Below are 555,752 nucleotides of genomic sequence, written 5' to 3' on the forward strand. Positions count from 1 at the left end.
AGTGCTCCCATTAGTTCCTGCACATTCTCACTGATCTCATTGTGTTTCTCTGTTGAATGTGCAAAGGCTCTCCTTTGTGTATGGCAGAGCTCACTTCTGGTATTCTTTTCCACTTGGGGTATCCGCTGTCTGGAATCTGTCCCCATTTGTGTGGGTGTGCACACCTGCAGCCATATCTGCTGGCTTTCCAATAACATGGCAGTGCTAACCAGCCTGGGAAAGGAAGCACATTTTGCTGAATCGAAAACTTAGCACTGTACCAGCTAGTAAGACAAAAATTAACTGTCCCAGTTGAAACCAGGACAAACCTTTTCCTAATGTCTATTCTACTGTCATATGCAGGCCTGGTGCGATTCCCCAAACAGTCAATTTTTTTCTTATTGTATTGCTAGCCAAGTGATATTCTTATTGTATTGCTAGCCAAGCAGCCTGTGATAGCTGTGTGTTTGCAGTAGACAGAGATGAACAATACAGAAATAGCATGTTTTTGCAATATTTTTCCAGCAGGGGACTGTGTTAGCTTCTCCTATGTCAGAAACTACTCACTTTCTCTGAATTTGTTAATATTTCTACTTTTGTATGCTTTATAACCAAATGGAGTTAGCTTTTTGTATATTTTGGAGCAGATTTCAAGCTGCAGTAGGTACAGTCTATTAAATACCTTTTGTCCTGTACTACAGAGGTAGACAGTCACAGTTGAAAATGCTCATGTAGCATTTGACCAAGCTATGCCCATGGGATTTGTGTGGGGTTTTTAGCACTTCCCGATGGCACACATGACTTGTTATAGCATCTGTACATTCAGCATCACAAGGGCTCTTTCAGCATAATGCAGTGTGGAGGTAACACAGGATCAGTTTTATTGTCAGGCAGAACTAAGCAAGGAATTTTCTGTGATCACTAACTCATTTAAATCTCTGGCCTTGGTCTACAATAGGCAGAATTTCAGAGGGACTGAGAAAAATCTACTGCTACAACATGTAATACGTGAAATCTCCATTCTGAGATTGAATTGAGAAAACTGGCATGATGCAATGCATGCTCCATCCACTGCACTTGGTTTCATCACTGCTGGGAATTTATGATATAGGTTTTTTAACAGTGCTGGGAGGCACAAAGAGCAGTGCATTGAAGGAGCTTGGTAACTTCCCTATGCTTGAAGATAAGTGTTTGAAAACACAGGTTCAAGAAAGTGCTCTTGCCCTGCCATGACCAGATTTTCAGCAGGATTTCTGCCACTGCATCCAGACCTGGCTGCTTGTTCTACTGCCTATCCCATCTTTACTTTTCAGGTCCCCACTGAGCCCTCTTTAACAGGCTAAACAGTTCCAGCTTCCTCAGCCACTCCTATGATTCATTCTCCAGACCCTTCACCAGCTCCATTGCCCTTTTCTGGACACATTCCAGTGCCTCAATGTCTTGTAATGAGGGCCCAGAATTGAACACAGAATTTGAAGTGTGACTTCACCAGTACCAAGTACAGGGGGACAATCACTGCCCTGCTCCTGCTGGCCACACTATTGCTCATGCAAGCCAGGCTGCCATTGGCCTTCTTGGCCACCTGGGCACTGCTGGTTCATGTTCAGCTGATGTTGACCAGCCCCTGCTGTCCTTTTCTTCCAGGCAGTTTTCCAGCCTCTCTGCTCTGTAGAGCTGCCTGGGGTTGTTGTGACCCAAGTGCAGGACCTGACACTTGGCCTTGTTGGACCCCATACCCTTGGCCTCAACCCATCAAACCAACCTGTCCAGATCTCTCTGGAGCCTTCCTGCCCTCCAGCAGATCAATATCTTGCCCAACCTGGTCTTGTCTGCAAACTGACTGAGAGTGCACTTGATCCTCTCATCCAGATTGCTGAAGATGTTAAACACAACCGGCCCAGTGCTGAGCCCTGGGGAATACTTGTGACCATCCAGCAGCTCCACAACTCCATTCACCACCATTCTCTGGGTCTGGCCATCCAGACAGTTTCTCACCCCTTGAGCAGTGCACCCATCTGTGCCATGAGCAGCCAGTTTCTCCAGGAAAATGCTGCAAGAGACAGTTTTGAAGGCTTTACAGGTAAACAGCAGGGATGTTGGACTAGATGGCCCACTGGTGGTACTTTTAAATCTTGACCCATCTATGACTCTGTGAAAGGATGGAAAGTGTCTCAATGAGGACTTCTACCAGTTTCCTCAGCATGTTCAGGTGAGTCCCATTCAGCCCCATAGGCTCGTGTGACTAAATGTAGCAGATCTTCAATTATAGGAGCTTCGTTCTGCTCCCCATCTCCCTCTTCCATTTAGGATACTGGTATTTTGGAATCTGTTTAGACATGATTTTAAAACAATGCAGATGAACTGGGTTCTATTAGGAAGTGAAATGCAAGAAATTTCTTCAATATTTCTTCAATGCAAGAAATAATGTAACATTTCAATGTATTTCAGTGTATTTCCCACTAGTAGGGAAGCACTCGATTGAAAGAAAAAGCATGTAATTCTCTGGCTATTTGGAATAACTTCCTGCTCATTAAGAGCATCAGATTTTATCAACATCCACCATGAAATACTTAACATGAATGGTTCTGTGTTCTGCAAGTCTGTATATAAAGAGCTCAGATGCATCTGTGTAAGTTGAGAGGCACTGGTGTATGGCAGGAGGAAAAGTAATTTCTACCTTAATCATGATACGTGTCTGTAAGGCTGGAATCATGTGCACAGCCTGATGTGGTGTGTGCCAGGAGGATTCTTCTTGGCAGAAACTTTTGAAGGCTAGTTCAACCACCCTGTGGAAACAACAGTCATGCTTTGAGCTGCACTCCAAACCAAAAGCATGATGGAAGTGGGTTTGCACACAGGAAAGTGGATTTGCACACAGAAAAGTAGGCAGCCTTGTGCAAAGGTGCACTGTGGGGGGCACATGACAAAGGAAACAGGGAGCTGTGACATGGGGCTGACTTGTGATGCAAGAAAACCACAGTGAAAATGCCCTTCCAGCAAGGCAGCATGTTCTGTGTGCTGTGCACACTGGGAAGAACAGGAGTGTGAAAACTTGAGTGGGAAGTGGCAGACAAGTTGTTGCCTGGCATTACTGAAAACCCTGGCTAGTGGAAGAGGTTGGAGTGACAGGCTTTCTTTGATGGGGAAGCAGGACTGAAAACACTGTGCAACCCACAGGCACTGTCCCAGAGGAGGTGGAAATTTTGGAGGGTTTTTGTCCCTCCAAATTTCCAAACAGAACATGAGCTCCTTATTCTGCTCTTTTCTGCTAGTGTTCTCTTCTATGTTATACCTCCCATGTCCATGTGCTGACAACTATGATGCTATGTGAAACACCATGTGACCTCACTGAGCATCAGCCCACATTGTGGGGAAAGAGTGGGATGCAGTCCTGAGCAGCTGGAAAAGTTTCTGCCCTGAACCTTTAAGCTACTGATCTTGGCTGCACTGAGCACTTCATTTTTTCTCAACCACATTAGAATCCCTTGTGCCTTTTTTTCTGTTTTATTTCCAACTGAACCCATGGCTTTCCTGAAAGTTCTCTTCATAGCTTTGCAAACAAACTCAGCAGACTGCCATGAAGAAGCACTTTTTGCTAGTGTGATTCCTCACATCTTCCCTTCAGCTTCCAGGCTTGGCCGTTGCCTCTAAGTCACAGGTCATCATTGACTGTAAATTCACTGTCTGTGTTCAGGCAAGATCTCCACAGGGGAGATCTGGATCTCTGTCTACTGGGAATCTTGTCCAGTAAGGTTAGAAAGCAGAGATGTAGTTTACCCTGTGCATTCATGCATTGTGCAGGTAGTTACTGTGCACATGGTAATGCATTAAACTACTCGGTGAGCTATTACATGGCTCCTAGGAAGAAACATGCTGCTTTAAGACTGTTCTGAGTCTTGCCTTGACTGTGGCTTGCAGCATTTGGAAGTGCTCTATGATTAGCCTTAATAAGTAAAATCTTTACTTTCGAATTAGGGAGAATAATTTGCGGGGTTTTTTTGGTCTAATGAGTGTTGGTTTATGGAAAATTAAAAGAACTAATTCCCTTTGCCAAACGTGGTTGAAGTCTGATCCTCCATCAGGAGGTTCAGAAATCCTTCAGATTTGGAGGGAGTATGGAAAGCAGAGGAGCTGGCCATTTTCACCAGATTTTGTGGCGTTTGTCTGAACCATTACTGTGTACAGACTTGTAATGAACCAAGTAATTACTTGTCAGTCTTGAAACAACTGAAAATAACACAATGGAGCTGGGCTATGTCAGACACCTCAATGAGACACTGGAATGGGTTGCCCAGAGAAGCTGTGGATACCCCATCCCTGGAAATACTCAAGGCCAGGTTTGATGGGGCTCTCAGCAACCTGGTCTAGCAGAAAGTGTCCCTGTCTATAGCAAGGGCTTGGAAGTAGATGATCCCTAGGATCCCTTCTAAGCTAAGCCTCTCTGTGTTTCTGTGGGGTGCTGGGATGTGGGTGCCTGTGTGGGAGTGGCTGCTGCCCGGCACAGCTGAAGCCTGCCAGCTGCTGGAGGCTGTGCCTGTGGACAGCCATAGAGTTCTGTGGATGTTTGCAGTTCTGCTAAAATCCCCTTTCTAAAGCCAGTAACACTTTGCTTGTTTAGTTGCCAAGTTCTGTTTTAAGAACAGCTGCCCAACAAATTTGGAATGTTGTTTCTGGGCTTCTGTCCCCCTATTCAGAGTGAAGTAATGCTGTGGAAATATAAAGGAAATAAAAACATAAAAAGTTGAGGCATATTGATTGAGGGAAATCCACTGACTTAGACGAAGCATCTGCAATTCGAACAAAACTGACTAGAGCAAAACTACACTTATAAATCCCACTCTATGAACTTGTCATAGACTTGCACCTCTTGTGTCTTTGGTGCATTGTCCTCCTGCTCATGGCTCAGGGTCTGTCCCTCCCACCAAACTCTCTCTCCCCCTTTGATTGCTGGCTCTTGACTGCAGAGTCCATGCATTTTGTGCTGGCTGATGTGGTCCTGGACAAACCCTTTAATCCATCTCAAGGCCTCTGCAAGGGCTGCTCTCCAGGCAACCCCAATCATATCTCTTTCTGAACCTGCCTCTTTTTCATCTCTCCATGAAAGCCCCTGGTATGAACCAAACACTCACAACTGGCTGCTTAGATGCTGCTTAGTTGCTGTCCTGAAGCAGTAATTGTAGGGTGTTGTTTGGATATGTTCTACAGTTGTTCACAGAAAAATATTTTAAATTTATCTGATTAGATGGATATGAAACCAACATAACTGTCCACATTAAGCTGAGAAGTAAATGAAAAGTTGTGTAAAACAAAAAATAAAACCCCTCCTGTGTGACAGATGTCTTCTTTAGCCCCTGTTTTGTGGAAGTGATACATGTACAGGTGAAAACTGCAGAAATTGAGTATTTGAGGGACTGAATCCAGCCATTTGCTGTAGCTGATGCTATTGTGCAGGTTAGTATTTCCCTCTCCTCTGCCAAATTTGGAGTATTAAAACATACCTGGAATACAATGACTGACAATCTTGTGAGTTTCCCTTCCTTCCAGGCTTTGGAAATGACTCAAAGAAAGTTATCTCTGAGCATTTGGCTTTGAAATAGTGATAGATGGGACAAGTTGTTACTTCATAAATTGTGGCTTAGGAGGCAAACTGCTTTGGATGAAAATATTTACTTTGAGTTTACATGCCTAAAGTGCCAAAAGCAAATGCTGTACTTCCATTATGTGAGGCCCCAGAAGAATACACAACCTGTCTTCAGGGCCAGAAAAAACCACACTGGATGAGAGATAATTCTGAAAGCTAAACAGTCAATATTATAGCACTTCACCACAAAATGGTACATATTGTAAATGAGTCATGCCACTGCTCTTAACTGTGGTAAAGCACTAAACAGGATCCAGAAGTGCAGTGTTGCAGTTCAGTCCTGTACTCATCAGAAAAACAAAAAGGGAGAGTTTTTGCAAAAGCTGAGTGCTTCTGAAATCTGGTGCAATTGACAAGATTTTGAAACATGACAGACAGTTAAGGTTCACAGAACATTTCAGCAAAGTCTAATTTATCTTTGTTCACTGTATGGGACATTGCATCATGAGGAGATTGTGTGGTTTGAATAGAATAGAATGCATTTTCAGTGTGGACAGATTTGTAGAAAAAGAAAACCAGGTCCAGAGAAGCTTGTCATATATGTTGCATTATCTTTGGAACAAGCACAATCCTAACAAAAGCCATGATGTAGGGATACAGGCTGGGGAAACTGGAGATCTGCTAGCCCCTCTTCTTTCATTTGTACTTATCTCAGTGTTGTGCCATTTGTGTCTGAAGTAGACAATGAAATGTGTGTTTTATTCTGATGCTGGGGCACACTGAGCCTGCATGAATTCCCTAGAGCTCCTGGATAATGCTCTTGGCTACCTGGATACCTGCATCCTCTGAAGGGCAGCTCACCTGGGGCTCTGGGAATGCCTGCAGTGAGGAGGTGACTCCAAGCGTGGCTGTTCACCACCAGTGCAGGAATTACTTTGTTTCACTACACCACGATCAGGAGCAGTGGCACATAGGAGCAGTGGTGGGAAAAGAATCCCATGAAGAAGATGTAAATTAAGGACAGCTCACAGAGTACAAGTGGAAAAAAGAAACATCTTTGTGAAGTCATACTGGGTCCCCAGAGGACAGAGAACACGCTGCTGCATGTAAGATTTTCTGTGCTCGACGTGAGGGCAGTGGGACTTGGAGGAATCACATCAGTCAGGAGCAGCAAAGCAGCATCATGAGCTGGACTGTACTAGCGCCTCCTTCAAATTAGATACAGAAGGCCCTAAGAAACTCTGAACTCCAGGAGACCCCTTCCCATACATCTTCCTCCTGCAAGTCTGGCAAAATCCCACCTGCTGGGCTACATCGGAGTCTCCTTAGCACGCTGGGCTGAGGAAACAACGCGCTCTGGTTTTGTCACAGGTGTTTCCTATATGTACATTTTTTACCCCTGCTCGAGAGCAGAGCTCAGCCTGCCCCTGCTGAGGGCGGGCTCCAGGCGGGCTTTTGTCAAGGGTGTTCTCTATGTACATTTTTACCCGTCCTGGAGAGCAGAGCCCAGCCTGCCCGTGCTGAGGAAACAACGCGCTCTGGTTTTGTCACAGGTGTTTCCTATATGTACATTTTTACCCCTGCTCGAGAGCAGAGCCCAGCCTGCCCGTGCTGAGGGAGGGCCGCGCGCCGGGCGGGCTTTCCCAGGAAGGAGCGGCGGGTCCATGCGCGGGGGAGGGGCGCCCCCTGCCGGCCGTGCCGCGCCCTCAGGCGGGCGCGGGGCCCAGGGAGCGCAGCGGCAGTCAGGGAAAGGAGGGGTTAAACAGGACCGTGCTTCAAATCCTCCCAAATAATCCCTTCTCTCAGCACCTCTTCCTGCTGGTCTGGCATTCTCTTCATTGCTCTGTCTGCCTTCCTGTGGTGGAACCCCAGCCGGCAGCCCAGCCCCAGGCAGCCGCTCACTCCGTCTTCCTCACTGGGACTGGGGAGAGAATCAGAGGGGTAAAATTGAGAAAACTGGACTCGTGGGTTGAGATAAAGACCGTGTAACAGGCAAAGCAAAATCCGCACACACCAGCAAGGCAGAACAAGGAATTCATCCACCACTTCTGTGAGCAGGCAGGTGTTCAGACATCTCTGGTACAGCTGGGCTGCCCAACCCCTAATGGTGACCTCAGAAGACACAGACCATCTCTCCGAATGTCCCCCTGCCCCTTCCTCCTTCTTACCCCAGCTTTACATGCTGGACATGACACCGTATGGTGTGGGATATCCCTCTGGTCACTTGGGGTCAGCTCTTTTGGCTGTGTCCTCTCCCAGCTCCTTGTGCACCCCCAGCCCCTTTGCTGGTGGGGTGGGTTAGGGCAGAAAAGGCCCTAACATTGTGCAAGCCCTGCTCAGCAATAATGCTGTGTTAACACTGCTTTCATCACAAATCTAAACATAGCATCACCATACAAACTACTACAAGGAAAAAGAACTAGATTCTGATCAAACCAAGTACAGCTTTCAGATGCTTCACAGGTTTCTAGAGACTGCATCTGGCTGGATCCAACCTTTTGCATGTTCACAGTCCATTTTCAATAGAATATTCTTTTGTTGGTCCTCATGACTTGGAAGATCTGTGGTATTGTGTGGTAGTTTCCATCACCATAGCTCTCATTTTCCCAAAAATGATGATCCAAATTTTTTCCTGCAGTTATCATCAAGGATAGCTGCAGCCCAACAAGCGGTATTGAGAATTACTGGGAAGTTTTATTCCTAGTTGGAACTGGGATTTGGAGCACTATCTTGTGTTAGTAGTGAGGCGCAGAAAACCTGAACCCATATTGAAAAAGAAAAACATCCTTCCAAACTATGTCTCCTGTTTTAGCTCAAGGATATTTAAATATCTAAATCCTATTAGTTCTTCAGAAAATTTCCCCATTGGTCAAGAGAAAGACAGAGCAAGCTAGTCAAGCTGGTCTTTTGATGCTTTTTTTTTAACTTAGCTTTCCTGTTTAGTCAAGATTTGACTCCAGGAAGACAGGCATTAAACCCATACCAAATGTGCTCCAGAGTTAGGTTGGATTCCCAGGTGCTTGCTTTATGAAAAATAAAAAAAAGAGGTGGGCCTTTGCTGACATTTGCCATAGTCACTACATTTCAGAGCTCCTAGACCTATATTGGGATTAGAAATTTGACTGTAGCAGAGAGGAACGAGCCTGAATTTCCTCATCTCCACCTAAGCACTGGTGGTAGGATCAGCTGAAGCAGTACAGGCTTTGTTATGGGCTAGGTACATTATTAAGAATGTACCGGCAAGAAGAGACCTTGAAAGGTCTTTAGTCCAGCCTCCTGCCCAGAGCAGGGACAACTCTGAGGTCTGGTCTGATTGCTCAAAGCTTTGTCCAGTTAGGTCTCAAAAATCCTCAGGGATGAAAAACTCACCAGAGAAGCCAGTGGGCTTGAACTGCTCATGCTGCTGAAGGAACATTATTCAAAACAGCAGGAGTACAGACAGGCTGGGCACATCTGTGAGGCTGCAGTGTAGCTGGTGCTGGTCCTAGCTCAAACAACAGTGTGGTGCTCCCTTGGCTGCTTCATGTTGAGCATCAGGGTATGTGCCCCTATACCATAGCCACACTGTGTACTGCAGCATAAAATACCCTGGGATGGTGCACTACAATGCCTCTACTTCCATAATATAAATTTAAGTTTTAAAATGGGACAGAGATAATTGGGAATGGGCGTTCCCTTTCTTCTTGGTGGTTATGAGGAGGCAGGGTTGCAGGTCGTGCCTACAGTTCTGGACCACAGGCACCACCAAAAACACAGCTCTAAAGGGCTTCTGTTGTAACAAAACCCTTTTAAAATTTTGATCCATCAATGTTTGTGTTCCATTAATATTAGCTCTGCATCTGGGAGGTGTCCTCTAATGTGGGTTCAGTGTGTCCTTTCCTGTTGCAGGCAGTGTCCTGTATGAGCATTTCAATGTGCCAGCACATAGCTTTCCCCCCAGTTTTAGTCTTTTACCTGGTTGTGCTGATTTTTCAATTCCATTTCCACTTTATATTATAAAAAGATTTCTTGATTAAAATGTTGAACTACTTGTAAATACATTGAAATTGGTCAGTCACAGAGCTGTACTTTTCTTTATTCTTTTTCTGTGGTACACATTCATTATCTTCCTCTTTTTCTGTCAGAATGGGAGTAAAAATTCTATTCTATAACACAGACGTGAAATACTAAAACCTCTGATGTGGATAATTTAAACTTATAATACAGTAAAATGTGGAATAATTATATATTACAAATCGAATCTCAACATTTCTATTGTATTCAGTCTGTCTTGTGTTCTACTGGACTATTCAGACTGGCATCAGCAAGAGTCTTCCACTGAAGTGTATTATGACTTGTAGACTGTGTTGTTATGAATAGTCAATTCTACCTTTATTTTGTTTGCTTCAAACTTTAATTTATTCTACATATGCATTACAGATTTCACTTTCAGTGATTACGAAGATAATGCAGCCACTTGCAGTGAAGTTAAATGAAATGTTAATGTTAAATCCACTGCCTTTTTTTCCTCTCTTCTTTTTTTGTTTTCTATTTTGAACTGCGTATTCAAAATACTTTTTGAACAGTACTTTTTGAACAGCATGCTTATGAAATACATCACCAAACAGTCCCAGGAGAGGTGTATGTAACCACAGACCCTGCTCCTTTTGTGGGTGAGATGGTTATCAGACAACTAACATTGTTCAGATGTCAGACTGCTTCTTATTTTGGGATTAATGTCTTTTCATGGACCAACTTTGTGGTGCTCGTGTCTCAAGCAGAAGGAGATGGACCTGTGCCCATGAAGCCCACCACAGTATTTCTGCTCTTATTTCGAATTATTGACGCCCTTGTGCCCCTGCATCTTCCTCTGATGACTGCCATCACATTGTTCATACTAAAATAACCAAGAGAACTTCATCAACTGTGTGGCTAATGTGGGAGGAAAATTTGCAGGAATAATACCCATATTCCAATTAAAAAATATTTAAAGGCTCATTATAAAAATGTCCAGGACACGTTATGTATATTAATCATTGAGCAATCAGTCTGTGTGGAGGCAGCTAAGAACTGATTAGTGTTTCAGTTCTGTCCAAAATGTAAGCTGGTGTTCAAAGATTGACATGTACTTGCATTTCAGAGGGCTGGTTTCAGCTTCCTCTTACAGAGCCATGGGACAAGGAGACATATTAGAGAAGAGAACAAAATCTTTATGAGTAAAGGGACAGAAATAAGTTTACTCAGAAAAATTATTGAAGATGTTTGCAAAAATGTAGAGCAGGCATGTTTTCTCCATGAAGGAGATAGAAACCTGCAAAAGAGCACCTTCAGAGAGAAGTGGGATAGACAATTTTCCCTTACCTTTTCCTATATGGGTTATGCACATCTAAGTTAAATCTGTATTCATGCAATTCTATGATTCTTTAAATACTGTGTTGTTAAAAATCTTGTTGAAAATATCTGGTTTCCATATAAGTCTACCTGGACTGACTGGAGAAAGTTAACTAGATCAGTGCAAGAATTCCTCCAAGGACTTCCAGGGTACTGAGCAAGTTCACAGATGATAAAAAACTGAGAGGAACTGTTGCCTTCCTTGCAGGCAGGGAGGCCCTGCAGAGAGACCTCAATAAATTAGAGGATTGGACAATCACCAATTGTATGAAGTTCAACAAGGGAAAGTGCTGGATTGTGCACTTGGGATGAGGCAACCCTGAATGTACAGACTGGGGAATGAGAGGCTGCAGAGCAGTGCCATGGAGAGACCTGGGGGTCCTGGTCCACAGCAAGTTGAACATGGGTCAGCAGTGCCCTGGCAGCCAGGGGGGCCAACCCTGTCCTGGGGGCATCAGGCACAGCATGGCCAGCTGGGCAAGGGAGGGGATTGTCCTGCTCTGCTCTGAGCTGGGGTGGCCTCACTTCAAGTGCTGGGGGCAGTTTTGGGTGCTACAATATGAAAAAGTTATTGAACTATTAGAGAGTGTCCAAAGGAGGCCACAAAGATGGTGAAGGGCCTTGAGGGGAAGCTGTATAGGCTGAGGGCATTTGGTCTGCTCAGCCTGGAGGAGGCTGAGGGGAGACCTCATTGCAGTTACAGCTTCCTTGTGAGGGGAAGAGGGGCAGGCACTGATCTCTTCTCTGTGGTGACCAGTGACAGAATCCTAGGGAATGGCCTGAAATTGTGTCAGGGGAGGTTCAGGTTGGATATCAGGAAAAGCTTTTTCACCCAGAGGGTGGTTGGGTGCTAGAAAGGGCTGAGCCAGGGAATGGTCACAGCACCAAGCCTGAGAGAATTCGAGAAGTGTTTGGACAATGCTTTCAGGCACAGGGTGTGACTCATAGGGATGGTGCTGTGCAGAACTGGGAGTTGGACTCAATGACCCTGATGTGTCTCGTCCAACTCGGCATATTCTGTCAGAAGCTTGGACAAATAATAATGAAGAATAAATATACAAAAGGTATAAAGCCAGAGATAGGAAAGGCATTTTTATTAAAAAACTATATTAAAATGAAGACAGTATCTGTGTGAAAGTGGGTAATGGGATAAAGGGAAACGCAAAAAGGGGAAAATTACTGACCTATAGCTCTTCAGCCTGGAGAGCCTTGCAAGTGAGGAACTCATCTTTGCTCAACAGATTTTAATTTCCCACTGAAGAAAAAGGTTTCTGACATACAATTTAAGGTATTCAAGGAACACCAAAATGAGCTGCACAGGCATGTCTTCATTTTCAAAAAAATGTCCCTGCCCATAGCAGTGGGATTGGAGCTAAATGATCTTTATGGTCCCTTCCAACTCAGGCTGTTCTATGATCACAGCATTATGAGCTTACAAGACCCAATATGCCCCTCATTTTATTTTTTTCTCCTCATAATTCCTTTCTCTTTGTGAAACAAGTGTGAAACACACACAAAAGTGTATGCATGTCCTTCAGCACCCATTTCTGAGATCGGGGTTATCTCACGTGTTACAACATTTTCTTCTCTGCATTTCCCCATTTATTTTAATTTACTCACTGTTGAAGTAGCAGGTTCATGCTGAGTGCAGAGAAGATGGTGTGTGGTATTGTTTCTTGTGGCATAGGGCACCTTTAACTCAGACTCAGTATGAGGCTTTGCTGAAAGAACTGTTGTGCACAAAAAAGGGTATTGTTTTTCATACAAATCTCTTTGCCAAAAAAGTGCTGCTTCATTGTGGCTGCTCAGAGTTTCACATCCTGATTGAATCACATGAATAGTTTTCGCCAAAAGAAGGAAAAATACATGACATTTTGCAATGCTTGATTGAAATGACCCATAAAAAAATCACAGTGCTTCAGGACGGGTTCACAGTGCAGGTCTGTGCAGGGAGGATCCCGTTCTGCTTTCCTCCCTTACTGAGTGGTAACCTTGGGAGGGATTTGCTGGGTGGTGGGGACACAGGTTCAAACCCTCCTTGTCCTGATGCCAGTGAGTCTGTAAAGCAGGGATAGAAATCCCTTGACCCTTTGCCTTGGCTGGGTAAATAGAACACTGAAATGCTTCCTATTTTATGTAAGTTTATTTACATGCCAGTACAAAGATATTCAGGGACTTGATTCCTTCATGGTAAAGAAAATGTTTAAGGTGCCTTTGTGACTTTGCTAGTGTTTCAGCAGTCCAACTCTGGCCTTTTAAAACTGGGTTTTTTTAAATGTCATGGCAGTTATGATAACAATATTAACAGTACCTCTAGTGATACGTATGGGGGCTCTTTTATTAGGCACCATACCTTTTAGCATAAACTTGTTATTTTTTTCCTTAATGAGCAAGGCTAAAAGGTATGATTTTGTGGAGGGTTGCAGAGGTAGAATTATCTTCCGGACTGCAGGAAAAATCTTGTAAGATTCTAAATCATTATTTTTCTGTATATGTTTTTTTCTGGGTCTATCTGAAAGGAATCAGTCACTTAATCTTCTAATCAAGATAATTTCCTTGTTATAAGTCAAAGGTGGAGACCAGACTTTTCATTTAAGGAAAATGAGAAGGAAGTCCCAGTTAAGGGTCTAAATCACCCATACTATTCCAATAGTACCCTACAAGCGTCTCAAACTTGTGAACAAATGTCACATGTTGGAAGAGAAAAACTGTTCCAGAGATACCTAATATTAATCACACCCCTAAGTGTGTGCTGTCCATTCCACTCCTGTATGTAATGTGCAGGCTGCTGCCATCATTATTTAAAGGAGGAGGAAGAAATAATGTTGAGGATTTGTAGATGACAGAGTGTAATTGTTTTTCAGCCTTTGTGAAAATGCTTGCCAACTTGATAATACTTGTCCTGGGCATCTTCATCATATTTATGTATACAGCAGGTGAGTGCTTTTACTCTATGAAGAAAATGTAATTCTATTGACTTTGCCAAAATTGAATTAGTACCATATATAACTTGATTTCAAGCTTATAGGGGCTTTCACAGATATTGAATTCTTTTTCTTTTTCGCTTTTTTTTTATCCCCAGAAAGGTCTGTGCTGCTGGCCCAGGGAATACCGAATGAAGATAGGGTATGTGGATTAACTGCATGCTGAGGCACAACCAGGCTGTTTTGAGTATGCTGTCCTATAAGCTTGGATGGTGATTCAGTGCAACTCACTCCCTTCAGCCATGGAAAAAGGATGATGGATGGATGATGACTTTATCCCACTTGAGGGAGGGTTTGAGAAAAATGATTTGTGCTCTCTTGGACAGTGCTGAGCTGCTCAGGCAGCTGGATCCTGCCCTGACTGTGCAGTTCAGCTGCAATTAAGACATCTAAATGTGGGTACCCTTGTGTGTGTGCTAGGTGTCTAAGCTCTCCTGACAGCAAGCCACTATAGTCTGTGGAGCCTGGAGAGTCATTCATCTGATGCGTGCTTTAGGATGTGAGCTGAGCCTTGCTCTGGGGCCCATTACTCTGCTGAAAAGTGGAACTTCTTCCAGTTACCTAAATAAAATATAAGCATGTCTTGACAAATCTGGTGTACTAGGGAGGTAAGACATCGTCAGCCTCATGCAGATGTCTTAGAGGATGTGCATGAAATCTCTGCCCTGCTGGAAGCCACTCAGAAAACCCAGCTCATCTCAATGATAGTAGTCACACTGACTGCCATCTGCATAGGTCCTGAAATATTCCTGACACCAATTAAAACTACTGAAAAGATTCTGGTCTCCCTCATTCATTCGCAAAGGTAATTTGTCTATAAGGTACTGATCACCACTTCAAAGGGATCCTTTGAAAGATTTCAGTGTGTTCTCTGGGATTTGTGAGGGAATTGTGTTAGTGATTTTGGCCCTGTCGTGAGACATAACTTCTTTATGGACTTCTAGTACTCATAAAGGCAGAGATTTTTTACGTTTTTATTTATGAAAATTTGGAGCCAGATGGATATTTGTTTTAGCAAAGGTTTTTGAGAATTCCTGGATGGGACAACGGGGAAAGAGGTTGTGAATTTGTTTATAATATCTTCTCCTGGTCTTAGAAATACTGGGGGTTGTGAGGTATGGGGCTGTGGAAAGTCTGAGTATTGTGATGTTTGCTTGTGGTTGAACAGTGGCTGAAGTATTTCTTTCTTCTTGTTACACAAGTTAAACCAATGGAAACAATATTTGGCTTCTCCACACTATAATTTTTGCTGCATTGTACAGTGACTAAGGTCCACAGGCAATATTTACCACTGCTTTCCCCCTGTGCCTTAGGCTTCCACTCATTAATATCAGCCTCCCTCTGCTCCATGGGTAGTAACAATTGCTTCACAATGACTGGAGAAATGGAGAGTCACTATGGGATGGTTGCAAGGTAAGATCTTGCAAATGTTCTAAGTCCCAGCATTTCTAGAGAGGGTTTCTTGGCCCTCCAGTAGGAGTCTAAAGAAGTTACTTCATCTGGATTGATTGATTTTAACTTTGTCCTTCCTGACAGAGGTTTTAGTTTTTAAACTAAAACCTTCCTTTTCAAAGGAAGATGCCTACAACATGTTGTTTGCTATCTTATATGAAGATGTCCAATGAAAAATAAAAAATGTATAATTTTGGTTAAAATACTTTTTCCAGGAATTTAAAAAAAAACCACCAGGGACTTGTTTTGTGGTTTATCATAAATCCATAATCAATATTCATTTAATAGAGGCAGGCTTTAGCAATCATTCCAATTATATACTTTCATCAAACATATTTTGATGTTGAAATAATCAAATTATCCCAAGAAATTTAGAGCAGTATCAGATAAAAGTCAAACTAATATGGAACCATTGGCAGCATGATATACTCTCATTATAAACTGGTCAATAATGGCTGATTAAATGATATATAGAGACTTAAAACATTTATCCAAATAAATTGTTGTTTTTAAAGTCAATTAAATGATAGCTGGAAAAGAAAATAATGTGATTGCTGTTGTATTAAGGAGATAATGGCCATGTCATTCCCACTGCCTGCATGCCTGATGAATATCAGTTTTTCTTTGTTTAATATATTTAGAAAACTCACATGCTTTAAAGACGTGATGAGATATCAACATAGAAACTCTTGTTGTGGGTCCAAAAGCACAAATATTTATTATCACTAGAAATCAGAGAGGGTTTTCAATTTCTTATGTTCCTAAACTAGGTGTTGCCAAGTATTTACACAGAATGCTTATCTGTAGAGTCACATCACAGCTGGATGATGTAATTTGTTACCTTGATGAATGAGCCTAAGCAGACCTCTTCAAGATTGTAACCATCAAATCAGCAGAAATAAGGAAAGAAAGAGCATGTATTTAACTTTCCTGGTGTAGAGAGAATCCATAAAAGAGGGCCTTTTCTAGCAACAGGTGTGAAATAAAGATGAGGAGTCACCTGGTTGTCCTTGTTTCCCTAAAGGCAGGGGCCAGCTCAGACCCAGCCATTCTGAAACTCTGGTTCTGTAGCTGGTACCTACAAAAGAAGCTTTTATAAAAATGGGATCCATTTGAGGTCTAAGAAGAGAGATAATTCACCTGACCAAGGGGGGAAGTACATCATAGCCAACAAGCTGACCAACCTGGTATGAAGAGCTTTATGAAGGAATGACAGGAGTGAGAGCTGATGACCACATTCAAGTGAGGTGGTTGGTGGTTGGCAAGTAAAAGGTGCAGGGTGATATTGTCAAGACAGACAGACCCTGAAAACAGCAAAAGAGGACTTGAAAGGACCTCTGAGTGTATACACATAAATGAAGAAATACCTACAGGACAGCATGGTGGGCAAAGCTCTTACCTTTTCTGGGCTGTCAGTGCACTTGGGTGCCTCTCTGAAGAGCCTGTACAACCGTGCATGCAGCTCAGGAGCAAACAAGGTTTAGAGGTCTGTGTGCACTTGCACAGAAATGTGGTGGGGTAGTTCATGCTCCTGGAGTGCTGCAGTGGAGGGATACAGGCTCTGCAGAGGGGCAGGCTAGGAAGACAAGGAGAGAGGACAGCATTTGTGAGAGAGGACAGCAGGACTGCATAGAGCCCTGCCTAGGAAAGGATGATGAGCCAGCCTGGCACTCACAGGATCAGGGTTAGTGGATGGTGTTGCAGTGGGCGTCTGCTGCACACTGCCTGAGCAGGAAGAAGTAAAAAAGTGGACTTTGGGATATCCTCAGAAGAGGGAACAAGTCAAAAAGCCAGACAGTAAGCTCAGACTTCAGAAGGACAGAATTTGGCTTCTTCAGGGATATGCTTAGAATAATCCTATGGGAGATGGCCCTGGAGATAAAAGGGGTTCAGGAGATTTGGTTGATACTGGAGCATTGCTTCCTTCTAGTTCAAGAATAGTCTCTGACTATTTAGTATCCACTACTACTAAGTGCATACTTTTTAATAGTAAGATCCTCCTTCAGAAATGTGGGAACCCAGAGGAAAGTTTGGAGCAAGAAAGACTTTCCTTTGGTAGGAAAAAAACAGATTAGAGCATACTTAAGCAAACCAGACCTGCATAAATCCATGGGGCCTGATAGGATGCACCCATGAGTGCTGGGGAAGCTGCCAGATGTTTTTGAGAGACCACTCTCTATTATCTTTGAATGATAATGGTGACTGGGAGAGATCCTTGAGGACTGGAGGAAAGCAAATGTTCCTCCTATCTTCAAGAAGGGCAAGGAGAGCCCAGGAAATTATAAGCTTAAACAATAAGTTTAAAATGCCTTAAAACAAAGGAAAAAAAATCACTTGGTATTTGGCACTGTGGTGCTGAGGTTTGTAAGACATGTTCCAAGCCTTGAAGTTTACAAAAGGAGGGATTGTTCTGGGCATTACATGATTTCAGGCTGCAGCATCTTGCCATGGCTAGGTCTTCTCTGAGGAAGGGCAAGCTTGTCACATAAGGCTTCCAGAGAATTTCAGCACGGAAAGGGACATATTCATGGTTTTTGCCCAATGTCAAGAAACAGTGAAGAAAACTAGAAAGACAGTTGAAGTTTTAGTACTCTAATTTAATACTCTGAATGTCAAGTTATGTGTTCTTTAATGGGTGATTTGAAGTTCCTGTCCTTAAATATACCAACATTACCAGGACAGGCAGGCTGAAAATGTTTGTGGTGTTAATTTGTATGTCTAGTTGCAGAAATGTTTAAAACTGTAGCACTTCTTTAAACTGATTATTTTCCAGGTATGCTCCAGGAAAGGAAGAGACAGAGAGTGAAAGAGGCAGAGGTCCCTATTTACCATCCCCAGTTGCTTGCTGAGCTTTTCTTCTGACTGGCTCAATACAGTACAGATGATGAAGTAGTTTCTAAGAAAAAAATTATCTATTGTGCACTAATGTAGTTTTCAAGGAAAATCCCTTCTGAATCATCACAAATGTTCTGTAATAGTTATTAGAGGACCTATTTTGCATCCATAAATAATTTCTTTTATACTTAACTTCAAACCAAGTGTCTTTCCAGCTTGAATTAAAGTGTTGCTTTGTCAGACCATTTGTTGTTGCAGTAGCTGGTTGATTACAGATGTACATCTTTTTTTTCTGGTCTTTTTAGAGGGCAAATCACTATGGTAACCACATTACAGAAAATTGCTTGTTCTCCTTAAAATACCCTTCAGAAAAAGGTCATTTGTTATTAACATTTTCTGACTAAATCCAAAATGTTAACAACATCAAGAATATTATCACTGTTTCTATACTCACATGGTTTTTTTCTTTACCATGCACCTATCAGTTAACTATCAAAACAGGACAAAATATTGAGACTCCAAAACAATTGTGAAACTGTAGACTTTTAGGTATGTTTGAAATATCAAGATTCACTCACCATGCTGTTGATGTGCATGGCTTTGTTCAATTGTTTTCAGTTCTCTGATTCTGAGAAAAATGCAGGCTGAAGTTACTCTTTCAACCTCTGCGTGCTATGATGGAAAGGAAGAGCAGGCAGGCATGTGACTATTATGGGCAGCTGTCTGTTGTTGATTTATGAAATAGATGTTCTGGGTGGTCGTTCAAAAGCCTGGAAATGGCTGGTTAAAGGTTTCTACTCTCAGGGCAAAATGTGTCCAAGGGGTGTTAGATGGGAAAAATCAGGTCTGATTGTAAAATAGAGTCCTAGTCTGTGAAGTGAGAACATACAAAGTTGTTCTCTTCCTGGCATATGCCACTTGTGTTCTGCCTGATTGGACATGTTGTTTCTTTGCCATTTTACATTATCTACATTGCCTGCAAAGGATCCTCACATTTGTATAGTTTTTTTTGGTTTGCAGATAGCTATTTGCAGCTTTTATCTACGCTCAGTAAACATCAACAAAAAAAAAAATCCCCTTTCTTGGAGTTCCATCATTTTGGAATTGACAAACAAGTTAAAAAGGCTGCCAAAAGAAAGCAGGAGTTGGAGGAAGTTAATTCACATTGATGTGTGCATGCCACTGATAGCAAGTTATGCCTATGACATTCTGACATTGCCTCTCAAAAAAGAGAAAGAGTGGAGTGGAGTGAAAGACTAAGAGGATGTTCATTTAATTGGAAAGCCTACTGAGATCTGAGACAGCTGAGGCAAAGGATGCACCCTTTTTCTGCACAATGGCATTGGCTGAAGGTTGTATATAAGGTGGCCTTATTAAAGTGACAAGGCAATTTAATTCTTTTGTGCACAATGATTCTACTTCATTGATTTACAATGGGAAGGATATAATTTTGCTAGTGTTGGCAAAAAGCTCAAATGTCAGGCTTTTCAAATTGCCATACTTGCCTTGTTCAGGATGAATAATGAATAAGTCACCTTTTGTCTACAGTTAAATATTCTTGAATAAATACAAAGAACATAAAAGACATAAATGATTGCCTGATTTATATTTAAAATAAAGATCAACATTGTGATAAATGGTTGAAAATGCTTAGTGTGAAGTAATATGACTATGCTGATAATTACATTATCAATTAAGGGGCAGCCCAGGTGTGGAGTGTTATAGAATGGATGCCAGAGAGAAACCCCCAGTGTGGAACATGCCAAACTTGTCAATCTGGAAACTGTGGGTGAGGGAGTGAAGAGACCCTTTGCTGTGCAGGGCATCACATGTTTTAAATTGGACCATTTCATGTACTGAAACATCCATTCTCTCAGGAATCTGTGGCTGTTGCTTCTTGCTTTGTCATTAGCAGGATGCACTGGTCTCATTTCTGGAAACAGATATTGCTTCATTTATTCCTGGTGGTTTGAGTGGTCGGAGAAGGCTACGCATCATTTCTCAGGATCTGTCTTTAGTAAGAGAGGAGCAGATCTTAAAAACCTGCTGAGTCAAAGGTTTATAGCTGGCAAAGTTCTCAACACCTCAGTAAAATCTGGAACAAGTTTGAAGGAAAAGAGATGCAAAAATATACTGAATACTCTTCATCATGTGATTCCTAGACCATGAGTGAGCAGCAAGGCTTGCCTCCATCTGCACATACATACAAATTCCAGTTTATCTAAAGTAATTGTATTAACACTACACCTACTCCTGATCTGTTGTTCTTTTTATTTTAGAAAAATTTCTTTGTCTTTATTTTATTTCTCAGTGTCTTAAGATGATCAGAAAGATGGTGCTGGCCACAAGAGTGTGGTAAGATTCCTCAGCCTCGTGCAAGGGCAGCACGTGCTCTTCTCTTACTCTCTTCTGTGACAACTTTGATTGTACCTTGACCATCCAGGCTCTCCTGATCTCATATTCTCATTCTTCCCCACTTTCCTTTGTTTAATGGGTAAAAATATTCTCCTTTTTATCCCTTATTGCCAATCTTCAGAGCTACCCTTGCTTTCCATGTATGTATGCTGCCATTTCTTTTGTCCTATTGCACTTCTCACTTTCATGGGATATGTTACAATGCAAAGTGGGAAAGAGCTGTTTCACCCTCTTTCCTACCCTTTTGCTCTAAAAGCCCAACAAAATCCAGTAGCTCAAAGTAAAGTGCTCCAAGTGCTCCTACCTTACCCACTATCAGTGAGTGCAGGCACACAGGTTGTGGTAATTGGGAGTGGGGCTGTGGCTGAGCCTCATCCCCAATGGGCCACAGCTGTGAAAAGCAGGTGAGCAGCATTGACAGCAATGAGCCATGGAGGGCCCAGGTGCACTGAGCAATCACCAAAGGGAACAGAGGGCACACAGGTGCAATGCATCAACATGAGGGGTATAAAAGGCTGGGCTAAAGGACAAGAAGGGTGGACTCTTGCAGCCTTCTGAAGTGATATGATGTTACTCTGAATGGGTGGGTGCCTGAAGCCTTCTGATGAGGTATGGTGTTACTCTGTTTGGGCAAATGCTGAAAGATTTCTGCTATTGTATGGTGATATCTGTGTATTGTGGCTGTTTCAACTGTGATCTATGCTGTAACAAGTGTGCTGCTTGTTTAGTTCCACATGGGGTGACAGCAATGGCCAGTACTAGTCTAGAGCCAAAGGTGCCTTCTTACACTCTGTCCTGCAGTTTTAAGCTAGATGTGGAAGAGGGACTGGTTTTTCCCTTGCTGTGAAGAGTTCCTGTGGGTATCCTTCAGCCTCTCTATCACAGGTTTCTCACTACTTGATTGTTTTCTGAAGGAGTTTGTGTTTTGGTAGCTGCTGTGTAAAAGCTTAAGGTGTTTCCTGTTTTCCTAGTGTTTCCTGATTTTTCTAAAATACTGTTGGCCAGTGATTCCTGTAGTACCAGTTTCTGATATGGCTTTTAATTCCTAGGGCTGAATAGTTTAGAAGTTATGTTAAATAACTCTTCCAGTTGGTCACTATTAGAAAAGAAAACCTAATTTCTTGTGATATAATCTGAAAAAATATGTTGATAGGGGTTTATCATTCTGAAGCTGCTAGGTGTGTTTCTTCCTTTGTATTCACTCATCTACCATTGAATAGGATGAAGTTTTGCTATAAAGAAGCACATGATAAGAACATGAATATGTCAGGCTACTTTTAGATATTCTGAATGATTTTAAACTACATATGGCTTAAAAATCTTTATTGGGCAAAAAATGCATCCAGTGTGTGCTTCCATTTAGCCATGCTATATGGACTATCATAGCCTTGACTGTGCCTTTTTGTTCAAAGTTGCTGCTGCAGATTGAAATGATTGAAAAGCTGCTGTACTTCTAGAGCTGTGGAAACAAACTGCTTCATGGTTTCTTTAGGTCTTGTGATAACAGTAAAGTTACAGGGGCTTTATTTGCAAAAGGAGACTTGTATGAGTAGTGTGGTGAGCTACAAGGGGCAGTGAAGGTAGATTGGAAAGCACAGTGTGCAATAACATTCCTCTTGAACCCTGGGCAGAGTCAATCAGTGCTTTCTCTACAGCACTTGTGACATCATTCTCCCAATAAGGCTGCATGGTCCAGCTTCTGCTCAAACCTTGCTTCCTCTGGTTGTGTTTCAGGTCCATTTGAGATCCTAAGTTCTTCCTGAATTATGAGATTTTGATAAGTCTTTTTCACTGCTGTTTTTGGGTAACTCCAGCCTCACAATTTGACCATGAGACAGAGGAGTGAGGTGTTTTTTCTCTATAATGATACATCAGACTTTTCATAGAAAACTTGCAAGGGACTGAAATAATATGTCTGTGTGAACACCCATTAGTTATAATTCATAAGAACCCCCATGGGATTGCTCTTGGTTTTTTTTGGCCGCTTGCTATCACAAAAAGCAAATGTGAAATATTGTGCTGGACTTAACTGGTAGTTCAATCAGAATAATACATGGAGTTTGAACACTACTCCTCTGCAGAGGGAGAATGGGCAGATGAGACATGCACCTGCTATTCCTGTGAGGACCAAATGGGCACTAAATTTTCATTTTCACCCAAAAGGAGACTTATAGAGGGAAATGATTTCCAAACAAAGATCCATTAAGTAAGAGTCTAGTATACAATGACAATTTCACAGGATCATATACTAGCTTATGTTGGAAGGCACGTCAAAAGATCACCTGGACTAACCTTTTGGTCTAATGAAAAGGCTGATAGGAAAAATAGAATAATTAAAATTCTTTAACTCCAAGTCCTTGGCATGCATCCAGAAAATGTTGAAAGAATGGACTATTTAAAAGATTCACTTACATAGCAATATGTTTCAGGACTTCTTTGCTGGGTTTTTTTTTTACAAGAATAGACACAGAAGGATATCTTTTAGTACTGGGGACTATTAGTGCTAAGAGCCCAAATCTGAGCAAAGAAGTTACATCAGTTTCTGCCATTCTCACCTCTCCCAGCTCCATTCATTAGTCACAAGAAATGTCCTGTAAGGTGCTTTAAAAAAAAAATCCAAACATTTGATAAGGTGGTTTATATTTCAAAAATAGAGACTGAGGAAACTGGAAATATAAAGATGAATACTGGTTTTTACTCACTTAAGTGATTCTAGCAGCTCTTTTTGTTTTGACATTAAACCAAGTCTCCAAGTAGAAACTGAATGTTATAGTTGCAAGATGCAAGGATTTATAAAGCACTGTTCAGGTAAATGGCTCTCCAATCTCCTTTATGTGAGAAACCACTGCAGTAACAAACAGAAAGTGGACTATGTTTTCTCCACCCTTCTTTAAGAAAAATTCTGATAACTGTGCAAGCTCCTGGACTTATGTGAACTGCATTTTTTCAGGTTATTCAATTACTCTGACCTGTCAGCATAGTTTAGGTATAATTTGCGGTCGGGGAAGAGATCAGTGATAGCTGTTCAGAAACTGTCTTGTGTGTATACAAAGACTTTATAACTGAAAACTCAGGTTAAAAATAAAAATTCATTCTGTTCAAAATAGGAAGTCAATGTATCTTTTTTCCCCAGATGGAAGTGGGTTGTTTTCTTTGTGCTTTAAGAATCTGCTGAAGCAAAGCAGTGGGTGCTACATTGATGTTTCTCAGCAATTGAGCTGGGTCTCTTCCTTGGTGCATGATGAAACACTATCCACTTGTGGCCCAAATCTTTTAGTTCTCCAGCTTTTGCTGGAGTGTTTTTAAGATCAATGTGATGCTTTTTCTCTTCTATTTGTCCCTGTGGCTGACTTGTGATAAATATTTTTTTTTTTTTTTTTAAGCAGGAGAGATAATGTACTTATGTGTCAGGATGGGAGGCCCCCTGAAGAAGCTCCTGCAATGCTATTGCAGAAGGCAGTTTTGGCTGTTGTGAAACACTACTGTGAGGAGACTGTAAGCAAATGAGTGCCCTCCCAGCCACTCTTTGCTAACCTATCTTGTCCCTCATAGTCTTGTGTGCTTCATTTCTGGCCCTCACAGGGGCATGGACAGGAGCATGGGTAGAAGCTGAAATTTCTAGGAGAAAGAGAATATCTGTATGTGACTGTCAGTCCCTTCTTTTGTGAACACCAGGGGACGTGAAGGTGTAGTCTGGGTGAGAGACAACTTAGCTCCCTACAGGCTTTGTGCATCATCAGGACCAGCAATGAGGGATTGCGCTCTGAGGCCACTGGAGGAGCACAGCTCAAGTTCTGGATTCAGCCTGTTAACTGAGACACAATTTTGCACATGGAGAAAAGTGGTTTTAAGGCTCTGTTTGAAGGTTGCCTTTGGCTGATGTGGTGCAAATGTTAGTGCACAAATTGGCTTCCTGTAAGACCAACATTTTTTCTAATTTGATTTGCTTTTAGGAAGCCCACACAAGATTTAATCAACTTGCTTATCTTGCCAGCAAGTAAAGACCAATGGGAGCAGATATGCAATAAGCAGGAGGAAAAATAATGAGCAGCTCCTCCTTTACCCAAGAGTCATCTGTAAATTCCAGCCTGGGCACAGTTTTCCATGTTTTCTGAGCCTGGTTGTTAGAGTAGACTGTCAATAGGGTAGCCTAAAAGATGATTTGTTAGCAATGAATTCTCTTCCCTCCTTTTCAGTACTTGCTTTGCCTTCTGCCTTTTTTTGGATTTAAATGTTTGTGATTTTCACCTCTTTATCCATCATAGCACACCATTGACTGAATAATACACTTTTATTAAGCTGCCCTCTTTCTGTGAAATAAATGCCAGCAATAATCAGTCAATCATTCAATTCATATGAATGTGGAATTTAGATGTGGCTGTTTGAATTGGGTTTATAATATACCATTTCTTGGTACAGCATGTTCTTTGATAGTATTCTTTTAAATGACTGTTTCCAACTGCACTGGAAAGCACCTATGAAAGAAATTGTTTGTGATGTTATACTTAGTTTAAATGTCCTTTTTTCCTTCAGTATTTCTGTCTGTATTTCATTTCTATGCAAATTATATCTTTGTGAGTTAGTAAAATTTTACAAACCAGTTGAAATGCAGCTATGGAATGAATTATCAGAGAAAATTTGGAAAATACGCCCATGAAAGGAAAATTGAGGAAAACATTTAAATCTAATTGTGTATTATTCAAAGAGAATTCCAGAGCAACTCTTGGGCGAACATTACATAAATGTATACCTACATTAAATGATGAATTTACCACAGGTAATATACTTGAAGGTTCAGGGACTATTTTCCTGTTAGCCTATGTGTGTAGCACTGCTCAGCTGAAATAACAGCCTAGGTACACAAACGTACTTCACTTGCTCATGGGGAATTGCAGAGAAGGAACTGTGCATGTTATGCTGCCACAGCTTAAAGAGCAGTGGCACTGCTCCCCACGATCCCAGTGCTCTGTCTCCATTACAGCAACAGTGGCTGAGTTTAACCTTGAAGGAAGTCAACCCTTGATGACCAAGAATCATTTAATCTCCTCAATATCAAGTATTCAGCCCCTCTAAATTCATTAGCAGCTGGCAGATCAACTGTGAATACTCTGAATAACTACCAGAGTGAGCAATTGATCTCCAAAATGGGATACTTGATAGCTCTGTATTTGTCAGCCAAGAATAGTTTCTGTGATTTGTGCCTGCATGAGATATATGCTTCCCCTCATGAGGCAGACTGGCTTTGTGAGTGGTTTCACCCCTCACTTTACCATTTGCCTGGGAGGACTCTGGGCTGATGTGCAGAGGCAAAGGTACTAAAGAGCCTTCAGTGTTTTCAGAACTACCAGGGGAGAAAGCAACTGGAGTCCAATCCAAAGGTTGTGTTGATGTCTCCAGAATCCAGGGGAAACAGTAGCAAAGCTCAAGGTGAACTTTTTTAAACATGTATTTTAAAAATAGCTAATTTCTACTCATGCCTCTGTATTCACAAGTCCTGAGTTGCATGTCCAGAGGGCCTGGCTAGAGCAGGAGGATAATGGGTGCCAGTTATCTTCCATTCCTTGCATCTCCTGGGCTTTTCAGCATGTGGTTGACAAGCTGAGGTCACCAAGATGCGCCTTTAAGGAACTGACTGCAACTGGTCTTTTCAGACATCCTGACCCCTTTGTGTAACTCCTTAATACTTGTTCCCTTTTAGATTGTTATGTTTGTCTTAATATTCCAGCCCTGCCTGTCACCTTTCTGGCATCACCTCATAATGCACACTGTCTTTTATTTAAGTCTAGGTGCCTCCTCTGCCTGGGTGCTCTGTGGAGGTGTGTGTCTGGGTGCTGGGAACTTGCTTATCTGGGAACGGTTGACACCTGCCACTGATACAGCTCTGCTTCTGGTTTTCCTTTCTTTTCCCCCCTTTCCTTCCACTCCCAGATATGCCCATTCACTCTCCATTCCTACCAATCTTAATACTTTTATTACAACTCTTTTTTTCCCCACAGATGAGTTTAATCTGTTTGGGTTTCTGCACCCAGCAGAATGTCTCCTCATTTCTTGTAGACTCTTAGTGATGGCCTGTTTCTTCTGTAGTGCAAATACACCCCCAAATCCTGAATTTTCTGGGGTACCCATGTAGCTAAGGACCAGATTAAGTAGAGCACCTGGGGACAAACTGAAGTGCAGGAAGATTTAAGGTGCTGAAGGTTAATACTGCACCCCCAGCTCCCTCCTTCTAGTAGCCCCCTCAGCCTGGAGGCTTATATGGTGCTTCCAGCTTGAGTTCCAAGGTTCTTTGATGGCTCCTAGATTGAGCACATGGCTGCTTAGATGATCCCTAATATGGCTGAAGGTCTCTCAGCAGCTGTACCTGCCTCTGAAGAACTTGGTCTTCCAGGAACTGTGCCACACACACTCAGACAACTCAGCCCCTGGTGAAAATCCACAGGAATTCTGCCTTGCAAGGCTGGCTTGGAGCTGTTAAGGTCATTGCTTGGGGGCTCCCAGCTCAGCCTGTGGCTCTGAAAGGAGCTGTGGTGCTGAACAAGGCATTCTGGCTGATGCTTCAGGGGCCAGGTACCCTACACTGGGCCTTCCAATGAAGACATTATGTACAAAGCTTCCACTGAAAATATGTGCCACAGCTCTGCAGTGAAATCCATCCATTTATGAATTGTTGTCAACTGTAGGAACACCTATACTGAACAAAGAGAACATGAAGCTTACACATTCCTCTTATTTAAATAGTCACAGTAGTCCTCATCAGCAGTAGCTCTAGCATGGTAATTTCTATATTTTTGTAATGAATGATAAAGGAAATTTAATCTGAGTTTCTATCAAAGATAACTTACATTGTAAACTAGCAATGAGGTTTCAATGTCTGTCATTATCTGAAGGGAGGGTGTCAGAGGATGGAACCAGGCTCTGCTCAAGTGTGCCAAGCAATACAAAGAGAGGCAATGGGAAGAAACTTAGGCACAGGAAGTTCCACCTGAACATAAGGAATAGATTTTACTGGGAATATATTGTCCAGAGAGATTGTGGGTTGTTCCTCATTGGAGATTTTCAAGAACCAGCTGGACACTATCCTGTGCAATGTGTTTCAGTGTGACCTGCTTGAGCAGGGAGCTTGGACCAGATGACCAACTGTGGTCCCTTCCATCCTGACTCGTTCTGCAATTCTGATTCCATAATACAGAATAGAGGGTTTATGTGCATGTGTGTGTGTTAGGGCTTTTTCTACAGTATTTTCTGCTATGATGGGTATGAAAAAAGGTCATGTTTTTAAAAAAGCTCATAATTATGTACTGAATGCATAAGTTTGTACATCCAGTATATTAATTATGTGGTGAATACAATGCATAGCAGCTCATACGTATTAGACTTTATGTTAATTTCCAATGCTCTCAAAAAACCAAGGGGATTCATTAGTTGGATGCAATTCAAAAAAATCATAAAAATTAATGAGTGTTCAAATAATAGCCATATTCAGACCATATTTTTCAGGACAGTAAAAGATAGGATTAATTTTAGTAAGTTTAAATTAGATATCCAAGTCCACCTTCAAGGCTTCTCCAAGCCTTCTAGATTTTCTGTAGGAAGCGTTTAGAGATGGTCATCTCCAACTGAATTGGAATGGAGGACTATAAATTTGCAAATGATCTAGAAAGATGACAAGGCAATTATTACTCATTATTTTTCACAAGAGAAGGGCAAAGTCAACATCCTGTCTTTAAAATGAACATAGTGTGTAATTAAATTATCTGTCACGGGATCCAGTAAAATAGTTTTAAAAATTATTTTAAAAGCTATAGAGAAGTTCAAGAATAAGTCCATTGCTGGGCTATTGCATGAATTTATTTGACTGTGATGCTTGCCTTGGAAAACCCCTGTGCTTCTCAATGATATGGGGAGGATATACTGGGGACAAATATTTCCAGCTGCTGGCCAGCATCAGAAACAGGATATTATTCTGAACTGATTTTTGCCCTCCTCGGTTCTGGGGTTTTATATTCTCTTGTATCCTTAGGTCTAGAGCATCACTAAAATAACACTGCAGTAATACTGAATAATCTCAGAACTGTCAAAACCTTTGTAAGCATTATGTTCCAAGAACAATCTATTGTAATATTTCTAAAGGCAGTTCTGAGGTTGTTTTACCAAGGGGGCTCATGACAGCAAGAGCAAAAGCTGACTTCCTCAAACACAGTGACCCTGGACTTATGAAGTGAAAGTATATGGTGGGTTTGATGCCAAGTTCCCACCAAAGCCTTTCTATCAGTCCTTCCTGAGCGGGACAGGGAGGAGAAAGTAAAATGAAAGTTTAAAAAAAAAAAATCTTGCCTCATCCCTCCCTCCTTCTTGGATATAAATTTCCTCCTGATTCTTTACCTCATACTTTTTCAATGGCTCAAGTTGATGGGAAATGGGGGCTGCAGCCAGTTCATTACATGGTGTCCTGCCCTCCATGGGCTGCAGGGCACAGCTGCCTCACCATGCTCTGCACCACGGGCTGCAGGGGAATCTGTGCTCTGCCTAGAGCACCTCCAACCCCTCCTTCACTGACCTGGGTGTCTGCAGGGCTGCCGCTCTCACATATCACTCCTTGCTCTGTCTACAACTTCTGTTGTGCAGTGACTTTTTTGCCTCCTTAAATCTGTTATTCCCAAGGTGCTTCCACCATCACAGATGGACTCAGCCTTAGTCAGTGGCAGGTCTGTCTTGGAGCCAATTGGCAGTGCCTACATTTGACATGGGGGAAGTTCTGGCATCTTCTCAGACAAACCACCCCTGTAGCCTTCTGCATACCAAAACCTGGCCCCACAAACTCCATATGAAGAAATATGTAATTCTACATTGGACATCTGATTGTAACTTCAGTTTGCCTGACTGGCAGATGACAATGTTTGCACTTGGAGTGTTGATTCTTGAACAAGGTATGGAGGCGAGTTGGGAAAAGTATTACAGAGTTTGCAAGAAGAGCCTTCAAGAGGGATATCTTCTCTGCACAGTCCTTGGTTTCTCACCTTGGAATAGGAAGTGTTGAAATTGAGCACAGTCACCCACATCTTGTTTTGGACATTCCAAGGTATGATTTGAAGATTTTGGTTATTCTTTCCTGGTCCTAAATATTCACACAGAAACAGATGGGATAGTAGAATAACAGGATAAAAATCTGCTGAACTTTGACTACTGCAGTTGGAGTAGTTCTCTCTGTGACTGTCACTCTCTGATCTAACCTGCTGACAAAGTCTGTATCTTCAACTTTCACTTTGCTTCTGTGACATCTGACCTTGGGGTAGAGTTCTACCCTGCTATGTACTTTACATTTGTATAAAGGAAAAATTCAGAATGGTTTGATAATTCAGGCTATTAGAGCAAAATATGCCATATCCAGCAGGTCAGGGGCGGTACACAGCTGCAGTATCCTGTGCTATGTGCCTGTAGCTCCTCCCTGTTGTGAGGCAGGAAATGAACTCCCAGGAGGCACAGATGCATGGAGCACACATATACACCACATCTGTAAATACATGGCTGGCCACAAGGTCACAGACAGACACACAGAGCACTCACACAAACACAGGCAACAACAACAGCCTCATCCTGCTCATCCCTGAGCAGAACCAGGAGGTCTCTAGAGAGAGCATACCTACCCAAACAGGATGGATCACTCCAATGGCTCAGCTCAGACACTCAGTCTGCCTCATGGATGGCCCTTGGGTCCCAGTCCCACAGCTGCTGGCCTCTGGATGTATGAGACCCCCTATGTAGTTGCCAGCAAAGACCACATCACTCATCTCAACCCCCCCCACCACACCCTAAGATGGCTGGGTCTCCTCTGGGCCCACAGCCACCACTACACATGGTGTCACCCTCAGAGACACACACAAAGTGGGTCTTGCTCCTAGAGACCCCACTAACTCTGGGAGCTGATAAGGCTCAGCTGGTCCCACCTATAACCTGCTCCTCTCATGGTCTCACCACTACAGACAGACAGACACCTGGCTCATACTTCCTGTGTCCACAGGTATCCCTGCTTGTGCTCGCACACTCACCAACACACGCACACTCACTGTCCACCATGGACACACAGACCCCCTGCAACCTGAGCTCACCTTGGGCTGCTGCACTCAGACCCCATAACACACACCATAACACACATGTGCCCAGAAAGCAGAGAGCCTGTACTCAGAAAAGGACAAAGGAGTTTAATTAGGGAATAAAATGGCCTGTATTCATCAGGCAAAAGGCATGGGCAGACAAGTGTGCTGACCAGCTCCCTATTTACATGTATCCAGCCCTTTTCATCTGCTTATCCCTCTATTTTCCTACATTTGTTCCTTCTGCAAATCACCTAGATGTCTTCTTTCTCCACCTTTGTTTTCTATCCTAAGTTTCTCATAATAAATCCTGGATAATCCCAAACTACTTCCCTGCACCCCATATGCCCCACCCCTGGCAGCCCCTCCCCCAAATCAGAAGGATGACATGGAGAGCTCTTCCTGACAACTCATCCCATGGACTCCATGTCTGTGCATCCATGCTTTGGGAGGGAGTGCTTCACCTAGGATCCCTTCCCTGCCTTCTGTTGTTTTTCTCTGTTCCTTTGTGGGAACCTAACTTGTAACACCTTCCTGTGCAGCAGGAAACGGTGGAAGTCTTGGAATTCTACTTCTCTGCATTGCAGCTGGGGAAGTTGGAATTCCAGGTCTATGCAGTTGTCTAGCCAGGCTGTTCTCCATCTGCCATGTTCCAGTTTCTCTTCATGCAACCACAAGCTATGATTTGTATGCATAGACAGGACCAAGACATTCTTTCTAGAAATGCAATTATGAAGAACATCGACACCAGAACACGTAAACATTTCAGAAAAGAAATGGAAATTTTTGCGCCAGGCCCCCAGCAGAGTGCTAGTCATTCCAAACAGCTGCTCTTTTCCCCAAATATAGATAAGGAGATTGATAACTTGACTTACTGTTTTTAGAAAAGCATTGAATCTTTTTTCTTCTTAGGAACATCATGGTCAGTTTAGAGTTCTTGGAATCTGTACGCGTAGGATTTGTTGAGTTGCTCCACCGAAGAGAATTAACGAGCTGGGTAAGGTTGCAAAGGAATCCTTTGCTGTGTCATTTTCATGGAGGCAGCTTTGCAAAAATGAAAATTCCAGTTACCTGTTTGCAAAGTTGGGTATTGCCAATGCCACAGCACTTTTCTACCAGACTGCTTGAGGCCTTCAACTGGCCAGCTGTCAGTGGGCTGGGGGGACAAGTGACTTATTCAAGTGTGCTGGGGATGTGTGTAGTACAGAAGAAAGAGTGAGCAGCACTGCTAGTTCAGATGTATTTGTCCTCAGAATAAGAACAAAATCAGGACACGTTCTTGCTGCAGAGGCTTGAATAGAGCCTTTCTCTTTACAGTGGCTGAAAGACAAATTCAGCCTAAAAGTAAGAGTATGATGAAGGAAAATCTAACAGTACAGAAAATTAACCATTGTTATAATTTATCAAGGTCAGCAATGCCCTTCATTGAACAAATTTTAGCTCAGTATTCAGGCATACATTCCACTACAAGAAAGGCTTTTGAGCTTGAAATAACACATAGAAAGACAATCTTATAGTGCCATAATGCACAAGGTTGGACTAGATGATTTTCTTTTTCTCCTTTCTCCTTCAGGTCTGTGAGTTTTATGTAGTTCCTGTCTGCAAGAAAGAGGAGCCTTTTTATTATGTGCTAAAGGTATATCATTTTTCAAATGAGCATGTGTGCAAATGGGATGACTGTGATGGGAAATGGGGAGACTGGTTATAGGGTGATAAAAAGCAGCTGGTGCTAGGATATTAAGACATAATAAAAATACACCTTTTTCCATTACTAAAGATAAAACAACTCAATTTGCATAAAGAGGAAGCTAATGCAATGTGGTAATGACCAAATACCAAATGAAAGAGAGAAACACAATAGAAGAGAGGTCAACAGACCAGAAAGGGATTTAGGAGAGTGGGAAGCAGTAGAAAGAAGTGATTGTGTTTGCCAAAGATGCTGCTGTGATACCTGTGTGTGCAGAGTCCCATTCAATGAGAAGAACTGGATCACCATTCTTTGAAATGTCTTTTTTTTTTTTTTTTGGTGCTTGAGAGCATCTCTTAAGATTCACATGTCTGGTACATCACACATACCTACTTGAATGCCTTTCTCCATGAGAAAAATTGTATCTTTCATCAAGGTAATGTATTTTTTTTAAACTGTCAGAATCATTCGAATGAAATGCATGAAGAAATCAATAACAGAATTGTATTAAAGAAAAGCCACAGCTTTGCTCACAGTTAAAGGTTTCAAGTTCAATAATGTTGGACTTTAAAGAGAAGGAAAGAAATTTCCTTCATTTTTACTATAATGCACTTAATGCACCATACAGAGAAGAATAGAAATGCTGTCCAATAGATCCTTTGTGTTTTCCTCAACCTTTGCTGTCAGCCTCCTTTCCCATTTCTTTTTAGTTCTTATTCATTTTCAAAAAAGACCCCTCCACTGCGAACAAATTTAATTCCTTCCAGTGGCACTGCACCAGATATCACTGCATCCTGTCACAAACCATATCTGTGATGTTTAGAGAGCTATCTTTTATTTTGAAATATTGGTAGAAAATATATTCCTGGTTCTGTTCTTCCCGAGGTAAGAAAGATAAAAGAGTGGGCTACTGCCACAATGAGTACATTTTTTTCAAACAAACCTGTTCTCAGTATGTTTATACACAGTGAAGAAAAGAACCAGATAAGCAAGATGTAATTTCCTTCTGTCACAAATAAGACTATTTATTGAGGATTGTTTTCTTAGGCAAAGAAAACAATCTTTCTTTTCCTTTTATGTTAGAAATGCAGGACTGCCCTAAACCAGCTGCTTCTGTTTGGAACTGTTCTCAACTACCTAGCTGTGATTCCTGGCTATACTGTAGGGATAGTTGTCCTCAGTGTTGTCTCTTTGGTGTCTCTAAGTTGTCTTTTTCCATTTAGGTGTACTTCAGGCAGTCATTTATCACAACCTCCCTTTGAATTGAGCTTGCTTTTTTCTCTTGCTGTCTTTGAATATTCCTCCCACTGACAGCTACTCTTTCTTTACATTCTTTTTACATTAGTTTGCGTGGGTTTCTCTGCCAGCTACCTCTTACAAGAGAGTTTTGCTTTCTGAGTTGAAATAGCATTTCTGATAAATATTATTTATTTTTCTAAAGTAAATACTTTTCTGGTGAGGGAGAAAGGATTTCAGCCATGGAGCAGACAATTGCCTGCATCCTTACAAATACTTAAACTGGGGTTTAGGTTTGCATGGTTTAGGTTCTGACTGTCTCTGTGTTAATAAATTGCATAGTGGCTCAACACTGCCCTGTGCCACTCCAGCTGAAAAACTGGTTACCTTCCACCAGGCACAAACTCTGATCTGGTTTCCAGCTGAAAATAAGAGTCTCCAGGAATACTTATGAAAACATGAATGAGATTAAAGATCTGATGTTCAGGGAGAACCCAGTCAATGGGACTGACTGATAATAAAGCCTCATCTTCACTTGCTCCCACATCCATGGTATTGGTTTGGGCTGTTCACTCCCCATGCCAGAGAACAGTTTGATATAATGGGCTCTGAGTCCATCAGCAGCTTTCCCACACCCTGCTATAATGCAAGCTGCAATGACACAGTACCTCTTGGCTCTTTTTCCAAAGATCCCATCAAAATCCCTCTCTTTTTGGGAGAGGGGGGAGAAAAAAAGGTGCTGGTGAACCCTTATTTACCTCTTCACATACACAATAGTAATGCTGTTGGCCAGTTTGTACCAACTTCTTCTCTGTCCATGGACTTAGACTGGATAGAAGCATGATCTCTGCTTGAGATTCCCAAACTGCTGAAAAAGGGAAAAGGCTGCTGGCAGGTTTGCCTATGGTAGAATTATGAAAATTGAGAGGATGTTTATTTTTACTTTAGTAGTAAGTCTAATGCATTTCCTAGAGAGCCGGCAAAAATAAAAAAGTGTGAATAATAAAAATTCAATAAATTAATTAATCTGACTTACATTTATCTGATCCTAGTTGAATTTGAGATAATATCAAAAGGGAAATTTAATTTGTAGTTTCAAGTTCTGCAGTGCCTCTCCCTCCCCCTTCTCCTGTAAAAAGCCTCTGTGGTGTCCTGTGTGTAACTTAGCATCCAAGTGATGAAGTGCAGGCTGAACTGGGATCTGGGAGAGCAGGTGCATGACTGACAGGGCTTTGACCCACACTTGTAAGGCAATGATGGAACAGTGAGCCTGTCTCTAAAATGCTGACACTTGCCTAGTACTAGCTGGTTCAAACAGTTTAAAATGCACTGTGTCACCTCCTTTTGCAAAGCAACAGTTTCTCCATATTGGACAAGTAGTGAATTTACTACTCATGTTCTAACAGGTCAGACCCTCTAGTTTTTTTTTTTTATTTCAAGGTAAGGGAAGCTTTTGCATCCTAGCCTTGCACCCAGAGACTTATTCCCTGTCTCTCCTGTGCATGCACTCTCACTGCAGTCACTTAAGAAACAGGAGGGTCAAGATTTGCAGGGAGAGTCTAAGCACAGCTTTTACCTGCAGGGAAGGATGTGATGGGACAAAGTTTAAGGCTGCTGCTGGAGTTAGATGTGACAAGGAGCCCACTATTCTGGTGGAAGGTGTCCCTGACCGTGGCAGGGAGGTTGGAACTAGATGATCTCTAAGGTCCTTCCCAACACAATCAATTTTGTGACTCTGTGAAACACTGAAAGGGCCTACAGTGAAGACTTGTGAAAATATTAAAGATCAGGAAGCCACGTGGAGCAACAGAGTGTCTGCTTGAAACCCTGGTATTGCTTTTCTGTGTGCCCAAGGGCATCTTGATTATATTTTGTCCAAGAATGAAGGCATAGGAGGGATAACTCTGTATCATCACTGTTTTGGGAAGCTTAAAAATGAAGACTTGATACAGGCAAGTCCACTTGTTTTAAATAAGCTCTTGTATTTTACTGGTGGCTTGGCAGCTTCCCTTGGTTTTTCCTGTGTAATGCTCTAATGAAACAGCGTGGACAAATCCTGTGACTATTTCCCTAGTTACTGTTGTCCTGGCAGAATACTTAATGCACATTCATAACCATAGCATTCAAATCTCCCAGCTCCAAAACATCAGTCTCTTGTGGGTGTTGAGGGATGGAAAACTATTATGGGTTTCCACCCTGGTCTTTTAGACGGGAGCTGTCCACTGGTGTAGCACCATGCCAGCCATTCCTGCATTCCTGAGTGGGGGTTTACCAAGGAGACAGCAGGCTGTTTGCTGCTGGTTTGCACGGTGCCTTGTGTGAGGGACTTTTTACACCTGTCCTGAGCATTACCTGTCCCAAAGGAAGATAGTGAGTGTTAACAAGTGAGAAGAGACACAGAGTGCACCTATGGATTATTTGAAGGGTCCAAACCCACTGTCAGCTCAGCCTTTCAGGGAGCAGCAATATAGTAAAATACTGTCTATTTGTAAGTTTTCCCTGGTCTATCAGATCCTCTCTGTTTAAAAAATGTGGGATATGAGACAATAGATATTTTCAGAAAGCATCTGCTGTAAACAAAAACGTGCGCGTGTGTGTGGCTGCATCTAATGGTTGCACACAATTTATGAGAGTGCTGCAAACCCAGCTAGATTTTGTGTGCAGATATATATGGAGACCACTTTTATAGTCTGCATGTGTGTGCACACACACATTTAATTACACAACAGTATGAGTTCTCTTTTGGTGCTCAATACTCTTCTGGTCTTCAGTAGTTTTTTCACTCAGAAATGGTGCCAAGAATAACTGAATTTGTGGTCAAAAATTGAGTGCCTGGGTGGTGGTATTGTACCAGGTGCTCCTAGTGCCTTCATGTGCCAACAAGCCTTGTGAGTAGGAACTGGAATTGCTCTATGTAGACAAATAGCTTTTCCTAGTTGCAGTACACTTCCCTAAATATAGTATTTTTCAGAATGCAAGTGGTTGTAGCCCTCCTGTCTTTACTTGGGTATACTTACACAAGTGAATAACATTTTCAATGTTTTATAGGTGTTAAATTACTGTGGAATTAAAACTTCTTGAATTTGAAAACTGAGTAATTGTTCATTGTCTGTGGTCTATGCCATTCTCTTTTTGCTTCCTGTTTTTGGGGATTTTTTTCTTTCCTTGGTTTGGATGCAAAATTTTCCAGTTTCCACATCAATTTGCCAGTTTGGTTGTCTCAAGCAAAGGCATAGCCATTGCCACCAACTCCTTAGAAAAGTTTCAAACACAGTAAAAAACATAAAATGAAAGAATGAGAACACTTGAAGATGTGAGATGAAACGGTGTAGCAAGCTGTATGTTGGAATTTTGAAACACACCTTTGTACTGAGCTCCTGTCAACTGACAGTGGTCTGTGTGTACACTGAATTTTGCAGCGAGCTACCCGACTGTCAGAAATAGCTGTAAAAAATCCAAACTGCACTATTTTTCTAAAAAATCAGTTCTTTTTATGTACATGCTTTTTCTTTCTGGCACTGAAGGAGGGGTTTTCAGGCTTCTTTGCTTTTATAAACTTTCCAGATATTTTTCAGTAAGAATACTCACTGAAATGTAGAAGAATAGGTTATTTTTTAATCTTAATTGCAATTCACAAAGGACTTTTGCAGTCAGACCATCCCAGTACAGAAACTCTGACTCACTGAAATGGGCATCAAACCTAAACCCTTTTGGACCTAGAGATGAAGCTCAGGAGTAGCATCTGCCTTTAGCCAGAGCTGAAACCTTTCAGCTTTTCAGTGTGAGCTGTGCCCATTCTGAAAGAGAACCAGAAAGGAAGTTCAGATTATTCTGAAATTCCAGGTTTGGACTCCAACAAAACCTAAAGATAACCTTTTCTTTCCCTCTGAAATATATATGAGATTGAGAGGAAAGCCTGAAATGTGAATCTCTGCTCAGGACAGGTAATGTTAAAAAATGCACAATGAAGTAAAAGGAATAAACACAGCATGAACCGAGACTTTATTTCAAAGTTTCTGTGTTAGACAAAGAGCCCCAAATGGGGCCCTATGGTAGCCACTACAGTTTATTTTCCACTTTAGCTTTTCAAAAGGAGATGTCCAACGATTGAAAGATGAAAATGAATTAATGGCATTTTTATGGTACTTATGAAAAGAGAGAAATTGTCTCAGAATTAGTAGCCTTAAATTTGCTGCATTTGAGTAATTCCAATCTGCTATATATGAATTTTTGTGGGGACTTCTTAATTTAGTAACTGAGCCAATTCAAATTTGTAGTAGTACAGAGGCTGCTCTCATAATGTGGCATCCAGGTGTCTCTGGCAAAGTCCATGCACTAGCATTTCAATTCTACTCTTCTCTCATACATATCCTACAAAACATCCTAAAAAAAAAAAAATTAAAAATCTTTCTGTCCAATGCAACAAAACCAATTTATGCCCTTTATGGTCTGACAGCTTAATTTTTATTTCTTGAAGAAAGAAAAATCATTCATTTCCTAAACCAAATTTAGAGTTATAAAATTTGTTAAAAGCCTCAGAAATTAGCAAGCAGCTTTTAGAAATGTTTAACTTAAAAACAGCCAGGAAGGTTTGGGTTTTTTAACATTTGTTTAAAAAAATTATATTCCCTCAAAATGAGACCTTTGTGCCAAGTTTTATTCTGGAGCACAGCTTTACAGCTGAGCTAAAACCCCCTATAATAGGAGAAAAGTGACAGACCCTTAACTATAGTAGCATGAACAGCACTGCTATAATTCCTGGGTGAACTTTGTCCCTGGATGTGTGTTTTTGGAGTGTGCCGGGGTGACATTCAGCCTCTACATTCATTTTTATGATAATTCAGAGTAAATTGTGGTGCAATAAACTCTTCAAGCCTGTCTTTCTTGTGAAAGCCATGAATCAATCAGCTGCAGGCTTTTTTGGGTCTTTTCAATGTATAGTGATCATTTAGATTTGACATGCATTGTGAGACCTTGGCTTAGCTCCTCTCTATGGTCTGTCATTAATTCCAGCCTTTACTGTTCTGAAGTACAGTGAAGGATGACTGAGAAATCATTGCCCCTCTTCAGCTCTGTTATTGCACAAAATAGCAGCGCAATAATTTTTTGTCAATGTTTTACTCTAAAAGCTTTCTACATCAGTTTTGAAAAGGAAGCAATAAAGCCCATTCAATGGTATGAATAAAAATCCTTTGAGGTTTAGGCGCAGGGCTGCTTTTCTTCAGCTGGTAATCAAATTGGAGCTAAAATGAAATTGAGTTTTCTTATGAAAATAGCCTTTGTTGCTGGGAAGGCTGGTAATTCATAAACAATAACCTGCTCTTTTGTGTGGATAATAATATATTCATGTTCTTTCAATAGGGTAAAAGCCAGACCTAGTGCATTATGGTACAGTAAAAATAGCAGAAGGAGCTTGCTGGAATAATCTTGAAGAAGAGATGTAGCATTCGGTGACTTAAGCTTTCAGCTCCCATCTGAAATTGTACTTTGCTTTTATTTGCGAGCAGGGTTTTAGTTGTTGATTTGTTGCCGCTATACAATATTTGGTTAATTGTGGAAGATCTCAAGCTGTGCTCATCACTGCTCCTGCGAAAGCTGCTGCCAGCTGCTAGAAACAGAGCCTGCTGCTACAGGATGTACACTATTCACAGGAGCAGCCTCTCAGCGCTGATTATCACTGAAGAGTTGCCTGCTCTCCATCACTGTGCGCCCTGCACGCAGCCGGAGCGCGGAGCGCGGGGAGGCAGCCTGCCTGCCCTCTCCTCAGGGTAAGGAAAGGCGTGCGCCGGGACAACTTGGCTGGGAATTTTCCAAGCGCTGGTGGGGAACAGGCTCCCAGCCCCTGGGAGGGTGGCGTGGGCTCAGCCACTTTGGAGCCGAGCGGGGGCTGGAGGAGGATGAGAGGGGCAAGGAGTGAGGGTTTCCAAGTGCTCTGTGAGGTGCTCTTGGAAATGTTGCTTTGGGGTTCGGTGTTTTTTTCTTCTTAGCTGGGCGAGACTTTGGAGGTTTGATTCGGCACTGGTTCTGGTTGAACTGGTGTACCTCGTTGTCACATCTGTGTTTTGTGGCTCGATGCTAAAGGTCTTGGTGTGGCTGGAGGTTGCTCCCCAATAGGCTGTGTGAGCAAAGGCAAGAGACTGGCAGAAAACTCTGGGAGCGTGTCCTGTCTGTAGTGACTCTTTTTCTTTGCCTCAGCTTGGGGGGAGTGGAGGGTGAACTTCAGTCTGAGTACCTGAAATTACCTCCTTCCCACTCCTCTCCATCAGTTTGTGCTTTTAAATTGTTGATAGCTTTGATAGTGTTGAGCTCTGAGTGGTGACAAATTTGCATGCAGACACAGACATGCAAAAATGCTGATTTGGAGTCTGTTTACATGTAAGATGCAGACTTGATCAGCCTCACCAACGCTGAGGTGAGAGACTGCTTAAAGATTAGCTGAATTTTGACTAGTCTTCCTGGCTGGATTAGATATTAAAGCCACTCATCAGAGTGCCCAGGGAGAAGCAGGGGGAGACACGATAGCTGGTCAAAACTGTGCCATTACTTGTGGATTTTGGTGGCAGGGAGGACTGAGCGTGTCTTGGTGGCAAGTCAGAAGCAGCTTTGCAAAGGGCTTTCTTACAGTGGAAGGGATTGTAACCCAGACTCTGCAAGCCATGCTCTTTTAAACTGAAATAAGAAATGGATTAATACCAGGTGCATTGTTCTCCTTATAACTTACCCAAGGGTTTCGAAAAGTTTAACAAACCCACCCCCCTTGCCAGTCCAGAATGTATCCAAGGCAGATTAAAGTAAATGAGAATTGTCAACTGCAAAGTCTTACAATGGGGATTATTTTCAAAGTAACATTGACATTAGATCTGTACCGTATGCAAGGCTGTCTTGAAGTAGTTGCAGAGGTTTTTATTCATTTTTAACAGTGAAATTACATGCTTAACAAAAGGAACTTTTAAAGGCACAGTGGTAACTGACAGTCAAAGCAATATATGTCATTATCCAATTAGTACACACAAATGTGTTTTTATTATTCACTTAACATACCTCTGCGTTTGGCTCCCAGAAATACAGTGTTTTATTTCTCAAAGTGTTTTAAGACTGGTATATGTTTTACTGCTGCATTTGGAATAATATTTGTGAACATTGCAAGTATTTAATTGTTGTAGCTTATTGGGTTAACTCTGTCTAGAGAAAAATCTTTAAAATCAAAAAATTGTGGGTAAATGCTGGTTAGACAAAATGTAGCATGCACTCAATTCCAGTTTTCTTCACAATGAGAAAATTTGCTTTATATTACATTTAAAGCTGAATTGAGATAAATAATATTGCTTGTGTTTAAAAGAATGATAATATAACTAAATTTTCAAGTGCCTTTGAATGGAATGTATGTTAGCATATAAAAGAGCATCTGTTGGTACTTACTAATATGAGAACAGAGAGTCTATTCAACAGAACCAATCTTTTTGTTTTGGTAAAAACTATCTAGCAATGTGGTTTTGCATTTGTTTCACTGGGAAACTGACATGTGGTGGTGATATTAGCTTTTTAATTACAAGTTCTGGAACATTGCATTATCAGTTTTCTTTAGGAGGAAACATTTCAGTTGTAGTTGGACTGTACTGTTGTCCAAGCACCAAAACCACACAATAGGTAAAACAAGTTTGCCAAGGAATCCACTCTGTCTACAGCTTCAGAAAGAATTTTCCTTCTCTTGCCATATTTGAATAAGATTTAGTGAATTTGTTTGGAGTATGTTTCCTAATGTTTCTGATGTTGGATTCACCTTTGTCATGGAAATGTAGGTTTTTTTCTGGGTTTCGGAAAAAATGCTGCACAGAAAGGATGTTTCATTTAGGTATGAGGTGCTCTAATGAAGCTCTGGTATGTGCACAGACATCCATAAAAACAAACCACGTCTTTAAATTTCACTAGCATTAGACATTTCCCCCACTGACAGCACCAGAGTGGGACAGCTGTACAGTAAAGAAAGTACAAGCTTCCCATGAGAGAGCTGCTAATGCATCTCATGCCCAAGTATTATTCTGTTATTTAGCAGTGTTATGGATTAGGAATAAGTACCTAACAGAGAAACACTGTAAGACCTCCAAACTAATGTCATGATGCCTATTTTAGACTATAATATAAACAAATATGATGTTTATCAATATTGACTTTATGTACTGCTGTAACTCACAAAAGCAGATATTTTCAATTGCAGTCAGCATTTCTAAGTTTATAAAGGAACACTTTTGCAGTCTAGCCAGCCATAAGTTACAGGTCACTTATAACACACAAAGTTGTCCCCTGTTGACATAATTGGTTGGATGATGCTCTGTACATTTGTCTTGAAATTTTAAGTTTCTGCTGATGCTGGAATCTAAATTCTTTACTGAGTACGGTTTTCCCTAGAGGTACAAGGCAAATGATAATAATTATTTTGCAATAAAAAGCAGGTTCCAACCATTTCAGGCAATAGTGTAATTGAAGGACATCAAACCCTGTAGTAAAATAAAAATTAATATATTCAGGTTTGGCATATCTTACCTAATGAATGCACCCTACTACTGGGAAAAAAAAGGTCCTGACCTTTTACACAAGAAGGTAAACCAAGTGAATTAAGTATAAACATATTTTTGCATATTTACTTTTTCTGTACTAAATGTATTTAAATTTTCCAGCCTTGTTTTTCAAGTAGTTTGTGGTCACCTTGGCTGAATTTGCATGCAGTTGTTTATTCAAAAGGAGTCTTCAGTAAAGGCATATCTGGATAATTTATTCAAATTAGAAATCTGGTGCTAGAATAGCTCTGGCACCAGCTTATCTGGTAGGCTTTAAAATGTGTAAAAATAATATGTAAGATGAAAAATATGTTAAAGGATTTTCATCAATAATTATGATAATGAAGGTCACAAAGTGCAACCCATATTTTGTGGATGAATGTCTGTAGAGTGCTGTTTCATAGACCTTCCTGCTTTTGCTCTTCTGATCATTATCTTTGCTTAAACTGTGTAGATTTTGGTAAAATGCTCTACTTCCTTATGTAAATTGCAGAGATAAAAGTTGAGAGCAGCCTGAAGTTTCAATACTTTCACATCTGTCTACTTCAATCCTTGAAAACTGAGAGCTTGTTTATGGGTGTCTTTTTATTTTCAAGTTAGGTGTAAGGTTAGCACACTTCAATGTTTATTGTGTTCTCAGCTTTGAATGCACTCTGCCTTATCTGTGTACTTGAATCCACGTGATGCATATCAATGAAAAGCTTTGAGTATTTTTATTAAGACATCCAGCAAGAGCTCTGTAAACAAGGCTTTGCCTTCTAGAGCTCAGGCTTTGCATTGTCACCTGTTGTAAACATACTCTTACTTCCTCGTTATGAAATGTGGCCAGAAAAAAGAGCAGATCTCTGTGTGTGGTGCCTTCTTAATGTAGCTATTTGAATGCCAATGTTCTGCTTTGAAATAGGAATTTTCTGCTTTATGAGGAGGGCTGGTTCTTCAACTTTTCTTAGTGTGATAGCCTGAGGGCCATGTTATTTTACAGTGTAATTCAGCTCATTTTATCCAAACTGCTCTTAAAGGTAGTTGGAGCAGCATCTTTCTGCTTTAAGCCTCTGAAACATAGTACAAATAAGTCAATAAATGTAAAATTTTTGCTGGAAGCTGGGCTACTTAATGGGCTTCAGCAGTTGAAAGAAAGGAGGTATTCTACTTTAATAGCTTTTAGAGGTTCAAAATGGGCTGGAAATAAGCAGAGGAAAATCAGCTAAACAGTGAACTGAAGCAGAATTCCTCCAGTTTGCTGTTACAAATGGGAAGCCAGGATCCTAACCCTCCTGTGTCTAGTACTTTGGTGTTTCTCTGGTGATTTCAGAGAGTAGGTAAAAAATGGAGGCTGGCATGGCAGCTGGGTTACAGTTCAAAGGCCTGGGCATCCTCCAGGTTAGACTATGAAGTTGGAGGAGAAGGAAATGGTGGCTGGGCACAAGTTTCTGGGATTGCAGGCTACCCCACAATAACAGTGGTATAAATGGGCAAAAAGCACCCACTGCAACTGTAGGGAGTTTTAGTCACACTACACAGCTGTGAAGAATCAGATCTTTAAGGAAGTAAATTCTTGATGAAATGATCTCTCAGAATATTTCTAGCACCATCTCTGATGCCACCGGCCAAAGAATACATGCTGCAAAATCAGACCAATGCATATTGGGGGAATTGAGTATGTACATGGAGGAGGAAATATAAACTGGCAGTGCTTAGGGATCTGGAGAAGACTACCACAAAGCATGAAACAGTAATTTTTTTTTTTTAAATATATGATGTGATGGCCTTTGTGATGACCACATTTTTTTCTTTATCCATACATGGATTTTTTCCCCCCCACTGGTTTTCTCACCTCTCTGAAATAAATTAAAACTTTCTCTTAATTTTAGCTTATCATTGCTCAAAGTTCTGGTCCTAATTTCCCCAGAGCATTCCATCATTTAAATATCTGTAACTAATTTGAAATCAGATGTGAAAGTGATGGGAAATACTGGGAAATCAGGTGTGCACTCAGACTAAAATGCTAGCTTTGCAAAAGTTTTTCAGGTCTCTTCTTTTGTCAAATGTAAGAGCATTGAAGTTGAACAGCCTTTCTGTTTTGCTCCTTAAGCCATCCATATTTGCTAGTGTTAAGGTCATCTATAAAAAAATATGTTCTCACTGCCACACTGAAGCCAAAGAGAGAGCAACCATTTCAGAATAATGGGAGCAAGAAGTAATTGGTGTGTCCATTACACAGTACCATAGAAGAAGCAATGATTTAGGGATACTCATTACTGTAACTGTTATGGCTACTCATTTTCATGGTCTAGGCTTGTAGCACATCTGAAGCATTAAACAGCCTTCCTCAGACAATTTACACAGCCTTTTCCCAAACACTGCTTACACTGAAGAAAGAGCACAGTTTATACTTCTACCAATCAGCAAAGATCCAAAACTTAGAGAGTGTTACAAAAATGTCATTACAGTCTCCCTAGGAAATGGAACATCCAGCTGCAAAGCATTTATAAAGTACATCAAATACTTCATATTTCATAGCAGCTAGCAAAATGTGTCTTGATTTATCTGTTTGAGAGCTCATCTCCAGTGTCTCTTTGGAGTTGGTCTTAATCTTTCATCAAGGTCTTTCATGGAAGTTTTTAACCATATTGGAATAGTGAAAATGTTGCATTTAAACCATATTGGAAATGTGGCATTATGTTGCATTAACTGACATTTTTTTACAAAATCAATGTAAACATGCCCATAAATGTTAAAGGATAAAATGACATTGGACTCTTCAGTTGTTTTATTAGGCTGAGCTGCAAATATGTAAGATGAATAATGGACTACTGATTAACACTTGACTTCATAAGCTGACATAACTGTACTGAAATCATTAAAATAATTTGTCAGCTCATAAGAAGATTTACTGTAATGAGTTTTTAAAGTGAATTGAATAGTTTCAATAGGTCTCCAAACCAGAATAGCATTTTAAATGAGACTACTGCCTGTTAATTTAATAAAGCACTTAAAATCAGGTAATACTCTGGTTAGTCTAACAGAATAGGAATGTGGGAGTTGAGTTACTCAAGTCTGAGATGTGCATCAGAGACTTTGACATTGATGGCCAGCATCCTCATCAGTCTTGTGGCTGGAGTGTAAAAGTACTGTGTTGAATGGATATAGAAAAAGATCCAGTTGATATAGATCTCTGATCTAGTGGAAACCTTTCCATTTCAGGTTCAATTCTGGCTGACCAATTTTTGTCTTCTATTGACAGTGAAAGCGCATTTTGCTGAAGGTGCTGCCTCAATGTCTCAATACTAGTCTAATTCAGAACAGACCATATTTTTTTGTGGTACTAGGTAGATAAACATTCAACTTTGGATGTGTCTGAATTTTTATCCTCCTGAAAAACCATTTGGAACTCAATTTTTTGATATCAACCCACTCCAGAATAACACCAGTACATCATCTTACAGAAGTTCTGTCCAGTTAGGTATTTGTACCTCACATTGTGTGAGTAGGGGAAAGAGGGCATTGATCCTCTTTCAGTATTCCTCTCAACATTACATGAAAGCTTAGAAAAATGCAAGTTTAGTTATTTATAAAGATAAGACCAAAGTTTTTAATGCAATAAGAGATCTCATTTTCTGGAACACTGGATCTCTGCTGTCCCTAGAGATCAAGCTTTTGTGTGTGTAAATGCTGCTTTGGATGGCAGCACAGCAAAAGGAAAAAGTCCTATTCAAAGTGAAAGAGTCTTTAAGCTGCAAGAGTCCATGTTTTAAAATAATGGCCTGTCTGAAAGTAGGGATATGGTTGTGTGCAGAGGACCTGGATCAAAGGACACACATGGTGATGACAGGCTGCTGAAAGTCCCATCCAAATGCCACTGTAGAAACTGGCAAAGATATACACTCTGTGAACTTTTGTGAACTTCCTGCCACATTTTTGGGGACATGTCTTTTCATGGGCATTACACACATTCTGTGGATATACTGTGTGTTTTTAAAGGCTCTCTCTACCTGGTCAGATGTGCTCAAGCACAAGTGTTCTTGCTCAAGTACTCTTTGTTATGTAATTCATCACACAAACAAGATGTGGTGGTTAGAGCAGGCTTGAGCAGGAAATCAGGAACATCACTGCACAGTTTGTGGCATGGATCCAGCACTGAAAGGGATAAGGAATTTTCAAAATACTACTAAATAGAACATGAGAGAGCTTTATAACACAGGAAGGAGATGTGTCAACTCTATGATTGAATAATTGTATTCATTTTCCAGGTAGCTGGGAGAGGGCGGCTGTTGCTGTGCAAAACTGACACAGTATAAAATCCTTGAAGACAACATTAGACTTGTTTGGAAAGGTGGACCTAACTGTATCTTTTGTGTTATAAAAATGTGTGAATTTAAAGCCTATGAGTTCTTTTCCTTTTTCAACTTAAGAAAGTCACAAGTGACTATTTTCCTGGGTAATGTTGACAAATAGAAATGCTTTGAGACTAGCTGTTTCTAAGGGATAGCCCATGGCACAATCATAGGTGGCAATAACTTACAGCTGGTCTCATTCCAGACTGGATATGACATAGAAACCTAAAGATAGAAAGATATTTGTTCAGTTACTAAGCTCTAGCAGCAGTGACATGCTGTAGTGATTCTGTATCTGACCACTGTGTTTCTTTTCTGAATGTCCAGGGGACATAATGCTTCCCATGATTTTCATTCTGCAAGAGAGTGAAATATCCACTAGCTTTATACAAGAATGCTTCTCTCAGTAGATGATGGGCTACTGTCTTATGCTCCACTGAAGCTGATTGTCAGAAGCAGCAATGAGGGCTTGCCAGTTCTTTGTGGTAGCCTGTCATGTGGATGCTGACCTTGTGCAGCAGTGGCATTGCATCATCTGGGTACAGATGTAACAGGAATTAGCACTTCCTGAGCCTGATACAGACACAGCCTTGCAGAGCACTACAGTGGGACCCCCTCCTCACTGGCACCCTCCTCACTCAGGGCTTTCCTTGTTTTAGTTTGTGCTGGATCCTTAAATGAAAAGAAGTAAATGCTGTCGGGGCTCATCTCATTTTAGTATTGAGGAAGAAGAGGAAAAAGCAATGAGTGTCTTTCTTTTCTGCCTGACTTCCACTGTGAGGAAAGGGAAAGCCAGACAGCATAAAGGACTTGGTTGAAAAGAGAACAATCACCTCTCTTAATCAGGACAATCTTCTCCTTTTTCTTTGCTCTCTCTTGTGTTGCTGGCTTTGTTACCTGTGGGCAAGGAAGTGTTGGGATCCTTTAAGCTCCACAGAGATTATCTTTCTTTTGATCTTCTACCTTCTCTGCTTTTAGCAAAGGAAGAGAAATCTCTGCATTGTTTTAATTTCCTTTAAATCCTGCTAGGTCTTTCTAGGCCATTAAGCTGTTGATCATCTAGTGCCATTCTGAATTTCTGCTGTCATCTCTAACCTGCTGGGAAGACGCTGTGATCTGGGGCTCTGCAGTGACATTGGCAGAGCATCTTCTTTGATATGTTTGTGGGCATGGGTTTCTGGAGTGCCTTCAGCTGTTCATTGATAACAAGAAGAGATCTCTCCCATGCTACTGACTCATACTCTGATGTAGGATGGAGCTCTGCAAAAGCTGGCTCCTGACTTGTGCAGAGCTGTCAGTCTGTGAGGTACCAGGTGCAGGATGTTTTACTTGCTGACCTGATGGAAAGGCCCTTGTTTCACAGTTAAAGTGTGCCTGCTTTGGGTTTATATTAAGACACTATTAGGGCTGAAGTTCAATTTAGTACTTTAGGTAAGCTCTTAAGTGCATGTTTCAGCAGAGGCATCTGCTAGATCTGCTGGCACACAGAAGTGAGTTCAGGTAAGGAAGATGGTCTTTAAATAATTTTTCAGTGAACAAAGCAACTGAATGGGTTATCTATAGAAAGCTTGTAATGTGATGTCACATTATTACTATTATCATCAGAAACTGACCAGTTGGGGAAAATCTCTAAGTCACTAGCCTTCAAAACTTTCTTTAATCAGGTTTTTCAAAAAACATGTATCTGAGCAACAGAAACATCTTTGTACTTCCATCAAGCTGCACAGCAGGCACATCACACGGTCCATAGAAGCCATGGGGAAGTTAAGTTTTCCCCACGTGCTTATTTTTGTCTTTTAGTATTTTCATTCCCTAAAAACTGTGAAGAATTAAATACAGATGAGGATGAACTCACATCATTGGAGATGTTTCATGTTATGCCAGTAACTTCATTTTGCTTCACTGAGGAATAAAACCTGTTCATCTCTCTTAACTGAATTATGTGCATTTGTCAATAAAAAATGGTTTTTTTCCAATGATCCTGTATATTTCTGCAATAAAAAAAACTTGACACAAACAGCTAAATGACATAAACATATGCATATCCTTGCTTGCTCTTGACTGAGACTAGACGTTGTGCTGACCCTCTACTCAGGAGAAAAGCAGATTTGGGCAAATAACTTGCATTGTCTTCATTCCCAGCATAGCTTAACAGGGGGTAGCTATCTGTTGTTTTCCTCTGTACATTGAAGCTAAGTAGTATTGCCATGTTTTCACATATATTGGTTTGAGGGGCTAACTTTGCAAGCATTTCTCAATGAATTAGGCATGATAAAACCCAGCAGCAGTTAGAAACAAATACCTGTGACTTGTGACTGAAGGTGTGTTACAAGTGACAATAGGAATATTCCTGAAACAGTCTGATTTTCCTCAAGTCAGTGTAAGATTCAACAACATGAGCCACATGATCCAACAATGATTGTCTAATAATATTGTTATTATAATCTAATTAATGGAAGCCAATATATTAAAATAATCAGTAATTGCAATACATTAGCTGCAAAGGTAGTAATTTGGAAATATTAGTATCCCATACTTATGTTGTAATTCCTGTAGAAAGATAAAATACACAGCAGCTGAAAGACGACACTAAAACAATTTGAGAAATATGAGAAACTTAGTTTATTTTGGTCTACCTTTATAAACTCTTCCATTTGATTACAGCAAGACCTTTAATTTCAAAAAAAAAAAAAAAAAAGGAATTTAATTTCTTATGCCTGAGTGTTTCAGCAGATATTTTCATGAATGCAATATGAGCACATCCTGGAAATGGATATTGGGCAGCAATATCTCAACAATTTTAAATCTTGAAAACTGGGACTAAAACTGGTGAATGTAAATTACCATAAATATTTCAGTGAAATATGGTAGATGTTAGCTGAAATATTTTAAATTAACACAGGAAAAAAAATAATCTTAATTATATTCAAGACTTCCTATTTTATGGATTATGACTGTTTTTATGTTCTTCATTTTATGTTTAACAAGTTTGAAAATTTATGAGTAGCAACTTGTGCATCCAGTACAGAACTTCTGTGCAACACTGTGAAATAGTTGTAATAGCATTTACATAAGGATTTGATAAAGCCAGAACCACTGTGCTGCTGAGGCCATCCTGTCAGGTGCTGATGTGTGTGAGAAGACAGAGCTCTGCAGGTCCCTCTGCTGTCTCCAGCTGCTTGTACCAAGGCAGGTACTGTATTTGTCTGGTCAGACAACTGATTTTAGGGCTTGTGCAGTGTCATATAGGATGGGTTTCAGTAAGAAAAGAAGCTTGAAACCCCTGTGTAGTGATGGAGAATGAGATTTGATGGAGTGTATTTTAAAGTAAAGGTGTTCCCCTGGTGTTAATCTCCATTAACTTCTGCTCCTTTTAGCTTTTCACAGTTTTTTGCAGTGTCAGAAGAATGTTTCACTTGCTCTTGGGTTGAAGTAAGGGTCTATGGTATTGTCTGCCCTATTCCTTCACAAAGCATGAAAAGTCCTCTCCACTCTGAAGTTTTTCAAGCCTAACTTTTTAGAGGCATCTATGAGTTCACTTTTTATTTTCTGCTTTGTTCTCTGCTTCTCTGGTAGGCTTGTCAAAGAGAGAGTGATTGACTAGAATTCCATTTTGGAGGTTATTGATTGCACAGGAATGAAATGTATGGAAAGACAGGAAAAAAAATAAAATGCAAGTAGTTTTGTTCTGTTTCTGTGGAATAAAATATAAGCCTAAACATGGAGGGTTATGCTAAGATGCCATCTTTGTTTCCAGAATTGGAAGTGCTTGGATGCTGTGTTATTTAATACACTAAATCCTATATGATTTGAAGGCTTGACATGAGTCCCTCTCTGTGTGCTTCTGTAACTTTGAGTTGAATGTTTGCCATTGAGGAATCTCTGAAAGCCAGTTTGGTTATCAGGTCACTGTGCAGGGTCCTCAGACAGATGGCAGGTGGGTGGTACAATGGGGATCCAGGATGTGAGAGGGCCAGGACAGTAACCCTATGTAGCTACCTAAAAATTTTGTACACAAGAGAGGGTGGGACTGATGTGTATGAGCATGAGGTCAACAGACCTATTTTTCAGATAAACTAGGAGAGACCATTAAACTAGGAATAAAGTTCATCCTCGTGGAGAACCAGTAGAAAGGCAACTTGATATTGTAGCACTTAAATATTTATGGCTCATTTCTGTCCCATGCCCAGCTTCACAGTGGAAAAAGTAAAGTTTGCAAGGATTGTTTAGATCTGTAGAGCTTAGCAGAGTCTTGTCTCCTTTCAGTATCTGGTGTTTGTGTTTTTCTGAGAGGAGTTTGTTTAGCAATGCAGTACTAAGGTTGGTCTAAGATAAGAAAACTTAGAAATCTTTCTGTAGCTGAAATCCTGTGACATATCTGAGGAAATGGTTGATATAGTGCTGTGCTCAGCCTCTCCTCATATAATAGATGATTCAAGGAGTTCATAATTTCTCTGGCCCTTTTCTGTGCTCACCTGGGTAAGTCTATGCTACTTCTGCACCAAGGAGGCGAGCACTGGAGCCAGCACATCACATGTACCTCACCAGTGTGAGCTGGGGGGGAAAGATCCCCTTCTGTTACCCACAGACAACATGCAGCCCTAATGCAGTGCAGGATGTGAATATTGTCTTATTTCTAGAAAAAGCAGTGATCCCAAAACACTACCACTACCTCCCAGTGGCTGAATTATTTTCAGAAATTAATGCTTTAAAAGCTCCTGTGCTCTATTGCTGCTCTGGGTGCATTGGCCATGCAAGCCTGTGTACAGATGCTTATTAGTGTTAGGTGGAAATATTGTAATGAAGCAAATGTAGTGAATTTGTACTGGAAAGTGTGCTAAAAGTAGAAAGCTGGTTATCTTTCTCTCTTGATACATAGTGAGGCGTGAATGCAGGCCATGTCAATGTGCAGCAGTTGCATCTTCTGTGTTGTCTCAGGCTCCTCTGTGTGATAAAGAAACCAGTGATTTTAATTTTTGATTTCCTGTGCTGATTTTATATCAGTGAAACTTCCAGAAAATTGTTTGGAATGACATAGAGCAGAATGTTCAGCTGGCCTCTAAAACCCCACTGAAAGCATCCTCCAAGACCTCATGCCATCAGCATTGTAGGACTAAGAAGCTATAGTCAGTCTACCTTAATTTCTTAAATAAAGTCTAAGCACTTGTAATTAAATGTAAGGCTATCTTGAACAGAGGTGCCTCAAACCCAGTTTTGGATTCACCAGAATATACATAGTGGTCTAGCTGCAATAATGAGGGCAGATATCTGGAAGAAAATGACCTCCAAGTAGATGTTCCTTAAGATTCTTTCTGGGACATTGTGAAACAAGTCCAGTATTTATATGGGAAACAGGTATGGATCTGCTGACAGTGTTTTGCCACTTCTGGTGCAAAATTGGAATATGCAGCTAAGTAATTTACAGTCACACAGTGAAAAATAATATTTTGAAAACAAGTCATCATTAAAATGCATTTGAATCAGTTTCAGCCTTCCTTCTCAAATATTACAGGCTTTTAAATCTTATTATAGACCTGGAATCTTTGAAAAGTTTTGTGTTTTATCAAAATACAATGTACTCAGCAGCCATGTACACAAAACAGTGTTCTAAAGACAGCAAGGAATAACCTGCTAATAATCCTCATTGTGTGTAAAATATTGAACTGTGAGGTGGTGGGACAGTAGCAAAGCATAGCATGGGTAGGTGCTGATTTCCTGGGAGTGTCCAATGGAGGAGGTCCCCTTGGGAAAGAGCAGAAGGGGATGACCAAGTGATCTGGACTCAAAAAATTGTGGTTGACTTTTCACAGGTCTTTAGGAAGGCTAATTGGAGATATGGCTCATTGGATGTATGTTGTGGATGTTGCTGCAGTCATGAGCAAGCAAGAAGACAGATCTTACCTCAGTAAACAAGTGAGCTGAGTGTAAGGGAAAGACAAGAAGAAGCAGGAAAATTAAGCTGGAGTGCAGGAGAGCATAGGATAATGAATTTCACAGAAAAGCAAAGATTTCAGCTCATATTTTGCCTTGTTGATGTCAGGTTGATGGTTTTTAAGAGAATGTCACAGGTACTGAGAGACTAAAAGCACATTTAGGACAGCTTGGAAAACAGGGGAAATACTTTGGAATGAAGCAAGAAAATGATGTGTACTGTGGCATTACTGTCAGGGGTAAGCAAGGATCAGAGGTGTGCTAAAGTACTCCATGGAGTGCTGGGCTTATTGTGAGAGCCTGTTACTGAGGTGATCCATCACTCCAGCAAAGGAGCTGGAGGAGTGGATCACAGCAGTTGGGATGATGAATTGGAAGGTTGGTCCTCGTAGGAGGGATGTGAACAGCTTTAAAAGGGCCTGGGGCGATGTTGAGTGCAGAAAGGAGGAAATCCTTGGAACCAGGACAAAAACTAGGAGATAGAGGTTTGAAGGTGCAGATAGTCACCAAATGTAAAGCTGTAGAGACACAGTGAAGGCAAGCTTGGTCCAAATTTAAAATGATGCTTTATCTTCATAGACAGGCAACTCCTCAAACAAAACCCAAGGAGGAGGGCAGCAATGATGGGTACAAAGTGGTAGAGGGACTATAGCAGAGTTCAGGTGGGTTCACCAAAGACTGGTGGGCTGCAAGGGAAGTTCACTTATCTTGTAATAATAAGAAGAGAGGTGCTTAGCATTGCTTAAAATCGGGACGCAATATCTTAGTAAAATGGAATTTATGTTTTGAAAAAGAAACATATTAAAGGCCTCAAAACATTGGCGTTCCATGGTATTTGAGCTGCATCAGAAGTACAAATGAAGAACCTCACAGCAACAGTGTGCTATGGTTGAGCATGTCTCCCATTATAGGTGAAAAAATGGCAGAAAGGAGCTTAGCACCTCCGCTGAGTACTTAAAAAATGCATGAATGGTGAAATAGGCTCATTGACTGCAACGACACTGCTCTTTCTCAAAGTTACACGGGAACATAAGTGCCTTGCTGAACTGAGAGCCTGAGGGTAGGGATTAAAACTCGTGTTTTCTTGGCTCTCTGCCTGAGCAAAATTGGTTATGCCACACCGATCCTGAAACACAACTTCTGTCTGTATTATTTGTGGAGTGCTGTGGGGAAATGAAAGCTGGTAAGGCATAATTTTATTTGTGTGCTTTGAAATTTTATATTATCATGTATTTCTTGTTGCACTGTAATGAAGCTCTGATTTCCATATTAAAATTAATAAAATGAAAATAACATGAATGCATTATTCCTGTTGAATGCACATTGACTAGAGAAAGTTTTTTCATATTATTCTACAGGCATATTTATGACAGCCTATTTCTCTGTCTTGAGAAGGCTGCAGGTTCAGAGGAACTTAAGTCATTCACATTATGTTTACTCAGTTACAACAGAATTCACACGTGATCCACACTTGAATAGCACTTTTAAGCTAAGAAATAAGAAAATAAGTTCCATCAGAATAATGTATAAGCATTTTTTTTCTGTTGCTTGCTTATAATGGGTAAGTTTAAAAAACAATAGCACTACTGGAAAGAAATAATCTGCTAAAGTAGAGCTTATATTTCATAATGAACAGTCCTTTGCTTTATCATGGATACTGAGCAGAGAAAGAGTGTCACAGCTTTGATTTGGGTTCACTATGTATATCAATTTCCTTCAGCTATGGCTTTGTTATTCGGGCCTCTCAACTTAGCAAAGACCAAATAGCTGACAATAAACAAAATCAGTGCTCTGTAGGACTTGACAAACATGTTGTGCATTCTGGTGGTGGTTTGAAAGTTTGTGGTTGTCTATCATCACTGGTTATTCCTGATGAAAGCAGGGATCATGGATTGTTCCTCACATCCCTGCAAAGCTACACTGCACTGCAGTATATCAGGCAGTCCTCTGCTTAGTGTCCAGTTACACAGGAAGCAGACCAGCAGGAAGAACACAAGCATCTTGATGGTGCATGGAGGTTTAGATTAGATAATAAGGTCTTTTCAAAGCTAAAAAATCCCATGATAATATTCCATGCCTGCACCTCCCATACACCCAGCCTTTGTGCAGTCTCTACTTGTTCCTCACATGCCCCCTCAAAAAGTTCATGGAGTTGCAAGAGGGGAGAGTATGTCCCTCTAGGGGAGAGATAGAGAAAAAAGTTGGGTGAGATTTTTCTAGGGCTCCTTGCAGCCAGCCCACTCTCTTAGACCATGCACCTGATGCCTCCCAAGATCACTTTTTGAGGATGGAGGAGTGATCTGAGAGACCCACAAATAAAAGGCATTTCTCAAGTCATCATCCTAACAATTCTCCCTGTCATCTTGGTGAAACATCCACCTGTTGGATGGGGAAATAGAAAAAAGCTCTTTTGTAAAAAAGCATTTTTCGTTGTTACTCTTGCCTGGCTACCCTTTGTGGGATTTATGACTTTGGAAGCATGATGAAAAAATGAATAATTTTTTCACTAAAATTAATTTCAGAGTGCTAGAAGGCTGTCATTTATGTCAACATTTGGTTTTGTTTGGTAGCTCTCTGCTACCATACTTGAAGAAAAGTAAGCATCACTGGCAACAATTTGAATATTTTATTAGTCAATACAGCAGTCTTAATGGAAAGCTGCTATCACTGACATTCACAGCATGGGCAGTGTGTGATGACATGTGGTGATGTTTCCTGCCCAACCTTCTTGTGTGTTCTCTGAATGCAGGAGTGTTGTTGGGAGATGCTATTTCTGCTCTGGTTCCAAAAATCTAGAAAGCATTTGATAAACAAAAGAATTGCATGTTCTTGGTACGATCAAAAGAAGTTTCTTCACTTTTCTTCAATTTGTCTTTATTCTGGCCTTTCACATCAGAGAAATAAATTTTCTAGCAGATTTTCTGCTAAGGAAACTGTATTTTGGAGTATATTACCTAAAATGGGACACCATAGACTCTTATGGAAACACATGTATATAATTTATAATGTAAAACTAATATCATGCTGTAGTACTGCAATATAAGATCATGTCATGATTTTCAGTGTTTCAGTAGTAGGATAACTTTCTGGTGAAGCTACTTCTGGTCCATAATCCTTCCAAAAATATAAGAATAAATGCAGTGCTGAACTATCTCTCTCAGGTAATTTTACTGATCAGAAAACACAGTGCCTCCATTTGTGCTCCTTCATCTTTTAGTTGATTATGCTTTGTGGTCAACAGTATTTTTGCAATGGAGCCTTTATGGGTCTATTCCCCTTTTGAATCCAAAATGAACTTCAGTTTTTATGATATGAACTCAAAAAGGGCTCGGTTATTTGTTCCAAATAACTAAAGACAATTAAAAGAATTGAGATTCTGATCTTATTTTCAGAAGTAGTTTAATGTGGACTGAGAAGTCAGCACCGCAAACTGCAATTTAACTATTCAATTCCACTAAGCTGTACATGCCCCATGTTGCTTTCATTTATGGTAGTAAAGAAATTATTCTCTGAACTACCTTTCCAGAACAACAGTGTGTTATTTACAACTGATTTATGGCAGAGAGAAAAAGATTCACCCTAGTGACACTGCCAGAAATTACCCCATCTGCCTTTACAGTCAAACTTTGCCTTTCAGTGCAGTGCCAGTAAAAGTTATGTGTCTGACTGATCTCTTATCCACATCACAGAACAAAATTCTGTTTTCACTTCCCTGCGAAACATGTCTTTTGATATTGTAGCACTAGTGAGTATTTGGAAGAACACTGAATCCTTTGCCACCACTGTCCCTTTCTGTGAAGACTGTTCTGGGTGCAGGTGATCTTTTTCTTTTATTTTCTGCATGTAGAAAATGAGGCAGGGTAGGTTTCCTTTTATTACCCATATTTGGAAGGGAGAAATTAGTTCAAGTGCACTGTACTCCCAATTTGATGGTTACTTGAAATCAAAAGCAGAGGACTGAGCCTGAGGTGATGCAGGACCAGATATATTCTTCTTGCCTCTCTGCACAGCTCTGTAAAACAGTGCCAGTCACTATGGGGAATGATAAAAGGCCATAGCAACATCATGAGAAATTTTTTTTTGCTGGAGCTTTGGTGGGAGCTTTTTGTTCCTCTCCTTTTGGCTTTTGAATTTTACACGGAGAGCAGTGAGGTCAGGGGTTTCAGATGGCATTGCATAACAGAGATTTTTCTCCTCTTTTTCTGCATTTGTTTTGTGGCAAATACAGCGTGAGAGAAATTTATGAAAGTAATAATTTTCTAGAGATGCCTGTTTCTGTCCATCAGTTGTAGAAGGAGCTATGGGGATCACCTACAGAGTGCTCATCCTCTGTATGCCTCCTAAATTTTAGGGCATAGTAACTCCATGCAGTAGCAGTGCCCTCCAAATCAAGTATCTCACAAATCCAGCTTTTCAGTGGTAGACCTTCTGTCCATGCAGTTTGGAAAAGCAAAGCAGGGCAGTACATTTTTCTCTGTACCCTCATTTAGACACTGCTTCTCTCAGGGACCATCTCTGCCCAGAACTGCTAGGGTACCCCTCAGCAAGAGTTTCTGCTGTTGGCCTTTCCCAAATTAACTGGGACCTCCCTTCCTGACCTGTCACATTGTGCCTTTGCCAGCTGACTACAAACTGTGCTGGTTTTCAGTCTTCCCCACACCTATGTGTTCTTAGTGCTTGTTTTATCAGTGGAGCAGCCCACCTGCCATCATCATGGCACCTTCAGGAGGCTGGGGTGAATGACAGGCATGTACACCTCAAAGGTACTCAAAAAGAACTCAGGTTTGTCACAGCAGCTGATGATGTGCAAGCACTGCCTTGCCCAGCCTCCTTACACTCGTTTGCTTCTGGAGGTGGAGTTTTAGGCAGCTGTGAAACTTCCTTTCTGAGAAATGAGCCTTCTCCAGAGAGCAGGTATTCAAAACAGGGAAGTAGGCCTTGGGTGGACAATCTAAGGATGTATTTCACTCCAGCTTTATGCACTCAGGCTCCTTTTTGCATATGCTTTTCAGTGAGTGCTTTTCTTCATTTGCAAATACAGTGGGATTAAATAGATGCTGAAACATAGGGCAAGTTACTTGATGTTCAAAACTTTGTCTTTCAAATACCAGACAGAATACATGTGGTCCTTTAAACATTGCAGAGACTGGTAGGCATAAATGAAACTGGGCAAATGTGCATAGATACTTAAATACCTACCTGCTTGAAATGCAAAAGCAAAATATCTTGCACTGAATTTTGGGGAGAATTTTTTAAGTGGTCATTAGCTTTGTTTTCAGAATTATGTTTGGCTGCTCATTAAAGCCCACAGGAAACATGGAAGTCTTTGTATCTTTCAATGACAGGAGTGTTAAATCTTTCTCATTGCTGTAAAATGTTGCAGGTCAGTCATTAAGGAATAAGAATCCAGTGAGGGTTAATTAATATTGCATTCTATGAATGCTCTCAAACAGGTCATTAAACATTACTGTGCACTGTGGTTATTTCACCAGTCAGTGGAATGTGCCTTAGTGTTAACCTGAAAAAATATCTTGAGCCACATATAACATTTTCAAAGATTCTAAAGTCAAAGCCTCATTTATGTTGTGATGCTTTTATTCACAGTCTTGAAGTACTTAAGATGTAGTGAAGTTGCTGTCTGCTTTTCCCCATGGACTACACTGTGAGAAAAAAGCCCAGGATGACTGTTTCTGCTCCCATCTCTACTTCTAGCTCACTGTGAAACTTCACATCACTACTTTTTCATAATTTCATTTTCTGTGTTTTCATATTGCAATTACATTGAGTTAGATTACTTTAGGCAGGCTATCTAGCATGCACCTATCTAGCTAAGGTGGATTTTTTTTGTCCTTTGAAACCTACGAGGTATGCAGAAATTCTTCATGTTTGATTACAATAACTTGCATGAATTTTTGCTTTTGCTCAAAATGGAAAACTGCTGATTTCATATTCTGCTAGAAAAGCTTTAAGAAAATATTCTTTCAGAGAGCTGAGTAAAACTATTTGCTGTGATACATCTGAAGTGTATTTATTTTAGAATTTGTTTCTTTATAACAAATTGTCCAGGTGCAAATCAATCACTTAACAACTGCTGAGACTTAGATTGGAAACTTTCATTCACAGCTCCATCTAAATTGCAGATGCTTATCTTATCTGCAAATAAAAAGTTATAGGGAAAAATATGATTTTGCATTTAAGAGCATACCCTCATACTTTGCTAGTTTTCCTAGAAAGGGAGATGGATGTGGAGATAGCTGCAGTAGTGTTTCAAAATCCTTATTCTCTCACTCTGGGGGATTTTTTTGGATGATTTTCTTTTAGACTTCCATTGAAATTATGTTTCCTGAGTCATACAGGATTTTTTTTTTTTGTTAGCATGTATTAAAATGAACTGGGGGGAAAAAACACCCCATAATGTGCAAATAAGCAGCTGGAAAATCTTGAAAGTATGAAACTACTGACTGAGATTTTGTGGCTGTAAATAATAATTGAAACATCTGATTTCCAATAACATGTACCTTACTTTCCTCTCTGAAAACCCATCCCTTTCAAGATTACTCTTCAAAGCTTGATCCATATGGCTTTATTTTGTCATTAGTTTTCTGCAGTTTCTGTAAAGAGTACTTCTACTGGTTTTGTGCAAAAGTGTGACCTTCCAGAGGAGGAAATTCCCATTTAAACTATTCTCTGTACCATGCCATAACATCCTTCAATTTCTGTGACTGTGCCCTATGATGACACTGGAATATTGTGTACAGGGAAAGCCAGTCATGATAGCTCTGAGGAATACAGCTCAAGCAGTGGAGATGACATGATGACATCATCATGACACGGAGATGACATATCAATAAGTGTCACAAAATTTGTAAGTAAATTTGTTAGGAAAAGCAAGATATCTTGTCTCTATATGTAGTGGGGTTGTGCAATTATTATTATTGTTGTTATTTACTGGAGGAAGATGCTTTCAGAATCAAAACCATCTAGGACTTCTTGAATGCAAAAGAAGCTTCAACATAATAGGCATCTTTGACATGGACTAGCATGCTATTTATGCCATTGGCAGCTTTGGAATCAGCTTCAGCAGTCTGCAAGAGAAAGAACTTGGGACTAAAGTGAGCGTTTCTGTGCTGGAGCAGATAATAATGGCGATATGAATACTGGGTAGAGGAAGAGTTAGGAGACAAGAAGAGACTTTATTGACAAAATAAGCTCCAGTAGCAGTGGCATTACCTGTCCTTCCAGCTTCTGCTGTTCTTGAGGACAAGGTGGTTACTAAGCAATGACAGAGTTGGACAGGAAGATTTAGAAGATGTTAGTGCTGCTGGACATGGGAAGTTCACAACTGAGGCTGTGTGTCTACTCCAAGGCAAGGATAGACAGATAAATTAATCCAGCAGTGAACCACCCAGTGCTATATCTGGTCAACATCTGAAGAAAGCTTTGAATGTCTGAGTTCGCTGAGTGGCACATCCTTTCCAGATAATGACAATCCAGAAGCATCTCTGTGCACTTCATTGCCCAAGGTATGGTACAGAGCAGATCTTTTTTGGACCACATTAGTGTCTCTCTGTTCTCAGCTTTGTCCAGCAGATACAGGCTCCTCTTAGGAGCACTTCCTCCAAACAGAAGGCTGAAGGCTGGATGACTTGCATGATTCATAAAAAATGCCCTCTGACCTTACCACCCCACCAGGGTGCACATTTACAGCCCTTGCACAACAAACATCAAGAAACAAGGTAAGCCCTTAAAGGACTGACAGTCTGCATGGTATTTTGTCCAGCAATGATAAGTAATACACTCAACATTTAGAACTATCTAAGTACCTATGGCTGGAAAAATAGCTTTTGAAGCATACTTTGTCCCCTTTGTCCTCAGTAGTGTGAACTGAGATTCAAGCTGGGGGAAAAAATTACTTCCTACTTGTAAAGCAAATGAACACTCCGGGTTTTGTCATGAGCTCAGTAAAGGGAAAGAAAAAAAGCTCCTAAAAAGCTTAATACAGTTAGATGATTAAAAGATTAGCTCAAAGAAAAAAACAAGTTAACTCCAAATATTTTTGAATGTACCAGTGCAATACAAGTAGGATAAAGGAAAGGTGTTACAGACAAAGTTGGAATAAAAGGGAAGCAGTTAGTACATGGTGGCAGAGTCAGGATTTCTAAATAACACAAATAAAGCTGAATAGCTATTCACAAAAGAATAAAAAAAGAAATGGTCATGATGGGCAGAGATGGAGAGACAAAAAAGAAGGAGATGCATTGAAAAACTCAGACAATGAAAACTCTGCCCTGACGTACAGAAGGGAACACACAATCCAGGCTGAGTCTCATTTTAAAGGAGCTTATAAAAGGATAGGATGAGCAAGTGAAGATAACATCAGAAATGCCAAAGGAACAAAATGAGATATAACTAGCTAGAGACATCCAAAATGTACTGGGAGAGACAGAGAGACACCAAGAGAATAATTGGTCTGTGGCAAAGCAGCAAGAGAAAACTATTGGTCAATGAAGTGTGAGAACAGATATATAGCTGATTTGTTTATCCCTACTGAAAGTGTCAGCTCTGGTCAGACCAAACCAAACAATGGGAACCCAGAGCTCTTAATCTGGCTACACTCAGCATCTAGTCCAGGCACAGTGGTGACATTTCCTGCCACTCATGAAAATCTGAATGATGTGATAACTGTTCAGTGCTATAGAAAGTTGGCATCTAGTATACAACACACAGAGTGAAATGTTTAGAGGAACTTGCATGCCCTAAAGTGGTATATATTTTTCTTAAGAAGGAAGATGAAGAAGAAGCCTTTGTTTTGCTCAGGTTAAGTTGGTTTCTTATTTCATATTTCATGGAAAGATGTCTGCTTGGCTGGACTGCTAATGTTTTAGTGCTTGCAATTTAGTACCTATTTGATATGCAAAATATTGTACTAAGCCCAGGTACTCAAGGTTTTCCCTGTTGTAGAACAGAAAAAAAATCCCTACAGCAACCTAATTCCATCAGCGTTCCCAATCACTTCAAGCAATTAGTTCTGACGACTTTTCCCTGAAATTTACATAAAACACATACTTTTCTCTAATCTGTTTTACAAGTGACAGATTATTTCTTGCTTAGCACTGCTGAAGGTGAGGAGCACGAAGGGACAGTGTGCTTGGGCTGCAGCCGGTGCTGAAAATGACTCCAAGAAGAGCAAGCTCCCAGCTTCCCTCGTGGCTCTCAGTAGGTTGGTATGATGGGAATGAGAGATGAGCTGATCCTTGTTAGTGAAAGGAGATCATCCATAAATGCTCACAAAATGGATGGTGGTTAGGTTTTTAGATCTGGAATTGGCATTTTCTCATTAGCAAATGGCAGCCTGTTAGACCAGGCCATCTGTGAGCATTGGGATGGGCAAAGTACTTGAGGTGATGAGAATACAGCTTGTTTGCATTATCTCAGTTTCTGTGCCTGAGACCTGCAGAAATGTAAGCTAAACAGTCAGTCATGATGCTCATAGACTGGTTCTAGCAGTGCTTAGAGTACCAGAGGCTATCCTGTATGGGAAAATACATGTTCCAAATCCAGGGCTTTAAATTATTTATATTGATTGGGTTTTTTCCTCTTGGTGTGGACCAAGGGCATGCGAGAGAACACATCTTGGAGTTTGCAGTCTGAATAATAAATATTGCAATGGTATTATCCTAGAATCATACATAAAACTGTTTTTCATTTCATGCTGTTCTAGGACTCAAAGGAATCCTACTGTAAGGCATACTGTTTGTATTGCCTGTCTGGTTTTCAAAATGTCTAAGAAAATGGCGCAACAAGAAGGATTGGTTAGGTTGAAAGCTCTCCTATGTGTGTCTTCAATAAACAGATTTGCTTTTATTTTGAACTCTTGTATGGATTGTTTATGTTACAGATGTACAAAAGAATTTTTAATGATGTGTCAGTGCATTTAGAGTAGTTACAGCTGTTCTTGTGAAGCTATCCCACCTGGTGTCAAGAGGGGAATAGGATCCCCTTTACCTTTCCCAGGAACTTCATACCAGACAGCTGCTGATGCAAGAGCAGTTATCCAGCGTTTTGCTGGAGCAGACTCAAATTCAGGGCTTGTACTGTAGCACTCAGAGAAGGGAGACCCCGTGGTTAGACCTAGGAGTTCTGTTCTTCCCCAGCATCCAATATGATCTTGTAGAATTCTTAGTGCCAGATTCCCAGATGCTATTTAGGCTAAGTCCCCATGGTTTCAGTTTTATTGGAATGGGGAAGAAGATATCCATAATTTTTGTGCTAGAGGTTTGCAAAAATGGGGATAACCAGCTCCCAGTCAAGGGCACATGGATGAAAGTGATGCAGTTCAGTACTGAAGAAATAGTAAATCATAGAGATAGGTTAAAAATGTGCCTTCAATCATACAAAGCTAAAACCTACTGCCTTTTTTTATACTGTTTGTGTTCTCTAGAAATGCTTTGGTGTGACTGGGTATATTTTAAGGAATTTTGGATATGTTCCTGAAGAAACATGACAGGTGCATTGTGGAAAGGTTTTCTGACTCATCTTCTGTTTTCTTGCATGACCTAACAGTCTGAAGGAACTCAGTGCCCTGCATCATGCATATGCTTGATTACTTGTTAACCTGCATTTGCTTTTCTAACACTTCAATATGGGTATTTCTAGAGGATAGATATGTCTTGATATGCCAATGTAGGCATTCATGGAGTGATGGGAAAACATATGACATTTATGTATTCAGTCATATAATTCCATACTGGCAAAATTTTGAGTGCTTCAGCATGACAGAATTCAAATTACATCTAAGGCAAATTCATGTGGTTTTAATTTCTGGTGCATTTGACCAGCATGACATTTTAAAAGCAAGGAAAAAGTATATGGTAAAAGCTGTATGCATAGGCACAACTTTAAAAAACACAAGGGAAAAAAATGAATAGATGGAATTTACTATAAGGCCTTTGAACTTCTTTCTTGTCTTTGTTTTAAAGTTGAATACTAAATGAGTAACTGGAGGGTGAAATGGGGTATACAGTGTCACGTTTGCTACTATGTTTCTAGAAGCATTCTCTCTGCATATATTAAAAAAAGATTTCAAGATTTTTCATACAAATCAGAAGTTGAAAGTTCTGGAGACTTCCTCTTATTTTATTATATTTTTTTAAACTGTGTGTTTACCAATGGATTCTTCCCAATTCCCCCTTTCCCTCACTCTTTATTTTACATTTTATTTTGCTAAAGAAATGAACTAAAATCTCATATTACTGTCCAAAGCCGCCTTTCAGCACAGGTTCCATTTGCTGTTAAAGTAACAGAATTTTTTCATTCACATCATATACCTGGTAAAATTTTTGAGTAAGTCATTGTCAATTACAAGGTATGGGATGACAGCATCTATTTGTACAAAACAAGTAACTACACTGAGGCATTTAAGGCTTTCTGACTGGGATTTGATATAGTAAGAACAGATGATCTGGTTTTATTTTAACTTCATCATGCAAACTGGGTATTCTTGGTGACTTCAAGTGTTATAACTACAACAGATGAAAAGAAACATCTTGAATTTTCAGTGGCATCCAAACTGTTTAGTCAAAGCAAATAGGAGTTCATGTCTCAGTGATTTTTTTTTTGTCTCAAGTTTATGTCCCAGATATTGCTTATCTCAAGTTCCAGCTGTGATGGCTTATCTTATGGCAAGTTCCTTCTGTGGCCTTGACACTGTCTGAGGCAATTGTGATCCTTAAGTCTCTTACAGCAGCAGTGAAGGTAGCAAGAGGACATCTTCCATGAGAATACTTAGAACTGAATGCTGAAAAATTTGTGTTGAAAAATGCCATACTGTGCCTCACAGCTACTCACAGTAGCTCCAGGATATCCTGCATTATTTCCTGCTGTCATTATTTCACACAGGCTGAGTTCTCAATTTAGAGATAGTATTCTGATACATCATGGAGTTTCTTTCTCAAGACCAGAGCCACAAATCATGGCAGGTTGTAGCATACATTAAGTTGCAGTTATAGATGGGAGGCTAAAACCACACAGATACTTTCAGTAGACAGTGAGTAATACATACAAAGAATAATATTTCAGTTTTCTACCAAACAAAATGTGGAAACGAAATTCATTTAATAAAGCTTTTCTTTTTTCAATGTTTTTCTTTCCTAGTTATTTTATTTTAGGTAGAAATTTTTTCAACAGTTCCTAGTCTTCACTCTTGAAAGTACTGATGTTCTCTTGTGAAACTGTATTGCTGAAAGCAAATGCAAATTTCCTATGAAATACAACTGAGAAATATATTGATGATACTGTAACTTAAACTGAGAAATGTTGAATTTTAAGTATATTAAAGTGTTTGGAATCTGAGATGTTGGGACTAATCCAAGGAAAATAAAGTTCTGTGAGAGAAACTCAAGGAAAAAGCTTTTACAAAAAGATTACCAAACATTTTGAGTTTTACGGTCTTGAAAACCAAATTTGGTTTGCTTCATTTTTCCAGGGAATGTTGTGGGACACTGTATGTGTAAAGAAAAGGGGGATTTGAACTGGTTAAGTCTGTTTTGCCAGGAGGTCCCTTGACAGCTGATTTGAAAAGCAATGGGAATTGACACTTGCAGAAGAATTTTCCATCTCCCATGTTGCCATCTGTTTCTGATTTGACTGGAGAGTTTCCTTTTCTTAAAGCAATGGATGTACTGTGTATTTGACTCAGCCTTTGAGTAATCATTTTTCATTGTGGGCATGGTAACCATTTATAATTTATAAAAAATAAAACAGCATTCGGAATTGGAACACTGTCATCCTTGGCTGAGGCTGGTATTGAAGTCAGACCTTGGTAAACCTGTGGGCTGTGCTATGCAGTGCTTTTGACTGGGTTACATCAATATCTTTATCAGAATGGAGCTTTAGGAGTTTAAGTGTATGAGGAAGTCAGAAAAATCTTAAAGCCTGTACTCTGATTAAAAAAAATAGTAGATTTTAGATTATCTTTGGGTGTGTATAATTTCACAGAATCACAGAATTATTATGTTGGAAACAAGCTCTAAGATCATTGAGTTCAACACCTTGAGCAATCACCACCTTGTCAACTAGACCATGGCACTAAGTGCCATCTCCAGTTGTTTCCTAAACACCACCAGGAATGGCAACTTCATCACCTCCCTGAACAATCCCTTTAAATGTTTGACAACCCTTTCTGTGAACAAATTCTTCCTGGTGTCCAACCTGAACCACCTCTGGCCTAGTTTGAAACTATGTTCTCTTATCCTGTCACTGGTTGCCTAGGAGAAGAGGCTGATCCCCACCTGGCTACGACTTCCTTTCAGGTAGAAAATATTCTAATTTTCTGCTAATATTCTCTGCATTGCTCCAGTTTTAGTATATATGCTCAATAATATCATAAGGTTAAGATTATAATGTTCATTTTAAAAGTAGTCAGGTTATGCTTGGATATAAGCTGTTCTGAAATGTATATTCAGCATGGCTGTGCTTCTTTCTGGCTGTTTGGGAGCAGAACTTTACATGACGAAGGATGCTGACCCTCCAGAGTTGCAGATCTTGCTAGTGTTTGGGTCCCAAACAAAGTGAAAGTGGGCCATGGAGATCCATTTGTGGGTTGAGTCTAGACTTCTAAGTCAGTCCTTAGTGACTCATATTTTCAGAGGTATGCTGGTGGTACACCAGGACTCTGATCTGTACCTAACTGGATGGTCAAACAGCTGTGTGGCAAAATCATGTCTTCTGCAGCAGGCTGAGTGATGGCTTCTCATCTTGCCTTCTCCTGTACATCTCCAACATACCCTTTTATGTACAGACTCAAGTCTTGAGTCAAGCTATTCACACTGAAGAGTATAAAATATAGAGTATAAAATATAAAATCAAGAAATATTAGGTTTTCAGGATGGAAAATTTTCTTTGCACTTTAAAATACAAATCAGCAGATTTTTTCCAAGTTTATGTTTGAGATCATTTTTTCAGTCTGAAGTGCTACATGGGTTAGAAAAAGCTGCAAGGATAAGTGTTTCACAATTTCTGACTATCAAAACTTGTGGCATTTTGGTTTTGAGACAAGTGACTCTTGGCAATTGGGGTCAGTTCAGAAGTGTTGGGACCAAACCTTGGACCTCCAATTGTCTGATAGAGTTTGGTCTGATTTAACGATAGCTTGAGTAACTGAGATACTTCTGATAAACTCAAATTTATTTACTTTGGGCTGCTCCTAATAAATATATTATGAACACTGCTGCAGTTCTGGAAGCTTGCAGATATCATTCCCATATTTTTTCCCTGCTTGGGGAAAGTAAATATTTTCCCTTGAAATTCATTAGGTTTTTCTTTAAAGTACAAGGGAATACATACATTTTGCCTGCTTTTTTTGCAGAGATTGAAGGCAAAATGCACTACTAAAGGCAGTCTCTTAGATGTTTACAGTGAAGTGGAGAGAGAGGAAAGCCTCATGAATTGAGATATGAAATATCATATTACACAACCTTGTAAAATTCCAGAGACTGAACTGTCAGGAAGACAATGGTAATCTTTCCCTTTGACCTAATGTGAGCTCTGTCCATGGCCCATCAGTTGCCCCATCTGTGTTAGATCAGCTGGTGGACACGAGGGAAGAAGAATCACTGCACCCTTGCCTTATGTTCTCTTTACTCCATGTGTTCCTGGGCTGTGCCCATGCTATCAGCCATCCATGGCTGAGCCTGACTGTGACAGTGGTCACAGGGGTTTTCAGGATGAGGGAAGAGACATAGATCTGACTCCATATTTCAGAAGGCTTGATTTATTATTTTATGATATATATTACATTATAACTACACTAAAGAATAGAAGGAAAAGTTTCATCTCAGAAGGCTAGCTAAGCTAAGAATGGAATACAAAAGAATGATAACAAAGGCAGCTGGCTTGGACAGAGAGAGAGAGCCAGCTCTGCCATGACTGGTCACTAAATCCAAACACGAGACCAATCATGGATCCACCTGATGCATTCCACAGCAGCAGATAACCATTGTTTACATTTTGTTCCTGGAGCCTCTCAGCTTCTCAGGAAGAAAAAATCCTAAGAAAGGATTTTCATAAAAAGATGTCTGCAACACCTGACCTCTGACTTGCAGAGGTCTCTGGTATATATAATTGTTTGCAACTCATCTTATGCAGACATTCAAGCTGGAGAGGTTTCTTAGGCGACAAACTTTGAGGAAAAGTCTCAAAAGTCTCAGTCTTCAGCTTCAAATTTAGTTTTGACACAAGCACCAATGAAAGAAATCAATCCTTAAACTACAAAATATGATAGTAAAATGGTTTTATTGGATCAACTTAATAACGAACTTGGATTACTTACATTTTTACTATATTTTGAGTAAGCATTAAATAGCTGTGAAATTGCAAGACTGTATGCAGTGAAAAGAATTACTTTTGAAAAATTAGATTTTTAGTTTTATTATGTATATTTTGTATAATTATATATGAAACAAATCTCAGAAATAGAACAGATATTAATTTTAACAAGCATGATTTCTTTCAGTTTATTATCTTAGGTTTAGATCTTACCATATATTTCCAATGTGTACTTTGTGCTCAGTGCTGTAAGGTCTGTTCTGAACTGACATGCAGGGTTAGGTGGAGTTCCTTCTAAGCAGGTTTTCTTTCTGCTCTGAGCTTCAGGACCACAGTAAAATACCTTTGCACCCTTGCTGATGTTATTAAGTTGGTATCCAGGGCTAAACTTTGAATTGGCTCCAGATCTGATGTGGTCTCAATACTATGGTTACTGCTGGGGGTCTGCTCAGTCCCTTTGTCACTCAAGGAGATTTGTTCTGTGTCACTGTGCCCCAGCTTTATCACAGGATTGAAAAAGACAAAATGCCCAACAGTTGTTACTCGGTTCCTGAGGCTCATGACTGCTTCCTCATGAAGTGGATGTTCCTTTTCTATGCTAGGTCAGATGATGGGGTGGAGGAATTGTGGTACAAGCCTGCAGCTGGGATGCATGCATCTTCCAGTTAGGTACTTCAGACCATGTGTGCTGAGGGGCATCAAATTCTGGGCTTCTGCAGTACTAGAGCTGCTTCTCAGCCCCAGGTTCCCTTGTGTGATAAACCTCTGACTTATGGATCAGTGAAATGCCAGTGGCAGTGTAGGCTTTTGATGCAGGGGATAAATTACAGTACTCCTGTGACTTGCAAGAGAGGTCAGGAGGGAATGTGTAACTGGGCCAAGGGAGTGAATATCACAAGTGTGGCACTTTGCAGGTCTGCTAGACAGGGCCAAAGGACTTTCTGAGGAGCTGTGGAATACCTATTATATAGATATGCTTCCTTTGTGTTTTGTGGGTTTTTTTCCCCTTATACATTGAGTGAAATGACTTTTGTAAACATCTAGAAAAATTAATGGTAACTTGAAGGAAAAGGGAAGACTTTGCAGAATTTTCTCTAATGGAATAGTCCCATCAAAATAACACAGGTGAACTGCATAAGTGATCAATCTATATGAAGACTACAAGCATTCTCTCTATACAGACTTGTGTATAAAAACAGAAGTCAGATGTAAGCTCAGAAGAGGATGTTTATTCACTGTTGAGCCAGATAGGATTTATTTCAAAGGCATAATGCAGTTTTAGTGAAACATACGTCTACTTTTCAAAATACCTGTACTGAAAAACAGACCTGTTTCATTGTTTGCAGAGACATTTTGCAGAAAACTGTTATGTAGAAGAGAAAGCAGTTCTAGTGGTTTTGAAAGAGAGAAAGCAGGGGTTCGGCAAGCACTTTGAGAATAAAGCTCTCATTGATTAGAAATTTGTGAAGGTCGCCGCCATCTAGTGCTGAGATGTTGAAGATGTTGCTCAGAGCGGAGCAGTGCCCAAACACGCGGCGGCTTTTCTAGCTGTGCCTGCATTCACTCACCGCACTGCCTGCACCCTGAACCAGGGGCTTTTCATCGTGTGCCCTGTGTCACAGCATTACCTGTGCCACACCTGGGCGCGCTGTGACACCCCTGTGACCCCCGTGGGTGCCGAGGCTGGGCGGGGGTGAGGAGCTGTGATGCTTCAGCTGGCGGTGCCTCAGAGGAGCTGCACGGATGGGTGGCAGCGCCTTTTCACCACGACCCCCCTGACCCAAGTGGCTGTACTTCTATGGCCACATATATATCACATGTATATGACATCCTGCCTCCCTCTATGTGTGTCAGATCCTGGAGAAGTAGCAGAGGTGTACATGGGAACAGGGACAGCTTTCTACTGTAGGATTTTGCTTCCCAAACTGTCACTGGGAAGTGGCTGGGGAGCAGCTCCACTGACTGAGGTGAAAGTATTGCTGTAGGAAATGATAGTTCTGAGTAAGGTGGTGATGCTGACTCCAGCGCATGTACGCATTTCTGAACCCCCTGCAAGCTGTGGAAAGGTCCTGCTAGGACAGAATTACAGCAATCAAGCCTTCTGGCCCCAAGTGTGTATGTTGCTGTTGTTAGGTCACTACATTAGCAAAAAGGGACAGCTTGTGTCTCTGAAATTTGCTGCCTTTCCAAAGCTGATTGCCAGCCACCAGCCGAAATCTGATAACCTTTCTGAGGAAGGAGCATAATCAAAAGTGTCATCAAGATACTTAATCTGATTCATTATCTCAGCACGCATCCCTTAAACAGCAGGGGCATGAAGGAAGGGAGCATCATCACAGCAATGACCTTGACCAATCCACTAAACTTCTGATTTCCCTGAATGAAATTATGCCAACAGCATGTATTACAGCAGTCAAACTCAATTTGTTTTGTACCACTAGTCCAAGTTTATTAGGGTTGACTTGCAGTTCTAAAGGGCCTGTTGCCCAGTCATCTAGTTAAAATATTATGCCAGGGACAAAACTAAGTGGTACTAAACCAATGAGAGGCCTGAGTATGATGTAGTGTCTTAGAGCTGTTTTTATAGAAAGATGTCTGGTTTTGTTTTCTGCTGGAGGTCAGCTAAGGAGGTTATATTTTTAATAACACTGAAAAATAATCTAATTTTTGGGTGAATCAGTGAAAAAGGAGCCGATCCATTCTGCACAAGGACTAGTTCTGCAGTCCTTACAAGAATAACTGAGATTTGATAAGCTGAACAAATATCAAATTGCAAATAGGGACATTGTTGAACCTTGTGGGTTGATGAATCATGATTGTGACCTTGGATGACCAAAGCAAAAGGCCCTCCATTTCTTAATGTCTATGGGAAAGCAAAAGGATGTTTTAATCCTCCAGCTCCTGACTTGCTGTCAACCTTTGTATTCATAGTGTCTCCTGGGCTGGCACCTCTCAGTATTTTCAATGGAAAATACTGTGTGAATGTGATGGTGAGTGAGTGATGGAAGTGGTGTGGTGGTGTTTCTAAGCAGTATTAAGCTGGAAAGGATGCTCAGAATAAGGAAGGACAGTGTCAATTCAAAATTATTTTTATGAATTGGAAAATTGCTCAGGAAAAAAAAAACAAACCCAAAGGAAACCATGCACTGGATGAACTTCAGTATCATGAAATACAGGCTACCAGAGGAAGGCAGGGACAGAAAGTGATAAAACCCCAGGCTAAGTAAGGATGAGAAGCACAGTAAAAAAAATACTAGAAGATAATACTGATTCTGCTGGACTATAGCATAGAGATCTAGTGGAAACAGAAAGTAATGGGAATTATTTTCATACTGTGAAATAGTTGTTTCCTCTAATTGGTGTGAGGAAGGCTCTGCTGGAATCCTTGATAAACTTAAGAAGTTCATTGAAAAAACATGAGTCTGGTAATGACAGAATAAACTTTTATTACTAAATATTGAAGAATTTGGAATTATTTAATCTACAACAAGTGGCAAGGGGAACTGGTCTTCAAAGAGATGAAAAAGTTGCAGAACCAGGAGAAACTATTTTCTACATGCTGTACTGACAAGATAAGAAACTGTGAATTTTAACAGCATCAAACTTCAAGTTAGACAAACTGCAATATTTTCTTATAGTAAATATAAGCACATGTGACTGTTCTGGGAGAAGATCATGCAGTCTTCATGCAGTGTTTTGAAAACAGATGAGACAAAAATCTATCACAAATGCTTTGGGGATATCTGATTTTAAAGAAAGGGATCAGGGAAATGGAAAAAACCTCTACTTCCTTTAAATTTCTCCCCTTCTTATTTTCCCTCATGAAAATATGACCTTCTCAGGTAAGCACATATATTTTACCTTCCCTGTAAACTCAGCAGCTCATTGAGAGAGCAGACCATTGTTTCAATACTTTAAACTCAAGGAGACTACAAAGACTGACAATCAATTCTTTACATATATATAGCCTCCAAAATGACTCACACTTGCCAAATTTAGCAGCTTTCACTGATGATCATAATCAGGGAAGGTGAGTCATGTTAGGGCATTCCTGTCATGCTCGGATGATAACATGCCTTTCAGGAATATAACACTGCACATATTCCTGGCCTTCACTATCTGAGTGACACTTTAGGCTGTAATTCATAGCAGTCATAATTGTAACTGTTTGAAAGGAGCTTCTATATGTTAAACCCAGAGCATTAAAGAACAATCTACAGCTACAGAATCTTTGGTGTAAATGTTTCTTCACATCAAACACCCAAAATCTGACATTTGAAATACTGTTGTGGATGCCCCATCCCTGGAGGTGTTCAAGGCCGGTTTAGATGGGGCATTGAGTAACCTGGCCTAGTGGAAGTTGGGGCTTTGGAAATCAATGACTTCTAAGATCCCTTCCAACCCAAGCCTTTCTATGATGTTCTGGGGTACTGGGATGTGAGTGCCTATGCAGCAGTGGCTGCATTTGGGGCTTAGGAGTTTGTAAGCAGCTCCTCTGCTCATTGAGCAACCCATCTTCTGTAACATGTTATTCTACAAAATAAAACAAGAATGCAAGGCAACCACAATGTCAGCTTTGTTAGTGAAGTGGCTTACATGGAGAGAAGGGTCTCCTGTTCCAGGCCTATCTCCAGTCAGGAGCTTCTCTTGAGGTGTGACACACTGAGCTCCCTCTGCCTGAGGGAACACCTGAACTGAGGCCTGCTGTTTCTTACAGCCAAACTGGGAGTTTGCCATGTCCAGGTAGGCAGAAATGCCTTGTGATCCTGTCTTTAAAAGCAGAGTAGACCAGAAGGCAATTTTCAGCGGTGAAGCTCAGCTTCATGCTGGCAGAACTGCAGTTTTCTTTGCAGTGCTGCTGCCTAGCATCCTGCTGCTCAGCCTCCTGGCTTCTGGGACATCCACAACTGTACATGGCCAACTGGATGGATTCCAGGGTCCTCAGGTGGTTGTTACAGAATTTTCTGCCTAAATTCAATGTCATCCTCAAGCTCTTGTCTTTAGAAAAAACTCTAAAATAAAGTTTGCTTATGGTTTAAGTGTCTGACCTGAACACATGCACTGTTACTTTGGGCACTGTCTCTTTTCAGCTTTGCTTCAAAGAAAAATATTTGCTACTGGCTGGGTTTCTGCTGCTTCCGTGACTTTTGGTGGATCAGGTTTAAGGGTTCCTCTGACTTCTCTTTTAGCACTGCATGCAGTTTTTTGAAGTTTCCAATGAGACAAAGACAGCAACAGAGTACAGTTGTACAGTTGACAAGAGTTAGGGCTGTGCTCTGCTTTAAGCAATCCCATTTCAGTTTTGCTACTGAAATACAAGGATTGTGGAAGTTGGGAGAACCAGGTGATGAACTGGGCCATTTAGCCCTTTTTTCTTTGTGATTAGGCCCAGTTTTAAGCCATACTTCCTAGTAATCCTTTGTGGTGTGGACTGAGTTTAGGTTTTCTGGACTTAAAAGGAGCTAATGCAGTTTTCTTAGCCTTAGCAATCTCTAGATGATGCTAATCCACCCTTAAAGTGCAAGACAATTTCACTGAGGTATAGCTATAGTGTATTTTTGGTGTTTTGTGTAGCATATGTAGTCAAACCACAAACAGCAATGATTTTATTAGTAAAAACATGTGCCTGCAAATTCCTGGTACAAAGGTTAGGTTTTACCTCTGTGTTGGCATGTATTTCCAGAAAACATCACAAATACTGCATACAAGTGATTTAGAAGGCATTTGCCACCTGGTTTACAATGAATTCAGGCTTTTTTGTTTTTTGTTTCCTCGTTCCCTTCTGATGGATTGAAAGCAAGTTCATGATTTTGTGCACTCACTATCACTGCCATTAAATTTTCACACTTTTTATTGGATTTATTTTGTATAGTGTAGACCCAAATGTTTGTGCCCTCTTTCCCTTTCAGATGGCAAGAGCTTTTAATGTGTTTTCAGGGTGAGGCGTGCCAGAACCTACCACTTAACAGATTGTCTTTTACATGCAAGGCATTCAATCATTTAATTAGGCAATAACACATTAAGCCATTAATGTGTGCCTTGGGTGTGCTGGGAGACACAAGACTAAAGGCAGAGTGACTTCAGTCACCTCAGCAGTGCTTTCATGCTTTGATAATGTGCATCCTGGAGTGGCCAGTTGCTGTCATAATATGGACTTTCTGTGTTTGGAAAAGCTTTTAAATTTTTTAAATGCTTTTCTTTTATGTTTTATTGACTACGTTTTCTTTTGGAAAAGTAGGTTATTGATGTTGGTCTGTTGAAATGACTGCATGACTCTACTGACCCTGTCTCTTTCCTCAGTTATTAGAATACAATCCCAACAACCTTTTTGTCAGCTTTGTGTAATTATAGATGACTATAAGATGCCAGACTGAAAAATTTCTGATGAAAGCAGGGTCACAGTTTGGGGCCTCATTTTTCTCATTTTTTATTGGTTCTGTTAATAATATATAAAAAACCACAATTAAACATATATTGAGATATGCTATTAATAAATACACACAATATCGTTATGGATTAATAAAATTATGCTATTCACACTTGCACTTTTCAAATAGCTTAGCAGGTATTTGAGTAGGTCTCACAACAAGTGTATGAAGTAGATAGGAATGCTGTAAACTGATGTATACAGAAAATAAGGTACTGGTAAACACTGAACTTGTTAGCAGTATTTTGACTGTATGTATTACTTTTCTAAGGCAACAGAGAAAAATGCACATAGGATAATTAAGAATAAAATATTGAGATTATATTTAGGCAGTGCAATGTTTTATGTCCAGCTAAAACCAGAAGGTGTAACTGCTCTGAACACTGAGGAAAATGTAGTGTACCCTTGATTCAGTTTAAATCTGTTACTCCTTTTCCTACCCCAAAGGATATATTCTCTACTTGCAGTAACTGCTTACATTTTTGAAGACAGTTCATGGACTGTATTTTCTGTTTTCTCTCTCCTAGAGAAAGTTGTTACCTCAGGTTATGTTTTCTACACTTCTCTTCATTCTTATTACCTCTCTGGACTCTCTCCATTTGGCTCCCATCTTTGTTGAAGTGCTGTGACCAAAACTAGACATCACACTCTTGCTGCTGCCTTAGCAGCGCTGAGTAGAGCTGAAGTCCCTGTCAGGCAAGACAGAGTGGCTCACAAAGTACTTCAATCTGTATCATCTGCCAGCAGTGTCAATAGGCCACTCCAACAGTCAAGACTCGCTGAGATGCAAGAGAGTCCTTGCCATGTTCTCCCCTTCACCCCCACTCTTAGCAACACACCTACCACTATAGAGAAAAGCATTCCATACTCCTTGATTTCTAGCTGTGGATTATTCACAGCACGCTGGAGTCAAGGCTTCAGTGATTATCCAGGGCTGACTCATTGTTGCCTTCTTTGGAAAGTGGAAACACATCAATTCTGTCATTCCCAAGTTTCCAACCGCGCTTCCCTCTCTTTGTAATGTCTATGATTCTTGGAAAGCAATTGGTACATGGATATATGGAGGAAACTTCAGCAAAAGAATTCTCTGGGAATACTTATTTCAATTGAGTCCTAAACTGCCCCAAACAAGAATCCCTCTCCTACAGTTCAGAGAAGCAAAGAGCCTGATCTTTTTCTTTTCTTTTCTTTTTTTTTTTTTTTTTTTTTTTTTTTTTTTTTTTTTTTTTTTTTTTTTTTTTACCAGCTTAGAAGACCTTTATAGCATTCAGGCAAAGAATTTGTCCTGGAGCTTAACCGTGTTACAGTCCTTTCCTCAGGGCATTTCTCCATTTCTCAAGCCAAATTCAAACTCCATGTATATAGTAATTGTACTTTCTCTTTATATTTGCGTGTGATGGTTCTGAATGTACCAGGAAGGGCAACCTCAAAATGCCTCTGATTTTTAGCTGTTCCATGGATAGCTAGTGGCTAGAGGTTTAGTGAAATATTTATGATGTTCAAATCTAAGAAATGTGTGGATATGACTGACTATTAAGTAACTACAGCTCTTCTGAAAGTTCCTCTAAGGTAGAAAGGCTCTTAACTGTTGCTCTCTGGGGATTCTGGCAGTGCTTCTAACAGGAGGCAGAACTGAAACTTTTTAGCCTAAAATTTCCATTTTCCTCAACATGACCTTGGAAGGTCAGCTGGCCCATGTTATGAGTCCAGATGAGGAAGGATTCACCAGACCTAGTTCATGTTTGAAAGATGTGTGCACAGGTGTTCTTAGTGACCTCCAATGGCTATCAGTTTAGGGGAGAAAGTATTTATGATTTCATAGCACTCAATTTACTGATATCATAGAATCATGGAATGCTTTGGGTTGAAAGGACCTTAAAGATCATCTTGTTCCCACCCCCCTGCCATGGACAGGGCTCTTCACCTTTCACAGGTTGCTCAGAGCCTTATCCAACCTCACCTTGAACACTTCCAGGGATGGGACATCCACAACTTCTCTGGGAAAACTAGATGTAATCTAGAGTCTGGTACAAGAATCCCATTAACTTCCTTGGTTAAAATGGTAAAACTCATCATTTTTTTTCTGGGGTTTCCTTTGCAGCATGAGAATCAATCAGACATGGCAACTGTAAAAAAGTATGCTGAAAACTCCAACTGGGAAATGGACTAACAGCTGTTCCTTCAGGATGCTTACAAATTGTTTACTCTTTTACTTTGTTTCAGGAGCAGAATGATGTTTCTATGAAAGTCTTAAATTCTTATAAGCTTGCTATATTTGAAATCTACTTAAACACCTAGTGTGTGTGTGATTTACATTTCCAGTAAAATCACCAGTATTTTTTAAGGTATTTTCTTTCTACACTGAAAGATGTTCTGTACCTTGGCATGATGAGACACAACCTGTTACAGAGTTTGGAGCTCACACCTGGGTTCACACCTCTTGTTTGCTGTGGCTGCATTGCAGGAACTGCAAAGGGGGTAGTTATTGAGTCATAGTATAGAATGACCTCAAAGATGGTTCAGTTCCAATCAACCTGATCAACCTGATTTTTCTTGTTATCTGACCTTTAGAGCTCCCTAAGATGTTGAACTTGCTTGGAGCCACCAATTTAGGTCCAGTATATTTTTTCATCTCATCATCTGTCATGGTTTTGGCTGGCATACGGTAAATATTTTTTTTCTCAGGAGCTGGTACAGTGCTGTGTTTTGGATTCAGTATCAGGGTAACATTGATAACACCTTGGTGTTTTGGTTGTTGCTGAGAAGTGCTTGCCCTGAGTCAGGGACTTTTCAGTGTCTCATGCTCTGCCAAGAAGCAGGTGCACAAGAATCTCTGAGGGAGCGTGGCCAGGGGGTGACCTGAACTGACCAAAAGGATATTCCATATTCCATACCAGAGAATGTCATGCTCAGTGTTAAATGGAGCAGGGAGCGGGTTGAGAGCCGCTGATCGCTGCTCAGGATGGGCTCAGGGATGGACATCAGTCAGTGGGTGGTGAGCAATTGTACTGCGCATCACTTGTCTGTCTTGGGTTTTATTCCTCTCTCTCTTTTAATTACAATTATTATGTTTGTTATTATAATATCTCACTTCGCTTCAATTATCAAAACTGTTCCTATCTCAGCCCTCGAGGTTTATTCCCCCGCCTCGATTCACGGTGGGGTGAGCGGTGGCTGGGGTGGGGCTGAGGCAGCGGCCCGGCCCCGTCCCCGCGGCTCCGCGGCCACCCCGCGCCGCTCCCGCCGGCCCGGCCGTCCCTCCCGGCGCCACCAGATGTCGCCAGCATCCCTCTGGAAAAGCAGCCGGGCTGGCGGCGCGGGATGCGGGCTGGGGCAGCCCCGGGCCGCTGCTGAGCTGCCGCCCGTGGCAGGAGGCACGGGGGGAACACCGGGACGTGCCGGGAATTCGGAACCCCCCTGGCCCGCTGGGACAGGCTGCGGGCGCGATGGGGAGCGCAGGGGCTGCTGGCTTCAGCTCGTGCAAATCCACACCTGTAGGTTTTGCTGAGGACACGAGTACGGCAAATTTGGAGTAAAATAATAATAATTTTGCTTACCGTAACCCTGACCTATGCTCAGCCTGGGACTGCTGCAGCCAGTGTGACGCAGCGACGGAAGGTGAGAGCAGAGAGCCCAGAGGGTCTTGGCCCCAAGGCACTTTGTCCCTCAGAAGCCTCCAAGGCCAGGTCCTTTGTTAAATTGTTCCATCCTCCACTGAGGATCAAAATGCTCCCTGAGCATCAATATGCTATTTAAAAGGATGATCTTTTGCTTTCTCTGCTTTTGTTCTGAAAGAGGATGGTCATGGACATTAAAGACCCACAGTTCTGTGTCTAAGTCAATGTTGCTCATCTCCCGAATCCCTGTAATTGCTTAGTTCTTATTCTGGAATCAAATTCTGTATCCTCAAGCTCCAATTTATGGCTTTTTCTTCTCAAGTGCCTATTTCTCAGCTACCTTTTCATCCCACCTGATCCCTTCATACTGCTTTTATCACTATTTCTTAACTTTTTTTTTTTTTTTTTTCCCTTATCAGGGTTAGTCTGGAATTCTAGATAGGAGCCTTGCCTAGTTGTTTTCTTCTGATCTAAACTTTGGCACAGAGCTAGTGTTAGACCATTTTTCTTTAGCTGAGGGAGGGGTTTTCTGTGTTTAATTTCCAGATGCTCTTGCCCCAGTGCTTTTTGTGTCAACTTTTTTCTCTTTGGAAAAATCTAGTTGCAGCAATGAGATATAGAATGCAAATCAGAAGCAGCGTATTATTTTAAATTGTGTAATAGCACAAAGAACAGCAAAGAACAGCACTATGCTCAACATTTTTAGTTGCTATAATATGCTTTCTTCCCTATGAATTCTTATTAAAAGCTAATATTTAAAAGTGTAAATGGGAGAAAAAATAGATCATGTTTGTTGCTTATCTTTTTCAATATGCAAAACTGGATGGGAACAGAGACAAATACAGATAATTAGATAAATGATTCATTATTGATGCATTAGGATATGACTTCTGCTTAAATAATTCCAGCTGGAATGATGACCGTCTCAGTCACATTGAAAGCAGGAAAAAATGCAGTGGATGAATATCTCACAGTTCTAATTTTGAGCTGATATAAACCATCATCCCAAAGTGCATGTCACTTGAACTTGCTTCTCCTTTCCCCTCAAATGCAAGTGTTCACTGTCTTTTTTCTTAACATGATTTTCTTGACATTAAAGGTTAACTCAAGGAAAAAAAAAAAAAAGAATCAAAGGAAAAAACGGGGCTCGAAGGCATTGCGTTCTGGCAAGACTGTCTGTGGAAAGACTGTGTCTAATTCTATTTTAGGGACCTCAGCTGTAACCTTTGATCACACCTGGATGCAGCACAACCATGCACTGCCCTCCTGCAGCTGGCAGCAGCTCTGTGCTGGGCTCAGTGTGTACAAAGTTACTGGGGAACCTGCCCACAGAGCATCACCTGGGCTGGAGGATATCTGAGCCATCTCCTTCTGCACCCTTCAGTCCTGGCAGGAGAGAGAGGTGTCTGGGGAAACCTATGGAGCTGCAGCGGGAGCTGCTGAATTTCTGGACAGCACCTTCTGCTGACTGTATAAACAGCCCTATGGTGTGTATTCTCTGTTCTCTGAATGCTTGAGTAAGCTGTTTGAACGTTTTTTTAAGATGTTTTTTTTTGTTTTTTCTCCTTAATGGAGTATTTATTATACACTCCTGCATCTATTGTGCCTTTAGTTCCACTGTGCTCTGGTGTGCAGTGCCTGTTTACTTGTCTTTGTTTGAAATAGTATATAAATAAATTAGGCAACATGCACTGTCAAACAGCAGTGCTCTGTGGTTTGCAATCCTTGCAAATTGTGCCAAATCCCATTATTGAGCTAGAAACCTATAGCTGCTCCTTTTGTCTCCTTTCTGTTGCACAACCAGGAACCTGTTCAGTGATACTGCTGGATGTCAGAGATGTGGAAGATGTTCAAGGCCAGAGGGTGCTGAGCTTGATATTCACTCCTGAGTGTTGCAGAGATAACATGTCAAAAAGCATTTCATGGTGGGGAGAAATGCCTTATTCTTTGAAACAGAATGTTTGATGGGACAGGTTGGTTTGAGAGAAGTTATTTAGAAGAGGAACTGGTGTGAGAAGCACCTGCAGGCCTCAGGGTTTCAGTGTTCAAAATGCAGAGCTCCAATAGACAAGGGTTACAAGGGTTTTGGTCACTGCTCTGTGGTGCTGGAAGTCTTTCAGGCTCAGCTGAACCCACTCTCAGGGGTCAGCAGGGAAACAATGAGACTGTCACCATCAGCCTTTGGACATTCTCAGACCTCCTGAGCCTCCTGGGAGTGCTTAGCCACCAGGGTGGCTAAATCAGCACAAGTTGGCTGTGTAGCTGGGCTGGATTTCTTAGATTACATGTCAGATTGACAAAACAAAGTCAGGTCAATAAGGAGGCCTGGGACTAAAACTGAAATGTTGCTTTACAGTCCTGAGCTAAAAACGTCCTTGTTTCAATACAGACTTGAAGCAATGATGGTTTTCAAAGCACCTCATCCTCTCACCATGCTAGGCTCCCTCCTCCTGCAGTATCTCTGGAGAGGAGGTGCCCATGGTCTGCAAACAAAACTGTTTAGCAGGTTCATTCAGCCCTGCTGGGTTGAGTTGGATTTATTTATTTTTTTCTCTCCTGGTTAGGAGAATCTCAGAAAGGTGGGTTGTAGTTGTCCCAAAAGATCTCCTATTCAATGACACCACTGAAAAGATATCTTCTTATGATAAGCTGAAGTAAACCATAATGAGCCAAGATCTACTTTCATGTTATCTGTATTTCTGAAGAAATCTCAAAGAAAATATGTCATCGACCACCTTCACAATAGGGCATCACCCAGTCATTGTCTGTGAATGTGTTAATATTATAAATCATCAATAGAAAGCAAGGAGCAGTGCATTGTCCACCTTTCATTTTAATTCTCTTTCTCTAAGAGAATTAAATAAACATTTATTAAATGCTCCTATGAGAAAACTATTCAAAAATTTGGATGGCTTGTCCCACAGAAACAGGATGGATATAACAGGGAAAAAAATGGCCTTGTGTGCCCTGCACTGTGTCTTAAAACTAGAATGAATTGTACCAGGTATTTCAGAACCTTGAAATAACTTAAACTCTGCTCAGAATATTTATATTCTTCATCCATTGCATTCTCCAAAGAAGCAGTTTATTTTCAAATGTATTTTCAGATTGTAAATACTGGCATGAGATGATGAAAATGCAGGTTTTCCCCCTAAATAAATGGTTCAATGAAATATGCTCTAAGGACTCTGAGTTGCTTGAAGAGTTACTGGGCTGTGCCTTGATCTGCAGCAGCTGCTCTAGTTAAACATGCTGTATCATGATTTCTGGGATGTTAGCAGTGGGGATAAAGCCAGGCAAGTGATAATAGAAGTATCTGTAAATAAAAACAGACTGGTGGAGGTAGGATCACTGCAAACAGAAGCAATGCATGCTGTTCAGCTGAGCAAATATCTGTCACATAATGCAGCTGACACGAGACTAGCCATAATTAATGGGATTAATAAAGTAATCCAACTGTTAAAATGTAAAATGGTTAATTCCTGTGACATCTGAATTTGGTTTAACCTGTGAATAGCAGTTAATTTTAGAAAAAAACCCTTCCATAACAGTGCAGAGTATTTAGAGTAACTCACCAAAACAAGCATTTACTAGTAAATAAAAATAAACAAAAGCAATATTAATTTTCTTTATGCTTCCCTAGTGTCAATATTAAACATGTTCTATTGTTCTGACATCTGGGCCATTAAATAGATAAAGATAATAGGGACTGGAAAAATGGCCAGCCAAGCTACCCATGAAGTTGGGGTATTATGAAATACTGATTGCAACTATGATGCCTGAATTTGAATTTGTAATCAAGCCTCTGGAGGTAAAAAAAAAAAAAAAAATCCAACCCAACAGTGACAAAAACCATTCCCCTCAAAAAACCCTAATTTCTCCAGAAACTCAGGCAAAAACTGATATAACTGCATAAGCAAAGAGGAATTTGTGCATGCAGTTCTCTGTTCCTCAATATCAGCTTTTGAGAATAGCAAGTATATGTGTTTATTTAGTAAAGTAAGCCAAGTCCAACTAACATTTGTCTTGGTGTCACATGAGGTCAGTTCACTTTTGCTGCCCTGGGAAGTGTGTGGGATGAACAGGGCAGCAATCAGCAACAGAGTGGAGAGCTGTGCACATGCATTTCCCACACAGGACAGAATGGATTTCTGCAGGATGTAAATGCTCTTCTGACAATGAGGCTGCTTGGTTTCTTTCTCTCTCTTTACTTCAAGGTCTCTAAAGAATGCACTAATTTATCCTTATGACCTGTTTTATGATTTTACCACCTATCTTTTCTTTCATTCCTATACAGGTATATGTATGAACATTTCCTTGATGCAATGCTACAAGTGCTTTTAATTCTCTTTGTATGGAGTCCTCCAAAACTCTCAACACTAATGCTCAAGGGCACAAGCTTGATAACAGCAAAAAGTTACATCACTTTTGATTTTTTTTTTGGTCATTTTAATCAGTCTCCCAAATACTTATATTCTCTGGATGTACCTGAAATCCAAGTAATCATTAAGAGTAATTTTATAAAACATGCGAAGTCTCTTTGCTTCCATGTGTGGGGGTTTCTAAAATGTGAATCATTCTTTATTGTGTGAGGGACCATGCACTGGAACAGGTTGTCCAGAGAGGCTGTGGAGTCTCCCTCACTGGAGATATTCAAGAGCTGTCTGGACACCATCCTGTGCCATGTGCTCTGGGATGACCCTGCTTGAGCAGGGAGGTTGGACCAGGTGACCCCTGTGGTGCCTTCCCATCTGACCCATTCTGATTCTGTGAAAGATTGGAGCCCCAAGAGGGCTCCTGAGTCATATACCTACAAATAGGACCTTTTGCAGATACATGGAGATGTAGGTAAGCAATCTCACACAGAATATCATGTATGATGGCTGTCCTTTTAGCTTTTCCCAAGTGTAAAGTCTAATAATTAAGTCTCAGTGCACCAGTTTCCTGCTGTCAGTGTTGTGTCCACAATAAACACCTTGGTGGAGAAATAAGGGTGATATTTAAACTGCTTATTTACATGGGAGAGATTGTATGTGGTATTCAAAAGCATGAGTTTGCAGTGAATCAGCTACTCTGTACTAACTCCCATGGCGCTGCTGGTGAGGGCTGCACATCCCTACTCCACTTGCAGAAGTGGGGCTTTGAGGGGACAGCAGGAGAGACAAACCCTAAGAAGGTCTGGAAAAAGGAATACACCTTCAAAAAGAATGTACCTTCACAGTCCATTGGTCCTGCCAGAATGCCTTTTACACCTGTCAGAGCTGTCAGAGTGGAGGCTCCCTGCCTGCGTGGGACTCAGTGCTAATCCTCAGCTCTCACCACAGGGCTGGGGCTGCTGTGCAGGGGTCCCTGGTCCCCACTGCTGGAGCTGTACCAGGCCTCATGCAGCCTGGAGGAAGGGGTTTTGGTTTCTGCATCAAAGTGCAGTTGATGCAAACCTGTTTTGACAAAGCAAAATGTGTTTGTTGTGAAAGCAGTTCCAAACTGTAATGACAGAGCAGTTAGGTTAATGGTGAAGCCAGTGCAACAGACCTGCTTGATTTTACTTGAGCCCAATGCACTCACTGAACAAACCAGATGAGAACATTCCCCCAGCCTTCCCCTTTTATCATTTTGGACTTAGTACATTCTGCCGCCTTCTTCTCTTCTAAAACCAGTAAGCACCAGTTCAGCCTGAAGTGGACCTGTCTTCCTTTCCTGTCAGTGATGGTATTACCTATGGCAAAGTCTAATTTTCTGCTTGTTTCTAAGTTGAGGGATATAGATTATTGTCTCAGTTCCCTGCAGTTTCAATATGTACATTTGATTTAATGTATAAAATAATGAATATAATTAATAAATTATATGAAATAATTAATGAATTAATTACCTCTTACTTGTTCTTATTTTTTATTTTGCTGGCTTCTCAGAAATTCAGTGCTGTTTTTCCATGAACTGTTAATAATTAAATTCTGCCTTAATAAGCTAGTCTTGCAATACAGACAAAAATATTTTCTCAGATACCATAGGTATGGCTCATTTTATGCAACATGTCTGTTGTGCTTATTGTGTGCCCCTCCTTGCACAACCTGGTGCTGCCTTCACTGTGAGGAGAGGAGAGCTGGGCACCTCCTTTTTGTGACTCTTCACTATCAGGACTCAGGCTGGCAACAGGGGATGGCTGATTGTCACTGGGAAAGTTGAGGTGCTCCTGAAGACAAGCAGTTAGCTCATGGTGAATGAGCTCATGGCACAATTTGGATGGTGGTGGCATCAATTCACAACTAAACAAGAGACTTTGAGTTGTCTGGAGGAGAGGGCTGAAGAAGATGCTTTTGTCAGAGAAAGGGAGCCTTGGCTAGGGACTGGTGGAACTTGTGAATGAGGTCTGAGAGCCTCAGCCAGGTAATTAGGTGCTGAAAGCAGACTATGATTGCAGGTTGAGCTGTGTGCATACCCACCTGGTGTTACACTGATGTGAGCTGCCACCCCACTGAGGGATGAACATGTGCATAATATCATCCCATTTTGAAAGGATGTTGACAGGGCTGTACCTGCTTTGATTTCTTCTATTGTCTTGAATGTTACAAAATTCAAGAGTGTTTAACCTTTTGTATCAGTTGTTTAACAGATGTTTGCTCCTTGGGTGAAGGACAGGACCTTTTGTTTACTTACTTCCTTTGTCGATAGTCTGCTTTGCACCTATGACAATATATGGCTAACAGGTAGAAGAGAAACTGGAATGTAGGCAGCTGGAAAAATTGTCTTCCTCACCAAGTACCTGGGCCAAAAATGACTGCAAACACTTAATCATGGTGAATACCCTGCCTGTACAGCAGCTCTTCAGAAGTGTCAGCACAAGTTGACACTGTCAGTGACACTGAGCTACCCATTGGTGGTAAGATAATGCTCTACTGGTCTTCTCTTCAGGAAGAGGTGTAATGGTACCTCGGGGCACAAAACACAGAGGACATAACTGTAATTGGACAGAAGGTTACCCCTCCATGCCATAGTGTAACAGATTCTTATTTGTAACAAACACAAATTCAGACTGACCTGATGGCTGAAGGGTATGAAAAGAGATCTTTGTATAAAGTTGTGCTTTTCATTCTCTGGGCTGGAAATTTTCAAGAAAGAGAGAGGGAAACATGTCTCAGTAAAAAATGTGACTGATGTAGAAGAGGACACTTCAGGAAATAGGTGGACCTCAGGTCTGTAAGCTTACCTACTATAGTCTGAAGAAGCACAAGTGCCAAATAATGAAATTTAATGAGAGGTCTGACCAAACAAACACAGGGTCAGAGTAGTTTGCCTGTGGCTGGCACCACCCTGAGGATCTGTTTGAGTATATCCAGTTCAGTACTTGTAAAAAAAAATCGGTAGGCTTGTGCCATTATTTTTTTGCAACTGTTTTTTCATTAAAACTTTGAAAAATACTCGAGGAGTGTTTTTCATGATTGTCATTTGAAACCTTGTACTGATGTGTCTACAGTAAGTCTCTATTAAATGATGGTTGTTCATCTTTTAAAGACAAGGCAAACAAAGAAGTGGAGGAGAGAGAGTCAGAGACTAAAATAGGATGATAAATTCATCCCTGTTTTACTTATCATTCTTAATTTTTCATTCAAGTTTGATGTTCACAGAATGTACTTTCCCTATACTTTGCTCTTTCTTTTGATTAAGCTGTCAGTATAATGGTGCTCTTCATTAGACATAAGCATACATAAATATTTAATTTGATAGAGAAGACCAGTGCAGTTGCCTGCATTGTCCTGCAGTGAAACAAGTCAAAAGATATCTCTAAGAGAAAACTTAGAGAGAGTGGAAGCAGCACTGCTGAAAGCAGTGTCCACACACCTTCTGGTAATAAATAACTTATTCCAGGTAGTGAGCATGAAGACTAGTAAACAGCTTGTTCCTGGATGTCTTCTGAAATATTGAAAGGATTTACTGGTTTTCTGAACTCCTTCTACACAGCTAAAGCTCTGTGTTTTTCTCACCTGTACCTGAGATGCTTTGGTGACGCAGTCAGCATGCTTATAAAGTGATGTGTGTATATGGAGAGAGATGTGCCACTGTCCCAGACAGAGAAAATATGCAGGTGGCATTTTTTCTTAAATGTTTGCTTTTAATGTCTGCTCTTGCTTATTCTTCCATCAGCCACTGTTTTCCAGCCTTTGTTCAACCTCCAAGAGCACTATCTGCCCTGAAACAGTGAACTAATTGTAAACTAATTGCAAACTCCTTATTCCCTCCTCCTTCCTTCATTAAATCTGTTTACACACATCAGACAGGAAAATAAGGAGGCAGTTTTTCTGTGGCTTTGAACTTCTGCAGCTACTATTGGACATTTGGATGTTTGGGCACTCAGCACCTCAGAAAATCCTATTTCAGGTGTTTAAAGTAATCTTTTATTGCTGAGTTGCTTCAAGCTGTGTGTAAGCAGATAAACTGAGTGCATATTTTCCAGTGACACTAGGAATTAGTAGATTTAAATACAGACCATTTCCATAGCAAGGAAGCAAAATTCAAACATTTTAGATCCTACATGTGTGAGCTTTGAAAAACTGTAAATGTAAGACATAGATAAGTGTAGCAAATCTGTCAGGAAAAGAGTCTGTACTATACCTTAGTGTTCCATGAAACACATCAAACAGTTTCTTGCACTGGGACTTTAACATCAGGACTTAACACTAGTAAATACTCTGCTTTACTAGAAATCAGCTGTTGATTTAATAATGGTGTGGTGACCTGCTGCCTGCAGCTAGGCCATTTCCCTTGGCACCAAGAAATGCAGACAGCCCATAGCTTTGAATTATCCTTCCTGTGATGTCCATGCTACATTACCTGAGGTTGCCCAGCTGCCTCACAGCCATGAATGCAGCTGGGGAGTAGCCAGTGAATAAGTCATGTTACCCATGTTTTAGAGATGAGGTGGGTATGGGGGACAAGGGTGTCTTAAAGGACATGCTGAAGGACACAGAGAATTTTTTGTTGTGTAGCCAACTGTTCCATTGGCTCCAGCCCCACCATTTCATGATGAGACTCCTCATGGTGAACAGGAAGATGGGATAGGCACATGGAATCTCATGCTGGACTCTAATAATACAAATCATTACCGTGCTGTTTCATAGTTGAAAACGGCTCAAAGTAGCAAAATAACTGAATTCTTTTAGTTTAGAACCTCTGTCCTCTTCCTTGGCACTTTCCCAGAGGTGGGGATAGGTGACCCTGCGTCCCATCTTCCAGTACCAACCTGGGCTGAACAGGCAAAGGTTACATTTCTGTGCCTTGTTTTATGTATTGACTTCCTTGAAACAGCAGGAAGAAGAACAAAAAGTGTGACTCCAAGGTAGCAGATTCAATGTTTTGGCACGAGTATGGCAGGATTATTTTATTTTATTTTATTTTATTTTATTTTATTTTATTTTATTTTATTTTATTTTATTTTATTTTTCAGTGAGATTCCATTTAGGTTTTTTGAATGTTTTCTTCCCCTCTGAATTTCTTTAATGTGGTTATTTTTAAATATTCTTTGATCATGCTGCCTTAATGTTGTTTATCTCACAGAGTGTAGCCCTTTGTCTCACAAGAGCAGGTTCACTCCCTCCCTGCCTTGACACATGCTGCTGAACCCAGCTGATTTCTTGCTGTGCAGCAGATCTGTTCCTGGTTTTATGAGTGGAAGGGCTGTTTGCCGTGTGGAGTCCAGCAGGGCTAATAGCATATTTTTTTCCCCTGAGCTATTATTCCATTTGATTACTACCTGCCTTTTTTTACTATTTTGCAGGCTATTTACATGGTCAGCTAGTAAGTGATAGGTAAGCTTGCTACTTATTGAATTCCTTTTTTAGGAGTGCAATTTGGGATGGACAGACCCCATATAAGGCAACAAAAATAATTTACCAGGAATATGTAGGTTCTGATTGACATCAGTTATCAGGTTGAACAGCAAACTCCATGTGCTATGTAACTTCATACAAAATGTTCCCCTCCAAGAAGCAGCACTGTTCCTTATGGCAGAAGGTTCTGGAAAGATGATACAGCCTTGAATAGGGAAGGTACAGCTGAGGTTGTATATTCACTCAGCTACTCCTCTGTGTCAAAGCACTCAGTTTCCAGGAGCAGACAGCTATAATTTTCACTCTTGACACTTACAATCAAAACCTCTTTACACATTTTTTCCAAGCTCACAATCAGCAATGTTTGGTCCCCATTGCTTCCATAGAAAATTTGGGGTAGGAGAGGTACTGATGATAGGCTTTCAAAAAAAAAAGGTAAAAAAATGGTTAATCATTATCCAGCCACCAACATTAGAGGCAAGCTTCAGAAGCTTCTGATAAAGACCCACCTAGCCTCACATCCCCACATTCCCACTGCTGAGTAGGAAGCTTCCTCCACTCATTCAGAGCATGGTCAGCAGTGCTTCAATGCTTAATATTGTTTGATAAATAGTTTCAGTTTTCCTTAATAAAATTACTCACTTTAGACCAGGCAATTGTCCCAGGTTGATACACCTTGTTTTTTATGTTTATACTGTATGCCCATTCAGACCTCAAACTGTCCTAATCCTTATACTCAAAGCTGAAACTTTGAAACATCCAGGGTTACTCCCAGTGCTTTCTCATAAACCTTTCCTCGATGAGGATAATAACACTTAAGAGTTCCTTGAAGGGTTTAATAAACATTATGAATGCAGGACTTTTGCTGTAGAAGTCCGACCAATGTTTGTTTGGCCCATGTCCTATCTATTGAACAATCCAAGGTCAATCTCTTTGCTCATCTTGCCCTCTGCATTGAGCTGTTGACTAGTGAAAAGTAGAAGAAATCTACTTTAATAATTGAAGAAGCTCATGTGAAGAAATGGATAGAAAGAAAAAGAATAAAAGGAAAATAAAAATAGAAAGAAAAGAGAAAAATTCTGATGGGAGAACCTCATGATTGGGCAAATTTAATTTAATTTAATTTAATTAATTTCATTTCATTTCATTTCATTTCATTATTTTCCCATCAGAAGCATCTCTGATAATATAATACCAAATTAAGAAGCTTGACACTTTCTTTAGTTTGAAAATTTTTACTCTATATCTAAGCAGCAAATAACATCTAGATGCTATTTTCATTGTATTGGTATAAGTAGTGTTTTAAATCTAATTAACAAAATAAGTACATCAGGAAAATGAGAAAGAGAATATAGAGCTGCCATGCACCAGTTCCTTTTTGGATTGAGACTTATTCTTTCCAACACGTCCCATGTGTAACTAACTATGTTGGCCAAGAGAAGAGAAATGGTATGAAACACTGTTTCTTTTCACATCAGTGTTTTGCCATGAATTTTAATGGTAGAAGATTTCTCTTCCCAGTCCCAGGTTTACTGCCTCTCCCAATATATCTTGTGTCATGTTCTAGTATGAGATGTTGTTCTCTGAGGTAATTCACCATAATTCTAAGTGTTAGAGTCTCCAAAGCTTGTTCCTCTGAACTTTACAACTGTTTCTACTTGGTTAGCTACTTATATCACTGAGAATTGTGCACCAGTGCTGACAATGCTTCTGTTTTTAAGCCTTGATTAGTGGTGATGTAATTAACAACAGTGACAGACACAGCTCTGTGATTAGTCACAGAGTTATCAGTCCTTGCAGTGGATGAGGTAGCCTGCACCTCAGAACCGGTGTTTCAGGCTCTCTTCAAATTCAGGAAGGCATCTTCAGAAATGCATTATTCAAATGCATTTTCAAATTTCAAAAATTGTTCTTGTGATCTTACCACTTTCTTAGAAAAACAAAGGGGAAAAAGGGTGTAAAAGCCAACCTAACCATCATAATTCTGTCTTTTCAAAAAGGAGGGAAAGAAAGTGGGAATTTTAGTGATCAAATCAGATTCTTTCTGTAAATGCACACTTTGGGAAAGTATGATTTATGAGCTATAAGTATGAATGAAATAAAGATAGAACATAGCTATATAATGACCTTATCCAGCATCCCTGAGACCAAGAGGAAACAATTAAGCATTGTTGTATTATTATGAGTTGAAAAGGAAGTACTGTTAATAGTAGAATTGGAAAGGCTACCTTAAAACAGCTGCAATTAGCTGTTGCAATGAACTTGCTGGACAATTTTCTGTCCTTATCTTTTAATTGTTCTTTCAACCCTTCCATCCTTTTCTTTTTGTGTTGAGAGAAACAATGCAAGACATTTATTTTCAGGATTTTGAAGAGAGCTATTATTCATTTATCCTTAAAGAAGGTGTCAGTACTTTGCACAATGAGCTCTTGCTCATTTGCAGAAAAATTTTAGTCCTGTTGAACTGTGAAACTTATCACTATTTTATGTATTAAAAAAACCCCAAATAGATCTTGTTTTAGTCTTCAGATAAACAGAAATAAATATTTTAGTCCTTGCTAAAACACAAATAGCACTGAAAGATATTGGTATTGGAGAGACAGTCCTCCTATTAGTATTCAAATAAATCATCTAGCCTTTGGGAGTTCCTGCATGAGAGTTCTTTGTACATTCAGTTTGGGTAATCTCTTTTGTAAATCAGAGCTCATTTTTGGGTCTTGCTGAGGCTGAATCTTGTGTTGTGGTCAACAGGAAATCCCTCTCCATGGGACCAAGGTATGGCTGAGAATTACATAAAAGCTCTGTTTGTGTACAAATAAATACTTCATGGGAGTTTAAAACTATGGTAAATTTTTTGTCACCTTGGCCCTGCTCAGAATTCTGCTAGTCACTACCCCAGCTGCCTCATGCCTTACTATCTTGTACTCCCCTTGCAGTTCTTTTGCCCAATGGTGGCAAAAGGGTTCAGAGTGAATTCATCTTGTTTGAAGTCTCCAGGCATTGCTGCTGATGCTCTGCATACTCGTTTCTCTTCTGATAGTGTTAATCTAGGACTGCAGCATTCTATTTCTGAGTGAGGGAAAGAAAACTCAAATTGATGGTCAATTCTCTCTTGTATTTTTAAGAATAACTGCATTATTATTCTCTGCCCCTTGAAACCTGGCTGCTTTTTCAGTATGACAGCAGGTCTAGGATTCAATTTTAGCTTGCTTGCTTTAATAATTGAGCAATTCTCAGGGTAGTTTTCTTTTTACCAGAAAGCTGCTGCAAGTTGCTGCAGAGCTTCTGCTCCTGAAAGAGGCAGCTTTGACCATGAAGATGCAAGAGATAGCAGGAGATGGGTGGGCTCCAGAGAAATACCACATTGTCCAAATTTGGCAAGGGTTACCTTTGATCCTGGTATGAATCCTCTGCTATTAGAATGCAGTAAAAAGTTTCCGCCTGTCCTGATTTTCTAGCTAGAAAAATGGGGATGAAGGTTCGTTGGACTTCTCATTTGAAGACTCTTGGAAAGTTATAATTCAAGGAACATGAAGTATTTTGAAATGGAAATCCCATTATTGGGATATTAATGAAGTATTTTGAAATGGAAATCCCCAGACCTCCAAGCCGGCTTATCAATTTTTAAATTAGCCATTATAAAAGTTCCTAGAATAACTTAGAACAAATAAATTTTAAATTCCCCAAAATTTTCCTCCTAAGTAAAACACAAGAGGTGTTATATGCATGGAGAATATATGAAGAGTGCATAAAAACAAGGACAGTATTTTGGACATATTTTTACGTCTGTACCCACAGGCCACTGTTAGTCTATCTGTCTTTGGATGAGCATTTTGAGGAAAAATTTGAAAAAGATCATTTGGGTTGCTTTGTGATCATTCATGCAGGGGTCAACCAAACCATAAAAATCATAAAAAGCTTATAAGAAAAATTATTTGAAAAAAATTACACAATTGTCTGTTAGACTGAACAGACTTCCCCTTCCTGCTATCAAATAAAAAATACTGGATGTAGTAGATAGACCTGTGGTTTCCTGAGAAGCACTAGATCAAGGTAAGAGAAAAGCTGAGGGCAGCTGAGGGTTTCACCTAGAAGTGCCCTTAACAAAGGGAAAGCTGGGGACATGATGGATGGTCAGAAGAGGGAAGGAGCAGTCATGAGAGAGGGGGCATCAAAATTTGGGCTGAGGAAGACTTGGCTGTATACTTGGTCATCAAGCAATGAGTGTTACTGGAATGTGTTTGCTGGAAGGTACAAGCAGGAGGAAGCAAAGCTGTACAGGCTGTTCTTGCACAGTTATTTACAAATGGGTTATGGGCAGTCACAGGACAGTATCACACTTGCAGAATAGGCTGCATATGAGATGCATTTTTTGTTTCCTCTAGTGTGGGGACCTGAAATAAGAAGTTTGATTGCCTTCTGAATAAAGAAACTTCTGAGGCTTGAACACTGGAGTGTCAGCACTCCCTCCCTTTCATTTCCCTGGGATGTGAACATAAGGCTCCAAGGATACATGCTGTCTCCCAGGAAACTAATTTTGGAGGGAGAAAGGAGAGCATGATATGAGGGTCTGTGATTAAAGGTGCCCCCAAGTGTTTTATTATTAAATAAACTCATATTCAAGTAAAGATATATAGGAAATAGGTAAAGCAACAGCAAGTTTGGTCACACAGAGCTCTGCAGACAGTTCCTTATCCTTTTAGTCTGTGTGCAGCCCACTGAGTCTGGATCTTGCACTCTTTTGTGGAAGAAATGATTGCACTGTGTCTTCCCGCTTGTGTCCTTTGACCATCAGTCCTTCTGCAATATCTGTTGCCCAAGCAGAGACTGAGAAGGGATTTTAGGCATGTAATGCCACATAGTCAGACAGAAGCAGGTAAATTAATGTATGTGTGACATGTTTGCTCTCCCTTGTTTACCCATATTTATCATCCAGTGTTCATCTAAAATTGCAATGACTGAAACAGCCAAGAATATTTTGAAAGACAGAGGCGTCTGTATTTCACAATTGCATAATGAAAAGAGCCTCACTTCCCAGAATTTAGAAGTATTTCTTACTGACCTGCCCTCTTCTCAGCATCAGATATCAATTGCAAACACTTTTTATCAGACTGCAAACTTTTTGGAAAGACATCTTGTACTGAGTTAGTTTACACAGTGTGCTCAGTTGTCACTGAAGCTCACTGGTACTGTGATGCTCTCCTTAAAGAAAAACACTATGTATTTCTTGTGCTGAAGTGAGTGAAAGTGCACTTATACACATCTGCAAAAAGTCATGATCTGAATGATGTGAGCACTGGAGACATCTCTTAATCTTTGGCTTTGTGTGCTTATCACTTTCTAATCCCTTAATAGTACATTTGTTTAATATGAGATAGTTACTGTATCTAACAAGTTTTGTTTTCTTTCTTAAGAAAAATTTAGTTTGGTTTTGGTTCTGGTTTGTTGGGTTTTTTTAATATTTTTTTTAATATGGCAAAGAAAACCATGCAGAACAAAAGGGCATCCTTTGTTGCATCAAAGCAGTCTCCATTTTTGCCACTAGCAAGGTGGCTGCAACTATGCTGAAGCACTCACATGCCATAAGAAAAAGAAAAGGAAAATCTCATCAGTGACAGCTGTACAGGGATGATTTTTCACTCATTGGAGAGACTGTCATAACTCACAGTCCTAAGAGAGTGCCTGTTTCTCACTGTCACTGGTGAGATAAGCTATATTTAATGCTGCAACATCAAAGCTGCCAATTTTACATTTGCATTGAGTGCTACAGTTATGAATTAAATACACTGCCTGCCTGGTTTTGGTTTGTGCAGAGTAAAGTGATGTAATTAAAGTAGAAGGAAAAAAGGACCCACTCAAAAAAAGTTTCAAAGTGTGGGATTTGGCATTTTAGGTACACTAGACAGGTATGGGTTTAAATGATGTGATTTTATATTTTATAAGCAATGCTACTCTAAAATATATGCATGAGTGTATTGAGGTCAGTCTTTTTCTGCAAATTACTATAGGGTATCCTTGGATAGCTCAGTGCTAAATGTAAAAGAAAAACAACAACACACCTACTGTAACTAGTATTAAAAAAAGGAACTTTTATTATTGGTGATGGAGATGAAATATATATTTGTGGCTATAAGCAGTGGTGGGGTATGATTAGAATTAGAATATCCTGGTTGATTATCTGTTTGTTTAAATGAGGAAAAATGCATCAAGTTCTTTTCAGGTGGACTATATAACAAAGTACCAATCAGGATTAAGCATCACTTCTTATTTTCTTTAAAGGACTAGTGAAGTAATTGAAAAACACTGGATAGAGTCTGTTGTACTAAGACAGCATAAATCTAAAGTACGAGAGACAAACATACAATGGTTACACTTTTTCACTATCCATGTGTCCTATGTCTGAACTATTTATTAACTGAAATGTGAATGGGCAATGAAGGGCCAATTTATATGTTACACCAAGAGATGTATTATAACTGCCTTAGACATTGATTTCCTTCCTTTGCCTATTCTTGATTGGGATATACACACATAGAACAGCAATAATGTGGGGTTTCCTTATCAGATCTTGGATATTTCCCCAGACTGTCTGCAACCATTAACCTTGCATATTATCTGACTTTAGTGATTAGTACAAGCCACATAAAACCGTATTGATGGCCTGCCCTGGGTTAGAATAGTGAGCTGAATTATTGGAGGTTAGATTTTGCTGACTTTGTGATACAAATGATAGTATTATGCTAGTCCTGTGAAATTGCTAATTTGTCATTTCTTTCATGGTGTAGTCAATGATGTGGTACTAATGAATGAGCCACATAATTGTGTGATACTGAACTGCAGCTTCTCGCCTTCAGCGTCTGTGTTAAGAGGAAGCGAATGTCAAGTCTCTCTTTGTTCACTCACTAGTTCCTCTTGCATTTCTGTGCCATGCTGCTAGATGACCAGAAACTGTTTCTACTTAAAGTTAAGGGTATTGTAGTTCTGTTCATAAGCCTGATTTTGTTTGGTTGTGCCCTTTACTTTTATGAGATTCTTTTGGTAGGATTCTGTCACTCTGTTATTCATGCAGCTCAGCAGTGAGACGTATGCACTGCGTCTGCAGTGAACTTCAGCCAGTGAAGTCCTGAAACCCTCCAGGATCTTACAGTTGCTGCCATTCTGAGATCCCCACAAGAAGTTTTTTTTTCAGTGTACATCTTTGAGACTATCCAGCAAAGTGTGCATCCAAAAGGATTTGGAAGATAAACTGAAGTGGGTGAATTGGGTCAGTGTTTCAAACATTTTTTTTTGTCTACTGTTCTATTTTTCATTAAGTACAAGGAGACCTAACTGAACCAGATTAACACATTGTAGTGCTCAAGGAAAATTCTTCTCATCCTTACGATTAATTTGGTTTCCCTGTCTTTTTTTTATTCCCTTCTTCTTATTCTCTAAAAATTTTATTACAAAGAAAAATGAGGATCAGGGAAGAAAGGGGAAAATAAGAAAAAAAGCCCCACAAACTAAAGGGGACTAAGAATTATCTTTTAATTAATAAAACAAGGTTTATAAGTACAATTCCAGCTTGTGTTATTAAATGCTTTTTAATGCTTACAAAGTCATATAATGTTTTATGTTGGAAGGGACATTAAAAATTATCTAGGTCCAAGGCATTGATGAATAACTGTACAGATATCTCTTCTCTTTCCAACTGGCATCAAAAAGCAGTTGGGTCAGACCTTTAATTTACTTGTGCAATGGTGGACATCCCCAGTAGCCTGAAGTGGGGCACATTCTCCTGCAGTGAGGGCTGTGGGGCCCAGCAGCAGCTCTGGCACTGCTGGCCTCAGGAGCATTATGACAGGTCCCATGCCATGTGGTGTTGTAACTTAAGTTCTGGCTTCAGAAAACAAAGTAAATATTGGAGAGTCTCAGCCTGCATTAAAATAAGACAGAAAGGTGGATACAGAGAAGGGAATGGTATTTTTTGTGAGGAAAAAAAAGAAAACGAATCGTGTTTGGCCAAGGAATTTGAAAAACAGACCCAACTGTATTTTGAAGGCTTTGAAACCCAAAAAGAGTGTGCAGTCAAGATAGAGCCAAGAGTTTACATTATTATAATTTTTTAAAAATTCAGCTTATGCTATTTAGATGCTTGTTTTAGGCTGTGTTGATGAAATTAGCAGATTTGAAATTCTAGAATCTACTTTAGTGCTGCATGGTTTGGTCTAATGCTAGTCTGTTATCACTGAGTTCAAAACAATGGATTCCTCCCCCAGCTGGTCTGAGAATTTTAATCTTCAGAAAATAACTTTGGAAATCAGGTTTTTTGCCTCCTTAATGTAAAATGGAATTATCAGCATTTGTTAATGTCTGAAAAGTGTTTTTCAGTTTTAAATGAGAATGACTCAAGTGTCCAGCTGTTAGTGAATAGTACAACAAAAGTATTCAGCTTCCCCCATCAAATTAACAGTGGCAGAAATACATACTGCCCAAATCAAAGTGCCAAGATCCCAATTAATGTGATATGCTTAGATTTAATTATAAGCACCTTCAGTCTTTTTAGGCTCATAATTCTGTTCCCTGGTTCTTTACCATGTACAGCTCATAGTGCTGTAATGGGCTTTCACTGATGCCAGAGCTATATTTCTTAAAATTGCACCAGTATAAACAGTCTTCTTTGGTAACAAACTGTGTATTTTTTGCACTGGTTTTCAAGCCAGTACTTATGCTATTCTAAAATGTATTGTTAACTTTTGTCTGATGTCCTCCTCTCTTCCTCTGCCTTGCCTTTCCATGGATGAAGAGAAGCAGGAGCTGGACTCTTGAAGACTTGCAGTCATTCTTTCAAGACCAATCCCCATGTTGCTGAGCCCCACCAAGGCCAAGCTGAGTCATGCTAGCATGAATCATCAGCTGTGGTCTGGCAAACACATAATCTGTACACTACGTCCAAACACTATGGCAAACACATATCTGTACACTATGTCCCTGCCCTTGGGCATAAACTGCAAAAATTTATCTCTAAAAGTTGCCGAGAAGGCATCTGGGTCTTTCACCAAACCTGCTCATTCAGACTCTATACATATTGCTGGGGGGTCCTGCTGTTGTGATGGCAGAGGATTCAAAGAAAACTGGCTTGTTAACAGTTTATTCAAATCAAGAACGGATATTTTTGACCCGAAATACTGTGCATTACTAGCTCAACTGATAAAAGAGGTTCTATTGTAGCTACAAATTATCTATTTTGTCCACAGTAAAATAAAAGACATTTCTGTTGGAGGAAAATACAGCCCCATAAATAATTAAAACTATTCCAATTGACTTTTTTGATCAATTTTAATCTGAGCTTAAATCACAATGGTCAGCCGTTTTATTTATTTTTTTAATTACTGATTATTTAGAGAGATTACTCTAAGCAATTACTAGTTAATATCCTTAATAGCCAGTTTTACATGTAGACCACTGCTATGTTGCTTCTGGCCCTGCTTGAGAAATATAATACACTCAGTATCAGATCACGTCCTGTATGTCCCCAGTATTAAAGAGAACAAAATGAAAGTAATATGAATTTCACTGATAAGGACCACTTTTCCTATGATTATAGTTCTATCAAAATGCACCAGCTAATATTAAACACAGCTTTACATACCTTTGAAATAATGCAATTATATACGAGAAACCTTGCTTCTGCGATTAAGACAATGAGATCCACCCCATGATCTTATAGGGAAAAGTCCACTTTTTTTGGATCCAGAGAAGGTTTTTTCTCTTCTTGATATTATTGAAACTATGTGAGGCAACAGCTCTTTTTTTTTTTTTTTCATGGACGGTTGCAGTTGTTCTGCCAGTGATACTTGGGTTACATATGAAATGACCTTGTGGAGGTTCCTGTTTTATTGTAATCAACCATTTAGCAGCAGCTGGCTGGAACATTTGTGCCCCACAGTAAGCTGTTTCACTGGCATTAAGGAACTATGCACCTTCTATATGCATTATTGTTTATCGAACCCCATTTGAAGAAATTTGTCTACTGCTTTTTATTGATGGGAGTTTCTGGCTAACAGCACTTTAAATAAGTGGAAAATGCTCAGTTATCACCCAATGTGAACAGGATCAATAACAGTTTAGTAGTGTCTGATAATTGCAGTGGCTGTTATATACAAGAGCTTGCATCTTCTTGAGTGACTCTTATCAATCTATTGTCCGTCATCATCTGATAATCAGACTGAAAATATAGTAGGGAATTATCCTTTTTTGAATCAAGCTTGTGAAAAAACATTTGAAATAATGGTAAAAAATTCTCATTGTTCCACTCAGCGGGGAGAAAAATTTAGTATCTGGGTGACTATGGTAAGAAAGGGACAAAAAATATCCAGTGTGCACTTGCTAAGTAGAAAGATGTGTACAGCACAATTATATGAGGGCAAAATATTTTTGCAATATTAGGAGATGGTCTTAAAATGTTTGCAGTTATATTCTGAAGGAGTCATGACCCTCTGTAGCTCTCAGGACTATGCTGGTGATTTGAAAGGGGACCACAGGACACCAATGGCAAGAAAGGTATGCTAGAGTGCAGCAGAGTGCAGCCCTTGTTGCTTTGTTCCCGGGGGCAGCAGCATCTTCCCTTCACAGCACAAGCAACCCAATACTGTGACAGTGTGCAGCTTTTTTTGTTCCTTCCTGCTCTTGGACACAGAGTTCACTTGCAAAGCCAGAAATATTCACCTCCTCACCTCCTCTTCCCATGGCTTTTTAAAAACTCTAATCATCTTCCTTCTTGTGTTTCTCTCTTCATTTTCCTTTCCCTTTTAAAATTTATATTTTACCCTGTTACTTCCAAAAACGTGTACAGCCTGGCCATCTTTGGTTTTGTGGCCTTTTTTCTCTGCTGACAACAGGCAGAATTGCCACAAACCTGTCTGGGCACAAGTTTTCATATTGCTCTGCTCTGTTAGCTAAGAGAATGCTTTGTCTCTTTTTGCATATTTGTTCTAGGAATTAAGAAAACAAACAAACAAATAAATAAAGCAGTTATATTTTATGTGTTTCTGTAGATCAGGGGCTCTACAAGTATATTCTGTTATTAAAAGAACTTGATGGTTGTTGTGGTGCCTACCAGCATCAACATCATGTTTTCATTGGCATGTTTACAGCTTTGGTGTCTGTTTTATCAGACCACCTCTTTGGCAGACACATAAGCTGGGGGCAGAAGCACAACCTTGCACTCTTGCCACTTCCTGTTGTACTTCTAGCTGCAAATAGTTAAAAAAAAATTCTTAATTCACAGGAAATCAGAAAGTCTCATATTTCAGTTGTATTCCCTCTTAATTTACCATTGTGCATCTCTGAGAGCAATCTGCCTCCATCTGCTCCGAAACCTCCCACTAGGGAGTTGTGGATAGCAATAAGGCCCTTACCTTTGTCACCAAAGTCAAGCAAGCTGGCTCCTTTAGTGTCCCCTGGTACATCAGGTGCTGCAGCCAACTGGCCATCTTGGTGTCTCTGTGCTGGAATTGCTCCAGTTATGTCAATGTCATTCTTCTGCCACAGATTTGGTCTCACCTGTGCTGAGCAGAAGGGACAGAGCAGCTCCCTTGACCTGTGGGTTGTCCTCTTGCTCCCACTAAAGAACAACTAAATACTGGGGGCAGCCCAGTATTTAGTTGCTCTTCACTGCAAAGACTAACACCTCAAGTTCAAAATGAACATGCTGTGTGTGATGTGAGGGCATAAATTGTGTACAATTATATCTAGTCTTTGGCAGCACGGTTGTGATTTTTGAGAATTTTTCAGAAGTATTAGATCAAGTCATATTCTAGACTACCATATTCAGAGTATCTCAATTTAGAACTTAATGAATAGTTTTTGTAAAATCTTAAGTAATATTTAAGCCAAAAGCTTCAGTTACCCTGGTTATACTGTCTTTAATGAACTCTTTTGTCTACTTTTGAATAAAAACTTGATTTCTGCTATATGGCTTGCAGTACGAAAAGTTGAGTTAAATACAGTATTTTTGCACCTTGGCATGCAAATACCCTCTCTTCCTTTTCATTTATTTAAAAGGCAGTTTCAGACTTGAGTGTGGTCTGATCTCCTGGGAAATTCAGAATAGAAAGAAATTACAACAGCCCCAATTCCCTGAGAAAGAGCTTTTGACTGAGCAAATAGGAAACTTACCATCCCCTGTTTGACTCAGAAAGATTCCTAACTGATGAGTGTGGGTTTCTATTCAGGTAGACAGTTTGGCTGCATCCAGACCAGTTAAATATCTGTTTTACCTAGCCTTTTTATCTTGTAATTCATTTTCCTTTAGTGCCTACTGATTACAATAAAATTTCATTTTTCCTCTACAGCTTTGTTGTGGAAGGTGGGAATAAGTTCCTTCTGGACCTAGTCTCTGCTCATCCCAGAGCTGCAGAGCAATATTGAGCTTATCTTGTCCCATTTTTAATCTAAGACTGCCAGTCTGTCCAATACAAGGCATTGAACAATCTGAGCATGAATATAGGGCTTCAGCAGACCCACACAACAAGCTGCCTTCAATCTCAGGACCAGCTCTTTCTATCATCTTTCTTGTCCAGTATGTTGACAGCCTGATCTCTGACATCCAGAAAGGCAATGGGAGTTGTGCTCTTCGATCCACCACTGGATAAGTGGGTGTCAATTGTCAATCTTACAGCTGACCTCCAGGATAAACACTATAATCTAAGAGCATTGAAAGGTTTTCCATTGCTCATGTCCTTCACAGAACCCTGACAAACCACAGAATGGTTTCGGTTGGAAGGGATCTTAAAGATCATCTGGTTCTAACCAACCTGCCATGCATGGGGACACCTTCCACAAAACCAGACTGCTCAAGACCCATCCAGCCTGGTCTTAAACACCTCCAGAGATGGGGCATCTACAGCTTGTCTTGGGAACCTGTTCCAGTGTCTCATCACCTTCACAGTAAAGAGTTACCTCCTAATATCTAATCTGAACCTACTTTCTTTCAGTTGGAAGTCATGCCCCCTTATCATTATTTTACCATTATCATGCCCTTCTAAAGTGTCCCTCTCCAGCTTTAGGGCAGAATAGGTGATGCAAGTGACCCCAAGACTCCTCTGAGTTAATAGTTTCCCTTTTAAGATAGGGTGCAGTTCACAGGGGATGAAGAATACAAAAATGCAGCTAAACTAGAACTGGGTAAAGGCTTTGATGCTAAAGGACTAAAGGAAACATCAAATACTCTTAAGGAGCAATTCCAAGTTTTAACAATATCATCAGGAGTCATGAAAGCAGTAAATGGCAATTTCACAATTATTACTTTTAGAATAGGGATTTCTTCCTGGCACCAGCACCTTTGTTTGCTTGCTTGCTTGTTTATTTAGAAATGGGAAGCTCCTTTAATGGAGGTGATGCCCAACAGGGCAGCAGCTGACATCCAGGTATGTTACAGTCATATATTCTGTCTATAACAAAACTTTTCTTTCAAAACTCATGGTATACAGTTGAGGTTTTAATGGGAGTATCTTTAGGTAAGTTTATAGATGTTTATGAGTGAACAAAAATGTGTTCTATTTAGTTGACTAATCCTTTCAACAACTCTTATGTCCATTTTTAGAGTCTAATCCCCTGAGATATATAACTCATTTATTTCACCTGGTCTAAGGTCTGGGGCAGGCTTTTTGTTTTGCTTTGTTTTTAGCATTTGGTAAGCTATGAAACTGCCTCTTATGTTCTTTACATGACTATTATTTATCACTCATTAATGCTGCATTAGTCCCTATCTTCCAGTGTTGTGTGGGAGTGCACTGGAGCACTGCTCCCTTACTCATGACATTTCTGACAGAAAAGGAGTTGAAGTATCTCTATCCAACTTTACTCCAAGTTGGTACTGAAGTCTGCCATTTCTCAGGCACCATTCATCATCCTGCTTGACATCTGCTGAGACAGTTTCCTGCAGCAATTAATACTCTGGTTCATTTATTTATTTATAATTCTGGCTGCTCAAAAAATGGCAAGATCAGACAGATTTGCTATGGAGTCTCCCTGTAAAACACCAATATTATGAAGTTAAATATGTCCTTGTGTCAGGTTCCACCATAACTAAAGTACTGTGTAGCATTTAGGACTCACAGAAAACATCACAGACATTTAATTTTTTTGCAAGCAGACTTGTTCAGAGCAAAACTGGGTCTGGATACAACTTTTATTACTTTAAGTTTTCAACTTATTTGCAGCAGGGAGATGTGTAACTATCTCAAACAATCATAGGTTAAAATATTCAAGGAAAACATATTCTGCTTTGTCACACATATTCCATTGATATATGAAGTAACATACCTTTGTGAAGCAGGTGCATACACTAATGGGAGCTTTAACTGTTGATTTCTCTGTTTCTGTCACCATTATATTATTACTTAATCACAGCTTTTTGTGTCAAATTTACCCAAGAGTATTTTTAATAGAAGCATAAAAGAAATTCAGTGCTGGTATGAAAAGAAAAGGTATTGGGGTCCAGTCTCTTTGGCAAATATTCCATAACAAGGTAATTCTTTAAAGGCATTTCTCATAGTTCTGAGAGAATAAAACAAATGCTTCAGATTTCAGATAAATACACAGTTAGATATAATTTACATTAGTTGATGTTAGTTTACATATGAAGGTATGTGAAGCATTCCCAAGGTGTAAGAACAGATCTGTATAACTGAAGAGACTTTTAACAAGCCCATGCTCCTCCCCCATTAAATAATAAACCAGAAATAATGTCTGTTAAAGCTTTTGTGATATGTTTGAGAGCCTTTCTTACAAATTATGAATAAAATTAACCGCTGTTCATTCTCATGCATGCTATCAAGTTTTTAGACGCCAATACATCAAGGTTTTTCACATGACAGCATTCTAATACATGTATATCATTAACATTCACAAGACACAAATGAACACATCTAAGAACAAATAGGTAACTGATTTATAGAATAGTTTAAAAAGTGAATTGGATCATTATGAATATGTCTATTTTTGGATTTGTGAAATAAAAATTAGGAATGTCCTATTAATATGAAGTGTGGGAAGAATTTTCTTGCTACATAATTTTATTAAATAAAGTTTTTGTTTGCACATATCACAGAGTCATTTAGGATGAAAAAGACCTCCAAGATCATTGAGTCCAACCTTTTACTGATCATCACCTCATCAACTGGACCATGTCACTAAGTGCCATGCCCAGTTGATTCTTGAACACTGCCAGGGATGGTGACTCCACCACCTCCCTGTGCAGCCCATTCCAAAGTTTAGCATACCTTTCCATGAAGAAATCCTTGCTGATGCCCAACCTGAGCCTCCCCTGGTGCTATTTAAGACTGTTTCCTCTCATCCTGTCATTAGCTGCCTGGAAGACGAGGCTGAGCTCCACCTGGTTCCAATCTCCTTTCAGGTGGTTGTAGAGGATTGATAAGGTCTCCTCAGAGCCATCTTTTCTCCAGGATAAACAACCCCAGCTCCCTAGATATGCTTATTCCTGGCATCCCTTAATATTATTTAAGATGCACAAAGAGCAAAAAAGTGGTGGGAACTATGTAAGTTTGGCTTTTTTTTCCTGAAAGGCAACATAGCAGATAAATGAATGGGCAATACTGAATCTTCCCAACCCAGTAAAAAAGCCTTTCTTCAATTGATTCCTTCCTTTAATGTGAGTGAAGATGTTCCAGGTGAATAAAGACTGTAGGAATGATTCCCCTTTGACAGCAACATGTCTAAGAGAGCTCTCCCTCAGTGCTGCCATGATGAAAATATGGTTTCCTTTTGGCACATCTAATTATCTATTTATACTTTGTGAACCCTTCTGAGAGCATTTTTTTCCTTTATGCTGGCACCAGGGACATTTTTCTAAAATATTTAAAACTATGTGCATCTGATAGAGAATATGGATATCATTGTGATACAATCAAAAATTATGCTCTACAATGTGACATGTATCAGTACATCATAACTTGTGTTTATAATACAATCATCCACTCTACCTAGTCTTGACAGTTAACATTGCCACTTCTATTTCAAATGAAAGGCAAACCTGACAGATGAATCAGGAGCAAGCCTCATAGCCACTTGCTTCCTGAACTTAATATTTGCAGAAATAAAAGATGCCGGGATGTTAAAATTAATGAGATGTCCAGTCTAAACGCAATCATTAACATTAGAAAAAAATAGGAATCACATAAGATGTAATGGTCTTTTAATTTTTCCCACTTGCTCTCCTGCACTGACTTGAATGGTTTGTGTAATGAATGATAATTTTATTTTTATTATTAGTATCAGTTTAAATACAAAAATGGTATTCTCTGCTTATTCAGGTGTGTTGTTTATGGGAGAGTGAAACATTGAGGGTTAAAGGTGTTGACTATGTCTTCAAGATTTCTTGACCAGACATCCATATGAATTTATGTGCATTGCTGTAGGTAGGATCCCTCCTCTTTTAAGACATAAAAATTTTTTTATGAGAAGACCAGAAAACCCCCAGAAAAATACAAGACCAAATGAAATTCTCAGATTTTAAGAGGAGTGTAGTTTTGGGGGTTTTTTTCTACTTCTTTTGTTATAACCACATATACCTGACACAGGTACAGTATTGATTTGCCTACTGGTGGTGAAGCTGGCTTTTTGTTCATCTAGTGGTTGTGTTACCCTAAAGCTGCATGCCAGTTTGTCAAAATCAATTCTCTTTTGATTTTTGCAACAGCAGAGATGGGTCAGCTAACAAATGACAAAGAGCCCTATTCATGACAAAGCGATTGTTACATTACAAGTACAATTTTGTAGGAATTTAACAAAAAAAAAAGCACAAGAACACTATTTTACTGCATCATTTACTGTCTCACATGATTTCTCAGACCTCTCGAATGTTCATAATGCAGTGTTCAGACTAGACTAGTCACTTTCTTAAAGAGAAACACACTAGGTTCAATAGTGTGTATTATTTAAATCAAAAAAAAGTTCTTGGTTTAAATGTATTTCCTAAAATTTTGCAATAAATTCAAAAACACCTTAACTGACCAAGCAAAACTTGCTCCGCATTACTCACAATATTATCTTCTATTTATTTTAATTACTTAGAACTAACTATACAGGTGAGGGAGGAGATCACTGATTCAGTATGTCAACTGGTCATATCTTCTGTTGAGCTGCTACAAATGCCCCTTGAAAGGCTGGCTTGACTGCCAAGCTCAGAGAGAATCAAGATTTGCTTGATAATTTGCAGAGTTTTTTACCAGCTCAGTGCTGACAACTGACGCAAATGTATGAATTAGAGGGAGGGTATGAATTAACATTTTCAGGAAACAAAATTTTAAAGCTGACATTTTTTCCTGAATGAGAGTTTGTATTTGAGCAAAACTGAGCTCACACAGACCATAGATGTCTCTCTTGGTAGACATTTATCAGATGAATGGCAAATCTGCACATAAAAATCCAGTTTAAACACTTCAGCTTAGACACAAACATAAATGTGAAAGTTTTCCATGGAGTGGGAGTTTCCTTACTTAAATCCATATGTAGAACATCCTGGGCAGTTTTAGCTCTCTTGTACTGCAATAGTTACACTCAAGTTTGGGAAACTGGTGACTTTCTGGTTGGAAGCTTTTGTTTTGGAGTGGCTTTTGGATGCCACAGATTTTAAAGAGTTACCCTTGTGATCATAGCCTGTGTTTTAGAAAAGCCACTATTTTCAACAGCCTAGTGTTTTAGGAAAGCAAGGATTGAGCAAGCTGATTGAACTAGTTCCCTGTCTCTGATGGTTAACTTTTGTCTCAAGGTGAGATACTGTCACCTACTCGATAACTAGTAGCTAACTAGTAACACAATTGTGCCTAAGACTGGCATGCTTGGAAGAGTTTTGTGCCTAGGATATCCTTCAATCAAGTTTTCTGTGCATTTTTCTCCATCTGAGCTTTTTTCCTTCAAGGAATGATCAATATTTATTTAGCTGTAATGTGGGGTAGAAAAGACTTTCTCATTATTAACTTGTCTGAGAGCAGTTTGTAAATATTGCCAGGTTGGTGAAGAATACCTTTGGAAATATTGAAGGGGGAGGCATACAACTTCTAGCTGGAGGCAGCCTCCAGCTCTGTGGGCTGTTTTGCAGTCTTTTCCTTTTCAATATGGTCAAAGGGTTTCCAAGTGCAGATTTAGCCCTCCCATCTGCACTGGTGGCCAAGACCTGTTTCCTGGACATGTAGCATGATGGGGGCTGTGGGATGTGCTGGCACCCTCATTGAAATTGGACTGCATCTACTCCAAATGTTGTCTTTCTCCACAAGTCCAAGGATAGGGCAACTATTAGACCACTCTGGGCTTGTTCTTGTCAGGGTTTTTATAATTGCTGAATAACTCAAAAGAAAAGCAATTGCTGTTCGTCAGTCAAAGGGCATAAAAATGCAAACAGTGACAGTATTATGTCTGTATGGATGTATGATTTGCATTTAGATTTATGTAAATAGCTATGGAAATTTTGTTGGCACTTGGCTTTCGGTAGGTTACTGGTATGGCTCAAGGAGTTGCAAAGTTTGAAAATACATATTTTAGTTAGTTCCTTTAGTCATAGAAGTAACTCTTTTCTGCTTGGCCAATGAAATTGGTCACTATTCCTTTTAATTTTTTTTGCAAGACGTTGAACAATTTCCCCCAGTTGGATTCTCAAGCCTGTTTGGTTTTAGACCCAGTAGTATCAAACATGCAGGTGGGGGTGGTTTTTTTGTTTGTTTTGTTGGGTTTTTTTCCCTTTATTTTTTATTGTGCGTATTCTTGCGTGTTTTAGTTTATATGCCCAGAAACATCAATTTACTGATCTCTTCTTCGGGGGATTAGGTGTCAGTATCCAGGACTATGTTGGGACAGCCTTTTCACAGCTCTTTAAGCACAGAATAAAAAGCCTTATTGATTCTACTAGAGCACATAAGACATGGCTATTATTATTACATATCCATTTATCCTCTGGTGTTACATTTGTCCTACAGACAACACTCTTTAACAGAGGTGTTGTCCAGACATCTAGCAAAATTCATTGCTCTGGGAGATGTGCTACTATTTGTGCGCTCTACTTCAGTCTTATTCCTGATATGAATGGAAATATCACATTAACTTCATTTGCAACAGACTAAGCCTGCCAGGCTGGGTTGAATATATATTTTAATGTTCCTTTGGGAATTGTACAGCTTTGATGTGCCTTTTCCTTAGGACTAGTTTAAGGTCATAATATCTACCAGTATTTAATCACAGTTGATGTATTCCTTTTGACTATTAAATATTTTCTGAAATGCTTAATAACATTTGTTTCTTCTCTAATAAAATGTCCAAGTGCCATTCCTTTTCTCTGGCACACAAATGAATCAACTTGGGATCTGCCTGGTGCAGAGATTCTGGGAGTTTATAAGGGCTTTTTTTTTTTCTCCCAGCAGTCTCCTTCTGGGGAGTTTGTCGGTTCGCAAGCTATAATGAGTAGTAGGTTAAAAGAGAAAGGGCATTTTAGTGGAGGAGGGAATTAAAATTCAGCAGCCTAATATCAGCAGTAGTTTATAACAGGGCCTTATAAAAGGCAGCTCTGTGTCTTTTATTTTTGTGTGTGCACTTTTATTTCCTTTGATATCAGCAGGGGAATTTTCTCTGCAAGACCCATTCCCATCTCACTTTTCTGCTTTCAGATCCCTGCTGCTCAGGGTTTTCTCCTTTCATTTTGATATATGTTATATTCTTCAACCTTCCCACTTGAAGGTTGTAGGAAGCTCGATATTGCCCTTAAAATAGAGAACACAATTGACGTCAAAACTTCTTCAAGGAGTGGCCCTGTTTTTCATATATGTTGAAAAGAATCCTTCCACTTACTGGGAGGTCTTGGTGGAGGACAAATCTTCAGGACATTTCACTCTGTCTAGTGAAAATTGTACTAGAAGGATTAACTTGATGCTTGCAGTTTCATTTGTGCCCTATCTTTAACAAGAATGCATTTGTGTATTGTATAATTTAACAATAATAAGACAAAATTATGGGTTTATGTATATACCTCTATCTCTAATGCTGCTATTGATATTTAAAAATGTGTTGTAATGAATTGCTGCTGAGATCTTTGCCTTCCATGCAATTGGCAAGCTCCCTAATTTAATTTGAAGTCAGTTCTTTTCTGTGCTTCCAAGGGCAGACTGAAAAACCAGTTAGGTACTTCTGCAGAAGTGGGGAATTTCTTTCTAGAGGTTGATGATAATGTGATTAACATAACACATTACGAACAAAAATGGGTTTTAACCTCCCATGCCAATTCCCTCAAGGTATTTCCTGGCTCTTCTTTGGCTTCTTGGTGACCCCAGGGTGGGCTGGGAAGCAGCATGCCGGGTAGGAATGTGGTTATCCCACACAGCATCCAGCAGTGGCCTCTGGTGCATTTCTGGCTGTTACAAATAGATGGCACTTTTGACTTGTACTAGAGCAATTCAGTTAGAAGCCTGCAATGCCTGAAAAAACCCCTCTTGCTGGGGTTTTTGTAAGTCAGGCACAAATTTGTTATTACTTATATAGGGGCAAAAGAAATGAGGCAGATTCAAATAGACTGCCATGTATATCTCAGGCAATGAGAGCCTAAAAATACAAAAAACCAGTAGAATGGGTAAATCAAATACGTTTATAGCATATTTTCAGACTCATCCTCTGGATTTTCAGGGCAAGGTGGAAGAGAATTATCTTTTAATACTGAGTTGCTTTAAATGTGAACGAGGCAATTGCCACAAAAGTCTGTTATTTGCTGCTTTTCTGGTCTACACGTGTGCACACAGAGACACATACACACGGGGGAAAAAATCAGCCTGTTGTCTTGCAAGTGTTACTTATCATATTAATTAAAATCTGGTGACACGATAACACCAGCAGCTGTGTGGGAAAGCGAGGGAAATTAACAAACGTTTGATTTGTTGTGTTGCTAATGTGACACTTATTATACAGGTCACAGTAAAACAATACCTCAGCCAAAATATGCTAATACTGGTGGAGAACTGTTGCAGTTGTAAAAACATTGATGTTTATTATAATGAGACAAAATAGCACATTACCTTTAGCAGAGTGAATTGCTGCTTCTCGGGGCAAGCATAAAGTATCTCTGAAGGTTTAATAATTAAAAAAACCCCAAAACCACAGAGACAGAATAAAGTGAAATTGTTATACATATAAAGCCAATAAAAAGAAAACAACCTCATGTATGAAAAGGATGTAAAGCTCTTAGAAAGCAAAATATGTAATTTCTAGCGGACGCAGATTAAATGGAGCATGCCTACAGCTTCTTCATTTAACATTCCAAGGAACTTTATTACAAGAACAAAAGAAAATTGTTTAGTAAGATACAAGTTGGGCTATAAAATACCTGTAGAACTGGAAATGTAATTACATTTAAAAATGGATGTATTAACTGCTCTTTTTCCCCTGAGGAAAACTAATATGTAAACTTACTTTTAATGGTGGTTTATATCCAATCAACCGGTTTGATGACATTTCTAAACAAAGACCTTTGGACTTTAAATAATTATTCCCATGCAATTGTTGGATCACATATAATTGCTTGCTCTTTAGTATGTCTTCACATATTTAATTGCACTATAGTCTGGATCTGAAAGCATTTTCTATATATAGATACATAAATAAATTTGCAGAATTCAATTCTGAAATAGGAGAAATTCTTCCCACAACTGAAGTAAAATTAAGAGTATGCATTCAGCATTTTGCAGCTATTTACATCTTAAAAAGAATAATTTAATTTTTACCTTTTCAACCGTTCCTTTAATTTTCAGGCCATTTTCTCAATTTTTGTACCATGTTTTTGAGCCCAAGGAAGGATTTTTATTTTTTTTTCTTACTGTTGTTTTGATCATTTTACTGAAATGGGGTGAAGTCAACCATTTGTTTGACAGTCTCTGACAGCAGATTATGTAGATTTTGCCTGACAGAACAGTAGTCATTCGGAACTGAATTCCGAGTGAGCAGCCTAGATCAGAGGTCAGCCTGCGGGGTACAAATGGGGAACAGATATTTCACCTTGCCATATGAAAGGACACAAAAAAGCAGACAAATCAGGAACTGGTGAGAACTAAAAGGTTAAAGCAGAGTTGATGCAATTACACAATATTTACAGCCTAAGATTGTGCTAAAGTCCTTTTGAACCTCCTGCCCCTCCAGTTCACGGAGGAAGTGGGCTCTGATTTGGAAGCATTCCCTGAAGAAGTGTAAGTGCACTCTTTAAAGATCTGCTCTGTGCCAAAATGCTAAAATATATCTGTCCTCACTTACATTTCCCATCATTCACCTTGGTTTCAGTTTCAAATGGGTATCAAAGTGCCTATGTGCACCGGCCAGAAAATAGTTCCCTATCACTCCCCTTTTTCAGAATAATACCAACAGGGGAGGAGAATAGGGGGGAGAATAATGAAGAAAGCTGTCTAGGGCAAAACTCAGGTATAGAACCTGGGGAGAAGACATTTTGGCTTTTCAGATGAAAATTGCCATGTGCAAATATGTAATACTGAAACATCTATTTCAATTGTTAGAGGCAAAAAAAAATATTGGAGGGTAAAAACCCCAAAAACCCCAGAAAACTGTTTTATATTTGGTCCTAACTGGACCATGACAGAATTTAAACCAATTTTCAAATATTTCAAGCTCTCAACAAAAAACTTTTGTGTTCCTTTTAGTGATCACTATTAGCAATTACATATACAAAACAAAACTTGCATGAGCATTTTTGTTGGAGATTTAAAGAGATAATAAATACTAGATCAAAAAGGTGGTTTGTTTTCATTTTTTTTATTTCTGAATTGCGCGTAGTTGAAGATCACTTTCAGAGAAACATTACTGTAACATTTCTTACTCAGCCTTATCTATGACACTCATTCCTTTATTAATGTTGGCCAAAATATAGAAAAATCAAGGAACAAGAGGTTAAAGAAATTCCAGAAAGCGATCAAGTTCTGAGGGGTTTTTTGGAGAATCTGTATAAATTAGATGGAGCTTTAGTGAAAATCTCCACCTTATACAAGTATGAAAGGATGTCTCAACATGTTCAGAGAGGTTAAGGATACCCGAATCAATAACAAAGATGCCAAGAGAACAATTTAAATCTACTAAGTAACTAAAATCTTAAAACCATTATGTGGGGAAAAAAGAGAGAGAGAGAAAAGAAAACACTTAAGGCTGATGAAATATCAAGGTTTATTATTCTATTAGACTTTGACAATGAAATGAAATACACAGACCTTTAACAATGTTATTAAAATAAAATTTCAAAGCTTGATTTTTCAATCATGCAGTCAAAGAAAGGAAGACATTTTACAGTCATATCCTGTAGAGTATAGGAAAGTTCTCTGTCAAAGCTGTGTAACATTTTGATTAAGTGCTTGATAGATTATAAATATAAGTCAGAGCTAGCAAGACACTGTAATAAATGGATCGTCTAAGAATGACTTGTGATCAATTTCAAATTACAGAAGTGTGTAATATACTCATTTCTTCCCTCCATATACTCTTCTTAATGATGCCTTTAATTAATGTGTATTGTTTTGCCTGTCTGTAGGTGCTCAGTGTAGAAATGCAGATCTGTGCTTGTATAAATATATGTGTACATACATAGATATACACATACATATGTTTGCACACCCACTTCGCCTTATATACAGTTTCAAGTAGAGCCTTCTCTTCAATAAGATTTTGGTTTTGTTTTGGTTTAATTAATATTATTTTGCATGTCATTAGTCTATTTAAATCAGTGGGATCCTGCTATGGATGGCTTTTGGACAAGCAGACCAGACCTGAAACCCACAGGCAATTCCATAGGAAGTCAGTAGCAAATGCACGCTGCAAAAAGAGAAGTGCAGAGCCATTTCTATTCAATTACAGTGAGGAACAAAACACTCTGCTTTTTACTGCTGTGCCTCATTTCCACTGCAGCATAACTTTGTAAGAATTTTTCTAGGGGAAAAATATTTTGGTATGAACTGAGCACTAGCTGATTCAGTGCTCTCAACTTTTGTTACCAGTACTGTTCATTGAAATAATATAATTTATTGATATAATTTAACCTCTCTCATATGAATTGTTTGAAAGCAACCAGTCTCTTGAGTACTATTGATCTATGCTCTATCCTGATTTTAATAGTCCCTCTTGTAATACTCTCTCTGGAACCTACTCTATTTGTCCCTAAGTACCTTAATCTAAACAATTACAATTATAAGCATTATAAATATATTACATGTAGGACCTGAAAAATATGACTCTTAGCTGAAATTAACTAGTCATTATCTTATTCTGAACTGGAAGAAGCCAAAATGACAAGAAATTACTAGGAAAAAAAAAAAAAGAAAATTTCCAAAGGTTTTATCTAACACTGGAGGGACTGTTTCCAGTGAAAGTTATACCACACAACATGTTTTAAATGCATACATTCAATGCCATAATAAGTTTACAGTCAATTGTTGATTCATAGGTCACTGGTCACAAATTATAATCTAAAATTATTTTCTTATGAATAAGCTCCAAAGCTATGCAGTGTTTTCATATATCAGGATCTTTACAGTTCATTGGGAAAGATTCTTTATCAATGCAAGCCTGATAAATTTGGGAAGATGTTAACTTTTATTACTAACATTTGTTTGTTTAGTTTACTCTAACATGTTGTACAGTGTATTTATAATAAGCATTAGGCCAGCAATAATAGGAACTTTCCTTTTGAAATGTCACAAATGTGCCATTCCCTTTAATTTTTCAGATATATGGGAAGTGGTGTTAGAAAGAGGGGGGAGTGCCATTCAAAATATGCAATTTGGGGTTTAGGAAGAGTTTTTTAAAAGACCAATTTCCATATATCAACACTTCTCAGTGAGTTCCATGAAACATTTTGATATGATTTACCAAAAACAGTTTTTGCATCAGGAACATTACAGTAGCTAATCTGCATCTGTAAAGAGTGGGAAATGGAATCACATTAGATATAAATGTAATGCAAAAAAAGAAAAAAAGTTAATGCAACATTATGGTAGGAAATTTAAATGTACAATAGTGAGGATATTCAAAGTTATGGTTCCCACAGCAACAGCAATTCAATTTATTTACATTGTGGCTTTATATATGTTTTATTCCTTAAAGGAAAACTGATTTATTTTTTCTCAACTACATAGGATAACATTTACACATCACGTAACATTTGTCTCTGAGATGAAACTGTGAACACCAAAGATATATATTCAGTAAAACTGGGTATTTCTGACTGTATCTGGGGAACTACCTTTCTCATTGTAAGGTGAGAGAAATTTGAGAGAAGGGTATCTAAAGTAGTGTGCAGTAATTTAATGCAGTTAACTCTTTAATTGATGACTTATCATGAGATTTGCTGGAAGTACTTGAATATTTCCACTAGAACTACTTACATTCTAAACATTAACCTTTTGCTTAAATATTAAATGCTCTTAGTTATTTTGCATTTAACTTGATTGGAGACTTTTTAATGTGTTTTCTATTGAACTTTTATGCTGGTGGGATCATCCATGATATAACCTTGCAGCAAAAATGGTGAATTGTATTACAAGCTTCAGAAGAACCAACTAAACTGATTTCCTCTCTCTGTTCTAAAGATAACAGATGAGAAATAACCAAAAAGCTAATTATTTGTATTTGGCTGCATGCTTCACCATAATATAGAGCTTATAGTAATGAAAGAGGAATCTCATTTCCATTTCACTTTCTTTGAATAAAATTAACTCGTTACAAACCTATCGTATCCTGCCATTAGGCTATTCCCACATGTATCATTACTTCAATGTGGACCCTGAACCTTCAGATTCCCCTGTTAGATTTCTAACATGCAGATTTCTAACAAGTGGCACTGCAATTGTTAACCTCTTTTTGGGTACCAATCCCTACAGAGGTGCTTGAAGCACTCTTGGCTACTAAGCTACATTCAGAAATCCCAACTTGTGTCTGTAGCTATGGCACAGGGAAGCAGTGCAGCTGGCAGTAACGGGATAACGAAAGCATTTCCATTTTATAGATGAAGGTTTGAATTATGAGGCATTTGATTACAGTTTCTCCCAGGGGAATTCTGCCTTTAGCTGGAAATCCATCATGCTGGAAATGCTGCAGTATTTCTTAGGGCAAGCTTGGTTAGGGCTTCTTTGGTGTGAGAGAGGTACTAGATGGTGGTGCTGTGTTTAGAAATAGAGCACAGCCAAGCCACATGTTGGGTCATTGTCCCTCCATCAGCTGTAGTATGAACCCTTGCATGGACCAGGGGATAGTACATTGCACAGACTATTCCTAATGGGAACTCTGATGTAGGGGAGGAAAGGTTAACCCCATAAATGTGACTTTTGTCATAGTACATGGTCCATTTGACTGTCAGCATAAGCATCACCTGCATCACCTGCTCATCCTGCTTAGACTATCAGAGAAGGTTAGATCTGTCCATGCTATTAAACGGTGTGTGCTTCTAGGGGTGATTCCTGGTCCTTGGGCCAAGTAAAACAGCATTTTTTTGCCCACCCAAACCCTCTCAGATTTAACTGAGAGATAAGTAGTTGGAGCGCCTACAAGAAAGGTGGGAGATAAATTAATGATTTTGTAGTGTTGACCAGTCCTAGTCCTCACAGTGCTTTAACTAGCAGTAGGCTTGTGTGCTAAGAAGCCCAAGGATGGTGAAAAATGTGGTATCATGAAGGTGGTTACTTGGTACTAATGGGATTTTCATGGGTCCTGGGGCCTGTGAATTTTGGTGGCTAGGTGGGCTGTTAAGAAAAGTGTCCCTCTGAGGCCATCCATTACCCAGTAGCTGTCTCTGTGTCTGGTCTAATGCTTTAGCATGCTCTAGCATGCTGTGCTAAGCTAACCCCTGGACTTTCTGTGATCTACCTAAAACTGTGTTTGTTTATCATCAGAGTTGTGCCTGTAAATCTTTGTATGCTTGTATTCTGACAAATAATATATGAACTGTTCTTTGAGTGCCCTATACACACAATTGAACTGAAATTTCTGGATTATTTGTTTATATTCTCAGCCCTGAAAGGATTTTTCCTTCTTAGTAAGACCTCCTTTTTTTAGACCAAAGTAAAAACACATTCATATTTCATTACTCATCATCATACTCCTTAGCAATTTTTCCTACAGAAAACAGTCATTTCACATAGGGATTAAAAAAGATTTTCACTTGAGTTTCAGCCCAGCAGAATGCAAGAAGGAACATTTGGAGGGAGAAATGCAGAGACTTTTCCACTGGTAAATCAACTCTAAAAACAGCAGACAAGTCTTCTAAGGACCCTGCAACACAGTAATTTTGGAGAAAACAGAATGACATTATGAGTGAAAATCTATGCTTATCTCTGTGTGTGATAAATTAGAATCATACCCAACTGCATCATTCTGATTCTTTCGACAGAATGTTTACTAATAATTAAATATCACACACATGATGTCTGATACCACAGGAATATTAGTTGAAAAATCTACTAGGCTGTAATGAACATGAACACATGCATAATTCTGGTACTTGGTAAGACATTCTAAAGACAGTGAAAGATCATGAAAAATACAATTTTTGAGAAAGACATAATTTCTAAATTAATGTGTCTAGATATGCCTAAACCAGTAATCTTCAGAGTAGACTTAAATCCTTTAAAAATCTGAAGTTGTACAGATAAACCATTGAGATAGAGAAATAGATAATGAAATTACTAATTTTAATTCTACAGATTTTACAGAAAACCACTGAAAATATTATGAGCTACCATGGAGTCATTTAAAACATCATTATGTATATGGCAATATAAAAACATTTGTTATAGCTCTATGAAACTCACACAACATGTTTCAGAGAAGCAAACATACATATTATTCTCTGTTTCCTAATAATTTAACTTTACCTAGTAAGAGAGAGCTGTGTGTTCCTTCCAGCAAAATACCACTTATGGATTAGGCAAATGAGTCAAGACAGAAAATCATGGTTAATCAGTTTTAAAAATTAATATTTTTAAAGTCATAGTTTAAAGCTATATTTGGGATTGCTGGAGCTTTCAGAAATTTCCACATAGATGACATTTCCTTATCTTTGAGGATACCAGTCAGAAAACCATGGATAAAAATACAAGATTGTTCAAATTTCCCTGGTTACAAATAGTGCTATGGTGGGTTTCTGCTTTCCATGGTGCCTTATGAAGGGGAGCTCCTTACAGAGAAATTGGTGTTGCTGAATCATCTAATAGGAGTCACCCTGTGGACTTGATTCATAAAGAGAGGGAGTGAGTGACCACATCCTCTGGAATGTTAATGCAGAGGATTTGGTTCAGGCTTCCTGGTTCAAGGCAGTTTGGGGAAGCAAGGAGTGTAGAGGGAACCCACAGAGATGAAGACCCAGGCTTGCCAGGAGCTCTCACAAGCTGACATTTACAGCAGTGGCACTACCGCTATTGCAAGGACTGGGGAGCAGAGGCCAGATGGAGCCTTTTGCTTGTTTTCCACAAAAGCTAAAGCAAACAGACTGCCTGCTGGAGATGATAGGGAGAATCACTCCTATTTTTGAAAAGGATAGAAAGGAAAACCCAGGGAACTACAGCTTGTGGGACTCACCTCTGTGCCTGCCACAGCTGACAAGGGCAGACTAAGCAATGTTGTCTATCTAGATTTTTGCAAAGCCTTTAACATGGTCTCTCATGTGACATCCTTGTCTCCAAATAGATTTGAATTTGGAGGGTGGACTTTGGTGAATAAGGAGTTGGCTGGCAGAGAGTTTTGGTTAACAGCCCTATGTCCAGGTGGAGGCCAATGATAAGCACTCAGGGTCTGTATTGGTTCTTTTAAATAGTTTCTTCAATAACAAAGACAGTGGGATCAAGTGCACCCTCAGCAAATTTGCAGATGACATGAAGCTGAACAGTGCAGCTGACACAACAGAAGGATTAAATGCCACTCAGAGGGACCTGGACAAACTTGAGAAATGAGCCCACAAGATCCTTCTGAAGTTCAGCTAGTCAAAGTGCAAAGTGCTCTGCCCAGGTTGGGGCAATTCCAGGCATGAGCACAGACTGTGAGATGAACTCATGTGGCCCAGAGAAATTGTGGATGCTCCATTCCTGGAAGTGTTCAAGGCCAGGTTGGATGGGCAGCCTGGTTTAGTGGGTGGTATCCCCACCATGGTGGGTAGGTTGGAACTAGATGATCCTTAAAGTCCCTTCCAAACCAAGCCATAGCAAGCAGAATGAGGACAGAAAATAAATAGCATGAGGTTAAAAAAAGCCAAACAAACCAAACACACACCATAAAAGCAAAAGAAAGATAATATAAAGTATTGATTTTAGAAGGCCAGCTACAGCTCAAACTCGAAAACTTCAGAGGCAAATTTTGCAGTTTGGTACAGGAGCTTAGCTGAGAGGACCATAAGCCTCCATCCTAGAGTTCACATTTCTAGAGGCTGGAAGAAACAAGTCACAGGACTCTTGGCTGCATCACTCCCAGGTGTTCCTTCCCTTGGCCCTCATGCAATCAATAATTTTGGACACCTGTTGTCCCAGGGGTTCCTCAGGACAACTTCACAACAGGAAAGACCAGTTTGCTTTGTGAGTGTCTTCTGCATTTCAAAACATAAAAACTTAATCATAGTCAACTGCTGCATTAACTTGCACCAAGCACAGCTCTCCCCCAAGGCTCTCCCTCGAGTCAAGGAAAACCTTGAGTAGATCATGGTCATTTTAAATCTGATCAATCTGAAATGTCAGTCACATTCTCAGTATTGTGATAGCAACACTTAGCACTACAGTGTGTTCACTAGTGTCTAATCATCAGAATCAGAGAAATGAGATATATAAATTGGCCTACATTTGCTATTGGTTAATAAAAGGCACAGAAGTTCCATGGTTAGGCTGGCTATTAGACTATTTGTAGTGAATTTAAGTACACTGTAAGACTCTCCACACAATCAATGTCTGGAGAAAGGGTGGGCAGTTTTAAGAGCCTTGATGAATGTCAAGATGAAACTTTTGGGTATTACTTTCAGGATTCCCAGTTTGCCCTGGGGTACTCATCTCTGTTTCTGGACAGAGGTGCCTCCTTGCCTGTCTTTAAACTCTTTCAACATATTTCTGCTCAAATATGAGCAAAGTAGCCACTGGTATTTCCCTCATTTGTATGAACAGTTTGAAAGCCAAACAAAAAATGTTAACTCTTTGATGAACCAGAGACTCAGTAGTTTTGGATTACACAATCATTATTAGCAGGCAAATCTAATATTTGAATTTATCTTTGGAGGTCAGGATGGACAACCCAAATACTTTCAGTAGATGGAAGAAAGTCCATCTTTCTGGTCTTACAGGATTTATTATTAAATGTATTTATCTCTTGGTGACTTTTGTACTGTATTGTAATTTCATATTTTCCAGATGGTAGCTATATATTCATCATAATTCCTACAGATATTTTGTTTCCTATATCTTGCTGTACTGGCTGTAAGCCCCTGTCTGTGACATTTTAGGAGTGAATTTTATCAGTTATGCTAAAGACGTTACAGATATTTTGGTTTATATTTTCTATGTTCTTAACCTCCTTTAGGGAGGCTCCATGACTTGGTCTTAGGTAACCATATCTGTCACACTGACTTAAAATTTATTGCTCTGAAATCAGCCATTCCTGAATTTTTTTGGATGGAAATGGTTAACATACTACAAGCACAGGAATAGTGCTTGCCCCATTAAGTTCAACCTGTCCAAAGCACTGTGAAAATATAAAGCCAAGAAAACTTTTCTCCTTTCCAGCTATTGTTTAGAACTTGCTGTTGACAGCCCTTTCCAGATTTGAAAAAATACTCACTTTTCTTGGTTTCATTCCACTGACCATACAATTAACCTACTTGGATAGTGTCTTTTTTTGATTAATAACTTCTTATTTTATCACTGTGGTGCATAATTGTATTTCATTTCACAGTGTTGGTGGGATTTCCCTTGAAAATATTCGGAAATTTTGAAGTCTTTCCAGAGGCAGGAAGGACTTGTCTTTACACATGCATTACATTATAGATATTCTCCCTGTGCCCTTTATTTTGGTATGAACTTCTGTGGGCCTGCCAGACTCCTTCAGTTCTGAAGCAGAATTTCAGTTTTCGCCTTTTTCTCTTGTCCTTCTAAAAGAAGCTAGATTTCTTTTCTTACAGTAAAGGTAAACATCCACTCCCAAACCCATTTTTAACATTTTTAGCAAATTGTTAATGTATATGTGAGATCTGTGCATAAACCTAATGCATCTTATACTTTTTACAGCCTACCCAGGTTTGGCTTATTACAATATTAGAAACTCCAAACTAAAGTGCTTTTCAGATGCAATCAATTATATCCTTGGCTAGGGACAGTGGCTCATAATCAATTAATTCTAAATTTACACAGTTATTTAAAGGAGTAGATGTATTCCTAGCATTAATAATTCTGCCCAACATTTTAGATAAAACCATATTTTTAAACATAGTATGGATAGGAATATTTAATTAAAAACCATAATAACAATGTTACAGTTTTCCTTTTCAACAATTTTTTTAGCACTTGCTGTTGACAATCCTTTCCAGATTTGAAAATATACACACTTTTTTTGTTTCATTCTACTGACCATACAATTAATCTACTTGGATAGTGTCTGGTGTTGATTAATAACTTCTTATTTTATCATATGGATGAATAATTTTACCTGTATAATTTTAATATAGACCAAACATAATTAACTATCTTTTATAATAGTGATCTTTCTTATATGTCAGCATTTAAAAGTGTATTTAGAATGTCAAGACTTTTTACAGCCATTAAAAACTCATATTAAACCTGTTCACACACAATGAAAAAGTCAGAAACTGATAATAATAGACGAAACTCCTACTTTAAGAGGCAGTAGAAAAACTCCCTTTTATCTTTCATGTTTCAAGTATTTATTTCAAAATTAGTTTAAGAACCTATACATTGTCACTAGTCTAAATTAAAAAAGAAGTCTTGAGCAATTGATTTATTTCACAACAAACAGGTGTAGAAAGAGATTCACATATTATTACCAAAAATTGGTAAAATTAAATTCTTTAATGTTGATGTAGCATTAAGAAGCAGGCATTATTTATTTGGGCAAATGCACAGGGGACATCCACTGAAACTCTGATGCCAAGTATAGAACACCTACTCTTTATATATCATATTTTACATAAGGAATGTCTAAATAAATTTCAGTTATGAAGAATGATGGGTTATTTTCCACACAATGATTGCTGCAGAAGGAAGTTCAGCACCTCTTGGCTATTACCATGTAAAATCTGCATCTTTGAAAACTAGTTTTGAAGTAATTCTGGGGGAGGGTGATATCAGCAATGGGGCCAATAATGGCAGCCAACCTGTGGTAAGACCTTTTTCTTTGCCTTTCTAGGAAAAAGAATCAACACTAGTGGTCAAACATACTTCTGCCAGCTCAATGTACAGATATAAAATATCTTCTCTGAAAATGTAACATTGCTGATAACCTCGAAAACAGTTGTTCAGGCCATTTGGAACTAAACACTTGTAAAAAAGTGTTTTGTCATCAAAAAGCATTGTAAAATTTCTTCTTGTTTCAGAACCATTTATTTTTATTCTCTTAAAAAGAGCTAATTAGTTATTAACAAATGTAAAAGATTGTTTTCACTTACAGAGTCAAAGCTGGACCTGCTACTGGGTAGATGAGGTTGATAATACTGCCAGGGGCTAGGACATGGAGTCTAAGTGATGGGAAACAGCAGTGGAATTAGTCAGGAGACAGGCACATAGTGAAAAGAAATGGTGATGTAAAGGACTAACTCCTTCCCCCACCCAAATTGAAAACCCTGTCTCAATCACTTTTGCATGGAGATCTCACGCTAGTGCACTGTTGGGGTGAAATTGAAATATCTGTCTAATACTCTGTTATATATGTAGGGCAATCTCTATTCTAATAGTATCATGTATGAAGCATCATGACAGGCACCTCTCCTACACTATTAGGTGTGTCAAGGGTATATATATTACACTAGATTAAAATGCATACCTATATTAGTAATAAAGATACCAATTAGTAGCATGTATATGGGTATAACAGTGTAGGACTAGCTAAATAAATATGCAGGCTGGGTGCACATCTGGACTTTAAAAAATAAAAGGACTGATGATGCCAAGGAAGTGCAAAACCTGTAAGTTCTAAAGAAGTCAGAAGAAAAATTGGCAGCTCAAACCCTCAAAGTACAGAACGCTGGAAATAATTTTCTCAAAGCTGAGTGAGACATATAGACCAGAAATTGTTTCCAGGCCAGAGAGAGATTAAAGCTGGTTAAAGATATGTAAGTTAAAAGCAAGAGATGTTGGAAGGAAAGTTGAGGAGGAGAATTGTAGGGTAGACAATAAAGTAACAGCACAAAGATTTTTAGGGGTAACATTTCAAGAAAGCTGATGAGGGAAATTTAGGAGATAAACCTTACAGACCAAGTCGATTGCACAGAGGCTTGAGCATTTTGAGAGAATTTGATGGTGGTAGATAAAAATGTAGAAAGTCAACAATAAGACGCAAGGACTTCTCCCAGTGGTGCTCTTACCACTCCAGGCTCATACACATACAACTATGAAAGAAGCCAATCAGGGCTAATGAGGGACTGTCACTACTCATGACTCTAGGCACTACCATGCCTAGAAAGAGAGCAAAATGTTGGAACAAAGTAGCTCATTTAGACTTGTCATCAATTAGAATTGAGGAATTGCCACCTCAAACCTTACTAGTCAAGTCTAAAGTGAACTTGAAAGTTTAAACCATAGCAAAGGAGACTCACACAGAGGAGAAATCCATGATTTCTATTGATGCACCGTTTTCCAACTGACTGCCTTGTCCCAGTCAAACCTTTTTTTAAAGTGAACTTCCTTGGGATTTCAAATGTGTCTTTTCTGAATAACAGTAGCAGCTCCAGATCTCTGCTGAGTGTACTAATGAAGATGGCCCTGCTTCTCCTGCCTGCCTTGCCAACCCTGCAGCTGGCTCTTCCAAAGCAGCAAAGGAGCTGCTTGGAGACCAAAGTGGGACCTCTCATTGTTAGAATGCTTTGCCATTCTCAGAACGTTTCCTCTATTTATTGTATTTAACTTACTGTGGGTGTGATTACTGAGCACATGGAGAAATGAAGCAAGATGAATATTTTCTTCATAGTGGTAGGAATATTATGAAGTAATTTTCTCTTTTGTGTCAGGGGAGTGTGAGTTTTACTCAAGGAGTTTTTTCTTCAACCAAGGCAGTGACAGCCACAAAATCTAAATGAGCCTTTCTTCAACCTTTCTTTTTTCACATCTTTGAAATAAGTTTCCTTCAGCTTCGAGTAACATCACTGTTCTAAGAGGATGAAGAGGGAATCGGTTCCCACTTCTAACCAGTTCCCACTTTCTGCTTCCCCTGACCAGCAACCATGAGACATTTTCTCTAAAGATCTCAAAGACTATTGTGAAAATAGGGTTTCATTTTGAAACAAAAATATGGATCTGTATAAGGAGAAAGTAATAAATGAAGATTGGTGGATATATATTTTTTTCTTTTTAAGTGCCTAGTGTTCAATATATTTTTTGTGCCCTATGTTTCCTCCTCTGTCTCATTTTTGGAAATTAGCTTCTAGCCCAATATTTATGGTTAGATACAGCTGCCTTTATAGATGATAACAATGCCCTGTGTGCAGTTATCCAATATGAGGGCTTTCTTCCCACTGCTTCTGAAGATAGTTGAAATTTCCATACAAACACTCTTTGACATTCAGTGCTAAAGACATTTGCAGTGTCCTATGTCAAGACAGAATACAGCAGATGAGCAGCCTACTCAAGTCATAAGTGAGCTTGCATGCAATAGAGTATATCCACTAGAACGGCGTAATTGCAAATTTTAATATGCTACATGAGAGGACAAAGAAATACTTTTTGTATACAACATTTTTGGTATTGCTACATTTGACTGAGTCTGTACTTTAGCACTGCTGCCTATGTGCTGAGGAGGCATTTACAGAGAATCGTAGAAGAGTTTGGGTTGGAAGAGACCTTTAACGGCCTTCTACTCTAAACCCCCTGCAATGCACAGGGCCATATTCAACTTGATCAGGTTTCTCAGGGCTATGTTCAACCTGGCCTTTGTGCTTACAGGCATGGCGTATCCACCACCTCACTGAGAAACTAGTTCCAGTGTTTCAACACTAGATTTGAAAAAAAAAATTAGGGCATATCTAGCCTAAATCTACCCTCTTTTGGTTTAAAAACATGGCCTGAGCTCTTTTCCTGTCTCTGCTAAAAAGTTTGTTCACATCTTTTTTACAAGCCCATTTTAGGTACTGGTAGGCTCCTATAAGGACTCTCTGGAGCTTTCTCTTCTCCAGCTGAATAATCCCAGCTCTCTCAGCCTATCTTCATAGGAAAGTGCTCCAACCCTCAGATTGTATTTGTGGCCTTTCCCTTGGCCTGTTCCAAAAGGTTCACATCTTTCTTGTGCTAAGGGCCCCAGAGCTGGATGCAGCACTGGAGGTGGGGTCTCACCAGAGTGGAGGGGCAGGATCCTCGCCCTCACCCTGTTGGCCACGGTGCTTTGCATGCAGCCCAGGACACAGCTGGCCTCCTGTGCAAGTGCACACTGCCAGATCATACCCAGCTTTTTATTCACCAGTCCCCCCCAGTCTTTGCTGGCAGGGCTGCTCTCAATCCCTTCATCACCAGCCTGTATTGATACTTCATTACTGATTTTCTTTTTACTATTCTTTACTTAGTAACTCCCAGTTTTTGGGGGAGGAATGGGAGAGTGGAGGAGATGGCAGCAAAAAAGGCCATTTGTCCTGTGGGAGCTTGTTAATGACTCATAGAAATGTGTGCTCTTATTGGGAAAAAGTGCTTTACCCGTAGTTAATCCTACAGAAATGTGGGGTGAAGTCCCAAGACTGCAATACTTATTTTACATAAAACATCAGGTTACTCCTTAAATAGCAGTCCCAGAAGCGCAAGGCACTTTATTATCCATTAAGTTACTTAGCATCCACTATATTTTTTTTAAAGTTATTTTCCCAAGAGGAATTCCTAATATATGGTATTCCAGCACAGTGGAAAAAGAGCAAAGTATCTACAGCAAACAATCTTTTGCCAAATGTAATCCTTATAATTTAGGAAGTGCTGTAGTCAGCAGTAGGAGTGCTGACAGATCCATACACCTCTCTAAATCTAAGATCTGTTCTGGACCTCTTCATGGAAAATATGGCAGAGCTTCTTTGCTTTTTTTCTTTTTATGAGAAGGGGAAATACTTATTTCTATGTTTTCCCAAAATACTTCTATAGCAAATGTTTTTTCTGTGTTGGTTTAGAGTGGGCAGCTCTAGAGGTATGCAGGTATATCAGAGGGGCAGGTGGGCAGTGGAGAACAGGAGAAGGCAGACCAGGGACACTGTTACATCTTTTAGGCAGTGCAGAATCTCTGTGGAGAATCCTACTAGAAACCTAATACAAATAAAGGGATCTTGTACTGGATTATGTACCTCAAAAACAAATGGGATCTTCGCAGTTACTCCTGAAAAAAGAAAGGCGGGTGGAGAAGTGGCTATTCACGTTCCCTCAGATGTCCACCAGAAGTTGTTACTTTCTGTAGAGGTCATATTTGGCTGAAATGAGTCCTCTGCTCTGACTTGCCAGGCTCCCTGTGTGGGCTGTCTGGTAGACACACAAGTCTGGTTGCTCAAAAGTGGAGAAATTCAGTTTCACAAGATTTCCTCTAAGGCAGAGGTGAACTCAAAATTCTTATATTTTCCATGATGAGGCAAACAAGCTAACATGATGAACAAAATATGAGGGGCAATAAATTCTAGAAAATAAGATAATTAGTTATTGATTGTAATGGGGACATACAGAGGAGAGTGTGAGCTTTACAAAATGAATTGAGCAAAGGGGAAAATAAAAGCTCCTTCCAAAAGGAGAAGATGAAACTTACAAAAACTGCTCACTCAGGATCAGGTTATGAATTTGAAGTTAATACCATCACTAACAGCATCTGGAGAAATACTTTTTTTCTAATTACTGATAATTTTAATGAATACAATTTTAATTTTAATTAAATTACCACTTTCCTAACTCTGTTGGCTTTCAGTTGTTGAAATCACTGGTATGCCCAGATTTGCTTTAGTTAATAAAGTGATAACGTATTGCAACAGACACACAATAACTATCTCTCCCAAATTTGCCCTGAGCTAGGACACAAGGCCTGCTCCAAATTATATGAATTTCAAAGACAAAGTTGAATATGACCAAAATATGGACTAATTTTCTGGATTTTGTTGTTGCTATTTTTAAAAAAAATATTTCTTCAGCAAAATTTCTTAATATGAAAAGGGGGTTCTGCTGAAAGAGAAAGGTATTAGTAAAAGCTCTTGGTAGCCAAGGATGATGTTCTGGTTGATAGTCTTTTAGTCTTTCCTGTGCCCCTTTCCTGTCAAACTGGGTAGGGCACAAAGGTCAGTGCCTCTGTCTCCCTTTGAACTGTTACAAAGTCTACCAAGAGATGTCTTAAAATCCCTTCAAATATGATGGAGTTAGCTGGCTACTTATTTCAGTTCTCTGGAAAAACAAGACAGACATTAAAAGAAGCAAGTCTCTGAATTAAGGGAATGAACTTTTGGCAGTAGGAGTGATCTAAATGTTGATCTGCTTATTCACAACTCAGAGGTTTGTATGCCCTTTTCAAAGATCATGCCTGTAAAATTGATGTCAATACAGGAAAGCAGGGATGTTACTGCAATGTTAATGCTCAATCAGCAGATTTCAGTCAATCCTAATTTTAAATCTCTTCTTTTGAACCTTTGTGGAATGCAGCATTATCAGATCACTAATCCATGACAAGAATGTTACTCTGTTTGCCCCAATAGGAATGATCAGATTAAAAAAACCAAACGATGATAAAGCACTTCGGCAAGTATCCTAAACACTGTCAATGAAGTGAGGCTGCCATGCCTACCATGGGAGGGAGGCTTTTGCCCTCCTTATTTTATAAATGGTTAGAGTTTGAAATTACTCAGTTCAGCACAGTCCATTTCCTTTCAGGTTCATTTCTTCATGATGCTACAGGAGGAATAACTTCCAGCTTCCAGCCACCCACAGAAAGTGCAGTTAGTGCATCTGGTTTATGTGCTTTGTGTACACACTTGCTGCTGATTATATATTATTCACCAACATACTAACTACAAAGGCAGGTAGTTGCCATGTTTGATAGGTTAATTTTAAAGGGGTTTTGTTAGCAAACAAGTCTTAGAAATAAAGCAGAAAAATGCCCAAATTTGGTTCCAGCCTCTCCCCCTTTCCCAGGGAGGAGCTACTTGCCTCTTCAACAAGAATTCAAATGAATTGAAAATTCCTTCAGAACTGACAGCCCAAGTGTAAGAATGATAAACGGCTTTGGCCTTGATGATTTTTATTAAGCACTAAATGTCACATTTAACCTGCATTACTGAAAGCAATTACCCATGTATCAACAGTCAAGCAGTGCAGAGCTAGACGCCTGAAGCAGTAGCATTATGCTCCATCTGGGAATAAGGATTTTCAATTAGAAGGCAAATAGCTGGAGAGGGGATCAAGTCCTCCAGTGGCTCCCAAAGGAGGCCTATGAGAAGCAAAGTCTTCATATCCAAGTAATCGCAGGCAATGTCAACAGAGCATTCCAAACCATCTGCTGCCAGAGTAGCGTTTACTTTATCAAATCTCAATATTTACAGAACACTGATCAGCTCATGGGACCAGGATGGCTCACTGCCAGGGTGTTCTGGGAAATTCATTTTAAGGTGTGTTTCAGTAGGCTAATTAATTTACAAGCACCTGTTTCATCACTGGGAGCTGTTAGCACACCAGATGAGCAGCAGCAGGGGAAAGGGACTTTTTATCCTAGCTAAATTGATTTCAATTGATGTTCATTTACTGATGGCACAGTTGTAGTTTAATGTGAGCATGGCCTAAAGCCTTTTTGTTTATTAATGTGTAAGCCAGTTTAGATAGTTTATTACTTACAAATATACTTTGACTTCAGGAGACCTGTGAGATTTTGTAAGTTAAATATAGCACAAGAAATATTATTTCTGCAAGAAATAATGTGTGTTGTGTGTATAAAATGTATGCATCCTATTCCATTTTGGTTATTTGTGGGATTTTTTTCCAATTCTATGTTGTTTAAAAGAAAAAAAAAAGTACAAGCAGCTTTTTCTGTTAGAGATGGACCGAACTCTGTTGGTGCATTATTTGGAAAGTCTCTGTGAAGGAAACATCATGTTGTAAATCTCTTTGGATCTAGCACTGGTAATCATGCCACCTAACTTCAAACTGCTCTGATGTGCTAGACATTGAGGTTCTAACTTCTGTCTCAGATTTCTCCACCAACAAAGGAACTAGAATAACTTATTACACTATGCCTTGACATCAGGGAGTCAATTTAGAATTAATTAATTCATGTTTGAATGTCATTTTGCAAATGGAAAGTTCAGGATAGCCTAGTTAAGATGTGACAAGTGGCACAGAGGAGTGATTTGTAAAGGTAAATTAATCTTTTTTGTTTCATAAGTATGTTGTTTGAAATTACAGCTTTTTTCCTGTCTAGCTGCAGAGTTTCCACAATCTCTGTGTACCACCCCAGTTAACAGCCAAGAGGTACATTATGTAGAAGAAGAGCCTTTTTCCAAGTTAGTTGGACTTTTGGACAGAGTATTTTCACAGAAAACTACTCAGATCATGTGAAGTGAAGTGAAGACCCAGAATGAGTTGCAAACTTTATTTCGCTACTAAAATTTTACTGCTAAAATTTTAGAGTGATGGGTTTGAGAAAATAAATCAGAGAGTAACTTGAGAAGAACTTGAATTTAAACATTTGGATAAGATTTAAGAGGCTTGGAACATCCTGGAACTCTTAAACTGCCTCTTTGGCTTTCAACAGATCTTTGTCATTCATGTCTCACTCAGTAAAATCACCATAATATTAGCTGCCCCACCAGCCTTGTTTAGTGTCTTTACACTAGGCATTGGTGACTGTGTTTGGCCTGCGCTGTTACAGCAGTTTGCAACTTACTGCTCCAGTATCATTTGGTTCCTCTTGACACTGCAGTAATAGAAAGTGGGAATTATGATAATTTTTTGATGGTAATGTCAAGATAACCCAACCCAATTCATATTGGCTTCCTCTTATATAGTACAATTACTATCCTTTTGAATTGCTGGTCTAGATCTTCTTTACACTGTGGGTGTATGAGCTGGAAAAAGCAGGAGAAAGCATGAATAGCTCAGATGGAAGCTCATCTTAAATAGACTTAGACTAGAAATAAATAATGTAATTTTTTTCATTTTGATAATTATCTCGTCATGAAATATTTACAGGATTGTAGGTCTTTAGATCAAAACTATTTATATCTCACACACCTTCACTTAGGTTCAGTAATGAAGACCCTGATGAGGAAATCCTGTGGTCTACTGTGTGCTGAAGATAGAACAAGTGTATTTGTTTTCTGTTTGCTTTAAACTTCAGGTCCATGTCTCCCTGGTGAATTTTAGGCTACTTCAATGAACAACAAAAATTATTTTTAAACAAAATTATTTTTGTATTATGTTATATAATGGCCTATAGATACAGAAGCTTGAATCAGGTTCTGTCGTGAGAGCTTTGAAGGTCCATGAATGGGAAAAACATTTGAAACTACTTTTTTAGTGAATTAATGGTGGCGTTTTGCTTTGAAATTAATTCAACAATTTTGTATTTCATCCTTTGGAAAGAAGGAGAAAGAGTCTGGGTATCCTTTCTGTCCTTCTAGTTAGGAGGTGCTCCAAGGAGTGCCCCGAGGCAGCAGTGACCCTTGAGTGTCCATGGCATTTCACAGGATGGGCTTGTCCTTGGCCCATGCACAGGCACACTCCTCTGTGTCAGGAATCTCACTGAGGATCTTATAGGATGGTCATAGACATTTGGTTGCCACTGGCTAATTGCACTACCACAGACTACCACAGACATCTAGAATATGCACCCAAAGGATGAAAATATTGCTGTCTACAAACATGCAACACTACTGTAGTATTCATTTTTTTTCTTTTTAGGTCTACATAACTGTTATATGGTGAAGGAAGTTTTCTTTCAGTGTACAAGGTTTTTATTTGTTTGAAATTGACTCCTTCCATGGTCCTGAACTGACATACTCCATGTTTCTGGATTCAGTTTGACAGAAAAGAGCTTATTTGCATTTGTTATCCATTAGCTAGAGGAATTTTTCCAAGAGACTTGTTTAAGCATGGAGGTCTTATAAGTTAGCTTGTTTACATATTGTTGGTGGAGCAAAATAATGGATTGGAAATGCTTGCAGAAAGATGGAAACCTTTTTATGAGCATAGACAGCTTTCAACCTTATGATTATGCCCTAGCCACAATCTTATCCAGTTTCTCAAGTAAAGAGCAGTCTGTTGGGATTTATTTGTCCTTTTCTTATCTTTGTGAGCAGAGAAGAGAATTTGCTAAGATGTTTTTCTGATTTTCATTATATGGTATGGTGGTTTGGGTTCCATTTGGTTTTTGTTTTTTGAAGCACGTGTCATTGTTCTTCTCATCTTAGACTACTTGTGTGCAGTAATAATGGGGTCTGAGGAGTATCCCTCATGTAGAAAATGAAGGAAATTTAGTAATGCCATAAGACTCAGAGGAGTCTTAAGTTTGCTGAAGATCTGAGATACGGATAGCTGAACATGATCATAAATTTGTTGCTTAGAGTGTGTTGAACAAGTGCTTGGATTTGTGCAAAACAGATGATGTCATATTTCAAGGAGCTACTGCAGTCTAATCCAAGGAAGAGAATGTGACTCTTTAAAAATGAGAAAGCTGTAGTTTTTTCAAGACAGCTCGGATTTGATTTGACTTCTTAAATCAGAAAAAACACTTTTGAAGTGGAAATGGCTGGTGGGACACATTATCAACATACTAAAAGACTGGTCTGCAGTCCTAAATATATGGCACTGGTCATTGTAAAGTCAATTGTTTATACTTAAAACCAGCCTTTTCTTTCTAAATCCTTCCCAGTTCAGTGAGAAAGAATTATTTATTCTGCAATAATATTTTTCTCCCTATTTTAATCAGTGCAGTGATGGATATTTTGCATTTGAAAGAAATTTCAGCAGAGACATATTTCAGGCAAATTGAGATAGAGCAAATTGTGACTTTTTAGGATCATTTTGGTTTATCTTAGGTCTTCAGAACAAGATGAAATTATTTTCATGTACAAAGAGAGTAGCAGCAATCATTTAACATGCACATAAATACCAAAAGAGTAAAATCCTGGACTCTCTGAAGTCAATGCAAAATATTTCACAGAATCTAAAATTTTACTCAGTAACTTTTGAGAAAATATGTCAATTTTTTTTCTGCAGTATTTATCTTGAAAAAATATGTTAAATTTGGTACAGAGACTGCAGAGAATACTGTGGTCAGCCAGCCTGGGGTTGCCAGCCAGCAATTCACAATGTCAGAAGATGAAGGTGGCACTTACAGTGCACGTTACAAGTAGTGACAGCTGCATAGCAGAAAACAAAGTGGAAATACTATTAATTCCCCCAAAACCTGATGGTACCCTACCACTGCAATCATGGATTTGTTCCAGGTATTTTTTGACAAGCATGTTAGCCTGATGATTCCCCTGCACTCTTGTGGTGTTTTATTGCTATTTGTTTGCATGCAGTGGGACACATCTTTATTTGCTAGTGAAATTCAAGAAATGTTTCAAATGTTGCAGGTTTAGCACAGCAAATTAAAAACTGTAGGCACAAAGTTCTGTATTTGTCCATTTTTGCTGTTTATTGTAGTGGAGGTCAGTTCCTTGCAATGCAGAAAATACATACTCACCCCTTAAATCCTGGACGTTGTGTGGCCATAGACTTGTTCAAAGAGAAGTCACTAAACAACTTTAATTACTACATATGGAAGTCTGGCTTTGTTCTCCCCTGAGACCCAGAGGTGAAAGAATGTATATTTAACTTTTAGCAGAGTCTGTAATCCCTTCACTCCCCATTGTTTGCTCCAGCATTCTGCTTCAGCACCCTTTCACAGCCTGGCTTCCACAGTGCTCTCTCAAGGGTGATTCAGCTTACTGTAATTTTATTGCTGGTAGTTCTGATTTATTTAATGGGATTTGTTTTACTTTGCAATATTACTTTAAGCTCTGATCTGTTGTAGGATAAAAATGTTATTATGACAGTGTTAGCTTCTCTGTAAATTACAGTGCCTTGAGGATTGCGTTTTGAGACTACATGTAAACACTTTACAGAGCTAATAACATAGATACAATATGTAAAGCTTGAAAAATATTTAAATAGGGCACATTTGAAGGAATAAAACAATCAAAAGGCTTTTTGGGGATAATGCAGATTACACTGAATTGTTTCGATTCAATGTACAGCTCTTAAAACATAACCCATGTACCATCATCCATTTTCCCTTTTCTTCCTGCTTACCTACAATTTATTTGAACTATTCTAATATGTTTCCAGCAGAATTCCTTTACAGTAATTGACGAGATCTCTGGGATAATGTCTTTGGAACAATAACCTTTCATTTAATGCAACAATCATGAGTCATTTTTGTTAACAGGCTTGCCTAGAAGAAAAACAAAAACTCTACAAAAATGAAAACAAACAAGCTAGTTAGCTGTTTAGACAGAAATGTACCACCTTCTCTGCTGGCAGTGATATTGCCTCAATGTTTTTGCCAACTCCAAATGGGGGGGTTTTAATCCCTTTGCAAGGAAAACAGCTACAAGGTTGCAGTTGGTAGTTTGAATTACAGCAAAACTGAAGTCATCAGGGGTTACTACTAATATAATATTTTCAGTATGAGACTTTCTTTGGAAACTGAAACACAAGCCCAACCTTTGATCACTCGATGATCTTGGACATCTTTCATAACCTTAATGAGTATGTGATTCTCTGATCCTAAGGCAAAGGTAATTTTCCTGAGGAATTAATTCTGAAGTTAATGGTGTTACTTGTTTGAGTAAATGACTCTCCCTCCAGGTGCCAGCACCGGCAGGTCCTGGTACTGCAGCTCTGAGGAAAAGCACCTGGAGATCATGGACAAATTGCTTGCACATTGTTTTGGTGACCCTATCTGAGCACTCTCACTTAAATCCACCTCCTCACATCTACCTCTATATTTTCTTTGTTCCCAAGTCTATTTCTTGCTGTCAAGGAATCTGAAGACTTGGAACTAGAGCCTGAATCATCAGAAAATGGCACACACTGTGTTACTGTCCTTCTCCAGCATGAGGCTGAATGGCTCTGTGGTTTCCTATATAGAAAGTGTCTTTTGTGAGATTGCCTCTTTGTTTAAACAAAAAGAGAGAGAGGGAGAGAATGAAATATACTATGGAATACTCAAGCAGATGCTTGGCATTATATTAACACATGTATTATGGCGTATCATGTAATGGTACACTGTGGGGAATAGTAATGAATAGTTTGGAGCACAATAATGTGCATTGTTGATGTTTGTTAAAATAAAGATATTCAATTTATAATAAAAGGGATTAAAAGCTTAATTCATGACTATGTTAATATTTGTCTGTAAGTACACAGATAAATGGTAACGTACCTTATCACATTAAACACCTGCACGTACAAGTTCCCCTGCTGAGATCTCCATGGGATTGTATGTTTTACAGAGCTTAAACTTTCATTTCCCAAAATAATGATATCATTCATTTACAGATATAGATAGGCTCTTCTTACTCAAACTCTATCCTGAAATGAGAATTGTTACTTCAACTACAAAAATGTGGGATTAATTACCACAGTGATTGCCTGCTGCATCATCTGATGGTATTTGTATATAGAATTTATATATTTTGCAACAATCTGATTGCCTGACAGAAGTGAATTAAGACTTTCTAAAATAAACTGCTGTTAAAGGTAAATGATACCTCCAAAACAGATGTGATGAGCCAGGCGGTGGTGGCAAATAAACCTCATCTCAACGCAGATCTCCCCAAGTCTTCCCCATATTTCCCACATGCCATCCTCTGTGAACAACAGAAAAGAATGTGTGTTTGTGAAGAAAATGCATAATTGAGGGGGGTGATTGATGTCTGAACTATTTAATTGTTTGGCTCTGCAGTGCAAGTGTTTACAGGCATGCTCGATGCCTGCGCAATCTCAGTGTATATACTCAGAAGCTTCCAAAGGACAGAATGTCAGCAGAAGCACCCACCATATTCCTCTCCACGAGAAACATAATCCAAAGTAAAATGGTGATAATTCAGACTCTCTTTGCTTGCCAACTTCGCAAAAGAAGGAACAGAAAAGGAAAAATGCTGTGAAAGATGAACTAGAAGGGAAATAGAACTGTTCTGGGCAAAGTCACCAAATTGGGTACGTGGAAGGATTTGGCTGCATGAATACAGTTCAAGGAAATCCTGTAGACACCAAGCATGAACATCTTTCTAGAGAGGGAAAAATAATTTTCAAAATCGAAGGAGGTAGCCAGAGATCAAACAAGGCTTGATATTTCTATCTAAATGCTGTGCTAAAGTATGAGAAAGAACTCATTTCAGAATGCTATTTCCTGAATTTTTTTAAAGGTTTCCTCTTATTCTTTAGATGAAACCAGGACATCAAGTAAGTACTAAACACAATCATAGCTGCTTATGAAGTTAGCATTGTATTTAAAGGTTTGGTATGAAATATTTTCCAGACTGTAACATATAGTCAGAATAGCCTGGCTAACACATGTACAGCAAAATAGTGTCAAACTCTTGATGTTGCTATCTTGTCCTCTCTTCAAGCAGGTCTCACAGACAACATGTGGCTTGAAATCCTCTCTTCTTGTCTTGTGTTTGTTCTACAGAACCAATCCTCCATCCCACTCTTTATCCCCCACACACACTTGTTTCATCTTGTCCTACCAGGCACACTGTTTAACACATTTTCTATTGACTAACAGTTAAATAATGAAGTACAGTTTATTAATTGACTGTCCCTTTTAGTTTGTCCTTTGCTTTTGATTCTGCAAGTATATTCTCAAAGAAAAGGAAGAATCTGTGTTTTAAATCTTTTTTTAGCATGCATTTCAGTGTTGGAGGCTAAAGCACAGTGGAGAGATTGTGACCCTCTTGGCTGTGTCAGATGCAGTTGTTTAGCATATGGTCAAAGTCAGAATTTTACTAAGCCTCTCCAAGTGTGCTTTGTGTATGTGTGTCCATGGCTTGTGTGAAGGAATGACCATGTTATGAAATAGGAGAACCAGAGAGTTTATCATTTGAGTGTCACCTTGTACCTCCTGAAGTAGCTATTATTTGAGAAGCTCTTTGGATATATTTGCAAATGCCTTCCATGTCTTAGAAGGCATTTTGCATAGCCAAGGGTATGTGAGACACTCACCTTGGGCTGGAAGATGACAGCTGGACCTGGTAGAAGGCTGTGACTCTTTAGAATGACAGCAGGTGGCTGAGAAAAACAAATTTGAGGGTTTAGAGTTGTATAGTCACCTCTATTCCAGCAACTGCCTCTTATTCTTGGTATCCATCCATTAAAAACAGAAATTAAAGAATAATTTAATTTAATTAAATTACTGCATTACTCTGAGTAGTGCAATACCAAAGGCCTTTTTCCTAAAGTTTTTCCTCTCCTGCCTTGCTCCTGGAGGCCACAGTGGTTATCCTCCATGTCCTCCCTCTCTCCTGACTCAGTGGTACATTAGTAAGGAGACTACCACTGCTGACACCCTGATCTTGGAACTTGTGGGGATTTTCTGTGTGTCAGACTTGAAAGTTCATTGCCATTTTCCAGAGGGTTAGAAGGAACTGGAGAGTACAAGGAGGCACAGCAGCAGTACCTCCACACAAGTAGGAAAGACAAAATCTACTGGTTAACCTGGTCCAGCAGATCCCCCTGCCATGGCTAGTTATAATGGCTAGTTATAATTTATTTTTAGCTGTCTCACAAAACTCAACATTTTTATAGTCTGTGAAAAGAAATCTTCTCATTAAGTCTCATTTTGTGTCTTAGATATATTTCAGCAAAACATTTGAGCAAAGCAAGCTTTGCTTGTTCACATTCCCTCCCCAGTTCATGCTCTTCTGAGCATTCTTTCTTTGGCTGTGCCCAGTAACTAGAACCTGCTCCCATTCTCAGTGGGGTGATGCATTTGAGATCCCAGCTAAACCAGAAACTTGTTAGCAATAACTAAGAAGCAAGAAACTGATAAATCTAAGTTGAGCTCTGAGTCTTGCTATTGCTGGTTTTTCAAAGACTTGAATCTGCTTGTAGATCCAGACTTTAAGTAATGTGTCCATCACCTGAGAATTAATATACCACAAAAAGACTGCTACCTGTTATTTCACCAGCACCTCTTTAGATGAAGTGACATGACTCTCACATTGCCCTGCACAGGGCAGCTGACAAGGGCCCACTGTGAGCTGGGAACTTGGGATAAGCAGTCTGAGCATCATTACGAGAACTCCCTGTCTCAGAGAAGGTGGGCTGACTAGGGAAACACTACAGAAAATACTTGGTTTAAGAAGCATCAGTATTTATCCCTGTTTCTTATGTATTTAAGAGATAAAATATCTTTCTTACGTATTAAACACCCCCACTAATTTTACAGATATGTTAAATAAAAATTTATTTTCTCAATAGTTGTATTTCACGCAACTTTAATTATTTTTCAGATATAAAACTGAAACATTTTTTAAATTTTCGGTTATTTAAAATTTCTCTTTGTATTTTAAAAAATTATATTTCCAAATTTTAATTAAATATCTTTAATTGCAGTGTCTTTTATTTATGTCTGATAAACTGGGTGAATTATGCTGGAGACATTTTCAAATCATATTCTATTAAAAATATATATGTTTCTGAGTGCTAAAAAACTGTTAAAAACCTCCTTATTTACTCTTGTATTTTAGATCTTTCTCTGAATGTATATTTTTTAAGATACCTACTGTTGTTTGGAGGAAGATCCGTTTCTTCCCCCCCCTCCCCCCTTATTTCTGCAGAATGACTTTCTTTTTAAACACTGGGACTTTTGTTATGTTAATCAGTCAGGGAACATTTCCAATTCAATTTTACCTGAGCGCTGGTCAGCTAGAGTTTCCTTTGTTTGATGTCCCTTGAGTCTTCCCTTGTCTTTTAAACTGTAATTTAGTTGGAGCTGCTGTCAATTTACTCCGTCCATTACATTTGCAGTGATATTCCAGACATTGTCTTCTATTCAGTCCTAGAGAAGTTTCTTGACCTAAACAAAGTGTGCAGGGTAAAATCCTATAGAAATTGGAAGTACAAGCACAGAACTCCTGTTTGCCTATGTGCAATACATGCATACAAATAAAATTGTAGCTACCTACCAAGATTATTGTTTTTTTTTTTAATCTAACAGATCCTTACACCCAAGACAGCTACCAAATGGTAATTAATTAGGATTTGCAATGAAGTGGACATGTCCCACACAACTAGGCAGCCAGCTTTCTCTGAGTTCTGCCATGCCTCTGTAGTAAGGGGATTTTAAACCCTGCTACTTTGTACCTCCACAGAACAGACCTTAACGTTAAGAGGTGAGGGTTTTTTATAATAATTACCAGCTGTCATGGAGTTCTACAAAGAAAGCATTTTTCTTACCCTTAGTCCACATCACCAAGGTGTGCCAGCTGGGAAATGGTAGCTTTGAGCAGTGGCTTTCAGTGGGACAAGAAGAGCAAAAGCCCCAGAAAAAGGATGTTGGAGCCAATTGAGCTGCTACACTGAACTGAACTACCTTGACTGAGGGTGATGCCAATGTCTGTGGCAGCAGAAAGGGAAAGTATTGCCTACATGAGCTTCCATGTGAGCCTCTGAAAGCTGTAATGTAAGACTGGAGAGATCAAAGGTAAAACACTGGAATATATAATTTCCTGCAGTTAAATGACAAATAAGAGAATAAAACTTCCAGTCCATGGAAGAAGAGAGAGCAGGCACTCTGTGAAGCTCAAGAGAGAAGGACATGTCATACATGTCCCTCTGTGGCTCTACAAGCTTTACAAAGAAGCTGAATTGTCTTTCTACAAAGCTTCTCAGCCTGGCTAGGGTAGCTGTTAGAGAACCCTGCTTTGCTGGCATTGTGCTCCATGCCTTGGATGGGTGGCAGGTGCTGTGTTGGCAGCTGGATACTCTGGGGAAGGTTCCTGAGAGCCCTGAGGTCTGGGATACCTGTTGGGTCAGGGGCCAAACCCCATTCCTCCAGCAGAGTGCTCTGGGAAGTTCTGCAACAGCATCATCCAGGTGTTTCTGTCATTCTGAATCCAATCTATTTGAGGGACTGTCAGACCATCCCCAAAAGGCTGCAGGTCCACATTCACCAGGAACAGGAGTGTCCCATTTCAAACAACAGCAGTCTGGCCTGATCTTGCATTGCCTGGTCACATGCAATTCCTCTTGTGTTGAAATTGGCTCTAAAGGTACAGTACACTTGGCTTCCTGGAGCCAAGGGAGGTTGCATTTATCTGCATTAACTGAAGAGTGAATAGAGGTCAGTCAGTTTCAAAAATGGCTCAGTGTTTCTGGAATCTCTGCTCAGAATCTCTGCTTTTCCCATTTGGATTTATATGTTCATCTGTAGGCAGCTCTTCCCCTTGAGGATAGGCTTTGGGAATGTCTTTAGGACAGCCAAATAATTAAGCTGTCAATTTATTCACTTTACCACTGGTGTGAAGCTTAAAAATAGGAAGTGATCAATAGTTAATGACAGAGAGGGTGGAAGAGCAGGAGCTGCCTACCTTCTGCCCACAGGCTTGACAAGGTGTCTGTCTGACAGCGTGCAGACACTTGTACTGCCCTAACCTTCATCAGCATTGCTTGTTGCAATTAACATGGGTCTTCCCCAGTATTTGCCTTCCGTCACTCACTACGCAAAAACAATTCTCAGATTGTTCTTCATTGTAAATTGTGCTTGGTACCTGAAATTTGGAAAGAATTTGAAAGGGCTGAGTTACGGATTTCTTTTTCTGACCTGTTGGATTGGTTTTGGTTTTTCTTTTAATAATGATGGGAAACGGTCTGTGTGCTTGGTTTAATTGCATTCAGTCTCAGGAATGGATACATTTGTGTTCTGTACATGCTGCATATTTGAGCCATGTGTCTGGATTTGCATTTCATTCTGTGTAAAATCCATGAAATTTGCTTTTAAAGCCACCTCAAAATAGGAGAGCGGAGAATTGATTCTCTAGGTAGGCCAGGTAACATATTGCAGTGCAGAAGCTGAGCAGTGGGTCTCAGGGATACCCCTCAGTCAAGATGAACTGGGAGGTTCCCTGCATCCACAGACTTTCTGCAGGGGATCTGGGAGCTCAGGTATTTCATCCATGCCTTGGTGTGACTGGGGTCTGTAACTGGGAAGGCCAAATGCATAACCAGGCCTAACCTTGGTTAATGGGGATTTTGTGATTGACTTTGGCTAAGCCAGGGTTTAGCAGTTATGTTTAAGGGAAGCTCACATCCTGATGATGTCTGATGTTTACTGTCCAAGGCCAGCACTGGTTATTGACTGTGCTTAGCATATCCTTGAAAATTGATCATTTGCTGGTTGCTGCATAAACAATAGAGGCTGGTTACTTACAGGGAACAGTTACTTATGTGTGGAGAGTAATTCCACACCAAAGATAGCAATTATTTATTGCTATTCCACCATTTATCTGGGCTATAAAGTGTAGCAATTATTTTATTCCCTTACAGCATAGTTTGCAATGTAAATATGTGTTGGGCGTATGTGGGATTTTAACAATACAATTTAAATGTATTTTTTCTGCTGCTTACACAAACATCAAGAAAGGTGTTCTTTTATCTTTCAAACCTGACAGTACTACCAACATTTATGTGTCAAAGAAAAGATAAAATACATAACTATAACAAAAAGAATTAGTATTAAAACAGTTTATCTTCAATAATATGGGCTTTTTTTGGCAAGGTGAACTGAGAAGTACTATCAATGATGCTTATGTACTAAATTCTCAGTAAGGGGAAAAGATGTGTCACACAGGCCTCAAATGTTGTTAACATGTAGTATGCCTGTAAAAAAACGTTGAAATATGGTTAATATTTATTGGGTGGACTATTTAAAAACATCAGCGGAAGGAAGTTGCATTTTAGGTTAGTACAGAATGAAAAGAAGTTTGGCTTTCTGAGGGGAAAAAAGTCATCTTTGCTGAAACTTAAGATTTAGTGCATCCTGCTGATTTTGGCAAAATGATTGCTCGTTCCTTTTTTCAAAACAATTCAAGTTATATTTCAGAATAAAGACTGTTAGCAAAGATCAGTTGGGATGAGTTTTGCATCCATTGTTGTGTTTGCTGAATTTCATCTGAACTGATGACAAAGACTGTTTTAGCAATGACACCTGCTCAGATTTATTTTTGTAATTAAATCTATGAGCTTCTGCCATGCCTCTGTACCAGCCTTTCCTGGAACCCAGTGGGATCATACATTGGGAAGAGGCAGCTCTGGCAGCACAAGAGAAGCAGAGGGCAGGCTGTGATATGGGTAGTCCTGGTAAATGCCACACTTGCCTGGCATGATGGCTGCTCAAGGAGTCTAATGGCTGACTTTGCCCTTATGTTCCTCTTGTCCTCTTCTACACCTGCTTCTTCATCCTGCCAACAGCTCTTGCTTTATCATTTGTGTAATTATCATATCATAATTTGTGTTATTTCTATTCTTCTAACCTTGCTGAGGTGATACTTTCCCAAAATTGCTTTTCCTAGTAGTTCTTCAAGCTTTCATCTCAGTATTCCTGTCACTGCCAGCAATGAAGCAAAGCTGGATTTAGCTGTGGTGGTGTGCCTAGTACATCCCAGAATCCTGGTTCCTTAAGCATATAGAGGTACTCTGGATAGTATATGAGTATGCTGAACAGTCAGCCCTCTGACTGTGTGCCAGACCTGTATTTGGTGGAGAACAAAGTGTTAGAAGCGGAAATCTCTGTTCATCAAGTAGTGGATCACAGCATAAAAGAGCACTGAGATGCATTTTGGGCCTATAAACTCTTGCATCCCTCAATTCATATTTAAGGAGAGTCATCAAGGGTCATTTCAACACATCCTTGGATGTGTTATTTCAGTTGTTTTGGTGTCAAATGTTTGGTCTTCACAAAATGAAAACATCCTGGAAATTATCTGTTTCTTATCATGAGTCAATGGGTCCTCTTAGTCTCACTGTGACTGAATCAAAAGGCGAGTCCTTCCTGTATGATTTTTTGTCACTTGGCAAGGGTTGGAAAAGCTGATATGGTTCAGAAAATAAAGAAATTCCTGTTTAACAGACTAACCAAAAGATACAAGCTAGCTGAATTTCTTCCTAGTACACATCTACAGGTATTTGCTATCAGAAAATAGCAATTATTTAACACATCATGTACAATGACGTCAGGGAGAAAAATGTTCCTTGCGCTGCCCAATAGAACATGCTGGAACACCTGTTTCATATCATGAAACCATTTACAATTGCTACCAAAGAAGTGAGAGCTGAAATGTCATCATTAAATCTACTTCTGCCACTCAAGTTTTTGTTGGAAAAAATCCCTAGGGAGGAAAAATAAAACCTATTAAAAACACATTCATTCATTTCCAGTATCTTAAATCTTTGAGGTGTAGAAACAAGCAAATATTGATACTGTGCATAGTCATAGAGCTGATAGTTACTTCCATGACTCTACTCTGACAAATAGTCATTAAACACCCTTTCTTTTCCTCTGAAATATGATAATAAAGTGATATTTTCAAAAAAATCTCACATTGTTATATTATCTGTCTTGGGCTCTGCTCCTTGTAAAAAAAAAAGCATGTCTTGCGTTTTTTTAATTGTTTCTATGTCAGTAAGTAGCTTTTGAAGCTCTTTTGTGCTTTAGGGTATTTAAATCGCCCTTTCATGTCCATCTTTGCCTATAGCTAGATGGGATTTGTGCCTCAGGCTTTCATGCTGCAGGCTGGACAAGGGAAACCATGTACTCAGGAAATCTATGCTTTGGTATTTTGCATTTCATCAAATTTTGGTTTGAGAGAAAATACCACTGGAAACTCATTATTAGAAAGAAACCCCAGTAACACAGGTGGCTCTGAGGCACCTGTATGTAGCAGTGAAGCAGGACCAGACTTGCAGCCCAGTGGAGCTGTCTGGTACCTCTGTCTGCATTAAAAGAGTAAGGTATGGTCTGAGATACTTTAAACAAGGTCTAGTACAACTGCAGTGAATGCACAGAAGTTATTTTTCTTAGGGCACGTCATCTTATCCCTAGTTCAGAAAGAGCTAATTCCACATTGTCAGCACAAAGTATTTCAAAGACATTTCCTTGGTTGTCCAAAGCTGTCCATGGGAGTAATGTTTAGCTCCTTGAGAGGGCAATTCCTCCAGCCATGGTTCCTCCATCCCGCTCTCAATATATTCAAAGTAGGCAGAAGGATGATGCTTAATCCCAGGCCACATTTTCATGAGTTGGGAGTATGGTACTTCTCTCCCAAACAGTAACAAAACATCTCACCTCTTCTGCTGCTGACTGGCAAACTTACTGCTTTCAATGGATTTTGTTCCTGTTATTTCTATGAAGAAGGGAACGTACAGAATATGACATTTCTGTTTCTGTACGTTAAAGGAGTGCTGAAATACTGTAAAACTTAAACCACGTTGCACCTTGACAGGTATCAGCTGGCTAAATAACAGATTGGACTAAGGAGGTGATGCACAGCTATAAAATGGGTGAATTTGACATGACTGGAAAGGTGAGTCAACAGAAAGTTTCCAAGTAGATGATGGCTTCACAATTGCAGGCTAAACCCACTGTTCTAGCAAATGCTAGGAAAGCTTGGTGAGAAACTTGGAAGAGAGCTCCAGAGTGGTGTCCGTGACTGGGTCTTTTAATCTTAAATGACACGAGAAACAGAGGACGAGTAAATCTAAAATTAAGACCTCCCATGTGGCAGAAAGGCTAGCAATAAAATGTAAAAAGATGAGGTTTAAGAGGATTTTTGAGTGATAGTTTTGGAGTTATTTTGATGAGGGTTTGTGCAGTATTTGCTGTTTACACTGTTTGAACAGGACTGTTTGCTGATAACCCCAATTTACCTCCTAAATTCTCTGCTGAATCCTAAAACTCTTTTTTATTCTGCTGCTTAAGTGAGAAACAATTCTTGCCATCAATAGCGAAGGCCATATATGCAATTGCTATTTTCTTTCTAGGGCAGGTGTTTACCAATTTTTCCCTTCAAGCCAGTCCTTCTATGGTGAAACAGAGGGGGAAATGTGCTGATTCTTATGACCAGCATGGAAAGCTCATTAAGAAGTAAATTTTCTCCTGTCATCCTCCTTCTGTCATGTTCTAAAGCTCCACTGCTGCCTTGGCTATCTTGTGGCAGGGCACAGTCCCATTATTGCCGAGGCAGCAGGGACAGGTACAGCTAGCCGCATGCCAGGGGTCATGGGCCAATTTCTGGTGCAAAGGTGTGCAGTCATTTTAGCAGCATTGATGGCTATGCTGCCCCTGGGCTGGTGTGCGATCTTGTGCTGCTGGCACAGAGGAGTTGTGTTTTATTTTGGCTCAGGAGCACGTGTTTGAGACCATCAGCCTTTTGAGTCCATGTAATGCACTGTGGTTCCCATTGCAGAGCAGCCTCCTGGTATGTGGATTCCTCTGGGATTAAACTGAAAGCTGCATTCTGGGAATCACCTAATGCACTCCAACCACTAATAGGCACGTTGTGTCTGGGAATAAAACAGACTCAGTCTGAAATAAAACCACCTGAAGAATGCAGACTTCAGGTCCCCAGCACCAGCTGCTTCCCCTAACAAATCTTCATCCTGCTTGCTCATTAATCACAGCTTATATGATCAGCAGGGGAAGGAGCAACACATGGATTTTTTCTGTAAAGGTGTCACAGTATATTTAGCAAAGTGCTATCTTGGCTGCACCAACACATTACAGTTCAGCTGCCTGTTGTGTTTTCTGTAGCTGTGCTTTGTACACAATGGACGAGTATTTTATGGTTAAATGCATATGTGTGTAAGTCTGTATATATATTTATAAACATACACAAACGTACTGTTTGGATGTTTTATAACATAAAGTACTGAATTTTTAATCACACCATCCCTTTGTCATAATGCAAAACAAATTGGAGGTCAAAGTTGTAACAATAAAACATCCGTCCTAGAGCTTTTTAGAGGAACCTGTTTAAAAAGGTTAAAGTAAGCAATTATCACAACCCTAATTTACAACTACTTGGCAATAAGAGTTGCTTTTCAATGAACCATTTATTCATGATCTGCTGCTTCACACTGCAGGATTCTTCTTGACTAGGTTAGAAAATGTAATTAATAAATGATAGGATTATTTATGGTTCACGGTGCCAGATTGGGAAATACAATGATATACAGAATGAGCTAAAAATTATTCTTACAGGCAGGATCTTGGTTTTTAATCCATGGATTGGATTGTCACATTACTTGATATGCTGTGGTGAACTCCTGATGGTATTCATGGGACATTATTTTGTCATCCTAGCTGCTCTGTGTGACAATAAAAATGGACATGCTCCTTTGAGAACAGACTTAATGAACACTGACATGCTAATCTTTTTCTAGTTGAGGTAGGGTGGTATTTGTGGTTTTGCTTAGTTTGACTGTGTTAGTGATTATCTCAAAGCCCCAGTAGAACCTGGAAAATGTTTATATTTCATAAACATAAAATGATCCTCTTCGAGATTTTATTCTAGTAATGCTAGTTAAGGCAACACAGCTGCTAAATACAGACAGGTTTTCTCAATTTCAAGTAGCAAAATTATGCTAAAATAGAATGATGTCAGCTTTAATGTCTTTATTCATGGGCAAAGTGCCTGGCTGTGTGTGACTGAAGTTGAAATTTTGCTGTGACCTTCAAAACCTGTAGGGTCCAGGCCTAAGAGGAAAACTGATCCCAACTGATATTTAATTTAAATATTGTCCTTAATTATTAAAGTTCAAAAGGAGAAAAATATTTTTTGCACTGATTTATACACAGTCCAATAAAAAAAACAGCAAAAAATCTGATTGTGAGGTGCAGTGGCTCTCTGTCATAATTCCTACTGGTAATGTACTGGAGCTAATCAGTGAAATTCTAGAGTTTAGCTCTAAGTTGAAATGTACTGAGGATTGGTTCAATTTCCATTTATTCTCAGCTCAGATTCTTTTTAAAATACTTTCCTGCAGTAATTAGGATTGCCAACAGTGATTCTAGAATGTATGTGCATGTAGTTGATAATTCCATAAGTGTCCCTTCTAAGAGAATTAAAAAATGCCTTTAGGTTTTGCTGATGATTTGAATCCCATGGCTTTAGAATTTCAAATGTCAACACAGGATATGTGAATAATGGATGAAACCCAGGAGATTTACAGAATCACAGAAGGGCTGAGGTTGGAGTTCATCTCTGGAGGTCATTAAGTGCAAGCCCCCTGCTCAAGCAGGGTCAGCTACAGCAGGTTGCCCAGGACCACTTCCAGATAGGTTTTGTATATCTTCAAGATTGATATTCCTCAGCTTCTCCAGACAACCTTTTCCAGGACAAATTAATACAGATTTAATCATCATCACAACATTTAGTTTAAATAGAGGTAAATTTAGGCTTTCCTATCTGTGTATTTGCATACAGATGCATATGTTAAAATACTGGAAGTTGATTTTTATTCTTAGACTGAGATCAATTTATCACAGCATTGCTGGGTTCTAGTTCTAAACACTAATTAGAGGTCAGGTACGGCTGCTTCTGTTGGAAGCAATGTTGCCTCCATTTACTCCTAAGTAAATGGATTTTGTTTTAGATTAAAAGTAAAATTTGAAATGCAAAATGGGTGCTTGAATTTATGCACAAACATATAATAGAAAATGTCAAAAAATATAAAGGTTTCAAAAATGAAGTTGAAATAACAAATCTTTATAAAATGGGGAAAATATATTCTGTTTTTTTTCTTTAAGCTTCAAAAAATTAAAAAAATTGAAGCACAGGTTACTTTGTCCAGTTTCCTCAAGAGGTTACTCCTCTTTATCTGCTGTCTTTTCTATATACCAAACATACAGATGAATGGATAAAAACTCTATATGTTGCAAATATTGCTCTTTGAGTCTGCAGACAATTTGAAGTCTGTCATGCCATGTTCCCCTTTGTCCCAAGATTTTTGCATTTTTTGTAATTTAGAAGGATATACACTTCTGTGATGTGGGGTGTTCCATGGAGAATCAGCTATTTTTCAGCCTTCTCCAACATCTGCAATGGGTGTTTTTCCTTGCTAAATTGTAGTCTTTTCAGTATTCACCAAAAATTTCTCATGTACTGCTATTTGAGCTTCTTTGCTGTTTTTGTAATGCTTCAAGCATTCATAGTTTAGGCAAAAACTAATATTTTTTTTTTGTTGTTTGTACCTGGGTTTTTTTTCACTCCTCCTTTTGAATTGACCCAGTTTATAAGAAACAGAGAATTAATGCAAAAGCCTTTGAATTAGCTCTTCTGGATACATACATAATTATAATTTTCCCTTCTATAAAGAAGTAGAAAAACTATTGTTCTTCTAAGCCTGTCTTCCCTTACTTCAAAGAGCAATGAAGAACATATGAAAGAGGATAGTTGGGATTATTTTTTCATTGCAAGAATTTGGGGTAGGAGAAGACTCTGTATTCCAAAACCCAGAGAAAGCATGTGAAGGAAAGTGTCTCCTCTACTTTTCCAAATAAAAACAAGATGAAGAGTGTCTTTCTTCAGAAATCTTCTATTTTTTCCATTTCATAAAGGGGAAGGCGAAGATCCCACATAAAGTGTGAGGATGTTTCATTATATTTTTGTGTAGTAATTGTCAAATCATTATGTTTCAGCTTTGTTTGAATCAGCTGATATCTGGTCTGTGAAAAACAGGAATATTTTTCCTTTTTGGTTAAAAGTATGATTCAGTTCAGACTTTTTTTCCCTTTTTTTCTGCTATTTCTTTGTTGTTGGAAGTGGTCAAAAACCTTAGAATTGCAACAATTTCTGCCTCAATATTCTGCTCTCTTCATGTGTGTCCTTTTCCTCCGAGTTTCGACATCATTCTTCTTCATTCAGCCATAAAGTAAAACCCCTTTATGGGCAGTTACAGGATATCTTTACCTTTAGTACCTTTACATTGCTTCCAGCATTTGCAACTTTTCTCTTAGTGACCTTACTTCCATCAGTATATTTTTCTTTTTGATTCAATTTTATGATTTCTAGTTTAGTTTGCCTCATCTCAGCTTGCCTAGTCCCCTGCATGGCTGCATGAGGAAGAGGTAGTCTAATGTTATTTTTAGTGGTGGTTGAATAGTCTTCTATTTTTAATCAGACAGTTTTCATATTCCATATCAGGAGTGGGCTAATGCATCCTCTCATAAATACATGAATTCCTCCTCCCTCATCCCTGTACACACACACCTGCATAAGTGTCAATTTAGGCAAGTCATGTGGCCTGAAATTTCAAAAGATGTTAGATGGTTTAAACCAGCCTATTCTTTGAAAATTGCAGGGCATTTGTCCTTTGGTACGTCAGCACAGTGATCAAAATCACTAGTCACCTCTGAAAATGAGGCCAAAAGATGCCATTTTTGAAGGATAAGGGAGAATGGAAGTGCTTTGCTCCAGCCTGGGCTCTGAAAGATGCTGAGCCAGTTGGGCTACAGTTGTTATGTCCACAATTGCATGAGGGTTGATACAATAAAGGACACTTTGGGGCAAAGCAGATGAAAGAGTGCAAGCACCCTGCCTCCTACACAGGTGGGGGTTGGAATGGTACTTCAAACTTCTTCACATGCTCCAACAGCTGCTGGGGAACCCTGGAAGCTGCAGCATGTGCACTTGGCGGCACGTAACTTTCCCTCCCTCCTGTGGCTGCTCTGCAGATGGAAGCAGCATTGCTCACAAAGTGATGCAAACAGCTCATGATATGATTTTTGATCTTCCTTGAAGATTAAGCCTTTATTTTTCCAGTCCTCAGTAACCCAGCTCCTTTTTGCTTTCCCTTCCTTGACATTATGCAGTTCAGCTTCTTTTGAGCTTGAGTATAGTCATTTCTCAAGCTATTGTATCAGCTGAGAGTCTTTTGTTCTTCTTAGCAGTATGTGGCACCTCATCTGCAGAGGACTCTGTCTCTGGAGATGCTGTGTACACCCCTGTTGCTGTTCATGTGCACAATCCCTGCCTGAGAGCAGCCTGCCTCTCTCAGCCCCGTGGCACGGGAGGTAGGAGGACCTCGCTTCACAACCTGTGTGACTGACAGAGGATCAGCAGAATGAATTGGCTGTGCTCCTGTGAGCAATCTGACCATCCCAAATAGACTTGCAGTACCATGACATCACATATTGTCTCTGCCTCTTCCTCTCCTTCTCACTCAATCATCCGTGGAATGAGGACACACAATAGTGTGTTTGTGTATCCTTTGGGATCATCAGGGACCAAGTCACCTGTGAATTATACAGGTCAACAGAAATGGAGGTTAAGATTTGGTCTACATGCATTCTTCCTGTGTCACCAGAGATTACAGACAAAACAAACAGGGATACCCCATTGACATTTAGTAAATGTTATTAGAAATGCTTTATTGTAGGGAGAATGAGAAGAGGAGGGATTATATCTATGAATGCAAAGCTTTTTTACTCTGATCCTGAGTCATCGGAGAGGCCATTTTAATTGACATAAAGCAACTTGTCTCAGTATAAACATGCCACAGGATAAAACTGTCAAGTCCCGGTGCTTTGCAAGCATAGGAAATGTTTAGCATCAATTTTAAAAATGAGAATTTCTCCTTAAAAATGCTCCTACAACTTTTGAGTGGACTTCCAGAGTGCGCAAACATGGACACTGATTTTTTTTTTCTGTTTTTTTCTGAAATTCACCCATTCCCTGTCCCTTTCCATTGCATTTTCTTCTATTCTTCTGAGTAGACTATTATTTTGCAACTTGTGTTACTCAGTTTCAGGCAGCAGGATTTCTGCCTTTAGAACTTTATTTACAACTGCAGTGTGTCTGTGCATCCATTTCCCACCAGTCCTTTCCTTAGCTGCTGCCTGTGGTGTATTTTCTTAGATTATTTTCCTTTTTCTCTGGGAGATTCTTTCACTTGATGGTTAAGTTTTCTGCAAGGTATCATCACAGGTCAAAACTGAGGAAACACAAGATAATAGCTTAGCTCAATGTTTTCTGATTTTTTTCAGCATTATGAAATAAAGCAAAAAGTGTAATTCTGGGAAGAAAAGAAATTAGAAGCATTATAGTATGTCAAAATGACCTAAGCAATGGCTTATGGGCTTGGAAACATTTTTTCCCAACTGTGACATTTAGGCTAATAAATGAGATTACTCCTCCCTATAAACCCTGCCATTTAAAGCGCTTATAGATGAGTGAGATTTAGACTCAAGTAAGAAGCACCAAAGATATTTTTAAGTAAAGAAGGCATCCTATCTGTAACTGCAACCTGCTGAGACACATAATTAGATTGTATACTGGCAAGATATAAAGAAGCTTTGAAAAAAGTGGTGTAGGCATACCAGCAATTGAAGGCAGAGAAAATATGAATGTGATCATCCAACACAACCACTAATGCTGGAGAAAAGTCAGAATGGAAAATTACTATTGGATATTTGAAACTGGGGAGGGGAACACTTGATGTTAACAAATGCAGAAAAATATCAATAACAGAAGAAAGTAAATGAGAGAAATTAAGTTATGTAGCTCTGCCATCTACACCCTAATCAAAACAGAGAGTATATTGGATGTGGTTCTCACAACATCAAATTCTGCTTTGTTAAGGAAATGAGTGAGTCAGACTGGTATGTTTAGCTTTTTCTATTTTAATTTCTGTAACATGCCAAGGAAACTATCCATTATATCCTGCAATAAGCTATTACACATTTTCACTTCATCTTACTCTGTATGATTTCACTGTTTATGGTGTGCTGTATTTATTTTCAATGTTGTTGAGCATTTTCAGTACAGTTTTCAACTGTGAAGAAAGTAGACTGACTCTGTGTAAGCCTCTTAGCTTGAATCTACCATTCCAAAGATGCTGGAATCCACTTTCTTTATTAATGGAAATAAATAAAGCAATTCTTAATTCAATTCTCATGCAGAAAGACAGTGTTCCAATAAAGGAACTGTTTACTGAAAGGCTCTCAGGAAAGTTTGTTGAAACCATTACAGAGGGAGGTTGTAAACTTACCTTTTAGCAAAAATATCTCTCATTTAAATTCCTACAAAAGCACAAGGAAGAAGCAGTCTAACTACCTTGGAATTAACTCTCCTACCTCTACACACATTATTTCAAAATAATTTTTAGACTGTCTTAATACAAACATATTGAGAGATTTGTCATAAATACTTGACTGATTATTATTACTATGAACAATCTATTCATTGCATTACTGGTATTTGAAATGGAAAGACCAATTAGACCTGTTAACCCATCTTTTTGTCAGTAAGTTGATTGGGAATTACTGAAGCGTAACAATTCTAAGTGGCTTTTCATGTGAATGCCAAGCTAAAATGGATATTCAGAGATGCATTAAGCATTTTTACCTGGCTCTGCATTCTTCATTTAATGATCTACATGTTAATTTGGGGAAGTGCAACATAAACATGGTGAGCCCTGGCTTCTGTGCGTGCTCTTTCCCATATTTGTAAACATGTAAGTGTTGAATAATAAAATTGTAGGCCAAAGGTTGTAAGGACTAGAGAAGAGAAAATATGAATTATCCGGGCATATTACTTTAAGAGTAATACATCTGGCAGGCATTGTAAGACTGATTCAAGGATTTGACTTCAACAATCACAGGCAAAAATTTTTATTATGTTTTTGTTATGTTTTTATTTGAATGCATTTAATAGAGGGAAATTTTTATATGATCAAGACAGCATTTCTTTATGCCCAGCCTTATTTCAGAAAATGGCTTACCTGACCTCATAGTGGTTCTGAAAATGGCAGTCATTGAAAGATAACCATGTGAATTACCCATGGGAATGATACTTGAGATGGACAGCAAACAAGATCCATAAAAAAGATTATGTTTCTTTTACTTTATGCTGTAATCTAGTCAACACATAGCTAATACTGCCAGAAAATTCTTTGGCAAATAAAACTGCAGAGATGGCTGAAGAATTATTACAAAATGCTTTGGAATTTGATGTTCTTTGGAGGTCAAATCACTCCTTTGAGATGGCTGGAATAAGGTCAGGTGCCTGAAAAGATTGTTGTCACAGAGCCCTGATACCTCCCTAGGCTGAGCTTCCTACATGTGAGGCTGGGAGGCAAATTCCAAGAAGGTCTGTCCCACTGCTGGTGGCATCAATTTACTTTTCATTAAGATCCACTAAAATGCATAATCTTTTTCTGAATCAAAATAAAACCACATTTCCCTAACAAAATCTGTCAATCAATTGGAATTATGTATTCCTGCGCAATTCTGCTTTTGTGGTTCCTTTAAAAAGGAAATTATGCTGAAACATAAGTTCCCTTTCATAGCCTATCTGAGTAACTCACTGACTGCTCTTCTCTGTGCCAGCCTGGGAAAGGTGACGTGGTGCTGCTGAATGTCAGAGCCATGGCAGTACCTGGAGCCCAGGTTCAGCCACATGTTCAGCATCACATTTACTTCCTGCTTTAAGAAGGTTCAGACACAATTTGCTACTGTCACTAGTGTAGTTTTCTTCTCTCCCTGGGTCATAAAATACATTTCCTTGATCCTTGGACTATTCAGAGGTGATCTGCCAAAGAGATATTTCCCTCCATGTGGGGAGAGCCAGTAGCCTTGCTGCAGTAGAGATGAACAGAAAGAACAAAATGTATTAAGATAAGGCCTGACCCAGGAGTTACAGATGTAAATTGATGTATGTATATAACACCAAACTACCATAACAGAAATGCCATTTTCTGAGAGGGCAAAACCTGTCTGACCAAGACAGTGTTATAGAAATCTGTGATTCAACTAAGTTTCTAAGATACATTTGATACAATTTCTGAAGCAGATGCTTGTAAGATATCCTTAAGGTCTGCTCATGAACTGAGCAGATGTTTTGGGAGAGTTGTCTCTTCTGACAGAGGTGAAAATTTAGCCAGCTGCTTTGCAATCATACAGGGAAAGAAAGGAAATTCAGCCTTAATACCAACAGTAATAGAGCCATGCATGAGCATTTTATAACTTGTCTCTTCATAAGCTGTTCAGGTCAGTATTTAGAACATGAGCCCATCTACAAACTTTCAGAGAGGGGGAAAAAAACCCCAAACGCAACTAATAAGACCAGCTAAAATATGTTGTACGTTAAACCCTTGTATTTCACCCAGAAATGAATTCCAGTATTACATTTAGTGTGTAAAATATTTATTTGGATTCAGGCCAACATTTCCATGCCTTTAGTGTAAATAAGACATCTCTATGGCAATTTTGAAGTCAGACAGCTCTATACAAAATGGCAGCAGCATTAATTAAGCATATACTTTTCTAACCCCTCAGGATTCTGTGCCTATTAATCACATGTCAGAATGGTTCCTATTTTGCTGGGGATTCATCAGAGCAGTCCTGTTCCCCACTTTTACTTTGGCTGTAAAGTCAAATATTTAAAAGGTGTTAGTGGAGCTGGAGAGGAGCATAGAAAGTCACTGAATAGAATGGTAATTTATTACCCTTTTTCAGGCCTGGTTTTCTGTCTCATCAGGTAAAAGCACGCTGAGTTTAAGTAATTCCTGGCATGTTCAAAATGTAGATGCTGAACTGATTACTTGCTGTGACTCACCCGACGCTGGTGTTACATGCAAGTTTGCAAGTGTATGTGTGGAAGTGACCATATATTTAAAGTAGATGTAGAGCTGAAGTACTGACCCTGATGGGTACAAGGTTGTTTTGCTTAGTCACATCATTTGCAAGACACTTTAATTACTGTTGTTTCCCAGCATAGATCTTTTTTTTCCAGTAATATTTGTGAGATTTGTTTCTCTGAATAAATATAAAATCACAGTATCATAATGAATTGTCTACTATTTTGAAACATTTTATAAATATTAATTTTTTAAAAAATTCTTTATTATTTTGCCTCTTGAAAATCCTGGATCTCCTAATTTACTAATTGTCTGTGCTTCTTAGTCCCTTCAGCAGCTAGTATATTATTTGGACTCAGATTTTGTATGCAATAGGTTAGTATAAAAGCACTATGGTATGTTCAGCCATCTTGGCATTGTCATTTGAGGTTTTTTAATTAAAAGTCTGCCTTGGAGTATGTCAAGTGCTCCTGTATTTTTGCCATTCTTCTTATCTCTATGGCAACAAAAATATTTCAACATTTACATGGGCATCATATTCTTTGCTAATGTACTATCTGAACTGTTTGTATGCTGAGAAGGGGAGCAGCAGAGATTGGCTTCTGCAGGCTGGGATGCAGGAGTTGTCAAGACAACCAAGAGGCCTAAGGATGTCCTTACTAGTAGCATTAAATTGAAGCTTTAAATTAATTCACCCTCATGTGTTTTTGTAGCTTATGCTGTTAATTGAAATAATAGGAGTGACCTTCCCTGTACATTCAGAGCACCTGTCCTATTAAAATTGCATGTGCTGTTTACTTAAGTACACTCATCTATCAGACAAATCTAGCGTGAAATAGGGGAAAATGGAAGACACTTATATTGTACTGCTATGTATTGACTTGTAGTAATAGGAGAAGCAAGCTTTTCTTGTGTCTAGCTTGTGAGAGTTGTAATGAACATTTTACTCTGAAACTTCATTTATTTCTGCTTCCCACTCAAGGGCCTTAAGTCTGCATAACTCCAGACACTACAATTTATTATATAGTGCTGAATGTAATTCAAAAGAATAGTTAAATTTTTTTTTTTTTTTTGCTATAATACATTTGAAGAAGACAAGAATCATGTTTTCATGTATGCAAGAGACTGCTTTTTCCTTCACAGCAAAAAAGAACCCCAAAACAGTAGGAAACCATTACCTTTTTTTTGTTCAAATCATAATCTTGCACTGACTTAATTTGTGGAACTACTTTTAATTGTTTTCTTAAAAAAAGAATTCTATAGAGGAACTGGTTGAAGTTTCTTTGCCCAATCTTTTAGATTCTAACAGCCTAAACCACAGCCCCATAAGAGCCAAAACATTAGATAATTATATGTACATTTTGTTTCCTTATTAAAAGGAAAAAATCTGCAATCTGCTCTTTTGATGAAATTCACTAGTTTAATTTTGATGGTCAAATATGTCAAATATTCAATTATTTTTGTACAAGGCAATGGTAGACAAGGATGCCCAAGTTCTTAAAGGACCGGAAGGATTTCATCCTCCTCTGCAACTGGTTTAAAACACAAGTCTCTACCCTGTATCCTGGAATACTTTTCATCTCCTAAAGAGGGAAATGCACTCTTATTTGCTATTGCTGTTATGCTGTTAGGGAGATAATAAAGCTATAGAAAATTTGGGAATATATTTGTCAGTACTATATTCATTGATGCACAAAACCATGTAATTATACTGATGTACACCAGCTGAGAGTCAAACCAGTCAGCTAATGAACCCTTGAAGCATGTTTTCTGGGAAAAAAAAAAGATTAGTTTTTCTTCAAAGTCTAGGAAACAGAGAGGAATGCTTTATGGATTACTGCAGGATTGCCAGGAGCGCTGATGGTGATTTGATCTCCCTGTATTTGAGAACACAGGTGAAGTTTCTTGCAGACTCCTAAGCACGAATCCTACAGCATGAACTGGAAGTGCTATAAATTCACTTTTGTCTTGGTGAAGGACAGATTACTGGGAGAGGGCAGGAGGCTGAGAGGCACCCTTTCTAGTTCCTTATTAATCTCTTCAAGACTGGTGCCATCTCCGTGGCATGTGACAGGAATGCATGTCTCCATATCAATACTGTGGCTTCAGCCAGTTTTCTGTATGCATGTTAATGTTTGCTCCCACTGATATTTGAAACACCTGTGAGTGCTCAGCACAGCTGAAAATCAGGCCATTTAATTCTAGGCACTTTAAATATAGATTAAGGGTCTTAAATTTAGGTATGAAGGTTTGAATGTTTTGGATTAAACCTCTCCATCAGCCTGCAATCAACAGTGCTATGTAGAAATGATATTGCAGAATAAGATACAATCAGGTCAGATTTTTTTTTTTAGTAAAAACAAACCCATAACATCAGCATTTGGTTCACTTTAAAATATAGTGCTTAGACTGTAGGTGCATACAATATGTTCTATTAAACTTAAACTGGCAAATCCATGTCTAATGATAACGGGTCTACAAGTAAAAGAAAAGCATTATTCTTTGTACTGCATGCAGATTAAAAAGACCTATTTGTTCTGATCACAGTTTCTGTCTATGCATTAAATTACTGCTGGTAACACCAAATCTATCTTACTTTGCCAAGATGTACAGTTGAAAGCATAGGGCTGTAGACCAGAACAGTTTGTCACTGTCTCTCTGTCTTCAGCACCCCTGGATACTTCACTGACACCCAGGATCTCCTTTCACAGTCTCTTTCTTGGTGTATGCCAAGGAGCTGGAAGGCTGCTTGCTCCCTTGTGGCTGTGTCATGTAGCTGGGCTGACCAGTAATGATGCCAACATAAGGGGGATAGTTTGGTCAAATGAATATCACCCACCTAATTTCTGGGCAATCTAGAAAAGGATCAGTGCTTCACTTCACCAGTCAAAGGGCTGTAGGGATCAATATGAATTACTTGATCCTAAAATGTAACTTTTCCTCTATTTTGGAAATTGAAGGGGGGTGGGGAATCTTAAATTAGGATATAGATGAGGTTGAAATTGAATGGAAAGAAGAGGTTATGCAACAGTAAAAATTGGACCATTATCACTTTCTTTCTCTAAAGGAAAAAGGCAGAGGAATAGAGACAGGACAATATCTAGAGCATCTCTGGGGTTGGCATCAGACTGGTAAGAGTCCCAGAATTTGTAAGACACCATGATGGATTCCATCCCACATCCTTCCCCATCTGTCATTCAGGAGCTACAGACTGATAACAAGAAAGTCTCACGAGAGGTGGTCCCTAACCACAGCATTCGTAAAGGTAAAAATGTCTCATGATTTCCATGAGAAATCATCTCAGTGTGTCTTTTGGGGGCACTAGGCTTTGCAGCCATTTCCATAGTACAGTTGAGGCTGACAGGGACCAAAAGTCAAGCACAGCAGAGAAAATTGTCTGTCACAGTAGGTCAGGCATTTCAGGTGGCATTTGAATGAAAGGATCTGCAATGTCATGTGGAAGTTCCTTGCAGCAAGGAGAAAAGTGTGCTGGGTTAAATTAAATTCTTCCAGGGCTCTGAGCATCTGGATTTGTTTTTGCAGTTTGGACCTATGTCCATATTTCATGCAAGTGGAACTAGCCTGTGCAACAGTCAGCATAAGCATATCAGTATGGATTATAAATCTACAAATAAGAGATCTAAACTAACACAACTTTACTGGATTTTCATCATCTGTTAAAATAAGATACAATGCTATTTTCATCATTTAGCCTCATGTATAATGTCTTTAAAAAGCTCTGTAATATGTCCAGTAACTGGTTCTTGAAATGTCAGCATGGATAAACAGTATACAGACCTTTACATGTTTCCTGAGTATTTATATATAAATCTTGTAGCCAGTACATATAATCTCCCTTTTCTTCCTATCTTGCCTTCCCATAGTTTTGCTCCATCTTTTTAGAGCCTGGATATGTGCAACAGAATTCCTTTATTAAAGCAGCTTGCCAATGTTTTCTCTGTCTTCAGCACCGTGGGGTATTTCATTGACACTCAGGATCTCCTTCAATATTCTCTCTCTGTCTCTCTTGACATTTTTGCAAGGAGGGAGAAAGAGGCTGGGGGAAGGTGCATATAATGCTTCCACTGCTGAGCAGTATGAATTATATCTGCTGGAGTAATAGTGTGAAGTGGCAGGGATCCGTTTTGATGAATCTCATGCTGATTTGTAGCCCCAATTCTAGCTGTAGGTAACACTGAACACCTGTTTGGAGTACTAGAGAGATGGAATAAAGCTCTGTACAGTAAATGTGCTGTGTACTGTAGCTGCTTGTTTATTGTCATACAGTAATTAATTTGCAATTATATTTTGAAACATACCAGAAGAGAAGTGCACTGTAATTCCTACCACCCAGAAAGAGGCTCAGCAGTGACACTTGTTAAACTGAGCTGGCTGATTCTCTCTTTTCTCATCACTGATTGCTTTTTTCTTTTGTCTCCGTACAAAACAGAAAGTTACAAAAGACACTTCTATAAAGATTTGTGCCTGGATAGTAATGGCTCTGTGCTACTCTAGAGCAGTATGTCTTAAAAACACACACATACACACACACACACATATACACACACACATACACATACACATGAAAGAGAGGGTGTGAATATCGACCTGATTTCGTGTCTATCATCCCTTGCTGTACCACATCATTCACAGTGTTCCACCACAGAAGGACTTTTTGAGCCCCATTCTTAACTTCCTGCCTGTGAAATCCTTGTCTTTTCATCCACATGCCTCCTTTGCTTCTGTTTAGACCATTCATAATCATCTGCTAAGAGAATTGATAAAGAGAGTTATCATTCTATGTGTCTCTGAGTCTGTTGATACCTCCTATGAAAAACACACCCTTACCCTCAGTCTAAAAAATTCTCACAAGCTCATCACTGGTTTTAAATTACTCCTGTGTTTTATTGCATCCCTCTGCAATAAGCTCCTTATGAACTATTCCTTTCAGAAATCTCTCCATAATTTATTTCAATATGTTTTACATAGCTGGAAGTCTGGCTTTTGAAAAGGAGACCCCAAAATCTGGTTTCTGCTAGCACTCTTGAACAGAGGAGTCAGAAGCTCCTGTTTGCCCTCAATGCCATAGTATTATTGCAAGAAAAAGATGTTGCTGTATTAGACACTGCAGCAAGTGTATTCAATGCAATTTTACAACCTGATATTTAGTTACTTTGACACAGTTTTTAGAAATAGTTTTCAATTAGATTCACAGCAATTTGCTTGTGTCTTCCCTGCCTTTCCCTAAAAGTGATGTATCTAGTCTCAGGTCTATGCTTGATACTAATATTTCTTTCCTCCCCTGTTTTTTTATTAGTCCTGTTATCTATTTTCTTTCATCTTTTTACTAGGATTTCCAGTTTTGAAGAGTTGATCCTGAGATATTTTAAAGATATGTGCATAGGTTTAAATTCAAAATCTAAATTTGAAAGTAGATCTTTAGTATTTCACTAAAACTTAAAGCTGAAATGATTCTGTTTCTCTTTTAACTGTCCCATGGCTGCACAAAAGTGCTCTCCACTGTGCACATTGAAGTTTGCATGTAGCTGAGAATATTGATCTTAAAATGGTAGAGACTGACTTGTTTTATACAAATTTATGATCAACTGTATATATGTGGCATATGTAAACAACAGTTCATTGACAGTAAAATAAGAAATAAATCAATATGCCTCAGAGAGAGTGCTAACTTAATTTGCAATTATGTCAAGTAAGGAAGAAAAAGAGAAAAATACTGGCTTCCTCTGAAAATCTTCCCAAATACAATATTTCTTTGACATTTCCCATATACTGAGAAGTTACACCTGAGGAATTCATTTCCATTGCTTTCACTTGGTGTCCTATGGTGACTGATATAAATATTTTATTAGGCAAACCTGCAGGTTTCTGAAGATTATATGTCTTATCAAGTTGACCCTTATAATTATGTTGTCTTCTGTAACTGTGGGATCTCTTTTAATTTTGTAGTCTTTTTGTAAATATTGAACCATAAAAAATATACAACCACAAGCAAAATCTGACTGTGAATAAGAAAAGGTGTAAACAGGCATCTTCTTGCTAAGGAAGATTCCCATTCTCCTTGTTGCTACAGAGACAATGCCTTAATTATATGTTAGTAGCTGGTCACAGAGAAGCTTATCCTCAGCTTGTGAAAAATCTGTTTTCCCAGACTGTTTTTCTTTGCTTCTCTTTTAAAGTAATCACTGTGGATGCTTTTCTATCTTTCTTTTATCCCCATCTTCTTCTTTCCTGTAAAATGAGACTCAGTGGAGAAAAGTTTCAGTTCAGTTGCTCTCTTTTATGCACAAAGTCAATGAGGGTTTGCAGTCCTGTCAAATTGAGTTGAAGATTGTATGTACAGAGGAAAATGTTTTTATTTGATACAGGAATATTTTATACTTCTCTTTTTTCCTGGAAATTAGTTCTCATTTACATACTTCTATGGCCTTCTGTTGCAGTTATTAAAACATTGCTTCTGTTATTCTCTGCCTCCGTTTTCTGCAATTATTTACTTAGGAAAGACTTTCACTGTTCTTTTCCTGGGCAGCAGCAGAAACCATACACAAGTCCTGTGAAAGAAGAGGCTGGGAGCTTCTGTGCAGGTATTTGGAGGCCTTTGTAAAGGCATGTAAATCAGTTTGATGCCCCAGTGTATTCTAGTCTATCAGTTCCTAAAGAAGGAGATGAGCTGAGTATTGGCCCAGCTACTTAATGCAGATGGGGGTTTTGGCTAACATTCATCCCATTTAAATTTAGCACGCAGCTGACTTACCTAATTTAAGGCAATGTTCCTTCTTATGCAGTGGAGAAAAATGTACCGTTCCAGAAAGTGATTCAGGTTTTAAATTAACTGAATCATCCCCATGAACTATCTTCTTCCATACATTACAGAGACAGCTACAACTCTGATTAAGACACTGTAATTCAATGTCAGCATTCATTTGGGATAGACTTTTGCCCATTTAGCAGTGGGTGTTGTTTTCTGGCTGCCATGTTGTGGTGGGATTTGTTACAGGCAATGAAGGAGGCAGCAGATTATTTCCAGAGTTCTGCCTTTTCTGCTTCTGCAGGCTGTTTCCTCTTTGGAGTTCTCAGCCAATGTGGGATCTACAGTTCCAGAAATAGCCACTAGGCTAGAGGGCATCTATTTCTAAGTAATTTCTTACTGTTTAAAAATATAAAACCAGGGGAAAGTCTAATTATGTGACACAGAAGATAGTCACAGAGCTTAAAATCAGTGATATCATCTACAAGATTACAATGTTGGATTAAGATATCCTTAAGAATTTTTAAAGGGTGTTTTACAAGTGTTGTTGATACACTGACAATGGGAAAAAGTTATTGAAGTCTTGGATAAAAGGTAATGAAATAGGGGCTCAAAAGAAGACAATACTTCTTTTATACCTCTAGGTTTCTCTAGAGAAGAATTGAGGAGCCTTTTGAATTAATACTACTTAATTTATCTATTTTTGCAGATAGAAAAGGGTTGTGTGGCAGCAGAAGTGGCTCCATTTTCTCAGTAGACCCGGAAAGTCTTGCCCAAATGTATAATGGCTGTGCACTGACAGAGGCCTGCTGGCTTGTGCATGCAAAAGGAAAGAAGGTAATCAGGACTTGCCAGCATGGATTCCCCATGAGGAAATCATGCCTTAGCAATGTGATAGCCTTCTATGACGGCATGGCAGGATGGGTTGATGAGGGGAGAGCAGTGGAAGTTGCCTACCTTGACTTTTGCAAGGCTTTTGGCACTGTCTCCCATAACATCCTCGTAGGTGAGACAGGAGATGTGGAGTGTGAGAACGGGGAGGTGGATCGAGAACTGGCAGAGCTCAGAGTGTCATAAGCAGTGGAGTAGAATCCAGCTAGAGGCCTGTAGTCTGTGGCATTCCCCAGGGAACAATAATGGGTCCAGTCTTATTTAACTTGCATCTCAGTGAGCTGGAGGAAGGCACAGGATGTACCCTCAGCAATTTTGCTGACAATATGAAACTGGGGCAGTGGCTGGCACTCCTGATGGCTGTGCTGCCATTCAGTGGGACCGTGATTGTCTGAGAATTGGGCAGACAAACCTAATGGGGTTCAACAAGAGCAAGTGCAGGGTCCTGCACCTGGGAAGGAATAACCCCAAGTACCAGCACAGGCTGGGAGCTGACCTCCTACAGAGCAGCTCTGCAGAGAAGGACCTGGGAATATCAGGGAATGACAGGTTGACATGAGCTGGCATTGCCCTTGCAACCAGCAGGGGCAATGGTATCTTGGGAGACATTGGGAGGAGTGTGGCCAGCAGATCAAGAGAGTTGATCCTGCTCTTCCATGTGGCCCTGCTGAGGCCATATCTGGAGTATTGTGTTCAATTCTGGTCTCCTCAGTACAAGAAATACAAGGAGCTACTAGAGAGAGTCCAGCAAGGGGTCACAAAGATGATGAGGGGTCTGGAGCACCTCTCTTATAAGGAGAGAATGTGGGAGCTGGGCCTGGTCAGTGTAAAGAAGAGGAAACTCTGGGTCTCATTAATGTGTATAAATGTCTCAAAAGCAAGTATCAAGAAGAAGGTACCAGGCTCTTTTCAGTGGTGCCCAGCAACAGGACAAGGAGAAATAATTCAGGAAAAATAAAAAGGGTAGGTGGAAATAAGGCGAGACCTTGCAATTGAGCAGTGAGGGAAACAAGGATTCTGGTTTTGAGCTGTCTCCTAATCTTCTTTCATTTAATTGCAAGCATCCCTAAGAGGCTGAGCACAAGCAGAAATTTCTTATTTACTCCCATCCAGCAGTTTTCTATTTTGATATTATGTGATTGCATATGATTCCCTCTTCACAGCCCCTCTACAATGAAATGTCCTTGCTGGAGACCAGGGTTTCTAAATGTTGATTTTTCTAAAGGTGAAGCAATGTGAGGAGGGCCAAATGCATCCTGAGAAGCCAAGAGATTCCTCTGCATCTCTGTGGAGTGGCCAAGAGTCAGGAGTTACTGACATTATTGTCAGTAATGGCATCTCTCTATCTTTGTATTCAAACAAGAGCTGTTCACTTCAATACCGGGTTTATGAGCTACTATAATTTAATTTCTACAGAGCTTTGATTGCTAACAGCAAGGAGTGAAGTGATAAAACAATGCTTCTTATATTTAATTTGTTCCAAGAAGTGTAGGTTTATACTTGAAACTGATTCAAAAACAACAAATACTGAGGAGGTGCATTTCAATAAAAACCTCTGAAAGTTCTTGAAAAGAGAGAGCTGCTTGCCTGCACGCACAGCACAGTGAGAGGTGTGGGATCAGAGAGTGTGCACTGCATGCCCTACAGACAAGAGGAACCCTTGGGAAAAATCATAGGATCATACAGTACCAGTCTGGAAGGGAATCTCAATGATCACCTGGTCCAAACTTTCTCAGTAAAAGCATGGTCTAGACAAAATGGCCCAGAACCCCATCCAGACAAATCCAGTGTCAAAGAATCCAACTCTTCAATAAGATCATTTCAATGGCTGATCATTCTCATTGTGAAAAATTTTGCTCTTGTGTCTGGTTAGAATCTCCCCTAGAGTAACCTGTACCCATTACCCTGTGTCTTTTCCATGTGACTTCTTGTAAAAAGGAGTTTCTGCTTTTTTTTCTTTTTAAAGCCACCCTTTATATGCTAGAACACAGTGATAATGTCTCCCTTAAGTCTTCCTTTCTCAAGACTGAACAAAACCAGTTTTCTCAGCCTTTCCTCACATGGGAGGCTTTCCAATCCTATGATCATCTTTGTGGCCCTTCTCTGGACCTTCTCCAACCTGTCCACATCTCTTTTGTGGGCCAAAACTGAACTCAGTATTGCAAGTGCGGCCTAACCAGTGGTGAGTACAGTGGGATAATGGCTCCTTTATCTCTGCTGGTGCAGTCCCTGTTGATCCAACCCAGCATCCTGTTGGCTTTCTTTGCTGCAGAATCACACTCTTTCACTAATATGGAATTTCTTGTCTACCAGAAAACCCAGGTTTCTTTCCACAAACCTCTTCCCTGCTGTGTAGGTCCCAGCCTGTGCTGCACCCCTTGATTAGGTTTTCACAGGTGCAAGACCTCACACTTGTCTTTGTTGACTTTCCTAAGGTTCTTGTTAACCCACCCTTCCAGCCTATTCAGGTCTTTCTTTAGGGTGGCTCTCCCTCCTGAAGTGTTCACTTCCCCACTCTGGTTAATATCACCAAGGGTACACTCGACCCCATGATCCAGATCACTTATGAAGATACTAAGCAGTGTTGGACCCATTGTTGACCCCTGGAGGACCCCACTGGTGACAGACTGTCAGTTTGGGAGCTATTTGCCACCACCCTTTGGGTGCAGCCTGCCAGCCAGTGCCCCACCCATCACACGGACCACTTGTCCAGACCATCACACATCCACTTCTCTAGGATGTGGCAAACCATGCCAAAAGCCTTGAAGAAATCCAGGTAGACAATGCCCACCCCTCATCAACCAAGCAACTAATTCTTTCATAGAAGGTGATCAGGTTTCTCAAGCATGATTTGCCTTTGGTGAATCAAAACAAGGAATAAAGATTCAGACAGTGGCTGATACTGCATGGGTTCAATTTGTCCTTATCATGGTTTAGGAGTGACATCCCCCAATTCAATGTCCCCGCTGAAACACTCCAAACCATGCACAGTTTGCTCACTGCCCCCTCCCCCTCTGTTTCCCCCTGTGGTGGGATGGAAAGGGGAATTGGAGGCACAAAAGGCAAAGATAGATCACAGGCTGAGATAAGAACAATTTACTGGAAAGAGCAATAAGAATTTAAAAAATGAACAATAATAGCAACAATACTAATAATAGACTGTACAAGAAACAAACTGTTTGTGCACAAGTGCTCACCCCCAAAAAGATTCAACTGCCCCTTCTGCCATGCTACCTAATCTGGGACAGACCCTTTCCCTCATCCTTGGAAAATGACCTGAGGTGAGAGAGAATAACCTCTGAGTCCTAGCCATGCCCCCTCCTGGGGACTGCAAAAAATTAACAGTATCCTGGCCAGAACCAGGACAGTCACTGTCCCTGAATCCTAAAACTGCAACAGTGTGAATTGCAGAAAGAGCTGCTTCAAGGTTCCTTTTGAAAGACTGAGTCACTTAAATTCCTAAGCATCCTCATTTTATAGCTCATTGCACAGTTTAGGAGGACTTGGCTAATAAGCATTATAGCTTGTGTTGATGGAAAATGGTTTAGAACCACATGTGTGGTAAATCTTGACAGTATTAATTGAAATCTGCTGTGTTTCTCACAAGTAAAAGCTCTCTCATTTTCTAAACGACCCCACGAAGCTGCATGCACAAGAACTGACTAGGGATGGCAGTGTCTGTGATTCAGTGGGCTTTGTAGTTACTTGAGGTTACAGAAAAGTGTTCTTTTTTCACTTGGATAGTAATATTGTGTAATATCCTGTAGCATACAATGGAGAAAAGCCTCACCAAAATTTGTAGTTTTACAGAGCAAACTAAATCTGCACTGTCAAAAAAAAAAAAAAAACCTAAATAAATGCTCTGTTTTCACTGTTCTCATTTTGTGTACTGAAGGAGCTGGGGACCATGTAGGCTGTATCCTAATGCTGCCCATGGTGCAGTGAAAGGAGGCCCACTTTAGATAAACACCGAATCCAATTTCGGTCAGCCCTATATCTCTCAGCTGCAATTTATTTTTCTTTAAACATGCAGAATGAGACTCAGAGCTTTTCATTTCTTAAGAGATGAACAACTGGAGCACTGCGACACATTTATATAATGCTTAATTTCAGAAGCGAGGAAATTAGACAAATGGATATATTGAGCCCAGAATTTAGATCAGGGTTCAGCTTCTGAGCTTAATGTGGTATATTAGCCTTTTAAATGATGTTCCTTTTTTTGATGTAGTCTCTATCACCATTACATTCCCTTCCCATTGATGTTCTTCATTGTGTATCTGTTACAAGTTCTCACTGAGTTGTGGGAGAGGGTGAAGCTAATTAGATTGTTGTTGGTGATAATAAAACATATCTATTGCAACTTATTCCTGCATGTCTGGGGAAAGGTAAGTTGTTAGGTTAGCTTCCTTTCCTCATGCAAAAGCTCCCAGGAAGTACCTGTCAGATGCAGGAATTCATGCTGTGGTGAAGATGAGAAGCAATGGGAAAACTGCAGCTCCATGTTACTAGCCCTCCACTGAGGTGTGATAAGAAGTAGAGGAGAGTATTCTGTGACATTAAACAGAATTTATGTGGTTACACAGAGCTGAAGCTTGTGCATACTGCATCATATAGGGGTTTTTTGCAATTTCTCCATCAGCTCCTAAAGATGGCACTTTTCTCCCAGATTTTTTTTCTTCAACTTCAATATGATTCTTCCTTCAGGCTGAGTTGGTTTTATTTTTTTTAAACTTTATTTAATTAAGCAGACATTTTTATTCACATTTCCAATTTGAATCAAACAAGTTGAAAACAGATATTCTAGGGTTCAGGCAGTGAACTAAACACTGAATGACTACTATGCCATCAGTCTTTTTTAATGCTGGTTATTTTCTAACTGTACATGGCTGGCTTTCCCCCAGGTCTACTGTGTCTTTACAAGGAGTCTAGAACTGCTCTCAGTTCCAAAGCACACCAGTTTTACCACAAAGTCTCAGGAAAGACCATAAGTAGGTAGTTCACTTCAAACTGAGAGGCAGACACCCTCAGAGGAGAGCAGACATCCACATCAGCTATTTTGGGTCTGTAACTAAGGTGGAATTTGGAACTATTGCTTTTAGAACTTAAGTTCCTTTAAGGGCTAAAATTAGCTGAGAGTCTTTAGAGCCTTTAGTCCACTGCAGCATCGGAGCTTTGTGCTCAGGAAGATGTAAAGCACCCTTTGCTAGAGGTCTTTTGTCCTTGCAGTATATTTTATTAATTAAATTTAGATACAGTTGCAGTAAAATATTTTCTTTTTGCAGTCTTTTCTGAATTGAAATATTCAAAATTGTTGAGTTCATGAAAGTTCATTTGATATACAACAAAAGCTATCTACTTCAAGAAATTTTTGTTTTTTCATCAGTCCTTTTGTGAGAGTTTCTCCTATTAACTACTGTTTGCAGTGTGCTTTGAAGATGAAAGCATTAAGTGTTTCATGTTATTACTACTATTACAGAGCATGTTGTAGGTATGTGGAATGGAACTTTTCATGGAGAGTAGTTATTTCACATACACTGAAACAACTTGGCACATGCTTATCCCAGTTGTGCGTTGAATGAGGGCAGTAGAAATTCATCAGAGTTGAAACTGCTCCTTTATGGTCTTATCTGTAACACAAATTACATAAAATCAAGTTTAGTCACACTAGAATCTCCTTCTGAAAAAAAAGGTATCTGCAAAATCACTGAAACTGTCCGGGAGTCAGTTTTCAATGTCACCCATATCCCCCCAAGTGCTTTCCTCATTCAAAAGCTTACCATTAAAAACATCTCCTTTATTTTCAACTTATTTCATCAGAGGAAATATTTGAAAGCTGTCATCTCCCACAGAAAGGCACTACAACATTGACTTTCAAAGAGCATGAGTCATTTATAAAAGTGGGGCTTAGACATGTAAGTTACTCAACTGCTCTTCAAGATTGGGTCCTTTCCAGTAATATGAAATAGTTGTGAACATTTGGATATCATAATGAAAGCTTCATGCATCACTACCCAGTAGTTTACTTGAAGAGTGAATAAAATTATGAAAAAAGAGAGTAGAGAAAGTAGTAGGCAAGGCTGGAGGAGCAGAGCTGGAAATCATCTGGTTCAACCCCCCAGGCAGAACAGGACAGACAGAACATAGTATTCCTTTTTAAACAAAAATTATATTCTAAAACTCTAGGAAGATTAATTGTACAAAACAAGATGGGTTTCTTTCCCCTAATTCCAGCAGCCCCTCCCACCCTCCCAGGGTTTAAGGAATGAAGTAAAATATCCAGCTTCTTGTGCAAAACATTTGGCAGTACTCTGTCCTGGAAGAGGATTCTGTGCTACAGGAACCTGTACTTCAGTAATACATTAGAAGTTTGCCTTTTCTAGTAAAACCATGACCAAAATCCCACATAAGTGAGGCAGACACAATGCTCAGAATGAGCTCCTTCTGAGATTTTAGAAAGGGTAGGGGATTAATTTATGACTCAATAACCTTGGCAATTCCAGTTACTTAAAATCCAAAGATAAAGGAAACTACATCCATCTCCCTTTGTCAAACCTTGCTTAATAAAGCCTTCAAAGCACAATAATAACTAGCAGAAAAAAAGTAGCTCTGGACTAATTAAGTTGCATTTTTCTTAGCTGAAAGTGTTTAAAAGTGGTACTAGCCTCACCCATAGTGTGATGCTTAAAGGAATTTGTGTTTGTTCTACAGATCTGAACCCTTCTCACATTTACAGCAAAGCTATCAAGAAGTTTCCCAGCTGTTTAGGCGAAATAATGTTTTTCCACCTCGAGGATGATAACTCCACCTTTCCCTTAGCAGAAATAACCATCCCCAAGACTACAGCCTGGGTCATGTAGTGCTGTTGGCATTAAGGAGATAAACAACCCTCCTGATTGTACTGGTTTGCATAGGCTGGTTTGGTGGGGGGTGGGAGGAGGGGGAATGCGCTACAGGGTGACTTCTGTGAGAAGCTGACAGAAGCTTTCCCCACATCTGACAGAGTCAATGTCAGCCAGCTCCAAGATGGATGTGATGCTGGCCAAGGCCAAGCCAATGGGATGTAGTAGTGGACCCTCTGAGATAACATATTTAAGAAGGAAAAAAAAAAGTTATTGAGCAGTTGTAATTGTGCTCAGAGAAGAGCAGAGTGAGAATATGTGAGAAGAACATCCCTGCAGACACCAGGGTCAGTGGAGAAGGAGGGGCAGGAGGTGGTCCAGGAGCTGGAGCTGAGGTTCCTCTGCAGTCCACCATGCAGACCATGGTGAGGCAGCTCTGCCCCTGCAGCCCATGGAGGACCATGGGAATGAGGAGATCTACATGCAGCCCATGGAGGGGACCCATTTCAGAGGAGGTGGATGTCCAAAAGAAGGCTGTGACCCCACTGAAAGCTCCTGGCAGAAACCTGTGGACCCATGGAGAGATGAGCCCATGTTGGAGCAGGTTTCCTGGTGGAATTTGTCACCCTTTGGGGAACCCATGCTGGAGCAGAAAGAGCTGGAAAAAAATGTGGAAAGAAACCCACATTAGAGCAGTTTGTAGTCCATGGGAAGGACTCATGCTGGAGAAGTTCATGGAGAGCTGTCTCCCTTGGGACAGACTCCACACTGGTGCAGGGGAAGGACTCTTGTCCCTGAGCAGAGGCAGGAACAACATGCAATGAACTGACCGTAAACCCCATTCCCCATCTTCCTGCATCATTGAGGGACAGGAGGTAGAGCCCAAGAAGAAGGGAGGGGTGGAGTAAAGTGTTTTTCAGATTTGTTTTATTTATTTTTATCATCCTGTTCTGATTTTTGACTGGCAATAAATTCATTAATTTTCCCAAGCTGAGCCTTCTTTGCCAGTGACAGTAGTCAATGAGTGATTTCTCCCTGTCCTTATCTCAACTCTTAAACCTTTCACTGTATTTCCTCTCCTCTGTCAGTTGCAGAATTGGGGTGATAGAGCAGCTTCGGTGAGTACCTAGCATCCAGCCAGGATCAACACACCACACCAGTGTCAAATTGTGCTGAAGTTACTCTCTGGTACTATACCAGCAAATATGAAAATACTTATGCACATTTAAAACAAATCCTTTAAAATATTTAGGCTCAAAGTCAAATTAGAATCTTAGACACAAGTGAAATGAAGACATCAAAACAAGTTTACACATAGTTTGCATAGGCAGTGAATTGGGTGCAGAATTTTGGAAAATTTGCAGGTGATACTTATAGGGAGGGATGCAATCTAATTATGAAAATAATTGTCCAATTTTAAACAATAGTTTTACAGTTACTGAATTCATGGTAATTAAATCATAGGGCTTCTTCCTTAGGCATTAAAGATTGGCAGTGCAGTTCTGGTAATCCTCTTCTGATCTTCTCAGGGCATCAGGACTGTGGTTTATTGACATGTAATTAGATCAGGATGTCACTACATCAATGTCAGTGTAAACATCACTAAGTAAGTAGCTGATCCTTACAAGATCAGCAACCTAATCTCCTCTGGGATGCCAACAGTCTTTGTTAACACTTAGGCTTAGGATTGTATCTGTTCTTTTAATGCCAGGCTCCCAACAACCCTGGGAGCTTTGACATCCCAAGTCAACCAGCATCTGAAGTTCAACTAGTCACACTGATGTTCTGGCAATTGCAGTACCTTGTCTGCTAATAGATTTTATTACACAACAAGCAAATAATGAAATCTCACCGTTTGCGGGACAGGCAGGGAACATGGCTGGACTGTGAAGTTTATCTTTTTAAGCTGAGTGTGAGTTACCTACTGTATAGGTAGCTGAAATTGCTGGCTTTTAGAAAAACTTGTGTAGTAGTTTATTTTCTACAGGCCCTATTCACAGCTTTAAAAATTTGCAATTGCAATTGAAAGAAATCTTATAAAATTATATGTGAAAAGATTAATCATAAATTGTATTTTAAATTGCCAGCAGTACAATCAAAGGAAATTGTTTCATGGAATGGAGGTTTGAAATAAATGTTACAGTTCTAAAACCCTTTTTTAATGGAGAAAAATATCCATAAATTTATTTTATTTTGAGGAAACAGAAAAGATATCTTAATTTGGATCACTTTGGTTTATCTGTTTTGTCCACAAACTGTAAATGGTTATAAGATTGTGAGCCTTTCTTAAAATGAGAATAATATTTTTCAATGAACTCATGTACATTTAATGTCTATGGAAATAGTCTGGGTTTTCTTACATAACTTTCAACTTCAGAAATATAGTGTAGACCATTGGGCTTCATCAGCATAGTTTGAAAAGCTCAGGTTTTGTTCCATATTTGAGCAAAATTTTCATTGGCTCTATCAAAATTAAGATGTCAAGTTTTTACCATAGATTTTTCTAAAAGATTAAAATGCAGCTGTGAAACAAAGGAAAAGGTGTTGATGTTGATGTCTAAAACCCTGCCTATATTGAATTGTTAGTCCCCATGGGTGTATTTTTCAGGTTTGTGGGAGTATTTGGGGGGGTGGGGAGAATGTGTTTTGTCAAACATTTTGATTATATGACATTCACTGCAGTAAATATGTGTAGGTGTTTAGATGCAATTATGTAAAATGAGGAGGAGTTTAAGCATCTAAACAACAGTGATTACAAATATCAGTGTGCTGAGCTGATATCCATTTTAGATAGGCTATAGAAATATGAGTTCATTTTAGGTGATTACCAGGAAAGTTAACAAGTGGATACTTCCAAAGATTTAGGAGTATTTAAGGCTATAAATAACTCAAAAGCTATCAGCACAATTCAGAACCGAAATAAGTTTTAGCACTTGCCTCTGGATTTATTTGTTATCGGAGTATCTGGTAGTTTGTGAGCACTGAATCTGAGTGGGCCCTATTATGTCATTTCTCTAAGCTAGAGCACACCTTTAAAACAGCACGGAAAAAAACAAACCACCAAAAAAAAAAACCAAACCAAAAAACCAAAAAAAACCCCCTTGCAAGCTTTTGTGTGGGGATGTATGTCCCTGTGGGGAACTGCAGCACTGAGAATCACGAGTCTACTGCTATTATGCCTGCAGGGTTGAAGCTGGACAGCTGCTCTTTGTGTCCTTTGTGCTCAAGGGCTTGGACTTTTCATGGATCTGTTTGCTCTGACCTGCATACATATCAGAAAAACTTGGAGAAAGGAGAAACCTAGAATATATCCAGAGGATGTGCATGGTAGAACATTCATTGATGAAGCCAGTCAAAATTCAGGCATATGACTATTTTAAAATTCTTTTCCCTGGGGACTAGCAGATTTTACAGAATAAAAAATACTTCCCGCTTTTAAAACTACACATCTGAATTAAAATGGATATTAATTTGTTTTAAGCTAAAAAGCTGTTAGCATTTTAGAGCTGCTGTCACTGGAAATTAGGGGAGGGGGGGAGCCTGAATACAAAGTTAGAAGTAAATTGCCTTTTCCTGCCCTTGGTCTCAGTCAGCTTGAACCTTTCTTACAAGCAGAGATTTAGGGAAGTTGTGAATGGTCTTGCTGCAAGGTGAAATGTTTATATTTGGTAACACCTATGAGGATATATTGGAATGTAGAAAGTTGGGGCCTCCTCCTAAAAGAGGAATTCCAGGATAATTTATTCATGCTTGCTCTCTGCACCTGAATAATTGACATATAAGCAGACCAGTAATCATGATAAAGCACAGATTGATAGACAAGGGAAACTCTTTTTAAACATGCAGAGAACATGCCTTTCAAGAATGACTTGATTTTTAACTTTAGAAATTATTTATTGACATGAGACAAATACACTGTTTAACATTTGAGTGCACATTAAAAAAACCTCTTTCCTTTTGCAGGTAACACATTAATGGCATCTTTCAGAGAGAGAGCTTATTGTATTGAAGGTTAGGCAGAGGTTTGGATCATTTTGTGTAACAAAGTAAAGGTTTTCATGGTTTCCACAGTTGTTAATCCTTTAAACAATACTTCATAAAACAAAAATTAAGTTCATTTAAAAATATCCACTTTTTCTGCTTTTGAAATGAGCATAGTACTGCAAATGTATAAGTCCCTTTTCTATTTGTCTAAGTAAACCAGCTTATGTGAATAAGGCAAACTGAACAAGACCTCTTCCAAAAACACTCCACCAGTCAAAGCCGGAAAGGTCAAATTGTTTGAAAATGACTAATGATTAGTTTATAATTCCTTTATACACAGGTTCCATAACAATGGAATTAATCTTTAGAGGAAAAACATTAGAAGGTAGTTTACTCCCAAGGGAGACATGCTGGGGTTTTGTACTAATAGTTATGATGAGCACTCATCAGGACAGACAGCAAAACCCCAGGATGTCTCATTGTTTAATCAGTTGGGTAATATCAAGTTGATTAATCAGCTGCGCTTCCTTCTGAGAGAAGCTGCTCTGTTTGCAGTGTGGCAGCGTCCTACTCTGCCCATCTCGCAGTGCACAGAGCTCTCGGGAGCTCCACTCTCTGACTCTGGGCAGAAAGAGCAACGTTTTACTCATCTTTTTCCAATTTTCCTTCTTGTTGAGGTTTGGGGGAGTTTTTCCCCTGCATTTTGGGGGTTTGGGGTGTGTTTCTTTTGAGCAGGAAAATGCTTTGAAATGAAATTCTGGAAGAATTTTTTCTATGTTGTGACTAATTCTAGGATCTTGAATATGGGTTCGATGATTTTGTTAAAGACAGACCTTCCCCCTGAGTACCTTGAGGAGAGGATTTCACTGTTTGGCACCCTGAAGCACATGTTTTCCCACAAACAAATGATGCACTGTTCTTAGATTTATGGGCTTTTTCATTATGCTGTATCTAAGGACAGGCATATATAATTGAGAGGTAGGTGCATAGGCTGCCATTTGGATAAATAATTGCATGTGTGAAATCCTGTTCCCAAGCTGCACTCCAGGGACTAAACCTAGTGTAAAGGAAAGGTAGTCCACTAAATGTATTTTTAAGCATTACAGCAGCTGTGCTTCAGTCATAAGAAAAGTGGTACACATGAGTATCCTTTGAAGTCTGTACAGTTCAGGAATGCATAATTAGACATGGAGATGAAACATGATGGGCTGTGACAAATTCCTATATGGTACAACTATCTATGAGTCAAAATCCTGAGCTTATACAGTATAATGGCCTGAAACTGTAAAAAAAGACAATTCCAGTTTTAATTTTCAGTAAGCTAAATTCAGTAACTTCCATGAAGATATGCTGTGCATACATATAGTTGGAGTGCTGCAGTAGATCAAAACAATGCTTCTATAAAGTGAAAACTATTTAAAATTATTTTATCAATTTTGAGTTATACTATTTGTTCTGAAAGCCTGAAAATGCTCATTTATCCATTTTGCAAACACAAAAGAGAATTATGAGATGGCAATAATGACCAGTGAGATTTTATAAAGCCATTTACTATTACTACCCAATAATGCACTCTAATGTCTAAAGTGTCCTTTCATGACAGCTTCGAAGCAGATCACTGGTGCTTACTAGCATTTAAGTGCTTCCTTTTTAAAATAAGTTATTGTACATTTTACATGGCTGTACCAGGACATCATGCTTTCTTTTTGCTCTGTATGACATGAAGGGTTTAAGGAAAGGGCAAAAAAGCAATATAAGTAGTGCCATATATAATATTTGTTTTCGGAGTTCTTTGAAAGGGTGAATTTGAGAAATATTCAGACTATAAATGGAATTTTGTGTAGTCTAAAGAAAAAGAATCTTATATTATTGGATATCATCATCTTCTGTCCTCTCCATTTGCCTGTCTCTGTGTGTCTTCTTTTGTCTAATTGCACAATAATCATAAAACGATAATGTTTGCAACTTGCAATTCTTATAAAATTGTGACTAAAAGAACAAATGCATGTGCATTAGTATGTGCTATTATCCCATTAGGGATGGAAAGAGAAACATATCTTTGAATTTCAAAGACCTTCAACTTCAGTGCATTAAATTGGAATCAGTCATTTAATGGACAGAGATGGGAGAAGAAAAGATATCTCTTTTTTTAATGTCTTCTCATCTTTTTTTTCATTTAAAAATTACTGAAATAGAATACTGTGAGAAAATTCAAGAGTTTAAGAACATCTGCAGGTGTAACTTGAAAGTATCAGTTGCTGCAGAGGCAGAATTTCCACAGACTCCAGACTGTGCCTTCTTGTTACATTTCTGAGTAGTTTATCTAGTTTAGCTAGATACCTCAAGTCCTGACATACATAAAGACCATTTAATTCTTTTAAGAAAGAAAAAAGAATTCAGTTGCTTGGTGTACTTGTTTCAGCTGATTAAGATATACTGAAGCCACAGTGGTTGAAACTTATGGGTACATTGGGAAGTTTCACTTTTCCCAGGGTTACTTTGGACCTTTTCTGCTCTTTTTAATCAACTGATGCTGTGGTCAGATATTTGATTGCTACCTTCTGTCAGGTTTTCAAAGATAAGCTTAAAGAGTGTGTAGTCATTTCTGGTCAAAAAGGCAAAAAAAGATAACATCAGATGCTAGCCTAACATTTTCCAGTTTAACCTGCCTGAGGACATCTAATCTGAATATCTTACTTCAGATACATCTCTAGAATAATGCTACACTTTACTTTCTATTGAGAAGCAAATATTAGGCCCTGTTGTTGTAAACACACTGTATGAACTGGTGGTGAACAACTGCATATTATTCAGATATTCTTAAAAATCCACTTTTAGAATAACTTATTTGCACTCATAATGAGGGGATGTCCTGCACAGAAAGCTTGCCCTGTGGAGTGGCAGTATGTGTAAAGTAAGATGAATGCAAAAAAGGAGTGATGATGCAGAGAGCTGTTATTTTTTCTGTCTTATAAGCAATATGCACATCCCCTGCAAAGGGAAAATTCATAAAGAAAAAATGCTACTGATTGAGCTGTACAAATCATGAATAGCTGATTCATAATAAGTTCTTTCTGTGCTTAGGAAGGATTTGCTATAAACATTTTACTTTCCCTCTATATATAAAGAGATAACATTAAAGGTATTGTACAAAGGCCATTCAGGTTGATGGATGCCTCTGCACTGGCTTCAGTAGGCTTTCAGCCTGGCCACACTGCAAGACCTGTGGTGCTTCCAGTGTTCAAAGGGCCAACATTTTTTCAGAAATGAATTTCCATTAAAAACTTCAATTTTGAAGAGTCATTAGTTGTCTGGTTTAACTCAGATGGAGCAAGCCATGACTTGCTATCCATGGTCTTAACGTAGATGCAATTTTATAGAGTATTTTTAGGTAGGTTTCTGGGAACTGAGAAGACATACAGCAGTGCAAAAGGGAGGCAGGTAGTGTATATTTGAAAGCCAGCAAATGGGTATCTCTTCCCTTTGCCTTAATATTTATCATAAACTCTATGTTCATAGAACTTTCTTAGGACATTGATCCTACATAAGGCTAGTTCTGGTGTTTTCAAACTTTTAAACTGCAGCTTTCTATTCCTGGTCCAAAGTCAGATTTTTGAGATTTATTGATTAAATTTTGAAGACTGTCTTGCTGTCTGTACTATGTGAGCTATGTAAGAGAACACATAGGTTAGGAATACTGAATACATACTGGAAAGACTAACCAGGGACATTCAATCAGTATGGAGGTAAAAATAGAAAAAGCTGCAAATCCCTGCATATTTTTACACCTATTGAAAGACAACTCTTCTACTACAATGTACAGACAGGTTTATACTTTTGCTTCCTAATAGGGCAAGCCCAGGATAAGGTCAATCAGAAATTTTGCACTTCTGAGGAACACTGCTTTTGTACAAACTAGAGTCAGAGTCCAGAAAGAGAATTCTGGGAATATGAAATAGTTTTTGGAAAGATTTTAGGGTAGCATGAGGAAGCCTGTCCCTATACTTCCCCGGACTGGGCTTGGTACTCAAGAGTGGGTGGGTGTGTTGTTGGAAAGTGCCGGGTTTGCTCACTATCACATGATAAATCATCCTACAAATCAAGGTACTAAAACCAACTATGAAAAAGATACTGGTTTTTCTTTTGTGTTTTGACATATTTTGTCTGATTAAGGGAAGTATGAGTTACATTTTAAACTCTTCTTTGCATTTAGGACTATGTTCTTGCCTATTTTTTTAACTAAGCTGAGATAGTCAGGTAATCACTTCAGTTCTGAGCTTTAAGAGGAAAACAACACTAAACATCACAAGATGCAGAATAACATCCTGAAAGTGGGCAGCCTTTCAATTTACATAGATTCTTGAGGCTGCAGGGCCAAGAGTTGGACTTTGATGACCAATGTGGGTCCTTTCCAACCCAGAATACTCTGTGATCATTCATCTCTCATTGAAGTACATATATTACACAATTTTCTATAAATGCCATTACCTTTCCTAAATTTTTGTGTTGCTGCTCTTGTCAGTTTTTGCTTTTTAGCTATCTTCCTGCTGTACTATCTTGCCTTTGAAGGACAGGGTGGAGAGCTGCCCTCATATAAGTCATACATGGCTGAATTGACTCCATAATTAACTTAGGGAAGCTGTGTACCTAAAATGCAAAACTGGGATAATTCTTCCCCTTTGTTGGAGAGGACTAAGTAATCTGGAAGGGAGACAACTCTTCTTTCCTTTACTTCCTGTTTTTGGTCTTATTCTGCCCAGTTACCTGCTACTTTCTAGGTCCACTGATAGCTAATCCTGAAGGTTGCTGGCGTATCCCTGTTAAATATGACAGGCATTAGTCAGGTTGATGGCAGAAAGTACAAGTAGGTACAGGCAGCTCCAATCCCAAGCAGCAAATGAAACATGTTAGGACAGTCTCCTGTGTCACTGAGGACAAGAGCTGCAGAGCCACCCATCTTTGTGGCTTTAGGTCTGGATCAGGGTGGCCACGGGCCAACCAGTGCCTGCAACTGGAGCTGGGCTCATGAGGGTACGGGGACTTCAGGCTACAGAACCCAGGCATGGCTGGAAGCAGACCAGATGGAAAGCATGGGCCAATGCCATGCCAGAAACCTCTCACATTGCCTAGCAGTGCAGAGACTTGAGCTCCATTGCCCATTCACCAGTATGGGGGCAGGCTGTATATCAGCCTAATCAGGCTAATTGTTCCTATCTTGTGAGGCACATGTCCTCATTGCTTCCTTCAGAGCACCTAGCAGACATGCAGAAAAGAAGTTATGAGAGAAGGGGCGTGCACCATTCTCTGCCTCTGAGGGCAGTATGCTGTACATGTCCTGCCCCAGGCCTAAGGAGGATGCTGGCTATTTCAGCTCTCTTAGCTAGATGGATACTAGGTTTGCTTTTAAAGGATTTACTTTATTTTATTATTTGTGCATATAATTAATATATGTGCATTGATTTGAGGAATGGATTTAACAATAGGGAAGGGAAAGGGAAGCATTCCTTTAAGGTAGAGGTACATTTGATGGGCTGGGTGTGTCAGGCCAGAGAAGAGTGCACTTACTGCAGGGTCTATGGTGCTCTCAACGTGCTCCTGCCTGTCAACAGTGTCTTTAAAAACACTTTGGGTTTGGGTTTAGGATGGCACATAAACCAGGAAAAAGGGATTCATGCAAGGCATTTGCAAGGAAGCAGAAAGGCAAGGTAAGTGTCTCATATAGTGCATGTCAGGGAAGGAAAACAGTTCCCCTTAAACTCGTCATGCATTTCTGTGTGGGCATTCCACACACCCTGAGAAGGCTGTCCTTCTTTGGATGGCAAGAGGAATCCTTACAGCACAGGATACTGGGTGAGTCAGCAGCCAGGGAAGAAGACCCATAGTGTTTTGGATGAATCTTAATAATATCTTGATTTTAGTATCTTGGTTCCTGAGTTTTGAGAAAGGTCATCCCCTTTTGGGACCATTCTAATGGAAAATGAAGCTAAGGACTGGTAGATATTGTAATTGGATGGAGAAATAATTTTCTTTAAGGGAAGTAGTGATTGGTATTAGTAGACATGGCACTGATCTGTGTGTGGGTTTATGTGTTTGTGTGAATGCACAAATGCAGACACGTGTGTTTATCAGTATATGTAGATATATAAGTGTATGTAAATGTCAGTACATATATAAATAGGTGAATAGAGAGAGAAAATAGTATACATAAGTACATATATGTGTGTGTGCTTGCATTTTTCAAGAGAACAGAAATTACATGATACAGTTCAGGTATTCAGCTATGTAGCTCAACTGGATAAACATCCAAAGAAGAGCTGGTAAAAATATCATATAACAACTGATAGCCATAAAATGCTAATTAACAATCTAATTTACATGAATTAAAGCTGAATAAATAGCACACTGATATTTTTCATCACAAATTTTGCAAAAGTTCTGTAAAGTTGCAAATTTGCAGTGAAGCCTGTTTATGTGTTGTATCAATTCATATTGAAAATAAAAAGACAGGTTTAGGACAACCAGCTTCCAAGCAGATCACAGAATGATTATCTGTCAAAAAGCAGTCAGTCATGATTGAACAAAAACTAGAAAAACATAATTAAAGATAAAAAATATTAAAGACCACTCTGAATTGACTGGAGTAATTGTGAACTCTTGGCCTTTGACATATCTCCATCCTTACTTTATACATTTTCCTCAACTATAAGATTATCTTTTTATCAACATGTTTCCTAAGATCTCCAGGATTTGTGATGATAAATAGCCTGCATTTCCAATCCAGCCTGATAATAATTGCAAAGAAAATCTCAAGCCTGAATGCTGATTTTGTATCTGATATCATAAATTATACAATATAGCTGAGAATAATTTTGGTACTTCATCTCTACACTAACTTTGCAACTCTCCATATTAGTGGCATTTTTTAGAACATTCCCTCTGAAAAATTTACATTTATTCCAAGAAAATGTACCACATTTGTTATATTATGCACAGTATTCCCCTTCAGCTCTCTAAATCATGTCTGGAAGTCATATCTTTAGTAGAAATGCCTTTCTGCATGATGCACAAAACTGCATCAATTTGTGCTTGGTATATTCAATGGAGATGAAACCACATTCTTGGTTTTCTTGAATAATTCCACTGTTTTCTGGATCTTGGACTTTCAGAGGCAAAGTGTTTTATTGTCCCCATATGGTAGAATAATGAAGGATATAATAATTAGGCTAGATTCTGTAAAACTACAGAAAAAATACTTTCTTTTTGCACTGAGGAGAAAAAATGTTAAAAGCTTATTTTGTGAATGGAAATGTTATGCTTGCATTTGTTTTTAAGAATTGTGCCAGGATTGGACTTCAAGCCTGTGTCATGATCATGACTGTGTATTTCATTACTTCTCAAGGAGTTTTATTTCCTTTTACATTTTCTGGATTTTCAGTATTAATTTTCATTAGTATATGTATATGAGCTTTTCTCCCTTAGTTACAAGTTAGTATTAGCTACTGAATAGGTTTTGCTTTTTTTCTGGAATGATGGAGACAGAAAAATATGTAGTAACTTTCCAAGTTTCCTTACTTTACACCCAAGCTGAATTCAATATAAGTCAGCACTTAGCATCATCAGAAGCAATCAGCTGAGCTAGTGCTTCTACTCTTCCCCAGAGGAAAAAAAAGGTGGAACAACAAGCAGAAAAATCCTCCTCTATTTTGTCAATAACAAGCCATACTTGGCCTTCTTGAAAAAGAAGCTATGGTTTCAAATAGCTGGAAATTGAAGGGCCATTTCAGTAAAGGCTGGTGTAAGTAGACAACTTCATTTTGTAGACCTGTCACTCAGATCACTTCCATCAGGAGTAAACTGATTCTTAGGAAACCCCCTCTTACACAGCAGTGCTTGTGGCTTGGGGTTGTTTAGCCTGAAGAAAAGGAGGCTCAGGGAAGACCTTATCACTCTCTACAGCTGCCTGAAAGGATGCTGTAGGCAGATGAGAGTCAGCCTTTTCTCCCAAATAACAAGCGATATGGGATGAGAGGAAACAATCTCAAGTTGTGCCAGAGGAGGTTTAGATTGAATAACGGGAAATGTTTCTTCTCCAAAGGTCTTCCAAGTATTGGACCAGGCTGTCAAGGGAAGTGCTGAGTCACCATGCCTGGAGGTATTTACAAGGTGTGCCTGTGTGACACTTAGGGGCATGCTTTAGTGGTGGACTTGGCAGAGTTAGGTTAATTGTTGGACTCAATGATCTTAAGTCTTTTCCAACCTAAACAATTCTATGATTTTTAACTACAAACAATACAGAGTCTTGTCCCTTTCTTGAGGCCGGGGTGCCACAGTAGTTCTGGAAAGGGTCAGGCACTCATGTCTAGGTTACTCCCAGCCAAAGTTAGGCTCAGGAGCTAATTAATGCTAGGGTGTTTGTCACAGGCTTCATGACTGCCCATGGACAGTACAGTTCGCCTTCAGAAGAAGACTCAGATTACTGTCAGGCTGAAGGCTTTGTCCTTTACCAGCTATACAGGAAAACGAGTTTGGCAAGTTCCTAACTCAGCTCTTTAATGCTACATCTAAAGTTAGGTTGGTTTTATTAGAAAGCGGATAAAGCTTTTTGCACTTTAGCTGGTTAATTAATTTTGCAGCTGCTGTAACTCAGCATGTGCTCCTTGATGCTCCAAATATTGCTCTGAAATCATATTAGAGAAAAGCAGCTCAAACACCTTTCCACCTCTCCTCAAGTCCTGAGCAGAGCACAGTTTATGTCACTTGTTTGCCTGGTTTTGCATTGAGACAATGCTCACTAAGTTGTACAGCAACACCAGAGAGTAAAACATGTTAACTTGGCATAGTGCCAGTGATATAATATCAAGAAAAAATTTAAGGTAGTGTATTGAAAAGTGATCCCCACATCTTCAAGTAAAATAAAATATGTAGTTATGCTGACTGAAGTCCATTTTATCCGCTGCCCATGAAGACTGACAGTTACATTCTTTCCTTTCTTTACTGAAATAACCTCTGATCCTGACTTGACCCATTCTAAATTCAAAAGTTTCTATACAAATATCATAAACAGCAAGATAAAGGGGCAGTTTTTACCCACCTGTCAAAAGTATCTTATTAAATTCTCCCAGAAAAAAATAAAAATAAAAATAAAAGGTCAGTGAATATGTCTTAAGGAAAGAAAAAGTGTGAAATAAATCAAGGGCTGGGGGGGCAAGAGTTATGTGATGCAAGGATTTAAATGTTGTTCCTGGCAGGATCTAAGGACGTATTTGAAAAAGCATACTAGGAACACGTTTCCATAGCACAAAAGCCAACTATATATGAAGACTTCTTTCATTACACAGCAATCACAGTTAGCACATAACTATGACAGAACTGCTAAGCTACAAGAATGATTGTGAAATTCCAGAGACTTTGAACCTTACAGTAGTTATTTTTATTCTACTACATAAATTTCCATCCTCTGTAAATAGTTTGTATTTAAAAAGTCTTAGTTTGGCATCGCATTTCTATGGTTATTTTTAGCAAAATGTTTAATTTTATGTTCTAGTCTCCGCCAAATAATAATGAAAATCCCATGGGTATGTTTTTTTTCTCCTTATTCTCTGTTTAGTACAAGTCACCTACAGTGCATTTTCAGTCATTATTTTGGAAACTAAAATGTGTATAATTAATGACTGGATCCTAAAAGGAAAAAGGGAAGCTTGTTTAAAAAGTGCTCCTTACCCTATTCACTGAGCACAGAATTGGGCTCTTATTGTAACATTACCCTTCTAGGGCTATAGGGTACAAATACAGCAAGCATACCAGATCTCATTTTGCAGGCTGAGAAATGCAATGGATTTCTTATCTGAAAGAGATGCAGGTGAAATATTTACGTTATTTTCTGTAATTCTTTTTCTCTTTTTCTGATAAAGGACAAGGCTCACATCAGGTGCAACATCTTTTACAGGAAAAAAAAAACACTGTTGTATCTCTAAAATTAAATGTCCAAATAAATTGGCTGAATCTCTGCTTGTAGCAACCCATATATAGCTGAATAGCAGGTTGGTAACAGTCCTGATCAGACTGGCCAAAATTCTGCTGGCCCATTTCAATCTGATTTCCAGTCCTCTCTGTTTTGCTAAGAGCGTATTTAACACTTGAATGTACAGCTCCCACAGAACTCTCTACTAAGTATTTCTCCATTGTTCTCAAGGGTCACAACTATTAATAATTACTCCTGAAGAAGAAGTTTCCCATGTGATGAGTTAAACCTAAAAACAAAACCCAAGGAGTAGTACAATCCCCTCAGGACAGCATTATCCAGTTTTAAATTGCTCCCACTAGAAGACTTAGAATTTTACACATATCCAGAATTGCTTTTGTAATAAAAATTAAATGTTCTATAAGTGACAGTATCAAGGGAATATCAACAGCACTGACATAAGTCTAGTCAATTCTGAGAGAGAAACCAGCATTCCTTCAGCTCCTTTTTCTTCCTTTTTCTTTTCATGCAGCTTCCGGAGTCACCACCAGTTCCCAGCTTGGCTTTAGTTTTCAGCACCCATTGTTTGATAGATTCTATTTTAATTCCATTCAGCTCCTTTAAATGTTTGTTCTTCTGGAATAGGAATTCACTTCTGCTAATATGCCTCTGCCAATATTAAGCACATTAATAGCTTTTAATCTGGAGTATTCTCAAAATCTGTACTCACTCTGCTCTGTATGCTTTCAAAAGGAGATTTCCTTTTTTTCCTTTTGACATTTATGACCTGTTCTATTTTTCAGTCAATATTTGATCTATCTATGGGGTGTTTCTTTGCTAATTACAAAGTAAGTATTGCTATAAAGATGACATTCATTCCTAGGGAAGGTATTGTTGCCCGGAGGACATGGTGTACAGCTATTCTACACTTTATTATTTGCTATCTAGTATCCAAAATGAAGAAACAATATTGCAGGACAAAGCAAATGGGAATGATACATTATAGGTGAGAAACATGGATTGTAAACAGCTATAAAGCACCTTCTCTTGCCTTGAAGAGGCTTTTTTCAATGTATGTGGTGTGTGTACTATCAAAACTGTAGCTTTTGATGCAACTCTGGCAAGTCTAATGGTATCCATTCTCTTATGTTAAAATCCAGATAAATCCTGTAGTGGCTAAAATCAATACCATGGCAATCTTGTCCCAGTCCCTCCCCTTGTTGTTTTTAAACAAAGAAATGTAGAAATGAGAGCAAATAGCTTAAATAGGAAAAAGGCATAAAAATAAGCACAGAAGGAATTAATCAGGTGTATTTATTCCCAAAGTCCTTCCTCTTTAGTCAGGGAAACATGAATAAAAATATTTGTTAATCTCAGGGTAAAAATGTAGCTTTCTAAAAATACCTTAGGTGCATGGGGGGGCGGAATACATTTAAGGCTAGTATGTGGAGAAAAGTAGTGTAAAGCACTTTCCTGGACAAAGCAGGTGGCACAGCATTTCTATGATGTTTTAAATATCGTATCTCTTGCAACAGGCAAGTTGGCTTCTAGTTATTTACAGAAGCTTCTTCTGATGTAGAACTGGAGAATGTAGATTTTGTGTTCACTCCAGCTAAAGTTGCAATTCCTGCTGCTTTATGTGTGGCCAGGAGTGCTGACCGTACAGGTTTGTACAGTCAAAGGCACATTTGCTCCAAACTGTGCAGGGCACTTTGCTTGGTCCCTTTCTTTAATTTCTTTACTTTGCGTTGTTGAGAGGGTTGGAGCAGATTTTTTGCTGTACACATAAAAGTGTACAGTGTTAACTAGGTGACATATGGGTGGATGAAACATTACTGATTGTCCACTGCAGCCAGGGAGGCCGAGTTTCCATAGAGATAAGAAGGAAAAGTGCTCCATGCAACCTAATTGGTATGCATCTCCAGATCAGGTTCATTGTGCTTTTGCTAATGACAGGGTTGTCTCAGTAATAAGGATGGTGCACTGGAGAAATTTGCTGCCTTGGTATATTTTTCCCTGGCAGAAAACTACTTAGAGACTGTAGTCAGTAAGAAGAGTGACTGGCAGGCTGAAGGGGCTGCTTAGCAGCATATGGGGGAAGGCTGGCGCTCTGTGCCACATGCATATGGCTGCCATTAAACTCCAGCTTTGCGCTTTGTGTATTTCTGGTCCCATGCCAGTAAGCCCACCTGCTGCAAGAATACTTGTAAAGCACAACTCAAAAGTGATTGAAAAGCTACTAGAATAAACTGTAATAACACAGTGCTTCACAGATGGGACATAATTGCAAGCTAAAGTGTACAGCCTCTGCAGTAATGAAAACATGAGCCATTAAATTAAAATCATAAGGGAAAAAACTATAAAAGTCTGTTGATTTTTTTTTTTTAGTTTTATTGCAAAACTTCAATTTTCTTGCCCTCATTAATCAAATACCATAAAACTACAGTGCTGCTTTGTCTGAGTGAAGATTCAGGCAATTAAAATGATGAATGTAGATTAAAATGATGTAACTTTTGTAATTTACTTACTTGGATAACTTAAGCTTTGGGCAGTGTTAGGAATGGAAAGCTGACATGAATATGTCAATTTGCAGATTAAGGTATGGTTGGGACTTTACACTTAGAATTCACTTGCAAAAAGTTGGCTTTCAGGAGAAAAGTGACAGTATAGATTTTGCTTCCTCGATGTGTTATTTTCACCCTTTCAGAAATACCAATTTGATTTTTCTAAAAAAAAAAAAAATTCAAAAAAACAGACTTTAAAACTGTGTAAACACACAAAACTACTTGAGAAATATCAAAGCAGTTTTAATTAGTGGTAGTGTGGTAATAATGAAATCGCTAATCTGACATGTAATTAGTTGTACGGTGTGTATGAGTGTTATGTGAAGCTGAATGGGCTCAGCAGGGCCCTAATACATTCTGGCCTCTCAAGGCGTTCTCTAGTGGAAAGAGGCCTGACAGAGCCATCTTTGTTCTGTTCCCTTTCTGTGGGTGGGCGATGCATGGAGAAAGAAACATTTGTTTCACAGTAGTCACCGAAGTAAACAGGCTCTAAAAGCCTTTTTCATTTTTAATTATGCATTGCTCCAGCACCCATCATAGCAAAGTCCAAAGGACAGCTTTTAAGCATGCCTGATTATGCCTGACTGGTTAAAAATATATGGTTAAATGTCTGATTAAGGGAATATTTATAAACCTAAAAATTTAGTTCATCCTCACAAGAGGGTCTTTTCTCCCCTTAAAATGACAGGCACTTCCCTAAAGGTACCATTTATACTCAATTTATGCAGTACTTGCATTTGATCAAGACTGACAGACACTAGAGGTGCCAATGAGCCACCTGTAAATATTTGATCCCATCTCCTTTTACCACTGAAACTGGACACAAAAAAAAAACACCCCAAAAACCCCACGCCAAAAAAACAAAACAAAAACCAAACCAAAACAAAAAAAACTGCCAATGGTCTGAAAAGATAGCATCCATTCATTAGCTGTATGAGAGCTCATAGCAATATCAGATGACTGGCATTTCTTAATATACTGCCATTCAAAAGAAAATTATTTTTCTAAAACACTTGCCAAGAGTAAGGTATACTGCCAAGATGTCTCCAGGTTTTGGATTACTAAAAGACTTCCTAGAAGTGTAGAAAAATATAGCTGTAACCCAAATAACCTGGACAGTTACTCAGGTAAGTCCCTTAGGGACCACTAAAAGAAAATTGTCAGTTTTATTTACTTTGCAGAGTTGATTTTTTTTCCTGTCGGGTGAGGCAACCAGACATCTTTTTTCTGTATGAGATCTGTTTGCTCTTGAGTAAACAGAACATAGCATGTTTTGCTCACACTTGGTAAATTTAAAGTTTGCTTGAGTGATTAGAATCCAATTATTGCCAAGCAGCAATATCCAGGTGCAGACAAATAAACACTGAAGACAAAATGCTTATAATCAGTTGCTGCTTATTATTACTTCAAGTCAGGCTCTAATGTTAGTGTTTATTACACATTACAGGTATCTTCTCTGAATCAGATAATTTAGTCATTACTCTCCCACTGGTGCTGTAATGCTTTTTTTTTTTTTTTTTTTAAGTAACAAATATTAACTTTTTCTTATGGTTATAAGACCATCAATATCCTTTCTTTTCTCTTGGGACTGTAGCTCTGATGTGGTGTTTGTACATCATGACAGAGAGATATACCAGGTACTGGAACTTTGGAAAACTTGTTCATCTGTGCTTTCTCAGAATTTATTTATTTATTTATCTACTGCAAGCATAACATGAGACCATCAGGGACATTTGAATAGGGAATTTTCTATGTAGATGTTGCTTTTATCTTCCTTAATGAAGCTCATCTCCAGTAAAATTGATTAATATCCAACTGTGTAATTTTACCTCTGCAACCTCCATCCACCTTTTAAGCATTGGTCCCAATATTGTGGGCTGGGAATCAATAGGAATATCTACGTATAAAATATCTATGTTTTTTAAAATGGTGTTGTGCTCTCACCTTTTAATGCTTGTCTCATTGATGCCAGGTTGTACTGGTTTATAAGAGGGAGCAGCAGTGACAGTTTCTGGATTGCAAACAGGGCAGGGGTTTGTGCTTTTCAGTCCCAGAATTAAAGCCAGGCAAGTGAAATGACACCATAATGGAGCATCAGTAGTGCTGGCCGTGGGTAGCTGCCACACTGCAACTGAAAAAAGCCCCAAATTTGGAATGATTGTGTGGTCCACTGAAGATGTGAAGGTGTTAATTATATTTTTCACCTGACAACAATGACCTCATTTTATAGGCTTTAATTATTGAACTGTTGAAAACTTACTCATGTGTTTTAAAGGCAGTGAAACACAGGTAAGCTCATCATTATTCAGATGTTTTCAAATACAGTAACTTCAGCACCTCTTTAGGAAGCTGAGTCCCACATCTTTGCTACAAAATTTCTCTGTCTGGACAGAGAAAGGCATTCACTACCAAGTGTTACACACCCATTTCTGTTGAGGTCATGCCAATCCTGGCATGGCATGCTGTTCAGTAGACTAAGACTAACAGAATTTGGCACTTTGTAAGGTCTAAAGAAGAAAAGAACAGTTTTGGTAAAAAGCACCAGCTTCCTTACAGTGAAACGGTAAAAAAAAAAAAATATATATATATATATATAAAACAGCAAATTCTTCTCTAAATAATGTGATATAATGCCCTTAGGACATTGTTCATCTTTTGTAGAAAGAGCCTGAAGGATAATGCTTGGTGATCATAGGATGTTTAGGATGCTCTTTCTACCCTGAATGCAGTGGGAACTGAGAATATCCAAAGCAGTTTATGGGGTAGCAAGCAACAATCACTACACCAAACACATAACTTCTAATTTCTGAGAACTCAGTTAAGCAGGAGGCATATCCAAGATACAAGACTTATTGCTATTCATCCTCTATCCCCATACTAACAAACAGCTTGGCTTGAGGAGATAATGACATGACTGTACACTAAAAATTATTACTCCCAGTCAGAAAGGAAAAGCCACGTTTCAGCTCTTTATCTTTGTAAAAGCTGCCAGAGATGGACAAAAAATAATTTTTCCATCCTATGAAAATTTTTAAAACTCAAAAAAAAAAAATTTCCATTCCATTCTGATCTTAAAGAAATCGATATTACAGTTTTGAAAGCCCATCCAGACATTAATTTGAATTAAAACTTTTGGCTGCAATTATTTCATATGTGTTAACCTTCACCTTTTGGTTATCTTTTAACATGTATATATTCCACCCAAGATACAATTGCGTGCAAAGTAATTTTCTCCTTGGAAAATGTCAAAATTCTGACAATTTCAAAGTATTTTTCGAACTTTTATTAAACTCAGAAGTGCTTCTGAATTCATATTTTGACAGAGTTTTGACTTAGTAGGAGAATTCCCAACTACCTCTAGGAAGCAGAGGGGAGGGACTTGCTGGTGCAAGTGTGTACAGTCTAATCTGGAAGAGGAAAGAGCACACAATGATGAATTGACTTGGCACTTGCTGCTGAGCAAAACTGTAGGAGAGGTCAGCATAATATTGAGGGATACAACTCAAACTTTATTAAAACCCCTGAGAGTTTTATCTCTGAAATCAGCTGGATCATGATTTTCTCATTAGTACTGGCATTGTTGCCACAAACCCTGAAAAAGCAAACTAAAAAGGAAGAAGACATATAATTTAAAAGAGCTTGAATGTTAAAATATCTTAAAATATGGAACTGCAATGAATGTAATTTAATAAGAAGTAAAACAATGAGATTTGGTTAATATAAGTCTTTTACTTGAGGACCATTCATAGTAGGGTAGACCAAGTGGAAGGCAACCTTTATCCCTCGTGAGTCCACTGGTCACACAGGTTCAAATACATCTTTCACCCAGTCACTGCAGCCCCATCAGATATGTCACACACTGTCCCTGGGTGCACACCACCCATTTTTGTGTCTTGTTAGGGAGCTTTAGTAGCTCCCCTCTAGAAAGGTTAGGCAGTGTGGAGCTGAAGGCTGAGGAGGGGTTGTGTCTTGTTCTAGAACATGGTTCATGTGTTACTTGATCCCGAGTATCTCTTCTTAATGCTCATTTAAATATTTGCTAATTATTGAACTCATTTAGCACATTTGTGTTTATCAGTTCCATCCTGTAGTTTTTGCCCGGTCATTGTTGACAGTAGATCCATAAACACTAACCTGCTTCTAGATCATGGAATCCAGGCTGACTTTTGAGGACTGAATTGACTCAGTGTCAGCACCCATTCCTATTCAGTTTTGTCTCTGCACATACCTCCATGGGTCTCAGTAAATAAACTTTTAGGGCTGAGCTTGAAAGATACAGATCTGGTATGGATGCTCATTGCCATAAGCAAGGACCACTCTGAGAGCAGAGGAAGGAGTTTGTTAAGATTTCATAGAGCATATATTTTGTCAAAATTCTCTGAATTACAGAAATTTGCTTCAAAGTGTTCAAATTGTGTCTTTTAACATATTTGCAAGTTTTCATTAATTTGGAGAATTTTTATGATTTGAGATAGCTATATTTTCTATTTGTGGGTTTTTTTCTGTTTGTGCTTTGCAAAAACAGTATTCATGGGAAAAATAAATAAGGAAGTAAAAATATGCTTTTTGCTTTTGACAAATGTGGGAGCTGCAATTTACTGGTGGAAAATGAATATTTCCATCTTTGTGTGATCTTGGTGAAAAGCCAACATCTTCCACACAGCTGCAGAGGTGCAGGGCCAAATTAATTTGTGGTGCAATTCAATATACTTCTATGAAATGACATCAGTAGGAGTTTAGTCCTCATGCAAAAAAAAAAAGGGTATATAAAATTCTTATAGTGGTAAGTGGTTGATTAAGTGTGGTGGGAATAGAAGCTGATGCAATACATATTTCATTTGAGTTGAAAGGATACCAAAAGCACATAAAGAAGCTTGTTTTACTTACAGCTCTTTAATTACTGTTAATCCTTGTTTAATGGTGCATACTTGCTCCATTTATAGTTAAGCCTGCTCCATAAATAGCTAAGTCTTCATTCCCTTGGTTGTCACATAGGTTAAAAACCTCATATGATGTACTACCGCAGTTTGCCTGAAGACTTGTCACTGCTGTGTTTTAGACTGTAAAGGGTCTACCTACTCATTCTCTGGTCTTTGCATCACCTTATTATTCATCAGAGACACACTTGGAGTTACACAGAAGTGACTGCTGGTACACCCCACCTGGGATACAAAGCCTTGTTTCCCTTCTGAAAGAACAGACAGGAGAGGAGACTTGCACATACCTGTGTTGTGTCCCACCTTGTAATAGAGCTCTTTACAAATTGGTTAAACATTGTCAGATTTACCTTTAATTATGTTCTAAGATTGCATGGTTCTTTACTATCTCTACAGTGTAGAAGTGGCTAAAATACATTCATTTTTGCTTTAAGTGCAGCATGATGGTACTGAGGGACGTGATGTTGTTGAGTCTGAAGAAGAGGAGACTCAGGAGAGAACTTACTGCTGCCCACAACTACCCAACAGGAGGTTGTAGGCAGGTGGATATTGGCCTATTCTCCCAAGAAACTGCTTCTAGATTGAGGAAATGGCCTCCACTTGCACCTGGGGGGATTTAGCTAGGATAGTCAGAATGATTTCTTCATGGAAATGAAGATGTTGCAATTGGCCTCTGAACATGGAGTACATCTATTGGCCTACTAGGCATGTATGAATCTGCATGCCACAGTGTTCCTAGGAACCTTTTGAGGTGGGGCTGGTAAGTGCTTCATCTGGAAAAACTCACACTTTTCTGTGGTCAGATTTTGCCTGGCTGTGTTATATTGTTGCATCTAAGAAAGTGACCTATTATGGTCTGCATCTTTCTTCTGTGGATGCTACCCCAGCAAATACACAAGCCTCATACTCACAACAAACTGGCATGGTCCATGCAGAATCCCAGTGTTTGTTTTATATCAGCCAGTCTATTAGAAATTATTTCGTTTTACTGTATCTTGTGAAGTGTACAAGGGCAGCCAACTCTCCTTTCTCATGTATAGTTCTCAGGATTACTCTCTTGTCCTTTAAATTTTCTTCCATACAATACAAGATAACTAAAACCAAGATTTCCACCTCATATATGCCCTTCAAAAATACCACATTTACTGAACTCCAAATTTTGTTCTTTTTGAGAGTTTCAGTGTTTCCAATTAGAACTGAGTTTATTACTCTAATAGCTTTTATTCATATTAGAATACCAGTAAGACATAGAAAATTAGTTTTACAGTTTTCTTTTTCAGCATACTTGGAGACTGTGGATCCATTTTAGGCAGCACTAATTAAATTCCATCATTAACTCACAAAGGCCTTTTAGACCTTTACTTTGTCCCTTGGAAGTGAGTTTACATGTAGAATATTCATTTCACAAGAAATAATTTTTAAAGCACACCAAAAGGTATTAATAATTATGGTTATTTTATATTGGACCTTAGTGACATGGCACAGATGGCTTTGATGTTTAATCAGTAGCTGTGCTTCCCAGATTATTTTCATTAGTGATTAACCTTGACTTATTATGTAACAGAAGAACATAAGACAGATTCTGAGAGCATTTCCCTTGCTATAGCTGCATTTGCTGTGAAATTTTGCCTCATTTTCAAAGAAAAGTACATCCAATGCTGATTACTTCTTATGAATGATCACACATGGACTTTCATTCACTAACCCAGTTCATAAATAAAAATGTGACATTTGTGTATCCAAATTAGATGCTGCTGAGCTGTCAGCCAGTGCTTATGTGAAATTTTTAATGGGAATATACTTTTATTTTAGAATTATAAAGCATCTTTTTTTTTTCTTTAAGAGGGAGCACAGAGATTCATCGTTTTTTGCAAAAAACCCACAATATGTATGCTAAACTGTGCAAGTTAACAAGGCCTGTGTTATATCTAGTATGGATTGATGTCTTTATAGAAAATCCTTTTGCACTGTTTTTTAGATTTCCCCCCACCCCCCCCAAAAAAATTTAAATAGTAAGACATCTGAGGTACAGCACTGCTCCCTAATTACAACAAAAGATGCCTTTCAATGGACTTCTTTCTCTGCCACTCTGGGATTACCTGTGAGAGTGAGTCAGGACAAAAATGCTTTGAGAATGAAAAGCAGATGTCAGAGAAAAAATTATAAGATACATTTTCCAGACTAATATTAAATGTCATGCAAGAAAGTATCATGTGCCTCACAGTGCAAAATGTTTGTTTAACTCAGAATTCACGGCTTTGGCCATGAAACTTAATTTCTTGTGTTTTGAGGACCATTAATTCTCAACAATGTTGTTGTGTTCAAATGGACTGCTGGGTCACGAGGTAGAGCTGTCTGATTTCAGTGTCAGAAGATGCCTAAAAGCTGAGTGTGCTGCCCCCCTTCCCTCCAGTAACAGAATGATGTCATGAAAGAAATTGCTAGCTGTCTCTACTCCCATAAGTAAAAACAGAGGGAGACTAGAGTAGGCTATATAGCAACTGTATTTCTCAAAAAACATTACAGTAACTCAAGCTACTGAACTTTTAGGCTACCACTTAGTACTTACTGTACTGAGTAATGTGGCTGAGGACCAGCATAAGTATAATTTATTGTCATTTATGAAATTTCAGTAGCACCAATCAAACTCAAATCCAAGACATGGTGCAGAAGCATCACATCCATGCTTATTCCTTACAGATAAGGTACACCATCACCTTTCTCTGACAACTGAATAAAAGTATCCCAGTCCACAAGTGGCAGAAAAGGTTCAACAGAAGTATCTTTTCTTCCTTGTTTTCATAAAAGTGCAATGAGTTTCTTTGCTGTCATATTTATTCATGTCAACAGAAAAGTAATTCTTTTACAGGGCTCAAAATCTAAATAGAGATGACAGATATTGGAAAAACACAGATCAAGACAACAGCAGTGGGCATCTACCTCTTCATGATCCGCTTGTGAATTTTATTTTGTACCTTGTTTAACAAAGATGTCTTGCACTTTTTCATTGCCTAGCCAAAACTGTTACTGAGATTAAAACTAGCAAGTTACAGATGAGTTCAGGGATAGCTCTCACAATAACTTGCTTACTTTAGAGTCTGTCCCACTGTTCAGAGTATCTTCTTTGAGTCTCCTAAATTGCTTCTCCACTTAGTAGGATCTTTTGGTCTTTCAGAGGCTGCTCAATGTCCTGATTTTTTTTCCACCAAAACATTTCTAACTTTTCATCTGCAGTTTTGCTCTCTGTTTCTGAACTGATGTTTGGCCCTACTGTCTTACATAACTGACTTCAGGGCTTGAGTGTTTCATTTCAATATATTTGGAATGAAACAGAACACCTTGAAAAGAATTTAAACCAGTCAAGGAACTGCCTGCTTGACAACAAAAGTCAATTGTGAACAAATCTTAGGGTTCAGTTTTCACCCATTTGAATTCTGATCCATGGTTTAAGGTCCCCTTCTGATTTTTACAGTTCTCCATGAGATTGATCCTACCTCTTTCAGCATTTGTCCTCCTCTCTGTCTCATGAAGAGACAACTGTCGTGACAGACTTGATCCATTAGAATCAAAAGAACTGTAAGGGAAAGTAACAAAAATGAGAGCTTGAATCATAAAAAATCATAGGCTTGAACATCTGGAGAATAAAATAAAAAACTCTAAATTTTCTGGTTTGCTTTCATTCACTTTGCCATAAATATATATAGTCAAAGTCTTTTGGTTTTTCCTTTTTTTTTCCTTCTTTATATACTTTATCTTTTGTGTGTGAGTTCATCTCATCCCAGGATGTGACTAGGGGAGCTTCAAACAGCAAACTGAGAGGACTAGTAAATGTTCTAGCTTTAGAAGGAGTTTAGGTTAGATGTGAGTAAATACTTCAATCTATGCTCGTACACTGTCTCTCTATACCTTGTAATTACCTAGACAATCCATCATTTATCTGCAGATCTCACACAGGTGAGGCAGCCTTGAAGTATCTTTGCTTGATTTGATTATGAAGACAAACACTCAATTGGCTGCAGGAACAGGATCTTACAATATAGCCATTTAAATGTTTGGGCTAAATAAGATTAGATTTAAAGCCCCAGGTGCTTCAAAAATTCAAATGTTAAAGGGAAGTTGTCACATCTTGCAGTGTCCCTGGTTTCCTAAAGCCCAAAACACATATAAATGTGTAATCCTTCCTGATAAACATGACATTTACCACCCAAAATGCCTTCAGCAATGGTGTGTAGTGATTCTGCCACTTCATTTCAGATCTATTTTTCATTGCAAAGAGCACAGCATTTTTTATTAGGATGCAATTCTTGCATCTAAAGAGACAACCGTAAGTTAAAACAAGCAAAACACACATATGGACTAACCATATGGATGACAATACCAATTAGTAGAGATTTTGTGGGGTTTTTTTTATATTTTGAGCACAGGGTGAGACCTGCCTTTTTCCAGCAAGTGGCAAATTTGAATGTGAAATGTCATTAGTGCTGTTTTTCACTAATACAATTTCTTTTCTGAATAACAAAAAACACATCAGTGTTATTTTTAATAAAAAATCCACCCTTTAATTTACATACATTTAGGGTGAAGTAAATGAAAATGCATTATGTTACCACTGTGCTATTGAATAATGAGCCTATAGGGTTCTAAATGGGAAGGAAAGTTGTTTTTCAAGCCCTGTACCCACTGTTCTCTTTACAAAGGCGCCTTTGTGACCAGGATACATGAACTGGGTTTCTAACAGTAAAGATCCACCTTCTGGCTGAGAGACTGGGAAATAAAGCACCCCAGTAAGCCACCACTTCAGCAGGAGGAGCTGAACTAACGAAGGAAGGACAGGTGGAACTGGTCCCTTGGCCTTTCAGTGACATTTACAGCCTCTCTGCAAGGACATGCTCTTTTCTTTCTGTTTCTATTTTCTCCAGTTAATCAGGTGACTTGAAAAGAAGCTAGATAAGGGTATTGTTTGCACTGACAACATCCTGATGATACTGTCAGAGGAGATCACAGGAAAATGTTCCCTTTTTGAACCAATAGAGTCATTAGGGAGAGTACTCATCACTTGAGTGCATCTAGGTTAATTACCATGGAAAATCTGGAACTGGCAGCTATAATTTTTCTGAAGAAAGTACTGCTATTTTTACTCCTGGTGCTACAGAATGTCTCTTAAAGTACCTCATAGGACCCCATTTTACAGTTCAATGGTAAAATAATTTTAGAAATGTAGCTTTCTGGCTGAAATTAGTGGGACACTATCCATGGAAATTTAAGGAAAGTGCAAACTGCGAGTTATGTGCTATATGAATGAAATTCAACTCCATTTGCCAGGACTTATTACTCTCCTTCCCATAAATGAGCAAGCATATTTCTCTATTGCAGTGTCACTTTGGAAAAGAGAAAAGTGTCAGGTTGAGATGAATGACTTATCGTAGCACAGATGTAGCAAACTGTCACATGCCTGATTCTGTTTGCTATGGTACATTATGCCACAGATTAGCCAAAAACCCTGCAGCATGAGACAAACACAGAATGCTGTTTTTGGATCAGCATCAAAGCACATGCAGTGGATGCCTTTTTAGGAAAACAGAGACATGGTGTAGTTTTAACCCACCCAGTATTCAATGAATGCTTACAAACCCTAGCAGTGTTCATGATGTTTAAAAAGCCTCAAACAATAAAAGGAAGTCGTTTGAGTGTGCTGAATACTTATTCAACTAATAATTCTTAGAGTATTTATACTGTGCTGCCTGTTCTCTAAGGATCAGAATACTGAGTGCTTTTTTCAGCCTAATTTTTTCTTTTCAAAAATTATTTGTGGCCAGGAATGCTTTGTGGTGTTTGGCTATCTCTGATACAAAAGGCATGCAACTTGTCTATCGTGTCTAACAGGTCATCAAGCCAGAGAAGACACAGCAGCTTGGAAAGTTGCTTGCATTCAGTAGCATAAACAGAACCCAAATGGAAACTTGTTCTCATGGGTTGAATCTGTGGACAGTGAAATGGGTCATGTAATGAATCTCATGTACTGTTCTCCCCTTCCAGTTTACCTTTTTGCCTTGGTAAAATTATGAGAGTATCCACTGTAAAATATTCTTGACAACTGTTTTGATTCTGCGATAGTTACTTGGGAATTAAGTAACAGATTTTCTGTTTGATGTTACTTGTTTTCTATAAAAGGTTAATTATTTGGATGCACTGTCTCCTGTAAGCAGCTACCACATATAAACTATGAATGCTTTGACCCATTCCACTAAAATCTAACTGAGGAAATGAAGTTTTCAACTGATGAAATTTTGTCAAGTTTCTTGAAAATGACAGCCACAGTAAGGAAATATGCACCAGTTAAAACATATTATTAGACTTCATAGAGTCTCCATTGGACAGAAGAAATTGAGCCACGGTTTTGCAAACACTCCCTAGTCACAAAGCAACTTATTTATAAAATTTTGGTTTAGACCCATTTCTAAGTCCATGAGAGAATGAGGTGACAATAACTGTTTCAATGGGGAAAAAATATTTCTGGTTTCCAAAGCAAACATTTTAGTAATTGCCCCTCATTTATTTGTATTTTCTAATTTGCTTTACATACTACAGGGAATCCTGCAATTACCCATAGAATGTACTGTCTGTACCTTCCTGATTGAACTGCCACCTCCCCTACACTTTGTTAGAGCTGCCATTCACTGCAGCTCTGATTCAGACTCGAGGGAATAGCCTTGACACAATGCACTGAAGGCAATATTTGCAGAGAAAAGGGATAATCGCTGAACAGCAGCCTATCTCCACGTTTCCATGTCCCATGACCTCTTTTCTCTCTAGCCTTGGCATGAGAACTTAGTATAACTCCCTAGGACGCTGCTGTCCCCTTTGATGATCTCTTACCCTCAGGCACAGTTTGGAAGTACTTCTGACAGGTTAATATATTTCACATGAAGAGAAGAGTGAAATAACACAGTCTGTTTCTCCTAAGGTTTCAGAAAAAGATAGTGTGAAGTCTTTATCTGCTAATACTGGCATCATCACCTCTAACTGCACACATACCCAGTAAAACAAACTTTAAAATGAAACTCAGTATGTCTTTTTTTTATTTATTTTTCTCTCCATTCGGGATTATTATTCATTCTTAATGACATTACTTTTCCCTCAGGCTCTGTTCAGTTTTCTAAAATCTCCTTTTCACATCATTTTAGGAAAAATATTTAATAGAAGCCTACCCTTAGATTCAACTGTCCTTAAAAAAAGGCAGTTTCCTTTGTGATGTCCAGCTGCAGGATCTTTCTTCAATTAGATGCCAGTATGTAAGAAAGAAAAGTTGTCAAAGCACAGATGAAAACATAAATTGCATAAAATACTGGTGACAGTATACCAAAGTCACAACTCGACATTTACAGTCTGGGGTTTTTAGCATTATGCTAATAGGACTGTGTTTTATTCATGCAGTACTATAGATTTCCATGATGCTTTGTAAAGAAAATATCTAAGAAGTTACTGTTTGTTAGTGCATTTTTCTGCATCAGGCACACTACAGCACCACACAAAAGAATTTTGTATGAGAAGGGAAACACTTTAACGGGGGAAAATAATCTAAATCTTCAAATTCTTACCTAAACCCTGCTATTTTCATGTAGCAAGATGAAAATGTCTGCAATGCAGCTTAGTTACATCTCAGTCTAATGAATTTGCTTTGTGTTATCCTGATTTTCAGGAGGATGAGATTTTATGTTTCAGCCTCTGCACTACCTTTACTCTTAAGGGGAACAGTGAATTACCAGAAGGGCGTGTGTACTTTTGTGTAGTCCTCGCTACAGAATTCTTAATCTTGGAAAGGGAAATTTTACATCTGCCTTCATCTGGTTACCAAAGATTGCAAGTGATCACTACAGCCACTTTTACTTGACATGTGGCTTTCAGAAAATGTCAGCTGATGATATTGACTACAGCTCTGGCATGGCAAGGATGCAGTAAAATTGAAGGTTCATGAAGGTGTTACATTTATATCATAATTACCTACATCAGCTGAACATGTCTTGTGTGTCAGCTCTGTGCTGGAGCTCTGCTTGTGGCAGTATATGTGTACACTAGAGATGTGTCCCTTCCCTTAGGTCAAGACTGCATCTACATGAAAGAACTACGTGAATGTAAACTTTGCAGGCTGCTGCTTACTGTGCATTGTTCATGCTGTGCAGCTACCTATTCAAATCTTACCTACTTTGGCTTTGTACACTTTGTCAAAAGATAAGAAAAGCGAGTCTAGTAAATAGGATTTGCTGGGACATCAGTCAGTGTATGAGACAAGCTTAGGGGAGAGGGAGAAGGGAAACGTTATTATTGTCTTGCTTTTTTTCCTTAAAAGAAAGAGTTCAAAAGAGGCAGTGTAGAAAAAAAGAAGCAAGCTAAAACTGGCCAAAAACAAACCCCATAAATTTTCTGGCTAAACCTCAGAAATGCACAGTAGAAATCCTTGTGAATGCTGCAGCTGGGCTTCTTGGACAGGCAGTGTAACTCGCACGATGCGCAGCAGCCTCGACAGGCAGGGGCTCCCTGTCATGCTCCACAGGCAGCCCCTGGCCACAGGACTGCAAGGACCAGCACTGGGACCAGCCTGAAGGGCAGGTGCGCCTTGCATGCCATAACTTCCATAAAGCTTCTCACAGGTGTATTTTATTGTCAAGTACAGTAAAATTATGTTATTTAAATGTAAATGAAAAGGTAAATATCAATGCGTTGTGGGTGTCTTCATGTGGATCTTTAGATAAATTGAGTTCAAGTTAATGCACATTTTTATGAAAATTTTACATTGGTGAAAAGATGGTCACATTTCAAAGTTTGACTGGCCAACACTACATTCCTTTTACTTCCAAATTCACCTCTGCCAAATGCAAGCTCATTTTGCCAATGCAATATTTTTTTCTGTGTACTACTCAGCCTGCCAGAAATTAGCATTGCAAAGAGAGGTGAGACAGGTCAAAAAGCTTATAATATCTAGCACCATAAAGCCTATAGGTAATTTTTTTTATACTTCTAAGAGCTTTCATGTGATTACTGTACACAATGAAATTTGTTTATTTTACTGACCTTTAGGTATTTCAGTAAAAGTAGCAATTTAATTTCCTTGTCATTCAGCACAGATCTCTCATTTTCATAATTCTTAGAATAATGGAAGTAATTAAAGCATTTTAATTTTTGAATTATTTCTTATGAACTTCTAGGTCCTTTTTGAAGAAGTGAAAAATGAAACAAATTTGAGGCAATCTATCCCCTACTACACACCCTTCCAGTTATATTAACATGACAATGGTTAGGCAACAACATGATTCTGGACATCATCAAAATCTTCTGAGAATGATAAAATAAATCTCTGATACAATCTCAACTACTTACTCACTTTGAATTTATTTATTTATTTACAGTATTATGAGAAGCTAATAAGAAAATCTTGTAAATATATAGTTAAGTCTATATATGCATTTTGATTTAAGATATTTTTATAATGAAGTCTCTTGTGGTCTTTCTGGTTTTTGGCACATGAAAACCAGGCCCTACAATACTCCCTTTAATACTGATTTTCAACTGGAATTACTGGAAGTTTTCACCACTGAAGCCCAGTCAGAGCCCTTGTAATTGCATAACTGAAAGAGGCATTCGTGTCCTACATACCAGCAGGTTACCTAGGAGAGATGGTAGCAAAACAATAATTGTAAGTATCAGTTACAGAGTTATGTTATTGAGAATCATTGGTAGAAACGATATGTACAGGATATTCTTAACTATTCTTTCACTTTGGTAGCACATTTAAAGCACTGGCAGAAATCTGTGTTTCCCTCTCCTTTACCCCCTGTCAGCTTCCACAAATGTATTTTTGATTAGTTCTAATTCAGTGTATCTGGCCAATGGTATTTTTATGTCTTCCAAGGTGACTATGGACATTTTCTATTTGATACTACATGAGACTATATTGCTTATAAATTTCTTCAAAAATTGTATAGTAGCTTGAATTTTTACATATTTTAATGTTAATTAGATAATTAACATTTTCATTCTGTCCTGAAAGTATGGACACTTCAAAGCAAAGGTAACACTTCTTATGCCTGCTTCATTGCTTAATTGTGTTGAAAAGTAGGAACTCACTTTATCAAAGGCTAATTTACTGTAAAGTTCATCTTCAGGCTACTTCAGTTAAAACCCTTTCTCACAGAAAGATATGAGAGGACTGTTCTCTTCCTAAAATATTGTCAGAAATACATCGCCACCAGTACTGCTGACTGGAGGCAATTCCCTTTGACTTCTACTGAGGCTGGCAGTATGTTGTCTCTTATGCTTGAGTTGTCAGCAATTATTGCATAATTTATTTTTTAATTGCTCAAGAGACCTTGAAATTGTGAAGTTCTCAGAAACAGCAAGGTGAACTAGTATAGTAGAGTTTATCTTCCTAGAACCTGTTCAACAGGTGGAGCTGTATGCTGCAAAATAGAGTTCAGAAATTAAATCCTTATAATGAGACGTTTGTTGAATCATTTTCAAAATTATGGAGAATAATATACCAGTATCAAACACACATTCTTTCAAGTTACAGGAAGAATAGTTCTGCAGTTGCTCCAGATTGGGTATAAAGAAAAATATATCTCAAAAAGGGTTGTTTTGATTTTCAGTGTATTTGTTGACAGACAGAAGTCCAGTAAGCTTTGCTCCACTCTTCCTCAGAAACTTAAGATGTAATAAATGAAGCTGGAAGACCTTGGATGTCACACAGCTGATGTTCAGCATTGTATTACTGATAAAGCATAAAGCTACATCAAATATTTATTAATCAGCACTCCTTACGACATTTATCTTGCTATTAGTGAAAGCAGCTTGGGTGACAGAAACTCAGTCTAATGTCTAAAGACAGTCTAATGAAAGTGAGGAAATGCTACAGAATGTATTAAAAAGCATCCTTCCTTCTCTTTCTCTTTCCTTTATTGCCAGTTCTGACCAGTGCCCCTTTGAATGATAAGAGCAAGACCTCTGACTGTTCATCTGCAGGTGCCAACTGCCCTTTCATCCTCCCTAGAAAAGAGTATTATTTTCCTGAATTTTTTGGTTCTGTTACAACACACTGAAATACAGGTTTTGAAAATGAGTGAGCTGTATTGATAGTCCTCATTAATTCATATCTACTGTTACTGGCACATCAGAAGGTGTTGGATTTGCTCATCTCAGAGGACAGTGTGCATGATCTAGTGCCACCAAAGACCTACTGTAACACATAAATCTATAAATAAGTGATAAATGTATCTAGGAAGGAAAAAAGAGTTATTTTTCACCTGTTTTTTGACAGTATTGTACCAGTACAGTGTACAGTGTCATACTATGTCTGTTTACAAAAATCAAGCAGTAAAATGGTGGCTACCAGAGGAATCTTTTATTTACAACCAGAAAAAATTTTTGTCATAAATTATTTGCTGCTGTTCAACCTTTTAGCAATTTTTCTTCACTTCATTAGTAATTTTTTCCCTTCATTATTCCAGACTATGCCAGATTTTCTTGCATTTCCTCAGGCTAAAGGAACTTAGCCAGGTTTCTTGGAAATGTATCCTACCCAACATGACAAAGGTGCAGAACCATGTCTTATCATTTAATAGTCTTAATTAGCTATCTTTATTAGGTTAGGTACTTCAGAATTGTATTAGTTGATGCCACACCTACAAAGCTTTATTCATGCTGTGCAAGGTATTTCAGTTTATTAAGAGGGCCAGTGCTCCTCTTCTCCCTATAATTTTGGATTTCTAGACTTACAGAGTTCTGGGGGTTTTCTGTCACTTCTGGTAATTTATCTTATAATGCCAAGCTATATGACCTGTAAAGGCCCTGTGTAAGATCTGTGTAAGCACACAGAAACCAAAAGTGCAGCTGTAAATCCCCTAAGGCTCAGGAAGGCAGGGATAATGACCAGAGAGCTGGATGGAGTGCTGCAGCTGGGTAACAAGATTTCTTGCATGCATGAAGGTGGTTTCTTGTGCACTAGAGAGGAACAGCTTCCAGATGTTTCCACTGAGCTTGCTAGGAAGAACATTGCTGTGGGCTGCATTAACCTATATAACTGACCATCAGGTAGGACCAAAACACCCATCCCTGTTCAACAGGCCATTTGAATGTTTTAATACAGGGCTTCATGAAATATTATGTGAGTAGGTGTGAAGAGGAAGGAGAGAGAGAAGTAGAAGATATGACATAAACCAGGAAGGAAAATCAAGGCATTGGCCAGATGGACCAAGAGAAATACTGAGAGATATCTGGTGTGGTCTGAGAAACCATCAAAGTGGCACTGAGTCTGGGAGAAGGAGAACCATCTGTCTTCAACAACCCCACATCTCCTGACTGCTGGAGAGCAGATTTAGATCTGTCTGTGTGACAGGCAAAATATTGCATCCAAGAAACACTCAACTCAGTGTCACACCATTTCTGAAACTGTTAAAATAATTAGTTGCACACATCTGCCCTCATCTCCCATGTAAGGACAGTTCATGGGGGTGTTTGCCCAACATCAGGCAGTAGTAACTGTGCTGCTCAGGAGTGAAATGAGCCACTCCTCTGGTTCCCAGATATCTTCCTATTCAGTTGTGACACCTGCTAATGTGATTTCTCATGATGAATATGTGTTTAACGGGTTAACATAGGGTAAACTAGCTCTATGACTAGCAAGTATCTCCTGAAGATGGGTCCACTTTTTGGCTTTAAATAAAGTAATTAGCTTCCAGGGTATTATTTTAAGTTGATGAAATGACTAAGGACACTTAGTTAAAAGAAGATTTATCGCAACAGTAGAGAAACAGTAATATTTCTTTCATGTCTTTTTTTCTTTGTCAGGTTTTTGCCCTATTTTTCCTACAAAACAAAAGAACCAAGAAGTTTTACTTGTCTTTTGACCAGCAATTTCATATGGTTCCCTGGAACAAAGTTGTAGCATTTATTCAGCTGATTTTTTTTAATCATTTTTTTCTGGGTTATTTATTAGTAAATTAGATTTGTCATAATCTCTGATCTTCACTTTCTATAATTCCAAGTTCTTTGAAAAGAAATGATCACCCAAAAGAAGTTTCAAAAATCACAATAAAATTATAGGCTGGTTCACGCAAAGTGAGTGTATGGGTTAGTCTTGATTTTTAAAAAGATATTTTTTAATGAGCTTCTCTTGGCATCTCTCAGTATAAACAGAAAAAGTCCACTGAACTGTGCATTTTGAGATTGCAAATCAAACATATACTGGCATAAAAATTAATACCAACTTTTTCAAGACTGGCAGTAATATGAATATAATTATAAAAATAACTTGTGAATCTGAACTGAAAAAGTAAATGTTTCAGACATGCTGTAGCAAATAATTTTGACTTTTCAGGGTTTGTCTTTTTTTTGTGGAAGAAACTGTTAATTAATTGCAAGTTCCAAGTATACTTGACTTGTCGGAAACTCTTTTTCATTGTTATTTTTTGGTCATGAAAGTGATTTCTTGCTTCAAAAATTGCTAAACAAACCTTGTCCATTTCCCTTTTTAAGAATGCCATAAGTATTCCTTTGAAATTAGTTAAACTCTGTACAAGAACTTGGATTTTCATGTAAAGGGTTGGACTGAGAATGAAATAAAATCTAAATGAAAGATGATGTATCTTTTTTTTGTTATTGAATCATCAGTCTATTTTTCCAGAATTAAGAACTTTGCTTATTACTAGATTCTATTGTGGATAGTCATCACTTACACTGATAGGGTTTTTTAATTATCATTTCAGAGTGAAATGAGCACTCATTATAGTACAAAATAGGAGAAAAAAATCACTAGCAACATCATCATCTTTTTTTAACTGATTAACTTAAAAGATACACTCGTCACAATAACAAAAAAGTAGCATGGAGAACGCATTTGAGTTCAAACACATATGGTATTAATCTCAGGTAATGAGCTTTGCTTCAGTTGGCAGGAGAAACTACACTAAATAGATGCTAAGCTACAATGGGCTTCCTAAAAAATCATGGCACTTGACTTTAATTTGTCCTCTGCATCAGTTTCTTATATTTAAGAACTCTTATTATTAGGTCTCCTTGCTGTGCTCCCCTCAGTTCCATGCTACTAATTGGTTGTGAGTGAGTCTGGTGTTCTCTAATACTTCTTCCTATGCTGCCACTAAGTCTGCTGGAATTGCCACCACCCACTGTCCTCCCAGTGCTGTAACAACTGCATTTATTACACCATATAATAACTCTTTTGTAGTATTTTCCAGTAATCTCTCCCGAACCAAAAGGTATTCTTGATAAGATTTTGTCATTAGTATTCGTATTACATGCTTGATATTTTATATGCTGAAATTAAAATCAGCTAAGTATTTTTTTTTTACCTCTGTGTTTATCAGGTGTGAATTTCATTAATGCCAGAATATGAGGCTTTTTTGCTGCATTCACTGATGTTCATATATGTGGACATGAGTATTCTGCATGCATCTAGGGACATCAGTGTATGTGTGTATTGAATAGAATCTTCTTGTAGGCAATAAATAGATCTTTAAATATGTATTGGTGTGGCCAGATGCAGAGAGATATATGGTCACCTGACTGTTTTGCAAGCTGGCCATGTTCCCAGAGGGGTTTATCAGCTTGGGCATGGAGCCATGCACACACAGCTATACAAGTCATGGGCCAGAGCTTGTTCACATGCAGCCAGCTGAGAGCAAGAGCAAGACAAGGCAAATTTGTGCATCCGGATGTACCCCAAAATCTTCTAAAAAGCATTGTCTGTGCATTCCTTCATTTTCTTCTGATTGTATCAGATACCAGACTGACAGAATTTCCTGCTTTTGTGACTGAATTGTAAGATTTGACACTTGACACAAGGGGGGGTGGTAAAAAAAGTAAATTTTAGGTCTGGAGACAAGATAAATTTCTTCCTACATTTTTAACTCAAGCCTGTTTTCTTTGCTGATAAATACTGTGGAGAATCAGTGTTGTCTGCTCTGAGCTGAGTCCTCTTGCTGCTTCCTCCTTCAGCAATCACCTGTAGGACCCATTCTTTCAGAAAATGCAGAAGATTAAATTAATGCATCGTGGAGCTGAGGCTCCCAGCTAACCCTCAGTTTGTTTCAGCCATTTTGGGGAGCAGCTGTGATCAAAGTTAGTAGCCTTGTGAGACAGTGACCATTGACATCACCACAAAATCAGGAAGGGATGCTCTGTGCAATCCCCTGTGTGCCACAGAACCTTAGAATCCATGAGAATCACAGAATTCTGAGTTGGAAGGGACCCACAAAGATCATCAAGTCCTACTCTTAAGTGAATGGCCTCTCCAGGAGTGGAACCAGCAACCTAGGCTTTATCAATTCTTCTCCACCATCAATCAATTTGGAAGACGGAGCTTTTATTAAGAATTGGGAAAGTGCCATTCTAGAATTGCTTGTTTTCTAAGAAGATGAGAAAGAAAGTGGTCAGTCTAGGCAGTTTGAAAATATTTTGATTTAACATCTGAGGAGGAGGTGCTTAGAACTAATATTGCAGTATTGATTTGTGTGCAGTGTTGTTCTGTGCCACTTTCAAACCATTTTTAGAACTGGCCAGAATTTCTCATTGGGTTTTCATGGAGAATGTTTGCCCTTACTAAGATTTCCTGTTAGCATGGATTAGAAAAATGGCAAAGCTTCCTTCTGCAAATGTTTTTGAGATATTTAAAGCATTTATTGAAATATTTTCTTGGATAAGAATGAAACCTTGAATCCTTAAAAAAATGAAACAGTTTGGTGAATTTCTATTAAGGGATATGATTAAAGAATATGTTCCCACAAAACACTTCTGTGCTTTCTTTTATATTTCTAGCAATTTTGACCAGTTATAGTAATTGATGAAAAGATAATTTTACTGTAATCACTTGTGGTTCCTCGGGCTTACACATATGCCCACCACACAGAATTAAATTAGGTACCTCCTGCTGTCTCTTGAAATCTGTTGTTCCACTAGATCTAGTGACCTGATTTTTTTTTTCTCAGAGGCATCATTGGGTGCTTAAATAACATAAAGGATATGTTCTACATATATCCATAAAACATGCTTCTTTAACAATATGACTGCTAGCATATAAGCTTCTTCACAACTTTCTAATAATTTTTTTTTCATCAGGTAACACAAATAGTCTACCATAGCAGAGAACATGTAAAGTATGGCACAAAGAACAGTTAAGGCATTTTTAGTTTCTTGCTGAAGGATAGTTTTTAATGTGGTATTTTTTTGTGCTAAGTATTCCATATAGCTGGAGTCTATTCTATTCTCTTTAAATACTTCTTCTTCTCCCTCTTCATCTTCTTCATCTTCATCTTCTTCTTCATCTTCTTCATCATCTTCACCATCTTCATCTTCATCTTCATCTTCTAGGTTGACATTTCTGCTGTGGAACACATTCCTGAGTATCCCTCATTTAGCTCTCATGGTTACAAGAATCTTTCAGGCACCAAATGGAATCCCTGAAAGAAACATTGTTTCAAATTCAGTTCATCTTTTACAACTTGCTGTACAGAAAATTGTAGGAATGACTCCTAGCACCTTACAGGACACTGATACAAACATGCACTTGGCATGAATTATACAAGTGGTCTGAAAGTTGGTGGAACTATTCATATGCTTAGGGTGGCAAGTGCCAGAGCCCTTCATTGAACTGAGGCTTAGGAAATTGCCATTACATAGTAGAGCAGTAAACCCTTCCTTTCCAATGGGTCACTTACAATTCCTTGCAATACAATTTTAAAACTTTTATTTCTATAGGTGAAGTTTGGTACCCTTGTTCACACTTCAAGAGTGGTTTTTTTATTGATTTACCCTCTTAGGAATGAAAGAGACAGGAACAAAAGGCCTTTTTCTGTTCTGAAACCATCTCTGTCACTGTGTTTTGAACTGCTGTGACATATATATGTGATAAATTGCATAAATTAGCAGTGTTGTCCCTTCTTTGTGGCTACCTCATTTTGTAACTATCTGTGACCAACCTCTGACCATGGAGTGGATGTTAAGAACCCAGAGCTCTAAGCATCTGTGCCAGCCCTGCTCCTCACCTACATCAAGAACACATTTCCCTCTGTCTTATTCCTGCAGCTGATTGCCAAGAGTATTTCCTTCTTCTAGCACAGGAAGTGGTAGAGGACTTTTCAGATTCCAAAGCAGCCTGAATCACCAGTATTCAAGGTACTAATTCATGCACTGATGAGTTGACTGCCTCCAAAGTTCACCTTCTTCCACTTGCAGACCTTCTGTGTTACATATGCTGGGAGGTCACTAAAGAGCAGGCACTGACAATAAAATTGTTCAGGCCACTCATGGTTATGGACTGAGTTTGCAAGGCCAGGTTAACAGCTTCATCATCCTGGTGTCATTATGCAGTACCTGCAGAAGAACTGAGTCTGACCCATGTCAGCTGGTCATCATCAGCTATCAGCTCTGCAGAGGCACCCTAAGGAAACCAGTCAGCTACCTTATCTCTTTAAAGCTCTACAGATTTTCTGGATGCTGCAAGACCTCACACCCTCTTAGTACCAAATTACTCTGTGAATACTTCTGAGATGCTTCTGTCTCCCATACTGATTCAACTAGTACTGGTTACACCCAGGTTGTATTTTCTAAATTACTCTGCAAGCAGGATAGCTATACATTTTTCTTTTGCTGTGGAAATTTGAATTCTGAGATATTGTGAAAATTTAAATTTGCAAGGATGAATTCAACTACCCTCCATGGACCTCTAATGTTATGTAATTCAGGTGCCTGAATACAAGATACTTGCAGTAGGATGTCAGATCTAACTTGGGTCCTGTAGGTGATGTCTGCCATTTTAGAATGGCATTTGGAGGCTAAGGTGGATCTCAAAGGAGAACCATGTTTGTCAGCCATATCTTCTTTCCAGTACTTCCAAGAGGAGAGCCTCTGGTTGTAATTCCATGCTAAAATATGCCCATGGCAGTGCTGACTGCTCTAGGACTAGAAGTGTTCAAGCCTGCGTATTATTTTGCTTTGTCTCTCCTCCACACCCATTCTGGAGTTAGAAAACACCAAGTTCATCCTGATGCTTCATGATGGTACAGGGATCCTGTGAAGGCTGCTGCATTTGTACCTTAGTGTGTGGAGGATGTTCAGTGTGAATTGATGTGAATAAACATCACTTAAAAAAAAGCCAATATACCAGCAGTCAAATGAATATTGCTAGTCTGCTTGTGGATGCTAAAAAGTTAGGAACAGTTTGAAGGGTGCATCACTGCTTTACATGGAATCTGAATAGTCATAGAATGAGACCATGAGTAAACAACTTTGAACTGATTCACTTGTAACACTTGTCTGTTACAAGTTACTTGTCTTCACTTGTATCACTTATCTGTTAAAATAAAAGTTAGCACATCAGGGTTTTTTCTGTATCGACTTGGAAATATTAAAAATCTTTCCTCTTGGAGGGTCTTGGATTTTAAGTTAGATAAGCATCTTTATATTGCCTCCCCATCATGCTGAAAATGTACCTTTTAAAAGTACAAGGTATCATGTAAAGTAGTCAGACTGGGTTTTTTTTCAGTGAGTGGAACAGTCTTTTAAACCTGAAGTTTATTTGTGATCTCATGCCTATGAATTAGCATGCAAAACCACAAAAGCCTTGTAGAGACAGTGGAGGAAGCCAGCATTAGGAAAGAGCAGCAGCCAGAGAGGGAGAGAGCTGGCTGCAGGAGGAGGGGAACACAAAAAAAGAATAGAAAGCAGCTTCCAAAAGGGAGGGAAATGGGAAAGAGGAGGGGAGCAGCAACAGTGTGGAAGGGTGAAGGTGAAGAGGGAAGAACAGCTGCTTTTCCCTCTTGCATCCTGACTGAGTTTTTCTCTGAAATACCCATTTTTTGAGCATATTGATTCTGTGACCCTCTTTAGCTGTTTGAACTCTCTATTGGAAAGAATCAAATTCAATCCAAGTCTCTTTCTGGGATCTGTATTATTTTGCATTCCCATGAGGCCTGAAGGAAACGGTAAAGACAAATGGTGTGATAATCACAGACCACACAAGAAATAAAACCAAATAGGGGTGAAACAGCCTGGGAGAGGGGTCTGATTTTCAGGGACTGACAATGTGATGGTCAAATTTCTTCACATGTAATTTAATATGTCCTTCTGAGCTCTACAGTGGTGGTGATAAAAATGCGCTTCTTTGCGATATGGAATTGATTGATTTGTTTGAATTATTGTTTTCAGCACACCTTTCATAACACCAAAAATGTTTTTCATTCTAAAAAAACCCAAACAAAGCAACAGCAACAAACCAAAATACACAAATGTAGAATCTACAATTGAAAGACAAGGTCAGGGTCAATAATTTAATAAAACCCTGAAAACATATACAATAACATTAACAAGTCTTAGCTCTATAACTTTTCTCAGGCAAGTTACTTTCCCTGTGCATTTTGTAGAAAGTTTGTCTTGCCACCTTAAGGTGACAGCTCCTGAAGATTTGTGTAGTTGAAGACTTCTGTCCACCTGAATTCTGAGACCTCAGATCCCACAGCTGTGTATTAATATCAGTCTGTGCTAAACAACTACTTGGGAATGGCACCTAGGGTTGGGTACCTCAGTACAGCTGTGAATTGTAACTGATCCAGAGAGGAGGAGTGAACTCCTATGGAACTAAAATACATTAGCACAGCAGAGCCATTTAAATGTGAGTGCAGTGTAAATAACAAAATGTTTCTTGGAGAGGACACTCAAAAGAAACTAGACTAACTTGTAAAGGGAAATGAATGTTGATTTAATTGGCTATTTAACGATTATCTGTTTTCTTCTTTTTCTTTTTCTTCTTCTTCCCTTTTTTTAATCCAAACAGAAAGGTTAATCTAACTATACATTTAAGGCTTTTAAAGGCTCCATTACAAGACTTATTATGCTAAAAGAAACATACCTGGCATGCTGCAGTTTTCTAAATGTATCAGCGATGCATGTAATGATTCACTTAAACCATCATGGTCAGAATTCTTTTACATTATTTCTATGTAAATTGGATGCTTCATGATTACTATAATATGTGTGAAATTCCACTTATTATTTCTTTTAACATGAAAACTTTTATCACTTAACTTCAACTCACTGGACAGAATATTTGAACCATTTGCAGTCATTAGAGCATTTTTGTTTGGTCAAAACCCTTGTGGGATTATACTTTGGAAAAATAGCATGAATTACATTCAATGCAGCTGAATGGCAATTTTAAATATATAAGGGGCATCAGGAGTGCTCATCATTATACTTAGAATTCAACATTGTATTTTATCTGTTATGGACTTGTTTTTACATTTTCTTCTTTTTATCTTCAAGAGACTTATTTCAGCCTGTAGCATTAAAAAAAAAAAAGCCACAATCCATACAGAAAAGGCTACACCTACCTTTTCATGCTCTAGAGGACCAATTTAAAATAGAGGCCTGGGTCAAAAGGTTTTTATTTTCACCTTAGTACTCGGAATATATTTTCCCATATCCTAGGAAACACTGGGCAAACTGGTGCAGCAGGAAGTCTCCTCTAGCAAAACTGATGATGATGTTCTTCTCTACTAGCCTTGAGATTTGGCACTGGATGTGTCAAAACTTTCTGAAGTTCCCAGAATTCCAAACCACATCAAGATGAAGAAGGCAGAAGAGAAAAGAAGGATTTCAGAGCAGCCAATGGCCTCATAATCCAAGCAATTAGGAATTGTAGGAAACTCTGTTTTGAACATCTGCTTTGCTATTCTCCCAAAGATAATCTAGCCTACTCTTTTGGCTGTTGGCTCTTCTGGATGGATCTCTCTGGCAACAGCTGTTCATTGCAATAGGCACTTGAAGCTCAGATGTCTTGAGGTTGTTCCAACAGCTTTCCTCAGGGAATATTATTTATTAACTTTAAATAGGCCCCAAGAGTTTTGGCACTAGAAAGAGGCAGAAATCTAGAATAGGCAAGAGACTTTGCAGGAGGTGGTACTGGTGCATGTCTTCCATGGTCTAGAGTAGTAGGACATTTGCCCATTCTGAGGACCTTCCCTTAATGCTCTTTCTTCCTTTGCATTGAGTACATTGAGCAGTCATTTTAAAAGAACGAGCATCTTCTATCTCTGGTTCTTCTGGCTTTAAGCCTTCTCAATCTGTTTCTATTTTAACCACACTTTATAACATTTTTCCAGAAAAGAGTTAACTGAAATTAGTAGACTTTAATAAGACACTGGGGTTTGGGGGTTTTTTTGTTTACCATGTGAAGATGCCACTTTTGAGATAAAATGATGAAACATTATCCCAATGCTTTAGCTTTTATTTCAGTAAACTCTGCTTTTCATCTCCCAGTGAAGCTCTTTGGTTTTAATTGGAGTGAAAATACCTCCAGTTAAAAATATCCATCCTGCCTTGAAGGATAAGTGCTCCAAGCCTTCCACCACTAATCTTATACCATTCATTTCGAGAAATTACATTACTTTATGGTACATAGTTCTGTGACTTTAATTTCAGCATCAAAACACACAAGACACTTTATCAACATTTATTTTACAGAAAAGTTGAAGAATCGTATCCTGGGCCATGACATGAGGTGCTGGTCTGCTGAGTTATATTTGATGTTTGAACTTCTGTGGCTTTAAGCAAAAAAAAAGTTGCCTCAGTGTCTGTTATAGCAAAGTTATTATACAAGGTGATAAAAGCTTTCTTTTTGTGCTATGACAGGTGTCTGGCAATAATTTTCATTCAATTATTTAGACAATTATTTCCTTCACAACAACCCAGATACAGACAGTGAAAAATAAGCTTAACATAATCAACATAGTTATTTTTCTTTATTTTAAATAAAAACATTATTTTTTAATTTTAATTTTTATTTGCAATAAAATTTTGGCCAATTTTATTCATTGTCTGAAGGACATATATTGAATTTTATAGGCTTTTAAATGTTTTGTATATTTCTATTTAACTTATATAAGTAATTGTCATATGTAAACAAACATCTACAAATTCATATGTTGTGCGTACTGCAATTTTTAAAGTACGTATTTAAACTTTATGTTGCTAGCATAATCTAGGACAGATTAGTTCAAATTATTTTTAAGACTGTTTCCTCCACGCCTACAACTTAGGTGCTCTAAATGTCTATGGCATTATTTTAGATGTGTGCACATAGATTTTAAAATGAACTATTCCTCTAAATATTTCCTTCCTCTATTCATTATGTTTGTACCTCACCCCATTAAAATGCTTATTTTAGATTATTCTTTTGAAACAAACTGATTTGGGATATATATTGTAATAGATCTCTCCCCAGTGCAACCATAAGCTATTTAAACAGGTATAGCTAAAACCAGTTAAGACTTAAGGTTTCATCATAAGTCATATTAGAATTAATGACTCTGCTCACAGACATTGGTTTGGAAGACAGAGACTGAACAGTGCCATTACAGAGAATAAGCCACTGGCAAGTCAAGCAATTCACTGAGGACAGAATGATTAGCCACAAGGAGCACTTACAATGTGCTCTGGTAATTTAGGTAATTGTATTGCAGGGTTTGTTGACCCATGAATTACAGAGATCTTTTAAAAAATATATATTGTGCAATTTGAACAGACCCTGAAACAGACACCAGGAAGAAACAGCTATCAAGTCATTCAGATAAGATAAAGCATCACTGATGTATAGTATTTTAGTATTTGGGAAAACATATAGAAGTCAGCATACAGTAAAACAGTAGCATATATATTTATCATAACAACTTCTTCACTAGAATTCTAGGTATTTAAAAACCACAAAACCCACCAATTTCCTGCAGAAAATTAAAAGCAAACAGAAAAGACGGGGTGGGGGGGGGGGGGGAGGGAACATTTAGAATGAGGTGATTTCACTGGAAATACAATGTTAGGTTGATTTCTATATAATTTCTAAATGTATGATATAGTCATACCTAATCTAGCATAAAAAATCCTTATATTTACTCCTTTTTTTTTTTTTTGCCCTGTATATTTTCAAAGACCTCCTATAGTTAACATTATAATATAGTTAGTTGCTACAAATAATCTGCACTGATTATAGGAAAACTGTCAGTGTCTGTTCAAGGTCTGAAAAGGCTGCAGCAAATAGCTTTTCTCTTTGCCATGGAGACTGGGGTCTGTTTTTACGGTTACTCTGGTAACCAAAGCCTTTCTGGTGCTAGTCCTTTTCAGTTACCTTAGCTATTAAACCCTCTGGTTGAGACAAAAGGAAGGCAGTATGCAGATACTTCCCCATAAAGCAAACCTTAGGGTTAAAATTGAGCAAAACCTGTAATAAAAGAAATAAAAGCAGCTTCTAATCAGCTGGTTACATAGTAGCTGTGAGGTGTTTGCGCGCTTGCCTACATGTGGGAAGCTAAGGCTTGGTGTGTTTGAATATTAATCTGATTACTAAAGGACGAGAAAATGGATTAGGCATCTTCAGTGCTGTTTCAAGGAACAGTCTCTCAAACCTGTGACCCTCATAGTGCAAAAGGTGTCAGTTTTTCAAAGTTATCATCTTAGTAGGGTTTCTTTTTTTTAAGATGAGGATTTTGACATTGCTTGGAGCGATATATATTAGGATAATTGTAAGTAGGGATTACAGAATGCTGCCCCAACGTCATGGGTTTGTTGCATGGTGTTAATGACCCTTCACAGTGCCTGGAATCCTTTAGCAAACAAAGCCAAAAAAATGGATTCTAACCTGAAAGCTTATTAACATCACAATAATAGAATACCCAATTCCATGATCAATGTAATGAAGGTGAGCATAGAAGACTGGCAACAGAAAACATCATAAAGATAGAAGGCTGAGTAGTACAATATTTAACTGCTAAGATGGTAGTAAGTGTCACTTTTGCTTGCAATCAGTAAGTGTAGGCAGACTCCCAAATTACCTTGTTTTCAAAACTAATGTTTTCACATTAGGTAAGGGCTTATTATGGCAAGCTTTCACTGTCCCTACACATTTTGGTTTGAGCTTTCTACTCCAAATGAAGAGGATTTTTCTCTGGAAGAAACAGCTGACTAAATAGGCAACAAATAATATGCTTCACAACTGAACAATCCATTCTTGCTTTAACATGGTCAAACTGAGTAACTCTAAACACTGCAATACCCATGGTGATAAACCACTTTTGAGCTGCAAAGTATTCAATTATTTTTCATTTGAATTATAAATATGTCACACAGAAATTCCCCATTGCTGTTTTCACCCACATAGATTACCGTGTTTAAAATAAAGAAGAACTTTGTCCTATCAGAAGACAGTTCAAATTAAAACACCATGATGTAGCAACTAAATTAAGATGGATTGGTATTTCTTAACAGCGAGGAAAACACCTGCAGTATTAAAAAAGCTAAAGTATCTGTTCATCCATAAATTAAGTGCAGCATCAGAATACTGGACTGATCTCAGTTGAATCAGATTTGCGCATTTCAATTGAGAATGCTCATTTAAATGAGGCACTGTTTGATGTCAGCATCACTGCTCAAAAGGGCAAGTACCAATCCCTGATACCAGGTGTGTAGCTAATCTCCAGGTGTTCCCATGCTAAGAAATAAAATATATTAAATACCCTCTTTGTTCCATTTCCTGGAGAAGACAGGAATTATAAGGAGAAGGGGAGAAACATATGTCTATGGAATGGCTGGAATCAGAAGAAAGTTGACTCTGGATTCACTGTAGTAACTGCCATTTAACCTAGTTTTGCATGATGTTTCCAGAATTAGTGGGTTCAATGTAAAACTTTGGGCCAAATCTGTCCCCAGCCTTTCCACCATGTTTGATACATTTCTGGTTTTGAAGAAGTGGAGATTATTAATGATAAAATAATGATCTTGCATATTCATATGTATGAAAAAATACATATACATTTGATAAAACGAAGAAGGCGGGTTTGTGACAGTCATATGCAATCACTAAGCTAAATACAGAAAGCTCTTGACACAAGAATTTATGACCATATTTTTCTCTTGCCTCTTTTACTAATTCCTCAAGTTGATATTTTATTTCCTAGGAAATCCTCTAACTGCAAATGGCGCCATTGGGGTGTATGGAATATAACCCATCAGGTTACCCATATCAGAATGATCCAGAAAATCAGACTTCTTTTTTACCTGAGGTAGCAGATAAAATGCAGGTCAAGATCTTACCTGTTAGCATTGGTTTCCCATTTCTACATCCAAGAATTTTATCCCTACAACTCCCCTGGTATCCCCATAGCTCCCCTTCAAATCAATTACCCAATGCTGATGCTGCAGGCAGACACATTTTTGTGGTAATTCTGTCTGGCTGAATAGTTGAGGATTTCCTTGCAGAGCACTGCATGAAGTGCATCTCCCAGGTGTCTCTTACTCCTACTTTGCAGGGCCAGGCACAGAGACCTTCAACTATTGCTTTTGCCCTTTCTGTGGAAGGGGACAGAGATCCTCACTGGAAACTGTTCAGCCTGGAGAAGAGAAGGTTGTCTGGTGACCTCATAGCAGCCTTCCAGTATCTAAAGGGTGCCTACAAAGAAGCCAGAGATGGATTCCTTGTCAGGAGCTGTAGTGATAAGTTCAGTTCTTGTAGAACAAGAAGTAATGAATGCAAACTGAAAGAGGGCAGGTATTGAGCAGAAATTATTTACCCTGAGGGTGGTGAGACACTGGAACCAGTTGTGCAGAGAAGCCCTAGAAGTTGTCCAGATGCCCTATCACTTGGAAGTGTTCAAGGCCAGGTTGGATGGGGCATTGCTACCTGGTCTCATGAGAGGTGTCCCTGCCCATGGCAGGGTGGTTGGAACTAGATCTTTAAGATGCCTTCCAACACAAACCATTCTATGATTCTGCATATGATGATAAGTAATCTTCAGTCCTTCATGGCATTTTGCCTGCAGGGAAAAAAAGTCATTATTCCCATTTGACAGCTGAGGAAGCTGAGATTGAGACTGAATGACAGCTACAACTAGAATTTAAACATGAGCTCTGGGATCATAAACCCAGTGTTGAACTGAAAACTTCATAGCAAACAGCTTAGATAAAATCCTCAGCTATGCTTGAGACACATTCATCTGAGGTAAAAGCATTTCTGAACTGGAGAAAAGCAGTTCAGATTAAACTGAAGTCCCACGTGTGTGTCCTGGTTTGGACATCACATATCTCAGATGGTGTGTCGAAACAGAAACCACAAGATATAATCATCTATCCAAGGGTAAAAGATACACAGGTAAATGAGGAGGATTTATTGATTTTATACAGATGTACTGACACAGAGAATGTTTGGAGTGGCACATTTATCTGGAGGGGATGAGCAAAAGCCACAAAAACCTGTGTGTTAGTGCATACCTGGAATGCTCAGCTCAGGATAAGATGCTTTATCTTACTGATTTTATATCTTTGAAATTTACTTTTTTCAAACAGAAACAGAGGTCTGTGTTTCCCAGACCTTTCACACTAGCTCAGGACTGTGCACAAGTGTCCTCAAGGATGATCTGTGGCAAAGCTTCTAAGAACCTTCTAGCCCTGCTACTCTTTTGTAGGATTAAAAGACAAGGGGCATTGGTACTTGACCTGTGACTTCTGGGAGTGCATGGATTTGTGGGAAGAGATTCAGAGGAAGCTTTTGGCTGTAGATTTTCAGAGAGGATATCTTCTAAAATGAATGTGCAATGTCTGAGAGGGCAGAGATAAAAACAGAAAAAAAGAACACTATTAATGTGAGAAAGGATATTAGCAATGACTCAGTACAGTGACAAGCTGCTGTATGCATTCCATTTCATATGTCTCTCACAACTAAGTAGGTACATACAGTTGCACAGGTTGTTTGGGGAAGGTCCACACTTTTCAGGTCATTTCTTGGCTGTAGCAAAGTTCTTTTTTGTTACATAATGGTCAACTATGCAAATATAGTTCCAATTTCAAGGAAGACCCGTTGATGCAAAATAATGTTTCATCATGAGCTATGTTTAAGTGCAGACAACTTTTATAGAACATCTTGCAGTAGTCTCAGAAATGAAGCAACATTCTGAAGTACAATTTAACTATTATCAAATCAGTGCCTTGAAGATATTTTCCTAAAAAGTCTGGTATTAGTTTGAAAGCCATGAGACATAACTCCTGAACCTGCTGCTATGTGAGTCTGGACAAGACATTTGGCTTCTGTAATCTACAGCTAAATTAGTTTTTCTCCTCTGCAGAAAAACTAATTAGGACTTAGTTGTGCTAAATCAATTACATAGAACAAACCAAATGTGGAATTTTAGCAGTTATAGATTTTTTGTAGTGAGTTTATTCAAGTGAACAGGAACCTTACACATATAGGTAGTGCTCAGAGGCACTAGCAAACAGCACTCAGCAGCAAAGATTAGATCAGAAGATACATTGCAATGGTTGGCAATCTTGTGACCTTGCTTCAGTTGCTTAAGTCTAGACAGCTACAACAATTTGAGAAAACCCATTTTGTCTGATGCATCCTTATGATGCTGCCAGGTACAATTGCAGGACACGTGGAAGACCAGCACTGCCCTGGATGGATGACTGAGAGGTACCCTGGATATCCTCACCTAACTCAGAGTAGTTGCTTATTTAGGCAAGTGAGGCAACTAAGTTTGCCTGTTTAGGCAATTAAATCACACAAGCAAGTGGTCAGGAAGAATAATCCCTGTGGCTTTTGTATACATATGATCTCATGTAGCACACAGTTTTTTTTTCTGCAAGAGCTGACCATAATAGAGACAATAGAACATCCTTGAACACACCTTGAAAATATGCCTTTAGCCAAAAGCAAAAAGTTTACTTTTGAAATAAAATGTATAAAGTTGTTCTAGTTCAAAGGATGCTGTACAAATAAGCATCTGACTTTCTCTTTGTCAAAACCAGAATAAATCAAAGCAATCTCCAACCAATTTTCTTTTACACATTTAATGCCATCCCTGTAGTAGATTACATGAAACCCTTTTAAGGAGCTAGACAGTTAATAAATATGTTACTGGTCAGAATTTATGCATTAAAACTGTTCAAACAGCTTTCAGTTGAGTGTGGACTGTAGTATCATTTAGATATTTTTTGTTTCAACACTTCCTGGATTCTTTTTATTTTTACTTGTTAATTTTAACAGTTTTTTTCTATGCCATTAACCATTCAGATAATCACACATTTCCTAGAGTTACTTTTTAAACTGTTCATGTTTTCCTGCATGTTTTTAATTCATCACCTCCCAGCATCCTGCCCATTGCTCCAACCTGGCAGGCAGCCTCATCATGAGCCCCACAATTGTTTTTTCTGTCTCACAGCCCCTGAATGCTAGAGCTCTATGATCATATGAGCTTCTCAAATTTTCATCAAAACAATAGGGTTTTTGCCTTTTACTTGCACAGCATCATTTAAGTGTGAAAGAGGTTTACAAACCTGATGCAATGCTTTACTACCTTTACAATGCCTTCTCAAGGTTTTATGGGTAGTCATGATTTCATCAGCCTTGTGTTGACCTTGCCGGATGCTGGGAATGGGTTCCCTGCTGTACATACTCTATCCAAGCTTGCTTTAAACAGCTGGGGTGAAAAATTTTCTGGGAAGTCTAAATTTTCATTGAGAAGTAGAAGACCATGACTACTTGTTGGGTTTCACTTAGCTGAAGATAGAGAGGTCTGGTTTCAGCTTGCAGGTGGCAGAAGCAGCTTCCCATGGAGGAATGTGGGCAGTGACACGTCTCAGTTGGAAACCAGCACACACAGGGCAGTGCACCCCTCACACCACACCCCACACCTCTCTCCCCAAAATTATCATCTTGCCAGCTAACATAACATGTCTGAGGAACTGACTACAAGCTGATGCCACAGAGGAAACTTGCCCTTCTGATGTGCCAAAGAGCATGACCATGGACATGTGAATCAGGCCAAAGGGATCTGAATCATAAAATACATTTCAATGCTATTATATATTTGTTTAAGATTCTTCTTCTCCTACCATTGAAATTGTCTTCACCACCTTCTGCTGAAAGCAGTACTAGTTTCATATACCTGCTTTGAGAGATGTGAACATATGTAGATAAATTTGTGGTAGGGGACAATATTAATTTTCTCATAAATTTCTGTTTCCTCCATGCTTTTCTTGAAGAAATAGCTATTTAGTATTTAAGTATATTGGAAATCTTTTACCAATATACAGTAGCACTATCTTCAAGATTATTATTTTCCATTTGTAAATCAGGACATTTTGTCAACATGTACTCTTTGGCCAAGACAATGTGATGTCTTTGTTGGAGCCACACATAAATTATTACTTTGGCTATTGTAAATCTTTATTTAACAACTTATTCAAATGCAGCATGTATCCTCAAGCTTCATACATGGTCCAAATGTCGTAGAGCCAAAATCCATGTAAAGGATTGATAAAGCTTTGATTTATTTAGCTACCTACACTTGTGCCTAATTTTACCACAGAATAATTATGTATGACCTTACAGAACTCAAATTTAAGTCCTCTAGGCCTCAGAACAAAGTTATATGACCATAACTTTTTAAAGCACAAATAACTAATTTTGTGCAACCCTGTAGTCAATACTGCTAACATTATTCCTGCCAAGCACCAGCTCATTCCACAAGATATATTGGCAAAACTGCCCTTGATCTTCAGATACAGTGCAGTACAGAGTGGAGCAGTCTGCATTTTTGTGGATAAATGGCTTCTCAGTTTAATTGTTATTTTGGGCTCTGATTTTGGTTGATTGCTACTTCTGTGTGCAACTAGCTCAGCCTTTTGAAAGATGAGTGGATATAAAATTTTTGACTCATGTTTACATTCTCTATATTTCCAGTGACTGAATACTTTGAGACAGTTTGTTTCATTAGCATTTTTCCCAGTTAACATTTAATTTAAACATAAATATAACCTATACCCTGTGGGCTTTTGTGTTAGTAAAAATACTAGCAGTCCTCTGAAAGGTCATGTGCTAGGTCTCTAAAAACTAAAAGATGACTTCAGAGATCACTTACTTCAGTATCATATACTAAACACAGGGTTCCTGTAGTTATATGACTGTTTATGACACAAACAGAGTTTATGCAAACTTGACTTGTTAGATTTTAAGCATCATTCTGTATTTTTTCTGTTTATTTTGTTTTAAAACAGCTAAGCACTATCAGGAAATATATTGCAGTGATGGAAAAAGAATGAGTTATAAATCTGAGAAATTTAATCTGTATACTTTAATGGAAGCAACAATAAAAATACATAAGGCATTATATTCCAGGGATGAGAATAAATGTATTTTTCCATGCCTATAATCTATTAGCTCAGTGTAATGACTTTAGCACTCAAAAGTGTCTGAGTTAATTGTTCTGTAATCCATTTTTTATCAATTTAACTCTTTGAATCTTAATCAATTGGGGATTAGTTGGGAGGGATGTTAAATTTTAATTGTTTGGTCCTAATAGACTATCCCTAAAAGTTGCTTGTTCCTTAAACAAAAAATATATGGCCCCTTTTAGGCCAAGGTTAATAGAAAATACTATTAGATTTTATTCCAGAATTAACAGTACAGATACATCTATATCTCAACAGGAAATAAAATTATTATATAGACATAACAATGGAAACACATACCTCCAATTACATTGGTTAGAAGAATTGCACATCATGTTCTGTCTTCTAGCACAGAATTTCTACAGGTACATAAAGGCCTGGCTATCTCACCATGTTTCATCTCACTGCTACTCCTTTTGCCAAATGTGATTCATCACTGGTAATTCCTAAGAGTTCTCTTTTTCTTTTTCAGTAACTTTGTAACTTTTAAGTGACACATCTCTGGAAACAGGAAACTTGATTTTTTCTTAAAATATCTTGACTTGCCTTGACTTTGCAAAATGTCCTCTTTAGAATCAACCTCTGTCAGTCCCCAGTGGTACTGTAAAATCAGTCCAAGCAGTCTTATGGGGTGGGTGTCCTGAATATTCTCCATGTCTTTAACTCGAGCATCTTTCAGCAGGATGCACCAGATGGAAGCCTGAAAAGCCAGGGGAAGTTTCTTTGGCATGTTTATCCAGTGATGCATGACCTATGTCTCAAGTTATTTTGTTTCTTTCTTGATTTTTACGGACATGTAAAATACTCAGCATCCTCTGCACAGTTGCACCTCAGCAGATCTGCTGTTTTGTGCAAAGAAAGAAAAAAGCGTGTTAAGGAAACCCTAGCCACTGGAGAAATTATTTGAGTGTACCTATTTGTTTTTATTTAGGGGACCTATATGATGTTGCATGTTGTCCTTTCTAAGGGGACAAAAAGCTTTGGAAATGTCAGTGCCTTTTATAGCTCTATAGGGTTATGTCTGTTGTGTGTATACATGCACACACACTCCCGCGTACATACAAGAGAGGAAGTCATTTTATTTTACCCAAATCAGCTACTTAAGTAAATTGAGATATATAGAATTTACCAATGAAATGAGTGATTTGATGTGAATAAAAGAGGTGGTGTGTTGTAAATCAGTACTGACAGCCAAATGGGAAAAATTGACAGAGCACTGTAATCACTCCCAACATCCACTGAAGTTATTGATCCAAAACCTCTATAATCCCCTTCACATAACACAAGCAATTTCATATAATACCTGTAATAACAGTGCATTCAAACTCAAGTAGCCATCAGAAGCTTTGTATCTAATGGCAAAGCAGGCCTCTGCTGAGTAAGTGTAACAACTAGAGCACAAAACCACCGATGACTCCTGCCTTTCATAGGTAGCGGCCTGCGATAAGAGCTAGTTCAGAAGATAAACAGTTCCCAACACCAAGGAAAATGAGCTATTAATTGCCCTCTTGCTAAAGACATCATAAAGGCCCTAAAGCCCTGGGTGCAAAACAGGGAGAAGGTAAGCAGGATTTGGGGACTGATAACGCCCCGGGTGCCATCCACGCAGCAGCGATCTGATGTTAATTACAAGAGGGGAAGGAGGGCTGAGAGGTATTTAGCTGCTGGGTCATTACATCCTTCCCAGGTGTTTTTCCCATGAAATGTTCCACCAGTTTTACAAGCTCCTTCTCTGGCTGATGGATTATTCCAGTGCCTTATCAAAGCTTTGCCAGCTCCTCATTAATATATAGAGCGAGCGGCGCGGTTCTATATATCATTGTCTTCTTCTCGGGGAGGGCTAATCAGTCAGGCATTATCAGCCCGTCAGCAGAAGGCAGGCAATCAGGCCTGACAGCGGAGAATCATGGGAGAGCAGGGAAGGTTAAATGAGGCTGACAGTTGTGATAATGATGATTATACTATAAATTAAGATATGATGATAAAGGAGAATAAAAGACACAATCTGAAGCAATATTTGGTTTAACATGTCTCTCTTTTTCGGTACTGTTAAATGGCCATAACATTTATCACGCCGAACAAGAATGGACATTTAACTACCATGATAAAATAGGACAGCATCAGATTGAAAACCCAACAAGTTGTGATTATTGTGTCAGGCACTTTTCCACTGGTTGAAAAAACTGGAGATAGAGCATATGTTATAATCATTCATGCATTATTCTGCAGAATGAAAAGAAAATAGATCTATTTTAGAAATGTCTTCCAGACTTCTAGATAAAAAAAAAACCCAAAAGGAAAAAATTAATATATTCCCCTGCTTCCAAGATCGTTTTTATCAATGAAACTATAGGAACATAAGTGATAGTTCTTCCCTGCCATGTCCTCATAATGAATGCATGTATTTATTAGTAGCTGATTTGGAGGGTTTGTAATTGTTTCACTGTTAGTCTCTTATTAAGCAAAACACTGTAAATGAAATTACAACATCAACATGTCATTTTCAAAGATCACTCTCTTGTCAGGTGGTAAAATTAAGTAGGTTCACACAGGTGAAATCAAACAAGAGCTGGCATGGTTTGACTGTAGGAACACATGCAATAGAGTGGATGTCATGCAACTATTTGGTTGTTTGGTTAGACAGATGGACTACATATGTATCATTTGTTTATGATGTTTGTGTTTAGGGTGCTTAACAATCCTAAATAAATATCATCAGACTATGAGAATGAGAATGAAGCTCGTTAGCAGTTTATGCAGTGTGCCAGACCCTGTGCACTCACATGGGCAGCCAGACCAGGCTGAGTAGAGAGTGCTCTGTCCCTGGATGTGCTTATCGTGAAGGGAAGGAAAAGTTTGGGAGGGGAAGTGCAAAACCTCCTTATTGGAATACCACATACTTTAGAACAAGTTGAGCAGAAACACTATGCTTCCTGCAGATATGCTAAAGAAAATATTGTCTATGTACATAAAGATCTTTGTAGAAAACAAATATTTATGGTTTGCACAAATATATAATTCTTGTGTCCATAGAGCTGACGATGATCCTATTGCCAAGGCAAAGCCTCAGACCAAGCCAATAGCCTAAAGCTATAATCTTAACAACTGTTTTGTGGATTAATACCTATGTATATTTTTTATGTAATGCACTCATATATCATGCATCTCTATCCACTACGCTCTTGCAAATATGAGAAAGGAGATTATTTGATAAATCACTGTATTATTTTTTGCAGCTTGATCTGTGCAAATGGTGTTTTTTTGCTAGATATGAAAGAAGAATAAACTTCAATTAGTGTATGCTATATTAAAGAGAGTTCAGGAGAGGGAAATGAATATTTTTAAAATTCTCAGCTTTATTTTCCCCATCTCTTCTTTATTACCTCAGATTGGGAAGCATTCACAGTATAAAAGCTGATTATTAATAGTATAAGTGGTTGAGTTGACCACACAAGTCCAAGGCAAAATTATTTGCTTTATAAATTAAACAAAGTTAGTTCACAACAAGCCTTCCATGAAACATGACTTGTCTGGAATCTGCTCAGACACTATGGTGATGGCAGTCACTTAAGACGCTTAGACAAACAGAAATCTTTGCTGTGATTATAGCGATTACCTTTTCTGTAGTGACTGACTCAATGGAAATAAAACCAGAGCTATTTTGTGGAAGGTAAAAAGAAAAGAAAAAAACCCCAAAAAACAATAAACCCCACACAACCAAAAAAAAAGCCACCTTGAAACAACTGCTGCAGTATTGTTTTTCACTGGAAATGGCCTATTGTCTAATGCACTTTAGAAGAGTATTTTTATTATTTGATCAATTTGATTTACCAGAGCCATGAAAATTGCACACATTCCTCTCGTACAGATGTAAAGCAAGGAACACAGATGAGTTTATAAACCTGACAGCCTGTAATGGAAATGCTTATGCAACCAGCACTCTCTGGCTGTGCAGTCTGTGCTTCAGAAAAACCCAAAGATATTCATTACTAGAGGACAAGAGCGGGGAAAAATTCAAAGAAAGAACTGTGATCAAATGGAATATCCTAATGCATCATCCTGGGCTTTATTTGTGTTTCTTTTCTGTAATGATACACAGCACTTTGCCTTGTTTCAGTTTGAAATGTGCTATTGCATCTGAATAAAATCACTAGTGTTTTTCATGAAGATAAGGATTTTGTTTTGCTATTTATCCTCTCTAAGATCAGAATTTTATTAAAGGAGCAAAGCTGCTTCAGAGACTTTCTCCCTAGCTTGTTCCATCAATTCAAATGCACACTGAAGATATATTTGCAGGACTTCAGTCCAATAAACCAGGATGTTTTAGTGTGATAATATATTTCTTCTAAGAGGCAGAGAGGGGAGAAGTCTGGTGCAATCAGAAAAGAGGAAAGACACCAGTGCAAGGATTATGACTACATATTTTAGGGAGATCCACTGCTGGAGTCAAAACACTGTGCATGATCAGATTGAACTAGGATTCATAGAAAATGGTGATAAAATAGAACATTCCCCTCTACCCTTTCCACCCCAGCTGTAGCTACTCTCTAAATAAACGAAAGTTATTCGGTGAGCTGCTTGAGGAAATGTCTGTTTAAAAAAAAAACAAACAAGTCGTTTTCCAAGCTTTTATTCATTTGCAAGTGGTGGAGCTCATAATAGATGTTGGGATAAGCCTCACTGAGTTTAGATGTTCCATGCAGACGATGACCAAACCGAGATCCAATTCAAGACATATCAAGTTAAATTTCAAATTTCTTAGTGGGAAATAGTAACTCCACTGAATTCAGTTGGGATTTTGCAACTCACTGGATTTCTTCTGTGGAGACTTTAATTCATGACAACACTCACCCTTGGGGCTTAGATACAGAGGTTCAAGAACAGGGATTCTTTGCTGTCCTTCCAACTTCTTTCCTGTCCTTCCCAGCCACACCCCTTAGTGGCCCAGGTATGCAGAGTGTACCCCCACAGGAGGTGGCCACTGCTAAGGCCAGCCAAGTCTGAAATGCTTGGCCAAGGCTCATTAGTCCTGTTATAAAAACCCAACGGGAAGTGTGGTTTATCATTTGGAGGTAAGGTTCTAATTTTGGCGCACAGGAGGCTGCAGACAGGAAAATATCTTGTTCCTTATTCCATTTTATTAACTTTGTTTTGTTCGCTTGAGCCCAGTACTGTGTAAGACTTTGAATAATCACAGCTGTACAGGTAGCTCCAGTGGAGTGAATGAGGGGCTTTTTCAAGGGCTCTGCTCCCTGCAGAAATGATTTGTACCCCTGCCTGATTGTCACTAACAGAAAATGAGAAATAGGAACATTCAATGCAAAGTAATGTGTTCTGTACAATTACTGGATTAATAATTTTATTCCATTACTGTGTGGGGAGAGAGGACATCAGGTTGAAGATCTGCAATTCTAGTATATTTCTAAGCGTCCTGTTAAGAGAGTGAGCAAGGGTCAGGAAACTTAATTATGCCATAACTAGATAGAAATTGCCAAGTGATAAAAAGAAACATCCAGCCAGATTCAGCAGGAAATTACAGCTTTAATAATATAGCATAATGCCTACTTCTATACAATTATTGGAGAGACCCTGAATGATTTTAAATAACAGGCTTGGTTTTCCAGTAACGACAGGGGGAAAAAAATCTGAAAATGACATTCTGCATTTTGTTGTAAATATTTTTCTGAGGTTTTGGGGGTGCTTTTTTAAAGACTGAATTATTAAAAATCTGATATTTACTCTTAGTAATGGGGAAATGCTATTATTCTGAAATGAGAGAAAGGTTATATTTATGGAGGAATTTGTATTTGTGGAAATTAAGCCTGTGGAATCATTCTTTTAGTGAATTGTGCTTATTGTATTTCTAATTTTGAAATGAAAAAGCAAATGCAGTGAAATGTATATTAAAAACCCAGGGCTGAGTATTTTTGTTTTACAATTCCAGTTTTTTCCACACTCTGACCATGTTAGTGTCCAATATCTTCCCAGAATTCTTTCAGTAAAATGTTTATTAACAGATTAAAGATTTCCTTGCATGCTGATACAGGATTTCCTTATAATTTTGTCATCTTTATGAAAGATTAAAAAAAAAATACTGTTTTAGCATAAAGAAAACTCTTCATCCTAATGAGAAGCAGCTCTTTTTTTTTCTTTCCCCTCTCAGATGAAATAGGATATTTTAAATATTAAACTCTTATCACCTTTTGTAAACACCGCATGTGATATTAAGGCCTTTTGCAATATACGTGTATGTGTTTGTCCATTTATTTCTAATGTAAGAAAGAAAAGTCATTTCTGGTACTACCCAGGAGAGCCCAGCATTTCATTTTGTATTCTGAGGATGCAGATTAATCAACCTGACTCTCCTACCCAGGGCTAGCCATTCTGCCTAGAAATCTGCATATCTGCATATTACTGTTCTTCCCTGAATTTAATTTCCTACAGGAGCTGATATTAATCACCCTGTTTAAACAGAGGGGATTTGGGGTCTATACAAATATGACATTTTTTTATGGAAGTTGTAGAATATTTTCTCCTTTTTCATTATTATTTAAAGAGACAATAGCATGGTACTTTAAAGCAAACTACAAGAGATAATTTTTGTTTACTTGAGCTCATATATATTTAGTTTAGATTTTAATCATAACATATGGCACACCAAGAAAGCTGTTCTATGTTTTTCTTTCCAGATTCTACCTTCCCTGCCAAGAAAATTCCTCTAGATTTCATTGCATATGATGAAAGGGAGTTGGGCCATATACATCTCAAATACATTCTAGCTGAGAAAGTTTATTTGAACCTTTATTTAAAATGTGCACCAGTTTCATCACTTGAATATCAAGCATTACATCAGCAGGCAAGCATTTGTTTACTTCTGTTTTGCAACTGGTGAACCCAGGAAGAGAAACTTTGTTGATTTGTCAGATCAATGCTGACAGATCAATCCATAAGGCAGACATGGCTTCTCTTGTGGACTTCAGTGGCCCCACATCCTCAGCAGGCACCAGGGGAAGTACTCGAGGGGATGTGACACTGTTACTGAGGGGTGGGAGGAGGAAATTAGCTTGGATGTCTCAGCATCCTTTGCCAGGTAAATCCGTATCTATCCAGGGCCACTGGTCCTGTCTGCACACAGTCACAAAATTTGGTCAAACAGGGAATCCCCATGGCTGGTAACTGTTGTCTATAGGTGAGAACAAAAGAAATTTCAGGAAGGCAGCAATGCTTTCACTGTCCTGCCTTAAAGCCCCTCCATATTTTGTGTTCGAAAGTGGAGAACAATGAACTGTCACTGTGTGACTCCACCGATGTCAGGCACATTGTATCAGGCAGGAATTCAGCCCAATCCGTCTGTCCCTCAGCCAGTATTGCTTGGCATCTTTTATTTTGGCTGCCGAGACTGCAGTTATGGTCCAAGCACAAACAACTCAGAAGAACAACATGCTTGGAAATATGTGCCTGCATACCCCAAGAGCCTGTGCCAGCTGGAAAAACAGAGCATACATCAGTTACTGACTAGATATACTGCCTATGTTAAAAAATGAAGCTGCTAGCCAGATTTTTGTTTAAATTTACCCCTGGCCTATTGTGGGACTCCAGGTTAATTTGGATTGGCACCTCTTTTACAGAGCTCTCTGATGCAGCTCTGAAAAAGATGGGACTTCCCTTTTCTTTTTTAGGAAGGTTGAGCTCTTTCACAGCCTTCTATCAAAGCAGTGCTTTTTCTGTCTCTTATTAATGTCACCCAAAACTTCATGAAGAGAAATTCAATATTGCATCTTTGCTTTCTCAGTCAAGAAATACATACGTGCTTTGAGCTGGGGAAAAATTAAAACAGAAATGTTGACTGTTTTCCAGTCAACACAAGTATAGAACAGGTTAAATAATGAGTAAATTTTCACATAAGATGTGATGTGAACCTGTCCCTTTATTTGCAAGATTTTAACCAGATGTGGTCTGGTTTATATTCAAGCTCCTGGTTCTGAAAATTGTGTTGCAAATTCCAGAGAGATTATATTGCCAACATTTTCAGTGGGTTTGCTTGGGCAAATAGATTGAGGTGCCACAATGTATAATCAAGGCAGATGCTTGGAACTCTTTGATAAATAGTCATAGTGATTTTATTTTTCATTTGCAACTCAAAACTGAATGTGAGGTTGATATAAATACTTTTTTTCTTTTTGTACAAATTTCATCTTTCCTCTTCATCTTCTAGAATTTCCATTCTATCTAAGAAAATTTCTATAATAAGGTTAAAAAAATACCCAGTCATTTTGACTAACACAAGATTTTCTGGGGATTTGTTATCAGAGGTCTTGGCATCAGTCTGAAGAGATTACTGGTATTCATGTCGTTCTTCCTGAACACCTAGGCTACTATATTTTCATTGCCTGTTACAAATCACAAGGGTATTGCCCCAGGCAAATAACAGCTTAGCATGTTTATCTGTCTGTGCTAATAGCATTTCATTTGAAGTCTTAAAAGTCACAAGTGGCTTAAAAGGGCACTATTACATGACTTCACATTTTATTGCAAAATGACATGGTCCAGTTTCATTTGTTCTGCTTTGAAGTGCTCTTGTCCCTTGGCTGCCTGACTGCAGCCTTTTTCTGTTCAAACTTGGAGCACGATCCCCTCGAATGAAGGTACTGTCTTCTCTAGACAACAGGGAGAACTTCACTTGTAAAAACACCATTTTCAAGCTTACTTGTTTGCCTTCTACTATTGTAATATTATCCACTGTTATTTGCTTTAGTGCTAGCTTGCCTGTAAAGGAAAAGATTATGTAAAATTACAGTTTTGTAATTAACATACAGTACTTGTCCACATTCATATGGAAGCTAGAACCAAAAATTATTTAAAAGCATTAAAATAGTGTTCTGTATCCTTGTAGAAACACAAAAAGGTGAGTAAAGGTGAGAGTCTGGACTTAATATATTCTTCCTGACATTTGATAGTCTTTATTTAATTCAAACTAAAAATGTTTTCATCTTTAAAATTGTGTACCTGAACTGTTTTGTAGGAAATACAAAATGCAAAATAGAGCACAGCCAGTGTATATAAATACAGGGAGATACTGAAGAAGTTTGCTGAATCAGCACCAAAGACAAATGTGTATTTTACTTTTTTTTCTGTCAAAGGTCTTTTGAGACAGGATTAGAAGCACTAGAAAAAGACCCACTCTCATCTAAGGGGAGAATCATGTCTTATCACTAGAGGCAAATAAAAATAAAGAACTCTTTCTGATGCAAATCTAAAGTCTTTTCATGCAATTATAGAGACTGAAACTTGGTTCACATAGTTCCTTACCAGCCACCTGTAAGCTACACCTAACTTCTGAGCATGCTATGAGTGCTGCATGCTGATTTGGAATGGAAGTGTTTAAGTTTTGTGAACTTCAACCTTATCACGCAGGAGGAGATCTCAGAACATTCAGGAAAAAATCCTCACGTTCTACTTGTGTTCATTGGAGCAAATATTATAACACATATTTTACTTTGTACAAGACTAAAAAAGACAGATCTGGCACACTAAATTTAATTTTAAAGTATTTTAATCAGAGAATTAATTTTCACAGTGCTTTTAGCAGAAAGAATCCTCTGGTATAATATACGTGGTTTGAACAAGTGCATTTATATTCTATGTACAAAACAAACGCCAACATTTTGTTTCATAGCAAATATTGTCATCTGAAAATATGCCTGACTGAGGTTAACATGCTTACATCACGATTTTGCAATAGCATGTATGAGATTTTCTGTAAATAAATCCATCAAAAAGTAAAAAGGGAAGGAATTGTTCTGAATCAAATTATTATACCTGTAGAGCTTGTAACAGGAGATATCTTACTGATCTTTAAGAAACATGAAGCAGTGAGATAAGAGGCAATGACGGGAATATTTTTTTATTTGAGTCTTCTTCTATAACCAGATTCTTATTTATTTTACTGAAATCAGAAAAGTGTTCCGATCTGCAAGAACTTGAGTGGGGGAGATGTATGTCAGAAGAAAAGATAATTGATGGTAAACGTCAAATATTAAATCTTGATCTGGTTATTACCCAGCATATTAGCTATGTAAGAAGCTTAACAATTACAGCTATGATTGACTAGGTGGGATCCAAAATTCTAAATATCAACTGCCAGAAGGGATAATTATAACACATTAGCACCTGCATGCTTAGACAAGATTGACAACTCCAGTCTAACATCTGCTTAATATCACTTTCATACTTTTCATTTTTTTTTTTTCTTTTAGAAAGGAATAACAAAGATTTTCTTGAAGCATAACAATAATTCAGCATCCATGTTACACATTCAGTTGATTATAGTTGCTTGTTGTCTTTGGTCATGTTTTGCACTGACACATTTAAAATTAAACAAAGCCTTTTTGGGATTAGACAGCCACAGTTGTGGTATATTTTAGACAAAATGTACCTGTCAGAATCATTTGAAAAAATCCCAATAAGTGGGCTCCTCTTCAGTCAGCTGGGATGGCCAATGCAATTTAACAACAAAATGAAATTGGGCTGGAAAAGAAAGCCTTGCTTTCCCACAAGAGGAGCAAGAGAGAGAAGGAAATTTAGCATTCAGTATGCACAGCTCTGTGAAGCTGCCCTGCTGGGCTCTTTGCAGGGGCAAGGCGAGGCATTCCCCTGCTGGCACAGTCCTGGATGTGCCTGTCCTGGTAGCTGTGAGCTGGAGGCACCAGGGCTCTGTGCGTGCCCGTGGGCCTGCCTGGCTCCAGCAGCTCCCCTCAGCTCCTCCTCCCAAACTGGGCTGCAGGGGGTCGTGCCAGGCCCCAGGAATTGCAGGGTGCCAGGACCCCCTTCAAGGTTGCTCCAGTTTTGGTGGACCCCTCCCAGTGAAACTCTGCAGCACATTCTGCCCAAAGGCAGGTGTTCTTTCCTTGTGTTGGCTCCCCAGGGTGTTTACCCGAGCAGGGACACCAGCTGCCCTGGTTCTGCAATGCAGACACTTTCCTCACTGGGAGCTTGTGGGAACCCAGGACATCCCTCTGGCTGTCCAGGATGGCCAAGACCCCTGCCAGGGGGCTCAGAAGCCCTGGGACGGAGCCCAAAACACCTGTACGTTTGATTATGACCCGTGGAGCAAATTAGCAACCTTATATGAAGATCAGCAAGCCACAACAGTTTAGGTAGAAAAATAGTGAAGTTATCACGGGGTGGAAAAGTAGATTTTAGGGTTTTTGGTGTGGAGGTTCAGGAGGCAAGATGGAGGGATCTGGGTGTGTCCAGCCTTTCTCCTTCTTCTTCTTGGCCTCCATCTTCTGCTGTGATGTTGGCACTTACAGATTGGTCTAGAGTAGAAGCTCACTGTCTAACATAGGTGATAGGTATTGGAAAGTAATTGTAAACATTGTATACTTAGTATAAGTATATACTTTTTAGTATAAAGACATAACACCACCCCGAGGGCAGGCAGTGTGCCTGGAGCTGTCCTGCTGGATGGACCTCGGCAGGGCAGGAGAAAATTTTTTATAGATAAGACGCAATAAATAACCTTGAGACCGAGAACTGAAGAGCTCCGACTCATTCTTCAAACACCCAAGCTGAGAAAAGAGACTTTTAACAATCTCGGAGTCGCAGCGACCCAGAAAGGCCCCAAGAGGAGCTGGATTTTGGCCTTATAAAAGAGGAAGTGGTGATGGTGGTCCCATTGTGGCACAAGTGTGACTGAGCACAGACAGTGTCACCCCTCTGTCCTCCTGGGCAGAGGGGACATTCCTCAGCTGGCAATCTAAAGGCCCCTCCCGGCCCTGTGCTGGGGAGCTCAGCTGCAGAGGCTGCTCTTGGACTTATTGGGAATTTAATGAAGTTTTTAATTGAAGAAGGCAGAAATTTCTCATGGAAAAATATATGTGTTCAAAGGAATACACTTAGTAAAAAAATTATTGAAAAAGGGCAAAAATCTCATTCCCTGTGGGCTTAGCTTTATGGTAGCCGAACACTGATTAATTTTATATTAAATCCTTTACTGCATTTAGTGAGCTATGAAGCTTTAATCCCATGTAACTCTCTGCCCATTTCTTGGGGTACAATCCAAGGTTGTTTTTTAAGTTTAGAAAGGGTAGTTCAAGTATACACTGCTCAGACCTGATGCCATGGAAGAGTAACTCACCCAGCAGTGCCAGCAAAACTACATAGAGAGGCAGAAGAGTCTTCTCAGGGTGCAGCTGCTGAGTATTTGGGCAAGCTCTGCTGACAAAATAAATCCTTTTGCTACTATAACCACCTCTACACATCTTAGGTGAGCTTTCTCTCTTATCAATTCCTCCGTTCTTTACTTTGGTTTGATGAGATATTTAATTTCAGTTAGCACAGCTTTCACTGTGCTCCAGCCATGGGTGCCACTGTGTGAGCAGATTGAAAAAGCAGGAGGGGAAGGCTTTGCCTAAGTCCAGGCACATATTTGGCAACTTAGCATCATGCAAGAATTACCTACTGCCTTTATTTGTGAAAGCAGTGCAAAAACCCAATTCTTCATGGGCTTTAATGCATCTGAACATAAACCTAAGTCTTGCTGGATTTGATGGTACTAATTGTAATTTTTTTTCTATTTTCACCATGAGGACAGTCAAACCCTTGAACGGGCTGCCCAGGGAGGTTATGCAGTCTTCATTATGGGTCATTTTCAAGGTCCAGCAAGATAAATTCCTGAGCAACTTCATATAAGCATATAGCTGTCTCCTCTTTAAGGATGAAGGTGGACTAGAGGTCTCCTGAGGTTTCCTCTAAACTGTAGTTTTCCATTATCCCAATTTCTGAAAACAGTAATGAAAAATTTTGGTAACATCTATATGCTAGAGAGGCTTAGAAAGATGCCATATGAATGTTTGTCTAACTTAACCTGATAATATTACCTATTTTTAAACTCCAAACTATTATGCATCTCTCAGGATGTTTTTAAGCTGTTAACATCGATGTCTTACACTGTTGGGGGAACTGAAGCATTTTACATTACATTTTGATACCACTGCTGTACTATTGCTTTGTTAAAGTTCATATTAATAGCGGGTTTCTACCAAAAATGATGCAGAACTGAATTTTGCACTCACAAAGCAACAGCAATATCCTGATTTTTAGACATCTTTCAATATGCCGGGTGTTGTTCTTTTTTATTTTTGGAGCATTAAGGAATACATAAGAAGAACATGACCAAAAATGGTTATTTTGCATGTATTATCTTTGCTAGTTATAATGACTTAATTTGCATTTAATTTGAAGAAGTGGTTATTAAAGTTTAAGTGGGAAATGTAACAATTTAAAATTGTCTTTTGACTTCTAAGTAAACATCACCACTTATGAAAATGCCCAACAGAACTGGACTATTCAGGTTAGTATTAAAATAGTTTTCATTTTTGTGCCAGGACAAAAGAGACAGCATAAATCACATAACATCGTTTTAGGAGAGATAATTTATGGTTCATTTGAAGGAACACCATCCAAAGGAGTGTCCTAAAATTTATACTAAGGTATTTGTTTTGTGCTGCGTGAGAGTGAAATTGTTCTGTCCAGAATTATTGTTGCTCATCTGCAAGTCCTGATACAGCATCTCTATTGATGAAATATATTGGGTTAATAATACATGTACACAACTAAATGATGTAAGTCAAGATGAGCAGTCCTGAAAGGGAGGAAACTTCAGTAATTTTTGATTTCTACATTTTCAAAGCCATTGTTTGAGAAGGGAGGAAGGGAGGAAGGCTACCATTCACTCTTTTGGCTGGCCACTTTCCATTCTTCCTTTAGAAGAGGCTAAGATGACAACTTTTCAATATAGAAGGTGCCATTCCTTTGCAGTCTAATACTGTTTTACATTTTGTCATGTTCCTTCCATTAATAGACATTTCAAACGAGGTCATGGTATCTAAAATAGACTTCTCTCTAATATCTTACCATCATCAGCAGATAAAATTATATATATATTCCACAGTGATAACAGTTACATAAATTCATGGTTTTTCAGGTTAGGAATTGCATATATGAGTGCCTTGCTCATGCTCTTGAAGTTGTTTTGATGCCTGAATCATTACATGATCAAAACTTTGCAGGTATGTTACAAGTAGGCTGTAAAAATGAGGGAGATTTTTATTATTCATCGAAAGTTGATGTCTTATCCTGTGTTGATTTACTAGGCACTCTGTCTTCATAAAATTTAGCAGCAGTTAGCTTTGTGAGAAAATTTTACACATAGTTGATGGGGCTTTTAAATATTACTGGTTGTCCCCTTCTTACAGGATTCTGAATAAGGGCCAGGTTCATTGCTGCTCTGAAATGATCAAGGACTTCAGTTCATTTGAAGTTCATTTATAATTCCATAACATGTATAAAAGCTAAATCAGCATTTCCACTATGTGTAAATGTTCTTATTTTATGCTCATGTGAGATGCTAACAGAGTGCAGTCAACAGAAAAATGAATATGTTTTCTTATTCATCAAATAGAACTCAAGACATATCCAGTGGAAGAACAGTTTTCTCATCTGTTACTCTACTATATAGTCACATAATTTCCCAGATTCTCTATCAATCCACACTGGATCTAAATTTTTAAAATTTTGTTTCACATACAAATATCATCACTTTACCCTATAGTCCTATCTAGATAATTATTTTACCTTATACCATCTTAACTAATTTACATTTTGAAACTGAAATATTAGGTATTGCTATTTGTCCATTTTCTACATCAGAGCACATTACCTAATTTTATTTCAATTTTGTGGTTTTTTTCATTATCCCTTTTGAAAAAAAATGTTACTGTAAATTTCACTGACTACCAAACCCACCATATTTTTGGTTCTCTATTATTCATTTCCTGACTTCTGCAAAGAATACTGGTAGATTGAAGATGCATGATTTGTCTTTACATCAGCCATCCTGGTTTGTCTCTGACACATTTGAGCATTTGATGGACAACATTTTTCTCAGACAACATAAATAAATAGAATTCTCATCTCAATGGCAAGATGCTGTGTAATGATAAAGGCAATCAGATCTCCTTCTTCAGGCTGTTAGATGATAACAGATAGAGCAGTAGTGTTTGCAAGCTTCCCCACCAATAGGTAGAGCAAATAATTCCCGATGAATAATGCATCCAATGAGTTAAGCTTCTCTGTCTGATTGTGGTGCAGGCACGAGCAGACCATGATTTTGCCTAATCTGTTCATTATTCAAAGTATTTGATTAGTTTGGGGTGAGCTTTTTAAACTCTATGCACCATTTTTTATGAGTGAACACAAATTGATTTACTTTAGTTATTTGTGATTGATCAGACACATAATGAAGGCAATACACTGTTTTGTAGAACATATTTGTGTGACATATTTGTCAGTACTTTGTAAAAGTAATTTTCAGCAAAGAAAGCTGTAACTTTTTTAAACTAGGACCCTGCTGAGACTGCTAAAAATCTTACCTACTGTGAGCCATTTTAATTACCAGCAGGGCCTATGTAACAAATACAGGAAAGAGACTTCAGCTTGAAGCCAGCTAAACTGTAATTTGACCAACTGGAGTATGAGTTGATATATGCAACTACTGAAGCCTATGAAGGACAACATCATTCAGACTCATCATCAGTCAACCATGATGTAAAAAATGCTTTCATTTATTGATCACCTCTAATCTATGTCAAGTCTTTATTATTTGATACTTGTCCTCTATTTCCTTTCAGCATTGAATGCTTTTTTTCCTCAGAAATACATCTTGTTTTAGCAATTAATTCATAAATTCCTTCACTTGAGGATGGAATTCTTCACTCTTCAATTTCATTATTGCCCTCAAATGCTGTTGGGTTCATCAGGGCTGCTTGACTAAATTTGTCTGTGAAAAGAGTGTATGACATTAAAAATGCTGTCATATTTATGTCTAGAACAAATGACACTGTGATATTCACAGTCTCTTCTGTTTCAAAATATAATGTCTTAAAATCCTTTCAGAAACATTGAAGTGGCATTGCCAGTGCATCAAACTTCACAAAAGCCTGTGATGTCAAGGTTTGCTGGATACAGTTCTCCTGTTAAGGAGCAGCTGTTCCATTTGTTTAAGTAGTTGGACTATTTTTTAAATGCCAACTGGTACATGTTTTAATATGAGATTGTTCCAGTTACTCTGTTTTTTGACCACAAAATATAATTGTTAGCAAGATTATACCAGATAATTATGTTTCTGTTGGATCTTTTTAAACTTGCAGTCAAGAACATCTCAGAAAACAATGCAAGATTTAAATTTTCTTTTAAGGCACCTACATCTAAGAACCTGAGTTTGTACTTACTCCATGTGGTTGTGTTGGACTTGAAGCCCAAATTTTACCCCCAGAAATGGCTGACCCAACACTCCCATGCCACCCCCGGGAAAGCACAGATCTTGTAGGAAGACTGGAGTTGTTCTCCAGGCTGCATCAGGAATTTTCACTTCTCGCCCCTGTTGTTGGGTGGCAAACTCATGCAAGGGACAGCCCTGGCCTCTGACAGCAGTGCTTCAGGCCAGTGCAGGAGTTTGCCTTCCAATGGGGGAGCAGAGGACAGCAACTCAAGCTGGCAGTGCTTTTGGCTGAGCAGACACATCCATTAGCTGCCCCTTCCCAGACAGTAAATGCAAACCTTGTCCCCTCTCCTCTCTCCTGGGTTACCAGCGTTGCCCCACATCATGATAGACTGAGAGAAAAAAAATAGGTTTCCCTACTGCAGGGAAAACTGCTTTTCTCTGTATCGGTGGTGAATAAATTCTCACACCAAAATAACATGCAAAACACCTCTTTGTATTTGCAGATAGAAGAAGACTTAGCATGGAATTGTATTGGATAATATTATGGAACAATTTAGATTTCATTTTAATCTGTTACTGTCTGCATTACTTCCTGCTAATTATAGACTTTCAAGTATTGGGTAGAATTTGAGAATAGATTATACTGATGGAAAAATTAAGTTAAATGCCAGTTTTAAGGTTCAGACTGTAGGACAGCTGTTTAATCTGTTAGATCTGCTTAAATCACTCTATGAATGAAGGCAATTTTATCATCAATGTACAATACAGATGGCAACTATTTTCACTTTTCAGGTGGAAACTATTGATCACTTTTGCATTTTTAGACTAAACAGGCAAATAGCTCAAAGTCAAGATCTTTGTACTCAAGTATATGTATTTTTTAAGATATACATTAATTGAAGCAGAATTGGAGTAGAAGTGCCTGTGACTCACCAAAAGAGATATGTACAAGTCTTTGATGCACTGTGTTGGAGAGACAGTATCATAAGTTACAGCTTTATAGTCACTTTTACTCTTTCAGTACCATAAAAAATGAGGAGCAGGGAGAGGTCACTCTAAGGGAGCCTTGATAAAGGTCCATCCCTACTTGCCATATGATCTGCACACATGAAATAAGCTCCAGAAGCCCTGAGGTCTTACAGCAAGCAAATTGTGGACAAAAATGAGGGAAGAGTTGATGATATTGGCAATCTCCTTCTAGTAATTTTTGGCAATATGAATGGCAAAGAAGGTCAATTTTTTTTCCCAGTAGTTTTTTTCCTGAAGAATCTACCTGAATACAAGGGGCATCAGCCTGAAGCAACCTTTGGTGTGGGGAGGGTGGTTTTGGGGATTGGGGTTTTTTTGTTCGTTCTTTTTTTAGTCTTTATAATCCCCCATGACTTTTTTAAACTTGGTAACATCAAGTATATCCACAGTTAAGTACAGATCACCAGACTGTCCAAGATTTTATATGAGAATAAAATCCTGAGAGAATCACTGTGGGTTTAAATCTTCACCATTGCTTCATGGTTATAACTTAAAATAAATGTAACAAAGACAGACCCTATTTAAAGTCCAAAATACTGAAAAGAACAAGGATGGTGATCTTTCTATGCTACTACTCCCAGTACTGGACTTTACTTCAATGACTTTATTGTGCAAAATATCATTTATCTGCTCCTCTTTGTTTACTTTTAGAAGGTGGTTTCTACCAAGTCCCACCCTCATCAGCAAGGTGCCTTAAATCTATATTTTCTCAAGGATGATCCTCCTACACTGCCAAGCTTCTCCAAAACCAATTGCAATTGTCTCCATTTGAGGAAATATTTTAATTAATCCCAAACAATTTGGCACATCTCTTTTAAGACAATATTGCTGAACACTGAAGCTTTACTTCATTTTAAAGTTTTGTGGTTCATGCGAAGTTTGATCTCTTTTTCAACACTGATGTAGTTTTAGAAAACTGTTTAGTTTTCTGCCTCTGTCTTTTTTGACATTGTTCTGTAAGTGCTGTCTTGTGAAGAATAATGTTTCTTCTGTCATGGGTATTCCACTATCGTTTCTCCATTTCCAAATATGTTTTTTCCACATCCACATGTCAATCAATAGCTTGCCTTAAACTAGCAAATGATTGTCAGTGTAACTCAAATTGAAGATAAAGGTTTTTGTGCTGAAACTTAACCACTGATGGCAGAATAGACAGTATCCATCGTTTCATGGGAACAAACACAACTCCAGCACTGGATCTCCACTGCTGCTCAAGTAGTTCACATGAAACAGATGTGTTGTATATCCTACAGCAGTGCTCCACAAAAACACTGCCCATTTCTGACACATGCTCTTCAGCAATAATACCTGCTCATAGTGACTGTATTAAAGCCAACTATTACTATGCCTAGGCACAAAGCAAAGAACTGAAATTAATCCCACTGAAGGGGGTAGATGATGACTGCTGCCCCTACAGAATCACAGGATGTCAAAGGTTGGAAGGGACCACTGGAGGACATCTAGTCCAACGTCCCTGCTCGAGCAAGGAATGTTACCTAGGATTTCCCTTAAGGAAAATTACTCAGGACTGTGCCCAGACAGTTTTTTAACATCTCCACTGAGGGAGACTTCACAGCCTCTCTGGGCAACCTGTTCCAGTGCTCAGTCACCCTCAGGGTGAAGAGGTTCTTTCTCATGTTCAGGTGAAACTTCCCATGCCTCCATTTCTTCCCATTGCCTCTTGTCCTATTCATTGGCACTACTGAGAAAAGCCTGTCTCTGTCCTTTTGACACCCTCTCTTCAGATATTTATTGATAAGATCCCTTCTCAGTCTTGCTTCATGTAGCTTTGGATCCAGATTAAAGTGTAGTAAATGTCTGCCTCGGTCTGTGGTCTGTGACCACACTGTTGCAGATTTTCAGCATCCGTAATATATCAGCAACTTCTAACTTATTGTCTATTATACATTTTCAGGTGTGTATCTGTGAGTGTATATCTATTTAAAAAGTGTGTATATTTATGTATACATTTACTGTTCTCATTATCTTCTATTTGCTTTTATTATGTTTTCCATTCTGTGTCCTTCTGTTTGTCATGTCATTTATACAAAGCTTATTTCCTCTTTTATGTGTGGAATTCTTCCCATTTCTCACACATATTTTCAGTCTTTTCTCAGGACCTATAGGTACCACAATGTCATTTTGTTATGAGATAAATAATCATATAATGATTGCTGCTGCTCCTGTGACATATACTTTGATAAATGTGATTGTACAAAAAACCATACTAAATCAATTTTACTCCTCAGCCTTTTTATTACCTGTATTTTTAGACATTAAATTCTTATGACCATCATATTCTCAGAAATGCTTTTACTGTACTCAATATGCTGAGACCTTGATCCCAAGAGGAAGTTCTTGGTGATCTTGTATTGCAAAAATCTTGTGCACAGGATTAAATACCAGTGTACTGACAATACTGGTTTAAAAACATTTTTCCCCACAATGGAACAAACCATCTTGACATGCTCAAAAGCCCATCCTGTTTTTAATTTACTGCTTGCAGCAAACTAAAACTAAACTAAATTTAAATTCAGGCATCAAGTTCAAATGTTTGAGCACCTCTCCTCTTTGACCCGTTCAAATAAATGTTCAGTTGATGGCAGCCTGAAGAGAAAATAATATGTTTAAAAGCTTTAAAACATTTTTTCTGATAGAACATAGGTCTCAAATGTTAGTCCAAAGTAGACTTGTGGCATAGCATATGAATCTCAAGAGACAGCAAAATTGCTGAAGAAAAGCAGATGACATAACTTCAAGTATCACCTGAGTATAATCAAGAAAAATTCAAAATGAAATTACCTGGTTTTTGATCCCTAATACATGGCAATAAGTAATAGTAATGATATATAATAAAAAAGCAATCACTTTAATTGCCAACACTTTCACTTTCCTGGTTTATTCTAATATTGATCTTATTCTAATATTTATCTTTCCCGGTTTTTTATTCTAATATTTATGCTATGATCAGCTGCTGTCACTCATTAGCCCCAAACTGCCTCTTTATGCTCCCAGCTTTCAAACTACAAAATGAATGCTCCTCATTCCCTTCAGATAAAATAGGGCACCCAAATTTTCATGACAGGTGGACTGGTGATTGGTGTTTTACCACAAGAGCAAAGCACCAGATTTTTGGTTTGCATCCCTCCTTGCCAAAGTGAAAGGTACTTCCCTGAGGGAGGCATTTCGGTGCCTGTGAGGAGAGGAAAGGCTTGACAGGGGGGTTCCCTGCAGCAGGGGGATCCTATGGGATGAGGTGTGTGCAATCAACCTCACACATTCAGGCTCCACAACCTAAACTCTCTCATGAGGTCTTCTTTCTCTCTCAAAAGCACCACAAGAATCTCTCTCTTTGATAAACATTTTCATCTACATGAGTCCTTCATTCAGCCACTACTGCTCATCTGTGTCTGTGGAGACTGGCATCCAGACTTCAAAATTTTTATATAAAGCATTTACAGAGTGAAAGCATGTGTTAAGATACACTGATCAGTTGCCTTCACAGATTGCTATGAAGTCTATCTATATTATAGCCTCCCTGACCATCAGAGAAGCTACACTTTTTCTGCCTTTTGATGTAGCAATGCTTAGAAAATAGGCGCAGTAATAAAAACACAAAGTACAAATATGCAACAAAACCATACCAAATGCTGCTACCTGTTATGAAGACTGTGTACTGACAATACTAGAAAATTCTGAAGCTGCTAAAAGATAGAGGAAATAAAGTAATTCCACTCAAAAATTGATAAATCAGCACTTTTCATATTCTTCCATGTAAAAGTTAATTATCTGACTTGAAGGCTTAATTCAGCAGTATCTTCTAAAGAAACAGCTTTTGGGAATGTAAAATCAACCAGTTTGAATTTATTTTGGCAATAATGTTGGTTGTTTGGTTTCTCCCTTTATTTGTTGTTGCTGTGATCTATAATTTGAAGAGATCTACAATCGCTATGTAGCTCATAGGTACATAGGAAAAAAAGGTATCTGGAAAAAAATGCCAAACTGTTGCACCCTAAGTTTCAGGGCTTTTGTAAAATCAGTCTTAAAAATCTTAAAAATCTTTAAAAAAAGATAAAAACTCAGTGGAATTAAATTTTTAGTAACAAACTTATAGAAAGGACTTTGCTCCCACAGATTTTGGTGGGTGCATATGCTTGCACAGTCTCATGATTCTGGTCTGTATACATCAAAAATACTATCCCTTTCCATTGTCAGCATTTTACTGGATTGATTAAAAAGCTAATCCATTTGAGCATCCTGTGCTTATGGTGCATATTATTATATTGTAATACTGTAATTATATTATAATGGTGTAAATATAGAATCATCTGAAAATAAGTGACAAATCTATGAAAACTAGTCATAACCTGGAATGTCAGAAATTCATATTATGATACAGACTCCAGCAGAAAACATTATATCAATAAAATCAACGAACACAAATGAAACCAGTTCATTCTATTTTGATTGCCAGAAAGCAGAGGTTGGAATTCTCATGTATTATTGCTATAAAGAGAGTTGGACCTCAAGCAATTTAAAACCTAAGTGGGAATTTATTAGCAACAAAAATACATTTGCCACCTGTTATGCTGGGGTTGTGTTGATATCAAGCATATGGTCCTTCCTAGCCTGTGAAAAAGGAGCAGCTGTTCCAATATGTCCAGGCTGTAAGCTGAAAGGATGACAAAAAGCAGTGAAGAAACACCACTCCAGTAATCCTTAGGCTTTCAAACTAAAAACAGAAGAAGTGAAGCTGGCACTAGATGAAAGGTGAGACAGAATGCACACATGCCCTCAGCTCACAGAAGTACAGCTGCACACACGTGCATGTGCTCATACAGACAGACACTGTCTGATGGGCTCAGAGATAAATCTATAAAGAGAGTTCAGCAGCTCTTGGATCTGCAAGACCTCTCTGATCTACTACATCGAGCTGGGTTGTTCAGGCCTCCACCAGGGGACTGTTTGATAGCTCAGGAGAGACATAAATAAGCTACCTGAGGTCAGCACAGAGCCAGTATGAAAACACTGCAGATGAGGTGAATCTCTCATTTTAGCAAGTGTTGCTCAAGGTGACAGACAACCAAACCTTTCCATTGCCTGGGCATTCACAGTCCACCCCTGCTAAAGGTAGGCTTGCAGAATGATTTCCTTGCAGGTTCATTTTTTGCCTTTTAAACTTGGCTGGCAGAGCCACTGCGATAAAATTTGTATATCATTATTGATATAAATAATATAATATAAATATATTATAAATAAATTAATATAGATGACTTTGAAAATCGATGAGGAAATTAGATTTTGGTGAATTTGAATCTTCTCATGAAGCTTTGGTACCTAGGACAATTACCATCACTCAGGCTGAATTTGTGACTTTATTAACAAAGGAATGAAAAATTTACAAAAGGGACTAAAAGGGAGAAGGACTGCTGTCTAGCCATCACCTGAGCAGAAGAGAATTGTAGCTCTGATCGATCCTCCTACTCCTTTCTCTCCAAGGTTAAATGGAGTTGACTCTGAATAATAGACATTGTTTCTAGAAACTGGAAGCACTACTAATCCTACTTTTAAAGAATGTGGATATTTTAAATCCTTCTAGGGCCCCTTCCTGAACAGTGATGCACTTCCTCTTCCTCAGGATGAGAGTTTATAAGCACAAGGTTAGGACATGTGGGAGGTGGTGCTTTGCATCCTCTCGTGAAAGAAGAGAGCACTAACCCACCATCTTCCCTATGTGTAGGTTTTCTAGCTGGACAGCTGTGAAGTAAAAAGAGGAAGGTGGCTGAGAAGAAAAATGTTTTAGAAGAAAGAAATGGGTGTAACTACACACAGCAGGGAGTGTGCACACATAAATGAATCTCAAAGATTTTGTTCCTGGAGTCCATCTGCAGTAAAGCATGGTCATGATATAACCCAAGCATAGTTTTATACAACCCAAGTACATTTGGCCCATTTAAAGGGAAATTTTAAGTTTTGAGGATGGTGTCACCAAAATTCAAGTGCTTCCAAAGCCAAGAGACAGCTCAGTCTGACTTCAGGATTGTGATTCTTATGACAGGCATTTGCCTAACGTTGAAATTCTGGCCCTAGTACTTGAGCAATTCTTGAAAACCACATTTATGGTATCAAAATTTAAGCAACATACAAACTTTCCTGAGTTACATGAAGTCATATATATTGGCTCAGTATTTATCTAATGGTGAGAGAAAGGAATATTTAGAGAATGAGGTAGTCCACCTAGAATTCAGTCTTTTAAAAAACTATTAGCTACCTAAAGTTAGATAGGAAAGAAATCTCAGCTGAGTAACAAATTCTGGGGAATTATGCTTATTTCTATTGCTTTTGCTACTTGGACAGCATATTCTATTTACTAACCACACTCCACTCTGTATTTTTTTCAGTTTCATTTTGACTGTTTCCAACCATGCTTTTTACTCTTCTATTTATTAGTAGATCAATTAGTGGTAAAATTTCTTCTGTTTCCACTGAAATTTTCCAGACCACATATTCCTCGGTAAGATCCATTTTGTTTAACCTCTGTGAAGACTGCAGGCAATTTTGTTTTATTCTCTGACCTTTATGAATAATTAAGTTTGCTGTCTACCTGATTCTATTGTCCAGTACTCCTTGCATCTGCTATTTTTATAAGGCATAGAGAACTCCTCATAGTATGCAAATACAGCTTTGTTCATAAATCCCTCATGCAAGAGCTGGAATAACTTCATCTGTGATGTTAATGTTACCTCTCTGAACCAAAATAGTAATATTTTATATTACTGTTAACCACTGTCCTGAAGCTTTTTGAGCTCAGTCTGTCTGCAGATCCTGCTTCTAGTCACTTTTTTGTACCACATGTTTACATAGGGCATAAGCACTTTCTCTCATTTTCTGTTCCTAATCTCATTATCTCACACCTCTCTATATTTAATTGCATAAGGCACTTATCTTCCTTAGGGCACTGTCTGTTAAGAATCATCTTGACTTATTTTCCTTCTATTTTTTTTTATTGATTGCTCCTTCCTATTATGTATCATCAACAAATTTCATTCCTTTGGTGTTCATCTCTCCTCCTAGTTAAAGAAAATTCTAGTACAGAACTAAATGGTGTGGCAGAGCAGACTCCCTTTAGAACAAGTTGTTACTCTCCCTTATGTGCTTTTCCCCTTTGGTTTCATAACCATTCTTTAAGCACATATGTGTCTGTACTTATGACACATTTGATGACCTTCTACCATAAATTTCAGTGACATGTTAACTATGAAACTCTACTCAAGTTCTTTTAACTCTTCTGGTTCCCTGTTCTTGATTGAGCCATACATTATTGCTGCTTATCTTCAACACCACCTGTGGAAACTTTGGCTGTATTCTTCTTCAGCATCATTACAATTAAGATCAGCTTGGTTGAAACAAAGCAGGAACACAGAAAATAAATCTGAATTGAAATGAGAAACACACCAATATGTCTGAATTACATGAATGTTTATAACATAGAAACTACTGCTATTACATTCCATATAAAGATTTTAAAATTAATACTGTAAAAATGTTTTATCAACAGACTGGAATGTCAGTATTGCTCATGAATGGTTTTGACTAATTAATACTAATTTGCTTATTTAGTAAAAGTCCTGTAGTTTTCCTTTGGATACTTTTAACTTCCTTATGCATTTTAAATATTTTCTTGCTCTATCTCATTCAGAGATTTAGTTTTACAGACCATTTGTAACTAGGTTCTCTTTTTATATCATTACAGAGGCATCATCTGCAGCCACTCAATAATTTGTCTTTATGCATTCAAAAATGCTTTTCTCATCATTTATCTTTACATGTGCAAAGAAGCTATTTTGTCTTCTTCCCACTCCTTATAAATAAATAAATTTATTAATAAATAAAATGCTAAGAGATCATTCTCTTATTCTGGTCTTACATTAAAGTCTAAAAATTCTCTGAAATTGACAGCATGGAATTAACCATTATGTGAATTTTCTTGGGGGTGAATAGGGAAAACTCCATGAAAGGAGCTATTTTCTTGTAATAATTAACAATCATTTAACAATCTCATGGGTTTGGGCTCTCAGCTGATATAGATTGCTCTGCTGGTTTAAACCAGCTGAGAGTCTGACACGTCAACACTTTCCTCTATTGCTTATTATTTTATACTGAATCAAAATTACATTTTACATTTGTGCAGTCAGAGCCAATTGAAGGGATAGGAAAGAAGCAAAAATTTAATGTTTATAGCTTCTCTTCTGTATTTCCATGACCCTTTTCTTTCTGTGCCTGCTTTAGTTAGTAACCACCTTATAGTTTGTATGTACTTGCCAAAGCCCTCATTATTACTCTAATTCTCCTTTCTTTGAAGTGAGTAGAAATTTAAACACTGACTTTAGATTGAGTAGATTTAGGACAAAGATAAGTACCTTAGGGAGTAGTTACTCATATCAACACATAAATTAATAAATAGGAAGTGATTAGGTTGTACACTTAGCTTTAATGCAGGGTAAGCATGAAAGCAGGTGTCTCCTATAATACAGATCCCAGGCAATGTGGAGACCTTCCATTCCATTTTTTATTTACTCATTTTCACAATGTGCATGTAATAATCCAAAGGATTCTACTTTTCTTTACCATGGGTCATATGTCAGTACTTTAGGGTCCATGAAATCCTGAATGCAGGATTAGAGATCAGTTTAATGTCTGCCTATTAGACACAGTCTTGTTCTTCAATTTTTAAAGTATTGCTATCACAGACATCATCAGATCTCCTTCAGTTATGGAAATGCTCTTTTTAAGTGCTGATATGACAGGATTAAAATTTAAGCACTCGTGTTGTAAGAGATTAAAAGAAGGTATTCAGTGATTTACCCTCCTTCTCCCTTCCTATTGCAATGGACTGAGCCTGTAAGTTCACACTGTGCAGATTAATGTCAACACTGCCAGCTTTCCAATATTCAAGGAAATTATAGTACACACACATTGAAAACCTCAATGTCTTTTTGAAAGCCTTTTCTAAAGCATAATTGCTCATAAAGTAATTTGTAATTTAGAATTGTACAGACTAAGTTCCTATGAATGCCCTCTGGTTTTGTGCTTATAGTAATATATTGAAAGGAGCAAACAGACTCTTTTCAAGGTATCAGTTGAGTTCTGTCTATCCCCTCAGACTTCCCTGTTAACTCTGAGAATTTTCATTGTTAAATAATTCCTGAAGATTTGTCACATAGTCCACTCTGGGATTTGGCACTAAAATGAAACATGCTCAGGAGCAGCAGGAGCTGTGTGAGGGAATCAGGGGAAGCTGTGTAGCTGCTACCATCCCCACAACTGGGCAGGCTGCATGTGGCATTGCTTTTTGAGACCTGGGAGGAGACAGATGATGGCTTCTGGGAGGTCTTCCATCTGTCTCAGCAGTGTATGCCACAACAGACACGCCAACCTTTCCACCCAGCTGATGGCAGATGGGTTTTCCCTGGAAATGTAAATTTCTCTGAGTTAGCTCACATCTGAGACTGCAGTGGTTTCTCTGAACACTGAAAAATTCTGAGGGAAACCAATTCAGAACTGACAGCTGCCCCTTCTGTAAACATATTCAATGAAGGAAAACATACTAGCTAATGTAAATCCTCCGGTCTGTGCATGAGTAAGGCCACTGCAGCTTGGAGCCTTCTCCTTTATAATGGCTTGTGAAAAGATGGGATTTCAGATCATTGCTTTTAGCAATTTCCTCTGAAGAAAAAAAAAAAAAAAAAAGAAAGATGCTTTTTCCTCTTGAAATTTTCTATAATTAATCTTTATTTCATAATTATATTGCTGGCTCAAATTTTAAAGGCTTAGACTGTAAATAACAACTGTGAAAAATAATTCAGAACTGAAATGAATGAGACATAAAGCTAATTCCTACCAGCCTTCTTCATGTTGTATGACACACTGCTTCTTGAAGCTGACTGCATCTACACTGTGTGGGAGAGGATGCTTCTTTAGGGGGACATCTGCATTCATGTAGTCCTGATGCCTGCACACTGCTTTGGAGCAGGGAGCCCAGCCTGGGCTGCAGCCTGAGTCCTTACCATCTTGGCAGGTTCAGACCCTGACACAAGGTGCCACCTTTTCCATAATGCCCACAGTCCTTGCTGAGGGAAAATGCAGAAAGCAAGCCCAAGAGCCAGATGAACTTCTGCACAGGTAATCAGGAGACCATGGTTTGGATTGCACTGAAAGTTAAAAGGCTTAACACCAGAGGTGGAACCCAGTGTTGATTATTAAGTGATTACCAATAATGTTTCATCATCTTGCCATGACTAGCTGAACTCAACTAAGAAATTTAAGTTTTTTTGTAGTTGAATTGGACTTCATCATGGGCCAATGCAGACACACAGGAACCTTTCTCTGGGATTTGCTCAAGCTCTTATGATAGAGATTTCAGACTCTTCTGACTGAACTCCTGGTACTGGCTCTCAAGGGGAGTGGCTCACACAGGGTAATATTAATCCTATTAATGCCTGAACACAGACCAGAATTTTTGCAGGAGAAAAATTTTCACAGGAGGCTTTTTTACTAATACCAGAGAAGAAAACTTTATGTGAAGATAAAGAGGGACATAAGACGTAAGAGGGAGAGTCTTGAATGCTTTAGGACATTTTCCTAACAAAGTTTGAAACAATGTCTGAAATTAGGAAAGTCTGCATGGTATGACTTTCCAAATGAGAATGTTGGTTAGCCATTTTTTCAGTTTTAGTATGTTCTCTTACTATCTTTTTAAGTGCTTTTAGTTAAAAAGTAATGTTATCTAATAGAAAGAAATTGTTTATTGAAAACTGGAGCATTTCTTTCCAATGCATGTGTCCTTGATAATTGACTTTTAAAATTAATTATAATAATAAATGCAGCTTACAAACATTCTTTATAACGGCCAAAGAATCCAAATAGGAGAGACGTGAAAAAATCTCAGTATATAGAAGTTTGAGATTTGTGGTCTGTGCCTCAAAAAAACCATGAAAATCTACCTAGAATAGAAATCTTAACTGAGAAGAAAATTGCTTAGTGTCCATTAATTGCATATAGGAGACTTTACAGAGAGCAGGAACCATCCTTCTCCATTTCTATTTCCATATAACCTGTAGCTCTGAGATCTGTAATCTCTGCCAAATTTGATTGAGACTGGCCAAAGCTTAAAAAGTCTTTGGTCAGGCAGTGATAGCTGTACAAAAACAGTTGAGCATGTCTGCATGCATGCACACACACAGATTGTATTCCATGGGAGGAAAACCATCTCCAGCTCAAGCTTTAAGAGCCTGCATTGTTATACCCAAAGGGATAATCATTTGTATTAATTATTAAGGGAAGAAATTTCATATTGGAAGTGTTTAAGGAAAATAGATTCAGTAGCACTGTGTAAAGAGCTTCTGGTTGCTTTTCATGCTGCTGAAAGTTGAGGTGGTCTCTAGGTACTTGCCAGCTGGCATCTGTAAATGACATTTCTTCATCCATAGCCCTTCAGCAGCTTGCACCACTAGTTGAAGTACTACAAGGTATCCAGTCATGTGAGAATTAATATACTTTTTTGTTTTAGACACATCAAAATTAATTTTTTACACAACATTCCATAATAATTAATTTTATCACAATAGGCTGATGTGATAAAATTAAATATTTGTATTGAAGCTTGTGTAATAGAAGGAAGAAGAGGACCTGTATATTACATTAAAAGACAAACAGCCTTTTGGCTGTGAACCTGAGGCATCGCCTCCATGTCAGGATGTGCTAGAATGAGTTGCTTACTCTTTTTTACTTAGGCCAGCAGCTGGTAAAGGTCCTTGGGTAAGATATGTGAAACCTCAGCAATTCTTTGAAAAGGCCTATGTGGTTCATTCAGCTAGTTCAGATGGCAGTGACAACTATCATTCACTTATCATTGGCAGACATTTTTCCTTGCTGGATGTATAACATTGAGCTGAGCAAGAATGAACACAGGCACATCAGGGAGAGCTGTCTGTCTGATTAGAGACTAACTCCACTATACTGAAACCATTCCAGTGCCTTCCTTCTTCTCTCTCTTTTTCTTTCTTTCTTTCTTTCTTTCTTTCTTTCTTTCTTTCTTTCTTTCTTTCTTTCTTTCTTTCTTTCTTTCTTTCTTTCTTTCTTTCTTTCTTTCTTTCTTTCTTTCTTTCTTTCTTTCTTTCTTTCTTTCTTTCTTTCTTTCTTCTGTCTTTCTTCCTTCCTTCCTTCCTTCCTTCCTTCCTTCCTTCCTTCCTTCCTTCCTTCCTTCCTTCCTTCCTTCCTTCCTTCCTTCCTTTTCTTTCTTTCTTTCTCTCTCTCTCTCTCTCTCTCTCTTTATATCTCTCTTTCCCTCTTTCCCTCTCTCTTTCTTGTCTTTTAAAAAACCACTATTTTAAAACAGACAGTGCTTTTCAGAGATGCCTGGTTTCTTCTCTAATGCTGCATTATCTCTTGCAATGTCATATTGACCTGGTTTTGTTCTATACATCTCTATTCTGGTAAACTGGCAAATCCAGCAAGTTCTGTGCTGTATATTTGATTTTACTTCTTTCTTGAGGTCTTCTGTGACTAGCAGCAGGTTGCCTAGATAAACAAATCATTCCTTTCTCTGTATGGCATTTTTTTCTTGACCATTTTTTCTTGGGTTTCAAGTGTACTTGTTTTGGTTTTGAATGCTTCATAAGTCACTGCATCTTGCATAGTTTTTTTGGATCTTAAATTGATATGAATGTGATTGGTCTCTTTAAAGGATAAAAAGAACAGAGATTTACAATATCCTGGGATTTTCTCTCTGTCTGGCAAATTTCATGTTCATTTTATATCTGCCGTTTTAGAAGGAAAAGGTTACTTAGGAGAATACAGTAAGACATAAAACACAGTATCAAGGTCCCTCGGATTTGGTTGATACGTCCCTCTGCCAGACTTCCCTGCTGCTCCTTCCATTCTTTAGTTGTCACATCTACTTTGGCATTAATGTCACCCATCACAAAGTGTAAGTTGTGTTTTGGTATTCTGTCAATCACACTTTTGAGACAATTGTAGAATTTGTCCTAGTCACTGTGTTCTTCTGTCAGAAAACATCTCTGCATGATTGACATCTTTAGGAACTTGGTTTGGAATCTGGCATATATGATGTGCTGGCTGATAGCTCCCCAACCAAAATGTGATTTTTTTCACAAAATCTGTCATGGTGAACATCCAGTTTGCATTTTCTTTGTCACACGATGGTTCAGCTTTCAGTGGGTTCAGAGATGAGTCCCCAGTTTTTATCTTTAGCAAGGATCATGAAAGGAGTAAAGCTGAGAACATCAATACCCCTTACAAGGGCTTATAAGAACATGGATGGAGAGGTACGAGAACATTTCCCTGAAAATCATCAGGACAAACCACAATCCCTACATGTTTACCTTGTTCCAGAAGTTCTTATTCCCATGAGCAGAAGTAGATATTCATACAGCAATTCTATTAAATAGCTGGTGAGATTATCCAGGGTGGTGTGAATATTTCCTTGCTTTCTGAGCGACTGCACTCCTGCAAAGCTCTCAGAGATGGTACAAGCTCCTCATCTAGCACTACAACTCTTAGAAATGCAGAATGCCAAAACAAAGAAATAATGAAAGAACCATATAGATCCTGAAAACATTGGCATGGCACGGAAATAATATGGATTTGTCTTGGGAAAATGTGACTGATTGCACTGTAAGTAATAATAATTTGAGAGATATTACTCAATATGCAGGAGAAACACAGAAAGTGGTAATACTGAAAAAAACCCCAAAACATGGAGTGGAAGGTATAGTGATGAATACTTTGTTGCTATAGTGATGGGATAATACTGAATACTACTTTGGACTGTCTACTCAAAGGCATCCTTTTTCCAAAGGAACTTCTGTGAATCCTTCTGGAAAACTCAAGTCGATTCTGGCAATCACTTAGCGAAAAAGAGGCTGCCAATCTGAAGGGAATTTGGAAGAATTACAAAACTGATTAAAAGATTGGGGGGACTGAGGTATAAACATAAATATATAAACTACTATATAAACTACTGCTGGATTAAGCCATGGCTAATGTGATACACAGAGTGCAGGAAAATCAGAGAATGACATAACATTCACATACCCATTGATTTGGATATAGATATTCAAGTGTTTCTTGTGGTTGCTGTTAATTTTGTAATTAACACTATAAATAAAACACTTAAAATGCCTATTGCAAGGAAAATCCTCACTTTTATTAGGCTGTGAAAAAGAAAACTATAAAGACACTTAAAAGTCAAAAGTCTCTAGCACTGGCAAAATATAGAGTAGATGATCTCACAGTTGCAGGGAAACAGATTGGATGATCTTTGTTCTCTTTCTTTTCCCTTGTTTCAGATTCTGGTACCAATGTGTATTTAGTATTAGACTGATTAGTTTTCTCTTCTCATTGTGGTAATCTTTCACCTGCTTTGCTTTCAGAGTAGGAATTCATGTAACATATTTATTATCAATGTAATCAGCTAATCTTCTTATACCTCAGACTGTTTCCTCATATTAAAAAATAAAGAATGTATTTAAAACTGTAAAAAAATATTATTTGGAAGCCAACTGTGGAAATAAATTATCCATCTTCCTATTTTGTGTTAGCTGTGAAATATTTGTGCCTTTCCTTAGTTATATACTTTATACTTTTAAAATAAATAGCACTCAAAGAACCCCAAGATAAGCTGCTTGTCTAAAAAGATAGACTAGTTTATTTCAGAAGATCTGGAAAACACATAAATATAATGTCCATTATAGTCTCTTCAGCTGGCAAGAACAAAAATGATACAGTCTTGCATTATTTTTGTCAATATTAATATAATTGACTAGGGGACAGGGTAATCTAACAGCAACAGCTTTGTTAGATGTACAGTGAAGCCAAAAAACTGGAGTAGTTAGTTAATATCCTCAGCCTAACCTTCACATAATCGCATTACCTCCAGAACCTCTGTCACTCCTGACAGATGTCCAGGGAGAATTTGGTTGTGAGAGGATGAACAAGAGGATGAGTGAGACTCTGGTCTGCAGCTCAGCAGAGCCACACATGGCTTCCAGTAATGCCTCAGACATCTTCCATGGACAGGGGGATATTGCACTGCCAGTGGTTTATATCTCTTGCCTCAGAGTGGTTCATAATAATTCTGCCTTTTCCCCATCCTGAAACACCATCTTTCTACTTTTTCTGAGCAAAAGCTGTGTTCATAAATGCACCCAAAACACCTGCCAACAGCTGGATCAAATCCACTGGCTAGCAATTAGCATGTTTTGTTGGGACAGAGCACACTGGCTCTGTCTGCCAGCACTGTGATGTGCCTGCCAGCAGCCAGTGTCGTGGGAAGGTGTGAAAGCATCACAGCCACCACCTCTCCTGCCCCACAATTTAGCAGGTACCCTGTGGTTTCTGAACTGAAAAGCCTTATGCTTTCTCTGAAAATATATATTGTCCTAATGTAATGTTTTTGTGTCACTGCAGCTGGGAAACAGTACAGCTAAAAGGAGAGCAACAAATGTATGCTCTGCAGTTTGCATTGTTCCCCTAGGTTCTGTATCTGACACCTAAAAAGGATTTCAATAGGATGAACAAAATTTTAGAATAAAACATTTCTTTCCTCAAGCCCACCTCTTAGACATTACTTGTGGTGACCTGCAATACCTTGTTTCACACCTTTTTTGGCAAACACTGATGCTGATATTTGTTTGGTTTGCTGTATTTCATTTTAAATGAAAATGTGCAAAGTCCTGCAGCCTGAGTTCACTGTGAGGTGAGGGGCAGAAATGCCCCTTTTCTGATTATCTGCCAAGACAACTTCAATCAGTCATGACTCATATCTTCAGATTCGCTCTCCAGACTCTATCTAACCAAAGCGCTGATGCCAATTTAAATTAGGCACCTCATCTTCCTACTTTTCAGGTCTTTCTGACATCATGTCAGGAGGGAGGAGAGAGCTCCCATTAATAAACAAAATAAGTTTTATAACTGCTTGAATGAAATATAGTGATATTTTGAACCTTACTCATAATTGCCTTACTGGTCTTATGTGACCTTAAAGATTAGATATTGGAACAAGGCCTGGGATACAAATATTTCTAATATAAGTTATATTAATTGGGTTCTACACTGTGTATCAAAAATAAGGAACTGTTACTGTAGTTAGAAGGATTTGTGCATTACTAGAGATGCCATTATACGTGTAAACTACATGCAAAATGTTTTTTATTGCTGTTTCCAAATTGACTTTAGGTGAAAGCACAGCTGGGTGCGGAGGAAGCAGGCATTTAAATATTCAGCTCCCACTTTTTGAAAATTGCACTGCAATTTGGAAAGTGCATTCTCTCTTGGGAAAATTAGGCCTTAAAGTCCTGTGCAGATGACTGACGGTGCCAGCTCTCCATCAGTCCCTCCATTCCTGTGATCACTGGTTAATTCTCCATTTAGATGGCATGACTAAATTTCATATTGTCTGCTCACACAGTGAGGAAATGTACTGTCTGCACTGTCTTTATAGGGATATTAAGCAGAAAATAAGTCTTTTGCATTGTGGATCCTTTTTCCCAAGATTACACTTGTACTCACTGATGTCAGTAGCAGTAGCCAAAGGACCAAGTTATAAAAAACTCTTGGGTCTTGAAAAACAGAGCAGAGGCATGACACTGGAATTTGGTCCCTTTTAAGAGAGATAATGGCTTCCTCAGGTATTGTCTTGTAATCTACCCAGGTTAATTAACATTTGTTTGCAATTACAGAATACAGTTACCTGAGTTTAGTGATCAGCTTTGGCTAGAATTCCACTGAAGAAGCAGTTCTCATTACCATTGCTCCTGACTGGACATGTGTGTACTTTATGCCAGCTGTGTTCCCCTCTTGGTGCAAGGTTCACGCAGCTGCCCATGAAAACATGACATATTAAAATTACCTAGGAAAAAAGTTCAGAGAAGTTTTGTGATCCCCTTCATGTCATGGCTACAAAAAGCCACCTGTGCAGGTAACAAGGGAGGGTCCATGACCATGCAGCTACATTTGGAAGGAAGTGCAGCCACCTCTTCCAGTGGAGCCTTGGATTTAAACTGTCTTCATCTGACCATGAAGCCTTTAATGGTGCAATTTCATACCATGCTGACTATAATCTAATGGTAGAAAGGATGGCACTGTACTCATTTCCCTTCCATCCACTTTGAAGAGTCCTGATCCATTGAATGCTGGTGGCCTGGATCTGTTTGATGAACTACTGGAAAACTAATCAGCCATTCATGGTTGGACCACAGCATAGCTGCACAGCCCTGGAAGAGTCATGGGATGGGAAAAAGTTGCAATTGGCCTGGTCAGCAGTAGCTGCATTTGAAATAGATTAGCACAAAGTTGAATCGAAACCTTGAAAAGCAAAGGTGGGTTCAACTTGTTTTTGCAGAGGGTGACATCTACCCCAAAATGTTTTAAAGGTTCACCACATGCCCCTCTATGCAGTTCCTTGCATTTCTTGTCTCAAGGTAGCACCTTTAGTTTAAGGACTGTTAGGTTCCTTTTCCTTATCTGCCCAGCAGGGTTTTTTGCTGGATAGTGTTCATGGAGCCACTTACTTGAATTTTAGATTTATGTCATGGTTTGAGAGGAAGTGAGTTTTTGGAATGCTGTGGTCAAACCAGTAGGTGCTCAGATTTGAATATTGGCACCTGGTGTGGCCACCGGGGGACATGGATATGCCTCTGAGAACACAGGAGGTTAAAAGCAGAGAACTCCCATGAAAACTTCTCTTGGGTTCCGGCGGGGAAACAGGTCAGACCTCTGCCCTGCCCAGCTGCTGTGGCTGGGCCAGGGAGGGGGAGCTATGCTGGCGGGTGAGGTAGGCGGGGCCGTCATCAGGCAGCCACCCCTCCACACCCCCCCAGGAGAGGGAGAGAGAGAGAGAGAGAGGAGAGAGAGAGAGAGAGCTGAATGAGAAGAGAGATAGAGATGAGATAAGAGGAAATGGGCCACAAGAGAAGTGGAGAAGAGGAGAAGAATCTTAGGTGGGAGGAGGTGATGGAGGGGCCTTTGGCTGGACTTTTCTTGGATAGCCATGGATGGACCATTTTTTTCTGTGACACAGAGACTGCATTTAGGGGGAGGCAATGGCTTGGAGCCAAGGGAGTGCAGTGATGTTATGGGAGTGCATGAACAGAGACAACGGGTGAGGAGGGTGGTTGGTGCCCTCGATGTTCAGTGAAGATCTCTGTTCCTGAGACCCCTCAGCCCCAAGAGGTGAATTTGGGGGGGACAGGTGTCCCAAAGGTGAGAGACTGTGCTCTTTTTGGAACTGGACAAAGCACCCTTAAAAGGAAAGCCCTAGAAGCAGCTCTGGTCCATGTGCAGTGGCGAGAGCATTGGGCATGGAAGGAAGAGGTCACCATGGCAGATGATCTCCAGGCGGTGCCACATATGACAGGAAACACAAGAGGTCTCAACTGTGTTTCCAGGGGAAGTCCAAGAGGGACTCCTCAACCCTTGATGAACTGAGAATTATCTAAAGGGTGGTGATGGACTGAGAGTTGGTGATCTGAGGGATGGATGTATTGGAAACTTGGTGGGGGGGAGGAGGAAATGTTTTTTGGAAGGTTTTCATTCTTTCTGTTTGTTTCTTTTTACAAATAGTTGCAAGTTAATAAAGTTTTCTAAGTAGGAGCCTGTTTTGCTCTATTCCTGGTCACATCTCACAGCAGACACCAGGGAGAATGTATTTTCATGGGGGCACTGGCATTGCGCCAGCGTCAAACCATGACAATGTACTTGATCTAAAACTTTAGAATACTCTAAAACTTTAGAGTTTTAGATGTACTTGATTCCCCAAGATGCTAAATTGTATTTATATGCACTTTAAGGCTGTTTTAAGCTTGCTGGAATGTTACTTGTCAGGCCTAGCAGAAAACAGATATACTCATTTCCCAGCTGTGTTTCTCTATAGATGTCCAGATACATTTTGGTTCTTTACTCCTTTTTTATTTCATGTTGAGTTCAGTGCCACTTGGGGACCCTCATGTGTCTCTTGTTCTCTATTAGAGGGGAGTAATAATTTTTTTTTTTAAGGGAGTCTGTATGAGGATCCATATCAATAATTATTTCTAAAATTTACAAAGGCGACAAAGTTCAGCTGAAGAGGGCTTCTTTATTGACAGAGATAGAAAGCAGAGAGCACCAAAGTCTCAGTAAATAAATGCCTGGTAATTGACTTTCAGGAAAAAAAGTCAGCCTTTTAATAAGTTGTATCATCAGCAATGCAAAACCAGTCCTCGATGTTATTGTTACAGAGATTTTTGTGCTTACTTTTCCCTTCCTGTTTCCTAGTTCTAATTCAATCTTTATTATTTTGGAAGATTTTGCCAACAGAAAAAGCCTCTGTACATCAAAGTGGGTAGTGAGTGGCTGGGATGAGTGAGGTTCTGTCAAGGGAGAGAATGGGATACTCAGCATTAGGAGGAAGTACTGTGTACTCAGAGATGAACAGTTTTATTTTAATCTTTTCATCTACTTTAGCTCCTTTTTGTTTCAGCTGCCATAAACACTTGCTGTAAAGCCAATGTTCAGTACTAAAAAGATTTTTTTATGTGTGTTCCTCTCATTTCTGTTGAAACATGACACTCAAATTGGAGATAGGAGCAGAGATCAACAAACCCTGTCAGCTCTTGTCAACCCAGGTGTGACAGTGTGATCTTCTTAAATTGCTTCTAATCTGCCAAAGATCTCTTTATCTGCAGTCTCCATCATGCTGTTTGCTCACATTTGGTTAACACTTTAAATTTCCCTTTTGGAGGTGTCACTGTTTGCCATTTAGCAACTAAGAAGAACTGGGAGAGCAGCTTAAAGCACATGGATTTGGGAAGCTAGAAAAGCTGATTAGCTATTCAGGGAGAATAATCTTATTGAAAGTAGTAAGAGCTGTATAAAGAATGCTTTTCCCTTTCCTTGTAACAATCTTCTAATTATGTTGTCAAGCTTGCTGTCGTGTTCTCCCCCTGTGCCATTAAGAAACCGTTTTCTAAGTTAAGAAAGAGATTTCCAGATTGTGATGATGTTTGCTGGAATTTTTTTTATTATTGTTTAAAGAATCTGTGTGTATTAAGCCAAACATTAAAAAATTATTCATGTGCAGCATAATTGTTATGAGGCACTCAAGGCTGTGGTGATGGCAAGAGAGGCAAGGGGGTGCTCAGCAGGTGGGGGTTATTCTTCCATATGCCAGGGGATTTCACCTCTCTGACTGGGCTCTGAGTCTAGAAGGAACCTTTGTGACTAAAATATGATCACAAATCAATAGGTGCTCAAGGGGTCAGAAGCAAGGCCAAGATATCTGCAGCTGCAGATTTACAAAAAACCCCAATATTTCTTGGTAAGTTATGAAAAAGTCCAATTGTATCCACTCCTTTATTTTTCCTGTTGTTTATATTTTGATGAGAAGAATAGGAGCCAAACTTTTAAATATTCCCTTCAAACTGGATATCTGGTAATTCAATGGCTCAGTATGGATCCATTCACTGATATCAGCATGTTGGTGGATATACAATGTCATATAATTAAAATAAAATATATTAGTTGCCAACCAAACCCAGATCTGCTCAACTGTCTTGCTGTTTCTGATTAATGGTGTAAACACCACCTATCCTGTGGCTTTGACTTTAATATTTTCCTATTAAAAATGCAGTCATTTGACCAAACACAATATCAGAAGTATTCATTAATTTGCTTTTGCTGCTGAGTCTCCAAGTGACAGTTGAAGTTTATATTAATAGCTGGTAGGATTAGGTGTATCACATTACTAAAACCATACCACAGCTGAGGAAAAATCTGCAGAATAACCATCTTTATCAAAATGACTAACCATGGTGTCAGTCCTGACACTATGCATTGTGTTTTGTTATTGAGCCTCAGTGACTTATTTCTCCCTCACAGTTAATGACTAAAGGTGTGTATAAGGTGTTACTGAGCAAACACAGTGCACTTTGTAAGTTATTTCTTTAAAAGTATAATTGCATGCCATCATATATTTCAATTTTCTGGATATTCCCCAGAGTCAAATTTCCTCTTCTCCCATTTGCCATTGTGTGACTCCACTTCAGAAAAATTGCTTTTTATTTCAACAGCAAGCAAAAAGAATTTGGCTACAAAATTTTCCATATACAAAATACTCCTACCTGAATGAAAACAGTTCTGCTTGACTAGTGCAACTCACCAAAATCTAAAAATTTTTCTTTATAACAAAGTAACAGTCACTTTAGATGTGATTTTTTAAAAAAAATCTCCTTATGTTTTTTACCATGTGGCACACATATCCATTATCTTACTTAGGTATACAACTGGCCTACTGAAAATTGTTTATCAATTTCTCATAACATAAATACATAAATAAACCATACACACACACACACACAGATCCATACATATATACATACAACAAATTTTCCTCAAGACTACCAAGGAGGCTGACAGAAATTATGAACATTTCTAACAGAAACTTATTTTATCTTAATTTCAATTAAAAGTTAGGGAAATATTTATGTTTTTGAGTTGACAGATCTGCAGTTTCAGATGAAACCAGAGTATTTTCCAAAACGGGTAAGAAATCACTTTTCCTTCAAACAGACATATGCTATGTACTGTGTTAGCAAGGACAATATGTTCTAGTCTGTGAACAAATCCTCACCATGCTGAATTTTATAGGAAAGCTAATACTACTACCTAACACAGAATTTGCCTCTATGAATGGAAAGCCAGATGTGCCTCAAGGATTTGACAAGTGGGAAGAAGTTGATATGTATTTCATATATACAGGTGAATATTTTTTTAGTGAGTAGGGCTAAACTTTGCTCTCATAAAGTATGCATCTACAGTGAGAAACTACTTCTCCTATGTGAGATTTTCCTCTTTTTTTGGTCTTCTCAGACTCTATAATCCCAATGGAAACCCTGTAAAAATGATTTCTGTTCCCAGACCCAATGTCATTTTAGAGAGTATGAATGATATTTTGGTTATGGTTTTTTGGTCAATGTTAAATTTGACCAGACCCTCAATAAGCCAACTCTGCCACATGCTGTTCCAGCACATGACCTCCACACCCATGGGGCCCATCTTTTCTCTTCAGGGAAAGTTTTATCAGACACAGCAAGTTTATGAGCTGTACCTAGCCTGGCATTCTCCCCTAATCACATGGGATTGACAACCATTTCCTGATCTTCCTTTCAATGGTGAGAACCAGTATTCTTTCCAGAAAAGGAATGTCCAGTTTTTTACTTCCCATATGAATGTCTAACATGAGGAATTATGTCAGATTCCGAACTGCTGTTTAAACCTCAGGAAATTCAGTGAAAGGAATGTGCCACAATGTGATTGCAAGAGATAGCTGAAGGGTACATTAAGCGGGGAATACTGCAGATTGCCTGTGCAAATTTTCACAGGGTCTTTTGGCCATACTGCCTGCTGGTGTGTTTGGGAACACTCAGGTGCAGCAGTAGTGTAACAGGTGTATGTCAGCCTGCACACAATCTGGCACTGGAGGGCATGGGAAGCATCTTTCAGGCTGGTAGATGCATGGCTGCCTTCCAGTCAGGGTAAGAGAAATAATTGTGTTCTTTCTTGGAGCTGAAACAGAGATACCACATTTGGTGCTCATTCTTTTTCAAAACTTTTATGCAGTAAACAGGCTGCCACACAAAGGTGTAGGATCCTCTTCCTATTTCATATTTCATTTGTTTTCTATGCCTCCCTCCTCAGTACCACTACTGAGAACTCTTCCTGCAGAGGATGATACAAGCTTGTTCTGGTCGTTATAATATTCTGATAATTCACAAGCTGTATCATTCTTGACCCAGAGTATATAATTAATTCTGATTATTCACATTTTATGAATGCCTCCAATGAATGATAACTTTTATACATAACCTCAGTTTTTCACAATTATTGCTATCTCAGTCCCCAAGATATAGGAGGATGCAGTCTCTGATTTGAAGAGCTTACTTTCTAATTTGATCCAAGATACAGGTGAGCATAAATGAGGAAAGAAGGAGAGAAAGAAAGAAAGAATAGTGGGTTCCTATTCATTACACAGGTTAGTAATGTCACAGCTTGATGATTCTGAATAATTTTCAAGTATCCCTTTTATAAATCAATAAATAATGATTGTTGTCATTACAGAGCTGTTTAATCACTAGTTTTTGGCTGATTCTTTTAAGTATCACTTTCAGAAGTGGCTTATGAAGAGCAAAAGAATAGGGTAGAGAAGAAAAACAGAACTGTTCCCATGTGTGTGGAAGAGCACAGATAAATAGGGTAGAGGAGAGTCTTGCTAAGAATCTATCCCTGAACTACTTGCCTCAGTTTTCCTGGCAGAACAAAGAATAACTTAATAGTCTGAAGTGACAGAAGACAGCAACAGGGGGACTGAACAAAGGCTAGATGGTTAAAGAAAAAGGGACATCATGCATTTATTGCTGCACTTAAACCCTGCACATGTGAATGAAATCAAAGTAAAATGCTGGAAGGAGGAAGACTAGATGGCAGAAAGGATTTGGTTAACCACATACCAGATTACTGCTAAAGGTTGAGCTGAGAGATTAGAACAATTGTTGTCTGTAGATATATGCTTATGGAAAAGGTTATTATCAACCTTAACTGTAAGGAAAATTAATTTCAACTGAGTTCTTGTCATCCAGAAGCCAACTGTCCAGTCCAAACTCCAGAGACAAGCAGCAGCACTTCCAGAGCAATATTTACATGTTCTTGCAAGAAGGTGGTAGTCATCAAGAACAGAACTGAACCATGCACCAACAGAATCCTCTGTTTCTGCAGGATAAACTACTTAAACGTGCATGTGCAAGTGATTGCTTCCATTCTTGTAAGGCCCATTTTCTTTCCATGACAAGAAAGGAAGTGTAAGGAAGTGTGCTGTGTTTCAGATTTTAGGGTTTGGATTTTTGGGTTTTTTTAACACTATGACACTATGTAGAGTCTATCCAAGTGGTACTTGTTTTAGACACAGCTGCAAAAAAAATCTCACCCCACTTCTCGTGGTTAAAAAGAGAAAATGTCAATTGAAAAAAATCTAAGATCAGTAACAGCAGGTTGTCTTGACATAAAATGCTTTGTAAAATAATTCGCAAGAAAATTGTGACTGCAGTTAGACAGATACTTCATTATTAATATTCCATTACAAAATAACTTCAGAAGAGGCCCCAGGAAGCACCACAGTTGCTTCCACAAAAAAACCAAACCAAACCACACAAAACCAAAACAAAAACAAAAAACCAAAACAAAAACAAACAAAAAAAAAAAACCAACCAAACTGGAAATTAGATGTTTTCTCATTTGAAGGCCCAGCCAATGCCTTCCTAAAGGTTACATCACTGTACATCATTGTAAGAAATCAGTAGAGGATCTCCTACTTAGCTGGTTGATCCCATTGACCTGTTGTGCCCTGTCGTCCTCCAGGTGTTCAGTGCAAACCACTGCCATTATCCTGGGTGCAGCTTCCTGTTCCGAAAGGTTATTGAGAAATGGTAAGTGTTAGCAGAGATTAGAGGAGGAGGAAGGAAAAGGAGAGGTAGCCTTCACAATGTCCAATAGGTATCTGCTGGGTTGGTCTTACCGAATGAGTGTGACTTCAGCTGAAGTCTAGATGGAAATGTCAGAGGATGGGAAAGTTTCTTTTTTTGTTCTTGGCAAGGAAAGTTGTAGGGCATTGCAGGGAGGTAAGGAACCAAACTGGAGCTTAATCTTTGTTCCTAACATGAACCAAAATAATTTCAAGTTCACAGGACTCCAGCAGAGCTAAATAAGGAGATGGGGGTAGCCTGGCCTTTCCCAGACAGAGTGTGCAACCTTGGAGCCTGATGATTAGTTCTAATTTTTGCCTAGAAGAACAATGAAATACATACTTCAGCCTGAGCACCTCCCCCTCCTGAGGTTTTCTTTGCAGAATATCCATTCCTTCTTTGCTTCCTGCTGTGCCTCATCTATTTGGCTGGATCAGTGTGTAAATACAGGTCAAAGTTCCTGCACTGATACTAGAGGGCACATGAATCCAAATGGGGTGTTGAACTCAGCAGAGCAGATGGAATGTGCTCTGAGAGGTTATAGTCAGAAAAGCATAAAAATCACTCACTGCAGCAGGTCTTCATTTAGGGAAAGTTCACTGTTTAGGAGCATAGAGTTCTATCTCCATCAGGAATATAGTCTTATTAATATGAAATACATGAATGAGCTGTAAATAAATAATCAGTTTACATGAAGATCATGTATTTTCTAGTTGATAGGGAAAAAAGAAAAACAATCATCTTAATTTTTCTTAACTTTCTAGTTCCACTGTTCAAAACTAGATCTATAAACCCAAGTCTTCTTGCCTTCTTATCAATCCTTTCACCACCAGTGTTTGGCTCTAGGATAGAAGAAACTCCAGATTCAGAGTATTGTAGATGTAGATGAGATGCAGTCTAGAATCTAGGTCACCTAAAAATGACAAGTACATTGTTCACCCAAAGCATTGTCTAGGCTCTTTTGACTGTACATCCTATGTACAACAAGAGCTTAAACACCTTCCTCCCATGTAGACTTTTGCATGGCAGACACCCACAGGTAGGTGCCTGACTGTAACATTACTGAACATTACTCATGAATTTCAAAAATAGTCTCCAGCTTTTCTTGTAGCACAGCTGCTGCAGGTAATTGATCTACTTGGGTGAGGTGGAGAATATTTTCTCCAAGCTGTTTCTCTTATTGCTCCTTGATATCATGACATGAACTGGAAAAAGCAGTTATGCCTATTTCAACTTCATGAAAAATAAGCCTTCATGCTTTGGTTTTGGTCAGGCTTTCTCACAGAAGTAGAATCAAGTTTGTAAACATGAACCAAATCAAAAGTGACTCACATTTCAAAGGAACAGCACATACCTCTTCAAGGCTTTTCTTCATTTCCAGTTGAATTTTGCTACTCAGCCACAAGGCAGGTCTGTGTACAGCAGGAAAGGTTTTAGGGGCTGGACTTCCTTACTAAGTGGAGTGTTGAACATTATAGAAGCACTGAAAGAAGGAAGAGAGAGCAGTAAAATTTGAATTAAGTTGATGTATCCAAAATGTCTTCTAATTGCATCCTTGTACCAAACGAAGATGTTCATGACTTTCTAATGGCACAACAAGTGTGCCTGGTGTGTATGTTTATGTACTAGTTTGTCATCTCTCTTCACTAAGCATAGATCCCAAGATAATTAGATGACAGGATGCATATGAAGTATCTACACAGCATTGTCTAGAGTCACATTTATCTGTGTACTGAATTTCTCTTTGGAATGTGCTCTTGGTAATTGTATTCAGAAATGCATTTTTACTCTCTATCCTCAGTGTCTTTGGTTTGCTGTTCTTGCCTTGCTTCTTTGCATAAGGACCTAGCATTACCCTGGTTGGAGAGCCACAAGTATTTGCTTTCTTCTTTTCTTAGAAGTGGAAGAAGTAGAGTCTGCATAATGTATTTTCAAGTATACTGTTTAAAAGTCAGTTCAGGGTAAATGATGTACAGCAACACTTAAAGGACAGCGATAATGAGAGTGAAATAATATTTTTTTTGCTGTCTCCCTCCCCACCATTTCTATAATTCATTAGTTAAAACTAAATTATATCCTTGTTCAAAGTCATGTCTGTTAAGAAGAGTTTTCTTTTTTAGGTATTTTTCACAGGCCAAAGGGCCTGTGAAAGAGGAGAGGAGCGTACAAAGACCACACCAAAGCAAGCAGCTTTATTCCCAGGAGGAATGGGAACCCCTGGTGCTGAGAGTAAAAAGCACCCTAGATTCCTATAGAAAGGATGGGAAACAGTAATCATGGTGGGAAAGGCAGAAGAGGGGTATGAGTGGCAGACCTTGCTTTGGATAAGGACAAAGCAATCAAGAAGACTTTTTTTTTTAATTGGCGGCTCAGTTTCTGTGACTAATTCAGCCTAAGGAGATGATTCCTAATCTAAGACCTAGCCACAGTGAAAAATTATGATTAACTGCTAAATGTCTGTCACCACCCACAGCAAGAAAACCCAACAACCATACAGGGAGTTCTGTATTCTCTCCTTATACCTGAAGAGCTGGGTACAGGCAATAGCAGTATCTGGCAGACAATGGTGCCACTTCATCTCAGATATCATGAAGGTGTCTCAGATTTATAGGCCTGGTTTTAAAGAAATGGTAGGAAAGCACATGGGTCTGCAGGTGATGTCAGTGAGCCCTACCTGAACCAGACTATCTCCAAATTTAACACTCTCCCTGCCCCCCAAAAAAGAAAAAGTCTTTCTGAATTTTATTCCCTCATTCAAAAATCTATAGACTGAGAGCAGAAAGACATGCTTCAGTATTTGGCTGGATTGCCTCTTCATACAGGACATGGTATCTTTCCTAGAAATAGGAACACAACCTATCTTGCACAAAGGGACCATTTTAAGCACACCAGAGACTAACAAGGTTGCTACCTGCCCTGGTAAGAATCTCCAGCATTTATTTACCTTTGCTTCTAGGGATTCTTTTTTTTATTCCAGTTTTTGTTATATATTTGTCTGAAAGAGTGAATAGCTTCTACCTACAGAATATCTTTTCCATGTCTGATAATTTAAAGAGAGTGACCAAGTTGCATATCAACCCTTTTGCTTAAAAAAAAAAAGAGTGGATTTTCCCAAGAATGACACTACATGGATTTTTTTCCATCTCTGAAATATTTCTGTGCTTCCATTTTTTAGCTTTTTGGTGTGTTGTCCACCCCCCACCCCCTTTTCTGAAAGATGTATACCAAAGCTGGACGCAAGGGTTAATAGAAGTCTCATCAAGGGAAAAAAAAATCAGTTCTTGGGTTTTAGTTTACATTTCTAATTCGTGAGGGCTACATTGGTCACAGGATCACAAATAAAACTCAGGATTAGGCAGTTATTGAAGGCAACACTAATCTCCTCAGAATTTTACAAGACAGGTTTCCACAATATAGACAGAAGTTGTTCATATAGCAACATTAATTCCTAGATTTCCAAATGCTGTTTGTTTCTAAATGTGCCCATGCCACATAAAGCCCATAGCAGTAGATTACACCTTACTCCACCCTCTGATAATGTACTAAAAACATTGTTTGACTTTACCTAAAATGGCAGCAACCAAATTCGGGTTCTAGTGGTGGTGCTGCAACAGTTAAACAAGGGCATGGGTATGTGAGAGACAATACAGAGCAGAGGAACCAGCCCTGCAAGACATTTTTTTTTATGTACCTGGAAGTATTTGTGATTCTGAGTGAAACAGAAAGCCACAAACAGAAAAGTTTGGGAGCTACTAACCTATGTAAATGATTAAAACAATTTGATGCAGTGAGACCAAGACCATTCCCTAGAAGCTCTGGCAGTAATGCTCACTTATGCCTTCCTATTAGCAATTGCATTTTAAGACCTTTCACTGAAACAATTTTTAATCCACCCAACTCGCACCTGTAACCTAAGATTTTTAATCATGCAGTACTCTGTCAAATGCCTTGGAGAAATCCATGTAAACTATGTCAGCACAGTTGCCTTTATGAAGCAAACCCGTAATCTTGTCAAAAAAGCTATCAGGTTTTTTTGACAAGACCTACTTTTCATGATACCATACTGACTGGCATGAATTAGATTTTTAATCTTTAGGTCCGTGTTCACAGAATCACAAATTAACTTTTCATTAAACAAGTGAATTTACCCTGCTATCCCAGGAAACAGACCAGACTCCTCTAAATAACCAGATTTCATTGCAGGTCTCATTCTTTTGGGGCTCCCCAAATTTTAAGATGTTTGCTTTAAGTACCTGCAGCTAGGCAATTCTTCTGGTATTTTCTCCAAGTCTTTTTCAAGACTTGTGTGTGAGTTTCTAACTATGAAAATGTCACCAACACACAGCACAATTTGAAAACAAAAAAATATCTGGCTTCACTATTTTAACTAAATATTATTAATGCATCATCATTTCTCAGCTGCATCATTGGAATTACTTCTGCTCTGAAAGAAAATTAAATGCCCAAAACAATAACTCAAGGGGGAATAATTTTTCCTAAATCCCTCTGGATGTGTGTGAGTTCCTCCTTTAACATCAAGTACAATTCATTACAACACATTTCCCATAACAGACCAAGAAATTAAAGTAGTGGTTACTTAAAGATGAAAACAATAAGAGAACATTTTCTGTGGTTTTCAGTGCAGCTTATCACTCATGAAGTCCCTTCTGTAATACTAATTGGTCTTTCATTAACACAGTTCAGAAAAGATTTGGACCAACAGCAGAAAGTCAAGCAGAGCAGCAATGGAGAGGCAAAACCTGTGAAAATATATTTTTAGAAATGGGTTGAAATTCAGTAAACTTTGGCAGAAAGGATGATGGGGGAAGAAGCTAACGGCCTTCAAGTATGTGAAACATACTTGCAGAGCAAAAATCTGTTCACCAAAATGAATTGGAGACACAGGCTGAATATGCAGAAGACCTTCTTAAAACAGGAGTAGCAAAGCCTTGCAGCTGGTGCTCCAGAGACAGTGGTGTCTTTCACTGGATGTTTTTCCACCTTAGGCCATGAAGAACATGGATGCACTCCAGGTGTCTTCCAGTCCTGACAGTCTGTGTCTTGGCTGTCAGGAACAGGGCTTTTCTGCCCAGGGTCTATCATGAGACTGAAGGTGTAAAAAACCCTCTCTGTTTCAGCAACTCTCCTTCCAGTTAGGAGGTTCTTCCCCTGTGCAAGTTTGTCGTAGGTTTTTTTTTTTCCTAAAAATCCTTAAAAACAGACAGTCTGACAATCTCTTCATCATAAGATGGAGTCATTTCTGTTGTTGTGAGCAATGAGCTAAGAAGTGAGGTCGATACCTTTGTCACTGTAATTTGCCTCTATTTGTCAAGCTGTTTTAAATGTTCACTTAACAGTTATTTTATCATTTTTAAATTATCTTGGCATTTATTTTATTTACTAATAGCAAGATTTTGTGTGGGCTGCATGTAGCAGCAGGCAGCAGCATAACAGTGATTCTGCACAGCTGCTAATGCCTCTTTTTCATGGAGAGCGAGTGGGAAGAGCAAGGAAATGAGTGGAGATTTGGCTTCTTCCCTTCAGTGTGCCAGCTACAGTTGAGTCATCACAGTAGGGAAAATGTAAAACTGTGTAACAGCAACAGATGACTTTTGCTTGGAGAACAAGAGGAGTGTAGTACACTTTTAGGTACTTCTCCATGAAAAAAAACATGTTACATGGTACAGTACATACCACACACTGATGCTCAACTAAGCCCTGAGTGAGTTGGTTCAGGCACAAGATGTCAGGCAGACACATCAGTGTGGTATCCCACCTTGGCTGGGATATCCCAAATGACTGGCATTTCTCAAGACCTCTATTGTGCTACATTGAAATCTTAATGACACTCACGCAAGGTTTAGATTTCTAAATTCTAAATCTCTTCAGATGGCCACGAAGCTGCTAATTGCAAATGCTCCTTAATATTTGGCATGAAAATTGTCTTTGATTTGTCTTCTGTGTGCATATGTGTGTGTTTGTGTGTCTGTGTTTGTGTGTGTGTGTGCCTAGCAGGGCATCACTATGGACACCAAATACTTAAGCCCCCATATTCTACCACCTAGGCATTTCTTTCATTCTTGAAGCTGACTCCTAAGAAGTCCATGTCAGTCAGTAAGAGCTCTTGAAAATCACCTTTTGGAGCAAGTGCTACGTAAGGTAGAGGGGCAATTACATTCTACTAAATAACTTGGTAACATTGGATGCCTTGTGCTAAAAAATATGATTTCCTCTTAAAGACTGTGCCCTGAAAAAGAGATCTGTACACTCTAGAGGATGACTTTTTGCCTAGGTGCTGGACAGTCTCATTTCATTGTCCTGAAAGAGTCCTAGGAACTCTGGAGTTGGGAATTGTGTTCATGTCATAGATAGATATGGTCTTTTTATAAAATAATTGTAATAGAAATATTTGAATGCAGATTAAAAGCCAGGTATATTCCCTTCTTATATGAGCTGCTTAGCATACAGAGTCCATGCTCTTCTCAATGCACTTGTAAAAGACTGCTTTAGATCAATCCCATTAACATCTTCCACCAGTGGTTTCTACACATCATTAGGGATTTTTTTTCCTTCTTGCTTTAAATGTTCTGTCACCTTGGTTGTTGCAAAAAGGCTATGATGCTGTTTAAGTACTTATCCTGTTAGCTACATCTGCTTTCTTCTCTTACTTCTCCTTCTAAGGTATAGGGGCAGTCAGTGGGCATTAAACCATGTAGCTCAAAGGAATAGCTCACAAATTGCTAACTAATCATTGTGCTGTAACAAGCAAGGGATAAGAATGATCACCCTTTCTCCAGTATTTCCCGGGTTTTAATTCTTACCTGTGAAACTTTAACAATAGCTTACAGAACTCCAGCAAATAAACAGCCAGATGTGCCCTGCTTTAGGATCCTCTCAGCACATCAGAGCAATTCATCCTGCTGAATTTTATATTTATATGTATATGTATATTTATTACATTTATATATTATAAATGTAATTTATATTTATATGTATATTTATATGTATTTATTGCTGAGCTGAAGCAATATTGGCTTCCTTAAAATGGCTTCAGATTTTTGTCCTGGAAATCTGAAGGGATTCTTTCAGTTTTATCTGGAAATCAAAAATCTCACCATTAGTTTAATAGTTAAGGAAGAACTTAAGGTGTAGTATTCTGGAAACTGACAAATCAAAAAGGCAAGGCCCTTTTTTCACCGTGTTTCAGTGTCAGAAAAATTGAGCCTTTTTCCTTTCTGAACTTGACAGTTCTTTCAAAGCTCCTTCAAATTCACAAAATTATAATCAAAGCATTTTTATTTATATGTAAAATTCAATTAATCTTAAAAGAAAATACCTGGTTAGATGCATGTAAACATACTAGTTAAGCTGTTTGTCTTCATTTTTTCCACTTCAGTGATTGAGACTGTGTAGAATAGACCATAAAAACTGCACCAAAGAACATTTTCTCTTTTTATTGCTTGTCAAATTATTTCTGTGACACCCATAGTTAGTTGTGAAACATTGTGAACCACTGTTAGCAACAAAAAAACAGAGTGTGAGTTGCTCATTGAGTTTAGGTAATGTACCATAAAATATTGCATGAAAACACTAATTTTGTCAATATATATTAGTAGACAGAAACAGTGTTTACCAACGAGAAGCTGAAGATGGTTTTAAACATAGTTTATTTATCTGAAGGGGTTTTTTAAGCTCTACTTAATCACTTTTTGTTGAAGGAGCAGAATCTGCAATTTGACCTATGTGTCAGTCAGTCCCTGGGAGATGTTATACCTGAAGAATGCTGACATTTTTACAGTGAGCAACACATGCATCATATCTTTGACATTGAGCTATCAGTTAAGGCATCAGTGGTGTTACACCAGCCATGTTTTGTCATTTTTATCTTTCCCATGTTATTTTGATTAGTCTCTCTTTGTATTTGACATACATGCAACATACAGGAAATTTGTAGGTCATCACTTTGGTCCTACTGGTACTTCTGTTAGGAGTCTAAAGAAAGCACCTGACATTAGCTCCTTCCTCACAGACCTGCCCTGACTTTGGGTATCTTACTGAAGATGATCCTGAGACTATTGTTACAGTGTGGCTTTAGGAGCTGTACAGATAAGAGCTAGTTTTATTTAATTTATCTGAACTGTATAAAGAGAATCATAAAACCCAGTATTGTCAACCTTTAATAATACTACCATTGAAACCTTTCATTATCTTAATATCAGTGTATTCAAGAAGAGGTTCTTTGTCTCTGTCCTTTTTCTTAAGATGCCTGTTTCTCAGTGTTAAGTAGCAATTGTTGGTTAAGACCAGCAGAGGGGAAAGCATTATTCCCTGGATAGCAAAACAGTTGATCTGAGCACATCATAATAAACTTTATAATGTGGCAAACATTGCAGGTCATAGATTTCTTCATTATCTTTTCTCAGTCTTTCCCTGTAAGGTTTATTTTCTATGTAGCTTCTTATACTGCCTCTGTGGTTCTAGAGGATGAGCTCTGATGAGAACAACTTTTGTTGCACATTTCATTCTCTGCCCTGTCACCCTCCAGGGGAAGAATTGTGAATGTGGTAGATTTGGCTTTGCAAGCAGACTAAGGAAGGACTATCAGACCCTATACACTACAGAAAGATGTGCAATGGAGATTCAGCCTAGGAGACTTCCCCAGGCCACTTACTCAACAGCACATAAAGCATTGCCTCACCACAAAAATTCAAGGCCCTTCCAGCTAGATTCTTGCTGCCTAAGCATCAAGGCTGTTTCTCTTCAGGAAAACCAGGGTCATGACACCCCAGAGAGCAGGCAGTGTGAATCTGTCACTGCTCTCTTGAAATCCAATGGCACAACAGTCATGATGACAAAGCACATCAGGAAAGCTGGCTAACAGTAGCACAGAAATAGAAACTGTAGCACAAACGATCAGCAGCCACAAAAGCCATGCCTCGCCACTAGAAAAGAAAGGTAATAATCTCAGGATAGTCAATATCCTATGCTACATATTGTCAATTATTCACACATCCCAGGAAGTGGACCACACCTCAGGAGAATACAAAAAGTATTGATAAATCTTATCAGTCCTGTTAGGAGAAAATGTTCCTTCTGGACAATAAAAGTGGTGCCATTAATGACATGACAGATGTCCATGGAGAGCTCTTCATGGAGTATCATGGCGGCCTAATCTATGCCAGCTCGCACAGTGAGCATCCTTCAGTTCTTCTTTCAGACCTCCTACTGGAGAAAGACTCTGGAGGAACCTGTTCCCCTGTTACTTGTATCAAGATTTCTACACAGGTGAAACAGTGGCCTGTAACCCAGATGTGAATAGGACAAAAATGTCCCACAAAGGTGTTAGTCTGGATAAGGAGGAGACTAGGACCTCCAAACATGTCATGGCAGCACAAATAGTCCAGGCACTGTCCAGAACCAAATTCCATCTCTGATACCACCATGCACTCAGAGTTTGTGCTTAGGTGAGGCCTCTGTCCAAAACTTCAAAAAAGGACAATTCTTCTGCCTCCCCATCACCACTAATGAAAAGCAGTCCATCCTGGAAGAACTCCTTTGTGGCTTTTGTTCAGGGAAAGCCAGAAGTGTTAAGATGGATATTCTTTTATCAGCGAATGAATGACAACTAAATATTTTTTCAGCTTCCTCCAAAAAATCAAACACCTCAGGTATCTCAACACCTGAAGCCTCTCTAATTCTTTATGTATTTTATAGTCACTGATATGTCATGGTTCTCATCAGAAAAAAAGTGACAACCTGATATAACAGCAATATTCCTTTAATCTAAATCACATTAAATAAGCAATGTTTATAATGAGTTTTGCATATAAACAAATTATTTGTTTTCTTTGGCTTTGTAAATCACATTTATTCATTCATTCTCAGAAGATTTTACTAACTCTGCCTTCATTATTTGAATTCCATATTAAAGGTATGGGAATGAGCCAGACCTTTTATCTTACCATAATAAACATCTTGTAATGTAAAAATGAACACAGATCAACCAAAGCATGTGGCTGGTATTCCCTTCATGTGCTCTAACACCTGGCAAAATTATTCATTAATTCAACAGCCACATTTAAAAGCAACAGTTCAAAGGCCTGTGAATGGTAAAATAACGTGTTCAGAACTGAAGAGCTCTTCAGCAGCAGCAGTGTCAGAGTTTAGAGAAAGAATCATTTCCTGTGAGATGGAGGGCTAGGGAGAGCGAAATAGCAGTTAGGAGGATCACCACTCTGTAAACTTGTTTCTTCAGAGTCTGGCAAGGGTGGCAGATATTGGATGACATGCATTTGAGAAGAGAACTTTCCACACTAAAGTTTATTGACAAAAAAAACTTCCTGGGGTTATGTGATTTTTTTTTCCTCCAGTCAGGAGTTAGTCACCAGGCATAAAGTGACTCATGAAGTAAACAGAAAACACACAAAGGAAAAGGAGGATTAGGACTTTGGTGCAATACTTCTAGATGTGTTAGAAGATGATTGGTATGTCATTTTGCTTCTATCAGCTGAAAAGTGTAATGTGCTACTCACACAGAGCTATTTACAGAGTTCTTTTTTTTGGTTGTAGCAGATGTAATGCACCCTATGCAAGAAGCTGTCCCAAACTGGGTTTGATGCACCTCAAACGTCTTCATCCTTGAGAAGCATTTTTGTCAAAGACTCATTCCTACTTCTTTTTGGAAGCTCTATGTATAGATTTTAAGAGTATGTTCAGTTCTTCATGGAAGCCAGTAATTCCCAAGCTTTGATCTTTTGCATGCTTTTACACAGGGAATTTGTATGAACTCAGGGCATAAAGAGTTGGGCCTGTGCCATCCTTAACACAATCCCAAACACCCATAAATATCTTCAGCCCAGAAGAGCCACACATGACTGCCAAGACTTACTCAGATCATTACATGCCCAAGACTGCCTTCTAGGGACAAAAATGTCAAATCCATGACAGAGCAGCCAGTGCAAGGCCCTCTTTATACATTCATGCTGCTGCAGAGTAAAAGGTGTTATTGGATTTGTAATCTACTGGCCCACAGATGTTGCAAGTCTTACCATGTACATGCACGTTGAAGGATGTGGAGCATGTGATGGATGAAGAAGGCCATGAACCCATGTCCACCAAAGACAAAGCTGTTCACTTCCAAGATTTTTGCTTTTGATGTGACCAAATATCTGCATTTCAGGGAGCCTGCTTCTGTGCAGGAGTGCTACAGACTTGAGCTTCAGGAGCTGATATATCTTTTATAACAATTTATTTCTCTCTTGTAAAATTATACCATCCATAAGAGGCCTCTTGCAAGATTACTGAAGTCCACTGACATCTTTCAAAGGGAATAAAATCTCCCACAGACTGCAGTGGACACTGAATCAAACCTTAGGTGAGGTGGTCTTTACAGGGCTCAGAAATTATTTTTTCTTTATCTCACAATTTTCTTTCCTTTGGTGATGGTATAGTTCTCATACAATAAATTACTGAAACATGGACTCTCATTTACATCTTAAGACACTATCTCCAGAGGATGAAAGCAATTATTCCATAGCACCTTTCACCTTCTTCAGTCTATGTAATTTTAAATGCCTCCATCCATTAAGTGATTTTAAATTGATCTTCTCCCTTAAATCCCCAATCTTTCCTCTCAAGGTTATTCAATTATATGTGTTGTATTGGGCAGCGTTCCATTAAAGGTTTTCATGTTTTTGATCCAGTAATAAGTGCAAGCCTTGGGTGAAGGAGAGGCAGCTGATGTTCTTCTGCTTTTATTTTGAGACCTATTTTTTCTGCTTTAAATTGTACAGACAGAAAATTCAGGTCTTTTAAAAAATCTGGCGTTTTTTACTTATTATTTGAACTGTTTTGTTTTATCCACCCTTTAAGATGCAAAGGTCAGATTCATTTAATATAGACATCTTCTTAATAAGTAAAAAATGAGGAATTAATTCAAGCCTAAATTTCCAAAATGTAGTTTTTTTATGAAAATTGTGTATTTCTAAGTAGCATAAAACAAGAGAGCTGCATCAAATGTGCTGAACTCCTGCAAATCTCCACTAGTCTCAGGAGGAACAATACTTAAGAATGAAACTTTGAAGTCACACTTCTTCTACACACACTACTTTGAAAACACAATCCCTCATTTTGGTTTCCCACTGTACAGCAAGGAGAGACCTCATGATATGGAAATATGTATTCTTGCTTAAAGATTTACTCTTCTTTTTAACTAAGTCAGAGCAAGATCAGCTCAATATGCTAAGATAATGCTAAGATAGTGTAAACATAAACATAATATGCTGGAATAAAAATAGACACCTTATGAACCACATTTGCTGACAGGTTAAAAAGAAATAAGATAATACAGGATGGAAAATTTCTGTCATTACTGCTTTCCCATGAATTTCACAAGTGGCTGATAGTAAATAGGAGCAGTTAACATTGTCCTCTCCTTGTCTTGAAATGGAACAGCAGATGATGTGGCATTTGGCACTGTGACCTGTTTCAGATGTCTGTCACACTTTAATGTGTTGAGTCTCTGTACGAAAAACATAACAAGAAACCCAGTGTGGGAGCAGAGGTGAGAGATTGCAAGAGCTCACCTTACAACAGGTGCTGATCCAGGGATACAACCACTTGTGTCAGGCTGAGAAGCACAGCCCCATTAACACTGACATAATGAAGGAAGACAAACGCCTCTGTAGAGTGGATTGAATATCTATACTTGTACCACTTTCCATTTGGATCACTTTTGGATCCATTTGGATCACAGGTACTTTGCAAGGCTGCATTATATTACAGGTGGCTCTCACCCATGATTTTTGCCTCATAGAGTATAGCTGAACACATCCATCCTCAACTCCAGTGGATTTTTTACTGGGTCACATCATTGACTTCCAGTTAATTTATTCTGATTAAATGAGAGCTGCATGTGGACCCTGGTGTGTCTAGGTTACATGTATTCAGCCATTCAATCCAATTAGTTTTGGGGTTTATGACTAGAAATATCAAAAGTGACTATAGCCTTTGTCAGTGGTAAACTAGATGTTTCATAGGACCATGGAATGGCCTAGGTTGGAAGGGACCTTAAACATCACCTAGTTTCAAGCTCCCTGCTGTGGGCAGGGACACCTTCCACTAGACCAGGTTGCTCAAAACCCCATCCAGACTGGTCTTGAATGGGTCCAGGGATGAGGCATCCACAGCTTCTCTGGGCAACTTGTTTCAGTGTCTCGCCACCCTTCCAGTGGATGCTTTAATTGTTGCAGGAAAGAGACTCCTTGTTCTGCTAGTTTACATTAGGTGACATTCTATTCCTTAGGATGTCTTTCAGTATAAAGCTCTGGCAAGCTTCATTGACCTCAGATGACATGTAAGTAGTGCAAATTACCTAAGGCATATCAAAGATCCATTGAATCAGTGACAGTATCTCTGACACAAATCAAGCTTATGTTTCCCAGTAGCCAGTCATCATCCACAGCAGCCTCTACCTAACATAATCACAGGGTCACTATATATGTGCCTGCTTCTCAAGTCATAATGGTAACATATTCGTATAGTGTTTCCACTTTTTTTTTCTTTTGGCCCTTTCTTGCAGCTGCTGGTTAGTAGCATTTTCCTCTCATTTTGTTCCATGCAACCTCTTTGCACTGAATCCCAGATGCATGTGAAATGGCCACAAAAGAACTATCTGGGTTAAATGAGTACTAAACAGGTTTAAAATTAGTGCTTATTGTTTGGAAGCAGATGCAAGCTTCAAACAAATGCAAAACATCGATGCAAATGCAAAAAGGAGAGCAATTTGAAAATCAGATTCTAAGTACTTGATTCTATAGGTTGTTTTTTCTAGTAGTAATACCCAGAACAGTTCTGTTAATGTAATGGAAGCTCATTGAATAACTACTCTACCAGCATTTGTGTCTGCAGAGTTCATGAATCAGCAAAATAACTCAGGTTCCCTGCTATTCTCATTTTAATGAACTGTTAACTCTACAAAGCTACTCTTTTAGAAGCTAGGAAACACTGCTACATGTCTCTATGTGTTACATTCTACAGAAATTATTATTAGCTTACAGTTATTTTCACTGTTTGTTTTTCTCTACCTTTTGTGCTATTTTTTGAGGGCTACTTGTATTTAGAATCAGTTCTGAAGATATACAGTGCTGAAGTTTAATGAGTTTTATCTGTCCATACTACATGTAAATTGATGGCAGCATAAGAGGGGAATGTCTGTGACAAATTTCTTCAGCCACACCACTGATAAAATTCCTATCTTCTGAATTTTCATTCTTTATCCTGCTGTGCAACTTGAAGCAGAACCAAGAAGTCTATTTGTGATAGCATTTGAGGGAATGCCATGGAGGGGGTTTGCTCTAGGTGTAAGCAAAACAACAAGTTCCTAGCATGGCACACAAATAACAGTGACAAAATTATGGTTTCAACTGACCAGGGCTGGAGAGGAGGCTGCTTACAGCCAGGTACAGAATGAGACTCACTCCCTAGGCAGTGGGGAAATGGCTGCTTGCCTCAGGAGAAGAAATACTTCGTTCCCCCGATTTGGTGCCCTGAAATTAATTTATAAATTTATTTGTCATACATCATTTTCATACCATTTTTTGAATTTAATTTGTTTTTGGCCTTGTGAAGCCTTGAGTTGATAAGTGATGAACTCTGGAAATATCAAGGTGCACAAGAGGCAGGACCCACCCACAGTAGCACCCCTAGAAATTCAAGTTCCCTCTGCACAGAACAGATGAAATTTATAAACTTTTCCAAGCAACCTTCACTGCCAGTACAGTCCAGCTATGACTTGGTGGATTTTCCTCTGTGTTGTATGCTTTCTCTATAAGGAGCAGTTATTACAAAACTACTTTGCATAGAAAAACAAACAGCTTTCAGGTTACAACACACTGTCAGCTGCATTACTTACTGGGACACCTCAACAAACTAGTTAGGTTCTGCAGGACTGCTTGATCATCTATCCTGAAAGACTTTTTAAGACCTGCTCTCAGAAATTACTTAAAATTGTCACTTGGGTGAAGTGTAGTGTAGGGAGGGAAATTAGCTTTCCATAAGTTTCTATGAACCAAAAGCCTGTCATGGTATGCCAATTAAATTAGCAGTGATTTTGGTGTAGATACCTGACCACTGAAATCAGAACAGGGACAACACATAGTTTTAGAAATAGTTCTGAACATACATTAGGTGCGATGGCTTTTTGGAAGGGTTTTTATTTAATGACAGCATTTGGGGAGAAATTGAGTAGAAAACCATGAAAATGTAATGGCCATTATTCCCCAAAGTATTGTTGCCAGCAACCTTTTGTGGCTTACAGTAGACACTAGATGCTCACTGGGATTCTTTTTCATTGCAAGCCACATTCACTTCTTCACATTAACCATGTCACTGCACTCTCAAGTGCCTCTAGTTTTACCTCTGTTGCCTGCTTATTTGGGCTCATTCAAACTGGTTGGAAACTATTACATTTTGTTCATTTTAACTGGTTATAATTTTCTAAATATTACTTTTATACATGCATCATCTTTTTCTGTATTGGTAAATATCAGAGGTGTGAACAGATGTGGAAGGCAGAGAATGAAAAGCATATTTTCCTTTAAAATATATGCTTGGGACATGAAAAAAATAGACATATTTGACAGGATGGCTTATGCTCATTTTAAAAGCACAGAGGCTGCTCTTACATGCCGTAATAGCACTGCAGAGTAGGGAGCTTTATCTTGGTCCCTGGAGCTACAAAGAGAATAAAAATTGCATGTTAGTGCTGACATTTGTGGTTTCAGGAATGAGGACATGTCCCTTCTCCACCTGCTGGAATTATTTTTGGGTACCTGACCTTAGTGGAGGTCTCTCAATGTGTTCCTAGAAATCACCTGAACTCAGTTTTCTTTTACCTCCATAGTATTTTTTGAAAGAAACACCAAAAATACTTTGGCATCTCTCTCTCTATCATCGCCTAACCCTTGAACTCTGCAGCAAGATTTATCTGCATGCCAGCAGGTTACAGCTATGATTCCTCCTCACCTATTTCTGCCTCCATCCCCAGTCCATGCTTCAGTAACTGGGCAGGCCAAAGGCTATCACACAAATACCTGTTTTCTCCAGACATTGAGTCATTACTGTCATTAAGGTGAGGTAAAGGCAGATGCTGATCTTAAACCTCTATCAAGAACTGTAGGACAGTCCTGAAGACATGCAGATTGTGACAGTGAGAATTAGTGCCACTGTGACAGCACTGAGGAAAGGTACAGACCTCAAAAAACAATTTGGACTTTCTTGCAATCCACATAGTTACACTGAAAGTATTTTTAGTACCCAACTGCTGACTATTGGTCCTAAATACCTGTTTTGTCTTATAAATAAGTTCTAATAATTTTATATAAAATTTGGGGTTTTTTTCAGAATTTATTATTTCTATAGAGATGTAAGGTTCTAGAATCTATCCATGGATAATTTATATGTGGGTGTTATGAAGCTCAACACTATCCAACTAGAAGCCAGTAGAATGATTCACAAAGTACTTACCATCACAATATACACTATGAAACAAATTTCTATACTATAACTTAACCTCCTGTTTGCTGGAAAACTTAACTTCCTTCTGCTGTGTCTGAAATCTTAAAATTTTGGCTTTGCAGTCACCACTTATTTCAAGGGGAAAAAGCGAAGGCACACTTTTTGCTAGACTCAAATCATTCCTGCTGAAAAGAAGGGGTAGACTATAATACTTTACAAGTTGCTTCAAAGGATGGTCATAGGAGCCATCTACAAATCAATAATTCCTGAGAACTTATTAGAACATGATGTTCACACATGTGAAAAAACTGAATTGTTTCTGCTAGAGAAGAATAGCTTTGAGTCATTACTTCCAAAGCATACTGACAACAGCTTTCTAGACTGTGTGACCTCTATCAAATCCAAGGTCCACAAAGATGTTCCTCCACATTCTGAGCACCCACAGCATGGATAAATGAATATGCAGCAACATTGCAGTGTTTGTCTTTTTATGAAGCATAATACAAACCCTCCCCTCTCAAGAACCTTTGCTACATCACTGAGAGATATCCCACAAAATACCTCTTCAGCCTCTACAAATATGATAGATGTATGTATTATACACAGATAGAGAGAGGAAGGGAGAGGGACCTTCTACACTTATTTCTATGCAGATGAAAAAAACCAAATACAAACAAAGGAAATTGGGAAAAAAAGTAAAGGAATAGTTACTCTCTGAAAATATAATGAGATTATTTTTAAAGGAATCTTGCATCATAGTGAGACAAAAAAGTTCTGGTAGGAACAAAACCTACACCCATTCCTAGAGACATCAGAAAGCAAAAGAAAAAGAACAGTTAATGAGCAAGCTCTTAATTAAGTGTTTTGCAGGTGTACAAATACATTTCCCATTTTGACCTAAAGATTATGATTGTCAGATTTCTGTATATTCAGAGGGGTGTGTTAATTAGGTAGCATTAACTATAAAGGAAAGAATTCTAAGAGAAGCAAATTAAAATAGTACCCATTCAGGCATTATCATGAATAAATATCTAAAAAAAATGGAAAATTGGAACTGACTCTACTTGAATAACTGGGGAAGGTCACAGATGTCATTTTTTTCTTCCATTTTGAGCATTATGGAAATAAAAGCTGAAGTAAGAAATTAAAAAGAATAAGCAGCATCAAGACACCACTATTTGTCAAGACCTCTGGCATATGCTATGGACGTGTCCAGCCATGGTAAGGGCTGTGTGTCCTTAGAGTTACACAGCAGCTGCATGTCCTGTAACAAACTACATGTTTAGGGGACATCTGGCTTGGACCTTAAGTCTTCAGAGCATTACAAGACATCTGAGCAAGGAACATGGACTTCCAAGAAATACTTTCTTACATACTCACAGACCTCTTAGAAGTCTCCAGTTTCCAGTGCTGAAGGGAACAGCAAGAACAGAGCTTGCAACTGACATTTTCTTATCAAAATAACATAAGCAAGGTATCTGTGCTTTGGAGAAGTCCTCTTGTAAGAAACTAAAATATCAGATAACAGGATTTGGAAGGTGGCAAAAGGGGAATAGAGTTGTAGAAAATACAAGAGGCAAACAGAGATATTCCAACAGAACGGAAGGAAAAGAATTGTCATGAAGGAAGTGGGTGGGCACTGGCAGAGGTGCCACAGAGCCTGTGGAATCTCCATCCTTGGAGATACTTACCACACTGCTAGACAAGCCCCTGAGCAACCAGTTCTAGCCACAAAGTTGGGCCTGCTGCAAACTTCAGGCTAAGCCTCAGTGTGGCCTCCAGAAGTCACAGTCAAGCTTATTACTGAATTGCTGTTAGGATTATCTGAAATGCCAGGAGGAGGAATTTTTCACATATGTGAAATACATCTCTCCCCCATGAAGTAAAAATAAAGCAGCAATACTATATTTGTTTATACTTCTGAGGTATTCAAAACACACAAGAAGCTCATATATCCATCAATCTATCATATATCCATCAACAAGCAATATTTACCTCAGAAATATTGCAGTCTGAAGTGGAGACAAAGACAGGTGAGAAGTATTGGAAAAGAACTAGATTATGGCATAATATCCAAGCAGAGAAGATCACTCCAGATAATGAGACTATAGCATGACAGCATGGTTATTATTTGCACTGCTCATCCATGTGGAAACAATGGGACACAAAACTCAATGACAGTATACTTATAATCTCTCAGGGGTCTTAAAAGGTAAGCACAGCTATCTGCTGTATTTACTGGCTGAAATTATCTTTCTTAAGACCCTGATATACCACAAGGTATTTGGGAAAACTGAAGAAACATTACAAAACCAAAAATATTCAGTGTGAGTGTTGCATGAGTATGATCAACATTTAACATTCGGCTCAGTGGTTCAGGATTCACAACACTAAAAATTAAACTGGAATTCGCCATATTTCGAAGTATTATAATACAACCCTTTAAGTGAATAATCACACATTAAATGTCTTAATTTAGTTTCCTCCACTTTCAATCACTCATAATTTCATGTGTGAACTCTCTGAAGGTGCTAATTTAATTGAAACAATACTTTGCTTGTTCATGTTGCAAATACAAGTTACAGGGTGCAGGCTGGATCCAAAACACTGATGGTCAAAACTGTTGCAAATTTAAAAGCATTACATTTATGTACACATACCAGAGAAGTCTCAAAGGTGTTTTCATCCCTATTTCTATACCTATATCTGTACAGGAAAGTCAAAAGTAGCACAGAGCAGTTAAGCATCATGATTCTGTTTAAGCCTTCATGAACTTTGCAAAAGAGAGGCCTATCTCACCCACAAGGCCCAAACCCACATGAATTAAAAATAAAAAAACCACCAACAAACAACCTAAAACACTAATCTGGCAGTGCCAGAAAACAGATGAATGTCACCCTTTCCCCTTTTTGTTTGAAGACTTTTCTGTACAGAAAGCTGGCATCAGCTTTTTCCTCTGCAGGAAAAGACAAGATTATGTATCTCTTACAGATTCAGAAAAGTGATTGCCCTCTAAAAGACAGGGTATTCTTGGAAATGGGATACCTCTGTCTCCATGTCTTTTTTACTAAACAATTCAGTAATTTTGGAGTTAATAAGATTTTTTAAGGACAAACTAGATAATAACTCACTACCTTAGTAACTTAGGTATTGATACAGAAAGGAATGTGGAATCCATCTAATTTCTTAGTGAGATGAAGTTTTATATGTAAAGTGAAAATATCTCATCAGAAGATGCTGGGACACAGCAACCCTGAACTCAGAGCCTGGATCATGCTATAGTTGGAGCTGGTTCAAGGTCCTTGTCACTGAGTTTATTATTATTTGTAAGGCAGGCAAAGGATAGGAAAAGGCGGTTGTTGTAGACACTGGATTTCAGAAGAAGATTCACATCAGAGGCTTAGGGAGCCCTTCATTGCAACACTGAGCCTTCATGAGAACAGTAGGCTTTTCAATTTCTAACTTAGACAGCTTCTTTGTCAATTGATCTGCTTTGCCAACAAGGTACAGCCATGCCAGCCTCTGGCTAAAACAGCTCACTGTACACTGAAGGACACCAAATGAAAGCAAATATGCTGAGGGAACAAAATCATATATTGCCAAGAGCAGTGCCAGGGACCATTCTCCATTTTTCCATTGAATAGTTTTTTTCTTGAAAATTTCTGATCAGAAATCTGATCTGGCCCTGCTGCAGGTCTATGTAAGACCCTTGGCACCCTCATCCTACCTGGCTGCCCTGAGGGACAGTGCTGGGCTGAAGGGCACCTGCTGGCCTCAGCCATCAACACTGACACACACTTGTCTCTTCACAGATTTTAACACACACCTGGAGTAGAGAACACAGATGCTCTGTGAATGGAAATATTTTCTTCAAGCAGTGCTTCTCCTCATGTATGACAGTGAAAAGAAACACCAAAAGAATAATTCCAAAATGTTACCTACATGCAGGTAAATCAGGAAGCCCAGCCTATGTCTATATCTGAACACTGGCAGACCGTGAAAATGAATTTTTTAAAGGTTATGACATCACAGAATCATTTTAAAAAAACAAAACATGAAAAAAAAGGGGGTTTGCCATGAAGGGCATTTTCATAACTAATGATGCCTAATGCATTTATCCAAATATCTTTGCCTTAAACATCTTAATAGAAGTGATGCTATTCTCAACCTAATGATTCTGTGGTCATGTCATCAAGCCAGTCTTGAAATCAAGATGTGTTTCAGGTCATCCAAGCAATATTAATCACACTGAGATCCTTGAATCACTAGATGTGCTATATTTGACTTCTATATTTGTAGCAAATACAAGAACTCTGGAATGTATTTAAAGACCTAAATAGCCCATTTTCTCTACTTCAGTCACTACTCACAGGCTCTTCACTTATATAAGGAAACTAATGAAAACTGCAAAGCATGAGGGATTGCTATTTAAATAATCATACTCTAGTGTTTGTACATACCATAGCCTGATGCTACAGTTTTGGACAGGATTGGACCATCTGCTTTGGACAGAACATTAACTCATGCTGACCTAAAGCTAAACTTTACTTAGACTGAAAACTGATATTACAATTTTTTTAAAAAACCAAATCTGTATTTATTCAAATTTGATTCTACCTAATTTCTTGTGGTATGGTAAGAGCAATGGTAACCACTTAAGTGTATTCTGATAGATTAACAGAAAGAACAAATAGCTAAGCCAAAGAGGAAGTAAAAGGAAACTTTGAAAAAAAACCAAGTTTACATGGCAGGCTTTAAGATTGTTATTCTATCAGAGACATGTCCTTTGGAGAAAGGAATTCAAACCAAATTGAAGACAATAGCACAATTTATAAGAGGTTAAAGACAGGACAGGAATTAGGAAAGCTGAGAGAGAATTTCACGAGTAGATATGGAAAGACACAGACACCAAATAATGCATTATCTAAATACCTGTGGAGCAGGATGGTTTTGAAAGAATTAGTGGTTCCACTGGGCCTTCTGGAAGTGAAAAGATCAGTAAATAGGAAAGAAGTCAGCACATCTGCCAAAAGTTCTTTTTGCTTCAAGATTGTCAGGGAAAATGTCTGTTCTCCTTATCATATAAAGAAGCACTGTTAGAAATTAAAGTGTTGGAGTTTTTATTTAAGAGATTTTATAACAAAATGCTTTAATTAGTCTTGAACCACCAAAGAATTAAAACTTGATTCATGAGGACATTAGTGAGTTTAACTGCTGTCTCATCACCATTCTCAGGAAAAAGTAATCCAAGCCTTAGGCCCTTGCAGTTTTGATCTACAAGGTCTACTCAGGACTCTGGGTATTGGGCAAGGAAACTTCCCAGTCCTGAGCATACTGAAGTCCTCTGTGGTTTGGTGTGTCTTTTGTAAGAAAGTTGTTCTCTGACCATCCCTCACAGACCCCTTGCTGCTTCTTCTAAATATTACACCTTGCACGGACCACTCCCAGATCAGGATTGTGGTTAGACTACTATGGAATTGTCTCTGCTCTTCTGCTACATCAAGGGGAGGCTCTATTTTTGTACTGTCTGTTTGACTGACACTGGGATAAGCTTTCAGCCCATGAGAGAAATGTCACAAGATTTTTTTGAGACAATAGCAGTTCAGAAAAGCATGTAGACTGAGGGACACCTACTCAGGATCAGACTTATCTGCTGAACTGTCTCATGGCTGATCATGGATTTTGGCCATGGAATCTGGCACATCCATTTTAGATTAGACTATGCAACTCCCTAATGCACCCAGTATTTCCAGTTTATATCATTCTAACATGAATTCAAATGGGAAAAAAGCTATTCTTAGAGAATAAACAAACCCTGTTTCTTGGTCTGTGTCAGTTTAGATTAAAAAAGAGTTGCCACAAGATCTCTGCCATCAGTGGGAGAGGAAGGTGCTGAGTTACCCCCAGGGGGTCTGAGTCCACTGAAGGGTCAGCTCCTCCCACAGCAAAATGAATGCTGGATAAAAGCTTTTTTGTTTTTGTTAACCTGCACTCTGGTGGAGTTACCTTCCTCCTGGTTTGTAAGAGGTGATGCTTGGAGGTTTACTACTCTTCTGTCAGAGAGGGGGAGGGAGTGTTTGTTCTTTTGAGGCTGGTCATTTGGGCAATCTTTCTAAGGATGCCTTTCTAACCCCAGCAGCAGAGTTTCTCTGTCAGTGAAAGTATTTCACCTCTCCATCTTCTTCATTAAATAAAGAGACTGTGGTTGCTTCATCACTGAACTGGACATAACAGTTGTCTGCCCACAGTGTGAACTGTTTCTTGGCTGGAAATGTATGTAAAACTAGTGTCCTATTTTTTTCAGCATGAAGTATGTTTTACCAGTTTAAGATGCTGGAATACTTTCAGGAGTTGTGGCGTCACTTCATATTTCTCATTTTAGTGAAATTTCCAGTATTGAAATAAAATTAATCACAGAGCAAGACTGTGAAGTAAATTGATACAGATGCATATCCATGTGTTACATGTGACTGTGTTACAGAAATAAACCTTAGTGAAGGTTCATGGTGGGAAATGGATTTGTTGAGAGTTCTCTACAAAAGGGTGTTGTCCGACAGTTCACATTATGTAAAAAAAAAAAAAAAAAAAAAATTACTCTCCAGTCTGGAAAACTCAAGAATGTTCAACAATGAAAGATGACAATGGTTTGTTTCATCTACCTTCCCTCCACCCAAATTTGCACTTACGTGCAGGAATAAATTTCTGTTTTTATCTCTGATGCTGCTTCTGTCTACTCTCTGCTGATAGTTTAAAGGTTTTGTTAGTTATGGACATCCTTATTTCCTCACATCAACAGGCAGTATTATGAGGCAATCTACAAATTGTCATTGGGAGCAAAACAAACACCACCAGGCCTTGTTCTGATTCTGGTGAAAACCAGCTGCTAGCTTTTGATTTCTCAGTTGTCAGCTCTGGCAACTGTATTTGCCAAGACCATTGGTTATTCCCTCCTTTCTCTGAACTTCTCATGGGCATTGGCTTCTAGGGATCTTCTACCTTTTAGAAGTGTGGTTTTGAGTGGAAAACCAGCCTGGTGTTTTGGGGTGTACTGGCAAAATTGCCAGGGTGAGGAGACAAGATAGAGGAGGGAGCACAGCCTAAAAAACTCAATTTGTTACAGAAAAAACTCAATTTGTTACAGAAAAAAGGTTGAACTTTCATTCTAGTAAGACAGTAAATCAATAAATAATAAAAATAATATTTACAAGGTTATAACTGGGCTTCAAAGTAAACAGTCCATTAAAATGAATGGCAAAGTTTGCCTTCCTCTCAGAACTATTGATTCAGTCTGGATGCCAGAAGATTCATGGAAATAGCACTGCAGCATCCACATTTCAGAAGATTTTCTTTCTACCAAGAAGTGCTATCTTTCAAAACAAAATAAAAGTTTGAAATTATAGAAGGCAATTGTCAGAAGCTGCTCCACATATTTTCAGCTTTATGTTAATTAAATAATGTGATTTTTTTTTTCAAGTAGTAAGATTTTGACACTTAAATAACAGAAACAATATTGAAAAAACACATAAAATTAAATCAGCCTGGAATAAAAATCATGGTCCTATTTAAAAGTACTGTCTTACTCTCTAACAGGCCACATTGTGAGCAGTTTTGAGAACATTCTGTTGGCAGCGCATATTTATAGTTTAATTTCTATGCATATAACCCTCTCCTTACAATTGTTAATTGAGGAATAGTAGATTCCATTGATCATAAAACATGTCCTTTAATAGAAGTCTGGGAGGTTTTTTCCTAAAAGACAGTTTTGTGTTCCCAAAGCTCATTAAAAATTTGGTGTATTTGTATCTGGAAAGAAAGTTTTGGAGGAGCCACTTTTCCTCCATCAGTTAGACAAATGATTCATACACAGCCTTGTTCACCGTGGACCTAAAGCCAGGTAAAATGAATAAGCCACTGCATTCTGTCTGTAGGAACATTGTCCAGTTGCCAGTTCTTTTTTGCTAATCCACACTACTAACATTCAAATATATCACTGATAGATTATAGATAGTAATTTCCAAGACCACATCTCTTTTTCACAGAGCATGAACTTCAGGAGTTGATGGAATTTCCTATTTATCTTCTAAGAAGCAGACATTATTTTCAACCATTGCAGTCCTTCATGGAGACAAATTCTGAAGTGGCAGGATACATTATTTAGTTTATATTTTCCATGGGTGCTAGACCATCACTCCTTATATTTTGGACACAGTGTTTACCATCTAGGTTGCATATAGATGCACAGGGAGGGTCTTCAAAGAATGTGAAGATCTTTTTTTTTTTTTTAATTTTGAAAAACTTTGAGATTGTCCATAAGTAAGATATGACTAATGCCAATTTTTACACAACAAAATCCAGCCTAGGATCCCTTGAAACCAGACAATAACAAGAAGTTATTTTTATTATCCAATAACAAACTGGAAGCAGGACATCCCCCAGTGTTTGCTGTAGGGGCAGACCCTGATGAAGGGGTCTGTCACACTCAATTAAATAAACTTACACAGTCACTGGAATATTTTGTAATTTCTCATGTACTCATTGTTTCCAGAAGCACACTACTCTCAGGTTTCTCTGCCTGGATGTTATGGTTTAATGACAGCTGGCAGCTAAGCACAATGCACTCACTCCCCCTTTCCCCACCAAGTGGGGAAAAAGGGTAGAACCAATAGTTTGAGATAAGAACAGTTTTATTATTATTACATGAAAAAGAGAGAGGCATAAAACCCAAGACAGACAAGTGATGCACAGTATATTTGCTGATCACCCACCAATAGATTCCCAGCCTTCCCTGAGCAGGGAATGATTTGATCCAAACCCCCCCCCCCCCAGTTTATATACCAATTATATACCCAGTTTATATGACATTCTATACTATAAAATTCTCTTTTGACCAGATCAGGTCAGCCTTCCTGGCCAAGATCCCTCATGGCTTTTTGTCCAGCTCCTCACTGGCAGAGCATGGGAAACTGAACAGTCCTTGACGCAGGGTAAACACAACTTAGCAGAAAACCAGCATGTTATCAACATTATTCTCATACTAAATCCAAAACCCAACACTGTAGCAGCTACTAAGGAAAAGGTTAACCCTATGTCAGCTGAAACTAGGACATTGGATCTAACTTCTCCTATGAATTGCATCAGCCTTAATTTATTCTTGGTACCTTTTCTGTGGTTTTACATGTAGTGTTTACTCCTGCCAGGAAGAGTATAAACCTGGTCAAGCATTACCAGTGTTCTTATGTATTCCACATGGCCATTTGTATAAAAAGGCCATTTCTTGATGACCTGTGCTTTTGTCTATAGTTGTCAGCATTATTCTTCTATATGTGATGGAAAGAAAGCAAGCTGATTCAACAATGTGGAGTATTGAATACAATATGGTCTTAGCCAGCAGAGAGAGTGTCCTGACAGTGGACTGGAAGGAACAAGATCACCTCTTTCTGCTGCAAGATAGATATGTTTGAGCATGGACCATCTCACTGGCAATACACTGGAGGACATTCCAGTAGTATTTATTGAACTCTACCATACTTTTTTTTAACATTTGTCCTGAATCTCTTTTCTGCCCAACACATGTGGTTCATGAGCCCTGAGTGTGTGAGCCCAGTGGTTTTCCTGATCTGTGGATATTATTAATCCACAATAAAAATTCCACTTATTCCATTGACTTCTGGAGACTGCGATGCAGAATATCGCATTATCCTAAGCAAATGCCTTCCTATGTGACAGTAGCATCTTAAACATAAAAAAAGGAGACATTCTCCCTCAGAGAGTTTGCCTTTTGTAATTTACAATGCAAATCTTCATTTCTGTCCTAAAAAGTTCCCTTTAAAAACATACACCAACTGGCTTTGCAAAACAGAGCAGTTCACGCCTAGCTGCATGGTAAAGGCATTTAAGGGCACTGCTGAAGAACAGGGCAAGCAGACCCTAGACATCGAGCTCTCTGAGATTTAGAAATTTCCATTGTCTAAATGAAAGTGAGGCAGATCTTCCTATTGGAAGAATATGGTAGATATCCTTGCTCTAGAAATGCTGCTTGCAGTTTTCTCAACTTTTGGTTATTTTTTAAACTATGCTGGTAAAGAAGTCCTTATGGGGATCATGGACATATAAACACTGTGTTCTGCTAATGGAACTTCAAGGATGTTGTTTTGCATCTTGCCTAAGAGGCCAAATACATCAATTTTATAATATACTCAACCTGTAAAAGCATTTGTCCTTAAAACTCCAGTCTCCTCACAAAGACAGGTCGCCTATTAATGGAATCAATTAGTAGAGTTCAACATACCAGCAAATGAGAGCAAAGAAAGCCAAACAAAATCCTTTTTTGCTTTAGATTTTTTTTTCTGAAACCTATTGGCTTTTGCCTTTCAGACCCATCCCCCTTTATTTGCTGATTGTTTCACTGCCATTATGTCTAAATTAATGATGTGTTTGGCAGTCAGACAACTGATCCAATTGGCTGCAATGTCACATCTGAAAATGTTCATCAGTTCTGCAGCCCACTCACTTTTTATGACTGACATGAGCACAGCCATTGAACAGTGTGCTTGCTCCCCCTCTCCCCACACACTCAGCCCACAAACAGCAACATTTACATTAATTTGGTGAATATGCAGCCATGCTTATTGAGTGTGGGGAGTTTCCTTGTAGACGAGTGGAGAGTAGAGGACTCCAGCAACCTTTGCTGGAGGAAAAGTGACTCTGCACCTCTCTCTGGGAGACCAGCCTGGGGTTGCCCAATCCCTTCTAGAATAAGGCAGGGTGCATTTTTTAGAGGGGGAGCTCTCTTAAGTGGGGAAGCTAGCATAAGTGTATTTCTAACTACTTAGCTGAAGCAAGAAGGCAGAAAAAAAAACAAAGGTATGTCTCTCTGGCCCAGGATTTACATGTCTTGCAGTGCTAAAATGGACATTCATCTCTTCCACCATCCAGGTTATTAACAATACTATCAGATAGTACAACAACCAGGACAGACTTCTGTCATAGTCCATATGATTTAGCCTTCCATTTTGACTGTAAAGCATCACTAACTATTGTCTCAGTACACTTTTCAAACTCATTTGCTATATGTCCATTAATTTCTTTGTCATTAATATTTTTCCTTTGCTTGTTTGTGTAAATATCATGTGAGACAGTGTCAGTTTTACTAAGATCTGGAAAAGATAACATCTGTTATTTCTCCTCAGTGAGCTGTGTCTGTTACCCACTTTGAGAAATAAATTATATTTATTTCATGTTGTTTGTTCTTGCCAAATCAATGGGGACCATTCCTCATCTCATTATTTCTCAGGTGCTTAGAAATAATTCCTTTGATTGCTCATTTCTTTTAGAAATTGAAGTTACTCAGGTGGTCTATAATTTCTCAATACTATTTCTTTTAAAGATAGAAACCATAGCTGTCCAGAGACAATTTCCTGGCAATTCATCACCCTTCCAAAGTTCTCTGAACAGCCATATGATTCATCTGTCAGTTCTTCAAGTATCCTCAGAAGAAATTAATCAGGTTTAGCTGATTGAACATCTCTCATTTATGTTCCTTCTCTTTAAGAGGCTGAGATCCTGCTTACTCTTTTGCAACTGGAATTAATTGAGTACTTGCCACTTCAAAACTGACCTCTCTAATGAAGGGCAATATAGAAAAACTTAGTTCAGTGTATTTTCCTAGAACTCTCTTGTACTGATGTCATAGGCATTACAGATAAAACTGTTTTCCCTTAGATGAAGTGAAAAAAATCTTGGAAAATAATAAATTAACATTTTTCCTTTTTAATTCTTTATCCTTCATTCTGAGCTGATTTTTTCCTTAAACTTTCAGTATGGCTACACATTTGTAGCACTATATTCAAGTATATTGAATTCTAATTAGTCTCACTGTGTCACTCTGGCTTGTAGGTAAAAGAATTTCTTTTCCCCGGCCAAGAAAAAGTTAACAATTAAAGCGCTCACAGTGGAGTTCTTATCTATATATCAATAAAATGATGGCTGATAAGTAATTTTAAGCACACAACAGTGCAATCCTCTGAACCAGTAATTCCAAAGGTATTCAATAACACTACAAGGATGTAGCAGATTAAGGGCAATGAGAATCCTTCTCTGAAGCTACTATTAGTTTCTTTTAAATGTAAAATTGATTGGTTCCTCCAATATACCAATTCCTTCTACATTGTTAGCAACAGCATCTGATCAAATGTTCTTTGCTTCAGGACTGTAGCTGTACTAACCATGCCATGGGAAGACTGAACAGTTCTCTGACAACTGCTTCACAAAACCAGGAAAAGGCTGAGAATAGCGAGTGAGACCACCCATGCTTCACACTCAAGTTTGAGAGCTCTGCAGCAACAAAGCTCACTTTCTTACTTTAAACCCTTCACTGCCACTCAGTTTTGCTATGCAAATCAGGGCTTATAGAGGACAAGTAGAAACTAATATGGGAATTAAATGCATTAGTTCTAAGACAATTTTTACTACTTTATATATCTGCTCATTTAGAATGCATGTCAAATTACAATTGACCATGTGAATCAAAGGTAGTCTGAGTCATGTGTCTGGAAAGTTTTCTAATTGCAAAAAAAGTCTTCAAACTCTTGATTCACATAAAAGATGTATGTTTTAAAGGCCTCTGGGGAGAAATATTTTAGCGTTCTTTTAAAAATATAGTTATTTTGTTAACTTTGTTAATTTAATTTTTTTTTATACCTAATCATACTTTTCAAAATAAATGTATTTTGTAAACTTAGGGAACTTTCTTGAAGTATTCCTGGATAAGCAACTCTGAGAACAGAACTGTCAAAGATCTGGCAGCTATTGAAGAGTGTTACATAAAAAGCACAACATCAGAAATGCCAATGTGGAAGGAAGTAGGAAGAAGAGCAAGATGAAAATACAGAGTCCTTTGAAAACCAAAAAACAAATAGAAAAAACAAGATGAGATGTAGTATAGATGCAGCTTCACATCTATACCCATCTATACTCTATGAGTATAATGAGGCAATGTAAGCATGGAGGAAAAAATTAGATGTGTTAAAGTGCAAAAATTAATTAATACCAATAAGGACATGCATTTAAAATCAGAGGGAGCTAAAAGAAAGTATAGGCTCATCAATTAATGGGAGAGGACAGCAAATAACAGGCATAAAGGCAGCCAAGTCTTCCCATTTTGCTTCAGGCTTCGTGAAAAAGATTCACTGAGAGCAAATGTTACAGCAATCCATTTAAAAGAGAATGGTATGAGGGCCAGAACAGAGAAAGGGTAGGTTCAGTACCATTTAGTTATTTCAAATGTATTTAAATTTGTTCCTGATTAAATTCACCACTGAGAACCTAAAGACTCACCCAAAGCAACCCCTGAGGCATTAGAACTATCTTTGACAACTTCAGGAGGGGAAGGAAAGACTTCTCAAAATTCTGCAGAGAAGTCAGCATAGTATCTATCATTAAAAAGGGGGAATAGGAAACCATAACCTCAGTCAGTGTCCAGAAGCAACATTAGACAAAGAATCAAATAATCAGTGTATAAACAATCTTTAGGATATGAAAGTGATTAAAACTGCTGACAAAACTTTGTCAGGAGTAAATCACATCAAATCAATCTACTCACCCTTTCAGAAGGAAAGTAATATCTGTGATATACCTATACTTTGATATATTTTTTGAGTTTGTTTTGCATTATCTTGCCATAAACAGATTGCAGAAATATAGGCTAAATAAAATCCCCATAAAATAGCTTAAAGTGCATTTAAACCAGAGAAGTCCCAAATACATTACCAGCGTAGGTATAATTCAAGCAAGATTCTGCACTGAACTGTCCTAGATCCAGTTTCATGAATTTCTCAGGTGATAAAATAGAGAATACACTTAAGATGTTTATGACATAACGTTAAGCCCATAAGGAAAGACATTATTAGAAAACTAATTGATCTTGATACATTGGATGTTAAACTTGAAATTCAGTAAAGACAAATGCAGAGCAAATGGTGTAGCTCTTCTACACCAAAAAGAAAAAGACAACAGGTACACAATCACAAAATGAAAACCTGAAGAGGCAGCAATCCATCAGAAAGGGACCTGCTGTTGCAGCAGTTTGCTGAGTGAATATGAGTAGAAGTTGTGACCCTACTGGAGAAAAAAAAAAAATAAGGCAAATCTAATTCTGGAGGAAACTCAGAGGAATGACAAGATAAGGAACAACAGCTGATTCTGATCCACTTCCAGTCAGTCAGGCTTCCACTGCACCTCAATGCCCCATCTGCTCAACATACTTCACTCCAAAAACAGTTGAAGGGGAAGCCAGCAGAGACACAGGAATGAAAGATCAAGTTAAGGAAGAAACACAGCAATCCTTCAACATGCAAAAGCAGAGAGAGTTCTGTGGTGGGTAAACAGAGGAGGCTGGAGACACCTAAATGGCCTTTGGCTACTCCCAGTGCTGTGACAGTGCCCTAGAAAGTCAGGCTACCAGATGCTGTTGCTGCCACCAAGAAAAGGGTTTGGATGAGTAGACTTATGGCTGGGTCTGGGGAGGAAGAGGAGATCCCAGAAGCAAGAGTCACAATCTAATATTGGGACAGAAGCAGCAATGTCAGTTTTCTACATTTTGCAAGCACAGTCTGAATTTAGCTTTTCTCCTTGAAAGCTGTCAGCTTTCAGTAATGTTGAGAGGGCTTGAGCTCTGCTGTAGAAAGCATGTACAGAGAGCACAGGAATCAGTTTGCAATGTCCACCAAGGGAAGAACAAAAAGAATTTGATAACTTTACAGCAGAATGGCTTTAGCAGAGATATTAGCAGGAAAGACTTGAAGAGAAGCTCTAGAAATTATTGCTCGGAACATACAAAACTTCATTTGGTACAAGGATGAAGGGCTGTTAGGGGAAAAAACACATTAGCAAGCAGGTATGTTTGTTGTCTCCCTGTGAAGGAAGACAAAAAAAAGTGACCCTCTGAGGGGTATTTCCATCATCACACTTCGGATTATTAACATTTCACTGCATCTATGTTTTACGAGGAAAAAATCTGGAAGCAGCACATGGCACTCTGTGCTGATGGTAACTTTCAGAGCCCCTCTTGTAGCCCCGGGACAAATGACTGGTAAGATAAGCTCCAGCATAATTTTTAGCTACAATTATATGGTGTGTGACATCAGCCCATAGAAATTGTTTCTGGCTTCGCTCTCTGGCATCAGTGAGCAAGTGCTAAGTCATACATCTGTTTGGGAATGCAATCACATTATTATCTCCTGACAGAGAACATAATCAACTAATTTCAGCCCTAGTATAAATGGATAACCATTTATTATAAATGGATAACCATTCTCAGTTACCCTCTGAAGAAGCCTCCTTGTCTCTATTACTGCTGTATAGGTAAATTAAACTCCTTAATTTATGTGCTCCAAATTAGTTAAAATAATTTAAAGTAGATGGAGTTAACCGCTTGGAAGTTATTTCTCAATAACTAAGCTAATCATTCCTAGGGCTCTTTATAATCAATGCTGGATTGTTTCTCAGTGAATATGCACATCACCTTGCTATTACTTCAGTGGAGTAATGCTGAGTTAAACCAGCTGAGGATTTGGCCCACAATATCTCAAGGGTACTTACTTTTAATTTAGTAATAATTACACTCTCTGCTAATATACTAGAAGGTCTTTGGCCTTTGAGTTAATGAAATAATACCCAAATGACCCCCAGAATTCATTTCTTCAGCAAAGAGGAAAATTATTTCATAAACAGGAAGTAACCTCAATTTCTTATAATAAACTTCATTTTGTACATAAAAAGAGAAAGAAAAGACAGAGGAGAAGAACAAAGAAAATAAATTTTAATATGATTTTCTGTGGTTCTTATCTGAATAGTTTTTTATAACCCAAATCAAAAGTGTTGACCATGGATACACACACACATGCATGCACACAAACAGATTAATCCCTATTTCACCACCTACTAATGGTCTCACAGAATTATGACAAATGTTACAGAGAGATGAGAAGCCATATGCTCTGCCACTCCCAGGAAGAATTATATCTCAGACTAGATTAATAATAACCTGCAAATGTTTATCTTCCATCCTCACAGTAAGGAGATTGAATGTGTGGTCTCAGAATAACAACCTAAAGAGGTGACGGCAGGTCTTCTAAATTTCTCAAAGAAAATTTCTTACATCTCCATCTCCTATGCACCATTTATTTCCTCATCATTTTTTTAGCCCTCTCACACTGAGCTAATTTCACTATCACACAATTATCTTATAGTTTCACAGAGATCAGATCCTGCCAAAACCAAAGGATATTGCTGGAGTCTTTTCCTTACACACTCTATCTGAAAGGAGAGAATAGATTTTTAACATTTTAGTCAAATAAAATAATTGTTTTATACAGTAAGTTGTATCTCCTAGAGCAGGGAGGTGAAACTAGATGAGCTTCAAGGTCCCATTCCAACCCAAGCTGTTCTATGATTCCATGATCCCAGTGGCAATTATTTCTGGTTTGTACCTGTTCACACCTGTGTAGTTTACTACAGGTTTTTGTGGTACAGCTGTAGGCGCAGACTTTTGGTCAAAGTTTTACATAAATGGTCCTCCCTGTTCTATGTGAAAATGTTTACCACTCTTCCAAAGTACAATTTTGTGAAGAATCTAATAAAATTTGAATTTTGAAAATACAACAAACCGTATTGGTTTCTATAGTTAGACACTAAACTAGAGTAGCATTGTATTGCAAATTACAATTGCACTCTGACAAGGCATGTAATAATTTAATAGGTCCAATCTTTAAAGTCCCTTCCAACCTAAGCCTTTCTATGACTTTAAGTTTTGAAATATCCTGGAGGCATTTTTTAAGTGACAGAGAATTCCTATAATTATATCAAATCAATTTTACATATTGTAAAATGGTTTGATAATGATTAATAGGTGAGCTCTGAGGAAAGTTTTTGACTTAAAAGTAGATTTAAATGAAGCCCTGTTAAAGCTGTAAGCATACAACACATGGTGTTTTGAAAACCATCTGATACCCTGAAAATACTCTGTACTAACTTTTTAAAAAAGTAATCTGTGTCCCTCTTTAATCCCAAATAACAACAGGATTGTGTCCCAATAAATGCTGTATTTAGTCCTGTTAAATGCTGCAGTAACACAGACAATATTAAGACCGGGAAAAATGTTTTGCTGAAGTTTGTGCTGAGAGAGTAAAATAAATATTGAGGAAACCATAAAACATGTTCCTTTTGATCATCTCTTTATCAAATCTACCATCATGTTTTCAGATCCAGAGCTGATATCATAAAGTTTTCCCAGTTTTGCTTGCATTGAAGGTTTTGCAGCCTTGCATAACCTGCTGATGGGATGTATTGGGAAAGGAAGGGAGTCAGTGCCAAATCTGATTTCTTGACAATCACATATTGTCCTAGAAACATCAGTTAGGCATTCAATGGAGACTTACCTCTCTGGGGTAAAATAAGGTCCTTTATGCAGATGCTCAAAGAATATGGTGATATTACAACTCTGTGAACTCTTCTTAACTGATAGCACACATTTTAAAGGTACAGATTTACACTGGGTCATTTTATTGCTGTGTGTTTCTTTTCTTCCTGGACAGGGACCTTTGTGTTCTTTCCTACCCAGTGGCTGCATGAACACTGCACCATTCCCCCCTTCCTTCTATTTCACTTTGCTACGGATATTAAGGGCACTTACCTGAAGGGTCACTGAGGACAGGCAGAAGCCTCTCAGGCTGTGGCAGTATCTGCCATGAGGCTTTCAATTTTACAGAAGAACCTGTCACTACACTAAAAGTTACTTGAGCTCTTTACAGACAGTCCAGGATAGTTGTCTTGACTTTCTCCGGGTGATGCTGACTCTCCAAACCCCCTGCATACTACAATTTGGACTCTGATTTGGAAACTACTCAACTGAATTAAATATTGTCACTAGCTTATCCTGTGAATTGGTTCTTCTCCTGTCAAAAATCAAAATCTTTCTGCAAATCAGAGGGACACCTGAACTTCTGTGGAAAAGCAGATAAAACTTTATAATAGAAAATATTAAATACAGGGCTTGCCAAAATTCCCTTCTTCTTTATAAATCAAACTTCCCAATCTAGTTAAAGACAAATTCTTTCCTTGTGCTGTACTTCAGAGGTAGCTTACAGAATGTTACAGAAGTTACAGAATGAAATTGGTGTCAATGACAAGGGAGTTTGCCATTCAAGTGTATATTTCAAACCTTACACACTCAATCTGGAAGAATCTAGAAAATGTTGTGAAACTACTGTTGTCATTGTTGCAGAACACAGAAGTCAGTCTTTCAGGAAACCAAGTTTCCCATAGAAACAGTGCAGAGGATGCAGAGGATGCAAGTATTTCACCTTATTTTAAAAGCTCTCTAGAATTTTAGAGTATGTGACATTTACAATTCTCCTATTTCAAGGAAGTGAAGCTGCATTCACAGTTAGTCTTATTGAGGAACAGTGAAGTGGAAATTGTAGTTAGCTACAATTCATTTCTAATAGCCTTATGTTGTTTTCAAAGCACATTTGAAATAATATATATGAGGTTGGAGCAGCTGCTAAACTTGCATTTATGTATTAACAATTTGAAGGAAATAATTAATTTTAACATTGTTATAGTCTCTGTATCAATGTTTCAAAAATACTGGCTGTGATTAATGACCATGATAAGAATTTTGATCAATGATATAATGTTTCTTCATTTAAAAGGGGATTTATTGTACATTACAATTTTTTTGTGTAGATTTCAATCTTGTCTGAAAATGCAATCTTCATCCACTCAGTGACACAAGTTAGTTTCCTCTACTCAAACATTTAGAAGCCATGCCTCCATTACCTTTCTTCCTGTCATTACTTCATTTAATTTCATATGGTTTTAATGAGTGATTTTTTTCAACAGTTTTCGAGTGTTTCAGATAGCAATATTTCATTCTGGAATAAAAGCTAATGATCCATAAATACTTAATGCCATATTTTTATGGCCAGTAAATTAGTCTTAAATGAGTTCAGTAAGTTCTCTGACGTATGTCATTAATTGCTAATGGTGTTTTAACTAGATAATTGTTGTAAAAGGCTCTTTGTCATCACCATTGGTGGGTGACTGTTCCTTGCAATCTGTCCCGCCTGCTGCTGCTGAACTTTCTCTGTCTACCATTGTGTACAGCAAAGAGATCAGGGGACTGTGAAGCATAATTTAAATATCAAATTCAAACACATCTAGTGGACAATGTACCTACAGATCATCAGACTTAGTAAGATCAGATTACTTTTTGTTTTTCAAACAGAAACACATCTATCATATCATAGTGCTCCTTACACATGGCATAAATGAGTTATAGACCAATCCTGGCTCAGTAGTAAAAATGCCTAAGCTTAGATCCAAGCCGATTCAGGCATCAAATTACCCAAAGATTATGCTGTGCAATGACTTGGTGACATGAGTAGCAAGCGAAGCTTGCATAGTCATTAGTGGTTTCTCCTTAGGATAAAGAGGTAGTATTACCTTAATGACATGCAGTAATTAGAGGGAAAGTTCACCAAGTGCTAAGCAAAGTGAACTTTTCAATACACAAGAGCAAGTTGCCAGAAAAAGTGAATTGAATTGAAAAGTAAAAGAATTGAATCTCCTCTTTGCACTTGAATCCTTGACCAGTATTATGCCTTCACAGGCTGTCACCACCATGTTAATTATCAAGCAAACAGATATCTTTGGTAAGGTCAGATCTAGCCACAAAGAAGAGTAATACAAAGTCTTGTTTAAGTAAACACAAGAGGCCCTAAGTATCCAGAGGCAAGGTCTTTGCTTGCCATTCCAAGTTGCTGGGTTGTCCTCATTCTTAAAAACACACATGAACTTTTGTCCTTGCTCTCACAAGTGGGTTTTCTTAGGATATTGCTACAAATATTGCACTTTGGCGTCTTTAGGTCCTCTTTTCACATTTTCTCCATGATTCTTTGGCCTCCCCACTATTTTTCTCTGACACACAGCTCCCTCAGAGGAGTCCTGTCCCATTACACTTCCTTTCCAGTGGTGGCCAGCTGCATATTTTGACTCCAGACTGGTTAGTGTATAGACTGTTCATTTGACCCAGTTCGTTTTTCTCCAGTCCATGCAACTTTCATATAGGCTTAACCTAAAAGAGAGGTAGTTTACTTCAGTTTTAGGGTAGAATCTTTAGGTTAGTATTTGCTCAGTCTTAGGAGAGCAATGTGGGCAGAATCATCTGAGATCAGCCCCTGGATCATGTCATCTGCTGTCCTTTTCCCTCCTCTTTTTCCTGAAGTTACATGGAGCCCCATGGTCAGTATGGGCAGAGACCAGGGTTTGGCTGTGTAACTAGGGGCTAGTGGAAGTGTATTACATGCCAGCTCTAAATCCTCCCAGGAATGACTAGATGTTTCTTAAGGGAGGGTGCCTAATTCTTCCAACAGTTCTGTCTAATCCCTGTTATAGCAGGGAGGTCATAAGGGTTTGGAGAGTTTTGTTTGCATTGCCCCCATGTGTAACTAGCATGTGTAAGCTGTGTATGCACCACACAGAATGAACAAATGCAAATTATAGTGACTTGTTTGTTGTGCTGCAGGATGATGAGGCTGGAGTCCTGTATTCTGCCAAGAAAACCAGGGAGAAAGGCATACGTTGTGCTCATGCTATGTATCACAATATTTTACCCACCTCCTTGGCTGCTACATTCCCCAATTTCTTTATGCCCTTTAACTAGTAACATGTTGCAACGTTTTACCAGCCTTACATGACTGAAAAATCCTGCCAGGCACTGCCTCTCCTAAGGAGTTAGCAAAGCTTGTCAGGCAGCTCACTAAGAGAAGTGAAGAGAAGCTTTTCTCCCCCAGAATATCAGCCTCCTCAAGGCAGACAGGATGCACCATCCCCAGCAAAACAGCACTGATAACAGTGGGGCTCTCTGTGCTGGGATCACCTCCAACCACTATGACCACATCTCCCAGCAATGCTCTTTCAGCAGCATCTCTTGCCTGCCACCACATGTAGAGATCTTCTGCTCTATTCCCATGTTCTTCACCCCCACTGTAAGACCAAAGCAGGTACAAGTTTCAGGGCGCCATGATGAGGAACTGCTGCCTTTACCAGCTCACTCTGTAGTTGTCCTATTTTCCCCTCGAAAATAGGTCTGAAAAACAGAGGAAGAATCATTCTCATTGTTTAAAATGTGGAGCCAAAAGATGCTTTCATTGCCATTACAAGGTGAAAAACAGCGATGGTTAGAGAAAGCACTTCAAAATGTGGCAAAAGCCAATCCAGAAAAAGGACATACCATGGGAATACAAGTATCTCTGGAGTGAATGTAGGAAGTGGGAGGAATTCTCTCTAGTTTGCCAGTTGAAGCAGTTCCTTTGTACAAGTAATATTAAAAGATTAACTGAGAAGGCATGTAGGAGTGAACAAGGGATATTACAGGAGACAGAAAACGTGATTGTGAGTCCCTGATCTTGCATGTTCTTACACAGTCTTATATTTTACCTACACCCAGCACTGGATAAGAGGCACAAGCAAACCTTGAGACCTTGTGATTTAGTCTGTTCAAGAGTAAGCTGCATCCATGGGCTCAGAAGGCCATGCTCAGTCTCATTCCTTATGTTCTGCCAAGAAGGTATTCCACACAGAAGAGCACCCTCAGCAAACTGGAGGGGAGAGGCAGGGAAGCAGAGCAGCCATACCTCACCAAGGTAAAATGGATTTGGGTAGAAAAGGGAATTGGCTTGTTTCCCACATCATAGGTCAACCTTCAAGCCACCCAGTTGTTGTACAAAAACTGAGAAGCAGCACCTTCTTCTTTAGGGATTGTAAGGTTTTGGGGGCCAACATCAGCCCTGAGATTGCCTGCCAAACCAAAACATCTGCTGCAGATGAGAGAAAATGCACATATTTAAGGAGCTAGTAGGGCTTACGCATGGGAGGTGATAAACTACTTTAGAAAATGCATAATTAAACTGAAACTTCTGAACATGAAAATTCTCTGAAATTCTTAGCCTGAAAAAGCAAGTGCAGCTCCATTTTTAAGGAGCTGAATTGGCAACAATTTCATTTAATTTTATAGTAAATGCTACAGCACTGTCAAGTAATGTTTCTGCTTATACTGGGAGCACCACTGTACATAAAAATCACTTACCCGAGTTGCATTATGGAATATTTTGAAGAATTTCAAGGGTTCTTCAGCTTCTTAAAGTGAACTCATTGCAAAAATTGAGTTAAACTCCTTTGGGGTGAGCTCCTTTGGATATCTGGTGTGTTATTTGTAAAATTTATTATTTCACTGTGCATAAATCTCTAGAAACAAGTCAGCCATTATTTCAGCCCAGGACTCCAGTTTCTACTCCTGCTTTTGCTCCTCTCACAAGAGCTTACCATAATCCTCTTACTATGTGTTCTGTTTACAATACTTTGGGCAATATCAACCCTAAGCCACTTTTTTTTTTTTCAATTGTTTAATGAAGATTAGATTAATTTCATTAGCATTCAAAGAGTGCTCTTTTCTGGTGTTCAGTTGTAGTTCTGCTGGGATTTTTTAAAAAGCCTAAGGGAGGCGGTCATCCAAATACCAGTGAATTTCCATGAGAACAGGTTACATTGCAGAGGCCACTGAAGAATCCTAGCTTTAATCATATTGCATTACTCAGGTAAGCTCCTGAAATACATTTTGCACATCTGCACACTCACTTGGTGCTGGGTCATACTACCAGAAAAAATAATTAAAAATTAAAAAGAGGCATGCCACTGATTAAAAAAGGGAAAAAATGTTAAGCCTCATATGGTGTCATGTATGGGCTGAGGGTGACATGTTATGTTAGCAAAAAGGGATTTGAGCAGGGCAGTACCTGCCTTGTTAGCACTGCTCTAAGAATTCAAAAGCAGAGTTTTTCACCTTTGATCTCGTCCCTTTTCTTCTCTTTATCCCACTCTAAACCTTCATACTGAACCAGATCCTTAGGATTCAGTCAGTGGGAAAGTTCACCTCTCCAAGGATTTCTCAGCTATGAATATATTTTGTTTGCATCCACTAACTGTTTAAAACTGGCAGAAATCTCTTTACATGGAGGTCTATAATAATTTCTGTCCCCTACAGATCTTGCAGAAACCTCAGCATCAAAGAAGCCAGACTCAGAAAACACATTAAATAGCATGTTAAGCAAAATGTGCACCTGACACAGATCTTGGGCTAAATACCTGGCAATATGTTTCCCAGCCCTGCGATTCCACAATTTCTTGGGAAAGACTGGTTCTCATGTAGAGGATGTGAACGAACACAAACTTCTCAGAAACACTGCCTTTAAACGATTCTTAGCCCCACTGGCTATTGCTCCTCTTTTGACAGGTGATTATTAACACTGCTCTTGACCTCCTCTCCTCCCTGTGGAGACTCAGTTCAGGAAGTCACTGATGTTTCCCCATGCTGAGAAGGTGGGAGGAGCTGCACTTTCCCAAAGCACTGTTGGCAGGGAGGACAGAGAAAGACCTAGAGTGCTCTGATTTCCTTTAATCATTGAATACAAATGACCTAAAAATGACCCTAAGGGTAATCCACCTACAAAATAAAAAGAAAATAAAAAATGAGGCAAGCAGGGAGAAGGGAAAATTATTAAGACATCCCTTTGATAAACTCTGCCCCTCTACAAAGGCTGGAGGGCAGAATTTGAAGATACAAGCAGTGATGGTAAAGGTGGCAGCTTTCCAATATCAATGTTGTCAGTTTATCCTGAAAAGTTAACCTTTTTAAACCAGCCCCAAATCTTTTCTTTTTCTGTATAACAGCATTTTGCCTTTTGTGGAAACAGTTCTTTAATAGGCTTTCTTGTGGCCCTTTATTACACATCGGGCACTGGGTTTGGTTTCTAATAGTTCCTTTTCATCTAGCTGCCTACTGCTGACTGTGGAAAGTGTAGGTTTGGCTCCACTGATGGCTCTCTGTAATGGCTGTGATTACACCCTCTGCATCTTCTTCACAGTGCCAGCCTTTCAATTGAAAGCACATTATGCCTGGATAAAACTCAAAGAGGAGCTTAATATCAGGGTTCTCTGGAGCTATAATAACTGGTTCAAAATTGAACAGATAAAACCACATCAATATTTCTGTATGGTCCATGACGTAAAACACAACAAGCCTGCATATGTCTATCCATGAGTTAAAGCTGTATTTCACCATCTCTCTGGGGGAAGAGAGGTGAAAATAAACCAATGTCATCAGAAGATCCAGAGAACAGCATGTAAACAGCATCCTGTCACCTGCTGCATGCATCAGCAGCATAGTCTCTTCGTGTCAGACCCAGCAGATCACTTTGCAAGTCACCATTCTTATGCAAGTATCCCATTAAACTTGAGAAAATATGTTTCTGCAAAATATTTCACTATCACTGAACTCAGTTCTTTCCAGGGAATCTACTAAAATTTGCTGTAAGTACAAACAGAATGATGCTTTCAAAGGTGGGAGGAGACCTGGGAAGAGGCTGGGTATGAAACAGAACTGTTTGTGCATTTTTAAACTATAAAAATTTATTATCCAGTTTTGTGTTCCTGGAAAGATAAGGAAGCAGGTCCAGAACCCAAAATAGAAAAGAAAATAAAAAGGGAGACCTTCATTCACTATTGGTTCTTTAGAGTTTGCATTTTGAATTTTTTCTGTGCAAGGTAAAGATTTAAAACCAAATTTTTTAACAGAAATTCAGTTCTGCTGCATTTCACTGATTCTCAAAATTGGGAAGCAGCTTTAAAAAAAACACTAAATTTCTCAAGGATTTGACATGAAGGGAGAAAGAATGGGGGCAGATCTGTTATCAATAATTATATTCAAACTTTGCTCCAGCAGCAATACACTTACCCAGCAAATACACTTACAGCAAATACACTTACCTAAAACCTCAATTAGTTTAGACAGGCTGTAGTGGTGTTTGTGTGAAAAGCTAAGAAAATGCTGCTTTCAGTGTTCACGAAGGGTTGAACTGTGGGCCCTGTTTGTCACATCAGTCTTTTGGACCATGCTGTCCACAGGACCAGACTGATATGGAGTGTGCCCTTTCAGCAAGCAGAGCGGCTGAGCAGGAGTGGGCCTCTGTGGAGTAATTAGTCCTGAGGACCTGACATTCTCTAGGTGCACATTTCAGAGTGGGATTTTTGGGGGAGGTCACTTCAGGCTATCTGTCCTCTGCCTATTTGTGATTAGACTCCTCTAGGTGCACATCTGGAGCAGATCTTTCCATTTAGTTTCATTTGAAAGGAAACCAGTTCATTTACTCTGAGACTGCTTCATAATGCAAAACAAAGTGGAAGTGGAGGCAACTGGGAGATTTACTTCAGTAGCACACTACTGCTCTGAATTCAAGGGGGAATGTAGTGCACCCTTAACATCCAAGAAGAATTTACTGTCTGAATGTCTCAATGTTGTGAAGTGCTGAAGTAATATGTAGGACTGGGCTTCATTTAAATATCCAGTTTATAGGTTCATTAAAATATATCTGTTCTTAGCTTTCCACTGTAGAACAACTCATTAAAATGTATTCTTCAAAACAGCAAGTGTGTTTTACAGTGTGGACCAAATCCTGACATTTATGCACTAAAGCTGCATGGGTCATATAGGTACCTTTCAAGACACTGTCTATTTTATATGACAAAGTTTCCACTTGTCTCCAAACCACTAATCTTCCCATTTCAATACAAAGTTTAATTCCACTTATATCTTTACAAGGCTCTACCTGCACTGAAACAACTGCTGGTGTGTGGAACCACAGAGGGGCACCATGACTGATCAGCAGAGCCAAAGTTATCCACTTCTTTTCCCATCTCCCACCAGCAAAGACCTGGATCTGAAAGCAGCCAGAGAAACCACACAAGTTCTGTTCCTCCCAGGCTGCTCTGTTCCCTGGAGTTTGCTATCTTACTGAGGCAGGCACTTAGTGAAACTGCCATCAGAGAGATCAGGAGTGACAGGCACAAATTTCCAAGGATCCCTAAAAATCTCATATCGCTTTTAAGCAAAACTGGCTTAGAAATTTTTTTGCTTTTTTTTAAGGGGCTCTGGCAATCTTACTAGAACTGACATGAATTACCCAGCTGAAGCCTGAGATTTAGAGTGTAAGTGCTCCCATGAAAAACACACTGGTGTTATGTGTCTAGTTCCCAGAACTCTGCTGCCTCCCTTTGCGTCCACCATCAGCAATGCAATCATTCAAATAAGCTGAAATCAATCATATAATGAGCCCCACCATATGATACTTACCTTTGAGGGGAATGAATAAATCATTGTGCCTTTGACAGGGTATTCATGCCATGAATTGACCTAGGAAGTGGAATGGCAACACTTTGACAGTCATAGCTGTGATAGCAACAATTTAGGAAAGAATACATCTTTGTACTTTGACCAGTTCAAGTCCTGGCACCTGTTGAAACTAAAACTGTGGAGGGGAAAAATCTTGCTGCTAATAGAGATGTCGGGAACAAAATGGTGAGTTGTCAGAGGAAAATGTAGAGAATGCTTGATGCAAAACTCCCCTGCCAGGAGGAAACCTACCTGGGAGCAACAGGAAACTGCTAAGTTTCTTTCTCTTCCGTGACAGAGCAAAGCTTGCAGGTCTGAACCGAGAGAAATCGCTGGGATTCACATTTCAGCCAAGCCAAGCTTTGCAGCAAGGAGTGCTCTCAAACTGATCACATCCTCCTTTGGACATCTCTCCATTTCTCACTGCTTGCTGTCCATACTCGGCAGGCTTCTCATTTATAATTAATATTTTCATAAATAATGCAGCTAGAAAACATAGATTTGCAGTAAATGGCCAAGTCTGTCTTTTCTAGCTAGTATCAAGTAGTCTTGACTTACACATGACTGGTAGGAAGGGTTAGAATCAAGCTTTATTTGCTGAGAATAAACTAAAATTGAATGTAAAGGTGGCTCCCTTTAGTTTGGATTTGGTTTTTTTGTATCTACCTGCAAGCTTTTTGCCCTGAACAATATGATACTGAAGACATCAAATGCTGAGTGACATCACCCTGTCAATCTTTATTCTCCTTGTAGTGATTTTTAGTTCAAAACCCATTGTTTTAAAGACAGTACTGTAGGTGTGAACAAACCATTATATTAGATTTTCGGGGATTCTGGAAACTGTAGTCAGTATTTGTGATGCACAATAACTAGTTTTAAGAAAACCTATTATAAACAAGTTTATATCATAACTACTAGAGTATATGTGCAAAATCTTATGTATTCTTTCTATAAATAGAATTAAAATATTGTGTATTATCAAATTTTCAAGATGAGGCATAGAATTAGATATTAACATAGGGTATCTATGTTCTAGCACTGGACTCAAAGATGCCTTCAGAACCATCAAATGAAATTCCCTCTTCTCACAGCTGATTGCATTGCAGATGTTATTGCATGAACAGACCACTGTCTCCATCTGCAAAGTGGCTGGGATTTTTCACCCAGACAGCCTTTTGGAAGATTGTTTTCAAGTCCTACAGGTCTGATGTTTCCAACAGTTTTCTAATTTCTAGCCTAAGTGTATTCCTAGCTAGTTTACTGCCTTTTATTCTTATGTCAATATTGCTCTCTAGTTAAATACTTTCCCTCTTCTCTGATGTTTATTCACTTGACATATCTGTAGAGCACAATAAATTCCCTCTCTCAACCTTTGTTTTCCTCGGCTAAACAAACAAAGCTCTTTTTTTCCTCTTGCAAAGTAGGCTGTCCTTTCCTGATTACTGAAGAAAACCTCTGTATCTGCTAAGGCTTGATCTCAGTTCATTTAACATAGGTTCTTTATCATAGAAGCTCAATTACATTCATCATTTCCATCTCTACTTGAAACCTATAACCTTACAGGTAGAGTAATATTTGTCTTTCTTTTTTTCTTGGTTGCATCATAAAGGTGACTTAAAGGCTTTCCATATACCCTTCCTTCTATACAAGGCTTCCTTGTACCTTAATAGACATCATCTCTTCTAACAGGTCTGGCTCCTTGCTGTATAGCTAAGAAAATCTGGTCATTTGTATGCATTGGGCACGTGGTCTTGCAGTGTTCCAGTTAGACTTTGTCCTGTCCCTAGGAATTAATCTGATTTATGCTGTAACCTACTAAGTAAGCTTTCTCCCTGACACTGGTTTTCTGTCAACAAATATGGCAACTTGCTCCCACTTCTTGTGAGTGTCCATCAAAGAAAATACTGAACACGTTATTGTTAGCCCTGTCCTGAAGAATTCTGCTCATAATTTCTCTTCAGCCTCATACTCCTGAGTGGGTGAGGGCCAACACATTCTATTGGCCAGAAAATCTATTATGCTAGGCACTGTCTCCTTCTGAATACTGTCTCCTTTTCCATTATTTACAAGTCTTTCTTGAAAGACATTCCCAAAAGCTGTAATGACAACTGAAGATATTCTTCAGAGTATCAATCAATCAATCTTCAGAGTATCAGAGTATTCATCCCTCAAGCAGTCTTTACCATGTCCATTGCTCTTACTTCTGTAACTGCCTTAGGACAACATCCCCTCAGTTCTCATTACTCCTTGATTTCATGCCAGTGCCAGTGTTTAGTTTTCTAACTGCTTGAATCAATATTTTTGATGTTCAGAACCCTACCTAAGCAGCTGATAAATGCATAGAGAAGCACTGGGGCTAATCTGCTGGTAGCAGTTCACACCTCCAGTCATTTGACTTTCCTCCTGGTCAAACTGGATGCTCATCTTGTGTTCACAAATGAATCAGTGGGACTCTTTGAGTTCCTGGACTGAACTGGCTATCCAGCTGAAAGTATTCCATTTGTATCCCTTTGCAGACCTCTCAGATTCTTACCAGTGTTGTGAATTTCTGATTTTGAAATGATGCTGACTTTAGCTCCTTTCTAATATGATTCATAATCCAGGATAATAGACCTTTAGGAAATGTAGGACATTACTTCAGGTTTGTTTTTATTTTTTTTTTTTCTTTTCTTTTTTTTTTTTTTTTTTTTTTCTTTTCTGGTCCAACAACTGGGCAGACTGCATCTTGGTGTCTTAGATGCTTCAAAGATGCTCAGGCTTCCACAGATGTGCAGAAAATATGGAACTATCATTCCTGTGCATTACTTTATTCTTTTTCATCCTTTCTTTTGCATGGTTCTTAATGACCTCCTCTCATTGCACAAATGGAAACCCTCTGTGTCCACTCTCAGATGTGAAGATAGTATAGCCTCCTGTTATGGAAGTAATTTTGAACATCATAGCAGTGGACCCTTGCACAATGGATAAACCACGTAATAATAGCCTCAATCATCAAAGAAGGCACTGTCTTATTTTCAGTGACTACATCTGCACGTCAGTAGTCTCAGAGGATACACATGGAGAGTCTATATCAAACATGTTGTCTTCTTGGCATATTCTTTATTCAGATATTTCTTATCTTGGGCTGCTGAACAAGGACAGCATTTCCAGCTCTCCTGCCTTCCTTAGAAGAAGGTACATTGTGATCAAATGTACCATCAATTTGATGGAGACTGCTGCTTTAATATCCTGCTGTGAGTGCCAAACTATAGAAATTACAGTTTATAACTGGTTGGGAAATTATGAATTACAGGAGATCTTGTGTTCCCTGGGTTGCATACAAGCATTCTTCTGTTGTTCATTAGAATTAATATGTTTCCTTGTACATCAGCAACATAAAATCTGAGATCATGAGAACATTTTTCTGGTGCAGTATTTCTGGGAGTGTATTTCAGCTTGTGTCAAACACCAGTTTGAATCCAGGTAATTTGACTCCACAAATTACCTGGATTCAAACTGGTGTTTGACAAAAGAGACTATCTGAAAATTACCAGCCTTCTTGCAGTGGTCTGTCCTCAGAATCTAATTTAACATCATCTTCTTACACTACTGTTGTCAATTTATTGTTAAAAAAAACCCAAAAGCAAGCAAACAAGCAGACCTAGTGTTTCAAATACTATTCCTCCTGAGTATGTCTGTCTTACCTTTTACCTTCTGTTCTCTTGTGATGATAAAACATCTATTAATTATTTTTCTGTTTCATCTTTCATATCCACTTCTGCATGCAGGAATGATCCCTGATATTTACCTTCTACAAGGATTTAAGTCTGTACTTTCCAGTGGTTTAGGTCCTTCCATTCTCACAAGCATCCTTTCTCCTTTGCTGAAAAAGGTCTAATGGATGAGGCAACCTAATGATCACTCAGACCACAACCCAGAACGGTGATGGCCATACCTAGACCTCCTTCTTCTCCTTACTTTTAATGCTGCACCCAATCCTGCTTTGCATGGCAATTTCAGCTCTATGCAAGTTATTGTTAGTCGGCCATACCTAGTAGAGGTATCTCTTCATGTGTTCGTGGGTAACCACCTCTGCTTTGGACATCCAGCACTGGTTAAGTTAAGCACCTCTGCTTTCTCTAGCCTCTGTCTTGCTCCCTTTTTAACTACCTGAGCCACTTCAGGCTATGTTACATGGCAGGCTTCATTATTACACTACAGTAAAGATGTAAAATGATGAAAAGCCAGAGCTTCTGCTTCTTTGTGTCATTATCAATGGAAAGGCACTGTAGGACAGCCATGCTTCCCACAGACTTAGAACTCCACTTCTGAATTCAAAGGACAGCTCTTTACTGATGCTGCCTTTTCTGGAGCTGCAGTGTGGTCTTTGACTTGGATAGAGCCTTTCTGGTGGAGCCTCAACTATATTCTAACTGCCCCAGGCTTACTGGCCAGAGTAAAGAAAAAGGAGAATTGGCCTGTTGGACGGCTCTCTTGTGCTGTCAAGCAAGCTTAGCAACCACTTTTTGGGCCTTTTGATCCTTACTTTAAAAAAGGGACCATGAGGCAGTGGTGAGAAGGATTAAAGCACTGGCCTTCTCACTGGGGTCATTTGCTTCCATGCAGAGAAGGTGTCAAATGCTCACAGGTCAAAATACAGCATTTTATACCCGGGAGACTTCAGAAAACAATTAAAATTCAAGCCCTACAGTCCCCAATCAGTCCTTGTTTGACTCTAGTTCTATGCCAGAGTAATTTCACTAAAATCAGGTGAATTACTTCAGTATTATGCTGCATGAGCAAGTCCATCACTTTAAATGGAATTATGCTGGCATAGAAGTGGTGTAACGTGGGTGACATGAATCAGACCTCGTGTTTGCAGCAGCCTTGAATACACCAGTATTGAGAGGACCTTTGGAGCTGGGCCCAAAGCACTCACAAAGGGAGCTCCTGCTGTTATTCCAACCCATAGGCAGTTCGCTGAACAAAGACCAATTATCTGAGCTTTGTGTGAAGGGGGTAGGGGACATGCACCAATATTCATAAATTAGGCAAGGCTGGTGTTTACTAAAGTGGAGCGCCTTCATTCCAATTAAAATCTGTCTCCATTCCTTCTGTGAATTCTTAATTTCCTTTCCATGTGATATTTGTCAGTTTTCATTTGTATATTATGACATACTTTGAAGATGAAATGAAATATCATAGCCCATTTACAGATAGGGAAACCAAGGCATAAAAAAGTAAAATTACTTACCCAAGAGAATAGCTCCAAGGTCATTTGCTACCTAAGGTAAGGTTTTGCCCACATGCTGCCTCCTATTAACAATTCTGCTCACTTCCTCAAGTGGTATACAATAAAAAGAATGGAAATCAGAATTTTTCAAAGGCTTTCTTGCACCCCACCTTAAAAAGAGCTGTTGCATTTTTCTATTTTCATTAAAAAAACCTGAAAGAGTAAATAGCCATGATATTACCAAGGCTTTAACAAAGCTTTAAACCTATATGTTTGACTTTAAAGGATTTACACAGAATATTATAAAGCATTTAAAATAATTTCTTTTATATGAAAAGGCCAATTAAAAAGGAGAAAACTTCAGAAGAAATTTTGATAATATCATTATATACAGTATAATAACAAGATCATTATAAGTTGTAAATATCATGTCATTACCTATTGTAAGTATCTGATTACATTCACTTACATTAACTTTGTAATTAGATGTAATTTCACACTTATCAAGTAAAATCATTTTTAACATGCACGGTAGTACAGCTCCATCTTTCTGTGTCTCTCTGGCCTGATCCCTGAAGATAGGAGGATGGAAAAGTTCTGAGTGAATGGTCCTTCCTCAGGATTGCAACAGGAACACACTACCACATGTGAGGAAAAAACAAAAAAGATCTTTTTTTACCAGAAGGATAAGGATCTCGAGAAAAGAGAGGTAAATGATCCTGTGAAATGAGCAAAAACCTGTAAATGACAGTAGAGCAAATATGTCATTTTAACACAAGGCTAACCCTACATTACATCATCTAGTGAAATGACAGATATTATTTATGAAAACATATTATTTAGAGAATGTAGAAGTCTGTATAAAGCTATACAGACTATATCAGCTATACTCCTAAATTCTCTTGATTCTTTGTCTTTTCTGACAAACTTTCATGACCGCTTTTCTGCTTACCCAAAGGTACCTCATTACCATATCAAAAGCATCACAGCTAGAGCAGTGCCACTGCAGGTGCAGAGATTGAAAATAGCTGTACTGGATCAGCCTGAGGGGCTCAGGAGCAGGACCCTGCTTCCAACAGGGACTGTCGTCCCAAAGTTCCTACCCTTCTCCCTCTCAGAGACCAAACAAGTCCCCAGGACCATCCCATCACTTCCTCCTGGCCTCAGCCAAGCTGGTCTTTCACTCCATCAGCAGAAGGACGTTTGGGAAGGATCAGTTTCTGTTCCCTTTTCTTACTGGGCCTGCAGAAAGGATAACTCCATTTCTACCTCAGACAGGCTCAGGGAGCAGTGGGAACTGTCAAGCCTCCTTCTAGTTTCTCAGTTGCACACTTTTGAGCCTGTGATCTGCACCTTGAATTTTCTCATCTTTCAATCCCACTGTTTTCTCCTTGTTTTCCTTTTCCTGCAGCCCTTTCTTTCTCAGGCCAGGGGAACTCACACAGAGTTCACATCCTCATAGCTCTCAGAAATCACAGGCTCAGAGATAGCCAAAGGCAGAGGAGGTATTCTCAAATGTAATTCCCCAGGACAAATTATCCTTTAGTGATCTTATCTAATCCTTGAAGCCAAGGACCGTTTGCATAACTATATTTTCTGTGCACTCTACTTTTGCTTTACTAGTTAATTCTACAATGAATTTCTTCCTTGCTTACTTTGAACTAATTTCCAGACCTTCTATTTGTTTCCTCCTAGCTTGTGTATAAAAAGAAATAGAGAATAGTAATTTTCCATTTACCTTCCTTATTTCACTCGATATCCATAAACCTCTTGAATCATTTTTTTCTCAAGCAAAAGAGCTCTAGTCTATTTAACCTCTCCTTCTACAAAGCCACGTTCCTATCATCCTTGTCCACCTTCTCTCTCTCTACTATTCCTACAAGATCCTTTGGGAAAGCAGTTCTTCACTACTCATACATTGCACCAAGGCAGTTCTGCCTCTTGATTGGGCTTCCCTGCTCACTTGTCTGACCTCCTGAGATCTGCCTGTCAAGGAAAGGTCTGGAGTGTGAAGTCCTTAGTGCTGAAATCTCCTAGGAGAAAGTTATACAGTTCAGTCTTGGCCATGATAGGCATGGCTGGCCAAGTGTAAACACTTTGGAAATATCAGTTTCAGTGAAAATCCAGTCTCTTTCTCCCTCCCAGGTGAAACAGCAAGAGTCTGAGGCAACCCAGATGTGTCTCACCTCTGCACACAGCACTTTCCCCCTTTACCTGAGCAATTCAAGAAAACAGATATCAAACAGAGACACAGACCAAACCCTTCATAACAGTGAGATGGTTTCTAGAAAAAGTTGTAGGAAAAATCCTGGCAAAAAGGTTTACCTTTGAAGCTAGCACCTTGCAACAATATTAAACAGTGGAAAAGTAAGTGGCAAATTTATTTTAAACTTCAAATAATAAATTCCCTTCAGTTAAAGAAATTTCTTCACACTAGTGACACACCTGGGAATTTGCCATGTGTTACCCATCTTTCAAGTCAGAAGGGGAGGTGATTCAGGCAGTCTTGATGGAGACCTGGAGAAATTCTGACATCGTCAGATCTTAATTGTCACCTAATGGTGCCTTTCCCTCTACTCTACAGGTGCCTCTCTGTCCATTATTCTCATGAATTTGTAGCCAGTAGCACTTCCTTGGTACAGCAGTTTTCAAATCTCACTCCAGCTAAAGAATGCTGGGGATGATGCAGGCTGAATCTTCTTATATCACAAAAATAAATTCACTTTATAGAGTTCTAGTCCAAAGCAATTAAATGTATACATCTGAATTGTCTTGACAAAGTAGGTAAAACAATAAAAAACATACAGTAAAGCACCTACTTAAGTGGCTTGGTAGTGCAAGCATACAGCCTATGTAGGCTGATGATAGCAGCTGATGTGTCTATTTGCAAGAAATTTGCCAACACACTGGTCTAGGAGCCTTTTCATTCTTTTGTCAAATGAAATTGAAATGCGCTGATTGTTCAAATGAATCACTTCCCTCTCCTTGTTTTAGATTACACATTCTTTTTTTTTTTCACCTCACATCTTCCTTGCTCTTGAAGGCAAAGCTAACGTCATAGCAGACAGAACTAGCCCAAGATTTCCCTAAGTGATATTTCTGAAGCAAAGCAGGTGCAGATGAAAAAAAAGGATCAGTCAATTTTTAAGAAGTCAGATGGCATTGTGCAGCAAACAGAAGGCAAAGGACTGATTTCAAAGCACAAAATCAGGTCCTTTTATTTATGTAGAATGCACCAATTCAGGGAATTTGAAATGGCTGGTTACAGAAATGTATACATTTGATCATAGTTTAATCCTTCATGGACTGCAATACCTAAATCAGGAGAGCTGTGAACATGGCATACAGGTTGATTCATTTCAGTAGAATCACCTGGAGTTCCTTACATGAGATATATGGCATATGTGATTCATATTATCCAGCAAGAAATCTTATAATGAAATTTATTCTTAGCATTGTCTCTAGCTAAGAGAGGTTGGGGGCAGGGGGAGGAGAGGGATACAAGTAATTTTATCATAAGGATTTTTTACATATTTTGCCCTGAGTTGAGTTTTCCATCTCCCTGTAAATTTAGCAAATTACACAGAAATGAGATACTCAGGTCTTCATGCTTCTTTTGTAGTGTCTGTACCTAAAAGTACAAGAAGGCTTACTAAAATTAAAATATCAGTAACAGTAAAACATAAAGCTTCTAATTTCTTCAAGACCTTATAGAGTGGTTTCACAGAAATCTCATGTTTTAATTGCTGTGAGATCAGTGAGATCACACAAAGATCCAAAATGACTCCAAATATTCACACAATCCTTTACTCTTCAGTACTAATCCAACAACACCAATTAAACAACAATTAAAAATTTGAAGTTTTTATTTATAAAATTACCTGCTATTTAAACAAATGCCTTTTTAATTCTTCACTGCTCAAAAATGCTATGGTTGAATGGAAAACCAGCTTAGCTGCTTCTATGTGTGTGTGTGTGTGTGAATATATGGGGATAAACTTCTAGTTAACTCTTCAAGGCATAATTACTCTCAGAAAATATAGTGATAAGCAGACCATGATAGCCACATGTCCTAAAACACTTCTGCAATTGAAAAAGTTGTAAATTTAACCTAATAACCATAAGAATCGCTTCTACAAGTTATATCAAAGTAGAACTATAAAATAATGACCAGATATTTGGGAGGAGATCCTATCTCAGTGATGTCAGTGGCAAAGCTACTGCCATCTTCCATGGAGTCAGGGCCTCACACATGATTTAATAACTCACTCTTTCTAATTATTTATGATTTTTTTTAAAAAAGCAAAGAGAAACAGAAGGTAATTGCAAAACATTTCAGTCTTTCCTTCATGGTGCTAATTTGAAATATTAAAATAATCATGCTCCAAGACAGTATGGGGTTTCTGCTACTAATTCCTGTGGTTAAAACAGAGCTGTGGTGTTTAACAGAGGTGTAAGCAGCATAAGTCAGGCCCCTTCACATCAAAACCTTTCTCTGGAACTATTTGTCACAGCATGCACTGGAACTATGCAATCATCCCAGCCTCCCACATCCCTCGGGCAGCTCCTGAAGGGCAGAACTTTCATCAGCTGCCAGAGGGGCCTTCTCAAACAGTTGCTCCACTGTTCCCATCTCCAGCAGCTCCCCTGACTGGTGGATATTTCATCCATGTGTTACCTCTGAAAGAAATGCCCAGGACAGTGGCATTTTTTCAGTGTGACACCATGGGAGGTTGTGCCTGACCCTCTCAGGGTCAGGAGATAAGGTGAGGGATTGTTACCAATGGAATTATTGTGAACCCTCTGCCACACGTATCTGCAGATTTTATCCACACATTTATTTTCCAATTTGTACTCAACATTGCAGTCCTGTGCAGAGCAGATGAAAAGTGCTATCCCTAAGATAATGTCAGGGAAGTCTGAGGAACAGAGGGGGAAAACTGTTGCAGTTGCATTTCACTGTTCAGCAGGCCACAAATGACACACACATTTTTAAAAGGCAATCTTATAACAAGACCTTGATGACAAAAAGTTACCAAAATATACCACCAATCCAAATCTATTTTTCTTCTCATTCAGTGGGTGCCACCTACATTGAAAGAAATTATTTTCATTTTCCTTTTTCTTTTCCTTTTCCTTTTCCTTTTGGTAAGCTGAGGATAGCTCCTTTTTAATTTTCACTGTCTGTGAGTTGGTTCTCTTCACCATTTGGTAAGCCCCAAGCACAGGCACACTTAGTGATTTTACTGCCACTTTTCTTCTGTACCTCTGCAAGGCCTCCTGTAAAGTTCCCAGCTGCAGTCTGAGGATGAGCTCTTCAAAGATGAACAGCATGGGATTTAGGCAGGTTCCATCAGTCTCATGAGCTGTTTGGCAGCCATAATGTCTGGCAAAATCTGAGATTATTGCATTCACAGATAAAACCTACAAAAGCAAGCATGTAGCAGAAAATTCACTTTCTTAGCTTTCAAAAAAAAAAAGCTGCCAGATAGACTTGTACTTCAGTAAACTGTCCCAATGTCTCATTGAAGATTTGAATACTGGCAAGCTTAAATACATGAAGCATAGTGTGTGCATTCACATACACACTCACACATGTCTTCACACAGAGACATGAGAACACTTCCACACAAAAATGTTGCTTTTCATTTCATTCTGTTTGGTTTTTTTTAAATAGACCAGATCAGGCATCAAACCCTTTTGACTGTGTATCATTTCAGAAGCAGAAATTAAATGTTACCAGAGAAGAGTCATGTCATCAAAACAATATTAATTCAGTGTTCCCTAAGTCTGAGGATGTTCTCTCATGCAGAAATAAAGACATCCTGGTTGTTAAGGGTTAATCAAAATCTGGACAAGAAAGAGAAGAAACTATTTTGTGGGGTTTTCCTCTGCCAACCCATTCCTATTCCCATTGCAGTTTTTAAACTGACTCAGCACCAAGAGCTTTTACAGTGGTATCCCATGCCTTCCAATGCTGAGGAGTCTCCTTGAATTCTAGCTCTTGGAGTCATAAGGTTATCTGAGAATCCCATTTAACCTTACAAGTAGAAATGTAAGAGAAAAAACAACATTCTAAGGACTATTTTAGCTTGGTAAAGCCACTCTCCTTAAGGTTGCTTTAGAGACTTCCAGAGATAAAAGACTAATTTTAGCTGCAATAAATTTGGATCAGCAGCACAATTTGGAAACTGTCAGCAAGATATTGCCATAAGTTTGGCACTGCCAGGAGGAATATGCCAGACTTTGCCTTACTGGGATGGGATAAAGATGTGCAGATATGGGAAACAGCTGTTCTGTTTGCAATAGGAAAACTTTATCGTTTCCCCTAGGTTTGGGGTTTTTTCATACGTCTGATGTACAGAACAGGAAAAATGGGAGTAAAGGAAGGAAAAGAAAAAATGCTTTCTATACAATTACCTCCCACAATAAACAATGAAGTGTTATTAATTTCTACAGCATTTCAATCAGATGTCAATCATCAATTATTTAAAATTAGTATCTTATTTTAAAACTCATGATAGTAGCAAACTGTAATTCTTGCAGACATATTTTTCTCTTTAAATAATAATGGTATTTTCTGCTACTACAGTACAATATTTTTAGTGTTTCAGAGACATGTCAACAAGCAAAAGCTGCACTTAAATATTTCAGCTCAATGCCATAACTGGTGCTAGATACATTTGTCACTGCTTCAGAAAAATGCATGTGTATAGAGAGTTCATAAATATATATGGCAGTACTTGCTGTGTGCTACCTAAAAGACACATAATAGTTTTTGCTACAGAAAGGGTAAAAAAAGCCAGACCTAGGGAAAATTATTTAAATTTTATGTTTTAACTGAGGACATAGTAAAAATGAGAACCCAAGCAAAAGCAACAAGCTTTGCAGGAGAAAAGGGAAGATTACCAGCAGGACATAACCTTCAAGTGGAAATTCAGATCTGCAAGTTTTTATGCAATGCCCATTTCCCTTAACTGGATCTCTTGGGGTCTGTTTTCCACAGTAAATCCCCGGGAGTGCCAAGATACCGTGCTGGTAGACACTTTGTAGAGAACCACAGCTCCACAGGCCTTTTTTGCCCACTACACCAGATTCTCAGCTCTGCTGAAAGGTGGCCATATAACTGATTATAGAGTAGACACAACTCCACCTTTTTACAAAACCTTTTTACATTGCTTTGTCAGCATAACATACTCATGAAATGGATATCATTTCCTCTCATTTGATGATTGCATTACTCTGCAAGTGGCAGGCAAATGCCATAAGTAAATGAGCATTTGTATATTAAAAGATGAAAGGATCTGGATTTATCCATAAAATAAGGCCATTCTGGTCTGAATTAAAGGTGGGGAGTTGACCAAACTCCACCAGGTGACATTTCAGTGACTATTCTTGGACAGAAAGCAGTCTGCTGCCTAAACAATATTTACAAGGTCATACTGCAGATGGTGTTGTAGATGACACCGAGGTATGAGTCAACAAGGAAAAGAAAAAACTGTGGGGAAAAGAAGTGGAAAATAGCTGTAGGGTAGGATGGATAATAAAAGCAAAATGTGCTTCCAGTAGATCACCAAAACTACCCAGTACCATCTTTGGAAAACTGGGTAGGAGTGCATAGAACAGCGTATTACTGAAGCTGGCATTAGTTTGCCTCTGCTGGAATGGCCCAATTTGTAATCATGACTCAAGGAGTGATTCCCAGAAAAAGGACAAGAACCACTTAAAAGGTGTAAAACACATCCTAAGAGTGAGAATCTCCATCTAAAGAGGTCTTTAATTTGCCTTCCTGAACAAGGTGCAACTCCTATGGGCTTCAATAGCAGCAGTGACCAAGCTGCAGGCACAGGTTTTGTGTTTGAAAATCAAGAGAGAAAAAGTTTCCTCTGGCAAATTATCCTTCAGTTATCTGCAGTATTTAGGGGAAAAAAGTACAAAACTGATGAATACCAGAAGAGGTTAATGAGAGAGAAAAGGAAAACACATTTGTTCTTATCCTCCCTATGTACCTTTTTCTAATTAACAGCACAATTGGATGGTTCCTGTGGGAGCTGCTGCTGTCCCCTGAGCTGGGCCATGGGATTTCTGTGGCCAGGCCATGTACACGTGCACATGTGAGGAGAGAGTGAGCTTCTAGCTGAAGACACTGCTGGGTGAGACAGCAGTGGGAGGGGGGGCATATTACAGTCACTTTAGTCTCTTGGCTGGTTGCCAGCAGTACAGAAGTTGAGAAATCATTTGTCACAAGGATAAAAGCCAAATACATTGCTCTGGGTGAGATGTAACCTGACAAACAGTCTCCTGTGACTGATGCATTTGAACTACTAATACACTCTATATAATGACTTTTTTCTGACAGCTAGCAGTCATATTTTTTTGCTTAGTTTTTCTGCTTGTTCATGCTGAGCTTTCTGAGTTCCTATATATCAGATTTCATGGCAAGGAACACAGAGCAGGAGGACAATTTTCTGTCATGCTAGTTTCATACTACAAGTTCAAGAGGAAACAAGCTACAAAATAATTAGAAAACAATTTTTAAAAAATTACTATTTTCTAATATCTCTCTTTTTTTCCCCCCCTTTTTTTTTTTTTATAAAAAGCCACAGAGTCAGCTGGTCAGCAGGAACTTCATTTATAACTGTCAATTTAACAGTTCATTTATTTCACTGAAGTAGTGAGACACAACAGGGGTGTGGTAACCATGAGATAATCACACCTCTGAGGTCTTATGAGGCAAGGAGCAACAGCCAATTCCCTCTAATCCCACAGTGGTGTGATTAGTGCTCCTGATAGCTACAGCCAAGGAGGTTATGAGATAAATTGAGCATTTCATGTTCTCGGAAAAGAATTAAATTAAATGTTTAACCAGCCTCATTCAAGTTCTGCAATTCATCTTGATTATAGATATGTATGTTCATGAACACTGACCCACATAAATTTGTCTACTTTGAAATGTTTGACAGACAACAGGAGTAGCCATTTGGTTTGAGAACTATACTACACATAGAAGCTGTAGCATATTAGCTGCCTGTCTTGTCTACAAGCCCTATAGGCAGGGATCCATCATCATGCTATCCAAAAGCTCCTCTGGGTATGCAATCCTTACCTGCAGAACTATAAAAAATAAAAGGAACTCAGTTGCAAAGAAACTGCCTTTTTCCTAGTCATTATTGATAGCCCTGCTAATCGGTATTTAATTTCATTCAATTAGCCGGTATTATATCTGTCTGCTATGGAAGGTCCATTCATCTCTTACTTATGATGGTTCCACTAGAAAACATATGATGGGTATTTGGCAAACAGAAAATGACATCATGGACACTGGGGAATGAGAGGCTGCAGAGCAGTGCCATGGAAAGGGACCTGGGGGTCCTGGTCCACGGCAAGTTGAACATGGGTCAGCAGTGCCCTGGCAGCCAGGGGGGCCAACCCTGTCCTGGGGGCATCAGGCACAGCATGGCCAGCTGGGCAAGGGAGGGGATTGTCCTGCTCTGCTCTGGGCTGGGGTGGCCTCACCTCAAGTGTTGGGGTAGTTTTGGGTGCCACAATAAAAGAAAGACATTGAACTATTAGAGAGTGTCCAAAGGAGGCCACAAAGATGGTGAAGGGCCTTGAGGGGAAGCTGTATAGGCTGAGGGCATTTGGTCTGTTCAGCATGGAGAAGAGGAGACTGAGGGGAGACCTCATTGCAGTTACAGATTCCTCATGAAGTGAAGAGGCAGACATTAATCTCTTCTCTGTGGTGACCAGTGGCCTGAAATTGTGTCAGGGGAGGTTTAGGTTGGATATTAGAAAAAAGTTCTTCACCCAGAGGGTGACTGGGCCCTGGAACAGGCTCCCCAGGGAAGTGATCACAACACTAAGCCTGAGAGAGTTCAAGTGTTTGGCCAATGCTCTCAGGCACAGGGTGTGATTCTTGGGGATGGCCCTGTGCAGGGCCAGAAGCTGGACTTAATGATCCTTTTGGGTTCTTTCCAGCTCAGCATATTCTGTGATTCTGTGACAGAAATTACAGAATTAATGATCTCATCTATTAGGTCATATTGCTTATTTACATTCTTCAGTGTTGTGGTCTGCATTCTAAAATGTTCACTGAAGCACATCAATCTATTTTAAAGTGAAGTATTTTTAAAGAACACTTTTTATGATTGTTCTGAAGACTGAATTCCTTTATTGTTGGCACTGACATATGAAAGAGTGTGTCAATGTATGACTGGTTCCTCTTGCTGCTTCTTTCTCTTTCTCCTGAAATCTAGACTGAAGAAATTATGGTGCACACTCGACATCCTCTTCCACTTCTCCAAGAGTGGTCATTGCCCTGGGGAGTTGTTGGGTGTTTACCTTGGCTAGAAGCCAGGTTCCCAGCAATGTACTGTAGCAAGCTGCTACATTACTCCCCTTAATCAGCAGGAGAGAGGAGAAAATAAAATAGAGGGGAAATCAAACACGCACCAACAAAAAAAAATCCCAAACAAACCAAACCAAAAACCAAAACCAAACAAAAATGCAAACATGTAGGTTTAGATAAAGGCAATTTTAAAACAAAAGACATTTTGGAGGTGACTGGTCTGTCTCTGACATCGGAACAGTTCCTGGTGTCTTCTCACAATAGTCAGTCATCCCTGTGCCCCCCCACTCCAACACAGAAACCTTGCTACATAAACCTAATAAAGAGGCTAATAAACACTCCAGAACTAGTATCAGCCATGGTACATGTGCCCGGTACCAGCCCATGCTAGAGCTGACAGTCAAATAGCCCAACTCGCCTTCCCGGGCAACTAGGGTGTGGCAACATCCAATGGGCAGCTCTATCAAAGTGCAGATCCTGCAAAACTTTGAGTATCTTCAAGGTTTGCTATGTCTGTGCAGTGACATAGGTGCTTCCACGCAGACAGTGTGCATTTCTGACTCAGGCTGTAGTGCTGCAGGCATCCTAATGATAGGGAAATAGATAGGTATTGGGTTTGCATAGCAAGGTTTCAGTAGTGGGTGGGCTACAGGGGTGGCTTCTGTAAGAAGCTGGTTGAAACTTTCTCATGTCCAAAGGAGACAATTTCAGCCATCTCCAAGTCAGGCCTGGCACTGGATAAGGCCAAGCCCATCAGCAACAGTGGAAGCATGTCTGAATTAACAAATTTAAGACAAAAAGTTGTTGTGGGGCTGGAACTGGAGAGAGAAGCAAAGATATGTGAGAGCAACAATTCTGTACACTACAAGGTCAAGGGAGAAGAAGGGGAAGGGGATGTTCCAGGCACTGGAGCAGAGATTCCCCTTCAGTCTGTGATGAAGACCATGGTGAGGCAGGCTGTGTGCCTGCAAGCTCACAGAGGTTCTTATTGGAGCAGAGATCCACCTGCAGTCTGTGAAGGACCCACCCAGAGCAGGTGGAAGCACAAAGAAGGCTGTAATCCCATGGGAAGCTCCTGCTGGAGCAGGCTCCTGGCAGGACATGTGGAGTCATGGAGAGAAAAGCCCATGCTGGGCAGGTTTGATGGCAGGACCTATGACCCCACGGAAGGCTTACGCTGGAACAGTCTGTTCCTAAGGACTGTGCCCCATGGGAAGGACCCACACTGGAACAATTTGTCAAGAACTACAGTCTATGGGAAGGACTCCCATTGGACAAGTTTGTGGAGGGACCCCACAATGGAACAGGGGAAAGATGAGGAGGAAGGAGTAGTGCAGACAAGGTGTGATGAACTAAACACAGTTCTCATTCACCATCCTCCTGCACTGCTGGAGGTAGAAGAGAGAGAATTGTGAGCAAAGTTAAGGCCAGGAAAAAGGCAGAGGTGGGAGGAAAGTATTTTTAAGATTTTTTTTTATTATTTCTCGTTATCCTATTCTGATTTGATTTGTAATAAATTCAATTAACTTTCCCAAGTCAAGTCTGTTTTGCCAATGACAGTAACTGGTGAGTGACTCTCCCTCTCAATCCATGAGCCTTTTGTTTTACTTTCTTTCCCTATCCTGCTTAGGAGGGGAGTGACAGAGAGGCTAGGGTGGTACCTGGCATCCAGCCAGGGTCAACCCACCACAAGATATTAAAATTCCTTCAGCAATTTCAGTTGTCAAAGTCTGATATAACACCCTTAAAATGTTTTTAGCAAGTGCACTTGAACAGCCCAGGAAAGGGGAAGTGTGATCTGTGTACCCCTAGTAATCCTTGAACATTTTGACTAGTTTTTCCTGTTCTTCTTATTTTTCTTAATAGACCTAGTTGCATAAGAGAGAAGAATGAATAATGACTTACTCCACAGAGTTTTCTTTAATACATACAAAGTGCCACATAGGTTTCTCCCAGGGTCCTGAACCTAACTCCAGCTACATGCTTGTTTTACAGAACAGCATAAAATCAGACTTCTGCATCAAAAGAAGGCTACAGTCAGCTGGGGCATTTCCTTGTTAACCCTATTTTAGATGCAAGAGGTCTGTTTTCTCTACTGATGATAGAAGTACAAACTTAGCAATCTTGAAAACAAAAATAACACAACAAAAAACAACGACAACAAAAAATACCCCACAACCAAAATATCTATTTCAGAATTTATTTTAATGTCATTATTCACCAAGCAGGAAGTTAGCTATTGTTAAAATTATCCAAAATCATGGTTGTTAGTGTAAGTGACTGCTAAAAGCCCTCAGTCACTGCTTTCAATGGTCTTGGAGTCAGCTTTTCATGGCTGTGAACAAATGGGATGCAGGCATAAAATTCTTACCATCTCATTATAACTGCAGTCCAGTCCTTGGCCTTGTAAAGGAGATGGTCAGCTAACAGTATGAAATTTCTTAAAGCTCAGTGAGAAATACCAAGCATGCCACCCTCACTGGATCAGCAGTGGACACCTGTGAAGCAGCACTGCAGCCCTAACTCTGGTTTTCCCCTCCCTCAGCTCAACAGTGCTGCCACCTCTTCACAGAGCAGAGCCGCTGCAGAAATGTGAAACAAACAAGAGTCTGTGTAAGGCACCTGGAGTGCTATATTGAAAATGTATGTGAAACACGTGTGTCCTCCTTCAAACAATATTCTGGTGATTATTTGGATACTTCTGGGCTAATCTTAATAGTCAGGCTGAGCCTGACTGGAAGAAAATTCGCTTACTCTAACAATGATGGAAACCCCAGCAGCAGTATTTCTGCAAGAGGGAATGCTTTGGAGCAATGCTGGCATATTTCTATTGAAGGCAGGTTTGGAAGAACCAACATTTGATACCTGGGGCACTCAGCAAAAAATTAAAAGACTTTTTAAAAAATTATTCTTCTTTCAAAATGCAAGAGAATTATAACCCTTTTGTCCTAATGATAGGGAAAGGGTTTTAAATTCCTGAGTGCTCCCTCCCTCTAGCCCCAAAATTTTTGTAGCTGTGGCACTGAATGCAGTCCCATTATTTTTAATGATATATCAGGACTGGGTAGAAGAATAGCATACCATATATCAAAAGCTACACCCTTGGAAATCACAGAGCTCTTCAAGAAGCCACCAACGGGTTAAATGGTGACCTGACCAATTTGCTATGGTTCATTTGGTCTATGCTAATTGTTTTAAATGCTCACTTTGTGGCATATTCTTTACTGTGCTGATGGGAAGTGAGGCATATTTCTTTAGAGCAGAGATTCAAGTATTCATTTATATTGGAGAGACTTTTTCAGAAAGGTACAGGCACACCTCAGTAGTGCTATGTAAATAGGAATTAAGCTGCATCTTTTACCCAGTTTAAAGAAATACATGAAATAAATATTTTTCAAGTCCTTTTGCTTTGCTTGGTTTTTCAATATCATGCTTTTTTCTCTATTCTGCAATGCTTAAAATCAGATTGCTTCTTTCCCATTACCAAGCTCTTCTGTCTACTTGTGTGGTGAGTGGCTTTTTGTTTTTATCCCTCTGGACCCTGACCTGGTAGTCATTATTTTGTCTTTTCATCTTTTTTTTTTTTTTATTAGACTAGTCAGCCTTGATATTAGTCTTCCCAAAGCTACTATCCATTACACTGTCAGGAAAGCAAGCTGCCTTACAGTAGGCCAAGTGTCAACAGAAGGTGAGGCAGAAAATCAGCCACAATCTAAAGCTAATTACCCTGCCTAGAAGTTAATTAAATACTTGTTAGGAGCAGCAGGGTAGATCCTAATTAAACTTGTCTAATAACAGTATGCTGACATACTCTGACACTGGGAATTCCTACAGGGTTTAAATAATTGTACAAAGGGCAATAATACCTGTCACATCATGGTGTGCAGGCAAACCCTGAAGATGCACATTTCTCAGTATTTTCTGTATTAATTTGCCACATATTGTGCACTTCACATGTGTTTAATTTACACATGTTTTAATTTTGGTGCCCTGGATCTTTTTAAATGACTTTGTGGTTGCTGATCTAAGTGTAACCTCTGCAAAGGGAGATGGCCATTAGTATTTCATTGCATAATTTAATACACCTGATAGATTCCTGCTGATAGTGACACCTCCAGGGTTACTTAAATACAGCTGTAGCCCCTTTTTCAGATCTTAAGACAGTAGTGATTTTAGCTGGAAATGAAGGGAAGCAGAGAGCACGGCACACCTTGCTAGCCTTCCCACATTCTCGAAGGACCAAACTCCGACCACCTACAGGCTGGCAATTTTATCTGCTGCAATTTCCATTCACAAGAGTGCCACTGACACAGACTTTTACCTCCACTGATAAGTGTGTCTTTAACCAACATCTCTTTAAGGCAGTCAGATCTTCATTTTCATTCAAAACAAAAGGCAGGGGAAACAGCTAATGGGTGCAACTGCCAGACAAATTTACGAGAAGAGAAGAGGAGAGGTGAAAAACAGAAGGGGCTGATAACAGAAACTAATCTCTGTCTTCTGATTATTTCCAGCCTTTTGACGGGCTAGAAATATTTTTGTTCCCAGACAGGAAAACACAATTTGCCATCATTTCAAATAAATGAGGGTTCCCCACAAACCACAGCAGGGCATTTGTCTAGCTGTTTTTAAGGGATTGTCTATGCCAGCGGTTTTAATGCTGATTTAAAAGCTGTCGTTTGACCAGGTTCTGTTTTTCAACTGATGAGTTGTCACACTGCCTCGTGTGAGGGTTAATCCCCCATTGTGTTGCTGATGCCACCGCAAAGAAGGACTGCGACGGCAATTGCTGATAAAGCTGGTCTCTTCTCGAACAGCCCGGAGAGGCTGTGGCGCATGCTGATGGTTGTTTACCGCAGAAAAATGCTGAATGCCAGTTTTAGGAGAGCGATGTTTCAAAACTTTTTGCCTTTTCTCCCAGTAAATTCAGTTTTTCACTGCTCCTTTCCTACCCTTGACTCAAGCACCCTTTTTAATAGGGGGCTAGGGCTCTTGGGTTGTGACCAGCTATGGATGCTTGACAGTAGATTTGCTGTTACCATCATTACAGCCCTACTTGAAATGTCATGTCAGTGAAACTAATGAAATGGAGTGCCATGATGTGAAACTAATCAGACATGATAAAACTTTAGGGAGGGGGGAAAAAAGACACCTGCAAAGATTTAAGCCAATAGTAGTACTCTCATTTTGCACCCTCTCCCTGAACAGCGAGGATTAATGGAAAGATGTAAGAGCTCTGATCTTTTCTGGCAAGACTGTTGTAGAAATAATCAATTAACCTTGGGAGATCAAATTGACAGAGCTTAGGAGTGAAGTTATTTAAAATGCCAGATTATCTAGGCAGATGAATACATTTGTTGCAATACTAAAAGGAAAATGAAAGTCTTTTTCCAAACTTCGTTTTTCTGAACTGATTTAACATTATTTCCCCAGGAGTCAACTCTGCCTTTTTCAGTGTGCACTTTAACACATTAGAACAAAATGAGGTTTGATGTACTCTATAAAGAGACTAGTGATTTTTCTCTCTTCTTTCAAGGAGTGGGAGGGTTATTATAGAAAATAGCTTATAGTAACCTCATGCTTTTAGCTCTTTACTTTTGTTTATTTGACAATTTGATTATTTGGGTTCCTGTCCTCTGTGGTGATTTTGGTTGGTTTGCATTCTGGCTAAATCATCTGCTGCTTCTTCCATGGAGAAAGAATTCCTTCTTGCCTTAAATATATAAATAATGTAAAATATTTTATAATATCAGTTATTTTTAAGGAATAAAAGAATCCCATTAGATGTTCTTTAAAAATCAATTTAAATTCATTTGGTCTGAAGACATAAAAATTTTATTTTATTAAAATGTTTTGGCTATGTTATTCAGACTAATAACTCTCTACTATTTTATTGTGTTAAGATGAGGACAACATAAAGTTATAGCAGCATCAGGTTGTAACTAGACTCAGTGCTGCATGCTGCAGCTGTGTTCCAGCATATAAGAATATGCCCAATGTAAGCATTCAAGCAACAACAATGCTGGTATGCTTGAAAGTAAGCATTCATTCACGCAGTATTAAGTCCTTCCTTCAAAGACAATCTGTGATCAACTTCATTGATTAAATTGGTACATAATCTATAATTTCAAGAATGGCACATATTTGCCCTCATGAATTTTAAATCAATTGCTTTGTTAAATTGAAAAAGTTGCCTTCACTTCATTCCTTCATTCATACTTTCATGCATTTATTCTCTGTTACTTTTTCTTTCTTCCTTTATTTACAGTGCTGTAGGAGTTTATATCAAATACAACAATTCAATTTGAGAATATACTAGAACTTAACCTGATTTTCATTAGCTAAATATGTATACTTAACTCCAAACTAGACCAAAAATACAAATATTTTTAAGCCAGTAAGAAAACATTTGCACACAAAGACATTCAGGCTGAATTGTAAAGGTAGAGTGTGTAAACCAGTTCAGATTGATCAAATTAATCCAGATGCACTTTGCCAGCAGGTGCACCAGTTTTAGAAACTGCCATCCCCAAAGTTTTGTTTCCATACCAGCACCAGGTGACATAGTGAAATCAAGTAATGTATTAGTGAGGTAATGACATAGGGAAGTCAAGTAATCCCAGGCAAACTGGGACAGGTTATTTTAGTCAGTGCTAGCTGTGACTTGAGCTAACTTCATTCTCTCTGCTAGAGGCAGGGACATCCACTGAGCTCTTCTCCTGAGCTGCATCTCAGCTGGAAGACCAGCAGTTGAGAGTGCTGTGATCAATTACTTCAGCTGGCTCCAGAAGAGCATCTCTCCATGCTCTCCTTCTTCCATTCCTTGACTATGTAGCCTCTCCTAACTCAGTCTTCCTCCAGAACATGATGCTATCAGACTAAGAAGGGAAGTGAGGAGAGGAAGCTTTTTTGGGGACTGGAATGGAAGACAAAAGAATGGGGAACAGATAAAAACAAAAACAATGTCTGAAGAAGGGGTTAGTTATGAAATAGATGTTTGGGAAAATTATTGGAAGAACTGAGAGGAAATGTCCTTTGGAAGGTCTTGATCTTTTACATATGGGCAGAAGGGCTAGAAACTGTCAGAAAAGGGATAGACTAGACATTGCAGAAGTCACAAACTATTGGCCAATCCCTCCTTAAAGATACTCAACACTCAGCCAAATGCTTTCTTAATAGGTTTCACAGTGAGTGCAGGTCCTTTCTCAAAGTTCAAGACAGTGCATCAAACATGAATGACATTTTTGAAGTCTTTCAAATAGCAGGATTCTTTTACAACATAGTCTGGACAGGACAATTCATGGCAGGGTAAAATTAATGGGTGTCTTAAAATTGTAAAATATCTGCCCTGAAGATGAAAATGGGTTAGTAGCAAATGACAGTTCTTCCATAAGATAGAGCTGGAAGATCATTTGAAGATTAGAATTCTCCATTCCTGGAAAACTATCTTGGAAAAGACTTAAGGATCATGATGGGTAGCAAATTGAACAGAAACTCTCAGTCCACTACTAAATTAGTACATGCTACTTTACATACTAGTACATACTATTAGTACATACCTTCAATTCATAAAGAAATTAAAGCAGAAAGTAGGACTGCTGGATTGCTTTTCATATCCTCTGCTTGGTTGTCATGTCCTCGTTCAAGAAAAAGGAGAACAAATTAGAAGGAATTTAAGGAACTACAAGAATATTTTAAAACTTGGAAACATCATTTAGAGTAAGAGCAATTCAACTAGTTTAACTGAAAAAAGGATGTTAAGAAGTGACTTGACAAAAGTTTGAAAGTGTAAACATGAGGAGATAAAATATGCTAGTGGAGAACTCTTCCAACTACAATAGCAGGGTACAAAGTTAAAGGGTGACAAATAGTTTAGGAACAGAATGTTTGTCCTCAACAGTAAACATAGCTAGTGCCTCAAACAATCTATAGCTATGCCTGATTCTCTGGTGCTGGATATTTTTATTTAAGACTTGACACTTTATGAAATATTGTCTATCACATCAAATAAACCTTATTCCACAAAGCTGACCTCCTGTGCTACACCAGTTGTCATAACACCTGACCGCAATAGCTCTTTCTGGTTTTAAAATGAATGATGTTTCTAATCCATGACTGTAGCAAAGGTAAACTTAATAAAACACATTCTAGAAGAAAAAAGCAACTACATAACCATTTTTTCAAAAACTCTTTTATTGCCATCACTTGTCCCTGATTTTTAAAATTCACTTCTCCACCAACCACAGCCACTTGTATATTGAAGCACTGTTGGTTAGTAATTGGCACTATTACAGGACTTTTTCTTTTCCAACTCCAGCTTTAAGATAAAACAACAGTAATGATGTTCCTTGTGCCTCTCCCAGGTAATCTGTGTTAAACAATCTCCAGGCACTGCAGAAAGGAAGGATGGCTGCAGAAAGGAAGAAAATTGCTGCAAGTCCACAGTGCGTAAGTGGCACAAAGAGTGTTCTGGATGATTGGTCCACTGATCCTTACTCAGCAAAACCACTGTTTCATAGCCCACCTTTACAGGAACTCCTGGCTTTCACTATTCTTGACAAATAGCCACTAGAGACAGGTGCCATGGTGTGTGCCAGAAAGGACAAAAATGACTCAGGGAACTCTGCAAAGTTTTAAAGCAAGAAGGTACATCTCTAGCACACAGCACAATCTTACAGAGGGAATTCCAAGTAGCATATATAGCAGAGTTTGAAGCCCCACAACTTGAAGAAATGTGTTTCTTCTATGCAAATAAGAGGAAAGCCAATGTATGTCCAGAAAACATACCCATGATTTGAAAGGGATGCTTGCTGCTTGCTTCCTTTCTTTTCTGTGCAAAGATGAGACAAGGCAGACCATGGAAACCAAACTGTGTTTTCTCTGCAAGACTCCACTCTAAATGCACCACAGCAGACCTTAAACTGTATGCACAGTTATCTCAGCCTAATGAGTGGTAGCCTTGCTAAAACCATCAACATCACATTGCTGCTTCAGTGTATACACTGATTAATTGCAGTCAAATCCTTAGATGCATTAGGATCAAGCTGGCTTCTGTATCAAAGAAGAATTCCTCTGCTGCCTACCTTTCTTTGACTATTACCATCTATTACAGCCTCAGGGAAGTGCAACCTGCCATCACATTTGCACAGTGCAAGACTAATGGGTTTTGCCCCAGTAATTCCTTTGGGATTGTATTTAATAATTTAATATTTCTAAGGATGCAAAGTGGTTATTTTTCCCAAAGTAAATATAGTTTGAGGAGATGGGGAATTATACAATTGGTCTGTTTTCTCATGAAAACAACTTTTAGCGTTTTTACCTTTGAATTTTTTGTTATTTTAACACCAGAGCAGGTAGTGTGTAAGAGAGAGAAAATTCTCATTCCAGAAAAGACAACTAACATAAAAAGCAAAGGAATCGATGGAAAAAAACTACAACAGCATGGTGAAACACCCAGATGCAAATATCTACCCTCTGCCCTCAGACACTGAAGGACAATCTGTACAAGTCCAATCTGTCTAGAAATGACTGCCACTCCAAATATCAGGTCTAGGGACATCTCCCATAAGTCCATATCCTTAACTCACCTGTGACTGCATGTAAAACCAGTTAAATGACTCCGAAGTACATCAGGCTAAGCAGCTGCTACCTGTGGCAGATTTGGCTTTTTTTTGACCAGTGTGGGGTCAAACACATTTAGAATAGGAATTTAGGACAGAAAATTCCCTCCTGCTAGGCTCTTATACAATTTGAGTTCTCATGTCAAGAAAGGTAATACTTGTTGCACTTACTTTTACCCATCTACATAAAAATATCTGGAAGAAAAGTATCTTGTAAGTGAAAAATGTTATAATCCTCAGTTTAATTTACAGTTATGAGTTTAAATTTACTTTTTTATTATAGGAAGTAAGGAATCAATCTTCTCATGGAAGAGAGAACTTTGAAAACTTGCTCACATTAGTTCAGCAGCCAGTAACATTCAGACATTTTGTAAACAAACATAATGTTCTTTCAAACAAGCATCTATCAAAGAGAGCATACAAGGTAGCATTAATATTTACTAATTTGTCAGATTTTTACTACAGGAAATGGGGCTTGGATGATGAGGAAAGAATACAGACAACTGAAGGATAAGCGAAGGGAATAAAAAAATGGAGAAAAAATGGAGCAGGGGAGAAAACAGATAGCTAAAACAGAAAAATGCTTTGCAAGGTTATAAAATGAAAGTAAGGTAACAGCTACTTATTGAATAAAAGCACAAGAATCCACATTCTGTAATAAAGGATGAATTGAGGCAGCAATAGAAAGGATTAGAACAGAGATGCTTTAATATAATGTAGCTAGGAAAGAAGGAAAGAACATTATAAAAAACTTTATAAAACAGTGTCAGACGAAGGAAATTAGGGGACACTGAAGAGATTAAAACAAAACAAAACAAAAAACTTGAATGGCATATGTCCATTTAAAAGGCAGTTCAGTGAAGGATGGAGGACTCGCCAAGTTTGCTCCATCTATTCTGTTTTACTGGAGGTCAAAAAATGATAAAGACAGAGTTGAAATGAGGTGAGAAACAAATGGATAGAAGATGGTGCACTTAATAGCCTCAAATGCTCTCTACCTATTAAGTGTATTTGAGCCTGGATTCCTAAAATGAGTAGCCTTATGCATTTTTGCTCTTCAAATATCCATCTCCTTTTCATCCTTACTAGCTTTTGCCAAGTCTAACCAAGAGTGTCTCGGAGATATCTAATTTTTCTTGTTTCAAGGAAAGCAGTCACTATGAAGAGGCAAGAAATCCAAATCAATCCCTACCCACCAATGACAGAAGATTGCAGCATAGGCACAGATGTTCTCTCTTCAGAAAGCAGTAAATAAACATCGTGAAGTTAATAAGCACAGATGCAGCACAGAATCACCCATACAACATGCTGCCTCTTGTTCAGCTGGTAGTTGGAGACAGAAGAGGGAACTGAGGAAATTGGTGATCTGTAGAAGGTTTATCAGGGACCTTAAAAATTTTAGGACGTTGTCTAGCACTTTAAGAAATGCTGGAGGGAGGTCAATATATAGTAAAAGTGAGTTAGTGGAGAAGAACTACATGCCAACAAGAGGAAGGAGATTCCTTGAGGACTTAGGGAGGGGCTAAGGCCACTGGGGAGGCAAAGTCACAGGACACAGGAAGGAAAAGCAGACTCCTTACAGCATGGTGCTCTAGGAATGTAGGATAGGAATCCATGGGAAGCCAGGCTTTCACCCAGCCACCCCTCCTGAAACTACTCGTTTCCTGTTTCCTCAGTGTGCATAGTGCCTTCACCTGTGTGCTGATAAAAACTATACCGAATGAAATGCCATTAGAACATGAAATGCTTACCTAGAACAGTGTTTGAGGAAAGTGTTCATGAAGTACAAATTTACAAAGGAAAACAAGTGGAAGCTGCATCGCCTCTGAGGTGAAAAGACACTTTTCTAAGCTTAGTTACACTGATACAAATCAGAAATAATACCATTTTGACATGATGCAAGAAGTTTTATAATCACTGGCAAAAGATAAAATATGTTTTTTCTGTACAATGATGTCCACATTTTATTATTTCAGCTATGTCAAGAATTCTGGATATTCATTTATAAAGAATAGCTTCCACTAGCACTGTTAAAAAAACGTAACCAGAAGGTCATCAACAAGGGAACTGAGAGAATAATATATCATGAATAATGTATTAAATTATTTCAGTCTTTATCTATTAATGAATTATTTTCAATCATCTTATAATTTTCTTGAATGTATTTGTAATTCAAAAGTAATCCCCATGCAATTTCTCCAAAAAATTATTTCTCTAAATTTTTTCTTGGTCTTTTTGTAGATAGAAAGTAGCTGAAATTTGAAATAAATTATTTTGGTTTTAATAGGACATACAAAGTAGGAGTTTTTGTTTCTGTTCCCTGACAAACACATTTCTAAGAACCAGGTTACCTATAAGGCATTAAAATCTTCTCCATGAAATGTCTTCCTCTATTATTTTCTCCAAACATTACACTTCAACCAGTACCCTAATAAGATGTTCAGTTTGCTAGGGCAGTCACTGAAATTCAGCATCTAAAATCTATTGCCTGTTCTCAGCACAAATTTTTCTTCCTAAAAGAACAACTGCTATGGGTTTTCACTTACGTCTTGAAGAATTTAAGTGCTAGAAAATCCTAGAAAGAATGTTGTCTTTCAGAACACATTCAGTGGTAGTGATGTAGTAGCTGATTAGACATTTTTTCCTCTGTACCAGGTTATAGTTAATTCCTTATACCTTAACAGGAATCTTTGGTGGTCCAAAATAAACAACACAAATTTTCATTCTTCTTTCCAGAACACCAAATAATACCTATTTCCACTGACAATTTTTAGATATTGTGAGTTGGTTTCATCTTTACTTCTAATACTTTAACCTATAATAGTGATGACTATATCTGCATTGGAATCCTGCAGTCATAATATAAGTGACTGAAAAAGAGATTATTTTTCATTTTCATAGCCACAGAAAAAATATATACTGACACGCCAAATAAAAATAACATATTTGTATAAATACTTAGCTCACACTTATTCCTTCTAGTGTGCAGAAATGTGCAGAGGTCCCTTCTATGTGAAGACTCAGCAGCCTTTTCTGAATATCTAGGGGTGACAGATTTGGAAAATATTAGCAAAGGCTGTCTTATTTTGAAGTTCAATTTTTCATCACTGATTGTGATAAGTGTCTGACAAGTCTGTGTTACCTGTCCAAATCCTATGACCTCTAAGACACACCTATGTCTCCAGCAATAACTTTTTGGCCCTCATTTTGTGGTGTCCAGTTGGCAAGTGTTCATCTTTAATAATCTCCCAGTGTCCTAGTTTCAACTGGGATGGAGTTAATGTTCTTCCTAGTATCTGTTACAGTGCTTTGTTTTGGATTTAGCACAAGAATGATGTTGATAACATGCTGATGTTTTGGCTGTTGCTAAGTAGTTTTCAGTTTCCTGTGCTCTGCCACTGAGGAGCTGCACAAGAAGCCAGGAGGGAGCATAGCCAGGACAGCCGACCTCACCTGGCCAAAGGGATATTCCATACCACAGAATGCCAAGTTCAGTACATAAACTGGGTTTAACTGGCTGGGAGCCACTGATCACTGGTTGAAAACAGGCTGGGCATCAGTCAGTGGGTTGTGAGCAATTGTATCATGCATCACTTGTTTGTCCTGAGTTCTATTCCTCTCTCTTTTTTATCTTGCTTTTCATTACAATTAGCAGTAGTAGTAATAGTAGCATATTTTACTTCATTTCAAATTTTAAGCGGTTCTTATCTCAACCTATCAGTTTTATGTTTGTTCCACTTGTCTCCTTCCCATCCCACTGCAGGGGGGGCAGTAAACAAGAGGCTGCAAGGTACTTAGCTGCCAACTGGTATTAAACCACAACACTGGAATTGAAATATGTTTGCCTACCTGAGGCACTGAGTAAAGAACACTCAAAAAATTGTGAATCTCCACACATATGTCATTGCCCTGTGTTTTTAAAAGTCACTTAAAGACAATTTCTAATAGACTAAATTTGTCCATCTGCATCTCTAATTTACAGCACAAAACTATGTAATTTCCATCAAGCTGACAAGAGAACATACCTTCTGAACGGTAGTGAGTCAGTCCAGGTCTTCTTCAAGTTCCAAGCTTTTTCTTTTGATCACTCACCCCTCACCCTTTTTGGGTTTTTTTTGGCACACCCTTTTTTTCCCACTCCTCCAGCCATATACAATGCCACTACCTACTCTGCCTAGGGCTCTGCCTAGGACCTGGTGCTGTGCAAGAGAGTTCATGAAGTGCACTGGCAGACTTTGGCTCAAGCGCTGACCATGGTACTACATCAGCTGCAAACTCTAACAGCTTCAACTGTTGCTAACCTGACCCTCATGGAGAAAACCCTAGTGGGAGGACACAAACATCTGTAATCAAGGCTGACATATAAGCACAGTCACTAAAGTATTTTGGGTTTCTTGGCATCAGTTCTGGCAGACAGCAGCTCTCAGTGAAAACATAGTATTTGTTGGGATTCTTTCCTAGAAACATCAAACATACTTTAATCCAAGTACTATTTTCTTGTGAATAGAATCAAAGAATTTAAGAAAGTGCTCAGGGACACAGACTTTCCAGATTCTATTTTAATTAAAGAATATAAATACTCATAAAGAGAGGCTTGTACTCAGCTTTAGGGATCAAGCTGAGTAATCCTCATTGGAAGCCTTCTTGTATTTATATGATCGTGTTAGATCTTGATAAGACAGTGACTTATCTAAGGCAGAAACTCGCGAAATCTCCATCACATCGTCAGAAAGCACATTCTGCCAGACTTTTTAATTCCAAAACAGGTCAGGCAGACTCATCTCCAGATGGCTCCCAAATGAGCAGGAACCCTTCCTCAGCTCCCAAAGGACACTACTGGAGAATACCAGTGACTTCAAACAGGTGTGAAATCCTGCCTGGCCCCAGTTGTACTGAGCGCAAAAAAGCCATCAGACAGAACCAAATATGCAATTCCTAATCTGGTTGCTGGAACCAGTCAGTGATCACCCATGGTGAGCAATGAGCAAAAGCAACACCACCGACACACAAAAAAAGAAAAAAAAAAAAAAAAAAAGAAAAAAAAAAAAAAGGCAGACTGGTCCCTTTGCCCTACTCAAGCAAATCCCTCCAAATGCAACCAAGGAGTGTGATGTGCAGCAGATATGCTGTATCACACAGACACAGGCATTGCCTGCATGAATCAGAAAGACTGGATCCTGTGAGTAGTTTCAGCACGTGAGCCTTTATGCGACAGCAGAAAATATAAAGGGACAGAGAGGAGCTAGTGATCATAAAACTTCCTGGCATCAACTGACACAGCAAGGGCAGAAAGGACACATCTAATTTTAATATTTCCTCCTCAGGAGTGATTTTTTCTTCCCCTCAGACAAAGTGAAGAGGCTTTCTCTGACCATAAACTGTTCAACAGGGACAATGCCTGACTTAGTAAAGGCAATTTATGATCATCTGGCAAAGTTTCCAATTTCCAATCTCCTTTTGCAGGATCAGACAGTCTTTGCTGCCTAGAAAACAGGGCACAATGGTGAGAAAAGAAGGATAGACTCCAGTCTATCCTTCTATACAAAGAATGCCCCTTCCAATAGCTTATCTTTTTTCCAGGTAGGTCAGATCCTGAGCACCTCGGCCTCCTTGTCAGCTTTTGCTACTGCTGTTTTAAGCCATTTTGGCTCTGTGCATCAAGCCCCCACCTCCACAGCCACCACACAGACCCTCTTTCAGACAGTCTTCTCCAGAGGCTACATAATCCTATTGGGAATGACCTCCAAAACTTGACAGCAATCCCTGTTTTAGATTGCTTTAAAGATCACTTTTCCACAGGAGTATACAAAAGTACAACCAGATCTGTGTTTTATATATATAAATTGTTAGCCTAACCCAAAATGTGTTCACTGGATTTGAAGAGAGAACTCCCATTTTACCTTCACAATGGTGCTGGAATGGTTGAATAAAGTGTTGCCCTGCTGCCCATATGCCATTCAGCTTCTGTCTGTCTTTTTGTTTACACTGGGAATACAATAGGAACTATAGTCCTTCCAATGCATCATTTATAAGTGTATTCTACCTCTGAATGTACAGACAGAACTGGCTCTGTGAATGAGCTCTGTGAATATTGCCAAGACACTGTGCTTTGTTCAGCATTATTCTTCACAATAGATACCACACTTTGGAAGTAATTTTAAAAAGGGAATCAAAATAGTGGTACTTTTAGCCTTTGTTTCTTTTATACCACACTGCATTCTCTGTCTCTCACTCAGCTGCTTCTATTATACTGACAAATTAAATAAACCACTCCATTGCTAAAGAGGCTTGGGCGGGCTGGGCTTCGGTACACTGCTGCACGAGGAAGTCGAAATAAACATTTATACCAGTTTTATTCTTAACAAATTTAAGCTAACTTTAGTCAAGCATCCTTTTTTTTTGTTGGTTTTTACTTTTTTTAAAAGAATGAACGAAAGAAAGAAAAAGGGAAAGGGGGAAGAAAAAGGAAGGAGTATTTCAAATTTTTGAGCCGATCTGCAGCGTCAAGGGATGTGGCATCTGAAGCAATGAAGTAATGAGAAGCCATGTGTCCAGGTAATGAGCTTGATTTTTTTTAGTGCTCCAGTTTAGAAACGCTGCAAGTTCATTCCTGCTGTGGGGCCTCTGGGAGAGTGACTCGGTGAGTTGTGGGCAAAGTGGTGTGGTACAGACAGGGTCCTTTGCAGAGGCTCGCTGTATGCTGCTCGCAAACTTCCGCAGCAAACTTTCACTCGATCCGGGGATTTACCTCTCCTGCTGCAGGCATAGCTCTGGTTTGGAAGGCATTCGTTCGCATGCTCTTCAGCATACAGAAATAAGGGCAGGTGGGGGAGTGCTGAGAAAAGTGTGTTGGATGGCAAGGGCAGGTTGGGCTGATTACGGGCGTGTACTTGCAGACAGATGGACAGGTAGAAAAATGTGTTGGTTTGTAATTTGGCTATAGAACTGTATTCCCACCATGCCTCTCGTAAAAAAGAGAAATAAGAAAATGCAGATAGAGCGGCAATGTGGCCTTTACCTGTTCAAGGTGCTTTCTGACTTTTGGCTCTTTTCTTCAGCAGGCAGTAAACAGAGAGGAGAACTGGGGAGCAACTTGTTGTGGTCTGCTTGTGTGTAGATTAAGCGTGAAAGGTCATCTTGCACATTTGCAAGCACTGGTGCAGTGGTGGGGATGTACGCTGTTTACAGACGCTTGCTCGTATAGTTCGGTATTCCTGAAAATACTGTCAAAAAAACAGTGTTATTTTCCCAAATGAGATCAGAGTAATGAATACAGTGTTGCCTGAGTTAGGTCTGAAAGCTCTCCCTGTACTCCTAGACTGGAGCTGTGTGTGAATAATGCAGGACGAGTCTCACTCTGCCAGTGCCTTTTCCCTCCTCTCCTAACAAAGCAGACAACTTACAGGCAGGAGTCTGAGCTAGGAAGGGAACTCTTTTTTTTTTTCTTTTTATGGGGGATGGCGGGGGGGGCGTTGTTTTAAAGGACCTTAGAAGTGGTCAGCTTCCTTCTGAAATGGGCACTAAATGCCAGCCATGGGCTGTGAAAAGCTGAGGTTCCTTTCCGTGGCAGGGAGGCTGCAAAACAGGCTGGGACCGCTCCAGCAGGGATGGCCTTTGGCGGTCAGGTCAGGCAGGGAGCACTTGGCAAGGAGTGATCAGGGCTTATTTTTTATTACTATAGAAAGACTTTTTTAAAAGGGGGAAGGAAAGAAAACCCCTCAGGTGAAATTTCCTTCTATTGTCTAGCAAAATTCCCTTTAATTTGTCCCCAGGGCCATCCAGCCGCCTTGTAATTCCCCACTCCCGCCTCTGTCAACGCCAGCGGCGGGGGGGAGCTCCCTAGAGAAGGGAGCGGGAAAGCTGAAGGTCAGGGTTACCCACTGTGGCATGACTTTTAAGCTAAAGGGGGTTTTATTTCTCTTGTTGCCGTGTCAGGTTTAATTTGGCCTGCATTATTCCAAAAGGGTGGGCCTGCTCATGACAGGAGGGGGTTAAATGGGATTACAAGCTTTAGAGGTTGTCAGCAGCCACTGCTGCCTGGGGATGTAAAATTGCGATTTAATGGTCAGCTCTATCTGTATAGTATCAGTGGAAATCTGCTGTTTTCAGCAACTTAATAGGCACTGTGTTTTCAGGAGGGGCCGGTTTTGGGGGGAGGGAGGCCGGCGGGGAGAGCTGGCGCGGGCAGCCCCTCCAGCGGGCTGCGGACAGTCCCGCACGGGGCTCGGCTTCCCCAGGGAAGCGGCAGCTCCGCGCCTCGGCCCGGCCGAGGGCACACACGGCCCGGGGAGCGCCGGGAGGCGGCTGCAGAGCCGGGCGGGCCGGGCCGGAAGGGGCGGTGGCGGCCAGAGGAGACCCGGGCCGGGGGTGTCCGTGTGTGGGTTGTGCGTGTGCCGGGGGCGGGGGGTGAATCGTGCTGAGGGCAGGCGGAGGGGCCTGGCCGGCAGACAGTGGCATTGTCTGCGCGCGAATGAGGGGTCAGCCCGGAAAGTTCAGGATTAGTAAATCTAATATCCTGTCAAAATTCTCATGGTAATGAGCCCCGGCCGGCGGAGCTGGCGGAGCAGCCCGGCCCGGCGCTCCCGGCCCCATTTATGAGCGGGAGATTGTGCTGCGCTGGCACGGGCCGGGCGGGAGCGCGGCGGGCCCGCGGCTCTGGGCCGGGAGGCGGCTCTGGCTCCGCTCCCTGGGGTCCTGCTCGTTCCCAAGCCCTCCCTGCAGCAGCTTGGCCGCAGTGGCAGGAGTGGTCTGGGTTTGGATTTTCGTTGCCCTCGCGGGATTAACCCCCGCATTCGGGGTTTCTGGCGTTAAAAATAAGGGAAGAGAGGCGAAATTATGATTAACCATACACATACTGCGTTATAAAATGTTTTTCGAAGGGCTTTTCTCTCATTTGCAGGGATGGTAAGTTTAAAACGGCAGACAGGAGGAGATAGGAAGAAAATAAATCACTGTGCAAACCAGTAGGATTGCAATTAATAATAAACTGTGGGCCACAACAGTATTTTTTTTTAGCTCACAGATAATATAAAAATACAGTTCTCAAGCAAGTAACAAAAAAGATGGGGGGAGGGGGAAGAGGAGGGGAAAAAAAGAAGGGGGGGGGGGGAGAGAAAGTTCCTGTGCACTTTGTTCAAGGTTCTGCACCTCTCTAAGCAGCTGTCACATCCGTACATTATGGTACATTGAATCTGAATGAGGCTCTCCACATCAAAACCTTGCATCCATTATGATATCATCTCCTGCTCTAAGCTGTAATGCTTATTAATTCTGCACCCATACTCTCCAAGCTTCAGCAAATGTATTCCATCAGCCTAGCATTTAATTTAATTAGTACAGCTGGGCTCTCATTCTCCTTTCTGTGTCAGAGGTATTGTCAGCACGTTCTGCTATAACACAATTACTGATTGCTTTTAGATAGGCAGAAATATGATTAGGGTATTGGGTGACTGTATCATAAGCCTTATTAGATTCATTTGAAATCTGGAGATAAATAGGAAACTTTTATTTGCAGTGTAATGAGATTATGCTTATTAGGCCAAGGCCTCACAACCTTTTGCAAAGAACATAGTGTATCACTAGGATTATACTCTGGAACCACACTTTTTGCTCATAGCATCCAAGCAATTTCTCAGCAGCTTTGAGATTTAACTGTTGTATCCCTGTACACATTTTAGAATTGTTTTCTGGCTCAGTGGCTTTCTCCTTTCATAGAGTGTGTGCACCTTCCACCATGTGTTTTCTTCTGCTTAAACCAAAAAATCAGGAGGATGTTTTTGCTAGAAAGAGGAAGGATGTTTTGGTGAGCTTTGAATATGTGTGGATAAGTAAACATGCCAATGCACTGGGGAAAAAAAGTTTTTGCCAATATGAGTCTTTTTTTTTTTTTTTTAACTCTTCCTTCAGTAGAAAGCTGCAAAAAAACATTTCATGTGCAGCAGTTTTCAGAAGGTAAAAAACATTGCTGTTGAGATACTTTGAAGGTTGAATCTTGAGATAGAAATAATGAGTTAATTTTCTTGTGTAAAAACAATTGAAAGGCTGCACATTTCATGTCACTTCCAGAGAGTGCATTTAAATCTTAATGTATACATCACAACCTTTTGTGTTACACTAGCCTGACAAAACATATGACACAGTGTTTGAGAAGCAAGTATTACATTTTTAGAAGTTCATTTATTACAAGGATTCAGAATTCTGATCTGGTAATTTCCCTATAACAATCAAAGGTACAAACAACCTATCACTGACTTGACAGGTTATAGAAAGGAGTCCATCAGTTTTAACATCGGTGTCAAATTTAGGTTTCATTCTCTTTCTGCATAAGTTTTGCTGCAAACTCCAGTGGGAGCAAGATTAGGCTCTTACTGGATCCCTTTCCTTTCTGAGTGGAATTACCCAGCATGGAAGCATTTTGTAACTTGAGTGTCGCAAAACCCCAAAACTAGTTTTGTATTCCTTGGTACATCACTTGCTCTGCAGTTAAGAAAAAAGAATTTGTCAGGCTGATGGTGTCACAGGCTAAGATCAGACTTGAAGAGGAAAATGTGGATTTGTGCTGTTATGGTATTTCTACTTGAATTCGCCTAGTGTTGAAAGTGTGTTGAAAGCCAGCAAAGGCTGTCTTGTTTCTGTCATTAGCAAGTTCCATGTTGCATTGTTTACCCCAAACATTTGTGGTATTTTAAAACTGGCATGGGAATAAGCTTTAAAGAGTCCAGGAGAAAAGATGACATTCTTAAAGATGACATTTCTGTATTTCTCATCTAGTTACTAAGGGAGCATCCAGAGAGTAGAACTATGGCCACAGTCCAGTGGAGTCCTGAGTGTGACGTTCCCAGCCCTGCCTCCACTAGCACTTCTGCAGGCACATCCTTGTGCAGTTCTTTGTGATTCTCTAACTGAAGAATCTCATGCCATAGCTACACTTTTAACTTTCATGGGAAGGAATATGGATCAGTTTGCAATGGCTACTGACTTGCCTCAGGAGCCACAGTATGTATGCCTAAGCAACAACAGCAAAAAGTTATTCCAGAGGAATTCTTCTTTAATTGGGAGACCTGAGTGGTTTGCAAAAAGAGAGGGATCATGCTCTTCATGTTAGGTACAGGCAAGCTGAGGCACAAAATAGTGAATCACTTCTAATTACGTATCTAGAAGCAGCAGCCTTGCTAGTGTCAAGTCTACTAAAAAGTCAGATACTGAAAATCTTGCATTTGCACTACACATAAGAAAAATATTTATTATTATATAGCTCAATAAAGAGAGACACTTTACATCAGGTGTAATTTGGAAAGAGGTGATATTTCATGTAGTTTTAGAGGACTGAATATCTAATTTCTTTCTGCCAAACAAACAAACAAAAAAAGAGTGGCAGCCCTGGTTTATAGTGGCTCTGAAAGGAGCAGAGATGACAAATGCCACAATTTTCCAGTATGTTGCCTCAAGAAAATATTTTAAAATGTGTTATAATTGCTGCATGTGAGAATGAACTGGTGGTCCTGTTCATTTCTCCCCCGTCACTATCATCCTGATTTGCAGTGAGCAACAAGGTTATTCACATGCTCAGATTACACACATGCTTCGGTGCTCTGCTGGATCAAGGCCTAATTGACACCCTAATTGACAGGCTCAGTTGAGAGACTGAAGACTAAATAGGGCTTGGAAGCTGAAATGTGATGTATATTTTTACCCTCAGAGGTGGTTTGTCCAGGCTGTGTTTGAGATATGTTACCAAATAATGTGTTCCACCTTCTGCTGTGGCTTTTGTTGCGTGTCTTTTGTCGCCAGATAGAGGACTTCAGCTGCTGGGCAGAAAACCCAAATAAATATGTTAGACCAAACTGAATGACATGTTGGATGCTAAATCGAAACAACCAATTTTGTCTTTGGTCTTTCTAAAACAAGTTTGTTAGAAGAAATACTAACAGCCATTTATTTAAAACCAGATGATTAAATTAGTGTAACTAATTGTTAGATGTTTTTTTCATATAGGCTCAAAGGTAGAATCACAACAGAAATAATTAGGGTAATTATTAAGGTCTTTGTTTAATTCAAAGCCTCAGAGAATATTGTGTATTCATTCAAGTGATCTATATTTCCTATTTTAAAATATAGCACTTTCTCAAAGCTTTCATTTACAGGTATGTTTTTGGTAGTGTCATTTTATAATGTATCATGTCATCTTGCTCTCTTTCTACTTTGACAGTGTTTGTTCACAATGATGGCAATCGAAGGGGAAATGTTACTGGTAATTTCTGTGTGCACTTCTAACCCCCAAATGTTTGTAGCATTTTCCTAAGGCATTAGAGTGTTTGAAGATGAGGCATGAACTTGCCTTGATCTCTTAGCAGAATGAGCTGTGTACATTAAGAAACCAAAGCTAAGCATATTTATATACTCCTAAAGAAAATGCAATGAGACATTATTTATAGAGTAACTGAAAAATTGAGGCAGTGCTTGTACCCTTTTAGTGACAAGGAAGAAAAACCAGCTCTGTTTCATACTTTCTTCTTTTTAAGACTAGTCTTTATGAAATGCAGTGAAAATCTACAAACAAAATGTGAGCTTTACTGTGAAAAGGTTCTCAAACACTTTAAACTGAAAGATGAATTTGTATCAGAGAATTCTGAGGGAAAAGGAAAAACCAGCTTCGTGGACCCAGTTCTTACGTGTTACTAATCACACAGGACACAGAGTGGCAGGATGTCTTCCAATATTTGTTGCTGGCACATTACACACACCATCTTTACAGGGCAATTGGACTGGTGTGGTCTCCTCCTGGATGGATTTAATGCTTGGATTTAAATCCAGATTCTTGTCTTGGTAAAGCCAGGTGTTTCTCTTGAATTCCTAAAATGCAAAATTGTGTTGTTTGGACAAAAAATAATGTTGCTCGCTAAATTAGCAAGTACCATTTTCCTTCTTTTATTTTGATACTGCTGTAGCACTCAAATAGTATGCGCTGTATGTGTATTTGATGGAAACAAACACAAATAGGAACAAAATTCTCTTATCCAGATCCCTTACCACTCTAATGATGATCAACTGGAATATTGGTGGTGCCATTTTTAAAATAGATACATTCCACACTAGAATTAAAATAGCAGTTATAACATTTTTATTCTCTTTTTTATTACTGCAAAATTGCACTAGTGATGATAGTAATACCTAATTCACTTAATTTACTTGTACTAATGCCTTAGTATGGATCTAGCTTTTATGATCTAATGATGGCCAGCCTTTCTAAGTTGCAAAACATTGGTGCACTATGGAGCTGGCCAAACAACTGAGTAGAGAGAAAAAAAGTTGATACACTCATAAAAAATGGAGTGAACGTGGGTTATATGTGGTAGCACCACAACTCGAATAATTACAGTTCTGCATTTTAAAATTGCATCTGCATATATGTTGAAGTTTACATTTTACCCCCTTGGACATAAATTTTTTTCCCCACAAAATGTTACAGCCCTTCTTATTTGTGACCATTTAAGTGGACGTTGATAAAAGAGAAATTATGCAGGCTCATTGCTGAACCACTGGGAGTACTGAGATGATGTAGTTGTCTGCTAGAAGACAGAAAACAAAGGGTTACTCTGATGAAACCTTTTGGCCAAATGACTGCACAAGTACTGTGCTCATGTGTTAGGACTCATCATTTTGTTACTTGTCCACAATTCCAGAGACTAATTAGAGAAAAGATAAACCTTCCTTTTTTGTCCCTTCTCCAACTGAGTTTGATAAGCCTTGCTCTTTCTGTAGTACTCTTCCATGCTTCTAGCAATGTCCTAGCCAGGTGGGATATCAGTTGATAGAAATTTTCCATCTAGATCCTGTTTCTCCCACCCTGCCTTCCAAAAATGGTGCACCTTTTCCACATTTAAAATTACCAGTGGCTTTATGAAGACGTGCTGTGAGAAGTTGCAATGCAGCAGAATTTAATCCCCTCCTCACCATCTTGCAATACAGTCAGGATCCCATTCAGCTTTAGGGAATGTGTGTTTCCTAACCTGGTAGTCCATTACTTTACAAATTTGTGTGAAACTGATTTCAGAAGAAAGGCCTCACCTCTTAATAGACTTGATCTTCTATCATGTCATGGCACTGAATTGATATCCTATATCACAGAGGTCTTACAGAGTTATCAGGTTCATTTCTAAGGGTAAAGGAGTTATTTGGTCAGATCCATAATATAAAATGGCTTTGCCTTCAGTCATTTTTGACATGCATGCACTTTTTTGTGGGCAAAGAAAATGTGAAAACTTGCGTTAAAAATGATGAAATTCTCTAAAATTATGTTGACACTTACTTGCCTTTGGTTTCTATTATGTACCAGCTGACTGAAATAATGCATGACAACTCTTCTTTTTGTGATTTTTTTTCTTTCAAAGTCCTTTTCTAATTATTAGCTTCTCTGCAGTGTTTTCTTGGGATGGACTATGCTATTAATATTCCTACAAACCCTCTGCAGCTTAAAGTTTAGTGTATTTCAGTTTAGTGTATTTGATAGACATTTTTCTTGCCCAATGCAGCAGCAGCAACCTAAAAATCTATGTTGATGGAGGTCATCTGTTGTGATATGCATTTTCTCTGCTCCTTCTCTCACTTCAGTATTTAAATATATTAATTTCTTCCTGTTGCCTGCCACAATTTTTTATACTTGCAGAATATGATGGGGGCTGACAATGAATATTTCTCTTCCCCACTGCTTTCCTGTGTGCTATATGGAAAACAAACAGGAGGGTTAAGACTGTATTTCTCACTTCCAGTAACTGAGTCCTGGATTCTGTTGCTGAGACTGAATATAACAGGGTGCATGGTGAGTTTATTTCCGAGCACAGACCTGCAGTAACTACATCTTGATTAAGAAATGCCACTAAAAGCCAGAAGACTTAGATTTTATTCCAGTCTCTGATTTTTATTTTCCCTTTAACCTGGACAGGAGTTCTGAAATATGACTGCTGGTTTGTTTAGAAATCTTACCAACACTTGAATGGGTCTTCTGGGATGGATGTCCTGTGTTGTGTTGCAAAGCTACCTGAGTATAGCTGCTGCTTATGTTAGCCAGTGTTCATAAACCAATTCCCCAACAAAATATACTTTATTAAGGATGGGTTTGTTGGTAATTATGTGCATATGCATAGAAACAAAATCCTATTCCAGAGCAAAATTTAGTGTCTACAGTGTCTGGTGGCATCCATCTTCTGGGTAGTCTTTGTCCAATGACCCAATGCAAGCACATGGGGACCTGTGAGTTTCACTTTGGAAAGTGTCAAATGTCTACCACTAAAACACTATTTGTTTCATCAGCCTGTTCTAAGATTAAATTAATTGTTTTTAACATAACATGCAAGTGTTTAAGAGTCTGTGTATAACTATTGGTCAAAATTTCCCCAAATTTACAATTTTCAGAAGTTTGCAATTAAAACCCTATTTTTATTACAAACCTTCTAAATTTGCAAAGACAAATACAATTTTGTCACACCGGTGATTGGAACATTTTCATAATGAAAAAATGGGACACATGGGTATTTTTCAAAGTAACAATGTAATAGAAAATTTTCTGTGGCATATTTTTAACATATTTTAGTAATTGTTGTTTCAGGTACCTCATGTTGTTAAATAATATTGTGGCCATTTTTTAAAATAAAACTAGATTGATGAAAATCAGATTCCAGATGAAGTATTAGAAGCTATGGGAAGTCAAATGTTTGGAATGGTGACCAACACGATATATACAGATGTAGTTGTCTAGGGCAGTATAGAGAGAACAGATCCAATGAACAAATATGGCAAAAAGAATTGGAGAGAAAGTACAAATGTAGAGCATGTTTGAACTAAAATCATTGAGAAGAAGAAAATTACCCAGGGAAAGCAAAAAGGGACAGAAAGGATGCTTTGGAAAATGGCTGGGCAATGGAAAATAGTATGACTGGGAGCAGATGAGATGGAAAAAAGATAAAGATCAGAAAACACTATGCCTTGTGCAAGAGGAAAGAAATGGAAATCTGGATTTCACTGGTTGAATCTCAACCATGTTGCATTCTGTTGTATCACCATAACTCAACCATCTTCACGTAAATCAATAAGATCAGGAAACTTAATTATTGGAGCATCTGCTGCTCGTCTAGGGAGGAAAAGTGTTGGACTTGGCATTCTTTGGGGTCTTTTGACACATCCAAAGATGTTGGAGCAAGTCCAGAGGAGGGCCATGAAGATAATTAGAGGGATGGAGCAACTCTCCTAGAGGAAAGGCTGAGTGAATTAGGATTGTTCAGCCTGGAAAAGAGAAGGCTTTGCAGTGACCTAATTGCAGTCTTCAGTATCTGAAGGGAGACTACAAGAAAGATGAGGAAATTTTTACAGGGCATGTAGTGACAGGACAAGGGGGAATGAAGTAAAAATTGAAAGAGAGCAGGTTTACATTAGATATTAGGAAATAATTCCTTACTGTGAGGGTGGTAAGTCAGTGGAACAGATTGCCCAGAGAAGCTGTTGATGCTCATCCCTGGAAGTGTTCAAGGTCAGGCTGGATGGAGCACTGAGGAACCTGAAAGGTGTCCCTGCCCATGGCAGGTTTGTTGGAACTAGATGGTCTTTAAGGCCCCTTCCAATCCAAACCACTTGATGTTCTACAGTATGTAACATAAGAAACTAAAATACAGTTCTCACTGACATTTGCTCAGTAGCTATCCTTGGTCATTGTGAAGAAGAAACTCCAAACGTCTGAGGACTTCTTCTGTGACTTCCTGTTGAGACCAAACCTGAATCCTCCTAAGAGGAAGGTAGAACAAGGAAAGGCAATTAAACCTGACAGTGAATTGAGTCGTGTCTTCATTATCAGATTCTGAAGTGTTCTCGAGTTATTGGATTTCATCTTCATGCTGGCTGTGTCTAGACTATCTGGAGGAAAGCCAGACATGCACCAAACTTAACCTTTACATCTCTGCATCCAGATGTCCATTCATGTATGGAAGACCATAGTCTTTTCTAATTGGTAAAACACTGTGATTCCAGGGTTTATGTCAATAGGTCCATCAAATGCAGACTTAAGCAAAGAAAAAAAGTCAGATCTTTAAGCCTTCAAGAGTTGCTTGGGGTTTTTTGGTTTTTTGTTTGTTCATTGGTTTGTTTTTTTTCTGGCAGGAATCCTGAGTATTAGTGATTTCTAAGAGTTGTCTCATGTCTCTTTGGACATTCTGCTGGTTTCACTGCCATCAGACAATAAATTCAGCTTACTTACATATGTCTAAATTTCAATTAGTAATGTAGTAGCAATAGTTCGTGCACTTTTCAAGTTAATATGGACAAGCTCCTGATTTCATTAATTTATGTGAGTACCTTATGACAAAAATTACAGTATGATAGCTGTTTTTCCCTGCTTTTCATATGAATATATGACCACAGCAGGGTCTAGTGGTAAACAAATGTAGTCTGGCCTTTTTTTTTAGGTATCAGTAGGACTGGGGTACTGGGATCTTCTGAATGACACCAACCACAAAACCTCTCTAGCAATCACTGGTTTCATTCTAGTAACATACTGAATCCACTATACACACACACACACACACACATATACATATATATATATATATATTTTTTTTTTTTTTTCTTTTTTTTTTTTTTATGAAGTTACCCAATATTGAATTTAAAACTTGAGGCTGTTTCTTAAAGTGAGGTAGCCTGTGTAGCATGATCACTGGGTCATATAGTGAATCTCTAACTCAATTATTGATGATAATAATGAGAGTAAATATTATGTTTTATTAGGTGTGTAGGCCTAACAGAAACAACACCACTCAGCCTCTACTTATGTTTGCCATTTTCAGTCCCCAGAAAGAGAAAACGTGAATTAAAACTGATGAGAAATGCATTCATTGGGGTATATGTCACACAGCTGCAATGGGGATAATTGGAAGCTTAAACCCTAATCCTGCAAACACTTCAGTGGTGCTTAACTTCAGAGCATGCAGGTTGACTTAAATGCAATTATTCATTTTTTCAAAAGTGCACCTGCTAAATCATATGATAGAGAGGGGCAGAAATGGGGCTTTATTTAGCATGAAACTCTGCAAGGAAACAGACCTGTGGAATTGCAGTTGACTCATACAACACTCACATAGCATACAAGCCTGTGCATACATTATTCATTTCTCCAGTATTTTTCAAGATGTTGAAATTTTTTGATGGAGTAATATACTTACATTCAAAAAGAACAAAATAAGTAGAAATCCTATAGCAAAAAGAAGTATGCTTAAATTAATCTATGTGTATCCATGTGCACAGACATGTGCCTTTGGTATAATGACTTGTCAGTGAAGAATGTTGGATAGATGTAGTTATTAGTGTTTGTGCCTGTCATGAGCTCACTCTCAGAAAGCTCTGACGTCTTTCATGTTAAGATATTATTTAATTTTACTCTTTTAATCTGAAAGAGCAGCCTGAGATCAGTAAGGGTATGGTTTTATCTTAATCATCACTCCTTTCTTCATAAACTTGCAGATGTTCAGCCTTCTATTAACTCCATTGATGACTTTTTGATGCATGAGGACAATAGAATTAAGTAGTTTCACCTTAAACGCTATTAAAACTGGTAGTCTGGATATATTAATACCAGAAGGAAATACTGCTTGTGCCTTTTTGGAAGTTGGAAAAATATCACAGTAGAATTTGGAGTGAGGTTGCTTTTTCCTCCTTTTACTCCCTAGTGGCAGAGCGTGGCATTGACGTGTTGCTGGGCTTTTTTAGAAGGATATGTTTGAATATACTTTTCTTAGCTCAACTAAGTTCAATAGAATTGGCAGTTTGAGATATCCTCATTTTGCCTAGTGGGAAGTTCTTAACCATTACTGCTTCTTCCAAGAAAACACTGATGGAATTTTTTTAATGTTTATCCTCCATGTATGTAAAAGGTTTTCAGTTATGAGTTGCATTTGTAACGTATGTAAAACATTTTAGTACTCGAAAGATATTCCAATTTAGTGAACTTTTGACTACGTCTGATAGAAAACATGAACTTCATATCTTCTTGGAATATGGGGGAAACTATCTTATCTTTGTTTTCCTAATTTCCTTATCTGGGGTGCCACAGGAGATGAGTATGTCAGCAGTAAGAATAAGCTGCAGAGGAAGCTTGTTGATTGAGGGATGAATAGGTGGTAAAAGCAGTTTTGCCCAGCCTGTATTTGATACCTGGAAGTGTTTCTCTGTTTCTGCATCTGGATGCATCTTCTGGCTGTATCTCTCTCCTAGGGGTAGATGAGAAGGTACCAGATTTCTTGTCAAGTCACAGGAAATTCTCCTCTTGATCTCAGAGGGCAAAGTGTGACATTGGTACTAATGTTACAGTTGGTTTGGGTTTTTTTTTAAAACTGGTATTAACATAGATTTGTCTTCACCCATACCAGTAACTCTTCTCCATCATTTTCTGGGTTTCACTGAAAGGAAGGACACACATGCATCTGGCTGGATACCACTGAATAATCTGGCCAGGCCTCCATTTGGATGATTTGAGGGCACTAGAACTATATGGTACAATGTGAGCATACATTCCAACAGCTAGACAAAGCATGTGCATGCACAGGTGAGACACTGCCATTTTAGGATATCCTAGACAAAAGCATTTCATTCATTATCTACTGCCATCTAGTTGGGATATAGACTACCAGAACACTTTCTGAGGTGCACATGAGCTAGGCCAAAATAAAGTAAGGGCCTTCATAGAGTAAGCAGCATGAAAAAAAGTCACCATTCTTGTCCTTTTGTGATTAAAATGATCCAGACTCTTGTGTTTTGCACTGGCTTTGGCAGTTCTGCTGTGGATTGTCTACTACTTCAGACTTACACGGGTTTTTGCCATATCTGTTCCTGCTCCAAAGTCCTTCAAAAAGACAGTTAAGAGCTATGTGAACCATTTCCAGACCATGAAAACTTCTCTGTATGTCTAGGGAACTTTGGGGTCCTGAAACACAGGCAGTGCTTGACTTTGCAGAGTCACCTAGTAGGAGATGTTTGAGGGCAGGCAGAGGGGCAGCATCAGGAGCTCTCCTCATCAGTGAGCTCTCCTCATCATCTCATTTTTTCTACTGCCAGTGGACAGGGATAGACACACTTGTAGCACACAAACTATCCAAACTGATTGAAACATCCAGTCAAGTTTTGAGTATCTCCAAACAAGTAACAGGCTCCATAACTTCTCTGGGCTATCCACCAAGGGTGAGCTAAATTGTGCCCTTTGTAGTACCTCTTCCACTCTAGTGAACATGAAGAAAACCTAATGATCATTCAGATGGAGGCATCTGATTGAGGTGTAATAAGGCTTGCCCCTATGATCACTTAAACGAAGACTTAGGCAGCATAATGATGGCATAGATTTGGCTCTCTTTCATCACATTCCTTTTCCTTGCCTTTACTTGTCCTTTATTTGGAGGTAATTTTAAGAATGTGTGTAATATTAAGTATACGATTACTGCAATTATTTTCTATCCATATGATGCAAAATCAAAAATTGAATTAACCATGAGCCTTTACCCAAAACACAAAATAACTTTTTTTAAAGTTGAAAATCAGTCTGAACTGCTATTCCTTTTGAGGGAGACATTTTTCAGTTCCTCTATGACAGTATGTGTACAGGTATGCTTTGTTCAGCTTGTTCATCTAAGATTGACATATTTGTAAATATTGCATAGAGTAGTTTGAATTACTTGTTTTTTGTGTTGCATTTCAAGTAGCTTCAGGCTCCTGAAATGATCTTGGCATCGTTTCATGTGATCTAAGATCTAATACCTTTTGTCTTGTAGTTTAAGAATATAGCAGTAGAATTTATATCATGACTGCTCTGAAATTTAATGGAATAGATTTGTAGCCAAATGGCTAGTAAAGATTTCTGAAAACTTTTAGGAATGTGTGAGCAAAATGTTCAGCACTCATGTCACTATAATTTGTATGAGTTGTATGTGTCTACATAAGTACATATGCACATACACTATGTGTATGAACACATAGATATGTGTATGATCTAAAAATCTTGCTGATCTAAAAGTCTTTAAGATTACTTTAATATAGGTATTTTTTAAATCCTGGAATTCTGTATTGTAGTCAACAGGAAATATGACCACTCTTAACTGGAATTCTTTCCTTGATGAGATTGTATTTGTATCTGAAGGAGTGTATCTAGTACTATTTCAGGTCAAAGCAGACAAAGGTAGTACTCTTATAATTACTTTGTTTTCACTGAAAAGGGACACAAAGAAGCAAAGATACTTGCCAAACTAATATCGTAAGTCTGCAGAAATTAAATCTGATTCAACCATGAGCACATTATATATTTACCTGATGAGGGAGGGAAATGTTCATACCTGTTGGTCAAGTAGATACATGAGTTTGGGATTTGTTTTCTTTTTTTTTTTTTTCTATTTTTTACCTAGATTTTAATTTAGATGAAGAGGAATGAGAGTGTCTTTGTGGTGTCTGTGTAGTGTATTGATTTCAATGTTGTACCTTAAAGGGCTAATTTACCATGTGTATCTTATCTATATGAGTATGTCCTTCATGTCCAGTCTAATAAATGTTAAGTTCCTGGGTGTTTTTAGTGGGACTGGGATAAATCAATCTTTTTTTTTTTTATCCCCAGGGCATTCTTCTCTGCATCACAGAGTTGCCCTTTTACCTGTTCAGTGTAATTTAACCTGAGTCAGGAAATCAGTTGAATCTCTGTCTGGAAAACAAACAAATCTAAGAAGTAAATGCTTCTCCAATCCCTGAAGATTTAATATTTTCCATCACAGTCATATAATGCAGTGTAATGAAGCTCTGAAAATCAAAGTAAATAAGAGAAGTAATTCAGTTCCCAGTCCTCAGGGACAACCAAGATTATTAAAACCAGTTTGGTGAAAGTCTGTCCAATGAAGTTGACTTTTTTTCTTATCTACCTGTATTTAATAATTCTCCAAACCTTTTTTGTTCTCCAGTTACATAAATCTTGGTGATTTGAGGTATGGAAGTAGAGTAAATCCTGAGTTCTCCACTCTCCTGTGAATGAACTCTTAAGCCTCTAAGTGTAGCATGGCCAAAGAACAGGCCTTTATCTCTGAATTAGTTTCAGATAAACAAGGAGAAAACCTTTGACTCTTATTCTTCATAGAAGACTTGATTTCAATCTGTGCCAGAAGTCTTTGGAAAAAACATACTTGAAAAGATTACTCTAGCCTTATATCTTGGCAAAATAGCTGCAAATCCCAGTTGTTTTCCTTTAGACTTCAACCTAGTTGTAGTTACTCTTCTGAATTACTCATGCATAATAAAAAAAAATGTGTCATCTTAAACTTTGCAAATCATAACCATTGCTAATTTGTAGGTTTGGGAATGGGGAAGAATTACCCATGGATTTCTTTGAATATCAGTCAGGTTTGACACTCAAGTTTATGCTGTTATTTGCAGCAGTAGTAGCAATAGCAAATAGAGTTCAACAGATTTCATCCATAGGTGCCACATTTGCATTTCAAGGGCAGTGCGTGGTGAGTGCCTTTAGTACAGTCACTCCTCAGTGAAAACAGCAGTGGTGGTGGCAGTATTAAAGTGGATGGTAAGGATGCCTCAGCCCAGGCCACCACATAGCAACCACTAGGTTTCTAAGGACAAATAGCTTTTGCCTGCCCTAAGCAACTCAGTGAGAACATCAAAACATGCCTTCTGAGAGACCTCTAATACCCATTAGTGGTAGCAACTGTTACCTCAATCATGAATGACACAGCCCTAATTATTAAGGTAATTAGAAGTTATAACACTGGCAATATTAAAGGGAGAACTTCTAAAGCCCATTAACAATGTTACTTTAAGTGATCTGGCTGTGAACTGTTCAAATCTCTAATTACATTATATGTCTGTCTTAAAGGGTGATGTAATTAAGTGATGGGAGAGGGAATGAATATATAGAGACTACTATACTATAGTTTGTAAGTACTATTTTCATAGAAACCAGCCTCAGTAATGTCATTATGTCATTTAGGGGTAGGGTTTTTTGTTCAACTCTATACCACATGTAGCTAAAAAATACTTTGAATATATAAAAATTATATATCGTGGTTTGGTATAGTGATATTATCAAAATTAATTTGGATTGGATACATTATTCAGGCATGACAAGACCATCAATGCAATGGCTTTGTTCATACCAGCTCAAACAGCACTACATTTCAACATCACCCATGTAAGTGGGTAAATACCCACATCCTTTATATCCTACATGGAGGAAACCATTTTAAATATTTTAGAAGAAAATACATAAAATGTTACAAAAATGAGTCAAGTCTTTCAAAAGTTAACAACAGTTACACCTGCATAAGAACTGATGACAGACTTCTGCATTTTGACCTTTAGGTGTTCACAAATTTAAATTGAGGACTGGAGAGCAGAGGAAGCTTAGCACCAATCCCTTCTTTTCAGATTGGAAAGAAAGATAGAAAAAAAAAAAGGGAATATAGTGGGAAACAGAGTTGGATGGATAGAGGACATTATAGTTCTCCAGTCTTTGGTGAGTTTTCAGGTTGCTTTCCATGAATTACAAGAAGTAGAGGATTAGTGCTTTCCCACATTCAGTAAAATATTCATTATCTCAGCAAAGAGAAACAAAATCAAGTAATTCCCTCTTCCCAGTTCCTTTTATTCAGAAATTGGCTATTTTTCTGAGCATGAAACCTCCAAGTTCTCAAAAACAGTGGGATCCAAGTACTTTTGCCTTTGCCAAAACCTCACCATCTGTATGCATATGCAGCCATAGTAGCAAAATTCGTTGTCTAGTTAGATGGTTACATTTTTGAAATGTTTCTCCTAAATTCAGTGAAAGTAGAAAAGGTCCATATACAACAAGGCAATTAAAATCTATACTCTTTTATTCTGCTTATCTTTTCACATTTGATATCCCATCATGAGCTGACAACTCTATAAATCATCATTTTAGAGATGATTAGTGGATAACCCTTATACTCTTCCTCCAAATTCTGTGGGGTGTCTAAAGTGAGGAAAATTTGTCAGCATACTTGGGCATAACAAGGTCTGGCTGTCACTTGTGTTTGGGCCACTGGCCCATATTCAGCCCTCTGTGAATGCCCCCCTGCTTGTACCACAAGAATCACAGAATACTAGAAGGATTTGGGTTGAAAGTCCAAGCAGTTTTTGCAAAGACTTGGAACAAGCATTTGTGAACACATGATCAAATATAGTTCCAGGATCTGGCTAGAGTTGGATGTAGGGCCCAATCAGAGCAAGGCAAGTCAAAGTCAGGCAACAGAAGGCTAAAGATGCACAAGGTAAGCATCTAGGCAAGAGCTGGGAGCAGAAGCCAAGCCATAGGACTGGAAACTCAATATGGTTGTACCAAGTTGAAGGGCAAAACAAGAGAGAGGTCAGAGGCAACTGTCCGAAAGCCAAGGAATTACAATGCAAAGCAGAGCATGGGAAGGGGAACAAGACACAAGAGGGACCAAAGGTAGATTAAGCAGTTAGAGTGTGATTATTCCTTTGACACCCAGGACAAAGAAGCAGCCAAGTTCAGCTGGTTGTGTTTATCAGGGGCTCAGGGGTCAGCAAAGGCTGGAAAAGAGGGGCCTGGCAGGTCCCTGGAGCTAGAACAAGCTGGAAATTTCTTTCTGCTTTCTAGTACCAAGTCAAATATACGGCTTAAACATTTCAGTCTGCACATAGCCATTATTAAACAATTGTTTTGAGATGAGCAACGAAAGGATTGAAATAAATGCTGTGCATATGTGCCTGACTTACTCAGGGGCATGTGTGGAGACATAGATATTGAAATAGGCAATGACCTGACCTTGGTCCCCAGACTTCACAGGACATGGCACTCAAGTTGTTTGTGTCACTGGTAAGCACAGGTTAAGTATTTCTATGAAAATATACTACAAAGGTAGGGATAAGAGAAAATGAGGTGTAATACCTTGCTGTGGTTGATTTGATGATTATGAAAGTAGGTTTTAAGGTTAAAGGAAAGGAGATACCTTCAGCAGATGGTATAATGTTACATAGGAAGGTGTATGTTCATGAAGTCCATTTGAATTTTTCTGTATTTTAGAATACATTTTGAAAGAAAAGTCACACCATAAAGTTATATTAGAGAAATATTATGATGATGCTTAAATTGTACTCAAATGGATGCTGAAAGTCAGGAAATTATATAGTGAAGGATTTTTTCCTAGAGAAAGACATCCAGGCTCCCGTATGTCAGAGGGCAATCAAGCCTTTCATTCTCAGTCATATCTTAATCCCCACTGTCTTTAATTCTGAGGTGCTGATTCTGAGAGGAGCTCCATGATCTCACAATTTAAGTTTTTTCTTATCTTCCATGCATATTATAGTGCAGTCCTTAATTTCATGATTGCTTACCTAGTCTCAAATCTCACAACATGAACTATATTATTTCTATGAACACCTTTAAAAACAGCTAGAAATGTTCAGTCATTCTGTTCTCCCTTTTGCTTCCACATGGAGAGAAAAATGAACATTACTATTGATGGGTAGGGTTTTTTTTAACTGAAACTTCTCAAAGATTATGACAACATTGTCTAAAAGTTCAAAATGCTTTACTAAAATAAAATACATACAACAGGTGGTTTTGATCATATGACTAATCAAGAGTTGTGTAATAAATTGAAGTCATACCTCTCTTCTCTTTGGAGAAGAAAGGGGGGAAGGTGGCAAATGAGTGAAGTTCTGGTAGAATGATAATGCAGAACTGTTGTTCACCAAATTCCACATTATATGAAATAGAGGCTACTCAGTGAAAACAGTACAGAACTGAGTTAAAACAAAGAAGCAGCCAATCATTTTACGTACTGTGTGGTGAATTTCCAGAGCTTGCTACCACAAGAGATTGCAGATGCAAACCCTCAGAGGGTCTCCAAAACAAAAGTCAGAAAAATTCATGGACAAGTCCATAAAGTGATTAGAAGGACTAGACAGGTAGGTGCCCTCTGAAATCCATGGTGTATTTATTGGTTTGCTAAGGGAATACAAAAGAAAATTGACTGCAAATAATGACTAGGCTCACATACTGTCCATGAATGACATCTCCTTTTGCCATTGAGACAAAATATTGGACTACAACACAGTAGCTTCATGTTCTCATGCATTTTGCTGCTTGTGTCTTTGGGTCACCTTCCCAACATACTATCTGCTAATTCATTCCTTTTGAAGCAATTTCTGCAGCTCTTTTCCACCATACACTAAGATTTCTCTGTTGACTGGCCATAAGGTATCTCTTGTAAAGCAGTTGTTTGGATGTAGTTGATGAGGTGACTATTTGACTAAACTAATCTGGGAAGACAGAGTGCACATCAAGACTGAATGATGCTCTGTACAAATTAAGTGTGAACAGCTTGTCAGAGAAATAAAGACATATAGCAGAAAAGACCATTTACTCAGCCTTGGGATAACTACATTAAATGTGATTTTATTCTGTCTTCAAGGGTCTTCATTATCCTTTGTAAATATGTGGTCAAGTTGGAATTTTGTAACCAAAAAAAAAAGAAAATTGTGGTTGTTTCTATGCTCACCAAACTTGCAGTAAGGGTAATATACAGACTAACTGGTACACAGCAAAGCACAACATTCCTAAGGGTGAGATGGTAACAAAAGCTGAAATACTGGAGTATTTCTGAAGTTCCCAGCAATGGAGACTATTTTTTGTGCAGGCTGGCTCGAGCACTAATGCTGCCAGCACCTCCCTGACAGAGGCACCTTCCTGAAAACATATTTAGACAAATAAACTCCTTTAGCTATAATGGAACCAGGACTTTGTGGGGTTTGTAGTAGCAGCGTGCAAAATCAGCATAAGTATGTGAATTCTTAATGTTGTCCTTAACTGACTGCTTGATCCCAATTCAAGTTTTCTCATGTTTTCACACTGATCATACATTCCTAGTTGGGAATTTATATTGCATCAGTTAACTAAGAGAATTCAGCCACAAGTCTTCTCTAAGCTGAACAAACTATAGGAGTGAGCACAAATGCAGCTCACAGCAGATGATGCTTGAGTGGGAATCTGGGACTCTTAATCCTTGTTTTTCTATCACTCTGGCAGGTTACTTCACTACCAGCTTCAGTCCTGCTTGTTTTCTCCAGACTAGGAGAGGGAGATCATAACATAGGAAGTGTGACTAGATGTTACCTTTTCTTCTTTGGAGTTTGGCTCAGACCATTTTCTGATTCAGAATTCAAATTCTTGCATTAAGATACATGGTTCACATGCTATGTTTCTGTCTTCTGCTAGGAAGAGGAAAGTACTTAGGAAAAGATAAATGTCTTCTTGCTAAGAGCTTATTTTAGGGAATATTTTGCAATATATATTTAATTATATTTTATTTATTTAATTATATTCTTACCAATAAACTTGATTATTTGAGCATTTTTAGAAGAAAAAGTATATAGTCCTAAAAATATATGAAAAGCCACTTAAAATACAAATATTTGTGAGCATATTCTGTAGCTATAGTGTTTAGTTTTCATTATTATCCCATTCCTGGCAAGCATAAAAAATTTGGGACTACAAACTTCAAAATTATAAAACCTTTCAGTTAAAGCTATTTCTGTAGGATGCAGCCCATGGTCTGGTGCACACTGATGGACCAGTCTGCACAATGTATTGTGACCAGTTTCGTCTGGTGATTGAGAATTTTTTTATTTATGTAACAGAAACTCCCATTTTTTGATCCATGTGACTCCAACTCCTGTTTTTTTATTAAACAGGGTTCTGTTATAACAAACACAATATAAACTGTTTAGGGCCATGGTAAAAGCAACTTGAACTACTTCGTGTAGATGTTGTCCTTGTATGTTTTATTTTATTAGAATTTTAGACAAGTTTAATATTAAACATTTATCAGAAGACTATAGAGTTTACATGAAAAGTATATCCTCTTACTAAAACCTCGATTCACCGGAAGAGTTCTGATAACACACATAAACCACTCAAGGTCCATTTTTGTTTGGTTATTACAATATCAGATCCCTAGCTGAATCAATTCTGCTTCTGCATTATCCCATATTAAATTTTTAAGCTTCCAGCTTAATATTGTTCCACCTTATTCATCAAGTAGATAACTGCAAAAGTATTCCCTTTTTTTATTGTGATTTATATGCACTGTAAATACTTCAGTCCATTTTCTCTCAAAGTTTCCTGCGATACTAAGTTGAAAGTCAATGAAATTCACTCACTGAAGGTGCTGTGTTGAACTGGCTCAGCTTTTTCCCTAAACCATGTGTTGCTTCTCTTTTAAATCACTGCCACAAACTTTTTAGGGCTCATCTGCCAGTGCTACACACAATAAATTGGCGAATCCCAGAAAAGTAAGGGAAGGAATTTCATATCCTCTAATGGGGTATAGCGATTTCTCTTCCTGGTCAGAGATCACCTTAAGCATTCTCCTTAGTACTGTACATAAAATGTGGTAGCCTTGGCTCTGGCCTTCTTTCCCGCTTTTGCCCTCCCTTACCATGTCAGGTTCTTTGTCGATTTTTGGGTTTTGGGGATATAATTAGTAGTTGCAGACATTTTTTGTAGTCATTGGTTATGCTGCAAAAGTGTAATTTGGTGAAGGGGCATTTGCACAAAAGAGAAAATGGAAGGCTGATTTCAGTAGTAGGGGGCTGAGTGATTATGAGACAGAAGGAGTTTATGTTAGTTCCAAAGCAGTGTAAGGTCTACCAAAAAAAACCCAAAATACAGTCTATTATTCCAGAATACTGTCTGTGTAGGAGCATAGAGAGTTACACAAGCAGTAGCTGCTGCATCATTATAATTTTACAGCTGTAGTTCTGCCATAGTTAATTTCTTGACATGGACAAACCCTCAAATTTTTACTTGCAAAGTCTCACCAAGAACTATTATTCAGGATTACCTTCATGAATATCTGCCTTCTTTTTTAAAATGTATTGCTTCTTAAAACATCAGTTGTTGTAAGAGCTATGAATTCTGCCCCAGGCATCACAATGTCTTTGAAGCACCGTGCAGATTTTAAAATGCCCAAAATACACTATTCCATTTTGTCATTTAAATGCTATGCAGATGTTATAAACCCCTGAAATGAATGGACCTGACAGTATTAATAATAACAGCAGGTCACCTTTGCAAAAATTAGTATGGCTGCTAATTGCTCTTTAGGCATTAGGCCTATCAAAGTAAGAGAGTAAGGAGTGTGGCACACCAAAATAAGGGTGTAAGGTTAAGAATAGGGGTCTGAAGGCTAAAACAATGCTTAGATAGCCAGGCTGGCATTTCCTTGGAAAAATGTCCTAATGACCTGTGTGAGGAATGTTGCATGAATGTCTTTCTCAATCAAAATCTGTGGAAGGGAAGAAATAGGAGGGCACCACATTGCCAACTCCTTTAACTACACAGGGATCTACTGCTCTTCTAGACTGGGCTGCAATACTCACTCACACCTGAAGGGGTAAGCTCTCATGCAAACCACTGGCTAAGAAACTGGCAATATTTATGTAGTTATCCAAATCAGTTAGTTTTACCTAGGCAGTGGTAGGCTATGACTGGAATTACTGGGAGAGGACACCTTTGTAGGAATGTATGCAAACTGCACTGAATCTCTGCATTCACTTATGCTGTGCAGCTGGGGCACCCTCATCCCCTTGTTATTGTTGGGCATTTTGTTTTCTTGCACATGGTGAGGTGAGTGTTTTGTTCTGTTAGTGATAGGAAGACAGAGTATGGCCTTGCTAAAAGCATACTTATTTTGAAATACATAATTTACTATTGAAGACAATTGTTAACAACCCGGAGCCAAGAGGGAAAGCCATGAGGTTCTATTGTAAACATCCTAAATAAATAAGAGTAAATGCCCACATAACCCTGATAGTACAACTGCAAAAAGTGTTTTCACAGTATTCTCAGGCAACTTCACAAGCTCTTCAAAGAACCTCCCTTTTTTCTGCTGTACTGGATTTTGTTACAGTTCAAGGGCAAATGGGTATTTGCTTCACTTAAAGCTCTGATACATTCTCCTGTTACATTAGGACCAAATTTTCAAATGGGAGCAGCCTTTGTATCAGAGATAACCAGCTTGTAAGCCTTCAGGGATCTTCACTGTCAGAAGGTGAGTTCTCAGGCTCTTTCAGACACCCCACCTACTAGCACCAGCTACCATCATCCAGTGTCACTGCAAATGGAAGCTATTCTTGAGCTTTTAGACTTATTTTTCAGTAATACTTAGCTTTATAAAAACTTCCTGCTTCAAGCCAGTTCCTTTAGTGAGAACATTCATTGTATTAGTAATCACTTACCCTATCCTGATCCACTGGTTGTTATTGTGGATCTGAGCACAGCAGAAAAATGAGCTATTTCCTTGAAATTGTGTCTCCTTATGTTTATGAATGGAATCATGTGTGTGGAGGCAGCTATACAAAGTAATAAACCTAATGATAAACTAAAAGATCATTTCAAGTGCTGTTACTACCAAGAGAATAAAAAGATACATCAAGAACCGTGCTAGTTTCAATCCATGATCCCAAAGAAAGGTTGAGGACAAACTAGTCTGTAAGGATAATAATCTGTCTCAATGGCATTGCTTTTATTAGGCTGAAACAAGCTCTGTAAGGTGCACTGGCTTTGAAGTCTGTTTTGCCCACCTTAGTTAAAATGTTTTGTACTGTATCTCCTCTGCTGGGTGAACAGAGTGTTGCCTCCAGTGTTTTATCTGATTATTCTGGGTAAAATTCAGAACAATTTAAGTTATTTTATTAATTGTCTGTTACAAAATAGAAGCTGGGAATGTGGCAGGGGGAAATATAATTTCCCATTATAAATTCCTGGACAACAAAGTCAGAATAACCACTGCAATTGCTTGGTGCCTTGGAGAAACAGACTACAGAGTGTCTTGGAATAATTCTATGTGTAATCAACATGCACTCCATTTAAAATTGCCAGTCTCAAACAACCCATCACAATCCCTTGGCCAGTAAAATACCCTCATCTACTTTACCTCATTGAAATAAGGAGATCAAAATGGCCTTAAATTTGTGATTTTTAGACCTGCTAAAAATAAATGAGTTTTCCATCTTTAACAGCATTCCTGGGAGAGAGGTTGATTTTTCTTTCTTGAGGTTTTACAGGGGAGGAGGGAGATACAGTTACATAAACTACACAAATAGGAAACTGCTTATTTTTTAAGTTCTGGGTTCAGATCCACAACTTACTGATGTGGTGGGAGTTGTAGTGCCACAGCTAAAGTTTGAGTTTGACAGTTCACGTTTATTTCACTTCCAGTGTTCCAGATAAAGACTATTTTACTTGCAGCCAGTGTTCCAGATAAAGACTTCTGGGAAGACAACAAAAATCCCACAATGTGGTGTAAAGCTGACAAAACAGGAGAAAATGAGAGGAGAATAATATCAGAGCTCATAGGCCTCTAGTTTTAACAGTTCCACTCCTAATGCTTTCTTCCTTTATTTAAGCTTCCAGTAAAGTCTCCCTGTGTTTACCTCTAATTTAAGAAACTGTCCCTTAATCCCATCCCTTCCTATTCTCTGTCATCCTGTTGTTACTTCCTTCCTCTTTTCTTTTAAAAGCTTGCTCACTGCCTCTCCACCCCCACCCTGGCTTATTCCTTCCATATTAATAATAATCTTAGTACTGAGCACTTATATCGCTCTCTACATGTTCAAAGTGCTGTACAAACCTTAGCTAATTAATCCTCACAACACACTCCCCTCCCTCTGTAAGATAGGTAAGTATTATTATCTCAGTTTTACAGATGGGGAAATTGTCGCAATGACTCAGTGGCAAAGACACAAGTACGGTAACCTTGTTCTTGCAACCTCTATTTTGAAAATACCTTCTCCAACCCAGCTTGCCTCTATAAATACATTCCCATCTCCTTTGTCTCCTAAATCATCAAGACAAATCCTCTGCCTACTCCTGCTGCCACAGCTCCCTTAATTGTTGCCATCTTTTGCTCCCTCAGACACCTCCAGCAGGAGCTTTGCCAATGGATTGCTCCAGTGCCTCTTTGAATGTCTTCCTATTACATGTGCAGTTTTCATCTCACTTCCACCAAGCAAGATGAAAGTAACCCCTTGCCAGCCTCACTGGTTTATGGCTCTTCTTTGTTTCTGTCCCTGGATTCCGTCAAAATCAAGGCATAAGTGCCTGACTCAAGGCTGTGCTTTAGGGAGCTGGATAAAGATGACCTGAATTCTTTCTACATCTTTTCCTAGCACCTTGGCATTTCTGAAGGCATTGTGTACAAGTAGGAAAAGAGCAGATGTAAGTTTGTCACTAAAATTTATTCCCTCTGTATATATGCAGCTCCAAAACAGGTCCCAGCGCTCCTGCTCAGGACATTGGTTGAGGTGCAGTCCACTCTTTGTGGTTTCTCCCAGTGAGCTGCAAGTTCACCCCATAGGCAAAGACACCACTTGATCATTGAAGATGCTTGACCTCTCCCAGCTGATAGCTTTGTGTGACCTGAACCACCTTCCTAGAATCTGGCATTTTGATACTTAAGAAACGTTCTTGAAGTAGATGTGCTGAATCTGACCCTGAGACCAAGTGGATTGAAAAAGGATATTCTTAAATTTACAAAAGAAGTGTCCACAGTTATAAGTGAGCCCATCCAGGATTTAACTGCCTTTGTACCTGTTGTGATGCTTCCTTGTTCTGGTATGTTGTAAATGGGTGTAAATGGGTGTCATGTTTGTGTGGTCACAAAATATGTGTGACACAGTGAACCTAACTACTAATTACTTAGATATTATCCCTGATTTGCTCTCTCTGTGGTGGTTTGCTGTTGGTCTTATCTGACTGAGTAGCAATAAATTCTGATACTGTACTTCACTGAGGATCTTGCTTAGCTGCAACCATAAGTTTTGTCAGTCTCTTGTTTCAGCTAATTAATTAGACATGACTACATGAATTTGCTCTTTAAAAGATTCTGCCCTAATGTCATGCCCTGTCATGAACAATCTGTTTAATGGATCAGTGCTCATTTTGTTATTTTGTGTTCATGTGACAAAGTATCATACTTTTGCAGGTGAGCTATCAGTATCTATGGTGCTGTAGTGAAGTGGTTTTTTTTCAGATACCTTTGAAGACTTTTAATAAGACTCCACAGCAAATTCTTACTCATGCTTATACTAATGAAAGCCTAATAATGATGTACTGAAAGTAAAGGCACATCTGGTTTTTTTTCATCAGCCATATGCATTAGTGTCATGGAGGTCAGAGACTTGGACAAAGAAATTGCTGGAATTTTGCAGCTAAGTTTTGTTGACCCATACCCGCTTCTCCTGCTACCCTTTTTCATTACTTTATGTCAGCTTAGGTTATACACATACTATCAGTCCATTACTTTGGCATGCCTTGGGTCCTCCCTTTCTGCAAAGAGTGAGCAAGGAAATTGGCCAGCCTTGGCAATGTTCTCTGGGAGTTGCGTCTCTGTGTCAAATGTTATTTACTTAGTGTTTGGCTTGGTACCCACGGTTCAGGTGATGGACCAGTGTGTACCTGGATGGGCTGCTTATGTGTTAGTTCAGGTATAACGAGGTCTCTGTTATGCTAGGTTTCAGGGACAGAAGATACAGTATTATTGCATAATTTGCATAAGTGTTTGTTCTCAAAAACACTTGCAATTTTTGATACCTCCTTTCTGCGTTGTGCCTTCCTCCTTCTGCTAAAAATTTATGCTAGAGGGCGTAACCCCATTCACTTTGGTTAGGGTTGGCATCACTTTCAGACACAAATATTCTTCCCAATTTGCCATCTGTACCTCTGTGTCTCACAGTACCTCTGAGACCAACTGTCCTTGGGTACTAGCTCTGACTTCATCTCTTCTGCTCTTTCCCCACCCTGAACTTCTTTCTGACTCTAACTTTTTTTAGGGAAAGTAGAAAACAGCTGCTTAGTTTGCCAGATACCTGGGTTGTGTGCCTGAGGGGTGGGAGAGACTATTTTTCCTAAGGACTAGTATTGGGTCTGCGTGACAAGGTTTTAGTACTGGGGGGGCCACAGGGGAGACTTCTATGACAAGCTCTTAAGTAAGATCTTCCCCCATGTCTCATAGAGCAAATGTCAGAAGACTCCAAGTCAAAGCCAAGCAGTGACAGCTGTAGCATCTCTGTGATAAATGTATTTAAGAAGGGGCAAAAGTTACTGCAAATGCAGCTGAGTGAGAATATGTGAGGCAAACTGTCCTGCTGACCCCTGCAAGGTCATTGAAGAAGGAGGAGGAAGTCCAGGTGCTGAAGAGATTCCCCTGCAGCCTGTGGTGAAGAGCATGGTGAGGCAGGAGCCCATGGAGTTCCAGAGTGGAGGGATATCCACCTGCAGCTCCTGGACCACCCCACACTGGAGCAGCTGGATGACCAAAGGAGGCTGTGACTCTGTGGGAAGCCTACCCTGAAGCCTACCCTGGCAAGACATGTGGATTCATGGAGAGAGAAGCCCACACTGGAGCAGGTGTCAGGACCTCTGACCCCATGGGGCAAGCTGTTCCTGAAGAACTGCATCACCTGGAAGGAGCCACACTGGAGCAGTTTGTGAAGAACTGAAGCCTGTTGAAGCACTCCATGTTGGAAAGGTTAATGGAGGACTTGAGTCCCCTTGGAGGGACCCCAGTGTTAAGCAGGGAAGCATTTCTGCTCCTCTTGAGGAGAAAGGAGCAGGAGAAACAGCATGTGATGAACTGACCACAGCCCCCATTCTCCATCCCCCTGCATCACTGGGAGGATGATGTAGAGAAACCGGGTGTGAAGCTGAGCCTGGGAGAAAGGAAAAGGAGGGGTGGAGTTGTTTTTAAGATTTGTTTTTATTCCTCATTATTCTATTCTGATTTGATTGGTAATAATTTTTTTCCCTAGTCTAGTCTGTTTTGCCCATGACAGTATCTGGTGAATGATCTTTCCATGCTCTTATCTCTAGTCACAAGGCTTTCATTATATTTTCTCTCACTCCTAACTCCCAGCTTTCTCTCTCTCCCTAACTCCACAGGAGGGTAGTGATAGAGCAGCTTTGGTGGGCATCTGGCAGCCTGCCAGGGTCAACACACAACAGTTCATTCAGTGGCCTTAGAGCCTTTTAAGCCAGCAGATGGAAAATTGCTTTATTTTCCGGGAGCTGGGGCAATCATTGGTGCCTCTGGAAAGTTGTTCTGCCCAGTGGCAAGTGCAAAGATCCTTGGTCTTTTCTAAGCCTGGTTCTGACCTCAGCATTCAGTATATTCATTGTACTGTGGAAAACTTAATTATGAGAAGAGCAGTCAGGAACCAAATGAGCTCAGCACAAGGCCCAGGGAAAGAGAATACTGCAGGTATTGAAATGCTGGTCCAGCCCCCATGCCTTCAGCCATTTCAATGGATTTTTTTTTTTCTGTCTTTCTTTCCTACCTAACAGAGAATAATTAATGGAATTGTGGTTTTAGTGCATGTGTATGTGCTTAGCCATATCTGTTAGCCATGAGCATAACTACTGCTGCCTGATAGAGTGGGTCCAGGGCCTTCTAGGTGCTCATTCAGCAAAGTGGCTGTAAATCCCATTGGAAAACAGTGACTGAGTGAAACCTGTTCATTGCTGGACTTTTTCAATTCTGTTTTCACAGGGTGTTGTATGTGGTATTTCACTGAAAAGCTCTGTTCTCTAGAGTAGAGTTAATGGGAAATATAGATTATCTTTAAAATTTGTCCCTTTTTCTATTTGCAGTGTATATTTTCCTTTTTTATTTAATCTTTCTAAATTCAAATGTAGTAAGTACATTGCTGAAACCAAGCTAAATGTTTATTAAAGTCAAATGTGAACAAGGAGAAACACATGCTTTCAGGGCTACTATAAATACTTCCTTTTGAAGAATAATGACAGTAGCTACATCTCCTTATTCCACCTGTATTCTTCATGGGTATCTAAAAGTGCACTGGTGCTGGTGTTTTTACTAATTTCCTTACAGCCAAAAACACTGGCTGGTGTTTTTACTGATTTCTTATCAGCAGTATTTACCTCTCAAAGTATGGAATGTTTCAGGTGCAGTGGTAAAGGATTTTGGTCTTTGCCAGCTTCTTTCATAGCACAAATATTTTCTTACATTATTTGCTAGCAAAGTAGAGAGTCTCTACATTTTTTAAACAGTAAAATTTCTCAAAAAGTTTATATATTATGACCAAAACATTAACATTTCATTCAGTTAATTTGTTAGCCTACGTAAGCAGTCTTTCAGGCTACAAACTGATGTTTAAATAGCAAACAAAGAAAAAAACCAGTCTAGAGAGGTCAGTGCTTTGTATCTAATACGCTTTTGCAGTTTACTTTTGTTCTGGTAAGCAGATGCTTTGAAAACTGTTCAGCTGCAGTTCAGGCAAAGGTCAATCGGGCCAGTCAATATGTAATGCAAAGATCCAAATCAATATCCTATGAAAGGAGGCTCAGCACCTTCTACCTAAAAAATATCTAGAATAGAACTTACTTCTCAGACTCATGCTGTCCTGGGGGATTTCCTTCTTGTTCCCACTGGAGGAGCCCATGATCATATTGCAGTAATTGGTAATATTTTAACCACCTAGCCATGTGGTGAATTTCATGATGTAAGGAAGCATATTGATAACCAGCCTTTGCTTTTTAGTACATAAATGCTAGGGTGCCAGGCTTATATTTTCCACATAGAAGTTCAGCAACTATTACCTGCAAAAGGTGGTTATTAGGGACTAAGACTAGAATTCATCATAGTAAGTATGGTTATTTACTTTATACATTTATGCAGTGTATCAGCCACAGCTTTGACAGTGCTCTGCAATTTTTTTTTTCACATGAAGGCATTCAAAGCTAAGAAATATATTCATACCTGCTGTCAACAAGTGCAACTCCCTTGGAAAGCTCTGAGCCAATTTCAGCAGTGACGTGAACGGCAGCATAAATTTTAGTTCTAAATTAGTCAGAAAATAAGTGAAAGTGGGCATAATTTGCATGCTGAGGACTGAAAAGGGAAGAGTAGCTAGCAAAAAAAGTGTGCAATTAAGTGGAGGGGGGGAGGAAATAGAGGATCTACTGGCATGAGTGTAGTGCGTCAAATTTGCTTCTGAATTCAGACAACTACAAGCAAATGTAAATGTTATACTTAATGCAACTAGCCATTTATAGTGGAGTGAACACACTTTCTCTACCTGTTATACTCATTGCTATGCTAATGGATGGCCTGGAGAATGTCATGTCTAGGCTGGCATTCGGCACATACCTGTATGTATGTGCTGGATACATTTCTCAGTTCTCCAGTGAGCTCAGCAGTATGATTGCAAATATACTGACTCATTATGAAAGGGAAATCTTGACAAATTAAAACAAATTACCTTGAATCGGTGGTCTTCAGGGCTGTTTTGCTTGAATCAGCCATTCCTGTATTCCAGCCTACTGATCTAGATCATGGAAGGTGAGGGAGATATGTCACTGAAGCACCACTTCTTTGCTACCTGCTCAAAGGAAATGGCTAAGAACTGTGTCATGAAGTGAAGGCAGTATTTGAACTGTCAACAGGAACTGCTCAGCTTTGGTGCTGTCATGCTTCTAGGCAGCCCCTGGCCCAGCAGGATGATTCAGAGCCTCTGAGATAGACATCTCCCTTCCAAATACAATGGGTGGGGAAAGGTGGCCACTTCTGAAATAATTCAAAGCAGCTAGGAACCTTTCTTTCTCCACTGTCTGAGCAGGTCACTGAAACTTCCACCTACCAATCACCTGGGAAACCTCTCCATTTTGATCTGAACAAGTGTTGAACCTCAGTCACCTTCCTCCACTTGAAATGCAGAGCACTGAGTCGTCTCTTGAGAGCAAGCAGCTGATGATGGGGGAGGAAGAGGCAGCAGCCACTTCAGAATAACTTCATTGTTTGAACACTCTTACAAGAAGTGGGAAACATGGATTTTAAGCCTTTCTTGGACTGAAGGGGTTTGAACTGCAATTCCTTTTTCCTCAGAGTTTATCCTCCCCATCAGGCTAGGGAAGTTCTTCATTCTGCTCAGTGTGTGAGGCTATGGAGCACAAAAAGAATAGGTAAGAGGGAGCTTGATTTTTCAGCCCATTGGTGAGGGCAGGCATGAGAGAGTCCTGAGTCTTGGTCCCAGCTGTCACTGCTGTTTAAGTATTCTTTACTGTTAATTTGTAATACAGGCACTCATACAGTCAAGTAGACATGGTTGACAGACTATGGAAACTGTAGTGTTTCATTCTGCCTGAATTTGTACTAAGCACCAAAAACATGTGAACGTATTTCCTGACTTTTCACACCCAGTGACAAGCACCTGAGACTAGCAGCAGAGTTGCCTAGTCAGGAGCAGAGTTGTTCAAGGCCTTCTGCAAAGGAGGTTGAAAGAGAAAGGAAATTGATGAAGGAAAAGTGAGACCATTCTTCATTCAAATCACATCCTGGAAGTGCCTGTTCTTCTCTGTTGATTACAGAGTGAGCCTAGAATGATAATGTTCCCCAAATAAACCTCTTGGCTGAATTTAGTATTCCCAAATCAAGGAATGTGATTTTTTTCTCTGTTGTTTTTCACCTTATTGCTGCTGGTTTCCTTTGTGTTCACCTCAGAATGGTGTACACCTCAGAATAGTGTACACCTTTGGAGAAAGATACAATTGATTTGTCTAAATACAGCCTAAGTCTCAGTACTACTATCTAGCACCAACCTTTCAGGGTAAAGTGTGGGAGATTTTAAGCCTTCCCTTTGCACCAGGGCATTTGTGTACAGGAAAGCCTTCACTCTTTCACAAAACTGGCACACAAAAACAGACCCCATTGGAAAGATATGCTCAATAATCAGTCCTGAAATGTTACATCAGTCAGCAGTTCTACCTTCTTTAATATCATTAAATTTATCTTCTCCTTCAAAGCGATGTGCAGTTTCAAAATATAAAATGCATTCTTTATGTTGGGATTTTTTTTCACCTCAGAACATTTTCCTTATTCCAAACAGTGGCTCTCCTAAAAAAAGAAAAGCCCTAAAAAGGTTGTGACAGGATATGCAGCACTGCTGTACTGCTGGTGTAGTTTGTGGAGGGATCTGTAGTGTAGAATCCCAGAAATCCCCTTTGAGGTTCCATCTTACTTATTTTCAGTGTTTCATGATCTACCAGGATCACACCTCTTCTTATTAGTGTGCTTCTGTAAGAAAGGTTGTTCACACAAGAGAGGAGGAAAGTCATTGCTGTGAGAGTTTAAACTGGTAGAGTACCATTTAGCTAAAGGGTTCTTCCAGTGCAAGTATTTTAAAGGGACCTCTGTATTGCTGACTTGGGCTCTATAGGTAATTCTGGGACCATAAGGTCTTTTGTGGCAAGTAGTGAATCTTCTTAGATGTTTCCAAAAGGTGTTATTTCTGTCTGGGGCCTCATGTTGTTATTGTAACAGTAATGACAGCAAAATCAAAATTAGGCCACTATGGATTATTTTCGTTTTTTCTGAGATATAGCTCCTAGGAGCTTTGAGTGGAAGAACAATATTTTGTAACTGTAATCCAGAATATACACAATTAGACACTGTCCCAAACAAAAGATTTTTCTAAATCAAATGTCTTCAGTCTTCACCAGTGGTCTAAATGGCCTGTCCTTCCAACAGTAGGGCTGAAGGGAAAATATGGCTCTGTAGGGATATTTTTCTAAATAACAGCAATGACAATAGCAGAGAGAATGGTGGCTGGTGATGAAGAACTGGGTTAGCCAGTTTCAGCAAACTAGCTGAGAAAGTGCAAGCACTTGCCATTTTTGTTTGGAAAAGGCTTCAGTAATAATGTCACCGAAATGACTCACCAGCCTTTATATCTCTCTGTGCAGTGTTTTTCACCTTTTCATTCTAAGGGGAAGTTAATTTGTTAGTGAAAATCACATAAAGGTCACATAAAGTGAGTTATCTGATGGTCTTCACATATTCATCACCATCCTTCATAACCATAATGATCCAGAGTAAATTATACACACTTTAATTGGCCCAGGGAAGCTTCTGGAGGAGCAGGTTACAAGACAGCTACCATCTCCCTGCAGGTAGTGCCATGTACCAGCACTTCTACTACAGTCTGAAAACAAAATTTGAGGCTTTTTCATCTCTAATGCCTTTAGGATTTAGGAGTTGTACTTTCAACAGATTTTCCTAGGATGATATATATCTTTGTAACATTTAGACTGACTGTGTATTTTCCCCAAAATCATTCCAATTCTTGAAGTATCTTTTTTTGTTGATCAGTTCAAGAGACATGGAAAGGATGCTCATTTCACTGTATTAGTTGACTTTAGTCCAAAAATAAGTAGCACTAACTGGAGAGGAAGTACTAGGGAAGAAGCAAGGATGTACTTATTTAATCTGTAACATAGCTCTTGTTATGGATAAAGAAAACACAGATACTCTCTTTGATTTACCTTAAACCACCTCCTTCTGTGTTACCTTTAAAAACCTTCAAGACCATGAGGATAAAAAACTAGGGCTAATATCTTCCCTCCTGTACTACCTAATTTAAGTGTGAGTTTGAACAATTATTTACATTCATAACTGAGTAAAATCTACCGTCCTTGCCAGAAAAGTCAGAGAAACAACAAAGGCACCAGCTGAACACAATTCTAAACAGGCAACTTCTCCCACAGCTTTCCCCTCATTTGAGATCTCTTTCATACTGCTAGGGATGATTTAGTCTACAGATTCTGGCAGCTTCCCTTCTGACTGGTTGTTTTTTGTGCCAGTGTGTTATGGAAACGTTTAATTTCATTTAGGGGTTCTTGTTTCCTGTTTCCTATACAGTAACTAACACATTACCTTCTGTGCAGAGTGTTGAAAAGTTTACATTTTAACTGCTAGGATCAAATCAGAAAGAGACTTTGAGAATAGCTTTCCAAAAAGTTACATTGAACTTATCAATAATTTAGTAGCTTGTGTGCTAATTCAGACTCTGCTATCATCTCTATAATTGCTGTCACTGTTGCTATTAAACACTACAGCTGCTTTCTGCTGCAACTGGTACTTACTTTATGGTACTTAGATGTCATACCCTCTGGCATCTCTGTGAATAAGCTTTGCTCTCCCAGTCCCATAAAATTCGATGTCTCCTCCCACTCTATCCTAAACTGTCCTGGCACTGGACTCCTGCCGGGGTTCCATCCCTACAGCTGCTCCACCCACATCCTAGGGACACCAGCGGGGCTGTGCCTGGCTGGGTGTGCTCAGGCAGGGAGGATGCTGTGAAGAATGAAGAACCTGCTCCTGCTGCACCGAGGGCTGCTCTTGCAGGTTCAGAAGTCAGGGAGCAGGCAGGGTTATCCCAGCAGCCTCAGGGTCACTGCAAAGGCAGTAAAATCCTGAAGCCAGTCATGTGCTCATTGGTGTCAGGATTTAATCCAAAGGCTTTCTCTGGCTGGCTTCCACACAGTGGTTCTGAAGGCAGAGGTCTGTATTGAGGCAAGATCTGACATGTGATCTTTCCTATTCAGAAAGTTTGTGTAAATGAAATCTATGGGTTTTTTCCAGGTGCAAGGTCACTCCCACACCACTTCTGTCAGTCTGATCTCTCTGTATGGCTACGTGTGTCACAAACAATGTCCCACTGTTTTGTGATGCCATCATGCAATACATATTATAGGTTCTCCAATTCCTGGCAAATTGGTTTTTAATTTTAGGCCTCCCGGTGCATAGACATTTACATGAATTTTATCTTTATCTACATACCAATGTTTATTTAGCATTTTTATTTGATATTATTACTTTTTTACAACCTTCCCCCTATTATCTTATCCACATCACATGCTCTTTATTTTTTGTGTGAGCTTTAAAGAGTTACTTTTGTATTCCTCAGTCTATCTGTAATTGTTGCAGCTTTTATCCTTGGGTGTTACCCATTCTATAAAATGCTACTAACTTTGAATGTCAAACAGATGTCTTAATAGAACCTCAATGATTCTCAGCACCTGTTTCTTCCCACTCCTTGTTTAAGTAAGCACACATAGTACTTAGTCTTCCAAGCCAGTAGTCTGGTTTCATTTTTGTTAGGTAAAAATCTAATCTTACTGTACAGATGTTCTCTCTTAAAGAGAAGCCCAAATGCCTTACCATATAGTTCTGTTCTCTTTCTACCACACTCACTCTTTAAGTGAGGATTTTAACATCTGTCCTTATCATCCCATTATATGGTCCTTTGCGGAAAACTGTTGGAGAAAACTGCCTGAAGGTCTGCATCATCAGTGTACAATAATATAAGCATAACTCCTCGATCCCTGTATTCCTGTCTGTCTTTAGCATCAATCTATATCTAAGAGCACAGATACCTGCTCTGTCTATAAATCTAGACTTTAACCAAGATCCATAGCCTGCATAGTCACAGAAGTACTGATATTTCTACTAAAGTCCCTATTTTAAAAACTCATCTTTAGCAGGACACTTTCTTGGAAAGTCCATTTTAAGATAGAAGCACACTTGCTTTCTTCTCTCTGTCCTTTGAAGTGAACTTGTTTCTTGTGTACCATGCCTAATAACCCTCTTTCACCATGGAGAAGAGGGGATCTTTGGGATCAGCAAAGTGAGAGCCCCAGTTTTACAAGCATCATGCAGAAACCTTTCAGGGACTATTTACAAAGCCAAGAGTTTTAGACCACGTGGGAATAAATGAGTGTGAAGATTCAGTGAATTAAAGAGTAAATTCAGTCTATCAAGAAGAGATATAAATCAGTAGTTTTTACACAGAAGACTTTTTTTAAGCTTCTTTGGCCCAAAAAGAATGTCAAATCAGTTTAAATTTCTTAGACTTGATTGGAAGAATTTCAATGCCTGTATCAACAGTATTTTCCCAATCAAGTTAAATTTGTAACAGCATTATAACTATTCTGTGACATTTGATCATATCACAGCATTAGTATATGATAAAAGTAATAAATTAACTGAGTTAGACAGTCAAGAAGCTAGATTAAGCAAATAATCAAAAGCTGGGCTGCAATTCTTAGGTATCTTCAACAATGACATATAAAAAAGATACCATAGCACAGATGAGACATATGCCAGATTCTGTGTGCTTAAGTAGAAACAGAAGGGGGAACTTTACCTACATAAATTGACACAACTGCCAGCATATAAAATTATGACATTTTAAGCATTTGTTCACTAGAGAAAATGAAGAATAAGAAGTATTCTTGCCCCAAGATAGCACCGGAGATCTGATAGAAAAAAGATAAGAGTTGGGTTTTACTGCACAGTGGAGAGCAAGTCTTTGTGCATGTCGGTGGTTTGATGGGGAACAAGATGCTGAAGGGAGGAGAATATGTTGTTCAGCTGAAGAGAGACCTAACCTTCTATTTTGTACTTGTAAAAGAGCCTTTTCAATTTCATGATCACAGTATAAATACATGAATATTTATCTGAACACTTGCACTTTCACCTACCTGTTTGATCATGGCCATGGCCTGGGAATGCAGGCTGGTGCTCAAGAGTGAATTGTGAGTGCAAAGCATTAACATTTCAAATACCCAAAGAGCTGAAAATCACAGTGGAAAAATATTTTGATAATACTGCAGATTACAAAGCACAGTATTACAGCGCATTCCCCAGATCAAAAGAAGTGCAATAAAATCAGCAGGACATGTAAACTTCTAAATAAACACCTCCAAAGTCTAACTTGAAAACAACTGAAGGTCTTTGGGAGTCTGTGAATTAGATTTATCTTCAAGGAAGCTTATGACCAGCCCTATCTACAGACAATGGCTTCATCTCAGCATATATTTTTGAGCTGATGATAAAAGCAAGACTAAGGCTTCTTAGGACTAAAGATTTGTGGTCCTACTCCAACTGCTTCATGCATCACTAGCAGCATATATTACTTCCTGAGGATTTCTCCTTTCAAGACTACTTTGATGCAGACTGCCAATTTAGTACTTCCTGCATGAAGTTTGATCTAGAAACAGAATCATGAAACAAGTTAAAAACAACTTTCTAACTTCAGAACCACAGTATATAGTCTGTATAACTTCTATAAAACCAAGGACTGGAACAATAGCTAAGTTTATGTAGTGTTACTGGACAGTCTTGAAGTTCTCTGCTGAAGATCTGGTGTGGCAGCAGTTGGTAGGTGTCCAAGGCTGTTACTCCCTGGTCTTCCCTTGTCCCACCTACACTGCTAATGGTTTTCCAGCATCAGACATGCCTTTGGTAGGATTTCTGTCATCTAGTTTTAGATGTTCGCATCTGAACTTGTTACCTCCAGATCTCTTCATTTCCAGTGAAGAAAAATACATGTAGTTCTAGAGAACTACGTTTTAGACAAGTACTTTAGTAAGAAACCATTTGTTCCTACTGACTTCAGAGGGTGTTCAGATGACCAGCTCAGGTACAGACTTTGAGAACACAGGCTTCTGGCAAAGTTCATCTCACTCAGTTTTTCGGTATGAATTGTCAATCATGGAACCATCTGCAACTTCAATTATCTGAAAATAAGAAAATGATCTGTCATTTTTCATTTTCTTCATTGCAGGTCACCCATATGTCCGTTCTTTGGCAGCTGTTGCACTTCCTAGCATTACTTGCCATGGTACTGTTAAATTGAGCACAATCCTTTTCTCTTCATTGACCTTCCAGCAATTAACTGGCTCTCTTTATTACACCCTATTTTAATGTCAACAGTTTTATGCTAGAGTTCAATCACTTGGACACTCAAATGACTTCACAGGAGACTAAGAATGATAAAGAAGTCCCTTTAATATATTTAGATTAGAATTATAGTAGATAATTAACTTTAAAACACATTTGTATAAGTGAAATTTACTGAGTACAACCAAACCAAAAACAATTGAAGTTATTCCATTCACTACTTGAACTGTGTTTTTACTTTCTGTGTTTTCTAAGACATGCAATTGATTTTCATAAGATAACTTTTTAGCTTTTATTTCCAAACCAAGCCAACAGGGGAAAAAAAAGGCATGGAGTTTGAGGGTCTCTCAATTCCTAAAGATTCTCCATGTACTCCCATGTCTTTAGGAAATAACTGGTTTCACATTGAGAGTCAAAGCTTAACACATAAACTGTCTTTGGAAGTGTAGAGAGAAATGGAAGAAGTAGAAATGGAGATTAAGAATTAACCTATTTGAATATTAGGTATTTTGAATAAGATTCCTTTCTCATTACTGTATATCAGCCGCTTCTGGCTGCTCAAATGAATCACAAACTTTTTGTTATCACAAGGCTTTAGATAAATAAAATGCAAAGATCCTTCTCACTTATTTTGGTGTCTTTAAATAAATACCATGAAAATCATGAACAAGCACTGTGTTCCCTGTAATTAATCTAGTGTCCTTGCATGCTTTTGTAATTTTTTTTTCTAGTATTTGTTGGACATAGATGGATTGAGGGGAATCTTTATAAATTTCTTCATGGACTTTGCCTGAAATAAAACACTCAAAGAGAAGTGCATTAAAACAACACAAACAAAACCATCTTTAAATCTTATTGTGGACCAATAATATATTACACTATCTCTAGCACTGGCTTTCACCTTCTCCTCAAGAGAACATTATCTTAATTCTAGATCTATTCTAGTACACTCCACTTCATCCACTCCCACCATCGTTTTCTTCCACTGAACTCCCTTTTGCATCCAGCAGGAGTTCTGAGGGAAAAAAAGACTGATAAATCAGGACCATAAAAGCCATTTTATGATTTGGGAAATATCTTTTCTCCTGAGATGACCATCTCAGTTCCTGTCCACAAACATATATTTGGGCTTAGATTGTGTTTTTCTTTGCCCCCTGGACAAATGACACTGTCCAGGTAACACTGGCCAGCAGCATTTTGCAGGTGCAACCAGGAGTGGTATTTAATGCAGAGGTAGTCCTGAGGACATGAATACCTCTTGGTCTTGTTGGAAGTTCAGTTAACAGAGCACCTGTGTAGCAGCTTTAATTGCTGACCTTCAGAAAGAAGTAGGCTTTCCTTAATTTCCAGATGAACCCCATAAAAGCTTTGGTGGGTTTGTTCGTAGTCTTGGCTCAGTAAACAATGTCTATGTTGATACAAATTTATGTTGATGCTTTCTTTTATTACTAAGCCATAGTACATTCAGAAAACAGACTTCCTTATAAAAATCAAGCATGAAATTATATATCTGTTCTACCACTGACAAGAGATAGAATATTGTCCCTTGTTGTTTCTGAACAATGCCAGCGTAGCTTTTTGTAACTTTATGCTGGCCACAGAAAGAAACCCTTTGGTTTTAAGACAAACCCAGTGCAAGCTATTTTCTTTTATAATCATATGTACTATGTCACTGAGATCTGTACATTCTATCATCCAATAAATATTTCAATAAACAGAAATATGTACCCTCCCTTTAAAAAAATTTAAAATAGTTATTAAAATGCACAGAAAGCTGTACAACAGATGTTCTAGACTTTTGTAATAAAATATATTCTGGGAGAGATAAGATAAAACATAACATAATTAGTTTTCTTTATGGTAGTTTTGGGTTTGTTTTTTTTTAAAGACAAACTGAGCTGAGATAATAAAATCATTAAAATCTTGTTTAATCACTTAGAATGTTTTATCATGTGCATTTCTACATTTGGAAACATTTAAAGGTTATTTTTAGGTAAATTTTTATTTGGCTAAGCAAATGTACATAAGTTCTCTACCTATGCTCATTCCCCTGTTGAGCAACTGGCAAGTTATTTTTCTCATGTGAAGAAGCAGTTAAGCATCTTAAAATATATATCCTAGTGTGGCAAAGCAAACACTTAAAGCTCTACCCTTTTATATGAACACTAAACAAAATACTCTTTGAGCATTAGCACTCAAATAAGTAAGCAGCAGTGAGATGCCAATGCTGTCTCTTGTTTCTCAGAACCTCAATTAAAACAGCAGGGTTGTGTGGAGGGGGAAAAAAAAGCACAGAAAAAAAAGGGTTACCAGTAGGTAGGCAGGGTAGAACTGTCACTGTTTGTGACTGCAAAAATCTTAAATGATGAGAATTTAATTAATGTGATTTGTGTTGCGCACAGGTATGTGAGTAGCTTGTTAGCCACCATAATTAGCAGGACTGGAGAGCTGGTTGCTTTGTGGCAAGCAGCAGTGGGAGGCAGCAGCAGTGGGCAGCAGGAGCAGCGGCACAGCCCTGGCTGCACCTTGGGGCCCAGCACTCACAGGTGGGCTGCAAACTGCACACCTGCCCTCCTGCCCCTCCCATAGCTCTGCCTCCAGGGCAAACCTGGCCAAGGCAGCCCAGTGCACAGAAAGGGTTAGCTGCAGACAGCTGCTCAGAGAATCCCTGAATCTTTGATTTACTGTGATCAATTGCATGATTAGGCTGCATGTCATTGAGGTGGTGATTATCTAATGGGGGCACTGTGATCTCTGTTGCAAAGAAACTCTGCTGGGGAGGAAAAATTCTCTGAAGACATCAATATGCATTTATACAAAATACCTTGGGGCATCTTTGCAACCAACAGACTGTAAATTAAAAGAGCTTTTTCTCTGTTAAGCTAGTGAAGAAGACATGCTTGCATTAGATTTATGTCAGAAAGTGAATCTTAGTGTTGGTGGTTTTCTTTCAGCTAATGCATTTAGCCACACTAAGGTATGAATTCAATCACTGAGCTATTTGGGAGGTATCAAGCACAGACATTAAATAGGATTATGCAACAGCCGTCTGCAGTTGCTAATTAAAATGTGGAAAACAGCCAATATCAAATTATTTTGTTTAGACAATTCATGGCTGGGTTAAGTAGTTCAGCTTCTATGCAGTGGTTTCGCTCTTTGGTAAGACTTGTACAATTTCACTATGACCTGTATCATTCTAATATACAGGTTCTAAGTACAGCAATGTCATTGTGCCCAAAAAGAAATTTTAAATTTTTGTACTGAAGTAGTGTTTTTAATAAATAATTGTCATTTTATTTGTGTAGTTTGGAAAATATATTGAACACAATTTATGGAGTCTGCACACTATAAATTATGTTCACCAGTAGCTTCAGCTACCAATTTCACCTACATTTCAACTAAGTTAGGGTCAATTCTTGCTTTTAGAAGATTTTCCTTTAGTTTAAAAGAAAAATAATGAGCTATGATTTTGCTTTTAAATGGGCTCACATGAATTCTAGAGAATTTGCTTTCTAATGGTACCTTATTCCAGCAAAATTTCCTTTTACAAGACTGAGTTCTAGTCACAAGTTGCACTGATGTGCTTTGCATGTATCCAGCAAGCAAAATCCAGAAAAACATTCATTCAATCCTGCAGCCTATTCCCTGTTACCCACCAGCTTGTCCCAGTGAGGGAGCTGTAATCTGGATGAGCTGTTCTGGCAGTCTGTGTCCTCTAACTCTTTCCCCAGTGCCCAGTGCACACCCCTGCTGCCCTGGTAACATGACCAAAAATTCATCCCTTGCACACACACGCTGCCTGCAGCCCCTGCTAAATGCCACATGCACATGGGAATGCAACATGCTACAGGGACTACCTTCCTTTGTGCTTTTTTGTTGCACATTCTCCCACATCCTTATGTGGCTGTAGCTGTGTCCTTTGTTGTAGGATGCTGTAGGATGCCCAAAAGCCATGAATCTCAGTGTTTTAGATGAGGGGACTCACTGCCACACATGCCACAGGTCTTTGTCAGTACATCTGAAACAAAAGCTGAACACAAGGATTGGATGGTGTGTACCTCAATCTACCTCTGTCGTGGAGCTCGGCCATGTCTGAGCTGTCTCATCAAAGCAAAGAGGTAGGAAAGCACCCCTACATTCTTCAGTGTGACACAGCTCATGTGGCTCACTGTAGCCAAAATTTCGTGCCCTCCTTTATTGGTGCTTGAAGGGTCAGTACGTGCCATCTCTCCATCTTGTCAGTTGAGTGAAACCCCAGAGGAACCCTAGTGCAAGAGCACATGTGACCATAAGTAGGGTTTGATGACCACTGTAGTTGCTTCAGTGACCAGTGTAGGAGGTCTGGCTCATCTGTTCTTCTCAGTTGTTTTGTTGGGTTCCAAATTCCCTGTTCCTCTAAAGAAACTATCCATTGCAATTAGTTTTCTTCTCAAGCCACCCTTTGTCCAACTCAGAATTCAAGCAAGATTGGTAGGTTTCTGCACTCCTTAGAGACCCCACTGAAATGATCAGCACAGGAGCACAGCTTAAAAAATTACATTTATATTGCCACCATTATAGTTTAGAGCCAACACCTGCTACAGATGAAGAGAACTTCTGCCCTACTAGACTTCCATCTGCACTTCCCTTTCATGAAGAGATGATTTTGCATCCTTCTAACATTTTGACAGCTACCACTAGCAACCCAAGTGTTAAAAACTTTATAAACTAAACCTTGAATTTCACTTCACTGTTTTGTGGCAAAGTCAATTCAGTGATAAAATTGCAGTCCCTTCAAAGGAGCAAAAAGAAACTGGAGTTCTTCAAACTTATGAGTTAGAAGAAAAGATGGTTTGAATAACTCTTCTCACAAAACAATCTCAGTTTTAAGCAACATTGATTCAAAAGGGAATCTTAAATCAATGAGCAGCATGCTTTAGGAACTTCCCCAACCACTGTTTTTCTCCTTGCATGAAAATGACTCATTAAAAGGACACATCAAATTGCTTTCCATGTCTGTGAAAGCAAACACCAACACAATTGGAGAATTTGCTAAACTGTTACATTGAATGTGATATATAACAAAAGGGTTAGGAAGCTGCTCCATTTACATGTGGGAGATGATAAGAGAAAAACACAAATGTCGATGTAAGAATAGGCAGGAAATTCCAATGTGCAATTATGCTTTAGTTTTTCTTAACAGACATTGCAGTTTGTAAAACAGAAAAAAAAGCCTAGCTTTGTAGTTCATGCTCCCAATTTTCAGTATAATTTTAATGTAAGTGTACAAAATGTTTGGTTTTATACTTTAGGTTTGTTTAGGTTTTGTTGTAGTATTTTGCCCTGCATCCTACACAGAGCACTCATAACATTCATCTGTCTCAGCTGGAAACAGAACCTCATTTTTAGGCCCACATATAGACACAAAGTGAGAGTTGATGTTTATATTTAGTGATTATATACTGCTAAATGTAGAGATTTCATAGTAAAGAAGTCTTTTAAATTAAGTGTCATATTAATCAAAGAAAATAACTTCTACCCATCCTTCTGTAGGTGAACCCCTAATAGGGCCAAGTGTCAGGAAACTGGACTGTAAAAGAAGAAAACAAAAAAATCTGCCTGTCTCTCCCAAAATCAAAAAGTCCCAAAGGGACAAGGAGTTTTTTTGGCTGAAAAATAAGTTGCACTGTGCTTGGATTTGGGACATGGGCAGGAGCATGGCAAGCACATCAAAGAATGCCACTGCTTGATAGTCAAACCCTATCAGAGAACGCACATCTATTGCACTTATGAAGCTTCTCTGTCCTTCAAAAACAGCCATCTAAATCATCTAGCTGAGGATCAAGCTGAGTTTTTACTTTCCCAAGCCAAAAACGTTTGCCCCTTCAAACATCAGAATTCATATACAATACAGCGTGATTTCTTTGAAAAAGCCACAAAGTATTCATAGTGCTCCAGAGACTAATAGGGTGAACACCCCTTAGGGTCTGGCCCCACAGACTGTGAAAGGAGACTTCTCCAGTCCTTCCTCTCACCACTAGGCCACTTGGCAACTTTTGTTGGTTAGTGAAAAGAGAATCAACTCACAAGGACCTGAAGACAAATGGAATCAATAGAAAGTCCTAGAAGGGTGTCATCCCTTGAAAACATTGGAAGCATGTATTTATGGACATGATTCCACACTCTGTTTGGAAGGTGTAAACCTTGTGAGACTCAGGGCAGTTGTTACTTCTTATTATGTCTAGCTGAAAGCAACAGTTGAATCAATGTTTAAGCAGAAAAGGCTGTTCACTCTGGTAATTAAGGGGACTGGAACAGTTAACCTATCAATAAGAGCTGTGCCAGTCAATTCAATAGATCTCATTTTCATATGGAATTCAGATGGAATACTCTGCATGCTATTCTGTTCCAGAAAAGGATCTAGTAATACTGCATTAAAAATACATATGTGTTGAAGAAAATATTTCATTATAATGACCCATCTGACCACATTTGTGGTAATATTTTTCATAACACAATAATACCAGTGAATTTTACAACTTGCCAAGGGAGACACGTTACTATCAGGATGCATCCCAAATTGTTCAGCTAGTTCAGCTCAGAGGAAACAATGGAGCTTATAGACATGGTAGGCTAGCATTCAAGCTGGCAAGGTTCCCATTAGTTCCCATTACAAATATTCTTTTTTTTTTAATATCTCTTGCCATCAAAGTCCTACATGATGCATTTAATTTGAGCATTCTCCTTAATGAATGACAAATGAAGAGCAATGTCTACAAGGGATTTCCAGGGGAGGTGTGGGTAGGATCCTGTCTTACACTGACAGAGCATCTTCAGAGCAGGCAGTGAGAGTAGAGGCCCTGATCCAGAGATTCTTGGTGAGAATATCACCATACAAAGTTTTGGATCTAGCCCAAACAGGGCACAACACCTCTCCAGGGGTGTTTAACTGCCAGCAGGACAAAACCTCAGATAAGTGTAGATAAAACTAGAGAACTTTATGTGGTTTTTGACATTTAAGGATAGTACTGTAGAGCTTGACAAGACAAGCTTTGTCTGATTAAAGAGAATGGCATGGCACCCTAAATTATCAAAAATAAAATATGTATTGTTATATATTGCTACTATATGTTTTCTACAGTTTGTATATGAGAAAGTATGATTAAAAGTCGATGAGAGACTGTTTATAAATTTTGATTGCTTCATAATTTTAACTCTGAGCAACATTTTTATCATAATTATAGGCTTTCTTAAAGCATTTATGCAGATTGTTTTATTCAAAAGGGGTTTATTCCATATAAACTCCACTCTTTTATCTCTCCATAAAATCAGTGTGTGAATTCCCAGCAACCACAACTCCACTAGACAGTCATCACATTAGTAGCAGAGATATTTTCAAACAAGACAATATTCCTCAGATTTTTCTAAACATTATCTCCTGCTTTCCCAGCCAGTGAGTGTCACAGTGATAAATAGTAATGATAATCCTGAGTACATTTGTTACCTCTTTATGTCTCTTTAAAAGTATTAGCAAGTTTGTTCTCATAATTCCCCTGTGATGTTCCTGTGTGCTATAGTAGCCAGTGTATCTGTGGTTCAGTGGAGGCTTGGGGAGATTAAGTCAGATATCTGACATCTTCAGGCCAAGGATATATAAGTCTAGGGATGTAGATGCAGAGCTTATGTTCATTTCAGTGACAATTTTGTGTCTAAATGTTCTGGAACCCTACAAATGCTGAAACCCAAAGGACTTACCAGGGACCTCAGGCTGTTTCTTAGTCATTATTAATAGCCAGTTGGTTGCACTGTTTCAATGCATCTGAGCAGCTTCTGAGAGCTGAAGCAGGGTCTGAGTCCATGACTCCCAGCTCAGATTGGCTCATATCCATATTTTGCCTTTGAGAAGAGGGCTTCAGAGAAAACCATCCTCTCTCCTTCCTCCAGGTTTTCTCACAAAGGATATGAGATGTCCATCCCAGCCAAAAGCCCAGGATTTCTGCAGTAGCAACAATCAGAGCATCGGGGCACTTTGGTGGAACATAAAGCAACAAACTGACAGCAGGCTGGACCTAATGCAACAGAAAAGCAATCTAACCCCCTAGGGGACCCAGGAGGAGTCCTGGTAAAGCAGCCAAAGTGAATCATCCTCACTGGAAGAGGAGCTGAAAGATTTGAATAGTGTCAGAGCAGTCACTTTCTCAGCAAGCTATGCCTCATTGTGATCTACTCATCCCAATGGTTTGAGAAGGAGCTTCTCCAGCACTGGAACTTCTACAAAGTAAACAGAAGAAAATGTAGATTCCCATTTTGCATATGCTGCTGGGGCATCAAATGGAGAGTATACTGTCTCCTTCCCCAGGAAATACAAATATATTATGTTAAATATATACAAAATATGTGAAACCATTTCTGCATTGCCATAAAAATATGATCTTTTGGTACATGTGCTTGGATACTCGGAAAGAAACTGATTTCTTAAACGTGTTGTTACATGTTTACATGTTCTGGTGGGTTCATGGCAATGATGACACTCTCTAAACACTTCAGTGAGGAGTGTTAGGTTGCCTTGGTCTCTTTGAAGCTAAGCCTGATGCTAAGCCATGCTCCATTTTAAAGCACTGCCTTCAACTTTGGTGATTTCATCAAACGACTGGATTGCATTGCAGTGGGATAACCTAATCTTCACTCCATACTTTCTGCTCATAAGCCACTTGAAAAACTGTTTTGCACTTTGATCTTGGAGTGTGTATTTCACACTTGAATGTTGTGGTTTCAACTTCAGACCCTACTGAAAGGGGAAACAAATCTAAGACCTAACCACTCCACTCTCCCTCCAAAAGAAAAAAACCACCACACTGAGAAAGCAATTCCATTACTGTGTACTGCTTTAAAATTAAATGACAGAAGCAACACAAACAAACAATTAGATTTCCCCTGTTGATTTTTATAGCTTACATGTTACAGAAGTCACAGCTTCCCTTTGATTTCACTCCAGTATGGATCAGGCATCCTTCCACAGCAATCACAGGAACCAAAACCATGGGAGACACAATTTTGGTGAACTTTGTTCTTCCTGTGTACAGCACAAACCCCATTTAATCCTTAAACATTAAAATTAGAATCATCTTTGTTTACGTTTTCAATGTAGTTTTAGTAATTTCCCTGCTCTATCATTTGAATTTGTTCAATGATATTTCCACCTTGAAAACATGCTAATATTAACATCTGAAGTAATGGAATAAATACAAGTTGAGTGCCTGGATTTCCCATGACACTGCTGTTGGAGAGGGTGCTGATCTCTATTCCAGAACAATTGTAGGACACTCAGGTTGTCACTGGACTTAATTTAAAGACTTGGTAAAACTGCTGCATTTAGGAAAAAATATTTAGCTGTGTCAATTATGTTTTGACTTCTGAAGCTTGCAACTGTTTCATGGCAGAATGCTGAAAAAGAGACAGCTGTGTCTATGATGGAAAGTACTCATATAAGTATATTGGTAAAAAAAGCAAACATATTAGAGGTAACAGAATGTTCATTTTTAAGCAGCAAGAGAAGATTTTTAATATCTATCAAGGATGGCAATAATTGTTTTCTAGATTTGTTGATCACTTACTTGTTTGAAAATAAGGGTGATGTTCTGCCACAGCCTTTCTTTGCAGGCAAATGGGCTGGATAATAGCTACAGGCATTTTTCTGCATGAGGAAATTGAATAAAGACAGTCCAGGCTCCTCTCTGGAGCCAGGGGCCAGCCGCAGAGCCAGCCACACTGCCCATCAAAGTTGCAGCTACAATTGATTTAAAATAACTCAGCGGCAATTATTCCAGAATAAAACCTTATTTCTTCTTTGATGATGTGATCCGATGCTAGGCTGTAGTCGGTGTTGTCAAGGCATGGAAGAGACCTTACCTCGGGGCTGCTGCTTGGAACCCGAGGAGTCCCCAGTGCCCTCAGCGTGGGACACTCCAGGCGAACCGCTGGGGGGTTTAATTTTTTTTTTTTTTTTTTTAATCTGGGGTTTCTGAAGAGGCATCTTTCAGGTCAGACCCAGCAACAGAGTGTCTACTGTACTGACCCAAGAGCCTGGTAGGGGCTGGCGGAGGCTCCGATCCCCGCTCCGACAGCCCGGGGTGCGACCTGCAGCCCCGCAATTGCGGCCGGGGGCAGCTCCCGCCGGGCGCGGGGCTGCGGGCATCCCCTTCTGCCCCTGCTGCCCGAACACCTGCGGCAGGATTAGCCAGGCTCAGGCACTCTTCGTCGTTCTGCAAACTAAGTGTCGAAAGCCTCCGCAAAGCAACAAACACAAACCTGCTAAGGGGAAAACGCTGCAATCAAGCAGCAGAGCTCTGGGGATTTGGAGACGAGCGTGGAGAGAGTTCGGATCAAATGGGATTTAAATGTAAACAGCAGTAACTGCATATGATCAATAATCACCCCGTGTGCATTCCTCTACTCATTTAACATCAGCTAGGACAGTGCAAATATTGCAAGTGAGTACTCGACAAGGAAATCAGCTGACCGTGTGTTTAAACTGTGGTTAATTATTAATATGAACAATTCTTTTCAATTAAGTGTTTCGTTTAATCCCCTCATATCGAATTGTCTAGGAAACTACATGTCTAGCTTCCAAAATGATAATGTGGGTGCAGACTTATTCTGAGGAATTTGATATAATCCATATAATATCATTCGTGCAATGAATTCTCATTTTTACTCTTCTTGCTTTGTCCAAACCAACTGAGGCAACGAACAATTTTTTGTGTAAATACTTATGACAGTTTTTAGATGCTAAAAGGAATTTTGTCAGGAAGGTCCCTCAAAGCACCGGGGAAAACCACATTTCAGTGAAGATATGAGTCTTGGAAATGTGAGTTCAAAAGGAAAAGCAGCTCATGTTTCTAATAGTAACTTCTGAAGAAATTAATTGTGACTGATATGTTCCTGCTACCGTTCATAATATTTTGCCACGTCCTGGGAGAATGCCCTCCAGCCTTTGCAGTGGCTCTGGCCACCTCATTGCATGGTCCGTCGTTCACCCCACGGAGTTTGTGCTTCTGCAGCTGCCTGCTCCCTGCATCTGCGGTCTTTCCTTCCCCTGCCACCTTCTCCTAAATTAAATCCCTCGGGTCCCACTATAGAAAACAGTCCCTAAAACCTCTGAACCTGCAAAGCCCTTCCCTTCCTTCCTTCCTTCCTTCCTTCCTTCCTTCCTTCCTTCCTTCCTTCCTTCCTTCCTTCCTTCCTTCCTTCCTTCCTTCCTTCCTTCCTTCCTTCCTTCCTTCCTTCCTTCCTTCCTTCTCTTCACATTTGGAGGAGTAACAACAAGTTAATGAATTAACAGCCTTGGTTTCTCCATACACGCAGCAATCAGACCCTTTCAACGAGCCATCACATTTGTCCTTAATTTCGACTTTCCCAAGCACTGTTCTCATATTCCACTGTTTGAAATGTAGGAAGATTTAGCATAATTTGGAGGTCAGATTTCTAAATAAGCCTACTTTAAATAACAAGCCCACACGGGAGATTGTCAGTATCTTTATTTTGTATACAGTTTACACACTGGCACCGCTTTTTAAAACCCTATATGTGGGTTAAAACTCAATTTTACAACCCCCATTTATATGAGATGTAGGTTTGACATCTGTTTGCCAGAGTGTTTTGCACTTAGCCTAACACCCACTATTAAATGACAAAATTGTGGCAGGCTGTCAAAGCCAGCTGACTGACAGCTGCTCTACTTTACAAAAAAGCCCCATTCAAATATTTGCAGGGTTGAAGCTTTCTCTAACGCTGTCGCCATTCTCCCCGTTATTTAGCATGTAAAATATAAGTCAAAGTTTTAAAGCTGCTTTCCAAAATGTTGCCATTTTTCCATATAAAAAGAGCGAGCGGTGGCTGCTGGCGGGGATCCAGCGCCAAACGCATTGGGTGGATATTTCGCCGGGTCCCCGCGTTCCTCCTATCTGCACAAACCCGATAAAACTGTCATTTAGCAGCGTTTCTTAATATTGCAGCTAATTAGAGCCGGCGTGTTATTGAAGTGAGAGCAAAAATCCACTTAAAAGAGAGGGGAGGGAGGGGGGTGGAAGAAGAAGGGAGGGGAATTTTCAGTGCAGGCAGAGGTACGCAGCCGGGCATGGCTCACAGCGAGACCCCCCCGGGAAAAGGGACGGGCTCTGGGGAGGGGACACCGAGGGCATCCCGGCACTCCCGCAGCGGCCGTCCCCCGCTTTTTGCCCTCACCTCCAGGGGTCCTTCTGGGCAGCTCTGGAAGGACGTGCAAGGATCGGCTCTAGCGGAGGGCGAGCGCTGAGCCTTGGCCGAGATGTCTCCCACTTCTAGCGCCACGGACGAGGATGTAACATTTAATTCTGGTCCTTAATACACGCCCGTCCGTTGCCCTGCTCCCCCTCCGAGCGTCAATACGAATCTGTAAAGGGCGACGGTGATTTAAACTTAAAAGCAATCTGCTTTTTATTCCAACATCTCTAATGATTGTATGCGACTTAGCACCTCAGAATAGCTGACGAGGTAATCCCTGCATGCTAAGGAGCCTGTGCAGCGATTGCTGGGGTTTATTTGAAACTCGGGTACTTCCCGCAGTTTTTGCGAGACAAGCAAGGCACTGGCTGGCAACAGAATCGGAGGGGGGGGGGGGGGGGTGCATGTATTAATTTATATTTTGAATGAGGACTAGAGGACTAGATCCACCCCCTAATAAATGAAGGAGACAGTCGGGCCGTAGGAAGAGGGCTGCCCGCGGTGTCCGTTCCCAGCGCTCGGGCCCCGGCTCCTTTGGCTCCCCCGCAGGGTTCAGCCCTGGCAGCCACGACCCGCCCGGATGCTCCAGCCGGCTCCTCGGGCGGCCAAAGCCATCCCTCTATTCCCCTCCTCCCTCCCTCCCTCCCTCCCCGCCGCACATCCTCGGCACAGACGGGCAGGCACACACCCGCACAGCCGGAGCAGAACGGAAAACGGGGCACTCTCCGCTTTACCTGAAAATCTTTAGCTGACTTGTGTCCATTTTAATAACCTCTATCGACTTTCTTTCCTAGAGCGGTTGTCATGTTGGCAGAAAGGGACTGGAAAAGAGTGTTTTAGGGAGGGAAGAAAAAAAATTGCAAGAAGAAAACTAAGGGCGCTCTCTAGGAAAGGGGAGGTGATGGCAATGAGCGGTACAGGGCGGAGGAAGAGCGGACCCTCCGCAGCGATCCTGAGCGGAGAGGGGGAGGCTGACAAAGCCCGGCTCCATCCAGAGGGAAGGCCGGGAGAGGGGGAGCGAGAGGGCGGAGGGGGACTCTGAGCCTCCCTGTGAAATCCAAGTTTATTGTCAACAAAGGAGGGTCTGGCCGGGCTCGGAGCCTCTGCGGTCCCGAGCTGTCGGAGGCAGAGTACGGCGCGGGGGGGGGGGCGCGGGAGTGGGGTCCCTGGGCAGCCGGGGAGCTCCAGGGTACGGGGGAGAGAAGGAGCGGGGTGCCGGGTGGCCGGGGAGCTCCAGGGTACGGGGAAAGGCAGGAGCAGGGTCCCTGGGCGGCCGGGGAGCTCCAGGGTACGGGGGAGGGCAGGAGCGGGGTGCCGGGTGGCCGGGGAGCTCCAGAGTACGGGGGAGGGCGGGAGCGGGGTCCCTGGGCAGCCGGGGAGCTCCAGGGTACGGGGGAGGGCAGGAGCAGGGTCCCTGGGCAGCCGGGGAGCTCCAGGGTACGGGGGAGGGCGGGAGCGGGGTCCCTGGGCAGCCGGGGAGCTCCAGGGTACGGGGGAGGGCAGGAGCAGGGTCCCTGGGCAGCCGGGGAGCTCCAGGGTACGGGGGAGGGCGGGAGCAGGGTGCCGGGCGGCCGAGGCAGACGCGGTGAGGGTCGGGAGGAGGCGCGGGGAGCCCCGCGGAGCCACACAGGTGCGGGAAGGAGCACCTAGGGGTGGCTCTACCCTTCCGGGAGGCATCTCTCCCACAGAAAGGGGCAGGGGACAGTGGCCCAGCAGGAGAGGAGAGGCAGAAATGCAAGGTTAGAGGAGAAAGTGCGTGTGAGAAAAGGAAAGGGGAAGAGAAAGAGGACGAAGGCTCCGGGCTCCACCTCCCCGCTCGGTGCGGCGCTCCAGCTGCTCTCAAACCAACTGCTCAATTCTATTCACTGCCGCGACGGAACAAAAAAGTGGCTATTTATTAGAATACTTGTTTGGTATTGTTCGGTGCCACACAAAAGGCGTTTCATTATGTTGGGGTGGGGAGAAAAGCCCCTCTCCTTTTTTTTTCTTCCTTTCCTTTTCTTTTTTTTTTCTTTTCTCTGCAGACCGAAACAATAACTTGAAATTGTCTTTAAAGTCTTTTCTATCAATAATAAATTTCATTTTCTTCTCTGTCTCCGCTCTCCCTCTCTCCCCCTCTCCTGTGCGGTGTGTATGTGTGTGCGTGCGCGTGTGTGTGTGAGGGGGAGAGAGAGAGAGCGAGTGAGCGAGAGAGCGCGAATGGTGAGTGTGCGTGTGTCGCCGGGCACTCGTGGCTCGGGCACAGCCGCCTGGGAGCTGCGGCTGGGCGAGGGGCGAGGAGGAGACCGCCGGCTCCGTGTAGCGCTGCCCTCCCTGCACCTGCGGGCACGCTCGGAGGAAGGTGTGAGCTAGGCTAGAGCAGAGGGAAAAAAAACAAACAAAAAAAGTAATAATAATAATAAGGCTGCCCCTTCAGATGATATGTTGGGAGGAGGCTGGAGCTGGAAGAGTAACTGTAAGTGTGCCTCTAACTTTTGAGGGGGTCTTCACCCTGTCTTGGGAATGGAGGAGGGGAAGCCGGCGAGGGGAGGGCTTCCAAGTTACTTTTGCTTCAAGGAGGGAAGAGCCGGTTGCAGTCACTGGGTTATCGGCTGTGACACGGATTTGGGGGGGTGCGGGTGTGGTGTGACAGCGTTTTGGGCTGCCCCCCTCCGCCTTCTGGGGAAGACGCCTCGCTGGGTTTTGAGGCGGGGGAGGAAAGCGGCGGCCGGGCAGGGGCAGGGGGCTGCGGGAGGGCTGGGGCGGGGAGGACGCCGGGGGCGGCGGCGCTGCCTCCCGAGCGCGCAGCGCCCGCTCCGCTCACACGTTCCAAAATTAACATGTCGGTGCACGGGTGCCATTTAGTGAAAGGTGTCTTGGGCAAAGAATCAATTTCGCTGTGACTGACCGGCGGGCTTGGCTGTATTAATACTGCCAAAAAAAGGGGAAATCAATAGGCAGAGCAGCCCTCAGCTATTACAACTAATGCCTGCTTAATCTCTCCCCCTGGGAGAGAGAATTCACATGGGCTCCCAGCAATACTACTGCGGCCGGGCTGAGGCCGGCTCGATCTTCCCAAGGAAAGGGGATCCCCGGATCCGCTCCTCTGTGAAAGTGACAGCCGGGACCTCTCGACAGGAAGGTTGTGCCCAGCCTCTCGAAGCCAAGTCCCAGCCCGGAGGTTAACGTTATCTGGCGTGGTCCCACCCAGGGTCTTACTCTCCCTCCCCAGCTTCAAAGTGTCTGTAGAGTTTCTCACTATTGCTGTAAAATATTGGGATGTTAAAAAAAGGTAAAATGGATTTTCCCTCTCATAATTGAGGGTGGTATTTGAGGTCGATCAACAGGCAGTGCAGCAAGGTTGTACATCTATCGATCAGGGAGGGGACGCGTTTTGGCTGAATCTCTTTTCAGAAACAGGTGTTTAAACATGATAGCGGGTCCAGTCAATTAACCCATTAAAACCCCGTTTTATCGCATTGATTCCACAGGCTGCCATAAAAGGTTATGTTTTGAAAGCCTCTTTGTTAAGGGGGGCTGGGGGGATGGATGGATGGATGGATGGATGGATGGATGGATGGATGGATGGGGATAGGGAGAGTGGTTGCAAATTGGGCAGCCAGTGAGTTGCCGTTCCCAACAAGCCAGGCTGCCCCAGCGCGCCCCGTCTTCGCCCGCCGCTCCCGGTGCCGGCTCCATGGAGGGGCAGAACGGCCGCTGCGGGCCCGGGGGGCTCACGCCATCCCCTCCCCGCCGTGGGCCGCCCGGCTGCGCTGACCCTGCAGCAAAAATTGACATCTCCACCTCGAGAAAGGATCTCCCATGAGGGCTGCGCTTCCCACCCGGGGAGGAGGGGTCCGGCCGGGGGCGGGGGATACCGCCCTGCACCGGCTGCGGGCTGGGTCAGGCTGTGGGCGCAGCTGAACTGTAGCCCCAGCTATTTGCAAGCGCTGTTATTCCTAAAACAGGACCGTCCATTAACAACCTGCCTCCCTCCCCCCGCCCCCGCTCCGCTCCAGCACCTTTTTCAGGTTTGCCGGTCTTTGCTGTAAATTACATATTTGCTAAAGATGTCAGGAGCGGTTTGTTTACTATCCCACTTTACGATGACTACTAGGGCACCCGTTTAAGGACAGTGTGAAAATTTGCTGAAAAACAGATGACAAACACCCCTTTTCCAAAAGGCAAATAAAGACGGGATCCCAACACCGACCAAGTAACCGGGATCTCCCTTTGGTGGGAAAGAAACTGGGTTTTTCTTTTCCCTTCACTGGGGTTCGCTATCTGCCTTCCCATGGCCAGAATGCTGCACTGGATGGAGCAAGACGATCATGTATTTCCTCTGGGTACCTTTAATTTCCAGACCAGCCGTCTGAGATTATTTAGATGTTTCTAGTTTTGCCCTTGTTTGCTGTTTTCCTAAGTAAGCACTGAATGCGTGACCGAAAAGGTTTGAAACCGTGTCAAAGTGATGTTTTAATCTCATTGAAAGGTGTATTAAACGAGGAGATGTAATTTGTGTGGGATGTTTCGATGAAAGGAGAGATTGGAGTGGATGATACTTTTGCTCTCCTGTGAACCTCATGTCATGTTTATATTGAAGCCTGTGTAGCTAATCTAATTTACAATAACAGGATGGCCCGCAAGAAAGAAGCTACTATATTATTTAGGCTTTTTTCTTTCCTCGTTTATTTTTTTACACAAATTCATTCTGACTTGCTCTGAATGATACCTTCGCAGTTTGGGGATAACTGAGGGGGATGCAAACCAGAAATACTACTTTTGTGGTGCTCTGAGAGACGCGCCACAGACATAACCATCCAGGTTGCCCTGCTGCAAATGGGATGCCGCATTTGGGCTTGAGAAGCTCTTTTTCCGTGACTGACATTTCAGCAGCGCAATTTTAAAGATTAACTATGTAATAACTCCGCATGTCGTTCTAGTCCGACAGACTCTCCACCCCCACAGCTCTTCCTTTTCCTTTCCAAGTTTACAGTTACAAAACTAAACTATATTTAAATATTTTTCTTTTGGATGAAAGTAAATTGCTGGGTATGTTTTCAGTTCGTGGGGGTTTTTTGTTTTTTGATGTGACGTATTTTTGTCTAAAGGACCACTCAATAACTCGACTGTAAAAAGTAAATGGTCTGGCTATCCTTTTAGGTAGAAACCCCAAACCGTGAAAAATAGGATAGTGCAAACCCTTATTTCCCGCGAGATGCTGTGCCATCTGATCAGCACATATTCCTGCTGTGTGCCTTAGTAATAATAATTTTAAAAGAAATTTTAAAATTTGAACAGACTTGAAAAGTACAACTTTCGTGTAATGTTGGAAGGTGTATTCAGCTTGTTAATCACAGGGAGCTGTGTCATTGGAATGTTATCAATTACTTGTTCAATTTAACTGTAATTACTAACAAAATTAGACAAGGATGGATAACAATACAGGATATTCTTCTTTCGGAACAATATTGTGCTGGAAGTCGAGCTGATGCGTAGCATAAACAAACATTTTAGAAAATGCTCCTGCTGGCAAAACTTCGTAAAAAGACGATTCTGTTTTTTCTACCGACTCGAAAGTCCCACTGGAGGAAGGATCGGGGCCGTTCCAAGGCGAGGGGACACGCAGAATGTCCTGCCGGGAAAAGAAGGGGGGAAGAAAATCGCTGCTTAGGCGCGGTCTGACCGTCCCGCCGTCCCAGCGAGGTGTGCCTCGCCTTTCCCTCGGCAATGCCGGCCACCCCCGGCACACCCGCCCGCCCGGCCGGGACCCGCTGTCCCCTTGGGGCGGCCGCGGCTGCTGCGGAGATCAGACGTGCGGGGAGATCGATACTACTTCTTTTAGGCGCGACGGAAATATAAAGCTTATTTTCAAAGCCAGTGAAAACTAGAAAGGAAGAAAAGAAAATAGAAAGGCTGGGATATAGAAACTCTTCGGGAAGAGGCAATTTATCGACACTGTGGAGAGAGCGGTGATGCAGAATTCCTTTAGAAAAGCGGCTTCAGACGCCCTTTTATGTGACACAATAAATACATAAATAAATGGCAGTAGCTACAAGGAGCAGCAGCCTGCCCTCCGGCCGCTTTGATTTTGCCCGGAGCGGGCTGGCCCTGAGCACACCCCTGGGCTCCGTGTCGCGCCTCCTGCCCCGCAGGGCGGGCGCTCACGGCAGCCGAGCCGAGCCCGCCCGGCGGTGCGGGACAGCTGCCTGCTCTCATGAGGACTTCAGAAACCTTTCGGCCCCGTCCCGTACCACCCTCCGCATTTCCCCGCCGTGCTCCCGACTTTGCCCAGGGGCACCCCCGCAGGACAGTCTCGGTGTTGGTGGCCCTGGCTGCCCCGTACCCGCGTGCTCCCAGCGTGGCGGTGGGCGACCCGTGGGTTGGGGTGGAAATAGAGGGAGAGCGGCCTGCGAGCCACTGACCCCCGCCCGAGCCGCTCCGGGGAGCCGCAGCGAGGCGGGGCTGCCTCTCGGGTGCCGCTGGTGTCGCAGCAGTCCGGGCTGTCTGGGAGCGGCGGCCGGGAGCGGGGCGCGCCGAGGCGGACAGCCCTTACTCTCCTCACGCTTCCAGTTGGTTGGCACGGCTCTCCTGGGCGAAGGGGGGAGACATTTCTCGTCAGGGAATTTTAGCCCTTTCCTCCCCCCCCCCCCCCCCGCCCTTTTCTTTTTCTCCCTTCCCTTTCATTCATAAACCTGGTGGCTATAGACGCAGCTTGAATATTGACGTCTCTTCCCCCAACTGCTCCTCCGTTAACCCAATTACAGAATTCATCAAGAACTGTGTTGAATTATCTCTTTCCATACAGTATCAGCATTAGCCTAATTAAAAGCTATAATGTCTGATATAATGATTAAATCGTTAGCTCTGCTGTAGGGAAGCAATATTTTGTTTTCCCTTCAATTAGAAGCTGATTGAGGTTTTCAGAGCAGGTCAGCTGTGAAATTTGAATTATATGTGTGAGTACCGTTCACAGGGTGAGCCCCTACTCGAAAGCTCCAGAGATTCTCCATACGCTTTTACCCAGCAAGCTGAGAAAAGACAACAAAACACAGAGAGAGCCTGTAGCTGATTTAGGACTGATGCTGTAGGATGGCACAGAACAGTTGTTAACGCTGCAAAAGAAAGCGGGACTTTATTCAGGCACCCTTTTTCCAACCATTCCATCTCGACTGGGTAGCAAGCAGGTCACATTGAAAGCTGTGATCCCCGAGTCGCCAAGTCACCGAGGCAGGAAAATGCTTCCTGTCTCTCCTTTGCCTGCCCTTTCTGCTCCCTCCCGGTTCGCTCGCTTTAGCCCAGTAATGGCACCCCTGTAGCGAGGGAGTGTTTTGCATTTCCTTCTGGATAGCGGGTTTTGGAGTGAAGTGCCAGAGGAGCTGCAAGCGATCCCACTCCCTCCCCGCCTCACGTTTCAGACAGGGCTGGCGAGGGATCAGGCATCGCCTCGGCGCGGGCTGGCGCTCGCCGGCCCCGACGCAGGCCGAGGGCAAGGGAGGCACGGCGGCAGCCAGCAGACGGCGATCGCCGCCTGCTCCGGGGCGCCGGGCTCGGCCCCGCCGCCCGCTGCCCGCTCCGCTCTGCGCGGGCACAGCGGGGGCACAGCGGGGGCACAGAGGGGGCACAGCGGAGGGCACAGCGGAGGCCACAGCGGGCACAGCGGGCACAGCGGAGGCCACAGCGGAGGCCACAGCGGGCACAGAGGGCACAGCGCCAGCCGGGCCCGAGGCCGGGACCCCCGCCCCGAGGGGCGCCCCCCAGGCACAGCGGGTGCGGGAGAGGCACAGCCCGCCCAGGCGGTCCCACCTGGCAGCGCGGAGGCGAGGGGCAGCCGTGCCCGGGGGAAGCACTCGTCACTGCCACCGGCCTGCGAGAAGCCCTCGCCGGTAGCTGTCCCCTCCGCGGGCCCGGCGGGCGACAGAGGCCGCGGCCAGACCTGGTCCTGCTCCCAGTGCGCGACCTCCTCTCCGCCTCCCCTCTGACTTCCCTGCAGCGTTTACCCCACACTCCCGGCCGCCCCCACCTATTCCCTCCACCGCCCGACTCCTGATTCTTGGCAACCCCACTTTCTGCAGGGGAAAGTCCAAGGACCTCTCATCTCCAGGCGCAGCCCCGGCCTGCACTACCCCAACCCCGCAGCCCCGTCAAACGACACTCGCCAAAGTGCTTGACCTCGTTCCCAGTTCCATGAATCGGGATCTGCGCTACCTTTACCACGGAAGAAAAGCCCCTGGCTGCCCCCTCGAACTGGCTTTTACACCTTCCTCCTCCCGTTCAGTCGATAGACACCTGCTGGCAGCAGGTGAGCGGGGTGCGCCCGGGCCAGAGGCACTCAGGCAGCGGCACATCCTCGCTTCTGCTCCCTGCCCGCGTTCCTCCCCGCTACCGTGTTCGTGGTAGTTCGGCTGCTTCTAGGGGCATCCTATATTTATTTGCCGGGGGTCAGGGGAAAGGGGGTAAACCCCACACCGGGAAAAAGTCCAGGAGAGGACAGGCCCCGGGAGGGTGTGGATTAGCAGCTGCCTCTGCACCAGGGAAGGGAAAGTTCTGCCTCCTCCCTGAAGGTGAGGGGGAGGGAAGCTGGTGTGCATCCCCAATTCCCAGGGATAAGGGTGTGTTCCCACAGGATCCACTGGCTGGCAGGATGCATAGGACTCATCCGGAAAAGACTGCCCCACAGCGATTCGACCCATTTATTTGTCAAGGAGGCCTTTAGGTGCTTTTTTATCAAATTTCAGGGAAAAATACCACTAGGGCCTTGGGTAGATAATTTGCAAGCCATGCCATCGTATCTCGCAGTTTTTACTCCTCATACCTTCATTTGTCCATCCAAGTGGAAATGTGCCTTTCTGCAGTAACCTTCTCCCCCCTCTTCCTCCCCTCCTATCCCAACCAGTTGTAGTTTTAATACATAATTTAGCAATCACAAGGGGCTCCCTTCTTTTGCCATGGTAAATACGGCAATTTAAGAAACTATCAGCTGGAGGAGCGCGGGTCGGCTCCTGCACCATCTCCCCTGCCCCCTTAGGGCTGACTGGGAGAGAATAATGTCCTCCCAAAAGCATCGGCACCCGAGTTAACAGCATCACTCAGATTGAGCTCAAAGGCTGGAAGCAGGCTGAGCCTTCGGCCGTCAGAAGTGGAGAGGCACTCTCCTCTCCCCAGCAAACCCATATTATCATAACGAGTCATTGGAAATGAGAAAAAAAAAAGTCTAATCCTAGCCCAATGCCTAGGACCGGTGCTTTGTGCACGGGGCATACTCTTCCTGCAGAAAACTTCTGGTGGTAATAACAGTAATTGGGGGAGTTGCAGCGTGATTTCAACCTTGGATGGCCACTAGGGTCAGGAAAATTAACACGGACCATGAAAAGAGCAGGCACGCTGTGTGTGCCTTTCTCCACCTGGCAGAAGATGATGGGGGCGGCCCTTTATACATGCGTGGGCATTTGTGCGACGGACTTGCCATTCCTATGGCTGCAATTAAAGACTGCAGCATGAATTTCCACGTGGACTATTTTCTCCTCCCTATAAAAATAACTATAATCTCACAGGACAGCCAGGGCACAAAGGTATTCTTTTAATGTTTTCAAGGGGAAAAAAAATCATACACCTGTACTTACTATATACAAAGATAACATGTTTCCGTGTACCTTCTTTAGTCGCAGGTGCTTTTAACTCCCCTAGGACTAAGTGAAAAACGACTGCGTCCAGCCTCTTCTGCATGCCTGGGCCTGGTAGAGTTTTAACACCTGGGAGAGACGTCTGAGGGGGCTCCGGAGAAATCTCCAGAACGAAGTCCCGCAATAAAGCATGTTTACCTGCCGCTCGCACGGCTGCGGGAGCAGGGCGGAGAGCCTGGGCGCCTCAGCCCCACTAAACATTGCTCGACGGTCGTCTCAGTGAGCGGGGCCGGGGCGGCCCGCGGCTCCAGGGCTCCCTGCGGCGGTGCCCGGCGGGGCTGAGGGGTGGCCGGGCCGGAGGGGTGTCCCCGCCCCGGGGGCGCCCTCAGGGGCCGCGGCCGCCCCTCCCGCCCCCGCCGAACGCGGCGCGCCCCGCCGCACGTCACCGCTCGGCGCGCGCCATATGCAAATGAGCTCCCGCCGGCGCGCCCCCATTGGCCGCCGTCAGGCGATTTAAGGCGGGCTCGGCGCGCGCCGTATGGCTGCGGCGCCGCTCGCCCGCGCGCCCGCCGGCTCCTCCTCCCGAGGCGGCCCCGTCCCGGCCCTGCCCGGCCCGTCCCGCCCGGGCCGCGGGAGGGAGACCACCGCCAGCAAATTACTGTGCCGCCGGCCCCGGCCGCCGGGCTCGGCGCGTGTTTTGGTTGGGCTCCTTCCCCCACCCCCTCCCTCCCCCGATCCTCCTCCTGCATTTTTTTTTTTTTCCAGTTAACGTTGAAATACTTTTTTTTTTTTTTCCGCCTCCTTTTCGCGTGGCGGTGGGTTCTCCTCTCCTCTTCTCCGTTCACCTGCGATCAGCGGATGCAAGTCCCACACGCTCCCTCCCCTCCCTCCCTCTCTCTCTCCAAGTTAGCAGCAAAGAACAAAAAAAAAATAGCTCCGTTAAGGATAAGAGCGGGAGCGGAGGGGTGTGCGCGCGTCTGCCGGGGAGCGCCGGCGAGCGGAGGACACCGCCGACGGCTCCGCACACTCCTCCCGCCGCGCCAAGTGAAGCAGCAAGTTTGCCGTGCACCTGTTTGAGCAGCTCGAACCCCCGTCGCCGCCGAGCCCCGAGAGTGATTTGCGAAAGGGAGAAAGTTTTTTCGCCGGCAGGGTCGCCGATCGCTCTCCTCGCGGTTTTCTTCTCCTCCTCTTTTTTTTTTCTCTATCTTTTTTTTTTTTTTTTTTTTTTTTTTTTTTTTTTTTTTTTTTTTTTTTTTTTTGCCGCACGGCGGTCGCTACCTAGATACAAACGGGTTTCGCCTCGCTCGCTCCCCGGCCTCCCGGGCTCCTCTATGTTTGATTCATTTTTCACGTCTGGCACCGGTGGAAAATAAAAAAGCTATTTGAATGTACAGCATGATGATGGAGACGGACTTGCACTCCCCTGGCGGAGCCCAGGCCCCCACGAACCTCTCGGGGCAGACCGGAGCGGGAGGCGGCGGAGGCGGCGGCGGCGGCGGGGGAAACAAAGCGAACCAGGACCGGGTCAAGAGACCCATGAACGCCTTCATGGTGTGGTCGCGGGGCCAGCGACGGAAGATGGCCCAGGAGAACCCCAAAATGCACAACTCGGAGATCAGCAAGCGCCTGGGGGCCGAGTGGAAAGTCATGTCGGAGGCCGAGAAGAGACCGTTCATCGACGAGGCGAAGCGGCTGCGAGCGCTGCACATGAAGGAGCACCCGGATTATAAATACCGGCCCCGGCGGAAGACCAAGACCCTGCTCAAGAAGGACAAGTACTCTCTGGCCGGGGGGCTGCTGAGCGCCGGCTCGGCCGGGGGAGGCCCGGCCGGCGTCGGCGTGGGCATGGGCGTCGGCGTCAGCCCGGGCGGCGTCGGGCAGCGGCTGGAGAGCCCCGGCGGCACGGCCAGCGGCGGCTACGCGCACATGAACGGCTGGGCCAACGGCGCCTACCCGGGCTCGGTGGCGGCGGCGGCGGCGGCGGCGGCGATGATGCAGGAGGCGCAGCTCGCCTACAGCCAGCACCCGGGCAGCGGGGGGCACCCGCACCACCCGCACCCCCATCACCCGCACCACCCGCACAACCCGCAGCCCATGCACCGCTACGACATGGGTGCCCTGCAGTACAGCCCCATCTCCAACTCGCAGGGCTACATGAGCGCCTCGCCCTCGGGCTACGGCGCCCTGCCCTACGGCTCCCAGCCCCACCAGAACTCGGCGGCGGCGGCAGCGGCAGCGGCGGCGGCGGCGGCCGCCTCCTCGGGTGCGCTGGGCGCCCTGGGCTCGCTGGTGAAGTCGGAGCCCAGCGTGAGCCCGCCCGTCACCTCTCACTCGCGGGCCCCGTGCCCCGGGGACCTGCGGGAGATGATCAGCATGTACTTACCGGCCGGGGAAGGCGGGGATCCGGCGGCCGCTGCCGCCCAGAGCCGGCTCCACTCCCTGCCCCAGCACTACCAGAGCGCCAGCACGGGGGTGAACGGCACCGTTCCCTTGACGCATATCTGAGCCCCTGCCAGCACCGGAGCGCCGGAGGGAGGCACGGACGCGGGCACCGGCTCGGCCCCCGGCCCCGGCCCCGGGCCGGCCTGCAGGACTGCGCGCCCGCCGCTGCCACCGCACGCTCAGCCCCGGCCGCCCGCCCGCGCCCCGGCCCCGCGCCGCTCCTGCCCCGCTCCCAGGTTCCCCCCTCTTATTTTTGCCTCTCGCGCCCCTTCCCTCCCGCCCTCCCCCGCCTCTCTTTTTTTTTTTTCTTTCTTCCTTCCTTTTTGTACAGAAATGTTTTGATGTTCTTGTAATAATAATAATAAATAATAATAATAATAACGAGAGAGAAAAAAGGTAACGGTTGCTTTACTTACCTTTTTTTAGAAGAACTAGTTTATGAAACTAGTTTTAGACTGAACTCCTGTGTTTTATCGAGACTTTTTGTACAGTATTTATCATTCACCCAAGAGACATAGAACGTTTATTTGCAAGAGAGGAGAAAGAAAGAGAGAAAGGGGGGAAACGGCGGCGAAAAGAAAAAAATACCAATAATAAAGACACAAAGTTGTAGGTGATGCCAACTTTTATACCGCGCGGAACCGCTACGATTTCAGTCACGGATCGCTTCTTGCGAAGATTTTTTATTGACTAATTAACTCGAAGTTGATGAGGAAACAGTTCTCATTTATTACTCATGTACTAAGACAAATCCAAAAGAACACTTAAAAGTTTTTTTTTAGATATTCTCGAGGGTTTTTTGGGCTGGGGTTGGGCTTTTTTTTCGTTACTTGTTTGTTTATTTATAAAACTTTTTTTTGTTTTGTTTTGGAAGCTCCATTTTTTTTTCCCCGGGGTTCGTTAAACTTTATTGTATCTGAATATTTTTGTTTGTTTTCTCTTTGATTTTGTTTTCTTTTTGTATCATTTCTTGTAAATGCATTGTGAAATAATTTTTATTTAGGCGGTACGAAGGAAATCAGATTGTGTATATAGTTTACTAAAAAGCCTTTCTGCTAAATGGAAATCCTAAGGATGCGGTCCTTTTTTTTTTTTTTTCTGTTTTGATTAAATAAATTTCAAAGCGGAAAAAGTCACCTGTATAAAAAGAAAAGCTAACTGGCGAACATAGTGGTGTTTACCATGGTAAACCTGGAAACACAGCAGGGAAACCTAGATTTTGGGAAGGAAGTTTTAAGCAGCAGCGGCAAAGAGAATGAAGTGCAATCTGCAGTAAATGTCGATGTTCCCTAACCTGTGTAAATCAGAAGGGGTGAAGGTAGATTTATTTTAATACTCGTTCCCTACTGCAAGGGAAGGCAGTTTACTGCGTTACTGTTCTAGCCGTGAACGTTCATTTTGTGGGTTTTATGGCTGGGCTGGTGGTCCGGACCTTGCCGGAGCCTTGACTTTTCCCCTGGGGGGTGATCGGGCGCTGCCCGCCCCTCTCGCCTCGGGCCCCCACTCGGCCGGGAGTCCCGGGGGACACCCAGCTCCCCGGGAAACGGGAGGGCACCGTCCAGCGCGGCACTTCCCCTCTAATTAACACCACGGAAAGTGAAAGCGCTTCTTTCTGCGCGTCCCGAAAAGAAAAGCGACCTCTAAACCTCCCGCCCGAAAAGCAGCCCCATCCACCCGGAGCGTTCCGGGGGGCGAGCGGGGAGCGGCGGGGTCACGCCTTTCTCCCCCTTCCCCATCCCCCCGCCCCCCATTTTTAGCGACTGGTGCGAAAGCTGTCGAGCAAAACGATGCGTGTCATTTCATTACAGAATGCTGTTTAATGCTTTGAGACCTAATTTAAATTTTTTTTTCTAGCTGTTGAGAGATACTTTTCTATATGTTAGAATTAAAAGTTTGCTGTAAACTACTGTAACAAATGAATTTTTAAAGTAGTCATAGCTACTTAAACAAAAGGAAAAATAATTAACTTCCAGGACTTCAAAGTCGATCCCAACAGGCTGTAGGACTGTTCGTCTTTTAGCTCTGGTGAATGAGTACTGCATCCGTCCAGGAGTGGGGAAGTTTTAGTTAGCTAATGAGGAGCGGGTTTGGTCCGTCTTAGACATTGCACTTCTATAATGCGGACATGTCAATTGACATACATAACTCTTCGGACTCCTGTCGATGATTTTGTATAAATCACTCATACTGAACGCAAAATTTTCATAGAAGCTGTCCACTGATTTCAGCCCAAACTTTTTTTTTCTTTTCTTTTCTTAACTATTCGAGCCTTTATTAAAATGGAGGAGTGTGTGGGTTCAGGCAGTCAGCAGACGACTTTTGGAAATGCTCAGCGACCAAAGAGTGCATACAGAAAGCAGGAAAGGAACCTGTGGGAAACTTTCTGCGGTGTTGATCACCTCCAGCCAAGCACAGTCTTAGACGAAATCTTAAAAATAGCTGTACCTTTAGGTATGCAGATTAAGCTGGGTACCTGTTGAACTGTTTCTTGTTGTCCTTCATGTGCATATACTCGGAAAGATCTGTACACACCATAGATAGCGTCGTGACCAAGAGAAGTGTGTGTGTGTGTGTGTGTGACGTGCACATGCAGACACATACACGTCTGATGCACCCTTGTTACGTGCCTTTTTCTTTAAGGGTCATAGCTACTGAAAATCACATTTAATGACAATGTAGAATAGAAAAATCCCAGCGAGACGATCCTGTATCGCTGACTACGACTGATGGAACAGGATTGGAGCGGTCAAGGGAGAAAAGCAAACAAACATCTGTTCATTTGCGTCCAAACAGCAGAAATACTGTGGGGAAGTGCTTTTTTTAAAAAAGGAAAAAAAAATTATAGCTCTCTTAAATTAGCTTCTTTTAATGAGTTTTCCCTCCTACCATCACAATTTAGCGGCTCAATGGCGTTATGCCTAGAATAATAGGAATACCTGCACTTTCAACACAAGAGGATTAAAGAGACCCAATGTCGGCTATATTTAAATAAGATTCAAACACCCTCAGCCCGTCTTTCAATGTAATGCAGTTCGCTCTGCAAATGTCCAAACCCCCGCCCCCAAAAAAAAACCAAAACAAAAAAGCAAACCTTCACAAAAAAACCAAACCAAAACAAACAAAAGAAAAAGAAAACAAAAAAAGCCGAGCAACCAAAAAAAAAAAAAAAACCCACCAAAAAAAACCCCATCTCCACGAAATACCAAAAAACTACCTACCCATCTTACCCCCACTGAGACACCATCGGGGTGTCAAGAATTTTTTTCCTGTTCGTGGTCTATTGGTTGGTTTGGCAGTTCGGTTTAATTTGAGTTAAACTTACTTGTTTGGGTATTTAAACAAAACAACTTTCCTAGGCAGATGAGTTGGGGTTAGGTACAGTAACATAATTATATCTTCGGGCTTTTTGCTATGAGAGTTATATATAAGAGAATAATTGAATATGCAAAACTAAGAATAGGTTTAAGCAATTTATGGTTTAAGTACATTACATCTAAAATTGTATGAAATGTTCCTCCTATAGCATGATTGACAGAGCTATTAAAATCACGTATGTGGAAGAATTAAAGCAAAAAGTCATCTGGTTTTCAGTAAAAGGAAGGAAAATCCAGGGAGTAAGGCGGATGGGAGCGGGGCCGAGGTGCCCTCTCCGCGCAGTTCGGCTGCGTGTAGCGTGGGGAGCTTGGGGTCACGGCCCCCCCGGGCCAGAGCCCACCCCGCGGTCACCGCTCTCCTGTGCCCCGGGAGGGGGACGGCGGCAGAGGGGCCAGGAGGACAGGAGGCACTCAGAGATAACAGGTTCGATCCGCTCCGAACTTCGAGCCAAAACCCAAACTTGGCCTGAACTCCATAGCTCTTTTCCCAACGGTTCTCCTGTTTTAAAAAACATTTCCCCCCCTCCTTCCACTCCGCCGTGCGTGCCTCAGTGAGCTCGTAGGAGTGGCGTCGGGCCCCGGGGAAAAGCCGTTCCCTCCAGTTCCACTCCCCCGCGCCCTCAACCGGAGTCACATCGCAACGAGCCCCGGGGGGGAGCGTCGGTGGGACGGCTCCGAGCCTCTGGGAGCAACGGAGCGCGGGAGGAGGGCACACGAAATTGTCCATGAAGATAAAAAGAGGGACGATTCCAGAAATCAGAGCCAAGGCGCCCGTAGGGCCACAGCGGGACAAGAAGCTCTGCAAAATGCTCCTTGGTAGGGCGGGGTGGGGGGTGGGGAGGACCCTCCCTCCCAGCTGCGCCACATGCAGGCGACATCAGGCCGGGTCACCTGAACGTCTGACGCGGTTACAGCATTTTATTATTACGTGGAAACTGCCACGGAAGGAAAAAAATCTATAAAAGAAAAAAAGCACCGCAGCATCACACAGACACGCTCCCCCGCCGAAAACCAAACCAAAAGGCTGATCTAAGCATTGTTGTAAAGTAAAACGGAGCTAAAAGATGCGAACTCGCAGGTGTCTGTGGGTTTGATGGGTTATCTGGACGGGATGCTCTCCCGGGCCTGGCGCCGACGCTCTCCCACGCCCCACGATTTCCCCGCCTTTCCCGAGCACTCACCGACTCCCCCGAGCCCTTTTCTGCTCCTCCCTCCCCCTTCCCGCACACTTTCTGCCAGCTCGCCCCAGTAATCTCCAGATCTCCCCTTCCCTCCTACACAGCATCACGTGGGGAGCGCCGGGACGGGGCCGTCCCGTGGGGACAGACAGCGTCCCTGTGTCCCTGTGTCCGTGTGTCCCTGTGTCCGCGTGTCCGTGTGTCCGTGTGTCCGTGTCAGTGTGCAGAGGGCTGATCTCGCAGGGAGGGCCCTCCTTGCTCCCGGAGTCACGGGGCACTGGCCTGGGGGATGTTGTTTGTGGGGTGCGAGTGGGTCTCTGCGAGCCGCGGCCCCGGGCAGCGAGGTGCCCCCGATGCCGTCAGAGGGGCTGCAGATGAATGATGCAGGAGGAAAACGGGGGTGGCAGGAGGGGAGAGAGGTGAGAGAAAGGGAGGGAGAGCGTGGGGAGGAGGAGGGGGGCGGTGTTTGGAGAGCGAGGGATTAGCGAGGAGAGTCCTGACCCCGAGATCAACGGCCAGTCAAACCCGTTTACAATCACCGGCGGAAAACCGACGGCTCCCGCTGCAAGCCAGCGGCCGGCCGGGCAGCCAGTGGGACCAGACCCTCCCCTTGGAGCGAGTGGGGTTGGTGGGGGAGGGCCCGGCCCTACTGAGGGGAGAAGGGAGACGCCACAGTCGGGAAGGAGCGAGAGGAGCGGTCCCAGCGGGAGGCCGGAAGGCTGCCCGGATGGCGGTGGGGGGAATGCTGCGGGGCGCCCCGTCTCCCGACCGCAGCCTTCGAGTCTCCCATGGACGAGTAGGGCAAGAAGGGAAGGAGGGAGAGTTCCAGGCGTGAGGGGCGGGGGCGGGTCGAGATGGCTGGGCAAAACAAGCGCATTGCTGTCAGCCGGGAAAGGCCGCTCTTGAACTCCGCACGGGACCCTCCCGGGCTGGGCGGCACCAAAGCCCGGCTCCAGTCATGCGTTCACCGGCGGGCGGGCGCCCTCCCGGACCGCGAACCATCTGCTGCGCGGCTACCGGGGGCGGGGGATGGCCCTGGGCGGGAGAGAGGGCCCCCGACGGGCCGCAGAGCGCGGCCAGCGCTGGGCGCCTCGGCTGCCGGGGCGCGCCCCGCGGGGAAGCGGCGCCGCCGCTCCGCCGTGCCGCGCACAGCCCACGCACACAGACACTGCACAGGGCGGGCAGACGACACAAGCCATCTTCCTTTTTTTTGGTGGGGGGGTGGGGTGGTGGAGAGTGAAGCGAGCTGTCCCTCCACATCGCGGCATTTTGGCTCCTCCTCTACCAGAAAACTCAGCACCTCAAAAAGCGAGGATGCTGGGTGGTTCGGCGCTACCCCACGAGCAGCACCGAGCGTCTCTGTGCGCATCGTCCGAACCGAAGGGGATCTGAAGCCAATGGGCCTGGCCCGATTCGGAGACATCCCTTGTGAAAGTGCAGAGTGAAACCCCAGGCACCTGCGGCCACGCGTGGCCCCACCCTGCAAAACGCGGCGCCGTCGCGCCCCGCTGCCTTTCCGTGTCCCCAGCGCCTCGGGACTCACGCAGCTCCGCAGAGGCTGGCGCCCGGGACAGCCAGGCTGGGACAGGAGGGTACCGGCCAAGACTAAGCGGCTCTCACTCTATTTGTTCTAAGGTTAGGGATGGATGCTGCTTTCCGTGGGGAAACTGAAGTCTGAGGCAAGAGGTTTCACACGGCCGAGGCGGAGAGGAGTCAGACAGCCAAGCCTGGCTGAAAAGTCACTTCTGAAGAGGCAAGGCCAAAAGAAAGAGGAGGAAAAACAGAAAACGAGGCAGGACATGGTCTTGCAGAGCTCCGAGCCGGGAGGCTGGTGCGAACCGAGTATCTGCAGCCAGGGGCGTGGTGGGGGAGCAGCGGGAGCCGAGCCGGTGCCCGGGGGGTAGGAAGAATAACAGATTGTGGGTGCGGAGCGGACAGGGCCTTGCCTGCCTGCCTGCCTGCCTGCTGGCTCCAGCCCCGCCGCGCCTCTGCTCAATAGTGTCAGGAAAAGCCAGAACACTAGGGCGACCCCGAGTAGCGGGACAGCTGGCAGAGGAGCTGGGGAACCTGGCGTGCAGGTACAGATGCAATGGGAGGCTTTCTTTAGAGACTGAAGTGAAAACCCATTGACTTTGCACGCACTGAACCACTCTACTGTTGGAGGAAACTGTGCAAAAGTAAAGATTAACAAACTAAATTTTGGAGGATCTTGAAGATCTTTGGTGTAAGAGTAGTGTGATATATGGGGCCCACTCCTGTAGCTGCATGGCCAAAATGCTAGCGGGAAACCTGGAAGTTCTCCCCAGTCTTTATGTCTAAAACCAGGACACACCTGGAGATGCCTCTGTAGGATAAGCTAGAAATTGGTAGCTGACTGAGGTGAACCACACCGCGGTATGTGCCGTCAAAAAGTCTGGAAGTTCTAAAGTGAAAATCCCATCCCTTAACATGTCCGGAGCTTGTGGTGAGTGAGGGGCAGCCCCCAAAGTAAAACACACTGGTCCCTGGCTTTGGGGTGGAAGCAGTGGAGCTTTGTGACAAAGGACACACAGCCCATCCCCAATTTACAAAGCCTTGGGTGCCCCCGTGCAGTTTCATGCCTATCTCTCCTAGATGGTGTATTTCTCTGGAGGGAGGAGCCTTCAGAAGGGTCTCGTTTCAAGAAAGTCATTCAAATGCTTTAGCACGGCCTGTCAGGACGGGTTTGGGGGTAATATGCTTCATGCTCGGTAAAATCCCATTGTCCACGCTTTCAGCCCGGACACCTCTCATTGATTTGGAGAAGACGTGTGCCACGGTTAACTGCGGCTCTCAGATAGAGGGACTGCCCCTCAGAAACCTTAAAAAAAACAAAACGAAGGACAATAAAACCGAGGAGAAGCAGGAGAGCATCTGTCCGTGGTCAAACAATTGGGCAAGTGCTAGAGGGTGAGCTGAGATCCGAGTGGGAAAACGCGGCTTTAGCCCGGGGCAGACCAGCGTGGGCTGAGGAAGTGCGACCGACACGGGGGGGGAAGGACCGGAGTCTGCAAAGTGTGCATTTAGGGGAAGAATAGCTTTCACCGGGAGGAGGTGAAATATAGTTTACCAAGGCGTAAAACTCCATAGCAACTAGGAACTAGTGGTGAACAAAGGCACCATACATCCCAGGAGGGGGGTGAAGTTGCAGGAGAGGTGTAGGGAGAAGTTTAGTTCCTACCCAAAAATTGTCTTACACAGATTTCAGAAGAGTTTGTTTTGATGAGATGGTTTTTGTTGTTGTTGTTTTTGGAATTTTTTTTAAATCTATCAAATGTAGAAAAAGTTTATAGGAAGATTGTCCCGCTAAAACCACTGGTGAGTGGATAGTTCAATCCTAATCAGATTAGAAGAATGAATGGCTGTTCAGTTTTGGAGCTACAAACACAAGTAGCCCAAGGCCAGGAAAGATCTAAAACCCCAAGCACGGGAGTTCAAAACGAAGTATAGACACGAAAACACAATTCCCACCTGGTGAGGAAAACTCTGAAACCATCTGCAGTACTTCCGAGTTACATACACCTCAGACATGGTCTCTCCTTCTTTCCTTGCTCGCTGGGTATCTTTATCTTTTGGAAAAATCTTGAGTAATTCCTTGAGCACGTGATCAGATTAACGTTCCGTATTACCTTTTATTTTACGTGTAGGTAGCGGAAGAGAGAAAGAGAGCTTGCTTTTGTCAAGGGCTTGTTTGTTTGGTTTTTTAAATTATCTGTGCCTTCGTGCATTATCAGTCTTACCTTCCCCTAAATGGCTTTTCAGTCACAGGGCAGGTGAAAGCTTTATGGTTTGTCATGGTCTCCCTCCCTCCCCGATGACAGAATGTAGGAAATAATGCAAACCCCAAGATGTTGTGCAATCGAGTCACTATGAACACGTGCATTTTCTACCTTGAAGAACCATAAAAAGGAAAACTAAGTGGGAAACGTCTTTTAAAATACACAGTTGTAGGTGAGCTCAAGCCTACATGTGTCAGGACAGAGTACGAATAAGGGAAGCATGGAGTTGAGCCTAAAAAACTCCTCAGCAGTGTTTTGAACAGCCATAAGAGTGAAGAGGGATACGGACATGGATTGCGTTTTCCAAAGGGGAAATTTCTGTGCTCACGTGCCAAATAATTACTTACGTGTCTTATGGAACAGCCGGGAACGAGGTAATGACAGTAGAACATGCATTTCTCCCTCCAAAAGCGCTTCCTCCGTTCATCTTCCTCTCAGTTTCTAACTTTCTAGCAAGGCTGAGGAAGTTTCTGCTATGCCTCCAATGAAAATGTCTCTTTAGCAGACTAAGTTTGGGTGACAGCAAATAATTTCCTATTTGTTTTGTTTTAACTAAGCAGCGGCAGGGAGAAGTTCTGCCTGATTTTCCCGAAAATAGCAGCATCTCAGTTTTAGTTTTAGTCTCACAGACCAAAACTGACTAGATAAGTGGGACAAGCTGATTATGATGAATGTGCCATAAATCCACATATTTAAGAATAGGAAAGCGATGAAGTGGCATTATTGCAAAAGGCATCCTTGCGTGACCAAACGAGCCCAGTTCTGTACAATTTGGTAGAAGCGTGCTCTGTAGCTTTACTTTTCAGTGGGTAGTTTCAGGTAGATAAACTAGATGTGTCTGTGCGTCTCAGACATGTTTTATATATTTCATAATATCTAAACGATGTGTTCATGTTTTCATGGCTAAGTGTTCCTATTTAGACGTCTGGATTTATCATCTGTCTTAGGGGAGCCTTAGATGTTCAATAAGAGAAAATACTGCATTTGAAAGGTAAGCCTATTGTCATGAAAATGGACGAACTCAGAGCCCGTTGTTTAAAAAACGGTCTCTGCTCCTCGGGGTATTCTTGTTGATCTCCTTTAACAAGGAGACACATTTAAAAAGAAAAAATCTGTAATAAAAATTGTGTCTGCTTCACAAATATATGCAATGACGTCATGTCCTTGGGTGCACCCCATCATACTTTCCGGAGGTTTGCTGCAGAATGCAAGTCCCTCTCCATGCTTACATGGCTGCACACCAGATTCAGGTACCGTCGAACCGAGGTGTCTTGCCATACCTGCTAGTTTTATTATGGCATTCTCATTGCCTAACAGGAAGAGGACTCGCTACAGGCATGAAATTTGAGTGGAAGTATGAAGAAAATCAGAGCTAAAATTCACAGAGGATCGTGTTTGTCTTTTGTGGTACACAACATAATAATTTCTAACAAATGAAAAACGAGCCGAAAAAGTATGACAGAAGCTCAGTTTCCATTCTGTGAAAGAGTTGGACAACATCTGGAACGGAGCTCTTTCCCTCAATGAGCGTCAAATAGTAAGCGCAGCCGCAAAACCCCTGAAAGGGAAACTTCGGCATTCCCTCCGCCGGTGCGCACGCCTCGCTTAGCGAGAACACCAGGCTTACAGGGATTTCCAGAGTCTCTGGAGATGGCAAACGGAACTCTGAAATGCTGATTTCAACAACACTCTGAGAGTTTGCTGTGGAAGACGTCTGCCTTTTCCCTACGAACAGGGAGAGAAAGATCTTTCTTACGGAAAGGAGGGTTGGAGGCAGCAGCAGCAGAGCTTCCTGCCGCTCTGCCTCCAGCCAAAAGGGCTGCAGATTCAAACCGGGCCGGATTTGAGCCCGTTACTGCCAAAATCCCCCCGATTAGACAAGCTAGTTGCCAAAAGTCATTTAATGAAGCCCAGGAGCCGCTATCCCGCGCACACCCCCTGTCACCCCCCCGGCACCGCCGCACAGTTTGTATCAGAAGGCGGAGTGAGCGGCCCCGCCGCCCGGGGGGCACCGGGCGCTGCCCCGGCGCCCCGGCTGAGCCGGCTCAGGGCTCCCCCGGGCCCGCCCGCATTCCCCGTGGGGAGCTGCATTCCGCCTCTCCGCGGGGGCAGGCGGGCTGTGGGACAGGCGGGGGACAGCGGGAGGTGCGGTGGTGGCAGCCAGGATGCGAGCGGGGAGCCCCAGGTCCCCGGGGAGCAGCTCCGGGCCGGGCTGTGGCGTTGCCGGGGAGATAAACGCCTCTTGTCCCTGCAGAGGGGACAAGGGACAAAGGTTCACCTGGCTTGGGTCAGGGAACCGGCGGCCCCCGGGCTGCGAGGGCTCCGCTCTGCGCTCCCCGAGCGGGACAGGTGGGACTGGTCCCGGTGGAATTTAGCGGGGGTGAATCGGGACCCGGGCGTTCCCTGTCCAGAGAGCCCGGGAGCGTCTCATGGGCCAGCACCGCCTGCGAGGGGCAGCCCCAGAGCCGGGCTTGTCCCCAGGCTGTCGTGCTCCACATCCTTGCTCTCCGCTCCCTATGCCCTTCATTTTTGTCCACTAGTGACCAAATGGCAACTTCTATGACTTTTGTCATAGACTCTGTCTGCTCGCCTACCTTCCTTCCCCAACGATGTGTTTCAGATCATTTTGAGGGAAGTCAGCTACTTATTGGAACTTGAAAAAGCGAGACTGCCCTTGGAAATATTTTTAGGAAACCTGTGAAAGTGTTCAGCTTGGTATGCAGTATTTCTGCCTCTCCACAAAACACAAAATACGAACCAATTTAAAGGAATACCTCAGAGGGGAAGAGAAATAAATCCACAGTCATTCAGCAGTAAAACAAAAAATCAGAAAATTTTCTCCTCTTAAAAGAATAGTCAAGGAAGAAATGTCTTTTCAGATATCAAAGAAGAGATATTTTAAAGAGTGTTCCTAATGGAAGGGCCTTTGTATTTTCTGCTCTGACCGCGGGGTTCTGTATTTTGCAGAGTATCCTCGTACCACCAACACAGGAAAAATACCATTCGAGAAGCCAGGAGTGCTGACACACAATTCAAGAGTGAATTTCTTAAAGAACAGTTTACCTCCACCTGACAATAAGGTGCTAATAGAAACAACGTTTAGAATTTTGCCACTGTACAGAATACTTTCTGAACTTGTAAATAAAATAAACTCAACTAATATTATTCTCATTTTGGAATCTTTACAATACAATTACTGCAGACTGCTAAGATCATTCCACTGACCCTCAACCATACTACACAGATACTGCCAAACTGAATTCCCTTATTGTTTCTCAGAGCCAGCACTTATTTAAAAGGGGAATGCAGAATCACAAATTTAAATGTTAGCTTTCGAGAAAAAAAAAAAAAAAAGAAAAAAGAAATGAGAGAGAAAGGGGAAGCGAGGAAAATGGTGGTGAGCTGTCTTTTAAAATTAAATAAATTTGAGAAGTCTGTAGGAAAATGGCCTAAGGGTGACTAGACTAGTGTTGTCTCTTCTTCAGCCTACAAGTCTTCTGCAGCTTATTTTTCTCCAGCATAAATGTAATTTAATAGCCGAGATGGATATTGTTTCACTTTCAGTTATCTGCTCTATACTCCGGTCTCATTCTACATTAGATGATTACCTTACTGTCCTATATGCACAATTTAAAGGGAATTACCTATTACTTCAATTATTTGTTTCTTATCAACTGATGTTACACTACAAGGATTTGCATTGAAAGGACACAAAGAAAGAGCAAGTCATGGCACATTGCCAAATAAAAGAGTAATGTTCTGGTGAATTTAGCCCAAATAATTTACTGCTATATAAAAGTGGAAAAGTGGAAGGTGAACCCTTTGACCAATAAATCTCTTCTGCATGTGAAACCCTTATCTTGTCCCCTCCAATATATTCCACACTAGGAAGCCATCATCATTGGCTCTGGTTTGTTATTTGTAAACCTTGATCTTCTGCACTCGGTGTCCTAAATATGGATAATTAGCATCAGTTTATCACGCCTCTGCATATTTTCTCTTCTCTCCAAACATGCATGCTTCTATTGGCTGCCATTCTGTCACAGAAGATTATGGAGACAGATTGCAGAGAATGAATGTGCTAAACGAGATTAGGAAGGAATAGAAATAGCAACTTGGCCAATAAATTCCTCGTGAGAGCCTTATCATACAATTACACGTTGACTTGTTTCACACTCTCCCAGCCTCTTAATCCAACGCCCCCACCAAGAATAAAATTTCACTAATTTCTGAATTACTGCATATCCTCATGACTTGTCACTGAGAATGGTTGGAAGGAGCAACACGGTCGAAAATAGCACATCAAACTTCCAAAAAGAAAAGAAACTTTAGAGACAGAAAGAGATGTGGCTTTAAACCGTTTGTAGCCGTGTGTAGAAGTTTTTGTGCAGCAGCAGTTGGAAGGGTCAGGACTTCAACATCAAGACATGGTCCTCTGTGCTTTTGCTGCCTAACTCTTTACATCAGAGGTTACCTTATCCTTAGAGTGACTTGGGGGCCAGGATACAGAGGGTTGATGCTGCTAAACTATTCACCCACTGTGTAAGAGACTGTCCAGTGAGCCCTACAAACTCATCAGAAAGCAATGGCAAAAATACCTACTGCTGTCATCAGTTTCTGGGACATCCCTGAAAACTGCGGTAATTGAGAAGACGCCAAAAGCATGACAGCAAAGGGAGACAGAATCCCGCTGAACTCACAAGAAACATCTACCAGCTCTAGTGGAGCTAGTTCTGCCCCTTCTGCCACGGCTGTTTTAATGTGGATGACAAGAAAACATGATTTCCATGACGTAATTCAGAGGTATGGCTAAAACCTTCAGGAGACATCATCTCTGGAAATGTTGGAAGTCTCCATTTCCCCCCTTATGCTAGCCCAAGAGGAGGGCTTGCAAAAAATATTAATGTTGTCATAATGTTGTTTTCATTGTTTTAGATACATGTAGAAGAGGAAGGACATAAATGGAATTAAAAGTCCCAAGACCAGAAGACAAAGCCTTGCTGTGCTGGTCTATACTCATGGACTTGATGTCACAGTGCTTACCCACGTCTTACACTTTTAGATTTAAGAACATTTCACAGCGTTTATTACAGTGACAGAACTTGCTTTAGAAAGGAATGGGTTTTTATAACTCGAGTAATTGTTTCCCCTAATAAATGTGAATCTTCAACCCCATACAGAACCCAGATGAAAGGTGTGATGAAGTTGTGCTATGTATTCCCGGGTTGTTTAGCGTCGCTCCTGCCTGTGCAATTAGATGGTGGGAGTAGGAGTGAAGGGATACATGTTGCAAGTGTTAAGGATGTTAAAAATGAAGGGATTGCCTCAAATGGGACCTTTCCTGAACGCTTTCCCCAGTAGGGAAGTGATCCGGGCTGCAGTGGAGAATCCCCTCTTCCCCCAAGCTGGGGACCATGGGGTGGCCGTGAGCCTTGGGCATGGCAAACCCATCCTGCGAGTGCCCCAGAGCCTTGGTCCTCTTGAGTTATTCTGAAGTGGGTTTAGTGATGGTGGGGTTGGTGATTTATTTATTTTTTTTAACCTGCTCGTTATTTCCTTTTGCTCTCCTCCGGAGTTTTGTTTGATACTAAACCCCTCCAGATGGAAAACCAGACTGCAGATGAGAGTCACACTCATCCAGAGTCTTGGAACCACACGGGTGCAGAAAAGACTGAGACGAGAATAGCATGACCCTGTGGGATAGCAAAACAGCCTGCTACCTGTTTGCTGCCATGAGAACTTCTGCAGTCACATAAAATAATAATAACTCTCCCTTATTTCCTTTTTAATGTTATAGCCATAGGCTTGCATAGATATTCATGTGCACGTATATCTATACACATACACACACGCACATACATATATGCATTTATATATGTGTGTGTGTGTGTATATATATATATATATGTACACACACATCAGCCGAATGAATTGGTTAGCATCGGGCAGAGAGGCGTTTGCCATTAATCTGGGAACAAACCGCTAACCTCGGTGACTGGTATTTTAGCTTTTCTTTTCTCGCTTCTCTCAGTGTGGGGAGAGCAGTAAAGCTTGTGTGGACTGATTGTGAGGGGCTCTGCTGGAATTTGGCAGGCCAGGGGCTTGGAGAGAAGCCCCATGCTGACTCCTATTCAGCGGGCCAGTTTTCTGCGAGCTTTGGAAGTTTCACTCAGCCGTGCACTCAATGGCTTCACAAAGCTGATTACAAGCTTCAGCGCATTCCTGAAGGAGCCAAAAGCGACGCAGGTGCAAACGAGCCGAGGGAGCCCCTTATCCCGGTGACAGAATGGGACAAGCTGGGAAAGGCTTGGACCACACAAATCCAAGGCTCACCAGGCAGCAGCAAGCCTGCCTTGGGAACCGGGGATCATTATCCGCTCCATTCAGCGGGGACCCAGCGGCGGCAGCGGCACGTCCCAAGGCTGGGGACGGGCTTCCCGTCCCGGGTGGGAGCAGAGCCCTTTCACCTGGCATCCCCTCTCCTCTCCCTTCGCGGCTGCCTCAGGCACGAACCCGAGGTGCCCCTGCTCCCCCGAAATTATTTGTATCCCAGCATCTGTTAGGCTTCAGCCTGCCGCCTGAAGCACCTTGCCGTTTTCTCCCCCGTTGCCCCATCCCACAGGAAAAGCCTCCCTCCTGCTCCTCTCCCCTTCCCCAGATGAACACGGTGCTAAGGGTCTGTCTGGAAGCCCAGCACAGAAAACGCACTGATCCGAAATGGCAGGTTTCCTCCCAGCTGAAGTTCTCTAACAAACACCCTATTTTGAAGACTGCCTTTAATTCCAGAGAGAAGCCAGCCGGGAGTGCACCCTCCTCCCCTCCCAATTACTCGAGCCACCCGATTCCCACAGAAACCTCCCGCAATACAAACGCCTGGTGAATGCTTTCTGACTCGGTGAAAGCAGCCCACGGTCCCTGCCCTTCCTGCCTCCCCAGCGAGCGAGGGGGTGGCGAGGAGTCGAGGGGGGTCTTGGTGCCGGAGAGGGTGAAGCGTGATTACTTTTAATTAGGGGTTCTCGGAAGGAGTTCCTCTCGCCTCCGCTCCCTCGCCCCCTTTCCTCGCTCTCAGCCCTTCCCCTCCAGCCGAGAGAAGAAGCTGCACTGTACTTCCCTGAAAAATTAATTACGGCCCTTCCCCGCTATCAATTACGGAGGAATCAGCCTTTCCTAGGGAGAGGAGAAATAATCAAAAGGCTTTTCAGTCTTGCTAGGGGGGGGACGACCTCGGACCGCCGAGCACATAATGCGGCAAGGGGCTGCCGCGCTTCTGGCCGCTGGTTTCATATGCAAATGGCGAGCTGCCTCCAAGTTATCATTATGGTTTTATTTTTTTTTTTTTTCCCTTAATGTTATTATTGTGTCGGGGTTTTAATAGCCACATGCTCTACCCTTCCCTTTCAGCGAGGTTTCCTTGGCGATCAGCCACGCCGCTTCTTCCCCGGGCGCATTGCCCCCGCCCCAGCGCCTGCCCCACGTCCATGTTAATTTCGCCCTATGGAAATGAAAGCGGCCGGGCCGGGCAGCTGATATTAAAGCGATCCCCCGGCCCCGGGGCTCGCCCTCCCCGCTCCGCGCTTGGCCGTGCCTCCCTCGGCAGGAGCGCGGCGTGTCGGTGCCGCGGCCCCCCCGGGCCCGGGCCCGCCGCCCCTTTCATGCTGGGGAGATGCTGGGGAGGCAGCGGTGCGTTTGCTTGTGCGGAGCACACCGCCTGCAAGCGGTTGCCTTGGCAGAAAGGTGCAGCTTTCTGATGTTCTTTTGTCTGATAACTAATTCAAGTTAATGCGATCTTTATGTAAAGCTAACAGCGGATAATTGTCTATTTTCTCGCCAACAATCTCCATCACAATCACTTATCTGGAAACCTGCGGTTGTATTAATCGTTATATTCCCCGAGATAAGCGTCTCTCGAATTATCAGTAAACACTGGAGGGAAATTAAACAAACTCCAGAGCCACTTAAGTTTCCTCTGCAGCTTTTAGCCACCTTCTCGGGAGGAGGGGGAGCGGGGACGACGGCACCCCTCAAACCAACCTGGGACCGGAGCACAGCATGAAAGGGGGGTATGTAAAACAGGGAAGAAGGACCTGAAATTTTGGATAAATGTGAAGAGCCGAGTCCCGCTGAAGGCGGCTTCCCTTCGAGGCGCCGTGCAGCAGTCAGACATGCACCTTACGCCCCGCTCGTCGGGCGGCGGTCGGTCTTTAGCGGCCCCTGGGACCTTGTTGGCAATTCTTGTAAATCATGTAATTAAGTGTATTAGTCTCTGCAGGGGAAAGACGAGCAGCTAGGAGAGAATACACCCAGAGATTAAGCAGGAGTCGCATCAGTCTTTAGGTCTGATACACGAGGAGAAGAGAGTTCTGCTGCCTTCCGAGAATCACCGTATTAGCACAATTATTGGCAATATTTATGCTAGAGAGTGAGCTGAACCCCAGGAGGGTAACAGAGAGAGCGAGAGAGCGAAACTACTGTGGGAATATGTTTTACTGCTCAGATCCCATCAGTTCCGTTAGGTGTAAAGAAATTATAGCAAATTGTGCTGGAAACCCCTCCAGGGAAAACATACTTGTACGACAAAGATTTTGTCTTTTTGAGATGAAGTCAAAACATCGGTGTCAAATGAAACTCATTTTAGGGGCGCTACCGTGTGTGTGTGTTTACTTGAGAACCTGAGTATGGGGGGGAAAGAAAAAAAAGCGAAAAAGCAGCCGAAACCATGACATTTCAGTGGTGAATCTGTGCCAGCAGAGAGTTTGCAACTTCTTGGGGAAGAGCGAGGCGCCCTGCAGCCTCCCCTCGCTGCCCGCCCCGAGCCCGGGCTGGGGCCGCGGTCCCGCCGCAGGGCTGGCCGGCAGCGCCCGGCGCGCTTCGCCCTTCTTCTGCCAGGGCTTTCCTCCTCCAAAGCGCTTTGTGAACGTTAACTGAGTAATCCTAAACTGGCATTTAGTTACGGAGCAGGCACCAAAGAATTTAAAAACTCGCCTCTATGATGAGCTTTATTTATATTCGACTTCAGATTTTTTTTTTTTTGTAAGCAAACTTTTATTCACGAGGGTTTCCAGTGGCATGGTTGGCGTCCTAGCCTGAGGAAGGTGAGATCTGGGATGGAAAAGACAAAAAAAAAGCAAACTACCCGACAAAAAAAAAAAAAAAAAAAAAAAAAAAAAAAAAACCAGAAAAAAAATTCCCCCCAACACAACCAAACACAAACAAATTAAAACACTTCAGCGAAACACACAAACCTCCTATTACTTATTTGTGTGTCATGACTGCGCAGTTCCAAATATGATCGTTTTCTTGAAAAAAAAATTAACTGCTTAAATTCTTGAATTATTTCACTTGAGCTAAAAGTTCCCAGGGTAGCTTTTTCTTATGGCATTTGAGAATCATCCCACTTCATCTCTCACCTGAATCTTGTCATCTGTGCCATCTTGAAGTGATCTGTGAACAATGCTGGTCCCTTGGACAGCCCAAGCTGGTCAATCAGGCAGAACAGACTATGCAAATGGAATGGAAAGGCGAAGCGATGAAGAACAGTGGCCCCCATTGTCTTGGGCATTTCAAAGCGAAGCCCAGCTGCAGCAGGCGTTGCTGTCTCGGACCCTTGGTTGCTACTCTAATGTCATCATTGCAAAACATCACATTTTGAAAACACTACAGTCTGAATGCATGATCAGCTCTCCACAAAGATTTCACTTTGCCGTGACATCTTTCGAAGTCACTAAAAAAAAAAAAAATCGTGTGGAGGAAAAAGAGCAAAAAAAGTGCCACCACAACTGGGGACTGGGATCCCAGCCACGCTGGCCGCTCCCATCCCGCAATCCCGCTCCCTCCACTCCTAACTGCGGTGCAGCTGACTCCTTTTGCAACCTTTTGGTGAACGCCTCGCCTTTCGTGTCGCTTTTAGCGTCGAATGGGGTGATGATTTAAGTTGCATTTAACTTATTTTCTGTCGGGTCTCTTTCAGGCACTCTAATGAGCTAACGCCGGGGAAACGTCGCTGTGAGCAGGCAGTGAAGTATTTATTCACAATCGCTTCCAAAACTTCAGATACTCGCGGCTTTAAAAGAGTCAGGCAATGTCTTTGCGAGTGATTAAACCAGCAACTAAGCTGGGTATTTATGGGTCCGTAAGGAGTTTTTGTGAATACTCTGTTTCTCAATACACTCACGCAGTTGTCGCTCCTGAATATTGCTGCCAGCCCCGCTCCAGCTTCGCCTCCCGGCAGTGGTCCCAAAGTTAACTCTGCCATGAGAAACGAACTTTCAGTTCGGTAAAGCTGAGGGCTGTCAGATGATTAATGTGCATTTTCAAGAGACTAAATCATTGCCCGTGTTTCACTTATTGTTCCTTTTCATTTTCTTTTGTCTGTAGGTGACATTTGTGATCACCATGTGGTGAGCAGAGGAAACTCCCCTCTCTTCCACCCTCATGTCAGGAGCCTGTGCTCAAGGAGCAAAGGTCTGTGCCATCGATATCTAAAAACGCTGGGGGTTGTGTTTCATCTACCCAGTCTCTTATCTCAAAGGAGTCAGTGAATCCAAAGCTGCTTCTCCAAGGATAGTCTTACTCCAGTGAGCCTACAGAGATGGATCCTGCCCAGCCTCTGACACTGCCTACGACACAGACACAGCAGTCACACGTGAGAGTGGTCACCCTTCAGCGCAGACAGTTCAGTGCTCATGAGGGAGCAGAGAAGAAAGTTTCATTGGTCTAAGGGAGCTGGGCTAAGAAACTCTTAAATGCATTCTTTGCAGGACTAAGAATAATTCAGTGCTTCTTTCCTACCCCTTAAACTGGCTCTTTCCCTTTAGCTTGGTTAGTGCATTCTGTAGCAGCACCACATAAATTACAAAGGAAGAAAAGGATGGAATTATTTAAAACTAAATAATTATTCACTGTGATTTGTTTGGCTTCCCGAAATTAAAGTTGCCCTTTTCAGACTGCAGCAGTGGATATGAAGGAAAAGATGAGAGTAACAAAACCAAAGAGAGATGGAAGTGAATGGGGAAAATAACCTAATGTGCAGGTAACGTTTCATCTTTTGGCTGGAAGATCTTTCCCCTTACCAGAGAGAGTTTTCCAAGGATAACTACTATGTTAAAAGAAAGCCTGTTTTCCACTACATAAGCCCTGTGGTCAAATGCAAGAACTCAGACTGGTATCTGCCTCATACAAATATTTCAGTAAAGATGATATGCACTGTAAGCACCCTTCTCTGCCAGGTATTTTTTTACTTAGCACCTCAAAACTTTTCCTCTTAGACAACTGGATCCCTCAAAACCTATGTTCTAGGAAGTGTCGGACGTGCTTCAGGTCTGGATAAGTCACTTACTGACTTGAATGCAGAAACCCAGAGGAAAAGCAATGTTTTGCAGCCAGTGCCTACACAGAGGACAGCAGGGGACAAATGCCCTGTTCCTGTTAGGTGTGCATCTTCATCTGGCTCTCTGCCAAAGCACTTCCAGAAAGATCTTGTAAAGCAGGAACTCCAAAGAGGAGCAGCTTCTGGTCACGCCTTCCATGTAGGTGCTGCCATGGGGCTATGTAGAGGGTGTGGCCACCACAATTCCCAGCTGATGGTGAGATGGATGATGTCCTCAGGGTGCAGACCAAGGGTGGGAAACAGGGGCCCACAAGGTCATGTCAACACTCTGGACTCAAGCCTGTCCCTCTCTACAAGAGCCCTGTTCTAAGCTCGTGCTGCCAGCTGGACCTCAGCCCTTCTCAGCAGCCTGCCAGCCTCACACACCAGGGGTGTCAGCCCAAAGGTGGGTTACCCACCTCCACTCAGGCTTTTTGTCCCTTCATGGATCCAAACCAGTTCCCATCACCCCAGCTTAAGGACCTTGGCTCTACTGGGAGGGAAATGGCCCCAGATCTGCCCTTCAGGCAGGGTGCTCAGATAAGCAGGGACAACCTCCTTTCCCAGTGGCCCAACATTGGGTGGAGGAACTAATTGGAAACAAGATCAGCTCCTGCCTTGAGAAGCTGAACTTTGCTTTTCTCTCACAGCTGGAACTTCTGCCCCATCCCTATACCAACCCTAGTCCTGGTACATTCAGCCACAGAGATCTCTGCTCATGCACTGACTGTATTTTTTCATGTTTATTATCATCCAGTCCAGTGTGGTGCTACCTGGCACACATACACTTGGGGAAGAAAACCATGTATTCAGCAAATGGAGCATACAGGGTTTAGGCTTTGTTTTGTCTTGCTTTTCTTATTCCAGTTTCAGTATAAAACTATGTAGAAAAGATAGCCAAGCAACCCTCTGTCATGAAAAATGATCAGAACTCTGAGTTATGAGATTAAAAATTACTGGAGAGCAGAGATGCCAGGAAGAGACAAGAACCCCTTTCTGCTGAAATACAAGTTCTTCTTTTCCTCCTTCTGTTTCATTTCACCTCATGCTCAGATAAGGAACAGAATTACTTTAAAATGTTTGTATTAACTCTTTTTATTCAGGATTTGTTCTAGCCTTTCAAAGAATTATTTTACTGTAAGACATGTGTGAGTGATATATAACTAATCACACTCCTCCAAAGCAGTAGAGAACTATAAGACATCCTGCAGTCCTCAAACCTTTACTATTTTTATTGCCACAATAAAAATTGATGCAAAATACCTCTTCAAAGTACTATAAAAACCCACACATAGTATTTTCAGTGAAGATAGCACCTATTGCATTGCCACCTTAATTCAAAGACAGTTTTGTAACAAAGTTGTACAATCAAAGCATATGTCTTTCCTGATAATTTATGAGCTGTAAGATTATCAGTTGAGTTGCCCATGGAAAAAGTACTACACCATGTATTGTATTACTTGATTAATTTTCTTTAAAATTTTACTTTAATTTTAACTTCGGCTAATTACTGCATTGTGATCTAAGTCAGCAATCTCAAATTAGCTATCAAGGTAACTTTTGAAGAAACTCTACAATTGCATGATAATGATGAAATTTAAGTTCCTGTCAGTTATTGTGCAATGTCTACACTATGGAAAAGTAAACCTTCAGGTATTTTAATTCTATTTGCATATATAACATTGTGGTTTTCCTACTTCATTTTTCAGAGTAGAATTCTGAACTATAAAAACACTACAAAAAACCTGTTTGGGGTATTTATTTATTTTATTTTTCTAAATTGAATTATAGCTTTGATGAAACTATGAAAGGAAATAGTTTTGGGGAGCAAATTGTCAGCTACTCAGGTTTCTTTGGAAAAGCAACTTGTTTTGCAGGTACTGATGCAGACTGATAGAATTGTTCTCTAATTCTACTAAAATAGACAAGCACATTTCAGTGCAATTGATATCTATATATTCAACTTGATTCTGGTCTCACATCTGCTTAAAATTCCAAATATCTTTTGCTCAAGCCTTGATCCAACCCTGAGTGATGTCACTGTATAATGACTTCTGGTGGGCTGTGGTTCAAGGGCTTTTACACCACTGTGCCTCTTGCCACTAGGCTGAAAAAGGTTATTTTTGCTACATCTTTCTTTTCCTGTGAGACCAGATTAACTTGGAAAGAATTAGAAATGCTTGAACAGAGATGCTCAAGGTTACTTTTTATAGCAATACTTTTGACTTTTAATATTTCTTACAAATAAATGTTATTTGATAGCAACACAAATATTTGCATTTTCTGGTATATTGTCACTCATTCTTTATTTTTTTGGTGAATCTCAATTTTGCCTGTATACATTCATTGCCTTATTTCTAGCAATACAGCATTGACATTTTAATGTAAATAACAGGTGAAAAAAGAATCTATTGTAAAATACAATATATGACAAATTCATTGAAATAAGCAAAAAATTTTAAATAATAGTTATTCAATAAATGTCAGGAAAGCAATCTCATATCTTCACTGATCAAGGCTTCTGTGTAGCTTGGAAGAAAGTGATGAAGGAGGACTTTTTATGCAGTAATAAACGGAGCTTGTTCCAGTTGTTAAGCACATAAATAGAAATTCAGCAAGTCTTACCAAAGAGGGTAATGAACAACCACAACTAAAAACTCAGATGTCTCTCTGTTTTGTACTGCAACATGTACAGGGAGGAAAGAATTTGTTTGTTTTTTTTTCTTGGTGATGACTCAGATTAGGTTGTATAATCTTAACTTTGACTCTGAGAGCTGCAAAGCAGCCACAACTTTGCTGCTCACTGTTAAAGGTTGCTTTATTTACAGACTGGTAGAGTTCCTTTTAAGCATCTCCAGAAAAGAGAGGTACAAGAGAGAAATCAAAGTGGAAAAAGCAGTCAGAACACTACAAATATAATGCAGAATCCCTTTGTGTTGGTAAGCATCAATAGGCAATAAAGCAAACTCAAATCTACTCCTTTTTCTTCATCCTGTATGCACTGAATAGGTTAAATTATAAAAAAAATCTTGTCGTAAATGACTCTAGTTTTCAGAGTTTACAGTGTTTGCATAAATATTATGAATTTGAATACCCAGGATCAATGTAGCTTGGTTAAAAAAATCCATAATCTATAAAATTTTGACAGTGGCATAAAGATCTTTCAATGAGTCAAAACTATCTTTTGCCACTTACATGGACTGAAATGGCTGAGCAGGCTTGCTTCATTAAACTCCATCTGGGAAGAAAACCTGTGGGGAAGGAAACACCATGGTGATAAAACATTCCATCTAGTTTACCCTATTAGTGTTAGGTCATCATAAGTGGTGGGTAAGCAAAACAATGTTTCTTTTCAGTGGTAAGTGCTTCTAAAATGTTACAGAATTTAAATGCTTGGAGATGTTTCCCAGCTCACCTACTTTCACCAACAACTTTAGCCCTCGATACCCTTATTTATTTCTCAAACTCTCCTGAAGTGGCCTTCAAAATGCATAAGCGTGGATTTATCATAAACTTCACTATTGCAGCTCCACTGTGGTTGTTCTGATCATTTCAGGACAAATGCGACAGTTTAAACTAATGACTGAACATCTATTGTGTTACTGCTGTTTCCTGGTTATCTGGTTATTATTTATTTCCTGCTTGTTCTATTGTTTCTTGCCTCATGAAGACTCCTGTTTGCTCTGATAAAATTCCTTACAACATGGCAGCAACACCAAGGGTTGGGTAAAAGGGCTCCTCTGAATGATAACACAAAGAGCATATAAAGAATCCATCACAGCAGTCAGTAGTATAATGTAATTTATTTTCAGTAGACATTCTCTTCCCTACTGGATTAGTCACTTTGTTAATGAGCAAATGACCCATAACTCACAGGAGTGGGAACTTTATGTGCAGGTCTTGCCTTTACCAGAGCAGATGAACTGCAGTCACTTGATATTATGGCTCCTTCAAATCTTTCTTGTGCATTCCATACGTTGTGGGAGTTTCAGGTGGGTGAAAAATGCAGGACCCAGTGGTAAAACAGACTTATATGGGATTTATATTTTGTATTGTACTAGGAAGCATTAATAAAAGATGCCTCTTGCATCTAGAACTCACCATGATCCCATAAGCAGACAATGAACCAGTTTTAAAAAGCGAGCTTTGTACGTGCTAATACATTCAAGATGCTATTTTCTGCCACTATATACTAGGCATCTTTGGAATTTATTGTCCAGATTTCACTTCAGCATGACTTTAAAGAGAATTCATCAGGTCATTCTCTGTATGAATGCAGCTTGTCTCACTCTGCTAGGAGAAGTTGACACTGTGAAATCTAAAAAATTCAGAGTTTGTCAGTAAAAGAAGAGTTTACAGTTCCAGTAGAATCTAAGAGCTTGTGAGATTTTGCTTTTAAATGTATTTTTACCCCTTTCTTAATTTCATATATAGAAAACATATGTTTACAGAACCCTGTGACATCCTACCTTAAAAGGAAAGGAAAGACCTGAGATTCATTGACAGCTGTGGTCAAAAACAAACTACAGAAGTCAGAGGGTCTGCAAAAACTCACTAAGTTTTATTAGTAAATTATACACATGGCCTGGAAATCAAAATGCAAGTCCCTTATCCTACTGCATAAACACATAGTGGTTCATTTTGCATAATGGGTAGGGTCAAAGAAAAGAGAGGGGGATTAAACAGAGAGAGAGAGAGAGAGAAAGAAGGGAAGAAAGGAAAAAAAGAAGGATCACAAGTCCTGGCTTCAGCGTCAATCCAGCTGATGTCTTGCCCAGGCTCCTGAGGGGATGCTGCCCAGGCTTAACAGGGCCACCTTTTTACAGACAAGCTTTCCCAACCTGGAGCTGAGTTTCTCACTTTTGACACAAATTAGTTGTCATGGGCATTTCATTCTGCTAGACCTTTCTGGAAATGGGTAAGAGGGCTTTGGGGTCTTTTGGCCTTGATCCACCCTTACTGGGTTGGTCTTTGGTCAACAGGCCATGCCTGCTTCTCAACCTCATTCTTGCACTTGCTTGTTGTGCTTTTCTCCAGGAGCCAGAACAAAGGTATTTGTTCAAGAAAAGTGCTGCCCTATGGTTCATTTGGTTCATTTCTCCAGCCACATCCTTCTCACAGACTGTTCTTACCAAAAATCCTTGGTTGGCTCCATAGCTATCCAGCAGTCAGTGTTTGAGACATACACATTGGCCCCATACCTTCTGGGCTTTTACAGAACCAAAAATTTGAGTCCATGGCTCTATTAAAAACTCAGATTTCAAAACCACATTAAATCAAAAGTATGTAACATTCAAAAATTTAAGTTATGGATTACCCTATCTGATCAGGGAAGTAGAAATGGAAGCATCTGGTAAAAAAACGATGAGAAGATTTCTATACCCGGCATTATTTTTAGCATATGAAATTTAATTCTAGGACTCAGCTTGTACATTTTTTAATACATTTAAACTAAATTATTTACTACAGACAAAATAACTTTTAGCTTTGATGATAGGGCTAAATTTCTTCTTCTGAAATACTCAAGTTTATCCCTGACTTTATACCTGAGAGATCACAGAAAATTTATCTGCCTGACACAATAAACCCCATGGTAATTAGAAGGATTCTAAGCCTTTATAAATATTCTAAACCTTTACCCATTTACACATGAGGCCAGAAAAAAAATGTTTCTGTTTTCTCAAATCCTCAGTAAGACCTTGGACCAACTCCCACTGAAGTCAATTACACTGTTTTCTGTAGATCTGAAATCAGGATGTACCTGCAATTCCCTTCTCTTGCTCTGCATCAGTGACAGTTTTGCACAAAACCTTGGACAAAATGTTGCCAATGGCTCTCTGGATAGAATTTAACTGAACAGTAAAATGGAATGATTGGCCCACTGCTGTGTTTTGCATTACATTTTATTGATGTAGCAAATATTATAGGTGTTAGGTCCATGAATACCTCTGATCTTTCCTGAATTAATTCTGCTTTCAAATCAAAAGCCTGTGGTTAAAATGAAGTATACTTTGGAAACATGTTTTATTTGGAGAATTTTCAAGGATGAAAAATTCACCACAACTTTCAGTAGACAATTTCAGTGGTTAATTGCCATCACCATTGACCATTTTGACCTTTCTTTAAACAAAAATTTGTCTAGCTGGAACTTCCAGGTGCAGTGTAACATGAATACCTTTTCCTGATAGACTGAAGAGTCCTCTACAGCCATCCCTTTGCTCCCATACAGACACTACATGGCCAAATAATCTGTTAACATGGGCTTTAATATGATTTATCTAGGTTGAATACTTTCCCTTTCTTCTACATACTCTGCCAATAATGCTTTCCAGTCTTTTACCCTTGCTACTTGTTCTCCTCTGAAATCTTTCCTCTAGGTTCATAGCCAGATGTTCCCGAGCAGTTGTGCAGAATTAGGACCATTTTAAACCCAGCGCAGTGGCTCCTGTTAAGTTCTTATTAGAATTATATTAGTCATGAAGTCATTAGAAATAACTAGCAACGACTGTAAAAAACAAAGGAAGTGGCATATCAGCTGCTACTTCAGGGCTAGAGCTTTAGGTACAGGGCCTTAACAGGAAAATAAAAGGCGTTCGTGCCTTCAGCACTTACAGCATCCCACTCCTCACTGGGGTTTCTAAATAGAGATGTAGTAGCCTGAAAAGAGGTGCCATTTCAAAATCTAAAACCCTTCTCATTTCATTTATTTTCAAGTGTGCTTTAATATCCTGAAATTTTCCATCTTGCTTTGTGTGAGGGCACCGTTCTCTCTCTTTCTCTTGGAAGGTTGCCTAGTGTTTATGTCCACTGCCAAGATCACTGCAGCAGCATGGCTGGAGGGTTGATGTTGTGCAAAGAAATGGTACACTAAAGTTTGCAAAGCACTTTGCTTGGGGGTAAAAAGAGCACATTAAAATTAATGGAGTTTGCATTCTCTTTGAGTAATTACACTGTTATCATTCATACATGCTGTAAAATCTCTGCTGCAACTCTTTCATGAAAATGTTGCAGTAACATGTAAAGAGACTTATAAAACTTACTTTAGGTATTTCAGCCTGTGGTTGACAACTGGTAGACTGGTCAATGGTACAGATATTTCATGCAATGAATAAGAAATTGACATTTCTCACCTAATCATGCTTGTATTTTATGAAGTCACTTAATAAAAAAAATTGGAGGAATGACATATTCTGTTTTGCTGAAAAACATTTTACTAGTAAAACAGAAATACCCTGTAAAACTGTACATCTCTTAAAGCAATCAATCAAGCAAACAAACAAACAAACAAACAAACAAACGAAGTAGTTCAGTGTGTTACTTTATGAAAAATGCTTAGCTGCTCAATATTTCCCATTATTGAGTTTTTCTTCTAGCTTTTTCTGTCAGACTTTTACTTCTGCTTCTGTTGATTTTATGCATGCTTTCAGTCTATCCCTGTTCTTTACACTCCTTCTGTTTTCCTCTGTCCTCTATTTCATTCTGCCTTATCAAGTACATGAAGGATGAGCAGAAACACAGACTCTTCTGACCATGCCAGTTTTCAAACATTGGAGTTTTGGGTTCTAAATACTGGTGAGATAGCTGATACCAGGGCTAGGGTGTTCAGAGAATTAAAAATAAGATTACACAGGGAAAGAGAACAGGACTGAAAAACAAATCTCAACAGAGGGGGTTTAAGAAAATCCTCTCTGTTGTGCAACTCTACAGTCAGTTTCTGAGAGAGGACTATATATCTAAGCAGTCTTACTAAGCCCTGGTCCTGCCAGGGCAATTTGTCCCATTTTATAACTTCAACACCACATTAAAATTTCACAGTGTTCAGTGCACAGCCATTTCACTTTCTCTCATCCCCCCTCACTCCTGCAAGATGAGTCTAAGGTGCAGCAACAACCACGAGTCAATCAAGGATGGTTCTGATTATAAACGCCTGCAATGGTATAAATGACGGTGCCGAAGGAGATTGTATTCAGAGCCACATACATGCTGCAGAGGTCCCACCTCGAGATTAGCCTAAAATACCACCCAGATCTCCAGGTCCCTCCCAATTAGCCCAGCCAGGCAATCTTCCTGGCACTACAGAGGCAAAGACGTATTTTTAGCTCAGTGCTCTGCTCTCTCCCTGAGCTCGGGAGCCCCGCTGAGCCGATGGAGTCCCAATCAGTGGGCTAGCTCTGATGCTGCCCCTTCACAAAATTGCCTGTAAAGCCAGTTCAGTGAAGGGATCTGTAATGAGCTCAGCAGCTCGGGGCTCTCAGTAAACCACAGCGGTGAAGTGAGTTCATGGCTGAAATGCCAGCCCTTTTATTCATCAGTAGCACATCAATTAGTAGTTTAACAGGCAGAGGAAAGATACAGTGAGTGTTCCTTTAATATTAGGCTGATTGTAGTCTGCGTTTGTGATAATTCTGGCAAATTTTCCACATTTCAGTTCTTGAGGAGAGCTATTTTCTTTTTTTTTTTTTTCACCATTACCCATGCTACAAAGAACCTGCCAGCTAAGTTCAGTTGTGATGTATAGAATCTAAATTTAGAGATTAGTAAATAAGTTAAAGAAATTATTCTTACAGATTGAACAATTAATGAAAAAAGAAAAAAGATCCTGTAGGATTCATATATGATTTGTGATATTGTTGTTATATTTATGGTTCTGGTTTATTAGTCTCAGAGACGATTAAGCATTAATGATTTGCATTATACGGGAAACACTTGTGAGTTAATCAGTGCCTCACGTTCTTCAGTGGTTCTACCCCTTTCTTTCTTCCCGTCTTACAAAGAGCTGATTTTACTACTTAATTAGTTCCTCTGGTCAAGGACCATGGACCCAAGTGTTGTCAAAGTTAGCAGAAAAAAAACATCTGTCCACTCAGCCAGAGCTCTCTTCCATCAGCAGGAGGGATGGACAAACAGTTGATGGCAAACAGTATGTTCACCAAATGATGGGCTATTATGGTTAACAAACCAATTGGAACAGTTTAGCGGTTTTTGTATTTTTTTGTTACTTATAAGTATTCAAGAAATACTTGCTGGGAACATATTTCAGCCAATTTCAGCCCACTGCATGTTGGATCTGTGCCTTCACTATTCATGCTTAATGCTCTCCCACAGTAACCAGTCCCCCAAGTCACACGGATTTGTTTCTTGTCCATTACTGGTGAGTGGAACTAATAAATAGGGGTTTGGAATTATGAATTAATTTCTGCTTTCCCACTGGGAAATAGAAACTCTTTTTCTTTGTAGGCAAGGACAAGCCTACCCAGCTCAAGCTTCAAGATTCATGGGCCTTCAATTCTATCAGAAATATAGAAGAGTTCTTTGAAAGTCAGCAGGAATAACAAATAAATTTTTCTGATATGCTGTTCCTGGGAGTCTATGATATGAAGTCACAACCTTAGGACAAATTTAATGCTCATTTTCATTCACTAGCATTACAAAAAGGTCTAATTCTCAAATGATTCTATGCTCTGTGCTCAAGCACAAGAAGAACAAAACAGTTCAGAACTTTCTGCTATCCCTGTTCTTTAATGTAACAGCATAATCACTGCTTTTTCTGTTATCTTAAAATGTATTCTGGGGATCAACTGCAGTTCTCCTGACATCTGCTGCATGACAGAATGCTGACACCTTTTTCTGCTAAGTACCCCTCACTCCCTAGCAGTCTCTAATATTATCCATCAGTCAGTTTTACTGGGCTGTACACTGGTCTCTGGGTCTGCCATGCACTGAGGCTCCCTAGAAATGTGGCTTTGTCTCTTCACCTGGTTCACCTTTAAATGTCTCTGATTTTCAACAAACACTGCCATATTTCTTATGATCCCATTTATATGTGTTTTCTGAGACTAATATAATTCTTTCCAACAATGATATTATATTCCATACTGTGATATTTTATTTTCATTTATTACATACCTGTTCCTCTGATAGTTACACATTTTCTGCTTTCTGAAAGTCCTCTCTCACAGTTGCTTCACCTATTTGACCCATTCTTCAATCCACATGTCTTGACCCATGTCTGTCACCTATGAATTCAAAGTCTTTTCTCTTTGTCAGTGAGGATCAGCATCACTTTGCTATCACCTCCCTGATGAGGTTGGTCAGAATGACCATCAGACAATGTTTTTTTCCTCAAAATATGCTCCCTTTTTTTTTTTTTTCCCTTTGGTGAAGATGGCTGAGTTATTGCCAGTGAGAAGAAAACTGAATGTTGTAACATTGGAAACTATCAAAATATAAATCTGTTGCCAATCACCAGGTCTTCTTCCACCTTTTTTCTTGGTTGCCTCCTTCCTTTTCTGCTCTCCAGTGGACATCAGATCCAATATTCATTATATTTTTCTTTTTCATAGGCACTTACATTCAGTTTCTGAGATGAGACTTCATATCAGGAATATTATTTCCCAGAATTTGGGTTTTTTCCTAATTCTCCTTCATTTGAAGAAGAACACATAAGGAGGGACAGCTGAGGAAGTTGTCAATGTCTCATTGATGGAACTCATTATATGATTTTCTTCTTAGATCCATGGTCCCAATGCTCCTTTTCGCCTTCAGTTCAGTCTTCGTGCTATTCTGGGAAAGGAACATACTGTGATTTCTTTGGGCTTTTTCTGGCACATCTTTCACATATTTGAGTCATTAAATTATTAATAAATGTTATAAATTATATAATAAAAAGTATAAAATATAATTATATAAACACATGCCAATAGCATGTAAGCAGTTACATGTGACACTTTTATGTAAATCCTCCTTCTGAATGGCATGACCAGGTCTTTGCTCCTCAGGCCTTTTGGGAGAGGTTCTGAGGGAATTCGTGGTTATGAAAATGATGCCCACACAGTTTTGTCACTTTTGCATAAATGCAGAGCTACCAAGTCTTTGTTTGGTGTTCAGTGGGATCTGTGCTCAGTGGTCCTGTTCCTTGCTGCACTCCCTCACAAACTACAGCCATGCAGTAATATGTACACAGACTGAGTTACATTTGGTCCAGTCTCCAATTCATGGACAGTCAATAGGAACAACTGCATGGAATCCCATACCAAGGAAAGAAAAAGATGTTGTGGGGGCCACACCAAAATTCACCCTATTTTGGAAGGACCTGCCTTGCACCCTCAGAAAGCTGGTGCTGGCTCCCCTCTTGAGATTGCCACAAACATTTGTCACACAGTGTGGATCCCTCTGTATCTTTTGGTATGGGAAGGACACAGCTAGCTCCCTGCAAGGGCTCCCCATCACAGCTCCAGCTGTGATCCATGGGGCTTGTCTTCTGCTGTGGTATTGACAAGTGAACAAGAGGCAGCAGCAAATTCAGAAGGACACGAGGAGGGGCACAAGGTCCTCTTGCAGGTACTGCTGGCACACATGTTCAGGCTTCAGATGAGTTGTCTGAGGAAGGAATGGTCAGAGAGAGGAAAGTTTCTTTAAGTAAACAAGATACTGTAGGATTTGTTGAACAATTAAAGGAATCTAGTGGAGACAGTTCAGCTTAACAGGGGAAAAGTAATTTACGTGACAATTCTAATGTGTCTTTCTGAGGGAGAACACCATTAGTAGGAGATATACATCTAGGAAAACTTCTTATCACCATTATAACGCACATATAAAATTATCAACACTTTTGAAATTATGATACCACTTTCACCTTGATACAGGGTGCAACTGTCTTGCCTTCTTTATTTTCATAAATTTTTCAGCACTTTGTCTGGGATAGAAAAGTAATGCATCTTTTTAAATTCATAAATAAGAAACCTCTGTCTTTATACAGCAATGAAGATGAGGAACTGTACAGCATAATTCTAATACAAATGGTATAATAAAATCCCACTTCAAGAAGAATTAAGGGAAAAATATAAAGTAAGTCTGTAAAATGTATTTGGATAACAGGAGCAAAAATACTTGACATATTACTTGACCTTGTTATATATTACAAAAAGAAGATGTTACCTCATTTTGACATTGCCAGTGCTTCTTTACACATCAGAGGTCCGTTGCCAGTTTTCAGAACATATATCACACTGGCAGCTGCTCTGTGATGGCACCCTCAGTGCTGTGTGAATGTAGCACAAGTGCTGGTATAAATGCAATGCCCAATGACATTCTCCAAGCCACCAAATAATCACAAGGGATATCTTTGTTTTAAACTGATAAACAATCAGTTTAACCAATCAATCACAGCTCTGCTCTCCAGTGACTGGCCTAATGCTTTACACAACGTTTTAGGGTCTCCAAGGCTATTTTTTCTCTATTCCTTGGTAACTGTCCAAAACTGTCCAGCCTCAGTTTGTTAGGTACTCAGAGTTAGCTTTCAACAATCTTTAAAAATCCTGAGTCTGGAAATTCTGGTGACTAACCTCTTGCCTGAGCTACTTAATGATTTAAATGCATTCAAAGTATCTAAACACCCCCTAATTCTAGGACAGAAGATAAATTTTCTTTCTCTCTTTCTTTTGTTTACTTGAAAGTAAACAAAACCATTTTTGCCAGAAATATCAAAAACTCCTCAAAGGGAGCCTAATAATGAACTTGAAGCCACAGAAGTGGCTGCCTGCAGAAGTGTTGAGGAGCTCAGGCAGATCTCCTCCTGTAGCATCTCTAGGCAGCTGCCTTTGCAGCATGCAGTCTTTGGAGATCAGCTCTCTTCCCTCCACTGAATTCACAGGGATCTCCCACAGCACCCAGCTGGGTGGGCTCTTGTCCCTTTGTCAGTGCCAGGTGCCCTCAATCACAGTGCTCCACAGTAGGGAGCTTGCCCCTTGAATACCTACAGGACAATGTGTGAGTTTTCTTTGGTGATGTTTTATTTTCATTCTTCTTCCTCCAGTTACATTTATTGCCAATAAGAAAAACAGTATAAACTAAAATGCACAGACACAGAGTCTATATTTTACACTGTATCCACAGCTGCTGGGGAGTGCACTGGTGAGAGATTTTGGGACCCTTGTCAAATGTAAGGCTGGCTGGCTGGCCCTAGCATAATGCTGTCTGCCCTAGTCTAATCCAGGTGTCTGCTGGTACCCTGGAGTGACTCTCAGACATCACTCTGCACAGAATTTTGTAGACTTCAGTGTAAAGTGACTTTTCAGCATAAAACAGGTCAGAGCCTACAGCAGAGGGGTTCTCTAACATGATGCTGACAATAAGTGATGTGTGATATAGGAGGGGGCATGATGGCATGGGGGTGCCAGGTTGTGCAAGGACATGTGGGAGAGTTTACAGGATTGCTCAAGACAGAATTCGCCATAGTCAGGTGGTTTATTTTTCATGTCTCCTTCAGCAAAGTGGCCCATCAGCTGCACTAAGATTTCCCTCCACAGGGAGACAGGTAACTTACTGGAGAAAAGATTTGGGTGTGAACTAGCATGGATACAGTAGAGATATCAGGGTGATCATGTATGTTATGGGAGTAAAATGAAACAGATAGTGTCTAGCGTCACAGCCTTTATGACTTAAACAGACTTAAACACAGCTGCCACTCTCTTAGTATCCAACCCATCTACCCCAACAAGATCTTGTTCAGTGGTGTTTTCAACCCAGACTGACAATCCTGTCACAGTGTTTGGTAGCAGCACTAGCAGCAACTTCCCTTCAACTGATGCTTCTCCAGGTCTGCAGTTAGACATGATGACAGGGAATACCATCCTCTGGGTATTGATGTTCTTTCAACACTTCATCGCAGTTATCCCCTGGGCTGCAGAAACCCAATGTGGTAGCCCAGTATTCAGTGGAAAAAAGTCACAGTCATATTTACCAGAACTTAATGTGGTAAGGGATGGCAAAGGCAACAGAATGGCTTCTACAAGTATATGGGTAAAAAAAGGAAAGCTAACGAAAATTGGGGCCCACTGCTGAGGGAGATCAGGGACCTGGTTATGCAGGACATGAGGTACTTCATGTCTTCTTTGCCTCAGTTGTTACTAGCAAGAACAGCCTTCAATAACCCCAGGTCTGAGAGACCAGAGGAAAGGTTGGAGCAAGAAAAATGTACCCTTGGTGGAAGAGGATCAGATCTTGGGGCACTTAAACAAACCAGGCATACATAAGTCCATGGGGCCTGATGAGATACGTGCTCAAGTGCAGAGGAACCAGCAGCTGTCACTATGAATTGTGAGGCCACTCTCAATGATCTTAGATCAGTCATGGTATTTGGGAGGACTTCCCAAAGGCTGGAGAACAGCAAATGCCACTCCAATCTCCAAGAAGGGAAGAAGGACTCAGGGAAGTAGATGCTGCTCAGTCTCACTTTGATCCCTTGGAAGGTGTTGGAACCATCCTGAAAATAAATTTCAGGCACCTGAAGGACAAGAAAGTTATCAAGGAGTAGTCAGCATGGCTTCATCAAGGGGAAGTCATATTTGACCAGCTTGGTAACCTTCCATGCTGAAATGACTGTCAGGATATACAAGACGAGAACAGAGAATATTTTTTACCTGGACTTAAGAAAGGCTTTTGTCACTGTTGAATTATGAGTTGGGTGAACCAACAGTGAGGTGGATTTAAAACAGGATGAAATGGCTGGCCCCAGAGGGTGGTGGTCAGTCTCATGAAGTCTAGTTGGAGGCTTCTCACCAGCAGTGTACCCCAGAGATCCAATCTTGTTTAGCATCATCATTAATGATCTGGATGACAGGGCAGAATGCACCCTTAGCAAATTTGTAGATGACACAAAACTGGGAAGATTGATTGATATGCCAGGGTCATGCTGCCATCCAGAGGGATCTTGACAGGTTGAAGAAATGAGCTGCCAAAAACCTCATGAAGTTCAAGAAGGGGAAGTGCAAAGTTCTGCACCTGGGGAGGGAAATATCCCAGGTATAGTGCATGCTGGGGGTTGCCCAGCTGCAGAGCAGGTATTGCTGTCCAGTGGGTCAGGGGAGGCGATCGTTCTCCTCAGCACTTGTGACATTGTCCTCAGCACAAGGGGATGTCTGTGTCCAGCTCTGAGCTCTCCAAGAGAGAGTACCAGTACAAGAGGACACAGACATATTGGAGGAATTCCAATGGATGTCCATCGAGATTGTTAAGGGGCTGGAGCACCTCTCATATGAAAACAGGCTGAGAGCTGGGACTAACCAGCCTGGAGAAGAGAAGGCTCAGAGGCATCATATCAATGTATAAAAATATCTGAATGGAAAGTGCAAAGAGAACAGACAGGCTCTTTTCAGTGGTGACAAGACAAGTGGCAAAGGGCACAACCTGAAACTCAGGAGGCTTCTTGTATATATAAAAAAATGCTTTACTGTGAGGATGATCAAGCACGTGCACAGGTTGTCCAGAGGATTTGTGGAGTCTCTGTCCTTGGAGATATGTCAGTTGTCCCGGCATGGTCCTGGCCAACTGGTTCTAGGTGTCCCTGCTTGAGCAGGAGTGTTGGACCAGTCTGTGGAGGTTGCTTAGAGCCATAAACACTTTGTGATTCTGTGAAGTTTATTCACCTAAAAGAGCCATGTTCCTAATGGTTTGAGGAGCTCCAAGCCAATGAGGATGACATGCCACAGGTGCAGCAGTTATGCGCATGCTGGGTCAGCTCATCGGCTACACTGGTTGGAAAGGGAAACTTGTAAGGGAGCCTTGGACCTTCAAATGAGGGCAAATCTCACAGCCAAGGAGGGTTAAGTTTGTCACAGCAAAGACAAAAAGCAGTGTTTCTGAGGACTATTAGCAGAGTTAATGTTTACAGTAACATGCTTTTTCATAAAGGAAGGGGTCAAATTAAGAGCATCGGCTACTGTATTTTCTTTGTTCAGCAGTTGGGGATCAAAACACACTCTTACCATGTAAATGAGGGGTGAAATAACAGACCCTTTTTCACTCTTTTTTTGAGCAGACAGGATTACAGCACAGATTGTGTTGTGAAACAATAGCTCCACAGGAGCCATGACTCTTTCTATGAATCTTTCTGTTCCCCTCTTGCCTTCCCATATATCCATTTTTTCTGTAATTTTTCTTAAGGGTAAATATCTTCTAGATGGGAATGCCATGCTAAATGAATGGCTAGACTTAAAAATGGCTAAAGTTGGCCATTTACTAGCTACAATTTTATTTAATAAGTAGTGACTGAAGATGGTTATTTGCCTTCCTACTTGGAGACAGAAAATATCCTTTAACCATAAGCATATGCATTATCAAAATTATAAACATATCCTTCCTCTAAAATGGCAAATAGAAATAAAAGTCATAATACACCTCCAATACCGGGGAGAAATTAGGGTGGAGAGCCTGGAGAGATGGGGTATATGTTTTTCTGAATAATGTTAAGTCAACAACAGTTTCGTGTGAAGAGAAATTATGTATGGAACCATGGTGAAATTTACAGGAACTGTCATGGAGAACCTGAAATGTGTAACAGAACAAAGAAAAGATTTGGAGTTTAAAGGTTACATCAGATTTAGAAATCAAAGGAAACAAGCCAAGGCAGTTAATTCATGCTAATACTGGTGGAGAAAGGATAACAGGTGCATCTAAGGACTGCTTGGTGGGCATTATGGACATGGTTTCTCTCTAACTTTCAAGGGGCTGTTTGTCAAATGCTCCCTGACATGCTTTGGAGTGAGTATTTCTTTTTGTGCACCTGACGTGCTCAGTTCACATTTCCAAGGGCCAGTTTTGCTCCTCTGAGCAAAGCAGAAGTTATGAGTCTGCCCTGACTGGAGTAGCTTTTTTGGTCTTAGCCTAACGTCCAGTGGTTTACAAAATCTTCTTTTTCCTACCTTCTCTCCCAGGGACACAGTAGTCAGATAGCATAGAAAGATAACTTCAAGAAAGAAAAATGCCATTTATCTGCTTGCTGTAGCCTGCTCCCTCTCTCCTGAAATTCTCAGTGGCTGGCCACAATCTGGCCCAAAACACATTCACTTGCAGTAACACTGATAGATATTATGTGTCACACATCATTTTGCAGTAATTTCCTGGACTCAGCAATTACTTCCCTAATGTTTTGTTTCATCTCTTAAAAAATGCCTAAGTGAAAAAAATGACATTTTTCATGTATAAAAGTAGTTTTAGGAAGCTCTGGCCCTTTTGCACGGAGATGATGCTTCCTGAGCTCATTGCAGGATGAATATCTGCTACAAATATTATTTCTGTGTTCGTTCTAATTAAAATGTGAAAAGGTAACATTTGAATGCATAGTTATATCCCAAGTATTTTTCTGCAAATTGTTTTTTCAAATTATTCTTACTGACTTACTAATTGACAGAATCATTTAGGTTGGAGGAGATGTTCAAGATCACCAAGTCCAACTGTTAACCCAGGACTGCAAAGTCCATGATTAACTGTGTCCCCAAGTGCCACATTTACACATCTTTTCAACACCCCAGTGATGGGGACTCCACCACTTCCCTGAGCAGCCCCTTCCAGTGATTGACAACCCTTTCCATGAAGATATTTTTCCTAATATCCAACCCAATCCCTGGCACAACTTGGGGCCCTTTCCTCTTGTCCTATTGCTTGTTTCTTGGGAGAAGAGAGCAACACCCAGCTGATTACTGCTTCCTTTCAGGTACTTATAGAGAGGGTTGAGGTTGCCCCTGAACCTCCTTTTCTCCAGGCTAAACAACCGCAGCTCCCTCAGGCACTCCTCAGAGCATTTGTGCTCCAGACCCTCCTCCATCTCCATCGCCCTTCTCTGGACATGCTCCAGCACCTCAATGTCTTTGAGGTGCTGTTGACTCACAGATCAGCAAAGAACAAGGGCAGATTCTTAGGAACATGGAAAATGAAAAAGGAAAAAGGGAAAGAAGGAAGGAGAGGAGAGGTGAGGAGAAGAAAAGGAAATGGAGAAGGAGAAGAGATCCAACACAGTAATCTAACACAGTGATCAGTGAATGCAAGGCTTAAAAGAACCCGAGGACTGGTCACAGGAAAAACACAAAGCAGGTACAGCTTTATGGAGGAGATACAGTCACAAACAAGACACTCAACTCATCAAAAGACATTTCTGCATTTCTATGTGCTTACATTTCTGAAGTACCATCTCCAGAAGAAAACAAGGTTTTCCTTTTAGTGAGTACACAGCACACCAAGGCTGAACAATTTGTTAATGTGAACATTGGAGAGAAGAGCGATTGCAGCAATCAAGGTTCTGACACATCAATTAAAGTAGTTGGGTTAGACTAAAAGAATTCTGTAAAACACCCATGTGCTCAACTTTGTGGACAAAATTTATATGACTGGGGGGAGTGTGTGGCTTTGTGCCCACATATTCAAGGACAGTGAGGGTGGGAGCACACCTGGGTTAGTGTGAGTTTTGTTGCTGGCTTTGTGGATGCAGATTTAACTGCACACACAGCCCCAGGAAGCCCCTGTTCCCGGGGAGACTGGAGACAGGAGCTTCACTGCTATGTAGGTTTTAACAGTTTTGTTAAGAAAATCTAGTGAGAGTTTTTGGACAAGAAAATTGCAGGATTTAGCTGGAATGTGAGGAATCTTTGGGTCCCTAGTAAATTATGATTTGCTTTGTTACAGTAACAGAAATATTGCTAGAGAAAGGGAGATTGCTCTTGTCTTGAAGAGTATGCACTGCTATTATCGTCTTATTTGTATTCTTCCTCCTTAAAAGTAGCTACTGTTTACAAAGTATCCACAGTAAATCCAAACAGTGGGATGGAGACTGAGATTGACTAAGTGAAACCTGCCCTAAGTGTGCACCTAAGAGATCAACTGAAATCAATTTGTCCTGCAGAGGTAGGTGGTTATACATCAAAGCTGAGAAAAATCACACTGGAAGCCACGGGAACACTTTCAAACGTGAAAACTGTGGGTTGCCTACAGAATATGCCCTTATTACTGAAGAATGTGTGCATGTGTGTGCTTGCCTGAGTCATGGAGAGACAGAGTGGAGGAGAGAGAACAAGAGAAAGGGGGAAAGAAAAAAAGGAGGAAAAAAGAAATCGCTAGAGACACGCAGATGCAAAAGCACAGCGGTTGTATGAAATTATTTTGAGCTTTTTGTACAACTTACATAATTCTCAAGTAGAAGGAAATAAAGCTGTAATTTATGCACTTCTCCCTAGCAAGTAAAAAAAAAAAGTTATTTTTACAACTCCCTATATTGATTTTATTTTTAGAACACTTTCTAAAACAAGTGGAGAATTCAATCCTACTCTCTGAGGCATGTCAATTTTTGCCCACATAGTCGATGGAAAGATTGAACCCTAAGTGCAGATCATGACATTCTGCTGTGATAAAAGCTGTTTCTGTTTGCTTTAACTCTCATGCATAGTGGAAAATGCCACCTGTGACACATTGGTACAAGTACAACTATCTCTATTGCATCCACTGACTGCAATACACTGGAAGTTGTTTCTGAAAGTTACCTGACTCTCTCTACTCAGATGAATTTTCTCTAAGTGTTTTGATACAAGAGAAAATAGTTAAGTTATAGACACAAACAAATTTTACCGGCCAGGGCTTTTTTTCAGAACATGATACCAATTAACAAAAAATAGTATGTATCAAGAGAAAAACAGTTTGTGATCTGCTGTGGAATGTGTTTCTTTCTAATTCTGTTCAGGAAAAGCCTTGAATTTTTGCTTAGATTCTCCCTAATCATGACTGTAGGCATTGCTTAATCAGTGCTAAACAGCCATTCTTCCAGTCACTGCCCTCCATGTTTTTGTGCATTCAAGACAAGTGTATATCAATAATGAAGACCTGGCCAGCAAAGTGTCCTTTAGTCTGCTCTTTTCATTGCCTCCCACACACCAGCATCTTCTTGTACTGTCAAATGAACTTGCTTCCACTATTATTTAAGTTGCTGTGGCTATGAAAGCAGAACCAGAAATTGCCAGAACCATCTAAATCAATAAAAATCTATTGCTCACAAACCTGAATGTGTCTTATTACATTATCTTTCCAGAGCTATGGGTTACAAGATTGCTGTGCTGCCAGTGGCTTTTTTCTTTTTGCATGATGTGAGAGCCCAGAGAGGGCAGCAGGGCAGCAGGTTGCCTCCCCATGACAGCTTGAGCAACATTTCCAACTGTGTGTTCATCTTGCAGATGCCTTCTGCTTCAGAAAGCTCTTCACAGGCCTGGGCCTCCCAAGGAAGCCTGCATACCTGGTTTTTATTGACTTTGGTTGCTACCATAGCTATAATTTATTAGTCGGTTATTCGGATGAGGAACCAGCTGTCTTGCTTGCCTGGCCAAGGATCTCCATCCCTGCTGATCCCCAACATGGTGGCAGCTCCTCTGGTGGGAATTACATGGCAGGAACAAATTCTTTTCTTCTCCAGCCATACTGGCTGTCCAGGTCCTGGTCTGCCATAAGAATGAAGAACTGTCAGGTTCCAGCTCCAAAAATCCTTCCTGCTCCCTCCTCTGTGCTGCAGCCCACGCTGGCCTAGTTTTGAATCATGCTGGAAAATGGATATAAGCAGCTAAAATTTCTTTCCTGTGCAAGGTAATATGCCCTTTCTAATATTAATACCTAGAGGATCCCCAGATCTTTAGCATTTTAATAAATCCAGATGAGTACTAAAAAATTGTGAGGATTGACAGACCCTCTAATAATTATGATGAAAAATAAGTGAAAATATCTGTTAAAATTTTGTGAGGAAACTATTTTTGTCCTCAGGCAACATTTTGTTACTCTGCTTGCATGCCTCAGTGTGTTTCCTTCCAAGCTGGCTATATAGTTCTATAGATACAAAAATACATATGCATGTGACCATTATCTATATACCTCTTGTTTCCCAAACCTGAAGTAATTTATGTAATTATACACATAATGTATTTTATCCAAATACACAAAGAATATTTTTTTCTAAATGCCACTTAGTATCTAGATTTAACTTAAACCACTACTTAGTCTATCTTCCTTAATAGGATACTAAAAAGGAATTTTATGACAACATTATCAGTAGCATTTTGCTGATAATTAGAATAACAATAATAATACTGAGATATTTCTTCAGTAATAATGGTGTTATTAATGAGATTTTTATGAAAGACAGACTTCTTTAGTATAATTATGAAAATTGATCTTTTTCATTTTACTTATTCACTGAAATCAGATAAGTGGCTTAACTACATGTATTATTTCTAATAAATATTCAAAAGAATGCATTTAAACAAGGCACCTCATTCTATTCTTGCTCATATTCCTTGCATTTAAATAAAAGTGTAATTGCTCTGCTTTTTTAAACTGCTAGTTTGGATTAGCTGTCTAACCTGTACAGTGTAGCTGTTTTCTGTTTGCATTTTTAATAGCTTTATTACCATTTGGTGAAGCCTTAATTTCTCACTCCCTTGAAGAGTCCTGCCTTTAAATCAGCTCTACAATTTAACCAACAATAATCTGTCAAGATAAGATAAAGACCTGCACCAGATGAAATGCTGTATTTTTGTGTAGCATTCTGTCATTGTTAAAGGAAAGATCTGAGTATGTCAAAATGTAACACCTGAAAGTTTAATAAACTTTGTAGCATAATTTTACAGTTCACATTTTAAAATAAATTGTTCTAGAATACATTAGCTTGTTCACTAGTGAAATCAGTTAAATATCTATATAAATATGTTTGGGTGAAGGGAGCCAGCAGTTTCTCAACAAGGATTAAAGTTCTTTCAGTTTTCAAGCCTCAGATTAAGTCACTTCTGAAAATCCTTGCTTCAATTCAGTTCTATTAACTCTGCAGTTTCCCCGTAGTTCCTTCATAATATTTGGCCTTAACATCACTGCAGAGGTTCATTCAATATTACAAACATTCTTTTTTTTCAGAGTTGCTAATACTGAGGCAATTGAAGTGAAGCATACTTAAGTCCTCGCTTTCAGGACTTGTGCTGGTCTTCAAGTATTCAAGTATTTATATTCATATAAAAGATATCTTTTCACATTTCTCTTTCATTTACTCATGCAAGTAATTTATTTTTTTTAGTATATGAAGATGAGGTCCTAAATCCATGTTAATGTTAAACAGTAACTGAATTGTGTCAGGTATGTATGAACCAATATACTTCCAGGACAGAAGAGTGAAGAATGAGTTTCTCAGTTCTACCTTAGCCAAACTCGTTGTTCCCTGTGCAAATGAGCATGAATGCATTTCATTTTAGCAGGCATACTCAATGCAAATGGCAGAAGCACGGAATCTGTGAGTTATTCCTCATTCCAAGAGAGTAGATACAGGATCAGGTACATGGCTAGGGAGGGAAAGCCAGAGCACTGTGTGTGGAACATTTTGGGCCCCCCTCTGTTCTCTGGCCAGCTTGGACTGTGCTGTGATTTTTCTCTGCTGAGCCCTAGAAGGGAGGCTCCTCAGGAAAGGACTGTTTTGTATTGCTCACATGAGAAAGGCCCATACAACATGGCCTTTCCAGGAAGCCTTAGGATTTTACACTCAATATTTTAGATATATATCTATTTTTAGTAACTGAATTCTTTTTGCTTTTTCTTTCCACCTGAAATAAAATCTGCAGTAAACTAAAAAGCCATTACTAGTATCTGTTTGCAGGCACTGAGCTCAGCTCACTTGGCCTCAAGCTGCTGTCTCCTTCCATAATGACCAGTCCTCCCCTCTGAGGTTGGGTTAAACTCTCCCAGGGCAGCTTTGCTAAAACACAGACTTCTATGAAATAGTTCCATTTTGATGAGTCATAATTTTGGAGTGGAGAATATCTTATTTGATGACAAATTTGCCAGTCCATTTAACTGCAGTGTTCCATCTTCCTGAGCTAGTGCTTGGAGGGCTCTGAAGTTTTGGCACCATAGATCCTGTATTAATTGCAAATACCATAGTACAGTGTATTTTCATTTCTCACAGCCAGTGATTCAGATACTGCAAGGCATAATTGAATAGACTTTGATTTATGAGAAACAGGCCTGAGACTGCAAAGGCTGCTCATAATTTAGCTCTGCTTTGACATAAACTTGGTGATTTTGAAGGCCTTGCTTATTAGTTATGAGACAAAGAATCTGATTTTCTGAACAAACAGGGAAGATAGTTCTGCAATAAAAACATTTAGTGTGTGATTCATGAAACACACTGCTGCCAGAAATTCTGCTCAGTTTTAAGGTTAAAGCCATAGGACTGCTCTGTATTGCTCACATGAGAAAGGCCCATACAATGCAGCCTTTCCAGAAAAAGCACTGAGATAAAAACCTCACATTTAAGAAATAGGAGTACTGAAAAGAAGGCTCTGACATCTGTTGTTATATCTTAAAAATATTTGTGGTCTAAGAAGTATTTACCGGTGGTTGCTAATTCATGGCAACCGTGGAAAGTAGCTCAGTGATAGTCATTATCCTTATTCAACAAACAGTGGTTCTTTGCTGCCTGCATATTTGGAAGCTGGAAGTGGGACTAAAAGCAGCTTATGAACAATGTCACAACTCAATAGCCTATATAAAATCATGGGAGAGCCTGCAGTGGGCACAACCCTTAACACATGCTGGGTGTCTGTCTGAAACACACTTGTTCCAACCACAATCTCCATATGAACAAAGCATGCAATCATATTCCTAAGTCCATACTTGTGTTTAGGGCCTGATCTGTGCTTGAAGGACTTTTTGGAACTGCAAATTAACATGCCTGTGCTCTGACTCCCTCTAGGAGATACGGTTTAGAGCAAGAGAAATTGTTCTTTGGCAACTCAGTTTGATCAGCTCAGAAGACCACAAAACATATGAAGCCAAAGAGCTTTTCTGCCAGCAGCAGAGGCCAGGAAATCAGCACCTCTTGCTTGGAAGCTTGAAGCTGTGTAAGATGTCCCCTCTTATTGCCATGCTGAGTGACAGCAGTACTGTGTGGAGGTGCTGATCCCTGACCATGGTGGGAGGTTACTGCTCCAGCAGCTCTGGCTGTGTGAGCAATCCTGTAAAGCACTTTGGCAAGGAGCAGCCAGGTTAATGCCAGCTGCCCAGCTCATCCGGGCAGCTTTGCCCATGCAATAGCAACAATGGTGACCTCCAGGAAAAAGTTGGTGACACCCTCCTCTGACACAGCTCTTGCCACTGTAATTAATGACTTTTAACCTGATCATCTTTTCACAGTCTGAAGTGAGTAACGGATGTGAACATCTCTTCCTACTAGGAGCCCAAGCCTTCACTGACCTGGAAAAGCATTTATATGAGTATAAACCAAGAGAGAAGGAAGGGTAGGTAGAGGTTCCCCCTGAGCAGGAGAAATGGTGCAACTGACAGAGCTGAAGCCAACTGGATTCAAAATGTGCCTAAAGGCCTTCCTGAACTACAGCCTTACAGCTACTATCTCAAACTGGTCTCAAAACAGGATCTCATATCCCATGTATGTGACAACTCTCCACAACAAAACAACCTGAGTTTAAAACTAGCCATGCTGGAAACAGATGTTCCTTTGAGGTTAGCATGATGGACTCTGAGTTTCTGCCTCTCAGGTAGATTTTTATTTTTTGAGAGGTAGGTGTACTACACCACATGTGTGTGATGCAAGACTGTGTGTCAAAGAAAGGCACAAAAAATTATTTCAGCAAAAGGCTCTGATTGGAATAACAACGGAGAAGCCAAGGGCCTCGTGGTTCTATAACAAGTTCATTCAGAAAATCACAAGGCAATGTGACAGCTGGAGTGAGGAAAGACTTGTGGCAATATTTTTTTAAGAATTGCATGATGAAAAAATAATAATAAACATTAACAATATTTTTGGCTGTTTTTTCTTTTTCTTTTTTCTTTCCCATGACATAAACAATGGTACTCTGGTCATAAGCCAAAACCTGACAAAGGTCCAAGGTTGAAAAGGGTTTCTTTGAGCCTGTCTTCCTGGTATAATTATTATAGGTTCAGAGGAACCAGATCTGGAGTGTTGTAAAACTCAACACAATGAACTTGACAGACAGCCAGATTTCTGTTTTCAGCCAGTTTAGGGTTACTATAATCTCATTATTATGCTTGAAAGACGACAAGTAATAGAATCTCAGGTAGCTGTTCTGTCTTTACTCAGCCGCATCTTCTCTTTTATGCCAATTTCCCTTGATTACCTGAACTAGTGAGGCTCGGTTTTCAACCACTTATCTTCCAGCAATAATCATCTGATCAGCCTTACAAGGTTCTCACTGCACTCAACGGTTTTAATGGGTCAAGCGTTAAATTAACCCTTTAACCATACCCCAGGAGAATACAAAACTTATTAAAAAACAATTTACTATTCAGTCATTGTTAACTTTACAGAGGAGGAGTTCTTTAAACAGATTTGCTTGTTGTTCCATCCACTCATACCTTGTTTTGCTGTACCTTTACACTTACTAACACATGAAATTTTATAAAGCTTCTTAAGGAAACATTTTTCTGGGTTCTTACTTCCAAAGAAACACAAAATGAAGCCACAGAAAAGCTGTGTGTATCTTATGTTCTATTTCAAAGCAACTTCTCACAGAGGTTCAATTAATTTTTCCATGTATAGAAAAATGTCTGCAAAAACATGATTCATGTCAGTCAATGTTGCATCTTGGGCAAAACTGTAAGGGTGGTGGAACTTTTATGGACCTATCTGTATGAAGGGAAGGGTTTGTCGCTCTGGAATGGGAGAGTATTTGTACCAGCTACTGCAGGGAAACAGCCAAGCAGGAGGTCATTTACTCATGGAGATCTGTTTTGGTGTGTGGGGCAATCAGCAGCTGTGATGCCACTCCCAGCTTCCACAGAAAACTCTGGAGTCCCCTCCAGGAGAAGGCTGGAGCCCAAAGATATTCTCTGGCTTTGTACTTCCCAAGGATGGTGCACAGCCAAGAGAAATACGTCTTCTTCCTTAACTCACCCCAAAGTTGGGGAAACCAAGGGGTGTGTGAGAGGATGTGGCTCTGAAGAAGCAGCCTTGCCAAAGCTGCTGCTCAGAGGAGGTTCTGCAGGTCAGGCAATGACACCATCAGGAGGGGCTTGAACAAGAGGCAAAGGGCATCAGTGGCTTTACTAGACCTTGGTTCTCTTGGAGAACCAGGGATCCCTGCAGGTAAGAACAGCTTCAGCAGAGCAGGCTACCCATTCCACAGTAGGGCAAACTCTCCCTTTCGGCAAAGATCCAACGGCAAAAAAGAGATAAGAATAGAAATATTTCATGTAAACCGAGGTGAGAAAGAGCCTCAACTTACTAGTTGTTATGAATTAAGGATGTGATACATCCCAGTACTACAATACATGGTAGAAATGCCCAGGGTGTAGATCTATCTCTGCTATCTTCAACCAATTCTTACTCACACAAAATTCTCACTGCTGCTCACAGGGGTATTGCCAGGAAATTACTTGAATGAAAGACAGAATTTTTTACAGAGACATCTCATACAACACTTTCATCACCTTTAGTTTGTACAATCCCATCTGATCTTTGATGACAATTGGAACTGCTTAAGGGGCTTTACTAGCTCAGGTTAGTAGTCATCAAAGGAATATTATGACTATAAAATCTGCTGTGCATGTTAGACATTACGTGTCTGTATAAAAATAATGTGGTGATTTCACTTTGTTTATAATATATAGGTCTTTTACAGTGGATGAATGGAAAGAAGGAGGACACATTTCTTAAACATTAGATGATGTGATGATTGTGGGTACATGGGCTTTCAAGAGGAGTCTAAAAGGAACCCCCAGGCCCTTACACAGAAGAGGGACGGGCCAGAGATGAGGGCATTGAGCACATCCATCCTGCTGGGCAGGGCACTGCCAAGAGTCAGCCAAGAGAAACACTAGAAAGAGAAATACCTCTTGGGGCTCAGCCCTCTGCAGAACTTCAGGATCTTACTGTGGGCTGCAGTGAAGGTGACTTGTCTTCAAACAAGTGTGCGTTCTTCTCCTATGGTGTGGCATGTTTCTTATGAAAGGGTTATTCTATTCTACTCTTCACTGCTTCTTTTCAAAACATATACATTAGAAAAAACATGGTGGTGACTTTTCCACATCATTCCTACTGGCCAGCATCTTCCCAAAGGAGAGCAAGTGTCAGAGTTCAGTGACTCCTTTAGCCTGCAAGTGTTTAGTCTCAGATCTCTTCCCACAAATTTTTGAATCACTAGTCCACAAACAAATATACTTCAAGCAAAAAAGTTCTGTCAAGAGATAATTACTAAAAGAACATGTATGTCTGGTACTTGTGAGTGATGTTTGGAAGTTGCATCTTCAGTCACTTTCTGGGCAGTCTCTACTGAGAAGTGCCTGAGACCAACCGATATTTTATATATATCAAAGATGGGATTTCTCTGAAGAAAAATAACAATAGAAATATAAAATTAGATTTTTTTTAAGAAAAAAGAAGACACAATGGCAAATTGCCACCAATGAAACAAAAAAGACAAGGCAAGATTCACTTTCCAAACACAGGCACACAATGCCACTTGAAAGCATTTTCCCTAGTATTTGATCAACTACTTTGGATGCCAGTGTCAGATGTTGGCAGGCATGTTAGAAAGCTCTGAGCTACCCATGGAAGAGCAGATGGAGGCAACCGAATAGGTACCATGCATGTTTAAAACAACTCTAAACATTTCTGTATGAGCAACTGAGTCCCACACCTTGATTGTCTTGCCTTTGTTACCAGAGATATATTTTAAAAAATAATATATTAGTAGCTTTTTTTTCCCCATCAGTTTCCATTTGAGAAAAAAAACCAGACTGTTTCCTCTTCATCATCCTCTACATTCAGTTGTATTTCTGCAGATCCTCCTACAAAAAAATGAACATGTTCCTGTAAGACAAGCAGGGAGTAGATGTTTTTGTGGAGTCCACATCTCTATATGAAAAAAAGGGAAGAGTAGCTAGTTCTGAAGACAAATAGAATCTGTTTAAATTTGAAAGGAAAACCAGATAATTTCCATTTTGAAAATGGACATATGAATTATTAATAAAGGCAAATGGCAGATTTGGGACAAAAGAAAGCAAAAGAGGCAAATGCTGCAGCTTACAGACCTTTATCAATGGATGTTTAGCCCTGGGGAAGATGGAGTGAGATCAGCCCTGGGGAGAGGGACTTGGGGGTGCTTGTGGAAGAAAACCTCAATATGACTCGGCAGTGCATGCTCATAACTCAAAAACCAGCTGCATCCTGGGTAGTGTTAAAGAGGTGGGGCCAGTAGGGAAAGGGAGGGGGTTCTGCCCCTCTGCTCTGCTCCAGTGAGACCACGCCTGGAGGGATGCATCCAGCTCTGAAGCCCCCAACATAAGATCTTGACCTGTTGGAATGAGTCCAGACAAGACCACTAAGATGATCAAAGACTGGCTAAGAGACTTGGGAGTGTTCAGCCTGGAGAAAAGAAGGCCCCAGGGGGATGTTGTAGGAACGTCCAACCAGTAAAGCCCTAAAGAGAGCTTACAAGAAGGCCATAGAGAGACTTTTTACAAGGGCATGTGGTGATAGGACAAGGGGAAATGGCTTTAAACTGAAGAAGGGTAGGTTTAGATTAGGTGTGTGAAGAAATTTTTCACTGTGAGGATGGTGAGACCCTGGAAGAGGAGGTCCAGAGTAGTTGTGGATGCCCCATCCCTTGATGTGTTCAACGCCAGGCTGGATGAGGCTCCAGGCAACCTGGTCTAGTGGAATATTCCACGTCCACAGCAGGGAGGTTGGAACTAGACAACATTTAAGGTCCCTTATAAACAAACCATTCTATGAATCTGTGTTTCTGAATGGCCACACTTCAATATAATGAGGTGATAGACAAACATTATATGTGACTTCTCCTCAATGGGCTAATGCTTTTCCAAGCTTTCTGGAATATTCTTGGGAGCATCTTATCTTATCCAATGTGTATGCCCTGTATTCATTTGACCCAAAGACTCCCTTGGTAGACAATGGGAAAAGACACATCTAGGGACTACTTTTTCTAAACAATTTTAAACACATATTTTGAAGATGTACTTTTGAGATAACCTGTGCACATGAAGATTGTGGAAAAAGGAGAATATCACGAAATATTTGTAGGCCCTTGGTCATGTTAAAATGCATAATTAGCAACATGTCAACTCCCTTCAAATCACCCTTTCAGTCATAGAATCAAAGAACAGTTTTGGTTGGAAGGAACATCTACAGTCCAATCCCCTGCAATGAGCAGGAACATCTTCATCTTGATCAGATTGGTCAGAGACCCATCCAACCTGATCTCAGGTATTTCCAGGGATAGGGCATCCTCTATCCCTCTACGCAACCTCTGTCTGTGTTTTCCATCCTCAGTGTCAGAGTCTGTTTTTTATTAAAATTTCCAAGTAGACCTAATGCTCTCTTGGAAAACCATTAAGTCCATTCAGTTCCCCAAAAGGCATGAAGTGCCTGAAACTTGTCAAATACAAGATTCTTCTCCTAAGAATACCACAGTATAGCTCTGCTTCAACTTGGGGTTAAAGGCCAGCATCTTATTTCCTTTAGTTCAAATAAAGTTCTCGGTAATTTAAGGGAAATAGCCTGTAGTTAAAGGATAAAAAAAAATGGCAGTAAACAGTGCCCAAAAACTACACGAACAAGTGCTCCTGAAGAAGCAGTGATTTTCTAGTATACAGAGTGGCTACATTATAATACCTAACATGGAATCAGTGCAAAATCTTAGCAATTTTAAAGTGTTATCAAAATAAAAATACATTACAGTAGACAGTCTGCAACTCAGGCATTGTATTTCTGCTTTTTAAAACTAATTGTCTGCCTAATGCATGCATGGAACTTTATCAAACTGAAAAGGTCTTCTGTAAGTCAACAGTATTTCTTATGTTTTCAAATGGGGCACAACCACTTACCTACATAAATATATTGTAATTCACCTTGAAAAGCAAAAATGGATTAAAGGAAGTTTTTTTTTCAGTTTTATTAAATCCTTCAATTGTTAAAGCTTTTAGGGACGAATAATCTGAAAATAAACAAAACACAGATGATTTTTATGAGCGAGGCTGATGACAAACTCCATTCTAATTACTGGGCTCCCAGAAAGTTCAAGTCTTCAAAAACTTGCATGGATTTTTGAGTGAGAAGACAGATTTTAATCTGATGTGTGCTGTATTTGGATGCTGAACATAGAGATATTGTATAAACAGGCAAAACCAAGGAGTGAAACCTGGCCCTAATGAAGCTAGAGCATTATGCCCAAAGCATAACTTCTCATATCAAGTGTAAACTCTCTAAAAGTTGGCTTTCCAGACTAAACTACTTGACTAAAATGTTTTATAACAAAAGGACCTTGAAGAGCAACTCAAGTCCTCCCTAGACTGGTGTCTAAACTAGATAGCTCTGTTTCTCTCCATTGGTTCTAGCAGAGACATAGACATCTGGCTTAGGTTGTCCATCTAGATGGCTGAAGACAGATGAGACAAAGCCTGCTGCCCATGAGGGTACCATTTGCTACTAAGGTAATGTCAGTAGACAACAATTTCAAAAGCTTACAGTGCAAGTTGGTCCTTCTTTGGATGATGTTAGATTCTTTCTGTGTGTTTGATAGTTTATTACAAACTTTAATGAATCAAAGAAAGCTCTACACAAACTTCCCATGTTCTCCCAGACACAAATACCCAGTGACTCTGCCCACAGAGACATGGCAGTGGAGAAAATAGATGGAGTTTTGCCTAGATTTTAAATATGCTGTTCCTTAGTGAAACTCTACTAGGCAGTGAACTCAGAAGATTAATCATTGTTGTGGGACACAGGGATGTCTGCTCCACTCTTACTTCTCCTGCTGACCTCCTGTGTGGCCTTGGGCAAACTGCTCCACCATCTGTTTCCCCACCCTCCTTTGTGCAGGGGATGGCTACAGGCCATTTTGCAGTCAGATGGGAACCAGCTGTCTCCATGCCCTGACCCAAAATGGCATGACCAAGATGATATGGTGCCAAGTCTGAGGTAACATACCTAGGACCTTGGGAACACTCTCCAGCTCCAGCTCTGTGCTTTGTTAGACTCAGTAAAACCCCCTCTGCTCGGCTTGTGGCACCAGCAGTGCACAAATCCAGGGAGACATATCCATAGACTGAAAGCACCTGCTGGCTTGTGTCCTTTCATCTGTGAGTGCAGAACAGGCAGCACAGAGGGAGCTGTAAACTCTGCCCTAGAGAGTTACAGCACTGACTACATGTGTGTCTGTTGGTCTGGCCAGCCACCCAGTTCATGCACCCACCGGGTAAAGAGGTGGGATGGTGGCGTTTCTAATTAATGCCTCACTTACACAGAGAACAAAAGAAGATTTTAAGTAATTATAGAGATAAAATTTAAAGTAATAACATGAATGGAACTGTTGCGTGTGTTTGTGTATACCTGTGTAAGCATCTCTGTGCGTTTACACAATGTATTTAACCCCATTTCCTGAAGTGATAAAACAGGAAATTTCCTTGCCCCATCTTTCCCTTTACCACTGCTTTTACTTATTACCCAGAATGAAAAGGTCACAGGCGTACTGGAGTCTGAAGCACTGCTATGAATAGATACTTAGTGTACAGGAATCCTCTGTTCCTTGGCTATTTATTCAACTGGCTAGAAGTGTTCTTAGAAATAAAGGACAAGTTTAACCTAAAATCCACTAATCATAGAAGAGTAGCCAACCATTTTGCTGCAATGACTGCACTCTCACGCCACAGTTCAGGCTTGCAGTCTTTCATCATGTTTTCAAACATTTAGAAGAGTGTGAATTCTGCTGGGGAAGATTCACAAGCATAGCATGAACTGGTCCTTAAACCTTAACAAAACTTCCTATGGTGTAGATGCTCTATTCCTCTTTCTGACAGATCATGATGCATTGCCCTGTTGCATCACCAAGCAGATGCCCTCAGGTGTGACCTCCCAGCAGCAGGTTTCTCTTTGGGGCATGAGGGAGATTTTAGGTAGGAAAGCTGGTCCAGCCCTCTGAGCAGAGAAAGAGCTCATTGGTCTCCTTTATCAGCCTGCCTTGATTCTGGTGGTTCACACAGTGGGAGCATGGTTGATAAAAGCCAAAGTGGGTTCCTCTTGTGCGTGGTACGCCAGAGTGGTTGTTGGTGTGGCTTAGAACTGAGATGAGAGTTTGTGGAGAAAAGGAAAAGAATTTTTCATCTTGAAATACAGGGCAAAATTTTGGAAATCCATCCCTTGGGTCTGCAAAAAGACCTGTTCAGTTCTGGCTCAACCCTGCTGTTATGAATATTCATAATATCCAAAACCATGCTTGTTTAATAACTGGGCTTGAATCTAGGGCCTGTAAAAGCAAGTACGTGCCACAGCTTGAACTGAGGCTCCATGCTGGCAGATGTAACAAGTGCATGTAATTTATGTTGCTGTCATTGGTCTAAATGCCAAGCTGTAATGCTGCTCATTCTTTCTCTTGAAAATATCTGCAGAGGAAGTATTGAAAGCAAGGAATGAATCACTCTTTTCCACAGTACCATTTTTATTGCATTTGTCCAAGATAATCCAGAAAATGTATGGAGTTTGGCTTCTTTTCCTTTCAAAGCCTCAGCCCTCCCTTTCTCCCTGCACAACAGACAGGTTATATCTATATCCCACCTCTGGGATCCAGGAATGTGTGCTGGGCAAACCTTCAGTATTGGCAGCCAGGAGACCTTGATATAAGGTGCAAATATTTAGCACAGCCACAGCCTTCCCGAGGCTTTGAGCTGTGACCTTGGCAGTGCTAGACCATTTCCAGGGAACTCTCACCACATATGCCATCATCTTCCCATGACACAAATAGCTGAGTCCATCCTAGCTGCACATGCACCCAGCACATGTCCATCCCAGAGGGTTTCTCTGTAGAACAGGGGAGCAGTGTCTTCACCAACCTGAGAACCTTAGATGCAGGAACTGGAGAAAAATGAGGAACAACAGAGCATCAGACCTGCTCTCATGTATCACATGTCTCTGCATATCATCCCATGAACTCAGCCAGCCACATCAGTCAGCAAGAGTTGACTATATGGCACAGATGGAAGAGAGACACTGCAAGGCAAGCGACGGAGAGAGGCTGTAGCTCTGTCTGCCCTGAGGTCTGGAGGAGTAGGAGAACACAGACAAGCAAGCTGTAAACCAGCCACAAAAGGCAGCTGGGGCTCAGCAGCATCAACCCAGTGATATTGTGACATAGCCACCACCACCAACTACAAGATTAAAGCAAACTACATCAATATAAGGAGCCTGGGCACGATCCAGACATTCCTCTGGCATGAGCTCCACAGAGAGAACACTTTGCAGAGATTAGGTTGAGTGGTAAGGGAAGCACTCCTTTTGCCTACTCCCCTGCATCACTTCTAGAGAGGGAGATTTGTTCCAGGAGCACCTCAATGCTCCTGGATAGTAAACAGGGCTACAACAAGATCCACCCCATTTTGGAGCAGATCCTCCTTTCTTTCCAGGGGCTGCAAAGGATTTGCAACAGGAAAAAGCCCAGGGGACAGTCTCCTCTGATCAAAATAGTTTTCTGATCATCTCTGACCTGCCCATCAACTGGGCACTGCACCTTTGCTCTCGTCCAAATGACCAGAGGGTGGTTTGCCTTTACACGTCGCTGATGGAGTGCTCCGCAGGACTTCACATGGGAACTGTGGTGACACCTGAGTCTATCAAAAAGTTGAGGAGATAAATCATTCAGCTTGTCAACTTTCCCACCACAGGCAAGATCTGACTTCCTTTGCAGCTGGTCTTGCAAATTCTAGTTGGTAGGAAATGAAAGACATGAGCAAAGTCTGCTGAGCTAAATTGTTTTGTCATTGTTCCCCTTCCTTAAACTTAAGTTGCTGTGGTGACATAAATTGTTGCCCTCACTTGGATAGGCCAGCACTGAAAGAAACCTAAAGTCTTGTAAGAGTCAGACTTACAAGCTATAACCATTCAGCATAAAGTCAATGTGTGCCACTTTTGTAGGGGTGCTCACACTTTCCCTGTCAGGATAAGAAAGGCTTTGCGAAGTTTACCCCATTTCCTATCAAAATTTTGTTGTGGTAAAAATGTGGCTTGCCATCCATACAGGCTTATTCTTGCAAACTTTACTTTTCAGAAATCAAATTTCATACCAAAACCCCCATAACCCCAAAACCAAAAAAACACCACCACCAAAAGAGAATATTATTGAGTTTTTCAATAGAGATGTGGGATTTTACCGCTTTCAGAGCAACATCTCCACACAGCATAAATTTATTTGGAAAATAAACTCATCTTTTTTTGAAATAGTTAATTACCTTGGTAGAGGAAACAAATGAAATAAAAGATTTATGGATCCCTCTTTCTCATGGGGAAGGAGAAAGTGATCTGTTTGCAGGAGTTATATTTTCAGGCACTTTGCTGAGACACCCCAACCCCCCTCGGTTGCTGACTGTAAAATAAGAAAACTATTACCCAGCTGGGGTAACAATAGGCTCCCACAGTGCTTTTCTGCTCAGCCCGCAGCTGCCAGTGAAAGTGGAAACTACAGCAGCAGGATAACATTCTTTTCTTACAGCCTGTTTCTATGGGCAAGGAGCCCTCCCACTGCTTCAATGTATTTTCTATGCAAAACTGTAGAAGAAGTGACATTTTAAAAGTTTTGACCTTTGTTTTTTTTTTTTTCCCCTCCCCCCCCTTTTTTTTTTTTTTTTTTTTTTGCATGAACCAAGGCATAAATTTTTTAAGCCATCTGACAGGGTATGTGTTAGGAACAGCAATAGCCATTACTATAATAACAAAATGTTTCAAAATTTGAAAATTCTATATTGTGTGCAGCATACTGGTAACCTTTCTGGAGAAAAAAATTGTGATAAGAGATGCAGAACACTTCTGTTTATTGTCATAGGCAAACAGATGATTGTGGCAGATCACATACACCTTTGCAAAATAGTGTCATTGAATGCCATCTTTTCATTTACTAATTTCATATTTTAAGGCTAAAATTTCAAAGCCTTTTGCAGGCAAATATTTTTTCCCCATCCCTCTTCAAGGAAAAAGAAATAGCCAATCTTATTAAAATTGCCTTTGAAAAAAGTGTTTAGAAGAGAAAAATAGTGGACTGAATAATGCTAGTGAATTGTTATAAATTAACTCCATATGCATATAACCAAATTATATGTACGGAATCTGATAAAAAATTGTCATTGTTTCCAATTAGTTTATAAATATAACAAAAAAATACCATACTGGTTAAAAAATAAAATAACACACCAAATATGAGGAAATTATAGTGGGTGTTAGTGATGTAAAACATATTTTCCCAAACACAAAAATAAATTAAAACTGTTTAAGTGAGATGGGGAGGGGGAAGGGATGCCCATGAGCCATTGAAGTGAATGAAGAACAGATTCTAAAAACAAGCCTGGCAGGTTAATCCATGTGAGAGTCTTCCATTTACCACCAATTTCCTCTGCTAGCTGCCACTGCTATTACCAGCTCACCCTAATGCTCACCAGGGGCACTGGCCCTGCTGCTGGTCCATCTCTATCTCTCTCTCTGGGTCTGACCCCAAATTCTTTTCATACCCAGCACTCTTCCCATCGGACCTTGAAACCAGTGGAAATTTGACCAGTGTAAATGATGACAAACATACCTATGGGACAGCAGTGTTCTGAAATAATCAGTTTTAAAACTGTTTTAAAATTTATTAAGATTTGCAGGAGAAAGGAGAAAAATCCTACATTTTAAACTGGTGGCTCCACTGGTGGATTGATAAAGAGCTATAAAGACTTCTTGGTAACCTGAGTCCTCCATCAGAACAAGATAAAATCATCTCTCACTCTACAACACACACACACTGTAACCAAATCCATCATTAGCAAACTACATCATTCATCATTAGGCAAGGATCTACTATAAATTACAATGGGTCCATTAAAAGATTGGGAAACCTAACAAAAAAAAAAAAGTGCAAAAGCAAAGGAAAAAAAAGCTCTCCCAGGAGGGTCTGTGTCAAGGCAGAAAATTCTTTCAAGTCCCCTTTATCATTGTGTCTGAGACACTATGAACTCCGAGGACGCCCCTTGAATTTCACATCCTATACAAGCCATCTGCAGGTAAACAGGGCAAAGAAGGTCCTAATTTTTACCCAAACTGTATGGCTTTTGGTTTCCCTGGGCAGAACATGCCCAGTAGATTTTCAAACCCAAAGTTGCTCCTTCTGGTGTGTGAATCAACAGCTTAAAAAAAAATTCAGAAACGTTTCCATGGCAAGCCTGCCACCAGGGAGCCAGGGACCAGCACTAGCTCTAGAGAAGGGTACCTGCACCTTTCCTGAGAGCTCCTCAAGGGCTGGGGCACAGAGCTCTGGAGTAGTTCCCAGACCCTGCACCCAGAGAAAGTGGCCTCCTTGCCTTGCTGGGGGTGCTACCAAATCAAACCAATTTATCATTTCAAAAGTGTGTCTGTCGTCATCTGCTGTATTAATAGTTTATTTGAATGTTTCCAGAGTTCTTTGCTGCAGTATGTGGGTGCAGGCAGAAGAATTCTAAAGGATTTTTAGATTGATAGTGCTTCCATTATTCAGGATAATGTGCTATCCAGGGCAGGCAGCTATTTGGGATAAATAGCCTATCCCCATTTGTCCAAAATAGCCAAATGTCTGGCATGAGTCATGCCAAACAGGCAGCTGCTCGGCAGGAGTGTGGTACTGGCATACTAAAAAGCAGAAGATATTGAAGGGGGCAGAGAGAGCTAAAGGTGGCACCAGTGTATAGTGACAGGAGGTTGTGGGGCTGGTCATACACAGCTATCACACTCCCTAAAATTCTCAGACAACACCACCATAAATGGCAGCATTTGTCTGCAGGTTGTGCACAACAGTTTCCAAGAGACCGCTCATCTATCTCCTTAACACTATAAACTGACAATAAACAAGTGTCTTAGGACCACTGTGTCAGAGGTGCTGGCAGGTATTAACTCTGGAGCACACATATCACAACTGTGATATCACCCTCAGCATGGACGGGACAGTTTTGGGAAACAGCTCCTTTAGGAAGTGTGCTGCTCTGTGACTTTCATAGCACAGGGCATTTCCTCAGCTGTCTGAGATGGACTCCTGAGAAGCAGTGGCTTTCACAAAGAGCAGAATAGAATATCACAGGGAAGTGGGGGTGAAGGTATCTGTGGATGAGTGAGGGTATCTGTATCCTTAGCTGGCTCCCAGGTAAAGCCTTTTACATGCAGATTTGTTAGCACTGTGCATACCACTGCCATGTGCAGGCACCCTTCTGTACTTTCCAGGCTGCAAAGTCCCTTCCTCCCTCAGCATTGCCTAAGTACTGATAATTTACACAGCAGATATTCCTATGAAGTAGGTAATGAAATTCATTTCACAGAGAAAGAAACCAAAGCTGTGAAATTTGTGCCGTACCCAACATGGCAAAGAAATCATGGGACAAAGCCCTGAATGAAAACAGTTACTAAGAAATTCTTCTTTGACAGGAATATCCTCTGTCACAGTCACCATGATGCAAGCTCAGCAGGTGTCATTTCCAATTCAGTATCTTGGCCATCTACTTGTCTTTTAAAATAAGAGAAAACAGTCCCTGGCATGTAGTAAACTTCTTGCCAGAGTTCAGAATTCTCTAGCTTACATTATCTTTAGCACATTTAAGTGCCAAAAAAAAAAAAAAAAAGAAACTGGGTAAATGTGTGGTTAGTCATGCTTGTAAAAATGTCAACGCTGTCAAAAATATTTGTGTGAAAATCATAAACAAAATCTGCTGCCATGAGAAGTTTTTGGTTCTTAATTATTGGACAAAATTACTTCTTTTTCATGAAGGCTTAAAAAAGAGAGAGCTAACAATATAATGGAAATATTGGCACAATCTTGACTCAGCTGCTTCCCTGGGGTAATAAAGTTGCTCCCAGAAAGAAGGGGATTATGATCTTCACAGAGTACCTTAAAAATCCAGCTGGTATGCCAGGCTAGCTTAGCAGGTTCCTAATAGGATGTGCAATCTTGCACCTCTAAGCATGTTTGTAAGGGTTCAGGTGCTTAAGGGCAAGAGAGGCCTGGTTAGCAGTCCTTTACTTGGCATTTTTGAGTGGATTTCTAGAACTACAACTCTCAGATTTGCATGCTTGCTTATAGAGGGTGGATAAGCATATTTTATAACCTAAAAAATAAACAAAAGCAGTAGGTCACCAGACCAAATCATGTAGGTCAGTGGAGAGGAATACCTATAGCAATCGTGAGGTTTGTGCTCGCTGACCTGTGGGAGCTGTTGGTGGTCCCACTCCACTTGGGAAGGACAGATGTTCTCACCCTCATGCTGCCACAGGTGGCCATGCTGGGGTCAGCAGACCCCATGGGCACATCCCAGGAATGAGCCCCCACAGAGAGGGTTCACTGGGGCAAGGTACTCTGAGAGGTCCTTTGGAGAAGTTGTGCTCTCTTCCCCTCTCTTCTTTGCAACTTTGCAAAAGCAGACTCACACCCTTGCAACTTGTGGTTAATTGCTGAATTTTCACTGAGAGCAAAGTCATGAGAAGGGCAAGTGAGCATTTGATGGCTAGGTCATTTGGGGACTTAATTTTCAAACCATGCAGTGAGTTCAGGCCTTGCTGTCTTCTCAGAACAGAGTCATGTATGTTTGTGCAAGGTTGTAAAGTGTAAGACTTGCAAATCAATCAAGACTTGCAAACAGACAGCCAGCCAAGCCATTTAAGATTTTTTTATGATTAGGGTGGTGAACACTGGAGCAGGTTGCTCAGAGTGGTAGTGGAAGACCCAGCCCTGGAAATATTCAAGGGCAGATTGGATCGATGGTGCTCTGATTAACCCAGCTGAATTGAAGATGTCCCTGCATATTTGAAGGAGGTGGGATCTAGATGACTTTTAAAGGCTCCTTCCAACCTAAATCATTCAATAATTTTTCTTGTCCTGAGATGCAAATATAGCTTTTTAAATGAATGTCCAACTGTACTGCTATGGCATAATCTAGAAAAATGACTCTGAAAGGTCTGTCACAAACATGGCAAGGGACAAGTTACTAGAAAGAAGCAAATTCCAAAAAGGGCTCCAGCAACTAGTGGTTTCAAACCTTTTACAGAAATGGTTTCCCATCCCTTAATACCCCTGTGAGTTCAGTATCAAAGTGTTACACAGCAAATGTAAAAGATTGCTTGAAAGAAAACAAAAATTCATAACATTCATCTTGTATTACTCCATTCCATGTCGGTTGTTATCTTGTCTCCTCAAAGAATTTCAGACTGCTGCTTGAAAAGGCAAGGGAAAACAATCTTATAGTAGTACTCACTAGATTTATTCATGGAAGTTTACATTACCCTATTTTATAATTGAAAATATCTGCATGGAATTGAGATACAATCAAAATTCAAGTAATATTTTATATATCACAAAAGGAATGAAACCTGAAGCAGAAAAACATGACAATAGATGAACAAAGGCCATATTGGCTCATTACAATTATGTCTACCTTCTTTCCTCCAAAGCTCTCTTGAGAGAGTCCAGGTGCCTCTTCCCTGCTACCCCCATGAAAACAAGCTTTTTCTGGTAGAACAAGTGCTCTTATGCACCGTCTTTAAGGCTTACTCTTAATCAGATAGAAGAATTTCTAAAATATTCCATGCTTCCTGAGAAAAAGGCATAAAACAAGAACTGTGTAAGTTTTAGCCACCCATTTTTGGTTTGTCTTGTGAAAAAATTCCATTGTTTTAACAACAAGTAAGAGCAGATTTGCTACAGTGTTCAGTGAGCATGAGGACTACAGGAAAAGCAGATCAGGAATAAATGGATTAAAGGAAAGACAATCTTCTCAGCAGAAGGAAAAAATATTGCCTGGAGAATATATTGAATTGTTGAGTAAACAAGCAGTCTGTGACCTGCCTTGCACAAAGGGCAGCAAGGAAATGAGAAGTACTCTCTATCTCTGGCTGTCCTTGCACAGGGAGAGGGAGGCCTTGAAAGCACTGTCTCTGTGTCAGGACTTTCACCAAGCCATTTGCTTTCTGGCCTGTTCCTAAAACAGTACAAAAGCACATGGCCAATGGCTCACACAAGGGAGCTTCAAGAGGCATCAGAATTTTTTTGCATCTCTTGGGAAATGGGCACTTCCAAGGCTATCATTTTCCAAGGTTCTTAGAGCACAAAGACAAACAAAGTGGGTTCTTCTACATGAAAAGTAATGAGAAATTTGCCTCAGCCTTGCTGAGAGCATCATCAAAATTCAACCCACGTCTGATAAACTGTCAAGGTTTGTTTCTATGTAGAGGCTCTCAGCTCACTCTCCTCAGGTTGTTGGGAGACAGAAGAGGGAAGCAGATACCCTTCCAGACGGCTCTCTGAGATATCACTACAATTTTCTATAAAACCTTGGCACCTTCTATCAGTTTTCTGGGACTGAATATTGAATCTTCCTTTCTTTGCTGATGACATTTCATGATCCAGAAGTCGGGTCCCCTCCACTGGGCCTGAGCACAGTACAGTATCACAGACATTATGAGTTCACACTGGTGCAAAGGAGGAGCAGAGAAGATGTGTGAGATTGTGAGATAGGACAATGTGGAGGTTCAGGAAGGTTCAAAGCCATCTCACTAGTCCATCCAGTTTCCTGGTGAGTCCATGAATGATGCTGTTGCCCTTATCTTTCCTGTTCTTCCATTGCTATCTCTCATCCAGCCAGGATATGAGAATAGGTGCCTGGAGACATGGTCAGTCTCTTTGCTGGATCTGAGTCCTACTGATGCAGTTCTTCAGGGCAATCTGGAAGATTGTTGAGTGTGGTTATCTGTCTTTATTGTGCCCTGAGAAGCTGTTGGAGCAGTCGATGGGGTTGGATGAGATCTACCCAAAGCTATGGAGGGGGATGGTGAAAGAGCTCGCCTGGCCACTTTTCAATGTTTACCTGCAGTTCTGGCAGTTCTAAGTGGGGAGGTCCTGGTTGACCAGATTGACCAATGTGATGCCTATCTACAAGAAGAGCCAGATGGAGCATTCTGGGAACAACAATTCTCAGCCCACCCTCCATGCCTCTGGGGGACATGGAGCAGATCATCCTGACTGCCATCACACAGCATGTCCAGGGTAACCAGGGGAACAGTGTGTCCAGCAGGACCAGGGCAGTGATCATCTCCCTGCACTCAGCACTGGTGAGACCACACCTCAAATCCTGCATTCAGCTCTGGGCCCCCTCTACAAGAAAGACACTGAGGTGCTGGATTGTATCCTGAGAAGGGCAATGGAGCTGGTGAAAGGTCCAGAGCACCAGGCTGATGAGGAGCAGCTGAGGAAGCTGAGGATGTTTAGCCTGGAGAAAAAGCTGAGTGGGGACCCTATCCCTCTCTACAACTACCTGAAAGGAGGTTGTATTGAGATGAAGGCTGGTCTCTGTTCCCAAGTAACAAGCAATAGGACAAGAGGAAATGGCCTCAAGGTGTGCCAAGGGTGGTTTAGATTGGATATTAGGGAAAAAATCCTCAGGATTGTAAAGCACTGGAACAGGTCCAGGGAAGTGGGGGAGCCACAATCCCTAGAGTTAAGACATGGACAGGGTGCTTAGGGGCATGGTTTAGTGGTGCACTTGTTAGCACTAGATTAACAGTTGGATCTGATGATCTTAAAAGTCCTTTTCAACCTAAGAAATTTCATTATTCTATCCTAACAATTTGCATCTTTTCTTGGCGGTGTTACTGTCAAAGTACATACAGGAGATGCCTGTGCCTAATGCTGAGAATAAATGAACTCTCAGCAGAAGAATCAAAATCTAAAATTAAAATGGTATCATTTTGTGATAATGTCGAGGTCTGCCTCTTTGGAAATTCCTGAATCTCTGCTCTATTCAACAATGAATTTACTAACTTTAATTTATGTAAGGCACCCTAACAATAGACACCAACAAAATGTAGACATCTGCACCAAAGCTGTTTTGCTTTGCCTTTTCTTTGTTGTAATCCATGTGACCTATGGTAGCTGTCTAATTCAGGTTGAGCCAAATTACTGCTGGGAGGAGCTTACATCTTTCCATTGACTCTAACAGGGCAAAAGAGGAGGTGGACTAGTTCACTTGTCTGCATTGTACATGTCTTGATTTTGGTCATTCATATATAAATTTTAGTTGCTTAGTCTGTCACAAGAGTCTCTATGCAGTTTAGGGGTTTCCATTAAAACTATCTTCACATATGGGGCCAAGAACAAAGGTAAGGTGGTGAGTGAGTGAGTGGTGTGAAACTTTTCCAGAAACTTTTCCAGTTTCAAGCTCGCTTCAGTAAATAGTTTAGGATGGAAATCAGCCTCAGAACAAAATGTAGAGATTGCTTGTTATAGCTTTCCCACAGTAAATAATAGATACAAAATTAGCTAGTGAGGGAGGAAGGGAAAAAAAATAAATCATTTGCTTTCACTTGCAAAGCCTTTAAAGCATTCAGAATATAAATCTTGAGACAGACAGAGACTGTCCTCTACAGATGGGCACTGGGCATCTGCAACAAAACACAATCATGACCCTACATATAAGTTTCTGTGAAGGGCCATTAGATGAGAGACAGCTCATTGTGTGCACATGTGCTTGGATGAGAAAAATGAGTCACTCCCAACTCTGGATCAAGCAGGTGATGTAAAGGATTGGCAGGGAAAATGATGGAGACAAAGGCTCTGCTTTCTGAAAAGCACTGAGTCACATCCTAGAAAAAAGCATAAAAAAAGAAAGCAAAACTGGATGCAGTGATACCAGTTGAGAGTTGGGAGCAAGGATGAACACTCCCACTTCTGCTATAGAGCATGTACACCTATAGCAACCTAGAAGCCCAAACTGTGTTTTGCAGTGTCTTCTGTAAGGCCTTAGCATTTAAACTTTCTGTCTGTTCAGCTTCAGCTTCATTAGGAGCAGTCTTTTTTTGTGATTTCACATGTCAAAACGATGTACAATTTTCTGGAATGACAAATTCTTCAGTAGTCACAGGGCTGGTAGGAAGTAGGCTGCTGTTAAGGAGAGTCAGGTACACCATTTTCCAAAGTTTTGCTGTCCTTCTTAGCAATATTTCTAACTTGGTATCAGTGAAAGGATAACCAGGAGCTATGCCACTGCATTCATAATTTAAGAGATGGACTGTTACAAAGATTCTAGGATAAAAAACCTCTGTTAACACAGTGAACTCTTAATTCCCCTGCTATATTATACCTAGATTTTAAAGCAATAGGAAGGCAAGCAGAGTTTTTTAGCTCTAGGATGTGGGACAGCCATAGTGCATCTGGCCTGCCTTTGTGTTGAGATGCTCAGGTATCCTGCTCTCTCCCCTCCTTTCGTTACCCTTACATCACAGAACCCCTCTCCTAACTACAGATAGTGGAGATTAATACTGTTAATTTCACTGACTTAGAGGAATTCAGCTTACCTTTCTGTTGATTTTATTAACCCCTATCCATTCACAAGATTGAAACAAAAAGCTGAAGACATCTAAGCTAGAGCAGGGGGATAGCCACTAGCTCTATCATCACCTTCTTGACTGTGGCAGGGCAGTTAACTCCAGATAGCCCTTCAGGGGACTAGATTCTGATATGAATAACAGATTCAGAAACCTGATTTCTGAGCTTGGGACCCCTCAAAGGAGGCAGCAGGTGTCTACCCTTTAAGGCACAGCCAGAGTAATTCTGCAGGACAGCTTCTCTATTGCTTTACAAGCCCCTCTCCCTGTGCACATATAACAATTGGTAGAGCAGATGCTCTGAGAGGTAAAAGTCACCAGGAAAATGAATACAAATTGAGTTAAAGATTAAGTCGAGAAGTGATGCTCAGGCAGCATAAATTCACTCAGTTATCTTTTAAATTTTTTTATGCATCCAAGTCCTGTTTCCTCAAATCTCAAGTCAGGTTTCATTAGTGTTCTATGATGCCCTCAAAAGACCTTGCTGCTTTGCATCTGCTCTGGCTCTGCTTCCGTGGAAGTAATTTTTGTGTATGCTGGTGAACAGATGTGAGTAAGTGATAGATCTGGGTAGATTTGGGGATTGTCATTCTCTTGACACTTTTCTGCAAGTTCAAAGAGGTACTTGTCACTCAACCCCAGCTTTTGGGAAGAAACATTGGCCAGTTTTTGGACACCACACATTTTTGCTGGGCTCTGACAGATGATCTTTGAAACGTTCTGGAGGGACCAGGCTGAAGCCTGAGACCAGAGTGACACATGAGACAATTAACACATTAGACCTCCCCAACCCCCAGTGAACTTTTGTCGGCCTGTCCTCTTCCTGAAAGGAAGGGGGGAAAAACATCCTTTTTGTAGTGGCTGCTCATTATATAAAGCAAATCAAGAGTGAAGGGAGGGAGCAAAGAGATGGCACAGAGCCCGATAAGTGCACCCTTAAATCTATAATTAAAACCAAAGGCAAGTTCCCAATATAGCCAATCCAGTTATATAAGATCTTACAAAAGCTTCACACTGTTTGCTGGGTTTCGCTTTATTACTGTTCCCTCTCCTCGGAGTTCACTTCAGGTCAGTAGTGGATGAGGTATTACAGTCAGGGTTTATGGCAGGGTAGAAATCTAACAGTGCCCTGTTTGTAAAGATATGCAAGTGTGCACCCAGAGGGAAAAATAATCACTGGCTCTACTTGAAAGAGAAAAAGTTAATGGTCACTTTGGAGCTCAGTTTAGACCACCTCTAGCTCTGGAAGTGAATTGCTAGTTACTAAGAAATTACTTGATGTCCTGATAGTCTGTGAAAGGCTGCTCCTTGTCCACTAGTCAAAGAATTATGGTAAAACTACATGTAAGACAGGAAATCAGGCTGAGGAATTTGGACACAGAAGTTTTCTCAGAAAGCCCATGACAAGTTTGTACCACGTTTTTTTCGTGCCTACTAAAAGCATCCTGCAGGAAAACACAAGATCAGCTGGATTATTTTAAGTGTAGGCAGCTCACTGCAACTGTTCTGAGAGTAGCTGCTTCCATGTGGGAGTTGGAATGTGTATCAGAACCACTACACTAAATAGTATGCAAGGTAGATTTCGGAAATATAACTAAAAAGCAGTTATCATTATTAATAAAAGCCATCACTGCTGCATCCTCCTCTTGCATTCTTTGCAACAGCAGTAGGCAGCAGCACCCTAAAAGCAATGGCTTCCTGGGGCCATGCTGAAACAAAGCTCATCCTCCATGTAAAACCCCCCAAAACACAAACCATCAAGAATGCCACACTGAAACACAGTACAACCACTCAGCAGTAATCACCCCCTGCACAGACATCCATGCATTTCTGAAGTAAAGGATTCCAAAGGTAAGGACGATATAGGAGCCAGGAGAAGAAGGCAGAATTGTGTTCTCCACTTTCTGTTAAGTGACAAAGTTTAGGCACATTCAACATTCATTAGTTAATGCAATTTGCTGAAGTCCCAGGGAGGTAAATGTCCTCAAGAAGAATTTACCTGGAAGAAGCTGATAATTTCTGAGTATAGAGCCAACATTCACCTATCAAAACACCTTCATGTTCTGAGCCCCAACTATATTTAATTTGTCCCACAAAAATAGAAGTATGTTAAAAAAGAACACTTTAAAAAAAAAATCTAATTTTTCTACTCTTTCTTCCCAGTGACAACCAGAAATGCTCCTATTTTTTTACCAGCATCATAGGTATCAGAAAAATGGGAAGAACTATTTGCAGGAATGTTTGTGAAATCTATGACCATCTTTTCTTTGCAACATGAAACCTCAATGAAATATACCTTTCAAATATTAAGTTTTAAATAGTATGTTAATTGTTTGGACTCTGAGCTGTGGCAATTCCAACCTTGCAAATGCTGTATGGAAAATCACCATGAGCAAAACTGCCTTGCTCAGGCAATATAATTAAAATATGGTATCTGATTGGGTTCAGTTCCAGTTCCTTCTGCAGGGCTCCATCAAAGGATTTTTATGATTAATAACTGACAATATCAGGCACTAAAATGGCTATACAAGGAGTATTTTTTAAAATTGCACTGGTTTGAAAGCTGAGGCTCAGCTCTGCAAAGACCTGTGTGGGAGGGCTGTGGGAAGGAGAGGCTCAAGGATCTTATGTACCCACCAGCCCTCATAGCAATGTGGGTGCTGGCAGAGCTCCAGTCTCTCAGTGACAGCAGCACAAGGTTCTTCAAAGACAGACTGGTCTTCCCAGGGCAGTGGTTCTACAGCTGCCACACAAACTGTCAGGTCTGGTGCTTGGCAGGAGGGATGACTGCTTACCCTCCCAAAAGCTTACACATGATGCAGAGACACTCTGGATCCCAAAGTACATCTACCCACAACATAAATAGGATGTTTCCACAAAGTTCTGTGAAGCCATGCCAGATGTGTGGGGCATAAATGAGAAATGGGCTCATTAGGTCTCACTGGGATGTAGTATCAGCCCAGATTATACCTGCTGACACCAGTCAAGCCCACAACCACCACCAAGTAGCTGTCTGCAAGAAGGTTGACATCTCTATATTAAAAGGGAGGATTGACACTAAAATTAAGGCTCACATGGTTACTATTTTCATCATAAGAGTGTGACATGAGCTGTTGTTTTCTGAGCTAAGACAATGATCAGCTTTTGTGATCTTACCATGGAATCACAGGTTGGAATGGACCTCCAGGGATTATTTTGTCCAACCTCCTGTTCAAGCATGGGCACCTAAAGCAGGACCATGTCCAGACCGTTTTTTAGTATCTTGCTATATATAATTTTTAATATCTCCTCATCTATATATCCATGTAGTCTGCCAGCTGAACATTCAATGAGACAACCAGCAGCAGTAAGAAGGCATTATCTATTTACCAGGTAACATTCTCAGACAAAACATAATTCCTGCCCAGGGAAATAAGAAAAATGGATACAACACAGACTTTTCACACTAGACTACAGCATGTCTTTCTCTTTTCAGAAGAAAAAGAGATGCTTACAGGAACATCTGTAAGCAGCTTGTGTCTAAATGTGCTGCACCATCAGCAGTTCCATGTACACAAGCTCTTCTCTTGTGTTTGTCTAGAGTGTTAAAACCATTTCCCTCAGTATACCTCAATTTTTCACATGTTCTTACAGATAGAAGCTCAAGGAAAAAAGTGCATCTGACAACTTCTTCACAGCCAAAAGACAGTTAAAAAGCCCTGTGCAAATCTCCTGAAGAAGAATCAATGTCTGTGTCAGTCTTTTGTTGCCTTCTCACGTGACATCCACTCTGAGATCACAACGAAAAAAATCATTTGATGGTTCTAAGTGTCTGGTAGTCTTGTGGTGTTTTTTACTAATGAAATCAGGTAATCAAGCTTGAGCTCTAAAAGCTAATCAGGTTCTGGATGGGATTGACTTGACTACAGGATTTTATTTCCTTGAACACATTTGATAGTCATTCCAGTCTATCAGCTTGGTAAAATAACCTCACTGTGTCAACGCTGGAACTATTTGACTATTTCAGGGCTCAGACAGCCTAATAAGTATTTTGTTGTTGATATTTGTTTCAAAACAAATTTGCTCTGTCTCACGGATATTCAACTTCAGGTGCCATGGCTTCTCCTCCTATAATATGCTGAAAACTTATTTTCAGTGCTATGCTGACATCTCATTCCATTCTTGTTGCCTTTTTTATGTTTTACATCATGAAACAGCACAAATTATTTTAAGGGACCATTCAAATAAGGTACACAACATGTATATGACAGATCTTATGTGCTGTGACAAAGCCATGGCAAATGTTATAAAACAGCCTCAGATTTCTCAGTAGGGTAACAGCCACTTTCTCATTAGTCATCTGCTTACATAATTTTTTTTGTTTTGATTTCTTCATGTCTTCCACTGTTTCTTTTATTTTCACCTCTGGGGTTTCCACTTTAAATAGGCAAACTGATAAAGGAAATCCCAAATTGGGTTTCACTTTTCATTCACGCTATTTTTTTCCTTAAAGTTTTAATAAGAAGCTTTCCATTTATCATTAAACAACCCCCTCAGAATCTCCATGTCCAAAGTTTCACTTAGTTACAGTGAAAATAGAGATCACTATGGCAAAGTTCAAAGCCTTTACATGTTTTTTTCCATTCCTTTTGAGAAAAAACTACCCAAGACTTTCAAGACTTTTTCTGTTTCTGAAGATTTCAAAATCTTCTCATGTGCCTTTTTTTTTTTTTTTCCCAAAAATGCACTGTGGAAAAGTGTCTGGATGTAAATAGATTAGTCACTGAGATAAGGAGTAAGCAAACATCTTCTCTTAAATAACTCAATTAAAAAGATTTTTATTATACTGGTGCTGTGCACCCTTTTATAACTGAATTTTAATTTCTATACACTTGTGAAGAACACTATGAACAAATGATGCAACAATGCTTCTGCACTTAACATACTTTTGAAATGGGCTCAAGAGAAGAGCTACTCATGTTCTCGGGCCCCTCAGACACAAGAAGAAAGAAAAAGAAAACTCAGTTCAATCTTTGAAGCAAACAAAACCCATAGAAAAAATTAAATATGTGGTCCTCTTCTTGTCTTCTTCCCAGGGAAAGCATGACAGATGAGACCCTGGAAGGTAGAAAAGATTTTTCTCAGTGCTTCAGAATTATTTGTTCTTCCTGCTTGTGGAGATAAAACAGACAATACAATGATGGGTCCTAGTCAGATCTGCACTTAGGCATGGAAATTGCTTCTCTCCAGTGACTGTACAAAGGACCAGGGTTTCTCAGTAGCTGTCTGAATCACTGAAGATTTTGGATGCAATAGTAGTCAGAAAGCCTAAATGAGGCACCCCAGGTAATCAGCTGAAATCTAAAAATGGGAAAAATAAGGGAGACAGAGCACCATAAATTTAGAGGGCAGATATTTTTCTATTCTAAGTCTTCAAATCTGCCTTAAATCTATGCTATGATTGTAGCACATTGGTTCCTTTCGCTGAGGGTAATAAGGTACCTTCTGAAATCTCTTGATAATTTACACAACATTTGAATGCAGGAAGGTATTATGGCACCTCTCTGCTGTTTTAGCATTTCATTTGCAGGCAGCAAATGCTCTTATCTACTTTCATGCTGTCAAAAATGTGTGCATCTTTTGTGTCCACAGAAGTTGTCTGACGAGAGGAGGTTCCTCCTCAGAATCCATCCCTTACCCTGCAGATGTTTGAGCTTTCCAGCCTGCTGGTAGGAGGCAGACATATATTATTGGTAGTGTCAGCAACAGCTCCCTTGTCTTAGCTCAATGTGGAAACAATTGCTCAGGGGTACTGTAAATAATAGCTCTTTGGAATCATCTGGAAAAAAAAAAGCCCCTTGGTACACTGTAAGCTGGCAGTAATTTCACATTACTCCAGACACTATCCCATTCATTGCTCGACAGATCTGTTTTTAATTCCAATTTCTCCTTCTCCTTTCGCTCTCCTGTTGCAGGTAGACAATAGAATTTAACTGTTTGTGTCCACCACCCATGGCTTTATTTGCTGCCAAACTGTTTACTGTTTCAGGAGAATATCTAGCAAAAAGCACAGACTAGTACTGAGGCTGTCTGTCCGACAGAGAGCACAGAAATTTGGGAAAAAAAAGAAAGCTAAGAAGACCTGACAGTAGCTCATGTGAAGCCCACTGCACATGCAGGAAAATTATCCTTAAAAATACATCTGCTTGATGTACTCTTAAATGATCTCCCTGATCGGATCACTGACACAGTACCACAAATAATGAGATTGGAGAGGAAGCAGTAGTGTTCTGAGAAAAAGTGCACTCCAGCCTAGTGCATTTGAAAACTGTTCCCAGAATGATTTTAAGTAATGCAAATTATGGCAGAGAACAGAAAGTGCTCATACCTTAATCTGCAGTTCTGTTAGCTGCACAGAATCTGCTGCCTGAAACCTGTCTAGCGAGCCCTTGATCCACTTGCACACATAACAAGAGGCTGGTTTTGGTTTTTGTTTTGCTGGTTTTGTGGAGGCAGAGAGGCAGGCATAAAACACAAACAAGTTTTGAGAGAGGCACTATTAGTGCTACACTCCCTGCTATGTTGTGCAAAAGCAGTTTCTCTGAGGTCTGATGGCTGGTCTGTGGGCAGGGAAGCTGCTGGCAAATCAAAGGCAAGGTTAGATCTCTCTCAATTAGAATAAATCCCTCTTTCCAGCTGCCATAAGATCAATGTATTGCCACCACTCTTGCCCTGACTACCAGGATGTAATAAACTTTCAGGAGAAACGGCGACCAAGTGTTACATGAGGGTAGCAGTCGTGTCTGCCTGAATTGTTCTCTCTAGATACAAAGGCTGGTCAGAGGTTCCTGAGTTTTTTTTCCCTGCTTACCACAGCAACTGAGATGCAGGTGTTCTTCTCAGAAAAATTCCTGCCTAGGATATCTGCAGTGTGCAGTAGTGTCTGCAGAAACAGATGATCCTTGTGCTTGTGTCAGCAGACCTGCATGGCTGGGCAAAATTAGTTTTCAGAGCCACAATTTTGAGGTGCCATCTGCAAAGCACAAGAATGCATCATACCATGAGAGTACAAAATATATGCATCTTCATCCAAGATGCTGGCCTATCTCCCCCTGCCATATGCTCCAACTGCTAAGCTAAGTTGCCATTCCTGAGTACGTGCCAAGCAGTAAAAACAGCATAACCCTCTGAGTTATATCCAGTAGTGCAGGGCTACTGGATCTTCAGCTGATCATGATTCAGCAGCTGAAAATTCAAATGAAGGTGTAATATTTAAGGCTGATTGTGAAATGTGAATTGAAAAGTAGGAAACAGAAGGAAGGAACCCAAGACACCCTTAATTTTTCCTTAATTTTTCTTTTTTTTCTTTTTTTGGTGTTAGACTCCTGTGTCCTAGGGGGAAGGAACTCATAAAGGAATTAATAAAGAGCATAAAACAATATTAATTAAGAGGTAAGTAACTGGAAGGTTGTTGAGTATAAATATGAACCAATTCACTGTTGATTCCTTACTGCAAAAAAAAAAAAAAGATCAGAATTTAGAAATGAGATTGATAGCAACTAACAGGAATTCAGGTAATTGTTATAATATTCATTAAAGAAATAAATGTCCCATTAATTTTTAAGTTAATATAAAGAATCTAATGGAGAATTACAGCCCCATTTGCACACTCCACTACCTTTGAAACTTTTCACTCTATTCAGAGTGATTCAGTCTGAATTCTGTGTTTTCAAACCGGAAATAATAAAAGTAAGCCAACAGTACCTACTCCAAAGACTACAGGGGAATTAATGTTGATTCTCAATCACATTTTATCCAAATTCAGTAGTGTGGGGTTACACTTTCACTGGTATGAAGGTTTAACAAGCACAAGAAAGAACCTTAGAGCAATAATTAGATAATTACAGAAATACCATCTCTTTAAGTACCACTGAACTGCTCCCACAGGGGATTCACAGGAAGACCCTAGTACAAAATGAGTGGAAATACAGCACCAGTGCTGAGAGATTTTGGCCCCAGTTCTACAATCACTGATATAAATTACCTCACACAACAGAAGCCCAGGCTGTGCTGTTATATACCTGTGTTCACATAGGAAATGCCTATTATTCTTTGCTGGAAAATTCCTGCCCTGGTTACTGTTCTTATGAATGCCTCATTTGCAAAGGAAATAAAAGTTGCCCTGCTTTACTGGGGAAGTGAGCAGCAGGTATCAGCAAGGGCAGGAATTTGGGTAGGTAGGGCCGCTGGATGACAGGAATACCAGCTCCACTGAGCCCCCTTCCTCTTCACAGCAGGTACAAAGAGAGCTGTGAGATCTTGGGGAGGACAAAGGAGAGAAGGGACCAATTCAGAAACAGAGTCTCGCAGTGCCTTCCTCAGCCTTTGGCTACAGCCAGTGCCACAGAACAGCTGCTGACCACCAGCAGCAGGGAGCAGGCTTCCAAACATTCCAATTTATTTGCCCAGTGTCCGACACATGACTGTTCCACAGGATCTGAGTAGGATAATAGCTTGTCCCTTGTACATCTGTGATATCCAAATAGGAAAGAAAACATTGTTTATGAAGTTGTTTAGCTTTGATTAAATTTTTAGGAAGGACTCAAAGACCCAAGGAGGGAAAATCAGAGGCACACTTTTCAACATAGCTAAACTCACAAATTATATCACACATTGCCAGCAGAAGTCAGTTTTAGTCTAGTAACTGGGTTTGTAGTTCTTCTGTTTTTAATATGTATTTGACATCTAACACACTGTACACGTAAATTTTTTTGAACACAAATCAAGAAATGTGTTTCAGTTAGATTTGGGCAAGCATTTCACTTTGTCTCAAAGGTGATAAGACCTCTTGGTTTTGCCATCCTTACCTTGGTGCATCTTCAATGTCTCTGTACAGGCCTGCATAATTCCCTGAGTCCACATGTTGCTGGTGCCATGTGTCAGGACTTACAGCAGCAAAACAAGGGGTTGTAACGTGTACATCATTCTCACAGTGACTGTTTGTTAAACAGGGGAAGTAGAAGTAAAAGCTCAGATAGAAAATGATCAATGAAGAGAAAAGCAAGCATACAAGAATCAGTTGTTTGTGTACAATACAAGGACATCATTAGAATGTGGGACAGGTTTTTTGTAGATACATCTACTTTTCTTAGTCTTCTTTAGTTTAATTAAGGCAATTAATTAAGGCTCTAGTTACTGAGCAGAAAGTGCTATCTTTTTATCTGCAAAGAGTGCAAGAGTAGACATTTCCCCCTATCTCTTAAGAAAAAAGTGCTGGGTTTTGCATGAGTTTGGTGATCATGCATGCTGTAACTCCTGTGACTCCAGAGCAATATTTGCACAGAGCTGCCTTCTTCAGCACAGACTCCCTGAAAGTGGGGGGCTGCCTGGCATGCTGTTCCTGGACTGTGTGCCTGGAGGAAACCAGACCTTTAGCAGCATCTCCCTTAGTGATGGAAAGTCAGGTTTTAGAGGGAGGCCATGAGTTGGTGCAGCACCCAAGCACTTTCTTGGATCCAAGCATGTGTGTGCCCTCCTGTGCTTATTCAGCAACTGCTGGAGGCCAAGCCTACATTACAGCAGCTTAAATTACATGGAAGCCTCTTGGACTCCTGCACATATTTCAGATCTTTGTGAAATAGGATCCACAGTGATTAAGAACCCAGAAAACATTCTGAATATAACCAGATTCTGACAGTTATAGTTTACTTGGACAAAATTTTCTTGGGCACAGAACTGTAGCAAATGGGTTTGAACATAAACAGATCCAAAACGCATCATTTTGAATTTTCTGAGGACAAGTACCCTGCATCTACACAATTTTCCCTTGAAATAAAGTTTTCTAATGAATGGTAAACCTTCATTGCTAACCTTCAAACTTAAGGCATGAGACCACTGCACCCAGAGATGTTCATTAACTTTGAAAAGTCTCTAGAGGGATTGATGCTGAAAGTGCTGAAAGGGACTGTTGCAGAAAGTGGCACATTATGTGTGACTCATGGCTTTTACAGTAGAGTCCTGCCCCCAGGCTCCCCACCACCACAGGCACCACAGCATTTGGAGTCATTTAAGAGATCTGTAAAGAAGAAATCCAGCTAAAGGCTGGATTTCCTTCCAGCACACTCAGATGGGCCAAGGGTTGAATGCATTTGGCTTTGTAGCACTATAGAATTTCCTGGGAGGAAATCACTGCTCGTGAGCAGCTCAGCCAGGAGGCTTGTTCTCCAGCCTGCTATGAAGATGCCTTAAAAGACTCACCATTTTATTCTCTTTTTGCTTATTTTTAAAACACTCTAGCTTAAGTACCTTACAAATATCTACCTGAGTGTGTTCATGTTACTGTAGAAAGTGTTTAAACATTTGAATGGCTTTCCTCAGATATATATATATATATGTGTGTGTGTAAAGCAAACTCATATAAAAACAAATGAATCTATATTATGTAAGTATATCACACATGCATGAGCATTCCCAAGGACACAGTTGCACAGGACAGGCTCTAATAGATTGACTGGTCTTACTTTAAGCTGTCATCCTCAATATTCACACACGACCCATAGATAGGAAGAACTGTTCTTGAAAAGACACCCTTGAAAATGCCTACTTGACTAGACAAAAATAAGAGTATATGTACCTAGTGTTTCTCCTCTCGCCACCTTTGTGATTTTAAATCAGATTTAAGAGATGGATGAATGCTGAAGGGTCAGTCCTGCACCAGACAGACAGCAGAAAGGTTTAGAGTTGTGTTTCAGAATGGTGTTGGTTCTGACATAGAGGTTGTTTTAAAACATGACCCCACACAGGCATTTTTCACAGACACACACACACAGACACACTGCCCTGCACAAAATGGTACATCTGCAGGACTGAATTCAGATGTGCAAGAGGTCAATTTTGTGCAATTTATTCAGGGCTATTACACGCAGTAATGAAGCATCTTTCTTCTCTCCCATATCCACTCTTACTAGTAAGATTAGAAAATGAATGTTTCCTTTGGTAGGAATATTGACAATGGTGCATGTCACTGTGATTGCCCCACTGTCACATCCTGTATATGAGGGAGAAGGTTACTTTAAAAAGTATTTTAATTCTTCATTTCTGTAGGACTTGCAGCAACCATAAGAAATAAATGCAGTGTGATACATTATTCTGGCCCATGAAGTAAATTAATCTTAACATATTGGTGATTTAGAGATTAATTCACATTTTGACACGTAAAATAATGCTGTGGCAATGATGCAAAAAAATCCAACCCCCCTTCCCCTCCCAAAATTCATTCAAATCTCAGAGATGCAACATTTTAACCAGGGTTATTTCCAGTAAATCTTCATAGTTCCTGGCTCCAATTCTGTACTTTAAAATTGTCTTTCTTCTCAAACACACAAACATCCCAGTTTTCCCTGGCATCGCTTAAATAACTGCTACATATCTTTTCCTCCACCCCTCCTCCCCCTTGCCTTTCTTCTGGGTTCTCTTGTCTTTTTTTTTCCTTCCCTCTCTTGTTCTCTTGCCTCCAGGACCTCATAGTTACTACTTCATGCCCAATCGCTCCTATTCAGTCCTGTCTCCTTTTCTCTCTCTCCACTGGTAAGGAAAACTTACCAGAATGTGTAATCTCCAAGCACTCTTTTCATTTAAATGTGAAGAAGAGGCATTTGAGACTCTCTCCTAGCAAAGAATTGGTCATTTGTCAGTTAAATAAGTTTCTTATCTTTATGGACTTCTGAATAACTTGAGTTTTTATTGTTTAATGGTTTGGTTGTAAAAGTAAGCATTTTGCAGGAAACCACAAGTGAAATGGTATTTTTCTGTCTAACACAAGCCACAACCAAATCTTTGAGTGCTCAACCCCCCCCAGCTATGTTTTTGACCACGAATTGCTAGCTAGTAACCAGTATATCAGAGGAAACAGAAAGTGATGGTTCCCCAAATATGCAGAAAGGCTGCCCCAAACTCTGTGCTGCTTAACTTTCAGACACACTTTCCCCAGTGCTGCACACCAATTCCCTCCCACTCTGCTTCCATGCATATTCAATGGACCATATGCTTGATCTCAAATATCTCCAGGCATTATGGATCCTATTCATCAAGAAGTGGCTTCTACACTGGTGAGCAAAGGGAAAAAAAAACAAAAAACCTTTTCAAAGAGCATTCAAGAGTTTTCTGAGAAAGAAATCCAAGTACACAGTGACCTGTATGTACCAGGCCGAGGTCCACTTTAAACTAAACCCACATATTTCTGCTGAACACACTCACATTGGCGTTAAGAAATTCTCATTATTGTGCCATAAAAGGAGGCCTGTATAGAGATCTCATGAGAGGTTTAAGCAGAAGCTTATTGACAAGCACAAACCTAGTGATTCCTTGGAATCCAAAGGGGTTTGTGGGGTGACAAGGCAGTCCCATCTCCAATCCCTGGTACATGACAAAAGCAGAGGCAGCTCCAAAGCTGATACACCAACTGCCTGGGGATCTGCCACGCAGCCAGATGCTGTGTTGGGAATTTTTCCCTGACACCACAGCATATGGGCTTTGCATTGCCATTTGAAGAGCATGAGACAGACAGAAACAATCTGGAGGGGGTGGGACATGGATGACATGTCAGCTTGGTGCTTGTATTTGGTCTTTGGTTATTAGGTGATGCTTAAGTACCTATTTGGCCCTCAGGCAAAAGAAAATATTGACCCAAAGGAAGCCCTGATGTAACCGCATTACTTGCAATGCAGTTAGTAAGGGGAATAATTTGAAAGTTTGTTTTCTTTCACTAGGATTTTGTTTTCTTTTTTTAAATAAATCAAATTATTATTTTTTTTAATCTCTCCATGTTGTCAGAGAAATGCAGGAGCAATTCGGGATTATATTTAAATAGAAATTAGGGTACTGTGTAATCACACTTTTTTCTCAAAGCTGTGGTACACCATTTGCTGTCTTGTCAGCTCTGCGTAAACCAGTTCCTATAGCTCAGTCACCTCCTGCAACCAGTCCCAGCAGGAGCTAAGAGGATTCCAAGTGTGAGGGACTTGCAGATTCATGGAGTTGTAAAATCCATCCCTTCTTTTTTCATCAGGGGTTGTCTGACACTGCACCCCTGCTTTGCTTTTTCTAGAGCATGAAGAAAGAACTGTACAAGCACTATACAAAAAGCCAGTGGGGCCAGAATTGCCAGTGGGAGAAGGTGATGAGGCAGGAGGTCCAGAGGAGGAAAGGACCACATGCCAAGGAAACATGTACCAAAGGAAAAACACCAGAGAGCAGAGGAACATATGCACTGCAGGAAGGGGATGGAGAAGATCAGAAATGTCAACAGCACTGAAGAATATTTGAGGAAAGGACATAAATTCCCCTCAGGAAGGAGCAGTGATGTGGTACACCACTGCTGAAGGGAATCCTTGAAGATACCACATACAGGAGTTTCAATGCACTATGCTGGCTTTCTTTTATCCTTTCCAAGAGAGCTTGGTCTGATGCTGTAAAAGTAGCTCAAGTAGTATTAGGCTTCACAACTCCTGATATGACAATTTCCTTCTTCCATTTTCCTCAACAACTCTTCACCTACATGTGGGCATGCCTGCCCCCTGCTCCCACCCAGCCTCAGTGTGTGTGTGGACACACGAGCCACCTGTGAGCCCCCACAGTCAGGGAACACTCTGCTCCAGATGCTCTCAAAACTCTGGAGCTTGGAGAATCATCATCACCACACATGTCTTGCACAGTAAGTGAGGGTTCTGCCATCCACCATTTCTGACTGAACCAGCACTATGTGAAAAGGAAGGATGGAGATCATGTTTGTGCATCAGATGTTCAACTTCATTTGCACAAAATGTATCTCTCTTTGAATTCAGTGCATTCTCATGAAGACAGTCACAAAAATGGGGTTTTGTCCTGTCTCGATGGCCCCATGTGCTATTTGCGCCTCATATTCGGGGTTTTCCACTATAAGCAAGATTTCCTTCAGTGGTGTTTGTGAGCTGGAAAAAAGAAATATGGAGACAAAAAAAAATTTGTGAAGAGACAAAATTTCATTTTTCACCTGCACTGCTTGAACTGCAACATTTGTACTTATGAATCAACTTATGAATCCTGAGTAAGTGCTTGACCTTTTCATTGTTTCTTCATTTATTGTTCTCTCAGTTCCGCTTCCCGCTCTCTCTGTTGCTGTATGTATTTAGGTAGTTGCTCTTCAGCCCGTTCCTTCTTGCTTTGTTGAATTCTAACTCTGCAATCAGATGTTTGTGCAAAAGCTCTTACTGCCAGCAGGATGCTGACACAGATTTGGGTGTATGAATGTCCTGTGTCTTTGGTAGGGTGCTTCACTTTACTATAAAAAAGAAAAAGCCTTAGGATAATAATACATTTTAATTAAACCATGCACAACTCCTTTGGCAAGCACAAGGAAAACTGTATTCTATCTCCACAGCAGTGCTGCATAAAAACAGAGAGCATCTTTTCATACCTGTGTCTTTAATGGCAAGCACCATGAGACAAATACAATACCATTTAAAAACTGCACTTATACTTTCACCCTGTGAGTGGCTCCTTGTTATGGGGCTTACAATGGATTAGTTTTATCTTTAAAAAGGAGATAGAAAGATAACTCCTTGAGCACACTGTGAGGTGTATGAGCTTGTTGTGATAAGGACCTGGTATTAGTTGATTGGCAACAAAGATCATGGATGTATTTATAGCATGCCAAGCATGATGACAACATGGATGCAAGTTGTCAGAAGTTAGTTCCCAGAGAAAGCTAAATATTTAAGGCCCATATTTTCAGATATATTTGAGCTGAGATCCTGCCTGTGGGCTTAGATCAGATCTAGCACAGCTAGAGGCAGAGCTTTTCAGGGTTGTTTTGCATGGACTGCAAGCACTTATCCTACCAAGTGTCAGTGATGTGGTAACAGGGAGGACTCACAATTAATCTGGTCATCTGGATCACCTTCATTCCGTCCTCCTTTACTTCCAGGCCAAGCTGCTGCCATCCAGTTCAGCAGTTCAGTCCTAATCCATCCAATAAACACAAAAGCTGCTTTCTTGGCTCCTCTGGGCATCTGCCTACAGGTGCATTGTTAAACATGTGCAAAACTTAGAAAAAAAAATCTGAGAAGGATTTTATTCATTCTATAATTTTCTGGCAGAAGTGTGAAGAAGATAGTAATTTTTCAGTTCCAAAAGATGCTTTTTATATGTATATCTGGGCATTGCATTGTAACATTTCTTTGTAGGAAGCACTTAAATCAAAAATTCCAGAAAGAAAGAACAAATACAAGTTCCTTGACTAAAACAAAGCACCCTTATAGAAACATCCTTATGATTTTTATAATTTTAACTTAGTGCTTTATGACACTATGTAACCAAGGTAATATATGTAGCTGCCATTCCAATCTATATTTCTTACACTCTTAGGAATGGGAAAAATAATTCCAGCTGACTGATCAGAAACCAGAAGTACTAAGCATACAAAGAGTTAATGAAATCCATTTTGCAAGGTAACTCTTAACTCATTGTTAATCAGCTCCACTGATTGCATTCAACTTAACCAGAGGAGTTAACATGTTCCACGAAATTAGAAGTAGTCAGATTATCAGGCAAAAATATATATTTTCTTAATACTTGCTGAAGCCATTTAAAATTTTCTTTTGCTTTGATAATTTTGTTTTGTTTCCAAACTAAAACAGGAGGTTTGTATTTGGCAGCCCCCTGTTCCTTGCCTCAGCTTTGCAGCGTGGTTTTGTCCAACCAGTAGCCAATGAAGTCTGTGTGCTGAACAACTCATGCTGAAGGAGAAGCAGCTGCTCACTGACACCACACTCTACAGCACACAAATCTTGCACTTTTGCAGAAAGAGAAAAAGCACTTGCAGAAAATACACAGGGAGTTTGATGCTCAAGGGGTATAAGATTAGGTCCAGTGTATTGACTAGGGAAATAGCCTGCAGGCCTCAGGCCAGTGAGGCTGCCTGCCAGTGACTTCATTAGGGCTTTTGCCTATGAAAGGGCTGCCTGTTTGGATCCTGGAAACTTGCATCAATACGTCATTTTGTGTGACTAAAGTAAGCAGAATGTGTCCAAAGCACTGGCCAGTTACGGACCTCAATCTGCCTCCATTTGCAGGCAATGTCACTCTCAGGAAAACAGGTTTTGGTTTGATCCAGAGGCTCTTTTCAACAGGACTTTCATCACTGACTTCAGCTGACAGTGGCTTATGCTAAAGGTCCCCATTCCCTCCTATAACTTCCCACAACAGACACCAGCGGCTGATCTCATTCACAGACTCCAATATCAGAAACCCAAAAATCTTTGCAAATTTCTTTTGCATCCTCATGATAAACTTCCCCACTCTCCACCCTCACCTCATGGCAGTGGGGCAACCATGATGCCAATAATTCCCAGAGTTCCTCTGCTGGGAGTGGGAAAAGGAAGGAACATGGTGTTAGAGCAGATGCAGAAGCTCTGCACTTCTGGCAGTATTAAACTACGTACTTACACTGCAAAATCCTACGAGATGCAGCTCCAACAGTTCAAGGGCAAAAGGCAGGGAGAATTCAGCAAACAATTTCCTTCTTGAGCTTCAATGCTCTCTGATACAATCAGGACAGTAGGAGTAATTGACTAGTTTGGTGGACTTGGTAAAAATGCTTTGGGAATTAAAAGGTTTTGTCAAAGAGCATCAGTTAGAGGAAGCAAAAAGGAGCAATGCCCTAACCCCCCAAACCAGCATTACACACAGCTACCTACAGCATCCTCACTGACATAGAACAAATGATAGAACAAAAACCAAGAAATGCAAGAATGTTGAATTTTTTGCTATATGCTAAAAATTAATTCTTTTCACAGGTATGGGCAAATCACCATTCCTCTGCTGCTTTTTTTTTTTTTTTCAGAGACTCCACTTTTTTATTTCCAATTTGCTTACTTTCTTGAAGTTCACTGAAAATATGTGCTTTAGCTGCTTGAAGTAGCAGCATTAAAAACCTTCATTAAAGGACAAATTGAACATGATTATGTTACTAATGAAAGTAGTGGAATTGCTTCTGGAGACTTCATCTACAGCTCACAGCACAGTAGGTCTAATTATTTATGAAAATTCATCACTTGTGTCATTATAAACATGCTGCAAGTGCCACACACATATAGTTACTACTCTGCTGAATCAATATTGATTTGATCAGCTTACCTTTGACTTCAGCATTTCATAAATTTCTTAGTCATTTCCTCATGATGACCTCACCAAGCATGCTGTAAAGCAGCACTAAGCTATCTGAATGCTTCCCATCCTTTCCCCTGCGCAGCCCCAGCCCTAAAATCCTAATCTTTTTTCCCCGGGTCTTCCCTCTCGTCCCCATTCCTTTTTGCTCTGACCCTGTGTGCTAAAATTTGGATTTAGCTGCAGTTACCAGCTTTCCTCTTAAAATAGATATTGTCATAGTGAAGGGAAAGGACAAACAAACCCCACAAAATCTATTTTTAGCAGATGGTCCCAATTGTACAAACTTTAGCGGGGGTTATTTCTCTCCCCCCCTCTTTTTTTTTCCGACCCCATGCCCACCCCCCCGCCCCCCCCCCGTTCCTGGGTTGCTCTCCCTTCAATCTTGTCAGCTGTAAAATGGGTCTCTTTTTAACCTATAATGGATCAGTGAGATTAAAGGTGAAGTCATGAATTAGTAGCAGTGACAGCCCAGCACGATGGCCCCGGCAGCAGGGGGTCCCTCTTTGTGCTCGTCCACTCTGACCCCCCGTGCCACTCTCCGCCTGTGGGAACCGGACAAGAAGAATGTCGGGGTGGGGCCGGGGGCCGCCAGCCCCAGCCCCGGCCCGGCCAGCGCCCCCAGCACATTCTTTCCCTGGAAATATTCTGACATCACCCCGTCATACCTCCTTGCCGGCTCCTTCGTTAACTCCTTTATGCCTTGCCGCCGGCAGACAATGGGTCCTGTTGCAGGCTGCGGGAGGAGGAGGGGAGGGAGACATCTTTCCCAGGACAACTTTTTCATGAGCTGCGGACCTAAGGCAAGCGTGGATTTTAAGGCTGGGACGTGGGTGAATTTCCTGGGAGTTGGGCTGTGCGGTTTGAGATGCCACTCTCCATGACAAAAACACCCCACAAAGTGAAATGTTTCGGTAATGCAGGCTTAAAACTCCAAATTTCTTTGGAGTTTTAAGCCTGAATTCCTAGAACAAAACCATCTCTACTATAAACACAGCTTATTCAGTGGCTACATTTTGCCTTGGGAACTATGTCAAAACTGCTCATTAGAACCTCTGCAAAAGTATGATGCATTTCCAGCCTCCTCCATGAAAAACTGTGGTAGGGCAATATTGGAGACAAACACAAACAACTGGAGCTTCCTGTTGAGAATTCCTCTTTTGGGGAATACCTGAGAGCAGTGGGACAGCAACAGAGCTACACTTTTCTGCAAATGTGAAAGAGACTTTTGTTCCTGTTCACATCCTCTGGGATATATTTTGTCCTTACCAAAATGTAAATTTAGTGTTGGCTTCAGCCTGTCTTCTAGGATGAGTAGCTAGACTTTTCATAGTCCTTCCCAATTAAAATGCACTAATTAATTAATTGTACCAGGATTTGTTATCCTGACTGATTTACTCTCCTAGTGAAGAAAGTTCACACTTCCGAATGTATTTTTCTAACACTTCTAAAGCTCTCCTACTGCACCTGCACCAGAGCTATCCCATCTCATATCACTTCTCTGAGGGATATAGCATGTGCAGGACTCATCCCAAAAGGATGGTGCCAGAAAACTTCCAGAGGATCTTCCCAACAACATAAGAGGATCACTAAAAACCATTTCACTGGGAGAGAAATTTCAATTTCATTCTTGTGATATTATAAATTCTGGTAAGAATTCACTATCTCTGTGCCTTGAAGTTCTCCTCAAGTGGGTCCTAATCATACCCCAACAGAGTCAGGTGGGATTTAGGCCCCTGAAACAGCATAAAGGCATTTTAAGTTGTCTAAATTCACAATTGTTATTCCTGCTTGGAGGCTGTGTAGCCCCAGGGAAACATTAATGTTTGCAGGATTCTTCCATTTTGCTCTAAAAGATGCAGACTACTTGTTTTTCTCTTCCAAGGTGAGTGGTCTGGAAAACAACCGCTCCTTTAACTTACTTTGCAGATTCTCCTGGGATTCACAAGGAAATTCTTGATCCAGTCTTGGAGAAGAGGATGAGGGAAGCAAAGTATGTCTTACAGCCAGATCTCTTTTCTTATAGGACCTCATTTTGCCTTTTCTATGGCTTGCTAGACAAAAAACCTGTTAAAGGTGCAGGGATATTCCCTGTAAAACTAGCACAAAGAAATGAATGGAAGGCCCAGGGAAGGGACAGGGCAGACACTTCGAGCCTCTTCATCTCTTGAGCAATGTGTACTCACAAAACCTGCATCTGACTGGAAAGCTCACCCCAGCTTGACATCACCATGTGTAGCCCCAGCCCACAGCACAGGGCTGTGCAGGACATCCTTGCCAAGGGAAAGGAGCAGCTCTGAGGTCCAGGAGCAGCAGTCCTGTCTCCAGCCCCGAGCTGCAGCGGGCACGGCTGGGAGCAGCCAGTGGAGTGTGCACATGGCACAGTCTCAAACAGGTTTCTGACTAGATGAGCTGACAGCATTTCCACATCAGTTCGTGTCAGCTGTGTAGCATCCAGTGACACTTTCTGCAGATCTGCTGGACCTATTTCCCAGAGCAGGCTCATCCCTGCCTGGCAGCTACAAGGCTGCAATCCATAATGCCACATTTTGAGGACAAAGAGCAGAGCACATTGGAGTTGTACCCAACTGGCTGCAGGATGCACATTGCAAAGTGTCACTTGGCAACAGGCACAGCCAGGACCAAATGGGACACTCTCAGGCTACCAGTCACATCCCCTTCCAGATAACACCCTCCAGGCCCAGGGAGGAAGAGTTTAGATTGCAACCAGCAAAGGTCTTAGCAAGCTGAGCAAGTGCCAGACCTGATGTGCCAGACCAGGATCCCTGTAATATGTAGCATCAGTATCTGTCCAGTATCCACAGTGCTTTTCTATTTCCTTAGGAAATTGCAGATTTAGGTACAATCTTTTCTCTGTCTAAGAGAAATCAAACTCATACCTCACTGAAGGGTTACCCAATCTCTATATAGTTACATGTGCTCAGAAGGAAAGCTGGGAACAAAGCTGATTTTAGCTCTCAGATCTTTCTTTGAAACATAAGAAAATCCCAAGTATCTGCACTCAGTCCTTAGGCTACAGGGTCATGTTCTTTCTCTTTGGCATGCCACTGAAAGCAAATGACTGGATGCTCTGTGGCAATGCTCCAGCAAGCAAGCTCCTAGCCAGGCAGCAAGCACACTCTGGGAGCAGAGGAAAACATCTTTCCACAAAGGGGTGGGACCAGAGCCTCAAACCTCAGGAAAACTCACTGGACAGTAGGTGTCTGTAAAGGATTTTATAAAGCACTGCCATGTCCTACATTTGAAATTGTGTGTGTTTACTTTTGTTAGAAGAAATGTTTTAGCCTCCCATGATGAGGGAGGTGAGCAGAGGATAGTGCACAGGCAGGCAGGGCTGACTCCAGGGTAGTCAGGGGAAGCTGCCTTGAGGAGCACTTCACTCTGACCCTCCCTCTCACCTTGCTGCTTATTGCATGTAGTGTGAGCTGGTCAGGGGTCTCTGGGGATGTAGAGGCAAGGCATAAGGCTCAGGACCACACTGTGAGGAGGAGGGGCAGATGGAAAGCAGTTTCTTCCCTTAAAGACTTCAAAGAGCTGTCCTGTAATTTGTTCCTTGCCTCACCCAAATAGGAGGAGTAAGAACAGCATTAAACTTATGGATTGGCGGTGTTGTCATAAATCATGATTTCATAAAATATAGTGTATTTCTTCTTAAAGTCTGGGCTTTTGTATTCTCTTCATGCTAAGGAGACAAGAAAATATATAGCCTTAGGGTCTGAAGAATAGCTTGAAAACAGTCACCTGTATAATATTACCATCAGATAGCCAACAACTAATAAAACAACATCAAAATATATTTCCAAGTGCTGTTGTTTAAAAAGAATTATAAAAAATTAGTTCTGGTTTTGTTCATTTTGGGATTTTAGACACCATTTCAGGTTTTGTGACTCTTGACTACTGTCTGTTGAATAATGGAGCTTGAACATCCTCTGACTTCACCACAGCCAGGAACATTTCAGAAGTCTGCCCCTTTGGAGCAGAGGGAGATCCCCTCCATGGCTGGGGAAGCCTGGAGCAGGAGAGGAAGTCTTCAGCCAGGAGCTATGAAGGGCAGTTAAGAAGAAAATCAGCTCAGAGGGCAATCAGAAGGAAATGGAGGCATTGGACACCAGTGTGTCCATTTTCCCTGAACAGTCGTCCCCTGTACCATCTGATCCCATATGCAGCCCAAGAGTTCTGTTCAGTCCTCCACAACCCAAACCCAAGACCCAAGCAGTCCTGGGAACAACTTGATTCTCCTTGGTGGCTCATTAGCAGCTGAAGAGGAAACCCAGTGGGAAGCAATCCAATCCCAATCAACAGCAATCTCCAACTCCATTTCTATGTGAATTTCCTGGAGGGCAGCAGCTCCCTGTTCCACAAGAGTGCGTTGGTTGGGGCTAGCACAGAGATTTGGTTCCTTGTTGTGTCTCCTGCCTGCAGCCTCCTTGTGCAGCCTGGAATCCACAGTGGGGATCCCTGCCTGTGCCAAAGCAGCTTCTTGCATCCCTGCTCTTCTCTCACTGGAGACCCTGACAGTGCACACCAAAGACACTGCCTTGCTTCTTTGCTTGGGCCTGGGCAACTCATGAACTTTGAGGACACCCACTTTGGCTGAGCACTGCCTGGAAATAAGAACATATCACTTCTCTGGTGCCATCTTCTCTGCTCCTGGAAGTGCAGCCCAGCAGCAGCTCCTGCTCTGAGCTCCCTCCAGGGTTATTCCTGCCACCTGCCCTCTCCTGCCAGCGTGAGGGAGAGCTGTGCTGCCTGCTGGGAGGCATCAGCAGGGCCGGTGCTCCCCGTGCTCCCTGCAGGCTGTCACTGCCCCTGTTGCATGAGGAGGTGCACACGAGTGTCCCGTGTGTGCCAGCAGAGCCTGGGACATTGCCCATTGCCACTCTCTCTCTGTGCAGAGTGGGTCAGGACAGCTGGACATTATTTAGCCCTTCCCCTACACACTGCCATGGGAGGGAGAGAGGCGTTATCTGTGCTGGACATGGGGCTAACATGGACTATGATAATCTCTATTTTTGCTATTTCTTATTCCCTGGAAAAAGAGGGAAAGTGAAGCCAGTCCTAGCCATTGTGGGGTGTATCTTGCCTTCTAGTAAAGCCATGGTTTAATAGAAGCTTTTTATTGAGTCACTCAGGTATTTCTTTCTGGAGGAAGGATGGGATTAAAGAAGATTAAAATGATCAACACATCTCCAGCATTTCACTATCAATCCAGTTCTTGATCTTCAGGAAGAATCTAGCCTTGAAAAAAATATGTGCCAGAAATTTAGAAAGCCAAAATTTTAATTATTATGTCTCTGCCTGTTTCTCATACTGCTCACTTAGAAAACAACACAATGAAACGTTTCATTACCCCTTACTAGCTGCTGAGAAATTCTGGAGTTACATTGAAACATCAAGCTTTCAAATGACTGCAACTTGTATCAAATACTTCTAAAGACAACAAAAAATGTCTCCATTAGAAATACAAAAACATTTTGTGACCAATACTCTCCCAGGAAGGTTTATTATAGTTCTAAAGTCAATTCCAGCTAGTTGGGTTTTTTTTTTCAGATATCAACTAAAGTGTATTGTAAGAAAAGTATAAAGAATTATTTTTTTTCCTTAGATTTTTATTTTAATCACCTAAAAATCATTCTTATGGAAATGAGAAAGACAAAAAGATTCCCCAGGGACTGAGAAACTTCACTGATTTGCATCATTAACACTGAAAAGAACTTGCCTGGAAATGGCCCCTTCACGTTTTCTTTTATTTACATTTCCAGACAAATACAAAATTAATTTCAACAAGAAGGTTTCTTGTAGATTCCTATCCCATTTTGATTAGTCTAGCCATTAAAACATGAATATAGCTTGCTGTGCTTTGATGGACTGATTTAGTCTTTGTTACACTGCAATTCTTAAAATTTTTTTTAATTTTTTTTTTTTAGTTTTTACTTCATTTATAAAGGGTTTGCAACATGGGGGCTCTGAGTGATCATTGACTATATTAACATTCATAATTAACACCAGTAATTATTAAGACGCTTTTGGAACAATTACCATTTGTGGCATGGAATGAGAGAAAAGTGACATTCATTTAACAAAACTCTGCAGTTTCCATTTAACGAGTCTGTCCAAGCATAAGCAAAAATAAAGAAAAAAAAAAAACCTGAGCACACTAAATATATATTTAAATGCAGATAAATTTCTATGATAAAGTAGTTCTTTCAAGGCTCAAATCAAAATTTTAAACAGTTTACCTTCTTTGTGTCTTCTGAAGAGTTTTACGTAACAAACTTTCAGTGTCATCACTAATAGCAGTTCATGCCAAGGATTACTTTCTTAAAACTGCTACTCAAGCCCGGTGATTTGCAGTACACTTCTTATTACAGGATACATTATGCAGAAACCCTCTGCTATGTGATGGGACATGGCAACCCTGCTGTGAGAATGCCTATCAGTGCTTCTTTTAAGGCCCTTTCTCAATTGTCAGCAAAGTATTTTTTAAGGTTAAAAGGTGTAAAATTATTCTGAAACGCTTTTCTGACCTGTCGCCTATCACTGCAAAAAGCTATAGTTCATTTTTTTTCTAAAATTGTATTTTTAAAATGTGATATTATAAGAATAAAGCTAGTAAGAAAAATATAGTTTTCTATGCTTTTCATTATATTTTTTGTAATTTTTTCAGTACCAATACACATTAAGATCGTGAGTTCCTTTTTATTTCTGATTTTCTTCATTATGATTCTCACTTTCCTGTGAGTCAGTTATGATGTGCAATTAATGAGAAATGAGCAATTACAATAAAAATATTTTAATTTATATTTTTGTGGATTTTCAAATGAAATCCTGAATCATATTCTCTAATGTAAAAGTCAAATGCAGCAGGGTCATGAAGCATAATCTCATTTTACTGGTATATAAAGCTCACAAGATCTGTCATTCTTCAAGTACTACCTGTACTTTGATTGAAACAACACTGAATATCAGCAGGAAAACTAGAAGAAGGCTTCTATTCTTCAGACTGGTGGCTGGCTTTTATGGCTTTGCAAGCTGCTTAACTCTAGATTTCCCAGGCTACATGCACAATTCAAGGTCAATGATCCTATAGTTTTAAATCCTGTGCACAAGAGGTTACCATCTCCCATTGTCTGTAGCTTAAGATTTCCAATGGCAGCTAACTATTTATGTGCTGGTAAAATGCTGGAAGGTATCTGAAATCACTTTACACTGCATTTCATGGACTGTTCTATAGCACAATCTTATCAGAGGGTACTGGAGAGCTCAGCCCTGCTGCAAAGAAGTGTTAGACATGGAGGGCCTGATTTTCCCTCTGATATGTGATACATGCACACAACAATGTGAGTTGCAGCCAGAGCCAAGACGAGAGGTACAAGTAGGTGGTGCAGCTGAAAACAGATGCTGTGCAGAGTTTCTGCACTGAGTTTTGTGGCCCAAACCAGAACACCAAGGTGATTACACCCAAGAATTCTTATAGCATAGCTACAAGAAGTGACAAAATCAATAAGAAGGCATTGTCATGTTGCACACATGAGGACATTTGTATCAGTCCTTTCCAACATGGACTCATGTACTTTTCCTGACACCCACCTAAGCAGTCTGAGCCTCCAGAAAGGTTTTCTTCCTGTATCCTTCAATGCTGTTAGTGGTGAGTTGTGCAAGTTGAGCAACTATTGTGTACTGCGCTGGCATTACCAAAGGGCAGACTGCACATTCTGCTTCACATTGATGTTACCATATCCTCTTTATTAATTGACTATATCTCATTAGCAGAAAGCCTCATCTTACCCTGCCTGCTAGTACCTTGATAACCAAACAGGAGAAGGTTGCCATTCATACACACATAGATGACTGCACCTCATGTTTTTTGGACCACACAAGTATAAACTGCATGTTCCCCAGCAAGAAAACACTCCAGAGGTCTGCTCTCCAAGAGGCATGGCCTGGCCCAGCATCCCTGGGGGCCCTTCATCCCTGTATCTGTGCAGGGTTAAGAGCAGGGATTATCTTCAGCCAGCTCCTGGGCTCAGAAGCAAGTATTTAGGTCTCAGACATGAGAACAGAAAGTGAGATCTCACATCACAGCACAAAGCACAAGGCAGAGGAGCACGCATGCTGTGCTCCAAGGATGATGACTACCCAGCCAGCAGTGCCTAGAGAAGCTTGCAATATCCAGCACAGAGAGCCCTAAAACTCCTATGGATGACTGCTTACTGCTATGCAAGATGGAATGATTCTTTCAGACAACAAACCGGCAGATTTCTAAAACTATACCCAAGGATTTAAAATTCTATATTTAGAAGTTGCTAACAAATACAAAGTGCAAATGAGATCATTGTAGTATGTAGTATTTAGTTGTGAAAGTAAACATATGAATCTTAATACTGGATAATTCCAGATGAGATTGTTACAGGCATCACGGGATGATCTTTTAAGTTAGACCCTGAAAAATATGGTCATGGTATTTCAAAATATATATATGTGTACCCAGAGTAAAATAAGTCTCTCAAACTGAACAGTTACTCTTCATTCCCTGTCAGTCTTCCTGCAGCCATTCTGAATGCACAACAGCCTTCTCTTACTCAGCTCCTTAAAAGTCCACCTTTTCCACAGGGAGAAATTCAAGGAAGCTATGAAGTGAAATCCACCTTTGACACTCTCTGGACACTTCGTCCTTGGAGAAGGTAATTTCATGTTCATCCTGAGGATTTTTAGAAACAGTCAGAATCCCAGGCATGAAGGTATGGAGTGCTCAAGGTCACACTAGCCAGCTCTTTGGGACCAGACTAAGACACTTCTTAAACTTGAAACTTGCCAGACTCTCCTGACAAAGGTCTTGGGTGCAGTAGAATTCATCTGTTTTAACATTTTAAAGTAATCTGTCTGGAATTAAGAGTTCCTCTTAACATATTGAAAGGAAATGTGCAAATCCAGAGGCATCTCACCCTAAAGTAGGTATCTATGATTGGGATCTTATTCCTGGTTGAGGATAAACAATTCATAGACCTACAAAACTAAGATTTGAGAAATATTTACAAGAAGCTGCTATTGTTCTTCTGAAGCTCCACATTCAATTTTTTCTGCATCCAAATTCCAGCTGTGATCTCTGGATAAGTGAGGAATAATAGGCAAGGTTATTGTCTCAATGTCATTTTAACTCTATGTTTACACTTCTTTCTATGTAATAATTTCCATGACATTACCGCAATGGAGATAATAGGGCAGAAGTAACCTAGAAAGTGCAATCCTCAGGACAATGAAAATTTTCTTTTTACAATATTTCAGAGACACTAGCCAAATATCTGCCAAAGGAGTTCCCTACACAAAATAGGAACCATCCTGAAAATTCTTCTTCTCTAAGTACCCACTGAAGCCAATGGTTAGGTTTTGCAACAAGTCTGGATTGCAGGCATCTGTGGGAAATGATGCTCCACACTGTGGAATGATTAGGAGCACCTGTGCTCACCCATTAAACCCAGAACATGACTATGGCCACAATCCCAAATAAACAGAAATCCTGCTGCTAATTACAGAGTCACAGGTTTAATGCTAAGGCTGTATTTTGGGCTCCAAGTCAGGGTGATGACCTGGTCATGTAAGAGTTCAAAGCCCTGCAAACCAGCAGCTTGAGGGCACAGCTGCTCTCCAAAGGTACAGCTGGACACCATAACCCATGGTGTTAAATAACCCACCATAACCCACCAACCTCATGGATGGTCAGGAATAGCAGGGAGCATGCCAGCAGTGCTGGGGAAGCCTTGCAGATTCAGCAGGATCCTTTGCTTGTGCAGCTTTCCCTGCTTACTGGGCCCGGTCTGAGATATTGAGCACCTGAGCTCTTTCTTGCCCAAAGAGAGAGGCTACAGACCCAGAGAGTATTTTCCAAAGCAAGGCCATGGTAGGGAAGAAGTGTGATGTGCCTCTAAGAGTTAGTAGGGGCAGGCAGACATGAAGAAGTCACATTCATCAGCAGTGTGCTCAAGACAGATATATGCAACTATTGTTTTTTAATTTAGAGGTGAAAATTAAATAAATAAATGTCCATACAAGATAAGAAATTAACAAGATTATTTAATGTCCAAGCTATGAATGTCAAGAGATAAAAATTAGTGGAAATACTGCAACAATATCCAGACTTTTAAAATTATCTGATTTCATAATCTAAACCACCATATTTTTGCATAGTAAAATGCACTGATTTCAACCCAGTGTTTTTCATACATACTTAATATGAATATGTTGTTCTCACTTCTTGCACAAGACAGTAAATTTTTCTGTGCACTGTGCAATATAAAATAAAGGCACTACTTTTTTTCTGCCACTTCTTCCTTTTGTTCCACTGGCTTTCCATTTTCAAGGTTTCCCATACTTTTCAAAAGAACCCCATATTGCTGAAACTTTTTTTGCCTACTGCACTAGTGAGTAATTAAAACAAAAAAACCAGCAACTTTATGATCATTTTTCATAAAAACCATTCACTAAAGCAGTGGGCAAAGTGAAATATGGGTTTTAGCCTGCTTTTAAAACTACAGTGGTGTTACATATACATACATACATATGCATGCAAACCATATAGATATACTTATAAAATACAAAGAAATCAGATGAGGTAATAGCACCCCCTTCTGAGAGTTAGGACCAGAGCTAATGCCCTCACTTTAAAGCAAATCTGGAGACTTTTTGTCATGGTGCTACAGCTTTTTGAATGCAGCTCCTACTTTGTGTTTTGTCCTACTGTGCTAAACTAGAGACATGTACACACTATTTATTTGGCTTTTATCTGCTCCTCACTCTGCCATTGTAAGAATTCCTTGGTTAAGAGGCAGCACTTATAATTTGGAACTAGGAAGTCCACAAAAAATTATTTTCCTCAGCTCACCCGTTCAATTATTCCATGTATGAAATAGTCCTTTGAAGTGGCTATTTCACAGTCAGGGGACAGGTGGAGGGAGGTGTGAAGGGCTGGTGTACCTCAGCAGGAATGGCATTTCTCTCTTCAGCAACTCAGCTGTCCTGGGGGTGGAGCTTCATCTCTTTTGAGACGGACACAGCCTCCTCTTCCCCATTCCCTCTGCCTCCCCTCGTTCGAGGTTCAGGCAGGAAAGGACCAGGAGCCTGTCTCCCCCTTGTAGCAGCAAGGGTTTAAGTGGTATCTACAGCAGCTTCTGGGATCACACCCAGAGCCACTCTGGCACCACAAGGGCCACGGCAAAGCTCCTTGTGAGCCTCCCTTGCCAGGTACCTGCACCTGCAAACGGGGCTTGGCTCCTGCCTTGGCCTGCCCAAAGGTTGACCCACCTGCCAAAGAAGAGCATTTTCCACACTCTAATGGAACAACCAGGGCAAGATTATTTCCTACCTCATCCATTCCTCTCCAACAGCAAATTTCCCCTCAAGCAATTTCATCTCAATGGCAATGAGAAGATCCTTTCTCCATTTGCTCAACACAATGTGGGCTCCTTTACGCAGCGTGGTAAGGCAGCACAGAGCAGCCCTGTGAGCAGCTCTGTCCCACCACACCAGCTTTTACTGGCATCAGGCCACCCCAGCAGCCCACAGCTCACCAGCCAGAGACAAAATAAATCATACCAAATAACAGCAATCATGCCACAAAACACTCAGAGGGCAACTGAGAAATATGGCCAGGGTGAAGAGTCAAAAAGAGACTGTAACAGTGCTCCTGAAATTCCCACTTCTCTTTGAGAACTGATTTGTGGTATCCCTTAGCATATCCTACTCTGCATAAATAGTAGTTTGCAAAAACTTCTGTAGGGTTTGCAACAAAGCACCTCAGGAATAGCAGAAGGTTATTTACTCTTCTCCTTTTTTTTCTTTTCTTTTTTTTTTTTTTTTTGAGCTGCAAAAGAAATAAATGTGTTTGATGGAAGGTGCTAGACTAAGAAAAATAGTGAAGGATGCAACTTAAAGCACAGAAATCCACATGACACTGAGCTGTGTATAATTTACCATGACAAATCAGTGCTCTAGCAGAAAGAGAGTCACAGCATGTGAAGAAAAAAATTAGTGCAAGCTGAAGATAAGATAGACACCATTTTCTACTTGTAGTGCTAGGGAAAAAAAAGTAAAAACTCAGCCCAACAAATAGAAAAAAAATCAGCAATACTGAAAGGGAAAAAGGCTCAACCAGGTCATGTATAAAGGTATGCTCCACAGAACTGCCACATCAGAAAACCATATCATCATAAGGAAAATATTACAGCTGAAAAATTATTAAAGTGCACAAAAAATTTATGAAATAATGATTAATTTGATGGAAGACCCTTCAGCAGAGTTTTTTGCAGCCCAAAACCTGTAGCAAACAATATGCCAAGGTAATTATGAATAAAGTTATGGAGATAAGAACTTATAAAATGATTACAGTCCATAAAAGTGGATGTACCTGAAGCCCAGATTAAAATGGTTCTCAGTACTTGGTTTTGGCTCAATATTGTTATGTGCTGGGCTTTTGGCATACAGAGAGTGCAAAAATGAAGCTGATTTGAGAGAAAGAGTTCAAAGCATACCTACACACTTGGGATCTTTCAGGTCAAGGGTAGCAAGCCCCCAGGCTAATGCCTACATTCCCAAGACATATGCACAGATCAAGATGATCATAAATTCATACAGAAAATAAAATACATTTATTTTATTATAAATGGACAATAAATTGACAAGCATTTGTGTTTTGTTATGGAGTTTTTTTAAAAAATGACCTCTGGTAAAACAGAAGCCATGGGAAGGGTAAATGGCTTCTCCTGGGAGCACAAGGGAGGATGCAGAGAACCTCTGACCTGGAAATCCCATGCTGAGCAGGATCATCAAGAGCAAAGAAGAGCTTTTCCTTGCTCTCTCTAGGCACTGACAGTTATCCCCAGAAGGAAATTGTATTATTGTGCCTGGAAGAAGTGCACACTCATCCACTCCCATCACAGCTCAGGTACTGAAATCCCTCAGCTGGCCCCTTGGAGAGTACAACTGATTCAGAGGCATTTCAGCTTTACTGCCAGCCAAGTCCATTTACTCTTCTCATCTCTAACAGCTCCTGCCCTGCTCAGTGTTTGGCAGGGCTGGGCACACCTGACCCTTCAGCCCTTGCAGCATGGGATGTGACCTCCTGCTTCCCCCAGTGTGGCTGGGAGGCAGGGCAGTACCCAGGCATACACTGGGACCTCTCTGTTGCCAACAAAATGTTTTCCAGAATCACCAGTAAATAAAAATGGCACCCCACCAGCCACAAAAGGAATGCATTAAAACAAACAGCATAATTATCTGAGGTGAGAATAAGAGACAAAACCTTGTATTACCAATGGTTCTTAATCTGTACACCTAGCTCAAAAAAGTCTACTGAATTAGATTTGGAGTGGAAGCTAAGATAGGACTTTGAAAGACAACATAACAGATTTTGTGATGAAATAGGAAGCTGTCATGCAAGAAAAGAGACTCTGAAATTTTTCCTTCATGCTATTTTTTACATTTCTGTCATAGTTCTCCTAATCCTTTGGAACACTTGGAGGCTTAAGATTTCCATTGACTATTTTTTCTTTTCTTCAAAGAAAAAATGTCTTTTCAGTAATCTGACCTTTCTACTGATTCTTTGAAGTTACTGTCAAAGATGCCCACATCTCAAAAGATGGACTTTGTGAAAAGACTTTGAACCAATCATAACAAAAATAATCACAGTGAAAAGGATGCAGAGGCTAAGGACATGCCTCTCATAAAGGTTAGAGACTATCTATGGAAGTGTAAAACATACTGTGCAACAGGAAACTATTCAATAGATTATAATCCAGTTATTCTGACCAGCATGGAATTTGAAGTGTTCAAGCAGTCCACAGAAAAGTTGAGACAAGGTTTGGGATATGATCAACTGTAGAACAAACTATGTACATCTGCCTGGCAGTAAACATTCAAAGATCAACCAACCTAAGCAGTAAATTACAACAAATTACTTCCTTTGTGGGAAAATATTAACAACATCTCATCCCAAAAAATTCAAACAAAAATTCTAGCTCAGTAGGCTAACAAACACCTTCTTTTGAATTTTGGGTGGGAATATAAATGTTGCACAAACCCATGGAACAATCAAGATGTTAAAGTGTCATACAAATGGGGTACAAATGATGGGGGTGACTGAAAGTCCAACATGGAACTGTCACCCCAGTGGCAGGGGACTGTGGTGGCACAGTGAAGCCAACCCCATGGCAAATGGCCTCTAAGTGCCACAGCCTGCTGATGGAAACAGGCAGTGCAAGCCACCATCTCCCTCGAGGCTGGAGAGCCACAGCCAAATGCAAGCAAGGCTACAGCAGCTCAGCCAGCCCGTGTCCCCCAGCTGAGACACAGCAGCTGCTGCAGTGCCCCAAAGGACACTGAAATGCTCCAGCCTTCAGCAGGACAGGCCATGCTTGCTGCAGGCTGATGTGCTCAGCCAAGAGCCTAAGCAGATGTGTTTTGGAGAGCATCCAAGGAACTTATGCAGGAGATCAAATCTTTAGCCCTGTCTCTTGTGTGCTGCCAGGTGGACAGGTAATGCAGTACAAACACATTGGTACAAAAGAGTCTCACCAGGCAGGCACCAGAGGGACGGAGCCCCTGCTGGCCAGAGGGAAAGAGAGCCCAGGTCTGCTGTGGGATGCTCTCATGGATCAGTGTGTGCCAGGGCCTGGGGCTCCCTCCTTACTCTGTTGATATGCTCTCACACCAAGCTGAAGTGGCTCAGTTGGATCCAGCACCTCTTGATAATCAGTGAACATAAATGTGGCACTGAATGGAGGCACAGCATTCTCCTCCAGTGCTGGCAGGACTGTTCCCTGCTCCAGCCCCTCTGCTCAGCATGACAGCACATCAGCAGGCCACGCTGAGAGGAGAAACAACATGAGGCACAAAGGAGCAATGCTAACAGAAGCAGGGGGATATGGCAAAGGAGAGCTGAAAGCCCACGAGCAAAGAGCAGAGAGAAGGAAGGAAAAATTAGGTTGATGAGCATCTGAATGAAGACTTTATGGGGGGGAAAAAGGCAATGTATTTCTGTGCTTGCACTTTTCCCTTTACACAGGCAAAAGCAAGAGGCAGAAATGATGGGTTTTGTACTATTCTTGATGAAATTCAGAAAGGAAATAGAAAAGAGATTCAAAGGCAGGGCTCTGAGAGCTCCCACTCCCAGGCTGCTAGGCCAGTAATTTTCAAGCTGTGGTCCATTGTGACTTGCACCGCCAGGCTGTGTTTACCCTGTGACTTAGTGCCAGCAGTACTGCTGGATAAGGCCTTTCAGCAGATCAGCATCAAATCCTATTTTCAAAGACTTAAAACAAAAACAACAACAACAACAAAACAAAAGCCTCATTAAAAAAATTGCTGTGTACAAAACCTTGTTGTGATATTCTATATTCTGGACAATTCCTCCATCAACTTTTAAATGAGCATATTTGGGCATTATAAGATGTCTATTTTGTGTGGATTTTGTGAGCATTGTGAAATATATATGGTTTCAAAGCTTATCACTTGTGTTCTGGCTGAGAATGTTCCTGTAGTTCTCCTTTATGTTCCTGCACACATCTGCACATTATGTGCAAGAACATAAAGGAGAACTACACAATCTAAACAATGACAGTCAACTTGAATGAGAAGTAAATTTGAAATTACTGTGGCTTTTCAGTACTCATACTCCACCCTGCTCATGTGTTTTGAGAGAAGCACTGCTGGGGCACTGAAGGATGCAGCCATGAATCTCAGTATCAGCCACACAAGGCCTGATGTTGGCTCAGATAACTTCTGCTTCTGTGCCACTGTGATATTGATACCTGCTAAGTCTCCATGAACTCCTTTGGCTAATGTGAATAGAAAGGCACACATAAACATCTAGAGAAAATGGTCCTGGTCACCCTGAACATGGAAAGGGTAGTGAAAACTCTGGAACAACCCAGGCAAAAAATTTTTCTCAAATGACTAAACCAGAAGGTAGAACAGTTGGCTCACACTGTAGTTTTGCAGCTAAAATGGCAAATGTCCTTTCCTTTATCTGATGTTCTGTTCCATGACCTGTTTAACAGTTTCCTCTCTTTGACTCTCTCAAGCTCAATGCTTTTATTTTATCCTTCCTAATTAACCTTATGTCTTCTTCTGTTTCTCTTGCCCCTCTCACCCCAGTGATTTTGTCCCCTTGCTGGCTGGGATGTCAGCCTTGGTTTGATCTCCTACCACAGTAGCTGCTTTTTCCTCTAGGCAGTCTCCAAGTGAGCTGATTTGTAAGGTTTTTATTTATTTCTCTCTTAAATCACCTCCCAAGCCCCTCTCTGCCACAGCAGTTACTAGAAATGAACCAGTGATAAATGGTAGGGATAAAGGGCACTTGATGAAATGAAACTAGATGAACTAAAGTGTGTCAGATGGTACATTGCTGGTTTATTTCTCCCATATCTACCATTTACAGCCCACTTCTCAGAGCAGAAATTAAAGATTAAACATAGTACTTCATCCAGTCCCAGAGTACACTGGCAAGTGCAATACAGCAAATACACCAATAAAGGTCACTTCAATTACCCACACAGAGGCTACTGATGGCATATATATAGTCATGCTATGCAATGCTGGAAGTTTTTTTATGACCAAGCATAGTCCTGGACTAAATTACTCACCTCTTCTGAAAGACCAGCAGCACAATGTTCTAGAGCACCCACTTGCAACAGAGAGAGGAACACCAGTGAACAGCAGGCGTGATTTCTTTGCACCTAGATGTGTGCCTTGAGAACTCCAGACCCCACAAGTCACATCAGAAAGCTAAAGAAGCCCAAATTCAAGCCAACCAGCTACTTACTTCTGTAATTAAAAATTGTGACACAATCACAGCAGCAACAATTGATTTCCTATATCCATGATCAGTAGCTACATTCAGTTAACTCAGATGTGTGCTGGGGTAGTAGAGCACGTGCTGGGGTAGTAGAGCATGTGCTGGGGTATTAAATATTCTGCAAGAGTATTATAACTGAAAGGACACCAGTAAAAGTCACAGTGTGAATATTTTTGCCCTGTTACTGCATCTTCTGACTTTCCTGCTCCGGATGCCTTTGTCTTTTCTACAGTCTCTCCTAAATGAAGAAGCCAAGCACATGTGTGAGAGGGTGCATTCCCAAGAACGTTTAGGAAAATCCCAATATAATACCAGGAATACAACTTCAGCAGGCACATGAGCTCTGTTCTCCCCTGGCTGCAGCAGTCACACTTCTGAGCCTGCATTTCTTGCCTGGAACAGCAGTCACTTTGCTATCTGTCCAGCCAGCATCCTTTTGTTGATCAGTGAAGTTTTGGCACTGCAGATGTGATAAGAATAAAAACATTTAAGCAATCAGTTAATCTAACAAATATGTTAAATATAGTGAGACAATGCCCACTGCTTTCATTGGCACCAGACATAAATCTCAGAGAAAATTGCACAGATGCAATCAGAGTTGAACACGAGAAGTGTTTGGCACATTTGAGCTCTGCTACCCTGAAGATAAGACTTGAAAAAAGGACAGACTGCCTATCAATACCTTCACAGAGCACACCCTTTTGAGCTCTATAAATACATTACATTCTCACCACAATACTTTTTTTCCCCCTAGGACTGTCTTTAAACATACATGCCCTCATTTCTACCCTGAGATTTTTTTTAGCATCCTTCTGATAACTTTCTCCAGCTTTGAATTATTAGTGAACTACTTAATTGTAGCTAACATTTTCTAACATTACTCAAAATCCCTGCCAATACAGAAAGCTATTTATAAAAAAAAGTACTTTGAATAAAATATTGAATAAAATATTTTGAATAAAATATTTGTAATAAGGCAGTTTTCAGCTGTTTGCAGGTGCCCCTCACAGTCAAGTCTTACTAATGAAAGGTGGGAAACAACTTCCTGGAGGAGACTGCTCTGAGATTTTCAATTAAAACAAAGATGTTTCACACTGTAATGGCTGAGTGGTGTCTCCAAATTGAACACAATGACTCTTTAGGGAATAGTTGAATTTTCCAGGTAATTAGTTTTATCAGAAACTCTCCTAAATTATATAGACATTTGTAAAAAATAACTTTTTTGAGACTAGACCTTGTTTTCCACCTCCCATTTTTAAGTTCCTCTCATGACAAAGTTGATTTTTTCAACTTTCAAATATGTTTTCCGCTCACTCAAGGTAAGAGAATTTCTTAAAGTTAATTCAAATTAAATTTTTAATGCATTTTAGGTAAATCTTATTCAGCTTGCCTGTGTGCTTTTCTCTTCAGAATTAAAGTTGCCCTGACCTAAAAAATTTTAAACCATCACAGCAGGAAATAAATTAAACCAAGAACGAAACCCTTTTGAATTTTGAATGAGAATGTATAGGTAAGTTTTTAATATGATTTAACTTAATATCATACCTCTATTAATTCACAAGATATCTTCTGAGTGATCACAACAAGATTATTCTTAGATTGTTAAAAAATTATCAACTATTAGTACCAGTTCAGAGTTAAAAAGACAGTTCAGTAGCCTTAAGACAAGGTGAGAAGCTTCAACTTCTCTTACAGCTCCAGAAACTGCCCAATTGGTATTTCCATACAGTACATGCCTCCATGCCTCTCTGGTTAGAAGCCAAAAGTCTTTCAATATTTGAATTGTTGCAGCCACAGGAGGCAAAGGAGCCAGCAATGAAAACCACCAAGTCTGCTTGAGCATCAAGAGATGTTTGGACAGTGCTCTCAGGCATATGGTGTGGTCCTTGGGGTTATCCTGTGCAGGGCCAGAAGCTGGACTCAAGGATCCTTGTAGATCCCTTCCAAATCAGGGCACTCAATGATTCACTGACAATTGTCTGACACAAAAATATTACAGTTTTTTGCCTTGAAGTTCTAGTGACACCTCAATATGAGTTCATGAAGTCATAAAGTGTGAATTGATCTGTCAAGACTGGCAATGCCTTTGCTGGTTTTAACCTGCTTAAGAATAATTAGAGAGTAAGAAAATACTCCAGCTCATTTTTCTCTTGTTGAACCCAGGAATGTCTCCCAGCTCCCACATTTAGCACCCACATTTAGTGCACCCCAGCTGTGTCCAAATCCAGGACAGGGGAGGATCTGGCTTACAGCATCCCCTTTAGCTCACTTCCTCACTCTAGTTCTCTTGTCTTCATGGACAAAACCAAGGACCACAGACTGGAAAGAGCTGGGCCATATCTCAGCATAATCCAGCCAGTTTGGGTGCCAGAGAAGAGGATATGTTGCAGAATTATTGAGGCAAAGTCACAGACACCACCACAGTTAGGCTGAAGCAGGATTTCTCTAAATCTCATTGATGCCCAAGTCAGGTTCCATAGAAGACCAAGGCCCCAGGCATGAGAGCAGTTTTATAAAAACCCTTCACAGGAGGTAGATGAAGACAACCATTCTTTCCATAATGATATGGCTGGCAGAGATGAGAAATATGCAGGGATGAGAAAGAGATTTTGCTAAAACCAGCCAGGACAATAGAAAGGTTGCACACCGTGACCTCACAGGAACCAAAATACTGATATCCCCCAGCTGGTCAGATGATGAGGGAAAGATTGCTTTGGCACTGCTGACTAAGCCTGAGGTAGAGAGTTTTTGATCTCAGAGTTTGGAAGAATTTGACACAACTCAGAAACATAGATGAGAGTGAACATGAACTCTTTTCTCATGTGCCACACTCCGAACTATGACCTTGCCTCTAAGACAAAGGTTTACACAGACCTACAGATATATGGCAATAGCTCTGATGTGGCTTTGGAGGCCTAGGACTGTCCCAGAGGCCATGGACTGGCTTGCAGGAAGGGTTGTTTTTCTATTGAACTGATGTATCCTGAGAACAAAAACCCCATGTTGATGTAGACATGTCTGCCTAATATGGACGACTTCACGGGTGGGTTTACACTCATGTAAGATGACTGTTGACATCACAACCCTCCCCTCCAAGTACCCTGTGTGAGAACATAGTCAGGGAACAACTATTTGGCCACTTTGAAGGCATATTCTCTACACCATCATGGAAAATGCACCATCTAAGCATCCCAAACAATTGAGAGCTGGGAAAGCTCAGAGTTGACTTCAACTCACTGGCTTAAGTTTGGTGTGAGACCTTCAGATATGCCACTGCACTGCCCTGCTCCACAGTGTAGCCCTGGCTCAGCACAAAATAATTTGTTCAGTTTTCTGAACTTTTTCCTTTTGTTTCCACTGCCTTTTTCCATTGGTTAAATGAAATATTGAAACTAGGCAGGAAATCCCCCAAAGTTTAGCACCCAGGGTAAAAACTGTATTCCAGGGATTTCAAAGCACTTATACTAGCCTGTAGGTAAGTGGGCTCAAAGTTAGCAGGAGTGACAGATACAGAACACAAGGTAGGTTCAAAGTTGTCCACAAATAAACACATCTACATTGGCAATTTTATAGCCAATGAAGGCTATAAAAGACTGCAGGGTATAAAACTATTTGGTGGAAGGTTGTATACTCCTAGAGTACCATTGACATCTAAATATTGTCCTTCAATTTAGCATACCTGAAGCCTGCAAGGCCAGAAGTGCAGAAGTCTTGAAGATAGACATTAAAGAATTTCAGCCTTCCCCACAAAATTATTTTTCTCTCAGGTTTTGCCAGGTTTAGAAAGCTATAGAAAGGGATCAAAACTTGGGGCAAACAAAGTTCTAAATAAAAAGAAGAAAGTCTGAAACTTCTGGGGAGTTACTGGAAAAGAAATTACAGCTTGCTAACATCTTCCCATCGAATTTCAAAAATTCTGGATAAAATGTCATGCAGTCCCCTGCCCTGGGATACAACCTCTTTGAAACCTGTGGGCAATATTACAAATATGAGATTGGGTATGCATGTGCCATTGCACACAAGTTTTGTGAGCAGACACGAACATGGAAGTTCACACAATAATTAAATAAACAGAAAGCAGAGTAGCTGGGAAGATTCCAAACACCACGTCCTATTTACTTAATCACTCTGCAAACACATTTCAGATTATTCTGTTTTTATTAGTTTTATCTTAAAATGCAAATCGCATACTGTAGTTTTAATGACACAATAAAATAGAAAATAATTTTTGGCATAAAGATCTACTGAATAGATTTCTCCCCCACCAAACTGGCTTGTCCAACACATCCTCTGCTCAGTTTTAGTTCCTTCTCTCCATAGCAGCTCTTTTGGTAGGACGCCAAAGCCTGTCAATTAACAGTAAGCCTATCCCTTATGAACAGAAGCAGGGACTGTGATCATGTTCAACTAAGATCAAGGATTAGTAAATCAGCATGGCACCAGATTGCAGGCACTATTTAAACCCCAAAAGCCTACAAGCTACAGCAGCAATATTATATTCCATCTGGATGTGGAGAACAAAATCTCATAGTTACAGAGGAACTCACTTTTTACCTTTCCCGTGCAGGCAATTACAAGTCAACTTAAAATGAGCCCTGATTTAATCATGTTGGTTCTCTCAAATGCCAGTTAGGAAATAACCCCATGCTGCCACTGCTGGTATCTTATCAAGGACTTTCCATCAAATTACACATATTTCATTACACCTACTATAAATTACAGAAGGCTGAATTTTTTACAAGCAAACCAAATATTGCACCAAAGCTGGCACAAAGGTTTCTTTTTAGAGCTTGAAGAAGTGTAATGCTATCTCACCCCTTGCCTGGCACATGGGGTTGTTTCTGCTGCTTGCTGCAGAATCAGGCACACTGCACATGCTGAAATGTTTCATTTATTTGATAAACAGAGTTTGAGTTCAGGGCTTTGGCAGAAAATGGCCACCCACTACAGTGAACATCCCATGTTTCCTCTAATCATTCTTTCCCTCTGGGATTTTTAATTTTTTTTCCCTCCTTAAGAAAAGCATAGGTTTCTTTTATCCCAGATCAAGTGACAAGAGAAAGAACTGAGATGTTTGCTGCCAGGTAAAACACAAAGTCATGGAGGTCCAGGGGGATCTCATTCCACAAACCTACTGCCAAGCTGAAAACAAATGATATTATCAGAAAATGATCACAGAAAGCAAGCCTTGCTCAAAGAAAAACAGTCTTTATTAACCTCTCTCTGAAATTACCTGAAAGCAAAGTCAAAGAACAATGAGGGAGGGTGACCTGCCTCACTAGTGCTGCTCCCAGCAGCCATCCTCAGCTGGAGCAATGCCCCGTGCAGTGCCAGACTGCTGGTGTTGAAACAGCAATAGCTCTGAGCCAGAGAAGACACCTGGGCCTTTAGGCAGAGGTTTTGCTTTAACACTGCCTCTCTTGCTGAGCAATAATTTCCTATATCTGAAAATTAAAACAGAGGAAAGCTGATGCTATTATTTTCAGCCTTAGTGCCTTTGACTTCTTTTTTCTATGACAAGTGTCATGTAAGGAGGGAGTGAAGCCACCAGCTGAGAGGTCCTAATCTAATGCCTAAGAGATGTCTTGTGAATTGAACTACATCTGTTTTATAGCTGGCACATGGGCTATTTCTACACACTGGGACCACAGAGTATGTCAGTTCTTGGTCTTGGTGGCTTCTGCAGCCACTTTGCCATACCACACCCTCTCCTCCCTCCCTCTTGTCCAGCTTCCTGGTGAAAGGCAGACATGCACCCAGCAGTGCCCCATGGCACTGCCCAGACAGATGTCATTTGGCATCAGCAGAGTACCACAACACAAGGGATGTGTGTCCAGGCACACTGTGTATATTTGCACTTTTGTTTGGGATTCATCTGTCCTAACCTAATAGATTTGATAGTTAAATGTCTGTCCCTAAGCTGGCCACAACTGGTTGCTTGCTCAGAAAAGAGAAAGAAGCACTTTGAAGGTGTGATTCATGCCATCTTAAAGCAGATGCCAAAAATATGGTCAAACTCTCTTCCAATTAATATAAAGGCAGACAGGGACATGAATGCACACAGAAATTTATTCTGTGGATATCTAAAGCTAGCAGATACAAGTTTTAGTCCTGGTGACTCTGCAGCATGGCCCCCTTCACTGAACACCTGGAGTTTACTGGGATGAAAGTGATTTAAAGACATTGTCCTGTTAAGGACAACAATTAATCTGAGACTCCAAATAACATAGACTTAATGTCAATTATTTACTTCCACATTGCACACAGACCCTGAAACAAAGGATGGAGCCTGCAGATTTCTGTAATTCACTGCAGGACATATTAACCAGACTCATCTGGTTTTGACCTCTTTAACAAGTATCCCACCAAAACCAATTAGCAAATCAGGTTTCCTCCTCCCTCAGCGTGCTCAGTTCAGAAATCCCTCTTGCTCAGGTCTTCCCTTTGGGCAACATGGCTATCAGCATGGATATTAAGCATCAATCATCTTTTTTGCACATCTGCTGTGCTGTGTAAAGGAATTTCTTGTCTTTAAATGCTTATGAGAGTGAAGGGATGAAAATCTCTCAATCTCTTTATTAAAAACATTTTAAATTATGTTGCCAGTTGTCCTTCATGGAAGAGCCATTGAAATCCCTATGCATAGCAGTGTTTCTTCTAGTGACAAGTCTAAAAAGAGACTTTCCTCTATTTCAAATTTTTCAGGCCAAGCTCCTTATTTATAAATATAATTTTCAGTGTAAATTTAAGTCCAAGTAGCCTAGGAAAAGCTAGCATATTCTTGAGCACTTTGCTGAAATGTCAAACAAGTCTTGGTGCAAATACTGAGTTTTGTTTAAGAGAATTGTCTTCCATGTCTGTCATGACAGAGGGACTGTTTTAGGAGAAGAGCTTTCTTAAAAGTCAGGACCTTTAATTTAATCAACACCTGAAGATCACTAAAGAGAAAAGAATTGCTATGCAAATGAATTATTTCTAGTGATACTATCAGGTTTGTCCCTTTAAATTGTACTTGCAAGAAAAAAATAGTTTGTCTCACTTGATGTTTAAGCTACATAATTACTCAGATGGACATTTATTGGCTTGCCTGGTGTCTGATGGTCTCTGAACAGCTAAGTAAGAGAAAGGAAATGAACAGGCTGCAGAAGTTCTGATTGTGAAACAATTGCTCTTTGGAAGTGTTACCATGCCAAGTGAAAATACAAGAACTGAATGTAATTTGGCATTACTAGAACTTGTTAGTGCTTTTTCTTCTCTTAGCAGTATCCTCATGTGACAGGATTTGGTTATGAGGAAACTCCTAGAGCAATGCTCTATCTGGTCCACAAGGACTTTCAAAGCCTGTTTAAAAAGAGGGAGGAGAGATGGCAAAGGGAATGGAGATCTACAGGAAAAATACAACGAAGCCTGGTGTAGATTTCCCAGCTCCCTTTAAAGCCAAGATGTAAAATCCAAAAGCTCCTCTGTGTCCTTAATTCTCAAACTAGGAAGTAAATGTACACAACCATTTTTTCTACCCCAACTGTGCAGAAAAACATTTCTATTGCTGAATTCTATTTATGTGTCTCAGTAGAAGATATAAAATAAGTTTTAAAAAGTATCCATTGCCAAGTACAATGGTATTTTCAGCAGAAATTTATTATTATATTTGTTAACTAGAGGCTGAAATAATAAATAATCACTAATGCTATCAGCTGATGGGTAGCATTTTTGTCAAACAGCAAAAGCTACTAACAAGCAGTACTACAGTTTCATAACAGGGGCTTTTATTCAAACAAAAAATCCCCACAGGTTTTAGGATTTTTTTTCCTGCCGATCTTCTGCTGAGCTTATCAAGCTGAGCAGTCATGGAATCAATCTCACTGAGGAGCTGCAATTTCTCCCCAATTCATGAAGCTTAAAATCACGGCTTTGGCAGCAGCCCTCCCACCCACCCACAGCTTTCATGGATCCAGATATAATGTAATTTTATTTTTATCCTGTATGGTCTTACATGGAAACTCAGAAATATATTTGCACCATCACAGAGTGTCTGTGAAAGCAGCAGGAAAGCAAATTCTGCATTTGCAAGTTCTAGGAGATCTTTCACATTCTCCAGTCACCAGTGCCTTTTGGGGCACAGGAAGAAGAAAGAAAGCAGCTTTTTCTTTGCAGGTAGATGACAAAGTGATTGGATCTACCTTCTACTCTGATGTTGATTCCCTTATCTTGATGGACTATTTATACAGTTGTAAAACCACAGGACTGCTGAAATCCTGGTTATACCCCTGTCCTCTATGCCCAAAGAAGCTCAAACATCCCAATTCCTTTTTAACAGATGTCAGTCTAACATGTTTTTAATACCTTCAGTAATAATGAAATCTCCCAGTGTTATTCCAATATTTCTGCTTCCAGAGTTGGTAGGTTTTTTCTGTGTCTGACCTGAATTTGTATTTGTTGCAGGATAAGTCTGTGGTTTCTCTCCCATTCACCTTAGACAAGAACAGTTCAGTCCATCCCTACTGCAGCTTTTCATGTACTGAAAAACCCGGCACGTCGCACCTCAGTGTTCACTCAGCTAGTGCAAGCAGGATTGAGATGCTGTTTGCTGGAGCTCCGATCATTTTCACTGCTCCTCCTCCAATTACTCCTCCCAAAATGTGGCACCCCAAACTGGACACATTTCATACAAGGCTTTGCTAACGCAGAGCAGAAGAAGAGAACTGGACACGACATGTGCTGTATTGCTATTTATACTCCCAGCCTTTCCAGTTTGTCTCCTATTTGCCAGGAACATTGGAATTCTATTCCTGGACCAGCATGCCGGCATCCCCTCTCAAGTTTTTGCTTATTTGCAAATGTATTGAATGCAGTTGCTATGCTATCATTTAGGCTGTTAATGAAAACTGACCCAGATCACTGACACTCAGCTGCTCTTTTGCAGTGTAGTGAAACATGTCATTTCATGGTGGGAAAACACAGAAAATATTATTTTCTTTTTTAATCTGAGTATGCATGTTTTGGTACTGTTGTTTGTAATGGGACAACCTACACAAAGCCTGCATTTTTTTTATTTCAAGAACTTTATCTAAGTTCATGCATATACACTTGAAATCTGGCTTTTGTTTCAGAGTGGTTTGAGATTTTTTCCCACTCTTTGTTTCACTTTGCTTTTTCTCAGCACAGAATGAATACGATCAAAGGAAATAGTCACCAAGGTGAAATAATGACTTGTTACAAGACACTTGAAAATTTCTTGTTAAAACTAATGTTTTCTTGGTAAATAAGTTCAAGGTTAGGAATAAGCAACTTATTCTACCAGGATACTATATGCAATAGCTGGGCAGGAGAGCAAATACTATAAAAAAGGAAAAATACCTCAACATTATTCTTCTGCTAACTATGAGAGAAGATTAATTCTCTAATAATTCAAATAACTGCTTGGGAAGAAATCTGACATAACAAAATTATTTGTAGGGCAAATAAATGTTTGAATGAATCTGGGTTAGGTTTAAATGCAGGGGTGGCATTTAAATACAGTTGGGGATTAAATGCAGAGCATTAACAAACATTTGCCTAAGAAATTTCATTGATCATCTCAATTCCTTATGCCATGGTTTTCTCTGACATAGTTAAATGTCAGATGGTTAAATGTCAGATGTCCCACAAAAATAAAGGAGGCTGTGATAAGTTCTTCTCTGAAGTGCTCTGAAGTGGGCTTAAGCTGTTGAGACAGATAAACAAAAATTAAGACAGTTTTTTTTTACTGTGACCATGACTCATAATTGTTCCTGCAGTCATTTTTTTTCAAGTATGTATCTAAAAATGTTATGAACAGAACCTCCTTCTCCTAACACAATGCACACCCATGCTGTCGACTGACCTCACTCCCCAGACAAATCCTTGGTCCTGTACTTGTGTTATCATGCGCCTAAACTCTCTTTTTTGGCATGAAACAGCATCCAGGTACAGCATGAGGGACAGAGTGGTGACAGCAGACAGGCTGGGTGACACTGCTGCAACCTGCCTGGCTCCCAAACGCAGCCCCAGCCTCCTTCACCCGCCCCTGCCAACCCTCACCCCACATACTGCCACAGCCTGGGGTTTGTGCTGGAAAACCACTGCTCTAGGGGACTGTGGCACAGCCCTCCCATCACTTCTGAAGTCTGGAACTGAAGGATCACATGAAAAATAGTAATTAGGTCTAAAGAGGCACCACATGAGACCCAGTGGCCTACCATACATGGATGTGACTTGACTGTTTTAGGGAGGAGGAGGCCTGAGCAGTGGAGAAAGACTTTTCCAAGTGATAGATAGACAGATTTGATGATCGAGAGAGGGGAAATCTCTCAGTCTACATGTGGAAACCCTGTCCTAGGCTTCACTTTTCTCTGAGATAGAATTTTAGAAATGTAGGGCATTATTTAAGGAATGCTGCCTTTGCCAGGAAAAAATTAGGTTCAGAGTGGGTGAGTAGGTTAGGTGGACTGGTGAAGACTTGCCTAGAGCAGTGTCAGGTTCTGGGTCCTTGGCTACAGGCAAAAGTGAGCTACATTTGCATGTTGCCCTGAAACAGGGGTGTTTGAGGTCTAAACACACTTCCTAATGAAGTAAGATTTATCCTAGAGAAGATAAAGCAACAGTTTTCAAATATGTAGAGGGCTATTGTAAGTACTCATTTTTTATTGATACATCTTGTCCACACTTCTTTATTGATATGTGATCTGTGAGGGCTGGAAAGCACAGATTTAAGAGCAGCAGGAAAACTTCAGGTTAGGAGTGACAAATGAAAGGAGAAATAGAGAAACAGTTGGACAGAAGGTCAGAGGGGAAAATGGGACCTCTAACTTCAGGTTGCTTGCTTAAGAACAAGTTGGGTGAGACTCCCTAAGCAATTGGAGTGTGTAGATGATTCTGCTTTGGGAAGACCTGAGGTTACATCCATGGCTCTACCGAGGTTTTATGACTGTTGCTGTGGGTGCATCATAAGTAGGATAGAGAAATGAGTATTACTGATTAAACAAGAGGCTGCTCAGAAGCACAGCATTGCATAAAGCAAGGATGGCTCTGTAAAAGCAGGCAAAAGTTCCTTGGGGAGCTCTAATCTGTGAGTAGCTACCAAGTCTGGCAAAGATTCATATGCTTTACACAGCCAGCATGTGAAAAAAGCAAGACAAGTTAAAGGTAAACTTCACATTCAGGTGCTGGAGCATGTTCATAGAAGAATGGGGAAGATGAAGAGATGGGGAAGGTTCTAGAGAACAAGAGAACAAGTCTTATGAGGAGTGGCTGCGAGAACTGGGGTTCTTTACAGCAGCTTCTTTTGAGAAGGAAGAATACAAATAAAAAAAATTAGTAAGAGTGCCTACGCTTATTATTACAAGAACTGTCTTCTTTTCGCTAACTATTTCTGTTACTATAACAAAGCAAATCATAATTAACTAGGGACCCAAAGATTCCTCACATTCCAGCTAAATCCTGCAATTTTTCTGTCCAAAAACTCTCACTAGATTTTCTTAACAAAACTGTTAAAACCTACATAGCAGTGAAGCTCCTGTCTCCAGTCTCCCCGGGAGCAGGGGCTTCCTGGGGCTGTGTGTGCAGTTAAATCTGCATCCACAAAGCCAGCAACAAAACTCACACTAACCCGGGTGTGCTCCCACCCTCACTTGATTATGTGGGCACAAAGCCACACACTCCCTCCAGTCATAGAATTTTGTCCACAAAGTTGAGCACATGGGTGTTTTACAGAATTCTTTTAGTCTAACCCAACTACTTTAATTGATGTGTCAGAACCTTGATTGCTGCAATCGCTCTTCTCTCCAATGTTCACATTAACAAATTGTTCAGCCTTGGTGTGCTGTGTACTCACTAAAAGGAAAACCTTGTTTTCTTCTGGAGATGGTACTTCAGAAATGTAAGCACATAGAAATGCAGAAATGTCTTTTGATGAGTTGAGTGTCTTGTTTGTGACTGTATCTCCTCCATAAAGCTGTACCTGCTTTGTGTTTTTCCTGTGACCAGTCCTCGGGTTCTTTTAAGCCTTGCATTCACTGATCACTGTGTTAGATTTCTTCTCCTTCTCCATTTCCTTTTCTTCTCCTCACCTCTCCTCTCCTTTCTTCTTTTCCTTTTTCATTTTCCATGTTCCTAAGAATCTGCCCTTGTTCTTTGCTGATCTGTGAGTCAACAGCACCTCAAAGACATTGAGGTGCTGGAGCATGTCCAGAGAAGGGTGATGGAGATGGAGGAGAGTCTGGAGCACAAATGCTCTGAGGAGTGCCTGAGGGAGCTGGGGTTGTTTAGCCTGGAGAAAAGGAGGTTCAGGGGCAACCTCAACCCTCTCTATAAGTACCTGAAAGGAAGCAGTAATCAGCTGGGTGTTGCTCTCTTCTCCCAAGAAACAAGCAATAGGACAAGAGGAAAGGGCCCCAAGTTGTGCCAGGGATTGGGTTGGATATTAGGAAAAATATCTTCATGGAAAGGGTTGTGAATCACTGGAAGGGGCTGCTCAGGGAAGTGGTGGAGTCTCCATCACTGGAGGTGTTGAAAAGATGTGTAAATGTGGCACTTGGGGACACAGTTTAATCATGGACTTTGCAGTCCTGGGTTAACAGTTGGACTTGATGATCTTGAACATCTCCTCCAACCTAAATGATTCTGTCAATTAGTAAGTCAGTAAGAATACTTTGAAAAAACAATTTGCAGAAAAATACTTGGGATATACCTATGCATTCAAATGTTATCTTTTCACATTTGAATTAGAACAAACACAGAAATAATATTTGTAGCAGATAGTCATTCTGCAATGAGCTCCAAAAGCTCTCTCAACACACATTCCACAAACTGTCTTCTACTTTAATCAATATTTAATATATTCTCACTATAGGCAGAAGGGCGTGAACCCTTTGCACAGGCTAGTGCCAAGGCAGAGCAGTACTCAGCTTCCTTAAAAGAAATAAGGAAATTCAGCTTGCCTTCCCCTTCCTATGCTAAACATCCAGTAGTGTTTAGCATAAATAAAGAACTAGCATAATCACCATTATTCAAAAAAAAAAAAACCAAGAAAATGGAGCTACCTTTTCTAGTGCACCCTGGTTTTATTTTTCAGGGTACAAACACATTGCATGTGTGTGTGCACCTGCCTGCACATGCTGGGGAGGGGGGAAGAGAGCATGCAGAATAATGTAATTACTCATTCTTGAATAGAAGGATAATTACTGTCACAGAAACCCACATAACTTGCAGATCTTTTTGTTCTTTTTAAGATGATAAATACAGTATTTTCCATTTTCTAACAGGATGCATCCTTTCCTTCTGATTTCCCTTCCCCCCACTTAAGCTGAATTACATACATTTCAAATTAATAAGAAGGGCTATCTATTGCCATATAAGAAAAGAAAAGCTTACCTGGATTTTTTAAAAAATAAAAGTAATTCCATGTCTCTGGAGTCACAGTGGTTAGTCACTGCAACAAACTTCCTTTAAGAATGACTTTCAACAGCATGTCCAGAAGAGGATGGGGAAAAAGAGGTAGGAGCAGAAAAATACACAGTGACCAACCATAGGCTGACTTTTAAAATTCACAGTGAATCTCTCATTTAAAAGCAACGATAGCCTATGTGTGCCTTGCAGTCAGTCACTCCCAGAGCATAATCTGGGGGCAGGTGGGAGGCAAAGCAGTGCAAAATGACACACGAGCAGCCAGGAGCTCACAGCTTCTGACAGCTGGCCAGGTGCTCTCTTTCCCTCCTCCTTCCATCCAGAGAGGCCTATGGAAATGGAGAGAATTGCCACTGTGTGAGTAACCATCTGTTTGGATAAGTCTCCTAAATAGGTTTATTTAAAGATGTCTTTTAAGACTTGTTGCCAAACCATAGGCAAGGAGAGTACTTTTTTACCTAAATGTACTACCTGACTTTAGGATATTAGGGCAACAGAAGTTGAGCAGGTACTGAGAACTGCTTTAATGGGACTTTTTAACAGCTGCTAACAGAACAAGCCTGCTCTTCTTCAGTGACAGCAATGTTGAAGAAAAATTTCAAAGCCTCCATGGGAGCCTGGAGCTCACAGACATCTTTATGTCTCTGTGAACAACAGTAGCTTAGGCAACATCTGTTCTCACATCTTCTGGAAAAAAGGGTTGAGATTATTCCTGCACTGCAAATCCCCACTGAGGTTAGGCTTATATTGCAGTTAGCTTAAAACTGGCAGGGTTTTGATGGCTGTATAACTATGACATCATACCACTTAATGTAACTGATTTCAGTGTGTTTACTGGGATTTCTCTCCCACCTGTGACCTCAGAATCATAGAATTATTTACGTTAGGAAAGACATCTAAGGTCAAGTCCAACTGTTAACCAAGAACTGCCAAGTCCACAATTAAACCATGTCCCCAAGTGCCACACTTACACGTCTTTTCAACACCTCCAGTGATGGTAACTCCACCACTTCCCCACTGTTGTGGTTTGATACTGGCCCAATGCCAGGTACCCAGAGAGTTGCTCACTCACCCTGCCCTGCCACAGCTGTAAAGGAGAGAAACAAAACAACAAAGGGTTCATGAGTTGAGATGAGGACTGGGAGAAAACACTCCAAGGGCACAACAGGCTCAATTAAAGTTGCAAAGTGAATTTACTACTAACAGAATCAGAGAAGGATAATGAGAAGTAAAATAGACCCTTTAAATCCTTTTTCCTCCCAGCCCCTCCCTCCTTCCCACCAACAGTGCAGGGAGACAGGTGTCCTGGGGTGATCTCAAAGCCAGGACAACAGGGCATGGGGGCTTTGGTCACTTCATCACTGAGACTTTCTTCTGCTGCTCTGGGAGAGGAGTCTTTCCCCTGTGACACCATGGGGTCCCTCCCACTGGAGACAGCTCTCCATGAACTGCCCCAGCCTGGGTCCACTCTCTTGGGCAGCAGCCAAACCACACCTGCTGCAATGTGAGCTCCCCCCACGGCACACAGTCCCCAAAAAACTGCTGTGGCATGGGTGTCTCTGCCACGGGGTGCAGTCCTTCAAGGACAGGCTGCTCCAGCCTCTAAGCAAAGGTGCCCTATCTCCACCAGGACTCCCACTGGATCACAGCCTCCTGCAGGCATCCACCTGCACCTATGTGGGCACCTCCCCTATGGGCTGCAGGTGGATCCCTGCATCCCCCATGGATCCCCACAGGCTGCAGGGGCACAGCTGCTTCACCATGGTCTCACCACGTCCTGCAGAGGAATCTCAGCTCCAACATCTGGAGCACCTCCTCCCCTCCTTCTCCACTGACCTTGGTGCCACCATGTTGTTTGCCCTCACATGTCCTTCTCACTTCCTCCTCTCCTCTGACCAGAGGCATTACCAGCCTCTCTCATGGGCCCAGTTTTGGCCAGCAACATGTCCATCTTCAGAGCCATCAGAGGCTGGCTCTGCTGAACACAATGGAAGCTTCCAGCATCTTCTCATAGGAGCCACATCTGTGGATCCCCCCCGCACCAAAAAACAGACCATGCAAAACCAGTACACCTTGGCAGCCTGTTTCAGTGCCTGATCAACCTTTCAGTGAAGATGATTTTCCTAATATCCAGTCTATACCTCCACTGGAACAACATGGGACCATTTCCTCTTGTCCTATTGCTTGTTTCTTGGGAGAAGAGACCAACACCCAGCTCACTACTGCTTCCTTCCAGGTAATTGTAAAGAGCAATAAGACCTTCCCTGAGCCTCATTTTCTCCAGGCTAAACAACCCAAACTCCCTCAGCTGCTCCTCATAGAATTTGTTCTCCAGACCCTCCACCATCTCCATTGCTCTCCTCTGGACACTTCAATTGCAGCACCTCAATGTCCATCTAACAGTGAGGGGCCCAAAACTGAACAGTGAATTTGGGGTGTGGCCTCAGCAGTGCCAGGTACAGGGGGATGATTGCTGCCTTCATCCTGCTGGGCACACTGTCCCTGAGCTTCGTGCTGCCCCAATTTCACTGTCAGTAGTAATCTGCTATGTCTGAATATGCCTTCTTAAGCTTCTGAGCACTAAACCTAAAAATCTTCACCCTGGAAAATTCTCTCTGTTTTTATTTTTTAGATAAATCTGGTAAATAAATCAACTTGTGCAGTGCTATCCCAAATCTCCTCACCTGAAATGGAAGACACTTCATCCAAGACAGATTACTTTGCCAGTTCCAGGAATTCATACCTTGCTATGAAAGTAATAATAAATAACCAAGAACAGCCTACTCCACACTCCACCAGAAATAGCATGCTAGCTGCCTGCTCTAGGCTCCAATTGAAATTCTGTCTGTTTGCAATAGCATCCTTAGCAACCAAAAAAATCACACAAGACAATTCCTTTAGGTGAGGTGTATCCAAGCAGCCAACATTTAAAATGCAAGCTTTCTTGTGGGCCTGAAAAGCTAATTTCTCTACAAAAATCTTGAATTTATTTAAAAGTTTTATCCAAGATCTTTCTCACTCACAGATTTAGCATATCAATGTTCCTAGGAAGTCATAATCATTGCTTTCATTCTATAGATTTCCTTGCCCTCTAACAACTCAGATTGTGTGTTGTCTCAACCATTTCCTTCAAGTCAGCTCTGACAGCTGAGTCAGACCAGAAAAATGGTTGAATTAAAAAGCCTGACAATCCTCTACCCCTTATTCAGCCAATAACCTCATTTGTTCATTGATTGGAAATTAAAGATGATAGAAGTGCTTTTATTATTTTTGTTGGTGATGATCTACAACTCTACTATTTTGTGCAAACCTCTCTATTACTCACTTAGGGCCAAATTACTGTGGAGACAGAACAGGAAAGCCCATAATAAAATACAGTAAAAATGTCAGAGAGGAATCTGTTTCAGCCAGGCAAGCGTATCCTTCTGGTGTTCACAACCCAGCTGAAGGTTCAAGCCTTAAAGCCCCAGTGCTGTTCCTTTCTGCAGCAACGTGCAGTAGGATGTTTGCAGCATGCCACTTCTCCAGCAGTGGGAATACAGCAGCCTCTTCCCTGGCTGCAGAGAAGGACTCTACTGCCTGGGGTGAAAATGGATATGTCAGTCCCCACTCTGCTAAAAGTGGAGCTAAGGCTTGTGTTAGCCTCATTGTGCGTTCTGCTGATAGCTGAAATGTTCTCTGCAGTTCAAAATTCATATTTTTGCTCTCCTAATTATCCCTTAGCTTAGCTTCTGATATTGGAAAATTATCCTCTAATTCTCTTCCTTTAATCAGATGGTTTATATTTTTAAAAATTCTTGATTATACTCATTTTCATATCCCCACTTAAACATAGTTAGCATTTGCTGACCTCTATCCCATGTTAAAAGAGCGATGAATTGACTGCAGTCACTCCAGCTGTTCACTAAATATTTTCCACATTTCTAGAGTGGATTATTCATTCAATATGGGATTTAAACTTCAGTATCTGAAAGAGTCCTTTTTTAAAATGTTCTTCACACTTATCCACATCCAGGCTTTTGACATCTAAAATTATGTAATTGCAAGATCTGAGGTGCTTCTAAATAAGAAGTCATTTCACAAACACTTATTTTCTGAAGGTGGGACACGGAGCAGGCTGTGTTCATACACACTGCTCTACAAATTTGAATGACTCCTGAACTATATCTCAGAACATTTCTCTTCAGCTCACATCTTCTCCTCTTGTGAAAGATGAGGAATTAAAATGCCTCGATCCAACCTTCAGGGGAGTATATCTTTGAATATCTAAAAGGTTTTTACTTTTTGTTTCCACTTGCTCTGAATGTTGACAGCAACATTCTGACCTTTGGTAATGCCCATTACCTCTGAACCATATCCATAACCATATCCATAACCATATCCACTTTTGATGATTTTTTATCAGTCCTCTCTGATAAGCGCTGTCTTAACTTATGGGGTACATTAATTTCATGAAGGACTCAATTCAGAACTTTAAAATATCTGGAGAAATTATTGACAAGTTTGTTAAAAAAGTCCTGAAGAGCAAAAAAATCTAGTATTACACATGGCTTATTATTTTTCCAAGCAAAAAGCTTTCTTCTAATTTTCCACAGAATTAATTTTTTACCTGAGCAGTGTTAAAAACATGTATTTGAGGCTTCAAAACCAAAACCTGTTTATCTGGGTTCACATAACCCTTCTTTACATCCCTTTTTGGATAGTAAATCCATTAACAGAATATCAATATTAAGGAAAAAAACATCAAGGACTAAGAAGAGAAAAAAAATCCTTGTGTTTATCACTAGCTCACTCTCACACAAATACTTTCCTTCCTTTGAGGAGGACAGCAATATATGAAAAAAAACTGCCTAAACACTGAGGGCATTTCTTTGGAATGCCAAATTAAATTTAAGTGGCAAAATGAAAAGACAAATTGCCCACAGGCACCCCAAGTTACTAATTGGCTGTCTGAGAGCCCAGAGAAGCTCCTCAGACACTGTGTGCTTGCTACTCTTTCCTGGGGTAACCAGTGTGCAAGTACGACAGACGGCAAAAAAAGCATTTTTGACAAAATACCAGGTGCTCACAGGAACTAGCCCCAGTTGCAGGACTGGGGTAAAATAGCAGCCATAGGGTGGAGGCAAAACTGGCCAGAAAGCTGTGCCATGAAATTAGTTATCAGTGGTCAACCATCAAATTAAAAGGATGTATTGAAAAGGATTTCCCAGGAGTCTGTCCTCTGACTGGCTCTATTCAGTATTTTCATTATTAACTCAGATGGTGGAATAGAGATTGTATATTTACATCTGACTCTAACCAAGTAGGAGATGGAAATGATTTGGAGGTCAGGAATCAGACTCTGAATAAACTTCAGGAAACTGGAATTGTCTGAAAAAAACAGATTAAAAGTTCCACATTCATTTCTGCATTTCAGCTGCTTAAGTACAGAGTGGGAAATGATTGACTGCTTAAGAGCTTTGCAGGATCTGGAGTTGTCACAAGCTGAATGTCAGCCAAAGACATCATGTGGCAGCAAAAAAAAAAAAATCCCAACATGTTGGAATGTGTAAACAGGAGGGTCACCTGTAAGACATACAGAGTAATCCTTCTGCTTTACTTGAGGCTGATAAAGCCTCAGCTACAGCACTGAGTTGATAGAGGGACTGATTTGCACTCAAGTTGATATGAAGCATGAGCCCTAATCAGGACATACCAAAAGAGCAGTTGGAGGAAATGGAATGGCCAGAAAAGGAAGATTGAGGGAACTGATCAACAGTCTTCAAAAATGTAAAATCCAGGGCAATAAGGAGGGCAACAGACAATTGCAACTCTCTCTTCAATATAAAAGGCGTATACATCTTAAAGCAACTTTTACAGACCACTTATCTGTCTTGTGGTTACTGTGGCTCACAAATAGCAAAAGGTTCTAAAAAGTCACTGATATATTACTTTTGTATATAAAAATTTGTGCTCTCTGTTTCAGGAAAAACCTTGACTAGAAAAGTAGATGTCATTTGTAGGACATTGATCACTTCATCTTTTAGTTATTTCATTTTAGACTTGCTTCCTTTATTCTTTCTCACCAACATCTACCACATTAACCTCTTTCATCCTTGCATGCCACACACTGTCCTTCCTCCTCCAATCCCTGAAAGCCCTGTTAATACATGAACAAATTTCTGTCAGTTTTCCATTGCTGTAGACCTAGGCATCATTCTCAAATGACTTGACTTCAGTGGCTGGTATTCTCATCAGCCACAAAACATCATTACCTTCACCATAAGGAATGAGAGAGAAGACATCTCCCTTTCCTCTAACCCACAACTGGACTCACTACAACATGGTCTTCTCCTGAACACCTCACTACATTGCTGTGTTTGGATGCTTTTATCTTCCTTTGGCATGGTGAGTGACAGCTTTTTTTCCTTCAGCACACTTGCGGGACCCAGAGCACATTAATCATTCAAAGTACAGTCCTGCCATCCTGCTGAGTACTTCCTTCAGGCCAGGAATTGCAGTACAATCCCCTGTACAAGCACCTAAGTTTCTGGTACATGGTCTTTTCCCCAACTTTATTTCATGAGCACTGCAGTGAATAACTCACATATGAGGGGGATATAAAGTAGTGGAAATAAGTAGCATTCATGTTTCACTGGAACTACCTTTCTTTTTGAGGTGGTGTGAAAGATGCACTGAGCAAGGAAAAATAAAAATAAAATACCTCCTATGTGCTGCCAAAGGTTATCATTTCCCCAGGCATGCTATTGGGTATAGCTCCATTAGGATTGCAACATGTTTACTTTGAAGGTACAGAAATAAAATTTTAAAATTAAGTCGGTGTAAAATGAGACTGAAATATTTTATAAGAAAGCTACTTTTTTAAAAACTTTAATTTGCAAGGAAGACGCTAAATTTAGTGTTCTATGAATACAATTCTGTCTTCAAAACTTGTACATTATCTGAATTAAATAATAAATACAAAAACCTCATAAAAAGTGAAGCATTGTTGTTCATTGATTAAGATGCCATCCATTTTGTAAAAGTTCAAAATTCAGCTTCATTTTACATTTCTGTACCTTCATATTTATACTTCAAACAGTATCTTTTAACAGTATAAAACATACTGTTTTATACTAAATAGATCATTTTTCACTTTATACTTTTAAAAATGATTGTTCACTACATTTTAACATGGCTGTATAATAAACATATCTTACAGAAAGTTCATCTCACTGGTTCAAATGGAGTGGCATTGTCTGCAAGGTCTCATTTCAAAATTATTGTGCTTTTATCCTTTTTGTCATGCCACAGGTTGTGAAGTCCAAAATATTTACCATTCTGATTGTCAGTCTTTCCTTCACAGAGATGTCTGAGTGAAGACAAAATAGACAACTTGTTTTGTTGAATCAATAGAGGCATATTATCACAGCAAGATTATAATTCAGGTGTACAATACCTGCATTTTACAGAGCACAAAACTGCAACTGCCATGTGCTGTGTGTCACAGTAGGTAACTAATATCAACAAAGTACCACCAGTCTATGTTCAAATACTGTTGTATGGGCCTAACTTCAATCTACAAAAGCAAGGCAATTCAAAGTTAAGGGTAAACTCTATCCATAATCCACTCTCTTCAGGAATTGCCTTGTGAATGCAGCTGAATTCTCATCTCAGGCCTTTGCAGCTCCATGTTGCCACACAAACAGTGAGAGAAAGCAAACCTACTGTTACAGTTACATGCAGATTCCTATCAATTGCTTTATAACTGGTAAGGATACCATCTACTGACATTTGTATTCACTTGAGGCCAAAACCTGAGGTTTTGGAGACAGGCTATGATCATCACATAAGGTGTTTGGGATGAATGAGTTTAAGTAACTAAGTATTTCCCTTTGCTTGCTGGGGCATACTGGAGTTTTGGGTTTGCATGGCCAGGTTTTCATAACAAGGGGGCTATAAAAGTGGCTACTGAGAGAAGCTGCCAGAAGCCTCCTTCATGTCCAGCAGAGCCAATGCCAGCCAGCTCTATGAAGGATGTGCTGCTGGTCAAGGCTGAGCCCATCAGAGATGGTGGTAACACTTCTGTGATAATATATTTGAGAAGAAAAAAAAAAAGTTATTGGGCAGTTGTAATTGTGCTCAGAGAAGAGCAGAGTGAGAATATGTAAGAAGAACATCCCTGCAGACACCAAGGTACAGAAGGAGGGGCAGGAGGTGCTCCAGGAGCTGGAGCTGAGATACCCCTGCAGTCTGTGGTGCAGCCCATGGTGAGACAGCTCTGTCCCTGCAGCCCATGGAACCCCACAGAGAACCCACCTGCAGCCCATGGAGAAGCCCCATGCCAGAGCTGGATGCCTGGGAAGAGGCTGTGAGCCCATGGGACACCCAGGCTGAAGCAGGCTCCTGGCAGGGACCTGCAGATCCATAGAGAGAAGCCCATGCTGGAGCAGGTTTCCTTGTAGGACTGGTGACACTGTGGGGGACCCACGCTGGAGCAGGCTGTGCCTCAAGGACTGCACCCTGTAGAAGGGTGACCCACACTGCATCAGTTTGTGAAAAACCATTGTCTGTGGGATGGATTCACATTGGAGAAGTTAATGGAGATCTGTCTCCCATGGGAAGGACCCCATGCTGGAGCAGTGGAAGGACTCCTCTCCCTGAGCAACATCAGGAACAACTCGTGATGGACAGACAGTAACCTTCTCTTCCCTGTCTGCCTACCCTGCTGGTGGGGAGGAGCTAGAGCTGGAAGGAGGGAAGGGTGGGGGAAGGATGTTTTTAAGATTTATGTTACTTCTCTTTATCCTTCTCTGATTTTGTTAGTAGTAAATTCAGTACCTATCCTCATTCTGAGTCTGTTTTTGCCTGTGTCAGCATTTGGTGAGTGATCTCTCCTGGCCCTTTTCCTTCATTGTATTTTCTCTGCCCCATCCAGCTGTAGAGGGAAGGGATAGAGGAGCTTTAATGAGTGTCTGGCATCCAGCCAGAGTCAACCAATACATAGAGGTAGGAAAACACCTGTTTTGTGAACTTCTTGTGGCAACAGGAGTAGACAGCCTTGTGATGATTTCTGCATCTTTTTGAACTGCCAATATCAGGAAACTGGAAAAAGAGGGAATATAAGTCCATGTTGAAACCAAAATAAACTGGCATCAGTGGTTTTCAGTATTAAGAACCTTTCTCTTCAGCCTGTGATTTTAAGCAAACAAGAATGCAATATAGGAAGAAAAATGGTCTATTTCCAGCAGATGATACAGAGGGAAGTATAACCAATGTCTTCATACCTGAGCTAAGAAATTTGTTTATATAATAAAGATCAGATTTCAGGCTTGGAAACAAAGGTTGTTTGTGAAAACTGACCCATCACAACTATGTGTTAGTCCTACGGCCAACATTTTTTGCCCCTGATAGATGCATCTGCTACCAGGGTCTTACATGTCCCACTGCTCAAAGTCTGATTTCAGGAAATCAAATTCTGCTCCAGGCTGTCCCACTTCTCAGGAATCTTAATTGTTTGCAGCTTTCTTTTAGTACTGTCAGGACTAGGGTTTTGCAGCAGATTTTTGGAGTTAGCAGAAAGGAAAAACTATATTTTTCACAGGGTGTAGCTGTGTCACAAAACATGGGATGAGAGCACCCTGGAAACAGCATCCTCCTCCCCAGGGGCATCTTTCTCCAGAGGCATCTTTCTACATGCACTATTTAACTACTTTTTAAATTTTTTTTTTTTTTTTAGTGCAGGTTTCAAAGGTATCAAAGCTCTGATTTACTAGTGGCAGAATGTGAATCAGTATGGATAATCTGTATCTGCACAATCTGCCACATTGAAGAACTTCATAAGCACCAATATAGCAATCTCAAGCATTAAGACACCTTCAATTTTTGATACAAAAGAGGCCTGGCATTACAGTTTCACACCTCCTTGTAAGCTTCTCCTTTCTCCTTCAAGCAGCCTAGCTATTGCTGGAAAAAACAAAGCCATGATGGGAGCTGGGAGATGACAAGATACTACTGCAGAACAAATTAAAACATAGCTAGAACTCTGTACTGCAGAGGTATTCATCCTTTTTTATTGCCTCAAAGAACGAGCCTATTCTTCTAACAGATTACTAAACAGTACATTCATCTTTCAGAGACCTTCAATGTGTCTGCAAGACTTGTGATGTAGAATAATGTAGATAAAAGGAAATACACGGAAATTTTCGTAAAAACAGATACTGAAGTATTGTAGTTGCTTACTTTGTCTCTGGAAAGGAAGATCAGAGAAGAGTCTTTTGTGTCACTTCTATTTTGAACCTATTTTGTTGCCGAATATGGGAAAAGATTAGTTTGCTGCTCATTGTGCCATTGGTTTTGTGATTCTATGAAAACCCCCTAAAAGTCTGCATGCAAAACCAATGAGGTAGAACATGTTTGACAAGCTTAGTTCCAACTTGACCAATGTAGCAGGAAAAGACTTTAAAATCATTGCCTCTCTTCAATAACAATAGTACATACTAGTGTTTACAAGAGGATTAAAGGCTGCTTTAGCAATTTGTATTAAAGATTCCCGTATCAGACAAGTTTTATCACAAAACCTGTTGGAGCACTATGCAGCTGATCAGATGCAAATAGAAGCAAGTTTGCTACTGACTTTATTTTACCTGCTTTAAAAGGATGCTCAATGTATCTGCAAATACCCACCATGTACAATAAGCCATACCTATTGACAGCCTGCCCAATTACAACAACAGCAAAAAAAGCTCCAAAGAAACGACCCCTAGCACCTGGTAATTAAAATTGCTAATCACCAGCAATTATCTGGCACAGCTTTATAGCCAGGCAAAACAGTCTGACCCTTTGCCCATGGAAAGAAGAATGTTTGCTGTCTATTGATAAGTGCTTAGGCAAAGCTGTGTTCGGCTCACATCCATTAAGTGGTGCCTAATAGGAAGTCAACAAAAGAGCTCTGACATCTGTAGTGGGCACTTCTGGCAGGCCAGGTTTGGGAGCACAGGTGTCCAATGGGCTCCTGCCAAGGACCAGGGTACAGGACATGGGGACTTTTTCTTGAAAAGAAAACTTGAGCTGACAATGTTTCCCAATTGGCTCCTCCACAACCAAAGAATAAATGCAGTATGTTTCCAGGACAAAGATTAAAATAATTACTCTTGTCAGGAGTGGTGGCTTGTTTTCAAACTGTCTGCATGCATTCAAACACAAAGAGGTAAGAAGTCCAGGAGGCTCAGTAATTTAGGTGAAGATTGTTCTTTGGTCTATTTCTCTTCATATTAAGTACTGAGTTAAATATATATAAAAAAATGTCTCTCTAGTGTGCTCTTTAAGTCTGATAAAGAGTTTGAGATAACAAGGTTTTCTTTTTTTCCATATGACACTATTATGCTCAAAGCTATAAAATACCCTTCCATTGTTATAGCTCCAGGAAGATGCTGCTAGAGATTATTTGAACTACAATAAACAGTGCCATTAAAGCTTCTGATCTCACCAATGACTCTTCTAAGGTACTAGATAAAAAGATCAGGTTTGGTTTTAGTTGGGTTTTTTGTTTTTGAGAAAGAGACAAAGAAAGAGAGAGATAGAAACTCCAGCAAAAATATTGCAAGCTTCTCATAATGAAACGACCTGACCTAAAAAACCTGAAGGACAAAGCATCCCTTAATCACTTAGGAATGCAAATTTCTCCAAGAACAGGCAGCAGTAGAGATTACAGAGCCAGGAGCTGCTGAAATCCAGAACCAAACCTCTGTAGCCTCATTCCTTCATGAGGCTTTGGGGAAATCTTGGCAAGTTGGAGTTTCAGTGCAAAAGGAAATTTACAGACAGAAGCAATTTGGGGGTATTCTGGCCTGCACATTCCATGACTTTTCCTGCATAAATTGTCAGAGGCCCTCCCTGTACATCTTTGTATTGTGACATGTAAAGTCTGAACTATTTCATAAATGTGAAGCAACATTACCAGCATGATACTTGGCAGTATCTCCTAATCTCAAATAATTAATTAAGTAATTCAAAAGTGTTCTCTCCCTTCCTAACTCTTTCTTAAGTCCACCTCTCAAGCTACTTCAGGTTACTGGGTTTGAAAATAACTTAATTTTCTCCTTACCATGACATGAATAATGCAGGCACAACTTGCATCTTTGCACTTGCTTGCTTTGGCAAAGTCTGCATCCTGGCTGGATACCTCTTGTCTGCAGAGGGCATCTCACAGAACGTGGTGTAGCTCCTCTTTAGCCCATACACAAGAGTTGCTTTGCTAGAGAAGAAGCAATGTTACAATGGGCTCATACATCTCACTCCAATACAGATTTAAAATGCAGGTAGAGTTTGCATCCCAGCCTAGGAGCCTAGAAAAACTATTTAGCTCTCCAATTCAACTCCAGCACAGGAGTTCTCAAAGGGTCTGTACTCTATACAAAAGCCAGCTGAAATAATCTAAAAAAAAACTTCAGATAAAATAAAAAATAAATAAAAAATCACCAGCCTACTTCTGTGTTCCACATAGATTTCTGCCTTTGTAGAAAGTAAAATTTTCTACTTCATTTTTGGCACATGCATGGATTATTTTCCATTAGATTCCAATTCTTGATCATTGGTATTACCATGAGATTGTTCTCTCCTGCAGTTTGTAAGCTCCCGCCAGTGTGAAAGAGCAGGATTTCTCTCTGACAAATCTTTTGTGAAGTCAGAAATTAATGAAGTCACTGGAGATACACCTACTTACAAGCTTGGGTTGTAAAGTGCAAAGCAAGATGAAATGATAGATCATAAGTTCTGGCATTGCTTGACATTCAGATTCTTCTGCCTGCAAGTCTAATTCAGTAATGATCCACAGCAGAAGAGCATGCTACTAGATTTGTGCAGAATATCTATCACAGAGTAAATTACACTGCGTGATTCTTCTATGGGTAAGCTGAGACAATGAAAAATACGAGGGAGAAGAGAAGGAGTGGATTTTCTGATGCTCTTTGGCATTTGGAGTCCACAAAATATCAGTGGATTTCAGAATGTTCTATTCAAATTGGGACATCATGGTCACCCAGGCTATGAAAACATATTTGTCTGCCAACATTTATACTGTACAGTGATTTTTAATACCATTGTTCAAAACACAATCTAATGGAATGGCCAGTGGGAATAAGATGTTCCATTGCTTTTTGTTCCATTTTTGAGAGGCTGAGTCTTTAGGGGTGGTAGTACCACAAGATCCCATCTTTAAAAAGTGTGTGCTCAAAAAAAAACCTAGATGATGGAGGTGAGGAGCTAATATGCAGCTTGTGTTACCAGTCATTTAATTTCCATTTCATGTATAACATGCTTAGCCCAGAACTGAGGCACAAAGTTCACCAAATCACTGCTTCTCAATGGTTTTCTCCTTTCTCTGTGTGTAATTCCAAAACAAAACCAACTTATCCAGTTCTGCTTCAGGTGAAAGCCTGTGGGTACCCCACAGGTCAATGAACCCATTCTGGGCTTCCTTGGAAGAGAAACTCAGAGTCAAGAGTTTTCCACTGAAAGTGTCTTGCTAGAAACTGCTGAACAATTAACCTGGGGAATCCCTCTTCAAGTGCCTGTTGGCCTCTTTCTGTCTTGGGGAGGAAGAAGAAATGAAGGAGGTAGATTTCAAACCATTTAGCTGCTGCACTCCACACAACAGTACTGTTGAGCTGTGCTAGTGTAGACACAGCCCTGGGAAGTGCCTTGTCCCAGGATGGCACATCTCAGCTGGAATACCTTCTAGTGGTTTCCCTGTCAGCCCCAAGGATACACCCAGCAAGAGGAAATACTCCACTCCAGATATTGGTAAGGCAATGCCTATCTCACCACACCTCACTCACAATTCACATAGGGTAAGAAACACTTCTGTACTGCCAGCACTTCATGGAAAGACAGGCAAATGCTCACCAAAATATCAAATCTCTCTTCCCCCAGGATGTACATGTTCCTGCAGATTCCTTCTTCACCACCAGCTCTGATCTTGCTCAGATTAAAACTTAGTGAGTTTGTTCATACCTTCGTCTTAAGCTTGGTCAGGCTTTTGATGGGGAACAATGATGTTCCTCCTGGACTGAACAAACAACTGCTAAGCAGGACCATGTTGCCATGATGGCCCAAACTGTTTCAACATCTCCCCTACCAGAAGCAAGACACATGGAATCATAAAATAAAGAGAAAGGTGAAGAAACATACCTGGGATGATGATTTGCCCTGCTACATCTTGGTTTCCTCATGACTATCAAGTATTAGAGCTCTGGCATACTGTGCATTTTCCTCAGCCACTGCCCTGGCAATACCCTACAATTCCCATGGCACAACTATAGAATTTTCTTTAAAACATGTATCTTTACCTTTCTCACATACATTTTAGTGACTGGAAACCATGGGTTTGTTACCAGCTCAATTATCTCGTGCTTTAGTTGCTTGTGGTTACTGAACACGTTGTGCAACTCTTTCTACTTGATGTGCTCCAGAGACCCTTCCCTTGACTTGCTCCTGTGTCCTTTTTTTTTTTTACCTTTGTTACTTGAAGAGACAGAGAGTGAACGAAGACCCCCTCATTACCTAGTGCTCCCTAGTGCACAGAGTGGCTCCCACCAGACTGAAGCAGACATGGTTGATCCATTAATGCAGCAGGAGATTAACACCAAGGTGATTTGGTGGCCCAAATTAAACAGTCAATCAACATCAAAAGCTTCAGTAGAGCTGGAATTATGTGGACCTGGGTTTGGCCAGGCATCTGTCACAGCTTCTGCAAGTCAGAATCCCATGCCAGCCACAGCAGGGACAGAAGGGGGATCTCCTCTAGTATGTGTACCTTCCCACCCATAGAAATGTCTGAAAAGTGGCTGAGGCAGTCAGGTCACAAGGACAATGCTCCTGTGGAGGACAGCAATCTCCACAGTTCCTACCTCTCAAGAAGACCATCTCTGTGAAGAAGGGTTTGTTAGACAGATGCCAGGATGAGACAGCCCCCAGTGCACAGGGACCTTATATCTTTCTGTGCCTGTTTGACAAAATCTTCTAGTTCTCAGGGTTTCAAATCTCTATGGCTTCTTCCTAGTCCATGAGGAAATGGAACAAGACCCTAACAGAAGATGGAGGTTAACCAGAGATGGTTAAAAGTGTAGATGTTGGACTGATCTGTCTCTGCAGCTCTCTAAATCTGAAGGCAAACCAAACTAGACTTTTCAGACCAGTAGTACAAATACAAAAGTCTATCACCAGTGTCCCAGGCTCAACTGCAATATTTTCCTGGTATTCTGTCAGAAGGTAGAAAAGGACTCCACTGAAGAAGCTTAGCACCTTATTTCTGTTCAATGCAAAATAAATCCCTGGCCAATAAACCAGCTTTTAGGCTGAATACTCTCCATTTCAGAGTTTTAGGACAGGGAGATCCTATGTCAGTGAATGATGATGCAAAAAAATTCCTTTAGAGAGCTTAAATGGAACATTGTTATTGAGACATGGGGACTTTGCTGAGGAATGTTGTGAAGGAAACAGCTCCAGTAAACAGTGAAAAAGACTGCAGGATGTGCTAAAAAAAATACAAGTGTTGAAATTAGTTAAAAATAAGAATAAATTAAAAATAGGATGTGGAATGGGAAAGACAGCCAAGAAAAAATGTTAATAAAAGGTATTGGATGAAAGCCCAGAATAGAAGTACAACAAATACAAACAACAAGCAAATGTACACATAACAGGGTGAAAATTAGTCTGTCTTCCCCTTGCATGCAGAACTGAGCAAATAGAGCTACAGGCAATTTTGAAGAATGGCAGCTCTGAAGCATCCAAAGTATAAACATTTCTGTCAGGTCAGCAGCCACAGAGAGAGAGAGCCTGAAGTGAAGTTGTGAAGTACCCAGAAGGGAGGTGATGTACAAAATGGCACAATTCAAATACTCCATGCACATCTCTTGAGCATCTCTCAACATGGTGGGGTAATGAAAGTCTCAGAACTAGTTGTCTATTTTACTTGTTATGAAAACGCCCCCTCCCTAAAAAGTTGTGTAAACCATAGAAGGGCCTTTACCCAAGATCAGCAAAAGAGTATGAAAACAATTTTCAGATGTTTTTATTTCATGGAGACAAATAATTAAGTTACTAGTTATACAATGAAATCTTTTCTGTCCACTAAATATTTGTACTACTTCAGATTCATTTAAAAAAGTCAAACAATTAACATTGAATATTGTTGTTTATGTTTACCCTAAATAATTTGTGATATTTTTAATGCATTCATACCCAATAGTCAGAGTTGGAATTGTGAGTTTTAGTTTGAGCATGGTCATAATGTTATATTTCCAGAAAACATATATAATGTTTCCTGGCTTGATGAGAACCACTTCTGCAACTGAGAGAGATTTAACAAGCCTCTGTAGATAGGCTATATTTATATAGGATTGAAAGATTTACATAATTGCAATTCTTCTTTTCCCAGCCTAAGCATGGCTTTTGCTAGTCAAGAGATGTGTTTAAGAATAACATGATATAGTCAAAGGCAAAATGCTAGTTTTAAAATCAGTTTTCTTATGCAGAAATAAATATGCTGGTTCAGACCAACTTGTAGAGGATATATTATATTTTTATTTCTTCCTGTCAGAGTTCAGGCTGGGATTTGGAAAGCTGACTCCCTAGCAGGCCCAACAATATTTCTCTCACTTTCTGAGAAGTTCTACTTTCAAGGCAAATACATTACAAAAAGAATTTAGAATTCTTAACCTCAAAAAGAATTCTTATCCTCAAATATTAATATAGGCATGCTTAGGATTCTTGGAAAAGCAATCTTGTTAAGTGCATTAAGACATTTAATTTTAAGTAAGCACACACATACAGAGATAAGTACTCATATGTAAGTGGAGTGAAGACAGGTTCTTTTTTCACAGTATAAAATACATACATATGAAAATAAAAACAGCTAAGGGAAAAAGTTAAATAGGTCAATTCCTACATCAAAAATATAATTTAAATATTGTAGCAGAGAAGGAAATACTGAGCAGGATGCAAGAATATTTTGGAAGAGTTTACTTACACCTTAAATAAATATTTTTATACTTAAATAATAAATTTAAGTATATTTTAATATTTAAATAAAGATTTTTAAAATGGTAAGTGACACTGTTAAAAATTTTTCTGGTTCCCAACTTCCTTCACATATCTCAAATCAGAGAAGCAAAATCTGAGATATCTAAGATGCATCACCACTTTTGATAGACCCAGGCCCATGACAGAATGAAGTAGTGAAGTTCCTCCTGTCTTGCTCTGATCCACACAGAGTCTCATGGGGCAAAAAGAACCCCTCCTTATTTCCCAGATCATGACAAATTGAATACCTACTCAAAATCATAAAAATGGTGAAGACTTATGTTAAAAAGTTGAAAAGGATCACAAAAGCCTTTTCTAACATCATTCTCAGGGAAGTCTTGCATCTCTTTACAAGTATTCAGGGACTGGCAGAGTGCAAGCAAAAAAAAGTTAATCCCAAATCACAGAAACTTGGCAGAATTATGGACAGAAGAAAACTTTAGCATATAATGGAAAGAATTAGGCAATCAAAATGGTTGATGCTGACATCTCAACATCATCAAGTGAAATCTGCTCCAGAAGTTGAGCCAGACCCCTTTCCTAACCACCACTTTCCTTTTGTGTGAAGCTTGTGTGAAAAGCAAAGGTTTTGGAGATGTTTTTAATCCAACCAAATCCTCAACTCCCTTGCTCTACATTCAAGACAAACAACAGCCCCCAATCCTCCTGACTCAATATTAACCCACTGACCAACTGGTCTTTCACTATCAAAGCAAAAAAAAAGGCCCAAATGTTCTTTCTGTTCCTCAAGCTGCACAAAGACCCTCCTGCTCCCCTTTCTTCTGGCTGGAAGCAGAGAAGCTCCAAGCATCTTTTCCAAGGGTTTGTTGAAAGGGGTCTCAGGAAAGTTCTCAGCAGTTCTTCTCAACTTTCAGCCTCTTTCAAGAAGCCAAATAAACCCTGGTGTTGGCCACAGGAATGGTCCCTTTAAAGAAATTTTTGTACTCACCTGATAACTATTTTGGGAGGAGTGCACTCTGTGTTTTGAAGAGCAAAATGAATATAGTGAGGCTTTGACCATCCAACAAGCAGACTGCTGGCCTCCACTTTACATGATGCAGCAGAAGGATATTTTAAAGGAGGCAGAAGTATTCTGTGGGGCTGTGCAACAAGAAGCCCAGTTTGGGTATGCAGTGATTCTCCAAGCACTGCTGTAAGTTTCAGACGTGCTGTAACAATAACACATATTGTCATTATATTGCAAAGGTTTCATATTGCTATCTCCTTATTACAAGAGTTTCATACCTCCTTGATGTTTCTCATAGGCAGCTCCTCTAGGCACAGATACATTCTTCTCCTCACAACAACCAACTAACTCCAGTTCCTCTCAACCACCCAATCCACTCTTTTACAACACTCTTCTCATTGGCTACAGCTGTGGCCTGTTAAAGTCAGGCCTGCTCCTACTCTTTAATAATTAACCCAGCTGCAACTCTTTAGGGGGTAAGATTATTTTCTATACTACTTTTATTTACTTATATTCTATCCCCCTACAGACACATGTGAGAGATATATATATACACATACATAATGTTCCTGGGGTTTGGGATCAGCAGATAAGAGGGACAATGAAGGCTTAGAGGCCTTTCAAAGAATTTTATGCTGAAAGAAGTGAGGTTCAGGCATTACAGACTAAGAAGCTTAAAGAATTTTCCTAACAGGTCTTCCAGCAGTTTGTTGAGGTAACATAATGTTTGTAGTTTTGTTACTGATAGTGAAGTCAAAACTGCAGTAATAGAGTGTTTTAGGAGAACTTTAAGATCCAAGATGTGGAGGTATTTTAGAACTCATAGTGCCTTTACCACTCTGTTAGCTACATTTATGAATTGCTCTAATGGCAGCTTTCAGAGGATCATGTGTATCCATCCTGCTGGTGTAAACCCTTCAGCTCACTGAGGATTTAGCAAACAGAGTATGGGGGCTTAAAGGAAAAACACCTCTTTTTATAAAAAGAGACCATGTGTGGGTGTCTAAAACCAAAAGGACTCTTGAGAAACATTGGGAACAAACATTATCTGCTTAAATTTTCATACTACTTCAAGTTATTAGCCAGGTACAAAGGATGGTGTTCAGAAGAAAAGATGCTAGGATAAAAAGATTGTTGACCTTTTTTACCCAAAGAATTACAGAATATTAATACCAAACATAGCAGATTTCACATGACTGGAAAAAATATAGTTGTGGAAGGAAAAGATTGTTGGTAAAATGGTTGGCATGGCCTACTCAAGTCAAAAGCTTTTGGAAGTTGTTTAAATCTATGTCATTTAGATATTAGGCACTGCTGGAAGAAAATAAAAGCAATAAAAGTCTTAACATGTTCCTCTCCAGAAACATTGTGGTTTGATTTTTCCTATAAAACATTAGTTTAGGTTTTACAGAATAGGTAATTAAATGTTTACAGATACACTGCCCTTACACCTGGAGTGGCAGCAACAGTGAGGTTCCCTTTCAAACTGTACTTATGAGTAAGAACAGAATGTATTTGGTTTGACCTTTCAGAGTGAAATGAAAAAAGTTGTGCCAATTCAGTCTGAACATCCAAGGCTCCACAATCAGACAAATCACAGAAAAAAGATCCTGATAAGACTAACATATTTTATACTGGTTTGAACAAGCCAATGTCTTAAGTTGCTCCCAATTTAAAATATTTAGAAACTACTCTTTACCACAGTCATCTCCAGAGGATTAAACTTCTTGTATGATTTGCATGGATGTGTCAGGACACAAGTCTGTGGAGACCTTCTCTGTGAGCCTGCAACCCCCACCTCAAAAGGACAGCCTGTTTGCACTCACTGCATGTGAAAGTACTTAGGCCACAGTGAGTAAAAATAGAATTACATTTGAAATCAAATCAGACCAAATAGGGTGCATATCATTTTGTTTCATAAAAAATGGAGAACCCATCACTCTTCTCCTTTTTGAAAAGGTGAGAGGTAGTTGTTCCATCCTTTCACTCACCCAGGACATGAATGATGTGCTTGAATTTCCTTCTTGGCAGTGAGAAAGCAAATCTATGTGTGACTGAAGAGCTGCAAACAAGCATCTCTCTGTTTCTAATCAAGGTCACCAGCCTGTCCTATGTTCTCATGGCTAGAACAGTATTCTGACCCATGTTCCAAGGACTGTAACAGGATATTAAACAGCTAAAGAGCAAAATATAATTCCAGATTCATCTGCTAAATTTACTGAATTATGAAGTACAGGAGACAGACAGCAAAAATCTTCTCTTTGCCTGATCTTCATGGATTCAGAAGTCTGATTCCTACTGACACTTCATTCTGGCAGAGTGTAATTCTTTGTATTGAGTGTTTCAGGGAAATTTTTTTGTGTTTGTAAGCTTTTTCTCTTTTCATACTGACAATTGTGTCCAAGAAACAAGACCGGAAATGGTACAGGAAGGAATAGAAACCAAGTATATAGAAGTGATTTGTAATGATGCAATTTCCCATATGAACTGTAAAAGCCTATGAAAGGGCCTTGTCATTCTTTGCATCTTGTCTAGTTCTGCATTAGATTCTTCTAAAGATAACAGAAATTACTGTTGCTGGTTGTGGCTACCGCAGATGGGGTCCCCCATGACCAGCAACAGCTCCAATGGTGGTTTTAATCAGATTATAAGGCACAGATAACCATTCTGTAGCTTCTCCAGGCAGCTCATACTTCAAAGGAGCAAAAGCTTCTGTCCAGATAACTATAGGAAGAATTGTCTCTCCTGGATAAAGCAAAACCCTACAGGGATACATCATTACAGCAGGCTCTTCTCTGTGGTGCCAGGCAGTAGGAGAAGAGAGAGCAGGAAGAAACTGATGCACAGGAAGTTCTACCTGCATTTGAGGAAGAACTTTACTGTGCAGGTGACTGAACACTGGAGATATTAAAGAACCATCTAGAGACTTGGTTTAAGCAAGGAGGTTGGACCAGATGAATCACTGTCCTTCCAAGCTAACATACCCTGTGATTTTGTGAATCTGATTCTGTGAAGTGCAGGTTGGCATATCCAGATAAGGCTGTTCAGACTGCTCCCCATACCATCACTCAAGACTGGAATGCATATTCCTCACCTTTCTGCAGATCATATTGAAATCATTCCAGTTCAAGTCTGTAGCATTGTGGGGGTCAAACCACACCAGGCAACCTCCAGCTGGAACTTTTGAGACACATTGCCATATCCACATAGTCATGGACAAACATGTTCCATGATGGATCACCTCATATGCAGGATCAGTAACCTGCAGAGACGCCCACTGCCAGTGTGTCAGACATGGGAGCTGCAGCTCATCCCATGTCTGAGGAGAGGCTGGCACACAGCAGGGTGTGTGTATCCCTGCTGATGCTCAGGGCACTGCCGTGCAGCAGCAGTGCTCCCATGAGCTGCTCTTGGCAGATGAGAAGGGAGCAGTGCACAGCTGCTGGGGGTCACTCAGAGGAAGGTACAAGCTGGGTGTTGTGGGGCTGATGAGCTGTTGCCAAAGCTCCCTTGGGAAGTGCTGCACTTGTCATTCATACAGGGACAATGTCACACACACCTGTGTTCACAGGCAGGGCTGGAGCAGCAATGAGGACACTGGGCATGCCAAGAACAGCCTGAGGAGGACTCTCACCTGACATTTTGGAGCAGAGAACAGCAGTGCTCTCACTAGTTTTAAGAGAGTCCTTCGCTACTTAAATGAGGGTGACAACACCCTGCAAGATGGCTCTGTGCAGAGCCAGCAGTAAGGAGATCTATTCTGCATTCACATCAGTTTCAGGGACACAGGTTGATTTTAGCCTGGTGTATAATCCTGAGGTGCAGTCCCTTGTTTTACTCACCAATTGTTCACTGCCAGGCGATTCCATGGTGATTTGTACATAGAGTGGCAATCTCCTGAAGATCCTTTGTCACAGGTTAAGTCAGGTTATTACTGTGACACATTAATGTAACAGCTTATAAATCCCAGTTGTTTATATTTGCTTCATCAAACCATTGTGCAACAATATAGAAAGGAAATGGTTTTAAGATTAAACATGTAAAAATATTGTATTGCCTATTATTTCAGGGATTTTTTTTTGTTTCCCATATTTGCAGGCTTATACAATGCTCCAGGTAAATGCTGCCCCATATATTTTTTTAATCAATGTCATATTATCAGGGCATGCAATATAATAAACAGATCTGTTAAAGCACCAGTGATGTCTCTATTGGCAGGCTTATAAAAGAGCTCGGTGACCTTGGTTAATTAGCCATGTAATAAACCAGTACTGAAAGAGCCTATTCCCACAAACCACAGCACAGCACCCCTCCACCCCCCGCCTGCCCGAGGGGCTCTGAATGGGAAGTCAGCAGACGCTATGCAAAGTGCAGCCACTTAGCCTCAGAGCCCTTTGGAATGTATGCAAAGATTCACAAAGACATTTCCTTCCAGCCACTGATTTAAGAAACAATATTTAAAACAAAAAGATAAGTTTTCTGAATACTTTATTTATTGGCTGGTGCTGCTTAAGTTGTGTTTGATAAATGTGTATCTTATTGAAACCTCACAATGCTTGCGTTAAAAAACTTCCATTTCAGACATGTTTTCTCTGAGTTCTCTAATTTGTTTTGATGTTTATTTCAGATATTCCTAATAGAAAAAAAAAAATCCAACCCATCTGGTAATTAATAGCTATTGAATATACTGAATTCTCTGAATGGAATTTGTTTTGTATCCATACAGTGCAGCCCTCTTAAATTGTAAAGCATATTAATAAATTACATGGAAAACAGTGTTACATGTATTTCTGTTACTCACCCAATTTCACTAAAAAGCACACCTAAAAATTTAGACCTGTACTACAAAAATAAAATTGCTGACCTTTTATCTGAGACCAGGCAGTAAAATGGATACAAATTTTTAGCAGATTCTTTGACTTTATCCCATCAGACTCTTAAGAAATAAAATCTTTTGTAAGTACAAGCGAGGACCACAGTTTTAAATTCCACCCAAATGTTAGTTCATAACAAGCATAACAGCAATGAACCACACAGCCACGGAGCTGGGCTTTTCTTCTGCAAGTGCAATAGTTTTTCTGATTGCTATGGGAGTTAGCTCTTTTTGAAGTAAACATATGTGAAGTCCATGACTGCTATCCTTTCATGGCATGCCCCTGGGTTCTGGCCCAGCACAGGAACAAAGAAAAAAACCCAAATCCCTAACAGAAGCTAACACTGTTTTTCAGCTGTCACTTCCATACAGGACAATGATTTTTCATTCTTAAAAAAACCACCCCAAAAACAAAACAACCAAAATCAGCATCAGCTATTTCTTTAAATAAACTTTTTTCCCCCCCAGAATGCTTTTTTTTTTCCTAGTGGACTTGAAATTTATGGTGTTTCTATGCAGTGAAACTAATGAACATTACTCTAGTTTTAAATCCTATACAGCTGTTCATTCATTCAGGATTGTTTTAGCTGCAGTCATTTCTTTCAGTACTGCAGATCACAGTCAATTAACATGAACAGAGAGTTTCACTGGGTCTGCCAAACAGTCTCCATTATTCTGGGGAAGTTTCAGAATATCAAGCACAAAACATCTTCAACAAATCTGAGATTCCAGCTAGTTGATAGCAGAGCATCCAAGAGGAAACATTTTCCCTTGATATTCTCTTTTGTTGGATCCCAGAGTGAAGTGGGAGATATATTTTAGGCAAAATATATTTGTTAACTCATTCTCTGTGTTTTCTAAGGTGATCTAAGAGCTATCTGGAATGTATCTGAAGGCTCAGGAGCCTACATAACTGCATGGCTCAGCAGCTCATTCGACAGACAATGTGTGTGGTGTGTGTTTGCTTGCATTCATAAAATTGAAATTTTTATCCACGTGCTATAAATACAAATTTTAGTACTCATACAAGACTGTGAGCAATGCCCATGACTTCCAATAAGATTATGCATAAACAGCTCAGGAACAGACACTGCAGCTGAATTTTCCAGTCAGTGTCCACCTTCAAGGGTGACCACATAAGCATACCACAAAAGCTTAACTGAAGAGGGAGAGGGGTAGGTACATGCAGATAAAAGGGGCCCTTATAATTTAATGTGAGGTTGCAGAATATAACAGCAAGCAGGCAAAGAGGAAGAGAACAGGGAATTGTGAGTTAGTCACTCTCAGACCTGGATATAGCACACACTTCTGCAAGACAAACCAAAGGGACTCTTCCCAGAAACAAAGCTGGGCACAGGTTTATGAAGTGGTAGACAGGGACTCTCTTGATTTAAAGCTGTTATGCTACATAAGGTACAGCTGGTTGTTGGTATGGCAATCCCACTGAGAAGACTCAGTAGATACGGAAAATAAAGTGTGTACTGTAATCTCCTCCGGCAGCCTCTGGTCCTACCACATCTCACATGCCAGCGCAACCAGACCCAGGGCTGAGGACTGGGGTGGTGCATGACAATCTGAGATCTGGGCCACAGGGACCTGGGCTGGAGGTGTCCCAGATCAGTCCAGCTGCTTGAACGGGGAAATCCCAAGGGCAGCACTCCAGAAGCCGACTCACTTCCCATAGACAATTGCTGCTGCTGCACAATCACATAGCCAGGAATGCACTTTCCTGACTGCCAAGTGCTCCAGAAGAGGAAAGTTTGGGAATGCCCGCTGCCGCTGCTCTCCGATTTGCAGCTGCCTGAGGCCCGCAGTTGCTAAGGCTGGAGGAGGATGCCCTCCTCTGGCTACACGCACTCCCTTCTCATCAAGCCTCGGAGGCTGAAGAGAAATCACTTTGAACACTGAGGCGGGGAGCTGGAGGCAATTACTTGTGATTGATAGCACTAAATATGAAACCGCATGTACCTCATCCATGAAGCATGGAATCAGCAGCATATTGTTAGTGGGGGAGATGAATGGGGCTTGAGATAACCTTGGCAAATTAGGCATATGTTAGCATTAAGCTTTGTCAGTAAGCAGGCTATAAATTACAGACATATTGTAACTCCATAAACTCATCTAATGAATTGAATGACAGTGGTAATTTAAGGCAGAATGGAACTGTTTAACCCTTTTAAGAATTTTGCATTATTTCTATATTACACAACAATCCAAACTGTATTAAAAGGTTGGTATTTCATATATACTGCAAGATACCCTAATTGTAACAGGGAAACAATTCCACATTTCATGTACATTTTAACAAACAGTTGGCAACCTGCAAATTATTTCCCTTGTAAGTTGGTTTAAAAAGAATGGGAAAAGAATGGAATAGCTGGGGTGGGTTTCTTGCACATTCCCTTACTTTGTCATTATTTTTCCATATGATCAAGCTAAATACATTGAAGCGATAGGACACAGCATGCTGTCATTTCTGGACTGCTACTGAACTCCTCAGGAGGTGTTATAAGACACAAGGCTAAAGGGCAGGTGACTTTAGTCATAAGAGAAGTGCAATAATCCCTTCAAAATGCATGGCCTGCAGTGTCTTATTGCTATTCTGAAATGGCAGTTATAAATAAATATAAGAGGAGAAAGTCAGTCTCCTGCATTTACCGGCTGCTATTGACAGACTTATGCCATCAGTGACAGCTAATCCAGGATTCTGAAGCCATTTTCCATGTTACTGTGTGTTTCAGACAAAGTAATGCTTGAAAATCACTGGCGCACCAATGGCACAAAAGGGCTTAAAATCTAAACCAGAAAATTTAATACAATGTTTTATTAATTAAAATGTGTTGATATAATAAAAATATTTTTATTTTTATTCAGTAGAGCAACTGAAGAAAAGAGCATATAAATTATGCCATAGGTTTAGTCCACTTCTGAGGAAATTTTAGGAAAGCATATTTCTTCACACACTTTATGCAATTGACCTTGGCACTCATACAAATCATGGGAAAATTGCTTATCAGACCTTTGTAGAATATTTGCTTTTATGCTCATTTTTCCCTTTGGGAAAGATACGGTATATGGATCAAACAGGAACAGTCCTGTGGGATATAAGGGTGGAAGGGACCCTTAGTGGACAGGATGATAAGCAGAAAGTGAAATCCTCAACATATGTAATTTTACATTATGTAAATAAGCATTATTTCTGATGCTCACCCATGACAATAAAGACACATAAGAATTAAAATTATAGACTTAGTGATAACTCACTGTGTGAAAAGGGGGAAGAAGTATAGTTACAGATATTTATTTTGTGTTTGCAGCTCACACATATTTCTATTTAGAAATGGATTATATTTACCTTAACCTCAGGAAACATGGGTGCCTTGCTAGTCCTGTTTTGGCTAATGAAGGAACAAAGCCTCCACAGGACTTACCTGGAGTTATGCAAGGAGTCTGCAGTAAAGCCAGGACGAGACCCAGTCCTCATCAGTCCCCTTCTTTTAACACACTGATGTTGACACCATGCCTAGAAGTATGTCTGAGATCAAAGAAGCTTGCTGTTGTCAAGAGCCACAGCCGAGTAAATTCAGGAGTGCAAGCAAGATAACATAGGAAATTGCTTGCAAAACATGGGAAATTCACAGCCCATGTGTGGAAGGAAAGAAGCTCTTTCACACTTTTTCATTTTCTGTTGAGCAATGTCATGTTTCACAGTTGTTGTATATCAATGAAACTGTGTAAATGCTTAAATAATGATACAGTGAGAGTGCCATAGAGGTTTTGGTACAAATCTGACCTCTGAATAAAATTGGTTCTTCATTCCAGAAAAGATTACTGTGACCTTTACTACTCCATTTTCCTAATGGTTTCTTCACTACAATAACAAAATTGAATGACTATCTCAGCCATCTCTAATATTTGGAATTAAATTTACCTAGTGCAAATCAATAAAGTGGAAATCAAAACTAAAAGCCTGGGGTTATTTTAGCAATACTCTGTGTGTAATACAACTTTGCATTTAACCTCTGGACTAAATGGTGGCTCCATAACTAAGTCAGTCACTGAGCACATGCTTTACATACTTAAGTGGAATCAAACTGTTCAGATCAGCAATGATTAATGAAAAGATCTGCCGAAAGTGATTTAGAGAAAAGATGCCTACTCAGTCCTGTGAGTTTGTTAGGCCATCAAGACAGAAGACATACTTGAGGTAGATATAAAATGGTCCTTTGCATGAAAATTGGGTGATTTTGTTTGTTTTACATGGCCCCCTGGTTCTAGTGGGGGCACATGCATGGGGTAAGGAATCTCCATCCCAGCACTGCCAACAGAATGTAGCTTAGGAGTGCAGCCATTTCCTCCTGTTCTGGCTGTGGGGATCTCATAGCTGTGGACTCAGGTCTTCTCCTAATGCCAGCCAGCTTCTCAGCAGCAGTCACAGGACCATCTGCACAAGGAACACCCTGTTCCCAGGATTACCATTGAGCTGCTTATCCACAGACCTTGGTAAGACCAGTGAGTGTTTGACCTGGCAAGGTCTGTTGGTGGTGTAGGAGAAATTAGAAAAGTTTCCCCAAAATTAAGTCAGCAGGGAAGAAATTTCACTGAGGATTAAGCCCCACCTTCCCAAGCTCAGGTTACTGTCTCTGCTGGACCACAGGGCTGCTGTGCTGTGTTGGAGGATCACAGCAGACAGACGAGCAGAGCTGCCATGCAGCCTGTGGCACCAGCACTCCCTATCCCACCACTCCTTCCAATGATAAGAGAACCCCATTGAGCTTAAGGTGAACTAAGGGGGACTCCAGGACATGCTGGCAAGTGCCATTTATTATGATTCCTCAGTAACCTGTTGAAAGGAGCCAGCGTGCCACAGCCATCCTCAGAGGAAAGTGGGTTGGTAGACACTCCCTGGGATCCAGGGCACACAGTCCCTCCCTCCAAGAGAAGTGATGCTGTGGATCTCCAGAGCTGAGATGCCACATGCCCCTCCACAGCACCAGTGCACACTGCAGCGCAGGCAGGGGGACAGGCAGGAGCAGAAAGGTGCTCACCCTTCCCTGGTGCTGCAGGGCACCACACAAATTCTGCCTGTTCACCAGCCTGGGCTGTTTGCCTCCAGCTGCTGGTGCCAGCTCTGTTCTGGTCCCTCAGCAGCACAGTACAGAGGGAGAAAGCATCTGTGCTTTCCCTGCAGCTGGGAGCCTCTCAAGGACTCTCATCAGCTCACAGGGGCTGGGATTGCTCCTTAGGCTGGGCAGATAATGGGTAACCAGCTTCATACAGGTCTCTCCCCACTACAGCACCAGTGTAATTAGTCAGTGTTCTGCTGGAGGTAAATATTAATTAACTGAGATGAACCTTCTTTTTACCTTAAGATTTCAATTTAATTTTTATTCCTGAATCTAGGATACATGTCATACAAGAATAACACATTAATGCATTAAAATTGAAAATTAGTGGAGACGATGAAAGGATGAGAGGTATAATTAACTTTCAAATAACATACAAGTGCAAGTAGGCAGTATGATAATATGCATAACAAATAATAATAATAATATCACTGCTTAAGGTAAAACCACCTATTTTAACAATGGACACAATTAAGATGATTTCTCAACATGTTTTTTGGGAAGTGTCTGTTCATTGCAGCCTTGCCTGAGCCAGCAATGAATGCTCACATGATCTTAAGTGCCAGCATAACCATGTCCTGTTCTATGTCAGGGGTAATAAGCACAAGGTCCTCCTTCATCCCACCACCTGCACTTTGATATCCCCTAAGACCACAGCTCAGTTTGAAAGGAAGCCACAGCTTTTAGATGAAAGTTAATCTGGTTTTAAGTCCCTGTCCTACTTTAATCAAAAGCTCAGCCTTACTCCTACAAAATAATTTTTTTGCAGATATGGTGATCTGTGGCACCCTTATGCCCTCAGCAGAAATAGAGTGTTTGGAAGTTCTGGATGAAAACACCATCTGCCCAAGCCACACCGTAGCATTATTTTCTAGGCAGAGTTAGAGCAGGTGTAAATCCCAGCCCATACCCCCTGACTCATGCCAGAGCCTGAGGGGCTGGGCTGCGCTCTCGCCCCATGATGCTGCACAACGAGGCTGATCAGGCATAGCAGGAAACCAAAGCAGATCCCATAAGTGGGAAGTTAAGCCTGGGTCCTTCATGCAATTTCCTAAAATCTTCCTTGCATCCACTTTAGGAGTCTAGTCATGGCTGAGGTGATGTTTTCTGTATGGACTCATGGTCCCTGCTGACTTTGGTGAGCTCACGTTTTCATGGTGTTTCATTCAGTGAATAGCAGAGTTAAGCCAAAACTGAGAAGGCATGTTCTGAAAAGTGGAAACAACTTGTCAATCTTTGATAAGATGGATTTTAGAATACAAAGACAGAAACCCTCTAATTCAAAGTTCATGTGAGTTAAGATGAGTAAACCATTAAAAAGAACAATATTAAGTAAGTGTTTTTGTAATTTCAAAGTGCTTCACAGGCATGCATTAATTAGCTGTAATGTGAGATAAAACACTGGATATCAAAATGTTCCCGGATTTCACTGAGGCACAGATGCCATTAGAAGACAGACCACAGATGAAATAGCTTGCAGCTGACCCCATAGAAGCTTTCAGGGGGGTCACATTCATCCCCATGGGGAAGGGAAGGGAAGGGAAGGGAAGGGAAGGGAAGGGAAGGGAAGGGAAGGGAAGGGAAGGGAAGGGAAGGGAAGGGAAGGGAAGGGAAGGGAAGGGAAGGGAAGGGAAGGGAAGGGAAGGGAAGGGAAGGGAAGGGAAGGGAGAATGGTTTGAAAGCAACAGCTCTTTTGGATATCTCAACCAATTCTCAGCATTTATTTTTAAGGAGACAAGTGAAAAAATATTGCAATTGTTTTAAAAAGTGAAGAAGAACAGATGCAGCTAATAACTCAGGAAACAATGATTCATTAATTAAATTAGGGATCAGAGTTCTTGAAACAGCATGTGAAGAATGAAAAATTGGTCTGATGAATGACATTAAACATCAGATAATTAGGATCACTTTTGACAGAACAGAGGTTTAGCAAAGAAACCTAAAGTTTATAAAGAATAGTGCAGTAGCTTCTGGAAATATCTGCATTTCAGTAGATATTTTTAGTAAAGCAGATGAAGACAGAGCTCTGCCAGCAAAGGCAATTTTGAAATTCATACAAGGTAATTTTTGAGATTGTTTTAATCTCAGTCCATTAAAACACCTCCCATACTGTACTTTACCACACTTTTGTCTCAAAATATTGCTCTTTCAGACATAAATTGCTAGCCAAAACTCATAGTCTTGAAGATTTCTTTCCACTGTAGTCAGAACATGACTGTATTTGCCCCGAGGCTCTGTACTGGGGCATCTTGACTTCATCTACTGAGCCATATCCCCAGAATTCATGTGATCCAGCCAATCCAACACATTTTACTTATTCTGTCCAGAATCCAGATCCAGAACCTGATCTGAAATCATGTGATAGGTGAAATATCAAGATCCTGTTCTCCCCTGAAAGGTTTTAATTTAACAAAGATGTTAGGTCAACCCAGAAGACGTGTTCTACACCAAGTCTTGAGATGTGAACACAAGGATCTGTCCAGCAATGCTCTCAGTGCACTTTCACAAGATTTCCTGGGGTTCAGCACTCACTTCAGATGGGTGTCCCCTTCAAAAGCATTTGGTCCCTTTGGGTGAATTCCTCACTTCACCAAAAGTAACAAGAGTCTTTCCATCTCTTTCAGTGAATTCTCCTTTTCAAGTGAAAATTAATTTTAGTGTATATGTCTCAATGTCCCTATACTGAACTTATCAAGATCTCCCTAAATTTTCTATCAGATTTTAAATCATCTTACCAAATAATTTTAGAGGAAAGTTCCTTTTAGTCTTCAGTGCTGTGTATTAAACAAGTGATCTTTAAAATGGTGAAAAAAGTAAGCCAAATGACTGGTAATCATTAAATACTCTAACTACATGTTGTCATGCTAACCATAGGGTGTAGCACCACTTTTCTTTTCTTTGTCATACAATGGGACTATCCCATATTTATATGTTGTGTAAACAAGTTGTACACTCTTGTGTGCACAGACTGTTTCTTCTGTCACCCATGTCCTGTGGATTTCCACCTCCAGCAGCACTACAGCTTACAAGTATAAATGGGTAATACAAGAAGGGAAGTGAATTTTCTGGCCTCAGAGTAGTTGGTGGCAACACCTAATAATTCAGTACTAGAGGCTTTGCTTAATTGCATCCTTCCTTGTGCAAGGCAAGTTCTGAAACAAGGGCAGAGGAGATGAGCTCTATCCATGTTGCCTTTGTGGATGCTGCTAAGCTTTCATGGGTACTGCAGCCCTACCTCCCCGTACCCCCACAGAAAGGTTATGGTCTCCTGGGTCTATTTCTGTACAGGTACACTGATCCTGACCTCTTCTTGACAGCACTCCTGGAACTGGCCTGTCCAAGACTGTCTCCACAAAACCCCAGCTCAGGTAGGCTAACTCCACAGTCAGATTGCTCTGCTAGCACTTCCACCCATGCAGGGTTGGTCCATGACCAGTCTTCTATGTTTCACTCTTTGCTAGAAGGATGGAGAGGACCATGTGTTTTCACTTCTGTATTATGTGTTTTGTTACATATTTTTAAATACTTTATGGAAAGCTGATAACAGATCAAAAGCACCATCTTGTAGCTTGGTGCCTTCCAAAACACAAGATGGGACATAAAATTAGCTCATATAACTTGTTAAGAGCAAAACTCAAAAACCCATGCTTATTACCTGTCTCATTTGCCCTAGTGACACTTTACAAGCCACCATACGAGACAAAAGTAGAAAGGACAATAGCATAAACTGCACAAAGCCAAGAAATAGAAAGTAAAAAAACCAACAACAATATATCACAAACAGCTCAGTAAATAATAGTGCAATTTTCCTAGCTAATAGAATGGTTTAACACCTGAATACACTCACACGCCTGATTAAACACTAACAACATAAACCCATGAAAGAAGATTATAAGTTGTAATATCTCTGCAAATAATAGCATATTAGCCACTGTTGCATACTTCTCCAATTACATCCCTTTCATTCTTTTCATCTGGAAAACAGTTCACATTATAATAGTCAGCATCATTTGTGTTTTAAAACAAGCTATTACGTTGTATGTGGTGTATATTGCCAAATTGCAGGTCTCTTTCTCCATATATCTAAAGATACTCTCAAAGTTAATAAAATCAGTAATTGGCAGAGCAAGTTATTTTTAACTTGGCTTTCTATGGCACTTCTAAAAAGTGTTTAAATTCCAACAGACACTTCTTGTCACACTGGACACTTTTTCCTGGTCTTCTTCCCTTTTCTTATTGTACCTAACAGCAGCATGCCCACATTTACCAAAATCCATGAGTCTGCCCACATCCACATCCATACAGCTGTGTTTGGCCTCTGCTCAGTTGACTTGAAAAGTGTGTGGGTGTCTTGAAAAAAAAATGTGGAGGGAAAAAACCTCTGGTTTCAGTCACAACAATCTCAGTTTACCACCTTCTCTAATCAATCACTTTCATCCCTTTCTATTTTTCATGCACTTCCAGCTATGCAATTCACTGTCTCTTTTTGCCTGGACATTCGACCACTGTAATTTACTGGCCTTCAGGCCTCCCTCCTGCTTGAATTACTTAGAAATCCCTGGCTGGTTTGAAAATCCTCCAAGTCAGGCAAGAAAAGAGAACCCTTGGAGATTTAAGTGAGTAAAAAACTTTCCAACCTAATGGCAGAATGCTGGAAAACTCCAGCACAGTGCCCTGTAGCATTTTTATTGCCAAAGCTCTTAAAGGACAGGATAAACAAAAATCTCTCAGGAACAGTTTGGGTATGCTCCATTCTGTTTTAATGCACCAGGTGAGACTCCATCCTCTACTGCATTTGCATGATTCCTTTAGAGCATAAAGCTCTGTGGTAAATAAAGACTGGGGCTGAGCTAGTATGGCAATTTATGTGCTTCAGAGAGTGTTCAAAACAAGGAGAAAATCAGCCCAGTCTTTTTAAAGCCTGAGTTTTGAACAGAGGTGATACTCATTCAGAAAAGGTAGCCTAGATGGATATATCTGTTAAGAAAAGCCCAGGACAGTGGTCTTCTTTTCAGATAATTACTTTCTCTTTTCTTCCTAATTTTTTACTCCAACTGTTGAAGCATATAAAATGGTGGTGATAGTTTATTCACCATCATAGAGGCAAGACAGTATTTTAAGACTTTTCCATTATCTTCTAAACCATTAGATACTGGTTATTTACTAAGAGCAAGGAAATTTAGGACCAATCTTCATAACTAATACAGCTATTTCTAAGTTCCCAACCAAGAAAGTTCAAATTGGTCACAATTTTTCCTTTTGTTTTTTTGACTCCTAGAAGGTTACAATTTGAATGATCTTTATAGTCAATCTACCCACTGTTATGCCCATGGGTTTCACAACAAGTTATTGTTAAACTGCTCTTATGACTGAGACATAATCAGAAATTAACACGACAGTTTCTAGTGATCATCTTTCCTAGACAATCTCTTGGGGTGGATTATCCAATGTTATTCTGATAGCATCCCTACACCTCTCTTACCAAAGAATGCTTAGTGAGCTAAAAAGCTCTATAGGAGTAAGGTCCCTTGGAGATAAAGCTGGGAAAAAAAAAAAAAAGAAAATTAAAAAAAGAAAATAAAGATAAATGTTGGCAGATACACAAGTGAATTTAGCACATTTTGGTGGCATGCAAAAAGGAATTGGCTCTAGTCCACTTCTACCACCTCAACAGGAATGAGGATAACTGCTAAAGGAGACAGATTAACTAGTTTTCCCCCACTCTTATTTTGCATTCCTTTTTTCTTGCGCAGAACTGTGGGTCTGTACAAATACAGTGTTAGAAATGAAAAGCAGGTAAAACTAATTGAAGACAAAAAATACCCAACTGAAAAAGTAGGAGAACCTGGTGTAACCTCTCACCCAGCACATATCTCAAGAGTTAGAACAATACGTAACTGAGACCTTGTGGGGGGATAGAATATAAGAAAATAAAGATAGTGATGAAAGTAATCTTACCCCTAAGGAGTTGCAGCTGGGCCAATTATCAAAGATTAGGAACAGGCCTGATTTTAACAGGCCACAGCTGTAACCAGTGAGAAGAAGAGTGGTATAAAAGAGTGGATTGGTTGCTTGAAAAGGGATCTGGAGTTGGTTGGCTACTTTATGAAGAAGAAAGAGACAGTGCTTGGGAGACCTGCCCACAAGAAACACCAAGAAGGTATGAAACTTTTGTGATAAGGAGGTGACAGTATGGAACCCCTGCAATAAGATGACAAGAAGATCTTACACTGCTAGAAAGCTCATCTGCAAAAAAAAACTTGTAGGTGCTCTAGATTAGTAGGTTGGGAGTGTCTTTTATTGCTGTTACTCTTAACAGAGGTGGACAGAAAGATGAGACATTTATAGCTACAGACTCCAATGAAAATTAAAATTTTGTTCACCCTTTGCTCCCTGATCAGCTGAGAACTGTTTTAAGTTTCACATTTCTCTCAAAGGTTCTGGATGAACTTATGCTGACTGTGACCAGCCTGGCACTTCTCATGATAAGCACAGACCTTATGACAATGAACAGACATCTGACTTAAGGCAGTAACTGAGGGCTGGAAAAGGGTGTTTCTGAAATGTCAGTGTTGGGCTGGAGGGTTCCTCAAAAAGTCATTTAGTCCATGTCCCATGACCTGCTGTAAGATCAAGATTGGTCTTCCAGGTGGAAATTGCTCAGGCATATCCATAGCATCTACAAATGAAGTGACAGCAGCAGGAGTTTGAGACCAAGTAACCTATGCCACTCTAGAGCTCAACTCAGCTGCCATCACCATCAGACTGCATTTTGCCAGACCAGTCTTAGAAAATCAACTTGGCTAAGTTATTTTAGGAATTTTGGCTTTGCAATTAGGCTACTTTTTTTTTTTTTAATGGCCAATTAAGCTTCTTGACAACTTCCACAGGCCAGGATAATCATCTGTCCTCTCAGGTACTGCAAGACCGATATCATGGCAGTCTTCCTTGCTTGCCTCTTTCTTGAAGTCCAGTGTGCAAAGCCAGTCATAGGATTCCACTGTAAGTTTTACCAGAGTCTTCCTATGTCTAACATTTGATGTTTCTTCTAAGATATTTTGAAACAGGATTGTTTCACTGGTTCAGATTAGGCTGTTAATCCTGGGAACCCATAGTGCTGACACTTGGAAAGAAAAATTCTCCACATTTGTGCATTGATTTCTTCTTATATGCAGTGTGCATTCATTTTTTTCCTCCTTTTTTTTTAATATCAGGCCATCTCTTCAGTGTACTAAAACCATTCTGAGTTATGAATCCGTCCTCCAAAGTGCTTGACAGACTGCCCCAAATTTCATCTCATGAAAATTTTATACTCATATACTCATCAGCATCAAGGCAGTTGATGCAAAGGAGGCTGAGGGAAGGCCTCATCACAGTCTACAGCTTCCTCGCAGGGGAAAGCAGAGGGGCAGGCACTGATCTCTTCACTCTGGTGACCAGTGAGAGGACCCGAGGGAATGGCCTGAAGCTGAGTCAGAGGAGCTTTAGGCTGGATATCAGGAAAAGGCTCTTCACCAGAGGGTGGTTGCCCATGGTAATGGGCTCCTCAAGGAAGCGGTCACAGCCCCAAGCCTGACAGAGTTCAAGAAGTGTTTGGACAATGCTTTCAGGTGCATGGTGTGACTTTTGAGGTGTTCTGTGTAGGGTCAGGAGCTGGACTTCAATGCTCCTTGTTGGGTCCCTTACAATTCAGGATATTCTGTGATACTATTATTCTACAATTGCATCAATATTGGCTGTGAATACAATAACTGGACAGTTAAAAAAATGTTAATGACTTGAGCACAGGAAAGGCTGCAATGTGTATCTGTCTGTATGAAACACTTTGTTGTCCTGACCATTATCAGCAAATTCTAGTGTTTTTTGATTTGGACTAATTAGTAGTCAATGACACAGATAAGATGTGTGTTAACAACCTCCACAGGAAAAAAAATCACCAGGAGGTTGTTAAATAATAGCTGTGGAAAGGTTAAATTGCTCACTCAGGGCAAGTCTGTACTCTACAGGAAATAATTTCCTACACAGGTCTAGTAAAGCATGTTGTCTCAAGCACTGGTATTTAAGACCTGTTCAAAGCATATTGTTGTGGTTGTGGCTCCAATGGCTCCTGATGTTGCTACTAAAGTTTTCTTCAACCTAAAGACTAACTTTAAGAAATGCACCTTTAAGAAGTATATCTTTTTGTTCTTGCTTGTGACAATGTTCACAGGGGTTTTCAGATGAGGGAAGAGATGAGGATTTGACTCCATATTTCAGAAGGCTTGATTTATTATTTTGATATATATTACATTAAAACGATACTAAAAGAATAGAAGAAAAGGTTTCATTTCAGAAGGCTAGCTAAGCTAAGAATAGAAAAGAATGAATAACAAAGCAGCTGTCCCAGACTCTCTGTCCGAGCCAGCTGCTGTGATTGGCCATTACTTATAAACATCCAAGATGGGCCAATCAAAAATCCACCTGATGCATTCCACAGCAGCAGACAATCATTGTTTACAATTTGTCCCTGAGGCCTCACAGCTTCTCAGGAGGAAAAAAATCCCAAGGAAAGGATTTTCATGAAAAGATGTCTGTGACACTTGCCTCTTTGCTGCACTCGTGCTTGTCCCAGCATTGCTGGCAGCCTGGATAAACTCTAAGGCAGATGACTAAAATGACCTGCATTGAAAATAACAAATAAATGAAAACATACCACCCCTGTGATCTTTATCAGGACTCTGTGGAGGGAACGGCAAGAACATTGCTCCATCACAAATGCAGAAGAAACACAAAGCTACCAAAGTTTGCACTTGAAGCTGGAACAAGCACTATCCACACTTGGTACTGGGGAAATAGAAATGCTAATGAGAATAATGCTCTCAGCTGGATCCCTAATCATCTTTGAAAAACAATGGCATCAAGGCATGGGATCAGAAGGACCAAATACTAACTGAATTGAAAAGTAGAAGTAATCATTCATCTGGAAGGCATATTCTAGAGGCATACTTGGGGCCAAATCAGAGCATAAGCCTCTGCAGAAGGGAGGAAAAAAAAATGAAAGCAACATTTTGTCTGGAAAACTGCTCCATGGGAGTTACCCTAGATATGTGTCATGGGGAAGAGTCAGGAAGCAGATCCAGGTTGTGTCTGAACTGAACCACTCCAAGTCAGTTCATTAAACCAGGAAGTCTCCTGGCATGTTGGCAAGTTCAGTCTTACTCAACTGAATAAATTTTTATTCACGTTATTTGGTGTATTGACCTGAAAAAGGAAGTATATGCATATATACTTTTACGTTCCATAAATACATGGTATGGCTCCCTGCTCTGGAGGCAGATAGCCAGGGAGGACAGCAGGGTAAGAGCAAAACCATAAGGAGTCACTGAGGGTTTGAGCACCACTTCAAGCAGCTCCAGTCTCTTGAAATGAATGGGGGCAGTGGCACACATGAAGATTGTCTTGCACAGAGGAACACTGTGGTCCAGCCTACAAACTCTTCCACCAGCCCTGCTCTCTGGAGGCTGCTGTTACAGGCAATGTCAGATCCCCCGTGAGAGGAACAGCAGATTTGTCTTTACAAACAAGCTGTGGGTCTGCTGGTAGATAAAACTAGCACCGGGAGATAAAAGTAAGAATGGGAAGGATTCTACGGCTTGATGAATGGAAAAAGATATTTGCTTTTACAAATAAACTTAGGTTTGCTGATAAATGAAATTAGACATTAAAAGATGAAAGAAATAATGAGGAAGAAAAACCCCTAAGTTCTGTAAGAATTAAAAATTAAAAGGAAAGGTTATAGATTAGAGGGAAATCTTTGGTATCAGGGAGTCTGTACCTCTCAAGTACCTCAGCCAATGGGGAAAGAGAGAAGGGAAATTAGGATAAAAAGAAGGCTGCATCCTCCAAAAATTCGAGAGATCCCAGGGGAATGCCCCATGGCCTCTCCCTTAATTCGAATAAAGCCAAAAAAGGACGCATTTCTGTCTCCTTTTTGGACATAAACCTCTGGTGTTTGTGGATTAATTTTCCTAACACTGGTGACTAAGCAGCTGCACAAGTTTCTCTGTCCTTTCTGTTCACTTTGTAATAATGTTTTTCTCTAGGTGTCACATCCTTGCCGTCTGTTTAACCTCCGGCAGTGCGGTGGCGCGGCTGCACACGGGTCTGGGGGCAGCGGGGGCCGGGCCACACCAGCCCAGCCGGGCTGGAGACTGCGGGGGCCGGGCCACACAGCCACACGGGGCTGGGGATAGCGGGGCCGGGCCACACTGCCACACGGGGCTGGGGACAGCGGGGCCCGGGCCACACCGCCACACGGGGCTGGGGACAGCGGGGCTGGCCCACACCGCCACACGGGGCTGGGGACAGCGGGGCCGGGCCACACCGCCACACGGGGCTGGGGACAGCGGGGCCGGCCCACACCGCCACACGGGGCTGGGGACAGCGGGGCTGGCCCACACCGCCACACGGCGCCCCTGGGCTCTGTAAAGCACGGGTGTGCTCCAGGCTGTGCTCGCTGCCTGCCGCACACAGCGTTTCTGCTGTAATTACGGAGAAGGCGTGGAGTGAAAACAGTGCTCGTGTGATGCAGCTGTATCCGCTCTTAATCCGTCATTAATGCCTCATCAGAAGAGTACTGTACTTTTCGTTTGTTTCGTTTGCCGAAGGTCAGCATACTTGGAAGCTATTGTCATACAGCATTGCAGACTTTTTACATATTTCTCTGGTATTGTTCCAAGCTATTGTATACGCAAATGAGTCAATTGGTATGCAGATTGTCTATCATTAAAACCGTTTCAAAATCAGCTTTGTTGTGGGTTTAGCGAGGAGCCTGCATACCCTTCCTGAATATTATGTGTGGTTCTGCTCTGGTGCCGTGAGGTGGTTGTGGAACCTCACATGGGACCACTCCTCGTTTTCACATTGGCAGAACTTCCAGTGAAATCGTGGGAATTTTTCCCTGGGGACAAGTCTGCGAACTGAAGTCCTCTGCTTGCCTCACCCTCACTTTGCAAACCACACAGGCTGCGTGTGGCCATATCACTGCCTGTGCTTTTACCTCGTCCCCCTTCTTTTATTGGGTTGTATTTTGCCTCAGTGCGCTCCTAAAGTCTGCAAAACTTTTTCCTGATCTCCTTGGGAGACGTGTCAGCCCCGGAGCTGGTCCTGCCTTTCCAGCAGGCAGCACATCTCTGCAGCTACCAGCGCTGCCTGCACCAGCACTGAACCCTCCCCATCAGCCCAGCACATCCAAACTTCACACACACTCAGGGCAGAGCCTTCTGCTTTGTTCTTACTATTGAATTTCAGCCATGAGTGAGAAACGGTGTTTCAGAAAATAAAGGCCACTTTCCTTTTCTATCATCTTCACAGAGTTATTTAATGTTCCCTCTGTGGCTTTTCAGCAGTTCTTACCCAGGTATCCCAAGCTCTTGGTGCAGAGCCTGGATTCACTTGTCCACAAAAACTATTTTAATGACTTCTATGTGAAAAAATAAAGTATTTTTATTTGCAGCTGCATTGTGTCAAGTGGCATAAATTCTTCTGTCTTTAACAAGAGAACTATAATCATAATAAAAAAATGAAGGTTAAAATAAAAGCTACATTTTTATAAAATAGCTCAATGACAGGGAATGTTCATTTTAACAACTAGCTATGTATCAGGAGGTTTAGAAAAACAGAAAATGTAGATATGCAATTCTTAACAGAAGTGGAGGAGAGCTGAATTAGAGACCATCTATACAAACCCAGTATATACAAGGCTATGGGACTGTAGTATATGGTAGAGATAATTTATGCTGTTTATGTATAAAATATTGTAAAATCCAAGCTATGTCTTTTGACCACCCCAGCCGGGAGCAGAGCCTAATTTTTATTCAATTAGTTCCCCATGGATATTCAGATAATATCAAGCCTGTTAATGTATGAATGGGACCTTCCTGGGCGATGATCAACAACTTCCCTGGAATGTAGGAGTGCTCTGTTCCTCGAAGATTGCATCTACTACACTCAAGCACCAGCGCCACCCTGTTACATGTGAATGTGGACTTCTCCGAAGTGTTCTGACAACATCTAAACACCTGGAACCACTTTTGTCTATCCCTGCACATGTATGGCCCCAGTTCTACATGTGAAGGGACACAGAGGAACATTCGGTCATCTCTGCCTCAGGCAGAATAAACTGTATATAAGCTCGCTGCATGAAGCAGTCGGGGTGAACCAAGGGGGAGACTCTGACATTTTGCAGGTCAGATCCAGGTTCACCCAGCGCCGATCCCAGGTTCCATGCTGCCCGAGGCTGTGGTGGTTTTTTTTCTGATTGAAACTCTGTTTTGCTGAAAATCTAATAAATCATTGCTAAATTTTCTTATAAATTTGGCTCTCGATTTGATCATTTATAACAGGACCTCATAAGATGCAGCTGAAGGAGCTGAAAAAGTTGGTTAACCTCAATGCAAAACTGCTTTCTATCATCTTTGAAAAATCATGCAGGTCAGAGCGCCAGACAAGTAGGAAAAGTCTAATTTATGATCATCTACCAAAGAAAGATCTGGGAAACTACACACCAGTCAAGCTCACACTTTTCCCAGGAAAAGCATGTCCAAGCAAATTTAGGTCAAGAAGGTGACTAAGGCAAACCATATTGGATGGTAGCCTTCTCTGATGAAACAACTTGCTTGGTAGATGAGGGGATAACTGTGGAGAAAATGCTACCTTGATTTTAGCAAGTCATTTTACAGCATCTCCTAAAAAATTCTTGTTGACAAGCAGGAAAGTTTTAGTGAGCATGGAATTGCAGTGATTCTTGACTACTGAGACCTGTTGCCAACAAGAAATATTTTTCCATCTTGGTTTCCAAAGTTAAAACAATAAGCATAAAGAAATTTTCCATTACTTTCAACTATTTCTTTATTTCAAGATGTACAGAGGCAAGTCAGACACTCATATCAAGATTTGTCAATTGTCTTTCTTTCTATCACACCTGAAAAAATCTGCTAAAATCAATTCCAAGTCCAGAGCTATTAAAACATTGGCTCTTAGGTGCAGAGAGACCACTTCCCTCACTTGTCAGCATCTGGGGGAGAGATGTCACTTTGACACCACTGTTTGTGGCACAGGTGATGGCTACAGTGCCCTTGGGGATTGTTTTTTAATGTCCATTTGAAAGCAAAGTTTAGTGGAGTCTTGAAGCACGATTTGTGATCTACTGCAACTGTACGGTCTTGTGTTATTTATTCCAATCTGAGCTGGATTTCAGAGCAAGTTGTGTTTGCTGAGCAGACTGAATACTACACACTTGTTTAAAAGGGTACTAGCAGAAGCAACATCTTTTGCACAAGTGATTTTTGGTCTTTTGATTTGTGTTTTAAAGCATCATTGCATACAGGAAAATAATAATAATGTACATTCTGAAAGCATCCCCACCCTGGTGTCAGGTAATTTGTACAGATAAAATATTTCTAAATTAATCTTCTCAGCCAAGAAAATGGCAGTAAGATGTACATGGGCATGTGATGCCTGACAGAGCAGTGGTCTGGTGTAAAAAGGAGGAGAAAAAACAAGGGCAATCTATGCTTTCTGTTTCATATTCCCCTGACAGGCCTGAGATAAGAGCTCTACCCATTGGTTCTCCAGGCATTTTGAACAGGGAGAATTCCTTTCTCTTGCTCACTGTCTATCTTCCTATGGCTCAGGGGGAACAATTGGGCTGCCAGGAGCTTCCACCAGCTCTGCCTAGTCCTAAACAAAGGCAATCACTTAGATCACTTAAGCAAGCAGCAGTAGCACCCAAACACATACAAAAAAGGTCAATTTATGATTGTCAGTTCCAGTACAACAATCTAGCAACTCTGGAGCCCTGGCATAATGACAGGAACCTCCTTCCCATCATTGTTCTTGGCCACTGTGATATCAGAACTCATTTTAGGTTTTCAGCTGTATTATCCAAGGTGAGTGGTCACCAGAGACACCATTCAAGTAAGTGTGGAATACAGTCACCTCCAAGTCCAGTTCACCCCAACCGAAATACTAATGTTACTAATCTTATTTCTGCTTTCAAGATCTTTCTGCTTGAAATATTCCTTGCATTTCACTGGTCAGAATAAGGATTTCACAAGGTAAACCCAGTCAAGTCTGCTTGCCTGCTAGCAAGGGGTACAATTTGGTGATACCTTCGTTGCTACTGAAATCAAGAAAATGTTGCTGTTGCAGGATTTCCACTCATTCAGAGACTCTAACAAAGTGAAAAAGAAAACTTCCTGTCAGTGTCAAGACAAATTACCCAAGATTACACAACAATGTCAAACACTCCACAGGATTATCAGCAATGTGGGGTCTTGCCCTCTAACACGCAGATTGCACGATTCCCTCCAGGCACACAAAGGCTGCAGGGATGTATGAAAACATCATATTACAGTCTCTGTGGCAGTCTCTGATTTCATACTATTTGGAGCAGTGCTGGCTTCAGTAGTTACTTCAGTGATGGAGAAAACAGCTGATCCCCTCCCCACCCCACATAATTCTTTATTAGATGGTTGATATTAGCAATTAAGTACTTGCAGTCCCAGGATTCACCACTGAACTTTGGAGTATGGCATTAGCTGGTAACAAAACTGAGATCTTCGATGTAATTTTATTTTAATTGGCCTCTTAACTCATATCAGTGAGTGTCATAGAATTGAAAAGGACAGAAAAGACCTCTCAGACTGTTGGGTCCAACTGTTGTCCTTTTCTGAAACATTTTTTCTCTTATAGAAGAAGGATATTAACTAATACTGATACTGCCTAAAAAAGAAAAGAGTCAAAATCAGAAGAGCACAGACAAAACTCAGGAATATAAGCGAAAAGAGGATGTGATTACCATACAAAATACAAATCTCAACAATAGCTGCAGTCAACTATCCATGACTTCTAGGAGAGAAGTCCTGGGGCAATGGTATGGATTCAGTCATTTCAGAAGAGCAGTCTGATCATAAAACACCCTATACTAACTCAGCACCAAAAGCAAATGATAAAAATACTAGAATTTCTGTAATTCTGCTGTACCCCCAAATCATAAGCAGCTATCACAAATATCCAGTTATCCACAGCTGCTGTTCAGAAATGAAAACTTAACCACAGTGCCTGCCTCACAACAGTGGAGTTGGTCATTTACTGGTCATGACAGTAATTTAATACAGCCAAACATGCACTACAGTCAAACTGTGTAGTACAGTCAAACAGATCAGCAGTGTAAGTTGCAGATTCTATAACCCAGGTTATTCTGGGGAAAAACACTGTGCACATTATATTGGAGCAGGGAGAAGGAGAAAGAATGTCTTTGCCTCAGCTACAGAATTTGTGATGTCTTGTCAGCAAATCTTTTTCAAAGGATTGGCAGCCTGCTAAGAAGTTAATCTACCCCTTTTGATTTTGATTTAAAAGGCTTTCTCTTGAGAGTGATATGTCTGATTGTCCAGACAGAAAATGACATCATGGGCTGAATCCCCACCTCTCATGCCCTGTGCCCAATCCCCTCCTGGGACTGTCTCTCTACCTGAACATTCCCTCTTCTCCACAGCTCCATTCCTCTTACAGCAGCAAGTGCAATTGAAAGGTCAGTGTCCATCCCAGCTGGGAAAGGCAGGTTATCCTGCAGGATCACCCTCTGGGAAGCTCTGCTTACACTGTCAGCAGTGTCTGCATAGCCAGGGGACAAACTTCTCAGTCTGGACCTGCAGGTTTGAAGCATCTTCCTCATGAATCAGAGCAGCTTTGCCTGCATGGCCTGGGAGGGGCCTCTGCATCCCAGGGGTTCAAGCAAAGTAAGGGCAAAGTGCAGAAAAAGTCACAGATGTGGTTCATTTGAGAGCAAATTTAATTAATGAATTCCACACTACTTTAACTTCAGTCAATACCAGTACCAAGGCCTTGTAATGGGTTTGCTTGCTAGAGAGACCTGCAAACCACCTGCACTCTGAACTGGAGCCTTCTCCTTGCTTACCCTGCCCAAAAATTAATGTCTTTCTACTGCAAAAGGCAAATATTGTTTGAGAGATAACTGTTTTTTTCTAAATTTGTACTTGTGAAACATAATATATGGTTACTTCAATTATCTGACATAATGGCTTTTTTGCAAACAACTCCAGAAACATTCCCTCCTCCAATATCTGGATAGGAATATTTAAATATACAGCAGGAAAATAAGGAAAATAAGGAAAGAGAAATAAAGTAGATCTTGATTACTCAAGATATTTTCTAACATCAGTTTTTGAAAAGGAACTGTACTTTCCTTTGACACCATTGGGGTTTTAATTTAAGTTCTTAGGATATTTTATAAGCAGTAAGGTCACTCCTGATCTGCTTCTACAGTTCACTCCTGTAAAGTAACCAGAAGATTTTTCTACTAAATTACTACTATTTGTAATACCAACCTTGAAAATCAACACAGAAAAAAATCTAAGTACCTAAGGTTCTTATAAATATATCACAGTATTGAAAATTACCATAACTAAATGTTTTATATAACTTCTTAACAAGAACATTTGGTCTGAATCCAAAACTCCTGGCTATAACGAAAGTGATTTAAAATAGAACAAGTATGTATTAAAAGTTATTTCTATTTTATTTTTAAGAAGGGAAATGGTGCTTTCTATAAACAAAAGAACATGTGATTTCTTTGACACAGATATAAGCTACAGTGGAAAAAGCTCAGAAAGCTTCCAATAAAATTGGCATTTATTTAAAAGAATGGTTTAACCAGTTGATTGGATGAGGTTCAATCAGCCCATGCAGTCTGGTAATTCTAGAAACATCAGTGTAAAAAACCCTGCTTTTTTTGCTTCCTGCTATGCAGTGTCACACCAGCACTGGCTGACATCATGTTGCCTGCAGCAATGGAGACCTCACTTTGAGTCCGTGTTGCAGGCACAATGCCATCACACCCAGCTCAAGAACACCCATATGGTGGGGGCCATGCAGCAGCACAGGGCACCCCACAACAGCAGAGACTCTGCCCAAGTGCCCCAGCCAGCTTCTAGCCATTGCAAGCAAAACCTAATTACAGTATAATTATTGCTAGAAGCTGTCCTAAAATTTGACCCAAGATTTCCCATGGAGGGAGATAGGCAACATTTTGTCCCAGCCAGCAAATTGCTTACAGATATAAAGCCCTGATGCCAAAGGTTAGGATCATCACAGCCTCCAGAAAAGGTCACCAGTATTTTTATTGTGGGACACTGTTATCTTTTCCATGAAACCTCAACCTGAAGAAGTGAGTTCCTTTTGGCAATGCAGCTGTTTATTTAGTGAGGCCACAGCTTAGCCAGATGGAAAGTGAAATTCTTTTTGGTAGAAAAGGCTACAATATAAATAAAAATACACTTCTGTTACAAGTCACAGCCTTGTCTTGAAAAAATATAGCACACATTATTACTTTGTCTGCACCTTGAATCAGAACTCCTAATTCATGTAAAAACCAAAGTATCCCACATTAAGAGGCCACAGCTGAAAATGCACCATTTGCAATTCTCCGCTGTCCTCTAAAGGCTGCTTCAGGAATTTCAGTCCCTGAGTTCGAAAAGCAAACTGTATCCACGTACTAGAGCATGAGTCAGTGGGTCCAGGAAATGTGAGAGGTTTATGAAGAGCTTCAGCTGGAGCTCTGCAAGCCACTGCACAAGATTGGTCTCACCAGGGCCACAGAGTCACCGCATCTGTGATGTGTGACGCTGCACTGGCAGCAACACTGGCTCTGGCAAGGTATGGGATCAGCAGGATTTCTGTTCTGCATCCTGATACATTTCATTTTGCTGGTGAGGTTTGGAAGTCCCTCAGCATGGCCAGGTGCCTGCTACAAATAGTAATGTGCATCCAAATCAGCTTGCCAAACCTGAACCAAAAAATTTGGTCTTGTTTGGTGCCTTCTTACCCCTTTGAAGGTGATTTTGAGAAGTTCTTTTTTTTATAAAGGAGAAAGGTCAAACTTAAAATAAGCCTGCAATTATACAATTGTCCAGTAAGAAACCTTCTAGTTCCAGCCACAAACAGCTGTAAACTTCTTCTACACAGCTATTTCTTCTGAGTCATTTACAGTATTGCCCTTTTACAGTCTTAATCAAGGAAGTGGCAACATTTATTATTTTATTTTGCTTCCTGGCTACCATCCAGTTACCGTTTTTTTGTAATTATTTCCTATTCTGTTATTAATGTCTATTTAGATCTTTTTATTTGAAGGTAATTTCTTTAGATTTCCTGAACATTTTGCCTGTGAAATACTGGAACCTGTGCATGTGTTCTAACTCTGGGATGAGTCAGGATCTGATTCCAGTTTTGTCTTAAACTTCAGTTGTGTTAATAAAGTGGCAATGAGTTGAAGTTATGCTTTTCTGATTTATCAAATACCATTTCCACGCCACATTTTGTGTTCTCTTTATGCTTCCTGTTCACCACTAAATGGCGCAATTTCACTTCTCTCCATCTGATGGTTCAATTGCTGTTTTCTAAAGAATTTTAGTTTCTTCCTTTTCTACCCATCATAATATGCTTTATAACTTATTTTTACACATCAGGTTGTTAAAGGAAACCTCCCAGCTGGCTTTTTAGTTACTGTTGCAAGTCTGTATGTAATTTCCCTCTGTTTCTTTATGCTCTTCTGCAGGTTCAACAAAAGCAAGAGGTAAAACTCAGTACAAATACCCTCTTTTTAGGAGTGAATGCAGTGCCTTCTTAGAAAGCAAGGCAGAAGAGTGTTCTTTACCTCCCTCTTGGTAATTTTTTGGAAAAACTTTAAAGGGTGATGAAGTGGCCTTGAGCAGCTTTGGGAATGTTCCCATGGTAGAATTGAGATGCATCCTGGATGCCTAACTACCTTGTTCTTGAGGCAGGTAACTCAAATGCAAATAATTCATTTTCATTTTCTGCGGCACTGGAAGAATTCATACATGGGGTAATCACCTTGTGACAGCCTTTTCCTATCATATGTTATAATATTCAGACTGATGGTAATAATCCCTCCAATTGCATTTTCTATACCCAAATGTTTAGCTAACTTAATTGCTGTTCTGATAACTTCTGAAGGAAAACATTCAACATAATTTGCTCCACAAAGAGCTAAAGTGAATTAACTGTGCAGTGATAGAAATTTCACCTCCTACACTCCTCAGGTTTTTCTTGGTATGTTTTTCTTTCTCTACTATTTCCTGAGCATCTCTTTGGCCATCATTTGATGCCTTTCAGGGCTCCTGCTCTCTTCTCTGCCCTTCTCTCCTTTTGTGAATGAATATCCACCAGTTTGGTTTCTTTAACTCTCATGACCTCTGTGTTCTCTCTGACCCCATACCCCTCTGGTCAGCTTTGGCTTTCCACCTGCACTTGAGTTTCTTATTTCCACTCACATGGCACTCAGGTTTTAATCCAATGATGACATGAAAGAATGTACAGTACTGGGTTGTCAGAGTGTATTAGCAAAAAGATAACTTTGGAACAAAAAGAAAGAAAATAAATACTGACTGAGGTACCTTTGCTGCTCTTCTGATGAAAGAGAGCAAGCATCAAGTTAATCCTAATGTGTGATTTTCACATCTTAAGGACTGCATTGCACCAAGCAAACAAAAATAAAGTACTACATCAGGGAGCCTTTTACTTTAGGGAGTCTGAGTGGTTCATACCTTAAAGTCATAGTATCCCTTGTCAACATAAAAATAAAATGTTTCCTTATATTTTAAAATTGTGGTTTAGCAAGCCCTCAGAATGATACATGCTAAATCAATGGCGGCAGAAACTTTACACTCTGAACAACTGCAAATTAAGAAAGAGTATTTTACTTGTAATTGTTTATAATTATCATCCTTGAGTAAGTAATTTTGTTTTGTTAAATAGGGTAGAGCAGGCAATGGTTACATTGCCCTTGTAGAGACCAGATAGAACTATTTCCTGACTTCTGAAACAGGTTCTTGTACCTGTCCCTGCTCTACTTGCCAATATTTGCACATCTCATGCAGCTCTCCCAACGTTTTCCTCTCTTCAATGAGCAGAATCTTATTAGAGGCTAAAGTGGGATTTTAGATTTCAAGTAATCAACAGATGATTTTCAAAATTAATGAGGCACTTTGGAGAACTCCCTGAGCACCCTTATGTGAGTGTGAAATACATTCTGTCATGTCTGAGGCTGCTCATTCAGGTAAAAATTGAAATGAATACAAATGTACACAGCCATGGCTTGTTTCTAAGGTCAGCATTAGGAAACATTCATGCAAGATCACAGACAACTCCTATCTTTTAGTCTAAATGTTTAAAATAAAGCTTCAATTTTCTGTCCAAATACCTCCCTTTTCCCCTACCATTTATTACCTTGCAACTCTTAGTCTGTTTAAAAAGTTATATATGTACTTGAAGAATGTGCTTAATACTGAAAGTCATTGTTAGATGTAGCATGCTGGAAGTTACAGCTTCACATTGGCCAAAGATAATTGGCCATTCTTGAAAAGAATGCTATTTTAAAAGGTTGAAAAAGTTCTTGTCCAAAACATGAACACCTTACATATGTAACAGGAGAAGATAAAATCCTTCCACAACTAATTTTAACAAAACAAATCACGTAGATTTAGGCTTTTTAAATAAACAGTTTGTTCCTGTGCAAGGCTGAGAGACCTTGGCGTTTATTCACTGTCTGCGGTGTAAGAGGAGAAAATACACAGGGCCTTGACTGAGTAGAACCACTTAAATAAAACTGGATTATGATTATATTCTGTCCTTGATCTCCTACCATAAGCTTATAACTAATTCACTGGAAAAGACATTATATCATGAGCTTCTCCATGTCCTAGTGGATGCTTCTAAAATACTAAACTGCATCATACTGTACCCTGGTACAGTCAAGCTGTTAGAATTTACAGAGGGAGATGAAACTTTCAGGGGTTGTTTTTTAATTTTTTCTTCTTCAGAGGTCATATTGGTTAAGAT

The 555,752-nt window shown here is 40.2% G+C and overlaps 2 protein-coding genes and 3 long non-coding RNA genes across 7 annotated transcripts; 3 read left to right on the forward strand and 2 right to left on the reverse strand.

Annotated features, from left to right (window-relative positions):
• The first annotated feature begins 39,076 nt into the window (after positions 1-39,076).
• LOC139591705 (uncharacterized) lies at positions 39,077-383,062 on the forward strand. Its single transcript, XR_011679730.1, has 2 exons — positions 39,077-39,398; positions 380,070-383,062. It is a non-coding gene; the product is annotated as an uncharacterized lncRNA (long non-coding RNA).
• A 585-nt stretch (positions 383,063-383,647) lies between these two features.
• Positions 383,648-386,063, reverse strand: LOC139591704 (uncharacterized). Its single transcript, XM_071430631.1, has 2 exons — positions 385,121-386,063; positions 383,648-384,555 (listed from the first exon to the last, which is right to left on the reverse strand). Exon 1 carries the CDS (start codon positions 386,061-386,063, stop codon positions 385,161-385,163), a length of 903 nt encoding a protein of 300 aa, XP_071286732.1. The 3' UTR covers positions 383,648-384,555; positions 385,121-385,160.
• Positions 385,847-418,415, forward strand: LOC139591706 (uncharacterized). Its single transcript, XR_011679731.1, has 2 exons — positions 385,847-386,841; positions 415,154-418,415. It is a non-coding gene; the product is annotated as an uncharacterized lncRNA (long non-coding RNA).
• Positions 394,800-400,593, forward strand: SOX1 (SRY-box transcription factor 1). The gene has a single exon (XM_071430623.1). It carries the CDS (start codon positions 395,375-395,377, stop codon positions 396,491-396,493), a length of 1,119 nt encoding a protein of 372 aa, XP_071286724.1. The 5' UTR covers positions 394,800-395,374; the 3' UTR covers positions 396,494-400,593.
• Positions 418,416-470,383: 51,968 nt separating the features above from the next.
• LOC139591702 (uncharacterized) lies at positions 470,384-477,438 on the reverse strand. Of its 3 annotated transcripts, none has more exons than XR_011679728.1 (4): positions 477,186-477,438; positions 475,798-475,948; positions 474,227-474,366; positions 470,384-473,632 (listed from the first exon to the last, which is right to left on the reverse strand). It is a non-coding gene; the product is annotated as an uncharacterized lncRNA (long non-coding RNA). The 3 variants fall into 3 exon arrangements; XR_011679727.1 differs by lacking the exon at positions 477,186-477,438 and adding an exon at positions 476,488-476,825; XR_011679726.1 differs by lacking the exon at positions 477,186-477,438 and having other exon boundaries at positions 475,798-476,823.
• Positions 477,439-555,752: the final 78,314 nt, after the last annotated feature.

This window comes from Agelaius tricolor, unplaced genomic scaffold (genome assembly GCF_023055355.1).
Source record: "Agelaius tricolor isolate 1412-34295 unplaced genomic scaffold, bAgeTri1.0.p SCAF_7, whole genome shotgun sequence".
NCBI classification, from domain to species: domain Eukaryota; kingdom Metazoa; phylum Chordata; class Aves; order Passeriformes; family Icteridae; genus Agelaius; species Agelaius tricolor.

What these genes read in the sequence shown, in the direction of transcription:
- LOC139591704 (XM_071430631.1), bottom strand. Translation starts at nt 386,063, where the DNA reads ATGCCTCCCGGAAGGGTAGAGCCACCCCTAGGTGCTCCTTCCCGCACC.
- SOX1 (XM_071430623.1), top strand. Translation starts at nt 395,375, where the DNA reads ATGTACAGCATGATGATGGAGACGGACTTGCACTCCCCTGGCGGAGCC.